The sequence below is a fragment of the Crocodylus siamensis genome, chromosome 1, assembly GCF_052110815.1.
Source record: "Crocodylus siamensis isolate JL-2025a chromosome 1, ASM5211081v1, whole genome shotgun sequence".
Taxonomy (NCBI): domain Eukaryota; kingdom Metazoa; phylum Chordata; order Crocodylia; family Crocodylidae; genus Crocodylus; species Crocodylus siamensis.
The window spans coordinates 144615983-145172944 of record NC_143395.1 but is presented as its reverse complement, the minus strand read 5'-3'; the positions used below and the strand labels follow the sequence as shown (position 1 = coordinate 145172944).

The window sequence follows — 556962 nt, the reverse complement described above, 5'->3', positions numbered from 1 at the left end:
TTTCAGTACATGCCAGTCATGATTAGGGCTCCATTGTACCAGGCACTGTACAAGCATGTAGTAAGAACTAGGGCTGTGCAAATCTTCGGTTGATGATTTGATTTGGTGAGATACTGCCGATTCAGTGACTGAATTTCCAACTCTGAATTGAATCAGGAGACCCTTTGATCTTTCTGAATCGAACTGGAACCCTCCAAATCAATTTGGAGCAATTCAGAAAGATTTGGTGATTTGGACATAGACACAGCTTTAAATGTTTTTTCTACATACCTCAAGGTCCAGGCAACTCATGAATGCTGCGATGGTGGGGCAGATGGAGCATTCCCCAGGAGTGCAGAGGGGCCCCCTGCATGCTTAGCAGTGGATCCAGAAGTGAACTAGAAGTACTTCTGGTCCAATTCTGCATCCACTCCCAAGCTCACAGGGGATCCCCCTGCACCACCTGGCTCAGCGATCAGCAGTGGAGGGGACCCTGAGTGCCCCCCCAGATCCAGGAGGCACCAGTCACTGAGTCGGGCGATGGGGGGGGTGCCCACGTGCGCTCTGTGGCAGACCCGGAAGTGGACTGGAAGTGCTTTTCGTCCATTTCTCGGTCCATCACCAAGCACACTGGGAACCCCCTGTGCTCCCGTGGGATGCTTCATTTGCCCCAGCATCTCAGCATTCACAAGCTGCTTTGTACTTTGAGGTATGCAGAAAAAACATTTAAATCTGTGTCTATGCCTGAATCATCAAATCTCTCAATCTCTCCAAATTGATTTGAGGGTTCCGATTCAATTCAAAGAGATTAAAGGGTCTCCTGATTCGATTCAGATTTGGAGATTCAGCCAATGAATTGGGCTGAATCTCTGGTGAATCAAATCAGTGACCGAAGCTTTGCAGAGCCCAACTATGCTTCCCATTTTCCAACATATTTTCCTTTCCGACAAGCCATCAGTCTATCCCAATCAAAGTACAAAATGGAACAACTAAGAGATATTTAATAGAAATTAAGTTCTTACTTTGCTTTGTGCCATGTTTTTGCTCTTAAAGGTGGACTGTGTTGCCTCTACATTTGTACAGTAGTAAGATTTCTGTACAGACAGCTCTACTGCCAAGGATCAGAGTGTCTGGGTTGTTTGCTTTGGGCACCATTTTCTGTCACATGAACTAGGAACAACTTGATTAAACAGTAACAGTCACTGACATTTTCAGGGACATTATAGAAAATTTGTATGATGTACCTTGAGAAATTTTAATGCTTAAACTATTTATTACAAAAAAATATCAAAAAGCATTTTCAGTAGGTTATATAGAATGTCATTTGTGATCAATGGTGGCATAAATGTCCAGCTGTCCTGGGAAAAAAAACACACACAAACCACTGGGTTACTCTTTAAAAGGGAACAGGCTGAGCTGAATTTATATGCCTTGCAACTGCACTGATTTCAATGCAATAGTGTAAAAGTGTAAATTAGGGATAGGTCTAGCTTCTTTGTCTTTGATTTTTCACAATCCTGTGTTCACCAAAGTGGGAAACAAATGAGTTATATGAATGTAAAATTGTAAAATAAAAAAAAGCATAGTTGTCAAAATAGATACTCAAATTTCGATTGATTAATAATTGCTGTAGGCATGTTTTCTCCTGTGCTCTCTGTTTTTAACATTTCTCTGGGAATCTGATTGTACTGGATTTGAACAAGATATTCCAAAGGCATTTAATATACATCTGAGACCGGGAGGAAAAAACTATGCTATATTGAAGCGCTGTGACAAATATAATGGCGCAGCCTTGAGAATCTGTGGCTTGTTTGTTCCAGTCTACTGAAATCTCAATGGATCTCTCATATTCAGAAGGTGACCCTTGGGGTTGGGGCAGGGACTAAGTCCCTGGCTCACAGTATTACAGGATAAGAAACAACTGGGTCTAAGCATCTGACAGACTCCTGCTCCCTCTGTGCAAGCAGATATAATACACACAAGGTTGAACAATTTTTAAACTCCTTCACAGTTTTGCTCCATTCTGCATAGGGTGGTGGCCTTTTTTTCCTGGGATCACTGGGCAGTTTGTCCCCATTGTTTCTGAACAGTTGCAACCAGTCTTTTTCTGTCTTTCTTTTTTTTTTTAATGTAATTAAAAAAAAATCTGAAGCTTACATCACTATGAAACTTGGAAAGGACCAATTCCCAAACATACAAACTACTTATACAGACTACTAGCCTTGTAAGACTGAAGGAAAGGAGAGTTATTACATAACAGAGAGTTACAAGCAGTTCTCAGACTTACGACATAATTAGTTCCTGAAAACTGTATCTTAAGTATAAACATTGCAACTCTGAACAAATTTTCCCATAGGAAACAATGTTATAAATAGGGGATTGTAACACAACCCCTGGTTTTCTTTTTTTCTATATATAGAAATTCATTCCCTCCCCTTCCCCAACTATTCCTGACTTTTTTTCTCCCTACAGATAAGTATGAGTAAATTAAGACATAGGATAAGCTTTAGCATTTTTGTAGCAAGTTTTTTTTCTTCTCTCTCCTTCTTTGATCCACTGTTATATTGTATAATTATTATGTATATATTGATTTTTACTGTGTGATTATTGTTTTACTGATTTTTACTGTTTTCTTTTAATTGATACCATATGATTTAGGCCTACATCTGTAAGTTAGCGTAAATAATGTCAAGTAATGTCAAATTTCCATTTTGTATGTTGAGCCTCCATCTTGTGTCCTCTGCCTGGGTGTAACCTATGACTCATATCTAACCAGTCTCAAGTAAATTGGTTTTTGAATGAATGGGGATGAATAAGGGTGCTTGAGATACAACGTTGGCAGGCCTCTACTGAACAATCAACTCAATGACTGGACCATCAGCTCAAGGACTATTGCCTTGCATTGACTCACCCAGGAACCACAGACCAGACCCAGACACAGAACAGAGACCTAGCATTTGAAAGACAAAGACCCTACAGAAACCAGTAACCCCATCATTGTGTCCTACCAGACAATGAGGACACCTGGGTCTGCATGTAGGCATCTGAGCAGAACTGTCCTTGCTTGGACATGTCCTTCCAATAGGAGACACAGGTAGCCCACCCCTATAAAAGGGGTGGTAGAGTGTGACCTCCTTGGAATGCCCTCTTCATCTGAACCAGCACTGTGCCATACCACCCATCTACCCAGAGGCCCTGCCAGCAACCCTCTCTGGACAATACCTTGCTGGAGAAGACCCCAACTGGTCATCGAGGATTAACTCATAGTCTAGGATAGGTAGCTATCACTCACCTTCCTTCCCCAAGCACAGGATCTGGATTCTGTCCCTACACACTTTAAACTTCAGTCTCTCCACCAAGCCTTTCTCTCCTACCAGCATTGTGTGGGTGCTTGTGTGAGTGCTTGTTACCTGTTTAATAAAACTGATATTCTTGACACTGAGTTGGTCTCGGTCTTAATGCAGGCTCCCAACTAAATCCTCGTTTCTCTGACCTCTCTCTGCTGCCTCTTTCTCTCCCTCTCCACTGGCCTCCCAGCCCTAGTCTTTGGTTTCCCAGCTCTAGTCCTATGTCCTCTGCCTTTCCCTTCACCCTGATCTCTCTCTCTCTCTGCCTTCTCTCGATCCCTGTCTTTCTCTCCATTCTTCAGCTTCCTCCAGATTCCCTGGCCCCAACTCCACCCAGACCCTCTCCCCTGAAGTGTCTCCAGCTCCCCTTGCCACATCTGTGGCTCCCCTGCAGCCTCTCCAGCCCCCACAGCCTCCTGGTTCCCCCCACAGCTTCTTCAGCTCCCCTTCAGTTTTCTCCAGACTCTCTCTCCCCACATAACTTTCGGTTCCTCCGCAGCTCCAACTCTAGTCCCCAGCCTTTGTGCTAGCTTCTCCCCAGCATCGTTCCTCTGTTCTGCCAGCTTTAGGCATTTTCTTTTAATCAATTAACACCAATTAACTTCAAGTAACCCCAGCTCCCCTCCAGTCTGCCAGTTCTAATCCTGGCCCCGGCCATTTTCTCTCTCGTTTTTCTCTTTCTCATCTTAACCCCCCATCCATCTCCCTCCTTCTGGAAATCTTTGACCCTCAACTTCCCTTCCCATAATCACCAAGCACCCTAGGTATCCCAAGTACCCAAAGCGCACACATACACACCACACCACCCAAGTTAGGAACTCACCTGTGTGTATGTGTAGGTGTGTGGACTGGCAAATTATATATATATCATTGTGTGTGTGATATACAAGTTAGTGATCCGTGTATGTGTATTGAGTGTATGGGTATTGACAACTGATTTTTGTCTAATTTTCAGTATGTATAATGTGTATGTGCTTGAATTGGGGATAGGTTTGCATGTACTTAGACTAGCAATCTTGGATGTGTATGTGCCTAAGTTGTTAGTGTGTGCATATGTGTATGCACCTAATTGATTTGTGTTTGTATATGTGCAATTGTGTCACACCCTCCCATCTAGCGATGCAATTTTGAGATCCTGAGAGTTGGCCTGGCCCCACAGGACAACAGATTGGTTCCTGGACCAAGGCCTGATACCCTATTTTCACCAAAGATAACCCAGAATTTTGTACAGTGCTCAATCACTTACATTAAATAAATAAATGTAGCTATATTACTTGTCTGTATGTATTTATTTATGTATTTATATTGTAAATATACCAGATTTGGGGGTCACACATCCCTCTCCACCCTCCATGCCCTCCTAGACAAGCAGCAGGAGCTGTCAGACTGGATGTGGCTTCTCCTGTGGCTGCCTGGTTCAGTCCTGGCACTACCTGCACCTCAGCCCAGGGTGAGCAGATGGGGGATCATTTGGATGAGCTGTGGCTTCTCCTGCAGCTGCCTGGCATGGCCCCAGAACTTCCTGCCTCGTCCCAGTGGGGGCAGCTAGGGGAGCAGCCAGATGAGCCACAGCTTGAGCCGTGACTTCTCCTGTGGTCAACCGGTGGAGCCCTAGCACTTCCTGCTTCACCCCAGCAGGGGCAGCTGGGAGAGCAGCAGGACAAGCTGAAGCTTCTCCCACCACTTATAGCCTCTGTTCCCAGAGTCCGGAACAGTCCCAGCTGGGCAGCGTTTGCCCTACGCGCTGGTCCAGCCCAGCCCCACTCCTGCACGGGCTATGATCTGCCTCCCCATGGCCCTTTCCTTTCCCCTCCCCTTCCACCAAAAGACCTGTTTCCAGCTTTCAGCATCATAAAGTTGAAACCATGTCGAAACTTCGAAATCCAACTATTTACAAACATTGTAACTGTGGTTCATCGTAACTTGAACCATCATAAGTCGTAAGTACTCAGATCCTGCTCTGTTTTGTGCAGCATACAGTTGAGCCAGATTAAGGTGATCTAGGGACAAAAGCCCCACACAATGTTTGCTCTGCACATAAGATTTCTGCCTCAGTGGTGCAAAAGGAACAGCAGGGGCAGCTATTTCATGTACCACCTCTAAGTAGGCTTTTGGGACTGGTGCCTCAGTCACCCACCACTTATGTTTTGAAACCACACTCAGAAGCACAATGGCAAAAATGCCTCTTGGCTGGGATGATGTAGTTGGGGATTGTCCTGCTTTGAGCAGGGGTTTGGACTAGATGATCTCCTGAGATCCCTTCTGATCCTAATTTTCTATGATTCTAAAACACCTATTCTCTCTCAAAAAGGCAGTACAGACTCCCGTCATAGAATTATAAAGATGTAGTGCTGAAAGGGACCTCCAGATGTCATCTAGTCTGACTCCCTCCCTGAGACATGATCATTCCTATCCAAATCATCCTATATAAATTCATGGTCTAACCTATTAGCAAAATGACACAGTCAACCCTAACAACCACAAGACATAACACCTTAATCTGCCAAAGTAAAATAGGAGTACTGCAGCAGCCAACACCTTACTGTGGCAAAGGTTGTTCAAATACAGATGAGAGATTCAAGGAAAAGGCCATTTGTCGCAGGGCACTGAAGTGCCTGCTCCTAAAGAAGGACAGGTGTGGGTTGCCGGGGCAATCACAGGGGTCAGCTGACTGGAAGGGGCAGGGCCTGGCCTATATACATAGCCTAGGCTGAGGCCAAGCAGGCAGTTCTCCTTTGACAGCTGAGAAAGAGAGAGCTCTGCTGGGAGTAGGCATAGCAGAGAAGCCTGATAGCCTAAAAAGTGTTCTGTGAGATGGTACGGGGTGGAGGAAAACCTGGTAGGGAGAGGAATGATGGATAGCCAGTTTGGCGTGGAGTTTATGTTGTAACACAGGAGTGGGAGTTTTCTGTTTTGTTGTTACACTGGAGGACTGGGTGAGGCTGTAGGGGTTGGAGGAGGCCTCATAGCAGTTCCCCAGTAGCGTGGGGGTTCCTGGTGCCAGAGAGGGCACAGTAGCTAGGGGATGTATTGACCCCAACCCTGAAAAGGTGGTTCAGTTGACTGAAGGGCCAGGTAAGGCCAAGGCTGCCTGAGCCCAATTGTGGGAAGCCCCAGTGGGGCACAAGACCTGGAAAAGGGGTCTGGGGGCCAGGTAAGGCCGAGGCTGCCTGAGCCCAATTGTGGCAGGGCCCCAGTGTGGGCGTGAGCACAGGCAGGGCCCCAGTGTGGGCAGCAGCTGCGGGAGAAGTTAGGCGAATACCCTGGGGGCACACAAGAATAGAAGCCCATTGGGGGCATGCAGGAAAAAGAGCCCCGGAGAGGGCGCGAGCACACAGAGGAGCCCCGGAGAGGGCGTGAGCTCAGAGAGAGGTGGGCCCAGAAGACGTCAGTAAGGGCGCAGGCAATAGTTCGTTGACCCAACAACATCCGGTACACCTGAGAGTCTTGGGGTGTGGTATAAGGGGTGGTAGGAGCCATGCATGAATAGCCCATAGGGCTGGGTGCACCAAAATCGCTCTTTACAGAACAGGGACCAGGATAAATAAGAGCACCGTGTCCAGGGGGACAAGAAGGCAGCCTCCCTTAGAATACATATACCATCAATGATGTGGCAAGTGAGAACAAGGGTGGTTGACAGACAACTTGGCACAGTAGGGGGTGCCAGGAGAGATCACGGCCGCTCCTGGGTCTCCACCCTGCCACAGCATTCCACCTACTGTAGAAGCAACTCCTCCCTCAACATAGTCCATATTAATCTGTCTATAGAGTAAATTCATTCCTGATCCCAAATATAGCTATTTGGAGGTATAAGACCTAGGAATCTCCAGGTCTCGGGCCCAGGAGTAGCATTGGCACACCCAACACAGCAACAAGAAAAGCACAAAAACATGGAAAATACCCATAAGCGGAGTACAGGCATACCTACACTGGAGTTGCAGGGGAAGTAACAGAAAGACCTGTAGTATTTACATTAGCAGCTGAGAAGTTATATAAATGGGTGTCTGGCCCAGGCCAATAAACATTTCTCCTGCCAGAGAGAGCAAGAGGTCTTGGAGATAATACGTATGTAGATAACTGGGCAGTTCATACAACTTAGAAGTTTGGTTTCCAGCTGTCTGTGAACTCCAACAGACATGAATGCATCAACCATACTTGGGTCATATTTTCATTTTTTTCATCCCTAACATGAAGGAAAAAAGAGGACTTAAAAAAAAAAAAAGATGAATCTGAGACTCTTAAGTAATCAGGAGACTCTAAATAATCAGAGGGCACTAGGAGTCAATGCCCAGTGTAAAAATCTAAGATATTATCCAACCTTAAACTTTTTAAAGAGCCAGACTAACAGATTTTAGCCTGGAGCAGATTCTCATTTCCTTTTCCTCCAAAATTGGGGGAAATGAATCAATTAAACCACACTGCACTGGAAAGAAGGGTATAGAACTTTGGCCAGATATAGATATTACATATAAACCAATCTAAGCCCATAACCATACAGAAATTTGGCACACACAAACTGGTCTAAAAAAAGGCACACAGTCTAAGATAGCCCTGTATTGATGTGCACTCATATCTAATCAATTTAGGTTAGACCAGTTGTAATAAGGAGCCAGAGAAACTCTATTACTTTAAGAGAAGGTGCACCAATCTGAGCTGGCTGCAGGCAGGCAGGTAGCTAAAATGCAGGCCAGCTATAGATAACCAAAAGGAAGACTTGTAGTTACACAAGTAGTGGCTCTTCTGAGGAGTAATTTCTCAAGGGAACAGTTGCAGAGCTGTAAACTGCAAATGGAGCAGGTCCATGGGCACACGAAAGCCCTGAGGGGCAGGCAGCTAAGCCAAGTCCCAATAGGGAAATCAGGCTCAACAGCTACCCTGGCAAACTAGCTAGCCAGCAAGCAAGTCCAATCAGACACTGGTGTGGTGCTGGGGAGCCACATAACAAATGAGAGTGGGACTTGAGAGAGATATAAGCTCAAAGCCCGATTCAGGTAGGCATTCTGGATGGGCAGTCTCGAGCTCTTCTTTAAAATGGCTGTAGCATGAGCAATAGACTAAAACCCTAAGACTACAGGGGCTGAGAGCTTATAGAGATAAGCCTGGGATGGTAAGTGCTTTGCTATGCAGGCAGCACACTTAGATCTTTGGGTTACAGCCAGTGAGCTCATTCTTTTGTTACAGTTTATACCAGTGGATCAGGTCATGATTTAAGGGGAAGTGGAGGTCTGAGCAGTGCCCAAGGAGCATGTGATTACTTTGAGCCTTGCCAAGGGCTGGGTTCAAGGTGCAGATAGACAGTGACCAAGCAAAAGGCTGAAACCCAGAACAGGGCCAAGGCGCCCAGTGCCTGGGAAGGGCTAAGCCAGAGCCTGGCAGGGTGAGACTAGGGCTGGAGCCCAAGAAGCGCCAGTCTGGTAGAGTGGCCCAGTCTAAAAGGGAGCCAGCCAGAGCAGAGGGATGAAGGCTGGGAAGCCCAAGGCTCCAACATGGCAGTCGAGGCCTGAGGTGGTCTGTTGGTTTTGGGACAAAGTGCCCATTTATGTGATGATTGGTAACACCTGAAAGGCATGGTCATGGCTGTAGGGAAAATCAGAGGACACAAAATAAGTCATTAAGGCTGAGCATGGATGGTCCAGGAGGGTCCACCTAATATTTGAGAGCTTGTTCTAGGATTCTGGACAGCCTCCCTTTCTCCCAGTAAGGTTATAAAAGCAAAGCATGGCAGGCAAGAGGGTAAAAGAGGGAGGGTACCTAGAAAGTCAAAGCTCTTGCACACTATCTCATAGATCAGAGACTGGCACCCTACCACTGGACTCCAGCATGGACCTGTCCCCTCAGAGTAGGAGCCAACATGTATGGCTCACCTCTGCTAGGCCAGGGCAGCATGAGGCAGAACACTGAAACTGGGCCTACTTGAAGTCTGCAGCTCAGCGAGTGAGTGCTGGTAACCTTGTAACACGGTTTTGAGAAGTTCCTGCTTTCCCTTTGTATTCATTTCAGGTACAGAAACTCCACAGCAGACTCTCAGAAATTGGTGAGCTGAAGCAAATGACAGACTGGACTCACTTTGGCTGTCTCCCTGCCTCAGCTACAGTAATCCTCTGAGAACACCTGAAATGCTAATTTCCAATAGGCCTGTGCAAAGCAGCTAGTATTTGCTTTGCATTCAGAGGACAGTGATTCAATTCAGTTATACAAATCACTGTCCTGAATTGATTTAGCCGAATCTGATGCTGAGATTCGGCTGCCATCAAATCAACCGAATCTCCAGATCAAACAGGCCCCATTCCCCACCTGCTACCCCAGCCCTGTCAATGGCTGCTACACCCAGCCCCAGCATCCCGGCACTTTAAAAAAGTGCTTGGGCTGGTACTCTTCAATATCTTCATTAACGATCTGGCTTTCGGCATCAGATGTGGACTGGCAAAATTCATGGACAACACTAAGCTATGGGGGAAGGAGGACATGCTGGAAGTCAGGCTGAGGATACAAGCCAACCTGGACATGCTTGCAAAGTGGGCAGACCAAAACCTGATGCCATCCAATGTAGGGAAATGCAGGGTCTGCCAGCTTGGGAGTAAACAACAGCATCATAATTATAGGCTCAGCAGTGCTACACTTGCTAGCACCGCAACCAAAAGAGACTTGGGGGTCTTGACTGATCACAAGATGAACATGAGCCACCAATGCGATGATGTAGCCAGCAAAGCAAACCAAACTCTGGCATGCATCCACCGATGCATCTCAAGGAGAACTAGTGACTTCATCCTCCCATGTTACTCGGCCTTAGTGAGGCCACAGCTGGAGTACTGCGTCCAGTTTTGGGTCCCCCACTTCAGGAGGGTTGTGGATAAGCTTGAGAGAGTCCAAATGAGAGCCACTGATATGATCAAGGGCAAAGAGAGCAAGCCTTATGAGGAGAGGCTGAGGGACATGGGGCTCTTCAGTCTGGCAAAAAGAAGGCTCAGGGCTGCCTATAAATCCACCAGGATCTTGGAGAACAGTAGTTTACCATGGCTCCCCAAAGGATAACTAGGTTTAACAGCCACAAATTTCTAGAAGGCCGATTCAGATTTGATGTAAGGAAAAACTTCTTTGCAGTCCAAGTGTCCAAGGTCTGGAACAGACTACCCTCCAAGTGCTGGTGCAAGCACCTACTCTGGATTCATTCAAAAGGCACTTGGATGTTTATCCTGCTGGAATCATTTGATCCCTGCAGACTTCCTGATTTCTGGCAAGGGGACTAGAATCAATGATCTCACGAGGTCCCTTCCAGTCTATGAAATTATGAAAAGGAATGCTGTGGCTCCAACAGTGGGTCGTTCACTGCACCCAGTCTGTGCTCATGTGGTTTACGTTAAGCTATGCAAACATAAACCGGGAGCATCATGTGCACCTATTCATTGCTCCCAGGAGCGTTTATGATAAGTCCAGTGTAAGTAACTTGGGTAGGGAAATAGCAGCTGGGACTGAGAACAACTAGCAGGTCTGTAGAATGAGAGTTGGTGGGTCATGGGGGGAGGGTTGTGGGATAGTGAGGAGGGGATGGCATGTCTGCATGGTGGTTTAATAAGTCTATAGGGGGTGGGTTGCAGGGGTTACCCAGAGGTTGGGAGGTTTGGTGTCTAAAAATAGCTCAGCCAGGTGTAACAGGCACTGGATACATCTCTTACTCTTACTCTTGTTTAGGGACTGAGACAAGGGGTGATAGTGGTCTCAACTGGCCCAGAAACATGGAAAGAGCTCAGGAATAGAATGGAGATGGGACTAGAGAATGTCTGGTCCCTGTGGGGGGACCAGGAGGAACTAGGAACGTATGAGTAGCCAAAATAGCAGTGTCCAGGTGTGGGTAGACAGAGACAGTGGCCTGAGCCCATAAGAAGCTGGTAAGGTTGATGGCACATGGACTGCAAGTCCCAGCAGTGGCAAAGACTGGGTCCTGGTATAGGTGTAGGAGTGGTGTTAATTGATAACATCTGCAAGGCCTTGGCGTGGTATAAGGGGCAGTAATAAGCCTGTAAAGTTCTGGGTAATGACACTTGGGCAGCACCATGGGATCAGGGATCCCTGGGGCAGCCTCCCTTTCCAAGGATCTGGTAACAAAGTGCGGTAGGTGAGGTGAAGGGAGAAAAATCTGAGAAGCAAGGGCAGAATAGGGGACATAGGACACCCCAGCCTTAAGGGGTATATGAATGGCTCCAACTGCCCCTTTGCCATGCCCCAAGCCTTGCAGATGGCATTGACCTTATCCAGTCTAGGCCTTGCTGTGATTTGGTCCCCCATCCTCTCTGGGCTCTCTACAGCCCCGTCTCTGCACCCCTCCTGCTGCGCCTGGGTTCTCCACAGCCCCGTCTCTGCGCCCCTCATGCTGTGCCCTCGCTGGCACCGGGGTCTGTGCACCCCAAATGATGTGCCCTCACCAGTGCCACGGTCTCTACACTGTAGTGGGCCCCCAATGAGGCTTCCTCCTTCCCCAAATAGTCTCACCCAAACCACCTGTGTTATAAACAGCAAACAAACATAAGCCCCTGGGCTATAACCTAATACAAAAGACTAGGGTGTGCTCTGCCTCTTTAAAAGCATCGAACTTCATCCCCAACACTAAGTGTCTACTAGGCAAGGGTACCTGCAGAGCTCATGGAGCCCCATTAGCCCTAGGTGCAGGCAGTTGCTGTGCCACTGGGCATTTCCTCCCTGAAGGCTCCTTCGCCTCTGGCTGCTAGCAGGACACTATCCTCCCTAGTTCCAGCCTGGGGTTTATATGGGCCCCTTCTGGTCAGCTGACTATGTACATGTGCAGGCTAATCTGCCCTCTGGCTTGTTGCCCTGGTAACCTGCACCTGGGCTTTCTCTTTGGGCTCTCTCCCTGGGCAGTTTCTGCTCTTCTAGGAGTGGGCACTTTAGTGCCCTGCAACAGTCATGCCTCTCAAGGCATTCTCTCACTTGATCTATGTCAATTGTGGGCCCGTCTTCTGAGCCGTAGATGCTTTGTGTCCTGTCTGACAGTGTGACCCCCTTGGGTGGGTGGAAAACTGTTGCAAAGTAATAGGAAATCGGCCTTTATTTGGGTGTCAGACATCAGCTGCCCCATTTGATCTCGCAGGGGGCAATGTTGCTTTTGTTCTTCTTCTGCCTTCCCACATATCTGAAGGAGGACTTTTTATTATCCTTGATTCTGGTGGCTAGCTTGAGTTTGATTGCTGCCTTAGTTTTTCTGGACTGCTCCCTACACATACGGGCTTTTACTCAGTGTTGACTTGTCCCCTCTTGAGTAATCCATCACCTCCTCAGTCTCTGATCTAATAATCCCTTCTTTTAAAATGAATAGTTTGTTATGCTGCTTGACTGTTATACTGCAAAAACTGTTAAGTGATGGGAGGGTGATAGTACAGTGTAAATAGTGGGGGTTATATGAAGGTTTCATGTGACAGTTATGATTAAGAGTAAAAAATATTGGGAATATCTGCTTAATCCTTTACTGGAAGAATAAAAGGCCTACAAAATAGAGGTAAGGAAAACTTTTAGCACAGTTTTATTGTTGGGTTGTGGGGTTTTTTTTTGCAATGCTGAAAGAAAAACAACTTTTAACAATTCTCCTACTGATATAGAATTTACTAGGAACCTGAACCCCAAACTAATGACCCTCCCCGCCAAAAAAGAAACATATTTCAAGTTATTCTTTCAACATATTATTTTCCTTCAGATTTTCTTCAAAAAGAAGAGATCAAATTTTAATTGATGTCAACTTTGTGTATGTATGATAGCATTAAATGTATGTGATAAATTCTACAAGGGAAAATACATGGCAAAAACAGTCTTTTCTTCAAAAACTTTATATTTTGAGAAAAGGATATATCTCTCTCTACACGTACACACATATACCATTCATGGAGGATAAAAATCTATAGATTAATATAGATATATATCACACTGTCACGTTGCAGGTCCTAGGGCTGGCTGTGATCTCCCCTAGCACCCCCTACCGTGCCAAGTTTGCTTCCAAGCACCCTCAAGTCTCGCCTGCCACATCTTGGTCTTTTATTTATATATAAGGGAGGCTGCCTTTCATCCCCTTGGTCACAGTTCTCCTGTTATCACTGTCCCCGCTTTGTCATGGGGTCTCTGTGCACCCCAGCCTTATGGGCTATGCATGGCTCCAACCACCCCTGTACCATGCCCCAAGCCTCACAGATGTACCAGACGTTGTTTGGTCTGTCTCGCTCTCTGTGCCCTCTCTGGCATTTGGGCTCTCTGCAGCCTTGTTTCACAACCGTGCCCCACAGATGCTTTGGCTTCCTGCAGCCTTGTCTGATACTGTCCCCCTTTACTCTGAGGCTTCTCACTGCCCCCCTTTACTCTAGGGCTTCTCATGCTCTGGTGGGCTCCGGTGGCCGTAGCTGTGCCTGGCCCCATTCTCACACTGCGCCCTTAGCTCTGGGGCTTCTTGTGCCCAGGTGAGCTGAGGTGGCCATAGCCGTGCCTGGCCCCAACTCTCCTCCTCAGGGTCTCGAACCCTTGCAGATGGGCTCAGGTAGCCGTAGCTGTGCCTGGCCCTTTGCTCTGGGGTTGGGATCTGCGCCCAAAAAATGCTGCACCTTCTCTAGCACCAGGGTCCCCACGCTACCATGGTTCCCCTATGAGGCCTCCTCCAACCCCGAATAACCTCACCCAAACCACCAGTTGTAAACAGTAAACAGAAGACTCAAGCCCCTTGGCTATAACATAAACCTAAGCCATCTGGCTATAACAACGTTCGAGTCACTCCAGGGTTTCTCCATCTCTCACCCATATCGCATTGTTCAGGCATCTTTCTTTTCCTCACTCAGGCCAAGCTCCCACCCCATTAGCAGCCAGCAGGCAGCCTGCCTGTCCTCAGCCTGGGTTTAAAAGTGAGCCAGGCCCTGCCTCTTCCAGTCAGCTGACTCACAGCGGTTGCCCTAGCAACCTGTCCCTGTGCTTCTTCATTACTTCTCTGGCTGCCCTAGTAACCAGCAGCTGAGCTCCCCACTCATGGCTAGGGCTCTCTCCCTAGCTGTTTCCAGTCTAAGGAGCAAGGCACCCATGTGCTTTGTGGCACATACTTATTAATACATGTAAATACATATTTTTGTTAACACATGTATACACATACATACACACATATAAGTTTGCATATATCCTTCTTAACACATTTGTATGTATGGTGGAGTTAAGCCTAGTATGGTAATTTATGAAGCCTATGTGTGTTCACTATCACCACTTACTACCAAGAGCAGTAAGAGAAAATAATCTGTACTGCTACAGGCTTCTGAAAAGAAGTATGGTCACTAACCCTGTTTATTTATAAACTTGATATTTTTACAGGACAACCAAGCAACCTTAACTTATATTAAATTAATTGCTACTTTGTGATAAATATACTTTTCAGGTATCAAGAACTTTAAAAAAAAAAAAAACACACAAAGAACAGGTGTTTTTCCTTTGCTTGCCTTTATAGAAACAACATTTATAAAGAGGTACAGTTTAATACAGTGTACCTGTTCTTGCAGGGTATTGGATGGATATTTTTAAGTGCAGCTCACTGTAAAAGGCTTGCCTTTCTTCTGTAAAAATAAGTTTAACTGGAAGAATATTTGAATAACTGTTCTCATTGATGGCAATGCACCATCTAAAACTTACTTAAAATATGGACATTTGAATTTATTCCTACCTCTAATCCCTCTGTTATCCTGAGGATGAAGCAGTTTTTTTTCTGGATGAATTTACGGGATGATACTTACCTATAAAGGGAGCAGTTTGTTCTGTTAAGTCTCTCAAAAAATCATCATATACTGCCATCTAGTTGCTACTACTCAGCTGTGCTGGAAAAAAAACAAACAAACAAGCCAAACATGAATATTTGGATACACTATTTCCTTAAGATAGAATACAAAAAGATTTTTTAAAGTTTTCCTTACTGCCTAAGTGAAGTTCATCCTCTCTCTTATTGATATATTATTTTAAATTTTAAAATGTTAATTTTGTTTCAGATATAGATGGCTCTTTTTTTTTTGGAGTGAGAAGTAATGTGACATGCAAAATATATTATTAAATGGGGGTTAAATATTTCTTTCTTACATAAGGATCTCTAAAAAAAGAGAAAAATGCAATTAAAAGCATAAAACTGAGCTTGATTTCAACAATAGCTATTACTGCCTTCATACATGAGTGTCATAAGAAATGTCTGATACTAGTAGCAGTATTGCAATTAATAATAGCGTGCATTAAAAATCCAAAATCAACAAGGAACATAAGAACATACCTAACTTTACTGGAAGCAAAAGTTCCAGTAAAGTCTATGGGCTACTTATACATGTAAGATTAAGCAGTTGAAATGTTTAGGCTGATTGAAAAACAAGAATGGCTACATAGAATTATAGAATCTACGACTGAAAGGGACTTTCCATGGGCAGGAAGTTATCAGGCTCAAATGAGCCCAACAAGGTACTCATCCAGCCTCGTCTTAAACACCTCCAAAGATGAAGACTGCACCACCTCTGCTGGGAGTGTGTTCCAGGTTCTGGTAACCCTTACAGAATTTTTTTCTTATGTCCAGCCTAAATTTTCCCTATATTAGCTTCTGCCCATTGGTCCTTGTCCTCCCTTGAGGTGCCTTCCTGAAGAGTTACTCTCATAGATCTTGATGGTCACCTCAGTGCTGGATTTAGGTTTAAACTATTTAAACTACAGCATACAGCCTCACAATATAAGGGGCCTCTAAATTTTGTGTGTGTGAATCGTGTAAATTAATATATGAATCCTTTAAATAAAAAAAGAAAAAGGTGTATTTGAGAAAATAAAGTTCCAAGGTTTACCATGTCAGTCCCTCACTTCTGTCTTTCATAGTGTCGCAGGACACTAAGGTGCCCTGCTCCTAGAAGAACAGAAACTGCCTGGGGAGGGAGCCCAAAAAGAAAGAACCCCAGGTGCAGATTATGAAGGCAACAAGCTGGACGGCAAATTAGCCTGCACCTGGTCAGCCCCCAGAAAGGTGGTTTTGGGGAGGCTATGTGGGGAAGAAGGATGCCTCATTAGGGGCCCACTGCAGCATGGGGGCCCCAGTGCCAGAGAGGGCATGGCATCTGAGGCGCATAGACCCTAGCGCCAGAGAGGGCATGGCATTTGGAGGCAAATAGACCCGGACGCAGAGACAGGGCTGCGGAGATCCCAGAGAGGACAAGGGGGCCAAACCGCAGCAAAGCCTAGACTGGACAAGGTCAATGCCATCTGTGAGGCTTGGGGTATGGTAAAGGGGTGGTTGGAGCCACGCATATAACCCATAAGTCTGGGGTGTCTCTGGGACATTTATTTTGAAATGGGACCCACAAGGGGTGGGTGACCTATGGGGTTCAGGGAAGTCCAACAGGACCATGCTCAAGTAGGCTTAAAGGCAGCCTCCCTACTCATTACCATTGCATCAGGACATGGCAGGAGAGAATAGAGGGTGCCCAGCAGGCTGTATTGGCACAGTCCAGGGGCCTTAGGGGTAACATGGCCATCCTTCAGGAGCGACACATAGCTGATGAGTTTTCAGTGCTAGGATTAACAATAACGTAACTGCTTTTAGACCATAATCAGATGGGATCAAAACTCCTCCCTCAAATTAGAGTCTAGGTTCCGAGAATGCAGGTTGTGTTTCATTTGTTTTCAGTGGTGGAGATGGTACATTTCCTTGTTTTCAGGTAGCATATTAGATGTGTTTTCTGCAGATTAGCAATAACTGACCCGCAACATCACCTCTTATAGCATTTATTAATTATGAATAGTGGACCAGCCTGGTAAATTATTTTTCAATACAAATGCTACAAGACAGTATTGAATACAGAGAAAAAAGAAACAAAACCCTCCATATATTATATTTGCCATACAAGATTGAAGAAAAACAAAGCAAATAAATACCTGCCTTAAAAATGCTGCTAAATCATCAGTTTTTGTGAATAAAAGAAAGGGTAAATCTGGAACCTCCTAAAAAGAAAAGATCAACAGAACAGCCCAGCAGTGCCACAGGCTATGACACCTGTAGCAATCACCAGGTTCAGTAAACACAGGCATACAGAGTGCTATTGGTTTAGCTTCCACCTGCTCCCTTGCTAAACAGGGAGTGCAGCTGGACAGGGGGTGCACTGGTGCTCTCAGGCAATGCACATGCACCCCCATGCATCCTGTACACATTGCCCCTTGTGTGTAGACTCTTCAGTATCCCGGGGCAGGGAGGAAATCTCTCAGGAGTGATTTATCCCTGAGCTTTTGACTCTAAGGAAAGCAGGGCGGGAGCAACACTGCTCCTTGACTGCTTTCCTTTCCTTTCTGCTGATCAGCTGGAGAAGCTGGGAGTCTAGCTTGAGGAAACTCTGGCTGTCAGCCCCTCCAGCTTCATAGATTTCATAGACATTAGGGCTGGAAGGGACCTCGGGAGATCATCGAGTCCAGCCCCCTGCCCAAAGGGCAGGAAGTCAGCTGGGGTCATAGGATCCCAGCAAGATAAGCATCCAATTTACTCTTGAAGGTGTTCAATGTAGGTGCTTGAACCACCTCCGCTGGCAGACTGTTCCAGACCTTGGGGGCTCGGACAGTAAAGAAATTCTTCCTTATGTCCAGCCTGAAACAGTCTTGCAGGAGTTTGTGACCGTTCGACCTCGTCATCCCTTGGGGCGCTCTGGTGAACAGACGTTCCCCCAGATCCTGGTGGTCACCCCTGATAAACTTATAGGTGGCCATCAGATCACCCCTGAGCCTACGCTTTTCCAGGCTAAAGAGTCCCATGGCTCTCAGCCTGTCATCATAAGATCTGTTTTCCTGACCTCTGATCATGCGCATGGCTCTCCTCTGGACTCTCTCAAGCTTCTCCACATCCTTTTTGAATTGTGGAGCCCAAAACTGGATGCAGTACTCCAGCTGCGGCCTCAACAAGGCCGAGTACAAGGGGAGAATGACATCCTGGGATTTGCTCGAGAAGCATCTATGGATGCAAGCCAGCGTTTTGGTCACTTTACAAGCCGCAGCATCGCATTGCAGGCTCATGTTCATCTTGTGGTCAATGATGACCCCCAAGTCTCTTTCTTCTGTAGTGCTAACCAACGTAGCACTGCCGAGCCTATAAGGATGCTGCAGGTTTTTCCTCCCAAGGTGGAGAACCTTGCATTTTTCGGTGTTAAACACCATCAGGTTCTCATCTGCCCATTTGCTGAGCTTGTCCAGGTCAGCCTGGATCACCCGCCTATCTTCTGGCATGGATGCTTTGCCCCAAAGTTTGGTGTCATCGGCGAACTTGGCCAATCCACTCCTGACTCCAATGTCCACATCATTAATGAAGATGTTGAACAGGATGGGTCCAAGGACAGAGCCTTGAGGGACCCCACTGGTCACAGGGCACCACGATGAGTGACTGCCATCAATTACAACCCTCTGGGTCCGACCACGGAGCCAATTTCCCAGCCAGCGGATCGTGGTGGAGCCAAGGCCACAACTGGCCAGTTTGGCCAAGAGGTGATCATGGGATATCAGATCAAAAGCTTTTCTGAAGTCAAGATATATGACATCAATCTCTTCTCCCTCGTCCAGGTGATAGGTCACCTGGTCATAGAAGGAAATGAGATTGGTCAAACAAGACCTACCCGCAACAAACCCATGCTGGCTATCCCTTAGAATGTTAGCCTGGGCCAGTCCATCAAGGATGGCCTCCTTAATAAACTTTTCTAAGATCTTCCCCAGGATAGAAGTCAGGCTAATGGGCCTGTAGTTAGCCGGATCCACTCTCCTCCCTTTCTTGAAGATCGGCACCACACTGGCCTTCTTCCAGTCTTCGGGCACTACACCAGAGCACCAGGAGTTTTCAAAGATCCATGCCAGGGGCTGGGCTATGATGCTCACCAGCTCCTTGAGTACCCTGGGGTGCAGATTGTCAGGGCCGGCTGACTTGAAGGTATCCAGCTTCTCAAGATGTTCCTTCACGAGGTCAGCATTTATGGAGGGTAGGGGATCCCCATCACCCGGATCTCCCTGTCCCATAGCAGGCATGGGCATCCCATGGGACTGATGAAAGACTGATGCAAAGTACCTATTTAATAGGTTGGCTTTTTCCTGGGCGTCAGTTGTCAGTTGCCCCATCTGGTTTAGCAGGGGTCCAACATTGCCCTTGCTTTTCCTCCGGCTCCCCACATATCTGAAAAAGGACTTTTTGTTGTCCTTGATGCTTGAAGCTAGTTGGAGTTCAGTTGCAGCCTTGGCTTTCCTGGTTTGCTCCCTGCAGGACTGGACCAGCGCAGAATAATCCTCCTTGGAGGTGAATCCCGTCCTCCATCCTTTGTAGGCTTTCCTTTTTAGCCGCAGGAGGTCCGCTAGGTCCCTGGAGAGCCAGGAGGGCTGCTGTGCCTTCTTGCTGCCTTTCCTCCGTGTTGGAATAGATTTAGCTTGTGCATTGAGGATCGCTTCCTTGAGAAGCAACCACTCTTCTTGAACTCCCATCTCCCTGGGGTCATGGTCCCTGAGGGCCTGACCGACTAGCCTCTTGAGCTTGTCAAAGTCGGCTTTTCTGAAGTCAAGGACTTCTGTGTTGCTGACTGACTTGCCAGCTTTACAGCGGATGGTGAAGGTGATCAGCTCGTGGTCGCTGTCACCCAGCTTCCCATCGTTCACTAGGTCGCCGATTAGGTCGTCCCCCATAGCCAGTACCAGGTCGAGCAGCGCTTTGCCTCTCGTTGGCCCATAGACTTCTTGAGTCAGGTAGAGGTCATCCACGCATGAGAGAAAGCTTTGCGACCGCTCGGATTTTGCTGAGTGATCTTCCCACGAGATGTCCGGGTAATTGAAGTCACCCATGACAACCAAGGTCCTGGAGCAAGCGGCCTCAGTCAGTTCCCGGGTGAACTCCTGGTCAAGCTCAGGACTTTGAGTGGGAGGTCTGTAGTAGACTCCCACCGTTGTGTCCCCTGTGCCGTATTCCCCACGAATTTTTACCCAGAGGGTCTCTAGCTGTCCATGCTGGTCGCCAACATCAGCTTGCAGGGACATGTAGCTTTCCTTCACATAGAGAGCTACACCCCCGCCCCTTTTGTCAGCACGATCCCTCCTGTACAGGTTATAACCCTCTATACCCGTGGTCCAGTCATGGGTGGAGTCTCACCAGGTCTCCGTTACCCCAATGATGTCATAATTCTTTGCACTGAGCAGGAGGACGAGCTCCTCCTGCTTGTTGCCCAGGCTCCTGGCATTAGTGTACAGGCAGGCAAGTGTCCCCTTGGGGGCTCTTGCCTTGCCCACAGATTGTGCCAGGGCTGGGGCAGGGGTGGGCTCCCTTAAGTGCCTTGGTCTGCTGGCTTTGCAAGGGTTGCTCAGCAGGCCAGCAGTGGTAGTAGTCCCTCCATCCCCCAGCGGGGTTAGTTTAAAGCCCGGTGGAGCAGGTCAGCCAGCCTGGCTGAGAAGAGCCTTCTCCCCAGGGGGGAGAAGTGGAGGCCATCTCTTCCCAGCAGCTCACTGCCTCTCTTGCCAAAGAGCGGGCTGTGGTCATGGAAGCCAAAGCCTTCCCGATGACACCAGCTTCGCAGCCTTTGGTTCACCGCATGGATCCTCCTCTCCCTCCTCAGCCCATTGCCCGAGACTGGGAGGATTGACAAAAACACCACCTGAGCTCCCAGACCCCTAAGCCCTGCTCCCAAATCCCTGTAGTGCCTCATGACCTGGCTGGGGGTGCTCCGAGCTGTGTCATTGGTACCCACGTGAATAAGAAGCATGGGGTAGTGGTCTGTGGGCCGGAGGAGCTGTTTTTCTCACCCTGGAATTTCAGAGTAAATAGCAGGCAGGAAGCAGCTATCAATTGCTGTTCCCCTCCCAGTCTAAAGGGATGGAGGGAGCAGATGTCCCCTATGCCTTCTCCAGACTGTGACCACAGTCTCAGGAAGGCACAAGAGTCTTTTCCTGTACCACAGAGGGGTTAAGCTGGGGGAGAGTGTGCAGACATTCAGGGCATTTACAAAGTTACATTTTTCATGATTGGGCCCCTGAAAATACTCTACAGTCATGAGGTAACACATGCATGGCTGTAGAGTGCTTTGGAAATGGCCATTCATGTGAAAAAAGTTAACCCTCCTCAAATGAGGTATTAGATGAAGCAGTGTGCCTTAGGGAACTTGGGCTAATTTTTCATGCATTGCATGGCTGTCAGCAGCAGAGGGAGGGGGACTGGAGGTGGGAGGAAGCAACAGACAACTGGTAGCTAGGCTTGGCTAGGTCTTGCTGGAGCTAAGGGAGCAGGATGAACAGAGTTCCTTCACCTCACAGCTCCCTCCCCCCCCCCCAGCTATCCTGTTTGGGGTATTCGAGGGAGTCAGACCAGGGCTGTTGGGCAAAGGGGCTCCTGCCCTCCAGATCTGGCTGGCCAAGCTGAGCTGGCAGCTTCCCTCCCATTCTGCCTCCCTCCCCTGCTGACTGCCCCATAGCTGGGGGTCAAGGCAGGGCTGAGGAGAGGGACAGTTTGCAGCCACCTCAGAGGCTACTGGTGCACCCCTGCCTGCTGGCCAGGTTCAGTGCAGGTAGGCTCAAGCCCTGCTACAACCCAACAAATGAACTTCTGTTGGATTGGGGGAGAGCTGTAACTCAGGGTGTTTTGTATAAAGTACCATGAGAGACCAGGGCCCGTTAACATCTGTAGGCACCCTATGTCTCCCAGGAGTGATTTAACTATGTTTGTTCCAGGTTTATTTTTCTCCTGGAGTGGCCCTTTTGCTCTGGGGAAAAAAGCTTGTACACCTACACATTTTGGGTTTCTACAGGGAAAAAGAGCAATTCTCCCAGTAGAAACTGAATGTTTGTATGTGGCCTAGAAACGTGATAGTCTAATCAACCTCAAAATCTTCCAGACTATGATATCAAAGACAAACACAAACCCAGCATATACACAGATGTAACTGGTATTCATTAATTTAGGCCAGGTCAAGGCTGACTAGCAGCATCAAGATAACTGTGGCCCAGGACAGGCTGTTCACCTTGACAAAACCTTTTGAGGCAGTGAACAAGTTGTGCTATGTTGGCTTTGGCAATGACCTCTCTGTTCATGAGCAACACCTATCACTGAATGAAGAGCTAAATGTGCACATTGGAAAGGCTGCTACCACATTCAGTAAGCTCTCCAAATGAGTCTGGAATAATACAAAACTCACAAACAAAACTAATATGCTTGTATACAAAGCCTGTGTCCTCAGTGTCCTTGTATATAGCAGTGAGATGTGGTCAACATATCAAGAAAAGAAGCTGAACATCTTCCACCTAAGCCATTTATGGTGTATCTTTGACATCAAGTGGCAAGACAGAATCACCAACCCAGAGGTTGTTGCCAAAGACAACCTGCCAACCATCACTGCACTACTCAAACAATAGTACCTATATTGGCTTGGCCATCTACAGGATGGAAGGTGGGTGCATCCTGAAGGACATCCTGTAGGTGCAAACTGCAGGTGAGGAGAGAAGAGTAGGGTGCTCAAAATTCAACTTCAATGACATCTGCAAGCAGGAAATGAAGGCTTTTGAAATTGACCCAAAACTTTGGGAGGTCTCAGCAAAAGAAAGGACAACGTGGTACTCATGGAGTAGTGCTCTCAATCATTCACAATGAGAAATGGTCACTCAAATTACAATAGAAATGTCACCAAAGGAAACAGCCTGTCAAGTACAGTAGCCCGTAATGCTATGTACGCCTGTGACCACTGTGGTAGGACCTGGAAGTCTAACCTGGGTCTTTACAGCCATAAGAAAAAATCCACCAGCATTCAGTAGAAAGGCTGCAATATCCACCATCACTCACTGATGAAAGGATGTCATTATTATTTAGTTTAGAGTCATATTTTGTTTAAGACAATCTTAAGGGGAAAAAAAAAGTCATACAACAAGATTATTAAAAATGTCAGTGGGTGGCACTGTTGGCTTGCAGTAACGGAAAAGACCTTCAGTTATATTACTCTGTAACTATAAAGTATGCCAAGCAGCTTATACAGGGCTCAGTGCTAAAAATTATTTCAGGATGCTGAATACCTGTAGAATTGGGTAAAAAGCGTTTAAACAGGGCCTAAGTCTAGACTTAAAATGTAAGTAGATGCATATTTACCTCAGACAACTGTGACCCCCTTGCTATAAAGTTTTAAGCAAAAGATAATAGGGTATAATTTTCAGACTATTTTTTTCTGAAAACATTGTATTCTTGCCCCCAAAATATATTAATGCCCTACAGCTTGGCAGAAAACTGTTTCTCCCATTCTGGTTTTGCAGTATTTGAATGCAGAATTAGAAAAGTTGTTCTGTCACTTCATATTAAAACAAAATCTCTGAGCCTAATCTATCAGTTCAGGAGGTAATACAGTTGCTGTGTGTACCAGCTGACCATAATATTCCATAAGATTTTTCTTGAAGGTTGAATGTCTCCAAAGATCAGGAAGACAGGGAGAACAGCAGTGCTAAGAGGGCACAGCATGACAGAACAAAAACATTCTGAAAATCCTAGGTAGTTTGTATAAAAAAGGTTCAGCAAGAGATTGAAAACCCTGCTTCTTGGGCAATGGAGCAGATTTGGGAGGTTCAGGCCTGGCAGCTGATGTCCCCGATGACTTTATTCGTCTCCCAAGCTCCCTGTTCTGCCTAACCTTTTGCCTTTTTCCTGCCATACCTTTGATGGTAATAATGATACACTTGTGAGGGCTGTCATAGCTAACCCATAGCCTTCCCTTTCAATACTGTCCCTGGACATCTACCCCCCAAACTCTGCCCCAGTGCTTCTCTGCTGGCACTCAGTCTCTCTTGACTCCAGCCCTTCTGGTACTCTCTTTTTCTCTGGGCTCAGACTCTATTGTCTTTAGGCCAAACTTCTTAACCCTCTTTGTGTCTTAAGAGCTTTAATCATGGTCTCCAGCCACCCCTATAGCCAGGCCCATGCCTCACAGGTTTTATTCTGAGTTCACTCACCAGGCTCTCTGGCCTGTATGCATCTCACTTTGCTTGACCTACCTGACCCCAGGCACTGGCAAGGCTCTGCCTATTTTCTCTGGGCCCCTAGAGCTGTATTGGTTTCTGCTGCTTGCCAGCTTCAACCCTTCCACCCAGCATTCAGCCTTAGCCTGTCTTAAGTCTCCTGATTTGCAGAGCCCTCTGGCCCCAGGACACACCAAACCCACCAGGCTCCTGATGCTGTCTGGGCTGCTGCCTTTTTCCAGTTACCTGCTCCCTCAGACCTCTGGGTCCCTGACCCTGGCAGTGCTGGGCTGCTACTTCTTTGTCTTGGCCCCTGACCCTGGCAGGGCTGACATCACACCAAGTGCCTCCCAGGCAATTCCAAACTCCCCACAAAGCCGCAATGCAGTGGGAATAAGCACAAAACGTAAGCCACTCAGTTATAACTCAGGCACAAACCTCTCCCTTGGTCACAAACTGCTGCTCCTCCCTTAGAAAGCTGGCTTGCCTCCCAGCCTCCAAGGCACTGCCCTTTTGCCTGGCAGTCAGTTCTGCCTGTAGCTCCTCTTCCTGCAGCAGGCAGATTTAGACCCTCTTACAGCTTTGACTGATAAGACTACCAGGACCAAACTTCATGCTCTGGTTCAGGGTATATATTCCTCAAAGCAACACTCCCTTCTGGTCACACGTTTTCCCTGCTACTCACAAGGGTTTCCCCTGAGCCTAGTGATTAGATTGCTCTTTTTCCACTGCAGCCAATCCAGCTGCTCTGTAGCCTTTACTTCCTTGGCTGCCTATTGAAGTGCCGATATCTCCAGCATAGTCATTCTCAGTCTGGTAGCTCCTCTCTGGCTTCCAGGCAGCTTATTTCCTAGCAAATGTTTTTTGTTCAACTGCCTGCCCCAGACACAAGGCCTTGCCTGTTGTACTTCCCTCAAAGTAGCAGAAGCTCCTGGTTACCTGTTATACACATGCTTGAGTCCTGTGTGAACAGCATGCTGCTGCAGCTAGACTGCTGCTAGGTAAAGCTAGCTTACACACACATAGCACTGCCATTGCTATGATTGCAATGTAGACTTATCCAAAGATGAAGAATGTAAAAATGGCAGTACTTCTTGGGTAACAAAGTTAAAACTGCTTTTTTAAAAGTAGCAGCTGTGAACAGACAGAAAGGAGTTGTCGGCTCATTTGATACAAGTTCATGGCTCAAAACTGTATTTCTTGGATTGCTCACCTGATGCCTCACTGATTTTTTTTATGCCTAGCAAAGCCTAACTTGGATGTACCTAAGGTGCCTTTCTGGATCTCTGTTTAAATGAATGATCCAGTTAGCACTGAAAATTAAAATGAAGAAAAGGACTCCCATTGACTTTAACAGGCTTCAGGTCAGGCTGTAAACACTATCTATGAATAAGGAAAGAATAGATGAATACTAAATGTTCACTGACAGAGATAACAGACATTCATGGGGATCTTCCCTCAAATCACCAAGACTTCTGCAGGGGTGATTTTAAAACCAGTTAGTTTACTAAATGTATCTTCCAAGTTGAGAACACCCATAAAGTAAACCAGTTTCCTTTAGAAATACTTTTGTCTGCCTGAGGTGACCATCTTGCATCACCAGTATTATAAATCACTCAAGTTAAATTTCCTTGGAGGGTGTTTTGTCTGTGTGACCTGAGGACCTTAAAATGTGGTGTGCTGATAATTTAAGCATTTTCTTCACTTTTGCTCCATCTCTATGCTCTCTGTGTCATTGTTGTTGCCATGGTTTCTGAGCTCATACTCAAAAAAATTAAAAAGTATTGAAAAAATGAAGACGTCTCAGTTTCTGGTTGCAAAACTTACCTGAAGTTTCAAGGACAAAGTCACACATACATATGAACAGCTCAGAAAGGTAGCACTTTAAATATTTAAAATATCCATCTTGAGTCTAACAAATAGTGAACCAGCTGCAATGATTACATCCAGCTACAATGAACAAACTTGTGGTTGGAGATCCATGGCATAAAAATCACTACTGAGATGATATCCTTGTAACACATCATGAATCAGCAATCTTTTCCAGTATGATATAGCCAGCCCTTCCCTAGACCATGTCTTAATGTTCATGAGAGGGCTTAGAATCTCTGATACAGAAACGTATTGCTAAGAGAAATATTTAACTTTCTCTCAAGGGGAGAGATACAGTACATATATATACTGTTTTCCATTATATCTGCATGGCACATGCGGTTTGCGGTGCCACAAATGTCTTAGCAGTACCACAAACTGCATGTGTTGCACATTAAACTGTGTACAGTGCTGCTAATAAGTAGTTCTGGGGCAAAATTTGCTACTGGGATTTCTCAGTAACAAAAAAAAAACCCTGAAAAAAAGTGGGACAAAGCATGTAAAAGTGCCATGTGCCAGGACAAAAGCAGACATCTGTGAACTCTGCAGAGCCCCTGCACTGAGGCAACCTGCATCCCAGCCAGCTACTTTCTGGCTGGCTGAGGTGTAATGTGCCTCAGGACAGGGGAGCAGGCAACCCTGGGCTGACTGCTCCCCTGTCTCCATGCACCTCAGCACTGTGGTGCCCCTGTGCTGAGGCATGTGAAGTGCTCATCTCAAGGCATACTGCACCCCAGCCAGCTTAGGAGTGGGTGGCTGGAGCTCTGAGTGCCTCAGCATGGGGGGTTCTCAGCGCACGGAGGTGAGGGAACAGGCAGCCCTGGGCTGCTTGCTCCCCCATCTCCATGTGTTACTCCATGGCTGGCTGGGGCACAGGGTGTCTCAGTGTGGGCCTGTCTGCTGGCTAGCCCCGTACTGAGGCACCCTTGCAGCACATGGAGTACAGGGACAATGTGTCTTGCTGCCAACTGCACAATCAGGGGCATTCACTGCAGCACAAAATAGCAGCACACATTTGTGCTGCTACTACTTGTGCTGCTTCAAATGCATGTCCCTGCTCACATGGATGTGGCCCTACAGTGCAAAAAAATCATCTACTTCCAAGTCAAATCTTAGAATCGGTATGCCACCTACAGTGACCGTGCTCTGTGCTGGGCATCTCTATAGACATCGTTTTCTTTTAGAGAATGTCCATGTCCACATCCACGTCCACGTCCACATCCACTGCTGCAGCTGGATACTCCATCTCTCTGGGAAGGGGAGGAAATGCCATAATGATTTAAATTAGACCAATTAGATAAATAAAAATAGCTGATTTAAATCAGATTGAAATTGTGTAATGTTCAGTTGAAAATTTATACTAGTGTAATTTTTTTTGTTTATAAAGTAGACTTATAACTTCTGACATATAACTATATGACATATGGCTATAACTTATAACACACACAGTTTATTTCATGCTAGCAGTATAATTAAAAAACAAATATGTTAGGACCTCTTATCTGCAGAATAGAAATATCTTGGGGCAAAATTCAAAACATTAAAAATGAATGCCCTTCATATTTAACATTTAAGAAGGTACAGAATTTAACTCTTATAAAGTACCCCATTCATTTTGGTGAATCTGTTCATGTACTTACCCTTAAGCCTGTATTTTCAAGGGCTAAAATTGTATTTTTCTTAAAGATTTTTGGGAAGATTTTATCACCCCAAAACAACATCACTGTGTTACCACAATGAAAAGTTATTCAGATTTCCAACAGACTACCTACATGTAAAACTTTTTTTATGCAGACAAGCCAAAGTTTTCAAATGTAAGAACCCAAGAGTAGGTTTTAGAGTTCTCAAATACTAGTCTTCTTTCTGTTGGAGACTGGTTCCTCTGATTCAGACTCTTCCATGAAGATTGCTAATAAAAGCAGTATTGGACTCAAAAGCCAAGCATTTTAATGAGTTGGCTGATAGTCATTTTTGTGTAACAAAACAGCTTGAACAAAACAATTGCTTCACCTATCCCACAAACCAAAATGTTACAAAAACAAATCCCTTTTTTATTGTTTTGCAAAATCTTGTCCTAAATTTGTATACAGTTTAATATGTTGATTACACTGATACATTTTTAATACATTTAGTACTGTGTCTGATGTGCTGTTTGTACTGAGTTTTCACATGGCAAAAATAGTTTCAGTGAACCAAATCTTTCAGACAAATATTGTTAAGAACTAAAATGGATACAACATTTTTTACAGCATATGAAAATAAATAGTTAAAAAAATGTTAGGTTGTTTTCTCTATTCTCATTTTATTTTAGTTCAATAGACTGTATATCTTTTCTTGGAAATTCTGAATGGATTAAGCAAAATATGGCTGTTTTGTCTGTTCTAGGTACTTCTAAGCATATATGCATTCAAGCAGAAAGAAGGTATCAATTTGAATGCACTGTTGTGGCCTGATGTTTTAAAAAGGCTAAAAATGAATAGCATATTGTACCTCATTAGATCTGTTCCAAGCATGTGTTCAGAGTCTGGCATGATAACTTTAGTGACAAAAATAGAGGACTATTGAATTGTATTTCAGTTAGCACCTAGCCCACAGAGAGAGTACAGCTATGGGAGAGTGACCTTGAGTCTAATATGCACTTAATATTATTTGATTTATCAGAGAAAGAGTCAGGAATGGGATCAAGGACTCTAGAATTTCAGTCCTCTTCTCCCTTTATATGGCCAGTTTTCTTACAAAGAAGTAGTTAAATTTGACAGTTAATGGAATCCAGTTTAGTTGTTGATTATATACCATCAGTTCAAGTTGCAGTGGGATAAAACTATGGCTTGTCATAATGAGAATGTGCTGGAAGAGAAAGGGTGAAAGGAACTAAAGCACAACAGCAGATGTAATACTGGAGCCAGCACTCACAACCCACAAGAGGAAAAAAATAACTAGACCTTTCTTAAAGGCTAAACATTATTGGGTGCCCTTGGTGCACAGGGGATATGGCTCTAGGAACTGTGTTTCACCTACGCACACCCTAGGAAGCAAAAGCCAAGATTTTCTCAAAGTTACAAGATGAAATGTGTTTAAAGGTGTAGCAAGGACCCCTCTAAATATGTGCAACTCAGTAGAAACCCCAGCTTTGTCAGTATGTTTGCCCATATCATCAGACTATACTTATATATACCCTGATCTATAATATATACCCTGATTTTATAGAGACTATAGGCCAAGCATGAGACTGCTGCCAAGATCTAAGCCAGGGGTGGGCAATTATTTCAGTTGGAGGGCTGCCATAATTACTTTTGGTGAGCTGTTGAGGGCTGCAAGGGTAAATCCACCCCTTGACAGATGCTCCACTCCTTGATCACCATCTTAGGACTGGAAGTCCCACCCCTAACCCCTGACCTTTGGCACCAGAAGTTCCTCCCTTTACCCCCAAAAATACTTCTTTTGGAAAGGGAATTTGCCATACTGGAACCAGAAACCCCCCTAAATTATATATTAAAAATCAAACATCTTTTTAACATTTTAATTTTATTTAAAAAAAAATATTTTGTCCTGATGTACATGTGTTTGCATAGTATATATAGTGGTGATTGCATAATAGCTCAAAATGGAGTCTTACTCTTGTATATTGTGTGTGTGGGGTGTGGTTGCGGGGGATGTAGTAGGGTGTATTTGTGTGGGGGAAGATTTGTGAAGGAGTATAGGGGGTGTTGGTGTGTGGGTGGGTTTGGGGTTTGTGGGAAGTCTGTGGGGGTGCAGGTGTAGGTGGGTGTGAGGTTTGTGGGTGAGTATAGGGATGTGTGTAGGTGGGTGTGGGATTTGTAAGTAGGTATGCATCTCCCATCACAACCACCACAGGGCATACAGCCCCCACCACCAGTGGCAGCAGCAGCAGTAGGTATTGAGCCCTTAGGGTACTCATGACCCTGGTGGCACATGCCTCTGGCTGAATCTTGTGAGCTGCATGTAGCAGCACAGAGCCAGCATGCCCCCTGGCATGTGTCTTCAGGCTAAACCATGCTTACTCCATGCCAACACACAGAGCTCCTGGCACTCCAGGTGGAAGCTAGTCATCATGGGGTTGGGCCGGCTCCATGCCTTCATGTGGAGTTCCCAGCACTCTACTGGGGAGCTGCACGCAGAGGCACAGAGACAGCTCAGTCCAAAAGTGCACAGAGAGTCATGCGTCATGGCTGGGCTGGTTCTGTGCCTCTGTGTAGGGCTACCAGCACTTCAGGCAGGAAATTCTCTCCCCACTCACCAGCTGTCCAGTCACATGCCATCACACTTGATGCCTCCATATGGGACTCCCAGCTGAAGTGCTGGGAGCCCCCTGGAAGTGGAGGTACAGGCCCTGCCCAATACAATGGTACGCAACCTAAGAAAGCCCACACCTCCCATTGGCTTTCACAGGGGCAAATGTGGGCCAGGCCTCTTTTTTTTTTCTTTTAAGAGGCCCCATGGTCCAGACACAATGGCGTGCAGACCATATTTGTTCTCCCCTGATCTAACCCCTGCCCATTTGTGCCTTCAAGCCTACATGTTAGGCAGTGCACATGGTTGTGCGTGGTTAGAGACAGAAACCCAAGCTGCACATAAGTCACTTACATACCAATTTGCAGACTTGAGCATGTGTAGAGCAAATGGGGCTTATTTCTTTTTTTCTCAACAGTGTTTCTGGGATTGCTCTAGTGTTACCACACACCTACTCAAACTCTCCCATTTATTTGGTCACTTCCTCCTCTTCCCCCTCATCTGACTAGTTTCCGGGGCTTAAATGAACCCACAGGATCAAATTCGGTTCACAGTGACACTGGTGACACCCTCCTGACTTCTCTGAGTTGCAGTGGTGTAAACAGAAAGCATATCAGCCGTTTCCACCTCATATCATTCTCCATGAAAGTGTATGGTAGAGAACAGCTTAAATCAAAGCTTTAACATGCATACTATTCACACATTATTCTTTTATAAGTTGCCCTTTTTGAAAATTCAGGCTGAAAATTAAAAGGGATTCTCTGGCCAGTTCCAACATAAACCATTTGCTCTTGGGTCTAGGGATTGCCTTAGGGGTCAGATTTGCCAAAGGAAAGTTCATCCTTTTCTTGGCACAAGCAACCTTACTTGCTAATACGATTTAATGGAGTTTTAATCACTGCCACCAGGCTGCTTACAGAGCAACTCCTAGACGTCTGTCATCCATTTCCTACATCTGACATGACTTTTCCCTAGGCACATGCCATTTATCAAGGAAAGCATGTAATGTTGTCTTCATATCAAAACCTGTTCTGTTAATGCATGTGTAACGAGGTGGATAATGCCTTCTGGATACTGATGTCTAGTGTTTAACAGGCACGAATATGCAGATAGGCCCAAGATTATATCAATGGCCTTTGAGTCATTCTATGCAGGAATAAGTTGTTTTCTTGTATGTATTAATCATTTCATATACAACTTTTCAAATTCAAATGCAAAAGAAATATGCTTTATCCAGCATTTCTGGAGCAAAGTGCTTATAAGATTGTTCTTTTGACTCCTCCATTTGGACTGGTAAAAGGAGAGGTCTTTTGTCCTGGATGACTTCAATGCCCAATAGGTCTTCTGGATGCCATGACAACTATAGGTCTATTCCAGACATTTTTGTTTCCTTTAGCCATCTGTAGTAAACAAGGTATATGTCTTTATTGAACAGAGGCTGGAAAGTGAGTACAGACATATTTCTTTCTCATGATTATCCTTCTGAATAGGTTCAGGACTGACTTTTTCCCTGTTCCTTTGGTCTGTCATTGAAATTGATGAAGCCAACTAAAATACACACTTCTTTGAAATGGAGACAGGTCCCATTCTTTTGGTGCCCCATTTTTTGGTGACCTTGGCACTATACTCTTGGATACTTCCTTGGCAGAATCAAGTTTTACAGGCATTCAGACAAATCTTGGCTTTGGATTTGGAAGTTTGAATTTGCTTAGATCTCTAGAAACAGCTGTAACACTGAAGATGACTAAACCAGCTGCTCCCAAAAGCCTCCAATGAAGGCAATTCCACAACTTCCACCGTTTTCTGGAGTGATATCAACAGAGAAATAACAGGATACCCACAGCCTGACTTAGCATTTCACTCAGTGGTTGGGGCACTTTTCTGGGATATGGATTTGTACACACACACATGCTTAAACTGAGGAGGGCCTAGACTCCTGATTTCTCATTTTCTAAGTGCTCTAACACTCAGATTTCAGAAAAATGAGTAATAGCACTACGTCCTAACCATATCACTTCCTCATAAACAAAGGAATGATGAAAGTGCCTCAAGTCTATAGGGAAACGGGATTTAATGTACACTATTATCTTTAACACCTCTTGAGTGCATCTACATGTGCAATTAATGTGAAGGAACAAATTCTGGAGCTATTTGAGCCAAGATACTCTGTTCCTGGGAGGAGTCTCTACATTCCTGTATGCCCAGGACAGCAGCAATTTGAGCCAAGGCAGAACAGATCCAGGCTGGCAGCAGACTTGGGGGATCAGCCCTGGGCTCCAGGTGGCAATGTCAGGCAGTGAAGGGACTGGTTGGGTGTGAGAGTTTTGAAAGTGTGGAACCATGTGGCTAGGTAGGAGGCAGGAGTCTGACTTCCTGCTGCCAGGGCTGACTGGGCACAATGTATTCCCATAGTCACTGTCTACACATGTGTTTCATCACACTTAATTACTCTGCTGTAAGACAGTAGTGTCCCCAACAGTACTATCTTATAGCAGAGTTAATTTCATAGACATAGGTTTCATAGACATTAAGGGCTGGAAAGGACTTTGTCAAATCATCGAGTCCAGCCCCGCTGCCATAGGCAGGAAGTGTTTTGGGGTCAAATGATTCCAGCGATAAACATCCAAATGCCTTTTGAATGAGTCCAGAGTAGGTGCTTGCACCACCTCTGGGGGGAGTCTGTTCCAGACCCTGGATACACGGACTGTAATGACATTTTTTCTTATGTGTAGTCTAAACTGGCCTTCCAGGAGTTTGTGGCCATTAGACCTTATTATCCCTTGGGGAGCCCTGGTGAACAACTGTTTTCCCAGGCCCTGATGTATGCCTCTCATATACTTGTAGGCTGCCACCAAGTTCCCCCTGAGCTCCAGGCTGAAGAATTCAAAGTCCCTCAGCCTCTCCTCATAAGGCTTGCCCTCTTGGCTTTTGATCATATGGATGGCTCCCCTTTGGACTCTCTCAAGCTTATCTACATCCCTCCTGAAGTGGGGAGCCCAAAACTGGATGCAGTACTCCAGCTGTGGCCTCACTAAGGCTGAGTAAAGTGGGAGGGTGATATCCCTGGTTTTGCTTAAGATGCATCAGTGGATGCATGCCAGAGTTCAGTTTGCTTTTCCAGCCATGGCATCGCATTGGTGGGCCACGTTCATCTTGTGGTCAATCAAGGCCACCAAGTCTTTTTCAGCCATGGTTCTAGCAAGTATGCCACTGTTGAGCCTATAAGTATGCTTCTGGCTCATCCTCCCAAGGTAGAGCACCCTGCACTTCTCTTCATTGAAGGCCATTAGGTTTTGGTCCACCCACCTTGAGGGTGTCCAGGTCAGCCTGTATCCCCAGCCTGTCTTTCAGCGTGACCGTCTTCCCCCATAGTTTAGTGTTCACCAGTCCACATCTGATGTCCTAATTCAGATAATTAATTAAGATGTTGAAGAGTACTGACCTCAGTACTGAGCCCCGGGAGACACCACTAGCCACCTTATGCCACATTGATTCACTCGCATCAACTAGTAGTCTTTGGGTCCAACCCTGGAGCCAGTTTCCCAGCCATTGGATCATGAGTTGTTTGAGGCTGCAGAATCCCAGCTTAACCATGAGGACATCATGGGAGACTAAGTCAAAGGATTTCTTGAAATGCAGATATATGACATCAACCTCATGTCCCTTGTCCAGGCAATATATCACCTGGTCATAGAAGGAGACTATGTTGGTCAAGCAATACCTGTCAGTAACAAAGCCACGTTGGCTGGCATTCAAAAAGTTACCTGCCTTTAGCCTGTTGCTGATAGATCCCTTGATGTTTTTTTCCAAGATCTTTCCAGGAATAGACATCAGACTGATAGACCTGTAGTTCCCTGGATTTTCCTTCCTTCCTTTCTTGAAGATTGGGACCACATTGGCTTCTTTCCAGCCTTTTGGAATCTCTCCCGAGTGCCACAAATTTTTAAGTATCTTCGCCATAGGGTGATCTATGATGTCTGCCATCTCCTTCAAGATTCTTGGGTGCATTCTGTCCCGGCCCATGAACTTATGGATGTCTAGCCTCTAAAGGTATTCTCTCACCTGATCTATGTCAATTGTAGGCCCATCTCTTGCTCCCTGGGTGTTTTGCATCCTGTCTGACAATGTGACCCCCTTTAATTTATTGCACCGTAATACCAGTGCATGTGTAGACAGTGATGCTTTACTGAGTAATTGGTCTACTCCACAGTAAAGCACAATTGTAGATGCACCCTCTGGTGCCTACATTAGGTATGTCACCTCACTTAGCTTGCAGCCTGTCCTGAATTTTTTTCCTAGGCACCTAACTCTCCTAATGCACTGTGTTATGAACTTGTGTGCCTAGCTCAGGATTGTGAACTCCACTCCCAGAGCTGAGTGCCTGACCTTCTTTGAGGATCTGGGCTAAGTTATTATAAGTATTTCATTATATGTTTCTTTTTTCTCTGAGTTCATGTATTTTTCTCTTTCTCTCTTATCTAATCAGTCTCAAATGTTACCATCTCAATATTGACTTATCATCATAATTTCTTTGCTGTAATTAGTTTAGCATACTAACACAATATGAACAATACTGTCATGGAGTATAATAGTGATTCACTGTAGGGATGCTCCCGAGAGATACCTGTTTAAATTCTGCTACTAAGAGTGTGGAGATAATATCTTTAGCTCTAATGAGATCCCTCCTTTTTGGATAAGAGTGTTAAATTAACCCTGTTAAAAAGTCTTTGATGACAACAAGTCACTGTGTTTCCTAAGACCAAGAAGCACTGTTATTTTAAACCAGAAAATATTAACCTTTAATATATTAACTATGTCCTCTTCTCATTTTGCTAATTGATATATATTTAATTAACTGCATATAACTTGTTTCTTTGTGAAGTATCTCCCATGATTATGGTTATTAGAATATGTGGTAAAAAAAGAGGGGAAGAGACTAATTATCCCAACCCTCACATTTTCCCAGTAGTGTATAGGGTACACCTCGTGTCAAACTTATAAGCCCTGCCCCTTGACAGATCCCCCATCCCTTTTCCCACCCCCTTTACTGCCCTTTACCTCATCTCCTTGGGGCCAGAAGTCCTGCCCCATCACATGGTCAGTGACATTATAAGTCCCACCCCGGCCACAGGGCTGGCAGGAAATTCTGGGTCCATCATGGTGGCTGTTGCCATGCTGGGTGATGAGGATCCCTGGGTTTCCCCCCAAAAAAACCCTGACTGAAGGGGGAACAAAGCCCAGTACAGGCTGAAGGGCCACCTACTTCCTCCTCAGTGATCTCAGTTAGAGATGTTGAGACATGCATGGCATCTCTAGCACATTTTAAAAGCACACTTTCCCTGCATGTGGGAGGGTGTGCTGCTTCTGACATCATAAAAAGGCATCCAGGGCACTTGGAAGCCCTGAAAAGCAGCACAGGAGCAAAATTGACCTGGCACAATTCGTAGAGGATGCCAGAGGAACCTGCATGAGCTGGTGTGGGGGAGAGCCAGGAGCACCTCAACCCCAAAACACAGGCAGTGGAGCTCTACTGTGTGATTGGTGGGACCCACCATAGGAGTGAGCCCACAAAGCCAGACTTTGGACCCCTGAGTGGCACTACATCAGATGCCAGGGTATTTTGAGTTTCAGTCTTCTTTTATTTATGAGTTTCACGGCTCACATAAATAGGGTCAACCTGGGGGGGAGTACCCATGCCCAAAGGAAACCCAGCAGAAAGTGCTGGTATGTCCTCTCCTTTTAAAGTGAACAACCAAAGCAAGGCAGCTTCAGCTGGTTACGCTGGACTTTAACCTAGGCAGGGGAGAGAGGCAATTTAAGCCCTGGAGGTGTGCAATAACCATGTGGTGACCAAGCTTTGTTCAGTGCCATGGCTTTATCTCAGCTGGAGAGTGGATGGGGTGTAGGGGAAGTGGAGCCCCAAGCCATTTGCACTTGCACTAAGGCAGCCTGAGTGTGGAGGGACATTCTATCTCCAAAGGAACCTCCCATCTTTCTTATATCATCAAGATGTGGCAAGTGAGCAGGAGGAAGATGCAACCCAGGTAGACAGGCTCTAGGTGCCCAGCTCACACCCACCGAGCACAGCAGCCAACATGGTGGCCAACATGACAGCCAGGGGGTAGGACTTCTGATGTCAGAGACCATATGGTGGTGCAGCAGAGAATTCTGGGACCATCATGGAGACCAACATGGTGGACAGGGGTGGGACTTATGATGTCATAGACCATGCAATAGGTCAGGACTCCCTGTCCCAAGGAAGCAGGGAAAGGAGTGACTAAAGGGTTGGGGAAAAGAGTGTGGCACCTGTCAAGGGGTAGGACTTATAAATTTGACATGAGCTGTACTCTATATACTACTTGCCCCTCAGAAACTTTGCTCACCTCCATCCTTCTTGGGTTATAGCACTTTTGCTACATGTCTATCCATTTCTGTGAAATTCCTCCTGTATTATGTGTCCCCAACAGTCCTTGGTTATGTCTTGGTTGCAGAAGCATCACACTGTCATCAATAATTAAATCTTTAAGGAATTATTCTGGGATCCTCTCTTTTGACATACCTACCTGACCTAAGTCTGCATAATTTTTCTCCTACGTCAAAACTATTCTGCATCATAATAACTATGTTGTAAAATGTCATCTTTCTCTGGGTATCATGTTTCTTGCTTTTCTCATCTGACCATGACTTGTTGCACAGACCTTGAGGAGACAGTGCGGTTCACTGGAATGGGACACCCACATATTAAAATTTTATGAGAGAGAGAGATTTATTTGATGTTTCATCTTATAGTGACCTGATCTGTGAGATTATGGGCTAGAAGGAGCTCAGCTCTAACACACAATCTTAGTTTACCTTTTAAAATAATCATTACATCAAACTTTAGCATTACAGCAATCAAACCTTAGCATTACAACTAGTATTAGGATCAAAGTAAAACTCCAGTGTTAACTATAGCTCAGATCTTGGGAACAGTTAGGTTCAGCTCCCACTGATATAAATACACCAAGGATCTACTTACTTAGAATAAAAATCATAAGGTCACGTAAGTGGCAGATGTGTGTACACAAAGCCGTCAAGCTCAGATAATCAAAAGAAACATGGATTTTTTATATTGATTTAGTTGTACAGATTCTAAGGCATAATATTTTGCATCTGGTAAGAAAAGAATCCTCTATTCTGATGTAGGGCAAGAAACAAAAAAATCATATTTTTCATGAGCCTCTTTAATTGTTTTATGTGTATCTAAGTGTTTCAGAATGTTTCACATTGATTTAATCCTTTTGATATTATTATTTTTTTAAGATACAATGCAAAATGAAAAGTCATTTTTAACTAAAAATGTCAGGAAGTTTCATTCTTCATGAATATTTTGACAGTTCAAAGGATAAAAAATGTATGTCAAAACTAAAAGTTATCAACACAGATACATTCCTGTGAAAAAGTTTTGGTTTTGACAAATCTGTATGCTCTAAACAGCTTTAATAAAGATTTTAGGAACACATCTAGATTTATGAAAGTTCTGTTAAAATGATTATGCTGCTGCTGAAATATTAATCTCAGAATAACCATGTCTGTGGGTAATCCTGTCCATTTAATTCCCTAGAGGTTAATTAATGTTTCTGTATCTTTAGTTTGATAAAAAAAAAAATAAACATTTTCTCCTTACAGCTGAACTTCCAAGATTACATTGTGTGACCATTCCCCTCTCAGTCACACCTAGGTAAATATAAAATGACTCAGTTTAAAGCAATACTATGAAACTATGAAACTATCTCCTTGAACATGGCACACAGCATGTCATAGTTTCAGATTGCTGGGCACTAACTGTGATGCGATGCTACAGTCCAGTAGCAATGAGGTACCGTGTAGTAGCTTGTTGGTGCTGCGCAACAGTGTGGGAAAAAATGTGCAGCAACGGTACTGTGCAGGATTCTGGTTACTTCACAGTCATTTAGTACCTGCTTATGCATAACAACTGCACAGTCTGCCACTCATGCAGACAAGGCCAGATCTCCAGTGCTAATGGCATCTCAGTCTACCTTTAACTTTTAAATAGCATGCTCTTGTTTGTTAATGTCCCAACTGTCCCCACCCTTCACCCCTCCCCACTTCCTCCTAAGGCCCATATTTTAAAGCTATCCACAGAACTCCAGTTATACAGCCCAGCAACTATATTAAAAAGGGAAGCTCAGATCCTAGGTAAGAACCCTGTATTTCTGCGAATAATACTTCTTCAGGGCACATGCGCCTGCTCACATTAATTTCTGAATAACATCTATATACGTCACTCCATGCTACATGGGAATCTACCATTCCACTTCCACTCAGCATCACAGATGCTAACAATATGGTCTTCTGGAAAATGCTATTTTCTCAAAGCCCAAGGGCAATTGAATAATGCATTTAAAAAGAACTCTACAGGATACAAATGATGAGATTCCACTGAGCAAAACCAATGTTGATCATTTAAAAGCTTATAAAAATGAACATCTAAAGATTCTTTTTATGCTGTGTTGCCTTTCGTTTGTTACTTTTATAGATGAAAACTGAATTTCAAAATAACATTCCAGTGAATTCAAACGTAAAAGCAATTTATTCACTTATAGATTTCATAGATTTCATAGACATTAGGGCTGGAAGGGACCTCGGGAGATCATCGAGTCCAGCCCCCTGCCCAAAGGACAAGAAGTCAGCTGGGGTCATAGGATCCCAGCAAGTTAAGCATCCAATTTACTCTTGAAGGTGTTCAATGTAGGTGCTTGAACCACCTCCGCTGGCAGACTGTTCCAGACCTTGGGGGCTCAGACAGTAAAGAAATTCTTCCTTATGTCCAGCCTGAAACGGTCTTTGCAGGAGTTTGTGACCGTTTGACCTCGTCATCCCTTGGGGCATTCTGGTGAACAGACGTTCCCCCAGATCCTGGTGGTCACCCCTGATAAACTTATAGGTGGCCATCAGATCACCCCTGAGCCTATGCTTTTCCAGGCTAAAGAGTCCCATGGCTCTCAGCCTGTCATCGTAAGATCTGTTTTCCTGACCTCTGATCATGCGCGTGGCTCTCCTCTGGACTCTCTCAAGCTTCTCCACGTCCTTTTTGAATTGTGGAGCCCAAAACTGGATGCAGTACTCCAGCTGCGGCCTCACCAAGGCCGAGTACAAGGGGAGAATGACGTCCTAGGATTTGCTTGAGAAGCATCTATGGATGCAAGCCAGCGTTTTGGTCACTTTACTAGTCGCAGCATTGCATTGGAGGCTCATGTTCATCTTGTGGTCAATGATGACCCCCAAGTCTCTTTCTTCTGTAGTGCTATCCAATGTAGCACTTATCATATGAGGTTGATTTATTACTATTTGTAGCCTACATTGGTAAAAATATGTTACCTAATTTCTAACAAAATACTTAGGTAACATTTTAAGCAGAATGATATTGAGCATCTAAAGAATACTGCAATCATTGTTTTAAAATTTTGGTACATGGAAATGTTTTAAATGTTATTAGCAAGATAGTAAATTATGATGTTAAATATCAAATCATTTCATACAATAATACATTTCTGTGTGCATTATGAAAAGCAATTGCATTAGGTAAGCTAACCCTATCTTTAATGAATACCTGTGCCCTATATTATGTATTGGGAATTGGGACTCCATTGACCTGGAATGGGCTTCGGTTTAGGCCCTAATAGCAAAGCAAGATTGGTCTAACCTTATGCAATTAGCTTCTAGCTTCATTAACCTAGGCAGTGGGCAGTTGGACAAGTTGGTGATTTGATGGTATAAATCAAGGCAATGATAGACTTTATTAAGGTATTGTAGGAACATTGTACAACTGCTGATTGGATTATATGACTCTTTAGTTCTGTTCCTACTTTTGCCACTAAGTCAGTTTTTGGCCGGTGGCAATTCATTTAGCTACTTTGCATCTCAGTTCCCGCAGCTGTGCAAAGAGGATTCCAAAGAGTGTTATCAGACTTAATTCATTTTTCTGAGATTATCACAAATTCATGAGATTACATATAAATCATATAATATTTTTTCTTCCTAATTTAGCACCTGCTAGTTAAAAAACCTACAAGAGAGGTTAATATTGGTGAAGTACTGTTTCAGGATGAGTTGCTCTTATGTTGTTTCAGGGAGTTTTGGAGCCTCATTTCCTGTGAAAAGTGGTCTTTTTTCTTTCAGGGCTGATAGAGATTAGTCATTAGGCTTTGTTTAGGGTGGGCCTCCTTCCATGTCTCAAAATAGTAAAGCCTTTTTTCATTCCAAAGGGGCAGTAGGAAAGGCTGTGGAGTTCAGGAGAAAATCTTCTGGCCCTTGAATCAAATTTACACCCTGCAGCCAAATCAGTGGAATGTGAACCGAATGCCTTCAGTTAATACTGAAACAACGTGTGGTGTGGTGATGAAAGTGATAGGCTATCATTCTGAATATAGCTGAGATAAGATGAGGTTCCACTGAACACAAAATATTCTTTCTGATCTCACACAAATAGCAATATAAGTTGGAATACACTGTCATCAACAATAGTAGAATAATTGGAAGGTGTCTGAAAAAAAAGCAGTTTCCAGGCTTCACTTCTATCCAGTCACTCCTTTGAATTGAAAGGGATTGGGACAGAATACTCAAGACAGAATTCTGTTTCCCTCCGGGCACCTACATGACAATTTTCTTCCTGCATAACTGGTGTTTTTGAACTGTGGATAAATAGTGTGTTTGAACACAGCCTGAGCAGGTATAGTTGGCTATGCATTGGGTAGGCAAGTACATACGTACCTGAGTAGAAGTCTGGCAAAAAAAGGAAGGCTAGAGATGGCATTTTCACTTCAGTAGCTGAGTGGTTATGGCACTTGTGCAGGGGGCAAATATAGGTTCTAAAACTCCCTTACTCAAGAAGGTTACACTGCATTTTTATGATTTACTAATGGTCTAGATTAGAACACAGGGCCTCCTTCTAGTCAGGACAGTCACCGTTCACTATGTCAAACACCCATAGGCAAATCCAGGATTTTAAAAAGGAGGGTGCAAGACCAGTGACTGCAATTTCAGGGGTGGCTGCACCCCTCTGCACCTCAGCATCTTGTTCTCCCACTGTGGTGGGCAGACCATGCTGTGAGAGCAGCATCTGGGGATTTTTTTAAGTCCCTGTATTAAATAAGAATCCCCCCTGCCCCTGCCAACTCTGGGCACCCTTTTCCTTTCCTTCCATGATCAGTGGCATCTATCCTCCCCTCCTAGTCCTTGCCCTGTCTACTTATAGCTTGGGGCCTAGGAGGAAGATACTTGCCTGCCACTTTCCCAGCCACTCCTGTTCCACTCCAGCTGAAGCTACTATGGCTGCATGGGGAGCTGGGTTTGGCTGGGATAGTGGTATTGGCAGGCAGATTCTCTATGCCCTGTGCCTGATCCCAGTGAATACCCTGGTGGGGGTGCGCCTGCTGCCACTGCCTCTGGCAAAACCCATCTCCCTGTACAACCTGACTGGAGTCGGGCAGAGGGTTCTGGAGCTTCCTTCACCCACAGGTCAGCCAGGGACAGTGGCAGAAATGGGGAGAGGAGAGGGGAGATGGAAGGGAATGTGAGGTGCTACTGAACATGGAGGGAAAAGGAGAATGCTGGGAGTGTGGGGCTTTACCTGCTTCAGGAATTTAAAATGTCGCAGGATTCTGGTCTTTCAGTGTGCCCCAAAAGAGGGGTGAAATCTTGCAACTACACTTCCTCTGAATCTCATCCTGCAAACACCCTTTAGCTTGCCCTCTTCTTCCTCATCACACATATCCTCCTTTCTTTGGTTGCCCAAAGAGACATATTCAAAAGGAAGGGGAGATAAGGGCCCCAAATAATTCAGAGTTGCAGCTGGCAATGCAAGCCCCCTCCCACCTCCTATGTCAGTGGTGGTGCCGTCCTGTTCTGCAGCCTGGCAGGTGGAGTGGGCAGAGCCAATGGGTAGTGGGTGCTGGCCCTGGTCATGAAGGGCTTGCAGCAGGTGGGAAAAACATGGAAGATGCAGGAAGGACCTGTGCAACACCCACACAGAGCTCAGGGCAGAGGCAATGGGGCCCTGGATGAGGCACTGGGCTGTAGCTCTGCCAAGGAGGCACTGAGCAGTTGCAGTGCTCTGACCCCCTGGGCCAGCTCCAGCAAAGCAGGGGCTGTGTTCATTTGGCCACTTCGGGATGGCAACAGGGTGCAATGTGGCCCCAGTCCCAGCCTCAGCCAGCTCTTCTTGCAGCACCTTTGCAGGCACTACCCCAGCCCATCCACATGAAATGCCAAGCAGAAGTGGGAGATTTTTCCAGGAGGCTCCTGATTGGCAGGGGGCCCTGGACCCAGGCTCTATGGCCAATGCATATATCTGCCTCAGCCTGACCCCCTGCTGTGCATGCAGTGAATGGCACTTCCCTGCCAATCTGCAGTGAGAGAGGCAGCTGCAGAAGCCCACATTATATTACTTGCAAATGCATGAACTTCACCTACTTGCTTATGAAGGGAAAATGTATTAGTACCAATATAACATACCTTCAGTCACACCGACACTTAATCCAATTTCAGGGGAAGAGTGAGTATCTTTACTTCAGTAAAAACAGATGCACAACATTCTTTGAAACTAGGTAATTCTTTTGCAGAGGGCAGGAACATGCAGATATGAAAATGGTGGATTCTGTGTGACCTGAAGTTTCTATGACTATACTTACAGATGTGTTGAAAATGGTTTGTCCTGAGGACAATCACTGCCAAGGCATTGTACAATTAAACATAGGTTCTGTTTGTGCTTAAGGATAGTCCTTAACCTCTCATAAATAAATAGTGTATTTACTCAAATCTAAGACAAAGTTTTGTAACCCATTCTGCATGGGGGGAACCCTTGTCTTAAATTTAAGTACAAGTCAGTCTAGCAGCTGCTGCAGTTCTGGACAGGACCAGGGCAGCTCATGTAGCAGGTATGGGGTACATGATACTGGGGGAGAACTGAGAAAAGGGGCAGGAAGGGGTGCAGGGGAAGATGAACATAGAGTAAGGGGATCACAGGGAAGGGCATGAGGAAGGGGGCATGGAATGAAGGGGAAAGCAAAGGAGAGAGGGTAGGTGGTATGGCATGGAACACAGGGGAAAACGGGGTGGCAGGAGCTTTGGGGGAAGGGACACAAGGGAGGAAAGATGGGTGGACTGTGTGGAAAGGGCATGGGGGAAAGAGAGCATGGAGTGGGAGGAAGTGCAAAGGAAAAAAGGAAGACAAGCTCTGTAGCTCAGTTGGCAGGGGGAACTAGTAGTAGAGAGAAACAATCTTGGTTTGATCCCAGGTGAACCCAGTGGGTTTCTACTTCTATTTAACCTCCTATCCAGTGGATGCCAGGTGCCACTTGGGGCTAAAGAGTGGACAAAGTGCCACATCATTTCCTTCTTAGTTGACTGATGTGATTGCAGAGCTACTGGCCATCTTCTCTGAAAACTCATGGTGATCAGGAGACATCCCAGATGATTGGAAAAGGACAAATATAGATAGTTCCCATATGTGGAAAAGGAGAATCCAGGGAACCACAGACCAGTCAGCCTCACCTCAGCCCCTGGAAAAATCATGAAGGAGATCCTCAAGGATTCCATTTCAAAGCACTTGGAGGAGAATAAGGTGATTAGGAACAGTCAGCATGGATTCACCAAGAGGAAGTCATGCTTGACCAACCTGATTGCCTTCTGAGATGAGATGATTTTTCTCTATGAATGTGGGGAGACGAGTGAATGTGGTATACCTCAATTTTAGCAAAGTTTTTGATACGGTCTCCCATAATGTTCTGATAGACAAGTTAAGAAAGTATTGGCTGGATGAAAGGACTGTAAGGTAGATAGAAAAGTGGCTGGATCATCAGGCTCAGAGGGTAGTAATCAATGGCTTGATGTCTAGTTGACAGCCTGTATGAAGTGGAGTGCCCCAGGGGTCAGTCCTACGGCTGGTTTTGTTCAGTGTCTTCAAGGGTGGGCGAACAAGAATAGGATGGGCTTCAACACAGACAAGTACAAGGTGATGCACCTCAGGAGGAACAACCGGCACCACACCTACAGGTTGGGGAACTCCCCTCTTGTCAGCACGGAGGTGGAAAGGGATCTGGGGGTCATCATTGACTCCAAGATGAACATGGGCCGGCAGTGTGGGGAGGCAGTGAGGAAGGCCAACCGCACCTTGGCATGCATCCACAGATGCATCTCGAGCAGGTCCAAGGAGGTGATCCTCCCCCTCTATGCGGCACTGGTCAGGGCACAGTTGGAGTATTGCGTCAAGTTCTGGGCACCACACTTCAAGAGGGATGTCGACAGGGAGGGTCCAGAGGAGGGCCACTCGTATGATCAGGGGACAGCAGGGCAGGCCCTATGAGGACAGGCTGTGGGACCTGAACCTGTTCAGCCTCCAAAAGAGACGGCTGAGGGGGGATCTTGTGGCCTGTTATAAACTAGTCAGGGGGGATCAGCAGGCATTGGGGAAGTCACTGTTTCCCTGAGCACAGCCAGGAGTGACCAGGAATAACGGTCACAAGCTGGAAGAGGGTAGGTTTAGGTTAGATATCAGGAAGCGCTACTTCACAGTCAGGGTGGCTAGAGTCTGGAACCAGCTTCCAAGAGAAGTGGTGCAGGCTCCTACCCTGGGGTTGTTTAAGAGGAGGTTAGATGAACACCTTGCTGGGGTCATTTGACCCCAGTATTCTTTCTTGCCATGGCAAGGGGTCGGACTAGATGATCTGCTCAGGTCCCTTCCGTCCCTAGAAACTATGAAACTATGAAACTATAAATGGCCTGCAAAATAGCGTAGAGTGTACCTTCAGCAAGTTTGCAGATGACCCAAAGCTAGTAGTAGATACGCTGAAGAGTAGGGCTAGGATTCAGAGAGATCTAGAAAAATTGGGGGATTGGACCAAAAGAGATCTCATGAGGTTCAATAAGGATAAGTTCAAAGTATAGCATTTAGGGTGAAATAATCCCATGCACCAGTATAGGCTAGCCGCTCTGCAGAAAAGGATGTGGGTGTTACAGTCATAGAATCATTGAATCATAGGAATCAAGGGCTGGAAGTGACCTCAAAAGATCATTGACATGAACCCCCATTCTCTGGGCAGGAATACTGCTGAGATCAAATGATTCCAGAAAGGTGTCTGTCCATTCTCCTCTTGAAGACATCCAAGGTTGGGGACTACACCACCTCCTTCGGAAGTCTATTCCAGATTCTGGTCACCCTTACTGTAAAGAAGTTCTTCCTTGCATCCAACCTGAAACCATTCTCTTACAGCTTATGGCCATTGCTCCTTTTCCACCCCTGGGGTGCCCTAGTGAACAGTTTTCCTTCCTGCTTCTGATATTCACCCTTTACATGCTTATAGATGACCACCAAGTCCCCCCTCAGTCTTCTCTTCCTCAGGATGAACAGTCTCTTAGTCTTTCTTCCAGGCCCTTAATCATTCTTGTCGCCCTTCTCTTTCAAGATTCTTCACATCTTTTTTTGAAGTGTGGTGCCCAGAACTGGACACAGTCCTTCAGCTGAGGTCTCACCAGCACTGAGTAGAAAGGAAGTAAACACTTTTTTATCCCTGCTCGTGACTCATTGGCTAATGCATCCTGGTATGCCATTAGCTCTGTTGACTGCAATGTCGCACTGGTGGCTCATGCTCATCCTGTGATCAACCATAATCCTGAGGTCCCTTTCAGCCATCATGATGGCCAGAACTTCTCCTAACTTATATTCATGTCACTGGTTACTTCTCCCCACATGAAATACTCTGCATTTATCCATATTGACCTGCATCCAGTTCCGCTCTGCCCACCTATCCAGCTTGTCCAGGTCTGTTTGAATCCATATACTATCCCCTAGCTTGATCGCTTTTCCCCATAACTTAGCATTATCCACAAACTTGGCCAGCGTACTTTCCACATCCTCATCTAAATCATTGATAAAGATGTTGAACAGCACAAGGCCAAGAACCAAATTCTGTGGGAATCCACAGGCCACCTCCCACCAAGATGATACAGACCTGTCCACTAACACTCTCTGGGTTCAGCCCTTAGCCAATTCCCAACCCACCTGTCCATGGACTCTGCAATTGATCCCCCAGTTTTTTTTATAAAACTGTTATGAGAGATCAAATTGAAGGCCTTTTTAAGTCTCATATCTAAGCGGTGGATAATACGTGGATAATAAGGTGAATATGAGCCAACAGTATGTCCTTGTTGCCAAGAAGGCTAACGGCATAGTGGGCTGCATTGTTAGGCGTGCTGCCAGCAGATCAAGGGAGGTGATTATTCCCCTGTATTCAACATTGGTGAAGCCACATCTGGAGTACTGTGTTCAGTTTTGGGCCTCCCACTACAGAAAGTATATGGACAAATTAGAAAGGGTCCAGCAGAGGGCAACAAAAAAGGTTTGGGGGCTGGGTCATATGACTTCTGAGGAGAGGCTGAGGGAACTGGGATTATTTAGTATAGACAAGGAAAGACTGAGAGGGGATTTAATAGCAGCCTTCAAATACCTGAAGGACGGTTCAAAAGAGGATGGAGCTAGTCACTTCTCAGTGGTGGCACTGAGGAGCAAGAACAAGGAGCAACAGTCTCAAGTTGCAGCAAGGGAAGTTCAGGTTACATATTAAGAAGAACTTTCTCACAAGTTCAGGTTACATATTAAGAAGAACTTTCTCACTAGGAGGGCAGTAAAACACTAGAACAGGTTACCCAGAGAGGTTGTGGACTCTCCATCCTTGGAGGTTTTTAAGACCTGGTTAGACAAATCCTAGGCTGGGATGATCTAGTTGGGGATGGTCTTGCTTTGAGCAGGGGGTAGCTGCTGTGGCTCCAGGGTGAAGACTAGATACTGGAGCCAGAGCTATCACTAACTGCCTGACTTGGTGGAGCATTCCATACCCCGGCAGAGACAGAGTCAGAGCACTTGCAAAGGTAAGGGGGGAAGGCAACAGAGGGGGAAAAGTGGTAGGAGGAGGTGGGCAAGGGTTAACAAGTGGCAAGAGGGAGGACAAAGGGCATTGGGCAGGCTGCCTGCCCCCCAGCCACTGCTTTTCCTGCCATTGCCTTCCCTGTAGAAATGGTGGGGGAGATGATTTTATGAGAACCCTATGATAGATATATTCTAGATACAGAAAATTAAAACAAAATTATAATTTTCCATATGTAGAATAATAATTGAGAGGTTGTTTTAAATTCAGGGTCATCTTGGATTCAGGTAAATATAGTAATGTATTTTATGAAGCAAACTGAACATATATATAATCTACTCATTTGTCCTGAGATTGACCAAATCAATGTTAATGTATCATTCTCTAAGTGATATCATTTTATCAGATCATTCTGCCTTGGATGTCTACTGTAGAAAACAACAGTTTTATTTAAATGGAAATTTCATGGAAAGAGGTATTCAGTAAAAAGTACAGTGGGTGTAGCAGGTTCGAGCCACAGGGGCCACTGTGATGCGTATTGGTGGCTGTATGACTCCTGTCTGGCTCTGTCTCTAAGGTTGCCCTCTCTTAAGTACTCACATGACACACCTTGTTGTTACTGAGGTTTAGTAAGGGAAGATGCCAATGGGTCTTAGAGAGAGAGAGAGAGAGAGAGAGAGAGCCTGTGTCCAGTCAACCCCTCAGTGGGTCCCTCCTGGACCTCACTAGTCTCAACCAGTGAAATAAGTCCTCTAAGCTTGGCCATGCCCCTACAGGCCCCTATGGCCTGACAGGCAAATTGTGTGGCTCCATTCCTCCCCTATACCACAACCCAAGCCTCTCAGTGGTTTTCACTTCAGGTGCTTGTTTCCCTTAGCCCCTCTCAGGACTCTCAGACCATCTGGACCCCTTACCGCCCTCTATATCTGGGTCCTCATGCAGTCCCTTTCTTGTCTGGGCAACCCTTTGTGCCCCACCCATCCCCTTCTCTGGGTAGGTGGGTTGTGCTCCCTTATTCCAACCCTCTTCTGGGCTGGGCACTCTCTGTGCCCTGCTCAGTTCCCATCTCTGGGCCGGTAGGTACTTTTCCCTTGCTCTCCCATTCAGCCCTTTTTCTGGGCTCAAGACCTGGGAGATAGGTCTTGAGCTTGTCTCCAGCAGGGCTCAAGGCTTGTAACTCAAAGGATATTATCAACATAAAACAAAGGTCCCTTGCCCTTTCTTCTCTGCCCAATATTTTCTATCTCCCAGGCTTGAGGAGTCTTTCTGCTTTCCCTACTTCCTTAGATCCTTTGGGAGTCCTCCTACCCCACTGCAGAGAACTCCTCTCCACAGACTCTCAGAGCCTCCTGACTGGCTCAGGCACTGGACTTATTTAGCCCCAGCCTGGCCCTCTTCTAGCCAGGTGAACCTTTGATTAGCCTCTACACCACCTGGAAGTTGCCTCCCTGGAAGCTTCTCCCCTTAAAGTGGCAAGGACACTGTTACAGCAGTGTTACAAAACAAGCTTACCCTTAAGGAAAGATCCTAAGGAGCAGCTAGATAGTAATCTATCAAAAAGGAATCACCAAGCTACCTGGGTTTTTACAAATCCTTTTTTCCAGATAACCTAACTTTAGATGGATAACGGCAGTCATTTCAGAACAAAAAGCTCAAGTGTTACATTTGTCAGAACCTTTGACCTTGACAAAAGTCTCAAAAAAGTAAAAGGAATAATTGAAAACAGAATCTTTGGTCAAAGATTCTTTCCTTGGGAACACTGAGTTTTGCTGAAAGATTGCTCAGTTCTGGAGAATAAATCCATTTATTAAAAATATGCTTTGCCACACTCCTTGGATGAACATACTGTATAAATACTAAAAAATATAGCATTGGACCCCATCATCCCTTTCAGAAAAGGTAATTGCATGCAGGTGAAATATGCAAGCAGCTACTTTTCAGCCTCCAATTATTCTACTCTTTTTGGGCACAGCAAGCTTAAATACAAACTGTTACTGGTATGAGATCAGAAAGAATATTTCTGTACTTAATGGAGTGTAATCTTGTTCTGTTTTTTACATTGTGATGCCCACACTGTATTGTTATTTTGCAGTTTGGATTCACGCTTTGCATTGCTTTATCTGGAAAACAGCTTCATGGTTCACTAAGAGTCTCTCCAGCCTTTGTAAAATTTGATAGATTTACCGTTCTCAGTAAAGTTTTATTTTTTAAATGTCTTGCCTTAAGCACAGCCTGGATAAGTCTTCATAGTCTTTCTAAAGGGTCTTACAAAAGAGCAGAAACAGTGTAAAAATGTTATGTGGGTTGATCACTAATGGGCCCTACTTATAATTGGTTGTTTTGATCTGTGCTGCTTAGCTATTCTGTGGCCAAAAGGTTACATTCTGGGCTATTCTGCTTTAGGTTTGGATTCTGTGTGCCATTTTAAAAGCAGCCTCAGAAGTCAGAAGCCATTGTTTCTATATAGAACAGCAGCAGAAAAGGAGGAGAGACATTTAGATAAAATGGGCACAGATAATATCATATTGAGATAATTATGTATTATCACAATCAAAACTAGCTTTAGTATTATGGTGACAGATTAAGTCTCAGCAGTTCTACTCACTGAGGACTAAATCCTCTCATTGGTTCCTAACCTGGGTAGTTTTATGAACACTGGCCAACTCTGCAGGAGGAGAGTGGTAATAATAAGTCATCCTATCCCACTGCATGACTAGGAGAGACCTTACAGCCCCTAGCACTGTCATTCTGCAGGATGGGTGATAGCTGCTTGATTGTTTCTGTGACTACTCTGCTCCTTTGCTATAGAAAAGGTTCTTCACCATGCAATAAAAGATATAACCTCCCTGTGGGGTTTTTCTTTTTTTATATCACACATAAAGACAAGTAGAATGAAATCCCTGCAAACAGAATTCCAACACAATGCTTTAAGAACAGGAGAAAAACTATCACTGGGCACATCCACACAAGATGCTGATACTGTACTATTGATTAATTAATTGTGCAGTAAAATGTCTTGGCATCTACACATGCACCTCACTTAGAGTGCAGAAGATTAACATACTCTACAGCAGGGTAGTCTTGTAAAATACAAGTACTACCTTGCTGTGGAGTTTTTTTTCATGCACAGCAGCACACGTGTAGATATTGCCCCAGCTGCCTGCCATCTAGACCCACACTGAAGCACCATGTTCCCCAGCTGGCTGGAGTAGCATCTACATGTGCACTGCTGCTCTCAAAAAACTCCAGAGAAATAAGCTTTGGTGTTTATTCATGCACATTAATTACACATGTAGACATACTCACTGACTATAGTATTTTAGAACAAATTCTGGAGACTCTGATGAAACATTTGTGGTCAGGGCCAGCCCACAATTTTTTGGGGCCCCCTGCAAGGTATAGTTCTGGGGCTCCCTGATATGAAAAAGCCAGCGCTGGCAGTGGGGTAGGGGTGGTGACCAGCTGAAGAAGCTGGTGGCAGCAGTGGCAGTGGCAGCAGCAGCTTGGGGGGATGGGGTGACAAGTGGCTGAACATGAAGCAGGTGGCAGCAGGGAAGGGGGTGGCAAGCGGCTGGATGCAGGGGGGCCCTTGCCTGTGTGTGGCACATGGCAGATGAAGAAGGGACAAGCAGCATAGAGGCAGATAGTGCCAGAAGCAGAAAGCAGAGTAGCTGATGGGGCAGGAAGCACAGGGAAGGAAGCAGAAAACAGAGCAACAGTTCAAGATTGCAATGGCACTCCAATTGGGAAGAGTTTTGTTGTGGCACTTGGAGAGGGTGCAAGGCCATTGTGTGCTACACGTGCCAAAAACATTGGACTCCATTGATTTACACAAACACAAATAGAAGTTGTATCCAGACATATTTAGCTCTGGTCACTGCTATTTCCTTAGGCTCATCTGAGACCAGTAATCTATGCATCTGTGCCCAGGAGCTATCACCTTCCAAAATCTGTCTCCATTTAGCTCCCTCACAAGAAGCTTCTGTGGTCAGAAATTTAGTTTAGAATGGCTTAGATGGTATAAACTTAGGCCTTCTAAAGCTTCCTATATTTAATAGCTATGGAAAAATTTAGAACTAATAAATAGATAGGCTGCAAGAGGGCCTAAATTGATAGAGCCAATTTTGAAGTGCTTGCAGTACAAATATGGAAATCATGAATTTCTGCTTCAAGTGCCCACAGGGCTTATACCTGATCACCCTTGAGGCCTTTGTAGCTATTTTGGTATGATAAATTCACCCAGAGTTGGATACTTGGTAAGTTTCCATTTCTGCAGTTAAGTTTTTTGCCAAGGTAATGCAGCTCATCTTATGGATGCAACACAATCTGTGGAATCCATAACCCCACGGATGCCCTGGGAAAGTGGAGCATTGACCTGCACTGTGAATTCCTCCAACAGATAATCAAGGTTGCCCTTACAACTATGGCCCTTCACACTAATAGGGCACCCTGCCAATATGGTGTAAGTATGCTACTACAGAGCACACCAGCTCACTTGTTTGGAGGTTAAGAGACCCCTCAGAATCCAGAATTTGTGCTGGAAATGCCTCCAGCTACCTGGTTGTACACTACAATATGCCCCCAAAGGTTAAAATGATTTTCCTATCATCCTACACAGTTTTGCTAGGCTTTGCTGGAGGGGAGAGAGAGTCCAGGAGAAGTGGTATGGAGAGACTTAGGAGAAGGAGGAGGCAGCATAGCCACAGGAGAAGGTTCAGTGCTTTCCCAGGAGAAGAACTGGACTACCAGTCACACAGACCAGTTGCCCACACATGTTGTTACACTTGGCTGTGGAAAGAAAGCCAGGATATGGTGGATTCATATGATGTTCATATTTATAAAGAAGTCTACATTGTTCATGATCACTATTCTATCAAGCACTGGAAGACCAACATCCAAGTGAGTTTAATTTAAAACTTTTTCATGTACACTTAAAAAGCCTTCAAACCTGATTTGAAATAAACACAAAACAGCAAAGGAATTTCTCCCCACAGAAGAGCCTTTCTCTTAGACAAGTGTAATGTGCTCTCTGCTTAGAGCAGATTATAAGGTGCTCAGACATGGGCAGCTCTGACTGGGGGCAAATCAGGGATCAGGCTTGTGAGGTTGGCAGACTCTAGCTTCAGAGCCAGAGCCACAGAACTAAAGTCAAGGTTAGGGGTTGGAAAGCAGAGTACAAGACTAGGGTAGATCAGGAAACAAGCAACTTGCAGAAATACCATTGGGAATCAGAAAGGACTTCAAATTACCTCAAAACTTCCTAGCCCACTACCTGTTCTTCTTGTTGCTCTTAAATAAAGTTGTTGGTGAGAAAAGTGCAGAATCTTGTACAGTGGGGTAGGTCTTGTCTATTCATTAATATCCCAGTGGGGATGGCAGTTCTAGGTAAGCTGCTTTCAGTGGTATATAGTGCTAGCACCTCATTTAATTGCTCACACGCTCCTAACATGTTTTGATAGGTTTCATTACGTGTAGCGTTCACATCAGATCCTTCGCCACTTGAATAGAGTGTCCAGATCTCTCATACCCATTATTTCACGTGAAGAAACTACTGTCCTTGTCAGCCATAGATGTTCTGGGACCCGGCCTACCACATTTCCCAGCCCTCTTGCCCTGACCAAGATTTTGTAAGACAGTCTGCAAATACAGCAGGTGCAATTCTTTTCTGTCGTTATGCCCCCCACCTCCCAATGAGTTTGACTTGCTCAAAGAGCTCATTCCATATTTCATGCCAGTTTCTCACACTGTGTTCAGACATGTAGGTGCCAGCGAGGTGCTTCAATGCATAAGCATTGATCAGGCCCAATTTCCTTGAATGAAAAATACGAATAGCAATTAAGTGCAGCCATTCCCCTAGTGTGGGCAGACATAACCAGATGTGACTTGCAAGGAGAGCTTGCCCCACAAGAGATGGTGTAGCACCAACAGAAACACATAGGATTTTCTGCCAGCCTCACTTGACTATTTCTTGAGCCCAGGCATGTGCTGCCCTTACTCAGCCAATACCCAAAGAGCCATGACCAGTAGCTGCCAACCAGCAAGGCAGCACTTAACCATGACATAGAAAGAGGTCTGTAGTAAGTTATAATGTGTACTTACCCATCACTGCAATTAGCCACCTGAGCTACCATGTGCTTTCCTATTACTTAGCAACCTATGTCTGGATGTGGTCCCAGATCTGGACTCCGTACAAACAGCTGCTAGGGTGGTGGGGGAGTCTTAGCTGAATAAACTTAGATAATTTGCCAGCTCATGAAGACAGAGTTTGAATGGCTGGCCACCCTCATGCTCCTTCACACAGACTTACTGTCTTCTGAGTGATGCCTTGTGTGGCTGGGGAGCTGTCTCATGCTGGCAAAAGCCTGTGCCAGTTCTCAGGGGCAACAGGCAGTGGAGAGTACCTGAGAGGAGAGCACCTGCTGCACAGTGCTACTCTGCCTTTTCTTCTCTCTGCATATGTTCTGCGTTGTCACAGGGAACCTGATCTGTGGCATACCCCTGTTCAGAGAGATTGCAGGATGTGGGAGAAGCCCTAAAGAGAAAGGGGTTGGAGTGACTTGAGTTCTAGGTGTGAGGTATATGGATGTTAGGGACCATTTGAATGGCTTTCTGTGCCCAGAAAGAAGATTAGCTAGGCCACTGCTTAAATCAGGGGTGGTCAACCTGAGGCAGATATACCACAAGTGACATGGGAAGTCTCTGTGTGTGGCATGTGGCAGACTGGGGTGGGGACAGACAGCACAGTGGCAGATAGGGCAGGCAGCAGGAAGCAAAGCATCAGATTAGGCAGGGAGCACAGGACAGGGAGCAGAAAGCAGATCAGGCAGGGGAAGGGATTGCATTGGCACTCAGGCAAGGTGCAGAGCTAATTCATAGCATGCCTGCCAAAAAGGTTGCCCCCCTCCACCCCCACCCCTGCCCTAAATCAAGTGTGAAATCAGAGAATTTGGGTCTGGCCACAGATATTTACTTGCCTAACAACTGAATGTAGGCTTCAGTTTTAGAAACAGCAGATATTTCCTTCTCTAGCCTAGTATCCCAACCTGAGTGGGAACCAGATAAAAATGCAAGTTATTGAGGAGGCTTTTTCTGAAAGCAAATAGTGTCCCTTGTAATCTCAGAATTGCCCTATCTCTACTGAAGAGAATGAACCTTTCTCTTTCTTTTCTTTTCACTTACTTACCTTAAAGGATTATTTACAGCATATTGGAAAAATCGCTTCCGTGTAGATATGTATAGTAGACTCTTGAATCAGAACGTATCTGCAGTAGATGGACGCCAAGCAAACTGTGATCTGCTTTCTGTCAGCAGACTACAGCCAAGAAATGCTGCAAGATACAGCATATGGCAACGTTCTACAATGAAGCAGAAGTGAGTTAATATTTGCAAAGCGGCATCAGGTTGATTTAAACATCAGGAAAGAATGAGAAGGTCACAGAACTTGGACCATGTTAATACTGTTCAGAGGAAAGACAGGACCTTTGTATCTTGTGAGGTGCCTTGCTCAGGGGATTTGCAGAGGGGATTTGCTTGCTGAATGAAGTGATTTATGGCTATATATTCTAAACCTGTGTCATACAGCAGTGTTTTGCATCATATCAACACAGAGCTTCTATGTTCTCGGTTATATATGGTATGGATTGGTAATTAATTAAGTAGTTTCATGGCAATTTGAACAACACCTTGCTTTTAAAGATGGAATGAGAATAACTCTGGATTTTTTTCTTCCCCCAAAGCATTAAACTTCTAGAAATGAGGGTGAACTGGGAACTGTGAAAGTATGTGCATCTGCAGTTTTGTTTAGCTTAAGTCTAGGCTTTTTTTAATTGTCTACTGTCTAGAATCACAGCCTTAATTTAGATAAATGCTCATGAATTCCGACCTGAAGTAAGAATGGTCGTGCCCCCAAGTCAAACTATGGTGTTCTTCTGCTGCCATTCAGGTTTCCCCTCCAGAGGAAAGTAATAACCCGATGTGGAAAGGCATAAGTGCCCTACAAATGATTTGAACTAAGATGATAGAATCCTCAAATGGGTAGATCCAATTTTTTCACAGCATTTTGGAGTATAAATCAGTGCAAAGAGATGGGAATGTAGGAGAGCATGTAGGTCAATAGGTATATTAGAAATATGGAGGGCTCTGGCTAAATCTGTGAGAGGAGTTTCTCCAATTTAGGCATAAAACCAATATTCTCAAAGGTATTTAGGCACTGGTCTCCCATTTTGGTATCTAACAACTATTTAAGTTAACAGGAATTAAGTATTTCAATATTTTTGAGAATATATGTTACAGTAAAGGAACAGTATTAAGAGCAACACTTTAGGGAACTTCATAACTACAGATAAGATAAGGAACAAACTGAAAAAATTGAGTTTGCTCCTTACATAACTTAGGACATATGTAGTAAACTAGGTAAGGTATCCTCTTTCTGAAATATTGGTAAAAGGGACATTTAATAGCAAAATGAGCTTTTATTCCACTTGTGTTGTGCACTTGTCCATTATCTGACAATGTTCAGGGTCTTTTACTTTATATTATTAATCTCCTGAGTTAGCACCCTATTAAAATGCAGTTTTAATTAATCAGTGCATTCAATTAGTTAATTAGTTATTAAGTTAATTAGTTAAAGCTGAAGTTTTATTAAATATGTAGGTAGTAAACACTACCTAATCTTTCTTCTAAAAGTAAATTTTGGTACTTAAACGTAGAGCACAACCAATTTATGCTTACTTTATTTAGCTCAAACTGATATATTTTTTTCCTACCAGTTTTACCTTGCAGGAGACTTGATCAATAAAAAAATCAGTTTAGAAATGGAATTTGTGGATTACAATTACCTACCCCTACATTGGTCTGCAAATGGATTAGACGTTTCTGAAAATGAAACTTAGGAGGAGGGGGATATATTATGTTGACCGCGTATAGAAACATTTAATTTACTTTTTTTGGGAAAGAATAAGGACTCCAGTGTTTTGGACTGGGACTGCAAAGTTTGACAGGAGATTAGCATTCATGTAAGGAATGCAATTTTTTTCCCAACTCCATGAAAATCCACCAAATTTGGCCAAGTTATAAGTGTTTGGAAACAGCAATTCACACATTCTCAGTAGACACTTTCTAGCATTGTACAATTTATCTTCCAAGTGTCCTGTTTGGACCAAGCACCCTACTTGCATGGATCTGAGAGAAAAGTTGTCTGCAGTTTTGGTTCCTTAATGTTCTGGGTCAAGTTGGATCCATATTTAATTTGAAGGTGTGTTAGACCTGACTTAATGCTTCTTTCTGTTTGAGAGGATTCAAACCAACATATGCCACAAGATTCTCTGATCACCCAACTAGCAGCTTGGAGGAATAGGAGGGAGGAGAACAGTTCTGATTTCTGGTCCCTGTCCAGTAACTGTATTACAAACTATTTTTTCTAATGAGTGTATAATACAAAGCCCTTTGTGAATCTGACCTTTTGTGAATACTGGTCTGTTCACTGAATGAAAACAAATGGTAATGCATCATGACATTTAATTCTGGCATATCCTAACTTTCAAGTGCTTGACTTCATAACATTGAGTATACTTTCCATACTTGTATTCCTTTTTCATACCAGCAAGAAAGAGTAAAGTTATCAGGACTTGGCCTATTGACTTTAGATACACATGTAAGCATTTAGGATTAGATCGCCACAATCCTTACTCACCTACTCAGAGAGTAAAGCTTCAACTCTTCTGCTTCACCTTGCTTTGACTGTTACTGATTGCATTGATATGCTGTTGATACTCCCCATTCCACTTCATTGTTTGGTCTGTGCTGGGGGCAAAGCTAATTTCCACCCCTTGGCAGTTTACAATCCATTCCCAAATGCAGTTGGACATTTAAACAAAGAGTTAGGGACATAAGGAGGAATTCATATAAGCTAAGGGCCAATCTTGCTTTTTTTGGCACTGGGGACAAAGTCCTACTGCTTTCTATAAAAGCAACACTGACCCACTTTGTTGAAGAAGCACTGCAGAGCATAACATCAAACAAAACACAAAAATGTTTCTCCTAAAGAACTGAAAAATCATTTCCTTGTACAGCTAAAGTGAAAAGTAAGGTAAAGTGAAAAACTTTGGACTGAAAGATACAAGATGACAATTGTGACAGAAAAATGAGAACAATTTTCATGTTTTTATTGCTGCCTTAGAAGCAATTGATAAACAATACACTTCATATATAAATGAGCATGTGTCAATATATGGCAACAAAAATAAATTACAAGTGACAGTATTTAACTTTACAAGGTTGTACAAAATTTCCAAATATGAAGAGATTTTAACTTAAAAACTTGAAATAAGTTAAAACTTCAACTATCCTGAAGATTTGAAAAATATACATACACTATTTCACTCAATCACATCATTTACAGTATGTTTTTATCTGTTATACGTACACATACTTTAAACGGTATTAAATTGTTTCAGTGGACTATGTCCTGCTGTATGCTGTGTTACTTCATGGGAGTAGTGAAAGGGAATCCCTGAGGGCACAAAACAAGTTTTGGGGGTTAACAACTGAAGGAATACAATTCATTAACAAATAATCAAAACATTATTTACTCATCCTCCAAAGAGAGACTAATTTAGCTGGTCCTGCCAGAGCTCTCATTGATGCTTATGAGAGTTTTGAGTGTGGGTTGATAGCAGAATGTAGCACAAAGTAACTCTTCATCCAGAACAAAGTAGGTCACATATCATATGTGAAGACTTTTGTTTTTGTATTGTATCTCACCATAAACTACTCAGGTAGTCCTAACTACCCATTTTGATGTGTATGGGGCAAAATGACAGGAAAAGGTGCTAAGTGCTTTCAGTGATAGGAAAGAATGTGAATAGCCAACTTTTAACTGGTGATTTAAATTGTATACAGAGCATAAGATAAAATACTTTATACATTGTTTAGTAATTGCTGAACAAGATCAAATTCAATCTGAGAAGCAGGGCAAATTAGTCTTTATGGAGCTCTGGGCTGCCATAGCTAGATTGTGTCTGGTATGTGAACTGCTTTGTTTAAAGCTAGTTTAGGTATCTCTGCATTACACTGGAGTCTGCAGTGGAAACAACCAAAGAGATCATTTTAGTACGTGTTGTCTAAATCTAAGCACACTATGGTAAATAGCAGAAATTATGAATTCGCAAGCCACAACTGAGGAAGCACAAGAAGCAGTGTGAACCAATTTGAGGCAAAACTTCTCAGAAGTCAAAAATACAGGAAGAGTTTTGTGCAGTCAAAAGTGAATGCCTTAAACTTGCAAATGTGAGTTAGAGGTGATTTCTCTTTTTTGTCTCTTCCAATGATACATTACCTAGCAACCACCTATGAGGTCCTCCTTGCAATAAGCACAATAATCTATACATCAGCTAGATGGATGAAAATTCATCATAGGGTCAGGGCTGAGCAGTTCCTGATAGCCAATATTCCCTTCCATTAATGCGAAAAATGAACAAGGAGTTTATAATTAGCCAGGGAATGATTTTAGAAACTGTCATTCTTGCTTTATGTACATATTGTCATGGAGAAGAAAGGAAGATTATGAATATTGGAATGTGATATGCATATATTTGTGGTTTAGTTTTATCTTCTCACCAAACATGTTTATGGAGCTAGCAAATCAGTGAATTAAGAGGCCCTAAGGGAGGTTAAAAAATATTGAAAAAGGATTCAAAACTTAATCATACTAGGTCAGTGTGGGCAGATCTACACATTGCCCTACAGCGTTGTTATTTTAGCAGCTACTTTGTCACAGCAGCATGGTATGACAGGGGAGCAGGCTGCTACGGTGAAGCAGCTGCTGGTTATGTATAGACTCCTGTGGATGCTACATTGCCGCAGCGCATTTCTATGGCAACATAGCATCATGTGTAGACGAGTCCTATGAATGGAATGTCTAAGAGTCTTAGGCCAGTCAATGATGAACATTTGCACTGCAGAAGCCAATTGCAGTTAGGGACCCTCTCTCCATCAACTTCAACTTGACTTGTTGAGATTTGCCAAAAACTATAAAATATCTATACAATTACCTTGTGGCAAGCAAGAGCCTTATTAAGTGAAGTATTAGTATCCAAAGTTGTATGGGGGGATACAGATAGATTCAAATGATAGCACTATGGAGGTACCACTTCAAATACATCCTGGAAGAGAGAAAAGAAGTTTCCCAACTATGTGTAAAGGAAAGGGATGAAGACCTTAACTTCTGACATTGTTAATTTTTAACTGGACTTTTCCAGATTAGAGTCTGCAGGAGCTGTGGACAAGTTAAAATTACTTTGATAATAAACAATTTAATTTGTAATTGCTTGGTCTGTGTCCTGCCCCTGCCCTCAGATTTAGAGAGGAAAAAAGAAAACAGAAATAGATTTGAAAAGTTCAAACACCTAGTTGTTATTTAAACCTTACATGACCAACTGTTTGGCACAAAGTATATCGTACAATCAGATATGAGTTTTATATTAAATCATTTATTTTTTATCTTAACAAGCAAGCAGGTCTGTGAGCAGTAACTAAAGAAATGGAATTGTTGGCTTTTATTAATGCACGTGTTATCAGTGATATACAGGGTAAATGGAGTTTGCAGATTACTGTAATACTTGTGATAGAAAAGTCCTTGCCAGGGAAGGTGCCACCTGATTAAATGAAAAGGTGGGGTTAAAAAGAAATAAGTAAAAAAAAAACTTGGCAGGACCAATGTTTTTGTGGTGACAAGTATGAAGGAGCCAAGTCTTGACAGCACACTGAGGGGGTGTATTCTCAGCTGATACCTGGGTATTTAAAGCCCTGGAAAATTATGGAGACTAGCAATGCATTTGATCTTAAGAGGGGGCATTGCTTTATCATTCGTTTCTCCTCATATGGACACTGTCCACACACAATTCCAGGGAGAGGGCAGGAACTTTTGTACAAAATACCTAGAAAAATGTTTAGGTCTCTCATAGCAGACTTTTTCCTGCTATTGTTGTTTGAGATTATCTACAAGAGGCGGAGTTCCTCTGGAACATTACCACCCAGGAAATGCACTTGTCCACACCTTTTAATCACCTCTAGTCTTCCACTCATGTGTCATTGTTTTCAAAATGAGCTCAGTGTTTCATTGGCTTCTCATTTAACCTTTTGCCCAGACACAGCATTTATTTACTGGAAACCCATAGATTCCCTCTTCTGTACTTAGCCACCATAAGCAGGCCAAACAAGTTAGTCATATTTAAAAATACCATTTACATTTTTTGGTGGGAGGGCAGGAATCAGTACAGCTCAATAGATGCAGGGAATCATGGAATAATAAAGCCCTGTAGCTTTTGATAGTCTCTGTCCCATCCCTTCCTAAATTGTTTTCTGTCTTCCAGTATGCCCATTCATTTTAGATCCAATGTTGTTGGGAAAAGAAAGCTAGCCCTCAAAAAGCAGCTAAAAGTACAGATCTATGTTCATGGAATACAGCCTTCAAGCTGTTTCATTATATGACACACAAGCAATTTAGAGTCAGCTACAACACACATTGACTTAGTGGGAACTGTAATAAGCTTTGGGGGTTTCATTCTGACAAGTGCTGAATACTCTGACCTTGATTCAGGAAAATATATAAATGTGTACTTAAGTATAAGCACATGAACAATTGAACAGACCCAATGAAGACAAGATGACTAATCATATGTTTGAAGGTAAGCAGATGCTTATGTCCTCTGATGAACTAGGGTCAGAAGTAGCCAATAGCATGTCTAATGAAGGCCTCAGTGGGCACAACTACACATGCAATTAATTCTGGCACATTTTGTGTTGGAATTAATTTCTCCCAGGCACCGTATTTGAATGTGCATCTGGGACTGCAATATGTTGAGCTGGATCAGAGCATCCCTGGCTGGAAAGGGGCCTGAGAAGTCAGCCTGTCAGCCCAGGGCTGCTCTGTCCCGACTCTCTGTGCAGCAGAGGGGCTGGCTGGGCCATAAGGCTGCTTCAGTGCTGCACTAGCTGTGAGGCAGGCCCCACACTGAAGCACCCTCATGCCCCAGCCAGCCCTATTAGTGTCTGCACATGTGTTTCTTTGCAGTAAAAAACTCTTCCATAGGTAAGTATTTACAAGTACTTACCTACAGCGGAGTTCATTAGTTTACACCAGTGTAATTGCCCTGCATGTGTAGGCTCTGATATGTTTACTGCAAAGCGAATTAGGCAACTCTGCAATAAATGTCTCAAGGGCATGTGTAGATGAAATGGGGGCCCTAAATTGAAGCAGTGTGTTTTAAAAAAACACTGCTTTAATTTTGGGGTGAATAATCCCCCATGTCATGCACATGCCCTGCTGACTTACCTGCCTATCTGGCGGGGGGAGGGGGAGCTGCCAGTGGGTGGAGTGGTCCCCAGGTTGTGGGGGAGCTGGTGCTTTCCTCCATGGCAATAGCAGCCCACCTCCCACCCCCGGCTGCACCCGCCCACAGGCACCCAGCTCAAGCAGTCCTGAGGGGCACTGCAGCCGTAGAGGGAAGCACCAGGCCCCCCAGACAGTTCAGGCAAGCTTCAGGGGTGGAAAAAAACCAACAGTCAGGCTCGCCACTTTTCTTGGGTGAAGCCTGCTTTCCCAGGCTGCTGCCAGGCTGCCTGCAGGGCTTCCTGCACCCCAGGTCATTTAAGGTGCATTATAGTGCTGAATTCGCTGCAGTAGCAGGAATTAATGCACATTACATAGCTGAGGCATGCAAACACTGACACCATTAAAGTGGTGCAAAAACATGTAACCCACTTAAAGTGTCATGCACACATGCCTCTCATTTTGTCTACACACTGTAGATGCACCCAGAGAGGCTTTAAAAATTCTAATCTATTTATAAGGATATGGAATATTTTCTGTTATTCAATAGAGGGCTTCTTTCCTCAGGTTAACTGTGATTTAAAAGAGTTTCTATGTTTTTTTGTATAAGTAACTTCTGAGGCTGAATTTTAAGGATTTTTGTGGAGTCTATTGGGGAATCTGACACAAATACAGAACATTTCTTGTTGTGCACTCGTGTGATTCAAAGCCTTTTCTAGATATGCCATAGAGAAAGTACCAGAGAAAAGTAGATTCATTTAACATTTTCAAAACTTACGGAATATTTTATTTATACAGACAAATGTAGATTCAGGTTAATGTTTGTAGAACTTGCTTCAATCCATACTCATAAATACAATACAAATGGCTTTCAAATTAAAAGAACTGGAAAACACAGGGGGCACACATGTTCATCAGACTCCTGTAATGTCGTTAGTGCTAGCTCTATTGCTATCAACATAATATCAGCCTTATTCACCTGGGAGTAGAAGGTTTAGAGACTGAATTTCACAACTGCATTACTGAGATCAAATTGCCTCCTGAATGCTCAAATCACACTAGCTCAAAGTCTCACAGCAACTCAAAAAGAACAGCACATCACTTCCAGTTTAAATTTAGACAAAATTTGACGTTAGATTCAGATGAGAGTGAAGAAGAATCTGTTTTCGGCCTCTGGTTGTATGACTGTGACCATTAAAACAGTTTTTTAAATGAAATTTGTATTTTCCCAAGCAGGAAGCAACTGTGACCACCTGAAACCTGAGATCCTGCTCCTGCCTTTGTTTCAAGGTAATTTGCACATCACAGATCCTCACAGGAGGCGAGAGGCTCCATACCAGCATTTGAACTGAATCTATGTCTGAACAGGCAAAATTTAGGTAAAAATGAAATGTTTATAAATCCTGGAAAATTTCCACTTAATGAAATTCCGGTTCCCTACTGATCTCTAATAACTTCTACTGAATATATTTGCAAAACATTGTAGGACACCAACATTTTCTCTGAGATAAAAATTCCCTTGATTTAACTACATTTCATACACAGTTATGTAGTTCTTTCTTAAAAAAATAAAGAAAGAGTTGTGCTTTTTTAAAAATTCAAGTTTTGCATAGATTTTTTTAAAGGTTATAAAAGTTGACATTTCCCATGGTCTTTCCCAGCACATACAATAGTGTTTTGCTTCTGAAAACAACTGTGAGAAAGCAAATCTAACTTAGACTTCTACAGGATACCTTGTATTTCAACTCCTATTTAGTTGCAAGTGCAAAACAAGGACAACTCTTGCACTTTTAACAGATAATTTAGAGATCAAGTTTAGAAAATTAACCAATTGTGTTTTAGAATACTTTTTAAAATTTAAGGAACACAAATATTGCAGGGGCATTATTGTTGCATTTAGGCCTAGATGTGAATTTGGGGGTCCTTTAGCATTTAATTTAGAAAGTTTTGCTTTATTTTGTTTTCAGAATATTTATTCTTTTTGTTTAACCTTTTTTAATTTAGGACTTTTAAAAAAATAATGACATTTTGAAGCAAGTCTGAACAGAATATTTTGCCATATCTGATATAAACAGAATGTTTCAACATTTCCAAACCACTTCTTTCAATTTTGTCTGAAACTATTCATGTGATTTAAGTTAAAATGAAGAGACAGAAAAAAGAGTTTAAATTAAAGTGTGCTGGACTGAACATTAGTCATTATGTTTATTGCTTAGGCCCATATCCTAGGATACGGCCACACAATGCAGAATGCACGACAGTGGACGTGGTTGGTGATGGGTTCAGAGCAAATATAGTGTTATGTCACTTTTATGCCTCTACCATTCTGATTGGCCTCTAACATAAAAAAAAGACTTTATAGCTTCTTTTTATTTTTTACCAGTTCAACATGGCCATGTCCTCTTTCTGTGAGACTTATCTATGCTAGAATTTGTTTGGAGCTACTTCAGTGGCTCCTCATTACTCAAAGATTCCTCCATGTAGAAAATAGCTTCAGAAACTTGGATATATAGGCTTGAAGCCAGACAATGGTAGGATCTGGCCCTGAGACATTTTTCCATTACATTGAGACATCTGATCTTCCCAGTATTTTACCCATGAGTAAGATAAATATTCACTGTGCCCTTTTCAATAATTTGAAAACTGGATTAAAATCTCCACATTTAGCAGTATTTTTCTGTGGGTGTCTTCTATTGTTAAACACAGCTAATTGAATAGTGTTTACCACAGACTGCAGGCATCATTTTAGTTTAAACATACAACTAATTATTTTTGAGGTATGAAACCAGCAAATTTTTCATTTGAAATTCCTGAAGACCCAATGCCTTCTGCATTACTATCCCACCATTCAGTGCTACGCTGCTAAAATGAGGATAGTTCAAAAAGGCTTGATTTAGGCATCACTCTAAAATGTATATAGTGTAGCTGATGATGATTTATGTTCTTGGCTCACAAAGCCAATCATATACTGAACTGATTTGGGTACTGGTTTGCATATGTTTATTCAGCCTTATGCACAAGAAGGATATGAGCATCTATAAAAACTTTCAATGTCTTGTTTTTTTCCAAGCTTTTTGCCAAGTTAAATAAATTGTGAGACTTCACTGAGCTGGAAGTGAGCTGGATCTCCTTACCACAATTAAGCCGAATGTTTTCATCACCACTATCCTAAGCTCCCTCTGAAACTTGCAACATGTGTCCCAGTGAAACTCAATCAAAATGTTATTAAACAAAAAAAGAAAAGAAAAAGAAAAGGATGAATGATCTGGACACACTTGCACCATGCATTTTTCAGGGCCAACAGGGAAGCAAGATTTTCAGGCTGTGCACAGCTTTACCCAGAAGATCAGAAAATGAAGATGCAATTTCAGACCACATGGAAAGCAAGTTCCAGAGGGTTCTCCCCACCCCCCTTATTTTGTTTATATTGGTGAAACCAATAATTCTGAGAAGAGTTTTTTTTTGTCTGAAACAATATTGTACTGATGGCCTACCTTATGTTGACCACATACTTCTCTTCACAGAGGCCAGAGACCTATAGGATGCTACCCATGGGTGGATTCCTGTATCCCTGCTGAACCAAACTACAGCGGAGACACAGGAGATGGGCTGCTCAGAGCAACTTGCCGGATCAGGTTCAGAATAGATACTCTTCCTTCTCCCATCTCAGCCAAGAGAGAATCTGCTCTTAGAAACATAGAGCTTGACTCTGATCTCTGGTGTAAACTAAAGTAACTCTGGTAAAATCGATCAAATTTAACCTAGTGTAGAACTCGTGCCAGGCTTCAACAAGTGAAAACCAGGACATTTTTGTCCTTAGTTAACATAAAAGTCCAAAGCCCCTGCATAATATTTCTAAAAGAAACATTTTTACAAATAAAGAGACTGTATTCTGATAGTGGCACTCTACAGAAAGTTATAGACTCTTTCCAAGCATGATATGTAGAATATTAGTAAAAACAGAACAGTTGTCAGGTTAAAGTTTATGAAGCATTAAAAAAACCCCAACAACCCTGCCATTTAGGCCTTTTTAGCCTAAAGAAGGGAAGGTTGAGAAAGGACTTGATAACTGCTTACTGCTATATCAGAGGAGTGCATCAGGAGCTTGGTGAACAACTGTTCACTAGGGCACCCCTGGGGAAGACCAGGACCAATGAATATAAACTCCTGGAAGACCACTTCAGGCTTCGTACCAGGAAAGAAGACTGGACAGTCACCTCGCTGGAGTCACCTAACCCCCTGTTGTCGTCCTGCCTAGAGCAGGGCAGGGGGACTGGACCTAATGATCTGCAAGGTCTCTTCCAGCCCCTAACAATCTATGAATCTATGAATTTTGAGGCTGACAATCCCAGTATAATTTCACATATACTTTCATATAAATGGTACTGTATGTCTACATGTTTAAATGCAGTGCTTAGTTCATACTTAAACTGCACTTACACTAGCAGCATACATATTACCCAGGGAGATATAAACACATCTGTGCACAATGTTTTTCTGGGATAGCCATGTGATAAAATAGTATTTATTCTGAATCTTTACCTGTACTCTGTCCACTGATTTATCTCTGCCAGGATTAATTCAAACAATTTTAAAGCACTAAGCAGCTGAAAATATTAAGCACTGAAAAAAAAAGGAAGAGTGTTTATAAATGGCTACAATAACTTTTCTGTAGTCAAGAAAAATAAATAAATAAAAAGACCTCAACATTCAATATTGGAGGATCTACCATGCCTAGATGTGAGTGAAGTGTGGTTATACTAATAAGCTGGAAATCTTTTCTCTCTAGTGATACACTAGAATATATGGCAAGCAGAAATTGAAAAAGAGTGAAATTGCTTACCACAGAGAGGAGGGAAAGAAGAAACTATAACATAAATCCTTAGAAATTAAATGAATGGTACAGAGAAGGTAGTTCAGGATCTTCTGTTCATCCAGTCTCAAAACACAAAAGCAAAGGGTCACTTGAGGACCATGAATTGGCTTAAATCTGAAAGTGATAAAAAGATATGCTTGTACACACAACCCTTATCTCAGCTATCAGACTCATTGCCAGGAGATATCATTGAGTCAAATGTCTCTTTTCTAAACTGAAAAGTCTTAGCCTATTTACTGGTAATCCCTTCTCATATGGAAACCCCTCCATACCTCTGAGCATCTTGGTTGCATATCTCTGTACCTTTCCTTTTTCTTCTATACCCTTTTCGAGAAGTGGAGACCAAAACTGCACACAATCTTCAAGGCGTGGGTGAATCACAGATTTATAAAAGGGAAAGAATGATACTTACTGCTTTGTTTAGGATTTCTTTCTTAATAATACTTAACATTTTGTTTGCCTTTCTAATTTCACTGCTGCTGAACACTGAATGGATGTTTTTAATGAACTACCCACAATGCATTCAAGATTCCTTTTCTGTGAAGTAACAGTTGACATAAAGTCTATCACCGTGTGTGTATATTTTGGGTATTTTTCCCCCATATATATCATTTTACCTTATCAAAGTTGAATTTAATCTGCCATTTTGTTGCCCATTTCACTCAATTTTGCAAGATACTTCCATAGTTCTTGGCTTTTACCACTCTGAATAATTGTCATCTGCAAACTTGGCTACCACACTGTTCCTTTCTTTCCAGATCATTTATCAATGTATTAAAAAAAACCAAAAACATGTTTAAAAACAGATAATACAGATTTTTCAGGGTAGTAAAACTTTCTGAATATCCTAACAAAAATTTTAGGATAACTGGACTAAAGCTTGGAAGCTGGATTCCATGATCCTCTGGGGTCCCTTCCAGTTCAAATGTCTATGAAATCTATGAAAGATCAAATGGAAAATGAGCTAGTCAAGAGTGCTTGGTAGATGCAATTTATCACATATCTTAGCACAATATCACATAGATATCTCTACCACATGTGCATATTGTATAATTATGTGTTTATATTTGAAACTACTGACACTGTCAGCCAAGAAAGAGATAAAAATAGATTTCCTCTTTGCTTTGATGTTTGCTGTCTGTACAGGAGAAGTGAGTCAACTTTGAGACATGTTTTCATTTGTTCTATACACAAGATTGATAATGGGCCAAGCTTTCTTCTGGCCATTTTTACAGTAAAGCAACAAAATGCAACATCTCAGAAAAGGAAAAAAAATATTTTAGTAAGGTCATGGATAACAGACAAGTAAGATGACATTGCTCAGCACATCCGTTTGGCTGTATTTTTTGTCTCTCAGAACTGTTAGGTCCCCTTATATGATCTGAATACTTAGTAACCATAAATCCCACTGAAGGTAATGGGAACTGAAGGTGCTCAGCACATTTGAAAAATCAGACAATTAATGCATTTCTATGTATTTCTTTATATTAGGACAATCAGAAGTACAGAAGTAGACCCAGAATCTAATTTTACCAGATAGCCATGACAAGAAGTTCATAATTAAAGAAAAGATCTTCTTTCACTATTATACTTTATGCTGGCTTGCTGGGTCAGGCATTAGCATATTTTTATAGAACCTGAAGTTGTATAAAATAATCAAATTTCTATCATTCAAATAATTTACACAAGCCCACTACATGCAAGAGCAGGGGTTGCTGAATATGCAGATATCTTAGAGAGAGCTTTACAGAATCTGGCATTTTGATACTGTTCTGGCAGCCCATCTTATAAAATTTATTCAGTGATCTAAAAGTCCCTACTGGCTGTAAATGAACATACTCTAATGGGGTCCAATTCTGCACAGCTGAAGTTAATGGGAGCAGACGAAGGCCTGCTGTCCAACTTACTCTATTGATGTGAAGAGGGTTCATACAATGGAGCTCCTTGTCTGCACCCAATGACAGTTTTACAGCATTTGTGACTCCACTTTCTTCCATCATATCTGAGGCATTACTGCAGCTTTGCTTTGTTAGAAGAAATGCTGTGTTAGATTATACCACGTGTATTGCTTTTTCCTTTCTTGTCCACACATGTAATTATGTGTGTATATATACATAGAAGCAACGTCTATGTTTGTGCATGTATATGTAATCCCTGGGTGTGCATATGTATAAAATGCAAATACATAAACACAAGCAAAATATATATTCATTTGATTACATTTGTTTAGAATTGTATTTTCAAATAAGCCAAATTTAGAAAATTTTATAGTGCATATTCCATTAAGTAAATAGAAAAGTAAATTAAACTATGCTACAATATGTGTACACATACATAATTTTTTATGTCTGCAAATAACATTTTCAAGCCTGTTCACACATCAAGAACCAGATTGTTTATTTTTTCTCTGAAAACAATCCAAAGGTTTTAACTCTTCCTATCTTGTAAACAATGCCGACAGTTGTTTTCAGAAGAAGCATAGCTGTGTTAAAAAAAATATTTGCCACGTAACAATATGCCATAGATTCTCTTCCTGAACTCTAGTTTCCTTCCTGGCTCTCACATTTTGTGTATGGTGGGCAATATTTAGATATCAGAAGATAACAATATGTCAATATCTATATATCTATAGATATATATATCGATATAGCTGTATAGATATATAGATATATGTTAAAACATTAGTTAGGTCAACTTGAGTAATGAAATGAGTTTTAGATACTCATTTCTTTGCGTCTCAGTTCTGCAGAATAAAGTTCTGCAATTTTCTATGAATATTAGAAGACAGACTAGGGGCTCTTAAAATAAATCTTTGGTTTTATGTGCCTAAAAGAGATGATCCATCAGTTACTGTCTTCTCCACCATTAAATGTGACTGTCACATACAGCTCAAAATCTACTTTTTCTTAGTTTTTATTAAACCTAAAGCATAGCGTGCAAACTTTGTTTTAGATTGGCATTTTACCAGAACTCATACAAAGAAATGAGCAATGTATGTCAGGAATATGAACACTTGGTTTAGTGCCATAAAAGCTTGGTATAGTCTATTCATTGCTCAAGCAAACCTTTATGAATCACTTTAAAAGGATACTACAGTTGAAGACTGAAGAGCAATACTTATCAACATTAAATAAACATTTGGTGAAATATGTATAAATATTTCTTCATATAAACATAACACAAAATTAATTAGTTCAGATACACAGACACCATTTAATATACTTCCACTGTTGTCAAAATCATCTGTAAACACCATCTCACACTGAATACAAAAGCAGCTTTTACACTGGTTCTGTGTTCACAACACTGATGCCCCTTTAAAAAGGAAGGGGTTTCTTTTCTTATTTTTATTTTTTATTTTCAGCAAAATAAAACTGCGAGAAAAAAAAAGTTTTGGTCAGCTCAAAGGATAATAATACAAAGTACAAATTTGTCTTTCAACATGTAACTAAATCAGATTTGGAACAATATGTAAAAGTACAGTTCTTTCCTCAGGGGATCTCTGACTTTTATAAAGTACACACTGTTTGGTGCAGATCACATCATAAATACCAGGAAACACTGGTCATGTCTAAGCTATAAATATTAAAGCCCTTTTAAAATTTTTCTTTATCAGAAAGTGCCAGGTTTTAAGTTGGTGATTGCCACTATTTTTTGTTACATGGATTGTGCCAGGGTTGAACATAATTAGATGCATTTATCTTGATAAGTTTAAAACAGATTGTGAAAAAAACATGTTTGAATGAATGTCCTTCAGTTTCAAAACAGTGCAAGATATCTTCTTGCATCTGGAGGCGATACTAACAGTCTGTACAAATGCAAGGTCCCCTCTAAGTTTGTATGAAAAAGAGAAAATTGCAAGTTCCTTCACTTTAAATACAGCCATTCAGTCTGGGAAAACTACAAATCCCTGAATCCCAGGCCCTCTACCTTGAGTTTAGTAGCTAGGCTCCGCTACCTACAATTCTTCTGGTGAGGTATGAGCGCTTGGACTCATGCAGCACTGCATACACCTACCTGTCGTTTTATCAGGCTGTATCTCTGTATTAAAGTTTAGGTTGATATGTGCACATGGGAAAATTCTGTACTGAGCTCACAGTGCAGTTCAGCAAGCTCCATTCCAAATCTCTGTGAATTGCACTGGGTTTTAAAGATAAATTAGAATGACAAGTAGAAAATAATGAAATAAATCTACACTTGGAGAATAATTTGCCAAAGAATTTATTTCACTCGTATACCACAATGATGGGAGCCATGTAAAGACCTACACTGATAAATCACTTCTTTCCTGGTATATGTCTGTGTGTATCTAAATATATATTATGTGACTGTGAGTGTACATTGTGTACTTTCTCTCATGTGTACACACATACATACACATGCGCACACGCACACACGCACACACACACACACACAACATGAGCTGCAAAAATAGGTACTGAATAAGGCTTAAGAATCAGGGCTACAATTAACAATACACCAAAAGAGGAGAACACAAGGAAGCTCAACGAGGACAACAAGAAGTAGTTTTGCAACCTATACAGTGTTTTAAATAATTTCATACTCATGTTTTGCTAGCTTGCTGTGTCCAGATGTGACTTAACTTGAAACTTGTTGGATTCCTTGGAAAACAGTTGGTCTAGCTAGATGTGCTTACCTGAGATCCCAGAGTTGATTAAAATCAAAGACCTGGGCAGATCAGTTATGAGTTTATAATTGCTATACAACTTGTAACATTGTAGGAAAATTTTATTAAGTCTTTCATTTCCTTAATAAAAACCTTGAAGTGTATTTGTTTTTGCTGAATTCAGATTTGATTTTCATACTAAACTGGATTTATTAAAAGGAAACATAAGCTGGCAGCTGCTTTCATGTTTTTCACGATGATCAAACATTTTCATCAGCACTCTGGAACCGCCCTTCCTCCCAAACTCATTCTTCCTTTGCTGTCGATATATATATATATACACACACACACACAAATATATCTATATTTTTTCATTTGTTAAAAAATACTATTCTAGGAAGCCTCTCGAGGGATCCGCTTATGAAAAATTACTGACTGCCTCTGCTGATACTGCTGTTTGCGTCGTTTCCGTTTGTCACACTGGCACAGCAGTAACATCTTGAACGTGGTTCTGAAAGTTTTGTTACACAGTGCGTAGCACATAGGGTTCACTGTGCTGTTGATGTAACAAAGCCAATACCCCAGGTTCCAAAATGTCTTGGGAATACAGTTCTCACAAAAGGTATTCACCAGAACCATGATATTATATGGGGTCCAGGTGATAATGAAGGCAAGCAAAATGGCACTGAGTGTCTGTGCTGCTTTCTTTTCTTTAATAAGTGACATTCGTTTTCGCTTGGTGATCTGACTTCTGGTCTTCAAGGCAAACTTTTTCGCCAGAGTGGCTTCCTTAAATGACAAAGACAGGGCTGCAGGTGTTGTAGCCATGGATGAAATGCCATCGGCAGTCTTGTTTGTTTCTGCTGCTGACCCTGGTTGAACTGGAAGCTTAGAAAAACTCTTCTGGAAAATCCCCTCATCCTCCACACTCTTCTGAGTATGCAGCTTTTTATGTTTCCTCTCCTTTGATTCAGTGTCAGATTTCTGCAGTTCATCCCCTGATACGTGCAAATCTTCTGAAGAGGGTAGCTTTGTGGAGTTGAGGATGGCACTGTGACCAGGAAGCTTCAGCACAATGGAATAAATGGCTCTCGTCTCCGAGGCAATGTCTTCTTCATCAGAGGACGCAGAGTTTTCAAGAGAGGCGGCAGCATCATTGTTGTTCCAGCTATCACTACTGCTGTGCTCCTGATCCCCTGGATCTGTGCTGGGTTTCCAGCTCCTTGCTGTTAGCCAGAAATGGCAGCGTCTGAATTTCCTTCTGTTGGAGTGTTTCAGGCTTTGCTGCTGCAACTCATAGCTGCTGCAGCTTCTGGAACTGCCAGTTTGGTGGACAAACTGCACTGCCTCTGCTTCGGTGCCAGAGGCTTGTAGCCCTGCTAACTCTTTGGTGCGTTTCTCTGTCTCTTTGTAGATCCTCCAGTACAAAATACTCATAATGGTGACTGGCAAATAAAAGGCAGCTATGGCAGTGCCAAAAGTGATGATAGGTACACTTAAAAACTGGATAAAACATTCATTGGGAGGCACAGTCCTTTCCCCAACAAAATACTGCCAGAACAAGATGGCAGGGGCCCAAAGAATGAATGAGATGACCCACGCTAAGCCAATCATCACTCCAGCCCTTTTCGTTGTTCGTTTAGCTCTGTATGTAAGTGGCCTAGTGATGGAAAAATACCTGTCAAAACTTATGACAAGGAGATTCATGACAGAGGCATTGCTGGCTACATAGTCAATGGAGAGCCAAAGATCGCAGGCCCAGTTCCCCAAAGTCCATTGGTCCATAATGATATATGTGGTGGAAAGGTTCATGGAAATAACACCAATGATCAAATCGGCACAAGCAAGGCTGAGCAGGAAATAATTGTTGACTGTTTTCAGTTGTTTGTTAACTTTAAATGCTGCAATCACTAGAATGTTTCCTATGATTGTCACCAGTGCCAGGATACCAGTGAGAAAAGCAATCAAAACTACTTGCAACACAGTATGACCGCCAAGAGGGTCTTTGCCTGTTTCATTCCGGGATGCATTGGTTGCTTCTACAGAGGTGAAGGAAAAATTCTCATTTTTGGGGGTGAAGTCATAGCTGCCAGTGAATAATGTTGTATCATCAACCGGTCCTGGTCCTTGGGTATCTCTGTTCCAGAAGGAGCTCACATTTGAAAGCAAGGGGGAGATTGTACTGTTATTGTGCATGATCATTGTGTCTCTGATAGTCTGTAGAAAAAGAAAGAGAAAAACAGGTGCTAAATAAAGAGATTTTTTTTCTGTAACTAGGTAGCACTTCAGAAGACTATCAATTAAAACAAATATTATATACCAAATACATTACTGATCTCACTCAAGTTACATGATCAGTTAATACCGGTTTTCCTTAATATCGCTGGATTGTTAATTAAACAATCCCCAGTGAACCAAAACCAGAGGTGTACTCTACTATATATGAATCTGAACCCATAACAAGAGCCAAATATCACTATTTTTATGAAAGATCAGAACAAACACTTATATCTTACCATACCATTACTTTGTGATGTTCAAAATCTGAACCAGATTTAAATTTTGCCAACTGATCTTCCATCTCTACTTGCCTTGTATAATACTACAAACAAATTATAATAATTATAATATTATAATACTGCTCCTGCTTTTCATTACTTAAACTACAGTTAAATGGGGCCCATATTAAAACTGGATAAATTTGGTGTCAGCCAGATATCCATGACTCACATTTTGGAAATGTACTCTTTGTACATTCAGTTGTTCATGTTTTATATGTACATGTATATATGCAAACTTGGACCAAAAATTCTGTGGACCTAATAGTTTCATTATATCACAGGGCTAATACATTAAATCTGATCTACCAAGTCAAGATAAAATACTCAGAAAGGGCACTTCTGTTTTCATTAACCATTTTATGAAAATGGGAAGGATTATGAAATTGATTCATGATCACAGAACCAGTACACTTTTCTTAAGAACGTACATAAAATCAAGGTCTCTCTTAAAATATTGATTTTCTCTCTCCTCACTTTATCAAGTTCTTTGATCTCTGACTAGAGAGTTCACAAATGTAATTGTAAATAAGTAAATAAATAAATTTTATCATAAAAACTCAAGTATTTTTTTGTATAAGAAACCTACATCTAAGAGTAGCAAAAATACCTTGTCTTTGTACTTTAGGTCAATTCAGAGTTGATCTATAATGGTTTAAAATAATAGAGTGAGGTGGGGATCTGAGTTCTTCGGAATGATAAGGAACCTAATTTTAACTGCCCAAATAGTGCTTAAAATAAAGCATTTTGTACATTGTTACCAAGTCAGGTGGTGAACTGGGTAAATAGACTGATACCTACTCCACTTAGAGTTAATAAAAAGAGCATATTCTGGTAACCAAAGGTGAATAAATTCAATCCATTCAGTAAAAAAAGCAGGGCTAGAGTGATTGTGCTTTGTTCAAATCTGATCTAATACAATCAGATTTTAGTGCATTCATAATTATAGCACTGGGGTGTTCAATAGAATAATTAGAGAGGAAAAAATAAGTATTTCTACAATTGTTCCCATATTTACTGGCATGCCAGTCACAGCCAAGGATAATGTAACACATACTATTATGTCAAGTGATATCATAAAAAAATATTCCAGGAAAAAAAATCAGTAGAAAAAGTATTTCAGGCAATACAAAGGGGGTGGGGAGAGCTACTATACTAGCAATTAGCATACAATGGGCATGTCTACACGAGATGCTATGTCAGTGTAGTAATGAGCTACAGTGATGTAGCTCATTGCTACAGCAACGTAGCATCAGACACAAATCGTGATGCCGATGCTACAATCGCCATAGCGACAAGCTACAACACTGTAGTTCACCGCTATGCTAAAACTAACCACTGGGACCACACAGTGATGGTTAGTACTGTGCAGTCATTTGCGCAAGAGGCATGTGTAGACGTGCCCTACATGTATCTCTGATTTTATTATTATCATTATTAATGTATCAAACAGTTTCACTAAAGCACAAAAGGGAAGAATTTGATCTAGAAAAGTTTAGATAATTCATTCTGTGGTAAATATAAGTTTTTATTGGTTTTAAAAATAAAACCACATTATTTGCCAAGTTATATGTTACATTAGACTCTACCATTCATGCCATGTTTGTAGTACTCTAAAACCTATAGATAAATGAATTTTTTCAGACTATAAAATGTTTTTTAAAATGACATTTCTTAGATTTTTTTTTGAAAACTCATTTTCAGAGGATATTTATTTGCCATCAATAATAATTAAAAAAACTGTTTATCAAAAACAGCAATTTGTGATGGAAAGCAATTTCCATGTAAAAATTTCTAACCAGGTTCGAATTGCATACTGGGTACATAATGGAAGGTAAAAGAGTTGGAGGATTCAAGAAATAGGAAAGCATTTATTATTTTGTATTAAATAGGTCCACAAAGAATAAACACTGAAGCCAAAATAGGATGAATTTAGTGTGAGGAGACAATGTGGATATCCTGGGTCCAGTATTCTTTAACATCTTCTTTAATGATTTGGATGATAGGGTTGAGTGCATGCTTAGCAAATTCGCAGATGACACTAAGTTGGGTAGAATGTAGGGCTAGGATCAAGAAGGACCTAGATAGGCCGGAGAAATGGTCTGCAGTCAGATGAGAGTCAAAAAGGACAAATGCAAAGTTCTGCACTTGGGACAGAATACAAGGACCTAGGGGTTACAGGAGACCATAAGTGGAGCATGAGTCAACAGTGCGATCCTATTACAAAAAACCAAAAAACAAGCCCCCCAAAAAACAACCCAACAGCATACTGGGTTGTATTAATAGAAGTGTCACCTGAAAATCAAGGGAGGCAATTCCTCCACTGAATTCAGCCTCATCTGGCAAGGCTTCATCTGGAGTACTGTGTCCAGTTTGGACACTTCAAGAAGGATGTGGACAGTTCAGAAAGAGTCCACTAGAGGGCAGGGGGGATGTGGTTATGGTTCTGGGAAGCAAGATTTATGAGAAAAGGCTAGAAGAGCTAGGGTTATTTAGTGTGAAGAAAAAAAACACTGAAGAGGGATTTGATAACAGTCTTCAAAAACTTGAAGGGAATTATAAAGAGGATGGAGAGGTGCTTTTCTCTGTGGCTCTAGAGGACAGAACAATGGGAAATGGTTTCAAGCTGCAGTAGGGGAAATATAGGTTGGAGATTAGGAAGAACTTTCTGACTATGAGAGTAATCAAGCATGGGAACGAGCTACCTAGAGAAATTATGGAATTTCCATCCTTGGAAGTTTTCAAGAAGAGATTAGACAGACCCTTGGCCAGAATGGTTTAGTCAAGAATGACCCTACCCTGAGCCAGGAAGTGGATTAGATGACCTTGTGAGATCCCTTCCAGTTCTAGTTTCCTATGATAATCTTATATTAAATAAAAGATACTGTAGCAGTAGCAGCACTCTTTAAATAAATATCTGACGTTCTGGGAAGCTATGGCAGAAGCTCAACCTTTTAGGCTTTCTTACAATACTATATAGATCATATGATTCAGAGCCAAATTCTGAGAAATTTCTGAGAGGGAGCAGTACAAGCGTTCAGCTTGCAGTCTCACAGTCCTGAGTGGGGGAATGGGGTGGTTAGGAAAAACTTCCCACGCCTTCCCCAGATCTGGGTCATCAGAGTCTGAGGAAACGCAGGGAGCCTTGTCATGCTGCTCGGCTCCCTCCCTCTGGTCTGCACCTTCACTTCACTCCTGGTCTGCAGGAGTGGAGCAAAGGGGCAAAGGCCCCCACTCTGGGGAAGGCACAGGGGAAGCTGCTGCTCAATTTCTGATCACAGAGCTGTCGTATGTACAGGCATACAGGAAACTCTCTTGCAGGGGAGATCTTCCAGGTGTCACCCTGGAGGATCTTTCTCCCATAGGGGGCATGTTTCCTCTGGGTAAAACTGGATTAATAGATGTGCATTCCTAATTTCTACCAGGAAATTGGTGATTTCCCTGTTAAAGACATACTGCCTGTATGGATAATAGATTCTGCTGAGAAGTTAGCTCCATAGCCTTGATGTATGTTGACTCTGGAATGAGAGCTATTGTGTTAGCAGTTAGCCTAGGCTATTTTTGCAAATCACTGCATGGGGCTGTTCTTCTGAAATTATATTCTCCCTCTACTTTGAGGGAATGGTGATGAGGTGGCTTCTGGTTTAGCTAGATCACATCATGTGCCTGAGTGAAGAAAAATGATGGTTGTATGTTAACTGAGTAACAGCAGTGATATTGCTATCCATCAGATACATTACTGGATCAATAGAAAACATTCTTGTTGAAGTGCTAAAATTGGGAATGAAAGCTATCTTTTTTTTTACAGTTCACACATATGATGAGGTTAACCTAGACCAGTACAAGAGAGATTTTAATTGGCCACACTTGCCAACTGCATGTCAAATATGATTAATGTCAGAGAAAGCAGAGTTTTCTTCGCTGACATCAAGGAACAGAGGACAGAATGAAAGAAAAAGGGGGGAAAAACACCCTCTACAATAAAGCTCTACGACAAAGGTGACATCCATCATTTACCGTATTTTTCGGACCATAAGACGCACCTGACCATAAGACGCACCCAGTTTTTATGGCAGGAGAGACTATGTGTGCTGGTGGCCGGCCATTTTTATTGCCGGCTCCCGGCCACCGGCACGGGTGCCAGCTTCCGGTGTAAACAAGCAGCGGATGTCCCGCTCAGGCTCTGCCGCCTCCGCGGGCAAGCTCCGCCCCGTCTCCCCGGGACACGGCATAAACAAGCGGCGGGTGTCCCGCTCAGGCTCCGCCACCTCCGCGGGCAAGCTCCGCCCCCTCTCCCCGGGACACACACCTTCGGACCATAAGACGCACCCTCGTTTTCCCCCCACTTTTGGGGGGAAAAAAGTGCGTCTTATGGTCCGAAAAATACGGTAGGTTGCTGATTGTGAAGCTTCAAACACAAGTCCATAACTTGGATTATATTATTAAAAAAAAAAGTTTAAATTCAAACTCAAATAAACTTAAAATCCTTCAGAAGGAACTAGCTAAAGAAACAGAGCAAGGTATTCCAGGAAATAAAACTCTCAGAGCAGGGACAGGTGTTAAAAATATATTCCCTAGAATTAATAATAAAAATGTTTGTTGCTTTGATAGGGCTTTACATTTCCAAAGCATAGCACAAACCTCAAATAACTGAAGTGATAACCTCTGTGGAAATGGATAGCAAAGCTACTAAAGAAGAGATAAAACAAGCCCTGGCATGACCTAATATACATATACTGTATCATACTCTGGTAAACAAGATGACAGTTACGGATTATGTTACAGCAGGTATACAAATTACTGCCAATTGCTATGAATTTTCACTCCACATAGAGCTGCTGTTGTTTCAACTAATAGCTCATGTATGGGCCTGGACATTTACATTTGAACTTATGTTGACCATAGAGATAGCTGAAGTTGCAGCTGCAACAAAGAAATGTTTTGGAAATGTCTAGACTCCGGAGACTAATACTTAAGACACTCTTCTAAAAGGCAGGAAGCTTTAGTTCAGAACCACTGTCTTCCTGAATCAGAGTACAGATTTAAGCCAAGGTCTCCCACCTCTCAGGACAGTGCCTTAATCACTAGACTGTAGTCACTTTTACTTGCTCTTAATGAGCATTTGAGTGGTCCTTGAAGAGAGGAAGAGAGGCAACAGGGAAAATTCAGAGCACCCCATCTCACAGTGGTTAGGGAAGCATCCTAGGAAATAAGTGTTGCACTTCAAATCCCCTGAAACAGGAAAACAGTCCTCTGGGGCCCGCATCCCTGTGGAGCAATGGATAAATGCTCATTTCCTTGTATATATTAAAAATGCCACACAAAACTCTTATTTCCATTTGAATCACATCATTCCATTTTTGTTTTGTGATAAACGCAATCTATCTATCTATACACGGTGTTTGGATTCATCCAGGTTGAATAAGTAGTAAGACCAGGGTGTCTGACACAGGCTCGCTGTTTCAAAAAGTGCCACAAGACCACTAACTTCCTCACACCTAACACTATAGAGAACCAGAAAGGATCATCTCAGTCCAAAGGAATACACCTACAACAATGTCAGACAAGGTTCTTTGGGTAAAGCTGATATTTTTTATTAGACCAACTCAAATAGTTGGAAACATTTTTCTTTGTAAGCTTTCAGGTAAAAATACCCTTCATCAGGCTGAAGAAGCATCTGCAGTTGGTGTGTTCTCTTCTTGGATGGGATGAATAGTAAAGAAGCCAGAGGCTGGTATGCATGCAAGAAAGCCAGTCATTGAAGATGTACATTGAGGAGTCAGTGGGTGAGAAACGGGTTGGGAGTGGGGGGGAAAGGTAATGAATGTAGCTGGTAAATAGTGGGGAGGTACCTGGGGATGTTAGGCAGGTTATAATGTGTCATAAATCCAATGTCTATATTTAGTCCAAGATGAGTTGATGAAGTGAAGTTTGTAGGCTCATCTGTGAAAGGTGTTTTGTAAATTCCCTTTGAGGATTAGAACTGAGAGACTGGAGAGAGAGTGGTTTTCTTATGAGAAATGTGCTCCCACAGGTAAGTGGGTATTCTTGTCCTTGATAGATTTCCGGTGTGTGTTCATTTGGGTATGTAGCTGTTGTTTGGACTCTCCTACGTATTTTCCATCAACACATTTGGTGCAGATGTTTCCTCAGCCTGATGAAGGGTATTTGTACCCAAAAGCCTGCAAAGAAGAATTTTCCAACTGCTTGAGTTGGCTGTGCTCCTGTCCACTCTGAGTCCAGCCCTGGGCCAACCCAAACACCAGGAAGAGGCTGGAGCCACCCCTGTCTGGAACGCACACCTCTGAGGGCTCAGCTGAGCGGGGCAGGCAGGGATTGTAGGTTACAGGGTGGGCTAAGGCAAATTTGGGCATTGCTGTATCCCCCCCAACATTGCCCCTAGCATTGCCCCTTCCTGCAGGGTATGGAGGCCCACCCCATAGATGCTTGGCAGCGGCGGTACAAAAAGGGGAAGGGGTCCTTCCCTCTTTCCCCCCACAGGAGCCCAGGCCCCAATAAATCCTCCTCTGCCTAGCAGGACTAAAAACAAGACCTATCAAAGGGTGGATGAGCTCCCTGTGAGCCAACGGCCATCCATACCTGGAGAGGAGATGGGCACCACCAAGTCACTCTGCTTGAAGAATCACCTATGATGCATAGCAACTCAGCTCAGAATGGAGGAGGGTTGTTATAGCATTTAAGGTACCCCAACAGTTGCAGCCACTTTAGGACTGACTTGACTTGACTTGAAGAAAAGAAAAAACCACCACCAAATGGAATGATCACAATCATTAATGGAAAGATGGTTTGAAAACATATTTTACAAATTGTAGAATTAGTCACCTTTTATGATAATTTTTCAGGAAGAAAAACATGTTTGTGCCTCAAGCATATAAAATTATTTCACTACTGATAATGTATTTTAGAAGGTAGTAAATGGGTGAAATGCCCATCCTGCAATATCAAGGCACAATATATTAAAATTGAAAATTGGATTATATTGAAATACACTGTCCTGTCCCTTTTATGTGTTCACAGAACCACCAAGCTTGGCTATCTGATATTTGGCTAAGTGTCTTTACCAAACTTTTCAAAAGTGGCTACTTCTAGTGTCTCAATTGGCATTTAATTACCAAGCTGAAGAAGCTAACGCACACATTCAGCTTCCAAAGGCACCAGTGATCACTTCTAAATATCCTGGTCTCATTTTCTTTGTTTACTATAAAAAAGGGCATGCTTAATCTTACCTATTCACAGATATGTTGGGAGGTGTAATGAATTATAGCACGCAAAGCACTACAAGATCTATGAATCTGAAGTTGTTGTTGACAACAATTGTGGAATGGGGAGCAAATATTTTTATCCATTTTTCCTTTCTAAATTTTGAATGGGTATTTTCTTGTATACCCCCTCTTGCGAAAACAGGTTTCCAAGTTTGTTTTTGTTGTTTTGTTGGTTTTGTTTTTTTTGCCAAATACCATTTATCTATTTCAAACCACTCCTAAAAGCTTATTTTGTGTCACAAGTTGTACACTCACTGACAGTCAAATATAGTTGCAGTATCTACTGTAGTGCTAAAAGTTGTCAGTTAGACACACTACCTAACTGAGAAGAGGTGGGAATTAGGGGATGGTCCGTGAGTTAGGGAGTAGGTAGGGAGTTAGAGAAAAACAAAAGACCTACAGAAGCTTGCCTACTATTCCACGATAAACACTGTTGTTAGTTTTCCTCACGCCTGACCATCTTTATTGAACCTAGAAATCATTATATCCACCATGTGCACTGCCTGACTGTTGATAGTATTTGCCTTTACATCCCACATCCTTTCAAACTTGGATGTTTTGTTCAGTGGGTGTCATCATAAAAGCAACAGCTAGAACAAAGTACCATGCTATGGTACTTGAGATACCACAGCAGTTCAACAGCTGGGAAATGCCAATTTTTAATATTAACATCCATTCATATGTAACAGAACATGAATATAAGAATAAATATGTGATAGCATCTTTCAGGGCAAATATTTGAAAACTGAACATATTTCATTTTGACTGCAATTTACAAATCCAAATTTATAGGTTTGGCCCCAAAAGTTTTGGCATTACAGTCTAAGAATTTATCATTTATGAGTTGTATAATTCTGCTGCATATCTTTCTGAAATCATTTCTATAAATAATACATCTAAATCGTAAAACATAATCCTTTTTAAGCACATGGATTAAAAGATATTCATATTTCCTGTATAAAAGTGTAGAAGCATCTCCAGATGCTTAGAGAGTCATTCACCTCATAATTTTTAGAGCTTCAGAAAAATCCAGTCCTAAGATGTTTGAATATTATTCCAGTGATAATTTTCAGGAGTTTAGTGGCCAGCCTATATTATCCCAAATATCTCTGAAATGAATGAGGGTGCAGTCACTTGAAAACTATGTGTACCAGGAATATAATGTTACACAGGATACTGTATTACTTTACTAGACACAGCAAATCCACAGTAGCTGATGTATGAAAATGATACATGGAAAAGTGAACAGCAAATCCTTTGAAAACCTCATTTAAGGAAGTGTTCCTCTTTTGTTATAGATGTTAAAACTAATTAAGCTTTGTTAAATCAAAATGACACTCAACTAATCAAATCTCAGATATTAATTAACATGAAGGAGTATAGTCTTATAATGACAGAGCACTCTCTAACTTCTTTACAATTTACTTTTCAAAGCATCCTTTCTACTCTGCACCATAAGTCTCACACAGAGCATGGAAAACACATAAAATACATTTTGAAAATTAGTCGGAAATACAGTGAAATCCTGCCAGCTTTACCAATTCAAACAATTCCACTGAGTTGAATGGGATAATCTGTATGAGTGTAGAACCTATATTTGGCCTTCAGGGTTATGGGGCTTGATTGTTTACTTTTATATGCAAGGCTAAGAAGTGAACTGAAAAAACAAAAACTTCCATGAAATAATGTAATTCATGGGACAACTGAGCATTTATGTTTAACTCCCTCCCTCTCCAGCCCAAGCAAAACCTCTCTGTTAGAAGATAGACTATATTTTCCTTGGTGTTATTTGTCCAGATATAGCGACTAGGGGCCCTGCTAATAGACAGAGGACTCCGCTGTCCTAAGGGCTCTACAAATGCTCTGCTGTTCCCCCCTTGACAGATCACTCAGCTTCACTTACCACTGGATATTTCAGAGTCCACTTGAAAGATAGAGTCACATGGAATGTAACTACTGGGCTTATTAACTTTACTGTTTCCCCTGGGTGCAAAAGATAAATCCTTTACCTTTAAAATGCTTAATGTTGAATAAATATAGCAGAAATATGCATCCTGTATAGAGCAAATAATTATTTCAAGGTTTCTAGGTGCATTTCTCTCATTTTTACTGAAAACGAAAACAATAATTTTGTTTGAGCTAAAGTATATTATCAAACCTGTCGTGGCATGTTAACAAAGAAAAATGCTCGTACAAGAAAATAAGTGCTGCTTTTATTTTTACTATGTTTGTCTAGCAATCCAATTGTAAATTGTATGGAAGTAATTTGACTAAATTACTGTGAAGCATATTGGTTAGCAATTTTGCCAGGTTTTTTAAACTGCTTATAAATATTTCATTTTCATTATTTCATCAGATCTAATTGATATCAGGGCTATGTTCAACAAAGTTTGTTGAAAGTAATCCAGGAACTGATCATACTATACAGTAGCCATGATATCCCAAATGGGGGTTGTATGAAAATCATGGAAACAAAACTGTAAGAAGAGTTGAAAAGTGTACCTTGTTTTTGTTTAGCAGGCCTTGAAATATCCTTGCTTTCATTTTTTTCACATTTTCTGATTATTTTAAGCAAATGTCACATTTAAAGTATTTTCGAAAAGAATAATATTGATTTATCAAAATTACCTTTTTCTGTAAAGGTGCTCTGTTCACTAAATAAAACCATTGGTAATTATTATGAAAGTAACTCTGGTTAAAAATCAGAAAATGTTACTAAAATGGAAAGTTTCAATCCTATCCCATTTTTTTGATTACAAGTTCATTATAAGAAGTTAATTTTGCAAAAAAAAAAAAAACCATGTAAAAAATCTCCATTACAAAAACCTGAAAGTAGGTTTATCTCAGTGGTGTAACTAAAGAAAGTTAGGGTAAAAGGTGTAATTTGCCTGGGTGCTAACTTGGTGGGGAGGGCAAAAAAGAAGCCATTGACAATGGTAGCCATGTGTTTGCTACTGTGAACCCGAAATTGCTGCCTCTGCTTTGCCCAGGGCACCTAGCCATGTTCCTAGACTGCTGGTTCAACTGAAAACATTATCTTTGTGGCACATGGATAATGCCAGATAAATTGGAAGGGATTAGGTTGGCCTCTGATCTCCCTTTGCAGTTTGTGGGTTGTGGAGCAGGTAAGAAGGCAGAGAGCCCTAATGCTCTGACAGGTCACCAGGTAGCCTTTTGTCACTTTCATTTTCCTCCTTCCTTACCTGTGTTCAGCAAGGTGAACAACTGTAATTCAGTTCCTCCAAAATGAAATACTGTATTTACTTGCATATCACATGCACCTTTCCCACCAACATCAGCCCTCCAAAATTGGGGTGTGTATCTTAAGCAGGGAAGCAGATTGCCCTTTGCTGGAAGGGCAGGGTGGAATTGAGCAACTAGACAAGAGGCACATCTACATCAGATGCTTAATTGCACAGTAGTGTAGTTTACTGCACAGTAAGTATGCACATCTATATGTGTGCATGCTTACTGTGCAGTAAAAATCCCTAACTGTGAGTAAATTTGACATTTGCACATGCAGGTATCAAATTTACTCACAAATAGTTACTGCCCAGTAATGCACATGTAGACATGACTCAGGAGCAAATTGGTCCCAGGTCAGCCCTGCCACTAGTGGACAGGCCTGAGGCTAGCCCCAGGACTCTGGGCTGGGAGCCTCTATTGCAGGCCCTGCACAAGCTCTTAAAAGCCTGCAGGCATTTTGAGCCCTGGGGCACACACACAGGGAACCTGAGGGCACTCCAGGCCCCTGTGTCCCCCTAGGCAGGCTGCATCAGCTGCCCCAGCCCGCCAGCTCCCTGGCATTGATGCCTGGCACTACAGTGCTGTGCAGCTGCCAGGCCTGCAATGTCCAGGCCAGAAGGGTGCTGCAGGCTGCCAGCACTCAGGCCCAGCTGCAGACAGCTTCTGGCTGCCAGGGCCAGCTCCAGCTGTGCTCAGCCCATCCCCAGCAGCTTGCCCTGAACCTACCCTGTTGTAGAGGTAACAGGTTTACTACTGCCTTTGCAAAAGTCTAGTGCAGGGGCAGGCAATTATTTTGGGTGGAGGGCCACTTATCCAGTTTTGGCAAGCTGTTGAGGGCCGCATGGGTAGCCCCACCCCTTGACAGGTGTCCCGCCCCCTGGTCACCATCTTGGGACCAATGTCCCAAGGCTAGCACTGGTGGGACTCAGAGTAGGGCTCAGGCTGGCAGGGGTCTATGAAGCAGACTGGGTTGCATCAGCAGGGAAAGGGGAACTGGCTCAGATCCATACAGCCCCTACCGGCTGGGACCCTGCTGCCCTGCTCTGGACCCTGCTAGCACTGACCCTGTCCTCCCATGCCCGCTGACTCCCAGTGCCCCCCAGCCCCACAGTACAGGAGGGGTGCACAGCCCCGAGCCCCTGTTTGCTGGCAGGGAAGGAGCTGGTACGGAACACAGGGAAAAGCAGCCCCTTGCCCTTACGCACCCCATGGCCCACGCTCTCTGTTTCAGCTGCTTGCAGCTCACACAGGGCTGTCCCAAGCAGGCACAGGCAGCTCCCACATTGGCTGTGAGCGGCTGCAGCACGGAGCATCAGCCATGGGGTGGGGGCAGGGCTGGGACTGCTTTTCCCACATGCTCAGCAACAGCTTGTAACCTGGCCCCAGACTGGCTCTGGGCTTGTCCATTAGGGCTGTGCCATGACAGCAGCAGCTGTGGTCCCCCCACTTGTTGCGCTGGGCAGCTTTTGCGGCTGCTGCCCACCCAGAGCTTGTGCACTGGGCAGCCCAGAGGTGGCAGTGGCAGCCTCACCACATCTCCGGGTGGGCAGCAGCAGCAAATGGTGCCCAGCGTGGCAAGAAGGTGAGCCCAGAGCTGGCATGGGGCCCAAGCTGGCAGTAGGCCATATTTTGCCCACCCCGGTCTAGAACCTAGCCTTGGGGCTATCCTGTGCTAAAAGGAAGTTCCTGCTGACAACTTTTTCCCTGCCACATTCTACTTTTCCAAACCAAGTTGAAAGTTTCATATGGGGCTGTGTGGTATGCAAGACAATATAGTATTCCAGGAAATGCCATAACCGACTACAAACATACAAGCAAACCATTTTTTAAACTCTTTTTCCTCATAGCAGGGATTTAAAAAAAGAGAGATTTTTCCTGGGACTAGATCTCTATTCTGGTACCAACTTTAATCATTCTATTTCCCAGATGGGCCTGAAACGCTTTTTCAGGCATATAGCACAAGGATTTTATTGATTAAAATTAAGTTTTATGAAGATAGGCGGGTGATCCAGGCTGACCTGGACAAGCTCAGCAAATGGGCAGACGAGAACCTCATGGTGTTTAACACCAAAAAATGCGAGGTTCTGCACCTTGGGAGGAAAAACCTGCAGCACCCTTATAGGCTCGGCAGTGCTACATTGGTTAGCACTACAGAAGAAAAAGACTTGGGGGTCATCATTGAACACAAGATGAACATGAGCCTGCAATGCGATGCTGCGGCTAGTAAAGCGACCAAAATGCTGGCGTGCATCCATAGATGCTTCTCGAGCAAATCCCAGGACATCATTCTCCCCTTGTACTCGGACTTGGTGAGGCCGCAGCTGGAGTCCTGTGTCCAGTTTTGGGCTCCACAATTCAAAAAGGATGTGGAGAAGCTTGAGAGAGTCCAGAGGAGAGCCACGCGCATGATCAGAGGTCAGGAAAACAGATCTTACGATGACAGGCTGAGAGCCATGGGACCCTTTAGCCTGGAAAAGCATAGGCTCAGGGGTGATCTGATGGCCACCTATAAGTTTATCAGGGGTGACCACCAGGATCTGGGGGAACGTTTGTTCACCAGAGCGCCCCAAGGGATGACGAGGTCGAACGGTCACAAACTCCTGCAAGACCGTTTCAGGCTGGACATAAAGAATTTCTTTACTGTCCAAGCCCCCAAGGTCTGGAACAGTCTGCCAGCGGAGGTGGTTCAAGCACCTACATTGAACACCTTCAAGAGTAAATTGGATGCTTATCTTGCTGGGATCCTATGACCCCAGCTGACTTCCTGTCCTTTGGGCAGGGGGCTGGACTCGATGATCTCCCGAGGTCCCTTCCAGCCCTAATGTCTATGAAATCTATGAAATCTATGAAATTACAAAGTATCAAGTGAGCGGGGTTACTCCCAGAACTGGCATAAGGCTATCAAAATCTTCCAGATTTTTAAGTTAAATTCATGCCTCACAGGCTCCTGGAATTCGACTAATGAATTTATAGTTTTGCTCAATTCCAATTCTGACTTTGTAATTGTTAGTACAGTATATCTATGTTATGAAAATGTGCTCTATTCAGAATAATTCTTACCAGTGGAATCATGGATAGTTTGATAACTGAATGAAATATGCTAGAACATTATAAAAGTTAAGTGTTAGTAATTTCTTATTAATCAAAAAAAATGGAATGATCTCCGTTAGCAATTCTAGAAACTAATGTTATGTTTAGGGAAAATGCATTGTTACCTCCCCCCACCTTTGTTATCTGCTGCTTGAGTTATTATTGCTGCCTAAGGGATAAAAAACAACATTTCCACACTGGACAGATGGCTTCCTATTGAGATGTTTTAGCCAAGCAAAAAAACTGCTAATCAATAAACAATTACTAACCAATGACAAATATTTTAATACTTGCAGCACTGAGTCACTTATACTGAAAAAGAAGCTCTATCAACTTTTTTTTTACTAAAGCTTATTGTCAGTTTGCCCTATTCATTTTGGATTATATAAACTTTTAAAATATTTCATTTATATGCATGCCATCTAATGCTTTGGCTTATAATGTTCTGTAGTAGACGTGGCCAGAAACTAGTTGTATTTCTATATGCAAAAAAAGGCAAAACATTTTTTTTTTGGCCTGTAAATTCTGTACAAGAAAAGGTTGGGAAATTCTGAATCATTCATTCAATAATGCTGATTCATTTCATTTTGATCACATCAAAATAGTACTATAGAATATAAATGTTATAAATATTGTTAATGTAATATTACAGTGAATGTCAAAAGTATTCAAAATGTAACATTTTTTCCTTATTCAAATATGTTGATTTCATCAGATTCAAGCAGGAAAGACAAAATGTTTTACTTCAATACTTTTCCATTAAAATACTTAAAATTTGACCATAAATCTTTTCTAGAGACATGTGCATCTTTAAAACAAATTTTTTTTTAGAAAAAAATTCAACACAATATCCAGTAGGTGGCGCAGAAGACATGCAAAAGCAAAAGACTGGAATTCACAACAAAACCATTCATAGCCTCTAATAAAGCTAATTCATATAAATAGAAATTCTAACCAATTAAGTGATACCTATTTCCTGAGATGCACCCTCTAGGAAAAATACATCTATATTAATAAAAAAATATGTTAAATATAAAAACAATAAAACAAACCCATCAAATGAAAGGCAAAAGCATAGATAACATGGTTGGGTGTTGAACACTAGGACTTCCCCAACGTGCTTCCGCCTGAGAAAACAGTAGGGATCTGGTAAATTACTGGAACTTATGTTGGAATTTTGGAACTTAGTCAAGCCACTCAATTCCAGAACTGTAGTCCTTGTTAACAGACCATGAAGAGCTCCTGAACCACCTTGCAAATCAATTTGGCCAGCTTTGTAAATTGTATTAAATAGTAGCAAATGTGCTTTAAAAATTCCAAATAATCCTATCTATATTGCATATTTTAAAGATTTTTTTCAACTGCAACGGAGACATCTCCTGTGAAAATGCTTCTAAAACAATTCTGTCAGTGAAACCCTGTTGGGGAAAGCTAGTGACTATGAGTCCACAATGTATTTCAAATCATTTAACATAATGTCTGTGAGAGGGTGTCTTTGCCTGCATTCATACAATATAGTCCAGGAAGCAAAAGTTTTTTAATATAATATAATATAATATAATATAATATAATATAATATAATATAATATAATATAATATGTGTGTACATGCATGTACATATACATCCACATAGCATATACATATATATGCATACATATAAATGTATGTACGTATACACACATTATATTATAATTTTTTATAATATAATAAAATAACATGATATATTGTATTATATAATAATATTTTATGATATCATCGTATACATGACAAAACATGTATAATGTCTCAGGGCTAAAGCAATAAATGCCATTCTGGAGATCTAGACTTTATTCTTATCATTCTTTTGGAGTTGCTATGTAAGTCACCTAAACTTTGCAAAGCAATATCAATTCTCTCTACAGAAGTATTGTAAAAATGAATTCATTGTTATGGCATCAACAATCTTGATTCTTGCACTTCAAATTCTGTTTTCAACTTTGCACACTTAAACATTCTTTTCATTTATATTTTGGAGCTAAAACAGGCACACAGTTGTACATCTATACAACATGTATTTTTAGAAACTATTTGATAAAAAGACTTTTTTTCTTTCAGCACTCATTCATCTATCTAGGTATATATACTGTATTCATCACTATGTATCTAATATGTTTATGGTATTCTGCAGTTTCTTCTTCCTGTTAAGTCTTTCACAGGATTGGCTTTATTTGACACAAAAAATAAAAAGATGTATTGAAATGTAATGACATGAGCAGTATTTAAGCAGAAAACGTGTAATCTAAATAGCACAGTTTTGGTTCTAAAACAAGAAAGCAAATTGCACAATTTTTTTCCTCTGTTAAACTAGTGCATGCCTGAACCCCATATTTATTAAATTCATTAACATGGGAAGTAACAACTAAATAATTTAAAACTATTGGAAGCATTTTAAAAACTGTGCTAGGAAGAAACTACCACTCCTGATATTGGGAAAGGGAAATTTAATTCAGCTTCAGGGAAAAAGTATCATCCCTAGAAGGGAAGTAGGTAAGAAAAAGAAGTGTCTGTGCCTGAAAAATCATTTCTCTCTAGTGTCAGGTCAGGGGAAGGTTGCCTATCAAAAAAAGGATGGGGATGCAAAGTGCATGCCACAAATGCAAAGTACATGACACTAGCCCTTCCTTTAGTTTTTTGGGCCCACCTGGGGACTGTGGTGGCAGCAGGTGGCTGCCCTGTGCCTGCTTCTAGGATAGCAGGGAACAACCAGGGAGACAGAGGAGAGATAGTGGACCCATCTCCTGCTGTCACCTCTGCAGCTGTTCACAGCTGATCCCAGCTTCCCATGCAACCCATCTGGACTGAGGCAGGAGCAGTTCTAGAGTTCCTCCTACCCCTAAGTTGTCCAGGGGCAGTGGCAGCTTTGGGCGGTGGAGATGGGGAATGGGATGGAAGACAAGGTGCTGCTGAGCATGGAGGAGAAGGAAGGGGGTGTCAAGATCCCAGGTGGATTCTTACTTCATTCAGAACATTTTATAAAGTCCCTGGCTGCTGCTGTCACAGCACAGTCCAAAATAGGGTACAACTGTACCACTGCACCCCATCTGGATTCATTCCAGGCCAGAGAAAGGAGAGGGATATTAACTAACTGTGTCACACATTCCTCCATCCTGGCATAGCTCAAGCCTCCTGTCTTTCAGCTGATCCACCCTTTTTCCCTGTAGTACCAAGCTGTTGTTTCCAGGATCCTGAAGGTTTTTTCTATGGCCTTCATTCAGAATCAAGAAAGAAATATTCTCATTGGGCCAAACTGAATTTGCAGCACTACAAGACTAGGAAGACTAGGATTCAGAAATCAAATATTAAAAGAAAATATAGAAATGGGCACTTGTCACAACTTTTCCAGTGAAGACAGCTGGAAAAAAAATAACTCCCAGAAGTAAATGGGATCTGAGCTTTTTACTGGTGGACTTTACAATGTAAGGAGAAATGATTCCATTGGTATTCTCTGCCAACTGGTGGGTAGGTGGATGGGTAGGGTTCAGGTCTCATAAAGGAGTTCATTTCTAAAAGTATATGAGATATGAGTTATTGATTAAATGGCAGGAACACAATTTTACACTGTACCCAGTTAAATGACAGGTATGTTAGATGACTGCCTGTATAGCACCCTTATCAAGTTGTCAACAACATTGTGGTTGGGCACATACAATCTATTCTAGTGTCTTACTGTCTTTTCCCTGCATATTCTGAGAAAGAACTATCAGGAAAAGAATCCACTGATTCAGTGTTCTTGATGTGAACTTTTTTCTACAATGTGAGTCAACTGCTTTTATGTCAGGAAGCACTTTGTGCTGTACTGACAGTATAATCTTACCATTAACCATTAAATCTATTCAATTGGCTAGGGAATATTAATCTAGGCTAAATATAGACATTAAAAAAGTCCCTGGTGAAAACACTCTATTGCACTCTACTTAAAGCACTACAAGTTAGAGCACAAGTGAACCAAACAGATGTTCGATGTTTGGTGGGGGGGGAGGGGGGAAGAGAGGGAAACTCAGAGCCTGCCCACGCTAGCAAAGGCCAGCATGTGTGTGTAGAAGAGTGCTCCTGCACGCCTCCTAGGAGGCTACCAGAGCAGACGCTCTCCCAAGCTCTGCCCTCCCTACCATCTGGGGACTGTCAGCAGGAACTGGGGCAGGGAGAGGGGGGAGCCAGCCCCTGTCCCATATGGGACCCCTCAAATTGCTGGGTACAGATTTGAGGGGGGGGCTGGGACAGGTCTGCACAGCTCCTCCCCCCAACCCCAATTCCTGGAGCAACCAAAAGCTGGACCAGGAGGTCTTGCGTTGTAGCTGCTGGTTGCAGCTGCCAAGAGGCTGGCCTTGGTTGGACCGTAGGGGGGTGGGAAGAGAGGATGGAAAGGCTAGGCTAGGCCTACAGAACAGAAGGGATCCCTCCCTGCCCTAGCTTCTTGTAGCTTCAGCCAGCAGCTGTAGCGCAAGACTTCCTGGCCTGACTTTTGGTTGCACTGGGAACGGGGTGGCACAGTTTCTATTTCTGCACAGACCTGGCCTGGGCCCCTGCCAAGACGCAATCCAGCATTTTGGGTGGGGACTGCATAGCATGGGAGCTCCATTCCCCCCACACCACTCAGCCATGCAGAGAGAAGACAGAGCCTTTTCACTTTTCTTTCTGTGACAGCCAGAGGGCAGGGCTGGGCTAGTGGTTGTTCAGAGGAGATGAGCCCCAGCCTTGGCTACTAAGCTGCTGAGTGAGGGGCCTCTGGGATGTTGGGAGAATGTAATCTACCTTGACTCAGGATGGGATGTGGTACAGAATTTTGATAAAGTGCTCTAACCTAAAGCACTGATACCACATCCATCCAGGGTTGAGTTAGAGCAGGATCTGCTATTTTTAAAGCACATTATGTGTTGTAAATGTCTTCTAGGTTACAACTGTAATGCACTTTCTGCATGCTTAATGAATGATAAGTCTAACATCTGTACCCAGCCTTAATGAAAGAATGATCTTGCTGTGGTATAGAGATGATGCATTAGGTTACATACACTCTCTTGCCAGTATAATATATGAGATAGTGAATGGTTAGGGTCAATAGACTGTGTGCACCTGTGATGGGCATTTAGAAATTACCTTAGTGCAAAGCTCTTGGGAAATTTCATTAAGGGAAAGACAGCAGATTGGAGAGGATAGAGCTTAAGGGGACTAGAAGATAAATGTACTAGACAAAATGACCTCAGAGAGGTTAAAACAATCCAATAGGTATAGCTTACTAAAAAGAGGACTAAGAGGCAATCGTAACTGTTTACAAATATTGTAACAGGCAGCACTGGAAGGACAAAGAACAGGTATAATTTATCCTAAAGAAGGACTCTCAGATATACAAGCAGCAGCAATACCACATGAACTTAAAAGAGCATCTGTTAGCTGAAAGAAACAATACCCTTATCTTCCTTCTCACCTTCCTCCTGGGAAGAATTATCAGAAAGCAAGGCCAATACAAACTCTCTAGAGGAGGGAAGTTGAAGAATAGGAAAATAGAGACCATTGGTTCATGGGGTTATGAACTATTTGGGTTTGCAATAGTTTCCTAGGGAAATTAATCAAGTTCAGAGATAGATAATTCAGAATTAGGCTGGAAAAGGAATTGTTCAAAAGATCACGATGTCTCTCATAAAATGGTTATGTAGTTGATGAACTAACAGAGCTCTCCTCCTAACAAATTTAAGCATATCTAAAAATGTCAAGTCACACTTCAGAAGTTGTAGTTATTGCAAAAAGTATTTTTTCAAGGTTAAATTTCAAAGCCCATTAACCAAAGAATATACTGAGAACTAAAACAGTGAGTATATATTCCTTATTAAATAAAACATTCATAGAATATATGGATGGGCCTGATTCAACAAATTAAGAAGAAACTTCTTCAATAAACTTCTCCAATTCAAGAAACTTCTTAATAAATATTTGAGAAGTTTCTTGCTGAATCAGACCCATCCTTATATGAATGTTGTATATATAATGATCATGTGAAGGTACTTCGCAATATGTCAAGTAGCCACTTTAATTTTTAGTCAGAGGTTGTGAATGTGCATGTATTCAAGCACTTATGTGTTCGAGGAAAGGGGAAGTTATGAACATGATAACATCCTGCATTTCCAAAAATATGTTAAGCACCTGTCATCTTTAATTAAAGAAGGCATTTACCCTACCCCAAAGAACTTTATATATATTTAATAAGATATAGTGAAGGTACAGCAAGTAGGAAAAGGATAGGGAAAACATTAATTTTACTACGTGTTTACACAGCAAAGACTAGCAAACTCTATAGGCAAAATTATTCATATATATTATACATAAATCAGTGTTTCATGCCTTGTATCTGTGACAGCAACCGTAGTTCTTAAGCAGGGACCCTAATGAGGACATCACAGATAAAAGAGCAATTGCTTATAGATTTTTCAGAAAGCCAACTATATTGGTAGTTAAAAAAATGGTTTCAGAGGATTCATTCCAGATTTTCACCAGTGTAATTCAGATTACAATCTGCAGCCAGATACTTTTATTGCAGTATGTTGAGCAGAACTGAAGGAAGAACCAGAGGGACTTGACCAGAGAATTTAGAGGAATATAAACTGAAACGAGGCAACCACTAGACAATAGGAGCCTAAGCATACAACACTGGATGCTCAGCATGTACAATAAAGTTCTCATTCCTTCATCTCTGTGTAATTCATCATATATTGATAACAAAAATATGAGTTCAGCAAGATCCACTAATTAATCAGATAGTAGCACCTACATGTTACTATTAAGGGTAACACAGTTCTCCTCTCAAAATTATTAACTTCAGTAGCTGTGCAAAGGTCCCATTGAACAATATTGATTTGCCTTTAAAAAACTGCAATTCTCAGAAGATCAATGCTCCAGAAAAAAATGCTAGATATTACTAAGCCATCTACTAAAGCTCTCAATTACAGAGTTGGTGGTACACTGTTTACTGAAACTATGTTGACTGCTCAGCAATTAGTATTATGGTGGCAGGGTCATATTGTACCAAGAGAAGTCCTGACCATTGTACCATGTGAATATACCATATTCAAACACCACTCATAAAAACACAAGCTGCCCAGCTTGTTGGATCTAGGCATAATGGCACACATAAAACCACACTAAATTATAACCCTCTTGTAGAATAAGGCTCTAGCCTTGTTTTTTTCAGGATCTTTAAGGCTGTTAGCTACACAAACAAAACTACACTATGTGGAAATATTTTTGAGTGACTCATACACAGTGCTAAAACATGGTGGGAGCTGTAGTGTACAATGGCCAGCTGAAGGGCAACAGAAAACATTTCCTTAATATCTAGGAAGCTATTAGAATATTTAATCTTTTCTGAAATTTGGGTCCCTTATTATCTCAATAAAGTTTATCAACCAAACTTGATGCAACCAAATCCCTACCAGTTTTTGAAAGATTTTATTCTCCTCCTCACACAGAATTTATTTTCCTTTTGTCTTTCCCTAAGACAGCCTGTAGTCCCTTAGGAATGAAGTAAATATTGGAAAAAGAGAAACAGATTTTTCCACATATCTTCTCCAAATTTTTCCATACACTTTAAGAATAGAATTCATTTACACCTAAGGAAAATATATATGGTTTAGTTCCATTGTTTCTATTTTAGTCACAGAAGGTGTGTCTACATATGCATTTAAGTGCACCTAAATTTAATGTGCATTAGCTTAATGTGAATTAAGCAGGTTTAGGCAGGCATATACATGTGAAAGCACTAAAGTGCATTAGTGGAACTAAAGTTAGTCCCAAGTAAGTCAACATGGATAGTGTTAATGCACTTAAATGCATCTATACTTTTGTTAATGCACTTAAAATATTACTGCCTAAATTTGATACACGAATAGCCTAGAGTCACAATTTTTAATGAGCATTAAGGATGTGCACATGTAGATTTGCATCCTTAATGTGCATGAACTTAGGCTAATGCACATTAAAGTGTCGTGTGTAAACATGCCCAGACAAACTGAAAAAAGTGTTGAAATCTCAGAGTGAGAACAGCAGGACTGGCTTCTGAGTAAATGGAAAGACTTGATTTATACAAGAAAGCTTTTCCTTATACTCGTTGAAAATAGCATGATATATAATGCAAATATTATACCAATGGTAAATTAAAAAACAGAAATTATTTTGGGAAGAAGTAATTCTCACAGAGTTGGATTTTACTTCAAGCAGTTTGGCATACTTCTGATAGTGTCTCATGGTTGTTTATATTGCCATTCTCTTTTAATGACAACTATATTTAGAGGTAGACAGGTGCCCAACTCTTTTTGAAGACCAACTGGAATTAGGTGCCTACCTGATTTGTGCCTTGGAAGCTATTTATACTTCTGACCTGATCTTGTCAAAAATAACTTAAGGTATGGGTTTGCCTAGAGAAATGGCAGTATTAGAGTGATATAGCCAACATGGTCCAAGAATTGTGTGAGAAACAAGGGTTTCTATGGGTGATATCTTTTATTGGACCAACAGCATGGTTAGAATAAAGTTAAACAACCTCTTGAATGCAAGGTATAACTTTATCCTAACCATGCAGTTTTTTTCCCAATAAAATCTTTCAACTAAAACAAATCCTTGCTTTTTACACCAGAAATACGTATCTGGTAGTGGTGTGCAAAGTGGGCCCTATTCAATTCGACAGTGATTCAATTCATTGATTCAGATCACTGTCCCTGATTCAGTTAAGCCGAATCTGAATCTGAAGATTCAATGCTGATTTGGAGTATCAGTGATTCAGACATAGACTCAGCTATAAATGTTTTTCTACACACCTTGAAGTACCAGGACAGATTGTGAATGCTTCAATGCTGGGGCAGATGGAGTGTCCCACAGGTGTGCTGAGGGGCCCTCTACATGCTCAGCAGCAGACCCAGAAGTGGACTGGAAGTATGCCCAGTCCACTTCTCCACCAAGGAGCTCACTGGGGGAGGGCCTACACCCCCCAGCTCAGTGATCATCTATGGGGGAACCTTGAGTGCCCCCCACAAACCCAGGAGACACCAGTCACTGAGCTGGGGGGTGCGGGGGGGGGCACTGTGCAGAACTGGAAGTGGACCGGAAGTGCTGTGTCTATGTCCGAATCTCCAAATCTCTCCAAATCGATACAGAGGATTCTGATTCTATTCACAGAGATTAAAGGGTCCTCTGATTTGATTCAGATTCAGAGATTCAGCCACTGAATAAGGCTGAATCTCTGCCAAATCGAATCAGGGACTGAAGCTTCACAAATCCTTGATATTTGGCATATTTTCTTTCATATATTTTATTTTAATATTCTTTTCCTTAGGGCAGAATAATAGCCATTTACATTTGTAACAATAAATTCAATGCTGTATTTAAAAAAAAATTGGTGTCAAAATTATGATAGTATAAGCTTACCATATGTAATATGGATAGAATTGAAAGTAAATGCTATACAACAGTGACATAGGAATGTGATGATTTGACTTGTTTACTGAACTGGGAGAGAACATGCAGACTGCATTTATGTTTTTACTGTAAAAAAGAATGCAGTCAGTTCTGAAGGAAACATATATTGAACAGCACTGTTCTGGATAGTGTATGTCTTTATTATACTACAGGAACATGCCTCTAAATTTTATCTGAAAAAGTTCATTATTTTTGACGACAGATCCATTCATATTAATTCACTGCAAGGTATAATCAGCATTAATATAGCGGGTTGATATAAACTATATGAGAACAGGTCTGAATAATATAAAGCACTGGAAACAGAGTTCACCAGACCATAAATTACTTGTTGATTAAGATGTAATGCTTTCTAAGCTTGCTTTTATTATTCATATTGTATCCATGGCATTAGTACTAAGGACTCGATTTTATCATCATACTTTATATTCAATAAAGCTTACAATGGGCTTTTTAGTCTTTTAAAGCTGTGGCACAGATTTAGGACCCAATTTGTTATGATTTTATTCTCAATAGTTAAACCCCAGTCCCCAAATGAGGTTTCCAAATACATATTTAGGGAAGGCTTTTCAAAATCCCACAAGGGAGCTAGGTACCCAACTCCTCCTGAGTTTCAATGACAGCATGACATCCAGCTTCCAAGGGTGGCTTGATTTTAGAAGTGCAACGCACTTGCAGCTTGTTTTGAAATCCAGACAATCAGCACCTCTGAAAATCAGTCTGCTTTAATAAGTCAAGTCAAAATATGGATTCAGAAGTCTAACTTTAAGGAACTATATATTTGACTGTTTTGCCCAAAGTTCATAAAATCATTCCAAAGTTTGACTTTGAGGAAAACTATTTTAACTGAACTGTGAAAGCCATGGAAAAGGTGAGGAGGCAGGAAATTGCATATACTTTCAGACATAATTTGCCTATAAATGACTGTTCTGAGCTACAGCCATGCTGTTATGCATCAACATTTCCTCAGCTTTCTGGAAAGAGGAGAGATGCTCACATTTCATTACAGCAGGTTCTGATTTGGGCTTGCTTTTCCAATTGTCTTCTCTAATCAACCCTGGGCTTTATCTTCATTTCCGTTTGTCTGCCCTTGTGCATCATCTGCTTAAAATGCATCAGTATCACCTACCATTTCATTTGTCCTTGTATGCACATAAATGGCAGTATTTGGGCATTCATGTAAACCTATCAACCTTGTGCTATCAGTGTTTGAGCTGTAAGAGAGACCTTTTAAATCTGCAGCTGTAGAATATTAAAGATCTGCTAACACAAAGATGAGTGTATTGATGAGACTTATAAAGATCTGTCCCTTCATCTATCCTTTCCCATTCATTTACTCACAGGAGGGAGTGCCTTTAGCTGTCAACATAGAGGTAAATTGCATCAGACAGGCAAAAAAGCTTCATTAATGTAACAGAGGAAACAATATCTGTGATTTAAAATGTCAGCAGAAACAACAGGTTCAATTCCAGTGGCCGTATCAGAATGAAGCAGTTAGAAAAGTACTATTAAACTGTATAGCTCTTCCTTATTAGGAATAAGCCCTACATCATGTGAATTAACTGAATTAATTTCTCAACAGCTCTCTTCTCATTAATACTCAGCTTTTGTTTTCACAAAGAATGTAAAAGTTCTTGTATGAGATATTCTAGGAAAAGGGAATAAAACACTATGTCAGACTTATCCAGAGAGCTAGACTTTGGAATACTTAATGTTCAATCCAGGGACCTGCATCTGCTGCCACAGAAGCTATTAGAAATGTTGTAAGTGAATCAATGTTGCCTGATCAAGGCCTGTGTTTATTTTCAACACACATCTCTTGTAAGCCCACTTGTTTTATTTTTACTTGTTTGCTTTGTTTTCCATTTGAGCCCCACTTGCAAAACAACTCACCCTTCTTGGCTTGATATGGAAAAAATAAAATATTCTGATCAAAAGCCATCAGTTTGCCAGGATGCAGAACAGACTAATGACAAGTGTCCAATTGCAGTTATATTTGAGTTTTTGGCTGTTCTTTCCAGAGAGAGACTGACTCATCCATTCTAATAGTTACCCATTTAGCTCTTAAGTCATAAAACTGAGCTCCCATTTCATCTTAGACCAACATCTAATCACAAAATGGCTACACCCTTAAAAATGATATCACCCCCCCCGCCCCACACACACACACACAATAATAGTAGTTGGTTAGATAAATATCTCAAGAGTAGAGTTAACTTCACAGGTACTGTGAACACCAGATGTGTACTGTAACACTGAGTGTGTGCTGTTACAGTGTGTACTGTAACACCAAGCAATCCCTAAAGCTGCATGGATGCTCATTTCTTTTTTTTAGGAGAATACTAAAACTGTTAAACTAGAGAAGCAGCCATGGGACATGGAATTGAGGCTGAGATTTAAATATTCCAAAAATGCGACAGGGTTTGAGTCTGGTGTTCCCATGTTTTTATAATAATACACTAAATTACTATTAACGGCTTACTGCTTTATTACTGGTCACGTCTTCATTCACCTTAATATGAACCATTCACTTGGGCCTTTCAATCTGAGGTGAGGGAAAAAGGAGAGAAACAAGGTAGGAAAGGAAAAGACCAAATGAAGGGTCATGCACAGCCCCATCTTCAGTGTTATTCAAAAACAAAAAAAATCCCCAAAACAACAGCTAGTCAATGAACATGTAAAGTGCTAAGCATTTAAAGGAAGAAAACTCAAGTCTTGAGGTTGTGGCTTATGATGGGGAATTAGGAGTCCTAGGCTGTAATATTTGCAATACAACTAGCTTTCTGTATGGCCCAGTAATCTAACCTTTTTTTGCTTCAGTGCTCTTCTCTGTACCACGAGGCTATAATAATAACAATACTTTAAAGGTTGTTTGAGGATTTATCACCTTACCCATATTTTTAAAAACATATTATGATTATTATATTTTGGGGGGTATTTTAATAAGCAGATCTGTAGACAGAAGCTGTGAGAGAAATGCAAAATATTACTGGTTAAGTAAAGTGCTCAATCTGCTGGGATCTCTCTCTTTTTTTTTTTTTTTCTCTTTTGGAGACTCAGCCAGCTGGAGGAGCCAGAGGGACAGGAGAGGGAACAATGGTTCGACCTTCCTTTGCCCTTGCATAATCTTCCCCTGAAGCTTGCTCCATTGTAGAAAAAGGAGAGAAACAGCACTAGCTAAACTGTTCACAGTTTCAAGTCCCATTGCAGACATACAGAATCAGAAGTAGTTTTGCTAGCAGCTGTAAATAGAGTAGTGCACCCCACCAAATGTGACATGGCTGGCCCTATTAATTCCATTGAATAGCAAAGCTAACTGGTCCAGATCTAATTAGTGTGTATGCACACACACACACATATACACCCATCCATGGTTTTACTGTTTCTTGTGGAGTTACAGGAGCCTGCAGCCACTTTCCAAACTGAACCCAGGATACCCATATTCATATAAGCAGAGAGAAACAGTAAGCTGTATTAGTCTGAAGTCTGGCAGAAGGCAGGGAAGAGATGCACCTTATAGACCAACAGTTCCTAGGCGAATAAGTCGGTCTCTCAGCAGACATTTGCCACTGTCAGGTATTGCAGAAACGTACTGAAGGATAGAGATGAAGTGCGAACGTTAGTGGTGAGTACCATTGATTCCAGATCTATTTTCCAAATACAAGATAAAACTCACACTCAGGGATTCTTTGAGGACACAGCCCTCAAACTTGGGACACCCTGGAACATTCAGGATGGGTATCCACTTTAATATGAGCCATTCACCCAGGCCTTTCAACCTGAGGGGAGGGGAAAAGGAGAGAGGTAGGAGAGGAAAAGACAAAATGAAGAGTCATGCACAATTCCGGGCATGAAGGAAGATCTTGGGGATTAGCATGGAATCCATTAACTAGAGGGGCTGCAAAAATGGTATGAAGAGAGCACGTGGCCAGGAAACTGCCCCTGGAGTGAGCAGTGAAATACAGCAGTAGCTGCAATGAAGTGTGTGACCCTCTCATCATTGCTTGTTGACACTGTATCTTTGAATTTCATTCGAACAGTAATTCAATTTTTAGTCTCTGGATAGATGAAACAAAAATGCAGGCAATTCATTTGCTACTCAACCCTTGCTCAACAAAGCACTTAAGGACATATTGTAAGCCTCAAATGCCTGAATAATGATTTCAATGTCACTTCAAATGTTCAGGATTTGCCTGGGTGCATTACTAGATCAGGATCCCATCTGATAAGTACCACTGGGCAACTTCTCATCTACAAAAGCCATCTCCTTAAATGCCACAGATCAACATTAATCAGAGAATATCACTGATTCCTGTGCCCTTTTTTCTTTCTTCACTGAAGCTACAGTGCAAAGATCAAGTACTGCTATTCAGTCAACAAGAAACTTGGAAACTGAAGCTGTGTGTATAAAGACAAATGACTGTTTTAGCTGAAACAACATTTTTTCTCAGGAGTCCCTTGGTTTGGCCAGAGGTGTAGAACTGAACGTAACCCATGAATATAAACTAAGAAGCCTGGCCTACATGTGCAGGCACATGCAGTTTGTAGTGCTGCTAACCTCTTTGCGGCACCACAGACTACATGCCCAGCACGTTAAAATGTTCCCTATGCTGCAAATTTGCAGTGCGGGGACAAAATTTGCTACCAGGAAATCCCAGTAGCAAAAAAAAAATAAATAAAAGCCACAAAAAAGTGGCATGGCACACACCACAGGAATGTGCACTGGCAGACACAGAAACTCGGTCATCCTGGGAGATGCTCGTCTCTTCTCCTCTGCCTCCACCCCAGCTTCTCCAGCATGCTGGGAGCCAGGGGGAGAGGGCAAATGAAACTTTCCACAAAGTGAGGCATTTTGCCTTGCACCAAAGCGCATGTGCAGGCGTGCAAAGTGGTAAAAAGTAGCAACACTAATTTGTGCTGCTGATTTTTTTGCCACTACAAGCATATACCCCTGTATGTGAGGATGCACCCAGAAAGTCAGTACTGAGTAACCAAGAAGCATGAGGGTAGTTGACACGTACTTAACTCTGGGAAGTTTCTGAGTAAAGCAACACCTTTTTACCTTACTGGAGACTATTTCATATTACTGTTTGGAATTTCCCTTCCCTTCCTTCCTTTCCATCACTCATTTTCTTGGCTGCATCAAGCTCTTTCTTGGCCATCTCCCAGGCGAATTTGTACCGGTATTTTATAATCATCACTCTTGTAATTTAATAATTTTCTTTCAAAAATATCTCCATGGATTAAAAAAAAATAAGACATATCTCAGCTCACAAGCCTAATGAATTTATAGAAATTAGAATAATTAAAAATGTTGGTAGGTTTCCTCATTAATATATATAATACACAGAATGATATATGTTGAATAGTTATGTTGTATATGCATATTAGAGTGTTACATTTATAAACAAATGTATTTATACACATTCACACCTGTTAGTGGGATTCTCCACTGTGTCTCACCTTTTGTAAACTGGGTAAAAATTTGACAGCTTCAATTTATGTTTTATTGTGATTATTTAGAGTTGTAAAAAAATTCATGAGGGGCAAGGCAGGGAGAATCAGACTATTTCAATTTGTTCTTTTCTGTGGAAGAAATAAATTAACTGTGACTTCTGGAAGATGAAGAATGACACTTAGTTGAAAATCAGATGTCTTCCATTCAGAATCAAAAACCATTCAATCAGGAAACAATCTTCTCCAAAAATCTTTACTGTTATGAAAGTCTTTTAGAGAGATGGGTCACAAAATGGACACTGGAAATTTAATTTTAAAAACTACATCACAATAAAATAAAATGCAGTATGCCAAAAATTAATCACAATATCGTCTCAAATTAAAGCATATGCAGAGTTCCTAACGTCTTTTACCTATCTGGTTGGGAAACTTCAGGCTTTAAGTTGTGTGTGAGCTGGGGTGAAAATCATGGTTTTCCATAAAACTAAAACACAAATTACAAATGATAATGTCTTTCATATGGGTGAAAGGAAGTCCTAAGACAAAGGATACTTACTTCATCAGACAAGGTCCTTTTCATTTACCTAGCATTCAGATCAGGCAATGGGAATGCAAAAAAAAAAAAAAAGGGTGTGTGTGCATGTGGGTGTTAAATATTGTGATTATTTTTGGCATACTGCATTTTGTTTTATTGTGATGTAGTTTTTAAATTAATTTTCCAGTGTTATATATATATCTTTTTCCCCCTTGGAAGGAGAGATATAGGCTAATTCCATAATATTAGAGCTACTGAATTTCTTAATTCCTCAGCTCTTACATTCCTAGATTCCTAGATTTCTCATCTTCCCCAAGGTCACAATCACAGATGTACAATCATTAATGTATCATGTATCAATTTAAATTTAAGTTGGGTATATATTAATGTAAGGACTTGATCATGAATACACACACAACTACATGAAGAATTCATGATAAGGAATTTAATTCCAATGCATAGATACGTTAAGGTTATCTTGGCTTGTCTTCACATCCTTTGTTTACCAACAATTGTCTGCAGAGCTGATCAGTTAGGTTCTGACCATTGATACTGAGTGCTATTTTTTAAGTGATCTCAGTTACTTTGTGTTTATTACTCTGGTCAAGCACATGGTCAGTGTTTTCCCATTTAGCTCAGCAAAAAATTTAATCTGGCCTAGAAGTCTCTCTTTAAATGAGGTTAAAGCAGAGATTTTATTATTTTAGTTATGCAAAAAACTTAAAGCAAAACATACAGTATACACCTTTATAAAACAGAGGGTACAGAGAGGAGGTACTTATGCTAAGGTCTGTAATATGTTCCTTATGCAGTGTTCAACTATAATACACAAGGAGTTTTTTTTTTCCCCTTGAAATCATTAGCCACACTTAGATGGAAGTACTCTGGCTCTTAAAGGTGCAGGTTGAGGAATACAGCTTGTCACTTGGAAGGCAGCGGCAAAAGTTCTGTACATGAAATATGATGTTTCACTACATAAAGTCCTAGCTAGGGTTAAGGAGTCATGAACGAGATGGTTACTAGATGGTTACAAACAAGCTGTATTGAAAAAACTGTGTGCAGCACTGGGAGAAAGAACAATGATACATCCTCATGCTTTTACTGAACAACCCCCAAAAAGTCTTTCCTGTAACTCTTGACCTCCAGTAACACTTCCTGTCCTGCGACCATACATATCATAGGCAGTGTCATATCTGTGGTTGTGTGAAGATGTAGAGGCACCTGTATTTCCACTTCCTTCTGGCCTATTCAGAGCTACACTCAACATTATGTAGGGACTGTAAAGGCCACCACTCTTCATAACTGATCATGGGCTGTTCCAAGCCAGATGTACCTTAAACAGGCTCTCCTTTCTAAAGTAAGTTTAATTAAGAATTAACAATTAACTTTTCTTCTTTATCTGCATCTTATTTTCCACATTTTAGATCCATGTAGATGACTAATGGTTTGACATACAACATTTCAGCAGTAATTTTAGAAATCTATTGTCACAGTTAATCAATGTGATGAAATATACCAGCAAGTCACTTCTTTGTTGTTACAATTATTAAATCAGAGGGGGTTTAAAAAAATCACTTAAGTTATTAATTTTCAGCATGTGTTTAAATTCCATTATCTTTAATAAGACTAATAAGCAGGTGCTTAAGCGAACTTCAAGTTAGATAATGTGTCTGTAGAAAAGCATATTTGCTGCACAGACCCCCCACACAGACATGAATGATGGTGATTAAGAAGTAGAGTAATGGGGTTTAATATTGCAGAACTTTAAGTAAAAGTTGATTTGATTGATATGCTGTTTTTACATAGGTGTTTATGATCCCAGGGAAATAATTTCTGTTGATGTTTAAGGTTCATTGTGGAAACTGACCATGTGTGTTTTCTTTAACTGTATAAAACAATTATTATATATGGCTGCAGAAGTCAGGATTAACATCCTTATTAACTTTTTAACATCCTTATACAGTCTACTGTCTATAGAATCTTTCCACACAGTTGTTCTATACACATCTTATTGAAAGTAACTTAATTTTACTATTGTAATTAAATTAATAAATAAAATAAGTATTTATCCATTATACAGAGCCAGATTCTAACAAATTTATTTAAACTGGGTGCATCTACGTGTGAGATTAACATCATAAACTCCAGAGCAGTTCAAGCTGGAGTCAGCAGTTGCTGGGTGCAGCATCTACACATGTGTGGGACAGCAGCAGTTTGAGCTGGGGCAGAGCAGCCCTGGGCTGGTAGCAGGCTTTGCAAGGTCAGCCTGAGGCTCCTGGTGGTGACACTGGGTGGTAGAGGGATGGGTTGGAGCATGAGAGTGTTAAAATGCAGAGCCATTCAGGAGACAGCCCCCACACTTTAGCACCCTTGCACCCCAACCAGCCCTGCTACCATCTATATGTGCATTTCATCACACTTAATTACTCTGCTGTAAGATAGTACTGTCACCGATAGTGCTATCTTACAATGAAGTTAATTAATTTACTGCACCCTAATATCGGCACATGTGTAGACAGTGATACTTTACTGCAGAGGTAATTAGCAAACTACACAGTAAAGCATGTAGATGTACCCACTGTGTACCACTTTACTGCACAATATTCCTATTGAAAGCAACCATAGATTCTCTATACTATACAGTCAGTCTTACTTCTGTAGCTCATTCAAAATATTAAATATGGCTAAATATTGAGAGTCTGAGGGCAAGGGGAGAGGACTGTTTGATGGATAAATGTGTTGAAAATCATGTCATTTTTCACCAAATACTACTGGAATGTGCACTAATTTGCTAGCGTATATATAACAATTAAAAAACCCACAACAAACTAAGCCAAAATAGTCAAAGGATAGTGTATTATTAGTTCAGTAGAGATTAACATAAATCTCTTATTCAGGTTCATAAAAGTAAAATTAACCTTCTTGTGTGTCTTGACAGTGCCTCCAATACTTCACTGTCAGTCATCTCTACATCTGAGTTAATATTACTATATTGAGTTAAGGTTTGTAGCTAGAACTAAAAAAGTCTGCAGAGCTGTAAAATAGAAGAGAGACATTATCAGCAATGGTGAACAGACAGCAAAATTGCAGAAGAAAGGACAGTTTGAATAGTGGAGCATCAAGACTATTAAAAAGAATAGAGGGTCATTAACACCAGTGGAGTGGAGAGAGATGAACAGGAATCAGGGAGATGATACTGAGCATGAAGTAAATTTACTCTCTTAGCATTGACTGATAGAAATACTACTGCTCCCCCTTCCCAGGCAGTTGGTTTTAAAGTTTGGGTGGAGCAGGAATCCAAGTGAGGTGCAACAGCACCATTGGAACTCCCCTGGATCCACCCCGGCACGTAGGTTAGGGGAACAACATACCCATGTTCCGCATACAGAGTACTGGAAGCAAGCTGCCTCCGTGAGCGTCCTGGTGTGCTAAGCTTATGGCAAAATACTATAGTGGTTTAAAAGGTGTAGTACACTCCTCCAGTGTGGTTACCTAGGAGTTTTACCCAAAACATGGGCAATATAAAGCTATGACTCTAATGAATCTTCACTTTAACATGCCTCCATTAGCATTGCGTGTTGAAAGTAGATCTAATTCTACATATTTGACTTGTCTTGAGCTACCGTATTCCCTGTCCCCTCATGGTGTGACCCTACCATAACTGGTCAAGCTCTAGCTTTGAATAAATTATTTGACAAATTATTGTGACAGGTAGAATTCTACTTGAATGATGAAAAATTAAATAAATAGGAAGCCCAGCAATTTGGTTGTCAACTAATAGTCCAGTGTCTTCATGTACTGAACAAAGTATTTGACAAATAATTTTCATTCTGATCTCACAGAGGGCACTGAACAAACTTCTGTTTTTATCTTACACTGGTGTAAACATGGAGTAACTTTACTGATATCAGTGGAATACCACCTCTTTGTACCAGGTCTTAATTTGCCCCTGGGGCTTACTTAAACCTCTGTCAATCGATACAAACTATTTTATCTTTGTAAATCCAGAAGACTTTCAATATTATCTGTTTACATCAGGGCTTTGGGAAGCTGAAAATTAAATTTATATACAACTTTGCAATTCATGACAGAGTCCTGGAATGCTTCTGTGACAATTATGGAAAAAATACCAATAACCTTAGAGAATTGTGACCTTGTTATGTGTGCTCCAAGGAATTTGATTCTGCTTTCAGGGTATGCCTCAAGCCAAAACTCAGTTACATAGGGCATGGAAATTTTTGAAAGATGCCACTTATCACAATAATTAGCAGAGCTGTTCATAAACTGGAATGTCTATTCTACAGAAAAATCAGATGTTGAGAAACTCATTTTCAGTCTAAATTGAAACCTAAAGCTGACATTTTGAAATATTCCATTCAGGGAAAAAAGGCACTTGATTCTTTTCTTTTTTTTTTCAATAATAGCAATCCATTTTATTAGAAGGTTGAAACACTCTAATATATCATGTTATATACAACTAGCTTCAGGCATCAAGGACAACAAAAAAGTCCTTTTTCAGATATGTGGGGAGCCGGAGGAAAAGCGAGGGCAATGTTGGACCCCTGCTAAACCAGATGGGGCAACTGACAACTGACGCCCAGGAAAAAGCCAACCTATTAAATAGGTACTTTGCGTCAGTCTTTCATCAGTCACATGGGATGCCCATGCCTGCTATGGGACAGGGAAATCTGGGTGAGGGGGATCTCCTACCCTCCATCAATGCTGACCTCGTGAAGGAACACCTTGAGAAGCTGGATACCTTCAAGTCAGACCGCCCTGACAATCTGCACCTCAGGGTACTCAAGGAGCTGGCGAGCGTCATAGCCCAGCCCCTGGCACGGATCTTTGAAAACTCCTGGCGCTCTGGTGTAGTGCCCGAAGACTGGAAGAAGGCCAATGTGGTGCCTGTCTTCAAGAAAGGGAGGAGAGTGGATCCGGCTAACTACAGGCCCATTAGCCTGACTTCTATCCTGGGGAAGATCTTGGAAAAGTTTATTAAGGAGGCCATCCTTGAGGGACTGGCCTAGGCTAACATCCTAAGGGACAGCCAGCACGGGTTTCTTGTGGGTAGGTCTTGTTTGACCAATCTCATTTCCTTCTATGACCAGGTGACCTATCACCTGGACAAGGGAGAAGAGATTGATGTCATATATCTTGACTTCAAAAAAGCTTTTGATCTGGTATCCCATGATCACCTCTTGGCCAAACTGCCCAGTTGTGGCCTTGGCTCCACCACGATCCGCTGGCTGGGAAATTGGCTTCGTGGTCGGACCCAGAGGGTTGTGATTGATGGCAGTCATTCATCATGGTGCCCTGTGACCAGTGGGGTCCCTCAAGGCTCTGTCCTGGGACCCATACTGTTCAACATCTTCATTAATGATGTGGACATTGGAGTTAGGAGTGGACTGGCCAAGTTCGCCGATGACACCAAACTTTGGGGCAAAGCATCCACACAAGAAGATAGGCGTGTGATCCAGACTGACCTGGACAAGCTCAATAAATGGGCGGATGAGAACCTCATGGTGTTTAACATCGAAAAATGCAAGGTTCTCCACCTTGGGAGGAAAAACCTGCAGCACCCTTATAGGCTCGGCAGTGCTACGTTGGTTAGCACTACAGAAGAAAGAGACTTGGGGGTCATCATTGACCACAAGATGAACATGAGCCTGCAATGCGGTGCTGCGGCTAGTAAAGCGACCAAAATGCTGGCGTGCATCCATAGATGCTTCTCGAGCAAATCCCGGGACGTCATTCTCCCCTTGTACTCGGCCTTGGTGAGGCCGCAGCTGGAGTACTGCGTCCAGTTTTGGGCTCCACAATTCAAAAAGGATGTGGAGAAGCTTGAGAGAGTCCAGAGGAGAGCCACACGCATGATCAGAGGTCAGGAAAACAGATCTTACGATGACAGGCTGAGAGCCATGGGACTCTTTAGCTTGGAAAAGCTCAGGCTCAGGGGTGATCTGATGGCCACCTATAAGTTTATCAGGGGTGACCACCAGGATCTGGGGGAACGTCTGTTCACTAGAGCGCCCCAAGGGATGACTAGGTCGAACGGTCACAAACTCCTGCAAGACCATTTCAGGCTGGACATAAGAAAGAATTTCTTTACTGTCCAAGCCCCCAAGGTCTGGAACAGTCTGCCAGCGGAGGTGGTTCAAGCACCTACATTGAGTAATTCACTTCAAGAGTAAATTGGATGCTTATCTTGCTGGGATCCTATGACCCCAGCTGACTTCCTGTCCTTTGGGCAGGGGGCTGGACTCGATGATCTTCTAAGGTCCCTTCCAGCCCTAATGTCTATGAAATCTATATGTAATAGTGCATAAATCTGATGCACCAATATAATATATTTAAATTAACATAAGTTTTAAACAAAATGAATTAAAATGTAAAAAATATGTTTTGATATAACTGAAATTAAAATAGACTATCTAACTAATTTTCTTTGTCTTTCAAATGCCTTCAACACTGATATATTTCTATGAAATGTTTTGATTTTGTGGAATATGCACTTTCCATTAGAAAACTGTTCTGTCAGAAAGGTCCTAACCAGACCCACCTGAAGAGCAGAATTTAGAAAATTAGAGTGGTTTGTAGCTCTAAATACTGGGTCATAGACACATTCAAATTGTAGGTGTTTTGCTTTGTCTTCTAGCTCCCCTTCTTTTAACAGCCTACTTAATGATCTGTCAAGCACTGCTACAAGACAGAGCTAAGGGCCTCTGTGGATGGCTCAGGAGCACAGTTGAACAAGGCTAGTTGCCTGTCTTACATCTCTAAATGTTATTTATACCTGCTTTGAAGCCAACTTTTATCTGAGGAATTGATCCAATTTATTCTTTTTCATTTTCATGCCATTTGAAAAAGTAAAAGGCTAATTGCTATGGGAATTAAACCATAATGGTTCAGGTGGCTGTGGAGTAGATCTCTGTTTTGATACTCCAATAGGAATTATACTGATACGTTGTTCTATTTCATGATGAAATATGGCGGTGTGTTTAATTATACGTATACATAGTTAGACATTGTATATGTATAATTAAACCAGAAAATACCTTAAGGGACACAAGTATCAGTCCCACAATTATTACAGCTAGTCAACATCAATTTTCATTTAGACTTGTAACTTAAATTAGAGAAGGGTCCTAGCCACACACCTTGCATCAACATCTTAACCCAAACATATCCATAGATTAGGGGGGTTTATATCTGAGGGTTAGGTATGTCCCCATTAAAATAACATTTGGTAAAAGAATTATTTTCAGTGAGACTTTGGATTGCTCTCCAGCGATAGCCAAGATCCAGGCCAATCCCTTCTGACAGCAGACACTGTCCCAGGCTAAAATTGTGATTATACTAGCTTTACAAACGTAGTCAGGGAGGGAAAGAAGTGAGATGTACATGTTTTTGTTATTCTTTCAGAATATTACATCACAACAGTTGTACAGGGGCATGAAAGAAATTGAGATCTAATTGTCTCAACACAGAGGCCTCATGAATGTGCCGTAAGTCAAAATTTTCCAAGTGTTCAACTTGAGACATCTTAGGCCTGGTCCTCTTAGAGTATGAATTCATAGAGCCTGGCTCAGGTTTAGGTGGATGAATTTAAGACACCTAAGTCTGATTTGGCATCCCTATGTCAAGTATTCACTGCTTGCCCAAAAGAGGTGTGGACAGCTAGAGGCAAGGAAGTCAGGAAGGGGGTGCCAGTGGGTCCAGAAAGGTTGTAGATCTACAGCAGGGCTGGTGGGTCTGTGAAGGGGGGTTGCAGATTGTTTGGTTCAGGAGTTAGCTGCAGGGAGGAAAGGGTTAAAAATTGCCTGTTCATAGTTGGGGTGGGGGGTAAAAACAGCACAGCTCTGGGTCTGTGGAGAGTGGCTGGGCTGGTTGGGTTAATCTCATGCCAGTTTAAAAGTTACTTCTTGTCTAATGAGAACTAATTATAGATTGGGTGCACCATTTTTAGGACCACCTAAGCTCTGTGACCGCGTGCACTTCTAGGCACTTAAATTGCCCTAACCTAATTCTTTTCCTCTGGAGTTCTTAAAGATTCTCACTTATTTTCCATTCAAATATTTTTTTCCTATATATAGTATTTTATTACACACCCACACATACAATGCAAGCTATATCTTCTACAAGCAACAAACAGTGAAAGTTGTGAATTGATTGAAAATATTACTCTAAAGGCTAGTAAATTCATAACTGCCGTCTTAAATAAACCTGGGTAACACTATGCAATGAAGGTTATGAATACCAGGAGGCTGAAACAAAGCTAAGACCAGGATACTATGTCATTTCTCTACTGATACAATACATTTTCAATTGTAGTCAATTGCCTCAGGTCTTCCAAATCCCTGCTTACCCATCCTTGGTAATCATGGCAAGTTAATAGTTCTGGTTTGTTACGATCTGTTCTGTATGATGGAAGGATTTTTTTTTTCCTCGGACTGCCCTGGTTATATTACTGCATAAGTGCAAGTTCAAGTCTTTAAAAGAAAAAGCACACATAGTGGGTGGGAATATAACCTCTTCTGAAAGCTGGAAGAAGGACTACACCTTATTTAAACCTCTGTGAACCTTATTATAGTGGGCACACCCTATTAACCTTTTTCTCTTCCTTCATGAATCTGCATAATAATGTAAAAAGTTACAAGATTTTATTTGAGGGGTCCACAAATGGGGTGAAGAGTGGGGAAGAGAAAGTAAAAAATAATTGAGCATATACACAGAGCTATCAGGAGCTACCACAGTAGTTATTTTTGTGGCAAAATAAGTTTAAAAGCAGAGGCTAAAAGTTGCCTTTTGTTACATCCAGGGCAAAACTAAAAAAACAAGATGCCCTGTGAAACTGAGAACAAACTATGGTTTTCCATGCCTAATCCTGAGGTTTTCGTTCAGTTTCTATTCGTGTGCACACAAAATCTTGCTAATGCCCCTGGTAGGTATTAAAATAACTGCACAATGGGATTTTACCCCCAATCCCAATAGCTGTGCATCCAGGTGGACTGTTGGGCATGAGGGTTTAAACTTCCTGGCACAAGCTCCACAAGCTCCAACTGCCAGGACCCTGCTTAGCAGCTCCAACTAGGCTACAAGGTAAAGGAGTTTAAATTCCTTAGTTGGGGGAGCCCCTTGGCCCAGTTGGAGGCTTGGAGCTGCCCTAGGGACCAGTGCCAATGGTCAGCTGATTGTCAGCACTGAGCTGATTAGAAGCCTAGGGCAATTTGGGGCTGATTCCGACAATCAATGGATTCAGACATTGTAGGTTTGATGGCGTGCCATGTCCTTTCCAAAGGTGCTCAGATTAATGAAGTTAATAACATCAACTGTGGTATATTATCAGGACATGATTTTAAAGCCTTGTAAATTACACATAGATCAGTATAAAGCAGGTCATTAATGCTGTCATAAAGGTAAGTGTATATTTTTAAAACTGACATTTTATTAAAAAAAATGCTGAGCCTAAACTCCCTCTTTCCTTTTCATCAGAAGTCTAGAAGAAAAGAAGAATTCAGCTGAACAGATGCCTTTTTAAGTGATAAGTAACTGATATAGAGGTGAAAATAGAAACCATTAAACATCTTTAACTACATTGGTCACTGCTCTACCCACGGTAATAATTTTTATCTAGTGAACATTATGTGAAGATTTCTGGCAAGACCAAGACTGACTCACCTCCTTTAGACTGTGCTTTAAGTTCTGCTAAAAGTAAAGACATAGTTAGGAATACATTAATCAAGCTTGGCAATGTCAGTCAGAGGTAAAAAAGACATCTTCTCCTTCACAACTTTGTTAACAATTATGGCATTGTACATAAAACCAGAATACAATGGTTACCTCCTCTTTATTGTTGCTATTATTTCCTGCTATTACTTGTACATGTCACATATATAGATTTTTATAGATTCAACCTTTCTATGTAGCAAGAATAAAATGTGAAATATAGTAGGAACAGTAATCCAGTGAAAAAACATACTCCAGATAATTTTGTGAGAGTTTCAAGAACTCCCAATGAGTGTTTACACACTAAAATTATTCATTTGTTTTAATTCAGGTGAAAAAAAATTGTAAAAAAAAGATATTTCAGACAGAAATATTTAGTCTTAAGCAGAAAATCTCCCTTGCTCCCCCAGGCCAGATCTGGAGTGTGGGGTCCTTGCTGCCTTTGTGGGCTGGATCCAGACCCACCTCGGGCCATAAGTCAAGCGGCAGAGGTGTTATCCACTGCCAGTTCCTGAGCCATAGGGATGAATGAACCTGATGCTTGCAGCTCTGCTACTGATATGTATCCCCATTGGGGCTCTTTATGCTGAAATTCAGAGGAGGGTCCAGCCATCCATCACCTGGCCCCTGAATTCTTGGCTCTTCCAAGAAACCCAGAGGTCATATAATAGGGTTTCCTGGGCTGGATCTAGCATGCAAGCCATATTTTTGACACCTCTGGTTTAAAGGGTTACTCTCTTGACTTCAGAGGGCAGGGGCCAGAGAAATTATTAGGCACAATGCCTCCACTGTTACTGATGGAATATGAGCTCCAGCTACTTTTCCTGAACCTGTTGACCCCCAAGCCACCAGAGGTCTGCTGCTAAGCATAATGGGTGTGTGGCTTTAGTTCAGGGGTTCATGCTTGGGTCATAACCAAAGGATGAGCTGTGCTATGTGCTGGGAGCTCCCCCCACCCGTGGACCACTGCCACCGCCTCACTCCACTCCCAGTAGTGGGTCATGGCAAAAAAAGGTTGGGATCTACTGCTCTAGTCCCATAGTTTCATAGTTTCATAGTTTCTAGTGTCGGAAGGGACCTGAGTAGATCATCTAGTCCGACCCCCTGCCATGGCAGGAAAGAATACTGGGGTCAAAAGACCCCAGCAAGGTGTTCATCTAGCCTCCTCTTAAACACCCCCACTGTAGGAGCCTGCACCACTTCTCTTGGAAGTTGGTTCCAGACCCTAGGCGCCCTGACCGTGAAGTAGCGCCTCCTGATATCTAGCCTAAACCTGCCCTCTGCCAGCTTGTGACCGTTATTTCTGGTCACTCCTGGTGGTGCTCGGGGGAACAGTGACTTCCCCAATGCCTGCTGATCTCCCCTGATTAGTTCATAACAGGCCACAAGATCCCCTATCAGCCTTCTCTTTTGGAGGCTGAACAGGTTCAGGTCCCGTAGCCTCTCCTCATAGGGCCTGCCCTGCTGTCCCCTGATCATACGAGTGGCCCTCCTCTGGACCCTCTCCATGCTGTCGACATCCCTCTTGAAGTGTGGCGCCCATCTTCTTCCCTTTTTAAAACCTTTGAGATTATCACTACTGCTGTTAAGATAAAGAGAGGCTTAGGGAGGGCATATTTATGTCTGTGACTGCCCCTAGTCAATTTGCTCCATGTTGCATATCTTTTTGGTGACACTGGGGAAATGTCATCCGTATAGAAGAAATTCCCCTTCAGAGGGCTAAAGCTGTATTTAAAACAGCCAAAGCCTGCAGGGCTGCCCTAAAAACCAAGTATTTTGGGTAAAATAAAAAAATTCTCTTTGGTAAGCATATAGACATTTTTCATTGCATTTTAATTTATAGATACTGACTTTGCTGATACATGGAGTCACTAAATGGCATCAGAGCTCTCATTTGCAGAAGCTAAAAGCTTTTCATCCCTTTAAAAAAAACCCTGAAGAGGTGAAGTGAAGAAGAAATTTAAAGTACTAGTGGTGGTCTAAGTCTGTTCCATTTACTTGAACACTTCTGGTGATTGTTTGCCAACTTCAATCATTCCACTATCCCTACATCTGAATGTCTGATCCCTCCGGCCCTTTCAGTAGAATCCCTAAAGCTTCTAATAACTTGTTTAAAACAAGCTTGCAGAAACTGTCCCCCATTCTGGCACAAAAAAGTGAGTTAATGTCTGGCAAGGCATCTTCTTTCTTCCCAGCAATTCCCATTTCTGGATATAATGTTAAGCTTATGTTTTATACACTAACATGGCAAATATTTTTAAGCGAGTCCTTAGGTGAAATATAGGTTAAAACTGGACTAGCTTTTATTTTACATTTCTACTAAGGTTGTATATAAAAAGGAGATTTTAAGAAAGACGGATTATATTTCTTTTGAAAACAAATTATGTGACTTTTAGCAGGGAAGATAGAGATGACTGATCTTGTGTGAAATTCTGAAATTTGAAGTTGAATGAAAAGTTGAATTTCCATAATTTTCTCACAATTGGAATATGTAATTTCAACTGGTTAAAATGAATTGAATAAATACTAAACACCATTTATGGATGGTTAGATGCCTTATGGGACCTGCATTTCTAGAACCATTCTCTTCCATGTCCAAGACTCTGTTGGTCACATTTTCCATAATGCACTGATAGGAATTATCCCCAGGGTGTGCACAAGCCAAGCCAGAAAGAAATGAAAGCTTTTCATATTAGGTTGTACAAAATTTGTATCTTGCCTTCCCTAATGTGAGTATAGGGGCACAGAAGGGGCAGGCAGTAAGGCACAAATTGAACAAATTATTACTTGCATTACTAGCCCTCTCTTTACCATGTTTACATGCGATACATTTGCAATCCCTGTGCTTTCCCAACCTATAAGTCTGCTAGCATTCTCAAGAGCACTATTACAGCCTGCTCTGTCTTTGTACTTGTTAGGAAAATCATAATGCTGCAACCTCCTATTGACTGGTATCTTTTTTAGAACTCCTGCTGTGTACTTAATCTGTACTGTATTTCATGAGATCTCTCCTGGATGCCTTAATGCTAAAGTCTGGGTACAAAGCCATGAAGTGCTTTATAACTTTTGAATATTTGTATAGATGCTACAAAGATAGTTGCACCCTCAAGTAAATATGCCAGAAGTATTGTCCAAAAGAAAATCATTTCCAGAACACTCCAATACTAGTCAAGATAACTTACCCAGGGTGGGTCCAGGGTGGGGGAGGGAGTGAACTGGTACAGCTCTGCCCCTGTTCCCTTTGATTCTTGGTCCACCCAAAGTTTAAAACCAACTGCCTGAGAGTAGCAGCAGCATTTCTATTGTCAATAAGCCAGTCAAATGACCTCCTGGTTTATTATCATCTACCCAATTCTTTCCAAATCTTTATTCCACAGATACTAGTGACTGTCACTCCTTTTTAATAGCTTTGCTGTTCTACTAATCAAGCTATCCTTTCTTCTGCAATTCTGCTGTCTGTTGCTACTCCTGGTAATATGGCTTGTATTTTACAATTCTGCTGACTGTTTTTAACTCTAGCTAAAACATTAACTCAGATGTGAAATAACTTTCAGTGAAGTTTTGGATGCATTTCCAAGATGCTCAGGAAGTCTAGATTTTGTTTTATGAATTTGAAAAAGTGATATACATTTAACTCCAATGATTATAAAACTAGTGAAATATCATCTGGTAGCAGTAAGAACTACCAGCCCTGCAGTTTTGACCCCCATTATACCCTATGGCTGGATCTTCGAGGTGGCTCCGAAGCTTTGGAGCTGCTTCGGTTGGATTGAGGCGGAAACCTGGTCTGGAGCTCTGGATCGGATCGTGGCCATCCAAAGCAGCTGGATCCAAAGCCAGATCAGATTGCTGGTGACTCACACTGGCCTAATTTGTACTCCTTTTTTCAAAATCCTAGATCCGCAATGCATCCATGAACTTGCTCACAAGGAACTGCATATTGTAGCTGATACCCACACATGATCCCCGCTGATATAAAAGGAAAGTTTTATGTGCATAAACATTGTGGGGTTATAGTTTAAGATAACAGGCAAAATCCAACCCTTACTTGATTGAGTGTAGTTTGATTTCAGTGAAACATATCAATCTGAATTTGTCCCTACAGTCACATATTCAAAATGTATTTTAAAAGCAGAAAATCAGAATAAAATTTGAAAATGCAATTATAAATACAGTTTGTCCAAGTAAGTTCTCTTTGCAATGTTGCCATACTCCACGGGCATTTTCATTTTAGATATTATTAACTGCACATGTTAACCTGGTAGTTCAGATTATTGCTTCCAATCCTTGGCAAAGACACAAAGAAAATAAATTGCTTCTCTGAGAGTTCTTCATCTCTGGATGCCTTGCTTTTAATTCTTACTTACACTTTCTTTGTTAATAGGCAAACTGGAAACTTTTCCCCAGCTAAGACATAGTCTAGGCTTCGTGTTTTGGAATTGATTTTGGAACAGATGATATCACTAACCCCTTAAGCCTGGTGGGGAACTTCATTTTTTACTCTGCTTGGTAAACTAATGATATAATCCACTGCAGCAAAGGGAAATAAAAAAGAATTTGCTGAGCACAGGTAAATGAGAGTAAAAAAACATTTTAAATAGGGTTTTTTAAATATTGCCATAGCATGATGTGTATTTTTGTGATACTGTTGTTCATATGTATGAAAAACCTGAAGGCTTAAAGCATGTGGCAGTATCATTGTTTAATGCAGAGTTGTATTCCAGAAACTCCCGTATCAAAAAGATAGTAACAAATCAAGTGATTATCTCAGAAGAGGAATAGAAAAGATTGGGGAATAAGCCTTGCCTGTTGAGGAGAGTGAAGAACTGTGCGTAATTTAAGCTAAGGACAAATGGGAAAAGTACAGGGAAAAGATATAAAATATCAGTTTGGTTTAAATATCTAGGACCAGCAATTATTCCTTCATGCAGGTGCAGCAGAATTACACATTCAGGTAACTGCTCACCAATCTGAGTAAAAAAATTATAGTCTAGCCCAAGAAAATGGGGGATCATTTATAATAATAGTAGGGCACAGAGGATAAAGGCAAAGTTTAAATTCAACAATAGGGAAATTTTCCTGTTATTGAAATCTATCAACCTGTGGGAAAAGGGAGAAGCTGTAATGGGAGTTCTTGAAACTTAGAAGATTAAACTGGATGAAGTTTTATAGGGAATAATCTTTAATTAGCAAGGAAATGGACTGGAGGATCCCACAGGTTTTATCCATAGGTATTTTTCGTAAGTCTATGAAAATTTAATGATTTCAGATTTAATCCTAGAAAGAAATGTATCTGACAGCTAACATTGAGCATGAAGTTAGAATTTTGCATTAGATAAGTGTAGACTTTTGTATTCTATTATTACAGACTTAGAATATGTTTACTTTTATAGATCAAGTATTATGTACATCAGAAACAAGTGTGGGGAAAAAGCTTTGCTTTGCAACACTGACACCTGAAACTCAATAAAAAAGGGATTAAAGGTTTTAGAGTTCTCATCATCTCTCAAAGTCCTTGTACTTTGATAAAAACAAGAAGGTTTATAACATCTTGTCCTTTATAGATTCATTGTTCTGCTTTTTTTGTGTTGGTCTGATGTCATTTTTCAATTTGGTTGAAAAAAATCAAGATACTTCTTTTTTCCTGTTTTTCATGGTCTATTAAGATTTGCTTACACTCATGTAAAAAGTGCATAGTGATAACAGTAATTCATATAATTGTTCCTCACTAATGGTGAGTTATTGCTTATGGATTTTATCCAGCATACAAATTCCAGCTGTTTAGAAGTCTACAGATACTGGCTGTGCAACTGGCTGACCAAGTAGAAATAAACTGTTCTACTGAAAAACAAAGGAACAGTAATGATCATGAGAATCAAATCACCCAGTATTAGTAAAAATGTTGGTGAGCTACACTGAGGCAGAACCGTGATTGATGAGGTCTTGATCTTTTTAACCTGGCACTGCCTTTTCCCCTCAACTGGATTATGCAGCAAACAGAAATTCCAATAGTCTGCACTGAATCCCCAAGAAGGAAAAAAGATGGTTCACAAGTTACCTGACTCATCAGGTGAGGAGTTACTGAAAGGCTCTCTCTGTCCTATAATTTGATTACAGGGAGAGAGAAGGTGGATAAAGCTTTCTCCCACTGATTACCTTTGATCTGCCACAATACAAGGCTTTAGAGACTGAGTTATGTGCTCTGCAGCTGCAAGATGAGGCTGATGAGTGTCAGCTGTGGGGGTATGTTATGCAATTGCTCTTATAAGAAGAGTTTTTCTTGGTAGTCAGGAGGAGGGGTCCTTTATGAAGCCTCAAGCAGTGAAGTCTTCTTCTATCTTGCTCTAGTTCAGTCTGATGACAAACTCAGTCCATAACAGAATTTATTCAGAGAGACAGTACCTTTGGGCAATGAAGCCCATTTTAAATATCTTCTTTTACTATTAAAACACAAGAAAATATATTTGACCCCTATTAATCACATCAGTTCCAACTAAGGCAAGATGGAAGGTGTGAGCTCACTCTTTAGAAATGAATAGTATTTGGAAAGATTGCTGGCCCAGTTCTTTCCCCCAGTGGCTAAACTCCTACTGATTTTGATGAAACAAAGATTTAGTCCATCATGAATTACAGTTACTGCTGAAAGGTATCCATGCTAGTTGCTGTAATTATTCTAGTAGCTTTTGCGAATTCAATGAGCGAAGGAAGATTTTTAACAGACATCATAACAACTGCAAGAGAGAGTCCCTGAATGACACTGCACCTGATTCAGTGTTATACAGGACAACTATAACTTTAAAGCCAGATAATACTGCAGAAAAACACAGAGAACCATTTTTTAGGATCCTAAATTAATTCAGACTTCATGAATTATATCTCTGTTGTGAATGAAGTGACACTGATATATACTCAGACTGTGCTTCCTGAGACACAAGTGACACTCCAATTTACCACCTGAGGCTCTTCAAAGAAAATGTTACTAAGCTGTTCTTGTTACTGTTTGCTACTGCTTGAAAATATGCACCTTTCCTTTAATCATAAATAATCCAAGGCACTACTACCTCTATCTTTTAATGATACAAATACCATAGTTTCTTTTTTTTCCTGCTTAATGTTTTGCCACAGTTCATCTAGGGGTGTGTACATTGTTGCAGCTGTTCAGTAAACATTAACTGGTACATAGCTCCTGGATACCTGAGGACTGAAAGTCACTGACTTAGGAGCAGCAGGCAATAGAAGGCTGCACCTAAACTGGAAACATTCTGGAAAACAAGTAAATTATTGGGATTACCTCTAATTGTCCAAAAATATAGCTATTTTCCAGCATTACAGGGCTAAATTTAAAAAGCAAGAAGGAAATGTGGCGTGGGAGTTCAAGGTGAAGTCTCCATTGTTTTCTTTATATGGGAAATATAAAATCTGGAAATAGATATTTGTGACAGTGACTTATAATAAGACCAAAAAAATTCCTTTAAAAATTTTTGTAAATGTGACACCTCTTATATCTGAGTATGCAGAGAAAGAGACAAGCAAAACAAGAACAAAAAAAATCCTCACCACATCCGTTGTCCTTAATTTCCCAAATCGACCAGAAAAAAAGAGGTGTGATATAGTTGCTTATCAGTATCTAAATATAATAAAGAATATTAGCTTTAGCTGTTGTAAAAGATGCTATGATCTTTGTGAGGAATTCTGTTTCCCCTCATATACCAAAATGGCATAAAACCAGCTGCATAAGTGACCGTTTTGGGACTGCATGAGTTTATTATCCCTGCAGTAGGGATTGCCCCATTGGAAGTCAGGGTCCAGGCCACAACCTATGACCAACTTTCTTACAAAGCAAGAGATCTCTCACTGAGCCCTACACTCTCTTGCTTGTTCACTTCTGCCTTGACCCACATATCTCCGCACTTTGAGGCTTAGGAGTCTAGCTTCAAAAGGAATGAAGAAAGGCCTCAATAATAATAATACTTGTGGTTATAGCACTATACTGGGAAGTCAGAGAAACACAAGTTCAAACCTTTCTTTGCAAACAGAGGTCTAGAACCCAGGTCTGCTGCTTATTGGGTGAGTGCCCTAACACTCAGCTCTTGGGACTAAAATAAGGAATAGGCATCCTCCTCTGGCCACTAGATCCGATGTCCACTAGATTTTTTTCCCTTCCATCTACAACCATGTGACTTATGCAGTCAGAATAACCATGCATACGGAACCACGTACCTGTCCAGCCAGCAAGTACCCTATGATGCATTCTCAGTATACGTCTAAGTGGTTATGTGTCCACACTACCCAGGTAATACAGGAGAACTGAACCATAAAAGGAGCATAAGTACTAAAGGTTACTTACGTGTCTGGAAAGCTGATATTTAGATGAATGTAGAAAAATAGCAAATTTGAAAATCTTTTCCTTTTATTATAAAAAAGTTGCATGTGATTTCATTTGCTGTAGAAAGTAAATTCTATATCATTATCACCTTGCACTACACAGTGATAATTGATCTATTCTATGGAAAATGTCATATTTATTCTTTCTTGGACTTCAAACAAAACATTCACCTATATGAAAAATAACATTTAAAAAAAAGTTTGCAAAATATTCCCTACCTCAATGATCAATGCTAACAGAAGTTATTTGCAAATAAAAGAAATGCATATAGAGAAAAAAGCATATTCAAGCAAACATTGATGGTTTTTATAGCAATAGTAACTGCTTTCACATACTAGTTAGTGGTAAATTTGCAAAGAATTTCAAGGTGTCAAAACCAAGATGTTAATACATGCAATATAAAAATGTGCATTGCTTTTTTATTTTACTCCCTCTTGCAAAATTGTCAAAAGAATGGAAGTAAAGTGGCAGTGAATTGCATTAGACCTCTGACATCACCATAAACTGGAATAACATAAAATAGAAAAATCTGTGATGAGTAGATGTCATTTACTGGTAGAGATTTAAGAACAAACAAAAAGTAAAAATCGTGAAAGGAACACTGCCTTACAGCTAAAGTCAGTCATTTATGGTCTGTGATTGAAGCTGGAACTAGGATACCGATCTACAACATAGGACTTTAGAAATTAATCTTAGAAGCCATTGACACCTCACATAAGACCTGCTTTTGTTTTCAATAACGCTCACACAAATAAGTATCAGTATATTGGTGTAACTGAGAGCAGAATAAGGCCACCATAGCTGAAGAAATTGAAGTGTAATACTGCACTGCTCCTTTGTCACAACAGTCAAGATAAAATGATAAACCAATTCCTGTTTTTAACAAAACTGTTAGAGGGGCAAAAAGAAGAGTGTAGGATAACTAATTTAAGATGATGGTTCATAACCAAAGCTTCCTCACATACTTTAATCTTCATTATCCTTTTATCCTATGCATTTGAACCTACTGTATCAGTTTTATGGAGCACATAACCCAATCAGTCACAGATGACCATGTTCCTTGTCCTGTTCTTTTTTGAAATATTTCCTATACATCACCTTTTCTTTTCATACCATATGATCTGCAGGGCAGGCAGGTCATAACACCAAGCCATTGCATATAGTACATTGCCAGCCTTTTCTCCTGAGATTTAACTGCCCTAAGGACAGTGCCTTTTCACATTAGTCACAGTCTTGTATTCTGTGCTTTACCTCTTCCCATGTCCTCAGGATAACCCATGTTTATCTATCAAACAGATACTCAATGCTAGATAAAAGTAAGAGGATACAGCTTCTACCATACTGCATGGGCAAGGTGGTGATGTCTCTTGTGTTTATATAACTCCAATCACCATAATATCTAGGCACATTTTTGATTCTATGAATCCCAAAGTAATAAGGATTAAAGCAGGAAGATGTTGTTTTAATCAATGGCCCAATAACCCTCTAAAAATATGTGCATGATGGTAGTGGAAATGCTAGCAGAACGCCTAGAAATTACAGAGTGTAAACATAAATCAGTTTAAGTGATCGGAAACTGGTTTAAACCTGTAACAGAACAGAAGTTCAGTGCACATAAACCAGTTTGAAAATGGCTTAAACAAATTTAAGATAAACTTGGTTGAATGTAGTATATCAGACTTAACCGATTTAGGTCAAACCAGTTTATGAAACTTCTATCCCAGATTCCTTCCTGGTTCAAGTTAAATCAGAGTCCCCCAGCATCCCAGTATGCTTTTCAGCCCTGGGTTGGGCTAGGTTTTCAGCCTTCAGAGAGCAGAACTGGCTCTGCCTCTGCTCCCTAGCTAGAGCAGTGAGGGCTGCCTCAGTGACTGGTTCACTGTCACTTCTCCTCCCCACAACCCTTGCAAGTAAACCCTGGCTGGGGCCAGGGATGGGGATTAAGTTCCTGAGTACAGAGCTGCCCTAACCTGCTTGCTTACTTAGTGTTGTCTGTGACTGTGGACTACAAATCTCAGAGGCAGCTGAAAGTAAGAAGGAATGAGCAACCCCGTAGAGTCCTGCTGTTGTGATTGTGGACTGCAAATCTCAGAGACCTTGGGGGCAGCAGGAAGAGGAAGTGAACACACAGCCATGCTGGCTATGTGCCAGACAGTTGTGGGCTAGAGCTGTCTGGCTTATGGCCTGAGCCATTGCAGGTATGTGGCTGCATTTTCTGAATCACAAGTTCATTCAGCCTGTTCATTTGCTTATTGGTTCAATCCTTGCAGCTTAGCTTTTTTGAGTACGTCTGGAAGAGAAAAAAGGTTTCTTTCCTATCTTTGTCCCTCAGAGAAAATTCTGAAGTAAAAGAATTTTGCTAATAAAATGTATGCTTTAAAAAGAAACCAAAACAAAACACAACACTGAATACAGAAACAGCCTTTCAATTCTTAACCTGAGATCTGTAAACAGCACCATAAAAAAATATTGAAAAAACTATTTAAAAAAATGCTAAACATTTTTGGGCTTCTTGTTCCATCCTGAAGTTCGTCTGAGTAAGTAGTTCCTTCTGGATTGAACCCAGTCATAAAATCTGTTTTCTAATCATTTCACTACATGGTGGGTTATGGTACATATTATTTTTTCAAAGCTTAGTATGTTTTTTTTGTTTTTTTTTTAACTGCAGGACCATTTCAAAATTCCCCAGTAAATGGTACATAAATGAGGATAGTTTTCAAACAATTAAGAATGTTAATGAATTATTAATTGATTGTAAAATGACATTTTACCACTGCTCTTGCAAAAGTTGAATGAATGTCAAATAAATGCTATACAAACAATATTATAACAAATTTAGAACAATCTCTTAAGTTAACAGTGAGCAAATACAAAATAACATTATTTTCACAGCATTGTATCCTTTTCTAACATGTTTTCATAGAATTATAGACTAGTAAGACCAGAAAGGACCTATAAGATCATCAAGTACAGTACCCTGCCATGGGCATGAGGTAGTTGGGTTCAAAAAATGAGCTTGATGAGGTGCTTGTCCTGTCTCCTCTTGAATACCTCCAGGGATGGCAATTGCACCACCTCTGCTGGGTGTGTGTTTCAGATTCTAGATACTCTTAAGGAAAAATAAGTTTTTTCTTATGTCTAGCCTAATTTTTTCCTCAAATAGCTTGTATCCATTGGACCTCATCCTCCCCAGGGGTGCCTTTCTGTTCATCCCTAACATACTTGTAGGTAGCTATCATCACCTCTCAGTCTTCTCTTATGCAGACTGAACACACCCAGTTCCCAGAGTCTGTCCTCATAGGGTCTATCCTCCAGGCCTCTCATCATATGGGTTGCCCTTCTCTGTACCCTTTCAAGCTTATCCACATCCTTCTTGAAGTGTGGTGCCCAGAACTGGATACAGTACTTTAGCTGTGCCCTCACCAATGCTGAATACAGGGGGAGGAGCACCTCTATGGATCTATTGGCAATGCACTGCTGGTACATGCAAGAGTTCCATTTGCTCTGCTGGTGACTTCATCATACTGATGGCTCGTATTCAGCCTCTGGTTGATTGTCACCTCCAGGTCCCATTCAGATGCAGTATCATCCAATGGATCACCACTTATCGTATAGTTATGATGAATGTTCTTCCTACTCAGGTGAAGGATTCAGCACTTGTCCCTACTGAACCTCATCTGATTGCATTGAGCCCATAGGATCAGTCTGTCAAGGTCATTCTGGATCCTTAACCTGTCCTCAGATGTGCCCACATTTCGCCACAGCTTGGTGTCATCTGCAAACTTAATCATTGGCTTTCCACTCCATCAAAGTCACTGATAAAGATGTAAAGGAGCACAGCCCCAAGCACTGATCCCTGGAGGACACCACTGGAGATGCCTTCCAGGATGATGCTATCCCACCGATTACAATTCACTGGGATCGGCCTCTGAGCCAGTTGACAACCCACCTCACTGTAGACTGATCTAGGCCTGTACTCTAAAACTTATTTGAGAGAATCTCATGGGAAACAATATCAAAGGCCTTGCTGAAGTCTAGGTAGATGATGTCAACCACATGTCCCGTATCTAGTTTGTTAGTTAGCTGGTCATAGAAGGATACCAGGTTATTTTAGGCACGACCTCCCCTTGACAAAGCCATGCTGGTTGTTTCTTAATATCTTGCCATTTATGAGCTTGTGGTTGTTGGCCTCCTTGACAATTTTTTTGAAGACTTTTTCTAGGACCAAAGTCAGACTGACTAGTCTATAGTTGGCAGGGTCATCCACAATTTCAAAATGAAATGTTTTCCTGTGTGCAGAGGGCCAGCACAAAGCTTATGCATCATATAAAGTCCCCAATTAGAGTTAAATGCTTTAATAGGACTATGCTGCATTTCTCCACAGGAGACTATGGGCCTTCTTACACATTACACTGTCAGCCACACAAATGCTGATTGACTTAATGATGACTTTCAGTCACACCTTCAATTTTCAGTGGCATATATGTAGGGATAAGCCACATCTTGATGGAACAGGAGTTGGGTTATGAAGATCAAGCAATAATTTTGCCTTGGAGTGGTGCAACTTTGAGCCATGTCATGAATGCTTTCTGCCATTTAAAGGTGTTAAGGTGCAGACAACCCAGGGGTTAAAAGCTCCAGAAGCTACCCAAAATTAACATGTAACAAGGCCCTTTGTCATTTTAAGGAACAATTTCCCTAAAGCACTGTCTGAATAGACCTTATACTAGCTACAGTACACAAAATATGTCAATTCTTTGTAATAATAGCTTTTATTCAGTTACTTTCATCCTCGAAAATTGTATTTAAGCAGATTACTTAATTTATGTCTGTAAAGCACTTTGAGTTTCTCAGATTAAAAGGCTCTGTACAAGACTAAAATATCTGCATAAGAGCTGGTTGAAAAACATGAAACATTTTTACAGTTTTTTATTCCCAATAGCATTCAATAAAATGTTCAAACTATGTATAATTATTACTGTTTGTGTTTAAAAAACCTCACTTTGTTCTCAATACTTACCTATTATTAAAAAAAAAAAGAATGCATTTAGAACACATTATGTTCCTTCAGAACAAAAGGGTGTTCCCTTCATTGTTTTAGGATCCTGAATTATAATAGTAATTCTATAAGTGGTATTTTATTTAGGATCTGTCCGTTATTCTTGAGTATCTGAAAGAACAGTGCTGGCAACAGATGTTGAATCTTGTTTACTGAAAATACAACTGTATGTTTTCACACACACAAAAGCTGAGCTGTTTCACCAAAGAAAAACCAGTATGGCTTGCCTAGAATGAATCGCATCATTAATCCATGTGATTTGGCTTTATATTTTCCCTTAAATAATAGAAAAATTAAAAGAATGAGAGAGACAGAAATTTCTTTATCTCCATAGACTTGGACATCTTTTTGTAGAGTGCCCTTGAGAAGCACCAAAAATACAGCTGGAGTTTCTGTAAAGCAACTTAAAACATGGCTTGATATATAGCCCAACAGGGCAATCCAAGTGGCTTTCCATTGTTTTTGATTAAACCACTTTCCTAAGCAAAAAATGATTTGAAAAACCAACACAGTGAGTCAGAACCCTCCCTGTATGCTGCCATTAACGTTCCAGTGTACCTATATGTATAACCTAGTTTCCTACCTGCAAACATGCCCTGTATTTGATTAGAGCAGCTCTTGCTAGTAATGGACCTCTCCTGCTGAAATCTGTCAGATTGCTTCAACAAAATGAAATATTCTGATATGCACTGAAGTGACCTGAAAAATTCTGAACAGAACACTGCAAGAAGTCTAGTTGCACAAGGACTCCAATGTGGGGTTGTCTCTTCAGTTTACAGCTGGGACTGCAGTTTACAGCTGGGACCGATACTCTTAACAGAGCTAACAGAGCTATATGTAAGCACTTACTGAATCCTCTGTTCTCTTTTAAAAAGCGAAGGAAACTGAATGTGTCCTTTTTGACTTGGTCTTAGGAGTCAACATTAGACATCCGTAAACATAGATTTCAATTGTGGAATGCGATAAGAACTGATGAATCAGTTTAACTTCACCACAAACATTTCGCCATTGTTATCACCCATGCCCCTCTTCCACCAGAAGTAACACCACAAGAAAGGTTGACAACAAATGCTAAACTGCTTATACATTAAATTTTTTCCTTTTCCTCTTCCTGTACCCATGCATTTCTGGGTTACTATCATGCTCAGAATCAGGAGGCCTGAATGTTGCAGACTTGGTACTTTGGTGGTCCTGATCTGCTTATTAGCAAGAAGTTGACTTCCTCACCACTAATTCCATTCTTGTTACCTCATGCTCATCATAGAATCATAGAAGTAGGGTAGGAAGGGACCTTATAGATCTTCAAGTCCGACCCCCTGCCAGGGCAGGAGAAAAAAAACTGGGCTCAAATGATCCCAACTAGGTAGGCATCAAGCCTCCTCTTAAAGACCCTCAGGGTAGGAGCCAGCACCACTTCCCTTCCAGATCCTAGCCACCCTAACTGTGAAGTAGTTCTTACAGATGTCTAATCTAAACCTCCTCTCCAACAAATTGTGGCCGTTATTCCTTGTTATGCCAAGGGGCACTAGGGGAAACAAGGTCTCTCCCAAACCCTTCTGGTCCCCCCTAGTGAGTTTATAGACTGTCACCAGGTCCCCCCTCAGCCTTCTCTTGTGAAGGCTGAACAGGTTTAGGTCCCGCAGTCTCTCATTGTAGGGTCTGCCCTGTAGTCCCCGGATCATGCGGGTGGCCCTCCTCTGGACCCTCTCAATGTTGTCCACATGCCTCCTGAAGTGTGGTGCACGGAACTGGACACAGTACTCCAGCTGTGGCCTGACCAGTGTTGCACAGAGGGGGAGGATCACCTCCTTGGCCCTGCTAGAGATGCACCTGTAGATTCACGACAAGGTCCGGTTAACCCTGTCAACCGTGACCTCACATTGTTGGCCGATGTTCATTTTGGAGTCAATAATGGTCTCTATCATGATGGTCTCTATCAAAGGAACCAACTATGTATTCTTAGCTAAGCTCCAATGCCTTTACACAAGAACTTTCCCTAAGGCCTGAAACAGTTAATACTTTATTAGTTACTGGTTTGAACTTACCACAAAATTGTTGAAGGATCTATAATCAGGCCCACAAAATATTTGAGTAGTTTTCCGACACTGGGTTAGTTCAACCTAAGAGGTAACAGGCCTTGTTGCACAGGACACTTAGTGGACATGTCTACAAAAGACGCTACGTCGCCATAGCAATAAGCTATGGTGATGTAACTCATTGCTACACTAACAGTACTGGTGGGCACCAACTGTGCTGCTGCTGCTACTGTGCAGTAGGGTCTAAAATGACCCAAGTGCCATTAGGACTGTTCAGTACTGGCAGGTACTAAGCTGTCATTTAATACTTGCTACAGTAAGCACTAAATGACTGCACAGTACCAACTGCTCAGTCAGTGGCATGTGTAGCTGCACCCAGCATGTATTAAATCTGGATGGTATTAAAGTTAGAACATGTTTTGGGCAGTCACATAGTAATTTTTACAAACTTCCACAGCTTGCTGATTGTTGGTCCCAGACCTGAAACCCTCTGGGCTGCAGATATGCAGCTTTCAATTTGATCATAGAGGAACTTGACAAGTGAAAGATCCAGGATTCTTCCTCCTGACATGTGTTCACTTTCCTCATCTTAACTGGAGGCTCTTAGAGCAGAGGGGTCCATGGTTGATATCACGGCTGAGGAAGGACCACAAATTCCTCATATTACTTCTGCAGAGTATTCTGACGATAGCTGTACATATGTTACTTAATGTACTCGGGAGATGCTTCTTGTGCAAAAATTCAGAATTGTGCTACGCTATGAGCTTACTTAGCATGTGATGAACTGCTTGCACGTGAAGTCCGTCCTTCACATTTTAAATTAATTTAACATATATGTAATGCATGACATGGCCCTACAATGTCTGAAAACCAGCTTTTAAGATTAATAGGACTTGTGCTGAAACAGATCTTCAAAGACAAAGTCCTCTAACTTCTCTTTAAATGTGAGATTAAGTTATCCAGGAAGAAAGCCTAGAAATGCTTACCTGTAACAGGCATATGCTACAATCACACATATATGTGAATATCCATTACTTTCATTGTATTTGAATGCTACATTAAATTTTACTTCATCTGGAGTAAAGCTTTAAGATATACTAATTTTCAGGTACTGAAATGTTGTGGATCAATTTCTGTACTCAATTACAACAGTGTTAATCTGGGAAGACCTCAATGAAAACCCAAAGTTTGTACACATACTAGAATATAGCTGCATTCATTTTTCCTCTACTTTTATCTATCTTATAAAGCCTAAAAAAGATCAGAGAAAATAAATTAATCATATCCAAGATGTAACTTTACCATACAGTTCTGGAAATCTGCCATTTGCGGTATTGGAAGACCTACTAATTTTTTTCCCTTGCCTGGAGGACATTAGGCAGGTGAACATGTTTAAAGCTTCATTCTAGTATGACCAAACTTTGAACAAGTCAAAGAGAATATGAAAAAAATTCTATCTATAGCATCACACCTCAGCAATTTAGTTTGAATACTTCAGAATAGCTGCTAAAATTCCTGAATCAAAGTAAATTATTTCAACTGATTTGCTCCCAGTTACATAAATTTGGTCCATTATATCAATGCCCATTACCTGAGTTAATGGGCATTACAATCTAGACTGTGTCAAATTTAAAAAAATACTGTGCTTTAAAATACATCACACATAAATCAATAATATGCGACTGACATAAAATTCTACCTGGGACCTTCTGTAATCTGGTTTCTGCTCCTTCCATTCACCTGAAATCATTCTTACTAAAGTCTCTGAAACATCTTCCTATGTAAGGCTCCGAATTAGTATTTTACCATCCTCCTCCTATCAGACACCTTTGATCATCATGTTTGTCAATCATGTTCTTCTTCCTAGAAATCTTTTCCTCCCTGGTTTTCTTTTTACAGATAATCGTTCATAACCCTTCTTTACTCCCCCACTTTGAGGAGTGGGGGCATTGCCTTTGGTCCTCTCCTCTTTCTCTCTACATTTTATAACTGAGTAATCTCATCAACAGTCAGAAAGTCAGTTGTTAGCTCTTTGCTTTGGAATCAAAGATATACAACTCTGCTCCAGACTAGCCTCTGTTTTACCAAACTTAATTTTGGTCTGCTTCTCTGCCATTTCCTTGTGGATTTTCAACTGTCATCTCAAGCTCAGAGACAAACCAAATCTCTTAATCTCCCCTCCTTCTTTCTGCAATCATTATGGACCATGCTACTAGCCTTCCTACCACTTAATATTATTACTTGGGTATCAGCTTCAATTTGCATTTCTTTCTAAATTCTTACATCCAGAATATCTAAATCTAATTGTTTCCTTAGGCCGAATGTCTTTAAGAAATGGATTTTATGGTGTATTAAAACTTTGATTGCAGCTCTAATTTACTTTGCATTTCATATACATCTGTACAATCCGAAAAGCCTGAACAATGCGGAGTTAATGCAGCTATCCTGCTTCTAGTACCCAAACTAGCTAATTAAAAACATGGCTTTGCTATTTTTTCATAGCCATTATTGAACTGTGTAGGCATATCCTTAATTACCACAGTATTTTTGATGCTGACAAGCATCATGCGCATCCTGAGTGCTGCTGCAAAGAACTTCTTCATAGTTCGTTGCTTTGACCACTACATCACCCTTCTCTTCACATCCCTCCACTGGTTCTATTTTTGCTATTGCATCAACCATAACCTACTTGTCCTCATTGTCAAGGCCCTTCATGATTTCTCCCTATTCTACTCATCTCTCACTCACTACTAAAAAAGTCATGTCATGCCTTTGAACAACACATCATGCCATTTTCCCTAACCTATTTATTTAATTTTCAAACATATATGTTCTTTGTTTCTCCCATGCCAATCCTCATGCCTGGGATAAAATCCCTGTAAATTACTGAAAGGTCACCGATCATCCTCTTAACTTTCTAAAAATTCATTGCTATAATACCATGAAATATTTGAAAATAGTTAAGTTGATACTTACATCCCTGTTACTGGCTAATAAATACTCTTCCTACTGCATGGAGGATACATGCAGGCATTACATTTAGATTAATTTACCCAGGGTGAGTTTGATCTAAATGCCTAGGAGTGCAGGCATACAGAAGGCTTAAATCACCCCAAAAATGGCATGCCTGATCTAAGTTCACCTCAGGACATGCACTAGCTTGGATGGAGAATGAGTTAACCTGATCTAAAAAAGGATTAATTTGATCTTCCAAATGTATATGCATTTGCAATGCAACTCCAGGGCTAGGAAACCCCAGCCATGTACTCCAGTCCCAGAAGCTATTTTTACTGGGCTATTTTTAGCCCTTGACCTCCAACCCAAGTGGGCAACCCAGCCACCCAACAGACCTACCAACCCTCCCCTCCAGATGCAGAAGCCCCTCTGATCTCCCTCCCTTAGACCTGCTATCTGCCCCTGAACCAGTCCACCCCTTTCCCAAGCCTAGTTACTTACACCAGTTTCATGATGTAGCTCCCAGAAGCAATGAACAGCTGCACATAATCTTGGCCTTTTTGCTGTACCACAGTGAGATACAGGATACTAGACAGACCTGTGGTCCAATCAATTTGGCAACTCTTTTAGATTAAACCAAAGTGAAAGTGTTTCATTTACTTGTACCAGAAAGTATTATTATACAGTCTAATCCTGCTTTGCACTCTTTTGTCTGCTAGGGAACTGCCCAACATACATGATAGCTGATTAGTCCTGCAAGCTGTGGGTCTGAGCGCTTTTCTTTTCCTAGTGATTTCTGCTGCTGCAGCCATTACACAACTAATCTGCACAGCAAAAGAGACTAAAATAGATTAACTGAAGAACTGTATCGGCCAGCATACTACACAAAGCAGTATTAAAATGCAAACACCTAGTTACATGCTGGGCATACCTCATTAAATAACATGGTAACAAGCCTTAATGAGGTGCAAACAACCGAGTCATGCTGTTCCAGCATGGACTACTTTGCATACTTAAACTAGCCTTAGTGCATCTAATCGAGAAACAAGAATTTTGCAAATGCCTTGCACCATTTGTGCAATTTAAATGGCTGCCTGTGTTACCTGGAGATAACTTAAGAGACTTCCTACATCTCTGAGTGGATGGAACTGAATTGTGAAAATCATATACAGTCAAAGATAAAAGTTAAGGTTTTCAGGCTATTTCCATTAAACTTCTGTTTTCGTCTGGAGACCTTTCACCTTTAAAAAGATGTAAATATAATGTCTGATATATTAAAACAAAAAGAAGTAAACATAACAAAATAAATCTTTCTTATATTTCTAGCTTGTATTGGATTAGGTATAGTATCAATTGATAATGTATGAGTTTCTAAAGCATTTTTTTGTTTTCAACTAAAGACATTTTATTTTAAAGTTTGACATTCAATCTTCTATCTGTACTAGACTTAGATATGCTTTATATTCAATGAATACTAATTATTTGGCAAGAGTTCCCCCCTCCCCTCACATAAGCTATGTACAAAAATGTCAGTTTAGTTGTGTTTTTGGTTATTATGTACATGTGAATGGTTTAAGGGCAGAAAATGTTTACATTTAGGTTCATTTTTTTAAGTCAATGTAATTTTAAATTACATGCTATTTCCATTCCAGGATGAATTTTTCATCATATCACTCCTGCATAATATGATACACACATGAAAGCTTGTATGAAACCTTTAGGGTCTTGACAACAAATAAGCAGACCACTGCAGTTGAGACTAGAATCCTTTTTGTGCAGCTTGCAGACCATTAATCTATAGCCTTTGGGTTAAAGACTGAGTAGTTGACATTAACTGGTCCTTTTTTCTTTTCTATTTGCCAGCCATGAAATGAAGACATATCCCAAAAAGGAACAGAAATCATATGTGGTTATTTTCATGGATACTGATGTCCTTCCATTACAGTATAACTTTCTTAAGGATTATCACTTGGCAAAGTAAGCATGAATGAGTATAGTATAGAACAGCCTCCTTGAAAGGAAGTATTAAAATAAAAAGGAGATCCAGATTTGTTTGCATTCATTTAGTCTAAGATGAATTTCTTTTTCCATTTTTACTCTACATTCTCCCCATGATCATAGGCAGAAAATTTGATATTTTTCCCTATTTCCATAAAGGTCATGAGCAAAATTGAGTATGACAGTCTAGACTTCTATGTAATGGCCTTTTTTTAAATGCAAAAGCTACATATACAAAGAATCTACCACACGGAGAATACTGAAGTCATCGTTCAGACCCTAGGCAATATTGTGTCTGGCTGAAAAAAAGAACGACATGTTGACATGAGTCCTATTGGTTTGTACTAATGGCTGTTAAAATATAAAAATGGAATTGCTCGACTTTATCACATGCAACTCCAGCTTCCACTGCCATTGGCATTGAACTGTTCATTCAGAATGCTGATTCTGTAAACAGAGACTTCCACTTTCTGGTTCATAGATGCATAAGCTAATATGCTTTCAGGGCTTCAGAAACAAGCAGGCAGATTGAAATGATTCTTCCAGTGACCTCAAAGTACTTCGGTACTCTACAAAAAAGATCCCAACTTCTTCACCCTTCTTTATTAGGTCCTCCATACACTTGTAAGAATTTAGGATACAAGGATAGTCCCCCCACCAGCAGACAGATTATCAGTTCCTTCAGCTTCATTTCTTCAGATCCTCCTTTTCCAAGTCATTTATTTACTGGCCCCACTCCCATATCCCCAAACTTGACTTGTACTGAGATGTGAAGGAAGGTGGAGATTCCTTTTTCTGAGCATCCACAATTTTGTTCTTCTCTATAGAGGGAAGAGGGATGATTTAATGGGCAATGTGCTGGGTTAGGATGTAATTCTGAGATGAACTTTCAGCCATATATGTTGCTTAATCTTTCCTGTACTTCAGCCCTCCCTTTGTAAATGGGCCCAAGAGTTTCCTTCAATCCACTGTGAAATGCACAGATATTATGGTCGTGAGGAGCTTGAAAGTACCTCAGGACCAAACAGAGAGGATTAATCCATCAATGAGAACATGAAGAACAAGTAGAGTAGTAAAGAAAAAAAAAACCCTGAAATTGTTCCAAAGATGTATACCCCCTGCAATACCAGTGTGCAGGGCATGAACTACAAGACTTCCCTCAGTGTTTGTATTGTTAAATCACCTAGGTTTAGAGGGCAAGCCACTCTTCCTCAGGCAACAATGAACAATAACTTACAGACAGATCATTTCATATTTTATTTCTGTTCTGAGTGAAACTAATAAATCAACGTGAAGAAGTCAACTGAGGCAAAGAAGAAAGCAGCACAATGTTTTGGAAAATTTTAGGCACTATGATAAGTGCTCTAGGAAGTTCATTCTTTGCTGGCTCAGTTGGATTGAGTATTTATTGTATGGCAGCTCCTCAAAGCACTTGTCTAACAAACTGAATCACTTACACTGCCTTTTTATTTTTTTTAACTATTTGTTATAGCAGTGGGTAGATAGTGTCCCACTCTCACACTTATTGGCTAGGGACAGAAGTTACACATAAACCAGTGTAAGTGACCAGGAACTGGTTTAAACCTGTAACAGAACAGAAGTTCAGTGCACATAAAACAGTTTCAAAATGGCAGAAACTGGTTTAAGATAAACCCGATTGAATGTAGTATCAGATTTGGGTCAAACTGGTTTATGGAACTTCTGTCCCAAACCCTTTCCAGGTTTAAGTTAAATCAGAGTTCCTCAACATGCTTTTAAGCCCTGGGCTGTGCTCTCTCCTCCAGTGAAGCAGTGCTGGCCCTGCCAGCAGGGACCACCAAAAGGCCCATATTATTCCCTTCACAGACCTACATTGTGGGACTACCCCCACTCCCTTGTGTCAATATGGATGCTGGTATGAGGGCATTGGTCAAAAAAGACTGGGTGCATCTACAGAACATGTTACTTTGCAGTGGTTACTGAGCATTTATTTAGTACCTATATAAGCAAGTACTAAATAAATGTGCAGTTAAGCAGAGTTACTGCACAGTAGCACCAGCGAACACCTTTTAAATGACACTACTGGGCAGTAGCCTAATAATGCTGCACAGTAGCATATTACCACTGCCTGTTATGTGTTGCACTACTGCACAGTATTATTCAACTACTGCACAGTCAGTGTCTTGCACAGATGCAGCCAGTGAGTCTGCATGGTCCTTTTCATAATTAAATTGATTTGAATAACATTTGTGTTGCCAAATTTTCATGTGCTTAGCACTTAGAACTGATGCTACTGTTTTCAAAAGCGCTCAGCTTTCATGTAGATACAGTAAAGACAATGTAAGTTCAGCAAAGACCAGATTGCTGGGAGGAATAAAAAGTGCCCCACCTCCTGATGTCATAAGTAGCTAAAATAAGCTCTAAAATAATTGATGAGCTTGGCAAAGTTCCACTGGCAGAACCTGGTTGCTATACTCTGTGGTCCTGCTCATCATATTAACATGTTTTTAATGGTATAACTGCACACACAATTTCAAATACTCACTGAAACTCTATACAGGCAACCCCCACTTCATGCTCTTAACTGGTTCTGGAAAAAACGAGTGTTAAGTGGAACAGCATTATGCAAAACCCATTTCCCCATAGGAATTAATGTAAATAAATATAATTCATTACCAGGGCAGTGCTGTTGATTCCCTCTGTGTTGGGTGGTGGCCAGGGGGGCCAGTCACGGCCACAGTCATGATCACTCCAGGCCGGCTTCCCCTTCTCCCTGCTAGTGCAGCCCAGTCTGGCTCAATAGAGCCCCTGCCAGCCCAGGCCCCATGCTTCTGCTGCCCTGCCCTGGGCCCCTGCTGGCCCTGGCCCCGCACTCACACCCGCCCACCTACTCACTCACCTCTCCACTTGCTGCCACCATTTCCCCACTTCCCTACCCACCACCACACACCACGTCTTCGCCCCCCCAACTGCTGAGTTGAGAAAATATACCATATTTCTTTAAACTTTCTTTCTAAATGAACACACAAAGAAAAGATAAACTAAATATATTTAGTCAATAATTAGGAAAGACACACAAGAGATAATGCCTTGGTGGATAGGTATGGACTGTGTTAAATACAAGGACTGGTCAGAAGGAACTACCTGTAGAAAATGATTCCAGGAGCATGATCAGTTAGTCTAACCTGAGTGTCCTTTATTTTAACACCCTCTTACTTAGAAAGTTGAATTTCTTCTCAAACCAGCTACAGAATATCATTCTTTTATACTTACTATATTTTCTCAGATGTCTTATGCCCTCAGATAAAACATGCACTTTGTTTTTGGAAAGCAGAATGTAGAAAAAAAATATTTTTTTCCCAGAATCAGGGTCAGGTGTGCTACCAAGAGTAACTTCTCCTAGAAACAGAATATCCAGGAGATGTGGTATCCCATGAATCTGGGTAAGGCAGCAGGAACTTCTTAGTGTGGCAGGACAGCAACAAGGCTAGCCCCAGAGCCTTGCAAAGGGAGTAGCAAGACTGTTACTTTTTACTCTAAATAGTTCTTTATGTTAGTTCCATAAGGCTGTTATATATTGCACTTTTGGTGACCCTGCGGCCTGCAGGTAAAGGAAAGTAGAGGGCCGGGAGTAAAACTAGGGTGCTGTGCACAAAAGGTCCATTTTTACCTGAGTGCTGTGTGGAGATTACCTGTGTACTGTGTGAAAATCCTAAGTGCCATGTGGGAGTTACCTCTGTGTGTTGTGTGGAAATCTTGAGTGCTGTGTCCAACACAGGTATAAAAGGTAATGGTACCTCAGAGTCTGTGTGCATTTGTGGGTGTGCCTCTGTGTCTGAGAGAGGGCCTGAGAGGTTGGAGTGCCTAAAAGGTTGGAAAGACTGACAGAAAGAGAGAGAGAGAGAGAGAGAGAGAGAGGCTGCAAGGTGGTGAAAGGAAGTTTGGAAAGGAAGTTTGAATGTCTCAAGGGTAGTTTGTGGATGAAATTACCTACCACTGGTACAGGTGAGATTAAAACTACGGCATTTTAAGATTACCTCATTGACACTGTGACAGGAGAATACTTGAGTGTAGTCCTGGTTCATCCTATTCTATCTCCAGTTGTACTACTTTGTAATCCCATTAGGTAAATAGCGCACATCCCTCCCTTTGTTTTATGTCTGTAAATCTAGTATGTATTCCTGTATATTATAGTATAACTAATAGAAATTAGTGTATATTTAACAGTGTAAGTTGTTAATTTGAAATAGTGTAAGAGTAATAGATTTCTATCCTCCACTTGTCATTTGTTGTATTAATAAACTGTTTTAGTTTGTTTAAGTTTTAAATCAGGGTTTGAATGTATTGTTGAATTACATCTGGCTCCTCTTAAGACTGGTCTGAGCACCCAGTTGACAAATGCTGGAGCTTGGATCATGCTTGTTAGTCCCCTGCCCATTAGACTATTAATTAGCTAGTGACCTTGGCTGTCTAAGTCCTGTCTAGGACCAACAGATTGGGTTGATACATTTGAATATTTGGACAAATAGATGTTCATGGCCAACAGTTTCTGTAAATAAGTAAGTGTTTGCGCACTGCAAGTGTCATCAAGGTACTACAGACTTTATACAACAGCTCAATTGCTCCTCTAGGCATAAACTATATTGCTCAGTCTTTAGCTATGCCCATGGACTGCCCTCCTGTTGTCCTACTGTTAGCTAGGCATTTAATGATAACTGTCACAGTCAGGAGAACGGATCCTCCTCCACCATTGAAAAAGTGTCAAAGAGTGATTTCAATTAAGATAGATATGAAGAATATTCAATATTTAGCCTTTTTAAAAAAAAACTTTTTTTCATATGTATTTGCCATCCTTCTGTATAGACCTGAAAGGGGCTGTTTTTTTTTCAATACCAGTTTTGTCCTTTTTCTGTTCCTGAAATATGGGGTTCTGTTTCTCCAATGCGTCCAGAGAAAGATTCCATTTATTTTCTTTTTTTCCACCAACATTATCTCTAGGAACAGGTTTGGTTGCTGAACTGAGTTTGTTCCGTTATGTGGTATATTTAAGGTATTCTAAAAGCATCTTAGAAAGGAATAAGCTAGTGGCTCAATGGCAGTCAAGGCAAACAACTGTCATTATTGGTCAGAAACATTTTATGCACAGCCTCATTTTTACTCTAGGTACTCTTGCAAAGAATTATATCCTGCTTGTTTAAGATGTACTCTGTAAAGCTCAGAGGATACAATCAACTTGAATTTTTGTCATTTAAAACATGCATTCATAGTAGTTTCAGGTACACCACTGCTAATTCTTGTGGTTTACAATCATATTCTCCTATTTTCTTCTCCTCCTTGTTTTTTTAACTATTTTTGCAGAGGAGATACTGAGTCAAATACACTCAAAGTGCAGTCAAAATTTACAATATAAATAGAAATGATAGAAAAAGCATGTATTTAATTTGAGAGATACCTACTACTTTAAAGCACTGTAAGTAAAACAAACAAAACCACAATATGGCTGCATCTCCATGAGACACCTACTGCATAGCAGTTCATTACTATTGTGCAGTAGCTCATTAGTACAGCACAGCAGCACTGCAGGGCATAAACTGTGACATGATGCTGCTGTGCAGTACTAATAAGCTACTGTACAGTCAGCATCACCTGGAAGCCATGTGGGGACACTACTGCACAGTAACATTGGTTACTGCCCAGTCATTTAGTACTTGGTTATGCAAGTACTAAATGACTGCGCAGTAACAACTGTGCAGTAAGTGTCTCATATAGATGCGGCCTATGCAAGTGATCCTTTAGTCTCTAACTTCTAACACATTTCAGAAGTAATTTGATCTGAGCCACAGATGGTCAAATTTAACTTTTTGCTGACTATGGCAGAACAAACTCATTGTAAGATCCTGATGTAGACGCTGACTGTTGTTTTCTATTAATTTTCCATCTCTGCTGTCAAAAATGTAAAACTATCCAACTGATTTAACTTTAGGTAAGTATAGTTTTGACTTAACCTATTTGATACTGAATGATTAACTATATCAAAATTAAATTGTATGATATACTTTGCTAGTTATTCCCTAGATGAAATCTACCTATGCAAGGAGTCAATGAGATGCACCATTTTAGTCATGACAAATTCTTGATTTGAATACATACTATGTATTTGTTATTCACCATTGATTACTCATCCACAATCCCCACAGGAAAACATGGAATGAGATAGAATAAGTGCATGCATGACCATACACAAAAAGAAAAAAACTACTGAAGGGACACATATACATATGCTATTAATACTATAAAGGCTTACTGCACAGTAAAATACTGTGCAGTAAGCCTTCCCTGAGAGCACATCTACACTTGCTCCCTCTTGGGAGAAAATCTGTTCCCAGCAGAAGCAGCCTAGTACAGGGCTTCTCCAACCCTGTTCTGACCTCTTTAGCAGCCAAGGGGAGGCTCTAGCACCCCCATGGGTGCTAGCCTGTTAGCTAGCAGGGAGCATAGGGCTGGTCTCTTTGCATATGGGGCCAAGAGAGCTCTGCTAGCTGCAGTAGGAGATGTCCTGTACAAATTGGCAGGGGTCCTGATGGGCCAGGAGACAGCTGTCACTGCACAGCTCTCCCAGCTCCCTGAACATACAAACAAAACCAGTGCCCAGCAGTGCTTTCCCATGCAGCTGGGGGTTGGCCTGGAGCTGTCTTTCTTCTGGGGCAGCTCCCAGACAGCTCCAAGATGTGCAGATGTGACAGGCTGGCTGCAGTGACCTGGCCCAGGGGTTTTGAAAGGGCAAAAGATGATTGGAGGACTTGGGATTCCCTTTCCGCACCAATCAGGCCCCAGAGACTCACCCCCCCATGACCCGATTGGCTCCTTGGGTTACCTGGAGGGGGATAAAAGGGACAGTGTGGGCTGACTCAGGAGAAAGACTAGCAAGGGACAACAAGGAAGGGGCTTTACAGAGCTGGTAAGAGCTGAGCCAGCAGGGCAGGAGCAGTGCCCCAGAAGAGCCTGAAAGAGCAGGACCTGCAGGCAGCAGTGGGACCCTCAGCAGCATGGCGTGCAGCTGGCAGGAGAGGCTCCCCTCTTAGTTCCAGGATCACTAAGGAGAGACTGCAGCCAGCAGGAGAGGCTCCCCAGCTCCAGGAAAGATCTGAGCAGCGACCTGTGGGATTCCCAGCTCCGCCTCCATCTCTTTCAATCAGAGGCCGGGCAGCTCAACATGAGGCTGGGGCTCCAGGAAAGTCAAGACCCCTAGCAGGTTGGAGTAGCACCACCAGTGGTGGTGATGTGGCAGCATTCCTGTCTACTACATGAGAGATCTGGGTTCCAGTCCCAGCTGAGGTGACTTGGGGTGAGTAAGATAACAAAAAGCAAATCTTGCAGTAGAAAGGGGCCATTGTGTTTTCCCCCCTCCAGGTACCAAGGCCATATGTTTCCTTGTCATTTGACATTTTGTGCCTTTTTGTATTTCACCAACCCATATTTTTGTTCTGTTGTTTGTGTCTTATATTTTGTTAACCCTGTTTTGTCAGTGATTGTAAGTGTCTAACCTTTGTTGAATCCTGCCCCCTTGGGGCATTGTAGTGTCCACCATACCCTCTGATTTATGCCTTTAGGTAAGTTATGTTCCCAGTATTAAAAGGTATATGGTTAAGTCCCCATTGGTGGTCTGGCTCTGCTTTATAGGGGAGGAGAGTCCCTATACCTCCCACAGTGCTTGTGCACCTGCTTTGATCCCTTCAGTTGGAGAGAGGGTACCTCTTGGAGTACTGCCCAGGTTACACAATGATTTCCCCACCCAGCCCAGAGCTGGCTGGGAGCTGCCCCAGAAATGGGCCAGTTCCCAGCCAGCTCTGGGATGGGCAAGGAAGAAGAAAGCTCCCAAATCCTGGCACTGCTCAGGTCCCAGCTCCTGGGGTGATCCAGGAGTTGAGCAGTGCCAGGACTGGGAAAGCTCACCAGCCTTTGTGGCCCCCTGGTGTTGGGGATGACCAGGAGCAAATTTGCTCCTGTATTTATAGGTAGTAGATAACTTCACAGTAGACTAATTTACTGTGCAGTAAATAGTGTGCATATGTAGAGAGTGATGCTTTACTGTGTAGCAAATTAGTCTACTTTGTAGTAAAGTGTCTTATGTAGACACCCCCCAGGTCTGCATGTTTTCCATCTCATATATTCATTTATCTTAATGTCAGATATGTGGGGCTTCTCACATCTGAGACAATTTACCTTAATCTAGAGAAATAACAAGCCTCTGAAAAACAGAGCAGGCAGGGTTTGTGGTAGAGGTGATATCTTTCATTAGTCCAACAAGGTTTTTGCCAAAAAAATATTTAAGCTTTTAGGCACAAACACTGTTCATCAGGCATTGGAGAAAACATTGTAAAAGTTCTCCTGGTTAGAAATGAAAGTTCATATTTCATAGGATTTCACAGAGGAGTCAATAGATAGAAAACTTCTTTGGGTAGGCACTTCTTAGCTGGTAAGGAGTTTTCCGTCTATTGACTCCTCTGTGAAATCCTATGAAATATGAATCATCATTTCTACCCAGGAGAACTTTTATCAACGTTTCTCCGATGCCTGATGAAGGGTGTCTGTACCCAAAAGCTTGCAATTAAAAATTTTTAATGCAAAAATCTTGTTGGTCTAATGAAAGATATCACTTCTACCATTAGCTCTGATTACCTTTTCCTCTAGACCAATATGGCTACAACCTGGATACCTGAAAAGCAGAGGGCTTTTTTTCTGGGAAAACAGTGGTATTTCAAATTGGGCACGTAAAATTAATGCATACCTTGGAAATTACTGTGTCTGTGTCTTAGTTCATCATCTTTTCAATGTGGAAAATTCCACCCCTAAGTCTTACAGCACTATTGAAAAACATGAATTTATTCTATTTATTTGTTTATTTATGTGAAGAGCTCAGATACTATCGTGAGCAGTGAGCACCATAGAGAAAATGAATAACTCTCTCATCAGAGTAGGATTTTTATACCTGAATCTGAATCTTTCTTGCACTATCAGATGTTATGTAGAAGGCTTTTTGCATATTCTCTGTGCTTCTGAGTCGCATAAGTTTTCCTTTACTTGGTGATGTTAAATGGAAGGATTCTTTTTTTCAGTTGTCACACTTCCTATATTATTTCAGTTGCTCAGTAGAACACTTACTATGGTGGATAGTGTAGCATTTTTCTTACCACATCCCAGATAGTTTGATCTTCTTTTTCTAGATAATTTTAGAGATTTGAAATTGTTGAACTCCCTGATACATTTTAACAGTAGTTCATTCCACTTAATATGCACTATTAATATGTAATATTTGGCTAAGGTACTTCCTCTAAAGGCATGTAGATGTCTCTCAGTACCTTAGTGGATGTTCAGCTTTCACATCCAGAGGTTAATATGTAAATAACATTTAAATTGAAGAAGCACAGTAGATTTGGTGGATAAATCAGACTTAAGTCAGCAAATGCAGCTGCTGCCATGACAACTTGAGAACTTTTTTCTTTCTGCATATCCTCATTAGGTACCATATTATTGCCAAGATGTGTAAATGGACTAATTTCCACATATATTATTATTAACTTTATTTCTTCAATTATTTTTGCAATGCTGGACAGTTTTTTGGTCTTTATATGCATGCCAGTTGAACTGTTAATTAGAAAAACCTTTGTGCAGTAGTCTTGCACAGTCCATGCCATGAAAAAGCCAGTTTATACAAGTACTAAATGACTGTGTAGTAATGACTGTACAGTCAGTGTCTCATGTAGACATGGCCAGTGAATCATAACAGTAAAACTCTTACCAGCTCAACAAAGTGTTAACTGACAAATTAATACTGATGTAGGGTCTGTCAAGGATAAACAACAACATGTCCTTAACAGCAGGGAAAGAAAAGAGGGGCTTTACACTTTCAGAGGGTGCTAAGGTAGGGTTACCATATTTCCAGTTTCAAAAAAACCCTACACCTGTAGGGGAGCAGGAGTATATAATTGTGAGGGAGTGGGGACAGTGATATGCCTGTGCCCTACTCCTTCCCCTCACTCCTAAGTCACAGCTACCCCATCCCTGCTGCTTCCCCTCACTCCTGACCCATGGTACCCTGCCCCCAGACCATGTTGGTGCCCTTCACTCCCAACCTGAAGCCCCCCTGCCCCTGCTAATACCCTTTATCCTGATCTGCAGCCCCTTACCTGCCACCAGACCTGCTGGTGTCCTTCACTCCTGACCCACAGTCTTCTGCCCCTGCAGCCCTGCTGGTGTCCCTCACTCTCATCCCACAGCCTCCTGCCCCCCCCTCCCCCCAGTTCTGCTGCCCACACAGCTTCCTGCTGCTCTCAAAGAATCCCCCTCCCCGCCCTGCTGCAGTTTCAGTGCCAGCAGGCATGCACACACGAAACACATACAGACTTTTCTGACTGCAGCTGCTCAGGGCCACATGCAGACCATGTGATGGCCCTGCTTCCAATTGCCCTGCCACCACTCCCCAAGCCCCAAGCAGCTCCTTGCTAGGGAAAGCTGGGAAGTACTAGGAAAGAACAGGCAGAACAAAATCCCAGAAATTTGTTGATATTTTTAAAAAACCACCAGGATACAGATCAGAGTATCCAAAAAGAGGATATGTCCAGGAAAACCTGGATGTATGGTAACCCTAGCTAAGGTGACCAGCACTACAAGAAATCACCATATTTGCTTGAATATAAGATGACCCAGAATATTAGATAACCCCCCTCCCAACAGTTAAAATCTATATATGGAGAATTTATAAGTTTTCCAGGTATAGAACATACTAATTAGAAGTTTGCCTTGAATTTGCCCCCCGCCCCTCCTGCTGCTATAACAGGGAAAATAAATTGGGAAGGGGGCACTAGCCCCCTTATCCTCTATCCCCCAAAACATCATCCTGCAGCCCCTGCCCCTTATTGCCAAACCCTGCTCTCCCTGAGCACATGGAAATGAGGCACAAATTTGAAAACACTGACCTTGAAACAAGCTTACCTGTAATAATGTGCATATAGGCAAACGACTACAGGTACCCATAGACTTAGTTCATCCAGAATTGATACATTTTATCTCATTTGAACATTCCGCAAGTTTTAATATAGGTACTCCATAAACACACACTTAATCAGTACTTTTGTACCTACTTACTTAAAATACAAACTATGCATGGTATTAGCTCAAAGCCAAAGGGCTCATAATTTCCCATGTAGTTCATTAGGCTGGATCCCACCAGAGACAACAGGATTTCAAGCCCATGGTGACCCTACAACTGATCACTGTTCAGTATGTGTGTACTCCAGATAACCCGCAACAAAGGATCCAATTAGTCTCCTCTCCCAATGACTGGAACTGGGTGTCCTTGTCACAAGACCTGGGATCATCAAAACATTTATATGATAAGAGGGGAAGATCAACCTGGTCTGGCTTCAACTCATGCAGGGTGAGGCCACACTAATCATATGGGACACAGTGAGAGAGGAAGGGCAACAGAGGGAGTCTGAGTGAACTGTTTAGAGCCCCATTTGGTGATGTTTGCCAGACATTAAAGGTTGGTGAAGAAACTGGAATAACTGGAAAAGGGAAAGAAAGGTACAACTCAGCTTGGGGAGTGGAGAGGAAATCAAAATGTATTCTGTGTAGTGACTTGCTATGACTTGAAAAAAGAGTTGGTGCTGAGGGGAGGCTACACGCAATAGGCATTACCATACATTTTATTCAGGTAGGCTGCATGAACCTTTTCTTGTGGTAGGTTCCCATCAGCATTTAGACACCACAGGAGGGCTTCAGAGCTTGCTCCTGCCTTGCTGAATGCCAGCCTGGTGCTCATTCTCTCCTGGGGGACCAACCAACTGCCCATTTTTCGAACAAAATAAAGAAATAAAAAAGTTTATCAGCATCTCAACCTGTTGACTAAGATTAAATGTAGCATTTTTGGCACCAAAGAAGGGTACCAAGGCTGGCTCTGGCTCTCCTGGTGCCAGCAGTACTTTTTGGTATTGCAGTACTTTGAGACCTGGTGCCAGTTCCCTGTAGAGGGAACACCTTCCCATTTTTTAAGAGCCAAAACAAAAAAGATTACCATCAGTATGTCTGCCCAGTATGGGCCATATGTTTTATAGTCATGCTTAGTGTTGGTTGAATTTCATCAGTTGGTTTCCATTACTGAGCACAGCAGCAGTTTAATGAAACAAAATATATTTAATGGGGTTTTGTCATATGTGAATAATATAAGACCAGGCCCCGCCCCCCCATGCTGAATGTATCCCTTGTCTTGTATTTGAGTAAATATGGTACGTTGATTTTGACAAAGAAATTAAACATCTAGACTCTAATGCTGTAACATCTCACAGCACGAAAAAAGAGAAAAAAATGTGAAAGAGGCCGTATAAATGTAAAACCTGATAAAGAAGCAGCCGATAGCTAAGTTCCTGAGTAGGCACTAAAAGCTGTGAAGATGAGACCACTGATAAAACTGTCACACACTCTTTGACAAAGTGTGTGACCAGACCGTGTCCCCACAGCTCTGGAGAATATCTGATTAAAGTCACGTACCAAAGAAGGTTAACCTAAGCAATTGTAACAAATGGCTAGATGTGTCTGAAAAGAATGTAAAAGTCTTTTGTAATACCATCTAAAGCAGACTAAAAGAAGAAGTTGAGGCAAAGCTAAGAAAGGTGTAGGGTAAATTTCAGCCTAGAAGATCATATTACCCAAGTCTTCATTCAAAGAATAATCATTGAAGAGCACATTAAATTCCCAAAACCACTCAGCACAAACATCCCAAATTTCAGGAATGTATTTTAAAACCTCCAGTATGATGCATTCCAACATTTTGAAGGTTTTAAATAATGTGAATGGAGCAACACAACAAACATGTGGATAACAAACCCTTCTTCTTAATAACTTCTCACTAAGAATTATTTGCACTGAATAAGGTAAGAGTCCTATGCAAAATAATAGGATGCGATTATTTTGGGAATTGGGATTTCTAGCCAGCCTGGATACACAGCTGAAACTCAAAAAGAAATAATACAAAAAATGGAACTTTATCATTTCCCTGGGAAAAGTATGACTATTGCACAAGCATTCAAATATAAATTTAGGAAGGTCAACACACAATTTGAGATGCATGTGCAAGAGGCATACAAGGAAATTAAAAGGGATTCTATGAATATGTCAAAAAAAGAGGAAAACCAAAGCAGCCATAGATTCCCCCATGGAATACAGAGGCAATCCAGTTATGGATGCTCCTGAGAAGGCTAAAGTATTTAATGTTTTTATTTACTTCATCTTCACAAATAGAGGCACCTATCAGATGACAAGTGTAGTTAGCAGCAAAGATAGGGAAGAAGATAAACAGCCTAGGGTAATGGCAGAGCAGGTTAGGGATTACTTAGGATTCAAAACAGACATTGTCATGTGCATCCATAGTTATTTTTAATTTTTTTTTTATGCCAGCACAAGTTACAAACCAAAATTTTAGCCCCTTGTGATTCACTCGCTTCAAGCCCCCTTGAAGGGAATTCCTACGGTGCATAAACCAGGCTTGTAAGCCATGACTTGAGGCACATATCTGCAATAGGAGAACCTGCATAGGGTTTTCCCTGCTTGCAGACGTGCTCTGGGAATCTCCTGCAGAGGAGATTCACATATCTTGATGTACCCTGACTTATTGCTTGCATCTGCAAGTAGACAGGACTAGGATCCAGGATGACCTGGATAGACCACAGAAATGTTCTGCAATCAATCGGGTAAGATTCAGCAAAGACAAATGCAAAGTTCTGCCCTTGGACAGAATAACTGCGTGCACATATAGGAAGTATGTCTGCATGTGCCCCTGTACTGTGCAGTCATTTAGTACTTGCTTCAGTATTGTGCAGTCCCAGAGGTGCATGATGGTTTTGACCTGCTACATCACTGTAGTGATTAGTTACAGTGACATAGCATTGGTTTGTGCCTGTTGATGTTAAGTTGCTGTAGCCATAAATGACTGGTGCCTCCTGAGACTGGGAGGGCAGGGGCACCATGATGGCAAGTGAGGCCTGCCCACAGCTGGCAATGGTATTGGCAATAGTGGGGGGGAGTGGCAAGCGGTGAGTGAGGACTGCCTGAAGATACTACCAACCACATCAGTGGTGGGGGAAGGGGGTAGCTATCTGTAACTGCCTGCAGAAGCCAGTGTTGGCTTCAGCAGTAGCCAATCACAGGGGGGCACAGGATCCCTCACCCCCATGTCCCTCCTACACATCGCCTATGGCTGTAGCAATGAGCTATGTCACGATATCTCATTGTTACAGGAGCATAGTGTCTCACGTAGATGCACCCATAGAACAGGGAATGACCAACTAAGCTGGAATATTACAGTAAAGGTTGTATAAACGGGAGTATCACTTGCAACTCAAGGGACATGATTCTTCCACTCTATTCAGCACTAGTGACGCCTCACCTTTAGTTCTGTGTCCTGTTGTGGGCCCTATACTTCAAGAAGGATGTGGACAGTTGGGAAAGATAGTGGAGAGCAAAAAAAAGTGACCGGGGTCTGAGAAGCAAAATTTATGAGGAAAAGCTGAAAGAACTCGGGTCATTTAGCCTAGAGAAAAGAAGAATGAAGGGGGGATTTGATAACAGTTTTCAAAAACCTGGAGGGTAATTATAGAGAGGGTGGTGATGTGGTTCTAAGGGACAAGACTAGGAGTAGTGGCTTCAAGCTGCAGCATGGAAAATTTAGTTTGGAGATTAGGAAGAAATTACTGACTATGAGGGTGATCAAGCCTTGGAACAGACTGTCTAGAGAAACTGTGGAATCCCCATCCTTCAGAGTTTTCAAGAGCAGGTTAGACAGAACCTTGTTTAGGATGGTTTAGTCAGGGATGTCCCTATCTTGATCAGACTGGACTAGATGGCTTCATGAAGTCTGTTCTAGCTTTATTTTTCTTTGATCCTATTATCCTATTTATATTAAAAACTGCACAAAGCACAGTTTAAGCAATGCTATTCTGGCATGTAGCAGAGGCCCCTAACTCCTGCTACATGAAAAGTAGGGAGCCATCACCAAAGATCTGCGGTTAAGTAGGCAACTAGGCAGGGGTTAAAGAACAGCAGGGAGGAAAGCACCATCTATGGCTCAGGGCTTAAGCTGCAACACATGAGAGCAGACTGACTGACTACCCAGGTGACTGGAGAAGGCAAAGCCCCAGCCCATTAAAAGCATGGCTCCTGGATCTCGCTGGAAGCAGAACTCCCGCTGGCAGCAAAGGTGAAAGAAGGAAACTCAACCAACTAGGTATATGAGAAACTGCTACAGAGCCACTAGCCAAATGTAGGAGGTGGCTGAGGACCTAGGGAGACCCAGAAGGGGTTTATCTATAGTGGGCACAGAGTAACACTAGAGGACTGGGTATAGCTGTTAGCATGGAAAAGAGCCAGAGGGGTGCCTGAGGGTCATGCCAGATTTTGAACCCTGCAAGAGACAGAAGCAGGCTGAGGCTGAAGGGGGCAAGGGTTTGACCCTGAGAGGAGACCCTCTTAGCCTCAGACAGAGGGCACCTGAGGCCAAGAGGATGGGAGCCTGATCCCAGAGGGAGCAACAGGGGAGGCCTGAGGGTGAGAGGGCCAGAACCTGAGCCCAGAGGGGTTGACAGAAGCAGTCTGAGGCTGAGAAGGTCAAAGCCTGAGCCCAAAGGAGGCAACAGGGGCAGTATGAGGTCCTCTGCCTCTCACAGAGGGTGACAGAGGTGTCCAGAGGTAGATAAGAGGCTGAGACTGAAAGTCCAGGTCAGAGCCAGTCAGTTTAGGCTACCAGTCTATACCCAGAGTAACCTGTAGGATAAGTCTAAGCCTATGCAAGAAAGTAAACAGCAACAGTGAAACCTGTGAGGGATGGACATGACTGTAGGGTGGAAGGAGGCTATGAATTCAGCCCTCAAGGCAATTGGGGCCAGAGGAGTCTGAGCCACAGCCCCCCTTCCCCCACAAGAAAACAATGACTGCACAGTGAGGTAGGAGCCCCAGGCTGAGAGACAGGGACATAGACTGTGTTTCAGGGTTGGAGGCCCAAGTCAAGTCCACAGAACACTAGGAAGAGCACTCAGAGCACACCAGCCTCTAAGGACAGCCTCCCCTCTTTATTAATAGCATTAAGGTGTGGCAGGTAAGGCACCAGGGTGGTACCCTATGAGGCTGGTGTAAGAGCCTGGCAGGACTAAGGCAGCCACCAGCAGGTACCATGGCCAACCTAGTCCACATCCTACTAAATGGCATCTCCCAAGTTCTGAGTGCTTTGTAAATATATTGCCATTTTGTGTCTGCATGGGTTGTATGAATTTGTTATATCTAATATCTCAAGATATCAGGTATAAATTGTTTCTAGGAAGCCTTCTGAATTAAAAATGTTGTCATTTGGTCTACTAATTTGTGTGTTTTAGATTTATACAATATATTTTTGTGGCTTTTGTATTAAATACATTAATCTATCTATCTTTCTTTATACATGCAAATTGCTTAACCATGTATTAGAAAAAATATTTAATAATAAATACAATGAACCACCAAACTATTCTAGAGAATGGAGGGACAGAGAGGACAACCTCCCCCTCCCCCACAAAGAAAAAAACAAAGCCTTAATAAAATTCCTGCCTTAATTGAAAAAGTTTTAAGGAAAAGATGCCGAGAATACTGATTTCTGATTAGTAACAATATTAACATATTTTCCATTTTGATTTGGCTAAAGTTCTGTAAAGACTGAATGGAAGTGCCCTACAGAACATCAGACAGACAAAGACTACTAATATGTAAAGGAGTACAGATCCTTTGGTAAGGGTTTGTACCCTTCATAAAAAATTAACATCAGGTTAAATGTTCTTAGCACAAATTTTAAACACTTCTCAATTTATCATCAGTCTTCGGTCGATTTAGAGGATGGATTATAATGGCTACTCTGAATGTTAAAATGTCTTTGCCGAGAAAATAAAGTTACTGCAGTACTGTAGGCATGTATTGATCATACAGGTTGAAGAAAATGGTATTAAAAATGACAGCATACTAAGTATTTTGATTTAAAAAAATGTAACAGGCTCCTTCAGTATGCACACTGTTTTACACAGTAATTACAACTCTTCAAGGATGTCATTCTTAAAAATTCATTTGAGTCATTTTCTTAACAAATACTAATTGAAGATTTTCCTTTTTAATACATTGGCTTGATTTTCTCCTTCATACAATTATTGTTGTTTTTTAAATTTAAAAAGTCATGCAAATTAACAGCAGACTTTTAACAGAAAAATATTTTAAAATATTTAAGTCATAATGGTGCTAACACTACCATATCTATCATATGGCTTTAGCTACTAATTTTAAGTACTGGCTCAACATTTTTGAACCCCTAATGATTAAATTTAGGCACTTAAAGAAAAGTGAACAGATATGTTCTATGAAATCTTAATGATACCAGAACTGTTTCAAAATTTTGATACTTTTGGGAGAGGGATGGATAGCACAGCTTTTCCACACCAGACCAGAGATATGGATGGGGTTTCTGCTACATAGGGTCCTATTGCCTTTTAGTATCCTGGCTTTACCTCCTGCTTAAGCAGAAGCAGAATGGTAGTTATTGAAGTACTTTATAAAGTACTTTATATGGCAGAAATACAAAAGAGAACATAGATTCAGTATATTTAAAATGTGTCCCCTGGAAATCCCCAGGATTTCTACTATGTAGCACTAGTGAGACAAAAGCACCTGCTTTTAGCCTCTCAGCCTTTGCTTAACAGTGTAGGATTCTACTGAAGCACAGAATCCCTTGAAGCACTAATTATCTTATACCTGGCATCACTTCTACCTGCCTCAAACAAAAGGGCATATTTCAAAAAGGAGCCATTAGTCACAGCAGCTACTATGTGCTGAACAGCTAATGTCCTTGTGCTGCATTTTTGGAATTGTCTGCAAAGCAAAATGTTAAGAAATGGCATGGTTCCACAGCTGGAAAGGTACTAACAAATGGTGGAAGTGTTATAGATGTAAGTGTTCCAAGATCTCAGGAGTACACTCCTGGGCTAGGTACAGACAGTCAAAAAGTATGAGATTGAATCAATTTAAACTTTTCAGGTTAGTCTAAGATGAGTAGATTGAACCCATAAGCAAGTGAACAGACTTTCACTTTTGTTTCCAGAAATGCAACCTATTTCAGCCCAGGCCAGAAGTACTAGAGCATGCCTCCCTGCTTATCTGGAGTAGATGGGTTGGGTCAAGGCTAGTCCTCCTATCCTGAGAGGGAAGGTTTGAGGGACAGGTGCAAAACATCCTGGGATGTTGGGGAACAGTGAGTTAACTTGATTTGGGAGGATCTGGAGTAGAACTTCAATAAACTGATTTATGTTAAATCAGTTAAGTGTGATACCACATCCATCGAGGTTTATTCTGTTACAGACTTTACAATTTCTCATCCATTCTGTGACATGGCAAGGCATCTATATATTTATAAATAACAGCTAAATCTTCTGTTTCATACCTAACTTGAATGACTCAGCTAAGGGCTGGGAACTTCATAAAAGAAAGTAAATAGAGCTTCTGGTGGCTGGAGTAAATACTGCAACTGTGGGTGCATCTATACAAGAAGCTATTGTGCAGTGGTTACCGCACATTTACTTAGTACTTGCGTATACTAAATAATGCACAGTGGTTAATGTGCATTTTATTTAGTGCTTGTATAAGCAAGCACTAAATAAATATGGAGTAACTGGAATTACAGTGCAGTAGCATCAATGAATGCCTTTTAAATGATACTACTGCACAGTGGCTTAATACTACTACACAGTAGCGTCTCTACACATTTTTTGCCACATGATGCTACTGTGCAGTAGTATCAAGGCTATTCCATAGTCAGTATCTCAAGTAGACACCCACTATCTATCTCAATATTTCATATGGTGTAATATATTAGGGGAAAATCTATGGCAAAAACTGTTTTTTCAGCTCTTCCTCTAAGTCCTTTCTTACTTTAAAGCCTCTCTGAATATGATTGCTTGGGTTGCCACTAAGGGCCTTGTTACACATTAATTTTAGATGGTTCCTGGAGGTCTTAACCCATAGATTGTCCAAACATTAAACGTGAAACTAGTTTTAAGCACACTACATGGCTTAAAGTTACAATACTCCAGGGCAGTTTTATCTCTGACCTATGTGACCTAGCTTGTGTTCCTTTAATGTGTGAGTACTTTCAAGTTGCAGTCCTGCAGTATCCCAGGGTGCACTGTCCCCTCCACCAGTCTCCTCTTCTGTGTGGACAAACTTTCGATCCTCTGGACCCTACTGCTTAGGAAGCAGTTCTTGCACTAAGCCAACTCCCCCTTCCATCTCCAGGGGTTCGACCTTCCCACCCCCCCAGAGTGGAACCCTGTGTGAACAGCCTGCAGAGCACATGACAGCTAGCCATGTTGCAGGTATAGGAGTAGGGTCTCTGGGGTGGGGTTGTGTGGAAGGGAACAAGGTAGGTGTCCAGATCAGGTTGCTATAAGCTGCGGCTTCCTCGCAGGGCAGGAGCAGTAGCTCCTCCAAAAGTTCCTTCCTCCACTGCTTCCTACCTCCCAGCCACCCCAGGAAGAACAACCAATACCCCTACACCTTAATCCCAAATCCTAATTTATTAAAGTATGAGATCTTGTTTAATTTACTAATTTCTTTTTAAATTCTTTTTTTTTTCTTTATCCTTCAGTGGCTGATGTTCTTCATTTCACCACTTTATCCCACCCCCACCATTTCCTTTCCACCTCCCATTTCATTACCCATTCCATCCCATTAACTCTTCAACTCCTAGCTTCCTTAGCCCGCTCCAGCCCTCCAACTCATCTCTCATACCAGCCCCCCAAAATAAGGATAGGAGTCTATTCTAGCTCACCACCTCTGTAGTTACAACTCACAGCAGAAGTTCCTAGTTAGGACCCTGTTTGCCATTACTGCAGTGGCAAGTCACAACTGTGGAAGTGGGGGACAGTTAGGGCATGTCTACATTTGCAATGAACGTGCCTTAAAGTTATTGAACATTAAAATAAGGTGCAGTAAACTGTACCCAGGAATACATCTACATATTCCCATACACTGGGAGCAAATTTGTTCCCACTGGGAGCAGCGGAGTCTTGAGCTGCTTGCCCCCGGCCTGCCTTGCTCTATCCCACTGGAGCAGACAGGGGGAGCTCCAGACTCCATCAGTGCCAGCCTTGGGCTGGCAGGGGTTACAGGGTCAGGCCTGGGTTCTAGGGCCAATGGAAAGTTGACAGTAGCATATATTTAGATCCAGAAATGTCCTAAAAGAGGTGTGTCTTGCATCTTCAGTTTAAAAAAAAAAAAAAGTGGAAAATGCATACAAATATCTCTGAATTAAACTTGTAGCATTGTATTTTCATCATGCAACTTGAATAGCACTCCCTGTTTCAGCACTTTCAGCTCATCACAGCCTGTTCATCCCATCTTTTTCAAGCACGCAGACAGCAGCAAGAAGAAAAATAGAACAAAGCCACAATACAACATCAGAAAGATGCTGGAGCCAGTTAATCTTTTGGGGGAGGTGGGGTTTGTGCCAATTTATTACAGTTTCTGCAACACAAGGACATCATCAAGATACCAGCATCAAGCCTGACATTTTGTCAGAACACTGTCAAAGTATTATTTTTTTTTTGTAATTTTTAAAAACTGAATTGAAGATTCTTAATATATATTAACTGAATTGTGTTGAGACAGTACAGCTCCTTGAAAGGCTTCTTGTAGTTAAACAAATTTAAATATTTTCTTTTTTCCCCATAAGACTGAGTTAAGATTGCTTTCATTTACTCATTTATAAAATTGGTTAGATTATCTATCATGGACCCATCATGACTCATTTGCCCATTAGGACTCATTCTTTTTTGCCCATATGTAAACTTTTTTGGTTATATCTGATAAACTAAAGCACGGCTGACTTGAAATTTTGAAAATCATGTATTTTGGTTTTGACTGATCTACAGAAAGATTGCTTGTGTGTGTACTGGTGGTGGGGTTTCCCTCTCTTTAATAATAAAATATGACTGAAATTGCAATAATTTTTGCATTTTTTTTCAATGTGCTGTTCTCTATGTGACACAATTTCAGCTGATTAAAACAATGGCGTAATATCTGTGAATGGGCAACAAAAGAAACCATTAATATTTAGCTTCCTTCCCTGGTTTATATACTTCAGTAATTTTTAGAATAAAATTAGTTCTTAACAAGTGAATACCCATTTTTATCTAATTAAAAAGTCCGTTTATTGGCAAACACAATTACTAGCTCTTCATATCACTGCTCAAGCTCTTACATCTTTGAATAAACAAATTAAAATATCAGTATAATTTGTAGACTGAACTTCAGATAAGTCTCTGTAAATGAATAAAAAGTACACCTTGACCCTGACACATTCCAAATATATTTACCCCCTATGGCTATGTTCAGACAAGTGCGAACATGCAGTATGCGGCATTGCAGGTCTGTCTGTGGCACTACAACCTACACATGCAGGCGTTCAACACCCTGCACTGTTACCTTCAAGTGCAGGCATTTTGGGGGTGGGGCTCTTGGAGATCCCAGGGTCAAAAATCCCCTGCCATAAAAAATCAGGACAGCACATGTGGCAGCAGTGTGCACCACCCAAAACGCGAGCCTTGACTGTCACAGCCATGTTTCAGCTGCTGGCCAGGCTCCCAGCTGCAGGAGTACCATGGCTGCAGTTCATCAAGACCCCAGGACCCCACGTAAGACTACTGGGGTCAGCACCATTGCTCCCCCACCCAGGGTAACTTTCCATGCCCCAGAGGCCCTGTGGCAGGGGCATTCCGCGGGGACAACTGCTGCTGCTTCTTGTCTCCAGGGAAACAAATGTCCACACTTGCATGGACATGGCCCTTGTGTCATTTTCTTTTGGTGTTAACTTAGCCAAAGAAAAGAAATATACACCTCAGCATGAATGTCAACCTGACTTCAGCATAGTCTTGCTATTTTCCCTGCAGAGATATCTGTCCCAGCACCTTGTTCCTTCTGCATAAGGACAGTCAGACCCTCCTTACTTAACACTAAGAGGAACCATCAGATCTCACTTCCTTGTGGTAATTTTGTATAACTTATTACAGAGCTCTACAGAACTACTAGTTTCATATGCGAAACCAAGACCAACACATCCCCACTCAACTAGAGGTGCAAAATACCACCCAAAGAATAAGGGAAAGTATACAATATATCCATTTACATACCAGAAATATAACTTACTTTATTTCTAAAACAAAAAAGGAAATTCTATTTTCACACAATTCTCCTAAGCAATAAAAAACAGAAGATCAGCAGAGAACCCTCAGTATACAGAAGCAGAATTACTTTGAGACAATCTTCCATGAGGCATCTGCAGGTTGTTAAGGATGCCTAATGCTCTCCATCTATCAATTGCTTTATTTTGGCTTTCAGCTATGCTTGTTATATTGTCTAAATGCAACAATCATTTTTCATTTTACATCAGAACACTGAAACTTAGGACAAAATGGAAATAATCTGTGAGAAAATAACTAGGAGACTACAGAGCAAACATATTTTCACCTGCAGAAGGAATATTTCTCTGAAAGAGCATTTGTAAAAAAGAAAACATTAACAAAATCCATAGGCCTTCACAATTCAATTTTATATAGATTTTATTAGAATCTCTTCATGTGCAAAGAGAGGGAGAGTGAAAGAATGAATGGCTTTGTGTTTAGCCCTTTCTTTGAAATGTTATTGAGTTGCCCAAGAAAAGGCCTTATCTTGAAATTAATCTCATCTTAATCAGACAGTACTCCCACTGACCTCAATGGTAGTTTTGCCTGAGTTAGGTCTCAGTAAAAGGATACCTCACAAACAAATAAAGACACTGTCCATGCTCAGACAGGTGGACAGTCTTGATTCAATGTGACAAGTGAAGCTTACACTGTAGAAGGGGACAAAGGAGGGGGAAGAGAAGGTCAAGTATCACAATAAGATGACAGGAAGCTATCTGAAAGGCGATGTAAAGAAAATGAGAGATGAAAGACTGAGGGCAGGAGGTAAATCCAGACTGAATTAATATATTTGAAAGTTGTCGTATAGATGTGCAAAGAAAAAAAAACAGAAAAAAAAGAGAGAGAATGGAACCAAGATGCCCTTCTCTTAGACATCCCTATCCAGTCTGCATTGCATTAACCTTTGGATCTTATCTGAACGTTAGCTACTCTTGAATCTCCCTTTAACATTACACTGTGAAACAATGGCCATTTTTCCTTTTAAACATTATAAATCTAGGATTTCAGAAGTCAAGAATATTTTTTTAAAATTCAAATACATTAAAGAATGAAAACACACCATCGACACCAAAGCATTTTAAACTATCTTGTTGTGACATCATGCAATAACCCATAATAACAGTGATTAAGGCATTTTAGTGTTTGTGGTCCCAGATTACACAAATTTTTCAGCCACACTGGATTTTCTTTCCTTATTACTTCCTACCTTGGTGTCACTATAGGGGAAAGGTTGTCTGAGTGCTGTACCTGCCCTTAATGTATTGGGACTTTTTCAGATATTAAATATTTCTTGGGTTTGTAATTTTTTGTTTTACAATAATTGTGAAGTCCACATAATATTTTTTACTCTAAATTACTGCCATAGGTTCCCAAACTTAACCATAACTTAACTTAGTTTTTTGTCTTAGAATTTAAATTGAGATTTTAATAGCTTCTGTGAAACACTGAACTCTTAAGAGCTTAGTTTATTTAAAGTGAGAACACTGAATTAACATTCAGTCTCACCTAAGCCCACAAAGGCAAAAAATTCAAGAGTTAAGGCAGCTCATGCAGTTGTACCTCATTATTATAACAGCATGAGAAGAGCATGCGTAACTGTGCCTGCCTATACCTGAAACGACGACTGAATAAGGGACATTAGAGACTTAAAAGCACATCTTCATAGCCTGAGCTAAAGCAAACCAGCAAAAGTCAGCCATGCAAATCCTACTTAGCACCTATCTGTATGCTTGGTAGACAAAACACCTTTGTAAATATGGCCCTACTTCTCTGAGTTGAAAGACAAGCAGACTCATGAACCTCTTGTTTGGACCTGCCACCAGAGGACAAAGTCTCAGACTCTCCATTTGAACATGAATTTGAACATTCTGGAACTCTCTAATTCTAAAACACAACTACATTGGGGGGTGGGGGGGATGATTTATAGCACAACCATAGAGTCTTACTATGCCTTAATATGTTACATGTCCAACAGAGAAGGAATATAGATAATTACTGATATTCCTCTCAGGAAAATTACATTTCAAGGCTCCAGGGTTGCCTTGTGTTCAGACTGACTGAAGACAGAAAGTTGCCAGGATGGGGCCACAGATCCTTAGTCATCAGCTGGTCAGTGTAAGTGCTGTCCCTCCTCCCTTTCTTCTGTCTGAATACATCTTGTATGCCTTCATATCTCTGCCCCCAGCACATCTCCTTTTTGGCTAGCTTTACACTGGTGGAGATTCTTAGGCTAGGGATAGAAGTCACAGGTAAACCAGTTTAAGTAATCAGAATCTGTTTAAATATGTAACAGAACAGGCCTGTGTGAATAGGGAAGTATTCGATTCAGATTTAGCTGATTTGGAGGACAGTGCTTCAATTCAGTGATTCGAATTGCTGTCCCCATTTGATTCGGCTGCAGAGAGGTAGGCACAGCCAGGTGGCTGCAGGTTCTCCCATGGCTCCTCCAGTTGTGCCTGCCTCTCCCTGGATGGGGGGGAGCCATGGGAGAAGCCCCCATGGCTGCCCTACCCAGCCCCATCTTCTGCCCAGCCCAGGCTTCCTGACATTAAAAGAAAAAAGAAGCTCCGCACTCACCAGCTGCAGCAGTGGGAATCAGGGCCTCTGAGGGCTAATGGCAGGGCACCCCTGTGCAGCACGGGACAGTGGGGACTGCCCCTGGCACCCGCATGGTGGCTGCCTCATGGCAGAGGTGCAGCGCAGCTTGGCAGAGCACTGCACACTGTCTGGGAGCTGGGGCGGCTCCAGCAGTCAGCCAGAGCCTGGCACCACTCAGCCCCAGTGGCCCCAGCTTCCAGACAGCATGCAACACCTTGCCAAGCTGTGACGCACCTGCACCATGGGGCAGCTGCTGTGTGAGTGCCAGGCAGGAGGGGCAATCCCCACTGCCCCGCGCTGCATAGGGCTTCTCTTCCATGAGCTCTCAGAAGCCCTGGTCCCCACTGCTACAGCTAGTGAGTGCAGGGCTTTTTTGTTTTATCCTTTTCTTAGTGTGCCAGGAGGCTGGGGCTGGGTGGGGGATGGGGCTAGGTAGAGGAGCCATGGGGGCTTCTTCCCTGGCTCCCCCACCCAAGGATAGGCAGGCACAGCTGGAGGGGCTGCAGGAGAACCTCCAGCCACCTGGCTGCACTTGCTTCTCCCCAGCTGATCTGAATCTCCAAATCTTTTCTAAATTGATTCAGAGGCTTCAGATTTGAATCAGATCTTTTAATGGGTCTCCTGATTCGAGTTGGATTTCGAGATTTGGCTGCCGAATCAGGTCAAATCTCTTTTGAATTGAATTGGTGACTGAAGCTTCACACAGCCCTATAACAGAAGTTCAGTGCCCATAAGCCAGTTTCAAAATGGCTGAAACTGGTTTAAGGTAAACCTGGTTGAATGTACTATCAAACTTAACTGATTTGGATCAAACCAGTTTATTCAACTTCTGTCCCAGACCCCTTCCTGGTTTAAGTTAAACCAGAGTACTCCAGCATGGCAGCATGCTCTGCAGCCCTGGGCTAGGCTTAGCATTCTGCTCCAGAAATCAGGGCTGGCCCCGCCCCTCTTCTCTCTAGCCCAAGTGGGGGTGGGGACATAGCCAGGCACTGGCCATGGCCCCCTGAGGTGAAGGGACTGGGAAGAGTTTTATTTCCCTTTCTCTCCCTTCTCGCTCCAGGGCACCCCTCGGGGTCTGCCAGCCTCGGCTCTCACCTCTGCTGCTCACCTACCTCAGCCAGGTAGGGAGAGGGTTAATTCCTTTCTCTGTTCCCTCTCCACACAGGGACCACAGCCTGGATTTGCCAACCCTGGCCACCACCTCTGCTGCTCACACAAAGCCAGGCAAACCAGGGTTGTGGTCCTGGAGGGGAGGGAAAGACAAAGGGAAGGATTAACCCCTTCCCTGCCCCCTTTGTCTTAATACTGGAGTAACGAGGGGTGGAGTGACCCTGACAAGGCAGTAGCTGCTGTCAGGGTGCCCCAGGGAGCACAAGCAGAGGGGCTTTATTTCCCCCTCTCTTTCCTGTCTTACCAGCAGGGACCACAGCCAGGGTCTGCCTGGTGGGGTGGAGCAGCCTTTGTCAAGGTCCCCCCACCCTCCCCTTATTGCTCTGGCAGCAGGGTTGGGGGCATGGCCCTATTAAGGTAAAGAGGAAAAGAAGGAAGTTAATTCTTTCCTCTGTCCCTGCATGCGCCTGAATTTCCTGAGTCAAAAATGAATGTCTATTCATTTGCAAATTGGTTCAAACTAGGCAGGTTAAACTTACCTTCAAGGATTCAATGAGTTCAGGCTCTGGCTTTTTGAATGTCTGCCCCTAGCCTTACAGTGTAGAGGGAATTCTCCAGGAGTAACCTCCAGCAAGTTTATATCCATTTTGTAACACATAAATGCAAGCAGTAGAAATTGAGCTGGGGAAATAGCAGAATTTAGTTCTAATACTGAAACTGCTCATCACACTCTTTGAGAACAAACTTTTTTATTTCACTGTGGAAGCTGATCTCTAACCAGTACATTTTACAACAAGCAGTACCATCCTGGAAGGTAGCAGCATGAAGGAGTACTATCCACAATCAAGGACTAGTAAATGAACAGGTGTATGCTTGAGGGTATGCTGTACAATGGATCAGAGGAAAGCATCATTTCAGCAGTGGCAGCTCAGAGCTTCCACTAGAATAATCATGTTTGTGATCTACCTAAAGTACCAAGTGTACTGTGTTTGCTTAAAGCAAATAGCCCTCAAGAGATACCTGATAGTCAATGATCAGGAATGTAATTACTTATAATGTGATGCTGAGGAACCTGAATCATCCATCTTTTTCACACTGAATACTAAAATTAAAGACATTCCATAAAACAACAGCAATTAGTCTTGCTGTCCAAAGGTTAAAGATGTTGGATATATTACAGCACATTTTTCTGCATTCAGTAACTTAACAGATAGCTCCAAGTGTCTCAAACCCAGACATGATACACCTACAGATGCAAACTAGCTGGCACCTGAAATTTCAATAAGTAACAGCTCACTAGTGCATATCACTGAAATAATTACTCTGTGAGGATTCTTTAGGATTTTATGGTCTAAGAAATTCAAAGGTTTGGCAAAGTGACTAAAAGTTCCAGTTTTTAAAAATGTATTGTTTTAGATAACATAGCAATATACTTCTAAAATAAGGTAAGAAAAATGATCTACACTTTACACACTCTGCAGAGCACATAATAATGGTACTAATAACTTGAACTTGTGCAATACTTTCATTAGTCATGCTTAAAATGCCTTGGAAAATCTCACAAAGCAAATATTTTAAAATCGGTAGAGGGTCTGAGAGGATAATAGAATTTTGAAAACATTTTGAAAACAATTTCGGGTTCCCAACTTCAGATACCTAGGACCAGAGTCCACCAGATTCCTTTCTTCCTTCCACTAAAATCCAGCCCAGGGTAACAGTACTACATTATGCACGGACAGTCTGATTAAGAACTTAAGAATAAGGCTGGCCAGAAAATAACTCTGTTCTGTGAAAAAAAATTGGAGGCTTCAGCATTTGTTTTCATTCTGCTTCAGAAACAGCTAGAGGGAGAAAGTAAGACAAGGAGTCCATGCCAAAGGTTTGGTGGTTAAAATGCTTGTGTCAGATCTTGAAGGCAGGTTCGTGTCCCTGATGACTGGTTTGGGGAAGCTGTAGACCTCTTTGTCTGACAATGAACAGACTTTCTATTCTAAACAAAATCTGTGACCTATTTTTGGTCAAAACCAATTCATTTCTGTAAAACATTTCTTTTAACAAAGCATCGCCTTTAACAGAAAAAGTAGTTGTGTTGAACATTTTTTTACTGCTTCTAGTTATCAGGTTGGTGCAGGGCTGGTGAACTGCCTAGCTTTTTGGAATGGTACTTCCACTTACTGCTCTCATAAGGATAAGGAGAAGTACCTTCCTTTTTTTCTATTGACCTACCAATCTTAATTTTCTTTAGGATTTTTTTTAATGCCTAAAGAATTGTTCTGTTATGACAAAACTGTAATTTATAGAACCTGCCAAATACACCTGAATCTTCTTTGTTAAGGTAATAAAGTTTCTAAAAGTAGAGTCTGGTCTACCAGCATAGAAAACACACAAAAGCAAATCCAAAACAAAACAAAACAAAAAATATATAAAACCCTTTTTGCTTTGTACTCATGGAACTGAGATACTTGTGTCATCTGTCCCAGCTATCTAGATCTTCCTCTAAATATTCTAATATTAAAATAATCATTACAAACATTTCACTTTTTTCATCTCATCTACCTCAATATTAAGAAAAACTGCTGAAGAAGTTTTACAGGAATCTTTATTTTAGACTTACATTTCCCTTAAAAAATTGTCAGTCTTCTATCAGATAAAGACCTACCAGGACAGATTCATAAAACAGACCAGACAGAAAAAAAACCCATTTGCTACAATTTGATTTTAAATAACATGTTCCCTCACACCTGTCTCTTAAATAATCTCCCACTTCAACTTTTTGATTACTCTGATGTGCCATGGTATAGATGTGAAACTATCTTCTAGGACTTATTGATTTTGTAAAAAATCAATTCTGTGGGTTTCCTAAAGGCTATAAAAGTGCCATTCCTTATGTGATGGAATTCTTAATGGTATTTTACATATTTGGACAGCTTCTCCTTCCTCTGCCCCATAGAACATTTCCTGCTCCCCTCCCTCTGAGCTTTCCTGAGTACACATAAATCCTTTTATCATTGATTCTAAACATAGGTCTTAACTTACTTCAGAGAAACTGTTCAGGACCTCAGAAGATTTGACCCTATGATGGATGTGAATTTTAACAAGAGTTTTCATCAAGCATTGTTTAATGGACATGGTATCCCTGATCTCATCAGGAGGGACAGTTAAAAAAAAATGTGCTGCTGAGAATTTAGTGTAGGAAAAATAAAAATTCACATTCTACAATTACATTTACAACTACAATTACAATTACATTCTAAAACCAGAACAAAAAAAATGATAGATTTTTCTAATTTCTGACAGTGCTATCAAGTAACTTCACTGAAGGATTAAATTAATTATAGAACCAGGAACAAATCAGGAAATCTTTTTTTACCACTGAAAAATGATGATTTAATTTTATTAAAACATTGTCTGAGGTCTTGTTCATTTCATCAAATTATTTTAGGAAAGAAAAATCCATGATAAAAACCCTGAACCAAATCAACACATTTGGATCCTCTCAAATGCTTTCCTTTTTCCAATAAAAAGGTAAAGTTTAAAAAAAAGTACTTAAATTAATTAAAATAATTTAAAAACTCCTATACTAAACATTTAATTTTAAAGTTGAACAGCATGTTTTGTTTGATTGTCCATGACTGTCAATACTTTTTTAATTTTTTTTTTTATTTTCAGTTTGAAAAATAAATGAATACTTTCTAATCCTGGTCAACATACAATTATCATTAAAAACAAACAAACTCGTAAACAGAAAAATAAGTTATTAACAAACCAGCATGCACCAAATTTTAGGCCGATGCTGCACACAAAGCTGGGATTATTTTACCTTTTAATGTAAAGTATTCAAATCCCAAATACTCTATCATGAATTGGTGGTTTTAGGGAACTTTTACATAATGTTGAAGGAAAAAATCCTATATAATTAAAAGTTATATTTAATTATTTTTTTCTATATATAGATGTTGATAAGGGAACAGTTATGTACATGAGAAGTTTTACAGATATGCAGGGAAATGCAAAGTAGTCCGTTTTAGGAAAAAAAATGTTTTGTAATGTTGATTTTTCCATGTTTTTTTAGCTGGAAATTTGTGTGACTCTGGTGTTAATGTGCTGTAAGGTGCTGAGATACTGTAGCAATGAGGGTTGTATAAGAACCTACATACAATGAATCAAAAGAGAAGGATTAAAGCTTTAGCAGGCACTATACACATTTCTCCAAATAAGTCTGGCCCTACACCTTCCCTCTTACTCCATAACTTTCCTGCTAAATTAATTGTAAGCCTTTCTGACAATGTATTTATTATTAAAATTGCATAGTGGTTTTGTGATATGGATAAATGACAGTAAGGGTCTGGGTCACTGGTTGGAGACCACCACACTTATTATAAGTTATATTCTAAACAGACTTTAGTGGTCATGAAAGATGCCAAATTAAACATTCTGGAAAATGTCAAATCATCGTACTAGATTACTGTAAGTAGGATTTCACTCTCTAACAAAAGAGACTGCTGATTTCACTCCAAAATGGTGGGTGTTTACAAAAGTTACATTTTTTGTGTGGTAAGGACCCTGAAAGCTCTCTACAGATGTGACATTCATGGCTGCAGAGCACTTTTTAAATGGCTGGTCATGCAAAAAATTAACCCTCAAATCAGCTATTAGCTGTAGACACTCCAGAGCAGATCACCTTAGGGATTTTCCGGGTTAAGTGTAGCAATTCCACCCACAACTCATGTGCCTTTGTGGGGTGGGGCTGGTGCCTGCACTGGCAGGCACCAGCCCAGCCCCACTCCCAGGACAGTCACAGAGAAGAGAGAATCTTCTCCCTGTGCAGCAGGGGAAGGGGAGGGTGGGAGAAGGTAACTCACCTGGGGTCTTGGGAGGAGCCAGCCTCAGCCCATAAGGTGAGGAGGTTCTGTTCCTTCCTGCCGCTGCTCTGGTTGCAGCAAAACAGAGGAGAGGGTTTGGGGCAGGAGATTAGGGAAATGGAGCCTCTTCTCCCCTCCCCCCCGTTTTGTGGGTCATGCCTGGGAGAGGGGTGGTCTGGCAGCCTCCTGGGAGGCTGCTGGAGTACCCTTGTCTGTTGTCCAGAACTGGTGCAGGCAGGCATGAGCCCCCCAACCCAACAGGTGTTAGGTTTGGTGGTGGAATGCCTGTTAGGTTTGGTGGTGGTCTAACTCATGGCACTTTGTGTAAATTGCCATGAGTTAGAGTGCCTCCCCAATAGGCTGCCTAAACATCCATAGGCATCTAGTAAATTCATAAATAAACAAGCAGATTATAACTACCCTTGTATAAATTGTGCAGCTAGGAAGGGGGCATAGAACTTTCTTACTTGTGGCTTTATCCATGAATCAGTTAATTTCAACAGTCTTTGAAATGTGAGTGTATATTGCAGCAAGGGAAGTTTAGGTTAGATATTAGGAATAATTTTAGCATTAGGAGGGTAGTGAAACACTGGAATAGGTTACCCAGTGAGCTGGTTGGACGATCCATCCTTGGAGATTTCCAAGACCAGGCTAAACAAAACTTTGGCTTGGATAATCTAGTTGGGGATGGTCTTGCTTTGAACAGGGGCTTGGACTAGATGATCTCCTGAGGTCTCTTCCAACTCTAATTTTCTATGATTCTACATCTGGATTAAGAAAACAAGGTGGTGTTTAGGTCATGGTTAGCTAAAATGTTAGTTAACCACAGTCTTTTCCTCTGTGTACAGGCAGATTAGCAACATAATTTACCTTAATTGCCTAGGGTCAACTCTGCAGGGGGAGCTATCCTCAAAGTTGTAACTTTGATCTCTTCATAATCTAGAGAAAATTGATCACTCACATACAGGAAGGGAGTGGTGGATGGAGGCCTGGATGAGTTAATGTTGGAGCAGGTGAAATGAGAGAACATGAGAGAGCAGATGAAGCTACAAAATATTTCCTTCTCCAGTTTGCATTCATTCAAACCACTGGGATAAATTTAATCCAAAACCATCCTGAAATTTTGCTGTGGATGATACTGCAGTATGTCTTATTTGCAGATCCTTGAGTGAATGTCACATCTTAAAGACATAATCTTATCATGATTCTGTTATGAATTGACTGAAGGAAGCCTATTCAATGAAAATAAAAATCAAAACAACGGAGTCCACTGAAGTCAATGGGATTCTTTCCTTTAGCTGAAATGAAGATATTTCTACTTATTAACACTCAAGATAAGGTTTTTGGGTTTCTCTGGTGTCATGCTAGAATAATGATAATACAGCATCATGTGAGGATGAGTAGTATGAAGAGGATACTGCAGTCTCAGTACCATTATAAGGCCTTACTGAAGATTTTTCTACATTTTCTGGTTGCCTTCCAACATTTGCTATTTAGAAAATTCTTAGTGTCAAAGGATATTTCCAGAGAGAAAGTACTTTTAATTTTTTTAAGATAACATCAGCACTTAATACTGTTTTTCACTTTCTTACTTTTTCTTTACATTTTCCACATGAAAAACAGGAAGAAATTGTGGAAGAGTTGTCAATATTTTAATGTAAAATTCAGGAATTTTCACCCCAAATTTGGAATATTTAGAAAAAAAAATTCTGTGAAAACTCCAGTATTTTTAAACTTTTCAACCAGTTCTGAGTGTTGGTATTTTGTGTGCCTGTACAAATTCAAATGTATCACACTGTGATTCTGCTGTAAGGTGTGTGCAAGAGACCTGGATGGGAATGTTGTTTACAGTGGTTGGAAAAGCTTTTTTGAAAGCATGAAATAGGAAGTTTGGGAATTCTTTTTAGAACAAAAATGTCTACTGAATATGTAAATATAAGTCTGTCTGTGGAATTTCCTATCATACTATTATAATAAAGTAATTGTTGAAAGTAGTATACACAACCTGCCTGTGATTACATATATCAAGAGGAATCCACCACTTCCTTTTAGCGTTCCTTTAAAAAATGGAAAGAAGCTGCATGATTTTTCCATCAAAGGTTATTTCAAGACACTCTTATGGCATTTCTCAGTTACTGCAAATCTCTCTGCACTGACATTAAAAGTAAATAAATGTACATGTGAAGTGCACTGGGGCTAGCACCAAACATTTAGCGCGAAAGCAAGACAAAAGATTTTTCTAGACTGCAGGAAATCTTATACAGACCTTTACAAAGAAACAAGGAATATCAAATTTGAACACATTGTTTTGGATAATTTTTCACTCTGTGTGTGCATGAGTACATACATGCCCTTAGTTATCAATTAGTCATTTGGGGGGATAAATTATGGCTTTGTTCTACATCTCAAGCAATGAGAAGCATATGATTCTGCCCAATGTACAGACTAAAGGGCAGACTGGGATTCAGAGTCACAATATGTTCCCAATTCACCTTTTGGTTTGAGGTGGAAGGAAAAAACTGTATGCCTAATACAGATTATATGCTCCAGTATGGGAAAGGAGGCTCCATTCATTCTTTGCTCCTGCCTGCTTACTGCCTGGCCATTTGCATAGGATGGTGAACAATAGTTTTCTGAAGGCTGCTTTCTCTTGTGTACTACTGTTTGTAATTGTCCCGGAGAACCAGGACAGGACTTACCTGCAGCGGCGGCAAAGCCCGAGTGGAACAACTGCCGTTTGTTTACACCAACGCGACCGGAAGTCGACGTCGGTGCCGGCAAACGAATGCCAGCAATAAAAGCGGCTGTGGAGAAAGGACGGCTGGGGGAATGAGCTAGGGGCCTTGCACCAGCCGAGGCAGAAGGCCTCAGAGGGGAATGGGCTACGGACCCCTCATTAGGAGGGACGGGAAGCCCCTGAGCAGGACGAGCTGCCAACCGCTCAGCTCAAGGAGCAGAGAACTCCGGAGATGAGCAAACAGCTAACTCCCCAGAGGGAAGGACAGGGAACCCCAGCGGGGAGCCGCAGCTTACCCAGACTGAGGGGAGGATACCAGCTACGGCCAGCTGCAGGACAACGAGTGAGGAGCGGCAGACGAGCTTCAAGGATGAGGAATCCAGCGGTGCGGAATTTTGGGACTGCGAACCCGAGACGCGCGGGACTTGCAGGTCCAGTGTTGGGGTGCTGGTGTGGGGACACAATGCCTCTGGAGAGGGTCGGGACCTGGAAGAGCACTGAGGAGGCGCAGTCGGGCGGGGGTCGCCGCCAGCCGGCTGTGGTCATAGACTAAGAGGGTGCGGGGTAGATGGTGTGGTAGGGGATGCCCAGAGAGGACCTAGGAAGGTCCGGGTAAGAGGCCCAGCCAGTAGGGCTGTGGAGGCCTAGCTTTCAGTTCTTTCAGGTTTGTTTTCCGATTAAAGGGATACCCCAGCTGAAGGGTATAGCCGGCGAGGTAGGGTCAGGGACCCCATGGTGAAACCCTATCTTGGCCGTGACCCTGTCCTGGGTCAACCAGGATACGAGGAACCTGAAGACAAGGGCCGGTCAGGCCGGTCAGGCAGTCAGCCCATCTGTAGGAAGCCGGGGCCCACATTAGAGGGGAGCATCACAGGAGGTGTAAGGCCGGGGTGCAGGGGTGGTGGAGCCCCGCAATGTGACTGCTAAGGGATCCCGGGCTGAGGAGTGCCCAGGAACCGTCCTAACTAAACCTAAACAACAAGTCGTGGCGGGCAAGAACTAGGGCGGGGAATGGATGTCATAACACCTACTCTAAACTGGTAGCATTCCAAGGAGATCAGCAACGGTCCTCCTTCCAAAGGTGACTACCAACGGGGAGGACCCCCCCCCCCACTCCGGTGATCACAGTAATAAACGTAATTATTCTTTACATGAACCTATTACCATAGTATCTAAGTGTCTCCTGCTGCCTTTATCCTCACAATATCTGTGTGAAGTATGAAAGTGCTATTCCCCTCCATTTTCCAGTGAAAACTGAAGCACAAAAGAATAAGTGTTCTGCTCAAAATTATAACAAGCATTCTGTAGCAGATCAAGGAAAGAAACCTGGATCTTCTGAGTCTTAGGCTATCTAACAACAAGGAAGGTTCACCAGAATGGAATGGCCAATAATGCTGTTAACCATCTCATTATTATGTTCAAGTGGGAGCAGGGAGAGCTCCATAAGAGCTCGAGTAGGAAAACACTAAACCAGGATACACAACTTCCATCCTAACAAGTACCACAGGATTGTCTACTCTAGGATATGGATGTTGTGAATTACCTTTTTCCTTGGTGGACCTTCTGGTATTGAGGCATTTATTGGCATTATTTGTAGATGAATTTGACTCCTGATCCTTTTGAAAATGCTAGACACCCTTAGCTGTAGTCACTGTGATTCTTCTATTTAATGTAACACATAAGATTATCAGTACCAGCAACAAATCTTGAGGACATATCCAATGTTCTACACAATGATATGCTAATTTGTTATAATACACCTTCCTTAAATGTTGTTGTTGATAATTCATCCTCTTATTTTTGCTATAGGATGCTATAGGATGCTGGTGGCAGTTGCATCAGTTCCTTCAAGAGAGGATACACTACTGCCTGATGTTATGCAAAGTGGCATTTTGCCTGAAGACAACAGAAAATCAATATGCCTGTGAAGTAAGGTATAAATGATGGCCTACTCCAGCTGCATGACATCTGGAGGCTGAAAGGGGCACACTGCTTCTGAGAATCTGAATGAAATGTCAAATAACAAGATGTAACTTCTGAGGGAAGCATGGCAGGGGGAATGGATAGAAAATAAGGTGATGCCAGGATCTGAAAGATAAATGCGTTATTAAATTTAGAAGTAGAGGAGTAATAATTCCACTGTTCATAGCAAGTGTGAGATCTCCTCTGAAATACTGTATGAGGCAGGTACAAAGAAGGCTTACCATGTTTAGTCTAGCAAAATGAAGACTGAGAGGGAATATGACTGCTGTTTTATAAACACTTCAAGACAGTGGTAAACACCAGGCAAGAAGAAGATCTGTTTAAGCTGAAGTACAATTCTGGTACATGGGTTGGCCCTCTGTATGGAATGAATTTTACCTTATTATTAAGTTTTACAACATCACTGTGATAGAAGAATCTCTACTTCTTGCAAGTGAAGGAAAAGACACAAAGAGGAAAAATGGTTCACTGAAAATCTTAAAATTGGGAATTTACAAAGATGAGAATGCTTTTTCTATTGCCTCCCATTGTCAAGTAGACAGCTGGAGGGAGATGATTAGATTTTACATACCTGACTGAACTATAGTAACATAATATACTATAGCATGAAGCCAGCAGCATACATCACCATGATCAAGTCATGTACAGGGACTGGAACTTTATCTTTAAGAAATTCAATAATTTTGGCCAGCATTATCTAAAAGAATTCTCAGGCAAAATTGAACATTTTACCACAAGACTAAAGTTTGTTTGTTCAAGAGATAAAAGTTTTCTTGAGGCTGGCACCATCTTGTGGAATAAACTCCTTCAGGACCTAAGGACCTCTCACTGCAAGTGCAAGGAACACTTTTTGACTTTGCATTCTCCACTGTAAGCATTTAGCAGTGTGTGCATAGTATATATATGGAACCCCTCCAAATGCATATCATAATATACTATGTACATACCTTTTATCTTGGAGAGAGGAACAAGCTACATGTGACAGAAGTTAGCAACTTCTCTTAACACAATACTGGTGCTCACACAGTACAGCCAGAAGGGTGGCATAAAACTTGTCCAGAATATACCTGCCTGGCTGTTACACCTGTGTTTTTACTGTTAGAGGAATAGGACAGGCTACACAGGAGAAATTTTTTGTAAAAGAATATTTTAGAGTGCAAGGAACAAAGCTTAAATTCCTGTTGGTCCTCCTTATTCTCCTTGTAATAACTTATAGACATGGGCTAAAGTAAGAGGGATCAGAACAAAGTACATCTCCCCTCTTGCAGTAGGACATCATGGGATAGTTTCCTATGTTAGTTTGGCCCTATACGGATCTCTTTCCTTTTGTTTTTTTCAGTCAATAGTAACCTCTCCTTAAAAAGGTTTAAATCAAATGCAACTCAATGTCAGTCAGTGGAATTAAGAATAAAATGGGTAAAATAACTGGTTACATTCTACACTCCACTACACAGGTAAAAAGAGAGTAATCATTGATACAATACACTGGCAGCACATCCTTTACTCATGATGTAATGCATTTCAGTTTCCTCATATACACTTTACTACATTTACATTCTTTCCTGAAAAAGCCCTGAAGTTCTTCAGGTTGATGTATCAGCTAGCTACTTTGAATCTGTCCACCGTTTTATTCTCCTAAGATTTAAAAAGGGTAAAACATATTCGAGTTTAGGAGGGGAAACAATCATTCATGCAGTTCATTAACATTCTTTTTCTGTCTACAGAATCATAAGCAATATGATTTTTTTTAGGGTAAGAATTCCCATAATGACAATGTGAAAAATACTAGAAATACGGTAAAATACTTTGTCCCAAGACAGCTGTACACACAGATACATCCACAGCATATGGTTAAGCATTCCCAGAACACAGTAGAGATGCCAGTCTAATGATACTATTTTACATTTAAATAGCATCTTGTACCATGAAAGATAACCAGACTCATTCACTGAAGTGAAGATGCTGGAGTGTAGCATAGCAGCTGTTTAACGGTATAAAAACAATGCTACACAATATCTTTTATTAAAATCAGCTTTCTTAATGATATCTGCACATGGAAAGCAGTAAGCCATATATATTCCTTTATATTCAATGTACAATATCAGAATGTCTAAAAATCAATTCAGAAAAGCTAGAAAATGTTGCCTGCTATTTCCTTCTCTAAATGGCTTCATTCAAAACAATTCAAAATATAACCACCAGATCCTGTATTTTTCATTATTAAAAATACTTACAAGACACCATAATTACATAAATGAACTGCGTATTCACACAAAAATTTGCCCAGATGGATGTATTTCCTCCTATAAATATGTAATGTGAGAACCTTTTTAAAATTAAGGTCTTCCTTTCCCTTTCTTGATACAGCCCCAAGAGTTACCCTCCAGCATTATGATTTTTTTTAAATGCTAGTTTCATATAACTAAAACTACTCAGTACAAATAAAAGTATAAATCTCCTTTTCCTTTCCTTGCCTAGAAATCCAGGAGAGAATATTTTAACCCTCTGCAAGCAAACTAAGATGAATGTTGTAATTTGGAAAGTGCTGCTAGTTGAAGAAATGAGAAAAGTCTTCTGATGTCTCAAACTTTTATTGCTCCATATTTGAAAAATGTTCTGAAACCTTCATACATTGAAACTGAGTTCACAGCCTGCAGGAGAGAGGTTACATTTTAATTCAATATTGTGGATCCTTTTATCACTATTTCACCAACAGAGTTATGGTACTACTTCCTAATCAGTGCTGACAAAGACTTCCTGTAAACAGAAATTAAAAGTGAAGCAGGGGAAAAGTCAAGACAATCAAAGAGGCCTTCATCTTTACTCTCAGGTCGACCAGCTACTGTTAAGTCAGCATCTAGCCATATTACACAGTCTAGGACCAAAAAAAAAAGGTACAAAGCCAAACTTTTAAATACCTGAGGAAAATAAATTCCATATTTGCTGATATATAATACACACCCTATTTTTGGGAGGCATCAAAAAGCAAAAAAAACCCCAACTTACCTTGGAATACATGTAAGTACCAAAGGTCTGGGCTTTTGGGCCGGGGGTGCTTTTAGCAGGTCCTGTTTGGCATGCCCGTGCTGGGACTGTGCATCAAGGCAGGGACAGATCTGGCACACCAGCTCCAGAGCTGGGTGCCAGGTCCAACTCTGCGTACTGGCCATGTACCCTAGTTTATCTGTGTACCAACCCTGGTCATCTGTGTACCTGTCCTGATCCAGTGTGTAGTTGGGGAGGAGGCCTTCCCATAGGTTCAGACATTTTATGACAGGGGATTAGGGGAATGGTGTTAATTGTCATGACTCCCACAGCCATGGCATTTAATGCTACTAACACTCTGCCCATCTACTTCCTTCCCTCCTCTCCCCTCCCATAAATTTCTAGACTCATGGGGTGCCCTTTTCCACAGAAAACTCATGGAGCAGATCCTCAATAATACATTTCTACAGGGGTATAGGTTGTAGCCATGTTGGTCTAAGGACATAGACAGACAAGGTTCTTTGAGTGAATCTGATACCTTTTATTAGACCAACTTAAATAGTTGGAAAACAATTATTAAGCAAGCTTTCAGGTTCAAAAACTCTTCAACAGGCTAAGGAAGTTTCAGCAGTTGGTGTGCGCTCTTCCTGGATGGAATGGTTAGTAAAGAAGCCAGAGGCTGGGCTGGTATGCATAGAAGACAGGCAGTCAGTGAAAATGTAGATTGAGGAGTCAATGGGTGAGAGACAGGCTGGGGGGCAGGGGGAAGACAGAGAAGGGGGATGAATAGTGGAGAGATACCTAGGGAGTCAGATGTCAGGCAGGTTATGTGTCATAAATCCAATGTCTATATTTAGTCCATGATTTTTAGTGTCCAGGAGGTTGATGAAGTGGAGTTCATAGGCTCATTGCTGGGAAGTGTTTTGTAAGTTTCTTTTGAGGTTCAGGACTGAGAGATTGGAGAGAGAGTGGTTTTCTTGTGAGAAATGTGCCCGCACAGGTAATTGGCCTGGATCTTACAGCTGCACCTCCAGAAATGTAATATATCTCATGCGATGCACCAAATGCCCTGATGGAAAATACATAGGAGAGACCAAACAACAACTACGCACCAAAATGAATGCACACTGGAAACCTATCAAAGACAGGAATAGCCAATTACCTCTGGGGGCACATTTCTGATGAAACTTCCTTAGCCTGATGAAGGGTTTTTGAACCTGAAAGCTTGCTTAATAATTGTTTTCCAACTATTTAAGTTGGTCTAATAAAAGATATCAAATTCACGCAAAGAACCTTATCTGCCTCTAATAAATTTCTAAGCTCTTTAAGGAGAAAGAAGTGATTAGGAATAGTCAGCATGGATTCACCAAGCGCAAGTCATGTCTGACCAACCTGATTGCCTTCTGTGACAAGGTGAATGGCTCTGTGAATGTGGAGAGATGGGTGGATGTGGTGTACCTTGATTTTAGCAAAGTTTTTGATACAGTCTTTCACAACATTCTCACAGGCAAGCTAAGGAAATATGGGCTGCATTAATGGATTGTAAGGTAGATAGCAAACTGGCTGGAACATCAGGCTCAGAGAGTAGTAATCAATGGCTCACTATCTAGTTGGCAGCCGGTATCAAGTGGAGTGCCACAGGGGTTGGTCCTGGGGCTAGTTGTGTTCAATATCTTCATCAGTGACTTGGAAGATTGCATAGAGCGCACCCTCAGCAAGTTTGTACATGACACGGGGAGTAGTTGGGGGAGTAGTCGATGCACTGAAGGTTAGGGCTAGGACTCAGAGTGACCTAGACAAATTGGAGGATTGCCCCAAAAGGAATCTCATGAGGTTCAACAAGGAAAAGTGCAAAATCCTACACTTAGGATGGAACAATACCATGCACCAGCACAGGCTGGGGGCCGACTGGCTGGGTAGTGGCTCTGCAGAAAAGGACCTCGGGGTTACAGTGGACAGTAAGCTGAATATGAGTCAGCAGTGTGCCCTTGTTGCCAAGAAGGCTAACAACATCCTTGGCTGCATTGCCAGGAGTGTTGCCAGTAGGTCAGGGAAGTGATTTTCAGCTATTCAGCACTGGTGAGGCCACATCTGGAGTACTGTGTTCAGTTTTGGGCCCCCCACAACAGAAAGAATGTGGACAAATTGAAGAGTGTGTTGCAGGGTGACAAAAATGGTGAGGGAACTGGGCTTATTTAGTCTAGAGAAGAGGAAAGTGAGAGTGAATTTAATCAATAGCAGCTTTTGACTACCTGAAGTAGGGTTTGAAATAGGATGAAGTTAGACTACTCTCAGTAGTGGCAGATGACAGAATAGAGCAACCATCTCAAGTTGTAGCAAGAGAAGTTTAGGTTAGGTATTCGGAAGAATTTTCTCACAAGGAGGGTAGTAAAACACTGGAACTGGTTACCCAGAAAGGTGGGGGGGGGTGTGGAAAGAAGCTCCATCCTTGCAGGTTTTTAAGACCTGGCTTGACAAAGCTTTGGCTGAGATGATCTGGTTGGGGATGATCCAGCTTTGAGCAGTGGGTTTAACTAGATGACCTCCTGAGGTCCCTTCCAACCCTAACTTTCCATGATTTTATGATTCTATTAAATTATTCTATTAACATTTCTCTGGAGTATATGTAATTCTAAAATTTGGAGAAATTCAAAATGATCATTTATTAAGAGTGAAAGGTGGTCTCAGCTTTTGACTAAACAACTAAGACACCTTTATTCCATACTTCCTGGCATGTGTCACAGGCTGCTGAAGTTTTGATGTCATATTTCATCAGGCCGTCACTGGATTACATCATTAACCTCAAACATTGCATTTATCCTTTTTACCTGGCCCTATACACACCTACGTGCCCAATACAGCAGATTTTATAGTCCATGAATCATTCTAAGAGATAAAACTGATACTGTGGTAATTGAGTGGAAACAAAGAAAGAAACAAACAAAAGACACAAAGTTCTGGGTAAAAAATAACAGTCTTAAGTCTCAGGCTTGCTAAGGGCACTTTATTACTTAACTGGTGAAGAATTTACCTGGAGTAGGGTGATTATCTTTCAGCCTCTTATTTTTTAATTTTTATTTTTTTTTTAGGTAAGAGACAACAGGTTTGTACATATCAGCGGCATTTCACCTGTAGAGCCTGACCAAAAAAAGAGTGCTTGTGGGAGCAGAACTAATATATTCTAATGCAAGGGTGGGCAAAATGCCGGATCTGGCTGGCAGCCAGACTCCATTTCCCAGCAGCCTCTGCCCACATAGGTGGGGCCAGTCTCTATACAGACCCAAGCCACAACTGCATTGTGATAGCGCAGGGTTGCCATGAAGACCAGCCCCAGCCGCACTGCCAGGGCGCACATCAGGGCAGGGCAGGGGGCTGCTCTGGAACTGCTGGGATCTTGTAGCAGAGGCAGCTTGGTCCGGGGCAAGGGCAAAGCCGTGACCTGCAACCTGCATGCTCCTGGCAGGAGCGCACAGGCAGTGGATCACGGCTGTGCCTGTGCTCTGGACCAGGCTGTTACTGCTGCAAGGAACTGGGGCAAAGCAGTGATTTGCAGCCTGCACATCCTTGCCTGGAGCATGCAGGCTGCAGATCACATCACTGCTGCAAGGAGCCGGGGCAGAAACAGCTTGGTCCCTAGCAAGGGCAGAGCCACAATCAGTTACCTGCATACCCCTGCCTGGAGTATGCAGGCTGCAGATCACAGCTCTGACCTGGCCCCAGACCAAATTGCTCCTGCTGCAAGATCCCAGCAGCTCTGGAGCAGCCCCCTGCCCTGCCACTGCACCTGGGGCCAGTCTCCATGCCAATCCCAGCTTTGCGCTATCACAGTGCAGCTGCCATCTCCATGGTACTAGCCATCCATGCAGGGGTGGCTGGTAAATGGAGTCCACTGCTGGTCAGATCCTTTGCCTGCTCCTGTTCTAATAGTAAATGTTAGAGGCAAGCATCTGAGTATCAGCCACAACTGACTCATTGCAGCTACCACCCTGCATTATATCTCTACCATGCTTAGACATAATGTTGAATAAAGGCCAAACAATTCAAATGAGGTAAGGCATGAATTATGCAAACAATACCTCATTTAAATAACACTTACTAATTTCTGATCCTCTGGCCTTAACAGGTATGACATTTTGCATATAAAAAATGAACTGTTAACGGATGGGAGAAAAAACTTCTGAGAAAAGCCTGAATACTATAGCAGATATTCCAGCTCTGCATTGATTACACTCTCACTGTTAGTGCTTATGGTACAGAGCAGACTGATTTAAGTCAAAGGTGTAACAGGGCAGCAGTGGCTATTTTCATGCCCCCTGCTCAAAGACAGTATTAGTGTTGCTGCCCTAGTGGCACTCCACCATCTCAGTTTCTCTATTAATTTAAATTTGATAATATTAGAAAAATTATTCGTGGGCAAGAATTTTATTCAATTTTATAGTGTTTCAATGATCATTTCTAACACATCAGGAAAAATAAATAATCCTGGAATACATTTATCAGAAAGGGCCTAATAGGTCTCTGGTAATATTTGTAGTGCTTTTCTCTTCCATGAGTCCCAGTTTCTGCACATCAATTCTTGGCTCACTAAGCAAATGATTATTTATATATTTCCCATTCCCATTTTCATTCATCACTTCAAGGATTCAACCTGTATATGGTAGCAGACCACGGAGAATGTCAGCACAGTTTGGTTTGGAATTACAATGTTGATCTGCAGGTGCAATTGTCAAGGAGGAAAATAGCAGACAAGTACCAGACTCTGTCTTGCCTGAACTCTCTTGCTATGTTCTTTTTTTGCACAGCTATACCGCAACAAGGGATCTTACAAATTTGCAAGGATCAACTGAGAAAATAATTTTAAACAGAGGCAAAACAAGTTTGCATGAGGAATTATAAAACAATTTCAAAAGAATTAATTTAACCAATTGACTGAACACACTACCAGAGCTATTTTGAAAATAAAAAGTCAAAAGACTTAAACAACTGCAGGGAATTATTATGTTGATGAAGATGTCACACAAACATAATGTCATGTTGATAGGACAATTACGTAAAATCAGAAAAAAATAAATGAAAAGCAATACAAGTGTTCTCTCTGGAACTTTGTTAAATGCACTGTTATTAAGGACTCAGTTCTATGCAGCCAGATAAATAGGTAGCTTTCAGTATTACTATCTTATTCTTTTGCTGAGAAAATGAATCTCCATTTTCTTGCTTACACAACAAAGAAAAGTAAATTTATTAAAACCAGTGGAATTAAAATGCTATAAAACTGAAGCAACTAATGAAAGAAATATAATAAAGCACTTTGTACAATTTTAGGGTCCTTTTATGTGAAACAAATCAACAGAAAATGAATGAGAGCATGCTGCTCGCAGGGGGATAAGTGAGAAATGCTAGGTGTATGACTACATCTGAAAAGTATAGAACAGAAGTTTTGTATATGGCCACATTATTAATGCCCAATGTAAGAAACAAATTTTAATGCCTATCCTGCACTGAGATTCTCTGGTTTGAACCCCTGCTCCCATGTTGAGACCCACTGACAAACTTCATAGTTTGTGGGGTCTGCTTCAAAGCAGCAGGATTTAGGGATGGAGCACTACAGTGAGACTCTTAATGCATAATTCTTAGAATTTCAGATATTCAGGAAGGAAAAAGTCTTAATAAATCAACTGTTCCATCCTGTGCCAATGTAGAATTGTTTTCTCTGGGTATGTACAGCTATTGCATTTAGATCGACCTACCTAGACTTAGGTGAATCTAAATTCCTAATCCTGAAAGTGTTCAGAGGGGTTAAATTGGGAAAAAAAGTGACTTTTCCAAGCTAGATTACTTCCTAAAGGGTTACCCTGATTTTGCAAATGCCTGCACATTAGCAGCACATTCCTGGGGTAGGAAAACCAGCTGCTCACCTCAGCTCTGGGACTGTGCTAATCCCATCCCCTCCCAACCTTGACTGACCTAGTTTTATCCCCCTGAACCTTCCTGACTAGGCAACCCCCTCCTGCGGACCCCTGCAGAATCACCAGCCCACCTAATCCCATCAGCCTCTCCTCAGACCCACCAGCCCCTCCACCACCACCAGTTACCTACACTGGTTTCCCTGTGAGGCACTCAGAAGCAAGCCACCTACACCTACCTAGACCAGGTGTGGTGAATGCTTGTTTGAAAACTTTTATATATCTTTTCATGTAGTTCAAGACAGTTTTAAATAACTTCATGATGGAGGTCTTACCAGTTATCTAGGTAGACAATTTGACGGCATAGATACTGTTGTAATTAAGAACATTGAAATTTCCTGTCTCAGCCATATCTATCCTACTTTTGCTTCATTTCATGGTATTACATCTAGTTACACTCTCCTGGACTACTGTAAACATGTCTATTTATATCCTTCAAATACCTGTAGACAGTTATTTTCCTTTTAGTCAAGCTACATATTTGTAGTTCTTCTAACGTTTATGAGAAATTGAGGAACAGTAAATCATCCACAGATTGCATTGTGTTACGTGTGTGTGAGGGAGTGAAGGAGTGGGCAGGCTCCAAGGCTTCCCACCCCTGTGCAACCACGCTAAGTTCCTGCACTCAACCCCAGAACGCGGGGCACAACCTCACCTTTTCCAGGTGCGCGGAAGAAGGAGGGGCCCAGATGGTGAGGGCCAACATAAAGGAGATCCTGGCACCAGGAGGAGGGGAAGCGGAACCAGAAGAGAGCCGCGGGGAAGCCGAGACTTGTGGGAGCACCTTCAGGTGGAGGTGTACCATCCTGAGGCACTGCAGAACCTGATGGGGTAAGGGTAAGCGCCAACAGGGCTTGGGAGTCGCATCGACGGGCTCGGCGAAGCCGTGGACTGTTTGATGCTGCCGGGAGCCGTAGATACCGTAGTGTAAGGGCACTCACAGAAGACAAAGGGGCTTGACGGTACTCAAGAGGACTAAGTGGCTTGAGTACCTGGAGTACCTGGAGAGGGCTGACGAACCCAGAGAGGGCTGCAGAAAAGGGTGGCTAATGCCCACAGCAGATAGGGTAATAACAAGGAGGCCTGTGGAGGGCAAAGCAGCCTCCTTGCTCTAGAGAATCCCTGGCTGTAAACCTTGTGTTGACATTATATTTCTTTTGTGGACGTTTTGAGTGACATACTGACGGGTGACCTGCCCGGATAGGCAGTCACTTTCCAGTGGCACGGGCAAGGGTGTAGGGATGGAGGAGCCCTCATCGACACGGGACCCCGAGAGTCAAGGAGTCTCACTTTTGGACTGATACATGCCGGACAAACAACACTGAATAGGATTATAATCAAAGTCGTGGCAGGAGAACCGGATGCGTGCAGCCCTCAGGTGAGCGAATCATAGCTACAGGGAAGCAGTCCCGACGCGGGGAGGCGGTGGGTACAGCGAAGTGCACCCCCCCTCCACAGTGTGGTTTAAACGCTGAATACAGATTCTTATCTCATTCCCTGGATTAGCTTTTGTGACTTCTTTGTTCTTCTGGTTTTATTACTTGAATATCCAGCACTGCCCTCCTCCCACTTCCCCATTCTCGTTTCCCTGCCTTTTGTTTTTGTATTCAAATTTCTCTCTCCTTCTTATATAGTTTTCTGAATGTCCTTTCACAGCATCTGATAAAGTGAGCTCCAGCCCATGAAACTTGTGATGCATATATGTATACATATACATGCACACACTCTTTGGTTAGTTTATAAGGTGCAAATAGACCCTGCCTTCTACTTAACTACATCTCTATAACTTCCATTAAGTCAACATTTCTGGTACCTAACTGTCCAGCACCAAATGAAATATTTTAGGTGTTGTCACATCAGAATGATTGGTTATACAAAAGCTCTGAGTATACAAAATAAAAGTATAATGGGGTTTTTGCCACCATATAATTGCTAAAGTATACTGCAAATATACATCTGTTTGGCTCCATTACTTCCCAAACCCCCAAAAATGTCTTCAGAGGAGTTTAGGTGCCTAAAGCCCAAAACTGCAATAACAAGACAGAATAAGAACAACCTACACTCCCCCCAAAATCCTGATTTACTGTTCTTCAATGTGGGAGGCACTTACATTCACTGAGTGCTCTTTTTCTAACCTGAAACACATGGTCAGAACTATTGGGTGCCTATATATGAGCAGTAAGGCCGCTCTGCCAATCTGTAATTATGGTGCATTGGAGATGACCCAATTAATTGAGTCTGTGGTAATTACCACACTATAGCAGACTCCAGTGTTTCATGTATCAGCATCCCTGTGCTGAAAAATGGTGGCAGGGGATACTTTAACTAAAGTCCATTTGATAAAGTTCATCTGCTGCCATTTTTCAGTGTGGGACACTAATACATGAGATGCTCTGGGCACTTTAATTAGAGCAGCTCTAATGAAATTCAGAAACTAAGTGAAATAATGCCTTGAGTGGTCCAGTCTTGTAGAGATGCCCTAGACAGACTGACTGTATATTGACGGCATTCAGTTCAGCACAAAATAAAACAGTCATGGCCATTTTAATACCAAAAACTCAATAACTATTGATGGCAAAGTATTTTTTTTATAAATAGCCAAGAAGTTAGATCATGCACCTTGAAGTGGGAGACCTAGGTTCCTGGCACCGCTACCCTGAAGAAATCCAAATCCACACCTAACAGGTGAGTGTCCTATTGACAAGAATACTGGCTAGACTCGGTGTGAGAACTCTCTACCACTTCTGTTGAAACGAGGCCATTGTGCAGCAATGAACCCAGGTACAGAGGCCTGGGTTCCTGCCCCTACTCCCAGGGCTGTTTATTCATTTACATAAAACCATCAGTAGTAAAAAACAAACAAAAAACAGAAATAGTTGTGGGATCAGAAAGCTGAACTCCCAGACAGTAAGTCTTTGTCAGAAAATATCTGGAATAGTTTTAATATTGTTCTTGAAAAGTAAGGGGTAAATACTAATGCTTTCAGTATGATTTTTGATATGCTTGCATGGATTTTATGGGGCTTTTTTGCAAGGAACAGAGGAGACTTAAAATGTGGTTACTGATTTTGATGTAATAAAGGATCAGAAGAGATTTTTAAGGGATATTTGCTAAAGAGAATATCACTATACAATGTGGTATTAATAATTTAACTCTCAAGCTCATATTTAATTTTTAGTTCCTATAATTAACTTTTGTTCCTAAACAGACATCACGTATCAACCAGCTATAGACTTCATCTCCCTCTTTAATTATAAACCTTCTCAGACAAAGGTAATATTCCTATTGACTTTAATGACTGTACCAATAGGCAGGTGCTATGAAAAACAACAATGTAAAATGTGCCATTTGAAAGATTAGACCTAACATCTGATAGAATTATTACAGGAAAAGGCTTTGTGAGTTTTTAGTTAAGAATGGCTATTTCATGTTTGTTGTGGACAATGACAAAGTAGATAAAAAGATAAGTGGTTCCTATATGATAGATATTTTTAATTGAATTTATATGCATCATGCAATTGGACTCCCAGATTTGATGAAAAACACCTACTTCTTTCTTAATTGGGCATTGAGGCTACTCAGAACAATTTGGAGTGTACTTCATGAAGGTGGGCTCTCTGCACATATGAAAAATCTCCAAATCTGTTAATGGTTTATAAAAAATCATCCTTATGTGCAAAAGAGGTGAGCCTCTTTTGTCCCCAAAGCAGAATTTTATGGCAATAGTTTAATTAAACATCTACATCAATTGTTGGTGTTTTATCTGTGTAGAATTTCAATCTTTACTAGAATTATTTTTCAGTCTTTGGTTGCCTAAACAAAGTTATCAGACAAAGATTCCCACAAGATCACTTATGTAATGTTTTAATGTGCTTCAAGGGAAGTTTGTGTGCCAGGAGTTTAATTAATGTAATGACTGATGTATTTTCAAAATCCAAAAACATCCTGAAAAGCAACTCCAGAACTAACTCAGCACTATTTTTTTATTCAGTTAAAGCAACATCAAACAGTTATGTATATTTAATGTTATTATTGATACTTTTTAAAGGTGTAACCACCATGAAAAAAAATCAAATTCCTCTAAATTTAGGCACACCATACTTTAACTGCTTATATATTAATATGCACTCATGGATAAGAGGACACCATACCTTAATGGTATGATATTACCAGGAAAATATTTAGAGCACAGAAGCTAGAGAAGTAGCCCATATTTTCCCCTTCTCTATTTTGTCCCTGAAGCACAGCCAAGAATAATGTGTGATATGATCAGGAAGTCTTAGGGTATGTACAAGCATTAGGGTGATCTAAACACCTGAATTTGAAAGCATTCACAGGGCTTAGGTTGCCCTAAAAATGGCACACCCAACCTAAAGTTAGTTTTTGTCAGACATGAAACTAACTTTAAATCAGCATGGGGTTAATCCAACCTAGCAAGGGTTAACAAATGCCTTAGCAAATGCTTCCATACATTCACAAAACAGCTCTGGGGATGGGAAAGCCTAGACTTTATCCACAACCCTAAGGCTATGCTTTTTTATGCTCCCTCAACCCTGATTGGCTATTTTTACCCCCTCCCCACACTCCCAAGTAACATCTCCCCCAGACTGGGCACACACTCCCTCTGGAGACCTACCAACCTCCCTCCCTCAGACCATGAGTCCCTCCCCTCCGTGGCTTACTTGCCTCTGGCTGCCTATGCCTCCTCCCAGCAAGTGGAAAACACTTGTGCCCATGCATCTGGACTCAGGTTTAAGCAGCTTAAACTAAGCCACCTAAACCTGGGTCCACTTCTACAGATGCTTGTTCACATGCTTAGTGATCTTCCATGTAGCTGGACAAACATAACGGAGTTTGTCCAACTCTGCAAATAAACTAACAACAACACTGAAGGTTATAATGGAAATGCCAAGATGATTTTAAAATTTCAAACAGGCAATTTCGGACCATTAAGTATATTAAGATTTAAGAATGTCTTGAAGAAAGGAAAATTACTCTCCATCACTCACTGAATATGTTACAATTGATAGGAATTAAATTTCAGGAATAGAAACACAAGAGTCTTCTTATATCTTTCTTGGGGTCTCTTAATGCAGGGACAAATCCAATATCTGATTGTAATTAAATTTTCCACAATGCCACTATACGTAACTTGTGACGACAAACCTTTTGTGACATGTTTGTATGTCTAAAACCCTATATGGTTCTGACTTTGCAATCTGTTGAAAGATAATTGGGGGAAAAAAGACTAAAGTTAATAGACATATACATCTCCTTTAACTGTTGATCTAAAGCTGTTGATCTGGAATTGTGAAACTTTATACTGATTAAAGAACATAGTGTCAAAGCTCATTTTGAATCATAACCTATGCTCATAAATCCTAGGGGAAGTACTGGATAAGTCAACTTTTTTCCACAATATTTTTGAAAGAAAGAGACAGAACATTTCAGTTTTTACTGAGTTCTAAGTCGGTATGAATCCCAAGCCACATATAAGAAACTGCTGACTTTTATCTGATAATGCATAGATTCACGTCTTATAAGAATAGGCTTTGGGAAATACTCAGAATCATACCTCTACTTCCTGTCAGTCATTTCACACAATCTTACTGCTTCTGGTATTATGCTTAAGAGCAGATTCTATCCTCTGATACTACTCAGCTTCACCAGCTCTCACCTTATATCTCACTGTACAAACATCTCTCTTTTCTATACATTTAACTTTCCCTTCTTTGCAGCCAGTGCCCTTTTAATGATTTTTTAAAAAGGCAATGATATTAAACCACTGCTTTTTTCATAAAAGGTAAGCTATACTTTTTGCACTATTTTAGTTAGTGAAATTCCTCCATATTGCTCTTTAAGGGTGTGTACAAACATGTGCCAAGCCCCATCTATGTTGCTGCAACTTGTTTTAAACCACATGATCTTATATTGGGAGCAGTTACAGCAGATGTTCACCAGTGCCAGGAGCCACACTGAGAACCCAGTTTAAGTAAGTTGGGATAGGGAGGAGAGCAGATTCACAGGGCAGTTGGTAGATCTGGAGGGTCTGTGGGAAGGGTGTCCATCCAAGAGTGAGAAGGTTTGGGGGCTGAAAATAACCCAGTAAGAGTTGGGAGGTAGGAAGAGTGCAGGCCTGGGGTTGGGGTGAGCAGCTGGGCTTTCCCAGACTCAGGGCTGTACTCTGAACATGTGAGGACATTCACTGGATGGGGTTAACCCATTCCCACTCTGTTATTCTGCCTATGCAGATGAACTAATTTAAACTGGGCCCACCATTTTTGGCCTGATATAAACCTCTAAAACATCTTCACAGAGTGACATTTAATTTAACCTAACCCTAGTTAGGTTGACCCCAATGTAATATCTGCATGTACCCTAACTGAATAAGTAGCATGAAACAGGTAGTATGGAATATGTAGTTTCTACCCAAAAGCTTGCAATGAAGATGTTTTTCCAATTATTTTAGTTGGTCTAATAAAAAATATTGGATTTACCCAAAGAACCTTGTCTGCCTCTAGTATGGAAAATAGTTTTCATGATGGAATTTATAAAAAATAAGCTTGTATTATATTAGTAGTTTGAGGAACTGGAAAGCTCCTTAATAAGGCTGAATATCTTGAAAAACTTGAATCCATTTTCTTTTGTAAACAACTTTAAGCAGAATCACTTCTACTAAATTTTCAGACTCTCAAAATATTTCCTTCTATATAGTAAAATCTTGGGTGGTTTACCAAAAGATGGTAGAGATTGTCATTTGTGTGCTGAGCAATCCGCATACACTGGAAATGGTCAGAAAATTGTGAAGGAACCATTTTCCTTCAAAATGTGTAGCTCCCTCCAAATAAAAATGCTTTATAAATTTGTCACTACTATAATTTAGGAGAAAAGCATCAACCTCAGCTATGTTGCACAAATCTTGAATTCTCCAGTTTGAGCTTTCTCTGAATGAAACATTTTGATTCTTCAGGTTTAAAAGACTCTTTCAAAATATTTTTAATTTTATTGGAAATAAAACCATTAATTCAACATTAAAAGGAAACTATTTTCATTGATTCTGTCAAAAAGCTCTGATTGTTCCAAACACATTTCATATTTTGATTTGTCCTTCACAGAGATGTTTTGGTGTTTTATGCTGATACAAAATTAAGCCAAATTCCAAATCTCAGAAACCTTTGCGAGATGGAATTTCCATTCTCTGCTCTGCTCTACTCAAAACCCCATGGTTGTGCTGAAATTGGTGCTCAAAACATAAAGCAAAGCTTTTATTTTCAAGAAAATTCAAAGGTGAACTGCAACATGTCTAATGCTAATCATTTGGATATAGGTAATTGAAAGAAAAAACTTTAAATAAGAAAATAAAAGACATATGAGAGAGAAGGGGAGGCACAGAAATAATACATTAAACCATGATCAGGGAGAAAAATAAGTAGTCTCAAGAAAATGGATGGTGGGATTTTCCAAGAACTGTAAGCTGGGAGTACAAGTATGGATACTATTAAAAGCCAAACACTGCCTCAGGTAATTTATGACTAACACAACCATTTATAATGATGAATATTTTTATGCTTACTAATTAAATCTCATATTTTAGGGCATTTCAAGATCTAAGGCAGCTTTCTTTGCCCTTAGAAGTGCTGAAGATAGTAATTCTTTGAAAACAGAGGCTGTTTCTACTAATCAACACCTTGAGGGTTAGATCATAAACAGATTTAGCCTACTATAAACATGATAAGTGTACAAGCTATTTTCTTAAAAATTGAGCTACTTCAAAATCAAATGCACAATAACAGGTACAATACATGCCATACACTAGTTATTACTGGTGTGTGTGTGTGTGTGTAGGAAAATAAACTGTGCATAACCTTTAAACTTAATTAAAATTAAAATCAAAGATTTATATTTCTGTATAAAATATGGTACTGCAGCCCACATTATCTTTCAAACTTATTGGTGAAGGGATTTATATTCTGATGGATCATAATGTGTATTGAAAAATGTGTTTTGAAACAAAAATGGGATTAGTCTAGTAAATGTGCATGTCACTTGTGGGTACTATGTGCCAATTACTGTTAGTGAAGGACCCCAGCTAAATGTCCATGTCTGAATAATCTACTCCCTCATCAAATATGTAGTTTTTCATATTTTTATTTCAAGCCACCTATAAACTTCTGATTGTGAGTCAGATCTAAAATTTAATGAGCTTTCCTTTATAGACTTAAATTGTACATAGTCCAAAATGGGATGACTTTCCAGAGAGCAACTGTTTGTACAATGTTCAAGACCACAATCCTTCCCTGATCTACAATTCAGATTTCTAGGTGATGATTAACAACAAATATATAATAATGTAACTGCATGGCAGTTTCTTACCTTGCAGCTCTGTTCTCCATTTGTTTTTAGAGTACTATCTGCATATCTTTGTGACTAAAAGTAGCCACCTTTTTTAAAGTTACTTTTTTACCATAATAAGCTTTGCAAAACTGACATAGTGTAGGAGGAATATACTAGATTCTGTTCATTCTAGACTTTCACATTCATTAGAAAAGTCTGAACTTTTAATTATAGTTGCAACTATATTTCTTCTGTTTGCAGGCTATGGTGTGCATTGATGTAGCCAATGACCTTATTTGCTTTACAGAACCTTATTTCTGGTGCTGGTACAAATGAAAAGAATAACCTTAAATTTAGAGCTTGCATTGTATAGCCTATGCTTATTTTTCAGGGGTAGTGTAGAGGAAGGACTCTATCTTTTACTTGTAAATTTTAACTTCATTCTTGAGTCACTTAAAGACAATGGAATCTAATTGTGCAATTTTTACAGTCATTTTCAGTGTTATGGAACCTCACTGTAATTGAGACTTTATGTCTTTAATTAGTTTTTTGATTTAATATATGGGATTTCTGTAAATCAGTGAGATTAAGAATTGCGTATGTTCTTGCATGTGACCTTCATTTTTAAATTTCAGTGGTCTCCCTGCAGGATAGAACAGCATGAGCATGAGAAAAGGGTATGTAAGTATGATAATTTTATTTGTCAGTCAGAAATCCATTTCAGTCTATTAATCTATGGTTACTATTACTGTGTACAGTATTTTTTCTGGCATTTCCCCTTGAAAAAATGGAATCAAAGTGGCTTCCTAGGTTATCAAGTTCAGTCCTTAATATTGAAAGGAAACAGAGCATAGAATTCTGTCCATAAAACTAACAAGCTCCAAGTTAGAACTAATATTATCCTGCTTTCCATCACTGCTTCCATTAGGCAGCTATCTTATAAGCATCAGACAATCTTCTAATGTACAGCATGTAGCTTTGCCTTCACTAGCTTTGTCTAAATACTTTCACTGAAGCTGCTGTGAGTAAAAGATGTTCAGCATTAGACAAGATCAGCTGCTTTGTTTCTGTATCTTACATGTGATACTCATTGTTTGGATTTTAATTAAAAAAGAAAGAAGAAGATGCATCTGATTAAAAGCCCTATTTTCTGTGGAGAAAGTCCTATTGAAGGTTCAAAATAATAACAGCTTTTCTGGAAATTGAAAACTAATTGAAACAGAACCTGCAAGGTGCAAAGGAGTATTCAGCAAGCAAAAGCCAGTTAAACTAAATATTTAATTAAATAAATGTACATACATGCTTTGATGAATTTGTTTTGCTGGGGCCACAGATCTTATAACTGGACAGATAAAGTCTATAGACTTTAAGGTCACCAGAACCTGTGAGTTTTAAGACCTGGATGCAACCCTACAGAGGCTTTTTACTGCAGAGACCCTAACTCCTATTTGTAGTCTATGATTCCTTTTCACCCTTCTGACCCTGTCAGACATCCAGCTGCTGAAAACAAACTCATTTCATTTTGGATGTCCCTTCTGGAATACAAGCTCTCTGCAATGGCTGCATGGACATGTAATTTTTAGTCCATTCTTATCCTTAATCATCCTAGAAAACTGAACAGACAAATCGGATCACAATTGCTGCAATATGGACAAGAGCACAAATAACAGATTGCTCTATACTAAGGGACTTCCAGGGTAATAGGCTACTAAAGATTGTTGTAGATTTTTCTGTTTGGTAATTTCTTGCTCCTCAGGAAGCAAAGATTATGTAAATGAAAATTCAGATAACAGAAGTTTTATTAATTCCTATAATTTCTGTTAATCAAAGAACATTTACATAGATGCATCTGTTTTAAACCAGAACATCCATTATGCATACTCATCAAATTATCATGACCAAAGGTAATCACTGCCCAGCAGATAAGGATGGGTAATCCACTGCTGTCTCTGCTTGGAGCAGATTAAATTTTACTTGACTGGTTGTCTTTAACTGCTCATCTCCCTGAAAATTTTCCACAGTCTTCTGTACAAATCTATTTGGAAAGCCTTCCTGTTCAGCGTACATATGCAACCCTATTGGCAGGAGAATTACTTGTGCCGTTACTAGTACTCAAAGGAAACAAACACACACAAGTAGTAGTAAAAAGGAAGAAGGAAAAAAATCAATATGTGCCTCTCACGCATCACAGAGAATCCTGTCATAACTTCATTTATAGAAACAAATTGTACCTCTTACAGAAGGAGCTGACCCCCATTTTTTATTACTGATTTTTGTATTAGATTATCCTTCAGATTATCATAACACTGGATGATTTCTACTTAAAAATCAGTGAAGTATATTTAACAAATAATCAAACCCACAAAAAACGTAATACTTATAAAGATGAGAAGAGATCATCAAGTGTCATTCCATGAACTAAATTCAGCTCAACTGCAAAATTGTTAAGGTTTTTTTTTGTAATGCATGAAAATTTGCTATTATTTTTATAGTGGTCTCTCACTAGGGCAATGAATCTTTCTTTTCTGGTCTTCTGGGTAGTTTTTTTTTTATTTTTTGGCTGTTTTAAATTAATACTTTGCTAAAATCAGCAAGTAGGTCAAATTGGCAAGGTAGCACATTAAAAGATGACAAGTCAGTGACTGTCTTCTTTAGAGAAAATCTGAGCCAAGACTGAAAGGGTTTTAAGATGTAATTCAAACTATACCTTTTCTTCTACTGGAGCATGAAGATCAGTAAAAAAATAAAAAAGTAGAAGTTTCCTTTACTGACGTTTGGCCATCTCTTTATACAAGTATATTACATACAATTGTGGGTAAGTTTTTAAAATAAAGTAAAAGACATTGCTGACAAGAAATGTTCCTGTTTTTTTTTAACCAAATACGAATGCTTTGCTTTTCTGATTTGTGGAGCCATTCAGTAAGCTGCTCTCAATTTTATTTTCTATTTTCTCCTTTTTCAAGGGATAAATAATCAGTTCTTGAACTATGAAATAGTTAAACTATACTCAAATTTAATGGAATTTTTAAAAGATTAATTGAAAAACTTACACTAGTCTTTTTAAAGCAAGAAAATGCAAGTACTTTATTTGGCAAAGATGTATGACAGTTAATGCACATTAATATTATACTGCTACTTTTCCAGGAAGCAGCCAATTTCCTGTAACTTTTAGTGTTAAAATTTGATAACCTTAATCTAACTCTAACAGTAATGAATCACTAAACATTTTATTCACTTCCATAGGAGCACACTTGGTTTCATAGGTGAATACTTCAGCCCAAGAATAAACTGAAAGCTTTTCTAGTATGAGAGTACTTTAACAATTGCCAGGTGGTATCACTGTTGTAAGGTTTCCTGCATCTCTCCTTTCTCAGTGAACCCATTCAGGTATCAGCTCTTGATTTAACCCAAGATGGATCTCTACAGTTTTTTTTTTTCTGTCTTAAGCTTACCCTGGGCTATAATTCCGTGTATATTAATCACGTGTATCCAGCAAGTCCAACTGGATTCAGAAAAGTGTCTCTCTTCCTTTTTTGGAGTAAATGATTTTAAAACAAGCAGCCAGTGAACATGATTATCTTTCTTACCTTCACTTTATGGTAACTGAGGAAGATCTAGCTTTTTCAAACACATATAGTAGAGAACCATGCACCTCAAATCTGCTAACCTCAAACAATTATTGTCTTCTCTAAGACAGTATTCTTTTGATTTCCTGTTTTCTTGGGCCTTTTCCTTTCCCAGCATTGTGTCATACCACCTCTATAATGTTGCAGAGAAATGGCTTCTCCTGAAAATTCTTCCCTCTTCTGTATATTTTTTACCAATAGCCCTAAGCCAATATGTTCATGCAGTGCTTAATAACTCACCCAACATATGGCTTTGGAAAGTATTATAAAATATATCTAAATATTTCATAAATGTGTCTTTGAGGGGTATGAACACAGGGCTGGTTATGATAAATAAGCATTAAAACACAGCTGATTATAAGGTCGGATAGAAAAAATAAAAAAATAACCAACCCCACTGAAAACAATAATAAAGACTCTTGATAATTTCAGTGAACTATAAATTGAGCCCACTGCATCTTCAGATAAACTGCTTAAGATAAAATTTGTTTTATCCTCCCTACACTCCCTATCTTATAGCAGTGATGTGAAGCTCAACTGATCAACAGCCTGAAAGAATTTCAGATGGCAGGGAAGGCTTTAAGTACATATGGAACATGAAGACCTGCAAGGCTTAAACTCAAAAAAATCATCTGTTTTCAAAAGATAAAAAAACCCCAAATCCTATGCAATCAAATCCAATCTTTTCTAGACATGTGAGCAATTTGGGTTATATTGATATGTAACTCACCATTTTCTTGCTTCAAACACAACATAATTTAAATAAATAAATACATAAATATGTGTCATGCTAGTGGTTGGGTACCATCCCATAAATTGATATACAGTGATCATCAGGCTCAAATTTTGGGCAACTGTTTGGCTAACAACAAGTAAACAGCTATTGTTGAAAGAATGCTAGTCTAATTAGGGGTTAAAAAATCAGAGCTTTTTCTGAATCTTTACATTTTTACGTAACTCAGCTTCCAAACTTTTTTATAGTACCTGATTACTAGGCAAATGCAGACATTTAAAACAGCTCAAATGAAAATGATTGACATTCTTGGCACTGAATCAGTAAGCAATCTTAATTACATATATATGTTAGAAATTATCAAATAGTTTTGGAATTAGTACATAACAAACATATATAACTTCCTCTGCCACCTCCCCCCGCCCAAACCCCCCCCTCAAACAAAGAATACATTAGATCAACACTATATAGGATGGTGGATCTTTTCAAATTTCTGCTAGCAGCCTCTACTTTCATCATCTTTAACCTAGCTTATAAGTGACCATTATACTCACTAGAGAATCTTCTGTTCAGATTTGCACTCTGTGCAATTTCATTGTCTTCACAGAGACGTATAAGGTGTGAGGCAGTCCAAAATTTAGCCAATCTTATTTATTTTTCAGTGAGTCAATAACATGTTCACTAAGCTTCTTTTCAGTTTTCTGGGAGCACCAGTTTTATCACTAACATTTCTCCGTAGACTGCCAGGACTTTATATGCTTTAAGCCCAAAGCAGAACACAATATTATTCACATTGTTATCTACTTTCAGTTAATACTCTTTTGAAAACAGCTGGAGAAATTGATACATACATACGTACTGCTGAATACTTTGAGCATGATTTCTACAATACTAATGGCAGACTGCAGACTGACATGTATAGCTATTGGCTATGCAAAGGAAGGCAGGTCAGCACTTCTAGTTACCTTGTGCTGGCCACCTCATTTGTAAAAAGCCTCTTAGTCCTGCTGGAATTATCTCCTTCCTGTGGCTCTCAGAATCAGTCTACATCTTTTTCTACTTCTAAAGCAGTACTGAAACACACTGGCCCTGGCTTCAAGTTCATAGCAAATCCAAGACAGAGCTTTTACTTTACTGTTTTCTCTAAGTAACTCAAATGATACAATCAAATAGCTTTATTTTGCAAACTCTACTTGTGCAAATAATCCTTATTTGGGCATGTAGTTCATTATCTATAGACCAACTCCCACAGGAAGAGCATGTGGGATCAGCTTCTACATATAAGGAAGATACAATTAGCATTGCTATTAGTTCAAACTTTAACATTTTTAATGCATTTAATATATATTATGGACCACATTCCAATCTCATTTTAAACGTATAATCACCGATATGAAGGTCTATCTTGGTATCATTGTAAGATATAGGTCATAGAGAGGAACTACATCCAATATTAGTGTGATCAACCTTGACAAAGCCATGTATTCCAAAATTTCTGAGATTAGATTATGTCATTTTACACATTTAAATAGATAAATCAAAATCACTTCTCAGTCTTCTGCTTGTTAAAGTGGGTCTTTATATGAAGGCTACTTAAATATAACAGTATAAGAAACATTCAACATAAGATTGGGTTTTCAGTATTATATGTCTGTGAGTGATGTTCACATTTCTGTGCAGAGTAATGCACAAAAGAAGCAACACCCTCCCCTCCCCCCCGCTTTTCCCATATAGCAAATAGTGCAAGAATGTTCCTTATGGACCTGAGACAGTAAGTAATTCTCACTGAATACACAATGCAGGAAGAAGAAAGAAAGGCTTACTACAGAAACTGACTGCAGGGAAAACAAATTTACGGGGGCTCACTACTCCATTGCCAATGATTAGTAAGTGTCAAGGATAACATAAGCAAGGCTTTCGTCCTAAACCATCTGAATGTTTCCTCGCTTGCCATCATATAACTGAGATGTCTTAATATGGATACACTCCTATTCCAATCTCTTTGTGACCCATGGCCCCCAGTCCAAAGCCCACTGAAATGACTGAAAAGGTTTACATTGATTTCAATAAGATTTGGATCGGGTTCTGTGTCTACAATGTGAAGAATGTCCTAAAGGAGGATTTTATGATAGATTTGATTTTTTTTTTTGTATTACTCACTCTATTGCATTGATTAACTGCAGTGTGCCATTTGAATTTTTAACAGTTCTTCCTGCACAATGTTTATGAGAAGTTATTACTTGTTTTTGATTCTTGTTTGGTAGATGTTTGCTCAAACATATTAATTAAAACTAAGAGAGTTACTTTTTCAAGGGAATTACAATGATGCTTTATTGAAAACTATTGCATCATGCTGGAGGCTGAATAGATATCAAGTTCATTCTCTTTTCTTATGTGCAGATGATCAATTAATTTTATTTTCTTATATTTATCAGTGTGGCCTAAAACAGAAAAAGGAGCACAGTAAATCAATAGAGGTTTTGTTTTGTTTTCCCTAATAAAGGCATGAGAGGGAACATCTCATAGGGAATTTTATCTTTTAAAACTTTCCTTGGGAAAGTTTTAAGTCCCTACTAGGTCCTTCTGCATTATTTTCTGTGGAGTCTTCAGGGATAGATATGCCCACGGAGAACTGTTTGAATACTAATTTAATGGCCAGATAGTAATGAAGTAGAGATTCAGTTCCAGATTAGAGCCATTCTTTTTTGGAATTTCTAAATAAGATGGGGAATAAAGAAAGGAAGAATAAATCTTATAGGCGCACAGTGTATTAGGACAAAATGTCATCTTAACCATACAAAACCTCTGCACATGAGAATAGTGCTAAGAGAGCTTGTTGAGGATGTGGTGTGTACCAAGATTTAAACAGGTGTAGCCTGAATTTCCTTTCAGAACTTTTTGATGTCAGTGGGCTATAGCAGCGTTTTTGAACCCAGGGGTCGTGACCCAAAAGTGGGTCACTAGAATATGTGAAAGGTTCGCAAACAAACTTTAAGAATGGATTGTCCTTTAAAGGAGAAAAAACTGGGAAACTGTGGCTTTCCCTTGCAGGTTGGCAGAGTTCCAACCTGTGAGGAGCTGCATGTCCCCCTTGAATGCCCCACACATCCCCCAACCCCTCCCCCCCCCACACACACACACACTGGAGGGCTAGGGTCTGTGGGCAGGGAGTGAGGGACTGGGTTGGGACTGGCCACTGATGTTTACAAATGGTCCTGGTACCAAAAGGTTGGGAACCACTGATATATAGGGATCTGGGGTGGGGAAGTAAAGAGGTGGAACCACAGCACTACTCAGAAAGGACAACTCTGGATTACCTTATGTTCCCTTCTGCTCTTGCTTCCCTATGGCTTATTCCTGTTGAAAGAGAAAGAAAGCTATATAAACTGTCCTTTACGAGTAAAAATGGATGTGGCATTTGAGGAGATTCTGACTGATCCAAGTTAAAACCTGGGAGTGTCATCGTCCTTTTCACACATATCATGTCCCTGGAACAAATGGCATTTAATTCAAATTACCTGCGATTTTCCCAGGGGAAAAGTGTTACCTTGGACATTCCATAGGTAGTTAAAGTGGGACAATGGGCTTTGTTCCAGGAGAAATCCAATGTCTGTTTTTACCCATAATGTCTGATTTTACCTTATGTTCTCAGAATCTACTGTGGGGGTGAAAATCTTCTATGAGGGCATTAAGTACTTGTTTGGTATAATCTGTGGACCTGTCCTTAGGGTCAGTCCTACATGAGAGTTTACCAGTGCTTACCTTTATTCTCACAGAGCTCATTGACTAAACACTTCGGGGTATGCTTGTGGAGTGTTTGCATGGATGATTTGAACCCAGATTTTACCTATAGTTTTAACAGATTTTACACCCAGTGGAGAATCAGACTCAGTAGGAACTTTTGAACTAGCCCTAGTCACAGGATATTTGAGCAGGTTTGAAAACCCCATACTGAATACCATGATTTTATATGGACAATCCATTGCATGTATGTTATTGAACAGCCTACTAGGGGCTTTTAACCGTGCTTTTGTGGAAAGCATTCAAGTGACCTAGGGACAAAAACGGAGTTTAAGAATCAATAGAATGTGTTTACTTTATGTGCTTCTGAAAATCTTGCTCTTGAGTGCATGTACATAATTTTTGGGCATTTTAAGGTGGCTGATTATAAGTGTTCTTTTTGGGTTTTCTGAAAACATAACATCAAAGATATTGGAGATTTGCTTGTTCCTTCATTGCTAGGAAAGCAGCTAAGCATATGAGTAGGATCTGCAAATTAAAGCTACAATTAATCTTGAGCTATTAATACAAAGCATAAGTAGATGAAGGAATTCATTCTTAAAGTGAAATCAATTCTTCTCTTCATGGTTCAATTTCAGAAATACGTTTTGGAAAAAGGTGCCAGCTAGAAAGAAGTTACAGGTTTTACTAGAAAGTTTTTAAAGTATGCCAGACCATTTGGTAAACAATCAAACTCTTTTAATTGAGCTAACATCTGGGGTTTGTTTAAACTGGTTGGGAAATAGGTCCATCACTTTATTGACCACTTGCACAATAAATGTACATGTAGAGCATAAGTGGCATGGGAAACCAGTCAGCTGTTTCACATTTTAATTTATAAATCAGAAGGCATCTATGTTTTGAATTCCTATTCTGATCATGATGACATTACTGGTACACTAAATTTTTGTCTTCTTTATCAAAAAGTTAGTCCCTATAAGAGTCCATTTTATATCAGCTTTACTATCTTGCCATTTAGCTTTTATTCTGCAGCCCTTTCTTAGGCCCCAATTTTTAAGAGTTTTCAAAGGGAACTGTAAAAAGTCTATAAAGCATATAGTGTTGGTAAATTCCTGTTTTTAAGGGTATCATGAGGATAAACCAAAACAGTGACATATCACAACTGTTAACTCTTTGTAGTTATTATTTATATCAATCATACCTAGCCTGAAAAACAAAGGCACTATGATAAAAGGAAAGGTTAAGTTGGAATCCTAAACATACTCCAAATCAGGGCAGTGGGGATTTCTAACAAAACTGTAAATGTTCAGTAGTTATGGGTTGGTGTAGTTTTAAGAGAACATATTCCAAAACCACTCCTTTCTCTTCATTGCGGGATCTGCCTACTATCATGGGCTAAGTACAAGCATTCAAGAAGCCAAGCCCAGTCCATAGCTGAAATGCTCCTTCCAGCAATTCAGCTGCTCCTCCATAGGGCTTCATGAACCAAAACAGGAAGGGGTAGCCTTGGTGAGGACTGGGGTGGGGGTTAATGATGTCACAGATGACAAAACTGGGGACCCTGGGCTCTGTGGGAAGCAGTGGTGATGCCACCCAGGGGTGTTGTAGCTGGATCACAAGTGGCCTTGGATTCTGTACAAAAACTCCTTATCCCAGCACTGAAACTCTCTCCGTCCCATAGTGGAGTGGGTGGCCTCCCTCAGACAGCTGGTGGCCATTTTGGAGACCTCATTCTTGGACCTTTGTAGTGAGTTCCTGGGCTTGGGCAGCTCGTTCAAGTAAAGCGGCAGTGTGGGCATAAGCAGTCACCACCCACAACACAGAAAGCTGCATTAGCTCCTTATTCCACTTATGAACACGTCATGCAAGCTGTAGGTGTCCAGGTGACTATCCTGGATACAGCATCTTGGCCCTTACTGAATGGGGGAGGCAACTTTGTGACAAAGGATGCAGAGAAGGCAGAAGTGCTCAATGCCTCCTTCACCTCAGGTTTCGTAGGCAAGGTCAGCTCCCAGATTATTACACCAGGCACAGAGTTTGGGGAGGAGGTGAGCAGCCCTCAGTGGTGAAAGAACAGGTTGGGTAATATCTAGAAAAGTGGGACGTATACAAGTCCATGGGGTCAGATGGAATGCTCCCAAGGGTGCTGAGGGAGTTGGCTGATGTGATTTCAGGGATGATGGCCAGTGGCTCCGCAAACTCCTGGTGATCAGGAAAGGTCCCAAAAGACTGGAAAAGGGCAAACAGTGCCCATATTTAAGAAAGGGAAAAAGAAGGTGATCTGACCAGAGGCCAGATAATCCCACCTCAGTCCCTGAAAAAGTCATGGAGCATATCTTCAAGGAATACATTTCTAAGAACTTGGAGGAGAAGAAGGAACTTAGGAATAGTCAGCATGAATTCACCAGGGGCAAATCATGCCTGATTAACCTTCTATGATGAGATGAGTGGCTCTGTGGATGCAGTGTGGTGTGCCTTGATTTTCACAATGGCTTTTGATATGGTCTTCTACAACATTCTCCCAGGAAAGCTAACGAAAACTTGAATGGATTCTAAGGTAGATAGAAAACTGGCTGGAGCATCGGGCTCAGAGAGTATTAATCCATGGCTCAATGTCTAGTTGGCAGCCAGTATCAAGAGGAGTGCCCCAGGGGTCAGTCCTGGGGCTGGTTTTATACAATGTCTTCATCAACAACCTGGAGGATGGCATAGAGTGCACCCTCAACAAGTTTTCAGATAACACCAAGCTGGAGGGAGTAGTAGATACACTAGATGGTAGGGCTGGGCAGCAGCTCTGCAGAAAATGATGTGGCGGTTACAGTGAACAATAAGCTGAATATGAGCCAGCAGCATGCCCTTGTTGCCAAGAAGGCTAATGGCACCCTGGGCTCCAGGTAGATTTCATGCCAGTAGACCAAGGGAAATGATTTTTCCCCTCTATTCAGCACTGGTGAGGCAACATCTGAAGTACTATGTCCAATTTTGGGCTCTCCACTATAGAAAGGATGTGGAACCTTCAAATACCTGAAGAGGGGTCAGAAAGAGGATGGTGCTAGACTGTTTTTAGTGGTAGCACATCACGGAACCAGGAGCAACAGTCTCAAGTTACAGCAAGGGAAGTTCACATTAGATAATTAGCAAGAATTTTCTCACTATGAGGGTAGTAAAACATTAAAACAGACTACCCAGAGAGGCGGTGGAACCTCCACCCTTGGAGGTTTTCAAAACCAGGATAGACAAAGTTTTGGCTGGGATGATTTGGTTGGGGATTATCCTGCTTTGAGCAGGGCTTGGACTAAATTACCTCCTGAGGTTCCTTCTAGCCCTTACTTTCTATTATTCTAATTCACCCCTGCATGCCTGGGAAACGCTTTTATACTTCCCCTTAGTTGTTTGCCCAAATTTCCACTTTTTATAAGTGATTTAGTTTTTGTGATTTAGTTTACTGAAGAGATCCCTGCTAAGCCAAGCTGGTCTTCTGCCATACTTGCTAGTCTCCCTGCTCATTGGGATGGTTTGTTCCTGCACTCTCAGCTAGCTCTCCTGGATTCCTCTCCCCCTCAGACTGGCTTCTCATGGGATCCAGTCCATGAGCCCCTGAGTGAGTTGCAGTCTGCTTTTCTGAAGTCCAGGGTCCATACCTTGCTGCTCTCCATCCTTCCTTTCCTCAGGATCTTGAACTCAGCCATCTTGTGGTCACTGCTGCCCAAGTTGCTATGCACTACTAAAATCCCCAGCAATTCTGCCTTAGTGGTGAGTAGCAGATCAAGAAGAACACAACCCCTATTTGGCTGCTCCAGCACTTGCACCATGAAGTTGCCTCCAACTCTCTTTAAAAACTTTTTGGATTGCCTACACACTGCTGTATTGCCCTCCCAGCAGATGTCAGGATGATTGAAGTCTTCCATGAGACTTAGGGCCTGTGATCAGGATAATTCCACTACCCATTTGAAAAAAAGCTTCACCCACCACTTCTTCCTGGTCCGGTTGTCTATTGCAGACTCCTACTATGACATCACCCTTGTTACTCTTCCGTCTGACCCTAACCCTGAGTCTTTCAACAGGCCTATCTCCATTATCATACTGGAGTTCTGAGCAATCATATGGCTCTTTTACATAAAGTGCAACTCCTCCTCCTCTTTTCTACTGCCTCTTCTGCTGGAACAGTTTGTACCCATCCACGACAGTGCTCCAGTCATGGGAGCTTCCACCAAGCTCATGTTATTCCAGTCACATCATAGTTTTGTGATTGTATAAGAGCTCCAATTCTTCCTGCTTTTTTCCTAGGCTCTGTGCATTCATGTACAGGCACCTAAGGTAAACAGTTGATTGTCCTGATTTCTCAGAAAGTATGATAACACCTCTTCAATTGCCCACTCCTGCTTGCTCTTCCTCCAGGTCACCCACTTTCTAATTCAACTCAGGATTTGGTGTGCATCCCCTGGTGAACCTAGTTTAAAGCTCTCCTCACTAGGTTACCATGCCTGTCTGTGAAGATTTTGTGGATCCCATCTCTTCCCAGCAATCCTTCTTCTTGGAACAACATCCCATAGTGAAAGAAGCCAAAGCCCTGCTTGCAACACCACCTGAGCAGCCAGGCATTAATCCGCAGGATGCACCCGTTTCTGCTTAGGCCCCTTCCCTTGACCAGAAGGATCAAACAAAACACCACTTTAGCCCCCTTTCCCTTCACCCTGGCATCCAGAGCTCTGTAGTAACTTTTGATGTGCTCAGGGTGTCCCCTGATCTGCTCATCCAGGATTATTTTATAGTAGGATCTACCATTTTTACAGTGCTCTGTGCGTCATGACTGTCTCTTTGATTATATCTATAGAGCACTTTCTGTATTCTTGTGGCACAAAAAGTGTAATATCTATACCTGGCCATGGTCATTATACTTGTCTAAATTTGTGGTATGTGCTATCTGATGCCAGCCATTTACAGATTAGATGGTAATTAGAAACACCACAGTTTCTAAAATAAAGCAAGCCAGGCCTCAACAGGCCTGTATTGTTGCATGTATTGGCCCATAAGCTAGACAGAATTGGATTTTTTTTTCTGGGTACTGTTAATGGTAGTCTGACCATTTCTTGTCCCCAGGAAAAAAAAGAAAAGAAAGGTAAATTGGGCTCTCAGTGACACTATCTGAAAACAAAAGACAAGGATATCCAAAATGCTTTCATTCTATCTCTAAGTATACCACCTACATTTTGCTTCAACAGCAAACACTAGAGCCACTTACTTAAATAGCTCTAAGCTTCATAGACCTGAAGATACAGGCTCCAGCTCTTGAGAATTTGGGCAGTTCCCTTTTGTCTGCAAAGATGCTGTATACCCTGGAGCACTTTGAAAATAATAAAACCCTGTTGCATATAAAATGTAGAGATATAGCCAACCAGCTTGCTGTAAGAGTGTGAGAAACTCAAGTGATGCAGGCAGCCAGTCGGTAAGTCATTACCTCCTTCTCCCTGGGAGGGTGAATGAAAGAAGTAACAAAATGCACAAAATAGATATTAGTCAAAATTACTAAATTTGCTAAGAAAAAGCCATAGTGATGGCAGCATTAGAAATAGTTATACAGAATAGACTTTACATTGCAATAGGAACTAAAATGCAAACACCGAAAATGGGTCCTTTTGTACAGTAGAGACACAGGAAGATGCTGTTGCTCTTCCAAATAATTTACAAACTAGGACACTGTACCAATATGGGTAGTAGAGGATACAAGAGAGGGAACTGGGGAAATAGGAACTCTTTGCTAGTTAGGTACATTGAGCTGAAGATTCAGGATTACTCTTCTGACCACTGGAAAAAGTATAGTTAAGAGGAAGATGGAATATTCTAAATGGTACTGGAGGACTATGTGTACCAAGAATATATAAGCAAAGAGAAAGGAAACATCAAAAAGGGATGGAAATGTTGCCTTTTATGAAAGACTTAACTGAACCTACAAGATCTAAATGTCCATTAAAAAAAAAAAAAACAGGTTTCAAATTTTGGTTGCGCTCTTCAGTGAAATAGAAACAAGCTCTTTTGACTTCTTTTCCCTTGGAAATGAGAAAAGAAACACACACTCCATAATAATTCTTAGCTCAGTAGATAAGATGCTAGCCTGTCATGTGACAAATCCAGATCCAAGTCCTTGCCTTGAACTGCCATAAGGATTTTAAAAAGTGTGTCAGCTAAGGTTGTTGCATTTTCTGGGGTCTGCTCTCAAATTCTATTGAGGAAATGATAAAGCTTCCCAAGAAAATGTCCAGGTTTTGCACAAAAAGTTTGGAGTTTAAAAAAATTGTTTTTTTTTTTTTTAAGAATTTCACTGAAAAATTCATAACCTCTTCTTTGTTTTTTTCCACTTGTTAGGTTGTTTCCTTTCATTAACAACAACCACAACAAAACCCCCCACATAATTTGGAAGTAATTGCAAATACAAAATGTTAGGTAAGTACTATGTACAGGTAGTGTTATTATAATGAGATGAGGCAGTCCTCAACTTACAGCTTTTTGATTCACGACAAATGGCACTTACAAACTTTATAAAGTGACAACATGTTTCAAGGTTCCAATGTGGGTTTCAACTTTATGACACGTGATACAGCTGTGTCCAGCTGGTAAACCTGTTGTGGTGGAGAGGAGTGGGGAGGAAAGGGGCATGGAGGGGGCAGATCAATCCCCCCCACAGTGAAGGATTGATTGTGGCAGGGGCCAGGACAGGGGCTGGGGCAACTGGTGCCCAGCTGGGGTGGGGGGACATGAGACAAAGGTGCAGCTCATCTGGGACGCATGGGGAGTGGTAGGGGGTAGCTTCCAGTACTGCTCACCACTGGTCCAGGAGCTGCTTATCTCGCTGCTCATCTAATGGCTCTTGCCACTGCTCCTGCCACTCAGCTGGGGAGGGCTGGAGAGAGGGGGATGTACCCCTGGATCTGCAGGGGACAGGCAGGGTTGGGGCTACATAGCACTATGCTCTTGGCGGGCATAGCAACACTGGCAGCAGGGGCTATGCTTTGCCACTGCTCACTGAGCTGGGGCAAGGCGGGCATGGGATGGAACCACTGCGCTGCCTCTGGATGAGCAGCACATGGCAATGGGAGCCACCCCCACCTCTGGATAAGCCATGGCTCTGTCTCACTCCCACCCTGCCCCATCTGGGTGAGCAGCAGGAGGCACGGGGGGGGGCATGTGCCCCCAGATTGGTACGGGGTGGAGCGGGGGCTATGGGGCAGCTGCAGCTACCTGACAATTTGATTTAGCCCCCCATAGCCTCTGCCACCCATCAGGGGCACAGTGAAGTACAGTCCCAGCCTTGCCTGCCCTGTACAGATTTGGGCACCCCCGCCCCCTGTACCCTCCTGGATGAGTTGTGGGAGTAGTGGCAGGAGCTGCCAGATAAGCAGTGGTGCACAGGAGTAGGATCTGTCTTCCTCCCATGCCTGTGCCCTCAAGATGAGCTGCACCTTTGTCCTGCACCCCCACAACCTGCCATGCCTGTGTAGCACTTGTCCCAGCCCCTGCCCCATCCCTCTTTCACTGCGGCAGCATTGATCTGACCCCACCACAGCCCTTCTCTCCCCGCTCCCCTTTCACCACAACAGACTTACCAGCTGGATGTAGCTGTATTGAGAGTCATAAAGGAATCAATCACCCATTTATAACATTGTTCCTATGGAAAGATTCTGAGTTATGACATTTTGACTTAACTCATGGTTTTCAGGAACCAATTGTGTCATAAGTATGAGGACTGCCTGTATACTTTCCAGTGTGTATGCAGGGTATAACAACGCTATTTTATCATGAGTTTTCAGTGTTTTTTACTGGGATAGTTACCAAATTTATGCACACAGAGACAACAACCACTGACATCCCAATCAAAACAAGTGGAAAATTAACCATGGAGAAGGGGACTTACTTGGAGCTCTACACATAGCTAACAGCAGAATCCTGACTACAGCCATGAGCACATTATTTCCATGGCTACCGTGCAACCAAAGCCAGCATTAATTGATTCATGGTGAGTATAAAACATTTCATTCCAAATTATTTTCATGTGCTGGGGCAAATAGCTGCAGCCCCAGAGATAGGACAGTAAGCAAGGCACTGTTTTTTAATGTTATTGCTGCCGCAAAGACTGCTTGGAATACTATACTCAATGCTCCTGTCACGACTCTGGATCTAGTTACAGTACATCTTAACTGCAAACCCATGTGATAACCGCAGTTTCTTAAATGCATACTAACTCCTACAAATAACCTTTCTCTACCAAAGAAATGCAGAAACAAACAAATAAAACCTTTAGAAATACAGTGACAAAAATCTTCTTTTACAGAGAGAGAAGAACACCTGGTGGTATCTTATGTCCTTTGGACATAACTTAAATGTCTAAAAACAAAGAAAGGGCTAAGGCACATGTCCTTCCTTCCATCTCCAACTCTGCCCTTTGAGTTATACTCCAATACACCCACTGACAACTCCCTCTTCTGCAGAAATGTAATAAGCAAGAACTATTAGCTAGACTGTCAACCAGTTGGCCTAGTCCATAGAGAGAATATCATAATCTGTTAAATTTTACAATCGCTTCTACACATATGTACCTTATAGGATCTAACACTATACTGCCTTCTATCCATCATTAAACTCACAAGCTACTTACTGGCAAGCTGCTGGGAAGAAAATACCTGGCTGCCACTATGTATAACATCAACAAGATACAGAGCTGAAAAAAAGGTATGTGTGGAGTCATACATGTACCATGTGCCTTTTTTGATCGCTTATAGAGAAGCCAGGCAGACAAGATTACATGCATAACAGCATGATATTTTAGATTTACAATATCACAATCAAGGTAACAAGGCACTCCAACTAGTCTGACCACAAATGAATACCCAGCACAGCAGCAGTGGTTGCAGATCGTTCTCCTTGGGTTCATCTACATATGTAATTAAGGCAGAGCAATAAATTCTGGTGCGGTTTTCACCAGAGCCAAGTGCTCTTGGGCATAGCATCTACATGTGTGCCCAGGGTCACAGCTCTTTCAGCCAGGGCAGAGTAGCCCTAGGCTGACAGGACACCCAGGGGGTCAGTCCTGGGTTCTGGGTTGCAGGGGTGGCTAGAAAATTATATTTAGAGGTTTGCTTTTAGGAAATGACTTGTAAGTAAAGTAAATATGCATTAGAACAATGATCCAGGACAACAGCAAAGGTTAATTTGTTTCTAAAATCCTGTTTGTAACAAAGATTACTTCAAGACGCACTGTGTCTGGAGCAGGTATAAACAGTCTGGGAAATATGAACAGTGCACTCATAACAGAGATAAGGAGCACTCCAGCATTGGAGCCAGGTCACAGTGCCAAAATATAGAGCCCTTAGGATCTCCAGTTTTGGGACAGACAAAGTTAAGATTCCAGGAAATGGTCAAATTAAGTTGTGTCCATGTGAGGCTTCTTTGCATCCATTTTCCTGAGCAGGGACCGAATCAGCCCCCCTCCCCCCACTGGGCCCCCCTCAGGCCCCAGGGGAGGAACACCTAGGCCAAGGGTCAGTGAGGATCTAGTCAGGGAACTTCTGGAAGGACTAGATGTACTTAAATCAGCTGGTCCAGATGATCTCCTCCCCAGAGTGCTGAGGGAATTAGCTGAGGTCATTGCGGGAACCCTGGCATGGCTTTACAAGCACTCATGGTGCTCTGGTGTGGTGCCAGAGGACTGGAAGAGGGCCAATGCGGTTCCCATCTTCAAAAAAGGGAGGAAGGAAGACTCAAGAAACTATAGGCCAGTTAGTCTTACTTTGATCCTGGGTAAGCTTTTTGAGAGAATTATTCTGGCACATATCCATGAGAGGCCAGCAGGGGAGATTATGCTTAGGGGCAACCAACACAGGTTCATTAGAGGCAGGTCCTGTTAGACCAACCTAGTGGCCTTCTATGACCAGGTCACGAAATTCTTAGATACAGGGGTAGCAGTGGACATAGTCTTCCTGGACTTTTGGAAAGTCTTTGACAGTGTCTCTCCCCAATTCTCATTAAAAAAACTGGGGGACTGTGGTGTCGACACCTACACAGTCAATTAGGTTGCCAACAGGCTGGAGAGCTGCACCCAAAGAGTGGTGGTAGATGTGTTATTTTCAACCTGGAGGGATGTGGGCAGTGGGGTTCTGCAGGGCCTGGTCCTCGGGCCCGCACTGTTCAACATCTTTATTAGCGACTTGGATGAGGGTGTAAAAAGCACCCTGTTCAAATTTGCTGATGACACTAAGATGTGGGGGGATGTGGGCATGCTACAAGGAAAGAATAGGCTACAATCAGACCTAGATAGGTTACAGGGGTGGGCGGATGAGAATAGGATGGGATTCAACACTAACAAGTGCAAGGTGCTGCACCTGGGGAGGAAGAACCAGCACCTACAGGCTGGGGAACTCCCTTCTCATCTGTGCAGATCCAGAAAAGGATCTTGGAGTCATCATTGATGCCAAGATGAACATGGGCCAGCAATGTGGAGAGGCAGTTAGGAAGGCCAACTGTACCTTGTCATGCATCCACAGATGCATCTCAAGCAGGTCCAAAGAGGTGATCCTCCCCCTCTATGCGGCACTGGTCAGGCCACAGTTGGAGTATTGCATCCAGTTCTGGGTGCCACACTTCAAGAGGGACGTCGACAGCATGCAGAAGGTCCAGAGGAGGGCCACTCGTATGATCAGGGGACAACAGCGCAGGCCCTATGAGGAGAGGCTACAGGACCTGAACCTGTTCAGCCTCCACAAGAGAAGGCTGAGGGGGGATCTTGTGGCCTGTTATAAACTAGTCAGGGGGGATCAGCAGACATTGGGGGAGTCACTGTTCCCCCGAGCACCACCAGGAGTGACCAGGAATAACGGTCACAAGCTGGCAGAGGGTAGATTTAGGTTAGATATCAGGAGGCGCTACTTCACTGTCAGGGCGGCTAGGGTCTGGAACCAGCTTCCAAGAGAAGTGGTGCAGGCTTCTACCCTGGGGGTGTTTAAGAGGAGGTTAGATGTACATCTTGCTGGGGTCGTTTGACCCCAGTATTCTTTCCTGCCATGGCAGGGGGTCGGACTAGATGATCTATTCAGGTCCCTTCCGACCCTAGAAACTATGAAACTATGTGGGGATGCAGTCAGCAAGGCCAACTGTACCTTGTCATGCATCCACAGATGCATCTCAAGCAGGTCCAAGGAGGTGATCCTCCCCCTCTATGCGGCACTGGTCAGGCCACAGTTGGAGTACTGCATCCAGTTCTGGGCGCCACACTTCAAGAGGGATGTGGCCAACATGGAGAGGGTCCAGAGGAGGGCCACTCGCATGATCAGGGTGCAGCAGGGCAGGCCCTATGGGGAGAGGCTACAGGACCTTAACCTGTTCAGCCTCCACAAGAGAAGACTGAGGGGGGATCTAGTGGCCTGTTACAAACTAGTCAGAGGGGACCAGCAGGCATTGGGGGAGTCCCTGTTCCCCCGAGCACTACCAGGAGTGACTAGAAATAATGATCACAAGCTGGCAGAGGGTAAATTCAGATGAGACATCAGGAGGCACTACTTTACTGTCAAGGCGGCTAGGATCTGGAACCAACTTCCAAGTGAAATGGTGCTGGCTCCTACCCTACTAACTATGAAACTATGAAACTGTGATGGTGTGACAGGAGCACTTCTACTAGAGCTTTTCTATCAGTGGCTTCACCCTCCTGTTATGGGCCATCTGCCAGCCTACTTTCCTGCCACACCTTGTTCTTAGTTGATTATTTAATAGATGTAATTAGCAGAAGGCTGCCCATTGCTTTTTTTGCCCCGGCGCAGGAGGCACTATCTGCGGTTCCTTTTCTTCCACTGCACTGCAGCCCAATCCTCGCAGATGGTACTGACGTGGTTTTGACCTGGGCCTGCTGTAATTTGGCCCTCTCTTTGACTTCCCTGGGCTTCCACCGCCCTGTCTTGTCCCATGCTTTCCTGGTGCTCTGCTGCCTCCTCTCTCTGGGGTTTCTTGCTGCTCTCTCTCCCTGGGGCCTCTCACTGCCCCCTCGCTCTGGGGCTTCTCACTACCTCCTCACCCTGGGCTTTTCATCTCCCCCTCACTCTGGGGCTTCTCGCCGCCCCTTTGCTCTGGGACATCTCACTCCTCACAGCCCCCTCTCTGGGGCTTGTCACTGCCCCCTTGCTCTGGAGCTTCTTGCTTCTCACAACCTTCTCTCTCTGGTGCTCCTCACTGCCCCCTTGCTCTGGGGCTGAGGTCAGTGCACCCCAAAATGCAATGTCTTCTCTGGCGCCAGGATCCCCATGCTACCATGGAGCCCCTATGAGGCCTCCTCCAACCCCTAATAGCCTCACCCAGTCCTCCAGTTAAAACAGCGAACACAAAAACACAAAGTCCCTGGGATATAACATAAAAAGCTAAACCGTCCAGCCAAACAACATTCGATCCGTACCAGGAAAACACTCCAACCCCAGCAGTGACCAGGGGATGCTCACGCAGTCAGGATTCTCCCCTCTGTCTGCACTTGCCGAGCTCCTCCTCCCTTGGTTGCCAGAAGGGAACTGCCCTCCTGGCCTCCTGCCTGGGCTTATATGGGCCAGGCCCTGCCCCTTCCTGTCAGCTGGCTCCCAAGCTGTTGTCCTGGCAAGCAGCACCTGTTACTCTGGCTGCCCTGGTAACTGGCATCTGGGCCTCCCCCTTCTTGCCACTAGAGGTCCTAAGCTGTCTTCTGCTCTCAGGCACAGGGCATCTGAGTGCTCTGTGGCAGATGGGTTTGTTAGAATAAAAAAATATGTGGACAAGGCAGAATTTGGACACTATGACAACCACAGGGAAACCAGTCAATGGTACCCAGAGATGAAGTCATCAGAGGAAAGAAAGAATACAAAGGAGGGATTTCAGAGCACCAAAGAGTCCCTGATAGGGGAACCTGAGGACACCATGGACAGAGGGCATACCACCAGCCCATCTCACACACCCCACTAGGCAGAGGGGGGGCCTCAGCCCTCGGACCTCCAGGGTGCTGATATATGGAATTCAAGAAAGAAGCACAGGGTGAAGACTGTGTACTGGACAGATGTACCTGCCCCCTGTGACAGGCATAGGAATGGTAGATATACAGTTGGAGGGGTTATTTTTTTTTGGCTTGCCTGCATTATTCTTATCTGCTGTCACTGTGTATGAATAAAACTCACCTATTTTTCAAATGGAGAAGACATGGTAAGTCTGAGGGTTTGGGTCTGCCCAGAATAAGGTATCTGGGTCATAAATCCAGCAGTGTTGGGCAGTGAAAAGGCTGGCTGGGGCATAAGGATGCTAAAGTGCAGGACTAAGCAGTAGGTAGTCAGTCCCTGTCACAATCTACATGTGCATTTTAGTGAACATAAATACTCCACCATAAGACAGTACTATCCCCAACACTATAATTTTATGATGGAGTTAATTAATTTACTGTGCTCAAATACCCGCACACATGTAGATGGTAATGCTTTACCATGGAGATAATTAATCTACTCTGCTGTAAAGTGCACATGTAGATGCACCCTTTGAGTACTTCCAGCTCCATAGATGAGAGCTAAGGATGCTTATAGACTCAGCAAAAGGGACTTGGGGGTCATGACAAGATGAACATGAGCCACTAATGCGATGTTGCAGCTGATAAAGCAAACCAAACTCTCACTTGCAACCATAGATGTTTCTCAAGTAAATCTTAGGATGTCATCCTCCTGCTGTACTCAGCTTTGGTGAGACTGCAGCTGGAGTACTGCATCCAATTCCGGGCTCCACAATTCAGGAAGGATATGGAGATCTTGAGAGTCCAGAGGAGACCCACGCACATGATCAGAGGACAGGAGAATAGGTCTTATGAAGAGAGGCTGAGAGCCATGGGGATCTTCAACCTGGAAAAGCACAGGCTCAGGGGTGACCTGGTGGCAGCCTATAAGTACATCAGGGGTGTGCATCAGGATCTGGGGGAATGTCTGTTCACCAGAGAGCCCCAAGGGATGATGAGGACCAATGGTCAAAAACTCCTCCAAGACTATTTTAGGCTGGATATAAGGAAAAACTTCTTTACTGTCCATGCCCCCAAGGCCTGGAATAGGCTCCCTCCAGAGGTGGCACAAGCACCTACTCTGGACTCCTTTAAAAAGTGGAACCTTATCTTACTGGGATCCTTTGACCCCAGCTGATTTCCTGCTCTTCGGGCAGGGGGCTGGACTTGATCTCCTGTGGTCCCTTCCAGCTCTAATGTCTATGAAATCTATTAAATCTATGAAAAGGGATGCATTTTAATTTTGCATGTGCTGCTTTTTCAAAATTTGAGCTTTAATGAACTTGACATTCTGGAAGGGCACTAGATAACTGAAATTCAATGTTAAAGACATTTGGTTTCTTTTAAATTCAGTTGGGTACATTGACATTTGTACTGGTCCATTTATGACCAGTGTATTTGATGAACATGTGCCTTGTGTAGAATACATGTAGATTTAGATGAATGTGAAGATACTATTATTTAAGTATGATGGGACTCATCTATATGTGCAATTAATGTAACTGAATAAACTCTGGTGCAATTTGAACCAGAGAATACTAATCCTGACATCACCATCTACATGTAGATTTAAGTGCAGTAATTTACTCCGCCATTGGATAATACCTGTGTCTGAGGGACTATCTAATGGTGCTATAAATTAGTTTACAATAGCCCAATTGCCATGCATGTATGGACAGTGACACTTTACTATGCAGTAAATTAATCCACCATTCAGTGAAGCACATGTGTAGACACACATATGTACTCTTTATAAACTTAGGTAATTATAAACTTCAAGAAACAGTCCACATTCTGGTGAAAGTAAGAGCAGAAGCTAACAATTAATGCATTAAGATGCATTAAGTCCTTATATATCAGAGGAACTCTTTCTTACTCTGAATCATTTAGATGTTTACATTTTATGGTACTTTATAAAAGAATTCTGTGCTTGATTAACTACATACATGAGACATAGTTTTTAGCAACTGCACCTGCTTCCCTGTGACTAGACTGAGAAACTTACAAGGGGAATACATTAAATAAGATTAAGCAAGCAATTGACTGTCTGGGTGTAAAATTCCATCGTATTTTGCCAAAGAGATAGATATGGAAAGTTCAGTTTCTTTTCCTTAATTAGAATTGTTCAGTGGAAGCTATTCAAGTTATTTCTTGTAGAAGAAAAAAAATAAGAAGCCCTAGAACCTTTATTTGGAACTAAGATTAATCAATCAACTGAAGGTTGTAGAGAACAGAAAAGTTGACTTAAAAGATTAAGTCCATGACAGTGACAACATAAAAGACATTGGGAACTGAAAAATAATGATGATGTAAAAAAAAATCTCATGCAAATTAAAAAACAAAACAGAAACAAGGTGCAGAAATATTCTTTCACATCACAAAACATGCACTGACTGACAAAATGGAATAAATTAAAAAAAAAAGTTAATTAGTAAATGTTTTATAAAACTGTTTAGGACTCCCTGATATCTTGTCAGTGGTTTTTTAAAATGTCTTGGGAATGATGGCATCTCCCTAAAACCTAGTTATGTATAATAATAAAGTATTAAAAAGCAAATATAGCAAAATATTAAAGGTAGACAAAATCTAGCAAATTTATGAGGCAAATAAACACTATGTATGCAGTGGATATGGGGATATAAAGGTTAGAGAGAGAGAGCAATTAGTAAAACTTTGGAATAACAGAAGCCCCAGAGGCAAGGGGAGAGAAATGTATGTGTGGTATTGTAAAACTGAAAAATACCTGAAATGAAAATTGTAAAGTGCTTGAGAGCTTAAGCATAAATGTACTGTTGTATGTCTTGCTAGTTACCACTAAATAGAATTATAATGTAAACAATAAGTGCATACATTAAAGTAGCACATGCAAGAAAGGAGACCGTATAATTGGAAATAGCCCAAGAACATTTGCTATATTGGCTTAAGTTGGAGAAAATTGGTGAAAGCAGCTTTTCCACATCTTCAGGGCTGCCAGAGACTGATTCAGATCAGACAGTTCCATCAGCCTCTGCAACAGACTATGATCCCTGGTGAACACTGCAGCAACTGAGGATCACTGGAGTAAACTGAACCTCAATATACATCCATGTTCATAATTGATATGTAGTATCTTAATAAGGCTTTTGGTGTGGAAACAACGCTCATATGTACAGGAACTTATATAAAGAACTATATATGGTAAAGAGATAACAGTCTTAAAACTACCCTTGCAAGTGTCCATGGCCTTGTTGCTGTTCTACCATACTAGGAAATTCCTGCTGGTTCTAACCCAGACTCTCTCTTGTGGTGCCACACTTCCTGGACACTGCATTCTCAAGAGGCCTTTCTCTATATCACTATATGTTTTGTTATAAACTTATTAGCATAGAAACTGCATAAGCATGCAAAAGCAACAGTCATATTTTGTATGCCTTTACCTGGAATAGTCTTTTAGTGAAATAATGAGAAGTGGGATAAAAGGTTAAAACCACACAGAATAACACCCACTGTCTCTATTTGATAGAGCTCATAACCTACATTTAAAAATAATGACATTAACTGTCAGTTGCACCCTACTTAATTCCTCACCATGGTCATAATATGAAATTTATAACTTCACTTGAGGATTACACAGAAGCAGCAGCTATGTGTTAATTTTCAAAGCATTTAATACAAAAAGCTAAAATGCAACAAGTATAAGCAAACTGTCATTTCTCTCCTCCTCCCTCCTCCTCCTCCTCCTATGAATCATCTTTGTTTTTCAAGTTAGTCACCACACAAAATTCTACCTATAGCAAAGAGATCAGCCGCTTGTCAGGGATACAACTTTCAGCTGTGGCCAGGAAAACATGATCAGTTGGTTATAAAAGAAGATGAGATTGAAGTAACATATGAACTTGGGAAACGGAGGGGCATGGGTAGATATGGTCAGTCCTCTGAAGATAATGAGAATCAGAATTTCATCAAAAGTGTTATGATGGAACAGGAAAAAAATTTGACCTGACATGGACTGGAGACAGAAGCGATGATTTGGGTTCAGAAACAAAGAAATGTCTGCTCAGCAGTTAGATGTTTCTTTTTTTTTTTGTAAAAAAATAGAGTAAATTAAATTTACTAGTAGCATGGAGATAATCATGGAAGAGGTTACTTTTACCATATATACAGAGGCATTTTTCTGTGTAGGAAATCAGCATAGCAGAGGGAAAAAACAACTAAATGAGTTCACTTTGCTTTCTGTCATTCCTCTCCTTATTCTCTGTTTTAATGTGTTTCGTACAAAACCCATATTGAAGGCTCTTTTTCTATCTAATACTGCAACCTACATACTACATTAATGAAAATGCAAAATATATGTATTGGTTAACATGCACTGAAAAAAAGAAAAATCAAAGGAACGTGATTGCCAAGGCAAAGAAGTTGAGAGAATGGTAGACAATTTTATGAAATCAGGTGAATATTGTAATTTATCTTATGACATAATACCCATGCTAAAATTCTATGAGTCTGGCATGGACTTGGGCATCCTCAAAGCTTGTAAAGCAGCTACATGTACTTTACAAACTGGCTGTACTAACACAGTCCACATACACCTTAAAATCTATATCTCGTCCCTTCCAGGGATTTGACTTCATTAACAAAACAGCAAAGAAAGACTTCAGCTCAGAGCTTGTATCAAAGCATGACTATTCTTAAGGGCTCTTCTCTGGGATTGCTGGACCCCCCCCACCCCCACTTGTCTCTTTTGAGAAACTTCTTTAATCTTAACCAGCATGTTTGGTGGGGGGAAGGGGTGTTGTTTGTTTTTCTGGACTATTTTTGTGGACTTGTGGTCTTGCTTCCATGAAAAGCAAAAAAGCCTTAAAACTATTTTGCATGCAGCCAGAGGAGATATTCAAGGGCACCCCAGGTGTACTTTTTGGATGTTCTGATCAGCTAAACATCTGACTTATACTCATTCAAAATGTTAGAGGCAATAGCTTGTTTCACGCCTACAAAAATTTATCTTTTTAAGTGTACCAAGGTGTCAATCACCTCAGAGGACAAGAAGAAATCTCTGCTATCTCCCTATATTCTTGCACAATTGGTAGGTGCATAATGGAGGATTTTAACCTTTCTATCAAGGTGTCAGCATAGGCCACCATGGGTCAGTATTCTGACAGCGAGGTATTTTTTGTTCCTCAGACTAAAAATGGCATCTGCATTAATACAGCATATATAAGTCTAAGCTAAGTAGCTGGGACTGTGGGAAGGTATTTTTATTCACTGTCCTTTGTTTCAGAAAGAAGAGCTCTCAGACTCATAATGTGATATTAACAAAACAATTGCAGCAGAGGACAAGATTCCTTGCATTGAATGTAGTGTATTTAAAACAATGTTTTATTACATAATGAGAACAATTTATTCCAAGGCCATTCCAGTTCTCTTAGGTAATTGCAAAATGTCTCAGAGTGCTCATTCATGTTCATTTAATCCTTCCTTTGACATCAAATGTGAACCCAGAAGTACTAAATATTACCAAAGAAAGATATTTTTAACACTATAATTAGTATATCTGAGAAGTAGCCGAAAAAATTTTAGACTGCCAAACACTACAAAAACAATGCATTTGTCATGGGGTATAATCAATTAAAGTAAATGTACACTGTGTAGCAGGGGTTGTGACTCTCCATAATCTTGTTCTCCCACATCTGCCACTCCGCTGTGATTGAAGATATGTTTGTTCGTCTATTTGCCTCACAAGAGATTTTAATGACATCCAAAGGCAGGAACGAGCAGATGTAGGTCCCTGGCTTTTCAACACACAGCCTTTTTTCATTCCAAAACCTTTCCATAACATATCAAGCAATTTAATTTTGTCATCATTAATGTAATGGAAAATAATTCTGCAATATTTTTCATTTCAGTCCCACCATGGTTCTAAGACCAAAACACAATAAAATGCCCTCCCACAGACTTCTAGTCTTGTGCTGACAATGCTACAGATTTCATTTATGGGTAATCTCCCCCCCTGTCCCCCCCCACTCCCATCTTCCTTCTTTCCTACCTTATAGGGCATCTATTCTTAGAAAAGCTTACTACTGGACAGAATTGCGTAGATTGCCACAATATTCATGAGCTGTAAACACAGACTTGGCATCATGGGCATTATGCCTCATCTATAAAAAAAAGTGTCGTGCAAATGGACTTACATTACCTTTTGCATAGTTTTAAGCTATATATAGTTCTGCAGGCAAACCAGCATAGAATGTGTTTTCTTTCCAGTCTCCACGTGTCTCAAAATGACTAATAGTGCTAATTACCATTGCCAGAGTATTTTACATTAATAAAAAGTCTCATCCTGAAGTATCCAAGAAGGTTAAGAACTACAGCATATTAAACTAATACATTTATGACCCTGCAAATACTTCTTCATGACTTTAACTTTAAATTTGTAGAATTATTCATATGTTTAACTCTGACACTCACATGTCCTTCTGCCCTTCAGTTTTGCCACTTGGTAAATGAGGACAATGTTGCTTACGCAATTTTGTAAAGAACTTTAGATCTTCGGAAGAAAGTCGCTACATAACTGCAAAGTATTTTATAACATAACATATTGGTATTATAGCAGCACAAAACACCATAAAAGAGCAACTTTAAGGTGAGAAGAATAGAGTATTTAATTGAAATTACAGAGAGAATTTGTATAAGCAAAATGTACTTACTCCAAATGCAATTTGGACGGGTTACTAAGTTATACAGAAGAGTCCAATAGGTTTGTTAATGCTTCATGTTATGTCTCCTAAGAAAAAAATATTAAGACTAAAATAACTGTAGGCAAAAATAGCAGTAATAACATGCAAAACTATAAACTTCACTCATTCTTGGGTACTGTAATGTTTTAGTACAGTAGGGGCCCACCTACAGTAGGGGTAGGCATGTCACAAATTAGCCCTGCAACCTTCCCAAGTATCACTTTAAGCCTCTTGCTCTGCTCAATCTTCTGCTCTTTCTGCTCCCTCTTCTGTACTCTCTACCTAATCTCCTGTTCTACTTTCTGCTCCCTTGCCTGGGCTCCCTGCCTGATCTCCTGTTTTGCCTTCTGCTTCCTGTCCTACCTGTTGTGCTACTTGTCCCCTGCTGTGCTGCATGTGCCAGACACAGAGACTGCCCACCCATATCACTTGTGCTGCAGGTTGGTTACCGCTGTTTGATTAGAAGAGGGGCTGATGTCCAAAACAACTGCTTCTTCTGCTTTTCTTTTTAAAAAAAACTATGGCAATCACTGCATGACTTCTCACAATGTCACAGTCATCACTACCATCCTTGATATGGCCACCCAGCCTTTAAAGACTTAAATGAAGATAGAACTGAGGATTTCTTAGGTGATAACATTTATTGGACCAACTACATAGTTGGAATAAAGTTAGACAAGCTTTCAAATGTAAGACATCACCCTAAGCAATCCCTGCCTCTTGTACAATTTGTGGACTATCAGAGCTACAAAATTACATTACCAATAAAACCCAGGTCTTTTTAGATCCAAATATCTCAGTTTCAGCTTTGAACACTAAATATTCTATACAAGAATTAGGGTTTATGATACACATTAATACACATCTTATTTTGGTCCATACAATACTGTAATGCATTAGCAAGTATATTCCTTTGACCAATTAATGGAAATGTAGCTGAGTGTTTAACTTCTTATAAAATGAGTAACATTATTAACTATGAAGCACTGGGAACACTTCAAAGGTCAACAACTGGCTATGAACCCAGTTGAGAGCACTATGTAAGATATAAACAAAATAAATAAATTCCCTGTTGGAAAAGTGGCACAAATAGTGCTTGGTAACACTAAGTAAGTAGTGAGGCAAATAGGTATCATTGGGCACATCTACATGAGACCTTTACTGTGGAGTAGACTAATTAGTTCTGCACTAAATGTCTCACACCTACACATGCAGTCCTATTAGACCGCAGAAAAGTAATTAACTTGGCAGCAGAACTCTTCAACAAGTTCTTTGCCTCCATGTTCCTGTCTGCTGACAATGGGGTGCTCTCGGGTGACAGCGTAGAGAGGCCTGGGAAGGATGCGAATCCCCCAACTGTTAGTTCAGACCTAGTTAAGGATTACCTGGAGGGCTTAGATGTGTCCAAATCGGCGGGCCTGGATGACCTTCATCCGCAGGTGCTGAGGGAATTGGCTGGTATCATTGCGGAGCCATTGGCACGGCTGTTTGAGGACTCCTAGTGCTCGGGCCAAGTCCCTGAGGACTGGAAAAGGGCCAATGTGGTCCCTATTTTCAAGAATGGGAGGAAGGAAGAGCCTGGCAACTACAGGCCAGTCAGCCTCACTTCTATCCTGGGGAAGGTCTTTGAAAAAATTATCTAGGGCCACATTTCTGAGAGCCCTGCAGGGAAAGTGATGTTGACAGGTAACCAGCATGGGTTCGTGCAAGGCTGATCCTGCCTGACTAACCTGGTCTCTTTCTATGACCAGGTAACAAAGAGCTTAGATGGGAAGGAGGAAGTCGATGTCATCTTCTTGGACTGCCAGAAGGCCTTCGACACAGTGTCCCACCCAATTCTGGTGGGCAAGCTGAGGGACTGAGGCATTTATGAATGCACGGTCACATGGGTGGCAAACTGGCTCCAGGGGCACACCCAGAGGGTGGTGGTGGACAGGTCAATGTCGACCTGGGAGGGTGTGGGCAGCAGAGTCCCCCAGGGCTCAGTCCTTGGGCTGGTGCTGTTCGACATCTTCATTAGCAACCTGGATGAGGGTGTGGAGAGCACCCTGTTTAAGTTCGCTGATGACACCAAGCTGTGGGGTAAAGTGAATACACAGGCAGGCAGGGACCGCATCCAGGCAGACCTGGATAGGTTAGAGAAGTGGGCGGATCTGAACAGGATGCGGTTCAACAAGGACAAGTGCACAGTGCTGCACCTGGGGAGAGGAAACCAGCATTATGGTTATAGGTTAGGGGTTGACCATCTCGGCAGCACAGAGGCAGAGAGGGATCTTGGAGTCAGGATTGACTCCAGGATGAATATGAGTCGCCAATGCGATGAAGCAATAGGCAGAGCCAACCACACCCTGTCATGCATCAACAGGGGCATCACTAACAGGTCCAGAGAGGTCTTGCTCCCCTTCTGTGCAGCGCTGGTCATGCCGCAGCTGGAGTACTGTGTCCAGATCTGGGCACCACACTTCAAGAAGGATGTGGAGAACCTGGAGAGGGTCCAGAGGAGGCCACTCATGTGGTTGAGGGCCTCCGTGGCCAGCCCTATGAGGAGAGGCTGAGGGACCTGAATCTCTTCCGTCTCCGCAAGAGGAGACTGAGGGGGGATCTTGTGGCTGCCTACAACTTTATCAGGGGCCACCAGCAGGGACTCGGGGAAAGTCTGTTCACCAGGGCCCCCCTTGGAGTCACCAGGAACAATGGCCACAAGCTGAGGGAGGATAAGTTTAGGTTAGATATTAGGAAGAACTACTTCACTGTAAGGCTGGCCAGAGCCTGGAATAGGCTTCCCAGAGAGGTGGTGCTATCACCTCCCCTGGAAATCTTCAAGAGGAGACTGGATAGGCACCTGGCTGGGGTCTTATGACCCCTGCCATCCCCAGTGCTCCTTTCTGCCCATGGCAGGGGGTCGGACTAGATGATCTGTCTAGGTCCCTTCTGACTCATTGATTCTATGATTCTGTGAGTACTTGTAAATATAAGCAATATCCTGCTGTGGAGATTCTTACTCTCCAGCACCACACATGTAGATGGTGACATGGCTGGCTGGGGCACAAGGGTGCTTCAGTACAAGGTCTAACTGCCAAATAGCCCCACACTGGAGCCCCCCAGCCTGCCCCTCCAGAGCATACTGAGCTGGGTTGGAGGAGCCCAGGGCTGGCAGGTGAACCCCTGGAGCCCTTTGCCCTCCAGGGCTGCTCCAACCAGGCTCAACATTTTGTGGTCCAGGGTGCAGGTGCACATTCAAAAAGTGTACCTGGGAGCAGTAAAGGCACAAGAGTTTATTGCTTCACCTTAATACTACATGTAGATGCACTTACTGAAAACTTCAATGCTAGACAGCTGTGCCATATCTAATTACATGGGGGGATGAACGATGATACTGTAATTAAAGCAACAGTTTGGAGTTAGAAAACCTATGTTCAACTCCAAGTGCCCTCTTGACTTTCTATGCCTGGATCCCCTAAGTGACTTTAGACCTGCTGGTTAAAATTCATACCCAAGTTTCCTCTTTTGTAGGGATAATAATACTAATGCACTGGTAGTTATGAGATGTCATATTCTTTTGTAAAGTATTAGTCGCATTTTAATGATAACAATGTTGCAACATAACTGAAAATATTTAGGAAAAAAATTACAATATTTCTACAAATGAAAAGGATTTCTTTAAATGAATACGGTCTCCACTCATTACAGTTATATTTCAATGAGTGTATGCTAGGTTTATTCCAACTAGCTGTAATCACTTGCTATATATCCTGTACTTTGTCTCAGCAGTCAGGTAAAAACAAGCAAACAAAGAAACAACTGTCTCATCTCATCCTAAACAGAGAACCCTAAACCTCTAGGAAGAGGAAAAGCTGACTGGATACTTATTCAAAGTTAACTTGAACTATCTGTACCTTCTGAGTCTCCAAAGCTAGGCTTGGGACCCCTTAAGAAAGATGTCTTGTGAGTTTTCTGGTGCTTGGGGCCCCTCTGCATATGCATAGCTGAAGGCCAGGTTGTGGAATTGCAGATTAGATTCCATTGTGTTTTATCACCAGTGCAGGGGGAGCCTGGAATCCCAGTTTCCCCTGCATTGGCTCCTGCAGTTAAAAGCTCTGCAGCTGATATGAGCTGTGGGACTCACAGCAGGGACAATGTCAGAAATGCTGCCACCACTGTTGTATAGTGGGGTACAGGGCTTGCAGTGATGGCAGCATTTTCCCCACTGCTCCCATTGTGAGCCCTGAAGCCAAAGATGCTGCTCCTACTATGCGTCCTGTAACCAATGAGGCTCACAGCAGCAGTTGTGTTCCTCGTGCTGTCCCCACTATGAGCCCCACACCCTACAAGGCTCACAGCAGGGCAACATTTGCTCTCTCCTGCTGCAAGCCCTGCAGATGATGAGACTCACAGTGGGGGCAGTGCAGGGAATGCTATCACCACTGTGAGCCTGGTCAGCTGTGGCCCATGTCTGGGAACCCTTCAGTTGACGGGGCTCCCAGCCACAGTGGAACATCTGGTCATGCGTTCAGTCAACAGTGCGATTAAAATGGGCTACAGTTATTATACATTTTTTGTAGAAGAACTTTGGAGCTTTTTCCTTGTTTTATCATACCATCAATTGGCAGAACATGTAGCTGGGTCACAACTTAAGGCGTGATTAACTGGTTAATCACACATTAAGTGTAACGTGTAGAGGGGGCCTTGTCCAAGTCCCAGTTGGTAAACATTGGGCATGTCAACACGTGTACCCAGCTGCACAGTTGTTACTACACAGTCATTTAGTACTTGCTTGAGTAACGGCTGTTACTGTGCAGTAGGCCTGTGCAAACAGGGAAGTATTTGACTCAGATTTGGATTTAGTAAATTCGGAGGATAGTGAGTTGATTTGGAGATTCAGATCACTATCCTGAATTGATTAGGTGGAATCGGTTTCATAAGATTCAGCACCGATTTGGTAAGATTTGGTGATTCAGATCAGCAGGCTGTGCCTGCCTCTCCCTGGGTGGGGGGAGACATGGGAGAAGCCCCCATGGCTGCCCTGCTTGGCCCCATGGCCCGCCTGGTCCCAGCTTCCTGGCACTTAAATAAAAAGCCCCACACTCGCTGCCTGTAGCAGTGGCAATTGGGGCCTCTGGGCACTCATGGCAGAGCCCCCCATGCAGTGCAGGACAGTGGGGGGCAGCGGGGATCACACGCCCCATCATGGCACCTGTGTGGCAGCTGCCCCATGGCACAGGTGCAGCGCCCCTTGGCAGGGTGCCATATGCTGCCTGGGACCTGGGGCCACTGGAGCTGAGTGGTGCCAGGCTCCAGCTGACACGTGGAGCCACCCCAGCTCCCAGACAGTGTGCAGCGCCCTGCTGAGCTGAACTACACCTGCACCATGGGGTAGCTGCTGTGCGGGTGCCAGGTGGTGGTGGGGCGATCCACTGCCCCGCGGGCTCTGCTGTGAGTGCCCAGAGGCCCAAATCATCGTTGCCAGAGCCCAATAATAAAAAAGAAACTTTAGTGAAGTGGTGTCAGGTCTTTAGTGGAACTGGTATTGCTGATGAAAAGCTTCCAGAAATTGTATTTTATTGCAGAATCTTTTTTTTTTTTGTTTTAATGAGGCCATAATCTCAATGGAGGAATAAATAATCTCTGTTTTGTGGAGAAGATTTTTGGAGAACTTGAGATAAGAGGTAACACACCTAATAAACTCATTCATACTTAAAGGGTATTGGGGCTTATTAATTCTAATAACTCAGTAGTTTAAATTCTTCTGGCATAAGAGTGTAAAGCTGTTATATTTCTGCAAAAAGATCAGCGTAATTTAAGAACTGAATTCTATAAAAAAGATCTGCTTTTCAAAAAAGTAGCCAGGTATTCCTACTTGCAATAATGGATGACAAAGTAGACAATGAACAGAATACCTGGGACTACTCTGGTGAATAAGGACTATTCACTGAAAACAAGGCTGCACTGGGATTATCAAGAGAGCCTAGAAGAGTTAAGTGAATTTCACTGACGTTGAAATGAGCCTCAAGTATTCTGAAAATCCTATTCTCAAAGAACAGATCTTTAAAGCATATAAAATGAAATATCCCGAGAGCCCTGGATAGCATACCTGTGGAACCTCTTACTGCAGGGTATTTAGTGAGACAAAGAATTCTCAGTGTTACATTAGATGTCATGGTTTAATCCTCTGCTATGGATATCTACTGGGAGTCATTGGGTACCAAATAGTGGGTAGGGAAGGTACCTTCCAAAGGACCAGATACTGGGTCCTCCATTTGGTGGCTGGTTTCTCATAGGCCCAATGCCTATCAGAAGAGACTTATTTAGGAGAATAAAAGATTGCTCTGTGGTATACCAGTTCTATGCCATCTATGTCTATAAGATCAGGGAAACTCTCTGTCATGTAAGGCAGTTTTAAGTCTTTTCACATGATCAAAGAAATGGAAATAGACAGTGTTGCGAATCAGTGGTCTTTGTTCTTTCTCCCTTGCTGACCCTCTCACCCATGAAGTGTGAGGGTCACACATGAGAAACATTCTCAAAGGCACTTCACTTCCCTTCTCTAAATCCTTGTTTGATATGACAGCAATAGAAAATCTTGATAAGAGTTCAGGCCATGGACCCACTGTCTTTAATGCTGTCTAATATTGTCCCATTTTCCTTTTGTGCTCTAGGATGGGGACTCTGGATCTGTGATTGGGACTATTAGGCACTAGGATCATTGTACTATATATAATGCAATAACATTATCAAACAATTTACTGGATTTAATACAACAAGTGAAGTTACTTGTCAGGCTAGACTAGATATATTAATAGTCTTGTTTGCCTGTCATAAACCTAGTCTTTTCTAGATTTTACATTTAGGTTTACATTTTAGATTTATATATGATGTTTATATTTCATTACTGAAAGAATTCAAGATATTAAACTATTTTATAGATAAAGTTGTATATCTATAGAATCTGAAATTAAAGACAGCTATAATATAAATAAAGCTGCTGGGTCAGGAAGTTGGTATAACATTCAATTAAGCCCATTATTATGATGGTGAATATTATTAGTATAATTATTATTAATCAACTTTATTATGCTATATAAAATATTATAGTAATACCATATCCCAGTGCTTGAGGATTAGCCTGGAACAGGAATAAGGCACTGTGAGAAACAGGAGTAGACAGCACCCAATGTAAAGCATTTACAATCTTGGTAGACAGGGTGGACACTGGTGTAACACACAAACACAGTGAACAATATGCTACAACCAATATCATGGTAATTTAGTTAAGATTGGGTTTAGGTTGGGAGGGGTGGGAGATAGGGCAAAGGAAAAGGAAAAGGCAAGGGACATTGAAGGGAGGAAATATGAGAGCTACAAGTTACAGACAAAAATTTTAGACAGCCTTGTGTAGAGTGAAACTGGGGTGAGAGGTTAAGGATGGACTGGATAAAACAGTTAATTAGGAGAAAATGAAGTAAGCTCAATGAAAACAGAAGGTTCTATGAAAGTCTGGTGGTCCCTGCTTCACCTGCTTCTTGGGTACCTCTGAGAGCTGGAGTTTCTATCTGATTGCTGGCTCCAGTTTTTTAAAGACCTCCATGGCTAGGGACAGACATTCAAAAACCCTGAGCCTAAATTGATTCAATCTTTGCAGGTTAGACTAACCTGGCTAGGCTGAACTGGTTTGTAACCAGACAGAAATTCGCTCTGGACTGAGGAAATTCAGGCACATGCCTGCAGTGGCCCAGGCTAGAAGCTGGGGGGTGCTAGAGCAGCCCTCCCTTCTCCTGCACAGAGTTGAGCTGGGGGGAGGGGACGTGACCAGGCCCCAGCAGGTCTGTCTCATTAGGGAGGTCTCCCTGCATGGTTCCAGGCTTTTCCTTGCTGGCTGTTCAAGGGGCAGGACTGTTACCACCCCACAGTCCCAGGCTAGCACTCTGAGGCAAGGTGGGGAGGGGTGCAGTGCATACATCTGTTGATTACAAAGAGCTTTTCAAATTCCCTCCCTGCTTCCTCAGACTGTCTGCAGCAAACTGAAAGGAGAGCAAGCTAGCAGGGGGGCTAATAACAGTGTTTATCAGCTGATTTAGCAAAACAATAGCCTCTATCCAATAGTTCAAACTTTTTAAACAGCTTACTGACTGACCTGTTGATTAACTGTTCTGTCTGCCTGTCCCTGTGAAACTGGAGAGAGATTTGCACAGACACCTCTCAGCACTAGCTAGCATACCACATTCGAGGGGTGATCAAAAATTTCTAAGACTTAGCTTTATTTTAAAGAATAGTGTAGAAACAACATTTTTATGAGCTATCCCCTTCAAAGTAATCTCCCCCAGATGATATGCACTTGTCCCAACGTTCCTGCCACTTTTGGAAGCAATGCTGGAAGTCTTCAACTGTGAGTTTTTTGAGTTCCGCTTTTGCATTCTTATGGATGGTTGGAACATCATCAAATCTCCTTCCTTTTAGCTTCATTTTGATTTTTGGGAACAGAAAAAAAATCACATGGGGCAAGGTCAGGTGAATACAGAGGGTGTGGTATCACAGCAATGTTTTTTTCAGCCAAAAATTCTGGAATGGAGACAGCAGTGTGTGAAGGAGCATTGTCATTGTGCAGAAACCATCAACCATTTTCACATGGCTCATGCTGGTTTCTTCTAACTTTATCCCTCAGTCAAATCAAAACCTCTTTATAAAAGGTCTGCTTGATTGTTTGACTACTCAGTACAAATTCCTGATGAACAATACCCTGAACATCAAGTCTTAGAACTTTTTGATCAAACCTCATACGTAGGGCTCCTGGGTCTGGGGTCCATGCTATGGGAGATGGGAGAGAGGGGGAGATTTCCTGCTTGAGCAGCAAGAGTGGGGGCAGGGCAGGGCGGAGGGAAGCAAGCACATTACTTAAGCAGTGAGTGGTGAGAGGGGCAGCACCTGTGCCTGCAAATCTCTGCCAGGGAGCAGAGGGGAGTGGCCAGCCCTGATGTGAAGCAAAGAACCCCACCCAGCCCAGCTAGTATGCCAGGATGCTGGGGGGTCGCTGATTTAACTTAAACCAGCAAGGGGTCTGGGACAGGCATTGCATAGACCAGTTTGACCCAAATCAGTTAAGTCTGATACTGCATTCAACCAGGTTTATCTCAATCCAGTTTCAGCCATTTTCAAACTGATTTATGTGCACTGAACATCTGTTCTCTTATAGGCTTAAGTCAGTTTCTGATCACTTAAACTAGTTTATGTCCAATGTCTGTCCCTAGCCCATGTGGTTGGGGAAGAAAAGGCACTGCGTATATCCTAGTGCCCCAAAGGTATGGGGAGTCTCCCCTGAATATTTCTAGATCTACAGGACTGGCACTGGTGGATCAAGAAGATTTTGGCCTGTGCTACTACTGGAGATGGGTGATTTGGAATAGATGGAGCTTCAGCTTTTCCTATCAGTTTTATTCTTATGTACTTATATATGGATATTACTATATCACAAATAATGCTTTGGTGGCAAATTAGATCAATATTCTATGGAATTCAAAATTACAGCACATGAGACATATGTCTTAGAAGGTTATGCGGGCCATTACTCTTTGATGTAACCAAATCAGCTTTGTAATCAAAACCAAGTGAAATCAGGCAGTTCTTATTGAACAGACATTACCTCACTGATAATATTACATCTTAAAGAATTATGGTTTCTGTCAGTTACCATATGACTGTCTATTTCATATAAGACTTGCATTAACATCCAAAATTCTTGATTTCTCTTTAACATAAATACGTAGACTATGCTATACAAACACTTAAGGGTATTTTTACTGGGCAACTAAGGCAATAAGCATACGAATATTTTTACCGGGCAACTAAGGCAATTAGTCAGCATATGAGTTTTGCAACACAAGAGGAAATATGGCCTCTGAAGTATTTGTCAGCATGCAAGTGAAGTAAAACGGCTAATACAGGACTTCTTGTTGTAGGGCCTTGTTTTATAGTCATATTTGTGTAAGCAAACCTCTGCCCATAGGTAAAACCAGAGACAAGCAACTGAAGCCCTGCCTGGGGAATGGTTTACTCACAAAGATATGAATCCAAGATCAGAACTGTAGACTTTATGAATAAAATGCTGAAATATTTTCAGTAATGATCATGCCTATTTAATAGGGGAATACATCCAATGTCCCTGAAAAGCATTTAGAGGCCTGAAAGGACCCAGTGCTGTATTCTGATCAAAAAAGGCTAATGCAATCCTTGGATACTCAAACAAGAGATCAACAAGGGTGATGAATGTGATCTTACCTCTGTATACAGAATTTGGAAAACTGCTGTAAAATACTGTGTACCTGCAAGCAATCCAGGGGAATCACTTGACTGGAAAGGAACAGGGTCCTGGGAGAGAGATAAGGCAGGGCCAGAGCCAGGGCAGGCATTCTGGCCTTGGAGGCTGAGTAAGAAAGAGCTTTCCAGAGGTCCCTGTAACTCAGAAGCAAACCATGAGTATGCTGGGCCCTGAGACAGCTAGGGAAGCTGACGGCTAGCAGCTTATTAAGACCCAGGGTCGGAGCATAGTTTTATTTTATCCAGAACAGTTTGTATTTAGTTTCAGTCTGATCCAGCACTGGGGGAAGACTAGGAGGGTCCAGTGCTCAGGGGGGAGTAGACACTGGAAGGAAGACCCAGTGGTTTGGGGGAACTGTGAGGGGTGGCTTGGAGGTCCAATAGTGACTGCAGAGTGGGTGTAGCAATTCCATACTGCCAAGAGGGACAATCCTACAGCTCCCATAAGGGGTAGACTAAGCACACCCAAGGGTGTGATCCCATAGAGCCCATGAGAGGCAATCACAGGGAAAGCCTAGGTAGGCTCAGCAGCCCCAAAGAGGGCAGAAATAAGGCTTTGGAACAGATAGGCTTAGGGCCTTGGGCCCAGCCAGGGAGGCTCAGCAGCCTGAGAAAGGGCAGAGACAGGGCCTCAGGCCCAGACTGAGCGAGAGAGTGAGCCCAATAGGGCTCAGTAGACTAAGAATGGGCAGAGGTAAAAGCCTTGGAAGGAGGAGGGAAGAAGCTCTGGGAACCCCAAAGCTCAGTTCAGTCAATGGACTAGAGCTAGAGGGCTTAGTAAGAGCAAAAAGGCTGGAGGCTGAGAAGGCAAAAGCCCAACACTGAAGCAACTGCAGGGTCACTCTACACCCTAAGGCAGCCTCCCTACTAAAAAATAATAACAACAAAGGCATGGCGGGTGAGTAAGGGAAGTGAAGGCCCCTAGAATTAGAACAGGGCAGGAATTATGTGGCCACCAGGGGGCATCACAGCTGCCCCTGGGACATGAACCTGTCACACCTACACACACATTTTATCAAAGAACCATTCTATTTACAGCACAGGAAAATTTGATTTATTTCCCTTTCTAAGTGGGAAAGAACACCCCGCACTGTCTCCATGTGAATCTGTGTTCCAGCTTATCAGTAGGCAAATCTCCATGTGTGTTTTAATGCACATTAGCCTATTTTAATGCACATTAAAGCATCACTAAAAAAGGTGCTATTTAATTAATGCATATTCAAATAGCTAATGTACATTAAGCATTACTTTAGTTAATGTGTATTAAGACAGGCTAATGCTCATTTTCTTAGTACCTCACAATGGTGGCACTAGCTTTAATGTGGATTAGCTAAAGTGCATTAATGCACAGTAGACACATCTAGTTTTTCACTAATGCACTTTGAATAGTCTGTTTCAGCTCACCCAGAAAAAACGATTCTTTCCAGAAGGCTGATTTTTTGACAGACCCGTATCTTGATTTCCATCTTCTCAGGCTTGATTAAACAGTTCTGTTCCCAGTGTTGGGGCTAAGGAGTCCCTCTCCTCAGCTGTAAACCTAGCTACTGTAGTTGAAGAGTAACTTGTTATCTAAAGTACTGTGCTATCTTTCTTGGCTGTTTTTTTCAACAACCCCTTTACAACCTCCTTTCATTTAACTCTATGGAGGCAGGCATCAATACAAACCTGAACAGGGAAACAGAATCACACGTAAGTCATAAAAAAATCATATAGATGTCTTCCCAGTTAATCATATGGTTCTTAAATCTGTATTGATTTATGATCAGTTACTTTGAAAATATACTGAAAGGGGGTTTCGGGTAATCAGACCAGAAAGCTAAAAAAAATGGGCCAGATAAGAAGCATCCCAGAAAATGAACAATATCCAATTTCACAGAAAATTATATGTCCTTAGCCCCATCCCTGTAGTATAATAGGAAAAAATAATCTCTGTGCCATTAGAGGATCCCAGAGCCTACAGAAAGGTGCCCAAAAGCTGCCCAGGGAGTATAAGTGAATGCTGACAGCCTGGCATGGGAATTCCCAAAGACAGAGAGAGACTGCAGGCAGGACAGTGTCATTCTCCTGAGCAAAGATGGGGTCAGATGAATTGAGGTGGACTTACACCTTACACAGCCCTAATGTTTACCAGAACAGAAATCTTTCCTGACCCAATTATGACCAGAAGCATACATGCATCCTTTCAGACACGGAGATCCACAAATACAGTCTCTCTGTTTCAAGGTGTTACCACGTGCTAAACTTTTTTCTTAATGTAAATACACAATTGGTTACTCATAGCCTGGTACTCATGTGGGCAAGGGTGATAAGGAACAAATTCCTGTAAAATGCTAATTATCAGAGATTGCCTCTTCTATGTGTGAACACCTGAGGGCTGCTTAAGTTAATCACTACTTCACAAAACAGCCTTGGCGATCATATAAAGACATATCAAAATTACATTTATATTAAATATTTCAATACATACAACTATGAAAATGACAAAACTTGTTATCTAAAGTACTGTGCTATCTTTCTTGCCAGGAGCAGGGAGTAGAGGAGGGATCCAGGTACACGTGTGTCCCGCATGCACGTGTGCTCCCTTACCTGACTGGAGGCGGACGCAGCAGCAGCTTAGCCAGCAGTGGGGGCAGAAGTAGCTGATAAGTGGGCAGAGGGATTGGACGCAGCTGAGCTGGATCCAGAGGGGAAGCCCCCCCCACATCCCTCTTAGCTGAGCCAGTAGAAAGCTGTGCTGCGCGAACAGAGCACATAAACAGCGGGTGGGCTAGGGGTGGGTGTCCCCCCAAGCTAGAGAACACCCCTGGGGTTAACCCTCAGGGAGCAGGCTCAGGAGGCACTGGATCCCCTCAGCTGGGGAGTGTAGGGGGTGGGACTGCTGGCAGGCACTTCTGGGAAGACTGGAGCACCTGATTCGCTGTTGGGGCAGTGGCGGGAAATTCAAACTGTGGCCTTTAAAAGCCACAGTTTGATGTAGCTCCTGGCACTTGGGAGCCAGGAGCAGGAAGAAGAGGAAGGATACAGGCACACGTTTGTCCTGCATGCACGTGTGCCCCCTTACTTGACCCAAGGTGGAGGTGGACGCAGCAGCAGCGGAGCCAGCAGGGGGGGAAGCAGCAGCTGATCTCCGTAAGGTAAGTGGGCAGAGGGACCAGACGCAGCTGAACCGGATCCAGAGGGGAAACCCCCTGGATCCCTCTTAGCTGAGCTGGTAGGGAGCCACGCCAGGAGGGAGACTCCTGCTAGGGCAGGGTGAAGGTACTGCACTAAGCCATAAACAAGCAGCAACTCCTACAATGGTGTTGACACGGAGTGCTGCCAGGGCCCCTGCCTGGGGGGGGTGCAGCCTACCCGGGGCTTGTCTGAGGCCTCCACCCAGACAGAGCCCATGGGGGGGCTGGTGTCCCCAACCCCCTAGCCTGCAGGTGCCCACCTTAGGGCCCTGGACGTGCAGATGAGAGAGCTCCAGGAGGAGGTTAGCAGGCTGAGGGGAATCAGGGAGGCGGAGGATGAAATTGACGCTATTTCCTTTCCCTGCAGGGCCACACACCCAAGGAGGAAGCACCTCAGGAGGTGCCTTCCACTGCAGAGTGGCAGATGGTCACCCCCAGAACCAGGGCTGTTCTCAACACAACAGTACCAGTTCCTCCAGTCCAGCTGCAGAACAGGTACGAGGCCCTGGCAACTCTGTAGGAGAAGAAAGGAGAGGAGGCAACTGGAGAGGAGGGAACTCTGCACTCTCCACGATCTGAGCAGGCTGAAGGAGCTAAGCAGTCCCAGAGGAAAAAACTTTGAGTTATCGTCATAGGTGACTCCATCCTGAGAGGTACAGACACCCCATGTGTCGTCAGGAGCCCTCGATATGCGAAGTCTACTGCCTATCCAGAGCAAAGATTTGGGACGTGACGGGGTTGATCCAGGCCACGATCCAGACCACTGATTACTACCCCATGGTTCTAATCCATGTGGGTACTAATGATGTGGCCAGGAGAAGCCCTGATCACCTGATGGCGGACTACCACACTCTGCGGGGCGTGCTGAAGGAGGTAGGTGCAGAGGTGGTTTTCTCTTCTGTCCTACCAGTGAGTGGACATGGAAGACAGCATGCAACGTGCATTGCAGAGACCAACTGGCAGCTTCGGGAATAGTGTCTCAAGGTAGGCTTTGGCTTCCTCAACAATGACCCACACATCACGAAAAGAGACATGCTCAGATGGGATGGGCTCCACCTTTCCCCTAAAGGTAGGTGTGTGTTTTCTTCTATGTTGGCAGATCTCCTCCAGCAGGCTTTAAACTAGGCTCCCTGGGGGAAGGGGAAGATGAGGGTGGAGGAACTGCCAAACCAAGCAACACCCACAAGTACAGCCCAGCCTAGATTGATGAGCAGAACATATACACATGTAAGCAACAGGGGCCAGGGTAATGCTGAAAGTAGGGGGCCAGTGCACACATCCTCAGGAAGCCTCAAATGCCTCTATTCAAATGCTAGTAGTATGTGAAACAAGGAAGAGGAACTTACCCTCCTGCTAGCTGACACCAACCCAGACATAGTGGGGCCCACTGAAATGTGGTGGGACCCAATCCATGACTGGGCGGTGAATATCAAGGGTTATAGGCTTTACAAGAAGGATAGAACAAGGAGGAAAGGTGGGGGCATGGCACTCTACATTAAGAAGGAATACACATCTTCATCAATTAGCACAGTCAGAGGAGGGGCACACTGAAGTGCTCTGGGTTAGAATACAAGGCAGTCAAGGGGTAAGGGATTTAACAGTGGGGGTCTACTACAGACCACCCAGCCAAGGGGAAGAGCTAGACCAGGAATTCTTAAGTCAGCTCACGGAGGTAGTTAGGTCAAAAGACATGGTCATCATGGGTGACCTGAACTTTCCAGACATCTGCTGGGAAGAGCAGTCAGCCAGGTCTGACAGGTCATGTAGGTTCCTGGCCCAAATGCAGGACCTCCATCTAATCCAGGAGGTGCACAGCCCCACCAGGGGAAACATCTTGTAGGACCTGGTGCTGGCCACCGGCAACGACTTGGTGAGGGGGCTGCGAGTGCTCGACCACCTGGGTGACAGTGATCATCGCCTGCTGGAATTCACCATCCAGCACAAGGTGGCAAAGGCCTACAGTGAGGCAGCAGCCCTAGATTTCAGGAGGGCGGACTTCAATGAGCTAAGGAGAATATTCGGGGAAGCACTGAGGTCCTGGAGGGGAGGGGAGCCAGGTGTCCAAGAAGAGTGGCCGCTCCTGAAGGAGACAATCCTCCAAGCCCAAAGGGGGTTAATGCCAACATAGATCAAAGGGAGCAGGAGGGCACAAAAGCCCCCATGGCTCACCAAAAGGATCCAGGAATGTCTCCTAGCTAAAAGGGAGGTGTACACCCAATGGAAGGGAGAGGCCATCACCAGGGAGGACTTTACTGTGGTTGCTCGGGGATGCAGGGGGGCAGTCAGAAAGGCCAAGGTGGAGATGGAACTGGGACTAGCTTCCCGGATTAAGGACAACAAGAAGTCCTTTTTTAAATACGTAGGAGGCAAAAAGAAGGTACCAGGTAATGTGGCGCCCCTGCAAGACACGTGAGGAAATTTGGTCATCACACCAGAGGACAAAGCTAACCTATTTAATGACTTCTTTGCCTCCATTTTCCTGAGCAGGGACTGGATCAGCCCCTCCCCCCCCACTGGGCCCCCCTCAGGCCCCAGGGGAGGTGCACCTAGGCCAAGGTCAGTGAGGATCTAGTCAGGGAACTTCTGGAGGGACTGGATGTATTTAAATCAGCTGGTCCAGACAATCTTCACTCCAGCATGTAGAGGGAATTACCTGAGGTCATTGCGGGACACCCGGCACGGCTTTACAAGCACTCGTGGTGCTCTGGTGTGGTGCCAGAGGACTGGAAGAGGGCCAGTGTGGTTCCCATCTTCAAAAAAGGGAGGAAGGAGGACCCGGGAAACTATAGGCCAGTTAGTCTTACTTTGATCCTGGGTAAGTATTTTGAGAGAATTAATCTGGCACATATCCATGAGGGGCCAGCAAGGGAGATTGTGCTTAGGGGAAACCAACATGGGTTCATTAGAGGCAGGTCCTGTTAGACCAACTGAGTGGCTTTCTATGACCAGGTCACCATAGATTCAGGGGTGGCAGTGGACATAGTCTTTCTGGACTTTTGGAAAGCCTTTGACAGTGTCTCTCACCCCATTCTCATTTTAAAAAAGCGAGGGACTGTGGTGTTGACACCTACACAGTCAAATGGGTCGCTAACTGGCTGGAGGGCCGCACCCAGAGAGTGGTGGTGGATGGATCATTTTCAACCTGGAGGGATGTGGGCATTGGGGTTCTGCAGGGCTCGGTCCTCGGGCCCGCACTGTTCAACATCTTCATCAGCGACTTGGACAAGGGTGTAAAAAGCACCCTGTTCAAATTTGCTGATGACACTGAGATGTGGGGGGATGTGGGCATGCTAGAAGGGAAGATTAAGCTACAATCAGACCTAGACAGATTACAGGGGTGGGCAGATGAGAATAGGATGGGATTCAACACTGAGAAGTGCAATGTGCTGCACCTGGGGAGGAAGAACCAGCACCATACCTACAGGCTGGGGAACTCCCTTCTCATCTGTGCAGAGGCAGAAAAGGATCTTGGAGTCATCATTGATGCCAAGATGAACATGGGCCAGCAGTGTGGGGATGCAGTCAGGAAGACCAACCGCACCTTTTATGCATCCACAGATGCATCTGAAGCAGGTCCAAGGGGGTGATACTCCTCCTTTATGCAACATGGGTCAGGCCACAGTTGGAGTACTGGGTCCAGTTCTGGGCACTTCACTTCAAGTGAGATGTGGACAACATGGAGAGGGTCCAGAGGAGGGCCACTTGCATGATCAGGGGGCAGCAGGGCAGGCCCTATGAGGAGAGGCTATGTGACCTGAATCTATTCAGCCTCCACAAGAGAAGGCTGAGGAGGGATCTAGTGACCTGTTACAAACTAGTCATAGGGAACCAGCAGGGAGTCGCTGTTCCCTGCAGCACTACCAGGAGTGACTAGAAATAATGGTCACAAGCTGGATGAGGGTAAATTCAGATTAGACATCAGGAGGAGCTACTTCACTGTCAGGTTGGTTAGGATCTGGAACCAACTTCCAAGCAAAGTGGTGCTGGCTGCTATCCTGGGGGTCTTTAAGACAAGGCTAGACAATCACCTTGCTGGGGTCGTTTGATTCCAGTACTCTTTCCTGCCATGGCAGGGGGTTGGACTTCATTATCTGCTCAGGTCCCTTTTGACCCTATGAAACTATGAAATTGAAGTCAGGTTGTGGGTCTCCTTCATTGATGATATGCTCCTTCCCCTTCCCTAGGGAACCTCATCTTGTATTTGAGTAAATATGGTAGTCACTAGGGTAATAGTATTCATATATGGGGGGGGTTAGTTTAGCTTAGTCCAGAGAGAAAGTTTTAGTAAAGGATTTGCAGCAGAGTGCGGCATTCAAGCAATTAAGTTTAATTTATTTCCGTGTATTATATTCATAGTTTCATAGTAGCTAGGGTCAGGAGGGACCTGAACAGATCATCTAGCCTGACCCCCTGCCAGAGGCAGGAATGAATGCTGGGTTCACACAACCCCAGACAGGTGATCATCTAGCATCTTTTTTAATTTACCCAAGGTAGGAGTGAGGACCACTTCCCTGGGAAGTTGGTTCCAGATTCCGGCCACCCTAACTGTAAAATATTGCCTCCTTATCTCTAACCTAAACCTATTCTCCATCAGCTTATTACCATTGTTCCTCATCACCCCAGGTGGTGCTGGGGAGAATAGGGCTCTTCCTATTTGCTGATGATCTCCCCTAATCAGTTTTTGGTAGTCACCAGGTCCCCCCTCAGTCTCCTCTTACCAAGGTTGAACAGGTTCTGGTCCCTCAGTCTCTCCTCATAGGACCTGTCCTGCTGCCCTCTCAACAAATGGGTGGTCCTCCTTTGAACTTTCTCCAGGCTGGCCACATCTTTTTTAAAGTGAGGTGCCCAGTACTGGACGCAGTACTCTAATTGTGGCCTGACCAATGTCGCATAGAGGGGGAGTATCACCGCTCTGTACCAGCTTGTGATGCATCTTAGGATGCATGACAAGGTATGGCTGGTGTTGCTGGCTGCGGTCTGGAATTGGTGGCTCATCTTCATCTTGGATTCAGTAATGACTCCAAGGTCCTTTTCTGTGTCTGTGCTTTCAAGAGGGGAACTTCCCAGCCTGTATGTATGTTGTGGATTCCTTTTCCCAAGGTGCAGCATCCTGCATTTATCTATGTTGAACCCCATCCTATTCTCATCTGCCCACTTTTGTAGTCTGTCTAAATCTAGTTGCAGCCTCTCTCTCCCTTCAAGTGTGCCCACCTTGTTCCACATCTTAGTGTCATCAGCAAACTTGGACAATGTGCTTTCAAACCCCTCATTTAAGTCGCTGATGAAGATGTTTAACAGTGCAGGCCCAAGCACTGAAGCCTGGGGGACCCCACTGCTCACATCTCCCCAGGTTGAATATGACCCTTCCACCACTACTCTCTGGGCATGCCCCATCAGCCAGTTTTTTACCAATACAACTGTGTAGGCATCAATGTCACAGTCACCTAATTTACTGATAAGAATGGGGTGAGAGACAGTGTCAAAGACCTTCTTAAAGTCTAGAAAGACTATGTCCATGGCAACACCATCATCCAAGGATTTAGTTACCTGGTCATAAAAGGCAATCAGGTTGGTCAGGCAGGACCTGCCTCTGATGAACTCATGCTGTTTGCCCCTGAGCATGATCTCCTTGACGATTTTCTCCAAGATCTTCCAGAGCACCGAAGTGAGGCTTACAGGCCTATAGTTACTTGGGTCCTCCTTCCTCCCTTTCATAAAAATGGGGACCACATTAGCTAGTTTCCAATTCCCTGGCACCTGGCCAGATGACCACAAATGCTCATACAGCCAGTCCAAAGGCTCCACAATGGCCCCTTGGGTGGAGGGCATCTGGACCTGCAGATTTAAAAATGTCCAGCCTTTCCAGAAGATCCCTAACTACCTCTGTGCTGACCCAAGGCCTGACAGAGCTATCTCTGAGATTGTCCCTACCTCTGGTAGGAGGGATGTCCCAGTCCCTGTTCAAGAAAACAGAAGCAAAGAAACTGTTAAAAATATTGGCTTTCTCATCTGGTGTAGCCACAAGGTTACCATTTGAGTCTTGCAGGGGCCCTACATTGCCTGGTGCCTCTTCTTGCTCCCAATGTACTTGAAAAAGGATTTTTTGTTGTCCTTAATCCTGGACACTAGCCTTAGTTCCATCTCTGCCTTTGCCTTCCTAATAGCCCTCCTACACTCCCGGGCAGAGGAGGAGTACTCCTCCTTGGTGATAGCCCCTCCCTTGCACTGGTTATACACCACCCTTTTAGTCCTCAGGCATTCCTGACTGTCCTTGCTGAGCCAAGGGGGTTTCTGAGCACTCATACCCCACTTGCTTCTCTCAGGGACTCTTACCCTTTGGGCCTGGATGATCGTCCCCTTAAGGTATGACCATCCCTCATGGACTTCCATCTTCTCTACCTTCTGGGCCCTCAGTGCCTCCCCCACTAATCTCTGAAGCTCATTGAAGTTGGCCCTTCTGAAGTCAAGAGCTTTAGATTTTTATTCCAGTAAAGTTATTTTCTGGTTTAATTGTTAGACCACTCTGTCATAATGTCCATAAGTGATAATTTCTAATGTTACACTTAACCTGTTTTCTCAAAATAATACTCTTCTTGATGCTATACAAAATATTTTCCCTCACCTAAATAAATTGCTGAATGAATTTTTACAAAATAGAAATTTAAAACTTTTGTTTTCTTCTATAGAAACAGATCCATATCACTGGATCATCAAATGGTAGAATAAAATTCAGATACAGGGGAATCTCCAAGCTCCTTGATGTTCTTCAAGTTTCAGATAAGCTATAAGATGTGAATCTTCTGTGCACTGTAAATGTTTTTGTAGCATCCTTCCCACATAAACGCACTAGTATTCATTTCTATCCATCTATATTTGCCCTATTCCTAAATCCCAATAGTATGCTCCATTCCAATATGTTATATTAGTCTCTCACACCTACTTGCATTTCTCATGTCCCTTTAGTTCAAATAGACCAACTTGTAAAATACAAAAAATCTCGTCCTGCTCTCATCCCTAATAGCCCTATACGATCATTTCTCTCTGAGGGTGAGAGTTCATGTCGGTATGGTGTTAATAACACTACGGTTGCAGACTCAATCTCCAGTTGGACTAAACGATATCTTGAGTTTCCTTCCAGCCTTAGTTCTCTAAGAATCTATGAATTACACCATGTTACAAACACTTAACATGAGAATGATCACCTATATAAGATCATTAACAAGTGCTATGTGCTGTGTAGGTATAGTAAGGTTACACCACTTTGGGTGAGGATTATCTTTGAGCTGTGCTACCCAGCTTGAGTTAAATTAAATTCTGGCTGTTCAGCTGAGATAAAACTAGCAATTTATGGACCTCTAGTATTTCAGAAGGCCCTGCTGTCAGGTGGATTAGCAATCCTTGAGGACTTTATGGTCATATACTGACAGCTGGGAATAACTGGGAAATTGGTGAGTAAGGAGGAAGAGGAAAGGAATGAAAGGCAGCATGAGGGCCGGGGGAGGGGAACATTGGGAAGTGGGCCAGGGAAAGATGGTAGTTAAGGAGCTTCTGGGCTTTTAATGGGAGGTGGCAGGTGGGCTTGGCACCTCCCCATGCCCCAGAATGAGTTTGCACTGCTCCTGCTGGGCTGTGTAGTTTCCCAGCAGCTCCCCGCAAGGGAAGGGGGCAGGATAGGGAGGTGTAGAGGGAGGTGTAGATCTGCATGGCAGCTGAAGGTGTGCCTGGCAGCTCTCCATGTGCCTGAATTGGGCCCATGTCACCCCTGCCACACCCCTTAGCTACCCCGAAGCTCCTCACCAACCCACCCTCTCCCCCTGCCTCCCTTTCCCCTGAAAGACAGCTTCTGGTCAGCTGTGGGGCCAGCAGGGGTTGGACTCAAGTACACAGGGGTAGTGCAAGTTTCAGAGAAACCCCTCACTGCCACCTCTGCTCTCAGACTGATGGGAGCAGCAGGGCAGCAAACTGAAGTGAAGGGGCAATGGGAGGTGGGGCAGATGATGGGGGGTGCACTCGAGGTAGTGGAGGGGGATCAGAGTATCAGGGGTCATCACAGAGTAGGGGGAGCTGATTAAGGGAATGAAAGGGCAGAGGGAGTGATCTGAGGGATGAGGAAGTGATCAGGGGGTGACTGGAGGCAGAAGGGCTGAATGGGGATGGAGGGCAAGGGAACAATTCAAGTGGAAAGTTCCCATCTCCCCCCAGGCCTAAACTATAGCTAGAGAGCCAGTGAGCAAGGCAGTCACAGAGCAGACTTGGGTAGTTCCTAAATATACCCCTGCTCACCAGATATTTAGTATCAGGTCTCAGCAGTGCATGTTAGAGAGGATGTTAAATGTTAATGTGTGACTGGTCACAGCACATGCTAATTTTAACATAGCATGACATTGCTTTAATTTAGGACATGGTAATTGTAATGTGTAATCTCTCCCTGACTCTACCTTTGAGGATAATCCCTTGTATGCTGAAGCAAGTCACTCAAGTCTACTGTCATTTCTCCTGCCAAAGACATTTCATTTGTCTTTGACCCAGAGTTCTGGGGTGTTTTCCCCAGACAAAAGGTATCCCAGAATGTACTGCAGGTTACGGGAAGCATTAGGTTAAATGGCAGTATGCCACAGAGGCCCATCACAGTGACAGAAGTGGTTTCACACTGGAGCGACTGGCATTGTTCCCAAGTATTTTTTTCTAAGTCAGAAATCAAGGGAAGGATATATAGGGAAATAAAAACAATATGTTAGCATCCTTTTTACAGTGACATATAGCTGGAAGAGAGCAAGCACTATTTAAAATCTACTTAATATCTTGTCTGAACCAGCTCTAATTCTGGAAATTGGTTAGAATTTGGATTGAGTAGACAGGAGGACAAAAGTTCAGCTGGGTTTAGATGCCTTCTGAACTGGTTTGCTCAAGTGTAATAATACACACATTTCTTAACTTTCCAACACCTTTCTGTACTCTGTCAGGAACACGTTGTGCAGTATAGTTTTCAACAAACAACTTCTTTATTTAACCAAATTAGAATTAACAGTCTTTTTTGCTGTCCCTGACATCTCTCTTCTCTTTACCCAACTTTCCTTCACACATGGATATACTATCTAAATCTTAGCTTGCTCAAAGCTTTTACAATTGGTTGCTTGAGTCTTGAGTTTTAACAAACATTTCTTTAGTCCTACATGTAGACGAAGGAAAAAACCTGCGATTTTTACATTTGACTTGGGATAGCTAGTTGATGTCATAACAAAGAGACCAGAAGAACACATACGTAGAAGAAACAGACAATACATCTGTAGTTTTAAAACAGAAATGCTGCAGAGGCTGCCATCCACTTAAAATTTGCTAAGTATAGTAAAGATAGCATGCTGGGCCTATTTGTACTTTTCTTAGTGAAAAAGACAGATTCCAGTTGATAAGCTGTCAGACCTTCTGTCACAGATCTGGTTTTAGTTTTAATTTATCAACTGCATCACTTCCTCTTATTTTTTAGGTGTGAAATAAAATAAAATGCATTTTCTTATATTTATCATAGAGTTTTTAGTCTCCTGAAATCTAAATTTGTTTCAGATTGTTAACACAATCTCTCTAAATAAGTTTCTATATAACTTATTTTCAAGAAATGAGATTAATAACAGAGTCACAGTCATTTGCAATATCCTGAATGGTTCAGTGTATTCAAAGTGGATTACATTTAAGTGACAAGTTTCATTTAAATTTTTCTTCAAAGTTATTTTATTGTGTGTTAATAAAAGAATGCCAGGCTACAAAGTCCAACATTAAAAAGTTGGGAACTGTTCCAGTATTTTATGATACAGTCTTTAATTTCATCACTATACTTCAGCACCTGTGCTTTATTTAGCGCACAGGATAGGAGATGAATCACCTGGCTCTCTCCCACAACATGTCCTAGTTGCTATTTCCTTTTCCTCCTGGCTTCACTTTTCAACCTTACCTCTTTCTCCTTTTACCTTCTTATTCAGTCCCAAGCTCCTGTCCTCTCCTAATTCACTACCCATACTGACACTTTCTATTAGGTTGAGTTCCTTGGACTTCTGTGTTCTAGACAGGCAATTTCATTTATCTAGTATTTTCTACAGTGCCAGAATGAAAACAACAGATTATACATAAGGAAAAGAAAGGGCAAATGAAGGGACAGTCCTGTTGAACCCTTGCAGTCCTGAGATGAAGCAGGATTCATATCACGTAAACCCTTTATTTAGTTTAGCTGTTGCATTCTCACAAATAACCTGATATTACTGGTGATAAGCAACTTGATGACATTTCAGTGGAAGGACACATTACAATCCTGAACACAAAGCACTTACTGTACCAAATGTGGACTCTCTGCTCCAAATTATAGAGCTACTGTATCTTCTCCCAGGAAAAATTACAATTATTAACACAGACAAAAAACCATACCATAGTTACTTGAATATAAGATGTCCCCAAATATAACACAACCCCTCAATAATTACATTCTATTCATGGATAATTTATAAATTTGTTATAATTTTCCAGGTATTGAATCTAATTATTGTAGGGTTAGCTTGAATCCCCTCCCCCCAAATGCCCACTGCTAAAGCAGGGAAAGCTGGTGCTTCCCCCTGCAGCCTTCCTGCCTGCTACCTCCTGCCTCCCCATAGCTTTTGCCCTTCCCCCAACTGCCCAGTCTCTGCCTCTTCCCCCAAACTCTGTCCCTTCCTCCTGCCAACTCCCCAGTCTCTTCCTCACGGTTCCCCCTGACCCTTGCTGTCAGAAACTGCTCGAGGTGTGCTGCCCCAGAGCACAGCATATCAAAGCTCAGCCCTTTCCTGAGTATGAGTGCTGTGAATTGTCCAGGCAGGGAAAGGAGTTGCCATCGGCTCCATGCCCAGAAAACACCCTAGCCTGAGCCAGAGCTGAGCTGCATCTGATAGTAAGGCAGGAGAAAGGAGGTTGGCAGGGGGCAGAAGCTGTAGCGAGGCGGTGGTGAGGGAGCAGAAGGATGCTGTGGGTTTGATTCTGGCCTGAACCTGAGCTCAGGGCCCAGCAGCTGCCTGATCCCAACTTCAGTTTGTATGTGATAAGACAAGGGGCTTCTTTCCCCATGCTGACCAGGGAGGGAGGTGAAGGAGCTCCTCATCTTATTTTTGAGTGAATATGGTAATTTCACTAACTACTTTGAAGAACACAGTTTAATCATATTTAGTAATTATACCCAAAACATTCAGCCCAAGTGGGATATTTGGGGTGAGGGAAGGAGGGTCAGTTCAAACAATTAGCACGTCACAGTTAGAAACAAATGTAAACAGGTTGTTTATAAAGAAAAAAAGCTGCAAACTTTAATTAAAGACATCACTGCTTTAGTCACCTACAATATCACCATGCAAACCTACAGAAAAATGCCAAAAGCTGAAAATTATTTATTTAGTTTTATCATGCTTCTCATAAAGATGAATTTTCACCCAGGGTTGCAAATGTCCTTCAAAAGAAAACAAAATTATTTTCCCTTCTGTACGTATTCCAGTAGAGGTCCTAGTGACCATATTGATAAAAGTTGTTAAAAAAAAGTCTTTTGTTACCCCATCAGGTACAGATCTATTCCAACTGAAATCAGTGAGAATTTTGTTATTGCCACCAATAGGACAAGAGAATTTTCTGTCCTCTCATTAGTCCACTGTAATTGTCAGAAGACAGAAACTATTGAGATGTCATTTTCCAAGACTGAATTTTCCTGAAAATTTGTAACAAGATATGTTGATCATTTTTAATATAAAAATGGCAAAAGAAATGAGTTCATAGCTTATCTTTGTGCATAGAAGTAATGCAGTGATTTATAAACATTTCAGGGGAAAAAACAATAATTTCATGCATTAAGCACTTAATCACAAATGACTGGTTCATACTTGATACTGTTATCAACTGCATCATTATGTCTTTAAATAACACTGAATAATAAACTAATGAATAATAGGGAAATTTCAATGAGTGTAAACAGATTACAGATCGTCCAAGTTTATTTGAAGTTTTTTTTTAATTAATTTTATTTTATTTTTAAGAAATGTTGCTTATATATCCTGAAAGTATACTTTAACATATAAAATGTCCGAAAGCAAATGTTAAGTATGTCCCTATATGAACACATATTTCAGTAGGAGTTCCCTTTATTATCAAAAAAACAGTATTACAAGATCTGACAAAGAGCACAGTTTGTGCACCTTTTCTACTGTAACAATCTGCATCAACATAAATACAACTGATGCCTATCTTAGCCAATAGGATCCCTTGCAGATTTAATGTCACAGCATGCAGATATCAAGGTATGACAGTTGCACAGATAAACTAAAACCTAAAACTGACAGTCATGACTTTATATTAGGATCGTTTGAAAGGTTGTGGAAAGAATATTCTGGTTTCTTATTGCTACAATATATATTTGGCATCAGATAAGGCCAAAATATATTCAGTGTACTTGGTCACTCTGCAACATCCCCCTCCTGTCTCCAACATGACTCAAGTCCCCAAAATATGAAAAGATGATGACAAAGGAGATGCCTTACCTCTGCTGAGGACATTAGAATTAGAATTATACTTGTCCTTTTTGTAATACTGCAAGAGCAAGCCAGAGAAATTGGTCACAGGAATTTGATTTCCATTAATATATTTGGGATCTGGACTTAATCATCCTAAATCTATGTTCAAGTAATGAGCTGCCAGAATGATACATTGTTTCAGATTAAACATAAGTTACAAGATGCCCATCATCTAACTGTGCCTGCTGCAGAGCTAGCTGAATTTCTTTTCCCTTTCAGGTCTCATAACTCCACCTCTCAGATTAACTTTGGTGTTCTTGTTTTCAACTTACCACAAAGATCTGGGCATAGCAATCTATGTATTATGAGGGGGTATCACTCTGCAGGTCCCATTGTATTTCTAACAATCGGTGTAACTTTCTTTGCTTCTCTCCCCTGTTGTGATCAGTGATTGTGACGAACTCTCCTTGAAGTGAAATATTTTTATTTGCAATCCGTAACAATAACCAGCCTACATGCATTTCAGTCTCATGTAGTCTTGAACCTCAGTACAAGCTAAGTTAGATGGGCTTCCCTCCTACATTACAAAGAAAAAGAGACTAACAGGGCCTGTCTACACAAGATGCTGACTGCTCGGTAGCCAAAAAATACTGCACAATAGCACATCACAGCACGGACAGTGCTAATACACTACTGCACACTATTATTAAGCTACTGCGCACTAACATCACCCTAAAAGATGTTTGCTGGCACTACTGTGCAGTAACTCTGGCTACTATGGATTTATTTAGTACTTGCTAATACAAATACTAAATTAATGCACAGTAGCGTGTCATATAGATGTATCCACATTCTCCCTCCCAACTTCAAACCTCCTCTGAGTCTGAGGACGTGACATACAGCTAGTTCTAGTTTGATTACCCTGCTCAAACCAGTTTAAATGTTTCTTCAGGACAGTGGCCACAACCATTTAAAGTGACTTACTTTGGCATTCTCTCTAAACGACCCATTCCGGTCCCATGACTTCGTATCACCTCTGTGTAAACATAATGAAAATATCTACTCCTGTCTGAGAGCTTAACTGAGTGGGAGCCAACATTTTTGGCGGGTATGCCATGAATTAGCTTTGTATTCTGCCTTGTGGAGTGTCATTCTGATCCCCTTCCTCTGCCCTATCTGCTGCTCTGCTTTCTACCCTGTCCGTCACTGTGATGCTCATCTCCTCCCTGATCTGCTGTGTACCACACACAGAGTGCCTGCACCACTTGGATGCATGCTGCAGGTTGACCATCCCTGCTTTAACTCACCGTTTTTGAAGCCCAGTACAAAATTACCATTTTGGAATGCAGACTGGATGTCCTTTTAGACCACTTCTACAGCTGCCAAACTGTCTTTTAGGAGCTCTGCACCACATTATCAGCTCTGCACCACCTGAAGTTTAAGGCATAGTTCATTCTAACAGGACAAAGGGGCCAAAATGTACTCAGCACTGTTCATGATTATATCCTCTGTAAGGAATACAGAAGGATATCAGAACCTGCCCCATTAATTCTTATTGCTTTACGATTGCTTCAACAGAATTCTGGCAATACTAATCCATAAGAGAAATGTGTAATATGTGTATCTTTGTATGTATTATATATATGTCTATGTGAGTGTGCATGTATGTATTGTGCGTACACACACTCACATATACTACTCATGCACTTTATTTTACCCTGTATCCTAATGAAGCTCACACTGTATGTCTACACCACCTCCCTCCTGAAACATTGAGAAAGAGGTCTTGTTCACCCAATTTCACTTCAGAGGCACCTAAATCCATTAACTGGACATGGTAGATGGTTTAGGGGGACCCTGAGCAACCAGAGCTGATGTAAACAGGGGTGGTCCTGGCTCAGTAGTAGGAAGCTAGTATAGACCTCACCTTTGTAGATCAATAGTTTTGATCCTCTTTTATGTTGGACTATTATTTTCTGAAGGTCTTTATAATGTTGTCTGTTTTACTCTTAGTTTCATTATTTATGACACTTGATTAGAAGAGATCAGCATAATTTTATTTTCTCAAGAAATATCACACATTTTGGAAGGGTTTTTAAAAATGTTTCAGTATTTGAACTACATTGAATATTAGGGTTTACCTCTTCTACCTTTTTTTTGCTCTGAGGAACTAAAATGTCAACAAAGGGTTTGTTTTCAAAACTGAATCAATAATTTTGGAATGGTTTATGCTATTTCAAAATGATAGTGTACTTAAATTTACATAATCCAATAGCAAAATTCAGGGAGCAGAAGTTTCCGAGGCCAGGAGGCCATCCAACAGAAAGTGTTCCAGGATAAGGTCACAGGAAGAAAACTAGTAATAATGTAACTCACCAAAAAATATCTGGTGAATATCTTTACAAGTGGCTTCCATGCCTGCTTTGCAAAAGCTAAAAACCTTGGCTCTTTAGTTCATGTTACACAAGTGTGTGTTTTTAGCCCTAGATATCCACTGGCCAGAGATCAATTTAACAACAAACTTACTGGCAGCTGCTAAGGAAGCACTCCACAATATAAAGGGGCAAAAGAAGATTTTAAAACTAAACTAACTCCATCCATTTTCTGGTAAACAAGAAATTAACTTGTGCTTTCCTCAGGTTCAGTTACCTCTAAAAATGTTGGTAACACACACATACACACAGCATGTTGCCAGTTCCTTATCTCTTTGGCAGGTAGGAGGTTACAGTGTTCACTAATATGCCTAGCATAGCTGGATGTTAGCAAGCTATGATCATTCTTTCTCTGAAGTGATTGCCCATCATGGAAACATTACACTACTGTAAGTATGAGAAATTAAAACAGGTGTTCGTCTATATGTATTTCAGAATCCTTCAAACTTAGCAAGTTACAAATCGTGTTTAAATATGAGCACTGAAGACTCTCTCTCTCTCTCTATATATATATATATACATACACACACATGCGCACACATACACACAATTTCCATGTAGGTGAATATGTGTGTGTATATTTATATATATACACACACGGTCATATACGTTCAGTGTAATAGAATGTTTTACAAGACACAATATAGCAACATCTAGTTACCATATTGATGTTTGCTAAGTTAGAAATAACTAAAGGGAAATGCAAGCAGCACAACATTCAATCAAAATATTATACCGTATGACACACCTAATAATAATGAATCAATTAAAACAATAAGATAACTTAATAAAATGCAAAACTATCTATAGAGCTCTCTTTGGGAAGGACAGAGAACCTCAGCTTCCCAACTGACTTAGTGAAATAATAAAGAACCCTTTCAGTTCAAAATCATCCTTTCTATGCTACTGTTAGAATCATAGGGTTAGAAGGAACCTCAGAGGATCATCTAGTCCAACCCCCTGTGCAAAGCAGGACTGTCCCCAGTTAGATCATCCCAGCCAAGTTTTTGTCTACCTGGGTCCTAAATACCTCTGAAGATGGAGAATCCACAAACTTTCTGGGTAACATGTGCCAGTGTTTTATTACCCACCGAGAGAGTTTTTGCTAATACCTAACCTAAACTCCCCTTGCTTCAACTTGAGACCATTGCTCCTTGTTCTGCCATCTGCCTTTTTTGAACGCCACCTCAGGTAGTTCCTGAATTGCCTGTGCACTGTTGTATTGCCCTCCAGCAGATGTCAGGGGGATTGAAGTCCCCCACGAAAACCAGGGCCTGTGACCGGGAAACTTCTACTAACTGTTTGAAGAAAGCCTCATCCACCACTTCCTCCTGGTCTGGTGGCCTATAGCAGACCCCCACCATTACATCACCATTGTTGCACTCCCCTCTGACCCTAATCCAGAGACGTTTGACAGGCCTATCTCCAGTTTCATACTGGAGCTCTGAGCAATCATATGGCTCTTTTACATGAAGTGCAACTCCTCCTCCTCTTCTCCACTGCCTGTCCTTCCTGAACAGTTTGTAGCCATCCACGACAATGCTCCAGCCATGCGAGCTCCCACCAAGTCTCTGTTATTCCAACCATGTCATAGTCCCCTGACTGTGTGAGGACTTCCAACTCTTCCTGCATGTTTCCCAGGCTCCATGCATTTATGTACAGGCACTGAGGTAACTGTTGATTGTCTTGATTTCTCAGGAAGAAAGAGAACACCTCACCTGTTGCCCCCTCCTGCTTGCTATTCTCCTCCAGGTTACCAACTTACCCACTTACCTCAGGGTTTTGTGCTCCATCCCTGGTGAACCTAATTTAAAGCCCTCCTCCCTAGGTTAGTGAGCCTATCTATGAAGATGCTCTTCACTCTCTTTGTCAGGTGGATCCAATCTCTTCCCAGCATTCCTTCTTCTTGGAATATTATCCCATGTTCAAAGAAGCCAAAGCCTTGCACAGATAGGCATTGATCTGCAGGATGCATAAGCTCCTGCCCAGACCCTTTCCTAGACCAGAAGGATCAAAGAGAACACCACCTGAGCCCCCATCCTCTTCATCCTTGCCCCCAGAGCCCTCTCATCACATATAATCTGCTGAGTGTCTCCCCTGGCAGTTTCATGAGTACCCACATGGATGAGCAGCATGGGGTAGTAGTCAGAGGGCCAGATGAGTCTCAGTAATCTCCCCGTAACATCTTGGACATGGACTTCAGGCAAGCAGCAGATTTCCAAAGACAACAGGACAGATGAATCCCTCCAACCCGCACAGAAGGGAGTCTCCGACTATCACCACTCATTGCTTCTTCTTGGTGGCAGTAGTCTTGATCCTTGTCAGCTTGGGGAGGCTTGGCCTGTCCTCCTCCATCAATGAAATGTGCTCTTCACCCTCTGTTTGTAGGTTCCCATATCTATTCTCCAGATGAACTGCTGCAAGTGGAAATGAAGATTTCTGCTTGCTGCCAGAGGTCACAAGCCTCCAGTTTCCTGGGAGTCCAAGTTCTCTCCCTTCTCTAGTGCTACGTCTGGTCCCACCACCTCCTCCTGTAGTTTTCTTGCCTGTTTCCTGAAAGACACCACCAGGAGGCACTGATCACACTCCAGACACTCCCTCACCTGGCTGTCACAGGAAGGAACCTGCAAGCTGCAGTCCCCACAGCGCCAAACCTGGACCTAGGTGGAAGCCTTAATGGTGAGTGGTCCTGCCTGGACAGAAACCTCTCAAGTGCAATGTAACCAGACACAGTGGCAGTGGCTCTGGCATTGTGAGATCCTCCAGCCATTTCTCTGGGTCTCTTAATCTGCCTCTTCTCTCTTACTGCCCTTCTTCCAAGCACACCTTCCCTAGTGAACTCACCTGGAAGCTGTCCTCTTTACTGCTCCTTGTCCCCAGAGGGTTCCTTTTCCTTGCTTCCTCAAACCAAACTGAAAAGATCTCAACTGAATACTTCAGTGAAGTTAAAGGATAATGCAAAAGTGATAATATTGACTGCAATAATAACTAGAATACAGCTTATACGTAGGATGATGAAGTAAAGTAACCAAGATAATCACCAAAAAATAAATTAAATTTACTTGGGTCTTTTTAGCATAATCTATACAAAGAATATGGTCAATGGGTTTATGGAAACAGAACATTTTAAACAAAGTGGAGAGGTTTAGAAAATTTTAAGCTTGAATGTTAAGCAGTAGCATAACTGGGAAGGATAAGCAGGGCACCAGCATTAGAAGATGAGGCAACAGTATCCATAGATTTCATACATTTCATAGACATTAGGGCTGGAAGGGACCTTGAAGATCATCAAGTCCAGTCCCCTGTTCCAGGGGTGGGAAGTCAGCTAGGATTAAAGGATCCCAGCAAGATAAGCATCCAAACATTTCTTGAATGAGTCCAGAGTAGGTGCCTGCACCACTTCTGGAGGGAGTCTATTCCAGACCTTGGGGGCTAGTAAAGAAGTTTTTACTTATGTCCGGCCTAAAATGGTCATGGAGGAGTTTATGACCATTGGTCCTTGTTATCCCTTGGGGCGCTCTGGTGAACAGATGTTCCCCCAGATCCTGATGCACACCCCTTACGTACTTATAGGCAGCAACCAGGTCACTCCTGAGGCTGCACTTTTCCAGGCTGAAGAGTCCCATGGCTCTCAGCCTCTCATCATAAGGACTGTTCTCTTGCCCTCTGATCATGTGTGTTGCTCTCCTCTGGACTCTCTCAACTTTCTTGACATCCATCTTGAATTGTGAAGCCCAGAATTGGATGCAGTACTCCTGTTGTGGCCTCGCCAAGGCCGACTACAGTGGGAGGATGACATCCTGAGATTTACTTGAAAAACATCTATGGATGCAAGCCAGAGTTTTGTTTGCTTTACCAGCTGTGACATCGCATTGGTGGCTCATGTTCATCTTGTGGTCAATCATGAACCCCAAGTCTCTTTCAGCTGTGGTGTTAGTGAGCTTCTCCCATGGATGGGGCAGCTAATTCTCCCAGCCGTAGGACCCAGGCAGCACAGCCCTACACCCAGTAGTTTAACTGGGAAGATAGGGGTCAGTGAGAAGAATGATGCTTTCCCTTGTGGGAGTGTCTGCCATATTAGATGCAGCCCTGCACTGAATAGCATATTGGAGATGTGGGAAGCAAAAAGGGTACCAGGTGCAGCTGTCAGGGAGCTCATGCCACAGGGCTGTTGCTGCAGCCCACTTTGTTACAGCAGCAGCAGTTGCCTTCAGCATATAGACAGTTTTGGCTTCTGGGTCTTCCCTTTCCTTCACCCTTACCCCTGTCTTCAGTGGTCAGCATAACCCCTGCTACTGCCCTGGGCACTGAAAGAACTTGCTATGCCTCTGGTCCTTGTGGCAGATATTTGTTGCTATGGATTTTGAATAAACATGCACAGTAACAGAATGTTGTGGCTCATATCCCCATATAACCTTATTTTATATGTCTAATGTGACTGTGTTACTTATCTAAGATATGTCAAAAACAAACAACAGCTTGAATTTCAAATATTAATTGTGAACTGCCTACATACAATCTGTAAGCCAGCAATTACATAATCACTTAACAAATCATTTCTAATGCTTTAAGAAAAGTATGACCAGATTCGGAAGATTAATAATCAGAAAATGGGATACATTTATCAATACATTTTTTGCTTCTTTCTAGTAACACACTTACTTTGCCCTCTTCATCCAAGATTGTCAAAGAACATTATAAACGTTAAGCAGAGCCACCTCTGTGTCTAACTGGCTCCATTATCCTCATGTTCAAGATGGTTAAACTGAAGCAAAGAGAAATCAAATGCCTAAAGTCACAAAGTGTGTCTACAGCAAATGTGCCAATTGTGGAACTCAGGAGTCCCAGTTCCCAGTGAACTGCATTCACTACAAGACTACACTCCTATGCTTTTTAAAGTTAGCAATGAACAAAACAGGTGTACTTTCCCATAACTAGAGCATTCAGAAGCAGTCTGTGCTTTGAAAATATAAGGTCTTGAACAAATCAGCCCAGGAACTATTGCCATTTAAAATAAGGAAAAGAAGCAATAATGTGTAGGGTGTTAATTTTTACTGAGATAATTTTGACTTGATTTACTTATGTAGGGGAGTATAGCCTTTATTATTGCTGCTGCAGCTTCAGTGCCATGAAGCTTGATGCCACAACTTGCCACAACTTTGATTTATAAGAAGAAATAAATTTCTTATGACCCTCACTGAACCTGTTGAGACAGTCACAAAACTAATTTCTTTATAAACACTCATACTTTTCAAAACTATTTATAGTTCATGGTACAAATCCTGTAATAAACATCAAGGAAAAGCAGCACAAAAAACTTCTTTAACTTTAACTGAGAAACCTTTAAACAATCCATAATACCAAAAAAGGTCAAAAAGTGTACCGCACTTTAGAAGACTTATTGGCAGATAACTTTATTTAACAGATCTCGAGCTTTTTTTTTTAACAGATATATTTTGGGAATGAAAGAGAACTACTTATATTGCTTTATTTAAAACCCTCGGGAGACAACTCACTGATTTCAATGAGTTTTGATGTAAGTCTTTGAAGAGCTGCATTTCTCAGTGACTATTTAAAATAAACCATTCTATGCTCCCATAAAATTGTTACTAATTAAAATGGAAACTATTATATTTGGCCTGGAAATTTCAGGACATATTTCTAAGCTATAAGCAGTTTGGCTTGGGCACCTGGTACACTATCCTACACGGAAAAGTGAAATAAAAAAACCTTGGTATTCCTTTATCCCAGTCCTATGTAGCAAGCCCAACTGTTAAATTAACCAGCAAACAGCACAGTGCTTCTGTCACCCAGATGAAAGGGCCATGGGAGGCAACTGCTGTAGTGCCAAAGCCTGGGAACTGCATATTCTAGAACGGGTGCCCAAAGCAGCAGCAGCAGGATTTTTAAGAAGCTGTGTGCATGTGAATGAAAGGCCCAGCAGCCACAGAGGGGCTGTTCCAGAAAACACCTTTCATTAATGAGTGCATGTGACCTGTCAGAGCCAAATCTATGACAACAACTGCATTCAACCACAACTGTTTTACATATCTGGAAACTGCCACCCTCTAATCAGTTTAGAAAACATGCTTAAAGTTGAGCTTTACATTGAAAATAAACTCTTAATATTAGCATTGTAGGGTGCTGTAGCATTGACTCTCTACATTTACTTTGTTTGCAAGCTGAAAGATTTATTTTCCTAACTGCCAGTGCCACAAAACAAATTTAAGCTCAGCCAGATGTGCTAATTTCTTTCTTTCTAGAACAGCACCTCTATTCAGAGCCTCTCTGAGACAATGGTTTTTAGATACTGCCTTTAGATCATGCCTGTGCAATGATGGTTTTGTATAGGCCTTACTAAAGGCATAATCTAGGGACAACTGTAAAAGTGGAGCATGATTTGAGAGCTCCTAGGGTTTCAAGAAATGGAAAGGACTCAAATTTCAATCTCAGAACTCAGGATGAGTTTACAAATCTGACAATTAAAAACTAAAGCAATGAAATTCTGGCCTCCATAAAAGAAATGGCAAAACTCCCATTAATTTATCTTGAGTCAGGACTGAAAAAAACCCAAACCAAACCAAGCCCTTCCCCCCATCTTTGTATAAAGGTAGTGATTCTGAGATGCAATGAAGTCTCAAAATGCTATAGAAGTAGCTGTATTAAACATTTATTTGTACTTTAGAACAGTGAATCCCACAGCTTTATGTTCACTGATGTATCAACTACACCCACTTTGCTTAGGCTAGAAGTCATGACATCCTGTCTGGGGATACATGTTGATTTTCAGCCCAGTATTCAATCAACTGCTAAAGTTTGTGTGGACTACTTTAAAACAGAAAAATCATACATAAATCACATCTAGCTGTTGGCTCCAAAAAAGAGGAATACAGAAAACAAATTGCTATAGGTCCCATACAAATATGCGCCTGGAGATGCATTTCAATTAGATGATTTTCAAGCAAGAAAAACTGGTAGTGAAATTCACAGCATGGTCTGATGTGAGAAGAAATAATCTGCTGCAAAGTGAAATGTGGCTTCCCCAGACAACCCAGAAGATATTTTTCTAAAGGAATAAGATTAGCTGGATGGATTTTATTTATTCTATATGTTTATATATAAAATAGGTAAGGAAAAAGATCCCATTCAAAATTTCTACATATAAGAATTAGTATGGAAATCAATGCATCTGCCTTAGAAAAAGCATTAAGACATCATTCTAAAAGGGAAATGTCCTGTTCTTTCATCTGTCTGACTGGTCCCAGCCCTGACACTCTGTCTTTTCATGTGTTGAATGTCAATGTATGTTCTGCACATGTCAGAAGAGCAGCACAGTCAAGAATCCAATATAAGAGGGCAGAAGTTTGACACAGAAAATTCCACTGTACAGCAGAGTCACACACAGGCATAAGCTGAGAAATATATCTCAACTTTTCTTAGTGGGGATCTCTGTATTGCTTTAAAGTGAATTTAGGAGTCTGTACTTGCAGACCGAAGAGATATTGACAATGATGCTTGACCACAGATAGAAATAAAAAATACAGGTCTTTTCTGAATCCAAGCAGGAATTTAAAAACATCCTGCAGGGGAAAAATCACTCTTCTATAGTACTAGTAATCCTATTTTGCTAGACTATATTGCATTTCACTGTTGTGTTTTTAATGCTTACATTCCAAATACGTTTCTTTATTGCTGACAGGAGAAGAATTAAAGCCAGAGATGGCTAATTTTTTAAAATAAATCGTAACAGGAACACAGAAAAGCACTATACAAATAACTATTTATAAAAATACAGGAAAGTAGCTCTTTAATATGACCACAACTATATAAAGCAAACTTTCACTTCCAAAGTCAATTCTTTTTTCTCTTCTTTTAAAGCCAACAGCCTAGCAATATCAGGAATAAAGAGATACAATTCCAAAGCAGGGATGTTCCGTGACTGTCTACTATCATACTTTAAAAAGATATGATACTAAATACAGGTTTTCCTCAATTTATGTGGGTTCTTTATATACGCGATGAGCATATTTAGACCCATAATTCGTTATATGGGAGGTAAATTCGCTTTTATGTGGTCAGCATAGATGCCTCCCACCCAAGCAGGTAAGTCTGTGAGAGGAGGGGAAAGGGCTGTGGCCCCACTCACCCCAGCCTCAGTTGCAGCGGCCTGGGATCAGCCAACGCAGCTGAGGCACTGTGCTCCGCCTGTCCCCTCACCTGGGCTGTGCCATGCCGTGGTGCAGGTAGCTGGTGTCAGCTGCTCCTGGGGTCACTCCAGCACGGGCTGAGGTGAGTGCAGACATGTGGAGCCCTGGGTGGCTCAGGGCACAGCACTCACCCCAGCCCCAGCTGCAATGGCTTTGGCAGCAGACAACACCAGCTGCCTGTACCAGGTCACAGCCCAGGAGCAAAGGTGAGTGGGGACAGGCAGAGCACCATGCAGCCCAGTGGCTGCAGGCAACTGGTGCCGGCTGTTCCTGGGGATGGTGCAACGGGGCTGGGGTGAGTGCCACTCTGTTCCCTCTGCTTTGCTGCCTTTTGCAGCCCCAGGAGTGGCACCCCTTCCCCAACCCCTTACCTAGTCCCAGCCTCGCTCCCTCCCTCACCGCCATGGGAACTTATCCCTATTTGTTACATTGTCCCAGTCTGGCCCACAGACTAGCCCTGAACCATTCATATGGCCTATGGAACCAAAATTGTGAGCACCACTGGCTTGGACTGTAGAGATTTGATGACCACAGGAGCAGAGGGGCTTACTCATCCATTTCAGGTAGCAGAATCAAGGTCTTAGACTTCAAAGTCCATAAATGCCAATAACTCAGGGACTTAGTCAATTAACTAACTTGCACTGCATCAAAAATAGCTGCTGGAAAAGCAGAGGCTACCATTTGACAAATTAGGCCTACAGGGTCTCAGGTAGGATTTGTGTTTCACAAGTAGGCAAGGGGGCACCTGAGGCAAAACAGATATCATAAACATGCCCATGGACAGATTTATAATCTTGAAAATGGGGATGCAGATGGTGTAGTGGATCATCACAAATAATACAATACATATTTTATCCAGTTGAAGAGAAACTAGAAGATATGTTAGGTGCCCAGTGCTATATTATTCAGTTTAAGATCAATACAAATACAACTTTTTGGAATGTGCATTAATATGCTAGATTACATATTAAGTTTAACAAACACAAAGCACAACAAGCTAGGCAAAATAGTTAAAAGATATGCAGTCATTATAGTTAAATAAAATCTCTTATTTAAATTTATTAAACAAAATCTAGCCCTCTTGAGCACCTTGACAATGCATCCAACACTTCACTGTCGGTCATTTCCACACCTGAGTTAATATTTCCATACCTGAGTAGAGGTTTTTGATAGATCTAAAAACAGTATTCAAGACTGTGAAATAGAAATGAAATACTACCAGGAATGGCTAACAGCAAAACTGCAGAAAAAAAGGATAGCTTGATTAATGATTAAAGAAGACCATTAAAAAGGAGAGGGGGTCATTAACACACGTGGAGTAAAACAGTGATTAGCAGGAATCAGGTAGATTATAATGAAGTCAATTGACTCCCTCAGTATAGGCCACTGACCTTCATGGACAGTTGGTGTTAAAGTTTGAGTGGAGCAAGAATCAAAGGGGGTCCAATGACACCACTGTGTCCCCCTGGATTTGCTGGTAGACTTTCCTCATTAAAAGACGACAAAAGATGGAGAGTTATATGAGCATGAAGTTATTATGACTCACAGTTCACTTGTGTTCTTTCAATCTGTTTGTTGAATCCATCCATTTTTTCATTGTCTTGTTTTTATATTGAGGAAAATGATGGTTTTTGGTTATGTTTGTCTAGTACCTTGAACAGTGTGGCTGGGCCTTTGGAGTAGTACTTCTACTATTACTAATACTAATAGAAAATTAAGATAACGTCAGACCTGGGAACATTATAAATGACATTTCCCGAAAATAATACAAACATTTCCTGAATTTAAGCAGACATAATACTAAAAGAAGGAAAAGGTTTGAATTGAAATGAAGATTTTTATTTCAATCCACTTCACTTATCTCTATAAGCAAAGATGAATGTTGCTTCTTTTTGAATCAAGAGTAATTTTACTATACAGAATGGAGAGTGAAAACCCATAATAAAGCTCTAAATCAATGGAAATATTTCACTATTATGCTCCAATTATTTTGCACTGTTCTGGCAACACAAAAGATCAGTAAGTCATCTTAACTGGCTTGTTACGCCAGGTTTACAGCTGTTTTGCATTACTAGAGTGGTAGAAAGCAGCTGGGTCATGTAAATCGGCCCATGAAATCTGAAAATTCCCACCCCCTTCTGTTTACAACAATTTACATTTATTTTGAGATAATCATCATGGGACAGAAATCCAAACACAGATGCTGGATGTGCAGCTGAGATGTTTTTGAATTAGGAACGCAGCTAACCATGCAATACCACACTTATATGTTCACTGGCTGCTCATCTGTTCTGTCAGCATACAGCTACCAAATAAGCTAAGTACAGATAGTCAAAAAGCCAGAGGCTGGATCAATTCAGTCTTTGCAGGTTAGTCTGAGATGCATAGATTGAACCGATATGCAGGTGAACAGACATTCACTTTTGATTGTGGAAATGGAACCACATGTCTGCAGTGGTCCAGTCCAGAAGCTGGTAGATGCTAGAGCATGCCTCCCTCCTGAGCAACATTAGACTGGAGCAAGACTGCAAGACTGCCCATCCTACAAGAGAAAGTTTGTGGAACAGGTGCAAAGCATCTGAGATTCTAGGAGGCTGTGAATTAACTTAAACCTGGAGGGGATGCAGGACAGAAGTTCAATAAACCAATTTAAACTAACTCAGTTAAGTCTGATGCTATATCCTATCCATCCAGATTTACCTTAAACTGGTTTCAACCATTTTGAATGCAGTTTATGTGCACTGAACTTCTACTGTATTACAGATTTGAACCAGTTTTGGTAATTATGTGTAATTTCTGTCCATAGCTTTATTGCTCAAAGTGGACATGTTACTATTTAGTTGACCATTTCCATTCCTTCTGCAGTTTCATTGGCTAAGGTTGGTGTAAAACCAATATGATCATTAGGGATCCAGGTTTTCTGTTTGCCAAAGAAAAACATGGATTTTCTCCTTTAAAGGGAGTAAAACCTGGGAGATGGTGGGTTGCCCCTTGCAGGCTGGCAGAGTTCCCTGAAAGGGGCTGCTTGGGTCTGGGGGAGAGCAGGATGCAGAGGTCAGGGAATGCCATATGAATGTGCACACATGTACATGGCAGCCAGGTAGGACGGTGGACAGCATACACATCTCACTCCAAGTAAGTCTTTGGGGAGGAGGAGTGAGGGGAGAGCACAGGCAACATGATGTCTGGACAAGATGGGTACCAATAAAATGTTCTAATGTATATGACACACAGGAACCTATAAATGTATGCAATGTTATCTAGATCTTACAAGACCTGAATTCTATACCAGGATCTGTCACTGTTGAGTGACCTTGGAAAGTCACTTCTACTTTCTATGCCTCAGTTTGAAGACAATGATACTGATCTATTTGAAATTGATGGATAAAAAGCCACTATTATAATGGATGGGAATTATATTACACAGTACTCAAGATTTAATTTGACTGCAAGGTTAATGTATATTCTGAATAACACCAGTAAGTTAACAAACACCACTGCCACCACCAAAGTCCTGGGGAATTCTCAGAAATAGAAAATATTAAAGAGAGAGGGTAAATTCTGCTTTAAGTTCTATTACTCAGTTTTATTACTCCAATTATATATCAATGAACTGATAACAAAGTGGCCTGTGTAATATTAACAGGTTGTGTAAACTTGCTCAGCATAATACTTTCATTGTTCAGTTGACAAATTCAAAGTGGTTTCTTAAATATGCTGCTGTACACGTTAATTAAAGACATTTTATAAACAAAGCTCTTGCCTTTTCATGAAGAAAAAAAGACTGTGGTTCATTGAAGTGTTCTGTAAAAATGTTCTGCTTTGTAAGTATACATTTTATTCTATAGCATTTTTCATCAGAAAGCCTCCAAGAATGTTACAAGCTCATTGCTGACTTAAGCTTCACATCATTATGAAATGCATTGATGGGAGAAGACATGGAAGAAACATAAGTGCATGTAAGAAGGTGGAGGTAAAAATGATATATGCCAGTCCACAATTAACCTAAAATTACCAAACAAAGTTTGCCAGTTCCAGGATCTTTATTTTCCTTTTGTAACCACTTTCACATTAAAAAGAGCAACCATGAACCTTAAGTAATCAACAGGAATGTTAAGCAATGTCATAACTAACAAAGACAACTGGAAAGAGAATTTCCATATGCATTCTGAGCCAGCTGTGCTAATGTGTGGTTAGCATAGCCTAGAAAGAAATGAAATAGGTGTCCTCTGCACTTTCCTGGGAGTTAGACAGCTTTGTCTTAAACCTATTCTCAAAAGCAAGCCTATGTATGAGTCAATTTGTTCATTTCTTTCAGGCCTCATGGATCGTGGATGACTGATAGAAAACAGTGCCATGGACACAGAGCTATTGTATCTTAATGTAATACTAGTTTCTGTGCTCCTTGGTGGTATCAACTATGAAGGAAAGAGAATGTAGATAAAGTTAGTATAATTTGGAGATGTACCCACCTTTATAGTGCAATTCCACCAAACCAGGAATGGCCATCCTTGGGTCCCTGCTTTCCAGCTTTTTTCTCCCTGCACCTCCCCTTCACAAACCCTGTACAGGATTTATTGGGAAGTGACTAGTGACACACAGACAAGGATGATCTATTTTTAATGTAAAACGAGATCCTTTCAAGCACTGTAGGGACATAATTTGGGTCAGTATGTGTAACATTTATTGATAGCACAGTTCCTTTCTGTTATAGCTTGCAGTTTAAAACTATTCAGATAATGAGAACTGAGTGAATTAGCTAAGGTCATTGTGGGACCCCTGCCATGGTTTTAAAAGCACTTGTGGTGCTCTGGTGTGGGGCCAGAGGACTAGAAGAGGGCCAATGTGGTTGCCATCTTCAAAAAGGAGAGGAAGAAGGACCCGGGAAACAATAGGCCAGTTAGTCTTACTTTGATCCTGGGTAAGCTTTTTGAGAGAATTATTCTGGCACATGTCCACGAGGGGCCAGCAGGGGAGGTTATGCTTAGGGGCAACCAACACAGGTTCATTACAGGAAGGTCCTGTTAGACCAACCTGGTCACCAAATCCTTATATGCAGGGGTAGCAGTGGACATAGTCTTCCTGGAATTTCAGAAGGCCTTCAACACTGTCTCTTACCCCATTCTCATTAAGAAACTGGGGGACTGTGGTGTCAACACCTACACAGTCAAATGGGTCGCCAACTGGCTGGAGGGCTGTACCCAGAGGGTGGTAGTGCATGGGTCCTTCTCAGCCTGGAAGGATGTGGGCAGTGGGGTTCCGAAGGGCTCGGTCCTCGGGCCCGCACTGTTCAACATCTTCATCAGTGACTTGGACAAGGAGGTAAAAAGCACCCTGTTCAGATTTGCTGATGACACTGAGATGTGGGGGGATGTGGGCACATTAGAAGGAAGGAATAAGCCACAATCAGACCTAGACAGGTTACAGGGGTGGGTAGGTGAGAATAGGATGGGATTCAACACTCAGCAATACACTACAGATCATAGGCATTGGTGGTTGAACCAAAAAATAAAATAAAATAAAATAAAAAAAAGAATCCTAGAATCCTAACTAGTCTTTGTTGTTTTTAGAGAAGATTCCTTAAAAACTGAATGTCAAAATAGCTTGCACATATCCAGGGGGAAAAAAAACCCAGCCTTACTTGCAGAAATACTTTTATCTTATTTCAATTAATGATCTAACCAAGCTTTCTTGCATCAAAATTGAAAAACCACTGATTGCTTAAGAGGCAGCTGAAAAAAAAACCATAATAAAGCAATATGCGTTTTAAGCAAAAGTTATCTATTCTTTTCATTTGAAATGTAAGAAGATCTCCCTTAAGTATGAGTATTTCTGACTTGGAGTAAACCTACCTTTATTTCTCATCATTTTTACCCATTTCACAAAATCATATCAGCACAAATGACATTATGCAATGTACCTCATAATATTCATAATCCCAAAGCCTTTCTTAGGCTGCTTCCACTGCGGATTTCTGCCTACGCTTTAACAAAAGTTAATGAATGGAAACGCATGCTTTCTTTGAAAACCGAATGAAAGGGCTTCAATATATCATATCTCAATAAGAGGGAAAAGGTAAAATAAACTGGAAAAAAAAGAGAATGTGCTTAACAATGTTTGAAATGAAACATAGTTTTTAAAGTTGGCTTAACATCCAACAGCATCAGGACTAGGGAGCCAGTGTAATATATTGTGTGATCTAGATAAGCTGACATTTAAAACAACCATAAAGATGATCAGGCAAGGGTTAGTGACTGATAATTTAAGTATTACATACAGTAGGGGTTTCAAACATACCTGGCCCCCTGGGACAGAAAAGGAATATAGGGCCAGTCTGAGGTCCAGGGTTTGCACGTGAAGCTGAAACAGGGCATGTGCTGTGTGACATGAAGCCTGCACTAAATCTGCCACCTCAACTGGTTCTAGTGCATGGGGTTGGTTTGTGGGCCTGATCCAGACCAGATCTGGAGTCCAGGGTATGCAGAGCTAGTCTACCAAGGCACCACGTGCTCTGTGTAACCATGTGTTAATCCCAATCGGGGGCTCATGGCATATAAAGCACATGGGGCCAGCACAGGGAGCATGATGCATGCAAAGCCTGTGCCAGTCCAGCCCTGCCTAGAGCCAGCCAAGCCCTACCTGATGGGCAGGTATGGTCTGTTGGCCCAATCTGGACCAGTCCTGGAACAAGCATGTAAGGCTAATCCAGCATAGATACCACAGTACCATGTATCCTGAACCAGCTTCTTGTGTCACGAGCAATAGCTGTGCTGCTGGGTCCATGGTTGCATATGCTGCATGCCTTGCACAAGGATGGGGCCAGTGCATGCTGCATACAGTGCATGGCAGTGGTTCAAGACCCACGGGGCTGCATCCGGTCCACAGTCAATATCTTTGATGCCCCTAATGAATACTTTTCTGCCTACTAGACCACGGAGTAGAATAGCTTTGAGGCATTCCTACTTTAGTGATCAGTGGTTTACCACTTTTTGATGGCAGGTCAGAATGTATTTGGGTAAAGATAAAAGGTGAAAGATACAGCACCAATTGAAAAATGGAGACTTATTATAGGCTACTATGTCAGGAAGAAGATGTAGATGAGGCATCTTTCACCAAGGTAACAAAACTAACCAGAAGTCATGAGATGGTATGATGGGAGACTTCAATTTCCCCAGACATTTGCTTAAACAGCAAGACACAATAAAGTCAAATATGATATATCAAAGCCAGTTGCTAACTTGTGTGGGGGCAACTTTCCAGAAATTTGAGATTACATCTATGTATCATCTATCATTTATCTTGGATCTCATTCTGACCAATGGGGAAGATGTGAAAGTGATGGGAAACATGGGAGGAAGGAATCATGATATGATAGAATGCAAAATCTTGAGATGGGACAACTATGAGAACGGTATAACTAAGGTGCTAGATTTCAAAATGATGGATTTCAGTGACTGAAGGACGTAATAGGCATGGTGCCATGGGAAGACAGGTTGAAGGATAAAGGCACACAGGAGAGCTGGAAGCTTCTAAAGGAAACAATATTGGAAGTTCAATGAGAAACTGTTCTGACATGATGGAAGCATAAGAAGAATGGTAAAAGACCAAAGTGGCTTCACAAGAAGATTCTAGGATGCCTCAAATGCAAAATAAAACATAAAAGCAATGAAAAAATGGACAGGTCACCAAGGAGCCTTATATAAACAGCAAGAATCTGCAGGGACAAAATCAGGAAGGCAAAGGAGGCTTAAAGACAAGAAGAAGAGGTTCTATAAGTATGTTGACCAGAAAAGAAAGATCAAGGAAGTTGTGGAAACTGTTAAATAGCCATGGCAAACTCTCAACAAAAGATGCAGAGAAGGTGAAGCTCCTGAATAGCTACTTTACTTCAGTCTTCACAAAAATATTAGGCTGTATCTAGATGGATGATATGAATTATTTGCATAAGGAAGGGCAAAAGTTGAGGAATGAGATAATGAAAAAAAATCAGTCAGAGAACTTTTGAGCGGTCTGAATAAATTTAAGTCAGCAGGGCCTGATAACTTCACCCCAGGGTAATGGAGGATAGGCCTGCATGAGTAGGCAGCTATTTGATCCGGCTTTGGATCCAGCCACTTTGGATGCCAGGGATCCGATCCAGAGCTCTGGACTAGGTTTCCACTTCGATCTGGCTGAAGTGGCTCTGAAACGTTGGAGCTCCCTTGGAGATCCAGCCATAGGGTATAATGGGAAATCAATTAAATATCTATAACTTTGTTGTTTTTTGTCTTATTTGGATGAAGCTTGCAGAGGTGGTAGCCTCTGCTGAGAGCCTGAAGCCTGCCAAAGTTCAAGAAGATAGGTGCAGAGGTTTCAGGAGAACTGTACCCCAAATTTCTGAAAGCAAAACTCAAGTCACCTCTATGTGTTACAACACAGGGGGGTCAAAACTGCAGAGGTGGTGGCCCCTGGTGAGGCCACAAAGCCTGCCAAGTTTCAAGTTGAAAGATGCAGAGTTTTGTGGGGAGGTGCACTTCAAGCTGCTGACAGGCAAAACTCATGACATAGATGACCCTGTGAGTGTTAATGCGCAGCAGGCTGAAAACTGCAGGGGTAGTGGCCCCTGCTCAGGCCATGACGCCTGCCAAGTTTCAAGGAGATAAGTGCAGGGATTGGAGGGGAACTGCATCTCAAGCTGTGGACAAGCAAAACTCGTGACATGGGTGACACTGTGTGTTAAGACACAGCAGGGTGAAAGCTGCAGGGATGGTGGCCCCTGCTGCAGCCATGAAGCCTGCCAGCTGTCAAGGAGATACATATCCACACACGCATGCACACAACTAATGGATAATTTGAACTATTATTAAGGCAAGAATAAGTCAAGGAGATTAAAATTATACTATAAATCGTGTTGTCTTGTTGTACATTTTGTTCTTGAACAAACACATAACCTATTTAAAATTTATTTATGATACCATTGTTAGAGAAAAGGTTCAGGCGGGACATCAGGAAACATTAATTTACAGTTACGGCTGCCAGGCTCTGGAATGGGCTCCCAAGTGAGGTGGTACTCTCTTCTGCCTTGGGGGTCTTCAAGAGGAGGCTGGACAGATATCTGGCTGGGTGATATGACCCTGACGCCCGTTTCTGCTCAGGGCAGGGGGTCGGACCTGATGATTTGTTTAGGTCCCTCCCAACCCTAAGCACTATGATACTATGATACCATAGGAAAAACTGCTTATGTAAATATATGTATATTTGAACCCCTTTTTGGAATGAGCTTTTAGTCCCAAATCCCAAATGAGATATTTTTACTTTTACTGGGGCAAGAGCTTAATGAATCACTTGATCTGAAAATCTTATCAATACTCATGCTCTTGATTCAATTTAAACTGTTCAGCTTGCTTTACAGTGTTTACAACAATCTCTTTGAAACAATAAGAAAAACCAGAACATTGAATTGAAATGGCTAGGACTTTCTATGTTTAAGCAACAAGGAAAATTGGGAATTTCATAATACTTTTGTTTCAAAAATGAACATTTGAGACTATTATAAGATTGCAAGACCGCTGCTGCAAGTAGATGTAATCTACACACATGCATGCTTCTCTTTTTTCTATCTCAGAGATCAGGGGCTGGTTTATGGTTGGAAGAGATCTTTTGTTTTTCGGACTGTGCCTATAACTTTTTACATCAGAGAGCAGACTCAGGCACCCTGAATGTCTATCACGCTAAGCAAAACAATGCCTCTCTATTCTATAGAATGACAAACTGTCAACTTGGATATATGAATTTGAAGATAAAAGGCATAAGAAAAAGAAAACAGGTGGGAGAAAGATTTCTGGTTAATGACAATCTGGTGAAATCCCTTTCGGGCTTATCTACTTGTACTGAGGATTATCTGCCCCTAATGCAACACTAAATATCATAAAGAAAACATAGTGCCCTGTTTCAGCTTCAGCTAAGAGAAATTGCTGATCTTCAAGCTGAAATAAAAATCATTTGTAAACTACCAATTTCTGCGGCAGGTCAAGTCTTTGTACAGACAAAAACCTTTTATTTATGGCATTCATCATTCTATTGCCTCTAAATAAGGTACTCAGCATATCTTTTGTGTACTTCAGACCTTCTAGCAGCAACAGAAAAGACATACATCCACAAGAGCAAATTTGCAAGACAATAGAAATATTATGCCACAGTAGGCCAAAAAAGGCCTCATGTTTGCATATGGACTTTAGAAACCTAAAATTAAAACAACAACAACCACCCTTTGTTATCTAATCTAAGTACAATTCCATTTAATACAGATAACAACTGTTTTTCCCCTCTTACCTTTAATGGCACATACTGAAAGAGTGTTCACAATCATAGACATTTTCAGTATGCTGGTGATACAGTATGCTGATGACACAGTAATCCTTTGCTTACACAGGTCAGCTGCCATGGTACAATACTAAAATTGTTATATGAAATAGTCAGAATTACCCAGTGACTTGATAAAAATCAGCTTACTTCAAATCTAATCTGGGGACAGTACACAGATCGCTCTGTGTTAGAGAAACTGCAAATATGACAGACAAAAGCATAGCGCTGAGCTACCAGACGCAAACATAAAATCAAGTTTGCTGTGTTTTTTTGAACACTAAAATAATGTGTCACTGCTATGGCAGGTCATATGAGACAACATAACAGAATTCAAAACATCTTGAAGGCTGGTTTAAATCTTTTTTTTTTAAATGAAGATGCTCATCTCTGCTTAATTAAACTATTTTTAAAGTTTTGCTTAATTTCCTTGATTTTCTTTTGCTTACTTTTTGCCATTGCACCCTCCCTTCCTTGCTTCCTTTTATTTTTAACTCTAGATTACAAGTATTATGGACAAAGAACCTAATGAACTTTGATTTTTCTCAGGCCCAGCAACACATACTAATACTAAAATGGTCCTTGATTCAGGTTCTCATATGTTCATTTTACGTGACTTCTACTGAAGCTAGCTCACTTTGGCCCCATGGGATGATCATAGAATTGGTCCTCAATTCCATCTTCCCCATTTCTTAACCTCAAATGGACCAAAAAGACTTTCTACCTGAGAAAAGAACCACAACATTGGCTTAAACCTGAAAAATATCATAAACTAACTACCATTTCAGAAAATATGAGCAACAACAACTCCCTACTTTTTTCCTTATCTTTTCTTCTGTTTGTGTTAAATTAGCAACATAGAAGATCTGCATCATGAAAAGGAACCCTTGACACATGGTTTAAATGAGTCAAGGGATAAACCAACATTGTACTAAACTTTAAAAGTACAACAGAGTTCTAACAGCAGAGTAACAATAATCATCAACAGCTAAATTTTGGGTTCTCAGAAAAGTAAGAATAAGGTAAAATAAAGAGCAACTCCAGCATTGGTAGAATCCAGAAGAGAATCAAGATCATGACAAAAAACTGCTGAAAAGTTAACATGAACTCCTTTGTTTTCCAGATTACTAGGGCATCATCAACTAATATATTCAAGACATCATCTACCTCAAATGCAGACCTAAAACCTAAGGCTAAGGGAACATGAAGATTTAAGGAACAGTCAGAATTAGTGTCATCATCTTTCTTGTGATTTCAGAAATATATTATTTTTTGCAACTGGGGAAGAGAAAAAAATTCTCCCTGTTTCTTATTCCATAAACCTAGTACCACCATGTTCCCTTCCACATCATTAGAAATCACAGGGCTTTGCTTAATCTAGTCCAAGCAGTGCATAACTACTGAAGTATTGCCTAGTGAAATGTTTCCCTTTCTGAAATGTCTTTTGCACTCACTTATTTCACTCTGGAAATGTTTTATTTTGTATTCAAAAGCAACACTGTTTCAGGATCTATTAGTGTAGTAAAGGGAAAAAGAACTAATTTGAAATTATTACCAATCTAGCATGCCACAGCCATCAACAAAAGTAAAGCACTCATTAGTTTTCACATCACATTGACTGCATTAGCCTTAATTCATTCCTGTTCATCAGGGGGGAAAAGAGGGAAAAAAAACATGAGTGAAAAAGCAAATAAAAAGACCATTATTTCATGAAATTAAGATAAATAATCTTGACATGCAACTACTGGATTTGAATTTCAGTAAGGAGGAAATATGGCATGAATGGAAGTAAGGTAAGCATTTTATCATTAGCACTTAAAAATAAAACTTAGTAAGGAAATCACATACACAAGAGTACTCTTAAGTCTTCCAGTGTGTATTCAAAACTATAGTAACTGACACCAAGATATGGCAATCAGGAAAATATGATAAGGAGTCACACATGTTACTAGAAGCTCATTCTGCACAAGCAATCAGGTGAATGAATGTTTCCTTCTTTCTACCTTTAATATCACTGGACTTAGAGGTGAGATATAAACAGGTGCATTTATCTTTCTCATAACAATAATGCTGATATCCCATTAAGAGGTATACTCAGGGTGCAGAAAGAAGTTATGTTTGTTGCACAGTCAACCCCTAAAAGCACTCTACAGCCATGCCCTTACAGAAGAGCATGGCTGCAGAGCACTTTAAAAGGGCCCGATCCCTGCAGAGCACCTTCATTAACTTGGATCGGTGCATTCTGGTGTGGGGAATCCAATCCATATGCCTCACCCACCAGCTCAGCTGAAAAACCCCCAGACTGAGCTCCGTCTGCTTTCTTCCCTGCCTCCCATTTTGAAGATAGCACTGCAGCTGGGAGGGAGAAGGGTAGCACTGGGGTTGGGAGAATGTTTGCTGTTGGATCTCCTAACCCTCATGATGTAACAGCAAACATGAAACCAAACAGCAAATTGAACAACATTTACTCTAACTCTCACTCTAACTGAAGTAAATGGGGAAAAAAAAAAGATAGTGTAGGATTTGGGCCTTAATTAACACAACCAAGTTTTCCACTTAGCTCACTAAGAGCCTTGTTACACGTTACACTTAACACATAATATTTAGATTATAGTAAGCATTATACAACTTAGAAAGTCTTCTGAGGAGTCATACATGAATGTTTACTACAATATAAATATAACACATGCTTAGTGTAGTATGTAGCAAGGCCCTTAGTGAGCTAAATGGGAAACTTGGTTGTGCTAATTAAGGCTCAAAACCTTCACCATCTAAATACAGTTGTGAGTTGGCTTTGGTGAAGTCCCAGGGTGAAGTCCCAAGGTTTCAGCCTTGAGACTGCACTGAACCAGTTTGGGTCTCTCATGGGATCTAAGGGCTAAGACCAAAAAATCAGGTAAGTTTCAGGTCTCAGTCCTCAGACTGTACCAGAGTGATCTCAGGGCTGAGACACAAAATTCAGCTGATTGTTGGTCTCAGCCCAAGGACCCACTGGAGTCAATTCAATACTCCCATGCTTTCCTGGGGCTTTTGATCCCAGCATCAGGACCACAGTTGACTCTATTATTCCACAGAGAAGTCCCATGCTATGGAAGCATATAGCATGTTATGTTACTTAATGTGATGGAGAGATGCTTCTACCCTGAAAGGCCTAACTTTACTACAGTATGATAGCACTTAGCATATATTATCCTGCTTGAATTCTCTGACACTATTTTTTTAAGTGCAGTTAACATGTGCTAAGTGTAATGTGTAACAGCTCTAAGGGTATCCTGTATACCTTACAAAAATGATAGTACCCTGGAAGTTGATGCCCTAGGGGTAAGGACAGATATTGAGTAAATGTTTTTGCTTGATCTGAGCCTTCTATTACACATAAACACGCACCCTTGTCTTATGGAAACAAAGTCAGAACTCAATATGGAGCTCTGCTTTGATAAATACCTAATCTATGCTACTTTCTTGGCAGTCAGAGAGAGGGGCACAAATTAGAAAGGATCCCTCTTCCCTACCCACACAAAATCTCTATTAAGAAACCAGGTGGGCACATCTATTCATGCGTTTGATCCAAGATCAGTTTACTTGCAAATAAATTACTTGTGTGTAAATGCTCCTGGGCAGGCATCTACACATGCAGGGATGTGGAAACAGATTTGCTGCTCCTAGCAACACACTCCTCCCATTTTCTGCAGCCCTGCAACAGGCCCCTGCCACCACTGGGGGGAACTCAAGGTGTCCCCTGGGTGCTAGCCCAGAGGCTGGAAGGGTCCACTGGGCTAGGAGTCTCCGGGGGGGCTGCCTGCTGCCAGGTTGGGGACAATGTCCCCTTGCCCCACGAGCAGGGACCATTTAGCCCCAGCTGAATAGGGTAGGGGACTTTGAAAGAGCTGCAAGGGAGGGGGCAGGTCCAAGCCCCTTGCCCTGATCCACCAGTGGGGCAGCTAGCAGTGAGGCCCCAACTGGGACCTGGCTGGGAATTCCCTGCCCCAGCTGGGGGACTGCTGCTAGCTGCCCCACCTGCAAATGGGGCAGGAGACTTGGACCTGCACCATACCTGCAGCTCTTTCCAACCCCCATGCCTTGATTGCCTGATTGGGGCATGGGGCTGGAACCTGCCCCTGACCAGGACAGCACCCAATCCCCACTACACAACTGTGAGGTGTGGGCTGAAGAGTCTGTTTCGTGCTCAGCTCTGTGAGCATGGACCTGGGTGGGGAACAGGCTAGGCGCTTGTTCCCCATTCAGCTTCATGAGTGTGAAGCTGGGTGAGGAACAGGCTCCCCAGCACCAGCCAGCAGGGACCTCCCAGCATCGGCTCTGACTGTGAGGCTAGATATGTATCTCCCAGCACCCACTCCATGGTCACAGAGCCAACACCGGCCTTGCTGTCATGGAGCTGGCACTGGGAGATACGGATCTCCCAGCCCCGATTCTCTGATCATGATATCAGTTGGGGGCTTGGTAATCTCTGCTGCCAGGGAAGGGTGGCATAGTCCCCTCCCAGGCTTCACCATGGAGCCAACTCCAGCAGCAGGCAACTCCTGGGAGCAGGGAACAATCCCTGACCCTTGGTGGTTACATGACTGGGAGCATATTTGCTTCCAGTCAGGTGTCTACATGAGTGCAACTATGTAGTAACCACTCATGGGTAAATTTGCTAATTGAATTTGCAGGTAGCAAATTTACTCTTGATTAGTGAGGTTTACTTCACAGTAAGCATGTGCACATGTAGACACACAAGCTTACTGCATAGTAAACTATGCTACTTCATAGTAAAGCATCTCATGTAGATGCACCCAGTGAATATTTAGTCACTGACATAGAGCCTCATATTAAAATGTTTGTCCTACAAATTGTCCTGATTCTTCAGATATCTTTTCACCCAAGATAAAAGAGAGGTAGTGATGGAATGTTTATTTGGCATGGGAGGCCCTTTTATATTAAAAATAAATAAAATAATTAAAAATTTCCCATGGCCTTGTGTATACAAGTCAAACTTCCAAATCAAACCCAGGAGATTGCAGGATTAGGCTTATTGCAAAAAGCATATAGACAGTTCAAGTAAAAAGGCATATTTACACACATCAAACATAGGTACCACTGCTCTGATTTTGGGTTCTAAAACTAAGTGATTCCTCACCTGAGATTGTGTAATGAGAGTATTAATGAATTCTAAGAAATACTAAAGTTTCAGTCAACCCTAAATCTCTTCCACACTCTTAACTTTTAAAAACACTGAAAATATAAATGCACAAAGCAAACTGCAACATAGGAGTGAATTCTTATAGTCCACAATCTGCTCTAAAACAGCACAGAAGTATGCTTTAGAAAAACATTCCCTCACTTGTCCTTATTTCAAAGAAGGTAGTAATCTGCTATGACTCTTTAGCAGCAAGGCATTATTACCTTGAGTTGCAACTTAGGAAAAAAAGTACTATTGATTTTCATTGAAGTGTTGCAAGCAGAAGGAATGCAGAATCAGTGCCATCTACCACAGGAGACTCCATGTATTGGGAAACTCAAGAAACTCATTTATCATATATAAAAATATTTCATTTAGTGGGGTCTCATATTAGTTAAGTATAGACTTTGGGTTTCAAGTTTGAGTTGGAATATCTAAGGGCTTCCTCTTGTCAAATGTAGCCAGAAATCATTTTAAGGATTTTTTAAACATTCAATTCCTAATATATTTGTTTCTCTATTTCCTCACTTCTCATGTTGCCATCATTCATCTTATTTTGTTTTCCTCGGATTATTCCTATAAGGACAGATGCAGATACCAAGATGCTCCAGAAAAGTCTCATTCCATTAAACATTGATTATACTAAGGGTTGTGCAAGAATGAAAAAGCATGTGAAAAAAAGGATGGGGGAGTGGGGGGGAGGGGGGGGGCGGGAATTACCCAAGTCTGATTTTTTGTTTGGTACCCAGAGGAAAAAACGAACACAAAAACCCCCATCCTTTCCTGAAGACCTGGGAATATATATGAGATATGTTAAGCCCATTAATAAACTGGCATTAGGTTGTAGTTATTAAAACTAAGGTTGATTAAACTTTTCCTTATAATACTGGGTTATAAACAGACTATACAAAATTCAATAACTTGCTTCAACAATATGCTTCTTACTTGTAAAAGCGGTATATGCTGCCTCAGGCCCTGAGAATACCAGGTTCTTGTAATACGGCTGCAGAATGAGACCAGAATGCTACAAACACTTGATTTTTATATTTCTGTGGGAATATAGTTTCCCTTTGTCATATTTTATTGGAAGGACAAAGCACAAAAGGTATCAGTCACTGTAATTATCAAACTAACTGATTAAATAAATAATGAGCAACATTTTCAGGCCGCTTTGCCACTAGAAATACAGAAAAACATTAATGCGGGTTGTGTGTCTGTAAAATATAAATCTGAAGGGGTGCAGGGCAGGTATTTCCAAAGGTGCTCTAACTTTTGCACTTTACTTAAAGCACTTTAGGTACAGTGCCCTAAAACTTAATAGATATTCCACAGGATGCTGCACAATGCATCTTGAGGCTGCAGGGAAGCCCCAGTTAAATACACATGCAATAAAGGGAAACTAGGTAGGCTGAGATGCACTATCATAGTTTACCTTGCATTTACAATGAGGTTTAATTAAGGTGACTTCACCATTTTAAAACTGTTCTAAAGTCTCCTATACATATTAAGTGACCGCTTTAGAATGCTTTAAATAGCAAAAACAGTCACACGTCTAGGCACCCAAGGGTTCTAAGGCTGACAAACCATAGTGGAGAAACAAACCTCATCTACTTGTTCCAGCTCTTAATGTGCCCAAGACAAGTAGTTAGGCATTGTAGATGGCCTAGAGTGCATGTACCCCAGCACCTTTCTTCATCTCTCTCATTTTTAAAAGCCTAAAAGTAGTACAGGTGTGTATATCCAAGACCTTTCTAAAGTGCCTATACTCTCAGGAAAGCTTGTGAGGTTTAGAGCAGGAGCACATGAATAAGACTTATTTTTCAATCGTTGTTTGAACAGGAAGGAAGCCTAGAAATGGCTGACCTAAACATTCCTTCAGTTAAGGGGTTCTATTTTACACTTATAAAAAAGCCACATTGCAGGGACAGGAGGCTCACAACATTGCTTTCAGAGTTCTTTGCTGACAGTCTGGCAGTTTTAGTCTCATTTTAATGGATGTAGATGATGGATGCAGGATGTTGGGGACCACAATAGTTTGACAAATAGCAGCTGGGAGAAACTACTTAATTTAGGGTTAATAAAGTATATCATAGCATGTTCAATAATTTCCCTTAATTATGTCCAGAAGTTTATACAGAATATTGATCTTTAGCCACTATTTTACACTGAATGTACCTGATTAATTGCCAATACTTCATTATTGTTTTAATGTGATAATTATATACATGTACCTTTGAACTATATTTGCAAATACATTTGCAGGAAGTACATGAAAACGTATCAAAGTATGCAGGAGAGAAAGCCAAGATCATAAGAAGACAATGGAAAAGGCAGTACCTTACCCATTTCAGATTTTGTCCCTATATCTGCAAACTGGGATGTATAGCCAGTAAGAGTTTGATCCACAAAAGGACATAGCTGTCTAACTGCCTAATGGCTACCTACCATTTCAGATGACTAGGTAAAAAAAAAAAAAAAAAATCCATTCAGCTACTGCATAATCATGAAGGTACACTTAGGCAAATACATTTTCCATCAATAAACTCCCATGATGCTTAAATATCTGGGCATGTCAGAAACCACCTCATTCTTGGCAAAGCTAAGCATATCTAGTTCAGCTACATGTAAAGCCTATGAGATTAACAAAGTAAGCGTGTGACTCTCCTGTCTCACCTGTGGGGTCCAATTTGGTAGGCATGCTCTGCAAACTAGACTTTATACAGAAAACAGAAGTTGTAGGTGGTAGTGATGCCAGGCTTTTACCCAGTGTTTTAAGCTTTTACCCAGTGTTTCAAAACTCTGTTCTACCTAAGGAGTTGTGAGCTCACATCAGCCTTTGTTACCAAAACATAACCTATTCTAGAGTAAGATTCTCTCAGTCTTCTCTGTACGTACTTATTTGCTGTAGCAGAGAAATACGGAAAGACCGAACATGACCCATATTGTGGGGATTTCTGAAATCCATTCACTGTTCCAAAGAATATGTGAGTATTTTATCCAAAGTAGAACAATGTTAAAAGGAGTTTCAAAAATCCCTGAACCCAGAATACCCTATGAACTGGTGGGTTGGGCATTCTTCTGGGAAGTGGACACATAAACTTAAGTCCCTCTAAGCTGTGAAAAGGTGTGAACTAGATCTTGTGCTTCCTGAATGACTGGATGGGTGGGATACTGGTTGAAGTCAGTCTCCATCTGGATTCTGTGAGAAAAAGGGTTGGCTTAGGGCCCTATTGCACCTTATACCATGAGCTGCACAATTACTAGGTGTTAGTGCCAGTTTGGTGCAGTCGCACATTCAAGTCAGCAGGAGCCTGGAGGGCAAAGGTAAGAATCCACACTTCCCATTCCAGGCTTCGCCTCCCACCCCTAGGGCTGCTTCCCACCTGTACTTCCCCTGCCCCTAGCTCCCACTACCCCATTCTCCATTTACTTGTGGCTGCCTACACTGTCTGTCCCAGGGGAGCATGCAGGGAAGGGTTAATGTGCCTGCTTGGCACTTGCCACCACCACTGCTGGGCTGCTGCTCTTCTCCGGGCTTAGCCCGGTCCAGAGAGCAGCAGCAGTGGCTACAAGTAGGCAGTAGCACAGAGGGCTGGGAGGCAATGAGCAGGGATCTGGGGTGGGCAGTGGGGGCAGTGAGCCGGATCTGGGCCAGTGGGGGAGTGGGAGTGGGTAGGGCATTTACACTAAGGTGTAGCCTAGAATGGCCATACCTTTGTGTAACAGGAGCTGGGCAACACAGAGATAATCCTGCCCTGGAGTAGCCTAACTTTTTGCTGCCTGAGGAATGCTTAAAACTAGTTTTAGGTGTTAATGTGCAGACAATCCAGCGGTTAAGAGCTCTGGGAGCCACCCAAAATTATTGTGTATAGGCCCTTAGGCAACTAACCGAAGGGAGTCCTGGCTGTGAATCCCAAGTGAAGGGATTCATTTCTCTTATGCCATACCCCAACTATCAGCGTTACTACTGACTAGCCAAACACTCAGTATTCTGCTTTTTGTGGACTGTTTGTCAGTACCTGCTTCTCCTCATGAAATTCATGGAGGAGCCCTATGCCCAACACAGAGATGATGAATAACAAAGCACTTGAAAGTTAGATACTACTGGGCATGTCTACTCATTCATTAATGTGCAGTAGTTACTGCACATTTAGTGTAGTACTTTCTTAAAGAAGTACTAATTAATTGAGCAGTAACTACATGGTGTCTGGTTTGTTAGTGACACTTATGGCACAGTAGCCTAATATTACTGTGCAGTAATATATTAATATGATTTTTGCTCAGAATGCTAACGGGCATTGTTATTGGGCTACTGCGCATTAAACATTTCGGGTAGATGTGCTCACTGTGATCAACATTACAGCACATATGGCATTTTCTGGATGTAGTTCTAAGTGACTTGGCAAAAGTCACAGTGTGGACAATTAGTAGAGACAAAATTAAAAATCCAAAGCTCCTAGCTCATAGATCTAAGTACTCGGTTCATAGATCATGCTGCCTCTTGTCTTCATTTTGCATACTGCTTTTGCATTCAGCATATTCTATATAATAGTAAAAAATGTAAAGATTTAACATTTGCAAGATGGTGTCCAAAACCACTCTTTGATTCTAAAATAAGTGATGATTTTTTTCCTCTGAGGGTTGCTTATTTACATTTTTCCCGTGCCTGTTCAAATGTGATAGAAATAGAATTGTCATATCCATAAGTCAAATATATATTTTAGCAACTCATAACAAAGATTAGGTATAACTGAATATATATGAATAAGCAAATTTGGAATAGCCAGAAAATCATCCATACATGAAACAATACACTAAATAATGTAGGAAGTGCCAAAATATCTATCCAATAACTTAGAAATCTGTCAGCTATATAGTATGATGTGCTCTGACTACCAAATGTATGGATATTGCCATTTTGGAACATAAATTGTAGCATCTGGGATAAATTAAATGTTATTTGACAAAGGCGATGATGTGGGAGTGTTAATCCTCCCTTATTATAGGAAGCATATAATTTTACAAATAAGTTTTGGCTTTTTTTGCCCATAAAAAGCAATACATGTTTTGCTTTAGAACAGCTCTAATCTTGCATTATAACTGCAGATATTTGAGAAATCTAATGTAGATTAGTATCTTTACTAGATACATGCACTGCTCTGAATTTTTAAGATAGAAAACAAGTATTTTTATTTTTTTTATAAACTCATTTTTGTTTAGCTGAGTATCAAACATGGGTTGAGTATTTGGTTTCCTTCATAGCTTTGTTTTATTACGATTCATGTTCACTAAGAAAGGGGGGAAATAAAACAAATCATTTTATTACGATTCATGTTTATTAAGAAGGGGGGGAAACAAAGGAGAATACCACAAGATATTTAAAAACAGAAGAAAAAGATGGAAAATAGGAATGTAAGAAGTCATCGTGTTAGTAAATTATATATACACACATCTAAATAATTTCAGTGATCAAAAAATAAGATCTATGCTAAATGGGGCAAAAAGAACACCTCGTAGAGTCGTCAGCATTATAGCTCCTATCACCATCTAAGATCCAGGAAAATATTAGCTTTTTCTACAAAGTAAAAAAAAAAATGCTGTTTAAAATGTGGCGTAGCTCCTGAGGATAAATTACAAGGTTTTGCAGATTCTAATTTAAAATATTAAAAGCTTCCTTTTTCTGGGGGAAAAAGCCCTTGAATGCTTCCTACATAGGGTTTACGGTACTGAGAAAAGCAAAGCCCTTGAGAAGTCATTGGGCACAACAAAATTTTAAAGCAATGATATGGTAGTGTGTGAACATAATCTCAATGGTCTGCCAATGCTCAGAGTCCCACTGACCATCTGCTGCTTAGGTTGTGGAATTCCACTTAGTATTATTTCAGGTCCCAGAATATCTCCTAATTTATGCTGCACTGCCTCCAGTTGCAAATGAAAAAAAAATCATTAATTTATATCTGCTTATGCAACATCTCTGTATACAGCCTTAAGGAAACACACGTATGCACGCACACATACATACATGCACAAACGCACTACCACCACCGCCACCACAAAAGGCAATGGTTGGGTTAAATTTAACCTTTATCAAGGTCTAGCTTGAGAAAAAATACCATTGGCTTAAGTGGTTTAAGCAACTGTTTTTTTTTCCTGCCAAGTATAAAAATATAGTAAAAGGTTGCATAAATACTTCTGGGTTATTCAATTTATTTAATTAATTTTTAACATGTAATCTGAGAGGGAAGGGCAGCAAGGTTCAGCAGGGAAAAATTATTTTATATAACAATTTTGCTTTAAGTCCATGATTTTCATTATTTGCACTGAAGGGAAAATGTGAGAACATTTTATTCTTAGTTAATTGCAGTTGGGCAGCAATACCGAATAAATATATTCCTTAAAGACTGATTTTCCAGGGAAAAAAGGGTTCTACAATATCAGCAGCTGATTTGCAGTTGCAAGGTGTCCAGGTTGTTCTTGTGATATTAATCATCAAAGTTAGGATGTTTCTCATCCAAAATAAATATGGAAAACTCAAAAGAATAAAACAAAACAAAGCAAAATACCTTATTTACATAAAAGCTCTGAGGCAGTACTGGTCTGTGTAGGGACCCTGTTTCACTTTTCTTGCAATGTCTGAGGGTGATTTAAATAATAGTATTATTAACTACAACCCAGATTGTGTCTGATTATTAGACTTTTGGGCAGAAATAGGAAATTATATAGGGAATTATAAAGTTATAATATCTACCTTCTTCCTTGGTACAACCCTTTGTTGCCCATCAGTCACAGAGTCTCCATGGTTTGAGGCAAATTTTGTAGTCTTCTGGGATCATTTGCGTTTTCTCAGCTTTTAGATCCTAATTAAGGTATAATCTGGTTGTCTTCAAAATAGTTTTGACACCTAAGCTTTATCAACAACAAAATAACAGTCCTCATTATATTTCTTAAACTTTTCCTTCCAGGGTTAAGAGAAATTTGAGAATAAATTTGATGTCTTCAGAGACAGAGGCTTTGAGATTAAACAGCAGCATTTAAAATCCAATATGGCTAACACTTCTATTGTTTGTAGGAGCTTATTTCTTAAAATTTAAGAGAGTCAAGTGTAATGCTACATTAAAGAGTTGTAAAGGATGTTTATCTTATATCACCTCATAGGCTTAAGCACAGACTAAGATACACTAGGATATGTAAACTCAATTATGTTCTCTTTTGTAGCCTAAACTTAACAATGGTTATCTGGTTTTGTTGGCCTGATGCCTTGTTGAAATGTTGAGTCAAGTGTCCTATAAAAATGGTATAGAGTGGATGTGCAGGACTTACCCTTGTATAGCTAAAACTCCCATAAATTATAAGGCTAAGTACAGACAGTCAAAAAGCCTGAGGCTGAATTGATTCAGTCTTTGCAGCTTAGTCTAAGCTACAAAGATTAGATCATTAAACAAATGAGCACACATTCACTTTTGATCAGGAAATGCAGCCATATGCATGCAGTGGCTCAGGCCAGCCAGCAGCGAGGGGACACTACAGCACAGCTCTTTGGCATGGGCTCTGTGTTTACTTCCTCTTCCTGTTGGGATTTGTAGTCCAGCCTCACAACAGAAGGACCCTGCAAGGTGAGCCAGTCCTCACTTCTCCAGCTAGGGAGCAGAGGGGTGAGGCCATCCCTACTCTCTGGACCAGACATTAGGGCTTTAGGTGTAGATTAAATTCAGAGATTTGGCTGCCAAATATCTGAATCCAAATTGAACCAGGACACCAATAAAAAGGTCTGAATTGATTTAAAACCCTTCAAATCAATTCAGAAAACATCTGGAGAGCTTCGGGTAGTCCCCACTCACCACTGCAGGGAGCTGGACCGGGACTCTATGCCTGTAAGTAGGAACTGGGGGGGTGGCTGGAGGAGGGGGGAGAGGGGACATGGGGGGACCCCCACCAGGCCCCATCCCCTGTTTGTCCCCCCAGGCTCCCTGAGTGCCCCTGCCCAGTGTCCCAGTGCTTCAAAAAACAAAAAACCCCACACTCACTGGCTGCTGCCAGGCCAGAGAGGTGTGATCCCCACTGTCCCCCAGTGCCCTACACTGTGCAGGGGGCTCTGTCATGGGCCCCCATCCCCTATCCACTCTCACAGCCTCATGGATAGCTGCTCCACCTGGCCCCAGCTCCTGGTACTTTAAAAAAAAAAAAGCCACACACTCACTGGCTGCTGCAGCAACTGTTGAGGCTTCTGGTGGCTTGTTGTAGAGCCTTCCATGCAGTGTGGGGGCAGCAGGGATCACCTCCCCACCTGGCAGCAGCCAGTGAGTGCAGGGATTTTTCTTTTTCTTTTTAAAGAGTGGGACACTGGGGCCAGGTGGGACAGCCACTGACAGGGCTAGGAGGACGGGTGAGGAATGGGGTCTGTTTGATTTGGAGATTTGGCCAATTTGGTGGTGGCCAAATCTCCAAGTCAGATTTGGCTAAATCAATTCAGAACAGTGATTCAATTTATCAGATCAAATCACTGTCCCCGAATCAGCCATATTCAAAGTGTCTAGATGCTTTGAACAGACCTACCAGACAACATAGCCCAGCTCATCCCAGGGCTGCAAAATGCTGGGATGCTGGGGGACTCTGATTTAACTTGAATGAGAAAGGGTTCTGAGATAGAAGTTTCATAAACTGGTTAGGCCTAAATCAGTTAAGTCTGATACTACTTTCAATCAGGTTTATCTTAAACCAGTTTCAGCCGTTTTGACATTGGTTTATATGCACTGAAGTCCTATTCTGTTACAGGTTCAAACCAGTTTTTGATCACTTAAACCAGTTTATGTGTAACTTCTATCCCTAGCCTAAAAGACACATGTAGGGCACGTCCACATGTGCAGGCATGTGCTCTTGCAGCAGCTCAAGTAACAGCAACATACATTTGTGCCAGAGATTTGTACCTCAGCACACATGCCTGAACATGCACTTTGGTGTGGGGCAAATTTTGCCACTTGGGGCAAACTGACACTGATCAGATATTTCCAGATCTGCAGCCAGAGGGTGCTGAAGGCTGGCGCCAGCACAGGTGCTGCTCCAGCTTCTACCCCTGCAGGTGCTGGCCCCAGCAATATAAAAAAGCTGCCATGGTGAGTAGCTCAAGGCTACTTGCTCTCAGAAGTTTCTGAGGCCTGGCTAGTTGCTATCTGGGGACACTAAGCCTCTGTGCCAGCTGGCCTCCTACAGCACCCCTGACCTAAAGTGGCCCCTTCACCCTTTACTCACTGCAGCAGTCTGGCAGTGTGGACTGCTGCCTGATTGTGACCTGCTGCCACCTGTAGCAGCATCCACCTCCTTGGACCTGCAGCCCCATGTCTGCACACCTGTCATACCTGGATGCAGATCACATGGCCACCTGGGCTGAGGCCACTTGGGCTGCAGCAAAACCATCTGCATCTCTGGGTGAGCTGCCAATGGGATGTGGCTGCATAGTTGGTCTTCATGAGACATTGCTGCCATGTGTGCCCCTGCCCTGCTATCTGGGCAGCTATTGCCTGGAGATTGTGCTCACTGTGGTGGCCTGCTTTGAACTGTCAAAGAACGTTCTCCAAGCCCCAAATGGGCCGCCATCTCATTTGCCCTCCAGCTGGGTCCTCAGTGTCAGTCCTGGGCAGACTCCTCGGCCTGGGTCCTGCCACTTGCCTCACTAGCAGGATTTTTTGTGTTCCATTTAAAAATTGCAAATTCACTAATAACAAAAATCCCAAATTCACTCTAAAATACCCCAAAATCTGTGTTTTTCCATGATTAAAGTAAAAATGAAATACCACTAGACAGGCAGACAGACAACTTACTATTTTAAAACAATTTGGAAACCTACCAGTGTCTCTATCATCATAATAAGATACATTCTAAATATCTATATGCTTTAGTGTTAGCTTTTGTTTTTTTTATCATAGAAAAATCAGAGCTCCCCCTGACCCCTTCACTAACCAGGATGTGGGAATAGCTGCTCCTGCAACACAGCTTCTGCCAGCAGGTCCAATCCTGTCTGACAGCTGAGCACACAAGATGTGAGATATCTGGGTGGAATGTGGGGTTTGTAGGAGGGGTATGGGAAGGAGTGTGGGTTGTGTGGGTGTGTGGGGGGGGTTTGTGGGTGGGTTTGTGAGAGTGGCAGGGATACAGGGTGTGCGGGTGGGTGTGACAGGGATGTAAGAGGGTGTGGGATGTGTGAAGGGTGTATGGGGGGAGCTGCCACATGTCCACCCCCCACCCTCTGAAGCGCACAACCTCCTGTGCTGGCAGCAGCAGCCAGCTGAACCGTTGGGGTGCTTATGGCCCACTGTAGGCACAGCCCCATGGTAGCATGGCACCATCTGACCTGGGGACTGCACATGACAAATGGAGCCAGCCCGATGCAGCCTGGCCTGGCCTGCTAGTGTGTGTCTTTGGACAGGACCAGAATGGCTCCTGCCACCATCTGCAGCTCTGGTCCAAAGGTGTGTAGGCCAAGGCAGGCCAGGTCAAGTTGGCTCCATTTGCCACGTGTAGACCTTGGGTAAGGTGATACTGTGCTGCCGTGGGGCTGTGCCTGCAGTGGGCCATGAGCACCCCGATAGCCCAGCTGACTGCAGTTGCCAGCTCCAGGGGCTGTGCACTGCAGAGGGTCAGTAGAGTGGGTGGGCATGTGGTGTCTCCCCCTTAAACCTCCTCAGCAAACCCCACACCCACAACCCCCACACACCCCTCACACATATACACAAACCCACATTCCCCCACCCCCATGTCCCTACTTACCTGGAAAAACTCCTGGGTCAATCTACCACTGCAGACTTGCCCCACTCCTATTTGCTGAGGCAGTGTGCTGGAGCAGCAGGAACATGGGGCAGCCATAGATATGCTCTGGCAGGTTCTAGAGCATCTTTATGGAGGACCCAGCCTCTGTTTCTTTCAAGGCATGCTTCAGGAGCATGTCCTGCATCACTTTTTTCCATGTGTTTTTTATTTATATCAGGATTTTCTAGCATCAAATTTAGAGTCAGTTCTGCAAATATGCAGTGTGAAGAAATGTTTTTCATTCCTAGTGTGCATCTTACAGTGTCTCAGATTGTTTTGAAAAGCCACAACAGGCATGTTCTCACTCATCTGGACACACCCATAGTGTCTATATGAAAATGAGGGCACATGCACATGTTTGTTGGACCTGATCTATGATTATGTGATGTGATCCTAGATCAGGTCCCTTCTCATACATACATTCCCAGAAGCCATGCTCGGAATGTGGTCTAAATTGGTGTGGGGAGAAGGGCAGGTTGGATCAGGAAGAGCTAGCAAGCCTGCATGGAAATTTGGTGGGTGCAGGGGGGTTGTCCTTGTGGAGGTGAGGGGTCTAAGGCCGAAAAATAGGCTGGTGAGGGTTGGGGAAGGATGATGAAATTCACAGCCCCAGGCCTGGGGCAAGCAGCTGCACTTTCCTAGTCCCAAGGCTGCACTCTGAACATGTACACTCATTCATTTAGACTGAGCATAGGTTAGCCCAGTCTACATAATGTAGTTCCTTAGGTGAATTAAATTAGATTAAGCTAGCCATTTTTTGCTCAATACGAGCTCCTTGCATGTATGTATACTTCATAGCTTACATCGACCTAACCCTAGTCAGGTCAATATAAGTGTACCTTCTGCATGTACTCTGTGTTGATAATGAAGCTGAAGCCACCTCAGGTCTAACTGCCCCTTGTCAAGACATACATAGGTAGGTCTATATTACCTAGTTCAGCAACTATATAGCTATGGAAATGTACAGTTTGTGTTGGCTGCAAAATCCATTTGAGAAGCTCAGTCAATACTTAGGTGACTGTCCTATGCTGTGCTCTGTGATGATATGGCTATGCTCTAGTCTCCAGCTAGCTTGTATATGTCTGCACTCTTGTGCCTCAGCTAACCCCAGTCACCATCTACATGTGTGTACTGGCACAGCAAATGACTCTGCCATAGGATAGTTAGTACTTGTCCTGGACAGTACAATCATATGCCTGAATTATTTAATTTACTGTGCCCTAAGAGGGGTGCACACATAGATGGCGATGCACATAGATGGCGATGCTTTACTGAAGAACTAATTAGTCAAATCTGCAGTAAAGCACATGTGTAGATGTGCAGTAAAGCAAATGTCTCCGTGAGACATTTATTGCACAATAGACTAATTAGCTGTGAAGTAAATCTCACACATCTATATGTGCACTCCTATCAGGCTGGAGTAAACTATTTTATTCCACAGCAGGATAGTAAAAACACTCTGCAGAAGCACTCATGTCAATACTGCCCCAGCTGGCTGGGGCATGAGAGTGCTTCATTGCCAGCTAGCCCCATGCTGAAGAATCTTTGTGCCCCAGTCAGACCATCTACAAACTGTTAGGTCAGGGAGAGCAGCCCCAGGCTGGGAGGCTGACCCCCCCCAGACCTCCTGGCAGCTGGGGCTGCTCTAACCTGACTCAATGTGCTGTGATCCTCTGTGTGTGTGTGTGTGTGTGTGTAAATATGTGCCCAGGAGCAATAAACTCCAGTGCAACAAGCACCAGAATTTATTGTAATGTATTAATATGCATGTTTAGACACACGCATTGGGTAGCACCTTATACCAGTATAACTATGGGGTCTGTCTTAAACTTATGTTGGGGTAGTTTGTTTGCTCAAGGCATACAGCTATTACCTGCTCCCTCAACACGCTGTATCAAGATCCTGTAATAGCGGTATTGTGTATTCAGCTACCCTGTGATAGAAAACAGATGCAAGTTATAACTGGTTAAACATGCAGTGTGTCAAGACACTCTAGCTTCTACCCCCAAGGTGAGTGTTCTAACAAAATAATTATTCTGGGGTGGGTGGGTTGTTTTTTCACACTCCTGTTTTGAACAAAAAAATCTATTCTGGATGCAAAGAACTTTCCCAATGGAAATGTAATCAAAAGTCTCAGTGTTAATGAATCAGCATGTCATCTATCTATCAAAATTAATCAAAAACTTCTTGACTGCCTCTGTTCCCAAAAATATTTCTACATATAAACCAAATCCTTTTGAGATTTTTTTCTCTATTAATTTTTAATATTTGCTTGATACTTATTTATTTAAGGTTTTTTTTCCCATGAGAAATTATACAATGTACCCTTTCTGAATACTGAAAAGAATACAACTTCAGCTACTTTTCCAAAACCACAAGTCATATTGCATCATTAATATCTGTGCAAATATGGACACACAGTACATTTTACAGGTGCAGCTGAGGTCATCACCTGAAAGGAAATGGATTGTATAGGTGTTGCTAACAAAATAATGCAGCGTGCCAATCCTGTGGTGATGCTAATGAGGCATGAGATTGACAGAGCCAAGAATGAACATTTGAGGGTTAGAAAAACCCCACATATTTTAACTCACAAAATGAAAAAAAAGTGTTATCGAAATGCGTGTGGAGCTGCACAATGGCATTTTTAGAAATTCACTTTTGACGATAGAAGGATGCCTTAAAGGGTGAATAGTCAAACTTAACCTTTCATTCATTCAAGATGTGATATTGTACTGTCCAAAACAACAGAGAGTGACTATTCTAAAGTACATACTTTAGTCTGCTCAGTGTTTCTGTAAACATCACACAGGACAGAATTCAACCAAAAAGGGACTGCAGCATGACCTAATATGTGCCACTGAATTAAAAAAACAGTTTCATGACCTTTTCAGCTTTGCAACAAAATTCTGATACCCATACACTTTAGGGTGTATACAGCCATTCACCACATTCACATAGCTTACTTCAAGGTATGTGAATGCAGACCAAGAGTGATGCATATCAGCAATCAATAGTGCAGGGAGCTGCATGGGAAAATGCTGTAAGTAACTTGAGGTGGGGGGAAAGGACAGGTGGGTTCAGGGGGCTGGTGGCTCATGGGGGAGTGGGTGTGTCAGGGGGCTTGAGATAGCATGGACAGATTGAAGGGGTACAAAAAGCACAGCCCCAGGGTAGGTGGGAGTGGCTGGGCTTCTAAATGAATACAGGCATTCAAAAGATTGGGTTAACCCATTCCCAATCTAAGTTAGTCCTCTGAATACCTGCACAGATGGGCATTTAGATCAACTTAACCCTAGTTAGGTCAACCTAAATGTAACAGCTGTGTACCCTTAGTTTGCAATTTATATTTCTGGTTTCAGTCAGAGTGATTTGCTGGTTGATTACCTTTTAACTTTTAGGTGGTATTTGTATCACTGTAAGATATTGGTATGCATAGATAGGAATAACCCAACATGGAATAATGTATCAGATTATTCCTTTCTCAAGCACAATGGGACTTTCTACAGTCATTGTGTATAATGACTTTCTACAATCATTGACATACATATTTACCTTGTTGAATCACAGTCAGGGTAAGTGATATTTTTAAAGGACACGAGGCTTTCTTGGGAATTAATCTGAAACTCTGGAACAAACTTTCACCGGAACTGGAGACTTTAACAAACCTTACCAAATTAACTCCAAGTTCAGGTCACACTATTTTGCCCTTCCTGAATATAAAATAATTACATATGAGTGTATGTGTTAAAAATAATCCTTAATAGAACAAAACACTCAATTGCATACACTTCTTCCTCTATGGACAGAATGATAGACCAACCAACATCAGCAATTTCCATGGTACCATAGCATCCTGGGGTGCCTTGAGATCCTTTCAAGTATGTTGTGGGGTGCCACACAATATTAGAATTGTGTAGTGCACAAACATGATTCACATAAGCCCAAGGATTTCCAATATGAACCCATAGTGCTAGAAGCATTGTGCCCTATTGTATTCTGAGTTCTTTGCAATAGACAAATTACTCTGTTTTTCTGTAGTAAAAAAATGAGTGAAAACTAAGTGCCAGAATTTTCTGAGGGGTGTGTTAAGTCTAAGAAGGGGTGCCTGGAGCCTAACAAGGAGTGCCATTGTGCCTTGAGTTTAAAAAGGTTGAAAACCACTGGCTCAATGTTTTTAAGAATGACACAGCTATTACAGTGGTGAGCATGGAATAAGAACTAATGAAATACCATCTATCAAGTGAACACAATTGTGTTGCCATAAAAGCAAAAATGCTTCTTTGCGCACTTTATTACCTATAAGAATGCCACATTATTGATGGCTTAAAAATGGTATTTAAAGATTTGGTTTCTGGGAATTGGTTTATAGGGAATTGGCTAGACATTAGAATGGTTTAGGATGGGCAGCAGGGGTTAACTGATTTCTAAAGGCCCGGGTCTCACACACACAGTCTCTCAGCCTTCAGAAGAAGACAGCTTGTCTAACACAGCAAGGCTAATGGATATACACACAGCCTGGGAAACTGGAGGCATATACCACACTGTTCCATAATATTAAACAAGGTGGCACCAGCTTGCAAAGCCAAAGAGGGAAGCCTGAAATTCCTGTTTTGGGAAGGGTGTGCATGGGATGACTCATGAGTTTGGAACGTACTGATGAAACAGAACGTACACAATATGATGACCACACAGAGACCAATGAGCAATAGCCATGGATGAAGAGTCATCATAAGTCATCAGGAGGGAAAGAGAATACTAAAACAGAAACTTGAGAGTAACATCCTCCTTCTCATCATCCTCCTCCCTCAGAGAATCCCTGAGAGGGGTCCTCATCCCTGTCTCTCAGGAGGGGTCTCTGAGGTCACCATGGTCTGAAGGCACAGCACTAATCTATACCAAACACCCTATTAAAGGGCATCCCACCTCCATAGGCATGAATGCATGGGAATTTTGAAATTTTGTTTATTTGTATTCATGTTTCTAGATATGACTATGTCAATGCATTGTTTGAATGTTATGAATGTTAAGACTGAGCAGATTTGCTCCCAGTCAGGCATCTGCCAGAGTGCTACTGAACCATCACTAATAGAAAGTAAATTTGCTACTTGCATTTGCAGGTAGCAAATTTATTTGTGATCAGCAAAGCTTACTGCGTAGTATGCATGTGCACATGTAAATGCACATGCTTACTGAACAATAAACTATTCTACTACACAGTTAAGTGTTTCATGTAGATGTGCCCAGGAATACTTAGAATAACTAAACAATTTGGCTTCAAATGAAAACACTTTTAAATACCTAATCATATCTGATTTTTTAAGGTTCTAAGTCTGAGGATGGTAAATGAGAAATAACTAAGATGAAAATTTAAATAAAAAATATGTCTTAAATATTTTTAATGCTTCTTAAATACTTACTTAAAATAAGAAAGGGTTATAGTCTTCTAGGAAAAATATGTCTTTGTTGACATGAATAGTGCACAATATTAATATTTTATAAGAAATGATACTGCTTTTTCACATTTAATGACTTATATCAGGTCCAGAGTATATGTAAGATATGTATATCCCAATGTTTTGAGACTCTTTGACTGGAAGTACAACTGTAAGTTCAAAGATGTATTATTATTTATGCCTTGAGTGTCCTAAAAGGACTGAATCATCATCATCATCAAATCAAGACTAGTTTTCATTCTTTGACAAATACCCTGCTCACAATCTTTTAGCTTCTCTCACTGAAAGGAATGCCCATGCTGTTCCATAGGGATTTAAACAGTTGATATAGGATTCTTTAGAGCAATGGCTCAGAGGGTTTTGTAGCTGAAAGAATGGCTTAAGATCTAATCATCAGGTTAGAAATATCTAGACTCCCTGGAAGCACAAGCTTAAATCTTATCAGAATCAACTTATCCCTTCATCTTTCTGACATTGATTAATTTCTAGATAGCTTTTTAGTGTGTATGGGTCTTCCATATAAAACTTGAAAAACTGGAGTCCTATCTATGCTACTTAATGTCATGTTTTACTAAAATAACTCCCTGAGTCCTAAGACAGTTTTGTTAGAGCACTACTCTTCTCACACAGCTCTGTAACTCGTATCCAAGGGTTCTAGTGTTTGACTTAAAATAAATAAATAAATAAATAAAAACCCTTCCGGGACAGGTTGACCATTAATTAGATTGGCAATTTGTACAAGCAACTTCTGAAGAATTTAGAAATGTTAAGGATACAGCTATATTCTCTTGGTTCAGGAATTGCTTTGTTTAAGCTTACTAAAAACTAGTAAAATTTTTAGCTAGATAATTTTTAAAAGGAAACTACTACTGCATTTCAGGCCCACTTCTACAAACCTTTAATACACAGTTTTCTTTAAATTAATCAACTCAAAAAGCTCAAGAGAAAAGATAATATTTAACTCTGACTTTGAGAAAGGAAGCCTCTTAGAAAAGCATTCAGAGCCAGGAGAGCAAAATATACATTTAGGTAATTTTCTCTTGAGTGAATTGTTTTGCAGCAGTGTTTGAGCCTACTACTTTTGCCTCTAAGGACGCGTCCACACATCCAAGCATGTTTGCTTGCAGCAGCTCAGCAGTATAAAAAGCCACCTGGCGAGTAGCTCAGGGCTACTAGCCCTCAGGAGCTTCTGAGACCCAGCCAATTGGTACCTGGGGAAACTATCCCTTGTGCCAGCTGGACGGCTGAAGCAGCCCTGAGAGTTCCCTGCACACTCTACCCACTGCAGCAGTCTGGCAGTGGGGGCTGCTTCCTGGCTGTGACTTGCTGTGCACCTATCAGATTCGGATGGGGACTGCACAGCCAGTAGAGGCATCTGCCCCTTTGGGCCAGCTGCCAGTGGACTGTGGTTGTAGGGTTGGCCTCTGTACAGCACTACTGCCATGTGTGCCCCCTGCCCAGCCATCTGGGCAGCTATTGCCCAGAAGATGTTCCGGGTGTGGTGCCCTGCTTTGAACTGTAAAAGCATGTCCTCCTGGGCCCATATGGCCAGGAGGTCAACCACAGCCAGCTGGGTCCAAGGTGCCAGCTCTGAGCAGGCAGGGTCCTGCCACTGGCTTCCCTAGCAGAATTTCTGGTGTTCCCTATTGGAAAACTGAAAGATTCCTGATAAAAAAAATCCCAAAGTCACTCTGCAAAATACCCCCAAATCCACATTCCTCAACAAGTAAAACAAAAGACCACTCCAAAGAGAGAGAGAGAGAGAGAGTGAAACAGAGACAGCGATCAGTTGGACAACGTTTTATTCATATATCTACAATGGTAAAGTAAGTATCTTATCATAATAATAAAGTGAACTCTGAATACATGTTTCATGAATTCATGAATACACATTTTGCTGCACTCCCACAAGGGGATGGCTCCCCACACAAGGGGTTTGACCCCCCAAAAGGAGGTCTGGCCCCCAAATAAGGGGTTTGCCCCCCCAACAAGGGGTCTGGCCCCCAAACAAGGGGTTCAGCCCTCACATAAGGGGTTCAGCCCCCTAACAGGGGTTCTGTACCCCAAAGGGTTTGCTCCCCCAACAGGGAGTTTCAACCCCAAACAAGTGGGGTATCCCCAAAACAAGGGGTTCACCACTAACAGGGGATTCAAGACCCAAACAAGGGGTTTGGGCCCTCAACAGGGGTTTTGGCCCCAAACAAGGAGTTAAGCCCCCTAACAAGGAATTCAGCCCCCACACAAAGGGTACGCCTCCCAGTGGGGGCAAAACGGCCCATATGCCCCCCAACTGCTGCCCCCTGGCCCCATCCCACACCAGTTGCTGCAGCCCCCCCAATGGCTGCCCCACCCAGCCTCATCCCCCATCTTGCACCCCCAGGCTCTATGGTTAACCCCACAACCCCTGGCACCATCACAAAACCCAGAAAAAAAAAAAACAGGGAAAAATGGGGAAAAAAGCTTCTACTTACCTTGGGGGGGGGGCCTCCAGGGCCTCCTGGCAGAGCCCTGCAGGCAGCAAAGGGCAGTGAGCGGGCAGCAGGACATGGGCTGGGGCTGTCACCCTGCCCCACGCTGTGTGGGTGGGGCCCCAGTCAGCCACATGGCAGCTGAACTCCCAGTAAGTGCTGGGGGGGGTTGTTTGTTTTGCATTTTGCTTGTTTTTTAAGTTATAGGGGGTTTTGGAGGGCTGGTTGGGGGGGAGGTTGGCTGTGGCAGGGGTCAGGGGTCTCGGGGGGACTGGCGGCAGAGTGACCAGCCTTGACAGGGGTTGGGGGTCTCAGAGGGGCTGGTAGGGGAGGGGCCATCCCCGGCAGGGTTCCAGGTGGCTGGGGGAGTGGGCGGGGCTGTCAGGGATCCCCCCATAGTCCCCTCCCCCTCCTCTAGCCCCCCCAACCCCTTACTCACCAGCACCAGAGCCCTGGTGCTGAAACACACAGCCTGGCCGGCCACATGTTTCAGCAGCAGGGCGAGTGGCCAACCATAGAGATACTCTGGCAGCCAGAGCGTTTCCATGGAGGACCCAGCCTCTGGTTGCCTCAGGGCACGATCCAGTACTGTGCCCTGCTTTGCTTTTTTAAGCTTTTATTTTTTTAGACCTCTGGATATCTAGGGGTCTAATTTTCTCTCCACGCTGTAACTTGCAATGTTTTTTCATTCTCGCATGTGCCTGTTGCCCCACCTCAAAGGGGTTTGAGGTGGAGCAAGAGGTACGTGTGCACTTGTGTGGACACGCCCTAAGAGTATGAACATCTACCACATCACCCAAATGAGTTGACACTTTTAGCCAAGGATATGGTAGAGTCAACTACCAGTAGATGCGACCCAGTCACGCAGTAGAGGGAGAGAGATTGCTGGGATCACCTTGGATTACAATAGTGTATTTAATGATTTGTCATATGTTGGTTGAAAAATTATAATAAATACAAGATACCAGATACTGTTTCAGTGCACAAACACATTGTGCATATACTTGCAAGTGCAATCTGCATGTGTAGTCTACAGGAAGGAATACACCTCAACAGCTAATTCTAGACACTTAATTTTACACAATTCTGTATATCATGAACACTGACCTAATTTGTTCTTGCAAAACACTTTATTCTCTGTTTACAAAACATTCAGTATCCTCTCTATACTTGCTGTGAGTAGCCCTTGTTCAGAAAAAAGAAAGATAATGCTCTGTTTACTGGAGAAAGGAGTAAAACAGTATTAAATTAAAATATTGGGTTTGATGGTTTCTATTCACCAGATGCATTTAACAGAAAATTACATCTGGTTTGTTATTTTACATATGCACTCTGTTTGCCAAAGCTTTGAAAGGAACAGTTATACTTATGAAACTCATACAGATTGACAAACTGACAACTGAACCCAGTATTTATCAGGAAAATCAGACAGAGAAGTTTAAAATAACATATTCACTACAAGATTTGTATTAAGAGTTTGCTTCTCCAGTCTCTGTTTTACAAATCAATGGAGTTACTCTGATAAACACCAACTAATGATCAAATTTTAATTAGACCTCTTAAGTCTTCAGATATTTACCAAGGAGTGGAAATAACCTTCAAACTCTTAAAGGAAATAGTGCAGTAAGAGTGTCCAGAACATCAGAAGATAGACTACAGCATTTTCTCCTACAAGATGAGTTGCTTGCATGGCAGCAATCTGACAATTGTACAGGTAGTGCCTAATGACTACATATGAGAAATGAATTTAAGATACTCAAGACATCAGACTCACAGCAGCACAAATCTCAAGACTCAGAGAACAAATATCTGAGGCAGATACTAAAAATGGCTTCAGAGAAAAATGAAAATAAATCTCAAAAACACTTTGTCGTATTTGAAATTATGAATTTAAGCTCAGAGCATCTGGATCATGGACTCACAGTCTTTGTCACCATGCTACAGTAAACTCTGTTCTTGGTCTCGAGCTTTACTATTGATCTTTTCAGGCAGCCTCTAGGGAGCCCTGGAATACCTTGCCTTAGGCATCCCTTGGATCTGAATCTGACACTGCAAGCTTTATTTCAGAACTAGCTACTCAAGCACTTTACCCTATTTATATTAAATAAAATGGTGGGCTTATTATGTCCTGTTAGTAAAGAGAGGAATGCTTCAAACTTTTAAGATATATTCTTAAACCTAATATTAATAATAATAATAATAATATCACCTATTCACTTGAAATTTAAGAAAGGCTGACTGTCGATAGCAAAATAGGATCCTCATGCAGACCTTATGAGGATGATTAATGAAGCATGCATTCACGCTGGATATCTTAAATATATCAAACTAATGGTTAATATCTATCTGATAGTTTACTAGAATTGAAATGAATAAATGGGATATATGACCTGAGTTTTCCAGCTAAAAGATGAAAGTAATAACTAGACTTCTTCAGTTTACAAGCCTTCAAGCAATTATTTTCTTGATGTTGGATTTAGGAAAATTCTCCTATCTACTTTGCACAGTATAAAAATGTCTTCTACCTTGCAAATATTGTTTCATAGAATAAGTGATTTAAACAGTTCAAGCAACATTACCTACATAGGGGGGCATCTACACATGTGCTTTTGTGCGAAGTTGACTAATTAGCTCCACTGTAAAGCATCACCGCCTACATGTGTGCCCCTTTTAAGTCGCATTAAATTACTTAACTCCACCATAGGATAGAACTCTCAAGGGCATGTTCTGTCCTATGGTGGAATTATTTAATGTGCTGAAATGCATGTGTAGACAGTAACCTGGGCTGGCTAGGGCATGAGGGTACTACAGTGCAGAACCTGCATGCTGGTTAGCCCCACATTGTATCACCTTTGTGCCCCATCCAACCTCTCCACAGCATGTTGAACTGGGATAGAGCAGTTCTAGACTGGCAGGTTGATCACTTGGCCCCACTGCCAGCCAGGGTTACCATCAGGAAAGCTAAGGCAGATACGGAACTAGGGCTACCATCAAGGATAACAAAAAATCCTTTTTTCATAGATTTTATAGACATTAGGGCTGGAAGGGACCTCGGGAGATCATTGAGTCCAGCCCCCTGCCCAAAGGGCAGGAGGTCAGCTGGGGTTATAGGATCCCAGCAAGATAAGCATCCAATTTACTCTTGAAGGTGTTCAATGTAGGTGCTTGAACCACCTCCGCTGGCAGACTCCAGACCTTGCGGGCTCGGACAGTAAAGAAATTCTTCCTTATGTCCAGCCTGAAACGGTCTTGCAGGAGTTTGTGACCGTTCGACCTCGTCATCCCTTGGGGCGCTCTGGTGAACAAACGTTCCCCCAGATCCTGGTGGTCACCCCTGATAAACTTATAGGTGGCCATCAGATCACCCCTGAGCCTATGCTTTTCCAGGCTAAAGAGTCCCATGGCTCTCAGCCTGTCATCGTAAGATCTGTTTTCCTGACCTCTGATCATGCACGTGGCTCTCCTCTGGACTCTCTCAAGCTTCTCCACATCCTTTTTGAATTGTGGAGCCCAAAACTGGATGCAGTACTCCAGCTGTGGCCTCACCAAGGCTGAGTACAAGGGGAGAATGACGTCCCGGGATTTGCTCGAGAAGCATCTATGGATGCACGCCAGCATTTTGGTCGCTTTACTAGCCACAGCATCGCATTGGAGGCTCACGTTCATCTTGTGGTCAATGATGACCCCCACGTCTCTTTCTTCTGTAGTGCTATCCAACGTAGCACTGCCGAGCCTATAAGGATGCTCCAGGTTTTTCCTCCCAAGGTGGAGAACCTTGTATTTTTCGGTGTTACACACCATCAGGTTCTCGTCCGCCCATTTGTTGAATTTGTCCAGGTCAGCCTGGATCACCCGCCTATCTTCTGGCGTGGATGCTTTGCCCTAAAGTTTGGTGTCATCGGCGAACTTGGCCAGTCCACTCCTGACTCCAATGTCCACATCATTAATGAAGATGTTGAACAGTATGGGTCCCAGGACAGAACCTTGAGGGACCCCACTGGTCACAGGGCACCACGATGAGTGACTGCCATCAGTTACAACCCTCTGGGTCTGACCACGGAGCCAGTTTCCCAGCCAGCGGATCGTGGTGGAGCCAAGGCCACAACTGGCCAGTTTGGCCAAGAGGTGATCATGGGATACCAGATCAAAGGCTTTTTTTTAAATACATAGAGAGAATGAAGAATGCCCCTTGTAATGTGGGACCACTGCAGGATATGCTTGGCAAACTGGTGGTCGCACCAAAGGAGAAAGCAGACCTCTTTAACAATTTCTTTGCCTCTATTTTCTTGTGCAGGCACTGGGACTCCCCTACCAAGATTCAGGTCAGTCTCGGGTTATCATGGGGCCCCTTGCATGGCTTCATGAGCACTTGTGGTGCTCTGGCCAGGTGCCAGATGACTGGAAGAGGGCCAATGTGGTCCCCATCTATAAAAAAGGGAAAAGGAAGGACCTGGGCATCTATAGGCCCATTAGTCTTACTTCAATCCTGGGGAAGCTCTTTGAGAAGATTATCAAGGAGCACATCTGTGATGGGCCAGCAGCAGGGATGATGCTCAAGGGCAACCAGCACGGTTTCATTAGGGGCAGGTCCTGTCAGACCAACCTGATTGCCTTTTATGATCAGGTCACAAAATCATTGGATGCAGGTGTCATGGTGGATGTAGTCTTTCTGGACTTCAGGAAGGCCGTTGACACTGTCTCCCATCCCATTCTCATTAAAAAGCCAGGTGACTGTAGCATTGATGCCTACAGTCAGATGGATTGCAAATTGGCTGACAGTTTGTACTCAGACAGTGGTGGTGGATGGGTCATTTTCAACGTGGAAGTGGGCAGTGGGGTCCCTGAGGGCTCGGTCGTTGGGCCCGCTCTGTTCCATTTCTTTATTAACAATGGGGTGAAGAACAGCCTGTTTAAATTCACAGATGACACCAAGATTTGGGGTAAGGTGGGCATGCTAGAAGTGAAGTACAGATTACAGCATGACCTGGACAGCTTACAGGGGTGGCCAAATGAAAATAGGGTGGGATTCAGTACTGACAAGTGCAGGGTGCTGCAGTTGGGCAGTAGGAACCAGCAGCATACCTATGCTGGGGAACTCCCTTCTCAAAAGCACGGTGGCAGAAAGAGATCTTGGCGTCATTATTGACTCCCAGATGAACATGGGCCGACAATACGAGAACACAGTCAGTAGGGCTTACCGGACCTTGTCCTGCATCCACAGATGCATCACAAGCAGGGCCAAGGAGGTGATCCTCCCCTCTATGAAACACTGGTCAGGCCACAGCTGTAGTACTGCGTCCAGTTCTGGATGCCACACTTCAGGAGGGATGTGGACAGCATTGAGAGGGTCCAGAGGAGGGCCACTCGCATGATCCAGGGACAGCAGGGCAGACCTTATGAGGAGAGGCTACAGGAACTTAACCTGTTCAGCCTTCACAAAAGAAGGCTGAGGGGAGACCTGGTGGCTGCCTATAAACTTACAAGGGGAGACCAGCGGGGTTTGGGAGAGACCTTGTTCCTCTGAGAGCCTCCTGCAGTAACAAGGAATAATGGCCATAAATTGCTAGAGAGTAGGCTTAGACTAGACATTAGAAGGCACTACTTCACAGTCAGGGTGGCTAGGATATGGAACCAACTTCTGAGGGAAGTGGTGATGGCTCCTACCCTGGGGGTCTTTAAGAGGAGGCTTGATGTTTACCTGGCTGGGGTCATTTGAGCCCAGTTCTGTGTCCTGCCTAGGGCAGAGGGTCAGACTAGAAGATCTACAAGGTCCCTTCCAACCCTACATCTATGAATCTATGAACGTGCTGAGGTCCTGGGTGCACATCTAAGTGCTGCACCAAAGAGCAATAAACTCTGGCATGAACTGCACTGGAGTTTATTGCTATGTGCCAATTGCATGTATACAGGTAGGGGTCTTAATCAGGTCTCAAATAGTAATCTGGCCACAGATCAGGTAGCACCTTCTTCCTTAAATAATCCACTAAAATTTAAGGTGGGGGGAAAAGAGAAATCTAGCTTTTTTGGGAGCTCACAATCCTCCTCCTTGCCCACTCCCTACTGGCAACAATATTACTAAGGGAGCTGTTCTGCTATTGACATGAAGAACTCTAGTAACCTCACATCTAGGAGTCACCAGAATTTTGTCTCCTCTGTCTATGCAGATGATCTGTTGTACCTAAATATATGCAAAGCACTTAACATAGAGTGCCCTGCACGATAACTTAACTTATATTTGTTGTAAAGAAACTCTATTTTTTTAAACCTGTTTTCTATCAGGCTCATGCAGCAAATGACATCAGGAATACTTTATCAATATTCATAGGAATTTACTTATTTATTAGTTTTCTAGAGCATTTCTCAAAGCTTTTTTGATCTGTAATTTCTAAGCCTTCAGGAGTTTCTTGATGACTATTTTATTAAGCTTTAGTGTACTGCCCAATTAAGTAGTGCCAGCCTACAAAAAACAATTTTCACTGTTTAAAGCAAAGATATCTTGGAGCTAGTTCCAAAGATATCTGAAGTTATTGCTCTGAACCTGACAGGGGAATGAGTGAAATGAAACAAACATAGAAACTGTTAGTTTTATATGTCAAGGCACAAGTTATTTCTCTTTCCTTTAGTTTCAACCTTTTAACACAGTTTTCTCTATCAACTAGACAAGATGGTGTTAGTAGTAAGGCTTAGGGGAACAGGTAAGATGAATTAAATATGCTCCACACAGAGAATTATTCTGCTATTAGTGGTGCTTGTTTCACAAACCAACGTTCAGCGTCATGTTTGCAGAGCACCCAAAGTAAAACTAATGACAGGTTAAAGCAAATGTATTGGCCAACTCTTTGCTGCTTGTATGACCTCAGTGGACCTGTCTGAATCTCAACCTTTCATTTTGTTGAGAAATAGAGTTGTAGTAAAGTTCACCTGTTTAAAAACTTCATGGAATACACTTCTTGCTCATAGCATACATCTGTAGTATAGTCTTAAGAAAAGCAGAATTGAAATTGTTTTCAACATTGAATAATTTTTTGTAAGGCATATGAAAATAGCTGCATAAAAATAGCATTGCAATGTATACAGATCTAATCCTAAAATATACTGATCATTTTCACCTGCTATCGAAGACAGTGAAGTTTAAAAATGTTTAATATTTTCCAGAATTAGGCCTCAGCACATATGCTGAAGAATCAACTTTAAAATGGGAGTTCAATAAAAAGGCACGTTCTGCTTGGGAATTATTCATTATCATGAAAACATGATCTTTATCATTCTCCCAACATCAGTGAAAGTGATGGTGATTACCTTGGTAAGTGCTAGGCATACAAATTAAAGCTGACTGCAAAATGTTTTAGTTTTCATACACAATAATACAAGATGTCTAAAACCTGGGGAAATAGCTCCATTCCCTAGGTTTTTCTTTTTAGGATTACAAATGAAAAATGGGTTCCAAAGGTATGCACTATCGCAGTGTGAAAGTTTAAAAATCATATGTATATATAAGTGGTAAAACAGGGAATATACCCATACTGACTCTTCATTGTGGGCCATTTTCTTACGTCCTTCAATATCTCTTTGATAATGCTCAGTTAATATGTATTATGTATGTATACACCAGTTATGTATATATGTATGTATACACCAGTTATGTATATATGTCAATAAATCTATTTGTATTTTCAATGAGCTTCATTATCACTGACTGCAGACTGGCATGGGCAAAACTATTCTTTTAAACATTTATGTATGTATTTAAATATGTTATATTAATATTTGCATTCTGACAGCAGCAACATGTCAGACATTGTCAGTGCATATAGTAAAACAATACCAAGTACAATAAAGCTTAAATCTACCAAGGAACAACAATGAGGAAGTCAAAATACACTCAAATTTAATATGCATTATATTTCATGTGTATATATATATATATATATTATTAAACTTACTCTTTATTGTGTTTAATTAGATATTCACCACTTAATATGTCTGCCTTCAGCATTATAAAATTCACTGAAAGTTTGGAATATAACACTTTTTCTTTTTAAAACTACTTTCTATTTCAAAAGCTACATTATACTTTTAATTAAAAACATACTGGTATTGAAATAAAACATTCCAGTGGACCTGGAACAATGTGTTTCCCAAAAGTTTTGCAGAAAAATTTTAAATGTAATATTTTGTTTCCCTCAGAGTTATATCAATCAGAAAAATCTTTTCAATGGCCACTATATTAGCCTAAAGATTTCAACATTAATATCATGTGACTGTAATAAAGTATAAGGTACTCATTAAGTTAATGTGTGTGAGACTGTAACGAGAAGCCCAGTTCCACTCCTAACACATGGTGGATTAAGAATGGTAGTACAAAAGCAACAAGGGAACTACTTTAATAGCAGCTACCTAGCTACAAGTTATCTCCTCAGCTTGGTGAGGGTTGGAAAAGCCTTTTGCGGTCATTTTTCTTTACTTTTTTTTTATTTGCTCATGCTTTGGATTTTCCCTGTATTAATCAAGCCAGCTCCTAGAAAAAAGGAAATTGAGATGACCAATCATCCAGAGCTTTGTTTTCCTGTTATTTGCTGGTGTATCTGCCCACTGGTTGGTACTGTGCAAAAGTTCATATCATGGAGAGCTCTAGATCAAGAAAGAGGTGCCTACTGGATAAATGTTTTTTTGACATAGCTAATATGCAACTTCCTCTTTATACAAAATATTTTAACTAGGAATAATCAAAACATTCCTGAAAACATTCCTCTTGCCTTATTAATCTATAACAGACCAGGAGAGAATGGAGAAGAAATGGGAGGAAAGAGAAGGCTACAGCATTAGAATTAGCCCCAATTTGTTTTTATTAGGTAATGAAAACTATTTTTGGTTAAGTTTGGGGATAATCATATGTACAAAATCATATGTATAAAACTCATAACAAAAACAAAAGCTCTGACTCACTGCAGCATAGTATAATTTATTACATATACTTCATTAGTTTTATAATTTTATAATTTAATAACAGAAAGAATATTCTTTGCAGGAATGAGTTAAGTTTTGGGAAAAAAATAAATGTATGATGGAAGAACAGAAAAAAATTTATGAAGCAGGATGGGAAAAGAAGCTTTTTAAAAGATATATAACAGAACTATAAGAAAGATTTAAGCTTTAATGAAACTTTTGATTCTCATTGAAAATGAAATTATTTATTTTAGGACTCTATGACTCTTATATTTCTAATAAAACTCTTAGGGTGCATCCAGACGAGCGAGCACATGCCTGTTGCTCCACCTCAGATACCTTTGAGGCGGGGTAACAGGCATGTGTGGGAATGAAAAAAATGTTCCCCACGACCCCTGGATATCCAGGGGTCTAAAAAAACTGCTCCGCAATAGAGCAGAGCAAAGTACAGTTCAAGACCATGCCTGGAGCCAGTCCTCTAAAAGAGATGCTCTGGTTTTGGCCAGAGCATCTCTTTTGTGTTCCTGCTGCCGCCGGCCCTGTCCAAGGTAAGTGGGGGGTGTTTCATGGGTGTCGGGGGGGGAAGGGTGGCAGGAGGTTGTGAGGGCGGTTGGAGAGTGGCGGGGGGGGGATATCCCTGGGGTTGTGGGAGGGTGAGGACCTTGCCCAGATCCCTGAGGCTTGCTAGTCTGGCTCTGCACCGCAGCAGGTCACACAGGAGCCATGCCTCCCAGAGCCCTGTGATCCACTCCAGTACAAGGCCGGACTAGCGAGCCACATGGGGCTGGGCCAGGTCCTCACCCTGCTGCAGGCACAGGGGGCAGAGGTGGAAGCTGGCCCTGGGGCCTGGCCCATGCTGACAGGAGCTGGTGCAGCATGCAGTTCCCATATGCTGTGTGGGGTCCTGCCATGACCAGGCCTTTCCTGTAACTGCAGGACCTGGCCCGGCACGCAGGAACCGTGTGAAGCTGAGCCCGGTTCTGCTGGCCCTAGGGTCCCACACACTGGTGTGTACTGCATATTTAAGCACTGTTATTGATGAAAATGGCCTTTTCAGTCTCAGAAAAGAGCGGACAATGAAAACCAGCTGAAAATCAGCATATCTGATCAAAGACTTTAAAAGAAATCAAAGGGAATTTAATTTGCCAAATTAAATTGGGAAAATGACAAATTTGTTTAGATACAGAAATAACAAAATAAAATTTGAATGGGGTTACAGAGTCTATGAAAGTCTTATGAAAATTAAGAAAGGCAAGATTCTGTGGTTGATATCTTTTATTAGACCAACTGTATTTTTGGTGTAGGGTGGTATCTGAAAACTTGTCTATGTCCCTCCTAATAATACAATTGTTCCAATAAAAAAAAAAATCACCTACAAAAGTCCTTGCCTCTCTGCCTTTTTTCTGGACCATCATGGATACAGCATCACCACAACAGTACCATAATGCTGAAAATTAACTCTTTTAAGAAATATTTAAATATATATTTATTATTAAGAAAAACCAGAAACAATAAATTTGGAAACACTTTGTCTGCTAAATGACATGAATATATCCATCTACAGTAACATTGTCCATTCCCCCCGCCACCTAAAATAGCAGGTTTTAAATCCATATCCAAAAAACTACTAGGATCCTCTACTACCAAATCAGACTATCCTGCAACAAGTACTAGTTTTCCTATGTACTGGGCATGTCTAAACATGTGCTTTAATGTGCAGCAGACCTATTTACTGCACAGTAAAGTGTCACCACCTCCACACACAACAATTAGGCCAGTGTAGACTAATTTACTGCGCCATTGGAGAGTCCTGTTGGACACAAGTACTATCTGATACTGCAGTTAATTATTGCACTTAAATGCAAATATAGATAGTGTTGGGGCTGGCTGGGGCATGAGGGTTATTCAGAACAGGGCTAACCACCTGCTTCACCATATGTGGAACTCTGCTAGAGCAGCCCTTGGCTGGCAGGATGACCCCCTAGATCATCCTGCCAGGCTGCTCCCATTGGGGTCCATGTACTGCACATGAATAAATTCCAGAGCATATTACTCCAGAGTTTATTTGTGTGCATTAATTACACATGTAGATATACCCACTATTACCCCGGGAAAAAACATGATAAGCTTTCAGTTTACCCACTTTGGCTTCCAGGATATATTCTTCCCAGTGCTATCAGAAGGAATTTCATATCTTTATATTTTTTCCTGAGTCTATCCCTTTCATCCCAGGAGGCTTTATTTGCTCTTACCTCCTTTCCTTCTCCTCAGATGATAATATCTCATCCCTCTCCTGCTTCTTCTGCTCCCTGAAACATGCCTCAGACTATTCCTCTTTATTTTATTCCTATCCCTTGGATTGTTTTCTCTGCCCGTTCATCTTTCACTCTAAGGGTGTGTACAAGCATTTGGAAGACCCAGCTCAGGTTAGGCAGCTTGCTTTGTGCTGCCTAAACCTATTAGGTTCCACCATGTGCACACATTCATGTGGGCAGCCGAAGGCAAGTGAGTCCAGCATAGAAGTGGGACTGGCAGGATTGAAGTGTTGGGGGTGGTGTGGTGCTGGTAATTCTGAGAGATGAGGTTGGGGAGGGGGACTGGTAAGATTGGGCAGAGCTGGTGAGTCTGTGGGGAAGCTGCCTAGTTTGGGGGTGTGCTGGTCAGGGTGGGTAAAAATAGCCTGCTCAGGGGTGGGGGCATAACAACAGCAGAGCCCCAAGGCAGTGGAGATTGGCTGGGATTTCCCAGCCTTGGGACTATGCTGGAAACTCATGCAAGTAGTCATTACCCTGGATTAATGCATGCTGATTTTAAGTTTGTTCTCATCTGATGAGAACTAACTTTAAATTATGGTTGACACTTCTAGGGAAACCTAAGCCCTGCGCATATCCTAATGCTTCTCTTTCCCACTTTCACTGAATTTACCATAGTTCACTGTGTATGCAATTCCTCTAGTTCTTGATCAACACAAGTCCTTTCCTTTGCTTTTAAATGGATTAGAAAATTTCCAGAGTATACCAATTATAATGGATTTACAAAATAAATATATTCTGCAGTCCATGTTATAGCCATTCCATATCCACCAAAAATGCAAAGATATCTGGATGTTAATAAAGATGTCTGAAATACTTTTAACAGAGAGGTTCTTTAGATATACAAAATATGTTTGTGTTTACCACTACCACAGCATTTACCACTTGACCTAATAATAGATGCAATGAAATTACATGCAGTCTAAACAGTGACTGAGTCTTTCTACGTGTGGTATGTATGGGGGTCATTCAGTGATTTAATTCACTTAATGAAGACAAGGTGTATTTATTTATATTAACCAAGTACTAGCCTTTATTTATAATTACTAAAACATCAGTGTGAAAGATAGGTAGGTGTAGGTCTCCACAGTTTATTAGATTCCAATATTGCTGAATACTGAGTTGCAGAAATTGATTTATTATTACCTTATCCATGGAAATAAATGCAATATTTTTTCCCCTCAGACCAAACACAAGGCTTCACTGTAAACATTAAAGGGAGAATAAAGCTTGCTCCTAAGGTTTAAAGACATTTCTGAATGAAAATTCCTCATACAAATAATCCAAAAGAGAAAATGTGTGCATTATGGATCAGCTGGAATAAAGAAAAACCTACCTCCCATTCCTTAGTTATGAAAAAAATGTGGACTTATGGAACATCTTCAGCATACGCCACTTATACACCACAATGCATTTTATTAATTGCTTAAAAAACTAAAAATTGAAGAATACAAGTAAAGATGCAAGAGTGTACAGAGAGAGATAAACCATTAAATAAGAATGTGCCTGATGAAAAAGCCCCTAGTTCAATAAAAGTATTTTTTCATTCTATCTACACAGTGAAAAATAAATGATTAGATAATGAAACGTGTCCACTTAATGGAAGTAATATAGTGTTCAAACATAAATTAAATATTTTCCCTTGGGGAATTAGTATACTATTTTATTTAACTTAATGCAATTTAAATGATAAATAAAATGGTTCTGTAATCCCCAAGGAAAACTTATTTATTTACAAGGTATTTCTTTAGAAGTGGTTATTAGAGTCATGCTCTTCCTGTGGTCTTATTTCATATATAACTGACTGCTGTGAAATAGTGGGTGCATCTACACCTGCAATTAATGCAAAGCAATAAACTCTGGAGCACTCTGAGCCAGAGTAAACTACTTCTAGGTGCAGGGTTAACATATGCACCCGGGTCAGTAGCAATTGGAGCTGGGGGGCAGCAGACCTGGGCTGGCAGGGGGTGTAAGGGGTCATTCCCAGGTTCTCGGTGGCAACACCAGGCAGCAAAGAGGCTGGCTGTGGCACAAGGGTGCTAAAAGTATGAAGCCATATGGCTAGGTGTCAAGTAGGAGTCTGGCCCCTTTTTAGCTGGGCTGACTGGGTGCAATTTATGCCCATGGTCAGCATCCACATGTGCATTTAATCACAGTAAACTACTCCACCATGAAATGGTACTGACCTTGACACTTTACTGCACAGCAAATTAGTGCACTCCATAATAAAATGCATATGTAGATGCTCCCAGTAAGTCTTCATAACTAAACCTCCAAATAAAGGAAAAACAAGTGTCATAGGATATGCAATTCTTAATTTTAAACATTTTTATTCTTCCCTACAAACATCAGAAAGTTATTTTGTTGCTGGAAATCTTTTTTTTTAATTTTTTTTGTGGGGGGAGAAGTGGATCTCAAAACTTCCCAGTTCAACTTATTTAAGATTTTGTTATACATTTAGTAAAAGTAGAGATGTTACAACCAAGAACACTTATATTCTGCCTTTTTAAATACAACTTTCAACATTATCATTCATTCCAGCCATCAATCTCTTAAAAACATGAATATATAGGTATGAAAACAAGTACATCTTGTCCCAAGATGCATCATAATAATTAGAAATTATCAATTTATATTATTTCACCTTAAATTTAAATCAACAATTTACTTATGAAGCCATATTCCTGGCTCTTCATATACCATACCAATGACAGCTTTTGATCAAATTAAATAACATTAAGGCCAGCAAAGAGATTTTCCAGAAATCAAGCATCCCCTACTAAAACCTGAGAGTTGCTCTAAACAGCCCAGATGAGTCATCAACACAGCATTCTAGCGCTCCCCGTTCTTACAGTTTTACAGGGGAGAAATAAAATTACAGAAATCTCATCTAAGCAAAAACTAAGCAAAAACAAACAAATGAAACAACTGCCTTGAATACATGAACACACAGTAGAATCCATGACTATTTACATGACAGTTAAGCCATACTATAAAACCATAACAAATTACATGACAATATGGATTTGGTGACTGTGCCTTAGCTCCGCAAACTCACTTAGCCTACCCTGTCGCTACACTCCCCTTAAAATAGGCTAGGGGGTGTGCATAATCAGTTTGGTGCAGAAATCAAATAAACATAATTGTGTCATTAGCTACTGGACCAGGAGATGGTGAACAACCCAACAGCCTTTAAGGAGAGCAGTTCCTGGAGAGCATAATAAAGAATCAGTAAAATACAAGAATTTGTAAAGGATACTTTTTGTAATCTTACAAAATAAATGGCAAACTGAGAGGTCAAACAACAGTAGAATCTAAACATTATCAGTTTCTTACAGTTCATCCAGACATCAGAATCAACACATTTTAAATGCATTGAAAAATAAAAATTAAATACATTTACATGAAATAGAATGATTTGTTTAAAGTAATATTCATAAATATTACTTAAATCATTTAAATGCTTTTAAAATTGACATAGGTTTCTTTTTGGACCCTGGCTAGCAAAATCTGCTTAAATATTATATTTGTTCTTCTTCTTCTTTTTTTATTTAAATTTGATATTAGATACAGTAACCTGAACAGATTTCTATATGTGCAAAGTTACTAAATTATAACCTTATTTTGGATAAAGGAAGAATGCAAATGTCTTAAAACCATTACCCTTCAACTGGAGGAGGGAATTCAAGATTCTGAGAACCAAAATAATGTAATTGATGCTGCAAAATCAATGACTGCAGATGAACTAATAAATTCTATTTGATGCACTCTACTTATTATAGCATTTTCTTTACATATGCAATACTTTAAATGGTTGTGCAACAGTATAAATCTAAAGAAATCTATTAAGCTTAATTGTCACAAATGACATTGGTTTCAATCTAACTTAAAATGAGAAGAATTGCTATTTACTTGTCACTTTCTAAAATATTTGTTAAAATATAGATTTCTGGTAAGTTAGTGTACAGGACTTAGGTGTCTTAAAACATTAAACTTTGCTTTGATACAGGTTTTCCTAAGGTCTTGATAAGAATTTAAGAAGCATTTATCTAAGACAAGGTTGTCCAAGTTGTAGGTGCCCCTGGGCTACATCAGTGGGAGATGCATGCTGCACAAGCACCACCAGTGTAAGCCATGGACACTCCGAGCTGTACATTATGTGAACACCCCTTTGCTGCACCAAATTACATGGGCATGCCAAGCCACTGGTTTCCTTGATGCCATGCGCTGCATTGCCCCACTAGACCCCCTGGGATGGGGGCAGAAAGTAGAAGCTGGAGAAGAGAGGGGGTCACTGGAAACCCTGGCTGCTGCTGTAGGTGGAGTGATGAGGGGAGAGGTAGCCAGGTAGGAGTCTACGGGCAGCATATTGACAATCTTGGGCTAAGGGACAGAGGTCTGTTGTGTAAATACAACTGTGATTTGCACTGCCCCTCTCTCTTTATTCTGAAAATAAGTACAGTTAACATCAATTAAAATAACGGTTCTCTGAAACCAACATTAAGAAATGCAAAACCTGCCAGCACATCTCCACCACCCCCACAATACCTTCGCCCCCCAACAGAATCATCACCATTCCTGGATTTTACACCTGCACCTCGAGGAATATAATATATCTTATCCAGTGCACTGAATGTCCTGATGGAAAATATGTAGGAGAAACCAAACAACAACTGTGCACCAGAATGAATGACCACCAGTATCTGGGGGAACATTTGTTCACCAGAGCGCCCCAAGGGATGACGAGGTCAAACAGTCAGAAACTACTACAAGACAGTTTCAGGCTGGACATAAGGAAGAATTTCTTTACTGTCTGAGCCCCCAAGGTCTGGAACAGCCTGCCATCGGAGGTGGTTCAAGCACCTACATTGAGGACCTTCAAGAGCAAATTGGATGCTTATCTTACTGGGATCCTATGACCCCTGCTGACTTCTTGCCCTTTGGGCAGGGGGCTGGACTCGATGATCTTCTGAGGTCCCTTCCAGTCCTAATGTCTATGAAATCTATGAAAATCTATCAAAGACAAGAATACCCAACTACCTGTGGGTACACACCTCTCACAAGACAATCACTCCCTCTCCGATCTCTCAGTTCTAATCCTCAAAGGGAATTTACAAAACACCTTTTATAGGTGAGCCCAGAAACTTTACTTAATAAATCTACTGGATACAAAAAATCATGGACTCAATACAGACATTGGATTTATGACACATTACAACCTGCCTGACATCCTCTTCACCATGTACCTGTAAGACCTGACCTCTTATACTTTTCTTTCCTCCTCAACCCTTTCTCCCCTCCCCTCCCCTGCTTTTCTGCCCTTTGTCTTCCTAATTTACAGCTATTTCCTTTTTCACACACAGCCTCTTTTCTACCTTCAGTTACTACTACTGTAGAGTCTCCCTTACTCACCTTTGGCTCCCCCTCCTTCCCTGCTCCACATTTTGTTTTCCTAATTTCTATCTATTTACATTTTCACTGAAATCCTGCCACACTTTTAGCATCTTTCATTCCTTGGAGTCTCAGAACAGCAGAGACTCCCTACAGCTGAAGAAAGGTGATTGTGCCTGAATTGTGCTAAGAATTTTTTTTTCCAGCTACTCAGTTGGTCTAATAAAAGACATCACATCTGTTCAAAGAATTTTGCTTGCCTATGTCCTTAGACCAACTTCACTACAACCAAAAACCATGAAATCAGCATCCAGTTTTTTAACTTCCTATTTGGGCAAAAGTGAAACCAGCAAAACCCAAAAGAGATGCAGATTTGCTTTGTTCAAAATCCCTAGTATGGCCAGTGTCATCTGGGATTGCTTTCCTGCCATTTTGACTTTAAGGTCAGTAAGAGATTTGTAGAAAGCCACAAGAGAGCATCTGAGTCTTTCCTCCAGTCTGAAGGCTTTTTGATTGGTAGCAATGTGAATCTAAGTATTAAGAGAAGAATGTGTTTGTTTTACATGCAAAAAACAACCAATATATTAATTACACACAGAACAATTAATACTCATCTCTGCAGGAAATAAAAATGAATATGTTATATTATCTATATATTATATGAATATGCATGGCATATATTTAGCTTTGTGCAGGAATCAGCTTGGTGCAGTGTTGCCAAGTTGTGCCCGCCATTCTAAGAGGTTTAGGCAGGCTGCGGAGCAGCCGGCAGATGCAGTCAGGCCCAATTAGGCAGTCACATGATCACAAGAGGGCCATACTGGATGAGAGCTGGGCAGCCTCAGTATAAACCCAGACTCTAGGAATAGAGCTGGCAGTTACACTTAGGGAGCCAGAGAAGCAATATCACTGAGCTTGCAGACTGCAGGTCCTGGAGCACCTGGAGGTCAGAGCAACAACTATGGGGATGGAGGAGGTTCCTTGGTCTTGGATAAAACCAAAAACTGCACTCTGCTGGGATGGGATGGTGTGGTGGGGCTGTTTGTGGTGGGGCAGTCTCCAGGAAATGCCACACGTGTACCTCCCCAGTGAAAGGTAAGGATGGGGTGCTGTAAAGCCTCAGCCCCCATGACATGGTGGGTTACCCTGTAGAGGGGAGAGGCTTGAGTGGGCTGTAGGCTGAGTTAGGGACTCCCAAGGCCAGAGAAGAACGTGGGTCGGAATCAGCCTAGTGTGTGGGTGATACCCCATTATAGAGTAGGGTTTGAATTGGGTGGCCTGAAGGTCTATGTCGGTCAGGATTGACAGTGAAAGAGATGAATCCTGAAGGGCTGTATAGAGTAGGGAGTCTGGGTGGTCCTGAAGGGCTATATAAAGTAGGGCAGTGTGACTAAGGCCCAAGAAAGGGGCAGAGTGAATGTTGCCCTGCTAGGGGTAGAATGATAGAGGCTCAGCATGGGACTGAGTTTAGCTCAGTAAGGGGCCAAGATAATTTTTACCAGTATGTAATGCTATCTGTGAGGTATGGGACATGGTATAAGGGGAGGTTGGTGTATAACGAGAGTGGTGGTGGATGGGTTATACTCAGCTTGACGGGTTGGGAATAGTGGGGTCCCCCAGGGCTCAGTCCTGGGGCCTACACTGTTCAACAACTTCATCAGCAACTTGGATGAGGGGGTGGAAAACACATTGTCCAAGTTTGCCGATGACACCAAGATGTGGGGAGCAGTAGGTACGCTCGAAGGGAGAGAGAGGCTGCAATTGGATTTAGACAGACTACAGAAGTGGGCGGATGGTAATAGGATGAGCTTCAATGTAGATAAATGCAGGGTGCTGCACCTGGGGAGAAGGAATCCACAGCATATATACAAGCTGGGGAGCTCCTCCTTGAGAGCACAGAAGTGGAAAGGGATCTTGGAGTCATTATTGATTCCAAGATGAACATGAGACGTTAATGTCAGACCTTAGCCAGAAAAGCCAACCGCACCTTGTCATGGAACCAAAGATGCATCTCAAGCTGGTTCAGAGAGGTGATCCTCCCCCTCTACATGACATTGGTTCTGCCTCAGTTGGAGTACTGCATCCAGTTCTGGCCATCGCACTTTAAGAAGGATGTGGCCTGCCTTAAGATGGTTCAAAGGAGGGCCACCCTCTTGGTTGGAGGGCAACAGGGCAGGCCCTGTGAGGAGAGGCTGAGGGACCTTAACCTGTTCAGCCTCAGCAAATGGAGGCCGAGGGGGCATTTGGTGGCTGCCTACAAACTTGTTAGGGGAGATCAGCAGCAAATAGGAAGGGTCCTATTCCCCCGAGCAGCACCTGGGGTGATAAGGAACAATGGCCAGAAGCTGCTGGAGAATAGGTTCAGGTTAGAGATTAGGAGGCACTATTTCACTGTTAGGGTGGCCAGGATCTGGAACCACATTCCTAGGGCGGTGGTCCTCGCTCCTACCTTGGGTAAATTAAAAAAGGTTGGATAAACACCTGTCTGGGGTCATGTGATCCCAGCGTGTGCTCCAGTCAGTGCTGGAGGGTCAGACTAGATGACCTATTTAGGTCCCTTCTGACCCCTAACTACTATGTAACTATGAAACTATGAGGTTTTAGAGCCATGTATTTCACCTTTGGTATCAGGACAACCAAATGGGTAGCCTCCTGCATATACACACCTTTTTTTGTGGAAACATCAAAAGCATGGCAGATGAGGCAAGGTGGACTGCCTTGATGGGCCTCAAGACAGCCCTGTGTCACATACAGCTTCATTACTGATGAAATTTGGACACACACATGCACACACACACAAATCTAACAAGTAGTAGTGAATAGCTTGATACAACTTGAACAAATAACAGCCTAGAACAACTGCATTTGAGGAATGCCAGCTGCGCTATCATATTCAAGATGTTGATATTTCAGGAGGTAGAAGCAGGAGAAACCTCTCTTCCCATTTTGGGATCAGGACCTTGATACAGAATAGTTTCAACCTTTCTCCATTTTTGGCCTAAACAAAGACCAACACTTTTTGTGGGGAAGTTTTATTGGTGGATTATAGTTTAAACTCTCAGACTTGACTGAAATTCAAGGAAGACATTATAAATAGGTCCACTTAAGTTTCTCTCAGGAGCTCAGGATGAATTACAACAGTACAATAGAAACACTTTCTCCAGAAGACTTCCCCATAAACACTAACATTACCACTGCACTTTTTTCTCCTTAAGGTTTGTGTATACTGCAGTCACTGCATTTACCCAGTTTCTTGAGCAGGTTTTCACAAACTTTCAGTGAGTTTAATTGCTGCCTTAACTGGACTGCTAGTAATATCCAAATTAATTATTTAAAAGCTAGCTCAGACAATCACTCCTGTGCTTGCAAGGTAAATAAACTCTTATAGCAGATATGACAAGAGGAGCAGATGAATGAGCAAGAATATATTCAAGATGGAATCCATGGCATCATGCTATAATGCAATCAATGTCAAAGTTACAGTAAATGATTTAATGTTTGATGTGGTCCCTTGAATTTCAAATGAACCTTACTTCTCATGACAATCAGTCTTTGCTGGAAAAAAACAAGTATTCATTGAAACACTGCAAACAAGAAAAGAAACTGATTATAATATAGCTTAAGTTTTACCTACATAATCTAGCGATGAACATCAAAGTGACTGGTTGGATCAGGCACTCTGTGAAATCCTCTCTTGGAAACAAAAAAGGGAATGTATCAACATGTGGGCTGCAAAAAAAGACACAAAGAGAGAATTAATGAAATGAACAGAAGATGCAGAAAAGAAGAAACCAGATGAGGCCTTGAGGTTTCCTTTCAACTGGGGGGGAGAGGGAAAAAAACAAACATACTAATATTTAGGACTTCAGTAGCTTTTTGTGCACCTGATTTTTATATTGTGCTCAGTGGTTTTAAGCATGAAAAACACCCTGGGTCCAGATTGTCCAATACATTAAAGCATTTTTCAGGTACTGTAATAAGACAAAAATAAAATAAGCCCTTTACCCAGTGCTAAGAGGTATTTATTCAGATAGTAAATTTCTAGAATGACAAAAAGACACTATGGGAACTTGTATAAGTGATGGTGAGACGATGTACGCATGATAAAAATTTCCCTTTGTATTGCTTAATGGCATCACACTTTACATGTATGCAAGTTTTGGAGGTTTTATATTAGATCTCATTGGGCGCGTGTAGACAAAACGGGGGTCCTAAATTGAAGTCTTGGGTTTTTAAAAATATTGCTTCAATTTAGGATCAATTAAACTCCCATGTCATGCACACACCCCGCTGACTTACCAGCCTCTCCGGTGATGAAGAGGGGAGGGCAAGCTGCTGGCGGGCAGAGCGGTCCCTGGGCTGTGGGGCAGGGGGGCAGTGCTTCACTCCGTGGCAGTGGCAGCCCCCGTCAGGCAGCACCCACCCACAGGCACCTAGATTGGGCAGTCCCAAGGGGCATCGCAGCTGTGGAAGGAAGTACAAGGCCCTGTGCAGCTCAGGCAGTCAGGCAGGCTCCAGAGGGCAAAGCCCCCCCGATGAAGTCAGGCTCACCACTTCTCTTGGGCAAAGCCTGTGTTCCCCGGCTGCTGCCAGGCTGCCTGCAGGGCTTCCTGCAGAGCCATGGACCTGCACGGAACCTAGTGCTTCACTTCATAGCTGTAGGCACAGCAAACTAAAACATGTTGGAGGAGTTTTAATTTGCTGTGCCCCAAGTCATTTAAGGTGCATTACACTGCCAAATTTCCTACAGTGTCTGGAATTAATGCACAATACACCACCAAAGCATGCAAACACCAACACCATTAAAGTGATGCAAAAGCATTTACCCTGCTTTAAAATTACATGCATACATGCCCCTTGTTTTGTCTACACACAGCCATTGTTACAAAACTAAACCACATCCTGATTGCAATTTGCAATGATACAGTCATAAATCTGTCACGTGTACATGTTAATTATGTGTACTGAATCCCTTTGACCAATTGTCACTACACTTTTTGTATTTTGAACCCCCTTTTTGCATGTATTTGTGTGTAATAATGTTTTAGGACACCAGGGGTAGCTGCAGAGGCCAACATGAATATATCTACTGCTCACCTTATTTCCTTACTTCATTAAATAAATAATTTAAAGAAACCATTTTTGCTTGCCATCTCCTATTTCGCTTGGTTTGGTGGGTGGGTGTCTTCAGTGATGGAAGATTTGGGCGATCCTGGTCTCTTTTGGAGATTGATCAGTGTCTCCTGTGAATGTGCTCCCTTCTCCATTATTGGGTATAATGTGCTGTGTGTGGTAGCCTGACCCCCTCTGTGCTATTACAGAAATCCTGCACACTGAAGCATGCTATTATAGGCTCCTCCTCTGGGCATTTAACAGCTAATAGAAGGTTAATGGGTTCCCTTGCTGCCTGGAGAACTGTCCAGCTCTCATTCTTTACAAAAACAGGGGACGGGAGCTCTGGCTCTGTTGGGTGTTTTCTACTCTGAGCATTTAACATCTGATAGGAGGTTTATGGGTCCCCAAATTTCCCTTATTGTCTGAACAATTGTCAGTCTTTTCAACAACAGGGAGATCATCTCTTGCCCCGTTGGGTATGCCCTACTCCAGAGAAAGGAGGAGTGGCTACAGGAAACAAGTCTTGTTGGGAGTGGGACCTGTGACTCCCCACCCTGTACCTCTAAAACATCCCTTTTCAACTGGCTGCAGTGTAATTGCCTCCCATAACTCCATTAATTCACTCACTGCTTTTATATAAAGCTGTCAAGTGGTGTTCTGTGAACTCCATCACTAGCCTAAAGTGTAGCTGCTCTATGAATAGGTGAGTTCTACCATCATTAATTCCCTCACCAGCTATTTCTCAAATGGACAGCATTTCACACCATGTCCTGCTGAGAGTGGTGTCTTGACACAAGGGTCACTGGGCAGCCTAGCACTGTTCCAGAATGAGCATGCCTATAAGATACACAGCCTTTCTATGCAGTCAAACCACACCTCCCTGGCTCAACTCTGCCTGGCCCCCTAAATGTCCCAGCAGGTGAACCCCTCTGCCTGGTACCAAAGGTTGCAACACGTGTGGAGCATGTCTGTTGTCCAAACTTTGCACAAACACTCTAGGGTTGAAAAGGTGTGAACTTCCTTTGCTCAGAGGTCACCTCAAGATCATTTTGGCTGGCTGCAGCTTGACAGCTGCCCAAAACACCATTACTTGGCTCACTGCTTTAACGTGAACCCAACAAGTGGTGTTCTGTGAACCCCATCACAAACCTACAACACGATCACTTTATGAATAGCAGGTGAGTTCCATCACCATTCATTGCCTCACTATTTTTCAAATACACAGCATTTCACACCATGTCCCACTGGGAGCAGTTTCTTGACACATGGGTCACTAGGAAGCCTGGCACTGTTCCACAGCATCCAGAATGAGCATGCCATAAGATACACAGAGTTGCTATGCCAGAGCCCCCTTCCCTGGTGACCATCAAATACCCTAGGTGTGCAGCCCCTCCTTCCCCTCCCCCAAAGCTGACTGGCAGTTCCAGGGCAACAGATACTTTTCCTGGTTTGCCCTGGTGACTCAGCCTTGAGGTACAAGCCAGACCTGAGGCTTGTGCCTGCCCCACACAAGGGAGGGGGCAGGTGGGCTTTCAGGAGGCTGGACAGTCTGTCAACCAGTGACCCCTGGGAGCAGTGTCTTCACACATGGGTTACTGTTTAGCCTCACTTTAGCCTGCTGTTGTGCCAGCCATGGACAGGGATTTTTTGTGGCCAGTCTCTTGCAATAATAGGAGAGGGGAGCTCTGGCCCTGTTGGATGTGTTCTGCTCTGAGCAATTAACACCTAATAGGAGTTTGATGGGTCCTCAAAGTTTACTGGGCCATTTTAACATTCTCCTTTGAGAGGCTCAGAGCAAGAGCTCTCCATTGAACAGGCAAGAAGTACACACACCAGGGACATATAGCTATCTATGCCAGACATGGATTCCAAGGGGTCCCAAAAGACCTCAGCTCCAGCAACATGGTATGAGCATCCTCCCATTCCCCCCACCCACCGTCTCCCCCTACATTATTCTTATTCCTTTTGTCCTTGTAATTCCTCCCCACTCCCATTTTCATTGTGACAGTGGTGGTGATCCCACCATGCACTGTCCTACCACTACAGGGTGAGAGAGGGGTGCACTTCCCTTGGCCAGGTTACCTCAAGACTTATAAACTGAGTGCAAAGCTCCCTGGGGGGGTGGGGGGGCTTATTGATCCAAGATGTCTGATGTTCAGTGGAGAACAGAATGGACTTGAGGTGAAGGGGTGGAGGAGGACATATTTACAGCCATGTGTTTAAAGCAGGATTGCACTTGTTTACAGGCACTCAGGGCCTGCTACTCCCCACAGACAGGCACCTCTTCTCGGGCATGTTGGTCAGACTGCTTCTTTTCTGGTCACAAGATTCACTAAGTGCATCTTTTTAGAGTGGCAAGCATCCTTAATTCACCCTATTTTCTGCATTTCTTGATTTTCAGCTCTGATTCCAATGCTACCACCAACGACAGACAGGCAACCAAGGCAGGCTGCAGCCAATGCAAGAACCAACAGGATGGAGAATGCCCTTAGGGAGTGTGAGCAGTGGCTGCACAAGCTGGTCAGACAGGCCCATCATGCTATGGGAAGCATCATGGCCATCCAGCACAAAAGGAACTGTGTTGAGTCCAGGAGGCATTCCAAGACCTGGCAGAACTGGAAAATACTGATGGCTGTACTGGTATTGATTCTATACCTGGTGGTTGTTGGCCCTCCCCTGCACTTGGCCCTGTACCTACCCCTGCAAGGGAGCAGCAACAGTGGGCACAGATCCATTCTCTGTGATCCGATAATTCTCTGTCAAGCTTTGAATGAAAGTCCACCTTAGACCAGGTTCTTTTAGTTATATTGATTATTGGTCATTTCATTTTTTCACAATTCATGTGCTATTACAGTAAGTGGGATGTTATTGTAATTGTTATAGTAGTGGCACCATTATTGTCATTATGTTTTTTCACTATTCATGCACTTTTACAGTAATTCATAGTAATTCATACTGAGTATAAATCACTATCTTAAAGGAGTTGTTCTGTGGTTTGTCTCTTTTTTTAATTTTTGTTGGTTGTAAATAAAGCTTTCTACTTGCTTTGTTGGATTTTTCACTTTGCATTGTCTCTCCTTAAGAGGAGGACTGTGGATGTGGGTGGGGGTTGATAACTTGTGGAAGGTGGGGAAGTTGTGAGTTGACCCCAGGTTAGCTTCATGTTGGTCTTTGGTCAGCTTGATGCTCTAAACAGCTTGATGCTGGTCTCTGGTCACAATAATAAAATCCTCAGCCTTGAAAGCTCCAGCCTCTCCACCATACGTAGTGGAAGGGATATGTTCCAAGACCTAGACTGTACTGACCCCCAGACCTATTTCTACCACTATTACAAAACAATTTTGGTACTCTCCAACAGCAGACACTACACACAAGCACGAGGCACCATCATAATGGGGATGACAACTACAGAAACACATATCACAGACAATGAGCGAGGAACACAGAACCACACAGGAGACTATTTGGTGCTCATCACTCCCACAATGTACTGCACAAATCAGTTGACTGAGGGTTTCCACTACACCAATTGCATAAGAGTGAATTTACCTCGCATATAATGAATTTTTGGTATAAAAAGGGTCATCGCATAAGAGCAAATTCCCACAAAGAGAACCCGCATAAAGCGAGGGAACCCTGTATTAGCATGCTGTGATGTATAAGTGCTCCCTGCTGTAATTTAGTACAAAGAAATCAGGGGGGTGGATTGTCACGTGGGAACCCCTGAAGTAATTTACTGTTAACAGCACACTGATCATTTTATCACATTTCTGAGAGATCACATGTGCACAGTGATAGAAAAAATTAAAACCCACCATTTCAATTTAGGGGGTATAGAATGAAACCCTGAGGACTAAACTCCCATCACTTATACAAGTATCCCATGACATCTCCTTCCCAAAATGTATACTTTTAGCTGCAGGTATAAGTATAGATCAAGCTTATATGTTGCTCTAACCTGCATCAAAGGGCTGGGCAATACAGCCTACTGATGTCTCTTGTTTACACTAATATAATTTAATGCAGAATTAAGTTGTTATGGAAACTTTATCAACTAATTCGTCTTTCCAATAGCTCCGTGAGGCAGGTAAGAACATTATCTCTGCACTCCAGGTAGGGAAACTACATGGGCTTCTATATCTTGAACATATAGATATTTATCTTCAAACAAAATTAAAACCAAACAATCATTCTCATCTTATTGGTTCAGAACTGAGGCACACAGAGATTAACTTACTTATCAAATATGACACAAAAGAATCTGTGACAGAGACAGGATTGGAACCTAGATTTCCCATGTCTTTATACAATCTCTTAACCACAAGACTGCACATATGCAGAGAAAAGTGTAATGACGTGGACAGAGAGGAACAATGAGTCATGAAAGAACAGAACTAAGGGTTTGTTTTTTCCCCTGCTCAAACCACACTTGTTTCTGGAAGCCACTAACTGGCAAAGCTGGAATTCATTCTTAATTCTCGTATGCAAATAAAAACCAATAGACTCCAGGAACAATATTTAATATAATGGTTCTCTGTAAAAATGACATGCACACATATACAAAGTATTTTTTTAAATCACAATTGATGGTAAGAAGTCAGGTGTAAAGTGAAGGAAGAATTGAAGGAGCAGGAATAGTCACTGATTAATATTCACCATTTCCTTATGTATCATTAGTACCAACTGGCATCACATGTTGATGTCATTGCATGTATTAGGTGGTGTTGCCGAGTAAATTTTCAATAAGATTTCCAAAGTAGCAGAATTCTAACTGAGCAGCTGCTGTATGTCCTAGCTCACTGACTCTTTATGTACCCCTTTAGCACAGCAAAAGACCTGCTTTTGAAGTAGAATATGAAACTAGTCAGACAGCACCAAGATCAACTGGGTTTATTGTACAATCAGCTTCCATTGAATTCTGTGGACAATGATAGATAAAGGTTAAAATCTATTCCTTCTCTGTAATAAAAGAAATTATTATTATTTTACATTTACTCTTTCTGCCAGTATAGGTTAAGAGTAAGTCTATTCTACCTACAAGGCATCTAAAGTGGATATATGCCATTGGGAGATTATATTCCACCCTGTGCTAATCCCTGAACAATTGTTAATGCAAAAGGTGAGTTAGTCCTCTCCCTTCTTGAAGCTTTTTTGTTACTCAGTTTTAAGAGTCAGATAACAATGGGTTGCAAAAGTAGAAGTATTGGTGAATTTTCAAAAACTTGAAAAAGTGGAATATAATCAGACTTAGGCACCTAGGACATTTTTACACATGCTGTGGGACATGGCACCGGGAGCTTTAATTAGCGAGCAATGTTCATGTGTCGTGTATCAGTGTCCCTAAATTGAAAAAAAATGGCAGTGGGCAGCTTTAAACTAAAACTCGTTGAAAACATGTTTTATTTCAAAGTGCTCCGCCACCTTTTTTGCAGTGTGGAGACGTGCTGCGACTCTGCTGTATATGATATGGAAGGCAGCCAGATCACATCAATTTCTGTGCTCCAGCAGACTCGATGAATCAAGTCTGCTCTGATGCACTGCATTTCCAGTGCACTGAAGCAGGCTCTGTGCATGTGTATAGGAGCCCCTAAAGTCATTATAGCTACATCATGAGTGGAATAGGATTTGGCCCTAACTGTAGCAGCTCTAACAGGTGCATCTGCTACATCCTTGGCTAAAAGGCCTAAGTCTTTTATCCTAATAATGCTTCATACATTCATTCTGGTATCAGGCCATGTGCTGAAGACCTTTCATGACATCCACATCATCATCTTTTTAACATGTATTAAGCAATTTAAAAATAGTTGTTTACAATGTCCAGATTGAGGACATTGCAGATACCAAATTGAAATTCTATGTAGTGATAACCAAGAACTTCTTATGGGAATTCATCATCCAGAACATTAATTTCTCACTTGCACTTGTCAGGGCACATCATTCAAAGATGTGGAAAATGTTATTTAGTATTGTCAGTACAGCAGAGGAAATATTTTGCCTCATTAGATGAAGTATGTTTCTGAATCTACCTTGGGCTTAGTTACAAAAGCATTTAATGAAGAATTACTCTTTTACCCTATGAAGAGATGAAAAGTTTCCCACAATTAAAATAGTTCAATAATGAATATTGAGGAATACTCATCAATTTTCCCTCTGGTATATTAGTCCCTGACATTTCTTTTAGACTAGAGTCATAAATTACTCTTAACCAGTGAATTATTTGCCAATGATTTTCCACTATATTACCATCATATTTTCTCATGTACAACATGCATCAAAATCAAACTGGGATGCATGTAATATGTGGGAAAGTTGATTCCTGCTCCACAGTGCAGCAGCTGTGGTATTACTATCCCTATTGAAGCAGCTAAGGGAGTCAATTGACATAATGGTTCATTTTCTCTTTTTAATTATCTCAATATTTCATTAATTAAGCTAACTTTTCTTAAGGTGATTTTGTGTCTACTAACTGCTCCTGGTCCCTCTATTTAGCAGCACCTTTAGCTCAGAGTCTTCAGCACACATGCTTTAGGTCTTTTTCAAAAGCACAGATCTACCCAAGAAGATTAATCTTCACCAGCAGGTAGGGACTAGTATTTAGTTATGCAGGAAGGGAGGGTAAAGCAGCTGAAAATTATGCTCTGTCCGTGCTCTATGCAATTATAACTCCGGAAAAATCATTTTTCTTCATTCTGCCTTTCAAAAACAAAGTGTGAATCAGGGCATGTTGCATGCAAGAAAATATAGTATTCTTTCATTTGTGCCAGTTATTCAAAATACATCATTAGAAGATATGTATCTATATCTAGATCTATATATTATATAGATATATTATATAGATCTAGATATAGATACATATATAATCAATTCTAAGACTTGCTGTATGTGTTCATATTCCTATTATGATGGGCTTTTAATTTTTCCAGATTTTTTTTTACAAATACCCAAATACATGAATACAGTGGATGTACACAATAAAAATACTACGTGTTGCTCATGATTTGTAGTAAATCTTGATAGAAGCCAAAAATATGTGATTTTGAAAAAAAACAGTAGTACTGGGTTGTTTGAATATAAGTGTTTGGTGTCCAAATTCGCTTTTAAAATTAAGTTTATTCTGATCTGTGGTTTGGGCCTAAACATTTCTCATTTATAATGAAAGAAATGTCATTATAACACAGTTCTCTCAGAAACACCATGTTTCAGTGTGTTATGAACTAGAAACTAGTAATACTAATTAATGAAATCAGACACTGATGCAGTTAATGATTAATGAACTTCAAAGTTTTTAGGTTTGGTTCAGATAAAGCAGACAGGAGTTTCATCTCATCTGAACAGAAATTTTTCATTTACAAAATTTGGTTTGTAAAGTTTTCACATATTTCTCACTTTCGAAAGTACTTCAAGCATAATCCTAAATTGTGTATGATCCTAGCCAGAAACACACATGTAAAACCGAGACAAGAGTACCGACTGTTCACTGTATTGAAGAAAGAATGCTGTATGTGAATGTGGAGTTTGGTCTTTGTTTTATCACAGTATTTTGCAAATAGATTATTCTAATTAAAAGGTAGAGAGTATCTACCAAAGTAGAAGTGGATGCTCCTTCCACTGAAAAACAGAAGAAACAAATACTGAAATATAGAAGTCAGACTGAGTTACATATCCACCTAAAAGGAATTATCAGGTTTTTTGCACTAGAGTACAGCTTTAATTTCCCTTTGGCCCCTGGGAGCTTTAATTTAATTTCCCTTTGGCTCCTGGCTAATACTTATGACATTGCAAAAAGTGACATTGTTTTTGCTGAGTACTGAAAATAAACAAAAACCAAAAACACAAAAACCCTAAATGCATTTAACACATTAGCTACCAAAGAAAGAAATAGTATTCTATAAATTAAGGTCATACTGGAATGATGTTATAACCATTGGTCCAATAAAAGGTATCACTTCCAGAAAATCCTTGCCTCCACTATAAATTACAGATATACAGGTTCTCCAGAACTCATATAGCACTAGCATTATGCTTTTTTCTCAGATAATGAATGTGTTTTTAATGCAGGTTATTCAAATATATTTATTTAGTGACCTATTCTGGAAGTTACACAGCAATTTCAAACCCCATTCAAATATCAGATGCCAAGGACATTCTGTCTTGCAGGAAGTAATGAGAACATGACAGGAATAGGTTAAACTTGCATGAAAGCTAAACATTACAATGATTCAACTATAAAGTTCCAAGTATAAAACATCCAGCATTTCCGAGATGTCAGTTCATGTCCTAGCATAATTCCCTGGGGAAAGTTTCTTTCGTGAGTTCCCTATGGCATTTTGCAAGCAGGTAAGACTGGGTTGTATTGCAGCTGCAGGAACACTTATTTAGCCTCCAAAAAAATGGGACTCAGAGTTACAAAATCCATCCAATTGAAGCATATTTTATTTTGTTAGGTGCTGCAGTGAAAATCACTTGCAAAGTAAGATACTAAAATAAACCAAAAGTTATAGGACTGGATGTAAATTGTGAGATAACATAACAAGGTAAACTTTCATCAGTCAATAATTGTAATGAGATAGAGAGTGAAATATAATTAAGAGTATTGCAAAGTAAATTAGAGACCAGCAGACAACGACACTGGATCCATTCACGACTTTTTAAGCCCAGTTCTTAGGATATCACAAATGGAAACATGGTCTTTGAAATGGGGGATATTTACCATGAAAAGTGACTGATAATGAATGACCATAGATAAATTTAATAGATGTCAGTTTCAAGGGTAATAAACACTGTGAAGAAGAAAGAAAAATGTATGGGGGGGGAAACTTTTGGAAAAATAATATCATATGATTGATTTTTTAAAAATGATTTAGTCACTTTAACATGGGGGTTCATAGAATACTTCACCTGGTAGTTTAATCATATGCAATATCTAAGCATTATAAAAAGGATCCTGGTAAATGGGTAGAAGTTACACTTAGATCAACCTACTAAGGGTTAGGTCAATCTGTATATGTTTGGCGAGGTTAGACTGAGCAAAAAAAAATGGCCACCACAATCTAATTTAGCTCACTGAAGAGGTGAATTAAGTTAGATCAGTCATGAGTTAGCCCAATTTACTGAACATCTGTTCTTGTTTGGAGTGCAGTCCCAGGGCTGGGAAAACCCAGCCATTTACTCCAGCTTGGATGGACAACACACACTCCTCCCCTCAGAACCACAAGACCCCACCACCTACCAGCACCACCCCCCGCACCAATCCCACCACCCCTACTCATACCTACTAGATCCCTCCAATCCGACCACTCCTTCTCCCACCCCAATTTACTTAGATCATTTTACCTGTATGGCTCCCAGAACTGACAAACATCTGCATAAGTAGGACCCAAGCTATGATCATGCAGCTTAAAGTAAGCCAGACGATTGTAGAGTGGGTCCTGGGAATATTTGCACATATCCAAAGACTTTTGATGGGGGCTAAGATGAGGCCTGAATATCTGGAAGTTCACTGTAAGTATAGAGATCACAAAGACTGCATTATTATATGATTCAGCACCCTTTTTGGAGAGTGGAATCCAACAAAAATAGTAACATATATCAGGGATGCAGGACTGGTTATTGATGTTTTATCAAAAACAAACAAAAACAAAAAGATCCAACAATCAGCCACAAAATCTTGAGACTAAAATGATAAAAAAAATCTTAAAATGGGAGTTACCCTTATTGAAGAAAGCAGCATTTGAGTGTAACATTTCTTGACTTCATTAGCACCGTAACAGGATGCAATATTGGCTACACATCATGAACCCCGTTTCCTAATCTCCTTTGTTCACATATTTATATGTCATGAAGTAGTTTTCCTGACATCAGAGAAATTTCACACGTGGCTCAGTGGAGTGAGTTTGCCAGAAAATTACATCTGTTAAATGCTGCCTGTTCTTTCTATTTTTTTTACAAGTTACATGTGATCTCATGGCTAAAGTTTATTTTCTAGAATTCTAGCTCCTCTCTCATCAGCACTAAAAAATACTGAAGGTATTTGATAAGTCAAAACTTATCTTTTTTTTATTTTCTAGTTTTTCATGAGCCAAGTTAAAAGAACCACTATTAAAAATAAACGCTATTGTAATTGTTTGCCAGTCCCCTGGCTGCTTGGGTATACCTAAAGCTAATCCCACATATAGACAGAGGTCATTACCATAGTCACAGCATATAGACCTGATGACATGACAAAACCAGGAAAAAAGAAAAAACACACTTTAAAATATTAGTCCTAAGGCTTCTATTTTCTATGGTAAGGAAAGCGTATCAATCATTTGGATTTCTTAAGCTCCAGATGTAAATAGATCTGCATACAGAGAGGAATATCTCTGGTTTACACTACTTTAACTAAAATCTAATTAACAAGATATTATGGACTGATTTTGAGGGGGAAAAATCATTAGAAGTTGCATGATAAGAGATTGTGAAATCCTTATAATCTCAAAACAGAATTACCATGGGGGGAAAGAACAGGAGTTAAAGAAAAAAAAGCCTTGCCATAACTGGTTCAGGATCAGAAAATTCCTTCTGTGAATAACTATTCTGTAGGTTTACTATGTGTTTTGTTGCCTAAAGGGAAGTATTATCCTGTCAGCCTTGGGAATGAGGCCAATTTTCAAATGCCAACAATATACCACCCCCACTGCTCTCTCCTAAAGCCAACATAGGTCATAGGCAGACTGAAAAATGATGAGACATTATAGGAATATTCAAGTTTGTAAACAAGTTCATCAATTTTGAGTGAAATCATAAATCTAATTACTGACATGAAGAGTAAACGTGGTTTATGAACTTGGGTAAAAGACTTTGGTGAAAATATTGAAAAAAAATTAAACGAAAGTCTGAGAGAGACTGCAAAAAACATAAAACATGGATAAATTTTACAGATACCGATAATTACTAAAGACACTACAGTATTTGTATGAAAGGCTATAGGGCATGTGATTTCTAAAACACTCTACTTTTCAAATGGATTTTAGATCCATATAAGCTTGCAGGTTTATTTTAGTCATACTCTTCAACTACTCTTCCTGTAATATGCTTAAACATTGACTGATGTATTGAACATTGAATACTTGTTGAAACAGGGATGTAAACCAGGTGTTGCCTCTTTCAGGACCAGCTCTAAGCTACGAAGTGATATAGTCATTCTCTCTGTTTCTCTCTCCCTCTCATTCCAACTGGGATAACTTCAATAGAAAACACTGAGAACATCCCCCCCCCCCACCAACACACCTAGAATTCCCTATAACCTGAGCCTTGGGACACTAGTCTGAGAATGGGGGACCCCTTCTGCCTGCTCTGGACCTAGGTCTCTCACATGTCAGCAATTAACTACAGAACTTACAAGCACCACCTCAGTTTTGTGAATGGCATCAAACTCCTCTTGTGAATCTCACCCTCCATTTCCAAATTTTTGTGATGTTATTAAAAAAGTCGCAAGCCAAAGTACAATTCTTTGTTCCAAGTCAAACTTATTTGTTATTCTTCTTCAATTTGTTCAAAATTCTAAAGATTTTTGCTTTCATATTGATCTAAAATAATATTTGAAAATATTTGCATTTAACTGAAAAAAATATGTTCATACAGACCTACTTGAGTCTCCCTTCTAGTTCTAAGGCCCCTTTTGAATACTTTTAGCCTGGCCTTTAATATATTTGTTTCAAGTTTCGCATTCTTTTACAAATTTGGTTTAATATTTGTGAAGTGGGAAAGAAAATAAAGTGCCAGATTCAGTTTCATTCTTTATTTTTTTTTGGAGGTAATGATATACCACAAAAACTGTTCTACAACAAATAGATTGTATTGGAGAACTATGCCTTTACCATTTTCTTGTAAACTTCATATAGTCATGTTTAAAATATATCAGTCAGATTTTTTGAACCTGGAAGCCTAGGGACATAAGTTATACATAAACTGGATTAAGTGATCAGAAACCAGTTTAAACCTGTAACAGAACAGAAGTTCAGTGAACATAAACAACTTTCAAAATGGCCAAAGCAAGTTTATGATAAACCTCGTTGGATATAGTATCCAACCTAATCTTACCTAATTTAGGTCAAGCCAATTTATGGAACTTCTGTCCCAGATCCCCTCCCGATTCAAGTTAACTCACAGCCCCCCAGCACCCCCTGTGCTGCACTGTCTGCTCCAGCAGAGTAGTGTCTGCCCCACCCTTCTGCTGCCTAGCCAGAGCAAAATCACTGCTCTGGCTGGCACAGATGGGGGTGGGGGAAAAAACCCTAGCACTAGATCCCAGCCAGGGTCTGCCTGGATGGGAGGAGGGGAGGAGAGAAGCCCTCAGGGGCTTGTTGTCCCCACCCCCACACTTGAGTGGAGATGGTGGGAAAGCCTCTGAGGGCTTACTACCAACCCTCCCCCCCCCCCGGATAGATCTCAGCTTGGGTAAGTGAGGGCCAGGGTGGGAGTTTAACGCACCCCCCCCATGCTCAAGCCAGCTGAGCCTTAACACACCTGCACCTCTGTTCAAGTGCAAAGGGGAGCAAAAGCCTCTGAGGGTTTCCCTTGAAGCTTTCCTCCCTTTCCTTCAGCAGTGGCTGGCAGCCTGGGAGATGTACTCTTTCACCCCCCAGGTACTGGTATGGGTCACTGCAGGAATCTGGCTGCTCTTCCAGTTTTAAAAGTGAACGTCTGTTCAATCGGTTATGGATTCAATCTGTGCAGTTTAGACTAACCTTCAGGAAAGCTGACTTTGACAAGCTCAGAAGGTTTGCCAGTGAGGCCCTATGGGACCAGGATCCTAGGGAGAGGGGAGTTCAGGATGAGTGGTTGCTCCTCAAGGGAGCGATCCTCAATGAACAAGCTAAGTCTATTCCATCTCAGAGGAAAGGCAACAAGAGGGCAGAGCAGCCCCCCGGCTCTCCAGGGACCTAGCAGACCTCCTGAGGCTAAAAACAAAGGCCTTCAAGGAATGGAGGATGGGATTCACCTCCAAGGATGTTTATTCTGCACTGGTCCGGTCCTGCAGGGAGCAAACCATGAAAGTCAAGGCTGCAACTGAACTCCAAGTACCTTTGAGCATCAAGGACAATAAAAAGTCCTTTTTCAGATATGTGGGGAGTTGGAGGAAAAGCAAGGGCAACATTGGACCCCTGCTGAACGAGATGGGACATCTGACAACTGACACCCAGGAAAAAGCCAACCTTTTAAATGGGTACTTTGCGTTGGTCTTTCATCAGTCCCATGGGACACTCATGCCCGCCACGGGACAGGGAGGTTCGGGTGAGGAAGATCCCCTGCCCTCCATTAATGCTGACCTCGTAAAGGAACACCTTGAGAAGCTGGATACCTTCAAGTCAGCTGGTCCTGACAATCTACACCCCAGGGTACTCAAGGAGCTGGCGAGCGTCATAGCCCAGCCTCTGGCACAGATCTCTGAAAACTCCTGGTGTCCTGGTGTAGTGCGCGAATACTGGAAGAAGGCCAATGTAGTGCCTATCTTCAAGAAAGGGAGGAAAGTGGATCTGGCTAACTATAGGCCCATCAGCCTGACTTCTATCCTGGGGAAGATCTTAGAAAAGTTTAAAGAGGCCATCCTTAATGGACTGGCCGACGCCAACATCCTGAGGGATAGCCAGCATGGGTAAAATGAAAATGAATACAACGGAAGTCCCACATATTCCCATCTATCCCATTTGTTTTTATCCTGATTAGACTATATGTAACCCATATACAACTAGATATACATTATAACTACAGACTGCATTACCCCAAAATGATTACAAAGGATGTCATACTTCTCAAACAATAATCTCTTTTAACCTAAGTTTTATTTATGGAAGTGATATACATTTACTATTGACAGCAATTAAACTTTTGCCTGGGAATTATGGTTAATGGAGATGTTTATAGCCATAGTAAACAAATCCATTGCAGGCAATGGTTGCAGTAGCCCTCTTTTCACCTATCAAAATTTTCACTTATAGTTTAAAAGTTGACTGTATGTGTATGTAAATCTTAAACAGTCCTCTGGATGAACCCAGACAGTGGCTGCAGTACAATCTTTATACCCAAACATATAAAACTATGTTTCTAGGCCAGTGAAGAAAGCCTGTGAAGTATTAAATATTCAACACTGAAACTGCCCTTTTCTGGACTGAAAAGCTATGTAGTACAGTCACAACAAGAAATAATAGCATCTTCTTGAATAATTCCTCTTCATCCTAAGAAGTTACAGTAAATCCCTCTTGGGAGCTAAAGAAATGACTTTTTTTCTAATTAAAAAGCAGTTTAAAAGACCTCAGAGCTCTGAAGAGAACAGATAATTGCAAAATTGCAGAAAATCAACCCTTGCCACTACAGAGAAAAGCATGAGCTTTAGGGTGCTTTAATACAATGTGAATTTAATATTTGAACAAACTCACAATCTCTACCAAAGCCACACCAACACCATTTTGGGGAAGGGGGGGGGTATATAAAATTAATTGTATCAGTCATTGTGAACATTTTCATTAGCTAGACATTGGTGATTTTAATATAACATTAATTTTAATATAACATCTCCTACCTCAGAAACTTGTCACATTTTTGTTAGCCTTATGCTAAGCATTTTTAATTAAAGCATACCCAAACACTTCAGATGGTGTTTATGGTTCAGCACAACATGTATAATAGTCTGAGACATTTTGGTGTATATTTACCTAAGCATTCTTGAAGCTTTCAAGAAAGGAAAAAGACTCCCTCCATAAAACTTTAAACATATGAGCAGTTGTGATTCACACTACTAGTTCCACTGAAGACAATTAATTGAATATTAAAAGCAATGTGATCATATGCATGTCAAATTTCTCTCTTGGGTAGAGGTTCTCAGGAAGTAATTTGACTACAGTTTTGACTCTACATATTTTTCAAATTAAGCAACTGAAGTCTAAAGTGGTCATCATTTTTGAGTATTTTACATTTACTACTGAAAGCAGCATAAGGTTAAGATGAAATTCCATATTTGGTTATGATTTTTCAGCTTCTGTTAAAGGGATGTGATCAACTTCCCATCTAGTCACTTCAAAAGAAAAAGTTCAAAGTAAAGCTGGTTCACAGTTGTATTAGAACTTTTTGCCTTATAACTAGTTTTGACTTATAACAAGTTAAATCACTTTTTCTTTCTATAGAAATTAAATGTGTTCAGGTAATGCAAAAAAAATCCGGCATAAGCAATTCAAAGCAAATGCACTAAAATCAAGAGGCTGCTTTCCATTAACTTCTAAGAAAACCAAGACTTCATTTCAATTATGCTCAGTGTTTCAGTGATCTAAGTAGCACATATTAACCAAGGTGTTTCTCTAACTAATTCTGAGTTTTAATTTCTTAAGAATTAGTATAGGACACTACTCTATTGCCAAAAATCAAATTTTATCCAGAGCAAAGATCCATTCACCCACGATCTGTGGAAAGCTGTTGTGGCATCACTCACTCTGCACCTGCTACATGGGACATTATGGTTTCTAACATAACACGTTTGTCAACACAGAATGCCCCCCAGAGGCTTGAAGGGAGTGCTCATGTTCCCTGAATGGCTAACCTGTGATACGCCTACATAGCTTCACATGGGGCTGTAGTGGTTTAAAAGACATTGGGTGCATCTACATGAGATGCTAGTGTACAGTGGTTACTGTACATTTATTTAGTATGTGAGAAGCAAGTACTAAATAAATATGCAGTAACTGGAGTTACTGTGCAGTAGCACCAGTGAATGTCTTTTAAGTGATGCTATTGAGCAGTGGCCTAATAATACTGGGCATGTCTACACATGTACATTTACTGTGCAGTAACCAAATTTATGGTGCAGCAACTGAAAATTACTGTGCAATACAGGTGGCATCTACATTGCACCCCCATACTGTGTGGTAAAAGGGAAATTTACGCCAACTCGGGCATAAATTTGATACCTGCATTGTGCACGTATCAAATCTACACCTGATTAGTTATTGCACGGCGACGCATGTGTAGACACCTTACCATGCAGCAACACTGTGTTTCTGGACTGACTTGGGACTTATTGTAGTTCCAAGATGGTCCACACACAGCATTAATACTTCAATGCCTGCACATGTATACACCAGTGTAAATCTGTTTACTGTGCAGTAAATTACTGCACAGTAAATTGAACATACAGTAAATGCACATATAGACATTTGCAGTAGTGTATTAGCATGGTCTATGCTGTGACACCCTACTACATATTATTATTTGACTACAGCAGTCAGCATCTTGTGTAGACACACCCACTGTGTGGACATCTGTATAAATGAGCATAAGCCAGTCAGAAAAAAAAAATACCTCTCCCCCACCCCAAACAAAACCCAACTAACAAAAAACAGAGTAAAAGAGAAAACTTAAAGACACAGAATGATTATAACAGCAATACATTGTCCTTCATGAAAAAATGCCAATTTGGAATCAAACTTGGCAAGCCAAGGAGATGGATTATAGGGCCATACATGTATAACACTATACAGCTATAGATTTTCTCATGTAAATATCACAAATGAATCATTATATATTTTTGTTGTAAATAGACAGGGAAACTCAGACATGACCATCCAGAGGCTGTGGCTAATCAAAGAACCAAACAAGCATTGGATGTCATTTATAAACAGTCCTAAATGATTAACAATGCCCATCAGATTTTGAAACAGAATGTCTGAATTATATACTGTAAGCTTGTGAAAATATTTAATCTTCAAGTTTTTTCTATTTCTTTTTAATAAGCTGCAGAGCTTTAAAATCAAATATGGACTAAGAGACAACAACAACAACAAACCTTACAGCTGCTTTTAAAAAGGCATGTAAACAGTTCTTTAAAAAAGGTTGATCTTTCAAATGTTTAGGATTGCTATTTTAATGTAACACGTTCTTTAACATTCATTGAACATATTCCTTATGTAAGCTTTTGAGTCCTGAATAATCCATAAAATAAAACAGCTAAGATAAACTAAATCACAATCATAGTAAAAAACCTTTAGAACTGGAACCTCAAACTTGTCTGGCTCCTATGATTAAGAACACTGCATAACAGAATGTAATGTACTGTTCATCTGAAGTAACACATGAATAAAAGTGCCAGAACAAGTTACATTTCTAATCCCAGCTTTAGTAAACATAACAGTTAAATATATTGCATTTTCCATGTTAACAAACGATATGTAAACGAAAGTATTTCCTCATCTGCCCAATTAGCATATACTTTAGTTCTTGTTACAACAGTATTAATTATTACAAAAACCAAGAACATTGGCTAGACATTTTAAATTAAATGAGAAAAAAATGGAGTATGGGACGTATTATATTAACCATTTTTCTAATCAACATGTAGTTAGACACCTGAAATAAGCTTTACATTCTTACTTTCACTATAAGTACACCATTCAAAGATGCTTCATATGCTAAGTCATGTTAGGACAAGGTATTCTGTAATACTTTAACTAGAAATAAAAACTACTTAAAAACTATGCTTAGATCTCAAGCTGATACAAATATTTTAAAACCTATGACTTAGCTTGTAAAAGACCTTACCTACCTTATTAAAGGTACATTTTGAAAGGAACAATTCACCCTTACTATTGTGTTGGGTCAGGAAGTCTCTAACTGAAATCTTAATGCTGGAGAGTTCATGCTTTTAAAGAATGTCGGAGAGAACAGAATTCAATTGAAACTGAAAGTTCTTGGTAGGAAGAACGTCTCAAAGACAGGCAGAGCTAGGAAAGGGTGATTTGAGAAGTTTGGACAGGAGGAAAAGAAGACAGGCTACATCCTACAGATCAACCATGGACCAGACTATCCTGAAGTGGAAGCTGAGGAAATTAAAATTGGTGAAGTTGAGAAGGTAAAGAACAAAGCTGGTCAAAAATCAGAATTTCCAGCCAGTAGGTAATTTAAATATTTAAACATTTCTTTTTTATCCAATATTGGGACAAAGGTGAATACAAACACACCCACGAAAATTCCAATCTAATTTTGATTTTCATATTATTTTTTAATTTTATGTCAATATTAAACTGCATCTGCCTGAGGTACTGGGGTGACCCATGCTCCCATTCTCCTCTATGCATTTCAGTCACCATCTTCAATAAAACAATTCTAGTGTTACCTACAATAGGAATCAAAGTCCAGACATCTGATAGAAATTTCTTAGAAGCGACTTTCTTTCAAGCAATCACAAATGTTATTTCATGCCTTTAAAATTTCTTACACACTTGTTTTAGAGTTCCAACCTAAAAAAAATCTATCTTAACCTATGGTTTCTTTTAGCAAAAGAAAAGGTTTTCGCCTTGTCAGTCACAAAGCATATTAATAGTCAATTCACATCATTTAAATTCCCTTTTTCTCAGAGAATAGCACATATATAGCTTAAATATCACAGAAGATTTAAAAAAAAAGGGTATCTGGAGAACGGTTCTTTGAAGAAGAGACTACTGTATCAACCTCTAAGGTAAAAGCCATCTGAACCCAGGGCTTCAACACAGTTCAAATTTTCCTCATTTCTTCTTTAATGTCTTCTGTGATTACATTTTTTCCCTAATAAAACATTGAACTTTAAATACTCTGAGACACATAAAGATTTTGCACATAGAGTTAAGGTCATACTTCCTAGCTGATGGACAAAAAGTTTAGGGAAAAATCCCAGCCAAGTTTCCTTTGGGATTCAGCCCTGCTGAAACTGTGGCTAGCTCACGGTCTTCTCTTTCAGAATACTGTTGGTATCATGTGATGGAACATCTACATGGTGACCAAATGCAAACCTTTGCCCAGGAGGCAAGGTCTGTGCAGGGAAAAAGTAGAATTCACCTTGTGCATGAAGAGGGAAGTATGTTTTTAATTCTGTGAGAATTACTGTACATTAAGATCAGACTGCTGTTATCAGTCTGAATATGCTGCTGTGTTCTAAACTGAAGGGGCACCTTATACACGTGTCAGATGTCTGCTCTGATGTGTGCTAATTAGCATGCATCAGAGCAGACTCAATTAATACAATGCATTGCAGCAGACTTATTAGCACAATTCAGCAGCTTCCCTGTCATGTGTATTCAGCATCCCCGTGCTTCAAAACAGCAGTGGGGGCACTTTAACTAAAGCTTGTTGAACAAGCTTTAAAGCGCCCCTGCCACTATTTTGAAGCATGGGACGCTTGAGTACATTTGATGCTGTTGGCATTTTAATCAGAGCAGCTCTGAGAGCCACTCTAGTTAAAATGCTCCCCCCCCACCCTGAGCACATGTAAAGAAGCCCAAGGTACTTTTGTTCCTCTCATTTTCTGTAAGCTGAAGAAAACTTGAATTCTTATGTCTTAGACGAGAGGCAAGGAGGGAAAGGAGGCAGAGCTGCTTCCAGGATACACATTTTGTGCCATCTACATTTTTTGTGGGCTTGAAGTTTTGCAGATTAGGAAGCTCAAGACAGTGGTGTTGTAACTCTCCTGTGTTCTGCATAACCCTCTCCAAAACAACACAATAAAGTTTTACAGTTACAGAAGACAGCAACTTCTACAGATTCCTTCTGCACAGATTGCAAGCACTCTACCACCTCAAAGATTGTTTTGGGGGGAGCCCCTGGCAGCATGCCTTAATTGGAAGCTAAATTGGTACATGCTAATATATTTTACAAATAAGACCTCAAGTGCTATTCTGGGTTCTTGGATACATAACATAACATTGGTGCTAAATCTAAAGGCATAATTAAGAGGTAATCCACTGCCCTGCATCAGGATAATGGATAATCATTGATTATTTAATTTTAATTGTTATTTCTTCACCTCTAATATAAGCCTATTGAAACATAATTGCAGTGGGCATCAAACCAGAAAGATACTGAGATACAAAATGCATGTCCTTCTGCTGTTTTGTTTTGTTTTTTCTTTTAGGTGGTCACAATTCTAAAGGCAATATTACACAGCACATCCTGGATCATGGAATTCTCCATTTTTAAAAAAAATTCATTTATTATAAATAACTGCAATATCACTGGCACCACAACTTTAGGCAGAAGTTATTTTCTAATGGAATTTACTTGCTAGTTTAAATTTACTGAGTCTGATTAGGAAGTCTGATTAATTTTCATGATAAGATTTTGGTTTATAGTTATTAATTTTAATCCTTCACACAAAGTGAGTGTCATGCAAGCCATAGCTGTTTTGGTGATGGCTCTTACAAAAAAAGAAAAACTAAACTAAATTAAACTAAAATAAAATAAAAAGGAATACAAGATTTGGAATACAAGATTTTTTTCCAAACATGTTCCTTTTATTGAGCTATTTCATTATTGTAGAAGGAAAGAGAAGTGAGAGTAAAGGCTATCTTTATTAGTCCAATTATTGACTTGTTACTACAGGAGCATTAACTGGCTGCATGCAAATGAGTTATTTGAAATATTGATTTGCTAGAGTTCATACTAATAAAACCCTAGATTTTTTATTTATTTGTTCTGCTCAATAAAGGATTCCATTTAGCGCTTCCTACTTAAAAAAAACACCCATTGCTTCAGTGGGAGTATTATCTGACTAAAGAGCACCCTTAAACAAGAAAGATTAGAAGGATACCATTTTCATTATAGTTATTAAATGACTTGCATTCTAAAGCCATGGTGATAATTCTAATGCAAAGAATAAAACTGAGCAAAAAGCAAACATTGAATTAAGTTGGATAGCTACTTCTAAGAACTATTTAGTTGCATGGGGGAACTATATAAATGACAATTAGCACCTGTTGTCATGCAATACCAGACCTGATAACCATCTCACACTACTACCCGTTTTCTTCAGCAATTTACACTGAATCAGATTCCTCATCTTTGTGTTGGCCTCTCAGAGCATGTCTGCTGCCTTTAAGCCACACGTAAGACTGCCACCAAAAATAAGCCCTGCTCACCAGGTCCCACTTCTTCCAATTCAAACTGAGAACTGAAATAGGGAGGATGCCTCAGGGATACCTCTGCCCCTGTGCTCTCAAATCAGGGAGAAACAGGTATCCTCAAATTCACCATGGACTAGTACTAGGAGAACATGGCTTATAATTGGTGGCAATCTGGAGAACAGTATAGAGGCAGTCTAGACAATATTCAAATCAGTAAACACAGTTATTTTATTGTAAAATACAGTCCCCATTTATTAAATGTTAAAATAGAATTAATTACTGAGAACACTACTGCTGTTCTTAAATAAGCACTATTAAACAGACCTGGAAAGAAAGAAGAAAATAAGCTGACACAATATAAGTAATTATGCTACAGTGAATATACATTTTTAATAAAGAATTTACAGTAAATATTATACTTAGTTTATCATTCCTAAAATAGATGCTTGGTTACTCTAAATCAGGTAGCTACATTTCTCTCTCTTTAAAAAAAAATCCTTGCCAAGGGAGACATAACTAGGAATTCTGCTTGATGCCTGATAACAAAGGGGAGGAAGCATGGAGGTGCCAAGTGCTGGAGAACATAAAGGCACAAAAGCTGCTGCTCTTGTTGCTACTACCTTGTCATTCTGGCATCCCCTCACATTGGCACCTGGGGCTAGGGCCCCGCTCACCCTCCCTTAGTTATGCTACCGCATGTCATTTACATTATTATAGTAAGCTTGATTCTGGGAACAACACTAAGGCCCAACCCCCCAAAGCTTGCTATACTGCTTCCTAACTACAACATGTGGGGTTTGAAACAAATGGGCCTTCAGCCACCATATAGTCACAACATGAATTACTTACCGGTTGCAGCGGAATCAGGGCTTGCACTAGGGCTGAACTGAACCACCTCTTAAATTACACTAAAGATGCATGGCAGGGTGGGTAGGGTAATTATTTTTTAAATTAATCTTAAGCACACATTTACTTATAAGCATGATCCTTAACCTACTGTTTCTTCTCTTCAAACTACTTCAAAAGGCACCTAACAGAACACTTAGTTAAACAACCTTCTTGCAAAACTTAGTTGTAGTGACTTGGGCATAAGGGTACCAAAATTCATACATATAGCAAAAAGGCACATACAAGAAAAAGTGAAAGCATGTTATAATTCTACCCACTATATTCGTTTTTAAGAAAGTTATATTAGTAAATGACTGCCACTAACTTAAGGAAAATTGTCTGGAGTTACATCAAAGAGATTTTGATCCAGAAAATGTTGTGCATGCTTCTGAAGAGATAGCATGTGCCCAGTGAAGAGAGAAGCCATGCTGAGCAAGGACATACCAAGCACTCGGTCAAATGAAATCAAACTAGTCAAAATTACGAGATAAAAGGTTGAGTTTTTCTCTGAAGCCAGAGAAAATGGTTCTTTTAAAGGACATGAAACCATTTCAACTTCTAACCCTTCTAACTTCTTTTTTGTTTTATGGTAGGCTGGTCATTCTTACTCATTTCATTTTTTCTAGTATTGCTTAGTTTTTGGCTTGATTTGATTCAAAACTAAAACTAACTTCTAAATGTTGAAGCACTGTACAATAAAAATGTATGTCTAATTAGGATGCAACGCAAGCTGAGACTTCTATCTAGGAAACAGCAGTTTGTATATGACTGAAGGAGCCATGGCTCTCTGGTGCTGACATTGAAAAGGATAGATTGTTGCTACACAGTCACAATGCATAAACAAGAAGTTTTTAGTGCAGGTTTATTGTAGTTAAGTCCCGGGACTGAATACATCTCTGTATCTGTCATTTACAGATCACAACTGGATCTCAACTAACATGAAAATCAGTGTATACAAAGCTGCTGATGTTTACTTTTAACTAATATATATATTTGTAGAAATATGGTAATATGGTACTATTAGATTCTTCCTTTCTTTTTCTCTTTCATGCAAAGCTAAAAGAGGACAAATCACAACCAAGAGAAATCATTCTTGCAAGTAAATCTACAGTTTGGGGAAAATCTGAAGTAAAATAGTAGGTTAGATATTGCGTATGTAAAAAAAATATAATTGATTTGTTTTCCCATGAGATGAATCAGCACGCAGTCTTGCTTATGCTTGTGAATCTGTTTACTTCCATGATACTGGCAATAGCATATAGTGATACACTTCACATTAAACTTTAGTTTCTTTATCATTTTGGTAGTAAAGCTCTTTCCAGAAATGTGTTAGCTGTAAAACTTCTCATCATCATGTTTCCCCTTTTAAAAAATATATCAAGCTTAAAATGTGCCTAATTCAATGTAAAATAATAGTTCTATTAGTTCCCCTGCAGTGTAAAATATAAAGAAATATAAATATATTAAATGGGTAGAAACGTGAGAGTGTAATTAGTTTAAAAAAGAATAAGGGGAAGGGACTGTATAGAAAAAATATTTAATCACAATTCACTGAAGTCTATCCCTACCATGCAGTTGACCTAATAAAAAAATCATCCACAGAGATCCTTGCTTCTGTCAAAATGAGACATACATACATACATACCTAATTATATGCCTCACATAATAGAACTATTTACATAAAATTAGGCACATTTAAGGTTCATATACTTTTAAATAGGGGAAATATACTGTTGAGCAGTTTTTACAGTAGAATTTTATATTCTGGAAAGTAATTTACTACAAAAACGCTAATAGAAACTAAAGTTTAATTATAGCATACAAACACACACACATGCATACTTTTTCATATTTTTATATTATGGCTGTGAAAAATGGGCCCTATTCAATTCAGATTCAGATTTGGCCTGTATCAAGGACAATGATTCAATCCATTGATTCAGATCACTGTCCCCAATCCAATTCAGCCAAATCCAGATCTGGCTATTCAATGCTTATTCGGTGAATCCATGATTCAGACACACACAGGTTTAAAAGTTTTTTTCTACATACCTTGAGGAAGCAGCGCAGCTCATGATTGCTGTGGTGCTGGGGCACATGAAGAGTCCCATAGCAGCATGGGGGGCTCTCCAGTGTGCTCAGCAGTGAACGCAGAAGTGGACTAGAAATACTTCTGGGTTTGCTGAGGATCACACAGTCCCCCGCACCCCTTGTGCCCTCCCGGCTCAGCAATCAGCCACAGGGGAACTCCCAGTGCCCCCAGACCCAAGAGGCACCAGTCACCAAGCTGAGGAGGGTGAAGGGGGGGCCCCCCAGCACACTCCACAGTAGACCCTGAAGTTCTTCTGGTCTACTTCCAGGTCTGCTGCCAAGAGCATTGGGGAGCCCCCAGATTTCTGTGGGATACTGCATCTGCCCCAGCACTGCAGTGATCATAAGCCCCTGCTACCTAGAGGTATGTAGAAAAAACATTTAAAGCTGTATCTATGTCTGAATCACTGAATCTATCCAAATCTCTCCAAATTGATTTGGAGGGTTCTAAATTGATTCGGAGAGATTAAAGGGTCTCCTCATTTGATTTGGAGATTTGGCCACTGAATCGGGTCTAATCTCCACCAAATTGAATCAGGGACCAAAGCTTTGTACAGCCCTAATATACAGATTTATCTCTATATCTATACACGCACACATGAAAAGGACTTAATAGTATGTGATCTTTATCAGCAAAACACAATAAATTACAAATTAAAGCACATTTAATACTTTCCAATGCATCAGTCAAAAAAACCACCATGGGCACATCCCCATGAGTGAACACATTCAGTTTGTGGTGCCTCAAATCAATCTGAGGTACCACAAATCATATGTGACGCACATGCAAGTATTTGCCATGCTGCTAACTTGCAGTGCAGTGTTTTGGGGTTTTTTGACACTGGGAGATACCAAATACATGCCATTGCAATTATTCCTATGGCAAACCTGTGTCCTTGCACATGAGTTCTCGTCAGGACATGCCCCATTAGTCCCAGAGTTTTAATGATGTTGGTAACATCAGCAGCGCTGTCAAATGTTAAAACAGGTCAGTGAACCAACAGAATCAACATTATGGGGCAGGTTTCAGAGAAACTTTTGAAACACTGGAGAAGAAAAATAGAATGGGGTAATTATTCACAAGCTCTGAGAGGATGAAAACAAGAAGAGAAAAAGAGAGAGAGAAAAAACTGAGCTCGCTCTATAGCATGTCTTAGTCCTGAAGGAACAGGCTTTATCACATGTAGGGGGACACAATACTTTAATACTATTAGACCTGTAGGGGGCATGCATCACCCACAAATTACTTTGTTGCCTAATGAGGCGTAAGGAAATCCTTGTAGGAAAGAACAATGTAGTTTCATTGCATAGAAAAACCTGTAGAAACCATAAGTTCTGACTGGCAGGAGGAGAAGTAGGTAAGGGTGCACGTGTACGTGTGTGTGTGTGTGTGTGTGTGTGTGTGTGTGAGAGAGAGAGACAGATAGACAGACAAAGTCTGGAGCTTTGCCTTTAAAAAGTCTCAGTGTTTCATAATGCATAGGCATTTGTTGAACCAGTGTATATCGCATAAGATCAGCATATAACATTTGACATACATTACATTATATGTTATCTCTCTGACTGCTGAGCTAAATTCCGATTTACTTGAACCCACAGTTTTCATAACTAAGAGAACATCACTGACTCTATGTGCATGTGCATGTGTGTATATAGCTATATATATTGACTTACTTATTAGTGCACTGGAATGTTGGGATTTGATGGAGAAGGAAAATAGGATTCAAAACCTTTACAAAAATATTAGGTATCTCCATTTCTGCTCACTGGTGAAAAGAAAACAACCCTCCATAATGCTAAAGGACTCATATTTTCCCCTGCATGTTTAAAAAAGTATATAGACACACATACACAATGAGTTGAGATACTCTCTCAATCTTGGCCCAGATTCTACTCCCTTTACTTGTACTGAACAGTATTTTATTCTGTGATTAGATTAAAACAATGTGCCTATTCACAAAGAAAGGTAGTACAGAACATGACCAAACAAGTAAAATCTGGTCCAAAGTAAATTATATCATCCTCATGTCAATATTTTACAGCCACTATACAGACTCTCTAATACAAGTGCAGCAACTATTGTTATTCTTTTTCAAGAATAAATTTACTAACAAAAAACATTGCTTGATTGTAAAGAGGATTCAGCTATTAATTAACAAATGTTGAAAAAAGGTAAAGAAAAAAATAAAAGAGATACCAAAGATTAATGTTCTTAAGAGAATAAGAAATGCCATAATGGGGCAGACCACAGATCTATTTAGTCCAGTATCCAGGACATCACAGTGACAAAGAGTGGATACCAAGGAAAGGCGTATAAAGGCAGGCCTTATCCAGAATGATCTGTTTCCTGCTCCTCTTTCCCTTCCAGTTTGAATAATCCATATGTCCTAATGCTCAAAAGATGGTTTCAGTATTGCGGAAGCAAAATTTGCTGATGTCATATTTAATTTATGGGGTCCATGTCCCAGAGAGATCATGCAGTGAAGAGCGACAGAACCATCTTTATTACGCAACAACTAAATACCCTTACTGCTAAGCAGAACAGCAAACAGCAATACAAGTTAATACGGTTCATGCTAATGAAGTACAGAATGGATAGTCAGGCACCTGATACACAACAGCCCTCCTCCCCATGTAATGTAGTTCTGTAAATATTTGGGTTGGACAGTGACCCCAGGGTAACAGACTTTTCACTGGCAACCTCAGCAGGCTTCTTTGTCCTAGAACAGCTTCAGCAAGTGAAAGAGCTGAAAGGTCTAAAATAGCAACAGATGGACTTTTCACAACTGCTTCCACTAGCAATGCAACAACTTCTGGTGCTGCAGAGGTCACATTGTCAGTGACTCAATCTCACATCTGGTCAACATGCCTGTGAAGTGTCTTTCCATCTGGAGTCTGGGTCTTATAAGATACTCCAAGAATAGATGCAGGCATCCACTACAGCTCATTTGCATAATTTCAGAAGTACACAGGTTCATATCTATGATTCAAAAGTTCTTAGAGTGAAATATCATTTTTCTTGGAGAACTGGATTTCTTGCCTTGTCTGGTATTCAGCTACCATATCTGGGTAGAGCTGATCCAAATAAGTTTTTAGTTGACAGTTCATTAGTGGCTCTGCAAGACTGCAAACTGTATCAGTGTGTGGAATTAGGGCTGTTGTAGAAAGAAATTATCTAGTAATTGGTTGCAATCACCATCAACAATGCTTCAAAAACAACTTTAGTAGTTTGGACCATCCACTCAGGTTGGCCAGTCGATAATGGGTAGAATGGTGTGGCTGTGGTGTGATGGATAAGATTTCTCTCCATAAGCTCCTTAAATTCTTCAGAAGTGAACTGCACAACACTATCAGACACAATGGTGTCTGGAAGACCAACAGTTAGCTGCCATAAAACTCAGATTACAATCCATGAAGTCACTGATGCAATGGAAACAATTTCCAACCACTTTGAGAAAGAATTGATGACAATACAGAATTTCTGGGCTTGGAAAAATCTATGTGCAGACAAAACAGCAAGTGATGATATCCTAGTCACTTCTGACAGAAGGACTGGAGCCTTTGCTGGTGCATGGCATATAGCTTGGCATGGTTTATAACTCTTTATTGTTTGATCAATGTCAGCATCTATCTTTGGCCACCAGATATAACTTCTGGCAAATGATTTCACATGGACAATCTCCTGTATGGAAAGCATCAAGAACCCATGCTTGACCTGCATTGGAAATGACCACTCAGTTACCCCACAGGATGCATCCTTTAAGGGCAGAAAGTTAATATCGACATGTAACAAATGGCTTAAATTCATCTATGAACTTTGCTGAAGGCCACCCCATCCATACCCAGTTGACTACTGAGGCTAACAATGGATCCTAAGCAGCTTTATGAGCAATGTCACCTTCCTGGAGAGGAGGATTGGAAAAGGATTCTAGTGTCAGAACTTCAGAGGGTGGAAGAACAGTGAATTCAGGACAGGTTAACAGCAAACAATGCAGCGCATGTATTATTGACTTCTGAGGGCAGTGCTGAAATTCAGAGTCATATGCATTTCAAAGTAAGGAACAATGAAGCATACATGGTGAAAATATTTGGGGTGTTGGCCTCTTCTTAAATAACCCTAGCAATGTTTATGATCTGCCAAAACTGTGAATTTGCAGCCATATCTATACTCATGGAATTTCTTAACTCCAGCAATGGCTGCAAGACCATTCCTAACAATCTGAGCATAATTCCTCTAAGTCTTATTCAGAGTTCATGAATAGTAGGCTTCATGTCCATTGTTCTGAAAGTGACTGAAGGCATTGCCTACTCCATACGCTGAAGCATTGCAAGTAAGCAGAAGTGCCTTTTGGACTAGCACATTGTCAGATGACAACAACTGCTTCACATTGTTAAAAGCATTGTTATGTAGTTCAGTCCATTTTCAGATGGCATCTTTATCCCATAGACATTGAAAGGCTCAGCAACCATAGCCTTATCTTTTAGGAAAGAATTGCTGAAATTAAGCAGAACCAGAAAGGCTTTCAGTTCCTTCTTATTCTTAGGTGCTGGGGAGTTATGAATAGCTTCTACTTTTGCATTTGTTCGATGAATTCCAGTGGCATCAACTTGGAACCCCAGGAATTCCACACCGGTCACTATAAAAGCACATTTATCTTTTTTGAATTCCAGGCCAGCACTGGAAACGAGGTGTTATGCTTCTCAGTCAAGCAACTACTTCTGTCATGGACAATGAGGACATCATCAAAATATGGCGTTACTTCCTTAAGACTTGCAAGTAAGTCATCCATAACCTTTTTGAAAACACCAAGTGTGATGCTTACTTCAAACAGTAGGTGCTTGGCTCAGAAGGCCTCCTTGTGGGTGACAATTTTCTGTGTATCAGCTGTTTAATCAACCATAGAGAGTTGTTGATATGCTTGGGCCAAGTCTAATTTAGCAAAAACCTTTTCACCAGCAAGAATGGCAAGGAGCTGATTTACTGCTGGAATCTGGTATGAGTGTTTATGAAGTGCTGTATTAATGGTACCCTTGTAGTCAACATACAAATGAATATCACTGTTTGGCTTTATGATTGGTACAATGGAAGTGCCCCAGGTTGGATTTAAATTTGCTTCTAAGACACCTTGCTCCACAAGCTGATCAATTTCTGCATCCATTGTTGACAAAGGGTGAAGGCAACATGATGAAGTTTCATTTGAACTGGAGTCACAGTTGGATCCATTGTAAATGACACATCGGTCCTTATAGCAGCCTCCGTGCTCATGTACAGGCACTCATGGAGCAGAGTTCTTTCACTTTCCCCAAACTATAGTGGGCAGAAGTAGAGGTAACATTTTAGTGGGTGTAATATTTTAGTAAGGATTTGAATCCTATTTCCCTTCTCCATGAAATACTAACATGCCAGTGCACTGATTGCAGGACTATTAGCTGAAAGTTCCTGCTAAAATACTCATAGACATTATTTCATAGACATTAGGGCTGGAAGGGACCTCGGGAGATCATCGAGTCCAGCCCCCAGCTACTCAGTAGCGATAAAGTTAACTCTTATTTTAATTAGCATAATTAGTTTAGAGAGCACTTAAAACCCAGTGAGATGTATACTGTAACACTGCAAATCCCTCAGAAACACTGGCTTAGGAGGTCTGATGCATCAAAAGTTAGCATAGGGTAAACAACTTGCCCAAGTTTGGAAAACATGATTTTTTTCTCTCCCCTTACAGCCATGAGGATTTCAAATGTATTTTTTCATTTCTTTATAAAGGTTTTTGTTGTAAGGTAGGTAATAATGTCATTACAGAAGAAATATAGATAGCTGATAGGGTTGTGCGAAGCTTTGGTCCCTGATCTGATTCAGCAGAGATTTGGCCCGATTTAGATTCGGAGATTCAGCCACTGAATTGAATCAGAGGACCATTTATTCTCTCTGAATCTAATTGATTCAGTGATTTGAACATAGATACAGATTTAAATATTTTTTCTACATACCTCTAAGTATCAGGGGCTCTGAACATTGCAATGCTGGGGCAGATGCAGCATCCCACAGAATCATGGGGGGCACACCAGCACGCTCAGAAGCAGACCCAGAAGTGGACCAGAAGCACTTCTGGGTCCACTGGAGAGTATGCTGTGGGGCCACCCTGTGCCCCCCCAGCTCAGTGACTGGTGCCTCCTGGGGGTCCCTCTATGGCTAATCGTTGGGCTGGAGGGGCACGGAGGGACACCCCAGTGCACTCCCCAGCAGACCCGGAAGTACTTCTGGTTCACTTCCGGGTTCTCTGCTGAGCATGTGGAGCGCCCCCACCACCACCACACTCCTGTAGCCCGCTCCATCCCCCTCAGAACTGCAGCAATCATGACCCATGCTGCTACCTCGAGGTATGTAGAAAAAAACCTTTTAAAGCTGTGCCTGTATCCGAATTGCTGAATCAGCATTGAATCGCCAGATTCAGAATCAGTTGAACCGATTCAGGGACAGTGATCCAACTCCAAATCGAATAGGGCCCATTTCACACACTCCTAATAGCTGATATTACAGATGAGAGGCAAAAAGTTTAGATAGTATGCCCATAGGAGCAATAGATTTAATATAAAACCTGGAGTTTTATCTTCCACAGCTGGCTCAAGCCATCGACCATAACTTTTTCTATACCCAATGTAATTAAATACCACCCAGAACAACATACCTAACTGCTTCTTCTCAAAGTAAACCTAGATAGTTAGCATGACTAATTGTTTATTATGGTTAAGTTGACTTTGGCAGGAATGACATTTTCTCCAATAAAGCCACAAGGCAGACATAGAGCAAGTGAGACACTTCCTCCCCTCTACTACTGTTTTACTTTTGGCAGTTATTCAATGCTCTGTACCTCAGTGCCCCATCTTTAAAATGGAAAATATTAGTCCTTACCCACAGCCTTTGTCTATTCAGGATGCAAGCTCTTCATATCAGTGTCATCTCTGGGTATCATACCTACTTCTACCCAAAGCTCTTTTAATCAATAACTCAAACCACTTTATGGAGAAGTTAAATATTATTATCTCCATTTTGTACAAGGGCAAATTGAAGAGGGTGAAGTGATTTGCTGAATGCCAACAGTGGACCAATGGCCAAATAGCATATAAATCTGCATGGAACACCTAGCATCAATGGGGTCTTAATTTCATTGTCAACTATGGCAATTAATATAATGCAAAAGAATGATAACATAAACTTTCATTTTTCCAATTAGAATACATTTCCTAACTTTACTAAGTGTGTGTAGGTTGCTGTATATGTGTTTCCAATATTTACTTTTGAGCTTGTCATGGGATTTTTCCATTGAAATATATTTTGTTATTATTATTTTTATTTCTACACCTGAAATAACAAAATCCAATATTAAAGAGACACGTCTTCATTTTCACTAGAAGTGAGAGAGAGTACCACCTCTAGGTCATGTTTGAAAGGGATGGATGAATCCAAAACAGTTTAGACCCTGCAGTTGGTTACAGACTTCAAAACCAGAATCCAGCCTCACTTTTCCCACACAGCAAAGACACATTCAAGTAATTGCAGATTTTTTTGTAGCTGAGTAAGAAAGCCATCATCACCCTCCTGACAACAAACCAGGAATGGGCTCCAAGCTCTCAATAGTGAACTAAACTTTCAGAGTTCAAACTTAGTCTGGCAGAAAACCACAGTGAGTTTCATCCTGTCAATATTTCCATCTGAATAGTTTCTCTTTTTTATTTTTTAATTTAGTGGTGCTCAATGTACAGCCCATGGACCAGATCCAACCCATAAAGTGATTGAATCTGGCCTGCAGCTTGGGAGATCAATGGCAAGCAAAACTGTGTCACTGGGGCCCAGTGTGTCACCTTCCCTGCCATATCATGCCATTGATTTCCTTTGCAGCCCTCATGGCTCGCTCCCTCTCCCCTTCGCTAAGGCAGCTGCTGCTTACTCTCTCCCTCCCCTCTCCCACTGTTTACCAGAGAAAAACTTTCTTCTTTTCTCCCTCCCCTCCCTCTGAAATTGTCAGCAACTTCCTTCCCCCCATCACAGTGGTGGATTAAGATTTACTGAGGCCATGGGCAAACAGAAAATTGGGGCCCCCCACCAGGTGAGGCAGGTACCCTTTGCACCTGCCAGCAGACTGTGACTAGGCCCGCTCAGCCTCCTAGGTGCATCCGGGGTGAGCCTGGGGAGGTGAGCACCACTCAGGTAAAGACAACCCTGCTCCCAGTCTGGCCCAGTGTCAAGCAGCTAGTGCTGTGGTCCCCCAGCATAGGATAAGCTGGGGCTAGGGCCAGGACTCGGGCTAATCTGGGGATGGGGCACAGGCTGTGCACCACCTCTGGCTGCCCACCCACCCCTCTGACAGCTGCAACAGGATAGGGCTGTCCTGGCCTGTCCTGTCCCAGTGGCATTGGTGCCAGTGGCCACTAGCAGATGCTAGGGAGTGGGGCTGCCCAGGGTGCCTCCTGGTAGCAGATAGCCCTGGGAAGCCACCACCACCAGCAGGGTGCCCCATACCTACCCCTAGGCCCTGGCCCAGCTGGAGGGGAAGAGGTACACACTGCTCACCCTGGATGCCCGCAGTCAGGATGCCCACCTGGGCCGTGCTGCCCCGATGCCCCAGGGGGCTGCTGGTTGGCAGGAATACATGCATTAATCTGCCCCAGTGTCCCCTCCATGCCCTTACTGGAGAGAAGCGATGGCCTACTATTAGGTGTGTGGGAAGCACCCCTTCCCCCCCTTATAAAAGGCCACTGGTTTAGTTCACAACATTCTTGAATATGAATTAGTATTCTATGTATGAAGAAACTGTACAAGGAAAAAGCTGAATAAGAGTGATGTATGTGTGTTTTCTATAACACTAATAAGAATACTACTACTGCTAATAATAATAAAGTAGGCTTCATCATTTTATCATGTAGAGAAATCAGCTTGCTTCACACTGCAGAAATAATTGTGCCTTTTTCACAAGCCATATGCATGATTTTGAACTGACCCTGCAGCAAGCTGATGGGCAGCCCATGACTCAGTGACTTACTCTGCTCTTTGAGTACTTCCTTGTTCCAAGAAGGCAGTATCCTGAACCAGGTCCACAGCTGTTATACTCTATATCTCTTGAAGTGCCAACATAACTGAATATTAGCTGGTGAGTTTGAAGGCAACAGATCCAAGGCAATGCCTTTTCATCATTACCTATTGGGACTTAGCAGCTTCTGTTCTATACTGCTCCCCTTAGTTTAAGTACACCATGGCCCATTTCTACATGAGATGCTACATCCCTATAGCAATGAATTATGGTGATATAGCTTGCCGCTACAGCAACATAGCATCAGCAGGCACAAACCATGACACCGATGCTACTTCGCTGTATCTCATTGCTATGTGGTGTCTAATAATAACCATGTGTTGCCATAACTATGCAGTACCAAATGTACAGTCAGAAGCATGTGCAGACATGCCCCATGTGCAGGAGTATTAGTTTCTGGTTCTCACACCACTGTATGGCAGTGCAATCTGGACCAACATTTGTTTGCTTGGAAAAAGAAATCCTTCAATTCCTGATTCTAACCCTAATCCAGCGATCACAAATTCCTTTTAAAACATTTGCCTGTATATCCTTGCTACTTGGGACCACTGTGAACCCTCAGAAATGTCTTTTGGAAGTACTAAAAGATAGCACAGTAACAGCCAGTACTGTGGTGTGCACGCCATGCTTGGTTATTTTTAGGCACTACATCACCATAGCAGCAGGCTATATTGCTATGTCGACGTAGCCACAGCATCACGAGTTTTGCCTGTAGACACTACGTTGTAGCACGTAGTGGTGATGTAGTGTCATGTGTAGACACATCCAGTAGGTACAGAAAGGGAGTAAATGTTCCTACTTGTTCTACAGTGTGTCCAGTTGAGTAGAATTGGAATTAAGCCAGTAAAGCATAGACAAGTCTCTATTTCTAATCATATCTAGTATAGCTGCCATATAATGAGGTAATTTAATGGGAATATCATTTTAAACAAGGGGCTGGTTATATTTTAATGGCTAGTCACTTTCAAGGGCAATCTCTTTACTCTTATCAGTTAAATTACATTTGGAAAACTTTTCTTCTTATACATAGCTTCAAACACATAAGATGTCCTAGGCTCTATTTTTTAAGCTACAACAGTAGATAACACTTCCTTTTCAACCAAGTGCACAAAAGGAATTTTAGGGAACACTTTAATAAGTCTTTAAATCCACAAAAGGAGACTGAGAACAAACTCTAGATTATATTAAAAGAAAGGCTAGATCTTTCAAATGCTGTAGTTTTATCAAATGCAAAACTTCATTAATTTAAAAGGCTTGTACTCTGAAACAAAATTGAGTAATTGGAGGTGCTTGTTCTCCCAAGTGGGTAAGTTTTCAGAACAAGGAAAACCTATTTGATTGCTCTGGGCAGGGAGTATGGCAGTTGACCTCTTCACTACTCTGGAATTTAAATAAGATGTACTTCAAAGAAGTGTAACAATGAGGTCTCCTGAAAAAGAAACATTTGCTCAGGTACAGAAAATATTGTTTCAGAAAACCACAATCAAAGAAATGCTCATTAAACATAATATGTCTATCTAATCAAAGACATATTTGTGATTAGATAGACCCAGTAAACTTAAATATGTGTCCCAGTAAACTTAATTACATATTTCCCAATGAATCAATGCACGCCACAGCTGTTAGCTATTTGCTTTAGGGAAGGCATTTAGGATTCTATATCCTGATGAATAAGAATGTATGTTGATTCTCAAGGTGTGTCTACACTAAGAGTAAATGATTTCAAAGACAGTGAGTACATGAAACTGTCTTTTAGCCTTTGGATGGTATAAGTATATATACATAGCAATTATAGTGTTGATTTATTGTTACCTATATTCTATTTTCAGTATGTGGTGCTCTTAAAAGTTCTCCTCTTAGGGAGTTTCCTCTTAGGCTGATAGGATAACAGCTTCACACTTCTCTAACTGATGCTTCCCCAAATGGATTGAGCTAGATGGCTACCCCAATAGTGTCCCAACCTGCAGGAGACTTTTGATAGCCCATATATTAATTTCAAACAGCACTAAGACTACTCTTGGGAAGAGGCTTAGCTCAGACTATGGGACATTGCAAAGATGACAGTTACATTTGCACATACCAACTGTTCTAGCATGTAGCATGCCATCCTTAGAATGGAGAATCAGATCCACTGCTTCTTAAAAGACCAAGCTGAAACAATGCTGCAGAGCATTTCTGCACACCATGATGTAGCAGTGCAATATAAGAGTACTGCTGAAACAACTGCTAAGAAATCCAGCACTGCTGTTATGAGTAAAGAATTTTGGGCTGATTTCAAACAAAATGCATTGCACTATGGGTTGGAGTTTGGAGGACTTGCTGCTGGAACTCTTGAAAACTTTCCATCTACATTGGTTAAAAAAACCCCAACAACAAAACAAAACAAAACCAACAACCCCACCAAAACACTGCAGCCTACACAGCTTCCAGGAAAAAGCCAGTATTAGCCACATCTGAGGCAGCTATTGAATTTGAATTAAACAAGATATACAAGTGATATAAATTCAAAGCATGAAAGAAAGGTACTTTTGTGGTTGTTGTTTTTAACACTTTCCCATGTTCCCATGTAGTCAAAAGCCAGTTATTCTCTATGTCATGGTTTCAGAGAGCAACTTGCCAATGGTGGCATTTGCCTTTACTTAACATGATGAGGCTATAAGACACTGCCTGACTTCTTTGGCTGGTAAACTCCTGTTAAGAATTGCACTTGCAATGAAGTATAGAAGAAAAGATGTTTTCCTGATAAATATTTGGAAAAATAAAATACACGCAAAACAATATAAATCATTTCTTTTCAATCAAGGCAATTTATAGTAAAGTTTCTGTTCCTGAAACTTGTCACCTCAAATATTGTTTCCATCACGAGAAGCAAAAAACCCTGGTATTTATCACCCACAAGTTCACAAGAATTCAAATCATCTTGCACTTGGAAAAGATGAAAAACAAAACTTTCACAGTGAAAACTTAGTGTGAGGTCACTGATTTAAACACTGAACAATTTTAAGTTATTTCAGAAATCCACATGAATTCACCAGCTATACAGAAAAAAAGTATTAATTTTAAGCTAGCAGATATGGTGAGGGGATAGAATGATTTTGGGCCATTGTCATTTCAATAGAGGGTAACTAAAGAGATCAATATTGGATAAAGAAAAAAATGATGCAATTTATTTCTAGCCATTTCTAAGATACTGTAGGCTACAAGTTCCCCATGCATACTAATAAACTGAACACCATGAACTGAACACATCTATATGGAGGATGTATATTTGTATTCTATGGACCTAAAAACTGAAGCAAATTTGCCCAAGTTCTCATTTGGGGCACAGATGAGAAAATAACCTAAATTAAACTTAGTCCCGTGCCCTAGCTAAAAAACTGCTGCATCAATGCATGATGAATTTCAGGCAAGAATAACAATTAAAAGAGCCAACTTGAATGAGTACTTATTAGAAGAATACTTATCATCATTAATACATGAAGTGATATTAAAACTACCCCCCAAGTTTTACATTTTTCTTCTTCTAACTAATAATGATCATATAATAATGATCAATAATGAAACACAATAACAGATGATAGCAAATGGAATGTAAATTTTGTAGAAAACTGTCAGGTCCCCTTCAGCAGGAACCTTGTGGTAGGTTACAGCAATTTCAGTTTAACTGACATAAAAAAAAAATATTTTGTATTTTCAAGTTTCAGCACATTTAATATACTACACTAGTATATAGATCTGTATCATTAATCAGACCATTTTTCTTGAAAAAAAAATGAAGCAGAGTGTATCACTAGAAGGATGATATGTAACTGTATTCTACTTATAATGCTATAATGATAGGTATTTGAAAGCACTTTAGAGCAGAAAATGTTCTGCAGTAGTGCACAACTGCAACTTAGTAATGAACTTCAGCGCATGCTGAAAAGATTTACTGAACAGTGAGATAAAAATAATATTTATTAAACTTTCCAATATGATTTACAATTAAAATACTCAAACTCTCTGCTGTGGTAAAAATGCCACTTTCACTATAAATCCTACTACATGAATAACCCATGAGAGCACTTGCAAATGTTCACACAGGAACTGGGGCTTCCTGACAGTGAATGTTGATATAGGTTGTATTAACAATAACAAAGGAGCTCCAATCCCCCTTGTGCCTCAAGGTTAGAGATCACATTTGGATTTGTATGCTACATTTACAGTAACCAGATGGATTATGCTCTACATCATTGCTTTGCACAGCAGGACAAAATATACATGTACCTTAGAACCAAGGTTAAAAGGAAATGGCTACAGGAGGCCAGGACAGCCTATCAGTAACCTAGCCACTAGAATGACCCAAAAGTATTTCCAAAGCCGCCAACACAACTGACAGAGGAGCCTGCCAAGGAACCAGATGTTAGAAAATATCTTGCAGAGTTTACCATCTGCATCTTGTAACTGCCATCCAAAACCGAAAGAAAAAGGTGGAGGAATGTGGCAGTGTAACTTGCACTTCCCTGAAGAGTTGCCTACTTATCAGTGATTTAAAAGTATGTGCCCTAGCCAAAGTCAGAAATGAATGTAAACATATAATAAATGATGAACATGTTCACAAGCAACAAAGTGACAGATTTTAAATTAGAAACAAAGTTTAAAATAATCTTTGAATGAAATATATTTGGCTTTCAGTAAGTCAAATTTAAATTATTTGTGAAAGGAACTGATAATGCATTGCCTTATTACATCAGGCCTAGGCACTCATAGCAAAATTATTAGTTTATATAGTTTGTTATCTATATGAAAGGCTGAAACAGTAAATATATGATAAGAAATATTTGTTGTTATATTTCATTTTACAAAACAAGCAGATTTTTCCCTTTCACTTGGGCATTGGGGTTTCATATCTGTACCACTTGTTAAACCCTTTAATTGGCTCACATACGGGTATTAAAATGAGCTGGTAGACTGATTCCATTTATTTGAAAGTGAGTTGAAGAAAACTGACAAAAATTTCAATTGAGCATTCAGAATGAATTATTTAATCAGTGTATTGAAAAATCATTGTCAAAGTGTGTATTTAGAGGGCACTACAAAGAATTCTTCTTAGTGCTTAATATATTTAATTTTACACTTGCTTTGTGCATGTTTACAGAAAAAAACAATACTATTTGGAAGTACTGTAAAGAAACAATTAGATGATTGATAGAGCTATATGCATTTCCTTTAATGATTTCTGTATTCTGAGGCACTAATCTCTAAAATGAAAATCTAGAGGATAACAGTTTTATAATCTTTTAATAAAGAAATGTATTAGTATAAATCTATGGCAGGAATTTCTGCTGTAGAAAACTAAATGCTTTGTTTGACCAAATAAACCAAATACTGAAGAAAAGTGTTTCAACAATCTTTTGAAGATTAACACTTTCTATCATATTAGTAAGCATAGAATGCACATCTCACTACAATATCTGTTAATAAAATTTTCTGGAGAAGTGTGACACGACCATCTTTTTTTGAAAATATGTAAACTCCAGATATCAAAATTATACTGACGTTCTTTTGATTGTTTTTAAATTAATATTTCTGCTACAGTTTTTATTTTTATCTCACTTTTACTGTATGAAAAACAAAGTGCATTGCTCATCTTATCCATTATATAACTTCACTTTATAATCTTAATATCTAACCAAAAAAAAAAAAGAGGAAAAAGAATGTGTGTGTGTAAGAGTGTGAGTGAGAGAGAGACAGAAGAAAAGAAAAATCAATCAATGTGTTCACTTTCTTGAGATGCATGCATACCCCCTGGGCACATCTACATGAGGCATTTACGAGGGAGTACACTAATTAGGTCCACAGTAAGTGTCACACACATACATGTGTGCCCCTATTAGGCAGGAGTAAACTAATTAACTCTGCAGCAAATACAAGTACTATCCTTCTGTGGAGCTCTTTTTACTCCACAGCAGCTCCTCAGCTAGCTGGGGCACGAGGATGTGCAGTGTGGGGCCTACCTGCTGGCTAGCCCTACAGCGGAGCTCCCTCATGTTCCAGCCAGCCCCTCCACAGCACATTAGAGGCCCCAGCAGCTCCAGCCCAGGCCCCATAGCCCCTTCCCCCCCTCACTTCTAGGGTAAGTAGAGGCTTTTTTCTGGGGGGGTTTCCCCCTTTAAAGTGGGGTTGCGGGGAGGGCAGCCATCACTGAGGCTGCAATAGCTGGCGGGGGATGGGACCAGGTGGGGAAGCAATCGGGGGGGCTGGGAGGGGGGCATGTGGGCCTTGCAGGAGCAGGTGGTAGCCCCTGTGTGGGGGCCAAACCCCCTGTTGGGGGGTCATAGCCCCTGTGGGAGGGCAGCAAAATATATATTAATGCATTCATGAATTCATGAAACATGTATTTAGAGTTCACTATATTATTATAAGAGACATGCTTTAAAATTTAGATATATCAATAAAACATTGCCCAACTGGTCTTGGTCTCTATAGAGGTCTTTTGTTTTACTTGTGGAGTAACACAGATTTTGGGATATTTTACAGAGTGACTTGGGGATTTTTTTTTTTATCAGGGATTCTTCAGTTTTCCAATAGGGAACACCAGAATTCCTCCTAGGGAGGCCAGTGACAGGACCCTGCCTGCTCAGAGCTGACACCTTGGGCCCAGCTGGCTGTGGCTGACCTCCCGGCCAAATGGGGCCAGGAGGACATGCTCTGACAGTTCAAAGTAGGCCACCACACCTGGAACATCTTCCGGGTGATAGCTGCCTAGATGGCCGGGCAGGAGACACACATGGCAGTTGTGTCACACAGAGCCCAACTCTGCAGCCACAACCCTCTGGCAGCTGGCCCAGAGGGGCAGATGCCTGTATTGGCTGTGCAGACCCCATCCAGGTCTGGCAGGTGTGCAGCAGGTCACAGCCAGGCAGTAGCCCCCACTGCCGGACTGCGGCAGCGGGTAGTGGGTGCAGGAAACTGCTTCAGCAGTTCAGCTGGCATAAGAGGTAGTGTGCCTAGGTACCAATTGGCTGGGCCCAGAAGCTCCTGAGAGATGGTAGCCCTGAGCTACTTGCTAAGGCGGCTTTTTATACCACTGGGGACAGCACAGTTGCTGGCCCCAGGCTTTAGCTCCCCCTTGCTGCAGATCTGGGGGAGCCAGGCAGGGTTTTTTTGCCCCAAGTGGCACAATTCGATCCACAACAAATTGTATGTCCAAGCACCTGCGCTGAGGCAAAAAGCCCCAACTCAAATTTGCACCACTTCTATTTGAGCTGCTGCTACTGCACATGTTTGCATGTGTGGATGCGCCCAAGAGGTTCAATCTAACAGTATCCAAACCTTGTGAGTATGCTGTATGGAAACTGCAGAGATCAGTCTGCTGTGTACCATGTCCACAAACACTCTAGCCCGCACTACACTTACACTGGAGCAAGCAATTAGCCTTTTAGCCATAACAGCAGTTATCAAAGGACTGTCATTGGGTCCTTTCATTTTCTGTTGCTCAGAACTTTTTAAAAAGTGCTTTGAAGTCCTGAGAACAGTGCTACAGAAATGCAACAACCATAGTGTCACAGCAGGCAGAGAGAAAGTAGATCATTCTGTTCATCTCAAACTCAACACAGGATTGTTCTAACTAGTATATTTTTAGCATTTTGTTGAGTCAGAAGGAGCAGAAATGAAGCAACTATACCTTGGGTACTTTTCTCTAGTCAAATACTTTTAACTCTGGGGAACAATGAAGTTTCTTAGCTATATCCCAGCTATGACTTACATATTAATGCTGCTGTTCCATTCTCTGTTACTCTATAAGCCCTTTGCAGAACCTAAAGATGAGGGACCAAGGGAGCATAGAATTATCAACCACCAAATATACATCCCCCAATGGTACCCTGAAAGCAGGAAACTGCTGCACCATGCAGCCTCTACCAATTTGCATGAGCTCCACTATGACCTAACATATGGAATACTTCAGGCTAAAAGACAGTTTATGGAGCAGATGATCAGCAAGATAGACAATAACCAAAATGGATCTAGCTCCTACTTTGCTTGTATCCCTGCAAGTTGTAATGGCACCAGAATTACCTTGGCTCCTACAAGTCTCTGAGTAAGAAAGCTTGTTCCCCCAACTGTCCCTGCATGGGCACCTATGTTAGTAGAGACATGCAACTCATTTATTTAATTCTTCTCCCTCTTGTCCATTTACAGTTGGCCATACAAATTACTGTATTTGAATGAACGAGCTTGAATATATTAAAAATAGATGTCAACATTTTACTTCTTGAGGCACTTATATCCTGAGACATTTGGATAAGCTTTCTCTTCTTGGATGCTTCAAGTAGAGCTAAGAAATAAAAATGATAATAATAATGATTCTATAATTTCTCATACTGTAATGAAAATTAACATGTACGTATCACAAGGTAATGCACAGCACAAGTACCCGCATATAAATGTAAAATACCATAGTTGAAAGAGCTCATCTCAAAGAAGACCTGAACTGAGGTATTCTGAATGCTGTGCTGAAACCCACATGGCTAAATCTTATTCTGTGTACTTAGAAGTGAAGGCTCAAGGTTAAGGTTAAGGCTGTTTCTGAGGCATGAGTATAATAACAGTCTACGACTGCTAGACACAAGCACCATAAAATTGGCAATAACAGTACTGCCTTTTTTCTTTTGGTTGCATCATCACAGAGTGTTTTACACAGGTAGCTGTTTCTGGCTCAGAAGAAATTTAAGATTTCCTCCTATCTGCAGGACAACTAGCTCTTGCTTGAATTCAGGAATATATTTTCAGCCATTGCAAGCTTAAATGCAAGTTAGCACAAAGTTTACTAAAGTCAGATTCTGAATGTACTTTAATTAATAGAGGTGCACTGACACATCAGTCCCATATTGGATCAGCACCAATATAAGGAAAATTGACAGTATCAGCAATTAGCCTTTTTTGGCTGATGTGGCCAATAATGTCACTGATAAATGCCCTGTGCATGCACGCAGCTGCAGCACAGCACAGAGGAGGCCAGGAGCTCAGCCTAGCAGGTGGAGAGCAGCCGGGTCCAGCTGGTAAGTCTGTTGTGAGGGAAGGGGCATGGAGAGGGGCAGATCAAGGCCCCTGTGGTGAGGGATGGAATGGGGCTGGGGCTGGGACTGGGGCAGGAGCAGGTGCTGCCCAGCTGAGGTGGGGGACAGAGCAGAGAGAGCTTTGTCCAGGGGTCATGGGGAGGGCTTGCTAGCTGCTACTGCTGCACACACCCCAGGAGGGCATAGGGGTCATGTGCTCCCAGATCTGCCTACAGGGTGAGGACAGGCTGCTGCTGCAGGCTGGGGCTGGGGGTGGCACTAGGCTTTCCCCAGGGGGAACTTGGAGTGGGCCAGGGTGCACTTGGAGTGGGTGGCAGTGGGTACACTCAGGCTGGGAGGGACATTTGGGGAAGCTATAACAAATTTTGGGGTGGCTGCAGCCCACCCTGTAGCCCCCTTCCCAGAATCACCGCCCGTCCTGAGCGCAGTCTGGCCCAGACCTCTTCCAGAAAGAGCTCAGCACCACCCCCAGCCCAGCCTACAATGTCAGCCTGCCTTCACTCCATGTTCAGATCAGGGGGTACTCTCCCCCCATGCATTCCCAGGGTGTATGTAGTGGGAGGAGCTGCCCCTCCCGGACACCCCAGACAAGCCGCTTGCAGCTCCATCCTACACTGTGCCTTGACTGTGCAGCCCCTGCCCCCTCATCACAGAGGCCTCAATTTGTTTGCCCACTTGACCCTACCATCACCCTTCACCCCTTCCCCCACAACAGACCTACCAGTTGGATGCTGCTCTCCAAGCTGCCTGGCTGCATATTGGCAATCAGATCGGTATTGGCTGATATGTCTCATTAAAAATCCACAGTATTGGCTCAAAAAATCTATCAGTGTACCCGTAGTAACTAAGTTAAATAGTGTGCTAGTATTTCAAGAAAGTATGAGTTAACATCTCAGAAGTTTGGTTGGTCTACACTGGTGGGGCTCTTGCTGTTCAGTTCAGCAGCAAAGCTGATTTTGGAAATGGGAGACCTAGCTCCTATCCCAGCATTGATTTTATTCAATTATAAATTAATTGTGCATATAATGCAATTCATTCGGACTATTTCAATCTCTGTATAAGGACTACTGGCTCCTATAGAGAACAGAAAGAATGTTCAAAAAAGGTTACTAATGAATTTTAATTTAATAAGTCTAATATTTCTATCATGAAGCCCATAAAAATGCATCTACAGAAATATGGATCATTTTCTTCACTCTTTCCAGAAATACAGTCAGGAAAATGAAACTTGCCTAGATAAACCTCTTATTCCAAGTAAGTTGTTGGATTGCTTATTGAATAGACAAACCATTTCACATTTTTCTTAAAATTTCAAATAAATATGTTTAGATACCCTCTCTTAACTAATACAATATTGTGTTTTCTCGTGCAAGGGAATTTCAGAATTTCTTTTTTTTAAATATGCATATATCAAAAGCCCAAATCCTCTGAAAACAGACTTGAAAATTATATCCAAGCTACATAAGCACACGGAAAATTACTAAGGAAAAGTACAGTTGAAAGTGATCTGTATGTTTGTACAATGCTTGTCTTGAATTAATGTTTTTGATTTCACACTTGCTTTCCTATTTCAGCTTCTGCCATCTCTGTTTTCTTTACTTGTCTTTCTGCCTCCCTGGAATTAGTTCCTTCTTATCCAACACTCAGAATTTCTTTTATCCTTCTTTTCCTTCCTGCTGGACCATTCTGATCTGATCTCCCATTTCCAATCCTCATCATAGTTCTCTTTTGTTTTCAGTATCATCACAGCATGTTAACTGATACTTCATTAAAGTGACACAGCCAACTTAAAATTTAGGATATTTGATTACTATATAAGTGGAATCTCCAGCTACTAAAGAGTCTTATAAACTATACTGTTAGCTTGTCATCTAAATTTTATTCTGAATTGTGCATGGTCCTGGCAAGTAAGCATTTGAAAAACAACATCCTGAAAACAGGAAGATAGAGTATAGCTTCCAGGTCTCAGAGGCTGTCACTTTTAGGTTGTCCCTAGAAAATCAACAGGAACTATTTTTAAGGTAAGCCATGAAGGACAAAGAAGCAATCAGGCTGAAAGGAACATTCCTTATGTAGCCCAAGAGAAGAACAGTATTGCTATGGTAGTCCTCCCCTGACATCTAGTACAGGGAAAAGAAGAAATACAGAAATTGAATCCACTTCAAACAAGCACCAAAAAACCAGAGTGAGGTGTGCTATGCTTTCATTAATGTGTTAAAATACTACATGAGGTAAGGTCACCCTGTCCTAAATTCATTGTTACTGTTTAAAGAAATTGACAACTTCGGGCATTTATACACATGCTTCAGGAGTTTGTGTGATTTTTTTTCTAATTTTTGTTTTTGGGGTGGGGGAGGGGGGGCTTAATCAGAGTGGCTCCAAGAGCTGTTCTAATTAAAATGCCCAGACTATGACATGTATCGGCATCCCTGCACTGAAAAATGGCAGTAGGGGCACTTTAAACTAAAGCTTGACAAATGAACTTTAGTTAAAGCACCCACACCACCATTTTTCAGCATGGGGATACTGATGCATGTGACGTTGGAGTCTGCTGGAGCGCAGTAATAACCACACTCTAGCAGATTCAATTAATCGAGTCTGCTCCAACATGCTGTAATTACAGAGTGTTGGAGCAGCCTTGCTGCACATGTATAGGCACCTTTTATTTCCATTCACTTCTCTGATCTAGGCTAGGTACAGACACTATACATAAACCAGTATAAATTATTAGAAACTAGTCTAAACCTTTAACAGAACAGAAATTCAGTGCCCAAGGACCAGTTTAAAAATGGCAAAACATGAGCTAAGATATACCTGGATGGAAGTAGTATCATATTTAAGCAATGTAGTATTGCTCTATTGAAATTCTGTACTAGATGCCCTCCCAACTCAAATTAGGTCACAGTCATCTGGCATCCCAGGCTGCTTTACAGGCTCTTGCTAGTTCCCCACTCAGCGTGGCATACTAGCCTCTGCCCATACCTGTGTGCTTCAGTGAGTGCTAGGCTGGCTCTGCCCCAGGCTGCCACACAGATGAGCCATTAAAACCTCTGCCCCCAGCCATGACCGTTACCTGTGCCTATCAGTGGTAGTGGGGGACAGTGCAGGCTCCCATCACACATGCTACCCCAAGCTGTTCTGGCTCAGGCCACTCCATCTGTCAGTGGGGATGTGGGGGGAACTGGCCATCCCAGCTGGGCTGGCTTGGGGCACACTACTTGTCAGAGGCGGGGGGAAGGGAAGAAAAGTCCCCCACTGTGTGGGTCTGGCCCTGGCTCCTCCATACATGAATCAGCAGAGCTGGAAGGGGCACACTCCACTTCCTCCTCCACCACTGGCTGCACCACTGGCTGGGGCTGACAGCCAGTGGCTGGGAGGAGGTGGGCCTGGGGTAAGAGGCCACACTGGCCAATCAGGGCTGGCTAGTTCTGGTTGCATTTGGCATTCTCCAACTGACTGGGAGGCATGCAGGAGCATCCCCAAGCTGCTGGCCTCGGCCAGCACAGGCATCCTGTATGTCCCTGCCAAAATCTAAGAGTAAATTTGTATTCTGTTTGCTCCCAAACAAACCTAGTCCACATACAGATACCTATGTAAATTAATTCAAATTCACTTTATGCTTTTTGAATGTCTGTGCCTAACCCTAAGTTGGAACAGTTTGTCACCAAAATGTTCATCCGATAAATCAAGTGCAGAAAAATGTATGGCCTGACAATGTCATATTAGCATATATCAGCAACACACATAAGGGCTTACAAGCAAAACTACTAGTAATCCGCATTGAAATCAGCATATGAATAGAAATAATAGAATTGGAAACCTATAAATCTGCTTTGAAAATAGCCATCACTTTTTAGATTCCTATTTCAGTTTTAATTATAAAAAGATTTTTCATTTTTCTTGTGCATAAAATGAATTTTAATAAAAATTGAAATGTTTGATGAATCACAGAGTTGTTATTGTAGACATTTTCTTCTGCTTTTTACTGAAAAGCAAAAACTCAATAAAAAATAGAATGTAAGTGCATGCTCTGCATTTTCAGTTCTATTTAAAACTGAAAGTATTTTCTACTTACAGTTATGAAGAAATCAACACGTTCTCAAATGCAAGTACCATGAGTAAAAGGCATAAACAAATCAGATGACAAACTTGTAGTTTCTCTTTAATAATAGTACAAGTCACACAGGTAAAATTACATGGAGCTTTTAATTTCACATCTTTGTCACATATTAAGGTAATTAGGCCTTCACAACAGAAAAAATTATGCCTTTACCTTTTTTTCAAACATGACAATTCTTAACAAATGTTTCATTTTTCATAGTAGTCTTCTTTCCAAAGAGAGGTCTGGGAATGAGTAAGAAATCAAGACAGATCTTCCGGAAAGAAACCAAGACAGATCACCCATGGGGCTCTGAGTGTTTCCATGAAGGAGTTTGATTGAAAGGTATTAAGAAAGGGCCTGATGAATTGGGCTGCAGAAAAACTTAAGGTAGGAGCCAGAGATAAATAAGAGGCTCTGAACTAATGAAAAGCAAAGTTGTCAGCTTTTTAGCAATTTTGTTGCGAGTTTCATGAATTTTGTGTTATTTGTATTTATGTCCACAGCTTCTGGGCTTCTTGTGATTCTTAAAAATGTTCATAATTCATAATAAATGATGGTCTTCTATAAAGCAACTGCAGAAGTATGCATGTAGTGGGTCCATCCTCTCTCCTTCCCCCACATAACCCTGATAGTTTTATAAAAAAGCTTGAAAATGGGACGGGCAGTTTCAGAAATGAGGAAACACAATATTATTATTGGGTTATTCTTTTTAAATGTATCATTAAGTTTAAATAGACTATTTTGAAAACTTCTGTGATTCTTAAAATAATGACATAATTTTTGAAGGGCTTGCTTCATGATTTCTGGATACATCCGGGTAGCAATACTGGGAAAGTAAAGCTGGACCTGAAGTGTGAAATTCAAAAATACAGTTTCATGTATTGTTAGGGAAAAGGTAAGGAGCTTATGAACAGCTGTGTTATTTAAAATACTGGAATTAGCAGTTAAAAAATTTATTATGAAAAAAATGTTGCTCCGGTGCCTGATTTTGGTTCACCCGAAGTCTCTGTTCAGTATGTTTCATCGCATTGTATATAAACAGAAATACAGTAGAAAAAAGCTATACTGTCTTTTTACTGATATCTAAAGTTAGAACGCCTAATTGTTTTAGAAAGTTTGACACAGAGCAGCAGTTAGGCTTTTATACCAATTGACTGCAGGGCAAAAAGGATATAAAATATGAATAGCAACAGTAGTAACTACATTTTTCATAAAATATAATATCAATTAAGTCTTACGGGGGAAAAGCACAACTGTAACTGGCTTTTGAAGCTGGACCAACAAGCAAATACCACACTTATTGTATCATAGCAAAACATTAGAAGTAGATTGTGGAACATGTTACTCTCTGACACATCTTGCCTTACCGTCAAGATTTTTCTCGATCGCCACATTCATTGAATATTTTTCACTCATTAGGATTCCATGTAGCACTTACCCTTGTCTCTCTCAAAGCAACTTGTTTAATGTCAATTTTTGCTAAGCAACATTCCCACAAATCAGTCTGATCATTTCTGGACTAGAAGTGTCCCAGGTTGAAAATATTTGCCCTTACATTAACTTTTAATGGCAAATTCACCAATATGTACCGTAAGCTTTAACTTGCCCTGAAAATGATTGAGCTGGTTCTGACAACATGATGTGATGTTCACATTTGCTTTTGCCCACTTGTATTTGGGTACAATTAATGGAAGAGCACCTTTCTTAGGATGTCTCTTGAACATTAACTAAATATCTACTATTATTTCTCTCTTTTCTATTCAGCAATGTTTGAAAACACTTTGCTGTGAAATACTTTTACTGCATTTGCAACAGATAATGTAACTTCAGAAGTCATCACAATATTATGGAGAGCATGAACTTGATATTTCAAGTTAATGCAATGATGTTTGAAGTTTTTCTTTTTATTGCCATTGTTTTGAAACAATACATTGCTGTAATTATAAAAGATTTCATTTTCCAAGTCATTACTGAACTATTCTTTATCTTGAGACAACTTTCTGCAAGGCAAGATTAACAAGAGCACCACTGTTAATTAGCAATGGGAGCATTTTTGCAATATGATGTCTACATCTTAGTTTTGGAAAATTACAGACACTAATTTTAATAGAATCCCAGGAATGTATTGCAATATCCCTTAATGAAGAACACATTGTAAAAGAGCCCCTGAATGACATTTTGCTGTCTCCTTATTATTAAACTGAATTTACAGTCAGTGAATAACTCAGCCAAAATCTGCACAATTCGGTTGAAAGAGAGATGGCAATTTCAGTGGGTTTCAGATTTAAACTAAATATAAAAAGACCAAGAAACCTATTTGCTTTTACACATTGCATCAATAAAGCAGGGGAATTATTCACATTCAGTAAACTTAAGCACCTACAAGGTCATCAAGGATTTGGGGCATAGGTAAGCAGTAGTGTAACTTGGGGTGGGGCAAGAAACTTCAGTACCAGAATGAAAGAGTCCCCACTTATTATGCAGCAGCTAGAGTTTAGCTAGCCTATGTTGTGGCAGGTGCCTGCCCTCCCCTCCCCTGGTCTTTCCTGCTTGGCATAAAACCATCTAACTAATGCCCTCCCATGCACACACACACTTGCCTAGGATGCCAGAACTACTATCTATGCCTCTGTAAGCAACTTCATAACAAAAAAGAGTCTAACCTGTATCAGGAAAATAAGTGCCATTTGTTATAGCCTTTCCCAAGTCCCATACAACCTGGTAAAAGCAACTAAGAATCACAAAACAAACTCACTTGTAATACTTATATATGTTTTAAAGTAACTGTGCAGCTTAGGTAGCACATACACAAACATAACAGCAGGTTGTGACATAACATTTTAATCATTGTGCATCACTTAGAAGTGGCAAAATTAAGCATAAGCCAAGGGACTCATTTCTACTGAGGAGCAATAAAATAATTATGCTCCTCTGAACAGGTTTTTGGGATCTGCCTTATTCCCATTTTGTCACAGTACAGAGGTGACAGTGGCTGCATCTATATGAGATAATGACTGTGCAGTCATTGTAAAAAACAAGTACTAAATGACCGCATAGTAGCTGGAGTTACTGTGCAGTAGCACCAATGAATATCTTTTTCATCACGTTACCATGCAGTAGTATTGGGCTTTTGCACAGTCAGCATCTCGTGTAGATGCGGCCAGAGAGTAATAGTAGCAAGGCATCTGATGATGAGCTTTCCCCACACAGAAGAATCCTCAAGATCTACTTTGCATTCCACTGAGAGCTGAACTGGTTCATAGTTGCCTCCAAAACTGAGGGTGGGGGTAGCTGCCCTACATATTCCCACAGTATACCAAGAAACCCAAAGATTTATCCATGCACTTCTCTCCATGGAGTACTCATAATGAATTTATCAGCAAGGCAGTTGAAAAAAAAAATCACTTTAACTCATCATATTTATGAATGCATTCAATATACTTTATATAAGAACATTGCCACAGAGATAAGAGATGCCATATTGATAACTCTATTCTGTTTTTTTAATAATATAATCTCTTATCCCTTCAGTATACAATATTTAGTATACTATGTATGTAGTATACTATACATACAAACACAAATATTAGTTTTGCAAAAGAAATTGGGCGTATTTTATCAGGAACAATGATATCTCTTTGTTTCCATTGAAAACATTTAGAGACAAATATGGTTTGTCATAAAAAAGCTTCACTATTTCAATAAAACCCTGTTATCCATTAATTTGGAATCATTTTTATGTGTATCCCAAACTAGACAAAACAATCAATTGTTGCTGTATTTTAGCAATCACCTTACCTTTTCCTTGCTGTAACTCTGAAATATATTCTTATATATTTATAACTAGCATTGTTAATTCAGAATGGTAATCTTTAGAATGATGCATCCATAAAGCCAACCTATGCCTGTGATTATTTTACATAATAAGGATAATCTAGTTTGCTCATTTATAAATTCACTCAAAGTCTGGTACATAAGAAATTTACTATATTACGCTTCCAGTGTATTTGATCTGCTTTCTCAGCGTTTTGCCAAATTAAGTCTATTAAGTTCTAAACTCAGTAAATTAGAACACATCATTAAAAACAATTTGCTAGAATCCTCAGATCCAAAAGCCATTATTAACAGTTATTTCTCATTTTACCTAAATTGAAATGTAGAAGTTTTAAGTCACTGGTGACTTGTGTCTTTACAAGTTTTCACTGCTTGAAATTATATAACAATAGGGAACTTAAACTAATGGAGAAAGTATTGCTAGGCTGCTAAGAAAGTGCCTAACACTTCTGTCATTAAAATATCCTTATAAATTCCTGTTTGCTTTCTTAAAACAGTCAAGAAATATATTTGATGGACAAGTAAAATGTCATTAATGTAATGTCATGTCAATTGTGCTAATCTACTTTAAAAAGTCCTAAATATTATTACAAAATTCAGTAAATAGGAGCTATGTACTATGCTGCAGAGGCCTTGCCTTATGTGGCACACTTAAAGTTTAATTTTTCAACCACAAATATGGGTGAACTGGATGATAAGATAAAAGGTGACAGAGAATAACTTTCCCCTGAAGATTTGGAAACCAGAAGAGAACAGTATTTAAATTTGTCTTTCTTTGTTTAACAAAGACTAAGGAAGATGGACAAGTGGTGCGCAGAAAGTAAGTCCCTTTCCTAGTACATTAGGAGATATGGTTGCATTTAGAATTGTAGTTTAACCTAATAATCACAGATAAAATATATTTTGGGTCACTTATTATTTTAACAAAAACTTCCAGGGTTTAGTGTCTTGAGCCTGAGGCCTAACTTTTCTTGCTGTTATTACGTCTGACTGTTAACATTGCAGCAATACATTATTTACCTAGGTGAATTTTAGGGCATAGATTTCTCACATTGAGTGTTTAAGATTACATAAGATTCCCACTGACAACAGCTGCTGCTGGGAAGTGGAGAATGCAACATGCAACCAAAATTGCAAAGAATTTAGATGAGAAAAATGAAATGATCCAAGCAGCTGATTACCCAGAAGACTTCCTAGTGGCAACCTAATGTTTTTGTTTTGTTTTTTGCCATCCAAACAAAATTATCACCTCATACACACGGTAGAATAAATTTTCCACCTGATGTGATCCCACTGGGGAGCACCAATTGTTACTTTTATCCACAAATTCTTTAAGGAAATAGATATGTGTACTGTATGTTTATTTTAAAGTCTTGTGCTGTCGATATGATCCCTTTGAATTCTCTCGTACCCTAATGACATAACAGTTCAAATGTGGTCGGGTGGCGGGGGATGTCTACATTCCACTAGGATGTTTTGGTTGCATGTGGCAAGAACAGATTCAGGGGGCGAGGGTGATTAAGAGCAGTTGTACCCCCTTCCACAATAAAGGTCACTTGTTGGTGGCTCCATTTTCCTGTGGTCCCAGATGCCTGGGTCCCCCACTGTGCCTGAGGGACATCTGGAGCCCTAGGCTGAAATGGCACACGCAGGAACACCAAATGAGGAGCAGATGAGAATGAGGAGGACTCACCCAGATCCAGGGGTTGGGGAAGCACTAGGACTACTCCTGTCCTCCATCAGCCAGGGGCTGTGGGCAGCTGATGCACTAAGTGTCACATCCCTGCTTCCACCTCCTTCACCATCTTTCCTCCTGGACTGCTTAAGACACCCAGGGGGCCTGCAGGGAGCAGGAGCAGCTGGAAGGGCAGGATATCCCACTGATGCCATGATCCCATCTCTACCCAGCCCTCCAAACAGCCGCACCCATCAGCTAGATCCCTCAGGCCAGCAGGGGAAATGTGGTGGAAAGGGAGGGAGCAGGGACCCAGAACTCCAAGCAGCAGCATCTTTCCCAACACCCCCATTTGGAGCAGCACATGAGTGGTGCAGGGGCTTCCCTTGCTTCCAGGTCAGCTGATGTTAGTAGTGGCAACAAAGTGTTCCTGCTCCCTGCCCTCCCCGCCTCCCCTCAACCCCCACAGCTATCCCTCACAGTCTGGGAACATGAGCTGGAAGGGAGACCTACCCTCTGCTGCCACTGTCCCCAGTCAAGCTAGGTACCCCAGGCTGCTGCATCCCTACTCCCCTGGCTAGAGGAGGGCAGGAGCAGCCCTGGGGCTCCCCTGTTCCTGAGTTAGCCAGGGGTGAGGAACAACACTTTATTCTTCTTCCCATATTGTTCTATTCTTACTTCAGCATCCTCCTGTTACTGTTCTGTTTTGGTTTTTTTCATGCTTTACCTTCATGTCCGTTTGCCTAAAAATACTTTCCAATCAGACCTAGATACCCTACTTACCACCTTTATTCTGGTATTTAGTCAAAGTGATCCTGCTTTTTAGGTGCTTCCTGTCTTTATGGTAAATTGAGAAGGAAGTGATGACTGAAAGAACTGCTCCCCATACAGCTGTAAGCATAGTCAGAACTATATCAAAATGCTTAAGATTCAAAGTCAGGTGACAGAATTAATAGGCAACACTTCTGGAGTCAGTGGAATTTTATTTCTAACAGTAAGATCAGATATGCTATTTACCCTCACAACTCCCATTAACTATAGTTAGATTTGTACAAGCTGTCCTATTTTTACTTGACCACGACATACAACTGACATTCCACACAGAAAATTAAAATTATTAAATATGAAATGCACATTAGAAAAGTTGAAGAGCCAGCTTCTGAGCTCTTTTACTTTACTACAAATCTATATTAACTTCCCTTAATTCAATGTGTAACTTTGGGTTTTTGTTCACGTAGAGATTAGAAACTACCCTGGGTTGTTTTAAAACTTAAAATGTGGTCTGGATAATGTAACACCAGTGTTAATTCCAAGGAACTCCACTGGATATCAATTAATGGCAGCATAAAAAAACTGGAACGTAGATGAGAGTGACTTCTCACTCTGACTATAAAGATACTATTCAAAGTATTAACAGGTTTTGGAAATAGACTGTTTTATATAATTGGATCATTTAGCAACTTATGTTTTTAACAGCCATTGTTAAAAATGTAGTCTTGACATTCTTTAGTTTGTACTCAACAACGTAATTATTTCATATAAATACATTTAGTTAAATTTCAGCTGCTTCAAAATTTTGGAAAGGTCAACACTGATAAGCAGAATTATAATAGTTCTACTTATCCCTGTTACACAGCTGTTCTTTAGAAATATACTATGTAATATTTCATTTTGCCTGTGGTGTAAACAAGATATTTAATAAATATGCCTGGGATAATGTCTCTTACACAGATGTGTGTTCCAATGAACAGCCTCTCATCTGTGTGATAGACATTATCCCCAGTGAAGAATTTGAAGAGCATTCTAATTTATAAAATTTTCCTTATTTAATAAATCATAGTGCCATTTAGAAATAAGAAAACCCTTTGTATGCCTCTTAATATTTTTTACCATTAACTTCTATTAATTTGACTCTGTAGGCCAAATTTTGCTTTCATTTACACCCACACAACCCCTCTGCAGTCAGAGCAGAACTGAGATCTCTCCAGGTGCTGCCAATTTACTGACAAATCAGTCGGCTTATTCAAATTCCAATATATATCGTTATTGCATTTCAGAATTTCAAGTCTTAACATTTTGATTTGTAATTTTGAGAAGAATCTAGGGTATAGAGTTATGTCACAAAATTTCTCTGAGGAAACTCTGCTGGCTTGCAATTCAAACACAGCAAGAAATCTTTCTAGGCGTACATACATTACATCCAAATGCAAAGCAAAGGTTTTGTTAGCTCTGGGGAGCCATAAATATTTCAAAGCAGAGTATTTTTATGACTTCATTTTGTTTTTTTTAAGTGAACTTGACACAACTGACAACTGATTTCCTGCTTGGAATGAATCCCAAATTCAGTAAACTAACAAGAGAGGGCAGAACCAACGTGTTAAGTGCATCTTGAATTTAACATTCTATTTCTTAGGTGTGAATGAACACACATTTTAAAGCTTATTATTAGCCTGGCAGAACCATTTCTGCAAAGAGAAGTAATTGTCTTCTAATACATCATTTGTATCAAGTGCTAATCAGTTATACCTGTGTAAGAAGTAGTGATGAAGACCAGTGACGATACATAGGGGGTGCATGTGCACCCCATGAGAGCACTGGTGCACCCTCTGACCGACCATGCTTCCCACTTAGGTAATGGGCAAGGGGGGCAGGCAGGAGTGCTGGTGTCCCCCCTGCAAGCGCCGGCCAATCACTGCAGCCACTCCCAGAAGCAGCTGTAGCCACACCTGGAAGCAGCTGCAGCAATCGGCTGTCGGGGGATCAGCCATGGGGTTCCCCCTGGGTAGCGAGATTGGCTGTGTGGGACCCCTCCCCCTGGTCAGCAGGACTGGTCGCAGGGGGGGCACGTGCTCCCCCCACCCCCCGACTAAGGCAGCACCAGTCGCCCATGATAAAGACAATGGCGTTTTATGGGCCAAATCTGTTATGAAGAACTTCTATGCATGACTATGACTGGTGACATGGAGCATATTAAAAAAAAGATATGAGAATGTGTATTAACCCTAATACGCCGTAAAACTGAAGAAGATTGTAGATAAGTAAAAAAAAAAAAAATCCTTTGATTTGAATTTGCCCAGAATGACCAAACTGGCCAGAATGCTCTATTTGAATTGGCCAGAATGACAAGAAACACTTCAAAATGTCCAAAAGAAATGAAAAAAAAAAATTATAGCAAGTAAAGTGCTCTTTTCAAGACTTCTGAGGTTGAAATGGTAGAAACTGAAATGGTAGGAAATGTTCATACGGACTAGGCATCCATATAGTTATTTGCCACACTCATCCTACATTCATATGGCTGGGTATTTTAAGCTGTGTGAATGTAGACCAGGAGTGGTGTGTGCAGCTTTTTGCTGCTTTTGAGAACCATGCAAGGAGCCTGATATAGGTAACTCAGAGTGCGGGAAGGGGAAAGAAGGATTAGGGGTGGGTAGGCTGGCAGGTCCATGGAAAGGTTCAGCAGGTCTGGGAGAAGAGAGGTTGACAGGATTGCAGGGAGATACACATAGAGGATGTTGCCTGGCTGAGAAACTAAAAATAGCCCATTTAGGGTCGGGTGAGTGCGAATGGTGCAGCTGGCTCTCCAAGCCTAGGGACTTTCCTGTAAATGTGCACTGGATTTTGTGAGATCTGATTAACCCTGCTTACCTTGAGTTAACCCAATCTGGATCAAAGTTTCTGCACCTACTCAGGTGAACTAACTTAGACTGGGCATGCCATTTGGGGGGCAATTTAAACTCTCCTCATTCCTGTAAACTTGGGCACTTAGGGCGTTTGTAGATGACACTTTAAAGTGGGTTTACAGTGGGTGAAACACCTTTTGCACCACTTCAATGGCATTGCTGTTTGCACATTTGGCAGCATATTGCACATTAATACCAGCCGCTGTAGCACATTCAGCAGTGTAATGTGCCTTAAATGACCTTAGGATGCAGGAAATGACCTTGGAGTGTTGAAAAGTAAAACACCTCTGAAGCGTTTTAGTTTCCAACCCTACAGCTGTGCTCCACTGGGCTCTGTGCAGCTCAGGGTTTGTGCAGGCAGCCTGCCAGCATCCTGGGAAGGCAGGCTCCATGAAAGGAAAAAAAAAAGTGGCGAGCCTGATCTCCCCCTCCCTCCCCTCTCCCCCCCCCCCCAAGTTGCATGGGAGCCTGGTGCTTTCTTCCGTGGCTGTGGTACCCCCTGGGACTGCCCGAGTTGGGTGCCTGAGGGTGGGTGCTGCCGGGGGGGGGGTACCACTGCCATGGAAGGAAGCACCAGCTCTACCCCCACTGCAGTTCAGGGACTGCTCTGCCTGCCAGCAGCTCACTCTCCCCTCCCCACTGCTGGAGAGGCAGGTAAGGATTGGGAGGATGTGGGTGTACACAGTATGGGTGGGGTTTTACTTCACCCTAAATTGAAGAGGTATTTTTTCTTAAAACCCCGCTTCAATTTAGGGAGAAGTAAACTCCCGTGTCATGTAAAAATGCCCTTAATCCCAATAGTACATACCTTAGAGATGTGTGGATTTTTTCAGCTGAACACTTCTCTGTTTTCATCAGAACAGAACTTTTTTGGAGAAGCCAGGTATTCACACAAGCTTTAAAGTTAACTGCAACCCATGCATATAATGGAAGGCCTCAAAATGGGCACTTTCAATACTAAGGTGAATTGAAACAATCATATCAATGTCTCAAACAGGAAAAACCCTAAGATATTACTCTCATTTTCATTTGCTGTTGTGATACACAATATATCTTTTGCAAGCCATTCAACAGAGAGTAAACTAAATGAAGGGGACAGGCAGAATGATTTTTTAATAAGACAGATAAACAAAAATGACTATCATGGGAGCATTTAAAAAAATAATAAGGCTACATTTCAAATTTTGCTCCCATTAGTTATTGCATCTGTTCCATTAGTTCACCTTTTGATCATACACACACAAAAAAAAGATATTAGAAAAAGTTCAATAAGATGCTGTATTTTCTTCTGGTCCAACTCCAGGCCATGATAACAAACCAAGGAGAAATGTGAAGTGCATGTCACTAAATTACCTAGAAGGAAATGTGAAAGCTGGAGGAAGGTATGAAAGTAGGTGAAGGTAAGGATATATGAAGGAAGTAACAAAGAATGTAATAAAAATGCTGACTATTTTCTAAAATACATAATTCCAAATATATAACAGAACCAAAGCGGAGACTCTGTACATATGACTAATTATGTCATATGTTTAGAGTCTGATCCTGATATCCTTCTAATCTGTCTCCTGGCCAGGGCTGGAACGTTGCTTCCTGCCCCTGGGGGGGTGCCTGAAGCCAGGGTGGGGAAATGTTCCCATGCCCCAGCCACAGGTGATCACGGAGCTGATCAGGGAACAGGTTCTCCAGCCCCCACCCTGCAATCATGGAGTGGGGGCTAAGAACTGTCCCCGTCAAAGGCAGCTGGAGCTCCCAGCACTAGCTCCGCAACTGTGGGGCTGGCACTGTAAGATCTAGCGCCAGCTCTGTGACTGAAGGGCTGGTGCTGGGAGCTCCTTATCTCCCAGCCTGAGCCTTGCAGTCATGGGGCTCAGGCTGGGAAATAAGAATCTCTGAGCACTGGCCCTATGGCCACAGAGCTGGTGCCGGGAGATAAGGAGCTCCCAGTCCCTTTGCTTCCAGATCATGATGGTGAAGCATGGGCTGGCAGATAAGGATCTCCCAGTCCCTGCTTCTTAATTGGGATCTCAGAGCAGGGGGCTTGGAGCTCTCTGTTGCCACAGCAAGGGGACACAGTCCCTACCTGTGCTCTGGTGGCAGAGCCCGCCCCAGCAGCAGGCTGGTTCCTGGGGCAGGAAGCAGTCTTCTGACCCCTGGTAGCCAGCTAACCAGGAGAAGATTTGCTCTCAGTCAGGTGTCTACATGAGCAATACTGCACACATAGTAATCGCAAGTAAATTTTCTACTTGCATTTGCAGGTAGCAAATTTACTCATGATTAGCAAGGTTTACTGTGCAGTAACCATGTAGATGCACATACTTACTGTACAGTAAACTATGCTACTTCTCAGTAAATCACCGTGTGTAGACACAGCCAGTAACACTTGATTTTTGATCTTCTAATCTGTAATTTGGTCTATTGTTTTTTCTTCATGATTTTCATTACTGTTTTTGGAAGATTTGGAAGGTAAATTTCTGAAGTTATTTACTGCATTTTTTAAAATACTTGTAAACAATGAAGGCAGGGGTTTTAAAGCTTTGCTTCCTTGAGTTGCATTGCATAGTATAGTTAATATACTCTACCAGTAATACACCTTTATTTTGGACTTTCACTGATATTAAAAAAGAGTTATTGAAATATTTTAGCCTCTTCCTGAGAAGAGGCACCACTTACCTCTGGAATTATGTTGGTCTGTTATTTTTAGCGTAGGCGTAAAATTAATGCACATTTTCACACTGCTTTTTATGTTGGAGCTAGTAGCAGTTTATATTTACCTACAGCTTTATTAAATTACCGTTCTTTTTGTTGAAGTGTATGCAGAGTTATGAATAGCACTTGTATTTGTATAAATACATGATGGATGAAACTTGAAAAATTAGGAAACACAACAATAGACCCTAGGCACATTTAAGGCTATGGAATCTAAATGCGGAGTTTGTGTTCAGGAATCTCCTAAATGTGAGTTTGAAGTATCATAATCAGCACAACAAACTAAGTGACCATGGCCAGATGCAAAGGCGAATATGCTTGCAGCACCACAAATTTGTGGCACAAGTCTGTGCTGCAGTGCACGCCCCTGCATCTACACTTTTTTGAGAGACATATTGTCCTGCTTCAGGCAAATTGCCTATGCCTCCAGCTTCTCCCAACTCCCAGCTTGGCTCTGTGTGTTGTGGGAAGGGCTGGCTGAGGTACAGGGTGCCTCAACATGGGGTTAGCCAGTAGGCACCCAGTGACCCAGCCTGCCAGGAAGTGGTGTACAAAGTTGGGGGAACTGAGAGCCCTGGGCTACATAATCCTCCAACTCCATGTTTGCCCAAGTGCATGGTACTTTAGTGTACTTTGCCCCATGTTTTAAAATCAGGGCTTTATTTTGCTACCAAGAATTTCCAGTAGCAACTTTGGTGACACAGAGCAAATTGGCAGTGTGGTGCATGGTTTAACATATAAGAAATGCAATTTGTGGCCCCACAAAGATGTGTGGGGCCACAAACTGCACTTGCCTGCATGTGCGGATGTGGCCAGAAAGTCTAAATAGTCTTGTCTTGATGTAGGAGGACAAATGGTAGGTGAACAGACTATACCTCCCCTGGCAGGGGAAGCAAACTGTGGCCATGTCTACACATGTGCTTTATTGCAGAGTAGACTAATTAGCTGCAAAGTAAAGCATCACCATCTATATGTGTGCCACTATTAGGCTTCACTAAACTAATTAATGCTGCAATACTGTGAGAGTCAGTACTATCTTATGCCTGGGTAATTTACTGTGATTAAACATGTGTGTAGACACTGGCCCTGGGCAGAAATTCAACCTGGTTAGCCCAGCCAGCAGGGGGCCAGACTCCTGCCTGCTGCCTAGCCACATGGCTCTACACTTTCAGTACCTTAGTGCCTCAGCCAGTCCTTCTGCCATCTGACGCTGCCACCCAGAACGTGGGGCTGAACCCCCATGCTTCCAGCCAACCCAGACCTGCTTCACCACAGTTCAAAATGCTACTGTCCCAGACACACATATAGATACTACACCCAGGAGTAGTTTAGTTTGGCTTCAACTGCTCTTGGAGTTTATTGCTTCACATTCATTGTACATGTAGATGCATGCTTTGTGTCTAACTTGCATTTACTGTGCCTTGTATACATCATGAACAAAGTAACCTCAGTGATGTACCTTTCCTTTGTATCCACTCTTTTTCCTTCTCATGCCTATTTTTCCAAGCTTGTCCGAAAAGTAGGAATAATGGGTGCCTATGCATGTGCATCTAGGCTGCTCTGACAATCTGTAAATACATGCTGTTGGAGTGTGGTAATTACTGTGCCCCAGCAGACTCCAGTGTCATGTGTATCAGCACCCCTGCACTGGAAAATGGTGGCAGGGCACTGTAACTAAAGCTTGTTTGATGAGCTTTCATTAAAGTGCCCCCACTACCATTTTTCAGTGCAGGAATGCTGATACATGTGATACTCTGGGTGCTTTAATTGGAGTGGCTCTCCAAGGTGCATTAATTAAAGTGCATATGTGTAAAATGCTCAGTATGAGCAATTGTCACTGGGTCCAAATGTCGCAGTGAGACTTTTGGCAATACAGAGGGCTTTGCTTGGTTTCAGCAACACTTTTCTTTCCAGAAACAGAGTTTACTGAGCAAAAATAAAGATGAAGTTTCCCACAGGGAATAATTGCTCAGTTTTGGAATGTAACATCTATTTAATTTTTGTTTGTCTTTTTGATTTTTATGTCTGGTGAATAGCACTGGAAGTGACTTCAGTGATGAAGGTAATTCAGTTCAAGAAGGCCAGTGTCCCTTTCTGCAAATCCACAAGCCCACTATTCACTATTTAATGTTACAATAAAAAGGCCAGAATTTTGTCTAACCTGACACAACTTTATTACAATGTAGGTCAGGGAAGGAGCTTGAGATGATGAATTAGAAATAGATGAAGACTCCAATCCCGCTTTTTAAAAAAACAAAAAGTAAGGAAAATACACCATATTTTTTTTTTTTAAGAGTCCAGGAAGTTTACCTGATAAAAACCCCAGGTTGAGTCATACTTACAATGTGGATTATGTTCTTAGCTTGCACGTAATAAAATCACTGCTGTAAACCTAACAACTATATAGTCAGAATAGAGTTAAAAATCCTTTGGAGAGAAATTACTGCAGCAAAAAGGTGTGCATGTGTATTTTATATATGACAGATTGTTACATGCTTCACTGCATAACTGCAAACAGCTGAATAAAAGGGGGGGTTGTTTTTGTTTTACATAGTTATTTCAACTGAAAGATACTTTGCCTACTCATGTTTATATCTGCTGCTTAATTATTGCAATAGTCTAAAACATTTTGAGACTAAATACTGCATATGGCTATTACCAATTATCTTATATATCTAATAATTACAATTCTTGCTTTTAATAGAATGCTGCAGTTGCCTTAATTACAAGTTCCACACAAAAGTCCAGGGTAATAAAGGAACATTATATCATTTATAAAACACAGCTATAAAAAGGAGACAGGCCACTTAAAATTGACTGACAGCTAGAAGCTAAAATTCATAGCAAGATAGATCCAGAGGAGTAGGGAAACAGAGATGGACATTTACACTCAAATTTTAGCTTTCTTACAGTGAAAAAAGTGAAGAATTAGACTAGTCTAGAAGAGTGTGGTGCAGAGCCAGTGGCTCAAGATGGGTTGTGGAAGATACAGGGCACCACATGCCGCCTTCATACACACTGGGCACATCTACACATGCCCCCAACTACAGTTGTTATTGTGCAGTTGTTTAGTACTTGCTAAAGGCCAAAGGCTAAAGCAAGTATTAAATGAATGTGCAGTAACTGCCAGTACTGCACAGTCCCGGCAGTGTACAGGTTGTTTCAGATGCTACTGCACAGTAGCAGAGTCATGGTTCATGCCTGCCAATGCTACATCACTGTAGCTCATCACTACAGTGATGTAGCACCTCATGTAGATGCACCCACTGTGGAAAAAAGTCTAGATAAAGCAGCAGTTGATTTCTTTAAAATAGCTACCTTTGCATCCTTATTCTTTTTTTGGCCTATCGAGAGCTGGATGCAAGTGTGTGGAATTGTAAATCACCCTCTCAGCATACACAATCTCATGTTCCCATGACATATAAGATCAGCCTTGGGTAGCAACAATATGTACCCAAACTCAAGACCATGCCAGTTTTTGAAGAGTGGGAGATAAAAGCAGAGATAACAGCAGAAAAAAGAGCAAACAAAAATTTAAAGACAGTGCAAACAAAAGTTTAAAAAAAGATAGAAAAGGAGAACCAGAAGGCAAATTAAGGTTAAATGTAGTATCAGACTTAACTGCTTTGGGTCAAACCAGTTTATGCAATGTCTGTCCCAGATCCCTTGCTGTTTTAAGTTAAATCAGACTCCCTCAGCATCTGGGCATACTCTCTGGGTTCAGCAACACTCTCTGCTCCACAGCAGGGCTGGTCCCTCCACTCTGCTCCCTGGCTGCAGCTCTGACAGTGATTGGAGGCATCTGCCTGGCTTCCCCCTACACAGGCACCTATCACCATTACCTAGCATACCAAATGCTGACTACAGTCCGTGCTGTGGGAGACCAGTTCCTTCCTTGGAAAAACTGTTTAAGAAACCTTGAACTAATGGAGAGAGGCTTTATTTTCTGATGGGGTAAGAAACACTGAGTTAGGGGTGATAAACACTGTTATCAATTCCCTGCTGGGTTGTTTGGGGTGGGGGTGGGGGGAACCCTTCCCTAATCAAAGCATCCTGCTGGGGCCTGGCCATGCCCCTCTTAGCTCTGGCCTGTAGAAGGAAAGGGAGGGCTGCTTTAGTGCCCCCTCCCCCCCCAGCTTCTAGCCTGAGTCACTGTGGACATGTGCCTGTATTTCTAGGATGTCTGTATGGTTACAAACTGATTCAGCCTACCCAGGTTAAACTAACCTTCAAAGTTTGAATCAGTTCAGGCTTAGGCTTTTTAAATGTCTGTCCTAGCCCATGAGATTTCTTCTGGCCCAATCCTCAAATTTATCAAGGCCACTTTGAATTCTAGCGCTATCCTCCAGCACATCTACTACACCCCTCAGGTTGGTGTAATCTGCAAACTTGCTGAGGGTGCAATCCATCCCATCTCCCAAATCATTAAAGAAGATATTGAACAAAAGTGACCCCAGCACTGACCCTTGGGGCACTCCACTTGATACTTGCTGCCAATAGGCAATGAGCCATTGATTACTACCCTTTAAACCTGGCAATCCAGACAGCTTTCTGTCCACCTTAAAGTCTATTCATCCAACCCACACTTCCGAAGCTTGTTTCAAGAATGCTGTGGGAGACTGTATCAAAAGCCTTGCTAACTCAAAGTATATTATGTCCACCACTTTCCTTGCATACACACAGAGCCAGTCATCTCATCATAGAAGGAAATCTGACTGGTCAGGCATGACTTGCCCTTGGTGAATCCATGCTGACTGTTTCTGATCACTTTCTTTTCTTCAAAGTGATTAGAAATGGATTCTTTGACGATCTGCTCCATGATTTTTCCAGGGACTGAGGTGAGGCTGACTGGTCTGTAGTTCTCTTAATTCTCCTTCTTCCCTTTCTTAAAGATGGGCACTGTATCTGCCCTTTTCCAATCATCTGGGACTTCCCCTGATCATCACAAGGTTTAAAAGATAATGGACACATCAGAAAACACATCAGCCAACTCCCTCAGTACCCCTAGATGCATTGCATCTGGCCCCATGGACTTGTACATGTCCAGCTTTTCTAAATGGTCCCAAACTTGTTCTTTTACCACTAAGGGCTCTTCACATCCTCCCCAAACTGTGCTGCCCAGTGCAGTAGTCTGGGAGCTGACCTTGCTGATGAAGACTGAGGTGAAGAAGGCAATGAGTACTTCAGTCTTTTCCTCATCATCTATCACTAGGTTGCCTCCCCATTTAGTAAGGGACCCAAACTTTCCCTGACCTTCCTGTTGTTGCTAGCATACTTGTAGAAACCCTTCTTGTTGCCATTCACTTGCCACATTTGCTCTTCCTCCTGAATATCAGAATGGTTTGTGTTCCTGTGCCCTCAGTAAGGTTTCTTTAAAATACAACCCACTCTCCTGGAATCCCTCCCCTCCCTCCCTCCCCTTGCCTGGCTTCCCAGGGGTTCCTGCCCATCTGTTCCCTGAAAGACTCAAAGCCTGCTTTTCTAAAGTCCAGGGTTCATACTTTGCTGCTCTCCTTTCTTCCTTTTGTCAGGATCCTGAATTCAATCACCTCGTGGTCTGTGTTGCCCAAATTACCATACACTTCTATACTTTCCATCAAGTCTTCCCTGTTTGTGAGCAGCAGGTCAAGAAGAGCATGGCCCCTAGCTGTTCTCTCCAACACATGCACCAAGAAGTTGTCTCTAATGCTCTCTAAAAACTTCATGGATTTCATGTGCACTGCTGTATTGCCCTCCCAGCAGATGTCAGGTTGACTGAAGTCTCCCATGAGAACTAGGGCCTGTGAGCTGGAAACCTCCACTAATTGTCTGAAGAAAGCCTCATCTACTTCATCCTCCTGGTCTGGTAGTCTATAGCATACACCATCACAACATCAGCATTATTGTTCTCCTCTCTAACCTTAACCAGAGATTTTCAACAGGCCTATCTCCAGTTTCATGCTGGAGCTCTGAGTAATCATACAACTCTTTTACATGCAGCACAATCCACTCTATTCATATAATACTTCAATCACGGGTGCACTCATCCATCACATGAGAGAGTCTTACTCCATTCCTTCCTCTACCTGAAGGCATTCAAGGCCATAACTCACCTTAGAGGAGACTATTCTAACTGACTATTCTGGGGGGAAGATGGACTACTGTGCAGAAGATAACTGAAGTTACATTGGACCAGACAGAGACAGCACAACTCCATAGTCTAATGGTGAAATCAGTCACCTACAAAAAAGGAGGTGGGAGTGCCCTAGGTTATTACCAGGTGCCCTGGTAATATATTTTATTTAATTACTGTAAAATCCTTTGTTTTAAAGTATTTGGAAAAGTGACTAGAATCTAAAACAGATACCCTCTACCTTCCCCCACACCATGTAGTCGCTTTTGAAAAGTATTCTCATCCTTTTTTATATGGACACATCAGCTGGATAGTTAAAATAATTTTGTAAATATGCATGTTTTATTTTAAATGACGTTCCTTAAAATAAAAATGTAACAGACAATATGTTTGCTGCACCTTTAAACAGATCTGTATAATTTATGCTTAGTTTTATCATCTTTTCCCCACAATACCAATGCACATCATGAATACAAACACACCAGCACTCACATGCTGATCTAGGGTGCCTATACATGTGCTCAGGAGTGGTGGGGGGAGCATTTTAATTGGAGCAGTTCCTGGATAGCTGTTATACTTAAGCTGGCTCACCATCACATATACTGAATCCCCTGCACATTTTAAAATGACTGGGAGGCACTACCTAAAGTTCATTCAATGAGGTTTTGATGAAGTGCCCTCATGGCCATTTTAAAATGCATGGAGAGTTAATACATGTGCTGGTGAGGTGATGCAGAAGAGTTCCAATTAGAAAGTTAATAAGTATGTGTATAAGCAGCCCTAGTTTTCAGGCACTTTCCCTTCCACATGTCACATATATAGTTTTAAAATTAACTACTTTTATTTCTTTTCAAACTTTCTGCTAAGCTAGCCAGACTACACTTCTCCTAATAGCATTTAATTGAAGCAATGGTTACTCGTACTATCTTTATTTTAATGCACGTTTCATCTTAAAAATAGAATAATCTAATTTCTCCTTGAAACCACATTATCTTACAAGTAGAATATCAGCCCATCTATAACATGCAGTTCAGCATAAAGGTGACTAGGCTCAAGTGAGGCACATGATTAATTTCGGTCGGACGGTTTTCTCTAGAACAATGGTTCTCAACTTTTGTTAGACTCAAGGCACTCCTCAGAAAATGTCAGATCTTAATTTTCACTCAATTTTTGACTTCAGAAAAATAATAGAACAATTCTTCTTCTACAAACAACTCAGAAAGACCATGTAGTGGAGCACTAGGGTGCTCGCTACTAATGAGGGCGATGCAGGCTCAGCTACCAATTTCCAGGGCAGCCCAGGTGCCAGTTGCTGGGGCAACCCGGCAGGTCATGTGGCCAGGAGGGGGCAGGGCCGGGCTTTTATCAACAGCCCAGGCTGGAGCCTAGCTAGCAGTTCCTGTCCGGCAGCCTGAGGTGCAGGAGCTCTGCAGGAGAGTCCAGTGGAGCAAAGGCGAGCGGTGCACCCTGATCACCCAAGGGGCTGTACCATGGCGAGGGTTGAGAGGACCCTGATTAGAAGGCCTCACGAGACAGCCAGGTGGGCCTAGAAGAGATGCTTTAGCCAGGAGGCTTATTGTTATGTTACAGCCAGCAGGCTTATGGTTTAGTTTGGTTAGAGTTACACCGGAGGATGGGGTGAGGCTGTAGGGGTGTGAGGAGGCGTCACGGGAGCTCCCTAATAATCTGGGGGTTCCTGGTGCCCAGCGGGGCACAGCTAGTGGTGCCGGGTAGGCACAGCTGTTTGCACCAGTGGGGCACGTGTTGAGGGGTGTTGACCCCCGCCCTGTGGGGCGAGACGAGAGAGAAGCCCTAGTAGGGCAAGGGACTGAGACAGTGGTCCTGGGGGCCAGGCATGGCTGTGGCCACCTGAGCCCCAACTGGGTGTAGGACCAGGATAGAGTCCCGGAGGGCTCCCTAGTGCTGGGGACTTTAGTGCCACAGTGGGCATGGCGAGCGAGCGCCGTAGAGGCGCTCGGCGTATAGGGGTTGAGGCTCCAGCCCGAGAGGGTGTGCAGCACAGGAAGCGTGGGAGCGAGGCCCCAGAGGGGGCAATGAGCATGATAGGCACGGCATAGGCCGCAGAGGGGGCAGCGGGCGCAAGTAACTGTCAGACACCCAGTGGGGTGTGGACTAGCAAGGACCCTGAAGGGTCAAGGGGCCAGGTAAGGCTCAGGCAGCCTGAGCCCGATTGGAAGAGTATCGCTAGCGGGCCCGAGAGGGCTAGCAAGTGCAGGGGCACCAGAGAAGGGGTGCCAGGTGTGAGACAAGCCCAAGGGCACCAGAGGGGGGCACCAAAGGGCAAGGACTCAAGAACATCCAGGAACAGCTGCGAGGCTTGGGGCGTGCTGAAGGGGAGGCAGGAGGCACGCATTGCCAAGAAGGCTGGGGTAAGAGCACCCCACTAGGAACGGAGGTAACATCGGCACAGTGTCAGTCAAAGGTGCAAGTAGGCAGCCTCCCATAACTGAACTCATAAGATCAAAGACATGGCGGGCGAGTCGAGGGTGCTGGATCACCTAAATTGACACAGCAGGGGGTGCTAGGGAGCTTCACAGCCACTCCCAGGTCCCACCCCGTGACAGACCACAACAGGGCAAACTGTTTCTGACCCTATGTATTCCTATGTGAAGTCTTGGGTTTATCTTGTAAAGCATGTTTGCACTCTTTTGTTTTGTGGAGCTGTTGCAGACTGGGTTAAAACTCCCCCCCCACCCTATGGCTTGCTAAAACTCATGTGGATTGGGCCATGGGTGGGGGGGAGCTAGTGTGGATGTGGAGAGGCAGCAGCTTCAGCCACCTCTGGCCTATCCTTTTACCCTGAGGAGGGGCTGGAGCTGCTGCCTGGCTTGAGCATTGGCAGCCAGGTGTGGGGGAAGTGGCAACAGCTGGACAGACACTTCTGTTAGGTGCTGGAAAAAGTGGGACCTGGTGGCAGGCACAATCACCTCCCTCTTACCACTGCTAGAACCATTCATGCTGCAGTCACCCATTCCTCCCTGCTGTCCCATCACCAGATGTTGCCACTCATCATGGCCAAGGCAAGTGGATCTGGAACAGTCACTGCAGGGACCCTGATACCCCTCACAGGGTGGGCCAGGGCCTGGGGCTATGTGCTCAGCCCAGGGCTCAGGTCCTGCCCGCCCATTAGGCCAGGACTAGCTGTGATGGCAGCCAGAAGGAGCCACCACCACCAGGGCTGTCAGGAAATGGAGTCTGGCCATAGAGCTACCCCAACCCCACTGTGTGCCCAGGGGCAATGGAAGGTGCCATGAGCCAGATAGTGTCTGGACCAGGTGGGACTGAGGAACCTGCCATGGGCCAGACAAAATCCCTCCATGGGCTGGATCTGCCCCAGGGGCTGTATTTTGCCCACCCCTACTCTAGGACTTCTAGGACCAGTGATAAATATCTCAGAAAAAAATTGCTGTTTACTTCTGTAAACACAAACTAAATTCCTAGCATAAATGAAACCCATACCCTCCGAAGTTAAAGAATTAATGCAAGGCAAGTCAAAGGGGAAAACCAAAATGAGTTTTCAAAATATTCAAGACTCATTTTAAACCTATTTGAAAAATAAACACTTATGTTTCAAGAACAAAAGACTTTTTGCTCCATTATATTTATTATATTCAGTAAAAATCAATTTTATTTCACTTATTAGACTCTGGTCTTAACCTAAAAATAAATATTAGCCTAAAAATATAAACATAAGAAAATGGCTTTGTTTTTGTTTTTTTTCAGAATGATAAAGTTGATTGATTGATGTACAAATATCTCACCTTCAGGGGAAAGAATCTGCAACCAATCTTCTGTAACTAATAGAAGGAAAAAAAGTTTTTTAAAAAACAGTCTGATAGGCTACGGATATGAAATCTGTGTAGGAACCTACACACCATGGCTTACTAATAAAGCATGGAAAATTATTAAAGAAAGTTGTTGTCTTACATGGAGAGTGTTTCAGCAAATGAATGAACAGTTAAATACTCAATTACCAGTTAGCACTTACTTGGGATCTAGCTGTAACGTACTATATAAATAAGCATAGTGACAATTTGGGCAGAAATAAATGAAATAAACATATGGAGATTCCCTGTGGCCAACCAAGATTAGCTTAAAACTTTAGATTGCAGCTGTATGGCAAATCTCAAGTGGAAAATATTGTGACCTCTTTTTTTCTGCCACCTCCTGATTTCTGTTTTTTTTTCTACCATCTTTTCTACGCAACGTTTACTGTCAAATGCTAAGCATTCTGCCACTGAACTGAGTTCTGTGGAAGGAAAGAGAAGCTGGTGGCTACTGCCATTAACTTTAACAACTATGCAAGACTCTGGAAGAAAATTATACTTCTACTACTTCCACAAAGGAAAAAAAAAATCTTCCACTGTACTATCCCAAACCCTACCATTCCTGTGTGAGCCTTTCACTTCAGTGTGAAAGCATAGTCAGGACAGTTATGGACAGAAGTTGCATATAAACCAGTTTAAGTGATCAGAAACCAGTTCAAACCTGTAACAGAACAGAAGTTCAGTGCACGTAAAACACTTTCAAAATGGCTGAACCCAATTTAAGATAAATCTGAAAGGATGTAGTATTAGATTCAACTGATTTAAGTTAAGCCAGTTTATGGAACTTATGTTCCAGATCCCCTCCTGACTCAAGTTAACTCAGTCTCCCAGCATCCCAGGATGCTTTGCAGCTCTGGGCTAAGCTGTCTGCTCCAGTGGAACAGGGTTGACTCCATCCCCAACTGTTTCAGAGCTGAACTAGTAAAGCCTGCGGTGGAAATCCTAGCCATGTCATCAGGCTGGGGGTGGGGGGGAAGTCCTCATGGTGGGAACTTTTTCCCCCTGCACCATGCAGACTTCAGCTGGGGAGGGCTGACGCCAGGCTGGGGAGATGCGTTCTCCTCCCATGTGTCTGTCTCTCGGAGGTAGGTGGCTAGGCAATCCCAGGCTTTGGAGGGAGGTGAGGGGAGAGGAGGAAAGACAAAAAGCAGACCCTGGCTGGGAAGGCTGGTATTAGGGTGGGGATGCATTAACCCCCACCCTAGAGAGGCAGGCAGCTAGGAAGGGGGTGGGGCTGGGGAAAAATTTTCTCTTGGCTCTCCCCTCTAGTGTTGCCACGAGACATAATGCATATGACTACCCACAGCCTCCTGGCCTGGGCCAGTGCAGGCTTCTGCTGGTCCTGGCCACCTAAACACTGAATATAAATTCATGTTTTTTTGTCAGCTTAATCTACAGTTTAGAAAAACCTATGAAGATGTAATTAATTCTTCCTTGGGCTTTTTGAACCTCTGTACTTATGTTATAAGGTAATTATAAGAGCACACACATACTCAGCTTTGCAACTAGGGGTAGACTTGAGGACCATTGTCCTCCAGACTAGGGGCTTTAACAATGTGACCCATGGGCCAAATGCAGCCTGCATATCCCTTCCATGTGGCCCATCATCCAGGACTGCCCTCTGAACAACCCTTTGCGGCAAAACTTTGGAACCCCTTGCTCTAGATCTGTGGTTTTCAACTTATGGTCCACATTCCCCAGGGGTCCACAGATTATGTCTAAGGAGTTTGCAAAAGATGACTATGATCAATCAGAAATATGTGAATACTCACAGTTACAATTCAAAGGGGTCCACACCACAATTTGTAATTTCCAAAGAGTTCCACACATCCATTAGAAGTTTTTTAGTGGTCCACAAATGAAAAAAGGTTGAAAACCACTGCTCCAGATAATTGAGTTAGGACTACATTATGTGTTCCTTCTCTTTTTCCAGTAAACTACATGCCCTTGAGCTCGAGGATGGATTCTTCCCTTACACACTTTATAAAGACCTTTTCATAATTAATATATGTGAATTGCTTTCTAGTAACCATCAGATACTAGTTCCAACAGAGTTGAAGCCTTGAAGATCATGAATAGTCATATTATTCTATCTCCATAATTGCTTAGTACTGCATTGTGACCAACTGTGGAGTAGTGTAAAACATGTCTAAACACAATACAGTACTAAACATGCCTGACCTCCCCTCCCATCTGCCCCCCTGCCATGGCCAGGTCAGGCAGGGCCCACCGCTCCCTTCCTCCCACTGTGGCATCCTGGCTCCTCCCCACCCTTGGGCTCAGTCATCCCCTGCATCAGGTCTGGGCCCACTCCTCCCCTTCCCCCACCACTGGAGTGGAGAGAGGGGAACAGACCCAGACCCCAAGCAGCAGGAGTGAAATGGGGAGCAGGCCCGGATGGGCGGAGCATGGGGCTCCATCCCCACTTGCTCCACCCCCCCTTGTCATTCTTGATGGACAGTTGGCTAGTGGACACACACACACACATTATTGGCAGGTGGATGTTATTCAATAGCTCGCTTACCCTTTGTCATTGTTTTCACATTACAGATTACTGGTACATATTGCTAATAAGATCCTCAGCAGAGAATATTAAATGTTATTCACTCCTAGAAACATAGCAAATTAAAACAATTACATGTACACCATAGAATCACAAATTGGTTTTGACACTACCAGAGGCAGCTAAAAAGCCAGTGACAGAAAACAGGAGGCTCTGGACTTTATAATCTAATATAAAATAGACAAATATTAGAAAAAGCAGTCTAGCTTTGTGACAGCTACATCTTGATAGCACAGTTATACTGAATAAAAGTATCAATATTTGATTTGGGATCAACATTTCATCCTGGATCAAATATTGATTATTGATGTGATATAAAGTTTTGTGTGATCATTGATCACATAAACTTTTCAGTCAATTGTCATGTCCTTGCTGCCTGCCAATTTACTCCCATTCTAGTCAGGAAACCTTGAGAGCAGCAGTGGGGTAGGGCACTTATTGGGTGCATCTACATGTGCTATTACAGAGAAGACATAATTTCTGGTACAACTGGCACTGGAATCACTTTGGCAGCACCTTCTATATACGTGCCCAGGACTGCAGCACTTTGAACCAGGGTGGAGCAGCATGTAGTTTAATCGTCATGTGTGACTACATGCAGCATGAGAATGGATAGGCAAGGCTTTTTATTCTTGAAAGAAGCCCTGAGCACAGTGGGCAGGCAGTGTAACCATTGTCAATGAGAGTAATAGGTAATTCCCCCTATTTCCCACAAGGCAAAATGTTTTTAATCAACAAATGTAAATTTGTTGAAGCCACAACTTTTTGTAGGAGCTTGTCTCTTTTAAGGAAACTTTTGATCATGAAGTTTTCTTTGGCCTAATATGTAATTTTTGGTGAAAATGGAAAGATGTCTCCCAGAATAGCATATAGTAGTTAAAACATTCATCTGGGATGTGAGAGGATGGCAGAGCAAACACTTCAACTTTTCTCCCCTAAATCCCAGGCAAGTTCCTTTTTTCCCAAGGAAACTGGGACACAAGTATACACACAATTGTTCATGCAAACTTCAAAAGGTTTTGGTTTCCTTCAACAAAGAACAGAAATAATTTTCACTTGAAAAATGTGAGATGAGAATGCTGTTTGCTGCCTAATTCGTAATGAAATTTTTGTCTGAATAAGGACTTGAGATCAAGCCCACCATTGGCATTTCATATGTTCTTAGTTCTTAAACTTTAACTCACAAGAACAATACCCATGTCTGCTCTACATAATCTACTTTGTCTCCAAATGCAGGGGATTTGAACACTGTGCAAATATTCAAGATTATTCCTAAAAGTTACAGATATTCCTTCCAGACGGATTTTTAGATTCAGAGGATTAATTTAACTAAAACATGGAGAGACTGCCATAGCATGTAGTCAAAAGAATGGCACCAATGGCTCCTGGGAACCCTGCCCTATCATCCTGTTCCTAAAATGGTGCCTAACTGGATGATAACCCGAAAGTGCTATATGGAATATGTGGAGTTTCACTCAATTCTACCTCCATTCCCACAGAAGAGGAATTTCACTTTCAGCTCTAAACATAACACAATACAGTATGAAATATCTGTGAACAAACTCAGTCTCTTTCTAAAATAAAACAGAAGTCTAATAGCATTTAATGAAATGTAGAGAACTGCTTGTGAATACAAGACTTTTTGGGTTGATTTTTCACCTCTTTACACTGGATATGCTGCTGTGATTCAGTGGAAAGGAAACAATGGTTTAAATGGCATGGTGAATCAGATCTATTATATGGCATAGCCAACTCTCATTATCAGCAAGTATTTCTACTTATACTGTTATTAGGGTTTTTTTGCTGTTGTTCTTAGTGAATCTAGGGTGACATTCATCCCATACTCAGAGGGTTAACACAAAACTTAATGTTATTAAAATCCCACTTAAGTCCCGTTTTGTTGGTATAAGTGGGATGCAAATAGTTCATAGGCCTTGTGTTGTCACTTTGTATAGGGGAGAATTTTACTCAATGCTCATCTGCATTACCAGAATCATAGCTCCGGAAAATGTGCTGGTATTTCTGGAACCCCCTAAGCCATTTCCTCATCTTCTTTTCTTTTTTTTTTTTTTTCCTCAAGGGTCACCTTTCCTGAAGTGGAAACATGACTGTTAATGGACCATAAAATATACAAAAATCAAGGTGTTCTATTATCCTCCTTCCTTTAAGAACCAAATTAATCTGAAGGGCATCAAATGTTTTAATAAGAATTTTTCCTTTGATCAGCCAAGATGATAGAAATAAATTGCAAAATTACTATTCAGTTGTACTTTTTGATACTCTGCTGCAGTTTGGATGTCAAACATCAACCACTAAGTCTTTACCTTCTTCTAGGCAAGTGGGTCTCAATGTTTTTAAACTCAAGGCACCCCACCAAAACTTTTATAATTTAGCACAGGGGTGTCCAACCTTTTTGAATATGGGGCCAGATCATAAACTTTTTATCACCCAGTGGGGTGGCGAGCCATATTCAAAGAACTCACAGGAAGCGGTATCACATCACCCCCCACAAAAACAAAAGTACAGTGTTTACTTTTGTTTCCCATTGCAGCACATCGGGCCTCAAAAAATGGCTTGGAGGGCCACATAGCAGCTCGCAGGCCCTGTGTTAGATAAGCCTGGTTTATCAGCATCTATTTGAAAAACTAATATACTTTTATCATTAATACTGTAATATAAACATTGTAATTACATTATTGATATGTTATTGATTAGCTTATTATAATTTTATTATATTCCCCTCACCACCACTGCCACTATAGCCAAGTGGAACTGTGCCATGCACACTCTGTGGAGGCAGGCAGGGAAGCAGCTGTGGCAGGACCATATGTTCTTACCACAGCCCTTCCTAGTCCAACCCTTTACAGTATCTACCTAGACAGAAGTACACAGCACAGGTAGAATAATGCTGCATACCTCTTTTCAAGAGGCACATGAAAGCCCAACTGTGAAGCAGCTGCAGCAGAAAGACACACTAGCCTGAACATTGATCCTCAGTACAAAAAAAAATCAACTTGCACAGAAATCAAGAATAAAAGATAAAGTACCTCCACCCTTTATCTTCAAAACTATCTGCAATTCCTTGATAACTTATTTCACTGACTTAAATTAATTTTATTTGCTTAGCCAGCTCAAGTGTTTTGAACAAAAGTACAAACTGAAAAAAATTGAAAATATATCCATCTTTTTTTCCCCTATAATAAACTGTAACTTTTAGAAAATGCACTTTACCTACAAACTAGTATTATATTGTTTTAGATGTGTATATGTATGGTCAAAATCATTACAATATTTAGGTATTGGTATTTTAGGCAATTTCTAAATATTTGTATTTTATTTAGAAATGTTTCTCTCTGAAGCCTAAACCATTTGACATATACTATGAAAAGGGACCTCGGCGGGAGAGGGGGGAGAAATAAAACCCAGAACAAATATAAATTTCAAATAATGCTCTTTAAACTACTTCCAAAATAGATTTTTTGCCCTCTTTGTGGCTTGTGCCATACAGAAAACATCCTATTACATGATATAATGGGCAGTCAGGAGGGCCAAGGCAGAGTTGGAGATAGGACTAGCTTCCCGGATCAAGGACAATAAGAAGTCCTTCTTCAAATACATAGGGGGTAAAAAGAGGGTCCCGGGTAATGTGGGGCCCCTGCAGGACACGATGGGCAACTTAGTCATCACGCCAGATGACAAAGCTAACATATTTAACGATTTCTTTGCCTCTGTCTTCCTAAGTAGGGACCAGTTCAGCCACCTCCCTGCTGGGCCCCCCTCGGGCCCCGAGAGAGACACGCCTGGGCCAAGGGTTAGTGAGGAGTTAGTTAGGGTACTTCTGGAGAGGCTGGACGTGTTCAAGTCCGCTGGTCCGGACGATCTTCACCCTAGGGTTCTACAGGAACTGGCTGAGGTCATTGCGGGACCCCTGGCACGGCTCTATGAGCACTCGTGGTGCTCTGGCGAGGTGCCGGAGGACTGGAAGAGGGCCAATGTGGTCCCTATCTTCAAAAAGGGAAAAAAAGAGGACCCGGGAAATTACAGGCCAGTTAGTCTGACCTCAATCCCGGGTAAGCTCTTTGAAAAAATTATCCTGGCACACATCCAGGAGGGCCTTGCGGGGGAATGCATGCTCAGGGGCAACCAACATGGGTTTATCAGTGGCAGGTCTTGTCAGACCAACCTGGTGGCCTTTTACGATCAGGTCACCAAATCATTAGACGCAGGGGTTGCTGTGGATGTAGTCTTTTTGGACTTCCGGAAGGCTTTCGACACTGTCTCTCACCCTGTCCTCATCAAAAAGCTGGGAGACTGTGGTGTCGATGCCCACACGGTCAAATGGGTCGCCAACTGGTTGGAGGGCCGCACCCAGAGGGTGGTAGTGGATGGGTTCTTCTCGACATGGAAGGATGTGGGCAGTGGGGTTCCGCAGGGCTCGGTCCTCGGGCCTGCACTGTTCAACATCTTCATCAGTGACTTGGATGAGGGGGTAGAAAGCACCCTGTTCAAGTTTGCTGATGACACTAAGATGTGGGGGGATGTGGGTGCACTAGAAGGGTGCAATAGGCTACAAGCTGACCTTGACAGGTTGCAACGGTGGGCGGATGAGAATAGGATGGGGTTTAACACTGATAAGTGCAAGGTGTTGCACATGGGGAGGAAGAACCGGCACCACACTTACAGGTTGGGGAACTCCCCTCTTGCCAGCACGGAGACGGAAAAGGATCTTGGAGTCGTCATTGACTCCACGATGAACATGGGCCGGCAGTGTGGGGAGGCAGTCAAGAAGGCCAATCGTACCCTGTCATGCATCCACAGATGCATCTCGAGCAGGTCCAGGGAGGTGATCCTCCCCCTCTATGCGGCACTGGTCAGGCCGCAGCTGGAGTACTGCGTCCAGTTCTGGGCGCCACACTTCAAGAGGGACGTGGACAATATGGAAAGAGTTCAGAGGAGGGCCACTCGTATGATCAGGGGTCAGCAGGGCAGGCCTTATGAGGAGAGGCTACGGGACCTGAACCTGTTTAGCCTCCACAAGAGAAGGCTAAGGGGGGACCTTGTGGCCTGCTACAAACTGGTCAGGGGGGATCAGCAGGTATTGGGGGAGTCCCTGTTCCCCCGTGCGCTGCCAGGAGTGACCAGGAATAACGGTCACAAACTGGCGGAGGGTAAGTTTAGATTAGATATTAGGAGGCGCTACTTCACAGTCAGGGTGGCTAGGGCCTGGAACCAGCTTCCAGGGGAAGTGGTGCAGGCTCCTAGCCTGGGGATTTTTAAAAGGAAGTTAGATGAGCACCTTGCCGGGGTCATCTGACCCCGGTGCTCTTTCCTGCTAAGGCAGGGGGTCGGACTAGATGATCTACCTAGGTCCCTTCCGACTCTAGCTACTATGAAACTATGAAACTATGAAACTATAATAGTTTGATTTAAATATCAGTAGTGAAAAACCAGCTAAGTCACTCTGAACTCATACTGATTAAAAATATTGTACCCTTTTTTAGAATATCAGATTCTATAAATGCATGCACTTGGTATTTCTTAATAAAATATATTTATTAATAAAATACAGCATAATTTTAGGGTGTCATTTTAGTATGGCAAGAATACACGTCACACAATCCAGGGACAAGAATACATTTGACAGTATTCCTAATAAGAAAGAGTTCGCATTCTATGGTTGCTTGTACATGTGATGGAATTGACCATTTAAGTGGTTTAATCACCCTTTTTTATGGTTTTAATGTTGTCTGTTTACACTCATGGCAGCGTATTATGTTTTAATTTTGTCACACTGTACATTGTAGGGGTGTATTTCGCTTTAAATGACTTTGCTGTATAGCAAAGTAAAACAAATAACAATGTATTTTAGTTTGCTACATAACAAATTGCAGTAATAATATATCTGGAGAAGGTGGTGGGGATGGTGCACGGGGTGCTGGTTTCCCAGGCGTACCTGGGAAAATTTGGGCTTGGCAGGCTTCCAGCTCCCTGTGCACCATCCTCTCCACCTTTTCCTGCCACTAGCACACTCAGCCACCTCCTTTTGCCTTCCCACACTGCCCCAGGGGCAAGCCAGCCCATTCCCAGGCAGTCTCAGGCAGTGGGAGGGCTGTGGGGATGGTGCACGGGGTGCTGAAAGCCTGCCAAACCTGAGCTTCCCCTAGCACTCCCATTTTTCCAGCACTCGGTGCACCATTGGATTGGGCTAGGTGTTGCCTGTGACCTGGGGCAGCACCCTCTCACTAGCACCCTGCCTCAGGGGTGGTGCCACCATGGAGGGAAGGCACTACCTCCTCCCCCCCGCCCCCTAGCTCTGGGTATGCATGACTTGGCAGCAGCTCATGTGGGCAGGTGTTGCCAAGGGAAAAAAAAAAGTGGCGAGGGACCTGCTTTTTTATTTATTTATTTATTTTTTTCTGGCAGAGCCTGCCTGCCTCTCCCACAGCTTGAGGGTGAGATGCTGGTGGACCCTGAGTTGCAAGGGGTCTCGGACCTTCTGTCCATGGAGGCAGCACCCCCTGGGCAGCACCTGCCCACTAGAAGCCACCTGGGCAATCCTAGGGGGAACTGTCACAGGAGCTGCTGCTGTCTTGCTCAGCCCGAGTTGTGAGGTGACCTGGTCCTTCCCTCCACAGTGGTGGCACCCTCCAGGATTGCCTAAGCAGGGTGTTAGTGGGTAGGTGTAGGGCAGGGGGTGCCACCACCATGGGGAGAAGGACTGTGCCCACCAGCAGCTTCCCCCCCCCAGCTACGGGAGATGTGGGCAGGCTTGGCAGGGGAAGGAATCAGGCCCTTTGCTGCTTTTTCTTTTTCTGGCAGAGCCTGCCTGCAGCTGAGGGGATGAGCTGCTGGCAGGCTGTCACTGTTCTGTAACAGCGATAGAAATCCCTACATTGAAATGGTGGGTTTTGAATTGACAATTAAAAACCTACCATTTCAATTTAGGGAGAACTAAACCCTGGTAACATGTGCAAGTGGCCTGAAGCTCTAAAATCCAAATGCAGATAAACAGTTCTATAACATTCATGATGAAAAGACTGCTATAAACTTAATACAGTACAGGGCATCTACCAGCACTTTGTTATCAAAGAACACAGAACTGTAAGAAGACTAGAACCAAGGAAATAACTTTATTAGAAGTGGGCAGTCAAGCAAGCCAGAATAATCCCAAAAGAGACAAAACCCTTGTATCTGCAAACATTGTATTTTAAACATATGGGCAGTTGCATGGATTTCAAGTAAAATATTTGTATAAGTATAGGTACGTTTGAGGTCCAAGTAATTAAGATGTAGTTTTAAATGTTTATACATAATAGGAGTACAAGAAGATAAAATGATAAACTGCATTCATAATTAGCATATATAGGACAACTTTAAAGTTAGGTTCTCAGAAGAAAAATAATAAAAACTAAGAATTCTCTAGAGTCAGGATCAAAAGTTAGAGTAAAGCTGAAAATTGTTCATTTTATTCCTGTGATTTAATCCACAAAAGGAATATATCCTTTTTTTTTTTTGTTTAATCTCCCTTTCAAGTTTGGGTTGGCTTAAACCAAATTTAGTGTGGCACATTCATTTATAAAATATTTAAACTGTGTTTGGTTATTTGCTGTGGTATTGTTAGAAATTAGACTATTTCTTTTGAGCTTTTTGTTAAAGTATCTCTCTGTCTCAAGTATGACAATGACAGTCTTGGGTTAAGTCTGTCCAGTTAGATTTCTTGGGGTGTTCTGTACAGATGCAGATTAATAATGTTTATATCTCGCTGCAGCAGAGTTGGCATGCTATTTTGTATTATGTCAGAAAATTGTTCGGCGCTCTTAGCTTCATGGGTTCTTAGAATCCTAATATTTCTAGAGGGGATTTGATTTCTAAGCATCTTAATGAATCTACTCAGGGTCTATGCTTGAAAAAACGAAATTTTTTTTTCAATGCATTTCCAATGACGTTCACTTTAGCTTCATCCACATGTTCACAAGTGTTCTCCTGTGATCTGTGTCTGGGACTGAAATTGTGAATTGTAATCCTTTCAATGCTGCTACATGCTGTAATTTTAATATGGACATTTGGTTGGGTTTATAACACCAGGTTCGCTCAATCTGCAAATATCAAAAACCTCTTTTTTAAAGAAGCAGGCAGGGAACAGGCAGGTAGGCAGAAATAAGCAGGTTTTTTTCAGACATCAGTGCACAAACTTCAGTTTGAAAGTTTCCAATTACTGTTTCTAATTAAAAACTTTCTGGCAATCCAAAGGTTATGAAGTCCGTCAATGAATTAATGCAGAAAAAGATAAAATAATACATAAATCAAAAAGACATATTAAATTACAAAATCACCTGACACTTGTGCTCTCAAGGGATGATAATGCCTCTCCTAAGACATGGAAACTATTTCTCTCTGATGTTGTTTTCAAAAATTTCTCTGTACAGCCCTAAATTTTAAAAAGAAATAGAATAGACCCCATTTATTTATTTTTGTATGTAACCTGGGCGCACGCAACTATGTGCTCCCCCTCCAAATAAAAGATATAGGTAGCTAGGCAGAAGTGCTGAGAAAGGGATCTGTAAAATACTGGCCAGTTCCTTCTATTCCCTATAAAGTCATGTCAGGACCAGAAATAGCTTAACTATATATGAATTTATTAATGTTTACAGGGAACCTTAAAAAGATAGCTATTAATATACAGCTGTTTACAGATATTTACAGATTTATAAGAAAGTATTGGTAAATATGTGCAACAACAACAGGAAAATATAGCTGACAGATAAACATGGATATCAACAGGTAAGTTCAGGCAAGAACAATAACAACAATTAGATACGGATAAACCTCAACTTGTTGATGTAACCCAGGCCACATTGGAGGATAATAATATAAGTATATAGCTATAGCTATATCTATCTATTGAATGATCATTTGGTAGATATATATAACTGTTTACAAAATGGGAAGTGCAAGTTTTCCCCCACTCTCCAGGTACCCACATAGCTGAGACTATTGGGTGTTCCCCTGTGGGGACCCGTTCCCTGGGTACTCATGAGTTCATGGAACAGGCTGGGAGGGCTCCCCGAGCTGCAGGTGCCTTGTTGGGGCAACCCAGGGCCCTGCCTTCTGTCCTCCACTGGGGCTAAGGATGCCTCGTGCAGGTCCCCACCACCAGGCCTTGCTTCTGCCTTCTGTTGGGGCTCAGGCTGGTGACCAGGGTCTGGTGGCTCTGTGCACCACCGTGTGCACTGGGTGTCCAGGAACCCACGCTGCCTCCTGCAGCTCACAGGGTTTGCCCCGTGCACCACTCTGTACACCGCTGGGGCTATAGCCAAAGCTGCTTGCTGCTCCAGTCCCACCAAGGGGGTCTTCCAGGGCTCTTCTGGGCTACCAGTTCCACCCATTAAGCAGCTCTCCCTGGCTCTTCTGAGCTCTGCCTGCTTCTTTGTCCCTCAATGCACCTGTCATGTGCTGGGCACACAGCTCCATTTATTCACTCTGGAGGTTCTGCCTCCAAAGGCTACCCAGACCACCAGAACACAGGCTTCAGTCTGGTCTGGGAGGCTCTTTGCCCCCACTCTGTGTGAGGGGCAGGGTTGGCCCCACCCAGCCCTTACCTGATTGGTGGACAGGCTCCACCAATCAAAAAGAAGATTTTCCAAGCCTGTTCAAGCTGGGTTGCATTGGTAAGTCCACCACATGTATCTAGTTTGAAGTTTGTCTTTATATATCTGGTGTCAGGGATTCTGAGAAGAGAAATCTCAGCTTGCTTGAACAATGTCTGCCTAAGCAGTACAGTTTGGAAGGCTCACAGTTCTGTAACATGTCTTTGGGCTTTTACCTATATCTTTCAATGTTTTGGGTCCAGTAATCTTTATCTATGCTATAGACTCTAAAACAAATAATAGGGAATGCAATTATTATCTACCTCTGATCTTAAGAGCTGGAACTAGCTGTCTTTTTTAGACATGCTATTCTGATATGCTATTTATAAGGGTTATTGCCAATTCAGCAATTACATTAATATTTTTTAAAGATATGCCAATACAACTTACACCTAAATTAGAATTATGGACATTGAGCGCATCTACATATGTATTTGATCCGAGATCAGTTTACTTGTGAGTAAATTGCTTGCAAGTAAATGCTCCTGGGATTTATTCACACATGCAGGGATGTGGGAACAGATTTGCTGGTAATGGCCACTGTGTTCCCACTTCCTATGGGCCCTTGCTGCCTCCAGGGGGATATTGAGGCTCTCCCTGGGTGCTAGCCCAGGGGCTGGCAGGGACAACTGAGCCAGGGGACAGCTGTCTCCTGGCCAGGGCTGGGACATTGCTCCCTGCCACCTGGGGACTACCTGCTGCTGGGGAGGGGACAATGTCCCTCTGTCCCAGCAGGAGGAAGGTCCCATCCCCAGCTCCCTGATTTGGGCAGGGGACTTGGAAAGAGCTTCAGGGGAGGGGCAATTCCCAGCTCCCTTCCTGATCTGCCCCACCCCTGAAGCTCTTCCCAAGCCCTGCACCTCAAAACCCTGATCAGGGCATTGGGCTGGGACCTGCACCTGATGGGGACAGTTCCCAGGTCACATGCTATGATTACAGGGTGGGGGTTGGACACTCTGTTCTCCAGCCAGCTCCGTGAGCAAGGAGCTGCGTGGGGAAGAGGCTGGGAAGCTTACTTCCTGCTCAGCTCTTCAAGGCTGAGGAGATCCCTGGCTGTGTAGAACATGGAACAGGCTAGAGAGATCCTTATCTCCCAGTGCCAGCTTCACAGATGTGGGGCCAGTGCTAGGAGATCAGGATCTCCCAGCATCCACTCCCTGCTGCTATCGCAGGGTGACAGAGTCCCTAGCTGGGCTTTGGTGGCAGAGCCAGCAGGCAGCTCCCAGGGGCAGGGAGGAATCTCCAGCTGACCAAGAGCAGATTTGCTCCTGGTCAAGTGTCTACAAAACCGCTAGTGTGCAGTAACTACTTGTGAATAAATTTGGTACTTACATTTTCAGGTAGATAATTTACTCATTATTAGCAAGGTTTACTGTACAGTAAACATGCATGTGTAGACATGCATGCTTACTGCTCAGTAAACTCAACTACTTGCAGTAAAGTGTCTCATGTAGACATGCCGATTATATTTCAACTGTAACTATTTAATGGTTCTTATTATTTATAATCTTTGCACACTAAAAAAAAGTATCATCATTATACACTTAGTTCATTTAGATGCTAGCTTATCCAGATTTATTAATGTTGACAGTTAAATGTGATAGGACAACATAACAGTCTGTATTTATAGATGTATTTTTTGTTTACAATTTTAAATCTTTTTTTTTTTTTTTAACAAAACAGACTAAAGAAGTATTCTTTGATATAAAGTCTGCAATTAATATAAAATAAAGGTGGTACTTGCTAATCGTTTGCTAACCTCCTACATCATTGAGTAAACATAGTGTTTTATGTTTTAAAATTATTACTTGGCCTGAGGAAGAAAAATGTCTAATGGTTAAACTCCTGTCTTAGACAAAAGCTGAATTTTGTTTCTGAATATATTCTGTATGACCCCAGGCAAATTACTCCAGGTCAGATCTCAGTTGCTTTTCAGGCACTTACGTGGCACTTATATAGACACAGAACTTCAGTTATGGTACTTACTGGGCACGTCTACACATGCCCCTGACTGAGCAGTTGTTACTGTGCAGTCATTTATTACTTGCTTTTGCAATGTTACATTTTTCAAAGTTTGCTAAAGCAAGTACTAAATGACTGCACAGTACCCCCCAGGACTGCTGTCCCAGTGGCTCGTGGGTCATTTCCAAACCTACTGCACTGTATCAAGGAGCTACTGCACAGTAGCCTCATCACATGTCACTGTAGCTAGACATGCCCACTCTCAGTTTGGGATTCAGTGTAGTTCCCCTCACTCCGTGCTTGTCTTCTAGGCATGCATAGAAAACTGCATTTTGTCTGAGTAGCTGCCGAGAGGAACAGAATCACCCAGGCCTTCACATGGTGCTGGGCAGGTCCTGGAACTTTACAGACAGCTAAAAGCATGGAGGTGCATGCTTGAGGGATGGGGGTGGGTGGAGGCTCGGAGAGAAGGAGTGCCCCAACTTACAGCCCAGTAACACATAACCAGGAAGTGAGAGATTTGGGTTCCAAGTTTACCCCCACAGTGGGATTTAAATTTCTGTATTCTGCATCCCAGAAAAATGCTTTAACAGCAAAGACTACAGGTCAAGAATTGTCGAAGGGCACCCTTCTTTTCAAATTGGCTCACTGAAAAGCTAGAAGGGTATAGGCAACAGGGGTAGAAGAAAGGAAGCCAGGTGGAATCTGGCTGAGTGGGATGGGACTGTTTCCTAGAAGGGCAGGCCCTGGGATCTACCCCAGGACTCAGTGGTGTAGAAACAGTATGGAAAATAGTTTCAATGCCATCTATCCATTTTATTCAATGATATTAAATGCAAGGTGCAAAGTAGGCAATGTTTAGCTGGTTGTCTGATGGTTAGAGCACTTTGCCAGGAAGCAGAAGACAGGTTCAAACTCCCTCTGGGTTAGAAACCTATAACCTAGGACTCTGTTTCCTAGGCAAGTGCCTTAATCACTCAGATAATTGGACTGAAAGGTAAGAGAGGCCTCCATCATCACCCCTCACCCCAGCTTCCAGAAAATCCAAACACAGAGTGATCCTACTCTGCCACAGTTGGGTATACAATTCCACACCATGAAGAAATGCCCAAATTGTAGTTATCTGGCTAAAAAACTGCAACTTTCACATGAAGGAAAACTAGGATGTTTGTGTGTTAATTCTGCATTTGTAAAATGAGTAACTGTACTTATCATTCAACCCTCACCCCAGGGACAAATTTTCCTGGTTACTATAGCATTTCCCAAACTGTGTGAGTTTATAATTAACTGTAGCATGATTCACCTCTCATGCCCCCTCCCCCCGCCACAATTTCAGGTGCCACTTCCCCACCTTCATTCAGTGACCTCAATTCAGCTGCCACTAGGGGGGAAATCTGTCTACTCCCCTCACTGGCAACAATCCAGTAAAATAATGGTGTGGCAAGCCTTTGTGCTTGGCTCCAAACACGAAATCATGTGCCAGCCTCTTTCTATGAACCAAGAACATTAGAGTTTCATGTGAACCACCAAGGCGGCTCCTCAGAATAGTGTGGAGCAGGAAGCAGAGATAGTGGGATGCTGAAGGACCAAACAACTACTGTGCTGTGCATGAAAGTGTAAATCTATCACGAAGGACTTCACAGTGAACTACTTCAAAGCTGGTCCCATTTTCTCCCCAATCATTTTTTAAGCAAAACATCACAATTTGAAGTCTTCCTTGCCTGCATACATCTGTATCATCACTTCTTGGAGCACTTTAAAAATATGTGGAGTGCTTTATATGTTGTGTCTGTCCATACACTTGGTAAAAAATGTATTATAGATGTGGTTATTGTGCCTTTCAATATATATAAGCCGACACGCTATTTCCTAATGTATGATTTAAGAACTAGAGCTGTGAGGCTGTTTTAAGATGAAAGGGAAATAGGTGAATATATAATACATAGAGGTGTTTTTGTTTGTTTGTTTCTTAACTGAATTTATCTAACTGTTTAAACAGTGTTGTCCAAATTTAAATCACTATTGGTATTTGCATTGTTTATTCAACTGCTTTTCTTTAGTTCCAACCCTAGCCTGCCAGTTTGTCATCATAATGGCAGTAGTTTAACTAGCTGAAATTTTCATTAGAGGTAGTGGTGTTGGCTTCAAGATCATACCCCATTAAATCCCTCATAAATGGAAGATGTAGCAATACATTAATTAATTTTTCCTGCTTTCAAAGATACCAGACAGGAAAGTCATGTTGCTGCCATTACTTCTTTTGACAGATTTTAGATTTATTACTGCAAGGTACCTCATTTCAATGTTACATCTTCCCAAGTTAAAGCTGTTTGAAATTCATTGTGGAAAATTGATTAGAGGAGGTCTATATGCCATCGGAGGTGGTTCAAGCACCTACATGAACACCTTCAAGAGTAGATTGGATAATTATCTTGCTGGGATCCTATGACCCCAGCTGACTTCCTGCCCTTCGGGCGTGGGGCTGGACTCGATCTTCTGAGGTTCCTTCCAGCCCTAATGTCTACGAAATCTATGAAATATTTGTAATGGAAGTGCCTGTTTATCTCTCCTTTTTAGCTGCCTTTAATGGGATTGTGGCGATTGCTGTCCCACACTTCTCCTTTGCCCTTTGTACTTCCAGATCTCATATCTCTACAAACAAGATAAACAGTTGGAGCAAAAACAGCAATCACCCAAGAACAACATAAAGAAAGATGTTCCAGATGAAGGCAAATCCACAAAAATACCCAACCCTGTTTGGTTTAGAAGACAAGCCATTTACCCTTTCCCATGTCACCCTGAACTCAAACATAACAAAGACAAACAACTTAATACAATTTTTTTGCAAGTGCTACATATTGCAGGAGGCAGTTAATATACTAGCTACATAAAAGTGTAAACATTACACATACAAAAAATAATAAACCAGAGCCAGTAGTTAAAAAAACCCAAAACTTCTTGAACATTAAAATAACAATTTCTGCAGAAGCTTCCTCTGCATGAATGTGGTAGCGTTTTAAAAGGTAAAAGACAGCCTTGTGGTAAAGATGGTGAGAAACCCCTTTTCTCAAGCTAGCATTCCCACTTTTCCAGTATAATGTAGAACCTGATAACACAGGAGTAAAAGACCTTAATATCACAACAAACTATCTTCATATGAAAGCTCAACCATCATCTCTGGCACTGTCTGGTAAAACTGTTGCAACTTCAGGAACAAAGAGATTTCATACATACTGGACAGGGAGACTTGAAGACCTCTAACATGGTTTTTCCATGTCTGTATTCAGGCACACTGTGGTAATCAAGAAAAAAAGCATGGCATCATGAAACCTCTTCTAAGATTCAGTAGCAGTCAGCATTCATTGTCTGCAAATTCTAGGACTTTTCATGAACACCAAGGCTAGGGAAAGAAATTACATGTAAACTAGTATAAGTGATCAGAAATGGGTCTACACCTGTAACAGAATAGAAGGTCAGTGCACATAGACCAATTTCAAAATGTTGGACCAAGGTTTTATACCGGGGCAGGCAAAATGGTAGATCTGGTCGGCAGCCGGATTTGATTTCCGGCAATCAGCAATTCATTGTCTGCAAATGCATTGTCTACTAGGAATTCATTGTCTCCATGAAAATCAGCCTCAGCTATGTGGGCAGAAGCTGCTGGGAAATGGACTCCACTGCCAGCCACATCTCACCTGCAGGCCAGACTTTGCCTGTGTCTGTTTTAGATAAACCTGGATGGATGTAATATCAGATATAACTGGTTTAGGATAAATCAGCCTATTAAACTACTGTCCCAGATTGCCCAAGACAAGAGAGAGGGTCAGTGTTCCAAATTGGAAGCCATCTTCTTTTCCTCGAATTGTCCAGCCATTTTTAGTCCATCAAAAGATACTTCACATTCCAGTGCTCATTGTCACTATCTGCCTCTTGATCCTAGGCTATCTACTTCTGTTCCCATCCAAAATGAAGTCCAGGTATGAATACAGTCCATAACCAGCTTCTGCTCTACCAGAAATATTTTATAAGATGTATGTTTTTAAACAGTGAAAAGACAAATGACAGCAAAAAGGAGCATTCAGGAGAAGAGAATTATTTCAAATCTTCATCACAGAATATGGTAATTCCCATTCTCATCGGCCTCCAAATACCAAGTTAATTGGGAGAAGCAATGTCCTGCATTCCTTTCACACACCTTCCCCTAACCACTCCCTTATATCTGTTTCTATCTTTTCTGTAACCAAAGGTGTGCTTAGAGTTCCTGTACTAGAAATAAAGCAATATTTACCTTTCTAGCTAGTTCCCATCTCCCACTTCCTACCTTAAGCATGAATTACAGGAATATAAACAACTTTAATTTCTTCAAAGTCTAATACTGAACCTCTTCAATCTTTACTCTCACTTCATTATCTGTTCTTATTAGAACTTGTAATAAGCTCCTCCTTGACTAGTCCAATGACTAGTCCACTGTACACCACTGATATTTCCTTCATTCTCCGTACTTTCTCTCTCATATTTTCTTGATCTTTCTCCTGGTCTATCTAAGCATTTTCATGGAATACCTCATGGGGCTTCTGTCCTTCTTCAGGCCTCTCTCTGGGCTCTGCTTTCACAACCATATCATTGATCTTCACTTTCCTCCCTCTCAACTTTCTTCTCAAACCACAACTATAACTATAAAATAACGTGTAATTTAGGTGCACTATAACTGCTTACAGATTACAAAGGGAGAAAGGATTTCATAAATTTCATAGACATTGGGCTGGAAGGGACCCCAGAGGATCATTGAGTCCAGCCCCTTGCCCCAGGGGCAGGAAGTCAGCAGGGATCATATCATCCCAGAAAGATAAGCATCCAAATGTGTCTTGAAGGCATTCGAAGTGGGTGCTTGAACCGCCTCAGGTGGCAGTCTGTTCCAAACCTTGGGGGCTCGGACAGTGAAGAAGTTCTTTCTTATCTCCAGCCTGAACTGGTAACAGTGGAGTTTGTGACCATTGGATCTTGTCATCTCCTGGGGGGCTCTGGTGAACAGACATTCCCCCAGATCCTGATGAGCACCTCTGATAAACTTACAGGTGGCCACCAGATCACCCCTGAGCCTGCGCTTTTCCAGGCTGAAGAGTCCAATAGCTCTCAGCCTCTCATCATAAAGTCTGTTTTCCTGACCTCTGATCATGCGAGTGGCTCTCCTCTGCACCCTCTCAAGCTTCTCCACATCCTTTTTGAACTGTGGAGCCCAAAACTGGACGCAGTACTCCAGCTGCGGCCTCACCAAGGCCAAGTACAGTTGTAGAATGACGTCCTGGGATTTGCTTGAGAAGCGGCTATGGATGCAAGCCAGTGTTCTGCTCGCTTTACTAGCAGCAGCATCACACTGAAGGCTCATGTTAATCTTGTGGTCAACCATGACCCCCAAGTCCCATTCATCTGTAGTGCTAACTAGTGTAGCACTACCGAGCCTATAACCATGGTGCAGGTTTTTCCTCCCAAGGTGGAGAACCTTGCATTTTTTGGTGTTAAACACCATCAGGTTCTCGTCTTCCCATTTCATGAGTCTGTCCAGATCTGCCTGGATTACCCTCCTATCCTCAGGTGTGGATGCTTTACCCCAGAGTTTGGTGTTGTCAGCAAACTTGGCTGCTCCACTTCTGACACCAATGTCCATATCATTGATGAAGATGTTAAACAGTATAGGCCCTAGGACAGAGCCTTGTGGGACCCCACTGGTCACAGCGCACCAAGATGATTGGCTCCCATGGACCACCACCCTCTGGGTCTTACCACAGAGCCAGTTCCCTGGCCAGCGGATCATGGTGACGTCAAGGCTGCAGTTAGCCAGTTTAGCCAAGAGGTGATCATGGGATACCAGATCGAAGACTTTTTTAAAGTCAAGGTATACAACATCGATCTCTTCCCCCTTGTCCACATTTCTCTGCTTCCTTTTATGAAATTTTAGAACAATAGATAGTTTTTTTTAGGTATAGACACAAAAGATCTACTTCCAAACCAAATATCACACGCTCAAAATAAATTTTTAGGTTTAAGTGGGATATGGCCATTCACTAATTCCTAATTATTCATAGAAAAATGCAGTATACTCTGGGCACATATACACATGCTATTAAGGCAAATGAATATCCTTTGCACCAGAGTTAATTACTCCTAGGCATACCGTTTGCATGTACACCCAGGACCACAGCATGTTGAGCTGGGCCAAAGCAGACCTGACCGGCAGGGGCCCTGGGGGTGAACCTACCATCCTGGGGCTGCTCCAACCCAACTCAATGTGCTGTGGAGGGGGTGGCTGGGAAACAAAGCTCCTTCAGTGCAGAGCTAGCCAGCAGGCAGCCCCTGCACTGAAGCACCCTCATATCTCAGCCAGGGTCTATATGTGCATTGTAATGAGTGGAGTAAATAACTCTGCCATAGGACAGAATTTGTGTTTGGCAATACTATCCTATGGCAGAGTTGATTAATTTACTTCATCCTAATAGCACCACATGTATAGGTAGTGATGTTTTACTGTGGAGCTAATTAGGCAGCTCTGCAGTGAACCTCTTGTGTAGATGCACCACAGGTAAGAAGGATTTCACTCTTTTTACTGAAGGATAATGCTACTTGATCTATCTGCTTTGGGCTTGCAAGTACTGAGATTTAACATGATTTTACAGATAACGTGAGATAGTGCAAGCAATAGCAGGACACTTGACTTAATGGCCCAGGAAATACCTTTCAGTTCCATGCATCTAAGGTGCTCAAGGATGAGACCTATTTTATACTTATCAGGATATTACAGACATTATTAATTATAGAGAAGTGGCCTTTTGTCGGGAGGTGAGGGAAGAGAAGACAGGACCCTATCATGTACTTGTATAACAGTCATTCCTCCAAGAGCTACTTCTTGTGACATTAACTCACCCAGAAAAAAGTCTCTCTCTTGAGGCAAAAACTTATTTCAATCAAATGGTAGAGAATTATAATACAAACCTGTTTAAAATATGTTAATTTCTGTGTTCTGAAACAAGTTCACTAATAAATGGATCATATTAAATGGTAGGTCATATTAATAATTTATCACAAGGATAATTATGCAGAAAATAAAAGGGGTGAAAAGATCCACTTATATCAGTTTAGAAAGTTCTCAGGTGTACTATGTGCTTGATGGTGATTATTTACGAAACACTGCCCTTTCATACCATGAAGAATGCCTTGGAGTGCTATTAATGCAGTCTTGAAGTATGAAGGAACAAGGTATTTATGAATGGAAGTCAGCATCAAGAATAATTAGTGTTCCATAAAGTTCTTAGTCAAACTAAATGGTAAGTTTGAAATTAAAGATGATGTTAGTTATAAAGACAGACATTTGGGATGAGATCCAAAGAGCCTCTTTAGGTCCTACAAACACTACTTTAGGCAGGTTCTAGGCACTGCCATCCAAAAATGCAAACCAAGAAATCCTCAATTAGGGACTACCTTATCTTTTCTTTCCTCAGTTAGGGACTACCACATCCATTCAGTGCCTACATTTTGAACCACAAAGTTCTTTAAGTGACTAACCTAAACATTTAGGCAGGGAGTTGGACTAGATAACTCTTGAGGATTTCCCAACTATATAATTCTAACTGTAGGAAAGTTAAATTGTGATTGTGCACTAGGCAGCAGTCAGATGCCTAATTCCCACCAAAGCTCCACTGCAAACCAAATACAAGGCAGAGTTGCCCCTAAATTCTACTTAGATCCATGGTACGGTTCAATCTACGGTTCATAGTTTACTGTGAAGTAACCATGTGTGTCTACATGTGCACATGCTTACTTCACAGTAAACTTCCCTAATTTCAAGTAAATTTTCTATCTGCCAATTCAAGTAGCAAATTAACTCAGATTAGTAATGGTGCCATAGTACTCTGTGTTTCTGATTCCAGTCAGCCATCCACAAGGGAGAGGAAGATAACTTCCTGCCTCTGGGAGCCACCTGCTACCATGGCAGGCTCTGCCACAGAAGCCCAGGCAGGGACTGTGTCCCCTGCCCCGGAAGCAGGAAGCTCCAAGCTTCTCACTCCCACGTTACAATCGAGGAATGGGAGGCTGGAAGACCCTTGTCTCCCAGACTGATCTCTGTGATAGTGGGGCTCAGCCTGAGAGAGATAAGAGTCCCATGACTGCAGAGCCTGGGCTGGGAGTTCCCTGCTGGTGGGGGCATGGGATCCTGTTCCCTGCCCAGCTCCATGAGCACAAAGTTGGGGCTGAGAACAAGCTGGGAGACGTTCTTGTACAGCCTGGGACTAGCTGGGAACTGTCCCAGTCAGGGGCAGGTCCAAGTCCTGTGTCTCAATCAGGTGGTTTTGTCAGAGGACTTGGAAAGAGTTCCAGGGGTGGGGTAGGTCCCAGTCCCCTGCCCCAATCTGCTGGTGGGGCAGTTAGCAGTGAGCTAGATGCTAGCTGCCCCACTGACAGATTAGGGCAGGAAGCTGAGACCTGTCCCTCCCCTGCAACTCTTTCCAAGCCCTATGCCCCTGATCAGAGAGCCAGGGCTAAGAGCTCCCTGCTGCCAGAGAAGGGGGACATTGTCCCCACCCCAGCAGCAAGCAGTCTCCCAGGGATAGAAGACAGCTGTCTCCTGCCCAGTGCTCCCTGCCAACCTCTGGGTTATCATCATCCAGGGGGGAACCTGGAGCACACCCCCTGATGGCAGCAGGGGCCCAGTGCAGAACTGCAAGAAACCGAGTGCAAATCTGCTACCTAATCCACACGTGTAGACAGCTGCCCAAAAACACTTACTGCAGAGTATCTTACACGAGTAAATTTGGGCCAGAGTAAATGCATGTGTAGATGTACCTAATATGTATTTTTATGATTCTGGATATGTTTTAGTCCAATGGGTGCCAATTACCTCTGCACTGCCCCCAAATGCACCGTCTCCCAACTCTGATCACATTCCTCTGCCCAATCTGTTCTGCTTTTTCCTTGTGCTGACTGCCTAATCTGCTGCTCTGCCTGTTCCCTTACAAACCTGTCACATGCCACAAGAGGCTGCCTGTGCCAATGCTACATGTTGGCCATCCCTGGTTTAGTCAAAGGAACTGAGGGATACTTATTTAAGACAAAGGAAGTAGGCAAAACTTCTAAGCAACCCTTGCCATTTTGTTACTAGGGCAAGACCAATTGCCATTATAAGACACAGGCTATTGTTAGGATGGCCACCCAAGGTATTATCCATCTATAATGGGGAAATCCACAATAATAAAGGCATCTCAGAGAAATGGGCCATTGGATAGAAGAATTCCAGATGACCCAGGAAGGAAACAAATTTCTGGAGGAGTTTGGATCTCATCAGTAACTGGGACAATGCTGATAGACAGAGGACAGGCTGGCTTGGAAGTATGTAGGGCCATTTATGAGACAGTCATGGTCTTTGGATTATTCTAGGCTTTGGAGCAGTCCAAGTCTTCAGTGGTCAGGGCTGGCAAAATCAGCAGGACACCTGGTGACTGGAAACACTTACAGGATTCTCAAAGGGGCTAGGATATAGTCAGGTGTCTTAGAGAGAGTAAAAACCTTACTCGTCTTTTTTCTTCTATCTTCAAATGTTATGGTCACTTTTTCTAGTGTCATTATTTTCTTCTACAGGATAGATCTTTTTTATGTGTCCCCTTACTGTTTTCTGTAGTAAAGCCTGATCTCAGGGCAAGTGACATTTCAGGCTAGCCCATTCTTTCACAACACTAGGGAAAGCTACCTGGAGGTGGCAGAGATTCTCTTGCTGCAGCTGTGGTGTACAGTATAAGGGCAGCTGAGGCTTGCAGGGTTAAAAAATTATCTGAGGGAAAACCCTGGTCTGTTCCTTAGAATAAGCAGTGGGATAGTAAGAAACTTGGGGATCCAGGGATACTCCACAGATAGGTTTGCAACCGACATAAAGGAGCTGGATAATTATTCTAGAACCATAATCTAATGCTAAATAAAATCAATAGCCTAAACTGAATCATCCCACATCTCCAATTCAGAGCTCATTTAATTAATGAAGAGCCTAATCCTGTACTGTGATGATAACCCTGAATTCCACTGTCCTTAATGGTACAGGAAAATTTTCCTCCCCTCTAGATTCAGTTTTTGCAGCTTTCCTCTAATTCCAGGTGTGGAAACCCTCATTTTGGGTGAAGAAAATATCTAAAAACTGTGAAAATGTACTATCAGCATTAAATGCCTTGTCAATATCTGATTCTCTGCAAGTTAAATTGGTAAACTACAGAGGCACCAGTATACACATTAGTCATGACTTGTTATATGATAGTTCAGAATACAAAATTAATGCAACTCAGTGACCTGGACTTCATATAGTGAAATGGATTTGTCTGTTTCTTTAATAGGAGTTAATTTGTTTCAATAACTGGTCAGAAAATATTTTTATGGACATACAGGAGTAAAAAAATATGTTGACTTATATTTGAAAATTAGTTACAGCTGTTCTTTGGAGAGAACATTATCAGCTAAGCAACAGAACACAACAGCATGCATCTACATGTGACACGACACAATAGCCTGCAGACAGGGGAGACTCCAAACTTTGCTTCATGTTGTTGTTTATCCATACCACGAGGCCCCCTGTGCTGACTGGAATAATACTTCTGAGTTCACAGATTTTTCTACTAGGTTTCTACTTTTGCATTAAAGAACCAAATAAAAATTTTATGACCTGTAAATGCCTGTTGCTCAAAAAGAAAGCAAACTTGAAGCAGCATAAGCAAGCACATCAAAGCAGTGTATATAAATAACAAGTAATTAAGTAACAAGGAATAACGGCCATAAGTTGTTAGAGACTAGGTTTAAATTAGACATCTGTAAGAACTACTTCACAGTCAGGGTGGCTAGGATCTGGAACCAACTTCCAAGGGAAGTGGTGCTGGCTCCTACCCTGGGGGTCTCTAAGAAGAGGCTTGATGCCTACCTGGCTGGGATCATTTGAGCCGAGTTTTTTTCTCTTGCCCAGGCAGAGGGTCAGACTTGAAGATCTACAAGGTCCCTTCCGACCCTACTTCTATGATTCTATGAAAGTAAAACAGATTACAGCCAAACTCCAAAATCCATTGAGATGTTTCCTCCCACCAATTTTACCTTTTTTCTGTATCTTAATCTTTTCCCAGTTAAACTTTTTCTTTTTCTTTCTCTCTTCTGCAACACACATTTCCATTCCCTGTTCATCTTACTCCTTAAGGGCAAGGGAATCACTGAAAGTCACCTTAGGAAAAAATAAAATGATACACAGGGTTCTTTAGCTGTTCAGATTTTTCCTATGAAGAAAAAAAATGTATGAAATCATGAGATGGTGGTTACAATTCCACAAGCAATGGAAAACACAAGAGCTTCTCCAACTTTTTTTCTGCAAAAGCTAATCACAACAAAGGGTCTGAAGGATAGAACAGCCAGTTATGGATCCAGGAATGAGGCAAGAGGCTTTGCCTCCCACTCTTGCAGTGAGCTCTGATTTCAGCAGCTGAGTGTGGTGGGGGCTGGCAATACCCCTTTCCTTCACATGGCTCCAGAGCCCAGAGAGGTGAATGCTTCTGCTGTTTGCCCTTCCCTCTCCACTCCTCCTCACTGAATATAGCATTAGGTAAAAAACAAGACAAGTGGTGACAGCAGCGCTAATCCTCTGGGCTCCAGAGCTGAACAAAAGTAGGAGCTCCAGGCAGACCCCAAGCTGAGAACTCACATGCAACACAGCCAAAGGCAGGTAAAACTGTGCCACTGTGCCCCTAACGATCTGCCCCTGAGAACAGCCATGGCCATGTCATTGTATATCAGCCAGTAGTATCAATCAAATGCATACGGCATGCATCTGGCTCCCATTTAGGGAGTACTTCAGAGGACATGCTGAGGAATATGCATGGCAAGGTTGTGCCTTTTAAGGACAGTACTTCAGACATAGCATGGATTGCATCTGTCTTCAGTGTCACAATATGATTTAATATAACCAATTTGCCTGGTATAGTACTATGGCAGGTACCTTCTCATATCAGGCACACATTAAGCAGTTAATTATCAGTAAACTATTGCTCTTGAATTCATAGAAATCGTCTGGTAAAAGGATTACAAAAATATAAGACTCTCTAAATTACAGTGTCTTCTTAAGCATTATAAATATTGTGTAGGGAATTTCTTTAGTTAAATATTTACTCTCTACCCATTCACCCTGCCAACATATGCAGTTGTGAAAATGGCATCATCATCATCATTGCAAACAATCAATTTGAAAAAAAAATAGAACTTATTTTATTTTGTGGTGGTTTTATCATACTTTACAATGCAAAAAATGCATGAGATATTGCAGCTCAATTAGGTGACCCCTTCACAAGTTCTAATACATTGTAACTATTTCAAATTCAGATAAATTTCCTTAGGTCCTGACAAAGTGGGAAATGCTTTCAGGCATGTATCCCCTGTGGTTTGGCAGAACAGACTGAGATGTATGTAAAACAAAGGAAGCATTCAGCAGGGTTTTAAAGCAAATTAGGTAAAGAAATAAAAGCAATAGAAATAAGTCATCTAGACACACAATTGTCTTTTGACATCTTTAATCCATAACTTGCTACACTCTGAGTGTGGTTCACTGAAAAATAGAATGAAAGTGTATTATTATATTCCATAAGAAGCACACTACCAAAAAAAGCTAACAGTTCCTAATTGACAGTGTTAATGATCATTCTGTTTTATGATTTCTCAGATGGTTAACACTAGCTTATTCTACGTTTAAGGGAATTTATTTTAAAATAATTTATTGTAAAATCTTATGTATAGGGGCTACCTTAAAGTGTTATATATACATATAATCTACTTTGGTAAGTCTATATAGTGCAAATCTACCCTGCCTTCTTTGATTACAATGTCAATATTTACCAACAGTTGACATCCCTGAAATTAAATAATATTTCCTTATGTTATTTAACAGAAAATTATTGTAATATCTCACATACTACGATGAAGTCTGCCTTGGTAAATGTGAACTTTAATAGCAACTGCTGTGTCTACTTGTCAAAAATATTAAGACAGTACTAAATCACTTAGAATCACTCTGGCTTCTAGCATGGGCCAGCTGTTTTAAAGCCCCTGGAAAGACCAAGAAAGACACAGTGTGTGGCACAGCTGTACTTCTAACACTGTTGGAACTGTATTCAATTATCTGGAGATTCTCTAACATGGGTTTTCAAGATGCTGAATGATGACTAATTAGGGTGGTGTGCAAAGGTTTCTCTGCAGTATGTAGTACTTACATTGGGATTTAATCTCAGTTTCATTAGTAGTTAGGATGGGAGATTATAATAGATATTTACTGTCCAAATTATTTTATTGTATCAAACCCCAGCTAAAGCAAAAACTGTTACTGATTACAGAATCACACTCCCTGTTTCTGAACAAACTTTACCTATTAATATAGATAGGATTTGCAAAAAACTTTGGCTGTGTACAAATGAGACCTGGATTCTGTGGAAAAAAATAATTTATGTGATCATATATTTCAGGACTGCATCATAATTTATGTAGGTACAAGGGGGGTAATTATAGTTGAAGAGTTAATCCTGTAATTTCTGAATTCTTGAGTACTTGAGTACTCCACAGCCTTTAAAACATTTTTACTTTAAATTATTTTTGTCTTAAACACACATGAGAAAAGAAGAACACAGAAACACAGCAAATAAATGTTATTCTATTGAACCAAGTTTATGCTACACCAGCCATTGGCTTTATCAGTTCAAATACATTATTTTAAACGTACTTAATGTTCCCATTAAAGTCTCAAGAGTTAAGAATTCATACCATCTTGCTTAATATAAAAAATAAGTAAAATGTATGAAAGTAAATGTATTTATTTAAAACAAATTAAATATTTGAGACCACTTTTTGAAAATATACACAAGGTTAATTACAAGTAAGTAACATTCCATATAAATTTTTTCCATACCAATTTTTTGGAACTATGCCATACCAAAATTGTTTAATTAACTGATTAGTCCCCTTGAGTTTTTATATGATAGGGCTAAGAAAATCAGGGTAAATGTTAAGGTGAAAAAGAAAAGGTATCTTTCAATCTTTCATCTTTCTCACCTTGTCCTAAACACAAAAGACAATAAAGTATCCCATGTAGGCTGCTGATCTGTAGATTTAAATTTAGATTTTGTTCTATATTGTGACTAATATATGCATAGCCTATAGAAAAGGAAATTAGCTTAATTCAATTAGGAAACCATAAAAATATGAAGTGAATAACAATAATCTTAAAGAGCAGTTACAAACAGTTTTCACAATGAACACATTATCAGTTTACTAACCAAAAACCCCAGAGTTTCTTATTTGATGTAGCTCTTTGTATTCCTATGCACTATGCAACTTGCATATCCTTTATGTAATGATAATTATTGCAAACCAGAGTGTCTTTTCACAATATGTTTTCAAGTCTTCTATGAGTTTTTTACTCTGCACTATTTAAAACAGACTATCCATTTCAATACAACTCACTTAAGGTTAAGTCCTGAAATGTGCTGAAGACCATGACCCTATCCACCAAATCAGATAGACACACGTTTAATTTTAACATATATACAGCTCTACAGAAATCAATAATCTCTATAGAGTCAGAATACATCCAGAAGGCAAAAGACTATAATTTTTTTTAAATTACAGTTAAAAATGAAAGCAATATGTTTTACTGGATAATGTACACATATTTAAGACAGCATAATCATAAATTAAAAAAATACCAACAAAATCCACCAATACTTTGGCATATTAAATTAGTTAAGCAAAGGCAAATGACGCCATCATGTTTGCACCACATATTTGGGTAGGTGGAAGTTCAGTATTCGTTACTTCAATAACAAAGAAAGAACAGACTCCCCTATGACTTCCCACCTCATTCTGAGCTAGAGTATGTTTTACACACTCACACTTAACATTTTTATGTTATTAATCTATTACATCATACAAATTCCTTCCCTCCTTCACAGTGGCAGAAGCAATGAACTGAATGAATTATTCTCCAGATAATGTTATTAACATTTAGTGTGGTGTTAAAAGTGTTCCAGGAGTACTAATAAGCTGAATAGAAAGTTCCATTTACAGAATTTAAGGCATTTCTGAGAGCTCAATGGTTGCAAATAAAATCGAGCTATTCTTATTTAAATGTCAAAAAAGAAACCCTTTCTTATGGCTTAATAGATCATTCTTTGCTTCAAAAAGTGGTTCATAATGGAAGTGGAAACTTCTGTGATGACGTTGTGCCAGCCAGTGTTAGTACATGGGGGACATAGGAGGACATTTTTAAACCTCCAAGTAGAGTAAGACTTTTAGGCGTCATCATAAACAACTAGGTAAATTCACCTAATCTCCAGAAGCACGTACAGAATTCTAAGTTTGCAACACTTGAAGTAATGCAGTTTCATAGTTCCTAGGGCCAAAAGGGACCTGAACAGATCATCAAGTCTGACCCCATGCCCTGGGCAGGAATGAGTGCTGGGATCATAATACCCCAGTCAGATATCTATCCAATTTCCTCTTGAAGACCTCCAAGGCAGGGGAGAGCACCACCTCCCCTGGAAGCCAATTCCAGAGCCTGGCATCCCTAACCATAAAGTAATGCCTCCTGACATCAAGTCTGAACCTACTCTCAATCAACTTGTGGCTGTTATTCCTTGTTATCCCATGTGGTACCCAGGGGAACAGGGCCTCACCCATTTTCCGCTGCTCCCCCCTGGTGAGTTTATAGATAGCCACCAGATCCCCTCTCAGTCTTCTCTTGTGGAGGCTGAATAGATTCAGGCCCTTTAGGCTATCCTTGTAGGGCCTGGCCTGCTGCCCCCATGCAAGTGACCCTCCTCTGGACCATCTCAAGTTTAACCACATTTCTCTTGAAGTGCCTGCGCCCAGAACTGGACACAGTACTCCAACTGCAACCTGACCAGCACCACGTAGAGGAGAAGGATCACCTCCCTGAACCTGCTTATGATGCATCTGTAGATGCACAACAAGGTGCAGTTAGCCTTACTGATTGCTTCCTCGCATTGGTGGCTCATGTCCATCCTGGAGTCAACAATGACTCCAAGATCCCTTTCATCCACTGTGTTGTTGAGAAGGGAGTTCCCCAGCCTATATGTATGTTGCAGGTTCCTCCTCCCTAGATGCAGCACCTTGCACTTGTCTGCATTGAATTCCATTCTATTCTCATCTGCCCACCTCTGTAACCTGTCTAGATCAAGCTTGATTCTGTCCCTCCCTTCCAGTGTGCCCACTTCTCCCCACATCTTTGTGTCATCAGCGAATTTGGACAGCGTGCCTTCCATGCCTACCTCCAAGTCACTGATAAAGATGCTGAATAGCACAGGACCAAGGACTGAGCCCTGGGGCTGCCCACATCCCTCCAGGTCAAACATTAGTTTAGAGGATTTCATAACCCAATCCACTCCATGTGCTATTACTAATTCCATGTTGAAAACCCAGTATAATAACTGTGTGAATTTGTTGGGTGTTGACCACATCACTAACCAACACTGCATTCAGAAGTCTCAAAATCTGTCTAATTGCTAATCAACCCCGTGATTAGACAGATTGAAGGAGGTAGGTGCACAGGTTTCTGGGAAACTGCACCTCAAACTGTTCAAAGTAAAACTCATGATATGTGACTTTGTGTGTGTGTTTTAAGACACAGTGGAATGAAAACAGCAGGCATAGTAGCCCCCTCTGAGGGCATGAGGTCTGCCAGGTTCCAAGGAGATTGGTGTAGGGATTTCTGGGAAAATGTACCTCAAGCTTCTGGAAGCAAAACACACACACAAGTCACAAGTTAAGGCACAGTGGAATGAAAACAGCAGGGATGGTAACCTGTAACAGGGGACCTTCCTGGTGCTCAGGCAGAAACAGCTCACAAAAGGGACAGAATGCGCTGTTTCTATGTCCCTCCCCCAGAACACTGATTGGAAGGGGACTCAGAGAAAGATCACAGTCACTGGCCAGCTACAGTCTTTCCCCCGCTGCTCTCCCTCCTTCTCAGTTTCTGTTCCCCTGCAATACTGCCTTCCACATCACTGAATCTCCGAATCTTTTCCCAAATCTTTTCCAAATCTATTCAGAAGGTTTTTTTGGTCTCCCTATTCTATTTGGATTCGGTGATTTGGCTTCTGAATCAGGCTGAATCTTCTCCGAATTGAACTGATGACCAAAGCTGTGCACACCCCTAATGTTTAGCTTTTGACTTGTCTTCCCTATAGGTACCAAGACAATTATCAACCAGTGCTAACAAACAGGTTAGTTCATTGTACTATGTATTATTCACATTAGATGGATCTGGTTACAAGTTTGTCATTATTTGGATAAGAAGGTTCAATATAAGACCCTTCAGAAGGTGTCACAATATTTATTCTACAATTGTTTCATGAGACCTTAGAAAAAGGAGTCATGGTGTTTTTAAGCATTAATACAGCCAGAAGTGATTTTTTTCTTATTTGACAATAATCCTTAAACTTCTGTTCATGTCAATACTCTTTACAGATAAAAAGCAAAACATCATTCAGGTCAAGATAGGGGCTGATAATTATATTCTAGATTCATTCAATATAGATGAACCTTAATAATAATAGGTCATCCTTTATAGTACCTGAACATGGGAATCTGCCTTCATACAAATGTATTAATTTTGGTTGATGTTCTGAAATTGTTGTATCAAGAAAGTCTCAATCTACATTTAACAGTTGCAGTGCTGCGTAATGCATCTACCAGACCATAAACAATGTAGTATCTTTATTATAGTGTCATTAAACTTCATCTTGATAACTTCAATTCAGGTGAAAGGATGTTTGGACAACAGGGTGATTCATTCAGTTCCCCAGGCTTCAGTGCACTTTGCCTGAAGGAGCTGCTTTTGTTCAGCAGAGTCCTGTAGTGCACCCATACTTCTATTGAAAGCACTATTGAAAAGGAATGTCAAGACAAAAATCCCATTGACTTCAACGTGTTCAGGATTTCACAGATGATTTCACAGTTTAAATGAGAGCTTAATAATATACACTTATCTAAAAATCAGAATTATTTCTTTCACATGAAAAAACATCCAAAATAATTAGAGAGCATTTTCAACACTGCCAAGCCAATTCTAGACACACCCCACAACTCAGGGGCCACAATCAGTTGGGGGAGATTTCATTTGATGCAGGAGGAACAAATAGAGGCTGAGACAGTGCAGGAGGACAAGAGATGGATCACACCATTGCAAAGTTCATTTCAAATTACCTTTATTCTTCTTTCCCTGTCGCTGTATCTCCCATTTTCTCAGGAGACCCAAAAGACAATATGCCCCATAAGTTACCAGGAACTCCACAGAGTAAAGCCATTTTACAAGAAAGGCCTTCAAGATGTGATTTATCTTCTGCTGAACTTCCTTAACTATATGCAGCCTTACAAGCTTTGCTAGTCTTGTAAGCACTTGTGGAGGCTGAGGGAGATTTCATTACTGACATATGAACAAGCTATCAGGCACTATATTACATGTCTGTCACTGCTCATTGGCTTTCTTTTTCATCTTTGTTCATTGCAAACTCTGATAAAAGATGTTTTGCTGTATGTGCAAGCCTTTCCCAAGCTATGTGTGGCTTTGAAATTGCAAGAACAGCTTCTTTGTTAGATGAGAAAGTGGTTTTCTTCTTCACAAAAAATAGGGAACAGTTATTACTGTTAAGAAAAATGATGCAAACATCACTAATACACCTAAGAATTGTGTTTTTATACACACAATACATTTCATATGCTCTCAATCTTATAAAAGTCTGGAAAATGAATGAAGGTCCAGAATTTGGTTTTAGTTGACGTGTTTAGAACATGTTGGGGTTGATTTAGACTTTTATCATGACTATAACTTGCCCTCTTTACCTTATAGATAAAAAGTGTAATGTCCAAAATGAAATAGGATATTGGTGTAAAAACAGAATTAAAGTTAGCATTTTTACAGCAAATTACTGAAGAGAAAAAAAAAAAGTTGCTCAGGAATATTACTTTAAAACTTCTGTTTCCATACTATTCTATTTCAGCTGCATTTGATAAATTCCAGAGAACTTCACAACAGACATGTAAGACTCCCACAGATATATCTTTTGAGTCAGCTTCACTGAATCAGTTTATACCATTAGTGCATGGTCACAGCAAATTTAACAGGATGATACAATCTTCATATTTAAGGCCACAAAGAACAAATGCTTCACTTGTAGTAAGTAACAGCTTCTATGATATTCATCAGACAAAGCTGAGTGCTAACGTATGTGATGATGTATGATACATCTCCCAGAAATGATCACTCATTTGTCAAATTAATTACAAAAATGTGGGTAAGTGGGTTTAAGAGGTAATTAAGGAAACACACTGTATCTAATATTGTATGGATTTCAGTAGTCTAGCATTTCTAAATCACCTCTGGTGAACCATAACCTGAAACACACCCTTCCCACTTGCTTCTACTCAGTGCATATCAAACCACAGAAATTAGTGTAGCCAGAAAACCATGGTCTTCAGTACATGTCCAGAGATGCTCACAGGCAAGGTCCCTGCCTCAAGCATAATTCTTAGCACATGTTCAGGGATGTATTAAACAGCCTAACTTCTAAAGCACACTGGACTCACTGTGGAGACAGCTGAAATATATCTTTACACACAGAAGTAGATGGGAACAATGTCTCAGGAAAATCTGATAACAGGAAGCTGTAAGATACAGGAAATATCCCCTTCTGCCACTTCAACCTGGTCCTGCCATTCCATTTACTTTCAACTACTTTCAACTTATAAAGTTTGGCTAAAACTCCTATTCAATGTGTTGACTGGTCATTCTTGTTTTTCCCACTGATTGAAGCAAGACCAGGGAAAGTCACTCTTATACATCTGACCTGCCTTCTGACCTTTCATGAAAAGATGAACCCTTCTAACTAGGATAAGTGGAAGAAAACACGATGAACTAGACACCAAATGGCTTTCAAGTTGGCATGGTGCACTTAATCTTTTTATATTTTCAGCCCCATCCCATTTGACACAGTAGAACTTTATCCAGGCATTATATACATCAGAGGTCAGAGCAACTATTTAGATAACACCAAACATGTTTGCACATTGTATTAACAAATTTCTTCAGCAGAAATTACTCAGTAAGATTTGCCTCATTGCTTATTATGCTATTAATGTATTTTGAATTATACACTCACTCCATTAAAAAGGAACAACAGTCCTACTCCCAAGGAGTCCAAATCCAGCAGGGAGGAATATACTGTGGTTGCTCGAGGAGGGGGGCAGTCAGGAAGGCCAAGGCAGAGATGGAACTGGGACTAGCTTCCCAGATCAAGGACAACAAGAAGTCCTTTTTTAAATACATAGGGTGAAAAAGAAGGTACGTGGGCCCCTGGGTAACGTGCGGCCCCTGCAAGACACGCTAGGAAATTTGGTCGTCACACCAGATGACAAAGCTAACTTATTTAATGACTTCTTTGCCTCCCTTTTCCTGAGCAGGGACAGGATTAGTCCCCCCATGGGACCCTTCTCAAGCCCCAGGGAAGGCGCACCTAAGCCAAGGTTCAGTGAAGATCTAGTTAGGGAACATCTGGAGGGACTGGATGTACTTAAATAAGCTGGTCCGGATGATCTCTACCCCAGAGTATTGAGGGAATTAGCTGAGGTCATTGCAGGACCCCTGGCATGGCTTTATGAGCACTCGTGGTGCTCTGGTGTGGTGCCAGAGGACTGGAAGAGGGCCAATGTGGTTCGTATATTCAAAAAAGGGGAGGAGGAGGACCCGGGGAACTGTAGGCCAGCTAGTCTTACCTCAATCCTGGGTAAGCTTTTTGAAAGAACTATTCTGGTACATATCCACGAGGGGCCAGCAGGGGAGATTATGCTTACAGCAACCAACACAGGTTCATTAGAGGCAGATCCTGTCAGTCCAACCTGGTGATCTTCTATGAACAGGTCACCAAATCCTTAGATGCAGGGGTAGCAGTGGACATAGTCTTTCTGGACTTTTGGAAGGCCTTCGACACTGTCTATCAACCCGTTCTCATTAAGACACTGGGGGACTGGGGTGTCGACACCCACACAGTCAAATGGGTCGCCAACTGGCTGGAGGGCCACACCCAGAGAGTGGTGGTGGATGGGTCATTTTTGACTTGGAGGGATGTAGGCAGTGGGGCTCTGCAGGGCTCGGTCCTCGGACCCACACTGTTCAACATCTTCATCAGTGACTTGGACGAGGCGGTAAAAAGCACCCTGTTCAAATGTGCTGATGACACTAAGACGTGGGGGGAAGTGGGCATGCTAGAAGGAAGGGATAGGCTACAATTGGACCTAGATAGGTTACAGGGTGGGCGGATGATAATAGGATGGGATTCAACACTGACAAGTGCAAGGTGATGCACCTGGGGAGGAAGAACCAGCACCATACCTACAGGTTGGGGAACTCCCTTCTCATCAGTGCAGAGGCAGAAAAGGATCTTGGAGTCATCACTGATGCCGAGATGAACATGGGCTGGCAGTATGGGGATGCAGTCCGGAAGGCCATATGCACCTTGTCATGCATCCACAGATGCATCCCAAGCAGGTCCAAGGAGGTGATACTCCCCCTCGATGTGGCACTGGTCAGCTGGAGTACTGCATCCAGTTCTGGGCACCGCACTTCAAGAGGGATGTGGACAACATGGAGAGGGTCCAGAGGAGGGCCACTCGCATGATCAGGGTGCAGCATGGCAGGCCCTACGAGGAGAGGCTATGGGACCTGAACCTGTTCAGCCTCCACAAGAGAAGGCTGAGGGAGGATCTAGTGGCCTGTTACAAACTAGTCAGAGGGGACCAGCAGGCATTGGGGGAGTCCCTGTTCCCCTGAGCACTACCAGGAGTGACTAGAAATAACAGTCACAACCTGGCGGAGGGTAAATTCAGATTACACATCAGGAGGAGCCACTTCACTGTCAGGGCAGTTAGGATCTGGAACCAACTTCCAAGCGAAGTGGTGCTGGCTCCTACCCTGTGGTCTTTAAGACAATGGCTAGACAATTATCTTGCTGGGGTCATTTGATCCCAGTACTCTTTCCTGCCATGGCAGGGAGTCGGACTCAATGATCTGCTCAGGTCCCTTCTCACCCTACTAACTATGAAACTATGAGCATGTTGAAATATTAACAAATATTATTTTATAAAAATCGCCCTCCAATAATTTCCTTCACTCTGAAAATATATGGAATCCAGTGAAAATATGTTATAGGGCCATAGAAATCAAATGCACCTTATACAGCAAGTCATGCAGACTGACTAGAACTACTTTAGACTGTTGGGGTAGCCCATTTAAAATCTGAGGAGCCCTCAGAGAGATGTTTAGCAATTATCCTCTATTTCAAAGATCCCCACTGGTCTGAGATCACTTCTTACCATCAATGCTGTTTTCATTGCGATCTAATACTCATTTCTGCTGTTAGGTCTGCCTGGTATCTATTTAATTATATCTAGATTGTAAACTTCCTGTGGCAGGGAAACTCTTCTGTACCACTCACAAAACAATGGGCCTGATCTATAACAACCATTACCTCAGTTTTGACAGAAGTATATAATACAAACACACACATGCACATAAAAAATGTAGGTGATTCCCATGGTCATACATGTTTATATGTCATCCAATTTTCAAATATAGTTTGTGTGGCAATTTAATTTATCATTTATTGTAGCAACTGCTTGATGCTGGCTGAGGTATTAGTCACATTTTCAGAGAGCATTGACACTATAATTAGGTTTTTTTGTTTCTATTTTTGCTTTTTTGTAGTTTGCTTCATTGCTTGCATATCATAAGCATATTACCATATTTACTTGAATACAAAACAAGGTTTCCCCCCCACGCCCTACCTTGACATGGGGGAAAAAGCCCTCTCATCTTATAATCACATGCAATGAAATCTCACTAAATACACTGCTGCCAAAAGCAGTGCATGATTAGCAATGGAAACCAACTATGAAGCTGATCAAATGCAACCAGTACTGAACAGGACTATAAAACACATGACTCACACTAGGCAAACATGCCAATAGGAATCTACCACAAGAATAGGTTAGTGTAGCCCATCTGAATAAGACATATCGTAGTGCCCAATAGGCACAATTCCTATCACCATGAACTCTTTTCCAGTTATGTTGAGTAGGGCTGTACAAAGCTTTGGGTGCCGATTCAATTCAGAGGATATTTGGACCGATTCGGTGGCCGAATCTCTGAACCCAAATAGAATCAGGAGACCATTGAAAAGGTCTGAATCAATTTGAAGCTTTCTGAATTGCTTCAGAAAAGTTTCGGAAAGCCTCAGTGATTCGGGCAGTCCCTGGTTGCCGCTGCAAAAAGCTGGACACAGACTCCATGCCAGTAAGTGGGGGAAGGGGGAGGGGACAATGAGAAGACCCCCACCAGGCCCGATCCCCTTCCTGCTCCCTCAGCCGTCCCGAGTGCCTGTTGACTCCCGCCCACTCTCCCAGCTCCTCCCTCATGGCTGCCCCACCCAACCCCAGCTCCCAGCTCTGTGAAAAAAAAAGCCTCGTACTCACCGGCTGCTGCAAATCTGTGGGCTTGGGGGCAGTGGAGGTCAATGGGGATCACTCTCCCCACCTGGCAGGATCTGGTGAGTACAGGCCTTTTTATTTTTTTAAATGAGCCAGGACTCTGGGTCTGGGCAGGCAGCCATTGATGAGATTGAGAGTATGTGCAGGGGATGGGGCCTGTTTGATTCAGAGATTTGGCCAATTCAGCAGCAGCTGAATCTCCTAATCAGATTGGCTAAATCTATTTGGGACAGTGACTCAAATCACCGACTCAAATCACTGTCCCCCAAATCGGCTGAATCCAAATCCAAAGTGAATACTAGCTGCTTGGCACAGGCCTAATGGTGAATCATAACACTGCATATAGTTCACCCAGAATGCCTCTGTTGGCTCTTTGCTCAGCCTGGTGCGTATGATTAGTGTGGTCCTATCCTCCATGAGGTGAAGCCAGATGAGGATACCCTGTGCTTCATCTGCATATATATTTTTGGAGCATCCCAGGACTTGTGACAAGAACACCCAGTTCCTTTCATGGAGAAGGGGAGGGAGATTAGCACATGGATCCTTTTCGGCAAGTGTCTGCAGTACACCCACATTTTAATCAGTGCTCAACTGTGGTTTCACCATGGCCTGAAATGTTGACTGCTGAGGCCAGGCCCAATGAACTGTGTGGTAAATCATAAACCCTTGGCACTGGCCAATATCATGCACAGTTTGTACTACATATAAGTAGGTGCCAAAGTGCTGTTTAAAAGCATTTAGCCTGTGCTGAATATTGAAGCAGTTTCAAAAAAGGTTACATACATTAATTCTGCATAAACTAGATGCATGAGTAGTATATGCAAATTGCAACAGCTTTTTTTAATTTCAAGGTTATTGTTTTTAAAGTTTGCTACTCACTTCTATGTTGTCAGGGAGAGCAGGAGCTGATGGTAAAGAAAGGGGGAAGGGACTGCCAGGAGGGAAAAATATGGGGGAGGCAGAGAAAATATATCTGCGGTGTCAAGTAGCCCCATTAAAAAGGCTGCTTGACACCTCAGATATATTTTCCTTGCTGTAACAGTGACAGGGTACAAATTCAAGTCAAACCTCCAATAGTTAGAGCTATACCTGGAAAATTGTAACAAATATATACATTTTCCATATACAGAATTTAATTACTGGGGGAGTCATCTTATAATCAGAGTCATCTTCTATTCACATAAATACAGTGTATGCGTACATACAGAATGCACAGTATTTGCATAACATTAACCCATGAGGAGAAAAAAATGGATTTTAAATGAAACCTTTTGAAAATAAACTTCTGTTTAATTAGTGGGGAAAAAAGGATTCACAAAAGCTAACTCCATTTAGTGATACTAACAACCTTAAAAAAATATGAAGCTTGCAAAAATCTCCATTTCTACTGGCTCCCCACCCTGCCAGTTCTAATGGATTACATTGTGCAAATTAAACGCAACTAGACATAGGTGACAAGTATTACATTTTGAGATTTTCCAGGGTGAGAGTGGGGGTGGGGAGTAGCCAAGAATTATGCCTCAGTTCTTCAGGCACCCTGTCCACAAAGTCTGATCTCCCTTACTTCTCTAGCCAGCTATGTAGGATAAGGAAAGGTTGTAACCAAGATGAACTAACTTGCTGCTTTGAAACATTTCATCCATCATTTCAAGAAACTCAGATTTTATAGAGGGATGAACTATTTTTATTAAAGATAATAGAGGAACATATTTTTTCAAATCTGAGAAGTCTTCAGATTTGAAGACTGCCTAAATTAAGCCTCGGCACCAACATTTTATTTACTGAATTGCACACATCATCATCCAAGTACCCTCAGGAAAAGTGTAAAATCGAATATTACAGATACTTTTTTCATCTAAGAATTGGCTTCACCTTGCTTTGGCTTATATTACTTCTTTTCTTCATCTTCATGTCTAATATAAGGAAAAAGAAAAACAAACAAACAAACAAACTAGCACTTGTGCTGTCCTTCAAAAGGTAAATAGTTGATTAGTAATTGGGCAGTTTGTAAATATATTTTTCAAATCAAAGTAATCCTGCATTAAAAGTAAAAATAAAGATGAAATGCAGTTGAAAAATGCTATCAGTTACCTGATACAGATCACTAGAAATACCTTTTTAAAGTAACTATACGACATCTAGTTTATATGCAAAACTTAGTGCTCATTTAACCTAGCCAATTAGAGTTAAAGTCTGTGGTGGCAGATTCATACTACCAGTATCCTGCAAAGTGATAACAACATGAAAGCATTACTTGAAACTGAAAATGAATGATGCCTTTGGGACGTATGAATCAGTTCTTATGCTGTAAATAGCTAAGAACGTCAGAAAAATACATTACTGAATGATTTGCACAGCCCTCTGTTGGATAGAATCAGAGCTAGAAACAGTTACAAGCCTTCTACTCAGCAGCTGGCTCCTTTTTTCATAAAGTAGTCAAATTTCTGTTTATAGAGTCCATTGGGAGATAATGTTTTCCAAGGCACCTGTATAATATATGTGTAACTTTGATGTTTATTTAAGTATAGGAATGGGCAAACTCTCACTTATGGATCCAATCTTGGTCCAGAAAAATTAAGATTTGAAACTTCCTTCTCTCTCCCACATACTTGGATTAAGTCCACCTAGTTAAAAAATCTTACAAGAAGCGTTATTCTTGTAAGACTTCTGATTAACACAGTTTGAACATGTATACATATTCAAAATATTTAGAACACTTGAAACAGGAAAAGTCAATCCAAGTTCAGAACATTTTAGGGCCTTGTTGCATCTTACACCATGAGCTGCACAAATATTGATTGGTGTTAGTGTTAGCTTGAGTTTGGAGCAGTTGCACATTCAGGCCAGTGGGGGCCTGCAGGACAGAGGTAAGAATGCTAACCCTTCCTTCCCCTCCCCTCCTGGGCTTCTTCCCTGTCCCCCAGAGTTCCCCCAAATCCACCCCCCATCCCTCAGTTTCACCCCTGCCCTCAGGGCATCACTTACTTGAGGCTGTCTGCACCATCTGTCCCTGAGGACCAGGCAGGAAAGGGTTAATCCTGCCTACACAAACAGGGCCACTGCTGCCAGGCTGTTGCTCTTCTGGCCCATGGAACAGCAGCAGTGGTGGTGGCTGGGCTGGCAGGTTAACCCTTCTCCGCCTACTCTTTGGAAGGTGTGGGAGGACAGGGGGGCTGTGCAGGGGTCTAGGGTACTGGGAAGGGGGGAGCAGGCCCAATCTAGGCCAGCAGGGGGTGACATTTACACTAAGGTGTAGCCTAGAGTGGCTATACCTTGATGGAAGATGACCTGAGTAGCATGGATTGGAGATAATCCTTCCCAGGAATTGTGTAACTTTAAGCCAGGGGTAGGCAATTATCCCTTGTTCCCTCTCACAATAGTTGGCCCCAGTCAGTGCACAGTTTCTTATGGGGCTGTTCCCAGTGTGACTACAGCCAGCCAGATGCTGCTGCACTCCCCTCACCTCACATGGAGCCACTGAGCTGAAACTTCCCCACTATTCACCCACCCAGAGCAGTGCAGCAGGTGAAGGAGGGGAAGAAGGAGCTGCCAGGGGCAACCCAAAATTACTGTGTAACTAGACCCTTATATTTGCTCTTCATTAGCTTTCATGTGACTGCAGACCACTTATACCAGCAAAAAACATGTGCTGGTATTTTGTTTTTGTTTTTTGGGGGGGGGGGTTGGGGGGGAGGGCATTGTTGTTGTCGTTGTTTTATTTTCAATTTACCTACATTTTAAAGGTGGATTTGTAGAAAAATTTTGCTGAAATGCCCACTAAGATCTGCGTACTTATCCCAATAACTGCATACACATTTATAGTTTAGAGTCAAGAAATTAAGCTATTTATTTAGTTGCTGGTAGTGAAATATACCAGCTTGCTGGAGATGGCCCGAGTGGCCTCTAAAGCAAATTCAGAAAGAGTTTTTTCCTTTTTAGTTTTTCACTGTCAGTGTACACATTTCCATTTTTATTGGGCTGTTGAACAAAATAGAAGAAAAATAAAACCCCAAAACTATCAGGACAATTTTACAATCAACTTAAACTTGTAGAAAATCATAAAGGAAAGTCAAAAGAAGTCATAAAACTCCAGTCTACCCATTAGAGGACATCGTGAACAGATCCTGGATCATGGTAAGGGGTGAATGGCCATATCCCCTTCACAACAGCGTGGCACGTGCTCAATGATGAGAGCTCATTGGTTATGCACTACATAGCCAAAGAGGCCCGTGGCCGTACTCCCTTCACTGGCATTCAGGATGCCAGCGAGCTCTCTACCTGTAGAGGCATGTGGTGTCATACTTTTCCTCTGTTGCTGGATTCTGTGGGGGTTGGGGAGGGGGGAAGAGCGGGATAGGTGGGAGGCCAAGTGCAAACAGCAACAGCACTTATCCCTTTGGCTCTGGAGCTGCTTGAAAGCAGGTCCTCCACAGAAAAATCTGTACTGACCATAGGGTGGCCATCATAGAGGACAGTCCAGTTGTCCTCTGTGCTCTATTGATACAAAATTGAATGCCTTTATGTCCTCTATATTTCTCTTCAAGAGAAAAATAAAGGACATAAAGGTGTTGGGTTTTGTATCAACAGAGGACAGAGTAGCAGAAAACTGAAATCTCCTTTATGAGGGCCACCCTAAATGACCAGCCAAGTGAGCTCAATGCTCACAGAACATGTAAAGCTCCAGAAGAAGAGGCCATTGATATGGTGGTGAGCTCAGAGAACAAACTGAGCATGCAGCATAGAGCCAAATGGGGTTATGACCATGCAGCTGCACCTCCCTGGATCCACTGCTGGATAGAGTCTGTCTTGAACACAGGAAGTGGGAAAACACTACTTACTCACCTCACACTTTATCAATAGAAAGCACTATGAAGGTAGTCTGTGTTATGATAGTACATGAAGTCACAATGAGGTCAACAGTACCCCTAAATGTATCCATAGGAGAATGTGAAATAATGTACGAGGGCTGTCCAACTTCTGAGTAAGCAAGGGCTCACACACCTCTAGTTTCCATGCTGCATGGGCCACACACTGTGAGGAGGCACTCCTAGAGGCTTCCCTTGTCACTGTGTGCAGCTTAGAACTGCTCCTAGCCATGTTCACAGGTGGCCAAGCTCCTCACTCCTTGACACACACAGCCCTACTCCACTCCTGGCCATGTATGCAACCCAGCTCCTCCCCCTGGCTGCATGCAGAGATGAAGAAAAACTGACTGCCCCCCAGCCACTGATCCACTACACCAACATAGTCCCAGAAACAGGGCAGGAAGCAGAAGCTAAAAGAGAAGTGGGAAGCCCAGAGCCCTCAGCCACCACAGCAACAGAAGCAATTAAGGAAGAAGTGGCCAGGCAGTAGCCTACAGCTCCCATGTTAACCTCTCCCAGACATGTGTGGCCCACCAATTGGACAGCTGTGACACATGATTTTATTCTGCAAGCAGCTTAAATTCTATGGATGCAGCTTGGTAATAAATGTAGATATTGCATACAATATTAAAGTCCAACATGACTCAGACATTGGAATTCTTTATGTATTATGTATGGTGTTTTGTATGCAAAAATGATACAACTATATGGAAAAAAAGCTACTTCCCACACTATAGACAGTGTCAAAGAGTTATAGCAGGAGACTGGTGTTGTAACCTACTAGCTATGGCACTCATTTGGCATGTAGTCTCATGCCACCATATTTCTACTACCTCTCAGGTAAATGCCCCAAACACTGAGTTTTCCTGGTCCCTGCCACTTCCCTGATCTCTCATTTTAACCAAAATTCCACCTAGACCTGAGAAAGCTTCTGAAACAGTTTCATCGAAACTCATATATTGTGTGAAGAGTTCCATTTTCAACATATCAGAGGAAAAAATGTTTAATCAAGAGATTTAGCCAGCTAACACATGTAATATTCAACTACAGCCACCTATAAAATTAAATATACTCCTCACACCATAACTAACCTATAAATAATATGCCCATAACCATTTTGGGGGGTTCATTGCAGAGGACTTGTGGTACAAAGATGTACCACAACTAATATCTATCTCCAGCCTACTTTTGCCAAGAATTTATAATACCTTTTACAATACTAGCATTGCTGTTTATGGCCCTGATTTTCTAACACCTGCATTCAGTTAAATTAAGTTGTTCAGGCCCATTGGTTTCACTTGCTATACATGTTAATATGTTGCTACAGGCAGTTTTTGGAAAGGTTTTTTAATGCTTGAATTCTCCCAGGATTTTCTTCTTTGATAAAGATCTTCACTTTATCTTTAGCTCCCCAGAGAATCATTACACCAAGAAAACCTCCTGCAAAACTCTACTGGTCTCTTATGGCTGCATATTCCTGCAAACTATAAGGCAACTGCATTGTTAAGTCTTTTAGAAAGAAAATGTGCTTTTCAATAAGGGTTCTACAACTAACCCAAATAAAGAAATTGCAATCTCAATGCACCTTCGACCTTAAAAAAACCAGAACACAGTATACCCAGACATCATATATGTTATGGATTGTTATAATACTGCATGTTATAAAACTCACCTTTATCACCACAGAGGTAAAGCCACCTGGAGGATGGAACAACAGCTAGTTAACTGTGCAAGGTTGAAACAATTTAGAAGAAATAAAGAAAATAAAAAAGAGACTATTTTACTGAAATTATAGTGAGCAGGTCATTATACAGAATGTAACACAAATTGGAATTTGGCCAGGATGACTGGGATACCAACCCTACCTCTTAGGAATAAAGTGGTGCATTTTCTGTAAATAGTACACATGTGCAGAAACAAATGTTTTATGTCTTACCTGAATGGCATCACTTTCTACCTTTGGCATTAAATTAGCAGTTCTGACTCAGAAGAATTTCCGAATGAGGCCTGATCTAAAGTCCATTCAAGAAAATGAAAATCTTTTCATTAACTTCATTGGGCTTTAGATGAGATCCTGAGTATTAACATTAATTCCCAAGCAATCCTGGGTGTTCTTTGGATAGATATCACTTGATATATCACTAAACTGAAGACGTCCCTGGGGCAAAATACAATGTGCTATCTAATGTGCAGCCAACACTTCACACCCTACATGTAAGTAAATAAAAAATGTCTGAATTCAACTTACACTTTAGGAAAGGTTTTACATAGCTAAGACAATGATTGATTATAGAGACTCACCAGAATTAACATCCTTATTTGAACAAAGAAGATATGGCACATGTCATAACTAGAGTCAAGACCCGTTTCCTGGACACCATAATTCAAAGAGGATTAGTTTATTGTTTCCAATTTCTCTTGTGTGAAATAGCTTTTGCAACTGTTAAGTTATTTGGGCCTTGAGAATTTTCAGTCCTTAATTAATCTAGCTTCATGGGCTGCAAACAGACATTTCATTTATCCCAGGATAAATTATTTTATCCCAGGATAAAGTACCATTGTACAGATATCTATGCCTGGTGTTCCAGGATATACCCTAAAAAGTTTCCCAGATAAGAGGTAGTAAGAGGTTATCCTAGGGTATTGCAAAAGTACATTTGTACAGTTATCCTGACATTGACATCAGTGAATCAGTGGCAGAAAAGTGGCATTGTATTTGATGTTCACTAAACCCTGATTAGAAGGGTGTTATGTGTACACAGCAATGCTGGGATATTTTTGTTCTAGTACAAACACAGGTACCAGACAAATGCAATGCCTGTTCCTAACCACAGTAGCAACAACCTAGATTAAAATAGAAACAGAGAGGTATACAAAGGAAAAAGATATCCAGGCAAAAACAGGAATGTACCACAAGTGTTCCAGTGAAGTAAATAGAAATTACTATATTCTGAGAGTCATAAAATAACTTAACATAAGCACTTTTTCTGCTGTAAGCAGTGGAAGAATTAGAAAAGAGTTCAAAAGCGAAACTTTCACTTCACCAAACATAACAACTGTAGTGTCTTATCTGTTCTTCTATATTTAACATTTTTCTTTCCCAAGAAAGCTCTATTTTTTCAGTAAGTATTGCTTTATTGCTTGCAAAGAAAGTAGAGCGGACAGGTATAACACCCCATGTCTGTGAATGCCAGCAGTCACACAAAAAACAAACAAACAAACAAACAAACAGACTTGTAGTCCACACAGATATTGGTGTGATTTTATAGACTTGAGAGAAAGCTATCATTACTTATCCCAATATATTTTGGTTTCAGTGAAAGATCCTTCAAACTTTAAAGACTCTAAAGGTGAAAATAACAATAGTGTGTTCCTAATTTATGGGTGTTTTGTAAGAATTAACATTTTAAGAACTTTAAAATGGGACCTGGCAAGGGATCCAAGAACATGCAGGGTCTAGTAGGGTTAAAAAGTACTGTGGCCACACAAACTCATGGGCAGCCTCCCTGCTTATTATCTTAACCAACAAGACATGACCGGCAAGTCTAGAAGACACCTGCAGAGTGAAGTTGCCACCATCATGGAGTCCTAGAGGCATCACAGCCATCCCCAGGGACCCTGCACCATGACACCTTGATTTCAGTCTAAGTTAACAACTTTGCAATATCTACACAATATTATTAAAATAAAGGCTAAACTATACATCATCTAAATTTACAAATAAATTCATCTCAGATTTCATTTATAGCTCATCTAATAGCAATAAATACTAGAGTGTTTAACTTTGTATGCCTCCTTTAATGGTGCAAATTAGAATTATGAATCTGATTCCTCTCCTTCCAAAACACTTAATTAGGCCTTTCAACATTATAGATTTTGTCTCCCTTCACTGAAAGATGTAAATTACATTTTTTTTCCAGAACCCTTTTCTTCTTTTCTAAAAACGTTATTCTTTTCTTCCCTCCATCCTCTCTATCACTATACACACTAATAGAATAATTAAGGTGAGGAACTATACACTGCACATGTATTTGATGAACTGGAAATCATTACAACTACAATGAACTTCCTTCATTTTCCCCAAATTCTTTAGAGAGTTTCATTTGGGAACCTACCTTGTGATAAGGTCTCAAAATGTGTTATGTTAATTTCAGCACTACTTATTTAAAATTTTACTTGCTATTTTTAGGTAACTTAACCTATTTGCACAGACAATTATTTGGTAACACCAAAACATATTTGTTCCTTACTTCTGAATTACTGGAGTAAAATTATGAGATACCAGGCTGGAAAATAAAAACAAAACAAACAGTCCGCCTGCTCCCGCCCCCAAAAAACAATTGGTTTCCATTCAGTTTTACAAAAAACTATTTTTATTTTAAATACTTTGCCTTCTTCCTCACTTTTAGAAGAGTCTTAGTTTTTAGAACTTGTAAAAAGGCTAAACCAAAATTAGATTTTTTCTGCAAAAGTTGTTTCACTACTAGTTATAGATAGGTGTTATTCTTTTATTTACTTTGATTATGTTGGAAATGTTTTTCTCCCTCCCAATTATGCCTATATAGTTCTAAAGTTATTCAATATAATTTGATTTCAGTAATAAAAAAATGAACAAGGGCTTAGGTGCCTTAATACACAATTATAATATTCCTAAAGCTATTTTATTAAAAACATTCCTTAAAATATACCTTATATTACTACAGAGAAAATACTGCACATGTATCCACTAGCTACATTTTAGTATACAGCTATTTGAGTAATGGAACGACTACAAGTTTTGTATTACAGCTAGTACTGAGCCCTTGAATTATTTAGTGCAATCTTATTATTAAGTTAACTTCCTTCCCCAGCCCATGTGTTATTTTTCTCAATATGTTAACATTTTTTTTCAGGAAACAATGTTTGTGCTTTCAAAATGCTTTTGAAAAGTCCCCTCAACAAAAGTTTTAAAAAATTTCATTGCCAATGGGTTGGAGGACAAGTTCTTTCATGGACTGGTTAAGGACAGGAAGCAAAGGGTAACCTTTCAAAATGGAAGGAGGTAAGAAGTGGGGTTCTGCAGGGATCTGTGCTGCACCCAATCTTATTTCAACATTTTGATAAAGGAAAATGCATAGTGAAATCTCCAAGTTTGTAGACAATATCAAATTATTCTAGGTAGTCAGGTTCCAAGCTGATGGAGAGGAGTTTCAGAAAGATCTCACAAAGTTAAATGAGTGGCCAAAAAATGGCAGAAGAATTTCATTGTTGACAAGTGCAAGGTAATGTACATGGGGGAAAAATAGTCTCCACTGCACATACACAATGCATGGTTCTGAACTAGCTGTTACTATTCAGGAAAAATACCTTGAAGTCATTGTAGATAGTTCACCAAAAATGTCAGCTCAATGTGCAGTGGTAACCAAATAACTCAATAAAATGTTGGGCATAATTAAGAAGAGAATTGAAAACAAAGCTGAGAATATCATTATGCTGTTATACAAATCCATGGTGCTCCCACATCTTCAATAATGTGTGCAGTTCTGGTCTCTGCATCTCCAAAAGGATGTAACAGAATTTTAAAAAGTAAAGAGAAAGGCAGCCACAAAGATCAGGGTTCTCTATACCAGGAGAGCCTAAAAAGACTAGGACTCTTCAGTGGGGAAAGGAAAAGAGGCGGGGAGGGGTTTGAAATCAAGAAAGTTGTGGATAGAGTGAACAGGGAACTGTTATTCATCAAGTACCAGAATACTAGAACCAGAAGGTACTTGCTAAAATTAGGACAAGGCAGGTTTAAAACTAACAACAAAAAAGTACTTATTTATGCAATACCCAATTAACTTGTAGAATGCATTCCCACAGGAGGTAGCAGAGGCAGATACCAAAGCCAGGTACAAAAACAGACTACATAAATGCATGGATGATAGATCTATTGATAGCTATTGAATAAAAGGGTTGGAAATATTTCCTCTGCCAGTTCTCAGCCAATAATGATGGATGCTAGAGGATCACTCTACACATATCCAGTTCAAATGTCTCCCTCTAAAGCAATGGTGTCCAACTTTTTCACTCTACAGGCCAGATGAGTGGTACCAGGCTGATCCATGGACTGGATCTGGTCCATGACCTCCATCTGACATAAGATGCTGGCCAGCCAGGTCCAGATCCAACGTAAGGAGCCACAGCTCCTCTGCTGCCACATTTCCAACTCATGGGAGACTTGAGGGCCAGGTGACATGAATCTGTGGGTCAGATTTAGCCCACGGGTCAGGGGTTATTGACCCCGCTCTAAAGCATCCACTCTTGCCACTGTCAGTGATAGGGTATCAGCTTGGTCTGACTCAGCATGGCACTTTTTAAATTCTTATGTTTGTCTGTTAGAACAGTGGAGCTGAGGAGAATAAAACATCATGTGAATGCATGTAATGGTCTAGCAGGCTATTGGCTGCCATTGATGAGAAATTTGGGAAGACCCTTAATAGAAAACAGAGTTCTAGTGTTTTTTTCTTGGGTTTAAAAACTGCTGATGTTTAACACCTTCATTTCATCATCCGTACAAGATTTTTAAGTGTATTTGAGTCCTTATATTCTCAGTTTCAGCATGGATGGGAAAGTGATATATATAAGAAAAAAAGAATTTCCTTTAGCCTAACTTAATGTATTTAACTTTAAATTCCCTGTTTTTGGCAAAATTAAAGACAAACACTGACAACTACTCATACTGTTGTATGAAGTGGCTGCAAGCTTCTCAGCGTAGTACACATCTCAATAAAATTGCCTTTGTTTCCACAAATTCTGCTCTACTAGGCTTAGCAGCATTGTTTCTACTCTTTTCAATGTGCTTGCTAATGCCATTTTGCTAAAAATTCAAATAAAAGCCACAAGGTGTTAGGACATTCCTGCTGCTAGCATGGTAGACAAATTCTGCGCAGATAGAGTGTTAGTCTTGAAGGCTAGGGACAGACATTCAAAAAGCAGGAGCCTGAATTGATTCAACCTTTGCAGGTTAGTCTAGCCTGCCTAGATTGAACCAATTGAAGTGAATAGACATTCAGGAAATGCAGGCACATGCCTGCAATGGCTCAGGCCAGAAGCTGGGAGGCCCTACAGTGCATTCTCAGCTGCAGGGAAGCTGTGCTGGGGGGACATGGCTAGCCCTGGCAGTAGCCTCAAGTGAACTGGCCAGAAAGAGGGTTTAATTCCCCCCAAACTGATCCATAGGCACGGACCTGAGCTGGGGTCCACCTGACACTCCCCACTCACTGCTGCAGCAGTTAGGGTAGAGGCATGGCCAGACACCAGCCAGCCTGGCCCCCTGACCAAGTAGGGCAGAGAGAGGGTTTATTCCCCCCTGCATCCCCTCTGTCCCTGGAGGACAACAGCCAGGGTCTGCCAGCCCTGACTGTTGCCTCAACCAATCACGGTCCGTATGGTGAGAGCAGAATGATAAGTTCCTTTCCTGCCGCCTCTGCCCAATGCCAGAGAGAGTAGGGAAATAACCTCCTTCCCTACACCCTGGACTAAGGGGGGCATTCTGGCTGGTCCCTGCCCCTTGCCGCTCCATGCGTTTTATGGAGATTATTTTGAACTAAGACATTCAGATTCCAAATCTAGATCCAAAGCTAAAATTTCCCAAACAAATAAATTCAAAGGTGGATCTGGTAATGGTTCCACAATATTACCAATAATTGTTGAGGCTATCCCTAACTTGTTAACTATAACAATCTGGGGCAACTACAAATACCAGATACTATGATTTGGGAATATTTTTGTTTCTTGGTCAAGAAAAGAAATAATTTATGGTTTTCATTATTGTTGTCCCAGAAACAGTTTTATTATTGGTAGTGATGGTTGTGTTTTTTGTCACAGTGATGATAGGGAAAGTTTTAGAATCCTCTCTGATCTACAGTCACTGTCCTCTGATAAAGCTACTATGATTATTCAGTAAAGATTCCCTGTTTATTCTTCAATCCTACCACTTAACATATGGTCTGAACAATTAATCTTGTTTGTAGATTGCCTAACCTTTCACTGTTTCATATATTCTCCTTTTAATTATCATAAATATCTCCTGATCAGCATCTGGCATCTGCTTTTTATGACTTGTTTCATGTCTGTGTACAGACTTTACATATTCAATATCTTAAAAAAATCCTAGTCAACATTATAGACATCTTATAAAGTTACTCAATATATGGAAAGAAATCAACATTTACATGCGATTTTCAAACAAAATTACCGTATCTGTAGAACTGCCTGTGCTTACCAGTTATGCAAGCTGTCAAGTGTGATGAGAACTAGGCCCAACACAGAACTACTCAATGTGCTTCAGCTGATCCTATGTGGAAGCATCTTGGGTTGCCTCATTCCTGCCAGAAATTTGACTTCCTTTTCATTTAATCTCCATATCTTCCTCACAACCTTCAGATACATCTCTAAAAGCATGTTTCTACTACCCTTACATACCTACCCTTACATACCTACCCCAGCAGATTCCAGTATCATATCTCGGGAACCAAGGGTGGAATATCCAGGACAAATCAAAGACATTTTTTAAAGAGTCCTGTCTTATTTTCTAGGATTTCCTGAGTAAAGCAATCTCAGTATTCAAGTACAAATGTACAGGATAGTAAAACTTCTCTGTTATACTATCCTTCAAATAGTAAAAACCTCTGTTTTCACATCTCCTGAGAATTATCTTCAGAACTTAATCTAACAGTAGCGAACAATATGTGTAACTTCAGTAAAGTAAATTTGTGCTGCACCTCTGTAAAAGTGATCAGAATCAGGCAATATTAATACTGACAGACATTTTTTTCTTCCTATTTAAGGAAGCTGTTTCTTCCACCAATGTTGTAAAAAAACTGTCAAGGTAGACCAAGGTAAAACTAGCACATATTTGTTACATAAAAATAGAAGCTGAAATGCACTGCACATTTGCTGATAAGGAAAAGAGAAAAGAAGAAGGTCAAGTCTCTAAAACAAGCTACTAATTCAGCAAATAAAAATCCTGTTTAAGGAACAATGCAGAACTCAGTAAATGCTGAAGGGACTGCATCACAGAATCAACAGGTGCCAGATAGCCTATCATACAATATCATTATGTTAATAATTTGCCAGAGGAAGCAAATAATGTGATGTCTGTTGTTTAACCAGTTCCCTGATTTCAAAGAAGTATGCATACTACCTGGGAAACAATACTGTAATTGTGTTGTTTGAAAGGGAGATACAGGCAAGGCCTGATGAGGGATAGGTAGGAAGATGTCATTCTGAGAGGGCTGAAAAACATGCCATTTTATTGCAGCCAAATCCTACACACAGAGAATTAACACCAATGGATCTTCTTCTGAATTAAACCTTTTTTTTAATATATCATCTTTCGTTCTGGACAATGTTGAAGTGATTTAATTTTTTCAAGTAGAGAGAAATAGCTGCATTAGTTTTAAGTCAGCCAGAGGGCAGGGAAGTGTGTCACTTAAGGGTGTGAACAAGCACTAAGATGACTCACCTTGGGTTAGGCAGCTTCCTTGGAGCCACCTACCTGAGTCAAGTTCTGCCACATGCAGACACTAGCATGGGAAGCTAGAGGTAAGTAAATGAGAGGAGCTGGTGGGAGGAGCTGATGGGATTGGAGGCAGAGCCTGTTGGGACCAGGCAGAGAATAGCAGGTCTGAGATGGCAGGACTGTTGGGGAGGAGGGTCACAGGTTCACAGGAGGGCCTGGCTGTCTAGAGGTGTGTTGATCAAGGGGATAAAAATAACTCAGTCAGAGTTAGGGGGCTTAAAATAGCATAGCCCTGGAACTGGGGAGAGTGAGTGGGCTTTCCTAGTCCCAGACCTGTGCTGAGGACCCATGCAAGCATTCATTAGACTGGGTTAACTCATGCCAATCTAAAGTGACTTCTTATTGGATTAGATTCCACTTTAGAGTGGGTGAGCCATTTTTAGGGTGACTTAAGACCCATGAACACTTTCACACTCAGCCACATAGATTGACCAAAACTCAGGGCACACCTACTCTTAGGGTACATGCAGACATTTGTCCTACCCAATCTATAATAATATAGCTTGCTTTAAGTTGCGTAATTGTAGATCAGGAGTGCCTTGTGTACATGTTCACCAGTGCCATCAGCCATGCCAGGAGCCCAATTTGAGTCAGTCGGTCTGGGACTGGCAGGGCTAGTGGATCTACAGAAGGGTGAGGTTTGGCAGGTCTGGGGATGTCATCCATCGGGGGGGTGGGGAGCTAAAACTAAGTCAGGGTATATGTGGGGGGGGGAGGGGTTAGGAAAAGCATAGCCCCAGGTCTGAGAACACAGCTGGATTTCAGTCTGAATGTGTGCTGGTGCTCAATACATATGGCTAAATTGTTTCCAATCTAACTTAGTTCATTCTTCAGGTGAATTAATTTAGATCAGACCAGCCATTTTTCATCCAATTTAACCTCCCCAAACATCTGTACAGATCAACACTCTGAGGGTTTGCACATACCCTTAGAACCTAAATTTTGGAAGCTTATTATTGTCTGAACCAGTTAGTCTCTAAGATGTCACCTTGTCCTGCCTTCATTTTTGCAAGAAAGAGCAACTACCCAAGGCAACTATTATATTTCTACAAATTTAAGAGAGAAAGAATCCCTGGAAAAACCCTCTTTCTTAAAATAAATGCTAATACATATATTGTGAGCTAAGACTATCAAATAATGCTGCTGCTTTAATCAAAATATTTCAGTTATATATAACTATAGATATATGTAAAAGTGTGCATAAAAAAAACAAAACACCAGACAACTTTCGGGACCACTACATTTGGACAAAATATTGTCAGTGAAATGTAGCTAGTTTATAAATTACTCCATAAAGACTTCAATACTAACATAAATTAAAATAGAGTTCTATGCTAATTAGTTCTGTAATAAATTAAACAATATATACCACTGTACAATGTTTTATAAATATTTTAAAGAGAATCCGTAGGGAAAAAACACTTCTAAAATATATTCTTCCTGTGAGAATAATTAATGATATTAGTAACTAAACTAAACACGCACTAATATTATGAATACACTTTAAACAAAATACTTTTCTTTTTCTTATGTCTTGGATCATCAAGGCTGACAAGAGCCACTTTCATGATTGCCATGAAATTACCAAAATCTTGTTGCACAGACACAGTATTACATATAGCACGTGCACACACAGTGCATATATACAACATATATAAGAATGTGAAATTAGAACAATAAGTATGCATATATTATGCTGAAATTGAAATCAAAAGGGCATATACATTTCCTGTACATGGTCTCTAGTAAAATTATACAGAATACTGAACAGTGTATGTAACCAGGACTGCTTATATATCTATCATATTGCACTATTGCCAGGCCCATTTCTGCCAAAAAAATTATTAATTGGAAAAAAGTCTGTATCTGTTTTGTATAGCACACAAGAGGAAGCTTTGGCTGATAAATGTTACTACAACTCAGAAATGGCAAATACAAAGAAGAATGCAGAACACTATTGACATATTCTCAGCTCATTACTGAATGCACCTGCAGCCTAAAGAATAATTCTGATTAATGCCAGAAATGTTTATTCTATGTAGGAGTAATTTTTTTTTTCTGAGTTTGTTATTCCTTTTCTCTTCAACAGATATTTTTGGCTACACTAAGGTACAGCAAAGTTCTTGAAGTATACATAGGGAAAAAAATAATGAAGGTACATTCCATGTAGGCATGCAAGCATATTGTCTTCTAATTTTAGTGTAATACATATTTGTATAAACACCATAACATTACTCATTCATTATTCAGATAAAACTAAGCTTTCCTTATAATTATATTTCTAATCTTTTAACATAGCTACTAACCAAGCCCCTTTTAAAAAGGGAACAAGACAGTGGAAATTTTAATCTCTAATTCCTAAACTGAAATTTGACTATGAGACAGACCAGCTATTTCTTACAGGTTAGATATTAGTCTGCTGAACATGTTGGTATCCAATTTGGTTTGTCCATGTTTAATTTCAAATTTAGCAAGAGGAACAACTAGTACTTTGGAACTCGTTATTGCATGTCTGGACACCGTATAAATCAGAAATGATGGCTCAGTTATACTAAAAGGAGCCTTGCTTTCAATATTATTGTATAAACAATACCTAACATTGCTTCTGAATACCATAAGTAGCTTATTTTTGGATATAATGTTAATTAAAAAAAAAAAGTTTCTACTATATATTTTGTCCCTTTTAATGTTTTTGGTGTAATAAATGACAGAAAGAAACTTAGAATATTTTTGTGTGTCTGATCCAATATATAATTAACATTTCAGTTCTTTGGAGTCAATTTTAACTTACTGCAGAGCTTTACTGCACTAACTTAAAGAGACTTTAAAAATAAAAGTGAATTAAAATACTTCAAGATTCCTTTATGCTTCCAGTTGTATAAAGCTGCCCTAGTATAACATCCTCAAGTTAACTCATCCCAGTGTAATTTATATCAGTTTTATACCCACATACCCTTCTACTGCAGTATAGCTCACATGGGAGATGGCTGTTGCTGAGCCATGCTGCTAGGTAGCAGGAGATTAGATAACAGCCTATCCTTAGCAAACAGCTACCCTAAGAAATACATAGACAGATGAAAACTAAACCTGTAATTTATACCAACAGAGCTTTACTTTTGATCTTTTCAATGTAATATTCCACCAAATTAAATTAAATTACCCCAATCTAGAGGTTTTCATAATTTGTCCACTAGTTTGTGGGGGTTGTTTGTTTTTGGGTTTTTTGGGGGGATGAGGGAGTTGTTGTTGGGGGGTTTTAAACAGGGGTATAATGCCAATTATACTAGCAAAACTGTTTCCTCTTCCCAGGACTTAAGTCTGTCCTATTACACTTACTATATAATCATGCAAGAAATGACAAACCACTTTAAAACCATGTTTAAATGGGATTTTGCCCTTCAAATATTGTCACTTTTTTCATGGTTTGTGGAAAAAATACTTGTTTTCCACATACAAAGCAAATTAATAACTACTGATTATTGTAGGTAAGCAAAGCAAATGCAGCCAAGTGTACCAATATTGTGCCATGGATCCAATATAAACTATTCTAATTAATTACCTGAAGTCAATATGAAGCATATATTAAAGCTGTAGTTTATCAACAAAACTTACCAGTGACAAGAAAAAGGTGTGGTACACTATGTCATGTTGCAGGTGACCATAATTCATCCAATCTGTAACCCATTGTACCATTCACCAAGATCTTTGGGGAAAAAAATGAAAACACAATATTATTTATATATATTCAGATATCAAGACAGTAGAGTATTTTGCATTTTTACTTGTTTTTTAATTTTGCTACTCTTTAAAATGTGCTTTTCAAAATAGTTACACCATAACCTGGTTGACACACTATTATATAGCAAAAAAATAAAATAACACATTTCTTAAGAAGCAGTCTTGTGTTTGAATACATTACAATTTCTTACCACAGCTTGGTTTTAAGATGACTTATCAGGATTCAAATCCCTACTTAGTGTTTTAAAATAATTATTTTATGCATCAGTATTTCATTCAAAAGAACATTTTAGCGTTTTAGATACTTTATCTTCTCATCTTTCCATTCTTTCTCTCAAGAAGCTACACTGTAGATGCATAATATCCAGACACAAAAACTAAATAAATATTCATGGGGCACACCTACATGAGATGCTTTACCACACACTTGACTAACTGGCTGCAGAGTGAAGCATCACCATCTATACGTGCCAACGCTTACTGTGCACTCCGTCAGTCAGCTGCAGGGTTAGTTTGCTACTAGCACTTGCAAATTAGCTATATAGTACTGAATGTGTAGTAGACCACATACAGATGGCTGACCAGGAGCAAATTTGCTGCTGAGCAGCCTGGACAGCAGGGGTTGGTGGAATAATCACCTCCCCTGGGAGCTGCCTGCTGCCAGGACAGGCTCTGAGCTCAGAGCTTGGGCTAAGACAATGTCCCCCAGCCCTAGCAGCAAGCAGCTCCTAGCCCCAGCTCTACAATCAGAGCAGGGGCTGGGAGACTGCTCCCTGTCCCTAGGGCCTGCCTGCTGCTGGGGTGGTTTTTGAGCACGTAACCTGGCTGGGATAGTCCCTGCCCTGGCAGCAGGCAGCTCCCTGGCTGGAAGCCAATCAGTGCAGGGACTGAGTCTCTCTCTGCCCCCCCGTCCCAGTGCTGTGGGGCTCCCCACAGGAGTGGAGAGCTGAGCAGCACCAGGGCTGGGGAGCTACGAGTGGGGCAGTTAGCAGCAAGTCCCTGGCTAGGCAGGGAATCCCCACTCAACTGGGGTGGCCAGGAGCTGTCCCACTAGGGGTCAGCTAGCCGTGAGTCTCCAGCTCGGCAAGGATCACCCAATAGGGGCACAGGGCTGGGAAGGAGCTACCAGGGAAGAAACCTTTCTCATCCCCCTGTCCTTTCTCATCCCCAATTGTGGTACAAGGCTCAGAAAGAGCTGTGGGGAAAGGGTGCAGCCCAGAGCTGGCTGGGATCTGACCCAGATGGGGACAGGTCTCAGCTAGCTTCAGGGAAGTACCACTAGGCACAGAGCTCGTCTCCATGTGCATGGGGTGGGAGAGTTCTACAGCAGCAGCTCTCCTCTCATCAGGACCCTTCTTGATGTGTACAGGGCCAGGAAAGAGTGGTCTTCTGGCCCTGTGCAACCTGCCAACCCCTGGGCTTGCACCCAGGGGGAATCTGGACCTCCCCCACTGCCCCTTAGCTGCTGCAGGGGGATAGAGCAGGGTAGGAATATATCTGTTCCCAAGAGGGAGCACATGTAGACATGCTCCCCAGTAGGCTTACTGCACAGTATTTTTTACTGATCAGGGAGCCTACTTCAAATGAGTTCCATGTGTAGACATGCCCATGGTTATGCAAAGTGAGGAAAGACTCCCGAAGTATCTAGGTAAACAACCTTTAAGACCAGAGTGGCATAAGCTGTTTAGTTTACCTAAGGATCTCAGTACAAAACTGAATATAAAATTATACACAACAGTCAATGATAGGCAAGTATATAAGCCAGATAACCAAATAAAATGTACACATGTGAGTGATAGGTCATGCAGCACTCTATAGCACTAAATGATACTATAACCTCAGTCAATATTACAAAATGGCAGCAATTTTCAACACTCTTGTTTTGGCGTGAAATACTGAGCAGACATAGTATAAAATATATTTTTCCAACGAAAAATGCAGTTCTGTTGAAAATGAAATCATTTCATGAAATTGTAACACATTTCACCAACATTTTGTTTTGAACAAAAAAAAATCCAACAATAATGAAATAGAAAACAATGAGTTTTTTTCAGAATGAAGACTGAAATGTTTACTTTAAAAATAATTTTCTCACTCAGTTTAATTTATTCTTACATTTCACTATGAAATCAAGATCAAGAAGAAATGTTTAAACTTTATTATTACCATGCAACATACATGCACACACACAGGCACACACACGTTTTGTTATAGTCTTTTGAAATACTTGGGCTTCATTCTTCACCAACACAAAATGCATTTTGAAATTATTTGTAAAATTGAGTTCCTGTTCTCTGCAGAGCTCTACTACTGAGAGCCTGATTCCTACAGGATTGATTTTCTCACCTGCAGTAAAGAAAGCTCAATCAAACAAGGAAAGAAAACAAATATCATCTTCTCCCCTACATAGTTTAATTTTGTTCTGAAAACTATTCACATGATTCTGCTTTAAATTATGAGAGAAAATTAAAATATGTTGGCTAATTTATCTTAGCAAAGCAAAGATTAAAACGATCTGTGATTACTTTTAATAAATAAAAGGGAGGGATTCATATTAGGAGATTAATAAGACAATATGGGTGCATCCAAATGAGTGCACACTCTATTGGTGTGTCTCAGAAAAGTTTGAGATGCTGCAAGAAGTATGCTGGCAATGAAAAAATGTTCCTCACACTGGCTCTAAACGTGATACCTGGAAGTCCAGATATCAACAACAACAACAACGAAAAACCTGTGGAAAAAAAGCGGAGCAGGATGAGGTCCAGGATTGTGCCCTGAAGCAACCAGTGGCTTGGTCCTCCAGAGGGATGCTCTGGCATCCTGCCAGAGCATCTCTATGGTGGTTCTACTGCCCCAGCATTCTGCCTTAGCATGCCGGGGGCAAACAGGAGTGGAGTAAAGCTGCAGCATGATCCAGACCCAGGTGCTGTCTCAGGTTAAGCAGAGACATGGAGGTGTGTGCAGGCTGGAGTATATGGTTTGTGGGAGGCTTTGAAGGGGACCACCACATGCCTACCCTCCCAACTTCCCCCTGTGGCACTGGCAGCAGCAGCCAGCTGGGCCATTGAGGCTATGGCCTAGCTGCAGGCACAGCCTGTCTTTACATGCCGAATGGACCTGACTCAGCACAGCCCACTCCACTGTCCCAGTCCTGCCCAAAGTCATGAGATAGCGGGGTGAGTCAGGTCAGGCCAGACTGGGCCCAATCATCATGTACAGATGCTAGTTAGGCTCCAGAGCGGTGAGAGACGCGCGTGTTAGAAATGCACAGCTTGCATCTTGCTCCTCATAAGAAAGAAATACTGTCCAAGGCTCCTCTCCCCCATCCTCCTTAAACTTTCTCATACTGATTACAGAGACTGGAATTTAGCTGCATGGCCTTGGGGTATAAACTTTTGAACTCTTGTAGCATTGAGCATGCTTAATGAGCTGTTGCATATTTACCTCTCCACCCTGTATACTCAAATAGCTAATTATACTATACATGCGATGTATGTGATGATGCAGTTACATGTAAGTTTGTATGAAACGGAAGTAGGCTGCAGGAACTCCTGTGTCTGCACACGTGCCCAGGAGAGAGAAGATAAATTCCTCTTGCAAACGCAATTAGTTTGCCAGAGGTGATCTGAGCTTCAAAGCTCCACTCTCTGACCTTTGTTTGCAAACAAATACATCCTTTTGTGCCGACTGATGTCTGTGTGTCTGTGATCTCTGCGTTGCCTCCAGGGAAATGAACCGCCTTTGTGCAACAGTTTGGCGAGTCAGCCAGGAGCTCCTTGGACCACCCTGGGACCCAGTGACAAGATCATCCCTCCCGCCACAGGGAGTGCACACCGAGCCGCCTTTTTGGGCTTGCCCAGGGCGTTTGAGACGTGAGTCAGGGTACCTGGGAGGTTAAAGGCTACCTGTGCAAAATTATTGGTTTCTGAGGACGCCAGACACACATTCCGGCATTCTGATTGAGATCTCTAGGATACTTGAGTGAGTATACGAATCCCCTTGCCCAATTTGGTTTCTGGATCCGGGGACAAAGAGACTTGTTCAATTTGGTTTTGTTCCGGGAATTCTTTTGGCCCGGTATTTGGTGTGTGTCAGATGCACTTTTGTGGACAGTTCTGGCTCAGATCCTTTAGTGAGCGCTTTCTGGTATTTGGTGTGCATTGGGTGCACTCGTGTGGGCATTAAAATGGGTGCGGGTAGCTCCCGTGTAGAAAACTCAAGTACTCCTTTGGGTTGTGTTTTACGGAACTTTAGCAAATTTACAAAGCAGGCAGATTATGGGGTGAAGATGAAAAAGGATGATTTAATTAAGTTTTGTCAACTCGAGTGGCCAACATTCGGGGTCCACTGGACCCCACAAGGATCCTTTGTAGTAAAAGAAGTGATAACTATACATGAAATAATTATGCAGAATGGACACTGAGATTAGTTCCCTTACATAGACTGTTGGTTAGGAGTGGTCCAAGATCAGCCACCTTGGATTAAGAAATGCTTAGTAAAGTCTCATGTGATGGTTGTTAAAGGACAGACCCGAGGGGGACCGCCTGTACTCCCTGAATCTAATGGGGGGGGGGGGATCCTGAATTGGCCGAGTATCGGGTTCGTTCTCAGGTCACCCTGACGAGTAGTGAGGATGATTTAGACAACGCCTCAGGACCCAGTCCTTCTGCACCACCGCTCCCTCCCTCAGGGAAACCACCACCGGCGTATCAAATTATACCTAATGATTCAGAGCGAGTGCCTCAGCCAAGTGCCCCATCTGAATCAGGGAATAAGGGCTATAATTTGCGCAAGATTGTAGAATCACGGCCAGTGCTGAACTGCCCGATGTGAGAGGTTATCGGAGAGAGGGGCGATGCAACTTTTGTCTACACCCCATTTAGTACTTCAGATTTATTCAATTGGAAGAATTAGAGCCCCTCTTTTCATGAAGACCCTGAAAAGATGAGGGACTTGTTTCGATCCATTGGGCAAACCCATCGACCCACTTGGGCTGATGTCCAGATGATGCTCCAAACCCTCCTGACCCCTGAGGAGAGGAGATTAGTACTGGGGATGGCAGAGCGCATTGCAGCAGCCAGGGTAGAAGCAGAGGGAGCTGCCGGTAGTACCTTGCGTGATACCTGCCCTGTTGAGGAACCGGGATGGGATAATCATACCGCAGCAGGAAGAGAGCTGAGTGCACGGTATCTGGGGATTATAGTGGAAGCAATAGGAAAGGCAGTGCCTCGGGTTACTAATCTGTCTAAATTGTATGAAGTGAGACAGGGAAAAGAAGAGGATCCCTCAGCTTTCCTCAGGAGGCTGTATGAGGCGTTCTGCAGGTTTTCGGACCTAGATCCAGAAGCCCCAGATAATCAACGCATGGTAAATCTTATGTTTATTGGTCAATCCACTGCTGATATTCGTAGGAAGCTACAGAAAACTGAGGGAGGTCCCGGGAAACCAATTTCAGAGCTGGTGGAAATTGCATATAAGGTATATGGGAATCGTGAGCAAGCGCAGGAGCGCAAGGAGGATAAAAAGGCTAAGCGACAGATGGCAGCACTGGCAGCTGCTATAACTGGAGGTAACCCTGGAAAGGCTGGGATACAGAAAGGGAAAGGGGAAGAGTGGGAGCAGATGTTTGTGCTTACTGCAGGGAGAAAGGACACTGGAAGAGGGAATGCCCAAAGTTGAAGGAGAAGAGAGAGGGTGAACCAAGAGGTCACCTCATGCGGGCAGAGGAAAAGGGTGAGGACACAGAATGAAGGGGACAGGGATCTAACACCACTACCCTTCGGGTTGGAGCCGGAGAAGATCCCATGGTAACTATTAGGGTTGGTGGCAGAGACTTTGAAGCCTTGGTTGATACCGGGGCTACATTTTCAATGATTCCATAAAACTCCCCCCATGCAGGAACTAGTGAGCAGCATGTTCTTGTGGAAGGGATTGAGGGAACGCGATCCCGACTCCCCGTTTGTAAGCCACTCCTCACCAAAGTGGGGGACCATTTGCTTGAGCACTCCTTTGTATATTCTCCAAGTTGCCCGGTTGCACTACTTGGGTGGGACCTACTCACAAAACTGCAAGCTGAGATATTTTTCAGAGACGACCAGATGGTGGTCCCTGTCAAGCAAAGCTCGAACTATCAGATGGCTCTCCTGGAGAACCAACGCCCTGTAGTAAGTTCTGAAGATCACATGACTGGAGTAGACCCTTCGGTATGGGCTGATGGAACCCCTGCGCGAGCTAAGTCAGTCTCCCTGGTAAGGATCATACTCAAGGATGGGGAGGGGCCCGTTCGGGTAAAGCAGTATCCACTCAGCCGAGTGGGCAGAGCTGGACTCAAGCTGTTAATAGAGAAATACAAGAAGTACAGATGGCTAGTGGAAGGGTCCTCACCATATAATACCCCCATTCTTGGAGTGCCAAAGGCAGATGGGGTCTCATATAGACTTGCGAGCAGTAAATAAGAAGGTTCTTTCAGACCACCCTGTAGTCCCGAACCCACACACGATTTTAACACAAGTACCTGGGGAAGCTGAAATATTCTCAGTGCTAGATTTGAAAGATGCTTTCTTCTCCATTACCCTTCACCGAGAGAGTCAAAAATTGTTTGCTTTTGAGTGGGAGGATCCAGATACCTTCCATAAAGCCCAGCTCATGTGGACAGTTCTCCCACAAGGATTCATAGCAGCCCCCCATATTTTCGGACTTGCCCTTCAGAAGGACTTGGAGGAGTGGAAGGGATCACATCCCGCAGTGACTCTCTTCCAGTATGTGGATGGCCTGCTGGTTTCAAGCCCAAATTTGCAACTCTGCGAGGAAGCCACCAGATCACTGCTAAACACCCTAGAGGAAAAAGGATATAAGGTCTCTAGAGAGAAAGCCCAAATATGTCAGCCTCAAGTTACATTTCTGGGATATAAGCTCTCAAAGGGAGTCAGAGCCCTGAGTGCGGATCGCATACAGGCAATCCAAGGTCTAGCCTCACCTCAGTCACCCAAGGAGCTGCGGGCATTCCTAGGGCTAACTGGGTTCTGTCGACTATGGATACCAGATTATGGTGGAAAGGCTAGACCACTGTATGACTCCCTGACTAAGGAGAGTCTCACTAAATGGAAATGGAATAAAGAAATACAGCACGCCTTTGATCTGCTTAAGGCAGCATTAACCCAGCCCCCTGCCCTGGCCATCCCAAATAATAAAAAGCCATATCGACTGTATGTTCATGAGAATTGAGGGGTTGCATCAGGGGTGCTGACACAGCCATCAGGCCCAACTTGGAGACCTGTGGGATATTACTCAAAGGTTCTAGATGCAGTTGTGCTCGGGTGGCCAGCCTGTCTTCGGGCTGTGGCAGCCACAGCAGTGGTTGTCGAAAAAGCCCAGAAGACAGTCATGGGTGCGGACATGGAAACACACACCCCACATGGAGTTCCCCAGATTCTAGGGACTGAGGGAGGAAAGTTTCTCAACCCTTCCAGACAATCACGGTATGAGATATTTTTGCTCTCTAATCCAGGACTTACTTTCAAACATACTACAGCCTTGAACCCTGCAACCTTGCTGCCGGAACCAGGGAGACCAACGCATGACTGGCTTGAGGTCCTGAATCAAACCACACAGGTGCGACCTGATCTTGCTGAGGACCCAATTGAAAACCCAGATGCTGAATACTTCGTAGATGGCTCCAGCTCTGTCATCGATGGAAAAAGACGAACAGGATGTGCGGTGGTAACCTTGGATGAGGTAGTATGGAGGGAGTCATTGCCGAGCTCATGTTCAGCACAGGCCGCGGAACTCACTGCGCTCACCTGAGCATTACAGTTGGGGACAGGCCGGCCGGTTAATGTATATACTGATTCTCACTATGCTTTTTCTACGGTTCATGCGCACGGACTATTGTGGAAAGAAAGAGGTTTCATTACAGCTTCTGGGAATAAAATTGCTAACAGCCTCCAGATTATCAAGCTACTAGAGGCACTCCACCAGCCTAAAGAGGGAGCAGTCATTCATGTGCGGGCCCATGGGAAGGCTGCTGAGGAAAAGCATAAGCTTGGAAACGCAAGGGCTGATGCGGCAGCAAAGGAAGCCGCATTTATTGGTGGAGAGGCGGAGGAAGTATCTAGGCAGGCCTTGTCCCATGCCATATGGCCATATGTCCGGGATCTAGTCCCGCAGTATTCCCCTGAAGAAGATAAATTTGCACAGGAAGCTCGCGCAGAAAAGAACTCCCATGGGTGGTGGATAGTACCAGGAGGGAAAGTAATGATACCCAGGCCATTGCTTCGGGAGGTGCTGCACCAGCTCCATGCAAGTACCCATATGGGAGGCTTGGCTATGGGTGACCTAGTGATCCACCAAGCAGTAGCCCCAGGGCTATATGTAGAAGCTCAGCGTATTGCTACCAGGTGCATCACATGTCAGAAAGTAAACCCTCAAACGAAACGTCCTGTGCCAATGGGAGGTAGACCTTGGAGAGCGTACCCTGGACAAGCATGGCAGATTGATTTTTCCGAGCTCCCACGATCTGGACATCATAGGTTTTTACTTGTCATGGTAGACCAGCTCTCTGGTTGGGTCGAGGCATGGCCCACCAGAACTGCCACTGCGGCTACAGTAGTGAAGTATCTGTTGCAGGAGATCATTCCCCGGTATTCTCTGCCCGAATCCATCAAGTTGGATCAAGGACAACACTTTGTGGGAAAGGTACTTCAAGAAGTCGCACAAGCCCTCAAGATCACTTGGAAACTACACACACCATGGAGACCACAGAGTTCAGGACAAGTGGAACGCATGAATAGGACCTTAAAAACTCTACTCACCAAGATCTGTATTGAAGCACACCTTAAGTGACCTCAGGCATTGTCGCTAGCTCTTACTTGCATTCGAAACACTCCCCGACGGGGCATTAAATTAACCCCATATGAAATTATGTTTGGCATGCCTCCTCGAGTCTTACCTCCTGGGATGCGAGAAAATGTAATTTTTGAATTAGGTAATAGTGAGCTTCACATGTACATTTTTGCTTTGCAGTCTGTCTTGTCTTCTCTTCACAGGTATGCAGCCTCCTTTCAATGTCTGCCTTTAGACGTTCCGGTACATGAATTCCACCTGGGAGACTGGGTCTTGGTGCAGCGGTTGAAGAATGAACCTTTGACTGAGAGGTGGAGTGGCCCTTTCCAGGTACTTTTAACAACCCACACCACTGTAAAGATTGCCGGCCATGACCGTTGGATACACCATACCCGTGTGAAACAACATCCACGAGCATCAGAGGACACCAGCTCCCAGGATGAGCTCACTCCTGAGGCTGAGCCGTCCTCGGAACAAGAAGCCAGCAGGTAGAGCTATGAACCTACTGGTGATCTCCAAGTACGCCTGAGACGGCTTAATCAGAGTCCAGAAAATCAGATAAGGAAGTAACAAAGGAAAAGTTTAGACTGTATTTGATCTCAAGAGAGGGAGGATATAACAAGAGTCTTAATATGCCTTGTTGTTATCTATGTAGTAAAAGAGGCAGGATTGAGCAGCCCTAGCCGCCACCCTATATCCCCGTTCCCCTCAATTGCTCCCCCAGGAGCAAATTTGTATGTTGACATGATGAAAAGAATTACAAGTACTTTCAATCTCACCAACTGTTGGGCCTGTGGAAGACTCCAGAAAGTCGGAGGACGGTGGCCTTGGAGGGCTTTTCCTCTGGCCCCAAAGTGGCTAGTGAGTAGTAAGGCAGATGTTAAGGGTACTAGCCAAGAATGGGATGAAAACCGCAGCTGGGATCTTTCCCAAGTGGCATTAAAAGAGTATTGCATCAGTAATAATGGTACAGGAAGGAGTTTAGGACATAGCCATTGTACATGGACCTTGAAGGTGCGGTGTATGAACCTTGCAAAATTAAAACAGATTTTTTTATCCTAACAGCTCAGGTTATAATCGGCTAGAGTGGCAGCACCCTAATGGAACAATTGCATGGTTTAATAAGTATTGTAATGCCACAAATCAAAGTAATGATTGGACAGATTGTACAAACAAGAACCAGGATGGGCTATGGGAATGTTCCATGACAGGAAACCTCACAGCCGCCGGTCCTTTGGGTCCAGAAGGGGGCTTGGGGTTTCCTGAGATGCCCTATGGTTGGGCCCCTCCAAATTCCACTAATAGAGAAAACAGGGCCTTAAAAGGATACTGTTGGATTTGCGGACGATGGGCCTATACAATACTACCACAAGGGTGTGTAGGAACCTGCTACATTGGGGTGATTGTACCAGCTTTCTTTTTACTACCGTCTGAGGTTGGAAATAAGTTGGGAATCTCTTTGTATGATGATTGCAAGAGGAACAAGAGAAGTATTGATGTAAGTTTGACACGGGGTGGCTCCCAAAAGTGGAAAGAGGATGAATGGCCCCCTCAAAGGATTATTGAGTATTATGGACCGGCCACATGGGCCAATGATGGAAGTTGGGGATACCGAACACCAATATACATGTTAAATAGAATTATCAGGTTGCAGGCAGTCTTGGAAATAATAACTAACCAAACTGCCACTGTTCTTGAGTTACTGGCCAGACAGAGTTCTCAGATGAGAGAAGCCATATACCAAAATCGAATGGCCTTAGACTATTTACTCGCAGAGGATGGCGGAGTCTGCGGAAAGTTCAACCTTTCTAATTGTTGTCTCCAAATAGATGATAATGGGAAAGCAGTCTTAGAGATTGCCAAGGAGATTAGGAAAATAGCCCATGTACCAATACAAACGTGGAAAAACACATGGGATGGGGACTGGTGGTCTAATCTGCTTGGAGGAGCCCGGTGGGAAAAAGTAGGGTTTGTATTTCTGTGTGCTCTGGCTGGGTTGATTCTTATTCCTTGCCTTACTCCCTGTTTCATAAGATTGATAACCACCACAGTTGAAGGAATGCAAGTTGCAACAGTTCCCCTCACAGCACAGACTGTAGCAAAAGTCATGGTTCTTAGGAAAATTCCTTGTAATTATCTTAATCTGTCTAAATAAAAATGGGAAGCAGAAAGCATCTTGAGGGGGGAATATTGTTAGAAATGCACAGCTTGCATCTTGCTCCTCATAAGAAAGAAATACTGTCCAAGGCTCCTCTCCCCCATCCTCCTTAAACTTTCTCATACTGATTACAGAGACTGGAATTTAGCTGCATGGCCTTGGGGTATAAACTTTTGAACTCTTGTAGCATTGAGCATGCTTAATGAGCTGTTGCATATTTACCTCTCCACCCTGTGTACTCAAATAGCTAATTATACTATACATGCGATGTATGTGATGATGTAGTTACATGTATGTTTGTATGAAACGGAAGTAGGCTGCAGGAACTCCTGTGTCTGCACACGTGCCCAGGAGAGAGAAGATAAATTCCTCTTGCAAACGCAATTAGTTTGCCAGAGGTGATCTGAGCTTCAAAGCTCCACTCTCTGACCTTTGTTTGCAAACAAATACATCCTTTTGTGCCGACTGATGTCTGTGTGTCTGTGATCTCTGCGTTGCCTCCAGGGAAACGAACCGCCTTTGTGCAACACGCGGGTGAAAGCCTGCTGTGCCCATGCTCCCCCGAAGCCCCCAAAGACCCCCCAGCAGCCGCAGAGCCCCCCCACCAACCCCCAGCACAGCTCGAGGCAAGCGGGTCCCATGGTGGGAAGGGGTTAACCCCTCAGTGAGAGGGAGGAGGCGGCTGAGTGGAGCCAGGCCAGGTCAAGCCCCACCCAGGTCCCTACTTCTCCAGCCCCCCAAGGAGCCATGTGACCGGAGTTGTGCGAACAGGCTGCACAAACAGGCGTGCTTGTCTGCTGGCGCATGAGTTAGGGCAGAGTTTGCGCAGGAGGGCCCAAGACCCTGCTTGTGAAACACCCAGAGTAGATAGTCCCAGCTGTAGCCAGCCTACCAGAGGCATGACACGTATCGGCACAAGCCGCACCCCGAGGGTTCCCTTAGGATCTGCAGCCCCCGCTTCCGGCACCTCAGAGACAGCCACCCAGATGGAGCCCATGGTTCTGGGATCCATACAGACGGAGCCCCTGGCTCTCGGCTGCGGAGGCTGCCTGTTGCTTTTTCAGGCTCTGGAGCCTGGGAGCATGGCCACCTCCCTTTGTGGGGTCTGCTCCCTTTTGGGGTCTCTAGCACACTAGCTGGAGGAACTCCAGGCCACAGTCCAGAGACTGCATGCCATCAGGGACTGTGAGCAGGAGATTGAGTCTTACTGCCAGGCCCTTCTCCCCCGGGAACCAGAGGGTAGACCACAGTCTCCCTCCAGGACAAAGGAGGACTCCGGGATTTCCTGCTCTGTCCAATCAAGGGCATGGACCAAGGTTGTCAAGGGCCCTAAGGCCCGCTGCACCAAGACCCCTACCCCACCAGAGCTTACCAAGAGGTACGCACCTCTTGTTGTTCCAGCAGAGCCTGCTGAGTTGCCAGCTTCCGCAGACAACACAGGCGTAACTGCAGCTACTGCCCCCACTCTCCCCAAGACAAAACGTAAGGTGTTTGTTGTGGGAGACTCCATCCTGAGGGGGACTGAGGGGGCAATGTGCCGCCCCGACGCCTTACCCTGGGAAATTTGCTTCTTCCCAGGGGCCTGCATCCAGGACATTGCAGAGAAGATCCCAAAGTTCCTCCAGCCCACAGACCACTATCCTATGCTCCTTATTCATGTGGGTACCAATGACACGGCTCGGAGTGCTTCCAGCTGGGTCATGAGGCATTACAGGGATTTGGGAGCGGGGCTAAAGGGTCTGGGGGCACAGGTGGTGTTCTCGTCAATCCTCGCAGTCTCCGGGTATTGGCTGAGGAGGGAGAGGAGGTTCCAGGTAGCCAACCAAAGACTGTGGCGCTGGTGTCATTGGGAAGGCTTTGGCTTCCATAACCAGTTTGGCAAGAGGGGCAGTGAGCTGCTGGGAAGAGATGACCTCCACCTCTCTTCCCTGGGAAGGAGGCTCTTCTCAGCCAGACTGGCTGACCTGCTCCATCGGGCTTTAAACTAAGCGCACTGGGGGAAGGGGGGGCTACTGCCACTGCTTGCCTGCTGAGCAATCCTTGCAAAGCCAGCAGGCCAAGTCACTTACGGGATCCCACCCCTTCCCCAGCCCTGGCACAATCTGTGGGCAAGGGAAGATCCCCCAAGGGGACACTTGCCTGCCTGTACACAAATGCCAGACACTTGGGGAATAAGTAGGAGGAGCCCACCCTTCTGCTCAATGCAAATAATTATGATGTCATAGGGATAACAGAGACCTGGTGGGACTCCACCCATAACTGGACCATGGGTATTGATGGCTATACCCTGTACAGGAGAGATTGTGCAGATAAAAGGGCCGGGGGTGTAGCTCTCTATGTTAAAAAAAGCTACACGTCTCTGCAAGCTGATCTTGGTGACCAGGGTGGATGACTGGAGACCCTCTGAGTTACAATCCATGGGGAACATGGCACAGGGGACACAACTACAGACTTCCCACCTAAAGTCCTGCGCTTGAGCAGGATTTCACCGGGGAACTGGCTGAAGCTGCATGCTCCAGGACCATGGTTGTCATGGGTGACTTCAGTCACCCGGACATCTCATGGGAGGATCACTCAGCAAAATCTGAGCAGTCGCAAAGCTTCCTCTCATGCATGGATGACCCCTACCTGACTCAAGAAGTCTATGGGCCAATAAGGGGCAAAGCGCTGCTCGATCTGGTACTGGCTACTGGGGATGACCTAATTAGCGACCTACTGATTGACAGGAAGCTGGGTGACAGCGAACACATGCTGATCACCTTCACCATCCACCGTAAAGCTGGCAAGTCAGTCAGAAACATAGAAGTCCTTGACTTCAGAAAAGCCAACGTTAACAAGCTCAGGCGGCTGGTCAGTGAGGCCCTAAGGGACCATGACCCCAGGGAGAGGGGAGTTCAAGAAGAGTGGTTGCTCGTCAAGGGAGCAATCCTCAGTGCACAAGCTAAGTCTATTCCATCTCAGAGGAAAGGCAGCAAGAGGACACAACAGCTCCCCTGGCTCTTCAGCAGACCTCCTGAGGCTAAAAAGAAAGGCCTATAAAGGATGGAGGATGGGATTCACTTCCAAGGAGGATTATTCTGAACTGGTTCAGTCCTGCAGGGAGCAAACCAGGAAAGCCAAGGCTGCAACTGAACTCCAACTAGCTTCAAGCATCAAGGACAATAAAAAGTCCCTTTTCAGATATGTGGGGACGCGCAGGAAAAGCAAGGGCAACATTGGACCCCAGCTGAACCAGTTGGGGCAACTGAGAACTCACGTCCAGGAAAAAGCCAAAGTATTAAATGGGTACTTTGCATCAGCCTTTCATCAGTCCCATGCCCACTACAGGACAGGGAGGTCCGGGTGAGGGAGATCCCCTGTGCTCCATTAATGTTGACCTCGCAAAGGAACACCTTGAGAAACTGGATACCTTCAAGTTAGCTGGTCCTGACAATCTACACCCCAGGGTACTCAAGGAGCTGCCGAGCATCATAGCTCAGCCTCTGGCACAGATCTTTGAAAACTCCTGGTGGTCTGGTGTAGTGCCTGAAGACTGGAAGAAGGCCAATATGATGCCAATCTTCAAGAAAGGGAGAAAAGTGGATCTGACTAACTATAGATCTATCAGCCTGACTTCTATCCTGGAGAAGATCTTAGAAAAGTTTATTAAAGAGGCCACCCTTAATGGACTGGATGTTGGCTGACGCCAACATCCTAAGGGATAGCCAGCACTTGTCTCTTGCGGGTAGGTCTTACTTGACCAATATCATTTCCTTCTACGACCAGGTGACGTATCACCTGGACAAGGGAGAAGAGATTGATGTCATATTTCTTGATTTCAAAAAAGCCTTCGTTCTGGTATCCCATGATCACCTCTTGGCAAAAATGGCTAATTGTGGCTTTGGGTCCACCACGATCCACTGGCTGGAAAATTGGCTCCGCGGTCAGACTCAGAGGCTAGTAATAGATGCAAGTCACTCATTATGGTGCCCTGTGACCAGTGGGGTCCCCCAAGGCTCTGTCCTTTGACCCATATTGTTCACCATCTTCATTAATGTACCAGAGAACTGGAAGAGGGCCAACGTGGTTCCCATCTTCAAAAAAGGGAGGAGGGATGACCCGGGAAACTATAGGCCAGTTAGTCTTACCTTGATCCTAGGCAAGCTGATTGAGAAAATTATTCTGGCACACAGGGGACTGCATGCTTAGGGGCAAGCAGCATGGGTTCATCAGTGGCAGGTCCTGTCAGACCAACCTGGTGGCCTTTTACAATCAGATCACCAGATCATTAGATGCAGGGGTAGCAGTGGACATAGTCTTCCTGGACTTCCGGAAGGCTTTTGACACTGTCTCTCACCCTGGGGGGTTTTAAGAGGAGGCTAGATGAACACCTTGCTGGGGTCGTTTGACCCCAGTACTCTTTCCTGCCATGGCAGGGGGTCGGACTAGATGATCTGTTCAGGTTCCTTCTGACCCTAGAAACTATGAAACTATAATGATGTGGACAGTGGAGTCAGAAGCAGACTGGCCAAGTTCGCCGATGACACCAAACTTTGGGGCAAAGCATCCACACCAGAAGCTGGCAGGCAAGTGATCCAGGCTGACCTGGACAGGCTCAGCAAATGGGCAGACAAGAACCTGATGATGTTTAACACCGAAAAATGCAAGGTTCTCCACCTTGAGAAGAAAAACCTGCAGCACCCTTATAAGTTCGGCAGTGCTACGCTGGCTAGCACTATGGAAGAAAGAGACTTGGGGGTCATCATTGACCACAAGATGAACATGAGCCTGCAATGTGATGCTGTGGCTAATAAAGCTAACAAAATGCTGGCTTGCATCCATAGATGCCTCTCAAGCAAATCCCGGGCCATCATTCTCCCCTTGTACTGGCCCTTGGTGAGGCTGCAGCTGGAGTACTGCATCCAGTTTTGGGCTCCACGATTCAAAAAGGATGTGGAGAAGCTTGAGAGAGTCCAGAGAAGAGCCACGCGCATGGTCAGAGGTCAGGAAAACAGACCTTATGATGACAGGCTGAGAGCCATGGGGCTCTTTAGCCTGGAAAAGCACAGGCTCAGGGGTGATCTGATGGCCACCTATAAGTTTATTGGGGTGACCACCAGGATCTGGGGGAACGTTTGTTCACCAGAGCACCCCAAGGGATGACTACATCAAATCGTCATAAACTACTACAAGACCTTTTCAGGCTGGACACAATTTCTTTACTTTCCAAGCACCCAAGGTCTGGAACAGCCTGCCATCAGAGGTGGTTTAAGCACCTACTCTGAACACCTTCAAGAGCAAATTGGATGCTTATCTTCCTGGGATCCTATGACCCCAGCTGACTTCCGATGTCCCTTCCAGCCCCAACGTCTATGAAATCTATGAAATCACTGTGCCGGTACAGGGCTGTCTGCAGTCAGGCCATGGCCCCGATAGCCTGGTTGGCTGCTAGTACCAGCGCTACAAGGGGTGGGCACATGGTGGGGGGAGCATGTGGCAGCTTCATTTCAAGTCCTCCCACAAACCCCACAACCACAAACCCACCCACATTCTCCCACATGCACCCACCCACCCCACACCCTCCCTATATGTACCCCTCACACACTCACCCACAAACCCCTCACATAGCTCCCCCCCACACAGAGCTAAGTACCTCACAACAACCACCCTCACCCCTTCCTTCCCCGCTTTTGCAAATTCCACATCTCACACTCTGTCCAGCTACGAAACAGGATGGAACTTGTTGGCAGGAGCTGTGGCAGCAGGGGCAGCTGTCCCCACATCCTGGTTAGCAAAGGGGGAGCTCTGTTTTTTCTTCTATAAAAAAAACCCAAAAGCAAATACCAAAGCATATAGATATTTAGAATTTATTTTATTATGATGATAGAGGCACTAGTAGGCTTCCAAATTGCTTGATCTGGGTGTGCAGAGTCTGGTTGGTGGCTAAAGTCAGGCTCTGCCATCCTGTGTGCCACCCCATGTTTTCCTGGTGCAAGTTTTTTATGACAACAGGCTCTTCTAGTATCAAAACACCCACTGTACTGCAAATTATCAGTGAAGCGACTGCCTGCATGTGCTGCACATGCGGTTGGCACCACAGACAAGTTTGTGGCACCACAAACTGCACATGCACGCTTATTTGGATGTGCCCATTCGGTACAAGGCCAAGTGATTATAAACCAGTCTCAAATAAATGTAGATTGGAAACAAGAAGAAAAGGTTTCTAGCCTTTGGAAGAGAATAATTCAGGAACATTTACAAAGCAATAGGGGCACAGAACTTGAATTATTTCTAGCTTGGAAGCTTTTGTGTATTGCAGAGGTTTGTTTGTGTATCCCAGTGGGCATGTCTACACATTCATTATTGTGCCATAGTTACAGCGCATTAAGTTTACTAATTGGTTAACCAAGAACTAAATCAATGAGCAGTAACTAATGCTACTGTGCAGTACCACTAGCACACAGTTTGTTAGTGATGTTTACTGTGCAGTGTATTAGCACAGTTTCTGCCCAGCACACTACTACACAGTGTTATTATGTTAATGCACTGTTAGCATCTTGTCTAGATGCACCCAGTGTAATCTTGCAAGGCACAAGAGAGTAACTACCTTTTTTGGCAGATGCGTAACATGACATTTGGATGTAGCAGCACATGGGTTAGCCAGCATCACTGGCCATGTTATTGCCAGAAGCACAGCCACTTCTAGTTTTCACTCCTCCCACCGGTCATTACACTACTTTTTATTATACAAACAAAAGAACGCTCTTCAAACATTACGGTAGACAGCAACAGGAAACAGGCACACCACAGAACAGACCCTCCTACTTGCAAGAGAGCGCACGCGCGCGCGCACACACACACACATGCTATTCAGTACATAACACCTCTCCCCACCTAGATAATGTAGTCCTTTAAGTATTTGGCTCTACACACTGAATTGCTTCAGACTACCCGATTCAAGCATTGGAGGACTTTTCACTACAAATGGCACCAAGCTTTTTCAGTCCTTGTTGAGTGGCTTCTGAAGCTGGAGGATTTAAACAGGCCTTTATCAATAGTTGATGGACTCAAAACAATTTCTCTTGCTGGCAATACAATGTCTTCTGGATCTATAGATGACATACCATCTGGAACTCAATCTCACATCTAGTTGACATTTCTGCAAAGTGTCTGGCCAACTGAAGTCTTGGTGTCATAGGACACTGGTTCCGTAGCTCTAAGGAGAGTTGCTGAATGAGACAATGAACAGGATATGATTCTCCCTCTTGCATGGATCTCCCTCTTGCAACCGCTAGCATTTGGGATGTAGGAGGTTTTGATTCAGAAGCTGTACCCCTAATTTATATGCTCGATATTACTAAGGCAGACAAGGTTTTTTGGGTAAATCTGGTATCTTTTATTAGACTAACTAAAATAGTTGGAAAAATATTCTTTAAAAGCTTTTGGGTACGAACACCCTTCTTCAGGCAGCACAAGTGTCTGCAAATTGTTTTGTATTGTTCCTGGATGGGATAGAAGCCAGAACCCAATATGCAAGAATGCAGATCAGTGAAAAATGCAAATGAGTGGCAGTGAGGGTCTGAAGAGTGAGAGACAATGAGTGAAAAATGGGGGGGGGGAATGGGAACCTGATAATACAATATAGTTGGTAGAGAGGTTACCTGGGGTATCAGATGTTAGGCAGGTTGTAATGCATCTTAAATCCAATGTCTATATTTTTTCCAGGATTTTTTTTTTATCCAGTAGGTTGATGAAGAAAACTGTAGGCTCCTTTGCAAAAGGTGTTTTGTAAATTCCCTTATTGATTAAAACTTATAGATTGGCAAGAGAGTGGTTATCTTGTGAGAAATGTGCAACAGGTAATTGGGTATTCTTTGATAGATTTGCAGTATGCATTCATTTTGATATGTAGTTCTTGTTTGGTTTCTCCTACATATTTTCCACCAGGACATTTGGTGCACTGGATGAGATGTATTACCTTTCTGGTGGTGCAGGTGTAAGATCCAGGAATACTGGATGGTTCTGTTGTGGGGTTTAGTTATTGCGGGAGTGGGGGAGATGTGTTGGCAGGTCTTACATTTCTTGTCACAGCATGGTCTGGATCCATTAGGTGTGTTTTGGGCTACAGGAAGTTTGTTTCTGGTGCTGAGGTTGGCAAGGTTCAGTACTTATTTAAAAGCATAGTTCTGGGAAGATCGCTTTAAGAATTGGGTCTTCTTGTAGTATGGATTGTAATTGTTTGAGGATTTTCTGTATATGTTCCAGGGAAGGATGGTATGTCATAACTAATGGTGTGCAATTCATGGGGATTTTCTTTTTGTACTGTAGTAATTCTTCATGTGGTATCCAGGTGGCTCTTCCAAAAGCGTGATCTCTCTCTTTCTGAAGGAGTGTGCTTGTTGAGTAAAAACCCTTTTGAGATTTATGCAGTAAGGATTGCGGGTCTTCTCAGTGCAAATTCAGTGGTATCAGAAGGCTTGGCAGTATATTACAGCATTCACTTGTTACTAATGCACCTTTTCTCCAAGAATTTGTCCAATCCCTTTTGAATCTGACAAAACAGTCAACTTTCACAACATCTTGCAACATATACAGGATTGTTTGATTTGAAAGTCTGGATAGGTGTAGTAGCTTGTTGGGTAAAGAATTGGATTTCTTGTTTTGTTTGGTGTTTGGCTACCAAGTCTGAACAGAGTTGATCCAAACAAGCCATCAGTTGGCAGTTCATCAGTAGTTTGCCACAGTTCCTAGCTGTGACTCTGCATGGAGTTTAGAAAAAAAAAGCGAGCAAGCAAAAAAACCCTCACCAAAACACAAACCTTATAGTAGGTTCCAATCATCAGTACATTTTCTTGAATGTGTCTTTAGTAGTTTGGACCATGCACTCAGCCTGACCATATTCTGTGAAGCTGACTAATTTATCCACTAGCTGTGGAGAATGATCAAGCTGCCTTTCGGCTACGGCTATTTAGCAACTTATAAGAATAGTCTATAATAACCTGATGAAGTTTGCATAACATTCAAAAGGAATATATTTAGAAGAGCATGCTATTAAGTGTGTGATAGGTATTCTTTAAAATTACTGTTAATGTGCAAATATTTAGCGTCCCAGGTTTCCAAAGACAAAAAATGCTTTCTAAATACGTTCATGTTAAACATTTTAAATTGGTATATTATTAAGATCTATACATTAACACACACACAGCTTCCCAGTGAAAAGTTTGTATATAATCCTTGAGAATGCATATGAGGGTTATAATACAATAGTGTATTATCCAATTAAACCTTAGAAAAATGTATGAATATTGTAAGTAAAAGATTAAAACAAATTAAAAATTAAAACAGGTGTCATATGTTCACTGCATTTGTTTTTTAATAAGATCTTGTACTTCCATCCAAAAGCAGTAAGAGCCAATATCTTTATAAACAACCCTTCCTTTAATCTCCACAAACTTAAATGAAGACATCCATGTGTTGATTTACTCAGTTACTTTTTGTTCACTGTTTTAGTTATTTCAGTGTTCCTGAAACGTGCCAAACTAAAATTGTTGACCACTAACATTTCTTGCAAAAACAGTAGCAAGGAAAACAGGATGAGGTCTGAAGCAAGAACCTCTGATAATACTTCAAAATACCAAAAATATTTAATGAAAAAGGATACATCTATCGTGAGAAACTACTGGAATGAGAAAATTATTAATTCTCTGGTGCCAACTAGTACTCATCATATTATGGACATCTGTCTACCAGAAGGCAAATGGAGTCAGTATTTTGAACAAATATGGAGCTAGAAAATCCTCTTTGTAGTTGCAGAGACTAGACATGACACCATATAATTATGAGACAAAGTTTAAGCTTTTTTTAAAAAATACAGCTGTTCACCAATTGATAATTGCAGAAGGAAGATGGGGAGGAACTAATACCAACTGCATTTTATCTGTCTTTATTATATACAAAGCATATATACATGCTACTTTTAATGTTACCATGAAAATGCATTAAAAAATGCACAATATATTTCAGACTCATCTTTTCTATATTTTTAAAATACTACCTATTCAGTAAGAAATATGTTTGCCATAGTTTTCACTATATATTGCACTTTCAAAGTAACTTCATGTTTGTAATGGGAAATATGAACAAGTACCTAACCAAGTGGTTAAAGACTATAACTGCTCATATGGACAAAGGGTTGCAAGGCTAGCCTCTAAGGGCATGTATAGGTGAAACAGGGGCCTTAAACTGAAGCGGTGGGTTTTAAAAAACACACTGCTTCAATTTAGGGCTGATTAAACCCCCGTGTTGTGTGTACACCCTGCTGACTTACCTGCCTTTCTGGTAGGGAGGGAAAGGCAAGCTACTGATGGGAGAGTGAGCTGCCAGTGGGTGGAGCAGTCCCTGGGCGGGGGGCAGTGGTGCTTCCCTCCACAGCAGCGGCGTACCCTCCAGATGGCACCCACCCACAGGCATCTGGCTTGGGCAGTCCATGGGGGCACTGCATCCATGAAGGGAAGCACCAGGCCCCTGTGCAGTGTAGGCATGCAGGCAGGCAGGCAGGGCGGGGTGGGGACAGGGAGAGGGAAGGATGACAGAAGATCAGACTTGCTGCTTTTTTCTTGGGCAAAGCCTACTCTCCCAGGCTGCTGTCAGGTTGCCTGCAGGGCTTCCTGCAGAGCTGCTGAGCTGCACAAAGCCTGGTGCTTCACTGCAGCTCTGGGGCTGCAGCTACCATGTTACCATGAAAATACATTAAAAAAATGCACAGTATATTTCAAACTCGTAGGGTCTGCCCTGCTGCCCCCGATCACGTGAGTGGCTCTCCTCTAGAGTGGAGAACTGGATGCAGTACTCCAGCTGTGGCCTGACCAGTGCCACACAGAGGGGGAGTATCACCTCCTTGGACCTGCCTAAGATGCATCTGTGGATGCATGACAAGGTATGGTTGCCCTTCCTGACTGCATCCCCACGGACTCAATGATGACTCCAAGATCCTTTTCCATCTCTGTACTGACAAGAATGAAATTCCCCAAGCTGTAGGTAGGGTGCTGGGTGTTCCTCCCCTGGTGCATCATTTTGCATTTGTCGGTGTTGAATCCCATCCTAGTCTCATCCGCCCACCCCTGTAACCTGTCTAAGTCTGATTGCAGCCTATTCCTCCCTTCTAGCGTGCCCACATCCCCCCACATATTAGTGTCATCAGCAAATTTGAACAGGGTGGTAATAACCCCCTTGTCCAAGTCACTGATGAAGATGTTGAACAGTGCGGGCCCGAGGACCGAGCCCTGCGGAACCCCACTGCCCGCATCCCTCCAAGTCAAAAATGACCCATCCACCACCACTCTCTGGGTGCGGCCCTCCAGCCAGTTGGCAATACATTTGACTGTGTGGGTGTCGACACCACAGTCCCCCAGTTTCTTAATGAGAACAGGGTGAGAGACAGTGTCGAAGGCCTTCCGAAAGTCCAGGAAGACTATGTCCACTGCTACCCCTGCAGCTAAGGATTTGGTGATCTGATCATAGAAGGCCAGGTTGGTCTGACAGGACCTGCCGCTAATGAACCCATGTTGATTGCCCCTAAGCATAATAATGAGAAGACCTTGTTGTTCCCTGAGACATTAAGAAAGTCAAAAGAAAAAAAGAAAAAAAAATGAAAAAGCATGCAAACACAAAATACCAATGGACTGATCTATTAAACAACAAACAAAAAAAGAAATGTTCTCTAGAGATTTTTTTTTAATGAAAATGACTGAAAACTTTACTCCTCAGATAATGGGAATTGTCTAACTATAAATCCTGATTATTCCATATAAGATTGTGCTACTTTTACTAAACCACATAAAAACATGTAACATTTATTAAACAGTTGATGTACAAATGCTTACAAACTTGCACCTTTAAATATATGTTAAATAATTCACTTGCAATGAAAACATGGGTCTTCCCTACCAGCTATTTTACACAAACATGAAATAAAAATGTAGCATCAATGATTAATTGCTAACAAGTGTTTTGTATTTATCAATATAAAATCATACATAAAGCTACATGCAAGGTAGACAATTTTGTGCATCAGGACTGCATGTGTGCACTCTTGTGCTTATAGGCTTTCCCCTACAAGGTCAACAGGTTTCCTCACATGCACAAGAGTCTGCTGTCTTGAATCCTAGGATTGCAGCTAATGTGTTATACAGCATGTAATTCATGAGAAATGGAGGCTAAAGTGATTCAGGCAGCTTCCATGAGGAAAGTGCTTTTTCATTCTAGATGACCCCTGTTTTTGTTCAAAAGATGAAATAGGTTTTAGACCTTGTATGCACCCTTGTTGCAAACTAAATTAAAAACAATTTAAAAGGACAAATGACTGACTGCCCTCTACAGATATTAAAGTCTTTACAGGGAATTGGAGGTAGTACTTGATTTAATTAGAGTATTATTTCAAGGTAAATGATCATTAATGATACAAGACGTCCACAGATGTAGTTCTCTCTAAAATCTATGCTATTATTTGTTTCTGTGTAATTTGTTCTAACAAATATCTTGTACTGACTAATAAGTAGAAACCCAAGCATACTTTGTATGCATTTCGCAAACAACAAAAAGACCTTTTGAATATTTAATTCCATAGCAGCCAGTCTTATGATAACGTTCCTTAGTCATTTGTATACATGCTCTCTCTCTTTCTCTCTTACTGTTATTAGATTATATAACACTGGGGTGTCTACATGTGTACCCCACTGCATAGTTGGTACTGCATAGTTGGTCATTTAGTACTTGCTTGCTAGTACTTGCTTTAGTTGCTTCAGTACTAAATGACTGTGCAGAACCTGCCGGTCCTACACAGAACATGCTGGTCCTGAGCAATCTGTAACAAACGGATGTCCTGGGGCTGGTACAGTCGTTGGCCCACGCACTTGTCTTTGGGCAAACCACCTGCCTTACTCACTTGTCATTCCTTGATGTTAACAAATACATGATGCTAATCAGGTGAGAGGCTGCTACACACTGGAACCTAAGCACCACAGTCTCACACGGGACTCTCATTCCCCTCTGAAGCTTGTAGTCCCAGTGTCCTGCAGATGTTCTGTGGCCTGCCACCCACCCACTTTCTCACTTGGGCTCCCAGCCTGGATCCCCTCAGGGCTCTGGGCTCCAGCCCCTATCAGTACTGGGTTCCAAGCCCTATCCAACCTCAGGGCTCCAACCCTGCTCTCAGGGATCCAACCTCTCTCCACTCAGGGCTCCAAGCCCCATCCCCTTACCCTCCCTGGACTATAATTCCTTATCCCTTTGTCTGGGAACTTTACGAATAGCTCCCCAAGGCTCAGGGTGGCACCCCCCTGCAACCTCAAACCTAGCTCCTATGGGCAGCTTCAGAACTCAACTGTGAGTCTGGGTGCTACCACAGGGCCTTCCACCTGACCTGGTCCCTGCCTCAGCACTCACAGGGAGTCTGGGCTCCCCCTGCTTGGTCTAACTACCCACCAGGAAGGTGGGCTGAGGTTAGAAGACACTCCATTCTCACCTTTCACTGTGGAGGTGACTGGCCTGGCATTTCTGGGGGATTACTCCACCAAAGTAGCCCCACCAAGCCATCCTTCCCCAGCAGGGTGCAGTTTTCGGTCATACCCAGGACCAGGGGCCTCTTGCTTCTCCATAGCTGAAGCCCTTACCTCCAAGGATGTTCCATGAACAGCAGCTCATCCAAGTCTTGTTGCAATTCAGAGCTCCTGTTTGTTTAGGGCATAGCTGGGCCTTATTCCTCAATCAGGCAGTTATGCCCAATTGAGATTGCAGCCAGCTGCAGGCTGCCTTACAGCTGCTCAGGCCCCTGCAAGTAACAGAGCACAGCCTGTGCTCTGTTACACAGTCCCAGCTGCTCATGGGCCATTTCTGACCCTACTGCACAGGGGTGGCAGCATCATAGTTAGTGCCCCCCAATGCTACATCACCATACCTTGTCATTATGGCAACATAGCATCTTGTGTAGATGTGCCCACTATCTTCTAAATATATCCAAGATGCAAGGGTAACAAGGTGAGCAACTCATACACCTAGTCATCCATGTCTGGATATTCCTTGCATCTATGGGAAACTTGTATATTAGGAACCAAAAAGCATAGGTTGAGGCACATAATATATCAACAGTGGCATAACTGGGGCAGGATAGCTGAGGCAGTAGCCCTGGGCACTGACTTCTGAGGAGATTTGTGAGGGGAGGAAGGCAGAAGAAAAATAGCTACCACCACTGCCCCACATTTGTGATTGGATGGTGTAGTACCAACCAAAAGCTGGCCTATGTGCAACAGCTCCTTCAGGCATCTAGCCATGTTACACCACTGTACATCAGTTTTCATTCAAAAATATATGTCACAAAAGAACATTTTTTTTATAACTGAATTCCAATTTATGGGAGTTTAGTGAGTTGAGGAGGTGAGAAGGGGAATTATGTGATATAATTTAAAGATGGCATAAGTAGCCGCATTGAATCTTTAGTGCGCATGGATATTTATGAAAAGTAAGTAGGGTCTTTGATTATTGGTAAAGTGTGGCAATAAGGTGTTGCCAGATGTAGGTAGTGAAAACTGGAAAAAAAACCCACTATGTGAATTATTTAGCAGCTTTTCACAAGGTAGTGCTCTCTACTGAGAGCATTACTCAGTAATTTGCATATTGTGAGGTCTATTTATTCAGTAAAATATTTTTTTAAGTATCTTCCTCAAATAACAATCAGTTGATTTTTAAATGATTGAAATATAAAATGAAATGAGTTTCTAATATATTACTTGAAATGACGTTTGTTCTATACCTATTAAGTAACATGTACATGCTTATGGAAGGTACTTCATTTAAAATAATAGATTTAATATGCAATATCTATATAAAATCTCACATGATTATTTATATCAAAGTGACTTATTAACACCTTAAAGGAACAACAGATATATTTGCTCCAAGTGGCAGGAAAGTAAAAAAGAATCAACTTGTTACACTAGCATTAAATAAACCTGAATCAAGCTTCAAATGCAAATGCTCTGGCCCTTGACACCAATTAATTGTATGAGAAGTATAGAAAAGTAATTTACTCCAGGCCTTTTATATTTTGGTAACGTCTTAATATAAAACTTTTAAAAAAACCACAAAAACCCAACAGTAGTTCCAGATAGAAAACCACTATCATAGAGTCAATATAATTTTATCGTTGTTTGTTTAAAGGTATGTACATAGTATTTTAAAACTCTGCTACAGCATACTTTTAACTCTAGTTCTCAAGTTTGTATTTACTAGCAGTGAAACCATGTGACCAGTATGGCTAATGTGTACAGACATAATGCTTCCTGAGTCTGATATAAACTCAAAGGCTAGGGACAGAAATTACACATCAACCAGTATAAGTGATCAGAAGCCAGTTTAAACCTGTAACAGAAAAGAAGTTCAGGGCACTTACACACATGCAGTGAGTCTGCTCTGACACTCTGGAAATCCAGCGTGTTCGAGGAAACTCATTTAATGGAGTCTGCTGGAGCATGTAATTGACCCAGTGCTGCTTCAGATACAGGTGTATAAGTGGTGCAGCACGTGTTAGCACTGACAAAATGGTGGGTGGTGCACTTTGAACTAAAACACATTTGATATGTTTTAATTCAAAGTGCAACACCCGCTATTTTCTCAGCTCTAACGTGCACTACACCACTTATACACCAGTACCCAATGCAGTGTTAGCTCTAATTAAAAGCACCTGAAAGTGCCTGGTGCTACATCAAGAACATGTGTAAAAATGCCCTCAGTGCACACAGACTGGTTTCAAAAAGGCCAAACCTGGTTTAAGGTAGACCTGGATGGATGTGGTATAAGACTTAAGTGACCTAGGTTAAATAGGTCTATTACACTTCTGTCCCAGATCCCCCACTTCCTGGCTCAAGTCATCTCCCAGTCCCCTAGTATCCCAAGATGCTTTGTGGTCCCCCTGCTAGCCCCCACCTTCAAAGGGTAGCCTGCTGGAACATGGCTCACACTCCACACCTCTAACCCAGCACCTAGCTGGCCTTGCCCTTCAGCTGTCACAGAGCTAAGGCAGCAAAGCCCCTGCCTCTGCTCCCCAGCTGGCATCCTGCCTGCACCCCAGTGTTGCTGGGAAGTGTGTGGGGGGGGGAGGGGGGGGGAGCCAAGGGAATAAAGCCCCCTCACCCCAGCCCTGGCCATTAAACCCTGGTTTGCCCAGTCACAGGGATCAGAGGGGAACCTCTACTCCCCCCACTTCCTGTTTATGTGTATACACACAAACACACAAATGTGTGCACATTCATGCATGCACATGTATATGTATGAACATATAAATATACATGTGTGTATGTACATATGTGCATCTGCACACACATGTATGTGCATACACAAACACTATGCAGTGCACTTCATATGAAAATCATTAATCCCTGAAAAAGTATTCTCTGACTTTGACAGAAAGCTCGAGTGATCACATAAAACAGGTAGGAGGAAAAACTAGGAAATGTTCATGAAGATTTTTTAGTGTGATACATTACCATTTTTGTTAAAGTACCAGAAAACAATTGAAGGCTGAACCTTATTTAGGTCAAAGAATAATACACAGTTTCAACATTCTACTTACTGCAAGAAACCAGAAGAAGCTTGCAACATGTCATGTGCCTAAAAGCATCACCAATACATTACTGAACTGGTATTGGGAAGAGATCTCTGAAGCTGCAGTTCCTTCAGAAAATGTCTGCTCTTCTTGGGGAGGGAAAAAAAAACCCTAAAATACTACCTTATATCACACTGTAATAGAATCTCCCTGGGAGAAATAAGGTTGGAACAACAAAGTTCCTTGTGGCATCTTCTTGTTAATGCATGTCAACATCAGCTATGTGCACTTGGACTGAAAAGTACATGAATGACTCAGATTCTCTTGTTAAGCTCCCCACAAGGGTCACTCTTCCTCTTCTTCACTGGTATGTAGGACAGTCAAATTGGTGCAGCAAATATCCACTGTACACACAAATTGGGTTTATGAAACCTGAAAAGAAGCTGGAATCCTTGGGAGCAAGAACCAAATGGAAAACACACATTTCAAAGGCAATTTAAGTTACTGGCTGAAAAATCACACCATATAAGGTAAAATAAACCATCAATAATTGACTATATTATCCCTCACAGACTGATGTTATTCAGTCTAGCAGATGTTTAGACTTGTTCATTTGTCTTTCAACTTGTGGCCCTCACATTTGCAGAAGTAACAGGTAATTTTATATGCAATGTGCTTTTCTACTCTTTCCCAGTAGCAATTTTTCTTACACTCATGCAAACAGTTGCTTATATTGGATTGCCAGTCTTTGATGTTGCTGTATTGTAACAGATACACATACAAGTTTTTGATCATGTAAAAAGAAAAAGGAGGTAGCATTGTTTGTTGGCAACAGCTTCAGAGTGGAAGGTTCTTATTTTATTTTTTTAAATAATACTTAAGTCATGAGAGAAAATGGAACATAAAAAAAAACTATAAAAGATATCCCTGGTGCACAAGTCTGATGTAACCAAAAAAGAAATGTAGAATGGATGTTGGAAAGATAGGCTCCCCTTCTTCTTTCTGAGAGAAACGAGAGAGTATTTTGTTTCCTGGACATCACATCCTTCTCTGTTAACTAGCAAGAAATGGATGTACAGTAGGGCTATGTGAAATTTCATCAGCCATTTCATTTTGGAGGTGTTTCAGCCCATTTTGGTGCACAAAACACTCAATCCAAAATGAAATAGAAAGCTCCGAAACATCTCCAAAATGAAATTTTGGATGGTTCAGAATTTTTGGAGGCGGGCTTGTGGGGAAACAAACTCAGAAAAGGGAAGTGGGGGGGAGGACTGCTCTGATATTGACATCTGTAGCTGTCCAGTGTCTGCAATCTGTCCCTGAGGTCCTTTCCAATCCCAGTGCTCTGGGGGGAGGTATGGAGGAACAGCATATAAGGCTCTGTGTGAAGCCTTTCTCTACCTTTTGTGACCTGTTTAGAAGCAACAGTTTATGAAAGGTACTGGCTGCAGGCAGTGACTGGCTTCCTAATCTGTTATTTTGGAAAGGACTGGATACACCTTTCCAATATATTACAGATAGAAGTTATAGTAAAATAAGCAGATAGAAGACATAGTAAACACTTAGGAGACATGGTAAATACAGAGGAGATAGAAGAGTAAATGTTTTCGCTCGATCTGAGCCTTCAAGAGGCCGAGAAGCGATTATTACACACACACATTTTCCAGCACAGCAAACATTATTAAGCATGCTGGTAAGGCAGGTGCCAGGTCTTCTGGCAGGAGAGCAAGAGGGGCCAGATGGAGAGCTGTAAGTTTCCCGCTGCCCAAACTTAGATGCACCTTCTTCCCTAGTAGCCGTAAGGCTTCTGCTGCTAGTGGCAGCAAGGAGGTGGGAGCAGTGTCTGCACCTGCCCCACCTCCACTAACACCAGCAATAATAATAATCCCCAGCACCACCAGCATGACAGCCTCCTCCACCCCAATTTCAGTTCCCAGCACGGGCCTCCCAGTGCCAGAGGAGGAGCAGGATCTGGAACCAGGGGAGCTCAGTGCAATAGCTAGGGAAATTCTGAAGAAGGAGGGGAAATCTGAGTTTGTGCTCCACACCCCTCAAAGTTACCCTAAAGTCAGGTCTCCTTCTCCAGCAGGCACTGCTGAGGTGGCTGTGGGGACAGGTGGCTCAGCTTCCCCTGTCATTTTGCCTCTGCCTGCTGAGGAGGGGGATAAGGCAGGATCCGCACCTGCACCCCAGAAGCGAGGGGGTAGTGTAGCATGGGATCACTTTGAGGTGGTAGATGATCCCACGTATGCTATCTGCCTGCACTGTGATGGTAAGACTAGCTAGGGAACAGACGAGAAACACTTGAGCACCACAGGGATGCTGATACATCTCAGGAGGCACCACCCCCTTGCTCTTGCTCCTCCTCAGCCTGGCACTAGTGGGAGCATGCCCAAAGGGAAGTCCCCCTCTAGCTCTAAAGTCCCTGTCCCCCAGAAGCAGAGTCAGACCACCCTGGACTGGTGGAGGAAAAGCAGGGACAAAGGGGAATGCATTCCCAAGGCAAGTGAGGTCACCCAGAGCTTTGGGGAGATGCTTGCTCTGGATGGCCAGCCCTTCTTAGTTGAGCATCCAGGGTTTAGATGGATCATGGCACTCATGGTCCCACCATACTACGTGTCCACACGCACCACCTTCAGCAGGATGTGGTGCCCTCCCTGTATGAGGCATGCAGGGAGTACTTGAGGGAGAAGCTGTGCAAGGCAGGTCTGCAGGTGGCTTTACACTTTTCCTCAGACATCTGGAACAGCCAGGGTGAAGATCATGCCTCTCTCTCCTTCACAGTGGTGCAACCAGTCAGGCTGTCAGTGGGCTCTCCTTCAAGTAGAGGTGATAGATGAGTCTCACATGGCAACGGAGATCATGGGGGCCATGAACCATACAGTGCATTGGGCAAGCTCACCCGTGGGTTCATGGTCACCAACAATGGGATGAATATGGTCAAGGCAGTCCGTGATGCCAATTTTGCTGACATCCGCTTTGTGGCATACAAGTTCCACTTTATTGTAAGGGATGCTTTGTAGGGAGACAGGGTGCTGGTGAGGGCTCTGTCACAGCCAGCCATCTCATTTTGGAATGCAGGAAGGTAGCAGGCTACTTCCATTAGAGCATCAAGCGGAGCAAGATGTTGCGGAACAAATGGGCAGAGCTGAGCATCCCGCAGTACAAAAATCATACAGGATGTAGAGGCTTGGTGGAACTCCACATACCTGATGCTCAAAGGGCTGGTCAAGCAACAAAACACTACCCATGTTCAGGAAGATTGGGATCAGTGGCCCACTTAACAAAACAGAGTGAGATACCACCTCCCAGATCTTGGTGATCCTCAAGCCATTCCTCAAGGGCACCGAGACCCTTAGCACTGGCAATGCCCTCCTTAGCCAGGTGTGGGGCAAGCCACTGTCACCAGAGGTGCAGGCACTGGTGAAGTGGCTGAAAGAGGGCATCAATAAATGACTGGATTTGTTGTGGCCCAGTACAGTTCATGCGCTGTTGGCCATATGTGACCCAAGGTTGAAGTGGAGAATGTGTGCGAGCAAAACCCTGACTCACTAGACAGAGGTGCTGGTGAACAGAGTCAGGGAGGCAGAAGGGCAGAGGTGGGGGGGATGTGCAAGAAGGGTACCACTGTCCTGTGCCAGTACTCCATCCACCAAACAGTCTCCTCCACCATAGATGTTGCTGATGTGGGCCAAATGCATGGCTTCCATACTGGGGTCCAAAGGCACCAGACCCCAGCACTGGGCAGGTAGCATCGAGGCCTTGGTGACTACCTATCTCGCTTAGGATGTGGAGCTGCTGCTTTGCAACCCCTCGGCCTATTGGTCAAGCTGCAGCCAGATGTGGCAGGATCTGGTCATGGTTGCCCAGGAACACTTGTCCTGTCCACCAACCAGTGTTCTGAGTGAGAGGGTGTTCAGCATTGCTAGGGATGGTGTGACACCCCACCCCACCTCCTTGGATCCTGGTTTGATGGAGCAGATGGTGTTCCTCAAGCTGAACCTCCTACTGCTGGGGTTCCTCACCCTTCACATGCAGACTGACTGAGTGTTACCCTCCTCACTCTATCCACACCCATTTTCTTTTTCCCTTTTTTTGAAACCATTTAATGCCCTGCTCTCAGAGCTGGAGGTAGTACTCACTGTACCACTAGCCATCAGAAGAAGAACATCTCCCTGCTGAGCTCCATTGCCAGGATGAACTTGGAGGTATGGCCTGGGGCTATGGGAAAGGAGGAGACCCCAGGTCCTGGGCATGATCTAAAACTGCACCCTGCCAGGGTTGGGAGGCCTGGTGGGACTGCCGGTGGTGCAGCAGTCCCACAAAAATGGCAGGACCACATACCTCCCTGGTGAAAAGTGGGTAGGAGGTGCCTTATAGCCTCCAGCCACCACACACTTGCACAGTTCTGGCTAGGGAAAGCCCAAACCTGTAAGATCTTTTAGAGGTCTGAGGTTTGCTGGTTGTAGTGGAATTGTGAGGCTCCAGGTGAGCTTAGCTGCCATCTGTGAGGCATGGGCCGCAGTGTTAAGGAAGTATGGAGCTGAGGAATGGATGTCACTCCTAGACATCAGGGGCCTAAATGGGCAGCCTCCCATCTGGGAAACATCTCAATTGGTTTTCCATCAAGGCATGGCAAACAAAAGAGGGGCGGGCAGTTGGGCCAGAAACAGGTGGGCAGGCTGAGATCTTACCCACACCGGAAAGGCCCCCTGTTACTGTTACCACTCCTGCTGGTTTCATCCTGCTGCGCCTTAACACACACACACACACACACACACACACACACAGAGTCACATGTTACAAGTTTTGCTTTGAACAGTTTGAGGTGCTGTTTCACAGAAACTGCTGCATCTATCATCCTTGAAACCTGGCAGGACTCATGGCCTTAGCAGGGGCAACCATTCCTGAAATTTTCATCTGAATCAGGCAAGAAATTACAAAGTTATAGACATTTTAGTGATTCCCCATTATAGCCTATAGCCAAATCACCGAAATGGCGTCAAAAGTCCGAAACAGATTCAGGTGAATCAAAACAGAACAGTGATCCCAAACACCAAAACAAATCACTGTCCTCCAAAATGGCTGAATCCGAAACTGAAATGAAACAGCCATTTTGCACAGCCCTAAACAGTGCACTTGGTTCTATTCTGAATTGTGACTCCATTTTAGGTCATGTTTCCAGTTGGTAATCAACAGTATTACTAGGTTCACAAAAGTACAATTCACAGTCAGCCCAAAAGATCACTATCAGTCAGAAAACTAGCAGGTGGAGGTGAAGCCTAGGAACATTATAGGTTCATATGGGAGTCCTATGGACACCTCTGTAGAAGATTTGTTAAAAAAAAAAAAAAAAGCCAGACAACTGGAAAACTACAGATCATACCACTATTATCTTATTTCATTCAACAGAATTTTAATAATCCTTATATTATTTTATGTTATAAGAGATGAGTTACTGAGTAAAAGAAGTATTAAGGGTAACTTTACCCAAAATTAAGCTAGTTGATGGCGCATTAGCAATTCCAAGGGCTGGCTGCTTGGGAAGATAGCTTTAAAAAAAAATTTGGAATTCAAGTCAGGGGGATACAGGAAATAGAAAAATGGCTCTTTTTGTTTCTTGGGGAAGGGAGCCAGCTGGCCCATTTCTCAAACCATTCTCTCTAATGGGCCAAAGAACAATTGAGATATTGGCTCTGGAGTCAGCAACTTATTTCCTTTTCAGAGGCAGAAGAATAATACTGGATGTAGCATCCTGAAAGTAGGATGAAAAACAAGGCGACATAGAACAAAAAGGGAATGTTTAAGGGATGTAACTTTTTTTTTTTGCCTTTATGAAACAAAATGCCTCCAGAAAATAACAAGTTTGTTAGGAAAACTGAGATGTACAATAATTAAACTGGCTTGAAGGAAAACAGGATGTATATCAATTGAAAATAAATGTGTCTTAACTCCTAAATGAATTAATTTAACAGATGCTTTCACCTATTAAAACACAAGACACATCTCCAAAAGATTCACACAACATTCAAATTATATTACTAATTTATATGAGCAATAACATTAAATCTTTTAAGATTATACTTCATTTCTTTGCACAATTCTTCCTAGTACAACTTAACCCCAGGCAATAAGAAAATCAGCAGTCCAACTCTAAAAATTATCAGTGTTTTCTTGCCCAACCTTCTGTACTCAAAGCTGAATGTACTTCTATGTACTATGCTTAGCTGTGGCTGTTACTGGGCCTTGAAGTGCCCTAGTTCAGAAAGTAACAAGATATAGGCTATATTTTTTCTACTAATAAGATATAAATAAATAAGAGGAAGAATTCCAATACTGCAGGATGTAGTGTACTCTATCATGTGGTAACATTGTTAGCAGTAATTATTTAAATAAGTTATATATGAAAAACAATTAAAATATGATTAGAGACTTGGCCTTTGGGGTACAGTTATATAAATTTAGGGTGACAAATAGAGCAGCTTTCCAAAAAATATAAACACAAGCAAGAGTGTACCATATATGGAATAAGATTGACAACATGAACCACATTAGGCAAAAGTCCTTCTGAAATGCATAGGATTTCTGCTTGACTTTATAACAAAAAATAACTACCTAATGCATTCAGAAGAGCGCTTTTCCTTGACTACAAGCATAACTCTGCATGTCTTTGTTGTAGATGGCACAGCTACAGATGCCTATTTAAGGCTGCCCAACACTTCCCATCATGAAAATAAAACAATTTCCTTGTATTTCTGCCAAATCTTAACATTTGGGTTTAAATGTTCTATTCTGGGATCTGAATTCTTTAAAAGTTTCAGCTACTTCTGTAAATTATATGAAGCAAATGCTTTTTTGATCATGTGAATAAGTTGATCATAAGTGGGACGGATGCTCCCCTCTCTCCTAAATCAAGTATCCAAATTTTAAAAGGCCTTGTCTCACTAATATGACTTTTGCGACTCCTGTTAAAAGTGCCCCAATTGCCAGCTTTTAAAACAAATGTTTTCTTCACATCAGCCAAATTAGTCTTGTTAGATTTTGGCAGCTTCATTCTTCAGAAACTCCATCTATACAAAGCATGGTACATCTAGGGGCCAAACAGACATTTTCTTGACATCCCTGCTCCAAGCTATTCAATATTAAAAGTAAGGAAACTGCTTCTCCCATGTTCTCTATGTTACTCATGTGAGGTCATCAGGTAGCAAAGAGAAGGAAGAACTAGCCTGACTTAGAAAGCAAAGAGATAGTAAATTCTGGGGAGAGAGAGAGAGAGAGAGAGAGAGAGCGAGCACAGGATAGAGGGTAGAGGAGGAAGTAGTGGAGAGGCACAATAATGGGGAAGAAAAAGACAATGACCAGCCATGAAGAAAGAATGGGAAGAAAGGGAAAAGCAGGGGTCTTCAAGCGATAGAGTACACTTTCTCCTGGATCCTGAAACTGAACCCAGGGGAACTAAACCTCCACATTTCTCTCCTAAAAGCAAATGCTTGTAAAGCTCACTAGCAAAGTATGTGCAAGTACCTTGCTCTCCCATTAATTTCTAAGTTTAAAGGGGGAAATGGTTTGTGTTTGTGGATTTAGAAGTTCAAACTCTGACAGGGAACTTGGAGAGAGGCAGTGGATGAAGAAGAAACACGGGAATAGTGAATAGTCTGCTCTATCACTTGCCTACTTCCGAAGTATCCTAATCACAAAGATACTGATTATTCTGGGATGAACAGGTCTCACTCATTTTTATTTTAGTAAAAACCTTGCACTGGAAGAGATTTCTCAAAGGATACATTTTTATGATATCAGCATTTTTAATGAAAAACTCTTTCATCCAAAAAATCCTAAAAAATATTAGTAGTCAAGTTGTTTAACTACATGATCTAAAACTATTTTTATTCACAGGAGCCCCAATTCATCTAAAGCACAGCTTGGAACTTTGTTCCAGAACCTTTTTCTTCCTTTTTAGCATTCGTTTTTGCTTGAAATAAAAGTCCAACAGGAAAAAAAACCTGGGACCTATCCACTGAAAAAGTAAGGCAGCTTTAGTCATGATATCATGAAACACCTTGGCACCTTCCTATGAAAGGCACCTTCCCTCTCATACTCAGAGGGCACATCCAGACAACATGAATGTGACTCTCCCTGGGGATAAATAGCATCAGTTAGTTATGCCACTTCTACTTTTCCCCAAGGAATACCCCAGCACATGTTCTGGTGCATAGCAAATTGCCCTGAGTGTGTGTGCATATCTTGGGGGGGGGGGGAAGTGAGGGGCTGGAGGGGCTGCAGAAGAGGTGATCCAAGTGTGAGGATCCTAGCTGGTAACCAAACTATGGCTCTGGCTTGCCAGGCTCCAGTTTCACACAGAGCGCGCTACAGCCACATGCATCACCCCACTTTTTTTTCAACCATTTTTTAAGATACGAGGATTTCCTGGCACCTAATTCTCACACTGCATTGCAAACATGCAAATATACAATGCAGAGAACCTTTTCTTGTGTGCCACATGCATTTTGTGGCACCTCAAAAGTATTTGAGTCACTACAAAGTACACATGCATGCTCATCTGGATGCACCCAGAGGTAAGAGGAATCTAAACGTTTCTCGTACATTCACATGCACCTTTTAAATTTTTTAATTTTTTCTTCTCCCAAAACTTATCTTTGTCTTAAATTGAATAGCACTAAGCCTAGTGTTTATTCCAAAAAAAAAAAAGGAAAATAAGAGAGCTACAAATAAAAATTCTGAAAGCAGCAATTATTCCAAACTAGCTGCTTAGTCTCTGCAGAAGAAAAAGCATCATTTACTTGGTATTTTTCTTAAATATCCATAATGCCCAATATGGCCACACTCTCTGGGCATTCTGGTGGGTGGGTGGTAAGGGAGAGTGGGGACAGGGCTTCCACTAGCTCATTCATATTGTTTTGTGTTTCATGTGAGTTTTATACACTGAGCAGGTGACATGATGGATGGAGGAACAGCCTGAATGTGCAACTTTCTTACCACAGTTATAAATCATTTTCACAATTAAATTTGCTTTTCTTATAAAGTCTGCTGATATTTGCACTGCGTGCAAGCATGTGGAAGCATGTGCACTTGCAGCAACTCAAATAGAAGCGGTACAAATGTGAGCCAGGGCCTTCTGCCTCAGCACACGTGCTTCGATATGCACTTTGGTGTGGGACAAATTGTACCACTTGGGGCAAAATAACCCTGCCTGCCTCTTCCCAGATCTGCCTCCAGGGGGAGCTAGAGCCTGGGTTTAGCACCAGTGCTGGCCCCAGCAGTATAAAAAGCTGCCCTGGCAAGTGGCTCAGGAGCTTCTGGGGACCAGCTAATAGGTATCTGGGGACACTACCCCTTCTGTCAGCTGGACTGCTGAAGCAGCCCTGAGAGTTCACTGCACCCACTACCCACTGCAGCAGTCTGGCAGTGGGGGCTGCTGCCTGGCTGTGACCTGCTGCCACCTGCAACAGCATGTGGCTGCAAGGCTGCATGCCTGCCAGACCCAGATGGAAACTGCACAGCCAGTAGAGGCACCTGTTCCTCTGGGCCAGCTGCCAGTGGGCTGTGGCTGCACAGTTGCCTTTGTGCGGCGCTAATGCCATGTGTGCCCCTTTCCAGCTATCACCTGGAAGATGTTCCCATGAAGGGGTCTGCTTTGAACTGTCAAAGCACGTCCTCCTGCCCCAAGTGACCAGGAGGTCAGCCACCTCCACCTAGGTCCAGGTGCCAGCTCTGAGCAGGCTGTTCTGCCTGGGTTCTGTCACATGCCTCCCTAGCAGGAATTCTGGTGTTCCCTATTTAAAACCTGAAAAATCTCCAGGGGCTCCATGCTGGGTAAGTAGGGGGTGGGGGGAGTTGAAGGAGTGGGAGAGGGTGTAGGGGACCATGGGGAGGGGCAGCTCAGGAGGGGTGGGTCCACTGGCTGCCTTCCCACATGGCTCCAGCCTCTCCCCCCAGCTCACCTCCCTGCTCAGTTACAGCCCACCGCTCAGCCCACATCTGACTACAGCACCCCGCTCACCTCCCTGCTTGGCTGCCACCTCCTCACAGGCTGCCAACCCCCCACTCGGCCCTTGCCTGGCTGTGGCCCCCTGAATGCTCTCTGCCCAGCTGAGGCCCCCCCACATGCTCCCCGCCCAGCTGCAGCCACCTTGCTCACCCCTTGCCCAGCTGCAGCCTCCTTGCTTGGCCCCCTCTTGGCTCCAGCCCCACCACCCCACAGCTTACCAGCAACAGCAGTCACATTCTTGCCCTTGTGGCACAGGCTCCCTGCACAGCGGGAGCCAGCATGGCTGGGCCCCAGCCACAAGGTATTTACACAGCCTCTGCCACAGCATGCTGTTGTGGCCCAGCTCAGTGCGTTGTGGCATGGGACCATGTGCTTTCAGGCAGCTGTCACCCGGGGCTGTGTGCCACACCAGCCTGGGTCTTGTGTGTACAGAAGCAGCACAGCTGGACAGCACAGGGCTTATGCATACAGAACCCAGGCCTGTGTGGCCAGCAGTCCCTGCAAGCAGCGTGGTATCCTGGGTGATAGCTGGAGCTGCCCAAAAGCACAAGGCCCTACTCCACACCTTGCCACATCGAGCCAGACTGCAGCAGTGCACTGTGGCAGAGACCGTGTGGATACCTGGCAGCTAGGGCTGAGCTGCACAACCCCCTGCCATGCAGGGGGGCTGTGCCACAAGGCCAAGTGCGCAGCTGCTGTTGCTGGTAAGCTGTGGGGATGTTGGAGGCAGGCAGGGGGTGAGCAAGGAGGCTGCAGCCGGCAGCCAGAGCAAGGGGGCTGCAACCAAGCAGGGAGGTGAGCAGGGGGCTGAATCCAGCTGCGAGGTGAGCGGGCAGGGGGAGAGCCATGCAGCCAGAAGACCTACCCCTCCTGAGCTGCCCCCATCTGGTCCCCCTGTACCTTCAGTAGTCCCCCTAGGCTACCAGAGCATTTCTGTGGAAGACCAAGCCTCCGATTGCCTCAGGGCATGATCCAGGGTCATACCCTGCCCCGCTTTTTTCCACCTCAGTTTTTTTTTGTTACCCCTAATTTTGCCCCCCACATGAACATTTTCTCATTCTTGCAAGTCCCTCTTGCAGCACCTCAAAGGGTTCTGAGACACTGCAAGATGCACATGCACATTTGTATGGATGTGCCCCATGTGGGGACAGGAGTATATGAATATCACAGTACATTATCTACAGAAGCTGTCATGTGCCCCAGAACAGTGTTATAGCTAAGCAAGCTGTGCAGCTGCATGGGACAAAACACTGGTCAGCTCCCCTTCCCTTCCCCCTACTACATTATGGTTATGTCTTAGGGTGGTTGCTAGTTGAGTTTATTTGTTTATTCTACTTATAAGCCACTCTTCCCAACAAAGACTCTCCTATAATAAGAGAACAATAACTTGTAAAACAGGAGAGCAAAGAAGAGAACAAAACAACTTAAAAAGCAAGTCGACTTGGGTCATTTCCAGAATGGAACCTTTCCACAGTGCCCCACGAGGTAAATGTTTCATGTAATCCACGTGTTAAAAAAGATTTCACAAGAAAAATGAAAGTGCTTTGAAACTTTCTTTCTAAAATATTCCAGAAGTGAATTTCAATTGAAGACAAGTAGCCTAAAAATCTTAGTAAAAAGCTTTTGATACAATTTTGGAAGAGATTCCTATCTCTTATTCACACCAGTGAAATAGCTATACAATTTTCACAAAAGCAATGTAATGAGTCATGTTGTGAGATGTTTCAAAGGAAAATAGCAGAAAGGTCTGTGCTTCATGATGCAATCACCAATATCTTGATGATCCTTGCAGTGCATTAAGGATATAAATTGTGTCAAACTAACCTGATCTCGTTCTCCAACAGGATGCACTATATTCATGAAACCACTTATCTGGACTTCAGCAAGCCTTTTGACAAAGTCTCACATGACCATCTGATAAACAAACTGATAAAGTGTACGCTAGACAGAACTACACTAAGATGGATAAACAACTGGCTCAACTGCTGCAATGAGACACCCAGGGGCCACACCAGTGAAGGCCACACAACACACAGTCTGCAGCAGGGGAGCCCAGCCCTGGATTTCTGGACTGTGCACAACACAGGCTCTCCCTTCCCACTGTTCTCTGAAGCCTCCCTACTGCTGCACTATGTGCCCTCCTCCACAGCTGCACTACCCATCCACCCTGCCCCATTGCTGCACTGTGCACCCCCATCCACCAGCTGAATGTGATTCCCTTTTCCCTGCTGCAACATGCACCCTCCTGGGCACTCTGACCACTGCACTGTAAGCTCTCAACACCACTGTCCAGCTGGGACACAATCCTCCCTCTAGTGCAGTCTCAATCCAAATGCAAGGCCTATGTGCCAGAGAGCTATGCTCTAGTGCTCCCTGACTTCTGGTTTGAGCCACTGCAGGTATGTGGCTGCATTTCCTGAATCAAATATGAATGTCTGCTCATTTGATTAATTGATTGAATCTTTGCAGCTTTGACTAATCTGCAAAGACTGAATTGATTCAGCCTCGGGCTTTTTGACCATCTGTACTTAGCCAGGAAGAATAATAAAAAAACCCCAAAATATAAAATAGGTGACAATTTGCTGGATAGCAGTTCAGCAGAGAGGGATCTAGGGCTGCATCCATGTGGGACATTTTGTTTCCTTGGGGACTTGAAGTAGCAGCACACCTTGTGTCGCTGCTATGCATCCCTGGAAAACGTCCATGCCCCATGCCCTCTGGTGTGATGCAGATTACCCCAGGTGGGGTAGAAGAGGCTGGGGCCAGCACTGGGCTGACCCCAGCAGCCTTACCTGGGGTTCTGGTGGCCTCTTGGGGATGCAGCAGTGATAATCCTGCTGCTCAGAGCCTGCCTACCAGACGGAGCATAGCTCCAGCCAATCTGGCTGCAGTTTTGGATGGTGCATGCTACCACTGCGTGTGTCACTCTGCTTTTTGTGTTTGTGTGTGGGGTTTGACCCTGGGCTCTTTCCTACTTTGCAGCATGGAAAAAAACTAAATGTATGGTATGTGGCACCGCAGACACATCTGCAGTGCCACATAATGCATGACCATGCTCATCTGGACATGGTCTAGAAGTTTTGGTAAATCACAGCCTCAGTACAAGCCTGGAGTGTGATGTAGTTACATAAAAGGTGAATGCAGGTTTGGGCTGCATCAACAGGAGTATTAGGTGCAAGACAAGTGGGGGTGGGAGGTAGGATAGTGCCCCTTTACTTGGCACTTGTTAGGTATTATATAGAGTACTGTGTGCAGTTTTGGTCTACACATTTCAAAAAGCATATGGAGAAGGTAGAGGGATTTGGAAGGCAAGCTATATGAGAACAGACTAAAGGAAATAGGCTTTCAGGAATGGTGCTGAACAGGGGACGTGGTATCAGTCTTTAAATATCAGGAGGACTGGCCATAAAAACAGGAAGCACACCTTTTGTCTCTTGCTGCAGAGAGCAGGACGTAGACCAGTGGCTTGAAGTTTCAGCTAAGCAGGTTTAGACTGGGTATCAGGAAGAAACTTCTTCACTTTGCCTATGCTCTATTATGAGTATTTCTCATGCTTCTGAGCTTTGTTGATTGTCATGTGGGGCTGAGGGGCATCATTTTCTCCTCCTGTTGCTGTACTGGTCAGGGTTTTTTGTCTTGTTTTTTTTGTTTCTGCTTCCTCAGAAACACTGGGGGTTAGCTGCAGCCACAGCTGGGGATTTTGACTGGGCTGCCAACGTTCCTGGTGGGAACAAAACCTAGAGGTTCATGGCTAGAGGGTCTTGCTGCTCTGCTTAGGGCTAAACTGATGACAACATTTGGGGTTAGAAAGGAATTTTATCCCATGTTCAAATTGGTGAGGACTATGGAGATATTTCCCCTCTGTAGAGTGGGGTATGGCCCTCTTTCTTGGATCTCTAATATACATGTTGCATATTTTAACAATGCTTATAGCAACAGCAGGACACTGGCCACTGGCCTCCCTCACTTACTCTACGGGCAGCAGGTTAGGGTGCTGCTTGTGGTTGTGTGGCAGGATTGCCTGTATAGTTGCAGTAATAGTTTAGACAAGCTTCGCTATAGGATAGTTTGGATAGGGATGGTCCTGCTTCAGGCAGGGGGTCAAATTAGATGACCTCCAGAGGTCGTGCGCACGAGTGCGTGCGTGCGTGTTACAACTGTAACTACCACCCCCACTCTCCCTAAGACAAAACGCAAAGTGTTTGTCATGGAAGACTCCATCGCCTTAGTCTGCTGCCTCCTGAGAGCCTGAATCCAAGACATTGCAGAGAAGATCCCTGAGCTCCTCCGGCCCACTGACCACTACCCAATGCTCCTTATCCATGAGGGCACAAATGACATGACTCAGAGAAGATCCACCTGGGTCATGAAGCACTACAGGGATTTGGGAGTGTGACTTAAGAGGTTGGGGGCACAGGTGGTATTTTCCTTGATCCTCCCACTTCCAGGCTATGGGCTGAGGAGGGAGAGGAAAATCGAGGTCATGAGCCAAAGACAGCAGCGCTGGTGTCATCGGGAAGGCTTTGGCTCCCATAACCACAGTCTGCTCTTTGGTGAGAGAAGAAATGAGTTCCTGAGAAGGGATGACCTCCACCTCTCTCTGCTGGGGAGGAGGCTTTTCTCAGCCAGACTGGCAGGTCTGCTCTCCCGGGCTTTAAACTAAGGGGGACGGGGGGAGTACAGCCACTACTGGCCCACTAAACAACCCTTGCAAAGCCAGCAGGACAAGGCACTTAAGGGAGCCCCAGCCCTGGAATGATCTGTAGGCAGGGGCCCCCAAAAGGGACACCTGCATGACTGTACACAAATGCCAGGAGCTTGGGAAATAAAACAGGAGGAACTTGTCCTCCTGCTTAACACAAATAATTACATTGTCATAGGGATAATGGAGACCTGGCGGGACTCCACCCATGGCTGGACCACATGTATGCACAGCTACACCCTGTAAAGGAAAGATCAAGTGGACAAAAGGGGTGGGGATGCAGCTCTCTGTCAAGGAAAGCTACGCACCCCTGCATACCAACATTGGTGCCCAAGGTGGATGACCGGACACCCTCTGGGTTAAAATCTGTGGGGAATATGGCACAGGGGACACAATGGTCAGAGTCTACTACAAACCTCCTACCCAGGATCAAGAGCTTGACCGGTAGTTTGCCAGGGAATTGGTTGAGGCTGCACATTCCCAGTGCATGGTTGTCATGGGAGACTTCAACTATGCAGACAACTCATGGGAAGAAGGCTTGCCTAATCTGAGCAGTCGCAAAGCTCTCTCTCTCATATATGGGTGAACTCTATGTGATGCAAGAAGCCTACAGGCCGATGAGAGGTAAAGTGCTGCTTGACCTGGTACTGGCAATGAGGGATGACCTAAGCAGTGACCTAACGATTGAAGGGAAGCTGGGTGATGGTGACCACGAGCTGATCACCTTCACCATCCACCGTAAAGCTGACAAGTCAGTCAGCAATACAGAATTTCTCAACTTCAGGAAAGCTGACTTGGGACAAGCTAGAAGGCTCATCAGTGAGGCCCTAAAGGACCACAACCCAAAGCAGAGGGGAGTTCAGGACAAGTGGTTGCTCCTCAAAGGAGTGATCCTGGATGCACAAGCAAAGTCTATTCCATCTCTGAAGAAAGGAAGCAAGAGGTCACAGCAGCCCCCTTGGCTCTCCAGGGTACTAGAAGGCCTCCTGCATCTAAAAAGAAAGACCTACAAAGGATGGAGGACTGGATCTTCCTCCAAGGAAGAATACTCTTCACTAGTCTGGACCTGCAGGGAGAACCAGGAAAGCAAAGGCTGTGATGGAACTCCAACTAGCTACAAGTATTAAGGACAATAAAAAGTCCTTTTTTAAATATGTGGGGAGCCAGAGGAAAAGGAAGGGCAACATTGAACCCCTGCTAAACCAGATGGGACAACTGACAACCGATGCCCAGGAAAAAACCAACTTGCTAAATGGGTACTTTGCGTCTGTTTTTCACCAGGCCCATAGGATTCCCCTGCCCATTACAGGACAGGGAGGCCCAGGTGAGGAAGATTCCTTACCCTCCACCAATGCTGACCTCATGAAAGAACACCTTGAGAGGCTGGACACCTTCAAGTCAGCCATCCCTGACAGTTTACACCCCAGGGTACTCAAGGAGCTGGTGAGCATCACAGTTCAGCCCCTGGCATGGATTTTTGAGAAATCCTGGTGCTCTGGTGAAGTGCCCAAAGATTGGAGGAAGGCCAATGTGGTGCCTATCTTCAATAAGGGGGGAAAAGTAGATCTGGCAAACTACAGGCCATTTGCCTGACCTCTATCCCAGGAAAAGTCTTAGAAAAGATGATGATCAAAGAGGCCATTCTTAACAGACTGCTGATGGTAACATCCTGAGGGATAGCCAGCATGGGATTTTTGCAGGTAGGTCTTGCTTGATCAATCTTATTTCCTTTTATGACAAGGTGACTTATCACCTGGACAAGGGAGAAGAGATTGATGTCACATATCTTGCCTTTAAAAAACCCTTTGATCTGGTATCCCATTATCACCTCTTGGCAAAACTGGCTAACTGCGGCCTCACCATGATCTGCTGGCTGGAGAATTGGCTCCTTGGTAGGACCCAGAGGGTGGTGGTTCACAGAAGTCAACTGTCGTGGTGTGCTGTGACCAGTGGGGTCCCTCAAGACTCTGTCCTTGGGCCTATACTATTCAACATCTTCATTAATGATGTGGACATTGGTATCAGAAGTAGACTGGCCAAGTTCACTGACAACACCAAACTCTGGGGTAATGTATCCACACCTGAGGACAGGAGGGCAATCCAGACTGACCTTGACAGGCTCAGGAAATAGGTGGATAAGAACATGATGGTGTTTAATACGGAAAAATGCAAGGTTCTCCACCTTAGGAGGAAAAGCCTGCACCATGCTTATAGGCTTGGCAGTGCTATGCTGGCTAACACCACAGATGAAAGGGACTTGGGGGCCATGGTCGACCACAAGATGAACATGAGCCTTCAGTGTGATGCTGCGACTAGTGAAGCAAGCAAAACACTGGCTTGAATCCATAGATGCTGCTCAAGCAGATCCCGGGACGTCATTCTCCCACTGTACTCGGCCTTGGTGAGGCCGCAGCTGGAGTACTGTGGCCAGTTTTGGACTCCACAATTCAAAAAGGCTGTGGAGAAGCTTGAGAGGGTGCAGAGGAGAGCCACATGCATGATCAGAGGTCAGGAAAAGAGACCTTATGATGAGAGACTGGGAGCAATGGGACTATTCAGCCTGGGGTGATCTGGTGGCCACCTATAAGTTTATCGGGGTGCTCATCAGAATCTGGGGGAATGACTGTTCACCAGAGTGCCCCAAGGGACGACAAGATCGAATGGTCACAAACGCCACCCTGACTGGTTCAGGCTGGACATAAGAAAGAACTTCTTCACTGTCCAAGCCCCCAAGGGTTGCAACAGACTGCCACCTGAGGTGGTTCAAGCATCCACTTTGAACTACAATCAGACCTAGACAGGTTACAAGGGTGGGCAGACAAGAATAGGATGGGCTTCAACACAGACAAGTGCAAGGTGATGTACATCAGGAGGAACAACTGCACCATACCTACAGGTTGGGGAACTCCCCTCTTATCGGCACGGAGGCAGAAAGGGATCTGGGGGTCATCATTGACTCCAAGATGAACATGGGCCAGCAGTGTGGGGAGGCAGTCAGGAAGGCCAACCGCACCTTGGCATGCATCCACAGATGCATCTCGAGCAGGTCCAAGGAGGTGATCCTCCCCCTCTCTGCGGCACTGGTCAGGCTGCAGCTGTAGTATTGCGTCCAGTTCTGGGCGCCACACTTCAAGAGGGATGTCGACAGCATCGAGAGGGTCCAGAGAAGGGCCACTCGTATGATCAGGGGACAACAGGGCAGGCCCTATGGGGACAGGCTGCGCGACCTGATCAGCCTCCAAAAGAGAAGGCTGAGGGGGAGATCTTGTGGCCTGTTATAAACTAGTCAGGGGGGATCAGCAGGCATTGGGGAAGTCACTGTTTCCCCAAACACCACCAGGAGTGACCAGGAATAACTGTCACAAGCTGGCAGAGGGTAGGTTTAGGTTAGATATCAGGAGGCGCTACTTCACAGTCAGGGCGGCTAGGGTCTGGAACCAGCTTCCAAGAGAAGTGCTGCTGGGTCCTACCCTGGGGGTTTTTAAGAGGAGGTTAGATGAACATCTTGCTGGGGTCATTTGACCCCAGTACTCTTTCCTGCCATGGCAGGGGGTCGGACTAGATGATCTGCTCAGGTCCCTTCCATCCCTAGAAACTATGAAACTATGAACACCTTCAAAACACATTTGGATGCTTATCTTGCTGGGATCCTATGATCCCTGCTGAATTCCTGCGCCTGGGGTAGGGGGCTGGACTCAGTGATCCTCCGGCGTCCCTTCTAACCCAAATGTCTATGAAATCGAAATGTATGACCCCCAGTTGTTTAGTGATTCTCAAATCATGGCCCACAGCATCCTGGGGTGTCTTGAGTTCCTTTCAGGGGTGCCTCTGCATACCACATTGTGTTAGCACTGTTTTATGTATGACCATGATTTATAAGATAAACTCAGAGGTGTCAAACAGGAATCAACGGTGTCAAAAGCATGCTGACCTAGTATGGTCTTTCTGAATTCTTTGCAGCAGAATTGCTTTATTATCATTCTGTGGTCAAAAAAGAGTTTAAAAAAAAAGCTATCATTTTCCAAGGGGTGCCTTGAAACTAGTATGTGGTGCCTTAAGTCTAACAAGTGTGATAACCACTGACTTAGAAGTTAAGCATCCCTGATAAGTAATTGATTTCCTTCAAGCCTTTCCTATTTGAAAAGAGATTACTTTCTATTTTATTTGCACCTGGCAGGCAGTTGCTTTTTATGCTCTCATTCCATATATCTTGTAAGTGTGTGGGGGGTGGTTCCCCATATACTCTGGACTACATTTAGTCTTTTCCTCAGATGCCTAAATTTAGGGACATTTAAATGTAGGTCACATTAGTCATTTTACAAAACTGTTTAAATAGTACAGGATTTTGCCAACTTATTCCAAGTTCAGGAACCATTTTTTACAGCCATTAAAAAAATTTGATTGGTCTGGGTTTGTTTTCCAAGGACCGAATAAGTTTTCAAAACAAAATGAAGTTGATTTTTTTGCTAGAGTAGCTTGTGTTTTACATCATAAATAAAACACACTTTGCTAAATCTAAGGTGGTAAAAATAAATACCTTAAATACAGAAGTAACTACTAATTTCTGCTTCATGAAAATTTTATTCTTCCATCTTTTTTTCAAGGATTCCTCAAAGTCTATTTGTTTTTCATTGGGCTTGTTCACTGTTCTTTTGTGGGGTTGTTTTGTGTTTTTTCTTTAAATTGGAAAAAATATTCATATCAGTGCCTGACTTACAAAAAGCAAGGTCTGAAATCCAATAAATCCAGAACACCTTTGTAAGTAACATTCAAAAAATGATGGCATTAAAACTGATTTTAATGCAAGTAAAAACTAAGAAAAAAAATAGATATGAAAAAACCATACACCTTAGCATTTCTAGAGACTCTACTGTTACCACATAAAAGAAGTTTCAAGCCACTGAAAACAGGAGTTTAGAAATAAATGATGCTTATACCAATAATAATATATTTTTTTAAAAACTGCTTAGTGTTAACAAAATTTTATCCTAAATAACAAAATGCATAGCAGTAAACATGCTACAAGGCTGTTTCAGAAAGTAACATAACAACAATTTCAAAATCAAGCCATAGTTGTAAATGATGGGAGCATTCAACAATGCTGCCATCAGGTTCCCCACTAATTGCAAACAAAATGGTTCGATTTTGAAATTGCCATTAATTTCTGAGACACCCATGTATAACACTGGTTAATTTAGAATCTTCTCATTTTTTTTTCCCTTCTCATTTGTGTCAGTAAGACTTTAAACCCAATACAGTGAAGAGCCGGATTAAAAATGTACATCTCATTATGTTCATTTAGTTTAAAACAATTGTTTAAATACTTTCTTTTCCCCCCAAATACTAATCATGACTATCATTATGATGAGTACCAGTTAAAAATAAAATTGTGAATGGGAATATGGAAGCTCCCTTTTGCCCCTGCCCCTGCAAAAAAAGTATGTGTTGGTTACTTTCGTTTTGACTGACTCAAAGCCAGGAGTTCTTCAAGGCATTGGCTAATTTCTTACCAACATTAACTACTTAATCAAACAACTTACCAGTCATGAAAAAAGAAACAGAGGATATGAAGACCGAGCCTCTGCTGTTGAAGAAGCCATTGCATACAGCTGAAAAATCACCAATGAAGAGTTGAAAATAAGATGCTGGAAAAGCAGCTCAATAAGCTTGAAAATAGTTGATGAAGAAATAAATGGTAATCATCAGGATCCCAGAATCTTCTTTGAATCCTGAGTTTCACAACTGGTAGACCTCAAAGTAAAAATAAATAAATACATAAATAAAAAGTGGACACAATATCTATACAACTTAAATATCTCAGTTTTAAAAAGTATCCAACATTGACCAGTTATGTGTATACTGAGGACCGCTATAATCAAAATTAAAATATAAGCTATTCCCTCATAGTTATATTCTAGCATCTGAGACGCCACAGAATTTTACTACTGTTTAAGTAGAGAAATCAGTGATTTTCCATATACCAATATGTGTAGTCACTTATATCTATTACCATTAGGGATGTAAAAAGTTAACAAATTAATTTAACCAGTAAGCCCAGTGATAACCGGCTAGCTTACTGGTTATTGTTTAGCAGTGCAGTGTGGCAGGGAAGTGGGGGAAGGTAATCTACCCAGTGCCCAACAGGAACTGGAAGGCAGCAGGTCAAGCAGGAAGGAGGAGGGGAGGGGGAAGGGGTAGTAGTACTTATAGCCTATGAGGTTAAAAAGGAAAACAGAAGTGGCCTAATGACTATTCAGTTAAGCAATTAGCTGCTCCTTCACAAGTGCTACCTTCCTCTCTCCCTTCACAGGTCTTCACCGGGGCCATGCTGTCTGGTTAGCTATGCCACTGCCTCCACCTACACCATCAAAAGGCCCCAGAAGTGGCTCCTAGCAGCAGCTGTGTCCGAGTTTCTGTGATACTGGTTAATCGTCCAATACAATTAGAAGATAGAGGGATAATTTTTCAATGACATTTACATCCCTAATTTCCATTCTAGATCCACAGAAATAAATTACTCAAACTATTTCCATAATAAATTTTGTTTCTCCAAAACTTTTTTTTTTTGGCAGAGGTGACTTAAATGTCCAACTAATCCTATCTTCAATAATTTGTGATTCTGTTTACATTTTTACATCCAGCCAAAATGAAGATTTTCCTGCTCAATGACATGAAAACATTTGATTCTCCAAAAGATAAAGTCTTCCTTTATGAATCTGAGCATGGCTCACTGAAGTCAAATACCTGAAGACTACCCAGTCATAACACAAGTTTATTTGTATTATTACATATAAAAAGTTTTCAGTGGATAATAATTCTATTTGCCTGATTTACTAATAGTTTATTTACTTCTAATTTTCTTTCCAAATCTAATTTGCACTCAAAAGTTTTTCTTCTACAAGGTTATATTTCCTCCTACTTCCAAACATTCCCTCTTCCTAGTTTCTGGACAGGTTTGGAGAGAGAGTTTTCCTGGCTTTCAAACCCATTTTGGATAACTGAAATATACACTGATGTGATTCATCAACCTTAATTCTATTTTACCAAGTCTGACTGGATTATTAGGTAATGCTAATACAGGGGACAGGAATGGTGCTTCACTTTACATATACAACTAGAAGATTTCCAGTTTATTTCTAGTTTATGACAGCAATTATTCATGAGATTCGAGCACTGCTAATGCAATTCACAATTATGTTGCAAATATTTAAATAGGATCAGATTTCAAAATGCAGATTGAAAAAACATATGTATTTCCCCTTCTCCCGTACTTCTTGACTGACCACATTTTAATAAATGGAGAACAACATTTTACAAAAATGGATCAGATTCCTGACAAGTTCAGCTCCCAAACAGGGATGAAAATAAGGGGTAACATTTTCAGGAAAACCCAGCATGTTGGGTGCCTTAGGACTGTCTAAAATCCACCCAAGGGTGTCAGATTAACAACCCTCGATCTTTAAATTTTTTGAAAACCTGACTTTACATGCACAAGTTTTTTTGGTTGTTTTTTTTTTAAGTACATGGTTTTATACTTTCAGTTTCAAACAGATGTAGTGTTATACCTCAGAGATTATAGTATTTCAGTGTGGGGTGAAATGTTTTCTGTGTGCAAGCATGATTATCAAATTATAATGTAATACCTAATTATTATTTTCAGAACTATGAATGTGCATAAAGCAAGTAAATTCAAAGTTGTGCAACTGCACAGTTTGTAGGACGAGGCAATTATCTTATGATCTTATCCTTATACCCATAAAACCCCCCATTGATTGGCAGGGTCTGACTTGCAAAAGCAGGGACCAAAAAAATAAAACCAGCCTAATAAAAAAACCCAACCCACGCACACCTCTATGGGTTCTAAGAGAAAGTGGCAAATGAAGGGACATGGGAGTAAGACTAAAGAGTGGAAGGTTACAATAGTGAAAACAGACCATAATCTGTATTTTAGGCAGAGGTATAATATAGCAGGGCAGCTGTGGTGCATGGGACTATTGTGGGTGTCAGTAGCAAGTCACTACTACAGCCATGTCTATTTTTAGTGTCCTCTGCCTACAAAGGCTACAGGTTTTACATATATATAGCAACTGTTCTTTCAATTCTGCAAAATCAAGTTGAGCTCTTAGAACTCACATAAGTTGTCAGAACAAAGGGTGGAGTGGGAGAGTACAGCTGGGAAAAAGCATCTACATGATAACATGATATCACGTAACTTCCCCATTCAATGAAAGCTTTGGATTTATCAGTTCTCCTCTCTCTAACCTGCATCTACCTCAAATAAGGCACACCACTTAAAATCAATGCCTCGGTCCTTGTAGAGCATTTGCAGGGGGGTTCTGTCAAATCACTGACTAGTTTAGGGGAATGTGAGTTAATGATGTTGTACATAATCACTTAGTAAAATATGACAGCAAGTCATTGGTTGCAAAATTTTCTTGCTCATTTTGTAAACAAGGACAAGGAGGCAGGACAAGGCTGAATAAATACAGGAAATGGATGTGTATATTTATTTTTTTGAAATGCTGGCTCTGAGGAGAACACAGAAAAACCAAAAGGAAAAGAGACTAGGACAGCAGTGGTTGTGTGTGGCTGATATTACATTTGAAGAAAGAATTAATAGTAGGCTGTGGAAGCACAAAGAGAAAATTAAGAGGATGAGATACTGATCCAAAACTGCAACAAAAGCCTCCTTAAGAGTGACTGATTCTCAGGGGCATAGTTTCAGACAGGGAGCCTGTTTCTGGCAGGCACAAACTATGGTGATAAACGGATGTCATCTTTGGAGTGCTATCAGCTGTGCTGGGATGTTTTGGCATGACTGATCTGCTCTAGCAGTGTCTACAGATGTTGCCCAGGACCACGGTCCCAAAGGATAGAGCCGCAGGAGCAGCAGGGGCTCAATCCTGCAGGACAATAGCCCTGGGTGCCATTCCCCAACCTGACACAGAGGTTTTCCCACTTGTAAATGCACTCTCCAAACCAGGACATGGCAGCCTTATATTAACACGATGGGGATCTGCTGTAGGAGAGATCCCTGTGTGATACTCCATACCTGCAGACTGTCGCAAACCAGAGCACAGCAGCATGAAATGCAAACAGCAGAAATCCCACTACAGAATCAGGCCCTTCACACCTGTAGACACATGCTCCAACAACTCCCCTGCAGGTACAGAGCAGAAGCCCAGTTCCCCACTCTGCACAGGCAGACAGAGGCTCTAGCTAAGGGCCAGGCACCTGGGGCTGCTGTCATCCAGTTCAGGGCCACTGAAGGCCTGGAAGCACCTAGGTAGTGTGGCTAGAAAATGTAGGCAGACCTTATAGATTCATAGATGTTAGGGTGATTTCATAGATTTCATAGACATTAGGGCTGGAAGGGACCTCAGGAGATCATCAAGTCCAGGCCCCCGCCCAAAGGGCAGGAACTCAGCTGGGGTCATGGGATCCCAGCAAGATAAGCATCCAATTTACTCTTGAAGGTATTCAATGTAGTTGCTTGAACCACCTCCGCTGGCAGACTGTTCCAGACCTTGGGGGCTCGGACAGTAAAGAAATTCTTCCTTATGTCCAGCCTGAAACGGTCTTGCAGGAGTTTGTGACTGTTTGACCTCGTCATCCCTTGGGGCGCTCTGGTGAACAGACGTTCCCCCAGATCCTGATGGTCACCCCTGATAAACTTATAGGTGGCCATCAGATCACCCCTGAGCCTATGCTTTTCCACGCTAAAGAGTCCCATGGCTCTCAGCCTGTCATCGTAAGATCTGTTTTCCTGACCTCTGATCATGCGCGTGGCTCTCCTCTGGACTCTCTCAAGCTTCTCCACATCCTTTTTGAATTGTGGAGCCCAAAACTGGATGCAGTACTCCAGCTGCAGCCTCACCAAGGCCGAGTACAAGGGGAGAATGACGTCCCGGGATTTGCTCGAGAAGCATCTATGGATGAACGCCAGCATTTTGGTCGCTTTACTAGCCGCAGCATCGCATTGCAGGCTCATGTTCATCTTGTGGTCAATGATGACCCCCAAGTCTTTTTCTTCTGTAGTGCTAACCAACGTAGCACTGCCGAGCCTATAATGATGCTGCAGGTTTTTCCTCCCAAGGTGGAGAACCTTGCATTTTTCGGTGTTAAACACCATGAGGTTCTCGTCTGCCCATTTGCTGAGCTTGTCCAGGTCAGCCTGGATCACCCGCCTATCTTCTGGCGTGGATGCTTTGCCCCAAAGTTTGGTGTCATCGGCGAACTTGGCCAGTCCACTCCTGACTCCAATGTCCACATCATTAATGAAGATGTTGAACAGTATGGGTCCCAGGACAGAGCCTTGAGGGACCCCACTGGTTACAGGGCACCATGATGAGTGACTGCCATCAATCACAACCCTCTGGGTCCGACCACAAAGCCAATTTCCCAGCCAGCGGATCGTGGTGGAGCCAAGGCCACAACTGGGCAGTTTGGCCAAGAGGTGATCATGGGATACCAGATCAAAAGCTTTTTTGAAGTCAAGATATATGACATCAATCTCTTCTCCCTTGTCCAGGTGATAGGTCACCTGGTCATACAAGGAAATGAGATTGGTCAAACAAGACCTACCCGCAACAAACCCGTGCTGGCTGTCCCTTAGAATGTTATCCTGGGCCAGTCCCTCAAGGATGGCCTCCTTAATAAACTTTTCTAAGATCTTCCCCAGGATAGAAGTCAGGCTAATGGGCCTGTAGTTAGCCGGATCCACTCTCCTCCCTTTCTTGAAGATCAGCACCACATTGGCCTTCTTCCAGTCTTCGGGCACTACACCAGAGCGCCAGGAGTTTTCAAAGATCCATGCCAGGGGCTGGGCTATGACACTTGCCAGCTCCTTGAGTACCCTGGGGTGCAGGTTGTCAGGGCCAGCTGACTTGAAGGTATCCAGCTTCTCAAGGTGTTCCTTCACGAGGTCAGCATTGATGGAGGGTAGGGGATTCCCCTCACTCAGATTTCCCTGTCCCATAGCAGGCATGGGCATCCCGTGTGACTGATGAAAGACTGACACAAAGTACCTATTTAATAGGTTGGCTTTTTCCTGGGTGTCAGTTGTCAGTTGTCCCATCTGGTTTAGCAGGGGTCCAACATTGCCCTTGCTTTTCCTCTGGCTCCCCGCATACCTGAAAAAGAACTTTTTGTTGTCCTTGATGCCTGAAGCTAGTTGGAGTTCAGTGGCAGCCTTGGCTTTCCTGGTTTGGTCCCTGCAGGACCAGACCAGTGCGGAGTAATCCTCCTTGGAGGTGAATCCCGTCCTCCATCCTTTGTAGGCTTTCCTTTTTAGCCACAGTAGGTCCGCTAGGTCTCTGGAGAGCCAGGGGGGCTGCTGTGCCTTCTTGCTGCCTTTCCTCCGTGTTGGAATAGATTTAGCTTGTGCACTGAGGATCGCTTCTTTGAGAAGCAACCACTCTTCTTGAACTCCCATCTCCCTGGGGTCATGGTCCCTGAGGGCTTGACCGACTAGCCTCTTGAGCTTGTCAAAGTCGGCTTTTCTGAAGTCAAGGACTTCTGTGTTGCTGACTGACTTGCCAGCTTTACGGCGGATGGTGAAGGTGATCAGCTCGTGGTCGCTGTCACCCAACTTCCCATCAATCACTAGGTTGCCGATTAGGTCATCCCCCGTAGCCAGTACCAGGTCAAGCAGCGCTTTGCCTCTCATTGGCCATAGACTTCTTGGGTCAGGTAGAGGTCATCCACGCACGAGAGAAAGCTTTGCGCCGGCTCAGATTTAGCTCAGTGATCTTCCCACAAGATGTCCGGGTAATTGAAGTCACCCATGACAACCAAGGTCCTGGAGCAAGCGGCCTCAGTCAGTTCCCGGGCGAACTCCTGGGAAGGGACCTCAATAGATCATCGAGTCCGACCCCCTGCATAGACAGGAAAGTGCCGGGTTCAGATGACCCCAGCCGATGCCCATCCAACCTCCTCTTGAAGACCCCTAGGGTAGGGGAGAGCACCACCTCCCATGGGAGCCCATTCCCAACCTTGTCCACCCTAACTGTGAAGAAGTTCCTTCTAATGTCCAGTCTAAATCTGCTCTCTGTTAGCTTATGGCCATTATTTCTTGTGACCCTCAGGGTCACCTTGGTGAATAGAGCCTCACCAATTCCCTTCTGTGCCCCCATGATGAATTTATAAGCAGCCACAAAGTTGCCTCTCAACCTTCTCTTGCAGAGGCTGAAGAGGTCCAGGTGCCTTAGTCTCTCCTTGTAGGGCTTGGCCTGCAAGCCCTTAACCATATGAGTAGCCCTCCTCTGGACCCTCTCCAGGTTATCCACATCCCTCTTGAAGTGTGGCACCCAAAACTGCATGCAGTATTCCAACCACGGTCTAACCAGTGCCCAATAGAGGGGAAGTATCACTTCCTTGGCTCTGTTTGTCATGCATCTGCTGATGCATGATAAAGTACCATTAGCTTTTCTGATGACTTTGTCACACTGATGACTCATGTTCATCTTGGAGTCCACTATGACTCCAAGATCCCTTTCCGCTTCCGTGCTACCGGGCACGTCATTTCCTAGGCAGTAGGCGTGCTGGACATTTTTCCTCCTTAGGTGCAGCACTTCGCATTTCTCCTCGTTAAATTGCATTCTATTGTTTTCTGTCCATTTGTCCAGGTCTGCCTGTAGTTGTTCCCTGACCTCCGGTATGTCCATTTCTCCCCACAGTATTGTATCATCTGCAAACTTGGATGGAGTACACTTCACTCCCTCGTCCAAGTCATTGATGAAGACATTGAAGAGTATCGGTCCAAGGACCAAGGCCTGCGGGACCCCACTAACCACTTCCTTCCAGGTTGATACCGACCTATCCACTACCACTCTCTGGGTACAGCCCTCTAGCCAATTTGCCACTGGACTGTGTAATCATCCAAGTCACAGTCTCTTAACTTGTTCACCAGTATGGGGTGGGATACCATATTGAAGGCCTTCCTGAAGTCTTAGTAAACAATATCAATCCCTACTCCTGTGTCAAGGTGTTTTGTAACCTGGTCATAAAAAGCGACTAGATTTAGTCAGGCATGATCTACCCGCTATGAACCCGTGCTGGTTTCCCCTCAGCATAATTTTTCCTGCTGGGTCTCATATATGAATCTTAACAATCTTTTCAGAGACTTTGCCAAGGATGGAGGTGAGACTGACTGGCCCATAGTTGCCTGGTTCCTCCTTCCTCCCCTTCTTGAAAATAGGGACCACACTGGCCCTTTTCCAGTCCTCCGGGACCTGTCCTATGCACTACGAGTGCTCAAATATTCTTGCCAGTGGCTGTGCAATGATATCAGCCAGTGCCTTCAGTACCCTTGGATGGAGCTCATCCAGGCTTGCTGACTTAAACACATCCAGTCCTTCCAAGTGACTCTGCAACATCTCAGGGTCAACGCTCGGTAGTCTGGCAGCTGTTGCCTCTCTACAATGTGAGACTTGTCTTGCTTCTCGTTTAGAAAGACTGAGGCAAAGAACTCATTGAGGAGTTCAGCCTTGTCCCCCCTGTCTTTCACCAATTGCTTTTGCCCATTCAGTAGTGGTCCTATACCACCCTGGACATTCCTTTTACTCCCTGTATATCTGAAAAACAACTTTTTGTTAACCTTAACTTGGGATGCCATCCTCAGCTCCATGGTAGCTTTGGCCTTTCTAACTGCCTCCCTACAGCTGCAAGCTGAGGCGGCATACTTCTCTTTAGTAATCTCTCCCTGTATCCACTGCTTATATGCCACCCTTTTTGCCCTTAGGCTGCTCTGGATTTCTCCAGTCAACCAAGAAAGCTTCTTGGCCCCTTTCCTCCTTTCCCCCAGCATCGGAATCGTCTCCCTCTTTGCCCGAAGGATCATTTCCTTAAGGCACAGCCACCTTTGCTGGGCTCCCATCTCACCAAATCTCCTACTCTGCAGTGCTTCATTGACTAAACCTTGTCTTCCTGTGCTCTTGAACCATATGCAAACAGGAGTCTACCATGTAAAGGCAGCACAAACTGTTGCTACAAATTGCCACAGCCACAACTTTGGGCATCTGTGATGTGACAAGGAGCCTATTCAGGTTTTGTGTTTCTCTACATTTTTTTTTATGGTGGCAAGAGGGTCATGTCTGTTTGCAATCTATATCTTCAATATTTGCACCTGTATGTTGTGCAACTGTTGGCAGATGAAATTAAACTGAGGCCACAACATGCAGATGCAGGTGTTTCAGATATGCTTCAGTCCTGCTAGAGAGATCCCCTATTTGAAACAGTGCCTCTGAAAATAAGTTTCTCTTAAGAAGGTTTTGTTGCTGTATTCTCCTGGCAGTTGAATAAGGTAGTACAAGGGTATTTGCACCCTCAATTTCAGAGGTTGTATTTCAACCGTATTGAAAATTTAGTACAAAAGGCACTTTACATTTAATACATGACTTTCAAAAATCAATACTTAATTTTGTCAATAGCCAACACTGAGAAAGTAAAATGAAAATAAGGATAGCCCTTCTTATTTTTAAATTGTTCAATAAAGTAGCAATAAGCAAAAAGTCCAACGATTCGGTTTCTCCCAAAATATCTCAGGAAAACTCTAATAAAACAGAGATGCATTTCCTTTATCATCTACATTCTTCCTTGTACACATCCTTTAACATTTTTAGCAACACTCCCTCATGGTTATGAAATAAGCAAGCTCTTGTGAAAAAGGTCTAATCCTACAAATGTTTATGTCTACACCTAAGCATATACTAGATACAGACATTACACAATGCACTTTAAGTGCACAGAAAGCATTTTACACCCATATGCACACCTTAAAAAAGGCAGAAGATCCTGCTCTAAGTTAACCCTGGATGGATGTGGAGTAATCCAAAGTGCTTTCTGTTAAAGTGCTTTATCGAACATCTGTGCCAGATCGAACTGAGGATTAATTTACAGTGTGATCACTGCCATACCAAGTGGTATTGTACAGGGCTGCTCTACTTTACTCTACCAAGCTGGCTCCATAGTAACAGCCTCTCATCCCAGCTCTGCATGTAGCCTCATGCAGGGCTGAGATGAGAGGAGGGGAGGGAAGAAAGGAGGGCTTCTGTCCCTATAGCTGCCCTGGCCCCATAATATGCAATAACCTGCCAGGCTGCCTTCAGGACAAGGAGTCTAGGGTCTGTCTTCCAACAGCTGCCCCATCCAGGCTGTGGTGCACTGCTGTTTGGTCAGGGGGTTATAGGGGAATGGCACCAGGGTCTGTGTCCCCGCAGCAGGTCCAGCCAGGCAGCGCCATGCCAGTGCCTGAGTGGGACCACTGTGGGGGAAGGGCTCTGAGGTTTGTGTCCCTGTGGCCTCCTGGTCAGGCCATGCTGAATTGCACAGCAGCTGCTCACTGCAGCTGTCAAGAGGCCCCAAAAGCCCAGCCAGCCAACCACACAGTGAGGAGGCTCTATTCCTATCCTTCTTCCAGCCACTGCTGACTTTTGCCAGCTGGCAGGGAGGCAGGGCTGGTGAAAGGGGCTGTTATGGCAGCCTCATAGGAGGCATCTGGGACCTCCTTCCTAATGGCTATTGAAGGCAGGCTGTGTGCCCTCTGCCCCACCACCACCACCAAACAGTGAATGTCTGTTCACTCAGCTCCTGCCCCAACTTATAGAGCTTTGAGTTAATTGTGGTAAATACATAACTTAGGTATAAACACACCTACTTAACAATATTACAGCAAGCTACAACGTGGCCCCACCGTTACCTAGAAAACCCAGGCCAAGTCCCCTGCTTCCACCAAGCTGTTGAAGAAGCATCTAAAGTATATGGAGGCCCACATGAACTAAATGTAAAAATGGTTCTCACTCCATCCATTAACACCCCAGTAACGAATATCTGGGCATTAGTATCCCGACTACAATCAGCAATGACCAGTAAGCCTACCCAAGTTCATGTCACAGCTTACCCAAAACAAACACCGTTACCAGAGAAGATTGGTCGCCAAAGCGCTTCCAGAGCAGCGCCTCCACAGAGGTTGCCAGAAGAAAGAGCCAGATTCGGATTCCTATTGAACAACACCAAACTTAACAAAGCCCAACTACGAACACTAGGGGACGAAGGGCAGAAGCTCCTCGCAGAACAACTAGGCTTCAAATACAACGAGCAGCCAAAAAACGAGTAGTCGCCATTGGCAGGACCGGCGGCATGATACATGAAACTGTTACAAATGATGATACTCGCCCTTACGCCACCCTCACTCTCATCGACCCAGTGAATCCTTTCAAGCAGGTACGTGTGTCATTCCTGCTCGACAAAGGGACCCAAGTCAGTGTAATTACTGCGGATGTTCCTCATCAGGTGATGAAGAAAGTAATCATGATACAAGGCCTGAATGCTGTAAAGCCCACACCTGTAATTAACTTTCTAGTAAAAGGCCATCGAAAGATGTTAGCTGGTGTTCTAGGGGGCATCAATCTCCTAGGCATTCCTGCAATCCATACATTAAAGCTTAAAGAACAAGTATTGCAAGCTCTCCCGCTCACCGTATCACCAGACAACCACCACCGTCCACCTTTATGCAATGAAACTGCTTGGCGATATCGACCTATCCCAACCAAAGTGTCATTACAAGCCTCTTCTCAAACCCTGCTATCCTGATTGGAACAGGAAGGCCGTATTGCACCTATTTCCGAAAGTATTTCTTTATCAGCCGGATGGGGCATAGCCAAGCCGGGACGTCCTGATGAAGCTCAACTTGTTGTTGACTATCGCATGGCGAACAAACATTATGCATCTCTTATTCAAACAAACATTTCAGACCTTCCTCAACAACTGTGCACAATAGCTGAGTATCAGAGTCAACCATGAGTAGGAGTAACCATTGACATGAAGGATATATTCTTCTCCATCCCCATAGACGATCATTTTAGAGTACTAAATATATGCATCGATAGAAAAATGTACAAATGGAATGTATGCCCTCAAGGCTACTGTAACTCTCCCACCCTTGCCACTGAAGCCATGAATAAATGTCTCAGCGAATTCAAGCAAAATCAACAATTCTCAGACGATATTCTCCTGTGCAGTTACGTAGATGACATCGCTATTCTCGGTCGGGACAGTTCAACAGTTTCATTTTTAACCCAGCGATTACTTGAACACCTTACAGCTGCAGGTTGGACAGTAAACCAACGGAAGTCATGCCTCGACCCTTCAGACGATATCACCTTCCTTGGAAACAAGTTTAAAGGCCCGCGAAGACAGAATCATAAACCACCAAGCGAGATATTTTCACCATTTACAAACCATTCCAATAACAAACCCCCATGAAAAAAGGAATTCCAACAAATTCTAGGACATATCAATTGGCTCCGACATTATGTACAGCCCCAAGGACTCGCAGTGCTTGCCAAGCTTCAAAAGCAGCTCCGCCAGGTGGGATATTGCTTTCCTTCGAAGCCATGGACCTCCAAAGACAACCAAGCCGTCCAATATCTAATCACACAATGCAAAAACATCAAGTTTCATGCGATCAACCTAAACAACGACTTGACTGTTACTGTTGACTATACAGATATGCATAATTGGGCGACAGTGCATGACCAACACCATCTTGTTCTAGCTGCTCACCGCACTCTGCAAGATGCCCAACACCGCTATGGAACTGTTGGAAAAGTCCTACTCGCATCACAGTTAGCAAAGTCAGTGTCAAAAGGCCATGGAACCATTCTAGGCCCGGGAGTGACACTTGTGACGCAAATCGACAGTGACCGAGTAAATCCAGAATTTGGTGGCGAACCAAAAACTTGGACCGCTTTAGTCTTTGACCACCAGTACCATTAGTCTGCCTCATGGGAACATCGTGATACACCAGCACCATGTGAAGTTTGAGATCGCCCAATCTTATATGGTACTACAGCGCCTGCCTGGATGGCTTCTGATGGAACTACACGACATGGCGGTCTATGTGGCTTCTATTGCCACACCTGTAAGGAACACAAAATCCTAAAAGCTTTCAAGTCAGCACAGCTAAATGAACTTATTGTGTTCTGCAGAGTCGTCAGACATTATCTCGAATGACATAATGGCTGTCAACCAGTTCCAGTCATCGCTATGGACTCTCAGTTCGTTTACAAAATCATCACAGAAAATGGTGATCCAGAACTCTGTATCCGAACTTGGGGAAGCATCTTTGATATGAACACAGCTCTTGACCCACCGCCACTCATTAAGCATGCCAAGTCGCACCACCCTGACACAGACCCAGTTTATGCCAAAATTGACCAACTGCTCCAAGAAGGAAAACAGCCCCAAGTATCTATCGGTCAAGTAGCCGAATTGTCAGAAAAAGATCCTTTCCTTCATTGGCTACATGAACACTAGGGGCATCCCGGAGTGAGTGCTTCCCACAGCCGTTGGTGCAAAGATACAAATCAACCTCAGTCTGAAGGAACTCACAAAGACTGGACCCGTATAGTCCAAGCTTGTGAACAGTGTGCCAAAGAAAAGAAACACCCTACTGCAGTAGAGTGAGAAACCTTTGCCAAAGAACACTTTGAACCTGGTAAAGTGTGGCAAATTGATTTACTAGGTCCCTTGCCCGGAGCAAGGCGACATCCGAAAGGACTCGTTGCTGTTGATCTTGGTACATGACAAGTGCAAGTTATACCACTGCAAAAAAGTACCGGCCCATCAGTTGTCACAGCATTAAGACTGTTAATCGCTCACTGGCAAGCCCCGGAAATCATCCACTCAGATGGAGAACTGCCCTTCACCTCCAAACTTATTGGTGATTTTGCAGCAGCCTTCAACATCCAGTGGCATCATCATATCGCATACCACCCGCAATCCAACAGTGTAATCGAGCGCACCATTGGTCTTGTCAAAGAAAAAATTTGACTATTGAACAAAGGTTCCTACACTGGATGGGACGCAGTTCTTCCTGACGTCCTCATCAGCCTGAACGCCGGCAAATCCTTATGGGAACATCGGACGCCAGTCCCAGTCAAGCCATGGACACCTAAATTTCTCCCAGGCGAATTAGTTTGGGTTACAACTCCGAACCCAGAAGATAAACACCCAACACCGACCAAAGGCCAAATTGTTCGCCCTGGACAGTATCCAAACAGGTATTGGGTCATCAAGGATGTCAACGGCCCTACAGGACCCCCCAGCACCTTTTAGCGCATCACAATTGATTATCTAGGTGCACTGCGCAAAAAGTTATATGAATTATGTAATATTCTTGATACTACTTTTTTAATTATCTTTTGTACATAAACACCATGAGACTCATTGCAACCCTCATCATATGCTATGTCATGTACTCCGTCTCATGTATACTTCAACACAACTCATTTTTAACGCTGCTGTTTCTACCACTGAATGCCATAATTTTGAAGAAACCAGAAACTCAACGATAGACTATCGACTTTGTTTCCCAAAGCTCACAGCAGCGACGGACACTGGCATTATCACCCATCTTGGATGACCATCTTCTAGTTTTAATATATCTCACTATCTTAATCTCTTTCGCTGTAATCTCCCTTCAGCAGACGTTTCAGGGTTACCTTTTACTATTAGTACTTCCGTATTTATCCCCATGCTTAATTGGCCATATGTCTGTATTAGACCACGTTGTCCTGCCAACACCATTAACTGTTCTACCCCCATAATAACAATTTTTGAGGCACTAAACGTTACCCTAACTAATAACTCTCTTTCACAAATTGCAGATTATATCTATATTTTTCAAGTTAATTGGACTGCCAGCTGAAACCATTCTCTAACGGAGCCAAAAATGCAACACAATATACGCATGTTATGTAATATTCTTCACGCATTATGGCCTCAGTGTCCTACTTATGATCCGCTGAATTCCAAGGAAAAGAATCATCCAAACTGTCATAAAACTAACAGTTCAACCCCAGTTTGGTTAATAACACCAAGTTATCTTGATTACGCTCAACGCCGTAACGGTGCATGCAAGCGCTTCAAACCTAAACCTTGCCCGTTTCCCATCCCACGGCCAGGAGTCCTTTATACAGACCTAGCCGTTCCTTGTCTTTGGAGTCACTTCAAAAACTCCAATAACTTTACTAAAGTGACCATTAAAGAAAACTCACCCTCTTATAATTACCCTGTACCAAATGGACACTTACCCCCTGGTTAGATTTGGTTTAACCTCAAAACCAATACTACCAACATATACCCCGTTCTTACCTCTGATGAAACTCTAACTCCTGTAACCTCCTTGTGGAGCCTAAAAGGACTCCAAGTAGGTCGGAAAAAGACCACCACCACTACTCATAGAAAGTCTAATCTTTGCCATACAAAGCGAGCCTCCCTCACACATGAACAAGTCGATTACGCCTGGACTCTAATGGATTCTTAGGACAAAGTAGGCATCTATTTTCCCTGGATGTATGAATCAAAAATGAATACATTCAAAATTGTCCTTTTAACTGAAACTGTTGCCAACCTTACCAACCTAGTCACTGAAGGGTTTCGAAATATTGACGAGTCATTAAAAAAAGTTCAAGCAGCAGTGTATTACAATCGATTAGGCTTAGATTAGCTTTTACTTAAGCACGGAGGCTTATATGCTATGTTCAAAAACAACTCACACTGTTGACTTGAATTTACCCCCCAGGATGGAGGTAATTTGACCCAAATCTTAAACAGTCTTGAAACGCTTTCCGCCCAACTTCAAGAAATAACCACGGAAAAAGAAAACTGGTTAAATGATCTATTCAATTGGTTTAGCTTTGATATCTCCAAATGGTTTTTTTCCCATACTTATATCTATTTTAAGTAGTTTTATTTTCATATTAATAATATTATGCATCTTTTCTTGCCTTTTTAGCGTAATCAGAAAACGCATAACCATGCTTTCTACTTCTATATATATACGCTTGCCAATTACTTATGAACTTGATGAGAAAGACAACCAATTCTAAACGATATTACCGAAATTGCCATAGGCAAGAGGGCATGTCAAAGAAAAATCTTTGATTTCAGATGCCGATAGCAAAAAGCTCAAAGGCTAATATAACATATTTTGTCATTATAGTTCCGTATCCAAACCCCCCCCCCCAACTTAAATGTAAAATACATGTGCAGTCAATCTCGCATGAAACCTAAGCAGAAGTAAGAAACACACAGAATCTATTCACAGTCATGACTGGCAGTCCTATAATTATTCATGCCTGGCGTGTTGTAATAGGCCACCGTGCAATCTATAACTTTAGAAAGATTTCCACGTTCAGCGGAGAATTCTGTACACGCCCTAGAGGTTAAGTCAGCGATTTGGCCAGTTGCTGACCTCTCCCCGCCGATGGTAAAAATTTTCAGGTGTATTCGTTTTTGCCGGCTCGCCCGTTCTCGTCAAAAGCTCACGAAAATCTTCAGACCGAAGTTACCTGTATGCTTTGATTAAAATCTACACCATGCAGTTTGTAATCTATGCAACAAAAATATCTGCATGCTAAGCTGAATAAATCAACTTCTCTTTCTACACCGCACGACCACAACTTCCTTCCTACACTGCAATCTCCTGTGGTATAAGTAAAATAAACTTTTTGTATAACCAATATGCTTTAAAATCTGACTCCAACCCGCCGCTATTACCCACCTGTCCGACTACCTACCCCACCCGCGTCCAGCCGGTCGTGCCGTCCCAGGCTCGCAGGTCAAGGGCACACCGGTCATCAGACGCAACAATCATTATCCACATAATGAGGCAGTTTCAGTCACTGATTTCACTTGCAATATAACAGAAAAATTTTGGCTCAATATGCACAATAGGCTAAAATTTACAAAATTGGGTTTGGAAATCTGCATGCTTCAGGAATTCCTTAACAAAATTATCATAAATTAATCAGATATACCATAAACACAGACATGAAGAGTGAGAAAGCCACAATACTTTCAAATTTGCATTGTGTATTTATTTTTAAAATTCTGAGCCTAAAGAAATAGAAAAGGGAACTTTTCAAAATAGATAGCATTACAAGGTCACAAGGCAATTTTACCTGCAGGTATTTTGTGCAATTACCTTTATGAGGAACTATCAAATGTTACTGGTCAAAATTGGAAAGCAACAAGCTTTCTGGGGGAAAATGCTTACATAAGTTGAGTTATCCCGCCCAGGATCCACATGTTTATGGTACGTGTACAACTCTCAAATTATATAAGTGTAGGCACATGTTTTTGTATGCATCTATGCAAGGTCTGTGGAATAGTGAGGAAAAAAACCAACTAGATCAAAAAATTAAAAGAATCCATTTCTTTTAAAATTAAATATACATAGAGTGACAAATTCCTAGGGTCTCAGTGTGCTCCCTGAGATGTATGTTAGAGTTGTATAAATTTATTGGTCCCCCAGACTCAGCTGAATGGGTATGCCCAGATTATTAATTTACCCAGAAGTAACAATTTACCACGGACACTTCATTAAAGAAACAGAAAAAAAACGCCAAAAGTGTTTATTACAAGGAAACACAAATAGTATAAAAAAAGAACAAATGATCAAATGTTTTGTTTTACTATACTCTCGTCAAATCTGACAAAATCCTTATCATATGTTTAGATTACCACTTTGCTCGCATAAAAATCCTGTCAAAATCTCCCAGGTTCAACCTCCCCACAGTCACAGCTAGTTCCCTTAACTCGGGACCTCCATTCGCTTCTCTCCTTCCTTTCTAGCCAGTCCATAAGAATTACTGCCCCCAAAACAGTCCACAGAGCCTCCCCCAAACTACCTTCAAAGAAGCCAGAGAATCATCTAGACTGTTTCTGCCTTTGCATTTACGACACATAGTATATGCTTTTAATACATGCCATATTCTCAAGTGGCTAAGTAAGTAGGATAATGATTCCAATTTAAAACTTAATTGTATTCATGTACATTCTGGGACTTTTATTATATGAAATCTTCACAGAAGACCTGCAGCTGTACTATTATTTTCAGTAATCTATGACCTAATTTACCTATTTTTTCCCCTGGACATTACCTGGATGAAGATGGACAAGAAAGGCTCAGATTTCATTCATTTTTCAGAATCAATATTGAACGGATATACCAGAATGGCTCTAGGAATACTTTAGGTTTTGAAGATGCTATCATTTAGTGAAATTTGTGACATACAGTCATTCTTCCTGCAGGATGTTGGGATAGTCGTATAGTCTATGCATAAAATTCCACATCTCTGAAGTGGGAATGTGAGCATGCACGAATGTCAGATGCTATGGACAGGGTGGTTGTACAAGTATGTAGATCAACTGCGCAAGAATGACACTCAACCTTTTTGCCCCATGAGCCAGATGGGCAGTAGCCCGCCCATCAGAAGACCAGATCCAACTGGTGGGCTTGATCCAATTGTGCGGAGGAGGGCAGAAGACAGCCTGAAGAATGCATTACTTTCAAAAGCTTTTCTAAGTCTATCTCAACCATGCAGCTGATCGATTAAAATATATCAATCACAAGAATGTTTCCCTCTTGCATATTACTCTTACATATATTTTATTTTTTCACTCCTTAGCATCCAGACCAATTCTGAAATATTTTAGTCATTTTGTCTGGCATACATGGACCAAAGATAATGCAAGAACCTGATTTCCTTTTTCCATTGGCAAACTGTTTCACTGAGAATTTCTTCCTGCTTATCATTTTCTGGGAATCATTACATTTGCTGATCACAGATGGTAGTGGAAAGCTAATCTGACTATTTAGAATTCCCTTGTGCTCCCTAAATGGCAATTAAAATAAAACTTGTGTTAAGATTGCCTTATCTCATGAAATGCACAGACGAGTCATTCTTGTTTTATTACTCTTACTTTCAAATAGAATAAACCTAGATTGTGAAAGCAAGGACTTATACCAACTGGAAAAGGAAAAAACAATAGAAAAGGTGATGGAAGGAATATTGTTTTCTAACATTTTCATTACAGTCACAAATACCCTTTCTAGCTGCAAAAAACCTTTATGCACTGAACCACCCTTTTGGTGGTTCAGTGCATTTGGCTTAGCATTTGGCAGTGCATTTGGCTTAGCCAGAATGCCACTGAAAAAAAATCCACACGTCTAAAGAATAAAGAGCCAAGAAAAAAAATCTAAATATTTCCATATATTTTGTCTTCAGCACCTTATGGGGTATTTGGATAGCTCTATAAAATCATGCAAACCAGGCACAGAAAGCAGTTGGTATGAAAACACAAATAAGAGTTCATAGAATAAAAAGGAGGAGGTAGGATTGTAGTTTCCAATCGAAAGTAATATGTTACAGGGTGGGGAAAGGTGAGTTTATGAGCCTGAGTCTCCTGTTACTTAAGAGTAAACCAGTGGAACTTCAGCAAAAATCCTGTTGCTTTCCACCAGCATAAGAAAAACAACAAAAGATGGCCTAAAATATTGTTTTAGAATATTTCCTTTCTGTTCTTAAATAAAAATAATTGTGCTCTGTTAGCTAAAACTCATCCCTCACCCTGTGTTTTGACACATATTGTCTGCATTGCATGTTTTTCTTGTATTAGGCAGTTTGTAAAAGAACAGTCGGAAACTCAGCAAATCAGTTTCCTCCTGGTTTTTGGAAGCAGCCAGGGCCAGCGATGTTGTTTGACAGCCGAACGCAATTATCGCCAGCATATGAGAGGGAATATTTAGCTTTACAAACACAGGGTGACAGATGGAATTTTCCCAATTCCTATAGTTGAATGCTGCACTTTGTACCCATTATATTTTGGATTTTCTAGCATTTGTAGGGCCTCTCACTCTGTCTCTCTCTTTTGTAATTTCCATATTATGTAAAAAATTACATTTTCTCTGCCTATTGACCCACAACAGTAAAACTTATCTTTTTAGTTCTACCTGTTTCCTTTGCTCATATTTTTACTTTTACTTACATAATATTGCAACATGAAAATAAATAAATCAGGAGGGATTGGGAAGTCCTTTTCAGGTTTTCCAGTTAATTTTCTTATTTTTTCCCTAAATTTGCCAAAAAAGCTCTAATTGCTGTATGGATAGGTATTCATTAGGTCCATCTGGATAAAATCTCAAAAACTGATTATTTGAAAATTTAACTGTGCAAGAATGAGACACTGTTGAATTATGACACAACAAAGCTGATTTCCCTACCAAAAGATAAAATCTTAACACTGAAAGTACTTTCCAGTATGTAGATTTCAGTATACTTTCTGAATGTTTCCAGGAATCAGTAGTCCTCTCTCACAAACAGGCATGAGGAGACACACTAAGGACCTTCACCAGGACATGTAGTGACTCAGTGCCAGGAACAGGAAGAGAATCCAAACAGGACAGTGATCGGAGCAGGGGAAAACAATAGCAGTTTTCAAATATTTGAAAGGCTGCCATAAAGAAGAGGGAGAGCAACTGTTCTCCTTTGGTCACAGAGGACATGAGACAACAGATTTAAACTGTAGCAATGCAAATTTAGATTAAAACCTAGGGGGGGGAAAATACTAACTAGAAGAACAGTAGGAAAATGGTACAAGTTGCTTTGGGAAGTGGCAAAATGACCTTCACCAGAGCTTTTCAAGGGGCTGAATGGAAATGTGTCTGGAGCAGTTCAGAAACTGGCACCTCTACCAGAAATGACACCTGAGGGCCCCCTTCCTGCTGTATGATACTTCCATATAGTCTGGTGCCCAATCTTATGGCCCATGTCAAATCATTTCTTTAAAGAAGAATATTCTCCCACACTAATATTTCTTTCTCCCTTATAAGATGCTGAAGCTGGGAGTCACTACTAAAGAACAACATTGCCATGACATGCTGCGCAGCTTGCTTATAAAACATGCCAACTTTCAAGTGTGCGTCATGATTGGTAGCTCATGTGTAAGTCAATATTAGTGCTATTTGTTTTTACTGAAAAAAGGAACACCATTCCTAATGCTGATCAGCAATACAAACAACATCATAAAAAGCAGTGTTTACAAGACAAAAATTCCCTGACTCTTTAGCAACAGGAAAATACTCCCTTTCTTATTAGAATTGTCCACCTTAAAACGTCAATGCCAACTCCTCTCCTGGTTTAATCTAGCTTTTGCTAACATAAAGGCAGGCATAAGCCCATTAGTTGTGGAAAAGTCTGCCAGTAGGAGATTGCAGTGACAAGAGAATAGATCTACACTGAAAGAACAGAAATGGAGGAACTGCAGGTAGCCAGTAGGCACATCTACACATATGCCTGAAAGCACAGTTGCTTTAACAAGTACTAAATGACTGCCCAGTATCTGCCATTACTGCACATTCCCAGTGTTACAGGGGTCGTTTTAGACCCTACTGCACAGTAGCAATGAGCTACTGTGCTGTAGCTTGTTGCTACTGCACAGTAGTGTAAGCATCAGTTTGCGCCCACCACATCAGTAGTCCACTATAGTGACAAGGCAATCTAGCATCTCATGCAGATGTGCCCAGTAACATTTAAAGGGGTCATTAATGGCATAACTAGAGTGGAGTAATTGTAGCAGTACCCTTGGGCACCAACTTGGGAGTTCCAGAAAAAAAATGGCTGCTGCTGCAAACACACAATCTATCTCAATTGTGTGGAATGGTGGCAACCGGAAGCTCTCCTGTGTGTGGCTAGTGCCCTGGGCTCCACCTGCATCACTACACTTCTAGGAGTCACAGGGTGCATGTACCTGAAAAGTTTACAGTTGACTAATTAGCTGTGCAGTAAAAGTCTCAGTGTCTACACATGTACCCTTATTAGGCTGGAGTAAATTAATTATTATGCAGCAGGATAATACTTGTAAATACTATCCCCAATGTTAAAAACTCTTCAAGAGCACATATGTAGATGCTACCCCAACTGGCTGAGATGTTAGGGTGCTTCATGAACAGCCCCAGATGGTAGGGGCCCTGTGCCAGCCCAAGGCTGCTCTTCCTGGCTCAAGATGCTGTGGAGAGGCTGGCTGGGGCATAAGTGGGTTTCTAATGGTTTTCCTATACATTATTTTAGGCAGATCCTGGAGCTCTTAATCCCTGGATTGTCTACACATTAACACCTGAAACTAGTTTTAAGCATATTTTAGGCAGCTTAAAGTTATGCCACTTTGGGACTGATTTATCTCTGATCTATGTAACCTAGCTCATGCAACATTAACAGGTGGCCACTCTACACAGATAAGCACCCAAGCTGCAATTTCCAGAATTCCAGGATAGAGTGTTCCCTCCCCCAACTTCCTGTTCTGTGTGGACAAACTTTCCATCCCCTGAATTCTGCTTCCTGGTGCAGAGGACAGAGGAGGATTCTGGCACAGAGCCAACTCTCTCAACTCCCCCCAGGAATGTGACCTTCCCACTCCCAGGGGTGCAACCCCATGCAAACACTTTAAGAGCACATGCCAGCTAGCTAGGTCACATGACACAGATGGGTCCAGGAGTGGGGAGAGAACAAGGTAGAGGGCTGGACATTGTCCCCATGATCTAGGGCTTCCTTCCTGGGGCAGAGGAAGTAGCTCTCCCAAAAGCACCTTCCCTTATGCCTCCCACCTCCTAGCCACTCCAAGAAGCATGACCAGCACCCACCATACCTAAATCCCAAATACCAATTAGTTAAAACTTGAGGCTTTCTTTAATTTACTTCCTTTTTTTGTCTTTTTAAAAGGCTCACCATCCCTGTAGTGGCAACTCAGAGGTAAGAAGGCTCTAAGAGGTAGGGGCTTAATTACTGGTTCTGGCTTCATGGCACATTATAAACCTACCTAATTCCCAAATTCTTTCTATAAATGACAGGTGAGAATACCAACCCCCACCCCTTCTTTTGATAGGCTTTGATTTCCCCCTTATCAGCTTATTTTCTTCTGCTAATCATTTGCCTGCAAGCTGTGGCAATTTCTCTCTCCCCTTTAACAAATTTTGTTTTGTTAGTTTTTTGTAAGGTTTTTTTTTACTATGCCACATTGGCTTTTAATGCTCAGACTGGATAATAAATGTCTTGCACTGAAAGGTTTCTCTAGCTCTCTCTAAATTATATGGTTGATCCAATAAAGGCTATCACCCAAAGAAATCCTTGCCTCTCCCACAATTCTTGGACCATCACAACTACAACATCACTCTAACACTACCAGAGAAATTTAACTATGTTTTCCCCGATTGATAACATCTTGAAAACAAATGTTTTGTGGGAAAGTATCCAGTTTAGAAATTGTTCATTGAAGGTTCCCTTTGGTCAAGGGTGGAATTTTGGATCAAAATTAGACCCACTCAAGAAACAGGAGGTTGAACATGGGTCTTCTCCATGGTAGTTATGTGCTCTAATCACCCAAATGTATCTATAAGCTTTTCGTTTGGGGTGGCAAAGGAAAGAGATCTCTCTCTCATATTCTCCCCCTCCCCCCCAAAAAAAGTGAAGGAATTTATTTTTGCTTTGCATAAAACAGGATGAGAATAAAATCATCAGACCCTCATTTCACAAAAATGAAATCCTCATTTTCCAGTCATACCTACTAATAAAGCATGATGGTATTGTTCAATTGTACCCTTAACAATGAATAAACACCTTTAAAATCTGTAGATCAAAAACAATATTTGTTTTTCAGATGGGAAGGATGGAGGATGCTGATTCATCCTCAGCCCATCATTCTTGGCATTCCAATAATTTTACAATATCCTCCTTAAATAAGCAAAAATGAATCAGATCTGTAGATATAATAAATGTACAGGCAATTATTTTATTGCCATAGCAGCTGCTTACTGTATTACAAAGAAAACAAGCAAAAGCTTGCCTCTACTTTTATAAGATTTGTCTTATAACAATATTATGGATTTTATAATATTGGCCAGACAGTTAATTTTCATGTTGTGTAGCTTTTGGATGTAATCAAAATAGCTATTCAAAACTGAACTTATTTAATTTCTTATATTTGAATTAATCCAAATTAAAAGCAAACTCTGTTTTTCTGTTTTCTGTATGAATATCTTCCTTTAAAACTTATTGGTAAAACAATAAGACTATCATAAGTAATTTAAAATATTGACCTATAGCAGTATGTGAACTTAAAAAGAGTATTGTCTTTAAATTTCTATAGATTGTAACACTGTTTTCTACTATATATTTTGGAAATAGTTCATAACAGGTGAAGTGCACCAGCACTGCCATTCTTATTACTATTAGGAAACTGCAACAAACACCAAAAGAAAAAGATACCAACCAACTATGCAAAAGTAACTGATTTCATATACACGTATATACATGTAAATGTTCAACCACACACTTCGAGTTAAAGAAAGATTTGTCCAAGATTTTAAAAAAGGAAAACACACAATTTACTATGTGTGTAATTTGTGTCCTCCATACAAATTACTATGAATACTGCATAAACTGTCTTCCCCTCCTCACCTCAGTGGAAATTTCAACTGTTCATAAATTAAGAAATTTAATTTTATTCCTGAAGCGATCATTAAGCTTTAAACTAATAATTAGGGCTGTACAAAGGTTCGATTGCTGGCTCAATTTGGTGGCCTAATTTCCAAGTCCAAATTGAATCAGGAGACCCTTTAGTCTCTCTGAATCAAATTGAAAGCCTTCAAATCAGTTTGCAGAGATTTGACAATTCGGCCATAGGGACAGCTTTAAAAGATTTTTCTATGTACCTCAAGGTACCAGGCCTGGCTCATGAACGCTGAGATGGTGGGGCAGATGCAGTATCCCATGGAAACAGCAGCAGACCCAGAAGTGGACCAGAAGTACCCCCATGCTCCTGTGGGATGCTCCATCCACCCTACCATCTCAGCATTCACAAGCCAGGCCTGGTACCTCAAGGTACATAGAAAAAACATATATAGCTGTGTGTGGTGGTGATGCACCACCACAGGCTCCCAAAGGGGAGAAGGTGATCCCCACGGGACCCAAACCCTGGAAACAGACCCCCGGCAGGGGTGACTTATCCCCTGCTGGGCAGCCAGAGCAGGAGCTGGGACCATGGCCACAGCCATGCAAATCGGCATTACGCAGGCTGTTTAATCAGCTGCTTCCCACATGGGGAACAGCTGGACCAATCACGGCAGCCGTACCAGCCACCGCAGGAAAGTTGAAAAGCCCCGCCAGAACCAGGGTGGGAGGTGAGCCAGGAAGAGAAGTGGCACAGCCTGTGTAGCTCCTGCAGGCCACATAGGGGAAACTTCTGAGCCCCCTGCAGGAGGCAGATCAGGAGAAGCCCTCCAGCTCGCTGCTGAAGGCAACCTAAGGGAAGCATTTAAGCTCCCTGTAGGGAGCCGGGCAAAGAAGGCCTTTGAGTCTCCTGGAGGAGGCTGGGGTCAAGAAGGCAGCTCCACAGGCCTCTCCTCCTCAAGGGAGTATTTCTTCTAAAAAAAAAAAAGCGGGGGGAAATCAAGGAACCTAGAGAAGGTGGGCCGTGCTTTGAGGACAGAGAGAGGAGAGTCATCTGCATACACGTCTATGTGGGACCCCACCCGAAGCAAGTTGTGGGCAACCCCACAGGGCTGAAACTCCCACTCTACAAACATCCATCAAGTTGGCGAGTGGACAGGGTGTAGGGGAGGAGAAGCCCCGTGGAACATCATGCCGGATAATCGTGAGTACTGCCATTTGTCAGGAGGCCCTCTCAGGAAGATCTCCACTGAACCCCCTCTCTTGATAGTTGAACATCAAAGTCGTCGTGGCAGGCGAGTTGAGGGGCAGGGCTACTCACCCGACAGACCGTGCAACACGTAAGGCTCACTGTGTCTATGGCTGAATTGCTGATTCTCCAAGTCTGAATATTCGATTCTGATTCAGATTTGGCTGAATTGAATCAGGACACTGATCTGACCCAATGAATCAAATCACTCTTCCCCAAATTGGGCTGAATTTGAATCCGAATTGAATATCGCCCACTTCACACACCCCTGCTAATTATACAAATCTTATAGTTTAGGTATGCCAAAACGAAGTGAGATAAATCTTCATGCTTCAGGGCAGTGATTCTCAAATAGGATGCCATAGATAAATCCAAAGATTGCAAATAGGGATCCACAGTATCAAAAACATTGTGACCTGTTGCAGTCTGAGTTTTGTGCCGCAGAAGAATTGCTTTATTAGTTTTCCATAGTTACGATATGAATGAAAGCTAAGAACTGGCATTTTCTGAGGGGTACCTTGGATCTAACAAGATTGAAAACCATTGTTTTAGGCCTTGAACTCATTGTCACAAATATCAGGAGGGATTCCTTCCCTTTTCATCCCCAAATTCAGATTCTGTCTTTGGAAAGCAAGCAGAGATAATGAAAGGGCTTATTTCAAGTCCTTATAACTCCCAAGGAAGGATATCATACTTAATTGAAGTAGTATATGAATAATGTAATGGGGGAAGAACATTCATCATTCCTTTGATATTTTCTACTGTATATAACTAAAGCATAAGAATAATACAGAAATAAATTTCAATTCTACTTTCAGCTACATGGATGTAATTCCCATTAAAGTCAATTTGAGATATACAGTGATAGCAAGATTCCGAGCAATATTTTTCAGACAGGAGGTAGTAAATTAGCTTATTGGCCTATAATACTTATAGTCATATACTACAAGTTTTAAAATTTAGTGCATTTACTTTTTACTGCTTTCTTTTACATGCAACACTTAGACCAATTTAAATGCTGTTTAAACCTTACAGACAGATGTACATACTTGTTAATTCCTTTAAAAGCCGTCTAAAATGGTTCAAAATGTACCACGAAAATCAGGCAAGGTTATTAAAGTAGATGCAATACCTTTTATTAGATGTCAACTCAGTAGACCAACTGAGTAGTTGAGAAAAAAGTTCTTAGCAAGCTTTTGGGTGCAATCACCCTTCTTCAGGCATAAGAAGTCTCTGCTGTTGTGAGACTCCAAGGACCAAGAAGCTAAAAGATGTCAGTGAGAATGTAAATAGGTGGAAATTACAAAAATTAAAGGTAGAGCAGGGAAGAGGGGGGGATGAAAGCAAGTGGGGGGAGCCAAAAGTGAATAAAGGAGACTGTACAGTAAAGTGGTTGTCTGTGATAAAGGAAATAGCTGGAAATTAGGAAGACAAAAGACAGAATCCCCCCTGCCCACTCCCCAGACTAGAGTCAGAGCACGTCAGTGCCTAAAAAGTGACCATGTTACTTGGTACACTAGGGCAACTGGACTTGTGAATCTCTCTGACCCATGACAATTATTAACTAACTCTAAGTCAGGAATGCTTAAGAACTGTTAAATTCTGAGTGTGGGCATGCATAGTAACTGTTAATATCTATTACCATAGTTTCCCACATAGAACATGCTCCAGAATAATATATATATGTTTTGAAAGGCAGAATTAAGGGGGGAAAAAATACTTCCTTCTAGTAAGCAACCAAGTAGCAGCAGTTAGGAAACCAAGACTTCTCATTATTCTTCTCCCTGTAAATGGCATGAGGAATTTACTTTTGCTTTGATTGGTAAGTAGCAGATACTGTTCTTACCATATTTCCCCATATATAATGTACACTGTAATTTCTAGCAGCTATTTTCTTTTAAAAAGTACATGATGTCTGATAGAAAAAATATGATAATCCCCAACTTGGTTTCAGTTGAATGTCTTCCCTGTTCATTTGCATAATCCTTTGTAATAGTTTTCTGTTTCCCTTTAAACAACAACACCAAAGTTTACCAAGCCCCCTAAATAGGACCCAATATGTAAAAGGAAGTTTAATCAACTACCATAGCAAAAATGAATACTGTATCAAGTAGCCACAATAATCTTCTAGCCTTCACTTGAAGTGGGTCTGGATGCAATCTTTTTCTACTTTCACGGAAGATATTACGGAAAATTTTGGAGGTGTGCCACAGGGGAGAAATGGACCTTCAAGCAGATCCATAACTCAGTAGAATGTGGTTTGGAAAAATCAAATCCAGGAGTCATTTAGTATATACATTCTGCATCATCCAAACCAATATACAGGGTCTTCATAAAGTCCTTGTGCACAACCTGAGTTATTAATGTTTCAAAGTGCACAAGGACTTTATGAAGATCCTATATAGAGGAGGTTCAGATCAAAAAGTACTGACTTGGGACCAATCCAAGTTTTTACCTCTTATTAAATGTTATCAACTTAAAATCACAGAAACAAAGAACACATAACCTGATCATCAAAAGTTCAGCACGCAACAGTTCCTAGTTTCCCATCCAAATACATGGCCAGAATCTAAGAGAAGTTCTTTTGGGACCTTGTCAAGTTTTTAGGCATTAAGAGTTTTGAAAATATGGCTTCTGGCTTTAGTTTCCCAAATAGGAGTTGAAAATACACTGCTCCCCATGGTGAATGAGTACTTTTGAAAAATAAAATAAAATAAAATCTTATTAACATCGTAACTGTACATGCACTTAAGTGTCAGCTTTGTTTTTGTTTTATTGAACCTCCATTCAAACTTTAAAATCACTTTCAGTTCTTAAGCAAAGCACAATCTACTTTATTTCAAACTGCACCAATGAAGAAACATTAGCTAAATATCTGGTCCTTCTACGAAAATGGATCTTAATTAAGAAGAACCTCAAAATGAAATGCAAACCATTGTTAAATAATGTTGAAGACAGGAAGCTCATTTAGCCTATATCTTCCCCAGTACGGAATTCTACATCAAATCCACACCTTTACCCAAGCTGACTACAAGTGTCTCTTGTTAAATCGTGACAAGGCTAAGCATTGACATTGAATTATTATCACTGTTTCAAGATTTAAACTGAATCTCATATTCTATCTAATAACACGACATTAAAAAGCAGCCTACATCTCATAAAAACTATCAGAATTGCTAGTATTCCAATTGTTACACTTTATCAACTTTAATGTTGATATAAATTGGCTGTTTAACCTGGACTCAAGAGGTAACTACACAAGCCTGGTGGATTTTCTATCAGTTTCCCATGTGGAAGAATGCCAAGCATTATATAGAAATGTTAAAAAAGAATTTGATAAGTCTAAAATTAACAAAAATGAAGCAAAGTCAGTCTTGGAGACATTTATGCATCTTTGTGGTTTTTAACTTTAGAGGGGGAAAAAAACAAGCCTAACATTAGGAATCACAACACCTTTGGTTATATACAAGTTCTAATTATCAGAGTTTCCTTCTTTCAGGCAGCAAAAAAGAAAAAGAAAAAAAACCCACTTTATAAGCATGAATATGGAGTGTGGTACTTTTGTTTTCATAAGATACTTCATTTTTTTCAGGCAGCAATGTATAGCAATAAAACTGTTTTTATACCTGATATTTGACCCTGTACTCTAATCCAGCCTCACTCTCTGCATTGCCGGAGTGAAGGGGTCTTAAACTCAGTGGATTTTCAAAGCAGTCAGCACTAACTTAACCCTGTTTCCCTAGAAATGAAAGTGCTTTTACAAATCTGACATGATGCATGTAAGACAAAGATAACAGTAAATCAGCTCTTTTTCAGAGCATCCTGAGATTCCACTACGCAATTCCATTGACTTCACGAAGATGTATTAAATTAAATCTCAAGCTATTCAATGTAAATTTAGGGAGATTTTCACATCAAGCTCTATTTGGCCAAAAGCATCAAAATTATTCTGGTTTAAATGAACTACATAATCAGAAATTCAGTAGCATATCCACTGTTTACTGAACAACAACCTCATTTAGTCCCCTCACACTGAGCAAACAATAAATCATGCTACTGTTTAACCCAATACTTTGTCATTTAGGTTTGGGCATCAAAAGCCAAATCTTTGTGATGTTAGTCCTTTCGATATGCCTATGCATACTAATGGCTTTATAAAAGATGGAATGTCATAACCCTAAGTGTAAATGTAGACATCACATCTTCAGTAAAGTCAATCTAAATGCTCATCTATTTGGAGGGGGTGAGGTTAAGACAAGGAAAAAATGGCCAGCCCAATCACCTGATTAGGTTAACATTAACCTGATCCAGCAAATATCTACAGACATTCTGAGCACAGCCTCAGCCTCAGCCCCAGCCCCAGGACTGTGCTCTTCCAACCTTGCAATCAGGACTGGGCTATATTTAGCACCACCCCCCATCCCAGAAGGAGAATCCTCCCCATGAACCCTTCCCCCCTGCAGACCCGATAGCCCCAACACAATCCTGCCAACCATCCCTGGACCTGCTAATTCCACAACCCTTCCCTCAGCCAGCTTACTTCCCTAGCAGAATTTCTAGAACAACATGGTACTTTCCCTTAAGTAAGGATATCTTTCCTTTACCATACAATAGTTCCCCCATTGTAAGCACTTAACTTATGTATGAAGTAAGGAACAATTATATTAGTGGAAAAAGAGTACCTAATGTATTTGTGAAACTACACAACAACTATCTAGCTAAATGAATGGTAAGTAAAAAACTTCCGTAAAACAACTTTGGCAATAGTCTATTAAGCCTGTCCATTCCCACCTGCCACTGTGACTATCCAATAGGTATGTATCACTTTAAAACATCATTTCTCCCTTTTTCCATCCATTGCACCCTACTAGATTTTGTGCAACTATATTTTAAAATTCTAGAATACGAAGGTGTTCTCAGGAAGGCTTCTTTCTCATCCTCAAAGAAGTACTGGCTCATCTTGTTCTGAGGCCACGCAACCTAATCCAGAAACACTAATTACAGCTTTAGTGGACAGCCCATTTATTTAGTAAAAACCTCATTACTTTTTACTCTGCTGCTTTAGTCTGAAGTTTCAACAAACAGCCATCTCTGCATTGCATCCTAGTAAAATGGTGTCTCTGTATATCTTCTTTCATAAAAGCGGTCCTCTCCATAACGCATGAGTTGTGGAAAAGAGTCTTTTGCAGAGAGAACACTCAACTAAAATCCTTGCCATATTCTCTTCTCTGTCTGTTTTTTTTCCACTATCCAATCAATTTAGGATTTTATATACTAGGATTAACTAGCCTGGAGAAGAAAAGACTGAAAGAGAAGTTAATAACAATCAAAAAAAAAGGTGAAAGGTTTCCGTAAAAGAGAATGATAGAATATTCTCTCTAGCTGCAGGAAATGGGACAAAAGTATAATCGTCTGAAATAGTGATAGGAGAAATTTAGGTTGGATATTAGGAAGAACTTTCTACCTATCATGGTGATAAAGCCAAAATAAATGCAATAGAGAGGTTGATTAATTTTCATCCTTGGAAGCATTTAAGAACAGGCTAAATGAAAACTTGTCTGGACTGGTCTAGAGAGGGATGATCCTGCCTTGAGCTGACAGTTGGACTAGATGAGCTCTTCAAGTCCCTTTCAACCCTATTCCCTCTCCTCCACCCCGCCCCCGCAAAAAAAAATCCGTAATTCTCTGGTGACTCTTAACCAATGATGAAGCAAATGGTTATTAAAAAAAAAAAAAAAAAAAAACTTAAGCAAATGAAATTATTTAACTTTTTGGTTTCATAGTTTCTAGGGTCGGAAGGGACCTGAGTAGATCATCTAGTCCGACACCCTGCCATGGCAGGAAAAAGTACTGGGGTCAAACGACCACAGCAAGGTGTTCATCTAGCCTCCTCTTAAAGACTCCCAGGGCAGGAGCCTGCACCACTTCTCTTGGAAGTTGGTTCCAGATCCTAGCCACCCTGACTGTGAAGTAGCACCTCCTGATATCTAGCCTAAATATACCCTCTGCCAGCTTGTGACTGTTATTCATGGTCACTCCTGGCAGTGCTCGGGTGAACAGGGACTCCCCCAGTGCCTGCTGATCCCCCCTGACTAGTTTATAACAGGCCACTAGATCCCTCCTCAGCCTTCTCTTTTGGAGGCTGAACAGGTTCAGGTCCCGTAGCCTCTCCTCATAGGGCCTGCCCTGCTGCCCCCTGATCATGCGAGTGGCCCTCCTCTGGACCCTCTCCATGCTGTCCACATCCCTCTTGAAGTGCGTGTCCAGAACGGGACACAGTACTCCAGCTGTGGCCTGACCAGTGCTGCATAGAGGGGGAGGATCACCTCTTTGGACCTGTTTGAGATGCATCTGTGAATGCATGACAAGGTACGGTTTGCCTTCCTGACTGCCTTCCCATACTGCCGGCCCATGTTCATTTTGGAGTTGATGAAGACTCCAAGATCCTTTTCTGCCTCTGTGCTGACAAGAGGGGAGTTCCCTAACCTGTAGGTATGGTGCCGGTTGTTCCTCCCCAGGTGCATCACTTTGCACTTGTCTGTGTTGAATCCCATCCTATTCTCATCCACCCACCCCTGTAACCTGTCTAGGTCTGATTGTAGCCTATTGCTTCCTTCTAGTGTACCCACATCCCCCCCACATCTTAGCGTCATAGGCAAATTTGAACGGGGTGCTTTTTACCCCCTCGTCCAAGTCACTGATGAAGATGTTGAACAGTGTGGGCCTGAGGACCGAGCCCTGCGGAACCCCACTGCCCACGTCCTTCCAGGTTGAGAAGGACCCATCCACCACCTCTCTCTGGGTGTGGCCCTCCAGCCAGTTGGCAACCCATTTGACTGTGTGGGTGTTGACACCACAGTCCCCCAGTTTCTTAATGAGAACGGGGTGAGAAACAGTGTCAAAAGCCTTCTGGAAGTCCAGCAAGACTATGTCCACTGCTACCCCTGCATCTAATGATTTGGTGATCTGATCATAAAAGGCCACCAGGTTGGTCTGACAGGACCTGCCACTGATGAACCCGTGTTGGTTGCCCCTAAGCATGCAGTCCCCTGCTGGCCTTTCGTGGATGTGTGCCAGAATAATTTTCTCAAACAGCTTGCCTAGGATCGAGGTAAGACTAACTGGCCTATAGTTTTCTGGGTCCCCATTGAATGTCTTAAGAAATTTTATACTGGAATGTATAGCCTTCTACTTCTGACATATCAATAGTAATTTATAAGCTGGGGCATAGTTCTTAACAAAGAAGTGTTCACAGCGGAAAACAATATTCTTCATCAAAAATACCTGTAGTAACTATGGCTGTCCTTTTATTAGAAGAAGAGAGACCAGAGCACTGCAGCAACAAAGTACACTTTTTCTGGCTACTTTAAAAGCACTGCTAAAGTTAATATCTAATGTTTAAATCCATAATGCTCACTCCAGGTAATCACATGCTGGGGCCCTTTGGCAATGAAGGCCCATAGCCTCTGTATATATTAATTGTCATGACTCAGCCAAATGCTGAAGTATATGCTTAAGTGATACACTGATGAGGGAATTAAAAGTCGCTTAATTCCTTTGCTAATCCATGGCCGAGTGTTTTAAAAGGGGAAAACTTCATTCAGCTTTCATAAGCTCATTATTTATTTAAAAGAAGAGGGTTAAACTTAGCAAAACCAAGATTTTTTAAATAATTTGCAGCTCCCAGATATATTTGGAAGCAAGGTAAGAAGAAAAATAACCAAAGATCTTACCAAAATTTCCTTTTTTTATCATTTTTTAAACAAAATGGTTTAAAGCTCATGATAGAAACAGAAAAGTATTGAGATGAATTTTTGCAAAATTATTTCCCTACTTTTGACCATTCTTTTTCAACATCATTGGAAAAGAAAGTAATTATAAACAGTATTGCTAACTCCAGGCATTACCAAAAAAATATTCTTAGAATCATAGAAAAGTAGCTTAGAAGAGACCTCCACAGGTCATTTAGTCCAAGCTCTACTAGAGGCCAGATCATCCCTATTCAAATCATCCTATGTAAATCCATTGCCTAACCCATTAGCAAAACTACAGAGTGAATTCTGACACAACCACAAGACATAACATCCTAACCTGCAACAGGTAAAGCAGGGGGACAATGACGGCCAATGGTATGCTGCTGCAAGAGTTGTTAAAACATGCTTGAAAGATCCAAGAAAGAACGAGAAAGAAGGCCATGCCACCCACTAGAGGGAGGTAAAAACCACCACAGTCTGCACTAATCTGACAATAGGATAAAACTGCTTTCTAACCACAAATATGACAATCATTTTTGGTCATGAGCAGAGGTGCAAGACCCTCTAGCCAGATCCCAGGATTGTATGGGGTTACACTGGGCTACATGGATGACTGAACCACCTCCAGCAGGGCCTGCTTTCTGTTCCCAGTTCCAGATCTCATGTGCTGCTCCTTGACAGAGGTCATCACGATGTGCAAGGCTGATTTTGGCGCTTATTTAAACTGTCTTCAGGCTAATAAATTTCTGTGAAAGCTTAAGCAGCTCCGGTGGTGAGTGAGGCTGTTGGCTCTGCCTGGCCCAAGAATGGGGAGGGCTTCACAGCACAGTGCCAGCAGGGGACATGGGGACAATATGAGACAGAGCTAAAGACATGCTGGCAGGAAGGGGCATGAGGTTGCTGAGCCCACAAGGTTCACACCTGACACCTTAGAAGGCCTCAGCCACAAGCTGCACACATTTGCCCATGTGTCCCCCACCCCCATGTATCACATGCATTACTCCAGCCAGGTATTAAAATACTTTTAATAGACGTGTATTTACAAGGCTTTATTATTAATTCAATTAATGAAGAATTATGGCAACAAGAGAGTAAAAATAACATTATACTACAGTTAGATGTTTTCCTCTATTATTGGTCCTCTTTATAGGCAACCAGTCCAGGCTTATTAAGCTATGATTCATTCAGAAGGCACAAAGAGTCTTAGAAACAGTAGGTGCCATACAAAAAGGCAGTACAGAAACAGGGAAGTGATATATGATATATATACCTTGGCAAGAACTTGGAAATACATTCTCTCTCCTGTGAGGGGGAGGAGATGTGGAGCCCCAGTGAAGGGGATGGTGTGAGATATAGAGCCCCAGTGAGGGGGTGGTGTGGCGCCCCAATGGAGGGGCAAAGACAAGGAGCCCCCATGAGGGGAAAACCAGAGAGCTGGGAGCCCAGTATGTATAAGTGTATAGAGTTGCCCTGTAAGGGGCCAGAGCACGCTTAGACCTGGTCAAGTAATTGGCTGGCCACTATCCTGGTGAGGGTCATGGTAGAGGCCCAAAAGATGGTATGTCTGCCACCCAAGGTATGAGGTAGCTAAAGCCCAAGGGGCCTTATCAAAGAAGAAGCAAGGCTGTACAAGTTGTTGAGGCATGAAAGAGACCCTGTGAGAGGGGGTGGAGTGTGAGACTCCCTAGTAAGAGGAGGGCAGTACGAATGTGTGTGCATCTGAGACCTGACAACGAGGCCTAAGCTTGGTCTGGCTGTAGGCCAGAAGCATTGTGTCATCTGGATGCCATCTGTGAGGCTTGGGCTGTGGTGTAGGAGAGGAACAGTGCCACAGATAGCCCCCTCTAGCATCGGGGCAAGAATAAGCAGCCTCCCACTTTGATTAACAACATAATTAATTAAAAACAAGGCATGGTAGGTGAGACAGGTGGGTGGTGTGCCCAAAGGCAGATGGGGAAACTAACACTGTGGCTGGTCAGGAACTCCCACTTTGCCACACTGCTCCACTAAGCTGAACAACACTAAGCCAATTAACATTTGTTTGGCTTACAGCATAAGATGTAACAAAGCCCTTACAGGACAAACAGATAACCAGTTATCCCCTTATACTATTATAACACTTAGCCTTTAGGTGACTGGGAAGCAGGTAGTAGTTTTTGCATTAAGCAAATACTTATCATGGTATAACTGCAAACATGACACCAACTCCTGTACCTATACCATTGTATGTTTCAGAGTAATTCCAAACCAACGTAAGTCACACTAATGAATATCTTGTGTATTTGCTTATTTTTTATACTGGCATAAGAGTTCTGCATGACCAAGCCCTTGCTATCAACAAATTATATGATTGCTAGTTGTTGATACAGCATCTGTGCCATTTCCCCCCCACATTCTTGTTTCTAACTTGACTACCATTTGTTTTCAATTCATATTTAGAGGGTCTTTTTAAGCCATTGTTGAAAATACACAATCAGCAGAGAAATAGGCGTTCTGTTTCACCACCCAGACTGCCTGGGACACATAAAAGAGAATAAAAAAATTCTGAAAAAGAAAGACACTTTTGAGAAAAAGGGACAGATTCTGTCCTCAAACTTTGGAAACATACAGGAGCTATTAGTATAATGCCCTGGAAGGGAATTACCCAGCACTGGCATACTGGATGACCACTCACAAACCCAAGTGTACAATTAGTACTGGAAGATCCTGCTCAGGGTGAAATGACACTCCATGAGTTCATGGGAGTGCAAGGTTGTCTCGCAGACTATCTCCATCCTAGATTGACAATGTAATTTAAGACTGTTTTGACTGAGTGATAATCTGGTAAACACATCCTGTGAAGCATTTCCTTGTGCTTCAGAATCAGGCCCAGAAAGCTGAGTTGATACCTTCTAATATTGTTTTTCATTTATTTAATATGTAATTTATGATGAAAGGCTAATACCATTTGAAAATATAAGAACAAAAGCAGCTCTCATCGGAAGCTGCAACTCATAGGCGAAACCTGATCTCATCAAATTTTACTAGGATGAAAATATTTGACCAAATAGACAGTGTATTTGAAAGAGCCATAGACAGCAATATTCACAGATGATCCACTTTAAGGAAACACACACACAAAACAAAATACCTATATAACCTTGTCTAGATCCTCAAAGCTTAGTTTTAAAAGGTTCCTATGAAACAGAACAACCTTAAGTGAAAAGGTACATTTCTTTTATAGCGCACAAAAAGCAGATTTATCCATAAGCCCAAATCCAAATAAGAACTGAAACAACATTACTATATCTTAAGCTGTCTGGAAGAAGGGTGCTTCAGGCTTTAACTTTGCCTCTCAGTCTTTAATTTTTATATTGCAGTAATTTCACAGGCACAATAAAATGTAGTAATAAACAACATTTGTAATTATAAATGTAAAGTAAAAAAACTACTTAAATGTACATACCTATATTATGAAAGGCTAGTGTATTTAATATGTTTAAATATATTGTGGTACTCTAAGTCCTCATATTATAAGAAAATATATTATTTTTATCTATTATTATTAGTTTTAGGAAAAATAAGCAAGATTAATTTACTATCAATATATATTATTGTTAGTCAAAAATGTATTAAAATAAAGTCTTTATATGTAGATTTAAGTATCCTGGTAAAAAAAAAAAAAGGAGGGCAAATCAAAATATGACTTCCAACAATCATGGTCCATCAAGGTCACAGTAGGTAATCTGATTTTGGATGATAACCTCACAGCTGTACATCCAGCTTTTTTATCCCTTTTCATGTGGAACTTGAAACAGCTAGTTAAATCAATGCAAAAAATGAAAAATGGGACAATAATACTATTACTGGGCTTTATTCTACTTTTCAAACATGCATTATTACTTTTTTAAAAGTCATGTAAGCCCTTGTATAAGCTCTTTAGTAAAAGTTACATCTCTCAGAAAATCCACTAATATGCATACAGTTAATACTGGATTATTTTTAATGGCATGGAGATATGCCTATCTTTTACAGAAGGGATTTATAGTTGCTGATTTCATTATTATTTAACTATCTGTTGCACAATACTAACTGGAAAAGTATCCTTAACCACTAATAGATCCAAAAATGGTGTCAGGTTGCATACTAGACCCATATTCACCAAAACTGAAATCTCCAGTGAACTTCACATTCTGGCTATATGCTGTCACATAAGGCACATTCCTTATTCAGTCAAGTAGTCCTGATGTGGAGTAGGGTGAGGTGGGAAATAGGATTTCTTTGTTATTCCTTCCTGCATATGCCAGTACAGCAATAACTCCCAAAAGTTGCTTCTGAAGGACTTAGGCCATGTCTCCTAACCTCTACCCTTCCATTTTTCATTACTTGCAAGTGACTATGGATCACAAATTGTTATTCCTCTCTGTAGGAAACTGCAGTTCCCTCTTCCTGAAACCCTCAGTAAGCAAAAGGTTAGTCAGCAGGAATCAGTTCTTTAGCATGGCACCTTCTACAACAAATGCTACAGTCTTTTTTTTTCTCCTCGGGGAGATGGGACTCAAAGCGCACATGCAGAAATTTACTGTACATGATCTATGATCAAGCAGTTTACTTTAAGCTGCATAATCATAGTTCAGGAGTGGCATCTGCAGATGTTCACCAGTGCCAGGAACTGTGCCAAGAACCCAGTGTAAGTAACTCAGGGCAAGATGAGTGGTTGTGCTTTCCCAGCCCTAGGACTGCACTTCAAACACATGCAGACATTCTGTAGATCAAACTAACCTGTTCCTGAAATGAGTTAGTTTACCTACTCAGATGAACTAATTTAGATTGTGCCTGCCATTTTTGGCCAATTTAACCCTGAACATCTGCACAAATCAACATTTAGATTGACCTAACCCTAGTTAGTTGGATCTAAATGTAAGTTCTGCATGCACTCAAAAAGATCATCAAGACTGATTTAATTAAGGATCACTTAGCAAGTGATATAATAAGTATTACAAGGATTTGCACTTGCTTTCTTTCAGCCCTGCTGTTTAGCAGGGCTAGGCAAAACATTTTCCCTCTGAATAGCAACACACTATTGCCCCATACAAAGTGTTTTTCCACTTCCATCTTTTTTGGTCCCCTTCAGAAGCACTGTTTGATGAATAGCAGTTTATGTCATTATATCAACTCCTATAGACCGAAATCATTGTGGAATGAACAGATGTAACGCTTACAGAAGAGCTTACATATGGGATTAATATGCCTCTGAGTATCTCTGGACTAGCTGGTGTTTTGCCATTGCTTTAGGATGGTGCTCATCATTCATCCCCAGAGAGAACAGACAAATTGTGCTTTTAGGAGAATGGGCTCAATGCCAAGTACTAATCCTTGTTTAACACTGCTCACTTTGTTCTGCTGTTTGATGTTCCAGATGCTCTTCAGGAAACTGGATTTTTCCAGTTATTCAATATATAATTCCTGTGAAGTGTCCAGCTCTTGTAACATTATTTCTTCTGTTATGTGCTTTAATCATAGAAGAAGTGGGATTTCTCATTAGTTTTGTGGCATTTGAGGTGATAATATAGCTAGAAATGTTGATTATACTTGAGATTATTATCCAGAGTAAAATAATACAGTTAAAGCTGACCCTCCACTTCCTCTCCCAAAACAAAACAAAACAAAACAAGTTTCTGCTTCACCGGCTTTTGTTGCTGCTGGTGTTATTGTTATTGCTGCTGTTTGTTTTAAATTTACAAGTCTAACCCAGAACTATAGACACCTTAAATAGTGGATCTCTGATCCCAAAGATGCCTGCAAAGAAATCCAGATGGAGTTTCCATCAGCTCTGATTAAAGTTCATCGAATCCAAGATGTGTTGAACATGCATTTCAGGCCTAATGAAATCAACATTTTCAGGCAAAAATTGTTTTGTCGGAAAACACAGAGCCACCTCTAACTACAGCGCTATTTTGTATTGAGAGAGGTAGTCTAAAGTGTTAGTCTGAAGTCAGGCAGAAGGCAGGGTAGAGTAAATCAGAGATGCGTGTTTTCATGAGCCCCAGCTCACTTCATCAGATGCTATGAAAGAAAATACCCTGAGCAGTTTGTCAAGCAGAGAAAGTGATTTGAGTGGGGCAGTTCTGGAAGAAGTAAACAAGTAATAAACTTTATGGACAAAGGGGTCAAAAAACTAATCCAACTAGTGGGATAAGAATTCATAGTCTCTGTTTACATATGTAACACAGTCCAGTCTGTGGATGATTTGTTGTGCTCCAGTTTCCCATCCAAGTTTACTGTTACATTTCCATTGTTTAAGAGCAGCTACTCTGAGGGCAATGATGGCACATCCAGGGAGATTAAAGTGTTCTGCCACCAGTTTTTCTCATGTCTTGATGTCAGATCAGTGTTCCCCCATGTAGAGATTGCCCCATCTGTCCAGTGCAGAAGGCAGAGAGGTGCTAGAAGCAGGTGGTGAGATGATGGCATATGACATTGGTAGAGGCAGGTGAATGAACCTCAGATGTTGTAATCCCTGTTATTTGGTCCCGTGATGATGTGGTCTGCATTGATGAGGAGGTGTAGCTTGCTTCTGCATCCACTAGAAGGCCTGATGCCTTATTGAGCATCGGAGTTAGCCTGTTGCTTGACAGGCACTGTCTAAAATCAAGGAGGCTGCCTATAAACCAAGAGAGATTTGGTCCCTATGACTGTTTTGAGAAGGTTGCTATTGTACTGGAGGTCATTAATAATATGTCTGAGGTGTTTACACTGGGAGCTGTAGATGACAGTCAGAGGTATTCTACTGTCCTTGTCATGGGCGACTGTTGCCTCCCAAATCAGAGGGAGAACGTTCCTGCCCAGCAGAGAGTCAGCAACTGGGGGTGGTCCCACCATGGCTGATTCTGACAACTTGAGTAAGTGTGATTGGCCGTGGGGGACAGCTTCTCCTGGTGCCCCCATTCCTCAGCCGGTGCTCTCAGCAGGGGCACCAGTGTTCTCACCTGCCCCCCTGCCGAGAAACACTGGCTGACAGGGGGTGTATCAGTGCTCTCAGGGGGTGCACATGCACCCCCATGCACCCCCTACACATTGCCACTGGTCTTTGTCATGGGGTTGGCAGTATAACAGCTCAAAATGGGGTATGCATGTGGTTTTACTGATTGGTGCAACTACAATTTTGGATTGTATTATACTGTAAGAATCCCTGCTCCCAGATCCTTAAGGTGTGCATCCCAGTTGATGGGATCAGAGCAGATATGGTTGTACCATAAGGCATTTTTACATGTGGTCTGGGGGTCAAATGAGGGGCATTTAATTAAACCAGCTCCAGGAGTCGGTGGGTTTCTGATACAACATGGTGGCAATGTGGCCACTGGAAATCTCCTCAAAGCTCTTCAGTTGGAAATGTGGTGAATGCACATTTTTGGGTTGATTTACTAGTTTATAAAGCTGTATCATTATCCTGCCTTCCATTTTGTATTGAATCACATATATGCATATAATGCCAAGTTTTAACTAATAAATTAAACCGAGAGAAAAATTAAAATGCAAATCAAGGGAAAAAATCTCTTTCAATGAGATTTTAAAAAGAGATTTAAAAAATGTGGGGGGGGCAGGAAAATCTAATAAGGAGAGGAGTTTCTATGGTTGTCTCTCTCTCTCTCATTTAGTTAGTTTATAAAGGTGCATATCTACCCTACCTTCTCACTGATTTCAGATTAACGTTGTGTAAATTTAGCAAGGACTTTGCTAGATTAGTCAAATGTGTAAAAAAATGTAAAGAAATATTCTATGAAATACATTTTATTTTTAAAACTTAGAAAAGCCATTTTGAAAGGATAGTAAATGAATGAGGAGACAGTATTTTTTAAATCACTACAATGATTGATAACAAGATAGATATAGCTATGAGGGAGAAAAAATAGAGTTAAATTATAAGCAAATAATAAAAACTAATAATTCTGGAATCAAAGGATGCAATAACCCACACTACAAATTATATTAAAACTATGCATAGTTACACATCTTTGCTCATAGACATGCCATCTGGCTCTCCATGTCTCATTGGAGAAGATAAGGGGGTGGGGGGCACTCTAGTATTGCATGAGTCCTTTCCAACATGTCCAGTAAGTATCCAGATTTATGGAAAAGGAAGCAGCAGCAGCTGTCTTTTACAATTGGTTACTTTGTTTTGTATGAAGTGGGTTGAAATCAAAAAATGCTAAAATAGGCTATAACTGAAAATCTGAAAAATTGTTTTAGTTTTGGTAGGACTTTTAGTAAGACAAAAGGACAATGGTGCTCATGGTAACAGTGCTCACCCAGGATTTGAAAGACCCAGGTTGCGCTCACTCTGTTCTGTCTTCTTCAGCCAAGGGACTTCAACTTCTACTTCTCACTTTGAAGGTGTATTAACCACAGAGATATGGTGTTCTTCTATCTGCACCATGAAATTATATTTAACAGCTCCAGCAGGAGAACCTGAGAGTTACCCAATCCAGAATATTAAATATTCTGCTGATTAAAGCAGTCACTTGGAACATGAGAAAAAGGCAGTTCAAAGCTTGAATCTGGATGTCTTACCTCTTCAGGCAAGTGTCCTAATATTATGCTATTATCCATTCTGTGGTTGGTGTCCCTCTCCTCCCCTGCCACAAACCATAATTTTTTGGCTTGAAAGTGCAAAGTTTCACAAGACAGGAAAATATTTTCCAAGCCAGTTCTAGCCTCACCTGGATTCTGTCTCAAAAAATCCCAACCTAACAAACTATATAAGAATTACCAAAGGTCCATCTAGCCTAGTAGCTGGTCACCAACAGCAGCAAGTAACAAATGCTATTGTCTATAAAAGAAAGGCAAATGCAGATATATTCAGAGGCATTAACTACAGCATGTAGTTCCAGGCCTCTGTCTCCACAATGTAACCTTGGAAGTACTAAAGAGGGTGAATCTACATTGTGCTTTACTATGGAACTGACTAATTAGCATCATGGTCTACATGTGCAGTCATATTAAGACACAGTAACTTAATTAACACCACTGTAGGACAGTTCTATCCGGGACAAGTACTATCCTACAGCAGGAATAGTTACATGCATCAAAATGCACATTTAGATGGTGACCAGACCTGGCTGGGGCATGAGGGTGCTACAGTGTGGGGACTGCTTGCCAGCTAGCCTCATACTGTAATACCCTTGGGCCCCACCCAGCTCCTCCTCAGCACATTGAACAAGGACCATGACACGTAGAGCCAGGCGGGCCAAGGAGTCAGCCTGCCAGCCTAGACCTGCTCCATCCCAGCTTAATGTGCTGAAGAGGGGCTGGCTGGAGCACCAGTATGCTACAATGTAGGGCTAGTCAGCAGGCAACCCCTGTATTGTAGCACCCCCATGCCCCAGTGAGCCTTGATCACTGTCTACATGTATGTTTTGGTACTAAACTCCACTGTAGGAGAGTACTATCCTAGAGTGGAGTTAATTTATTGCAGCATAATAGGGGCATATGTGTAGATGGTAAGGCTTTACTACAGAGCTAATTAGGCAACTTGCAGTAAAGCACATTACAAGTTTGGAATTGCAGGTTGCAATTGAGGACTATGCAATAATTTATTTCAGATTCCAGTAAAAAAATTATGATAACCAAATACTGGGGACATGTATCTTTTAATATGAATGCAAGGTGTGGTCATATAAAATAAGCATGCATCAAATAGATTAAAGAAGAATAGCAGCTCTGCTGCAGTTCAGGTTAAGAACCCCTTTCTCTCCAAAGATACATTATTTTGTTTACTACAAAGTCAATATTGTTATTCACATGGCTGTAAAAATTTAGTTATTTTAGAGCAGTACAGAGTAAGATTAGTGATCCAAATATAAGGTGATTAGAGCAAGGGATTCCCAAGATATAGCAACCCCATGCAAGTAACTTTTTAAATGATGGACAGATAAGATGAAAGGGGACCAAGAGGTAGAGTTGGGACCATAACTAAAAGATGACTAGATCGGTCCTGGCCAAGGAAGGGCAGAAAGCTCATGTGGAATGGGACTGCGTATTGAGGGAATGGAGCCTAGCTTGGTTTTACTTCTAACATGCTGATGGCTTAGTGAATTTTTAAAGTGAAGAATAAATACATAAGTAATAATCTGGGGCAACCAAAACTCTATTTGTGAAGTTGCTTAATATTTTCATCTAGAAAAAAATAAAATAGAAAAGTTGATGATGGTCAACTACTTACTGGCTATAACAGCCATGCAAATCATGGAAAACAGATTAAATTTTGCTTTTCTTACAAAAACACTAAACTGAGAAGTAAATTATTTTCACTAATTATATTAAACAATACCAAAATCTCAATGGCTTGATGGTTTAAGAGGATGAGCTAGGAAGTATAATAAGCAAAGGCATATACAGTATCAAAAGTGGGAGGGGTTGGGGCTGTAGAAGAGAGAGAGGGTTTTCTCTCAGATGCTTGAATAGTATAAATCATTTAATTAAACTGGCAAGTTTTGGGGACAGACTGAACCTGTGATTTTCTCATCAACTCTGTCAACTATTATGTATCCAAATATTTCAGGCTTCAATATTTCAGGCTTGAGGTTGCTTACTCACCTCTACTTCCTCCAAAACAACCAACTCAGGAGAAAAAAAAAAATCAACTTCAGAAAGCCATAAAATGAAAGTTAACATGCCTGCAAAACCTTAGCTCTGTAATCTTTGCTTGATGCCCCAATGCATGTGCCAATATACTCACTTACTTATTCTTCGAGTCACACTGGACAGGAACTACATATACCTCCCTACTGTTCAAACACTTCACACCCATTTACCCAGCATTAAACCCATAGATTTCACTCATTTCTGATTTAACTGATGATAATCCCATGGCAAGACAGACTCATGATGGCACAACCTACAAAACACTGTCTAAGGCATAGAATACAGGCCATGCATACAATGTATCCTGAAAAAAGCAATGACTCTGAAAAGAATTTGCATATCATAATGGACCAGCAACTGAACGTGAACTTTCAACATTGAAAAAACTTTAAGGTGATTGTTGGGGGGTAGTGGTCAATGACAGTTCATCTCTAGTATGACACTGCTGAGACTTATTCTAGTATATTACTTGTAGCTCTGGTGTCCACATTTTTACAGATATGTAAAATACAGATATGGGGAAAAATACAAAATGCCATAAAAATATTCAAGGGCTGAAAAATAATGCCTGAGATTAGAGAGCTCAATCAAATTAACCATTAATAACAAAGTACAACTGAAAAATGACTTAATACATGCCTATATAGGGAGAAAATACCAGATACTCAATGGTTCTTCACTCTAATGGAAAAAAAAAAACAGCTATAAAAAATAGTAACATTTATATTAGGCAGTTCTCCCTGCATCCTTTCCCCAGTGTGGGTGATCAACTATGCAACAAACTAAGAAGAGGAATGAATGATTTTTTCTTCAGGTCTTCAAAATCAAGCCTGGATGCATTTCTTGAATACATTCTGTAACCTGAATACAAATCATTGAACTTAGCACATTGGTAACAATGAAATTTAATTTTCTTACAGATGCTCAGAGCAAAAAAATCAAAACTTATAGTAATTGTTGGCTGTAAAAATTTTAATAAAGTTTATATGGGACAAGACAGTATTTTAATAGCATAATTGCGGGGGGAGGAGAGAGAGTGAGCAGGGCACTTATTCTGGGCACTGACTCAAAAGGGGCACCAGAATACCTGTCCCATGAGTCTTTGGTACAGCAGGCACAGCCCAGCCACAGTAGCCAAGCAGCTTTGCACCCAGTAGTATATGGGGGAAGAGCCAAGTGGAATGATGCCTTCCTGAAAGTTATACCATGTAGAAGGGAGAGGGGGAGGAAGCAAAAAAGGTCCATGGACTGTACGTTGCCTGTCCCTGTGCTACACTTTTGCCATTCTCAAACTAGTATATTCTAACTTGGGCAACGCCACATGGCATTGGCTTAGCACTGTACTTACATAACCTTTATAGCTAAACACAGTAAACCAGTGTTCAGTTAGTGCTTCTTGTTGCCATTTACAGAAGAAAATATCCATAGTCTGTTCTTCCTCAACTCACTTCAAGCCAGTAATTGGATTTTAATTGGATATCTTCCTGAATTCTAACAAGTTATTTTTAAAATGGCATTATAAAGGGCATATTTCACCTCTTTTTTGAGTCCCTCAGCAATGCTTGTATTTTCAAAATCCTGTGTTGGATTTGAGATTGATTTTTTTTTCTCTCTCCTGTGCCATTTTAAGGGGGGGGGGGGAAAAAAAAGAAACCCTTCCCACACTTGGAAAATTAACTACACTCCAAGTATTCTCAGCTGAACAAAGTTATAGAGCCAAACAAAATTAAATATTCTTTTTCCTGCTGAAAAAAATCATTTATCTTTCACTCAGACATGGAATAAACATTTAAGGAACAGCATGTAAAAAACACGGTAGGCATGTCTACACATGCATTTATGCCTGCTTAAATTTACAGCAAAATAAATTACTGTGCAGTAAGTGGGAATAGGCCAGTGTCTACACGTGTAATTGATAAACCGTGTCAAATCTAAAGTTAGTCCCAAGTCAGTCCACACACGTAGTGTGTGATGCAGTAAGGCATCTACACGTGCATTAGCATGCAATAACTAATTGGGCATAAATTTGATATCTGCACGATGCAGTATCAAATTTATGTTCAAGTTGTCATAAGTAATCATATTTACTGCCCAGTATGGGCATGCACATGCAGATGAACACCCATACTGTGCAGTAATTTTGGTTACTGTGCAGTAATGTGCATGGGTAGTCATCCCCAGTCTGTACTTTAGTATGTTTTTAAAGCCCATATTGTTCCTATATTTAGGTTGCCAAATATTCTCCAAATATTGTTTAGAAAAAATGAATCCCCAAAGCTTTTTTTTTAAATAAAAGTTATTCGAGTCCTAAAGAAAATAGCCTGCAAAGAGGCAGAAGGAGTTCACTCAGGATGATACACAACTTGTTTTGAACATTCTAAAGAAGAAGTCCTGGGTGTTTACACATACCCGCAGGCATACAACCTTCTTCTGACCACAACAAAAAATAGGAAAAAATAGAAACTAATAATAACTAGGAAAAAAAATGGAAACTAATAATAATTTTAAAAACCCACACACATAAGATGGAAAAAGTTGTGCATAAAAATATTAGAAAAATGAATTTAATATCATTTTAATGCCTAAATGTTACAGCTCACTGAAATAGATATAGATCACAGAGAATGACTAAGGTTTTCTTTGTGAGTGAAAAAACCCAAGTTCTATTCAGAACTCTCATTTACTATATGAAAAGAGAATGAAAGAAAAATCAGTTGTAACAACTAAAGTATTCATTTACTTATGTTATAGGTTTAGCCTTGGATAGGTACAGCACAATCCACAGATCTTCTTTTACCAGGTGGTATTCTACAAATTAGGTCACCTGGAAAAAAGTTTCTACATTTTTGCCTATAAGTGATAAAGTATCTTCAGAGTTGTCCCTCTCAGGGGAACATTTTAAGTGACAGCAATCACTGTAACTTAAATTTTAAACTTGTTTTGTTTATAGCTTATATATAATATGTGTAACACTTGTCATGAAAAGAAAAACACATGAGCTACATCTCATGTATGTAATGCATCCTATGAAAATTTCATCATTTTAGAAGTGGAAGGGCTGAGTTCCACAGTTCATGGGATAATGTTACACAAGTACACTAGTTTCTGACTTGTTATATGACTTCAAAGCAAAAATAATGCACAATTCTATTAAGCTTACTCCTTGAGGCTACTCTCTGCAGCCATGTATCTACAGATTTTAGTATTCCATGATATATAGTTCAATTAATTGGTTAAACATTTCATTAAGATTGCTAATTTCTGTTGCCAAGTATTTTGAAGTTGAAGTGTATGCCTATTAGATATAAAGCAAGAAATAAAATCTAACAAATTAAATTACAAATTTAATTTTGAAATAGAATTATATGTTCCATTTACAGTAATTCAACTTAACAGATAGAAATAACAGCTCCTATGGAAGTTAACCTACAGGTCATCTGGATTAGCAAAAAGAATTCCAAAAGTGGAGTTCCAAATTTGAAAAACATAAGGTGACTTTGTCATTATTTTAGTGCAAGTGTTCATTTGTGACTTCTCCTGCCCTAGTTGCTCAGTCATTTCCACAATAAAATATTTTAAGACTGCCTATACAACACTCCTATCAAATCATTAAGTTAAGGTTTTACCCATATGAAAAGGCTGTTGCTCTCAGGTATCTAAGAGAAAATCTAACCCAATAGGTATAAATAAGAGGCAACAGGGAGCCTATACAACAAAAAGGACTATTCTACTCTGAAAAATGACTAATAGTATCATGATGTGGTTCAATATTTATTGAGTTTTTATGACTCCAAAACATTTTAAAAAGGAAAAGATAACTGGAATTTGCAAGTCACCTTTTCATGGGCAATTCAAAATAGAAATATACATTCAGTCACTCTCAGTACTTCTTGGCTGTGACAGACATTTTGGAAGGCTAGACTGCATGAAAAATAACTACCCCCTCTAAGCTAAGTCAGGATGGAGGGGGCTAGTTGTGGTGGGTGGAGGGTTGAGACGCAAGTAGGCTCTGGGGAGGATTGGGGGGTCCACAGGAGGGATCAGGAGGGAGGTAGGGGCCAGGTGGTATCAGAGGGGCAAACAGAGTTGTTGCGGGGGCTTGGAAGGCAGGGGGGGGGGGTCTCTCCACCACCTCCCATGACCAGGGGCTATTTTTAGACTCCCCCAACCTTTTACCCCCAGACAACAACCCCTGGCCAATCTATACCTCCCCCCATTCCTCCCTCTTCTCCCCTCACCCTGTCTTATTTCCTCAGCTTCCAGAATCAGCAAGCATTGATAAAAACCAGTTTGTGGGATGGGGTTTTGTTGGCTGGGATAAAGGGAGACTGGCTGACCTGCCTGGGGGTTGTCCATCTGGGGGAAAGGGAGAGAGGGGCTAAAAATAGCCCAGTAACAAGGAGGGAGTAGGAAAAGCACAGCCCCAGGGCTGGAGTCAGTGGCTGGGCTTTCCTAGAGCTGGAGCTGTTGTGCTGGGAACTGTACAGAAATTCAATTAGATTGGTCTTGCTGGACCTGAGCTCAGTTAGTATACCTCTGAGGTACACGTAACTTAACTTAGATCAAGGTGGTCATTTTAGACTGATCTAACTTCTGTTCAATTTGCATGTAAATCCATCTAGCTGCTGTAAAAGTCAATACCTGGGAGAAATAAGTTAGATCAGGTGGCATTTTTAATGCAATCTGACTTTCCCCCAATCTCCCCAAATGTCTGTACACAGCTCTACATTTGAATGGAAGTAGCTGTTTAGAACAGTCAAATTTACATGTACAAAAACTGTAGCAGACACAAAAAACAGTTTTAAACCTCTGTCTTTAGTGTAGTATTTCAGCATCATGATATCTTATGAGCCATGTGAGATAGTGAATTTGAGTCAAAAAGTCACAGTCAGTGGTTATCTCAATGCTGAGTTCCTTAAATACATTTATAAATATCTAACCCTTGAATTGGTCAAACACGCACTGATCCATGATAAAGCAAAAAGGAATGTAGGAGTTCAAAAGTCAAAGCACAGCATATAGTATGGAACCTGGTTCTGTGACCCCACAAAGGAGGGACTTAAATGGGACGGAGAAAACCCTGGATTCTACTCCCAATGCTACTTGTGAGTTTTGTATTACATACTATTAGATAACTTTACTGAAAGCAAAATGAACACTTTTTTTTTTGTAAAACTATAAAGTAAAGGTGAAACATTACACTTATGACTTGATTATTTTTCTCTGTTTGCAGTTACAATGATCAATAGCCAATATATGAAGTGTAAAAAAACTAAAAGTGATGAATCCTAAAGAGAAAACAAGGTGCAAATTACCAATGCTTGCAAGTATTAATCAATCAGGAATAAAGTGGGCTTATACAAGAAAGAACAAAGTTCCTTAAGCATCACTACCCTGAAATAAAAGGGGGAGATATAAGAATTAGGGCTGTGCAAAGCTTCAGGTGCTAATTTGTTTCAGAGGAGATTTGGCCCAATTCAGTGGCTGAATCTCCAAATCCGAATCAAATTAGGAGACCAATAAAAAGGTCCAAATCAATTTGAAGCTCTCCAAATTGATTTGGAGAGCTTCAGAGATTTGGGCAGTCCCCACTTGCTGCTGCAGGGACCTGGAAGCTGGATCTGGGCTCCATGCTGGTAAGTAGGGGACAAGGGCTGAAGGAGGGGGGAGGGGACCATGGGGGAACACCCACCCGGCCCCATCCCCTGCCTGCTCCCTCAGACCCCCTTTAGTGCCTCCTAACCCCTGTCCACTCTCCAAGACCCCCCGCTCCACCTCCATGGCTGCCCCACCCAGCCGCAACTCCTAGCTCTTTAAAAAAACAAAACAAGACCCAACTCACCAACTGCTGCAGCAGCCATCAGGGCCTCCGGGGGCTCATGGGAGATCCCCCCACACAGGGTGGGGTAGTGGGGAGCAGCCCCTGCCCCCATGCCTGGCAGCAACCGGTTATTGCAAGGCTCGTGACAGAGACCCCCATGCAGCATGGGGCTGTAGGGGGCAGTAAAGATTGCCCCCCGCCTGGCAGCAGCCAGTGAACATCAGGCTTTTTCTTTAAAAAAAAAAAAAAGAGTTGGGAACTGGGGGCAGTTGGGGCAGCCATTGACAGGGCTGGGAGAGCAGGCAGGGATGGGGCCCATTTGATTTGGAGATTCAGCCAATTTTGGCAGCAGCTGAAACTCTAAATCAGATTCAGATGAATCAATTCAGGATGCTGATTTGAATCACCGAATTGAATCACTGTCCCCCAAATAGGCTGGATCCGAATCTGAAGTGAATACTAGCCACTTCACACTGGCCTAATTAGAACCCCTATTTCTGTAAGAGTCAATTTCAATCAGTGTAATTTTAATAGAGAAGAATTTGATGCAAGTTACAGCAGACACAAAAATCTGATTACTGAGGGAGCAAAGTCTAGAAAATAAATGTGATAGCAGGAATCAGGTTCTCTTCTTGTGCAGCTCTGGACAAAATAATTAACCTCTCTGCTCTTCATTTCCTTCTTTAAAATATGTGAGTGTTATTTTAAACCATTATTATTTGTACAGGACTAAAGTTCTCAGACCAAAGCAGTACAGATGATAATTAAAAAAAAACTTGCAGAGCCCAGTTGCAGGAGTACAGGGATTGCTTCCTAAAAATATTAATGTTTGACCTATTTTATTCTAGAGATTGTAAGCCACGTTTAACAAATTTTTATATAGTATTGTATAAACAAGTAAATTTCAACGACATTGTAACAATCTTATAATTGGCCTAAAAAATAGGCAGGGCTGTCTCTGGGGAAGAGGGGTGACAAATTGGGTCAACCGCCCCAGGCCCCACACTTTGGGGGGCCTGCAGAGCCAGGGGGAGCCATGTGGCAACTCTGTGATGCCGCCAGCTTTGCATCTGGCCACTTGGCACCCCGCCTCCAAATCTGCCGCCAAAAGTGGCACCTACGGCTGCTCGGCACCCCCCACCCTTGCTAAGTCCACTACCGGTTTCCTTGCATCCAGGGGCCAATCAACATGGGTTTAGTGGAAAATAGATCCTATCTAACTTGATTTTTTAAAATAAGAATACAAATGCAGCTGATTAAATATTTTACACTGAAAACTTCACCCTTTATTTCTTTAAGGTAGATGATTTGGTACTTCACAGCACTTTTTAATAACAAACTAAGATGCTCGGGGGAGAGGGAGGGTCAACTTCCTAAATACTAATCAGCTTAAAAAAATGGTTAAATGACAGGTATATATATAAATAAGGACATGTTTCCAGTAGGAAACTCAGGTGTTAATTTTTAAGTCTTTACATTACAGTTTTTTTCCATCAATTACTTTGTTTTACAAAATCATAACTGATACAGAAGGGACAAACACTGAGAAAGACATAAATAATGATGAGAACATTTTACTAATACAAAGTGAGCTGGATTTTAACGTAGGCACAGGAAAAAAAAATCAAAAGTAAAGTCATGACTCTAAAAACATTAAGGACACAGACAGATATTGGGGAAAAAATGAAAACAACTTTACTGGAAAAGGAAGCATATCAGTCTGACCTGGCTCCCCAGCATCTGTATAGATTGGGAGCTTTAATGGGGCTTTTTGGCACTTTTATCTAAAGCTGATTCAATCAGCTATTAAATAAAAGCATCAAAAAGTCCCACTGAAGCATGCAATTTATACAGATGTTGGGCAAGCTGGGTCCGACTAATGTGATGCCTCTTCTGGGCATGTGCTGTGCTCAGTGCAGAGACACACTGAGCTGAATATAAAGCGCTGTTTTGGCAGGCAGAAGGGTTCACATCTGTAATCAGCCTGATAGCAGCCATACTTATAAGATTGGGTGGGCAGGGGGTGGGGAGAGCTCCATCCTGGGAGAAAAGAACTTGGGAGTCCTGAAGACAAGTCAGCTAAACATGAACTCCCACTAAAATGCTACGGCCAAAAAAGCTAGCATGGCACTGTTGTGATGACTACTGAAATACTGTGAACATATCAAGAAGGATATTGAAAACTGATTCAGAGAAAAGTCATGAACATGATCTAAAGAATTAGACAGATGTCATTTGAGAGATTCATGAGCTCAGTTTGCCTAGTGTATCAAACTGAATATTAAATAATGGATTTTATTACATACTCTAACAACTATTTTGGAAAAATAAATTTGATAATAAGGCTCTTCAGTCCAACAGACAGAAGAGCCAGTTGCCATAAGCTTGAGCTAGATGAATAAGATAAAAATCTCTGTAACAGGGAATGTTATTAACCATTGGGGTGTGATGGTTTCTCCATCACAATTTTTTTAAAGCCAGATTAGATTTTTTTTAAATATGCTTTAGTTCAAGTGTGGCTTTTTATGATCAATAATTAAGCAGGGAAATCCTGTCACTTGCCTTAAGAACTAAATCAGAATAGTTTATCATAATGGAATCTCTGAAATTGGGGAAAGTAAGGGTACCTTACTGACTGGGTGAAGTAAGCTAGTGACAGAGGATACAAAAAAGGCTGAAGTACTCAATGTCTTTACCTCAGTCTTCACAGGCAAAGTCAGCTCCCAGACTATTGCACCTGACAGCACAGTTTGGGAAGGTGGTGAGTAGTCAACAGTGGAAAAAGAACAGGTTAGGGACTATTTAGAAAAGATGGATGTGTACAAGTCCACAGAGCTGGATACAATGCAACTGAGGGTGCTGAGGGAACTGGCTGATGTGATTGAAGAGCCTCTGGCCATTAACTCTGAAAATGCTTGGCAGCTGGTGGATGTCCTGGATGATTGGAAAAGGGCTGGATGTTTGGATAAAAGACATCTTTAAGTAAGGGAAGAAGGAGGATCTGGGGAACTACAGACAGGTAAACCTCACCTCAGTCTCAGGGAAAAAGCATGCAGCAGGTCCTCAAGGAATCCATTTTTAAACACTTGGAAAAGAAGGTGATGATTAGGAACAGTCAGCATGGGTTCACCAAGGCAGGCTGCCTGATCAACCTGATTGCCTTCTATGATGAGAAGGCTGGCTCTGTGGATGCTGGGAGAACAGTGAATTTGATATATCTTGAGTTTAGCAAGGCTTTTGATATGGTCTCCCACAATATTCTGGCAAGCAAGTTAAGGAAGTATGAGTTGGATGAATGGACTGTAAAGTGGACAAAAAACTAGCTGGATCATCATGCTCAAAGGACAATAATCAATGGCCCAATGTCTACTTGGGAGCTGGTATCTAATGGGACTGCCCCAGGGGTCAGTTCTGAAGATGGGTTTGTTCAATACCTTCATCAATGACCTGGAAGATGGGATGGAGTGCACCTTCAGCAAGTTTGTGGATGACACCAAACTGAGGGAGTAGTAGATACGCTGGAGGGTAGGGCTAGGATTCAGAGATACCTAAACAAATTGGAGAATTGGATCAAAAGAAATATTATGAAGTTCAGTTATGGCAAGTATAAGGTCCTGCACAATCCCTTCCAATCCTAATTTCCTATCATTAAAAATGTATAAGTACATTATCTTTAATCAAATAAAAACATTGAATTCAATGGGAATTAACCAGCGATATACCAAATATTGGTACACTTTTCTACACATTTAGATGGGTTTTTTAAAATTGTATTATGAAGAATTCATGTATTTTGGTTAAACAAATTCCAGGAAGTGAGAAAGCATGATTCATTAGGTAAAGTGCTAAACACATACTCAAGAGTTCCTAAATTTGATTATCTGGTCTATAACTGATTCTCTTGCACCCTGGCAACATTAATGTCTATGAATTCATTAATGTGCCATAGTTACTGAGCATTAAGTTTAGTACTTTGTGAACAAAGTATGAAAATCAATGTACAGTAACTCATGCTACTGCATGGCAGCACCAGTGCATTGGTTTTTAGTAGCCTAATACTACTGCACAGTAACGCATTAGCACATTTTTTCCTGGCACGCTACTGTGCAGTGTTATTAGGCTACTGTGCAGTTAGCATGTTCTATAGACCTGCCAAGTACTTTCTCACCATACAAAAGAGCTTTGACAATGAAGACTGGAAAGAGATTATAGAATATAGCAAATAAGATGCATATCTTTGAAAACATCAATATTTAAATGCTTTTGCTAAAATGACATAGAAAAAGAGAAATCAAGCCCTCAAGACAGTACATATTGTTTTCACACACACATCTCCCCACAAACCTAACAAACATAATTTTCATCTTCTAAAAGTAAATCTCATTGCTATTCAATGTTGGTCAATTTACTGTAACAAAACTAATAAAGTTCTAAATTACAAAAAATATCAAATTATTACTGCATTCTTCCTAATAGCCTCCAACCAGCCTTTTCAAATACACAACACTGAATATATTAAGAATAATTCTAATTGAATATTTGAAATATAGATATGACTACTGGATTAATTACATAAATTCAAGCCAATGAAGGAAAATTAATATTTTATATTGTGACTGATTTATGTTTTACAAAATGTTAATAAGTTGAAATATTTTAACAGTAACTAAAAAAGAATGAGTACGAGAGGATATCAATGGATCTTATCTTGTATCAAGCATTATTTGCATTTCATGTATTTAATCACATCCAACCTGTGAAAATGCAAAAGATTATGATATTATATACCTCAGCAGGAGTCAGTTGGTACTAATAGAGGCAAGCAGGAAAAAAGGTGTCTGAATAGAAAGTTTAACACATCAGAGGGTGTGTCTGCAGAAGATGCTTTACTCAAGATTACAGCTAATTACTGTGCAATAAACTTCACCATCTACATGTGAAAAGAGGAGGCCAGGAGGTCTCAAATGCCTCTACACAAACGCTCGTAGTATGGGAAACAAGCAGGAGGAACTCACCCTCCTGCTGGCTGACACCAGCCCAGACATAGTGGGGATTCCAGAAACGTGGTGGGACTCAATGCATGACTGGGCGGTGAATGTCAAGGGCTATAGGCTGTACAGGAGGGACAGGATAGGAAAGAGAGGTGGGGGCATGGCTCTCTATATTAAGGAGGAATACACATCCTCATCAATTAGTAAGGAGTCAGGGGAGGGCACTCTGAAGAGCTTTGGGTTAGGGTACAAGGCAGTCGAGGGGAAAGTGACTTAAAGGTGGGATTCTACTACAGACCTCCCAAACAGGGAGAGGAACTTGACCAGGATTTCTTGGGTCAGCTCACAGAGGTAGTGAAGGCTAAGGATGTGGTAGTCATGGGGGACCTGAACTTCCCGGACATCTGCTAGGAAGAGCAGTCAGCCAGGTCAGATCATTCACATAGGTTGTTAGACAGAGTGCAGGACCTCCATCTAACCCAGGAGGTGCACAGCCCTACCAGGGGGGATGCCTTGTTGGACCTAGTGCTGGCCACGGGTGATGAACTGGTGAGAGGGCTGTGGGTGTTCGACCACCTGGGCGACAGCGATCATTGCCTGCTGGAATTCACCATCCAGCTCAAGGTGGCAAAGGCAAGCAGTAAGGCAGTGGCCCTAGATTTTAGGAGGGCAAACTTCAACGAGCTAAGGAGGATAGTTGGAGAAGCGCTGAGATCCCAGAGGAAAGGGGAGCCAGGTGTCCAAGGTGCGTGGTCGCTCCTTAAGGAGACGATCCTCCAAGCCCAAAGGAAGGTAATTCCGACGAGGATCAAAGGGAGCATGAGAGCACACAAGCCTCCGTGGCTCACCAGAAGCATCCGGGAATGTCTCCTTGCTAAAAAGGAGGCTTACAACCAATGGAAAGAAGGGGTCATCACCAGGGAGGGCTATTCTGTAGTTGCTTGGGGATGTAGGGGGGTAGTTAGGAAGGCCAAGGCAGAGATGGAACTGGGACTAGCTTCCCAGATTAAGGACAATAAGAAGTCCTTTTTAAATACATAGCAGGTAAAAAGAAGGTCCTGGGTAATGTGGGGCCCTTGCAGGACACGTTGGGAAACTTGGTCGTCACACCAGATGGAAAAGCTAACATGTTTAACGATTTCTTTGCCTCCATCTTCCTAAGTAGGGACCAGGACAGCCACCTCCCTGCTGGGCCCCCCTCGGGCCCTGGGGGAGGCACATCTAGGCCAATGGTTAGCGAGGATTTAGTTAGGGAGCTTCTCGAGGGGCCGGATGTTTTTAAGTCAGCCGGTCCGGATGATCTCCACCCTAGAGTTCTAAAAGAACTGGCCAAGGTCATTGCAAGTCCCCTGGCACAGCTTTATGAGCACTCGTGGTGCTCTGGAGAGGTACCGGAGGACTGGAAGAGGGCCAACGTGGTCCCCATCTTCAAAAAAGGGAGGAGGAATGACCCAGGAAACTATAGGCTGGTTAGTCTTACCTCGATCCTAGGCAAGCTGTTTGAGAAAATTATTCTGGCATACATCCAGGAGGGGCCAGCAGGGGACTGCATGCTTAGGGGCAACCAGCATGGGTTCATCAGTGGCAGGTCCTGTCAGACCAACCTGGTGGCCTTTTACAATCAGATCACCAAATCATTAGATGCAGGGGTAGCAGTTGACATAGTCTTGTTGGACTTCCGGAAGGCTTTCGACACTGTCTCTCACCCCGTTCTCATTAAGAAACTGAAGGGCTGTGACGTAGACACCCACACAGTCAAATGGATCACCAACTGGCTGGAGGGCCGCACCCAGAGGGTGGTAGTGGATGGCTCCTTCTCAACCTGGAAGGACGTGGGCAGTGGGGTTCCGCAGGGCTCGGTCCTCGGGCCTGCACTGTTCAACATCTTCATCAGTGATTTGGACAAGGGGCTGAAAAGCACCCTGTTCAAATTTGCTGATGACACTAAGATGTGGGGGGATGTGGGCACACTAGAAGGAAGCGGGATACAATCAGACCTAGACAGGTTACAAGAGTGGGCAGATGAGAACAGGATGGGTTTCAACACAGACAAGTGCAAGGTGATGCACCTGGGGAGGAACAACTGGCACCACACCTACAGGTTAGGGAACTCCCCTCTTGTCAGCACGGAGGCGGAAAAGGATCTTGGGGTCATCATTGACTCCAACATGAACATGGGTCGGCAGTGTGGGGAGGCAGTTAGGAAGGCAAACTGTACCTTGTCATGCATCCACAGATGCATTTCAAGCAGGTCAAAAGAGGTGATCCTCCCCCTCTATGCGGCACTGGTCAGGCCGCAGTTGGAGTACTGCGTACAGTTCTGGGTGCTGCACTTCAAGAGGGATGTGGACAGCATTGAGAGGGTCCAGAGGAGGGCCACTCGTATGATCAGGGGACAGCAGGGCAGGCCCTATGAGGAGAGGCTACAGGACCTGAACCTGTTCAGCCTCCAAAAGAGAAGGCTGAGGGGGGATCTTGTGGCCTGTTAGAAACTAGTCAGGGGGGATCAGCAGGCTTTGGGGGAGTCACTGTTCCCCCGAGCATGACCAGGAGTGACCAGGAATAACGGCAAGCTGGCAGAGGGTAGGTTTAGGTTAGACATCAGGAGGCGCTATTTCACAGTCAGGGCAGCTAGGGCCTGGGACCAACTTCCAAGGGATGTGGTCCAGGCTCCTACCCTGGGTTTTGTTAAGAAGAGGCTAGATGAACACCTTGCTGTGGTCATTTGACCCCAGTACTCTTTCCTGCCATGGCAGGGGGTCAGACTAGATGATCTGTTCATGTCCCTTCTGACCCTAGAAACTATGAAACTATGTGCAGATGCTTACTGCACAGTAATCTAGTCTAATCATAAGTAATTTTGCTACCCGTAAATTTACTCTCGATTACTGTACAGCACATGTAGATGGATGACCAGGAGAAAATGTGCTCCTGATCAGCTGGGCAGCAGTGTCTGGGAGATTGTTCCCTACCCTTAGGAGCTCACTCCTGTTGAGGCAGGCTCTGCCACTGGAGCCCAGGTAGGGAAAATATCCCTCTGCCCCAGCAGCAGGGATCGCCCAGCTGCCACTACCCACCCAATCAGAATTGGGGAGCATGGGTTGGGAGATTCTTATCTCCCATTGCCAGCTCCATGGTCATGGGGCTAGCACTGGAAGATTCTTATTCTTAATCTGGGTCCCACGACCAGGGAGCTGGCAATGGGAGATAAGAATCTCCCAGCTGACATTCTCCAGTAAGAATCTCCCAGCAACCATAGAGCTCAGGGTGGGACATAAGAATATCCTAGTCTATCCTCCCCCATCATAATCAGGAAGCAGTGCTTGGGAGCTCCTTGCTGATGGGACAGGGGGACATTTTCCCATCCTGTGCTATGGTGGCAGAGCTTGCCCCAGAGAAGGCAGCTCCTAGGATCAGGGAGAAATGTCCCAGCCCTCACCAAAAGAGAGCTATCTCCTAGCTGGGCTGTCAGCCTGGCCTGTCTGTTGCAGGGGCCCAGTGCAGGGACACAGGGAGTGGGAGCAGTCTGCAGCAAATCTGCTCCTCCCTCCCTGCACATGTAGACACATGCCCTAGAGAAAACTGATCCCACATAATTTGCATGTGTAGATGTGCCCAGAGTCATGAAAATTATTTCAAAGACTACCTAAAATTAACACTTTTTGCATGACATGATTACCATTTATAAACCCGGCTAATGACTGGAGCCAAGCATCCCGCTTGACTAGCCAGCCAGGGCCTTACGGACTCAAGTCCCTGCTTCTAGGCCTCACAGCAGCCCCAGGATACTCCACAAAATATATCACAGCCTTATGGGATGGAATAAATTTTGTTATGAATATATACAAAAATAAAAAAACCCCCAAAAGTACAGTTTGGTATGCAGTAAGAAAGTTTCTCTCAAAACACTATTCGTAAGGGAGTATTTCTTCCAATAAGCCTAGATGCTTTTAATATGCTTCAAAAGCTCATCCCAAAGCTTTGAGGTACAGTTGCTGTCCCTTCAGTTAATACCTTAATTAACTATTTTCTAACAAGGTGGTAGGAAATAGGCTTCTCAACTTTTCTATCTAAAAGAACACATTTATGGGAGGCACACCAATACAAAAAATGCATTTTAGAATTTTGTTGAATGGATTAAAAACAAAGTACTCTGTGGTAAGCAAAAATAAACCAAACAAAAAACTGTACTGAATCAAGTTAAATGGATCTGAAATTAAATTTCACTTTCCCCAAGAAAAAGAGAGAAAAAAGGCATAATTGGAAAATTTACAATTTTATAACTATAATAAAGTTGTCTGGAAACAATCTGAGACATCAAAACTGGTATTAAAGATTCTTTCCAGACATTTCAGATGCTTCACACATGTGTCTGAGTGTATCTATGAGCTTAATCCAATTGCAATATAGGAAGCTGATTAAAAAATTAAAAGTATTCCCTTTTAAAGAGATAGTAAATAGCATCAGAGTATTACATACATGCATACCTATATATACACACACACATATACACCTACCTACATACATACATATATAATATATACATACATATATACACATGCATATACACATATATACATATACATACACACACATATACATACACACACACATACGAGGCTCTCTACAGTGAAAGCAATAACAGAATTTGGCCATTATTAGCCTAATCCAACTTCTACTGAAAAATAAACTATTATCTTTCTGTTTTTTTCAACTGTAAATGAACTGGGCAACATGTTAACAGATTATGAACTTCCAAAGTACTCATCCTGTATTTTCAAAGGCATATCATACAGAATGATTTCAGAATTTTAGCAAAAAAAGATGCTTGAGAAGTGTATTTCTTATATTTCTATTTCATCCTTTTTTCTTGCCTCCACAAAATCAAGCCTTTTAATTCAATTATATTTAATTTAATAAAGATACTGTTTCTATCCAAGTTTTAATGTTTCTGAATATTAAGTGCATAAAAGTGAATCCTTAAAAGATGATTACAGAAGTTGGTCAGAAATTTTACCCCAAAAATGGCTTTGCCATTCAAAAATGCTGATTCAGTGAAGACTTTCACAATAAAACATTACTTCAATTAATTTTTTTACCAAAAAAGTTCTCAGGTTTAAAATAGAACTTCTGTACAAAACCAGTGATGGTGAGGGAGTAGAACAGTTTGGTGACTGGAGTGCACATTTCAGATATGGACAGCACATCTTCAAGATCCTGAATTAGACTGAGAAGAAATTTAGCATGGGTTTTCTCATCTCCGATAAGTGCCCCCAACCATTGGTACAGAGGCTATTTCTTTTTGAAGGAAAATTAGTAAAGGTCTTATTTTGATATTAAAAAACTTCTTATATAGTAAAAAAGCCATGAGTTTTGTAAATAGTTAAACTGTCTGCCTGAGCACTATACTCCAGGAGGAAAATAAAAGTTTTGTCTCCATCAGAATATTTTTGGATAATTTAATATCTAGCTTCCAGTTCAATACCATAAATTAACTTTAACATAGCAGAAAAAAAGATTGTTAAATAAAATATTATTTTATATTGTTTCAAATGTTATGTGCAGAAATAAGTTGTTCACTCCCTTCCTTGCATTCCTTCAGATTCAGACACTCCTGTACACTCCTGAATACTCTTGGAGACCGCAGTTTGCAATCATGATTCATGCTGAATCTGCCAATCCTTAATACTGTCTAAAGAAACAGGGATATCCCCATCTCTATTTACATAAGGAAAGTAAGAAGCATGTTTTCTGCTGCTGCTGCTTTGATTCTTTGATATATCTAGCAGGCTTCAGAGCTTAATCCACCACATTCACTCCCTTTTTGCTATATGTCTTCTCATATATTTGAATTTATTATCATTTAATGATGCCCCACAAAGCATTACAAGCTAATGTGAGAATTTCAAACATAAATTAGAGACTGCCATACTGCAAAGTCTTTGGGACAGAGAGAACTTGTAAATCTAGGTAAAATATTTTCAGTGAAGAGGAAATTTGAATTCCTTCCTTGTATCAGGCAGAGAGTAAATTTGAAGTTGCATTCAAAACTGTAATCTCTCTCTCTCGAGGTTGTAATTTTGAAAGAGCTACCTGGATACCACATGACAAATTGCTGTGGTACAAAAAGGAAATCCCCATGCATTGCACACCATTAGTTATGGCATACCATCCCTCCCTGGAAACTATACAAAAAATCCTCAAACAATTGCAACCCATACTAAAAGAAAACCCAGTTCTTAAAGAGAACTTCCCAGAACCATCCATCCATCCTACCCTTCAAACAAGCACCTAACCTTGCCAATCTGATCACCAGAAGCAAACTTCCAATGGCCCAAAAAACATCAAAAGGATCCATACCATGCCAGGACAAGAAATGTAAAAGCTGCCAGCATATCTCTACCACCTCCACAATAACTATATCCCACAACAGAACCATCATCATTCCTAGATCTTATACCTGTACTTCCAGAAATGTGATACAGCTCATCCAGTACACTAAATGCCGTGACGGAAAATATAGATTTCATAGATTTCATGGACATTCGTACTGGAAGGGACCTCACAGTATCCAAAGGACAGGAAGTCAGCTGGGGTCAAACAATCCCAGCAAGATAGGCATCCAAGTGTTTTTTGAAAGCATCCAGAGCACCAGAGCTTGCACCATTTCTGGGAGAAGTCTGTTCCAGGCCCTGGGGACTCGGACAGTAACGAGGTTTTTCCTTATGTTCAGCTTAAAACGGTCTTGTAGGAGTTTGTGACCACTGGAACTTGTAATCCCTTAGAGTGCTCTCATAAACAGGCATTCCACCAAATCCTGATGCACACCCCTTATGTTCTTCTAGGCTGCCACCAAGTCACCCCTGAGCCAGCACTTCTCCAGGCTGAAGAGTCCTATGGCTCAGAGCCTCTCTTCAAAGGGCAAGAGAACAAGCATTACGATCATGCGTGTGGTTCTCTGCTATATTCTTTCAAGCTTCTCCACATCCTTCCTCAATTGTGGAGCCCAGAAATGGATGCAGTACTCCAATTACAGCCTCACCAAGGCTGAGTACAGCAGGAGGATGACATCCTGGGTGCTGGAGATGCATTGGTAGATGCAAGCCAGAGTTTTGTTCACTTTGCTGGCTGTGGTATTGCATTGATGGCTCACGTTCATCTTGCGGTCAATCATAACTCCCAAGTCTCTTTTGATCATGGTACTAGCAAGTGTAGCACTGCCGAGCCTGTAAGTGTGATGTGGGTTATTTTTCCTGCAGGGGAGCACCTCACATTTTTCTGTATTGAATGCCATCAAGTTTTCATCCATACACCTCGCAAACCTATTGGGGTTGGCCTGGATCACCAACCTATCCTCATGTGTGGAAACTCTTCCCCAAAGTTTGGTGTTATCAGTGAACTTGGCCAGTCCACTTCTGACACCAGCGTCTGTATCGTTTATAAAAACATTAATAGTACAGGTCAATGAATAGAGCCTTGGGGGACACCACTAGTCATTGAATGCCATGTTGATTCAGTTCCATCAGCTACCACTCTGGGTCTAACCTCAGATCCAGTTCCTCCGCCACTGGACTGTAGTGTAGTTGACACCACAGTTGTCCAATTTTTCCATGAGGACATCATGGGACACAAGGTCAAAGGCTTTTTTAAAGTCCAAATATATGATACCAACCTCTTCCCAATTTTCCAAGTGATGTCACCTGGTTATAGAAGGAAATGAGATTGGTCAGGCAAGACCTACCCACAACCAACCCATGCTTGCTATCCCTCAGCATGTTGCCTTCTGTTAGCCTGTCAAGACTCACAGAATCATAGAAGGAGGGTCGAAAGGGACCTTGTAGATCTTCAAGTCTGACCCCCCGCCTGGGCAGGAGAAAAACTGGACTCAAATGAGTCCAGCCAGGTAGGCATCAAGCCTCTTCTTAAAGACCCCCAGGGTAGGAGCCAGCACCACTTCCCTTGGAAGTTAGTTCCAGCTCCTAGCTGCCTTACTGTGAAGAAGTAGTTCTTGTGGATGTCTAATCTAAACCTACTCTCCAATAATTTATGTCCATTATTTCTTGTTATGCCAGGGGGTGCTAGGGGAAACAGTGTCTCCCCTAAACCCTTCTGGTCCCCCCTAGTGAGTTTATAGACAGTCACCAGGTCCCCCCTCAGCCTTCTCTTGTGAAGGCTGAACAGGTTCAGGTCCCACAGTCTCTCATTGTAGAGTCTGCCCTGTAGTCCCCGGATCATGCGGGTGACCCTCCTTTGGACCCTTTCAACGTTGTCCACATCCCTCCTGAAGTGGGGTGCACAGAACTGGACGCAGTGCTCCAGCTGTGGCCTGACCAGCATTGCACAGAGGGGGAGGATCACCTCCTTGGCCCTGCTTGAGATGCATCTGTGGATGCACGACAAGGTCCGGTTAGCCCTGCCAATCGTGACCTCACATTGTCGGCCCATGTTCATCTTGGAATCAATAATGACTCCAAGATCCCTTTCTGCCTCCGTGCTCTTAGGAAGGGAGTTTCCCATTCTATAAGTGTGCTGCTGGTTTCTACTGCCTAAGTGCAGCACCCTGCACTTGTCAGTATTGAAACGCATCCTATTTATGTTAGCCCACTCCTGTAACCTATCCAGATCTTGCTGCAATCTTTCCTCCCTACTAGCATGCTCACCTCAGCCCAAATTTTGGTATCATCAACGAATTTAAACAGGTTGCTTTTCACCCTGCCGTCCAAATCGCTGATGAAGAAATTGAACAGTGCAGGCCCCAGGACCGAGCCCTGGGGGACTCCGTTGCCCATTTCCCCCAGGTTGAATATGACCCATCCACCACCACCCTCTGAGTACGACCCTTCAGCCAATCTGTAATCCATCTGACTGTGTAGGCATCAATGCCACAGTCGCCTAGTTTTTTAATGAGGATGGGGTGGGAGACGATGTCAAAGGCCTTGCTGAAGTCTAGAAAGACTACGTCCACGGCAACACCTGCATCCATTGCCTTTGTGAACTGATCATACAAGGCGATCAGGTTGGTCTGACATCACCTGCCCCTAATGAAACCGTGCTGGTTGCCCTTGAGCATCATCCCTGAAGCCGGCCCATCACAGATGTGCTCCTTGAGGATCTTCTCAAAGACTTTCCGTAGGATTGAGGTAAGACTGACAGGCCTATAGTTGCCCCGGGTCCTCTCTCTTGCCTTTTTTGAAGATGGGGACCACGTTAGCTATCTTCCAATCATCTGGCACCTGGTCCAAGCACCATGAGCGCTCGTAAAGAATGCTTTATTTGATATTTTTCCCAAGATCTTCCCAGGGAATTAAGTCAAACGGATTGGCCTGTAGTTTCCTGTATCTTCCTTCCTCCCCTTCTTGATGATAGAAACCACATTGGCCCTCTTCCAATCTTCAGGTACTTCACCCGAGTACCATGAATTCTTGAATATCCTTGCCAGTGGCCACACCAGTCTGCCAGTTTCTTTAGCACTCTTGGGTGCAATCTATCCAGACAAGCTGATTTGTGAGTATCCAGTCCCTCAAGGTGCTCCCTCACAAAATCTATGCCAATGGAAGGCATATATTCACCCTCACCCTGGTCATCCCTTATCATGTTAGGTAGGGTGGTCCCTTTGGACTGGTGAAAAACTGATGCAAAGTAATCATTAAGCAGATTGGCTTTTCCTGGGTATCAGTTTTCAGCTGCCCAATTGGTTTAGCAGGGGTCCAATGTTACCCTTGTTTTTCTTCTGATTCCCCACTTATCTGAATAAGAACTTTTTATTGTCCTTGATTCGTGTAGCCAGTTTGAGTTCGACTGCAGCCTTGGCTTTCCTAGTTCATTCCCTACAGGTGTGAACCAGTGCAGAATACTCCTCCTTAGTGGTGTTTCCTATCTTCCATCTTTTATAAGCCTCTCTTTTTAGATGTAGGAGGTCCATAAGTTCCCTGTTGAGCCAACGGGGTTGCTGAAGCCCTTTACCACCTTTCTTATGGGTTGTGATGGACTTCCCTTGTGCTACTAGGATTGTTTCCTTAAAGAACAACCACCCATCATGAACTCCCCTCCCTGTCAAATTGTGGCCTCTCAAGGCCTCGACAACAAGCCTCCTGAGCTTATGAAAGTTGGCTTTCCTAAAGTCAAGGACTGCTGCATTGCTGCCTGACTTTCCAGCTTTGTGTGGGCAGTGAAAGTGATCAACTCATGGTCACTGTCACCCAGCTTCCCTTCGATTCTTAGGTCACTGAATAGATCATCCCCTTTGGCCAGTACCAGGTCCAGCAATACCTTACCTCTTGTTGGAACATGAACTTCTTGATACAAATAGAGCTCATTCATGCATGTAAGGAAGCTTTGTGACTGACTGGATTTGGCTGAGTGCTCTTCTTATGAGATGTCTGGGTAGTTGAAGTGTCCCATGACAACCATGTACTGAGAGTGTGCAGCCTCATCCAGGTCCCTGGAGAATTCATGGTCAAGCTCTTGTTCCTCATTTGAAGGTCTGTAGTTGACTCCCACCATTGAATCCCCTACCCCACATTCCCCTTGTATTCTAACCCAGAGGGTCTCCATTCATCCTCCTTGGGTGCCAATCACAGCTTGTAGTGATGTGTAGCGCTCCTTCACACAGAGACCCCCACCCTTTTTTTCAGCATGATCTCTCCTGTACAGCGTATAGCCATTTATACCAATAGTCCAGTCATAGGAGGAGTCCCACCAGGTCTCTGTTATCTCTATGAGATCATAGTCATTTCTGTTTAGCAGAAGGACCAGTTGCTTCTGTTTATTCCCCAAACTCTTGGCATTTGTGTATAAGCACATAAGTATGCTGCTGGAGGCCCTAGGCTCCCTTGCACTCATGGAGAAGCTCTGTTCCTGGGCTGGGGTAGGATTGAATTCCCTTAAGCATCCTAACCTGCTGATTGTGTGGTTAATGCTCAGTGCGCTTGCTCTGGTGGTTGTCTGCCCATCCCCTGGCAAGCTTAGTTTAAAGTGCAGTCAAGCAGGTCAGCCATTCTGGCTGAGAAGAGCTTCTTCCCCAGTGGAGTGAGGTGGAGGCTGTCTCTTCCCAATGGACCACTTCCTCTCTCTCCAAAGCATGGACATAGGTCATAAAAGCTGAAGCCTTCACAATGGCACCAGTGCTGCAGTCTTCTATTCACTACCTCAATTTTATCTCTCTCTCCTGACCTGTAACCAGAAGGATTGAGGGGAAAAAACCACCTGTGTCGCCAGTCCTTGAGTGTCACTCTCAGAGCCATGTAGTCATTCATGACCTGGCTTAGATTGCTCCAAACCATGTCATTTGTGCCCACGTGGATAAGGAGCATGGGTTACTGGTCAGAAGGCTGGATAAGTTTTGGGATTCTCTCAGCTACATCCCGCATATGGGCACCTGGGAGGCAGCCTTCTGACCAGTCTAAGGGGTCAGAGAGGCAGATTGCTCCCTCTGTCCCCCTTGGGAGAGGGTCTCCCACAACAACCACTCTGCATTTTGTCTTAAGGATGGTAGCTGGTTGTGTTTCTTCCTCACTCACAGGAAGAAACCAAACAATAGCTCTATACCAGAATGAATGCATACTGAAAACCTGTCAAAGACAAAAATACCCAGTTACCTGTGGGTGCGCACTTCTCACAAGACAAGCACTCTCTCCAGCCTCTCAGTTCCAATCTTCAAAGGGAATTTACAAAACACCTGTTGTAGACGAGCCTATGAATTTCACTCCATAAATCTACTGAATACAAAAAAATCCTGGACTAAATATAGACATTAAGGCACATTATAATAACCCAAGACTTTCATTTTGCATATTGGCTTCTATTCCATCCAAGAGAACACAAAACAACAGCAGACGCTCCCTATGCCTGAAGAAGGGTATGTATGCCTGAGAGGTTGCAAAAAATGATGTTTCCAACTATTTAGCTGGTCTAATAAAAGACATCATATTTACCAAAAGAATCTTGTTTGCCAACCTATATTTAGGGTGCTCTCATAGCACATATGACTTTAACTTTCATCACAAACAAGACAGAATTCTCTCTCCTAGATGCTGGGTGTGCTCCCTAGGCACTGGGCTATTGAATAACAGAGAACCCACTGCTCCACTTCATTTTTCTACAAGTGCTTATAATGAAATGCCTCACTTCAATTTCAATTTTTTGTTTGAAGAAAAAAGAAAACACACAAAACAGACAATTTTTTGACTCAAATTAAGAAATCAAAAATCCAAGTCCAGACACAGTTCATCTGTTCAGTTCAGCAGCAAAATCCCCATTTTTGCTGTAAGCCCTCCATAAAAAAGTCAACTTCCCATGCAACCATAATATCTCACAATAAATCAGTTGAGATTAGCATTCCTGCAGGTATTCAGGATAAGCATAACCATTAAAAGAAGGGATCTGAAATCACTCAGGGTTCTGAGAGATGTACAGGCCCCATTCTAACCAATGGTGCTTACATAAAGTGCTATGAGTTTGAGTGCCCCCATCAGCCAACAGACATTTGGAGGGCTGGAGAAATTGAGCTTGCCTTCAGGAGCCTGAGAAGCCTACCTGCAGCTGAGGAGACACCTCCTCTTCCAGCCCCCGCCCCCCGCCACCAACGGTGCTGTGGCTATCTGCAGGAAGAGATGTGAAGGGGGGTGAACTTCCAGTTGGGGTTTGCCCAGTGTGAGCTGGGGAGAGGAGGCCAGCTTCCGTCCACACGCCACTCCAGCTCAGGCCAGGCAAACCCCAACCCACAGCTTGCTCCACCTCCTCCCTGAGAGCGGGCCTGGGTTGCATCAGCCCAGCCATAATCATGCCACAAATTGACACTAGGGAACACAAGTTCCCTAAGGTGCTTCAAAGTGGAGTGCCTTCATCTGATCCCACATTTGATGAGGATTAATTTGTCATGGGATCAGCCACTTTAAAAGCACTCTTCAGCTGTGCACGTGTCACAGTATGGCTATAGAGGGGTTTCAGGGGACTGATTGCATGAAAAATATAACTTTTTCCTAGACCCTCACTGTCCTAATGACACTGTCATTATCCTAATCACTGTCCCATACCTGCTCTCTCTGAATTTACCTTCCCCTTCAAGTGCCTCCTTACCCATGGTTGATTGTTTGATGAAAGCATTACTGGGCATATTTATGCCAAATCTTTTTCCAAAGAATCATGAGGAATTTCTGGGAAATCTTCCTAAGGGCTAGTCTGACCCCTATATTACCTACACTACACACTAGCTAGTTTAAAAAAATGCAAAATATATGTCCATGAGTACATATTGTTTTACCAGATCCCCAGTATCTTTCCATTTCTCCTTTCATTAAGGATAAATAGCTCAGCACTTTTCCTAAATTTACATAAAGTAACTTATCTTTGGAGTATTTATAATTAGCTACATATGATCAATATTATGTATTAATGGGCCAAAATATAAAGTATCAGTGGAAGACTCAAATGCAGATAATATCATACTCCACTATGGCAATCCAGGGATTTGCTTTTCCTATAAATATTTACTGTCAAGTCTTACCCTTACCACTGCAAATCAGATCACCAGAACTACACAATTCTTCACCTGCTAAGAAATTAAATTTCAGGCAATGGCCACAACGACAAATCAGTGACCAAATGTATCTTAGGACTTTAAAAGAAGTATGACTTATTTTGGTGCCAAATCCTTTTAAATTCAATTACAATTGGGTACTCAACTGCAAGATGCTCTTGGAAAATTAAGCCATCATATGGCTAGAACTAAGCAGGCATTTGGAAATAATAGGGAAGCTCAATTCCAACAGGACATGCATCAGACAGTAGACTGTGATGCTGTGTTCTCCGCTGTAGCAGAAAGCAGAGCAGGAGATCAAGGAGCGAGCCCAGTTCAGGAAACATAAGGAAGAGCAGCAGCTTGTTCAGCGAGCATGGAGTAGGGAACAGAAAGCTGAGAAGATTGAGTAAGGGAACGAGATCAAAGTAGCACTCAGGAAGTGTGCGGGAAAATTTGTGGCATACTGCCAAAAATTCTGGCCCCTAATCTACCCTAGCTTCCAATGTCATTTTAAGAAAATTCAGCATGAAAGAATATGTATTTCTCATAAGAACTATATAAGAAATATAGCTACATGAAAATAAAAATTAAAAATCAAGTTGCGACCAAGTAAAAACAAGTCTTCATTAGTGGAGATTTGTATTTTAATTCAATATACACGTGTAGCAGGAAGCTTAGTGCTTCTGCTATTTTAACAGAAGGAAGTCTTCAGATAAGGCTCAGGTAGCAATTAAGAGCGATATCTGACCAGACCAGGGCCAGGTTTGAACAATATAAGCCCAGGACTTGAGCTGGGCAAGCAGTCTGACCTAGAAGTCATTGAGAGAGGAGCTCCAGAACAGAAGGGTTCTTGACTAACACCTGAGCTGGAGTAAGCAAAATCAGTGGTTTAGGGATTGAGACTGTAGAGGCAATAGAGGTCTCAACTGGCCAGCCTGCAAAGGATAGGGACAGAAGCCTACGAGCAGGGCCACAGCCAAAGAGTGATGAGAGCAGGCAAAGTCAGGGACCCAGAGCCTGTGAGGGACAAGAACCATGGTCAGGGACCCATAGCTCATGAGGGATGAGAACCAGGGTCAGGGCCTGTGAGGGACAAGAACAAGCAGGGCCAGGGAACCTGTAGCCTGGGAAGGGCAGAATCGGTTGAAAGTAATGACGCCTGAGCCCAGGAGGTGCAGAGAATGCAGCCCTACGCCCAAAAGAGATTGAGACTGTTCAAGGTAGAGGCCCAAGCCCTGGGACAGTTAAAGTCACTAGGGCTAGAGGCCCCACCAGTGGTGGAGACTGTTCTAGGTTTAGGAGGTGCACATTGACTAGAGTTGACATTGGGACTAAAGGCCCGTGGATGAGAGATTAACTGGACTGGACAATGGGGCTTACTGCCAGTAGAGTGACAACATCTGCATGGCTTGAAGGAGAGATAGTTAGCCCTTAAGGCACTAAGCAGTGGCACCTGTGTTCATGAGTATGAGATCTCATTTGGGAAGCCCTGGGACAGCCTTTTTTGTAAAAAGCATAATTACATAAAGATGTAGAAGATGAATGGAAGGGTAGATCAACTAAAGAAAGGAAATATGACAAGGGCTGAGAGGGATTCCAGGAGCATCATGACCACCCCTGGGGTGCGAACCTATTATAACACTGTACAAGCTAGGGTGTGAACATACATTCGCCATCCCTCATCTAGGTTTCAGCAGCTTGTTTGGGCAAGATGGGGGGTGGGCTGGTTGGGATCAGGGGCATAGGAAGAGCACAACTCTGGATCTGAGGTTAGCTGATGGGCTTTTCTATCCCCAGGGCTGTGCTGTGAATATGTGCAGGCATTCACTAGATTGAACTAACCTCTTCATACTTCGGGTTAATCCTTTCTTGACCTAAAGCAAGTGCACCTCCTCAGATGAACTAATGTAGATTAAATGCACCATTTTTTGCTGTATTAAATCCTCTGAACATCTCCATCAGTGGTCATTTTGATTGACCTAATCTTGGTTAGGTTGATCTAAATATAATGCTTCTACATACCCTTAAGTATTTCAGAAATTATGAAAAATAGAAAGTCTAAGTTTAGGCAAATCACCATGATGACTATTTGTTTTGATTATATCTGTATGAAAAAGTGTAAAAGCCACCTAACTACAGCTGATTCCCAGTTTTTCCTCCCTCTGACAAGACAAAAAAAAAAGAAAGCAAGCATAAAACATTGCATGACAAACACACTGTGCAAGTTGCAAGAATATAGAGTAGGCTGAATGAAAATAGTTCTGTCTACCAGAATTTCAGATTGTTATGAGACATAGTGAATAAACTTTCTGGGCAATCTTGCGCCATTGATTTCCAATGACTAGTTCTGTTTAAATAAATAATAATAAAACAATGGTTCTATGTTCTTGAGCAAATAATAATCATCTTCAACAAAACTACCATACATTCACAATAGATTTGTCTCTGTCAAGACAAGTATAAAACTAAAACTGAATAATCCTACACCTGTATTTAAGAATTGATTGTTCCATATCAAGATTAAGCACACTAATAGACTGACCTGAGAAGCCTATAAAAATAACTGAAAGTGCTCTGTTTTAAGTAGTGCAGGACTTAAATTCCAACATTGCCATCACTAAATCTTCTGAAGCAGAAATACTTATATTGGGGTTTATATCTAAAAGAAACTTGACAGTAGAATAGTAAACAAAGCTGGAAAACTCTGAGATGCATGCAAGTAAGTGGACGCAACTCCTGATGCCTTTTTCTTTAATACTAGATACAAAGTCAAATACAATCCCCTCTGAAGATGTAAAAGCTGTTTGTCAACAAAAAGGCTATCACACACTAGGTATTTTCCTATCCTCTTGTTTTGGTAACTGCAAGGATTACCTGAAAGGCTTTGTAAAGGATTCTTCAGCTAAGGAGCAGATTTGCTGCACAACTTCTGTAAGTACTCTGGATTTGCCCCATACAGGGTACATACAATGACACCTTTGAATATGCAAGAACAATTCCCATTAACTGTAGCAAGAGAAACTGTAGATACATTTTCAGTAGAAGCAGGATCATAATGAATCAAGATCCAAATGGATAGTTCAAGTTTGGGACTGCGAGTACATACAAGTGTTACATTTAGATAACCCTAACCAAGATTAGGGCAATCTTAAATTGCTGAGTATTCAAGTGTTCATAGGGCTACAATCATCCTAAAAACTCCATGTCTAACCTAAAGTTAGTTCATCGCAGGAGATGAACTATCTTTAGATTAGCCTGGGTTAACCCAATCTAAAATGGGTTAACCCAGACTAACAAATACGCACGTGTCCACAGCATAGCCCCAAGCTGGGAAAACGCAGCCACTCACAACAGCTCCAGGGCTGTATTGTTTTAACCCCCACCCCGCCAACCCTGACCAGGCTAGCCTTACCACCACCACGCCCCTCCTCTCCCCCCCCACCCCCAGCAGGCCCTCTCACCCTTTCTGTAGAACTGCTAGCCCTGCATCAGAGTACCCAGCTGCCCCCCACCCCTCAATTTACTTACCTTGGGCTGCCAACATGGACAACTGCATGCAGCAGAACCTAACTCATGTTTAGATAGCTCAAAGTAAGCTGCCTAACTTGAGTCAGGTTATTTGAATGTTTGTTCAGACCCCACATTAACATTTGATTTTACAGGTTACTGAGCATTCCTATGATATACCAACCATCCTCAGCTCCCATTGAACTCAGTCTCACAAGAGTACTTGCCAACTCCCGGATTTCTAGATTCCAGTGAATTTTTTTTAAAACTGTAATACAAACTGTAATACCATCAAAGACCTGGAGAAACAACTCCTTAAGATCCTATCTGCCCTAGGCAAATTTTGCACACACATAAAAAAAATCTTCATTGCTGAAATTGAAATTGCTGCACTACTCTCTTTAGAACGAACATTCTATATCACTCAAGTCACCCATCTGGTTTTAAAAGCCATAAAGATAAATTAAAATTTGGCTTTATGGTACCTTATTTTTGAATTGTCTATACTTGAAATTTTATATTGTTCTTCAAATTTGTATGACAATTAATTCTTTTCTCTAGGAGACACCTAAGTAAGGAAAGCTCAGAACCTTTCATTGTATTGTGTAGATCATGAATATTTTGAAAATGAGAAAGCAGAACATACCAACATTGTTTCAAAAGAAACCTAAACTACAATTCATGTCTCTTCTCTCTCTCTCGCTCAAACAAATGAAAGTGTTATTTTTGTGGGTACACATCTATAACTAAATATACTTAAAGTTGTAATTAAAAACCAAAACAAAAATACAACAGGATTTGCAGACTTAAAATGGAAAGTGTAAAAGGAACCTAATTAAATCTTCTGCTAGTAACTAGAGAATAGAAAACTAAATTTGTATTAATGCAACAGCACGCTACTAAGGGCACTTGAGTATCACTGACTTAGATGACAATGAATGTTAGTATTAGGGAAATTACAAGAAGTCTTTCTTCTATCAGGCAGTAAAGGGGGGGGAAACATACCTTTTACAATTAAGTCAGAAGTTAAAATTAAACCCAGCTGCTTTGCTAAAATGAAATGATCTCTGCCTGCTGCAGTCAAGGGAATTCCTCAGCATCTTATGAAAAATGAAACTCTGCATCATACACAGCAACACTGCATAAATTATGCCAGTGATTTGTGCAGTTTGGATTCAGATACATAACTGGCTGGTAAAAATGTTATCCACAATTCTATTTCCAATTTTGTTAAATTCCTAATTAAAGAAATTATGCATCATTTTTGCACACAGTAATGTAATTATAATCACACAGTTAAAATAGAAAATAGAAAACTGAAGAATTGTTAAGCCTACATAAGTGACCCTGGAACTGATTGGTGTGTGAAACATACTATTGAGCTGGCAAAAAAACTTCTCCCAAGGATTGAATGCCACTCAAATAGCAGCTCCCGGGGGGTGAGGGGGGTAGTGTCCAGGCCTCCTGCTCTAGGCAGGAAGACAACTGGGGTTTGGTGACTGTCCAGTCTCCTCTTGAAAACCTCCAGGGTAGGTGACTATACCACATCTGGAGGGAGTTTATTCCACAGTCTGGACACCTTGACTATGAAGGAGTTTTTCCTGGTATTAAGCCTGAAGTGGTCTTCCAGGAGTTTATATCCATTGTCCTGGTCTTCCCTGAGAGTGCCCTAGTGAACAGTTGCTCACTGAGCTCCTGATGCTCTCCTCTCAACCTTCTCTTCTTTCAACTAAAGAGGCCCAGGCCCATGTCCCTCAGCCTCTCCTCATATGGCTTGCCTTGAAAGTCCCTGATTATATGGGTGGCTCTTCTCTGGACCCTCTCAAGCTTTTCCATGTCCTTATTGAAGTGCAGTGCCCAAAACTGGATGCAGTACTCCAACTGTGGCTTCACCAGTGCTGAGTACAGCGGGGTACATCTCTGTGGTATATTTTGATCCCACCTGAATTAGTGTATTTATAGGAACTACATACACTTCCAGAAACTTTCAAGAAGACCGTCTCTAGAACAGAGTAGAGCATCAAGTTGTTCAAGGAAAATATATTTTAAGGAGAAAAAGCATTAAAAGCTACAGATGCCCCCATCCTGACTCAAGGGCAGCAAAACTATCCAAAAGATAAGAGAAAACTGTTTAAGACAGTACAACTCAAATTAGAGTGATGAGTGAAAACTTAGAAAGTGAGGGCTTAGGCTATTAGGATATTAAGAAAAAGCTGCCTATTAGACTAAAGAGTGACTAAGGAGTCATCAGCCTGAGTGTAGAAAAGATAGAAAATAGGGAGTGGTTCTGCATTAGAATAGAAATAGATGAGGTCAGTGGTTATCAGAAAAAATACAACTTTTTCTGACCCCTTACATGTGTTATAAAGTTAAAGATGAAAGAAGTGTATCAATAATAAACTTCATAATATCTTTGAAAAGTAGGGGTGGAAGAAATCTTCAGAGGTCATCTAATCCAACCCCCTGCCTGCGGTTGGAGCATCCCTATCCAGACCATCTTATACAAATCCTTTGCCTAAACTATTAGCAAAAATCACACGATCAACCCTGACATAACCATAAGATATAACACAGGTCACAGGTCATCAGCTAATCTGTCACAGGTAATACACGGGGTGACAATGGCCAATGAAAATGAAAATGTATGCATTTAGACAGGTTCATATAATACTTAAACATTAAGTGGCTGAAGGGAGAGTATCATTACAAAAAGAAACCCCAAGAAAAATTTGATACCTTATGAGATCTATGATTGTTGCTTTGTTACCATCTCTAGGATTGTGAAACACCAGTTGATAAACCCTGCCCTAAAGACTCACCTTACACACCTAAATGGCCCATACCCAGTCATAGAACTGCAGTTGCTAGTACTTACATGCAACTTATGATTCAGCTTTGCCTGTACTAGGCCAGTGAGCATGCTCAGCAGACTTCAGCTAGACAGCTGGGAGGGGCAACAGAATCACTCAGATATGTGCATAAGTCTGGGCAAGTCCCAAAATTTTAGTTGAGCAAAACCCCATGACAAGTAGGCATCAGGCTCAAGCATCACTTAGATTGCTCTCCTCCCTTTCACCTGAAGGTGAAGCTGCACTGGACAGCTAAACAAGGAAGATGTATGTAGATGCAGAAAGAATCAAAAGAATGAGTCAAAAGATGTATGGCTTAGTGGGATAGATTTTGCTCAGGAAGGAATAAGACAATAGGTTCTGGCACATATCCCTGTACCCAATGGTACAGAAACTTTAAAGGGCTGTTTATCAATTTTATCCAATGACTATTCAGATACAAGGTATAGGTGGTCACTTTCAAGAGGCACCTGAGCAGTATCTAGCCTGCAGACTGGTGCTCTTTGGAAGCAGGAAGTAAAGATTTAAATCCACTTTGAAAGAAGGGGGTCTACAATTTGTGCCTCCAGACCCAGGAGTGAGTGCCTGAACCACTAGGCTACTGGGCTAAAAGATGGAAAACCACTTTTCTTCCTCCTCCTCCCATGGCTAACTAGAATCTCAAACTGTGTATTAGTGTCCCAAATTGCAATTACACAGCTATGTGCATGCTGTCTAGGCACAAAGTGAAGTAAGTTTTAGCTCTGTATGTTCCAAAAGACTCTATAAATCATTCCACCACTGTCTAAGCCAGACTAAATAGAATTTACTTAAAAGGCCTGGAGAGGAACAGCAGCCTTGACAAAATAAAAAAATAAATGGATACCAAATACCATGTACTGAACCCATCTTCAGTTAGGTTATTAGATCTTGGATTCATAGTTACTCACATAAAAAAGATTTGCTTAGTACTGGACTATGTTACTATTTGGGATTCTCTTGATCTTAATACCTTCACTGATCTGCCTTTAAGAATGTGTGCCTTTGGACCTTGTGATTTGCCTTGGTCCATTTGAGGAGTTTCTAACTTCGGATAATAGTTTGTACAAATAATACTTCTTACTTGTCCTATTAAAAGTTGGTTACAAACATTATTGGATTAATCCTAACAGCCTCCATGTGAGACATTTAATTGTTCTTGCTTCTTTGCCAAGAAGCTGCCAGTTCTAGAATTTTATTGGGAAGGTCAGTTTTTCACTGAAAGATAAACTAGAAAAAAGTGCTCAGGTGATATTGGGGTCACTTTTATTGACAATGTCCTGGGGCATGGCGAAGGCATGAACCCCTGAAGGGTCCAAGGGGGACCCTGGGGGGCAACACACCACTGGGAAAGGAAAGAGGAAGAAAGAATAAACAAAAACAACTTACCAGCGGCAGGAATCGCGGCGGGGCTGCAAGCGGCGGCAGGAATCACAGCGGAGCGGAAAGCGGCGGCAGGACCCACACGACTCATTAGTCACGGTTTGTTTAAAGGAGAAACAGCTGGGGGAGAGGGGGAGGCGAACCAGGTCAGGGGGATAAGAAGGGAGAGTGAGTGGGCAGAAGGGGAGGAGAGGCGGCAAGACAGCCTGGTGAGGAGAGCTCCAGAGTGCACTAGGAAGGTGGAGGAGCTAGAGAACGTTGCTTTCGACTCACAGGAGGAATCTGAATTGTGCCCAGGGAAAGATGCTGCTGTCAGACCTGACAAGACCCAGGTGTCCCAACTGTATGTAACCCTGGGGGAGCATGAAAAGCCAAGGCTAAAGGCTTCATCAACTCAGGTGGAGGTCGATGGACATAAGAATTAAGAGGGGATCCTTACAGGAGGATGGACTGAGACCCCACGTCCGGGACAAAGGACCCTGACCGAAGCTCGTTAAAGGAAGATTCCTTTGCTAGGGAGCTTAGCATATTTCGTGGGGGGGAATCCACGGCATTGCCCAGTACCCTACAAGGGGAAGGGCATTTAGATTAAGGGAGATAGCACCGCAGTAGGCATACCTAAACATTGGCCTAGGAAAGGTTGTGGAGGGACCTGGAGGGGGTTCCTGTAGCCTTGTGGTTAGTTTATTATTTTTGTCATTACTATTGTCACTTGTTTTTTAGTGTTATTATCTTTATTATTATTGTTTGGGGCTCTAAAGTTAGAGGGAGCCAAGGTCACTAAAGGTCAGACTAGCCAAGAGGGAACCAGGGCTTCCTGGGCCTCTGTGAGAGCCTAGCTGGAACCCAGAGGGACCCTACATCAAGTGAAGAGTCAGCCATCGGCAACCACGATAGCACACTGCTGAGGCTGGGTCTAGGGTGAGGTACAGGGGAGGTTGGAGCCTCACAAAGAACATCACGCTTTGGCCTTGGGGAGGCAGCCAGCATCAGGCAATCGGACCCCTCCACCACCGAAATATCATCGAAGTCGTGGCAGGCGAGATAAGGAGGGGGAAGACCGTCTGAAATGGGAGATCCTGGGCCACTCCCTTAAGGGATGGAGCGAAAGGTTACCACCAGGTCCCTGGGCAAGGCGGCAAGGGACCGTATGATCGAGGCCCGGCAGGTGCAGACAACTTAAAAATATAGCAAAATGGAGCATATGCTATTGTATTCTCAGACTCTGAGTCAAATACTTAAAAGGGGTGCAAGACAGAAGTGATGATTTTTGCCTGATCTGGCTATAGAAAGTGGTCTATTGCTAAGACCAAACACAAGTGCATGGCTGCAGATAAGTTAAAAAATGGCCAACTGAGTAAAAATGTGAACCCTCATTTCATGTGGGGTCAGATGTTTCAAAACATACTGTCTTCTATAACTTCTGTCTGCACTGCCTCCCAGCCTGTCACTGTTTTCACAATGGGAGGGAGAAAAGGGAGCGAAGGGAGTTTGGTTTGGGTTTTTTTCAGTCCCTACTGAAGGGTGGGGTAGTTGTACTGGAGTTCCCCCCACCCTCCGAGTTGGGGGGACTTCAAAACACACACCCCTTCCAGCACTGTATAGGGAACCCCTAGAATGAGCTCCCTCTCCTTCCTTTCTGAACGGGGACAGGCTGGGAGAGAGGGGAAACCAGCTGTAGGGTCCCAGCCACCAGCTGGAGTCCCCTCTCCTCTGGAACCAACAATGAACTTCTATTTGGTCCAGGTGATTGTTTCTTCCTGCAAAGTGTTCTCAGTTACAATGGGGAGCTGCATTTCTATCTGTGCCCAAGGTCTCTCTCTTCCCCCTTACATTTGGACCACATGTCTAGACTAGGAATTAAACCAAATATACATTTTAAACAGACTGTATTATTTTGGGTTGGCAGAACAAGTTGTGTTGAAGAACTGTTAGCTGATGGCAATTCATCTTAGGGGATCTGTATGCAAGTTGCCTATTTCTAGGTTATTATTAGTGATGGATATTAAATACACACAGAGAAGAAAAGAGATTTAAGTACTTAATTTAAAACTATAGTAAATAGAGCCCTTATTTATTGTAAAGTTTATACAAACTTGAAAGTATTAATTAAAAAAAAAAAAAATCACACCAGTATGTAAGATATGGTATCAGTCTAATCCATGTATTAAAACACTAGTGGCTCAACCTCTGGCCTTCAAGGCAATGTTATCTGGCCCATGGAGCTCCACTTCCACCAAATTTCTGGACCCACAGGGAGTGCCATAGATCAACTGACAGCTCCACACACAGAGTCAGGTCAGTGGGGGAGGGAGGTCGGGCCATAGCTGTATCTGGCAAGCAGGGCCAGGGCAGTATACGAAATCGCTCCATGGCTGAATCATCCCCACATGCCAAACCCAAAAAGTATCTGGCCCTATGCCACTCCTCTCACTGGCTAGGCTGGAAGTTTGAGCGCCTCCGTATTAAAATATGAAGACACCCCCTTATGCATGTCAGAAGAACATAACCAGATTCATGGGATTTCTGATTCCCCCCATCATAATTGTTTATTTTCATTAACTGACATTTTCAGTAAGTTGCTTCTGTGTTCAAATGGTGGGAAACAGGTTGTGGGACAAGGAATGTTAGAGCCAATGTTAGTTATTATAGCACATGTGTAATGAATAGGACTAGTGTAATTTGCAAGCAATTTTTAAGATAAAAAAAATATGATCAATTCCTTTAGAATAAAGGCACAGGAGAGAGATTCTTTCAGTGGATGTCTGGCATGTTCTAGGAGTTCCTGCTGCCTCCCCAAATTCATTAGAATGAAGCATAATCTATATATACATATTCCACAAATACAGATTTTTTTTTAAATCCAAGCCTACAATCTATTTCCCACCCTCAATTCCATTGCTTTCTACACATTTCAAGTCACTTTGGCTGCACAATACATCCCATGAGCATAGTCTGTAGATCCCAAACAACTCAAAATGGTGTAGTTTTGAAAATTAGACTACCATGCTTCATAGCTCCAGAATATGCAGTTAAAGCTAGGATGTCTTTAACTACTTGGATAATTTATGAATGGGAAGAAAGCAAAAAAACAAAAAAAAGAAAAAAAAAAAGCAGTAGTAAACTCTGTGGCAACAGAGTAGAAGTGTTACAGACTTGAAATTTAGTTGCTATTGTGAACTCACATATAAACAAACATGTGTATTCATAATACCACAGTGGATGCCTTGTATGCACTGTTCTGATTATGTGTGGTAGTTAATGCAAATTAAGTTAAGAGCTGTGTTATATAGATATAAATAACTGGAAATCCTCCAAAAGGTCGCATTTCATTAGGTAATTTACAGCTTCCCACTTGTGTTGAAGTTGAGGGATTGCAGGGTTTGATGGTGGGCTTTTAATGGGCCCAATTTTGTCTAATTGGTCGGCTTCCATAATACC

General features: G+C 42.0%; 1 protein-coding gene across 1 annotated transcript; it reads right to left on the bottom strand.

Moving 5' to 3' along the window:
* Positions 1-70217: 70217 nt before the first annotated feature.
* CHRM3 (cholinergic receptor muscarinic 3) lies at positions 70218-478216 on the bottom strand. Its single transcript, XM_090031501.1, has 4 exons — positions 478060-478216; positions 430108-430198; positions 304849-304943; positions 70218-73390 (listed from the first exon to the last, which is right to left on the bottom strand). Exon 4 carries the CDS (start codon positions 73373-73375, stop codon positions 71567-71569), a length of 1809 nt encoding a protein of 602 aa, XP_089887627.1. The 5' UTR covers positions 73376-73390; positions 304849-304943; positions 430108-430198; positions 478060-478216; the 3' UTR covers positions 70218-71566.
* Positions 478217-556962: the final 78746 nt, after the last annotated feature.

Excerpts from the sequence above, each read along its gene's own strand:
- CHRM3 (XM_090031501.1), bottom strand. The coding sequence starts at position 73,375 with ATGATCATGCACAATAACAGTACAATCTCCCCCTTGCTTTCAAATGTG.